This window comes from Phacochoerus africanus, chromosome 7 (assembly GCF_016906955.1).
Source record: "Phacochoerus africanus isolate WHEZ1 chromosome 7, ROS_Pafr_v1, whole genome shotgun sequence".
Taxonomy (NCBI): Eukaryota; Metazoa; Chordata; class Mammalia; order Artiodactyla; family Suidae; genus Phacochoerus; species Phacochoerus africanus.
In genome coordinates, this window is record NC_062550.1 from 70,009,682 (window position 1) to 70,558,704 (window position 549,023).

Sequence of the window (549,023 nt, forward strand, 5' to 3'; positions counted from 1 at the left end):
CTGACCCACTGCATCAGCAACTCTGGGAGCAGGGCCCAGAGGTCTCTGTCCTCTTCATCCCAACACTGGACAAGGGCTGCCTTGCACCGTGTCTCACTGGATCTTCTCTGCTGGAGGGCAGGGCCCAGGCCATGGAAACCCTTAAGGTCAATTTTCCACCCCTAGGGTTCTTCTTTGGCTGATGCCACTGTGGAAGGAAGTGGAGTGTTTATCCATATCAAGCCTGGGTGCTGCTCCCATGTTTGGATACCGTGGCCTCGGCCCTACTGACCTTTGGAAAAGGAGGATGGTTGACATTAGCTTATCTTATTCTCTGTTCCTTCTTCTCTTATTTTTATTTTATTATTATTTTTTTTCTTTTTAGGGCCACACCTGCAGCCTATGGAAGTTCCCAGGCTAGGAGTCGAATCAGAGCTGCAGCTGCCAGCCTACACCACAGCCATGGCAATGCAGGATCCGAGCCACATCTGAGACTTGCACCACAGCTCACTGCAATGCCAGATCCTTAACCCACTGAGCGAGGCCAGGGATTGAACCTGCATCCTCACGATACTAGTCAGGCACTTAACCCATTGAGACACAATGGGAATGCCCCCTTAATGATTTTAAGCTTTTCCTCTCACAGAGGCTTTTTTCCAAAGTGATGATTTTAAGGATTTCAAGTCTAGGAGGGCATAACCCATGGAAGAGAGTTTTCTGAGACAAAGTAACGGCAGGAGACTTTAAGGTGGATCAGTTCTGTGCCACAGTGCAGCGGTATGGATCCGAATTTTGGGGGAGAGCCTCAAGTTGAAACACAAGTCTCTAGAATCCACGTAGGGACAGCTGTACTTGCAAGGTGACATTTGCAAATTTTAGGTTCTTTCGACTACTGGAAAGGGATTACTATGTAGTTGGAAGACAAATAAATGCATCACAGAGGGAGTATGTCTTCAGGAATTAGGGAAGATGTGCCAGGAAGGTCCTGTTTAGTCCAACAATTTTTGTGAAGTGGAAGCACAATTTGGTAAAGGGCCTCTTTGGGCAAAGACTCTAAGGATGGAACTGGGGGGTCAGGGGACTTGGATGTTTCATTCTGATTCTTCTTCTATTATTATTATTATTTTAGGGCTGCACCTGTGGCATATGGAAGTTCCCAGGCTAGGAGTCAAAGAGGAGCTATAGCTGCTGGCCTGTGCCACAGCCACAGCCACACGGGAACCAAGCCACGTATGATTCTTCTCATTAATAGTATGAGGGAAGCCGGTCCCTTAAATTTTCTGTGATTCAATTTCCCATTTTGTTTCCTTTAGATTTATTTTTTTATATTTTCATTTTGAAATTGTTAGGAGACAATTTTCCGTGGCCCCTCATGTTTCTGCACATGTTGTGAATTGGGAGGCCTGGGCCGCCTTCTGTCTGGGATTCCCTCTTTTTTTTTTTCTTTTTTGTCTTTTTGCCATTTCTTGGGCCGCTCCCGCGGCATATGGAGGTTCCCAGGCTAGGGGTCTAATCGGAGCTGTAGCTGCTGCCCTACGCCAGAGCCACAGCAACGCAGGATCCGAGCCACGTCTGCAACCTACACCACAGCTCACGGCAACGCCGGATCGTTAACCCACTGAGCAAGGGCAGGGACCGAACCCGCAACCTCATGGTTCCTAGTCGGATTCATTAACCACTGCGCCACGACACGAACTCCCTGGGATTCTCTTTTTAAGAATGTTTGTGTAGCAAATAGCCTCAGGTGATGGAGAGAATGTCTTCCTTTGGAGAAAAGGGTTTGCTGCTTCTGCACTGTAATAATGTCTCAGTCCAGGCCAAAGTGTGGGTAGGAGACACGCAGCTCCTGTAAGTGATTGGCGTTTCCTAAGCCATGTGATACAGACTCACTGCCCTCCTCCGGCACCCCTGTGGGACGTGGGGGAAGAGGCCGAGCCATTGTGACCGTGACGCTCATATGGCCTGATGTTCCAGGCCTAATAAAGTCCTTGGTCTCTGACTCCAGAGCAGCATGACTTCTGCCAGCATTTATGAAATCGTAGCAGATTAAGGTGTTAGCTTACAACTTCACATCTAAGGTAAAATCTTAGATCCTTCACAATTCTTTTTTTTTTTTGTCTTTTTGTTGTTGTTGTTGTTGTTGTTATTTCTTGGGCTGCTCCCATGGCATATGGAGGTTCCCAGGCTAAGGGTCGAATTGGAGCTGTAGCCACCGGCCTACGCCAGAGCCACAGCAACGCAGGATCTGAACCGCGTCTGCAACCTACACCACAGCTCACGGCAACGCCGGATCGTCAACCCACTGAGCAAGGCCAGGGATCGAACCCGCAACCTCATGGTTCCTAGTCGGATTCGTTAACCACTGCGCCACGACGGGAACTCCAACAATTCTTGAGAGAAATAATTTCATATTTGCAAAAATAATACAACACATGTCCCTTTATCCTTCACTCAGCTTTCCCATGTGTTGACTTGGGGTTAACCTGAGTACAATGATCAAAGCCAGGAAATGAGTATTGCATGGACAGTCATGCAATTAACTAGTACCATCAATTAAGCTGCAGATCTTATTTAAATGTCATCAATGGTGCTACCAAGTTTCCCTCTCCGGACCAGGATCCAACCCTGTCATTGAACGCACGTCATTGCCATGGCTCTTCTCCTGTCCTTTAATCCAGGTGGGACCCTCAGTCTGCCCTTGCCTTTCATGACCTTGACATTTCGAAGGGTATGAATGAATTTTTTTTGGTTAAAAGACCCTCAGTTTGGATTTGACTGCTGTTTCCATACGATTAACGCCTTTTTGGAAGAAGACTGCACGATGAGATGGTGCCTTTCTGAGTGAAGCACAGGAGGGAGGCCACAGCCATGATGTTTCATCAGTGGGGATGTCGATTTTGCTCATGTGGTTAAGGTGGTGTTTTCCAGGAGTCATGTTCACAAGTTACTATTTTTTCCTTTGAACTGAATAAATATCTTGTGGTGAGATCTTTTGAGACTGTGTAGACATCGTGCTTCTCATTATATTTTTGCTTACTAATTTCGGAGGCAATAGTGTAACGGTACTTTTAACATATACTACTTAGCAGATAGGACCGCAAAGGAAGACCTCAGAGGCTAAAAATGAAGATAACTTAGAATACAGAAAAATGAGTAAGTCTTGGGACTTGCATTAGCCATGTCACTGATGACCTAGCATAGAGTTTTAACAGGTCAGGCATTAAAGACAGAAGACAAAGCCTCAGACCCATCCACGTGAGAAGTCCCCGTTGGAGAGTCACTCAGAAAGATGGCAAATTTTCAGTGCTGAACCAAGGGAAAAAGCTCACCTTCTAAAAGAAGATAGTAGGGTATCTGTCCTAGTACTGCCTCGAGGAAAATAAAGGAAAAGTCTCCTCTGGGAATCTGTCATTGCATGCCCATTCCCATAGCGGGTGGGATTTACATTTAAAAAAATGTTTCAGCTAAAATGAGAGCTCCCCTAAGCACCTGGCAAAAACCAACAGAAACATTCTCTGAAGAAAGGCTCTTCAAACTCTAGCCTCGGGGAATTCCCTCCAAAGAATGAATATGAGCTCATAATTAAAACACTTTCTTTAAACTTTAGAATGGATAAACAATAAGGGCCTACTGTATAGCCCAGGGAACTATATCCTATCTCCTGGGACAGACTATGATGGAACACAATATTAAAAAAAGAACACACACACACACGTATGACTGAGTCACTTTGTTGTGCAACAGAAATTGGCACAACTTCATAAACCAATGAGACTTTAATAAAAAAATAAAAAAATTTTTTTTTACAAAATAAGGAAACCAGAAATCTGTGAGCTGAAAAAAATCGTAGATTCAGACAGAAAAAGATTATAACTGTTTTAATGATCAGATACATACTTAGTACAAGTTCATTTCTATGCATAAAAATATAAAGAGGGTATTTAAAATATAACCAAGGAGCAAGAGTCTCTCACCCTTGACCAGACAAATGTGAAGAAAGAGCCAAATAAGATTTGTAGAAAAATGAACAATGGTTGCAATTAAAATTCAATAGATGGATTAAACAGTAGGTTAGATCTAATAAGGAGAGAATTAATAAACTGGAAGATGTTTTCAAGGAAAACACATTGAGTATAATAAAAGATAAAGATGAAATTTAAGAGAGAGGTAAAGAGATATGGAGGCAGATTGAAAAGTTTTAATATGTTTTAGACTCATGGATGGGCAGAAAAGAAAGAATGAGGAAGAAAGGAGAATTAGAAGAGATAACGGGGAGTTCCCGTCGTGGCGCAGTGGTTAACCAATCCGACTAGGAACCATGAGGTTGCGGGTTCGGTCCCTGCCCTCGCTCAGTGGGTTAAGGATCCGGCGTTGCCGTGAGCTGTGGTGTAGGCTGCGGTGTAGGCTGCAAACGCGGCTCGGATCCTACGTTGCTGTGGCCCTGGTGTAGGCGGGTGGCTACAGTTCCAATTGGACCCCTAGCCTGGGAACCTCCATATGCCGAGGGAGCGGCCCAAGAAATAGCAAAAAGACAAAAAAAAAAAAAAAGAGATAACGGCTGAGTGCTTCCATAAATTGATGAATGATATGGTTCTTCAGAGTCCAGAGGCCTTATAAATCCCAAGCAGGATAAATTTTGACATATGCATAATACAACTACAAAACAGCAAAGACAAAGAGCAGATCTCAGTAGCTAGAGGGAAAGATTGTTCATCTACAAAGGATAATTTTTTAGCAGCAACAAAAGATGCTAAGAAAGCTTCTATGTACTAAGATATCTAGATATGTGCATATATACCCAGAAAAACTGTCTGAAAAGCAGGAATAAAATAAAGGTATCTTCAACAGACAAAAATTAGCTGAATTTACTACCAACAGATGTTCACTAATTAAATCTCTAGACAAGGATATAGTTCAGGAGGAAAGATTCCAGAAGGGAAAATTGAGGTGCAAGAATAAATGGTGGGAGTTCCCGTCATGGTGCAGTGGTTAACGAATCCGACTAGGAACCATGAGGTTGTGGGTTCGATCCCTGCCCATGCTCAGTGGGTTAACGATCCAGCGTTGCCGTGAGCTATGGTGTAGGTTGCAGACGCGGCTCGGATCCCGCGTTGCTGTGGCTCTGGCATAGGCCGGTGGCTACAGCTCCGATTCAACCCCTAGCCTGGGAACCTCCATATGCCATGGGAGCAGCCCAAGAAATGGCAAAAAAAAAAAAAAAAAGAAGAAATGGTGATTGAAAAAAGGAATAAACACATGCATAAATCTAAACACTGAACAAAGCACTAACAATGATGTGGAGTTTGTGGAGTTTAAGAAAAGATAGAACTAAAATAGCTCCCCAAAGCATAAAAGTTGAGGTGAGTTATAACTAGGGTTGAAATATGCTAAGGCCCTTGTATTGGTCAGGAGAGGAATAAAAAGTTAACTCTTGATTTTAAACGTAATAAACATTTAAAGAATAGAAATGGAAGAGTATAACATTGAAGCTAGTAGAAGGAAAAATTGAATAAATTTTAAAAAATGAAATAAGACAAAAAAGAGGAGGAGGAGGGAGTTCCCTTGTGGCACAGTGGGTTAAGTATCCAGTGTAGAAAATGAGCAATGGTTGCAATTAAAATTCAACAGATGGATTAAACAGTAGTTTAGACCTAATAAGCAGCCGTTCAGGTCATTGTTGTGGCACGAGTTTGATCTCTGACCCAGGAACTTCCACATGCTGTGAGCATGGCAAAAAAAAAAAAAAAAAGGGGAGAGCGCGAGGTAGAAGAAGTACAGAACACTATGGTAGAAATAAATCCAACTGTGCCAGTAATCACTAAAATTTGGGGGCGTTTTTGGTCTGTTTTTTGTGGGGGTTTTTTTGGCCACCCCTGTGGCATGTGGAAAATTCCAAGCCAGGAACTGAACCGAGGCCACAGCAAGGACCCAATCCACGGCAGTGACAATGCTGGATCCTTAACCTGCTGAGCCACGTGGGAATGCTCATAATCACTAAAATGTAAATGGACTAAATCTCCCATTAAAAGAAATGAAATGGTTATTAGACTAAATTCTTCCATGAAAGGTTAAATATGGTTAGACTGGATTTAAAAGTCTAATCTAGGCTTTTCTCAAGAGACATAAGTCAAACATAAAGCCTAAAAGGCTAAAAGGGTGAGAGCAAAAGCCTGGGAAAAGATCTACTTGACAAAAAGTGATAAAAGAGGAAGTAAGAGGAGACAAGATTTACTCTAAGGCAAAATCTTTATTGGACATAGGGAGAGACAGTCACAATGATAAAAAGTTCAATTTATAAGAAAGATATTACAATCTCAAACTTGTAATCAGTAACATAGCTTCAAAATATAGAAAACGAAATTCTAAGAACCACAGGGAGAAACTGAGAAATCCACACCACACTGGAAGCTTTAATGTTCTCTCCCAATATCTGATAGATCGAGCAACAGAAAAATAAAACAATATAGAACATTTGGATAATGCAATTAGCAAGCTTTGTCTAATAGATATATACAGAATTCTATACCTAAGAATGGAAAAGAGAACATTTTTCCAAGCATAAGTGAAACAGTTAAGAAAATTTTCTACATGTTATGCCATAAACCAAGTCTCAAAAAGTTTCAAAGAATCAGTACCTTATAGATTACATACTAAAAGTTCAAAGAAATTAACAAATCAAGAGCAAAATAATTTAAAAAAAAATCCTGTTTGGAAATTTAAAGATATACTTTAAAATAACTCTATGGTCAAAGAAGAAAACAAAATAGAAATTAGAAATATTAATATTCATTGATGAGGATAATATTGCATATTAAAATGTAGGAAATAAGGTTAAAACAGTGGTTATAAGTGGTTAGAAAAAAATATCTAGCCTACATGCTTATATATTAGGAGAGGAGAAAGTCTGAAAGTAGCAAGGTAAACTCTAAATTAAGAAATTACAATAAAAGAATAAGCTTTTAAAAAGTAGAAAAATAGGAGTTCCCGTCGTGGCGCAGTGGTTAACGAATCCAACTAGGAACCATGAGGTTGCGGGTTCGGTCCCTGCCCTTGCTCAGTGGGTTGAGGATCCGGCGTTGCCGTGAGCTGTGGTGTAGGTTGCAGACGCAGCTCGGATCTCGCGTTGCTGTGGCTCTGGTGTAGGCTGGTGGCTACAGCTCTGATTCGACCCCTAGCCTGGGAACCCCCATATGCCGAGGGAGTGGCCCAAGACATGGCAAAAAAGACAAAAAAACAAACAAACAAACAAAAAAAAAAGTAGAAAAATAAATTTAGTAAAAAGCAGAATTAATGAAACAGGAAAAAAGAGATTAAAAAATATTAACAAGGGAGTTCCCTGGTGGCTCAGCAGGTTAAGGATCTGGTGTTAACTATTGTGGCTTGGATTACTGCTGTGGTGCGGGTTTGATCCCTGGCCTAGGAACTTCCAGAACATGGCTAGGAAAAAAAAAAAAAATTAACAAAGTTGAAAGATGCTTCTTTAAAAAGACTGATGAAATTGAGAACTACCAGCAGGAATGACTAAGAAATAAAGGGGAAAATCACAAAGAACGACATTCGGAATGAAAAAGAGAATTTAACCACTTGCTGTGGGTTGAATTGTGTCCTCTACTGAAAAGACATTTAACTCCCCGTACCTGTTAATGTGGCCCTCGTAGGAAATAGGATCTCTTTGCAGGTGGAATCCTGTTAAGATGGGGTCACTAGAGCAGGCTGTCATCCAAGAGGGCTGACGTATTTATAAGAAGGGAAGAGACACAGATAGAACGTCACCGAGAAATGAAGGCAGGGACCTGAATGAGTGTCACCCCCTCTCTTGCCACCTTGATTTCCGATTTCTTCTTCCTTTTTCTTTTGTCTTTTTGTCTTTTCTAGGGCTGCACCTGTGGCATATGAAGGTTCCCAGGCTAGGGGTCAAATCAGAGCTGTGGCCTCCGGCCTATGCCAGAGCCATAGCAACGCAGGATCTGAGCCACGTCTGTGACCTACACCACAGCTCATGGCAATGCCGGATCCTTAACCCACTAAGCAAGACCAGGGATCGAACTCGAAACCTCATGGTTCCTAGTCAGAGTCCCACTGAGCCACGACAGGAGCTCCGATTTCCGATTTCTAACCTCTCGAACTGAGACAATTCATTTTTATTGTACGCCACCCAGCTTCTGCTACTTCGTTACAGCTGCCATTAGAAACTAGAATACTGCTGAGAGATTATTTTAAGTCATCTATTGTCAATACATTTGAAAACTTAAGTGAAAAGGACAAAGTGCCAGCAAAATACTCCCATTGCCAAACGGAGTCAAAAGGAAATGGAACACCATTAAATTTGGGTGGTGCATAGTTAATAATCTACCTACAAAATACCAGTCTCAGATGATGTGATGGGTGAGTACAACAAATATTGAAGAAAAAGATAATTCCAATGATTTTAACCCTTGTACAGAGTAGAAGAAAGGGGAACATTTCTTCAGACATTCTCTGAGGCCAGCATAACGCTAGTACTGCAATCAGACAAAGCTGTCAGAGAAAAAAATGTGACAGAACCATTTCACCAACGAACATAGATGCAAACATTCTAAACACAACATTAACTTATTGGCACTGGCCACGTGGAGACAAAGATAACAAATGATGACCAGGTTAGAGTCATTCCATGATGGGAAAGCTGGTTCAGCATTGGAAAATTTCTAAATGGAGCTTACTACCCACAGTTCATTCAAAGAAGAAAAACCACACGATCATCTCAATAGAGACAGAAAGCATTTGACAACATCCAATATTTGCTTTCCGATAAAAACCTTGCGTTCTTGCCCAACTAGGAATCAAAGGTGACTTCCTTCACTTGATAAGGGTTTTGTTGCAAACACTTGTGGATGCGTGAGCTTGCATGTGTGCACAAACAGACACACTTCTAGTAATCACGTGTTTAAAGGTCAAATATCTTAAAAATTGCCTTTTTGACATTCTGGAAAAGGCAAGCTATGGCTGGAAAACAAAATAGAGGTTTCTAAGACCTGGGGGATGAGGGAGGAATTGTCCACAAAAAGCAAAGGTACGAGGAGCTTTTGGGGTGATAAGATGTTCTCCGTCTGTGTTGTGCTGGTGGGTACTCCAGGCTTGTCAAAATTCCTAGAATGTTGAGCCCCCCAAGGGTAATTTTACTGCATATAAACTAGACCTCCTCTGGCCTGGTTTTTTAACAAAGGAAGGCTCTCTTCCTTAGCTTCACATCCATAAATGGCAAAGCTACTTTTAAATGCAAGTTACCTTCGGAGTTCCTGTTGTGGCTCAGTGGATTAAGGAACTGGCGTTGCTGCAAGTTCCGGCATAGGTCACAGATGTGGCTTGGATCTGGCATGGGTGTGGCAGTGGTGTAGGCTACAGCTGCAGCTCCGATTCGACCCCTAGCCTGGTAACCTCCATACGCTGCAGGTGTGGCCTTAAAAAGACAATCAATCAATCAATCAATAAATGCAGTTACTTTTGAGAGTGAAGACATTTAGCAGGTTTTGCAGGCATATGGGAACCTCGGGGTTCTGTGTCTTCAGATGGGAACAGCACGGAACATAATTGTTAAAAGAGGATTATACTACTCGGAGGAGAGGGGTCAAATACTAACCCTGTCCTCTTGGCTTAAAGTCATTCATCCACAGAGGAGGGACTTGGGGGTCACGGAACGTGTGGAATGGAGCCTCAAAGGGAAGGGCTGACATTGTTCCTTGTCCCTAGAGCACTGTTCTCCAGGTATCCTTGTTGAGCAGGTGCAGAGGCAGCTGGACCCCTGTACCCACCTTGGTGCCTTCCCCAGCCTACCCTTGGAAGCAAACAAGTGGCCAGCAGGGCCAAAGGGGAGCCTCAGGCTGGTGCCCCTCCTGGCCTCTCCCCGACCTTACCCACCAAACACAATTTCTTACTTAGAATCATGCTGGAGAGGAAACTGCTTGAAGGTGGGAATGACATTGTAACAGAGAAACACGCACTTTGGGGTCAGAGCAAGTTTGGAATTCAGGCCAGTTGACTGTATTGAGTTCCTTAAAGCAGGTGAATTAACCCTTTGGAGCCTCTCTTTCTTTGCTTATAAAAATGGCCACAATACCCACCCACCTTGCAGGGCTTTGATATATACTTGGTGTGTTTTGAAATAGAGAAGTACAGCCTGAAAACCCAAGAGGAAGGAGCAGAGAAGGTGGGGCTTTGGAAGACCAGCTACTGGTGGTGGCATCATGTGGGCCTGCACCTGGCCCTCCATCCGACTGCCATCTCCTGATCATTGCTCTCTTTCCACGGACGTAAGGGACTCATTCACTCCTCACATTACTTGCTGAGGTCCTCTGCGTGTGTGTGAGAGTGTGTGTGTGTGTCCAGTGTCATGCAGGGACAATTATGCTGCCCAGAAACAGCGGCCTTCTGCCTGCTGCAGCCGCACAATAGCTACTAAGCCCCCCTCCTTCCTCTTCTTCTCCAAATAAGGCCTCATGACACATTGTGCTAATCTCGACCTCTCTGTGACCTGTGAGATAAAGACTGGTCCCTCGTCAGCCACTCAGGACCTCCTCCCACAACAAGGTCCCAACATCCCCTTGGAATCTCTCACCACAGATCTAGACCTATAATTCTGCTGCCTACGCTCTGCCTTCCTCACTGTCTCTTGGGTTTACTGCCCCCGCACTGGCACCCAACGTTTGCTCCTTTTCTCTCTCCGCTCAGGACGGTCACCAGCCATCATGCAAGGGCCCGCAGACCCTGCACTGCAACAAGGCCACACGTCCCCAAACAGCCCCTGGGACTTGGTCTTTCCCTGAACAACCATCCGCATCATATCACCCTGCCTTGGCACTGACATTAACCATCTTATGCCATCATCATATTGACCCTGCAAGGCAGGTATTCATCCCCTTCTTATGGGTGGCAGAGGGAAAGCACAGAGAGGTTAAGTAACTTGGCCAAGGTCACACAGCCGTGAAGTGGCAGAGCTCAGATTTCAAACCTTATTAGACTCCATGTGTTGGCACCATGTGTTTATTTTTCAAAACCACCAAAAGAACCAGAGGCACGAAGGTGAGAACCGGCCTGAGTGAACCAGCGGCTCTCTCCTCCTCTAGGGTCCAGAATCTTCATTCTCTGTACTGCCTGATTGGCCATGCTTCCTCATGACTGCATATCCAGGAGAATTTAGGAATGATGCTTTTCCTGGGTACAGAGCATGAGCTGACTCCATATAGATATGAAGAGTATGAATGAATGATTGAAAGGAACAAAGGAAGAGTTCCTGATGGGAAGAGGAGGCTCAAATTACACTCATTGTCACAGGATGGTGGGTGGTGCCTGAATACAGGAAGCTTTAGTGGGAGAAAAAGAGGGACTATTCTGGAATATTCCCAGTGACAGCTTATGTGAAAACATAAGCTTGGGCATCTGATAGGGTTTGAAATCTGAGCTCTGCCACTTCACGGCTGTGTGACCTTGGCCAAGTTACTTAACCTCTCTGCCACCCATAAGAAGGGGATGAATACCTGCCTTGCAGGGTCAATATGATGATGTCAAGATATGATGATGTCAGAATATGACGATGTCAATGTATGATGACGACATCAATATATGATGTCATCATAAGATAATTAATGTCAGTGCCTGGTGCAGAGGGAACATTTCAGAAGAGAGTTCATTATGGCCAGAGAGGGCAAGGGGATAGAAGAGGTGGCCTGGAGGAAGCCCACATTCAGGGAGTCTGGCAGTGTGTCCAGAGCCATCCCACCCCGGCCCTCTGAGCATCAGTGTCTTTGTCGTCTTGACAGAGAGGTCCTGGAGCCCTCAGTTTGGTCACGGGTCTCTCTGGTTTCTGGAAGTGGCAGCAATAGCTGCCCGCTGGCTGGTGGCAGGGGCAGGGGTGGTGAGGGTTGTTGCTGGGAGGATGGACAGCATTCAGGTGGGGGAGCGCTGCAACCGAACCGTTGGTTTATTTCAAGGTTGCAAGACCTCTAACCATCTCTTCCTATAAAGCCCTTGACACGAGGGCAAAGGAGCTGAGCTCAGACCAGATGTTTCCTGTCTCTCACCATTGATGGATGACAAGGGGCGGGGAGGGAGAGGGAAGGAAACGAAGGCAGCGAGAGAGATTCCTTCGCTGGAACCCATCCTCCTCCACCTGGATCTGTAGCTTGAAGCGTCTGTGCCCTGAAGTTCTAGGAACCTCCGGTGAATGCTCGCTGCGTGGCCAAACCAAGGGTGGAATCAAACTGAGGTCAGAGGATGGAACAGCCGGTTTCCTGGAGGAGCCCTTTGGGAGGGGACTCGGAGGATGGTCAGAAGCTTCTGCCCAACTCAGTGATGGAAAACTTAGGACAGGAGAGGCTAAGAATAGCTCCTTGTCAGAAATAGACTCCGAGGCATAGGAAACAAACTTCTGGTTACCAAAGAGCAGAGCGGGCAGTAGGGCAGAGGTAAATTAGGAGTTTGGGGTTAACGTATACACAGTACTGTAGAGAAAATAGACAAATGACAAGAACCTGCTGTATAGTATGGGAACTATATTCAATATCTTGGATGGAAAGGAATCTGAAAAAGAATATACATATGTTCAGTCATACGTATATATCACTGAATCGCTTTGCTGTGCATCTGAAACTAACACAACACTGTAAATGAACCATACTTCAATTGTAAAAACGGTTAAAAAGGAGTTCCCATTGCGGCTCAGCAGATTAAGGATGGGACTCTGTCTCCGTGAGGATGCAGTTTGTTCGGTGGGTTAAGGATCCGGCATTGCTGCAAAGGGCAGCATAGGTCACAGAGGCTGCTCGGATCTAGTGTTGCTGTGGCTGTGGCGTAGGCCGGCAGCTGCAGCTCCCCTTTGACCGGGAACTTCCATATGCCACAGGTGCGGCCCTAAAATGGAAAGGAAAAAAAAGGTTTAAAAAAAAAAAGAATAGCTGTTTGTGTCATCTGTGCCACTGGGAGAAAATCTGAGAGGCAGGGATGGACGCGTGGAGAATGCAGCACCTTCAAACTCCACCCCCAGGGCCTCCCGGGCATCAGTTTTTCCATCTGTAAGATGGGGAGACTACTCATCCCTGCTCAGATGCCTTCGGCCCCTCCCTCGGAGGATCTGGCCAGCAAGCACTGTCACGACGGGTGCTTTACAAACGTGCAGGATCAGCAGGAGGGAGATTTCACAGGGTGGCAGCAGGGGCGCAGGGGGCGTCTTTGTGGGCGGGGAAAGTCCCACAGGCCCTCCACCTGCTGCACTGGGAGGCCCGGCTTTTTGGCAGGTGCAGCTCCTCCCAGACTGCTCGGAGCTTGGTGTGGGTGCCCGCTAAGCACTTCTGGGCTAGAATCTGAGAGAAACAACTGAAAAGCGCTTCTGGACTAAAACCTCCAATCCTGATTAATCGTCTTGGGGCCTTTGGTTTAATCCCCTTCCCTGACATACATCTGTGAGGATGTACGGTTGTCATCCCTGCCCTGGGAATCCGAGAGTGGGTCAAGCTGAGCTGAGCACGGGTTTTTTTCCTGCAGGGGATGGGGGTCATCCCAGTTTCTATCTCTAGAGGCAAAGGAGGTGCCTTCATCCCTCCCAGTGACGGACAAAGCTCAGCCAGGCTTGGTGGGCTTCAAGGTGCTGCTGGAAATGGAGCAGGCTACGTCCAGGTGCCCTGCGCCCCCCACCTGGAGGTGGTCAACAGCCACGGGGTATATATATTTTCCATCGCTGACACTGGCCGGAGAAGGCTCTTCTTGGGTGTTATCTTAATCATCGCCACAGTCCTATGAAGAAGGAACAATTATTCTCACCCCCCTCTTACAGATAAAGAGACTGAGGCTCCAGGAGCGTTCCTGGCCCCACAGCTACACAACAGGCTTCTGAAAGCTTGGAAGTCATGCCACTAGTTGTAGGCATGGCCTGCCAGGGGACCACATGGTCCACCGAGTGGGGCCTAACTGGGCAGCAGTGAATGCCCCCCCAAAGGGAAGGCCTTGCGTTAAACCTCAGAAAAGCTCCCCGGGGGTCACCCTAACCACCCTCCCCATCCACCAACGACTGGGCGGACCTTCCACCAGGCTGACCCTCCTCTGCCCCAAGTCAGAGGGACCACAGGAAACCATGCCTTTATCCTTGCAGAACCTGATACTGAATGGTATGTGTCCTGTGTGTGTGTGTGTGTGTGTGTGTGTGTGTGTGTGTGAGAGAGAGAGAGAGAGAGAGAGAGAGACGGAGGGAGGGAGAGAGGGAGAGGGGGGAGGTTTACAGGGAGAGGGAACGTATTGCCTTTTTATGAATCTGCCTCTCTTTCTTTCTTTATTTTATTTTTTTTTTTTTTGAGCAAACCACAGACCAGCTACACATTCTTTGGCCGTTTCCTGAAGATGAACTTGAGATTTTGTGGAGGGAGGAACAAAAAGAAAGACAAGAGCAGGGGGTGGGAAGAAGTGAGGCAGAAAGCAACGGAGCGCGTGCACACACGCGCACGCACACAACTCCTGGCAATAAGGAAGTGAGACTAGATCTTTTTCATGAATGGGCTTAGCTCAGCCTGGCCCAACTTCCGCTCTCCCATTCACCAGCATTCAGATTTCACCTCTGACCATCCAAGGCAGCTGGCAGCTGGCCCAGGAACGAGGAGCAGTTTGAGATCATTCCCCTGACCACAGGCAACTCTGGGCTCGCAAGAATCTTCTTTTCCCAGCTGCTAAATTCAAATGATCAGGGTGTCTATGGGTCACCAGTTTTAGGGGGGCACGGACCTCCTAGATCCCCCACAACAAGGGCTCTCCCCCAGGCCTGTTGCATCCACTTTGGGAAGCTCAGAAGGGACAGCAGGCAGTGCCTGCAAAGGACATGTTCCCAGCCCAGGGCTGCACTGTGGGAGGGGTTCACCCACCTTGATGATGCCAGGAACCAAGCCTCACCATTTGGAGAAGAGTTCTCCCTTCTGGGAGGCGCAGGGCAGGTGGCCATGGCTTGTGGCTTGAGAGGGTGACCTTCTTTCCTTATGGTTGGGAGATGGTTGAGGAGCAGAGCGCCACTGAAGCTGCTGCCCCTTGAAAATCAGTCCGGAGGTTCCAGAGGGTTTGTCCTAGCCGTGGGAAGTCCGGCTCCAGGATCGTGATCAAGTCACTGAATTTTGCTGTGGTTGGGAAGGATGGGATGGTAACACCTCCTGCAGGGTTGCTGTGACAACCCAGTGGGCTGATGCAGAAGGCTGGCTCCCCAGCACTACCTGGGCCGTAGGTGCTCAGTTGCCAAAACCCAAAGGCACTTTTTCCAGAGTAAGGACAGCCCTGCAGCCCTGAGCTTCCAGGAACAGGCGCTGCAAAGGGCTTTGGATTCGTGGTCTGGAAGGAGAGGGAAGCAGAAGTGGCTTGGCCTGGACACCAAAAAAGAAGAGGAAGGAGAAAAGTGGGGGGCAGAGACACGCCAAGGCCAGGCTGTTCTTTCTCACCTTCTTGTTCTCCTGCAGCCCTTAGTTCCCACTAGATCAGGGTGACAACGGAGAAAGGGACGTCATTGTTCTGTCCCCACCCTGGCTCCCCTGGTTCCTGGGATGGGTTAGATGAAGTCTCTGAAAACCCATGTCTTAAGATATTTGGGCCCAGAAGCAGGACCTTGGATGACATGACCTTCAGAATGCCTCCCCACTTCCGGGGCCACAAGCCTTTTGGGAAAAGTAAATCCAAGACAAAGTGCGGGCGAGCAGCATTCCACGCCCGCAGCTGCTGCGCTGCTGGGCCCAGCTCTGGGCACTGGGAATGGACTCGGAAATACCAGTGGGCTTTGTTGGGGCTGATGACTCACAGCAAAGGCATGACATCCATTCCATTGGACTTTCTAGGAACTTGCCTGCAGCTGGAGCGTCCCTGTCCCTAGGTCCCCCCTGGAGCACAGAGAAGATGCTGGCAGAGGCCGGTGCTAGTGAGGGAAAGGGCGCTCCGGGCAAAAGCGGCCCTTGGGTGTGATTCTCCCTCGATCAGTTGGGCTGTCTCCCGTGTCATAGCGGGAGGCATCTTTCTTGACGCCCTCTCTCCCTCCTCTGCTCCTCCTCACCCCTGGCAGAGCTAAGAAGAGCTGGACCCCAGAGGGACAGCAAAATTGGGGGAATGTGCACTGGGATGGCAATGATGTGAGGAAATGCCGACTGATCGCAGGGGCTTGGATCGCGAAAGCCGCTCTCTCTCTCTGGTAATCCTCGCAGCCCGCCCACGCACAGCTCTACCACCCCACCCTTTTTCCAGAGGTGGACAAGGATCCTTCGCGAGATCAAGAAATTCTTCCGTGATTACACAGTCAGCAAATGGCAGAGCTAGGGATGAAGCCCTTCTCTGCTCAGGGACGAAGCCTGTGGCTTTAGCTACTCTCCCTTGTGTGCTCCTTATTAGCTCCACTTTTAGGAGGAGAGATGACACCTTTCTGGAGGGGACGGCTATGCTGTACTTTTTCTCCATTTATCTCTACAAGATATGCGGAACTTTTTTGCAAAAGCAGGGGCCAGAATTTGCTGAGATACTGAAGGAGGTGCAGAATATACTAGTGTCTATGGGGTGGGGGTGGGGGAGTCCGGGTAGGGAGTCTGGAAGCGGGCCAAGGAGCCCTAAAGGACGTCTGCCCCCCTCCCTGTCCCACAGAGGCACCCATTTCACAGCCACTAACCCGCTCCTCCTCCTGCTGTTCACAGCTTCTTCTCACCCCTTTGCCATCTTCTGCCAGGTTTCCTGCTCAGCTTCTTCCTGCCTGCCGGTCCATTCCCGCCTTCTCTCTGGGAATTCCTACTCACCTCCTAACCGTCTCTCTGGAGCCGGTTGGCTGCGGGTGACTGTTTTTCTCTCCATTCTCCTTTCCTGGGCCATGATGAGCTGTTTACTCATGACTTCTGTGGCCCCTCCCCCAAGCTCCTGGACCACCTCACTCTCTGTGTCAGTATCTCAGATTCAGAGGTCCTGCCAGAGGCTCTGATGGGTTAGCAACTGTCCAACCTAGAAAGTCCCTCTGGCCAGTGTCACTGATTTGACTTTCAGGCAGTTGGCCTTCTATAGGGGACCGCAGGGGGCTCATCTCCCACACAAGCTGTTGTGGCCAGGGTGGCAGGGTAATGTAGTCCAAAGCATATGGATTCAGTTGTGTTATCATCAGTTGGAAGATGGGGACCCGACGCTGAGAGGTTAAGCAGCCTGCCCTGGGTGACCCATTTAGAAGACAGTGGAATCCAGAATGCAGATCAAAACCCAAGTTTTCCATTTCCGAAGCCTGAGAATTTTCTATCTATGGTGCTACCTCCCAGGAAAAAATGAATTGTGTTTGGTTTGGTTTTTGTATTTCAGAGTGTTAATGACATTTTAACTTACAGAAAAATGATAAATTCTACAGGGTATTTCCATTTAGTAGATATTCTTTTCAACCTGAAACATCTGTCATTCTGAATAAATGAAAACATATTATCATAAAAGTGTTAACGTTTATGTTAAATGAAACCCTTCAGAATAAGTCTGACAAAGACTTGCTTGAATGGAGACAGTATTATTAGTAATAGCGTTATTCACTAATTACATACTAATTATAGCTGTTTCCAAAAGGATAATAAAAAACAATAGAACTGCTAGTAGTAATACTTCCAAAACCTATGTAGAACAAAACTGACACAAGAGCACTGGTCACAGGGTAAGAGGCTTGACTCATTAGCTGCCATCAGCTGGCTCTGTCGTCTGGGGCAAGACAATGTCCCTTTGGGTCCCCTCAAACGAAGGGCTTGGTCTAAATAATCACTACAGCTCCTCCTAGTGCCAACATTCTACAAAGCTAAGAATTTGGCTTTGCAGCTACACAAGGAGCTGAAGAAAGGATGTAAACTGAGGGCATATTGAAGCTAAGCCAACAGACCTCCCCAACCCTGCAGTCGAATGGCTTTGATGGGACCTGGTGACAAGAGTACAGAAAGGTTCTTGCTACAACTTGAAAACTTCTCATCCGAACTATGCCAACAGGTTGCCCAATTCCTCTACATCCCATTGGATACGCACAGGTCATCCCAATGGCCGTGTCCCCTCCCTCGGTTCTCATCTGTTAGACTCTACCAGCAGCAGAGTTTCCACCCGCTCAAGCAGCTGCTGAGAGCTGCAGGGTCTGGGGTGGTCTCTGTTAACCCGCCAGCTGCTTCAACAGCAGGCGGGAGGAGCTTCCTCTGGCTTCCTCTGGACTGCAGCTGTTCAGAGCATCCTGGGAACAATGGTTGACTTCCACAACAAGAATGTGTCAAAACCAATTTTTTTTTAAATGCAGAAAGTTATTTCAGATTGACTTACAAGCTAGTCCAAATGTTCTCCAGAATATACAACATGGTCATAAAGTGCCCCAAATAATGCCTCACACATAGCAAGTACTCAGTAAATATTTGCTCATTATTATGAATATCAGAACTCCCAGAATAATGAGGTTGAAATGATGATGATACCCAAATACTCTTTATCCTCTATCGACCAGCTTAAATTCCCTTCCTCCAGGAATTCTTCATGTACTCCTCAGCCTATATTCCTCTCTAGCATTCATTCATCCATTCGTTCAGCAAATATTTTTTAAGTGGTTGGGGCTCCAGGTGTTGAGGATACCATGGAGAACAAGAGTCAAGATCCCTGCCCTGAAGAATTTTGTATTCTGGTGGGCAGAGACAGATAATAGACAGTCTATACTTTGAAAAAAAAAAAAAAGATGACGTTCATTCATTCAATCAAATACTTACTGAGCACCTACTTTGTGCCAGACACAGTTTTAGGTGTTGGAGATATAGTGTTGAGGCAAACACAGTCTTCCAACTTACAGTGCTTTCCTTTCAGTGGGGAGACAATGAACAAATGATTAGAAAGTTTAGACATGGTAAGTGTTTGAAGAAAATGAAGCAGAGGCATGTGCCTGGGGTAAAGAGGGAGGGGAAGGGGTACTACCAAGGAGGTAAGGTTTCAGTCATTTCTAGAGATTACAAATTGCAGTGATAATTTCTAGTGCACTCACTGTCCAGCTCATTCATTTCCTCCATTATATCGTTAAAGACCTTTCCTGTTGAAATGTCTCTGGAACATTGCCTTAAATATACTTGCCACCTGCTTATTTGAGGGGTTTCTTAGCTGAGTTTAGTGGAGGATAGGGAAAGCTGCTCTTTAACTTGGAACATCATAAGAATCTGGGGGCTTGTGGGCACAGGGACAGGGGAGGGACAAGTGGTAGAAAGGAGGTTTTTTTGGCGGGGGGGGGGGAGGGCACTGGAGGATGTGGCTCTAAAGAAATGCCAGAATTTGCAGGCTAGACTTCCAGTGAAAAGTCTGAATGCCATCATGGGCAGCTGAAAGCAAAGCCTTTCCCAGCCCTGCCCTCTCATTACTCACCCAGACACCACTGCCTCCCTTCTGTATTAAGATTTGAACTTCCAAAACATTCTTCTTTTCCAGCTTGAGCTTTACAGCATCCCTGTGAGATAAAAGTGACAAATACTGTTATCTGTGTTTGAAGAAGCAGAGAGAGAAAGGTCTAAAGGCTTATCCAAGGCCACCTAGTAAGTTGTAAGTTGAAGAAGAAACTGGAACGGACAGGATCTCTTAATTCGGTGTCGTTTGTTCTACCTACCACATGGCCCATCAGTACCATAATTCGCCAGATCTCCATGAAATATGCATCCATTCTGAGTTCTTCTGTGTGTTTAGAATAATGATCTGACTTGGAACTTTTCCTTGAAGAATGAACTCTCCTCCTTGGCTCCTTAACGCAGGCTTTCCTTGTGGATGGTGGGGAAGGCACCCACAGCTATTGGGGCTGAGCTCTGGACAGCTGTCCCTGTTTAGGGAAGGGTGGACAGTTGAGACTGAGCTCTGAACAGCTGTCCCTGATTAGGGAAGGGTGACCCTGCTCCATGCTGTTTCCGAATTGCTGAATGTAGTTTGGAAAATCTCAGCCAGAGTGTTGACCAGAAAGGACAGCACTGCTGGAGACCTATGCCAGGTCCCACTGTGAGCTTCTGGGTTGCCCTCCATCTCAGGAAGATGTACCCCTGCCCACGGGCGGTGGTACCTTTTGAGGCACTTGGAAAGAGATTAATTTCCTGTTCCTACAGATACCTCCTCACTCGTCTCCCAACATCTCCTCTTGATCCCCTGCATCCCAAGATGCCCCTACAGCTATCACCATGGTCTTTGAAAAGAGAACTCAGCATTTCTCTCTCCTGCTTGAAACCCTGAAAACCCCCCTTCTTGCTCCAAGGATAAAGCCTCATATGGCTCATAACTGCCTGTAGGATATGGTTCTCCACCCCTCTTACCCCTCTCCTCCTGCTTATCCGACAGCATTATTCCAGAGAAGCTGCCTCTCCCACTGTCCAGCCACTCTGGTCTTTCTGCCTTGGGGCTTTCATCTAGGCTGTTCCTTCTGCCTGGAATCCTCTCTTTCTTTCCCCTACTTCTTTGCTTTGAGTACCTCTTACTCACTTTCAGATTTCAGCTTAAGGGACACTTCCCTTGATTCCTCAGACTAGATTATACCCTATTACACTTTCTCATAGCACGCTCCCACTCCCCCAGGATAGTACTTATCACAATTGTGTTTTTAAAAAAACTCTAATCGTTTAATTGTTTCCCAGTTCTCCTCCTGCCCTCCCCCTCCTCCTTTTGGAAACAAGATCTCCCTTAGTTTCTAGGACACTGCCTGGCACTCCACACATATTTCTTGAATGGTCGAAGGAAACTACATGACCTAAAGTTTGGGAGCACATTTAGAATCATCAAACCTAATGAGTCTCCTTTACAGCATTCCAGCCTGATGCCCCCTCAGCCCCCACCTCTGCTTCAGAGCCTCCGTGTAGGGGAACTTACTGACTCTTAGGGTGGCCCATCAGTCTAAGGAGGCCAGGGCTAATCCTAAAGGCTAATCCTAAACCCTGCCAGGGATTAAATGCTTGGGTCCCTGAGTATGTTATGTAGCTCCTCTGTTTCCTCTCCTGTAAAGGTAATAATAATCTTACCCACCTCACAGGAAGGTCATAATTACTAAATGAGATCAGGCACATGAAACACAGGACCAATACCACATGATAGTTCAAAGTGTGAGTCAATAATATTCTTATTTCCATAATCATCATCACAGACGGTGAAAATTTCCTTACATTATATTATGATTGGTTCCTCTATAAATCTGCTTTCACCTTTGGGCTTGCACAAAATGTCTCTGGCCTGATCCATGTGATAGCCTTTGGAATCTTTGAAGACAGTGTCTTATTGACCAGAGGTCTTCTCCAGTTTACCACAGGACAGATGCTGGACCAGTTTTGAGCTTCTCACCATCTCGGCCCCTCTCTGAATAATATTTCTATGTCTCCTGACATCTCCGGCCATCCCAGGGATGAAGAAGGTACTGGTCCAAACCGATCCAGGGCTCTGGGTGTCAGAGTAGAGAGTGACAAGGAATTATCTAGTCTTTGGACCTAGCTATAGTAGAGCTTCATGGGATCTTCAGCAAAACTTTGTTTCAGTTTTCCATCTTGAGAAGGGTGCTGAAGGATCAAACACAAGGAGTTCAGGTCTGGCCTTAGGCAAACTTGACCTGTTCCAATCCACCATTTCTTTTCTTCCTACCTCTTCTTCTTCTTTTTTTTTAAAAAGGCTGTAACTCAGGCGTCCAGTGCCTACATCCCACTCCAGCTTATACACAATACCTACTAAAATGTCGTGGTCCATGCACATGGGTCAGAAAAAGAATTTTCCAGGTTCAGAGCAAGGTGAGGAAAAGGTAAGTTTATTGAGGCAAGAGACACTGTTAATACAGAGGGCCAACTTTCTGATAATCAGGGAGAGCCAAACTCAGGTGCATGTTCATGTCTTTTTTTTTTTTTTATAGCTCAGAGACAAAGGAGAGAGAGGAGAGGTCTCAGGATACACCTGCTGACCTGCTGATTGCTTTGGAAAAATGAGATCTTCCAGTTCAATTGCTGGTTGGTTGGGGGTGTGTAAGTCCCCTGTAGGGATAGGGTGAGGAGTGGGTCCCTCACCCTAGTAGGGGGCAGGAAGGAGTAGGCCAGGTTTCTCAAAGTGGGGGAGGTGGCATTGCAATGAGATGGGTGGAGCGATGATAAGGGTCTGGTGATTCTTGTCTTGGCCAGAGGCTTCGAGTTCTATCTCCTTGAAGAGGCCTTGAAGTCCCACGTGAAACAACCGTTTAAGTTGTACAGATCCTCTTTTTAGAACTTACCAGTCTTTTGTTAAACTTTTTCAAGGTCCTCTCTCTCCTGAGTTAATATGCCAGATTAGTTCCTGCTAAAGTGTTAATGACTAACCTCAGTTCCCTTCCTGCCTGCTATCTGTGCCTGCTCCCCAAAGGGCTGGATCAGTTTGAATTACAGACATGAATGGTCGGGGTGTGAGGGAGTCCATTTTGAGCAGGTGGAGAGCTTACCTAGGGGCCCCCCAGTCACCCTGTGTAGGTAGCTTCCTCTTCCACCTGTGCATTAAGCCAACCAACCATACAAATAGAATCTGTTGGAAAGGAGGGCTGTTCCAGGGAGTCAGTTAGTAGGAAGACCGCCATCTACTGGCAGATGGTATCTATTGGCCCTAGTGGTGTGCTTAATAAGTTATTGCTACCGCCTGGGCTTTCCTGATTGGATTGCCTGAGCAAGAAGAGCCAGTCATTTCTCCCATTCCTTTTCTCTAATCTTCCTTTTGTATTATTCCTTTTTAAAACTTTGATTCCTTAATGTATACAGTGTTTTGCAGAGTCTTTGAGCTGAAAGGGACCTTTGGAGTGTACAACCGCTGTAAGCCATTAACACTTTAGTATAAATTAACCCATTTGATGACCACCAGTCTAGAAATTGAGTTGAAATTCAGAGGAGATGACAAACCAGTTGTCTTCCTTTCCTCCTCCCTCCCTTCATCTCTCTCTTCTTCTTTTTCTTTACCTTTCTTTCCTTTTATTTTTCCTTTCTTTCTCTCTCCCTTCCTCTGCCCCCTCTCTCTTCTCTTCTCTCTCCTCTCTCTCCCTCCTGTCATTGAATATAAAAGTTTGGCTCAAAAGCAAAATCTTACCTCTGGATAGGAAAGGATGGCAAAACATACTCATTTACCAAGAGGCAGCCACAAACATTTTTAAAAGGTATTGGTCCACTGGGCTTACATATTCCATCAAAGTTCTTTTGTGCCCTTTTCTGAATTTCTGAAACAAATGCAGCTTCTCCTGAAGTCTCCCCAGTCCTTGGGATCTCATATTTACAGTTCCTTCACCCCCTCTTAACAGCCTTCCAATTAGAAATGTAAATGTATTTACCATATTCTTAACCACGTTTCATGTGTGGTGCGTTTGCTTTAAGTGTGTCCATCTGGCTTCTTCTCATGGGCTATTACTTCTAAAGACAGTTGGCTTCTCTCTCTCTTTTTTTGGACAGGGAATAAATCTACTCTGGGTGATTTGTTTTACAGTGATGACTGCCTTCAATAATTGTGGGTATTATTCATAAATTGATATGTTAAACCGGCAGCTTTTAAAAGCTTGACAATAAAAATAAAGCTTTTGATAATGTAGAATAATTTTACCAAAAAGTTCTGACAAACATAAATTAGTATTTCAATGCATCTAATCTAGGTATATCGAATTGGAAGGACACGTTAAGAAAAAGAATAACAGATAATTAATAATCATTTGAAGAGTTTTTGTAAAGCATTTTAGGTGGCTTTTCAGCAAGAGAGAAAATTAATAACAGCAAGCCTGGATGATAGATATTTGTAAATCAGATGTTCTCCAATTTTTGTTTTGTTGTGTTTTCAGTGATATCAGAGGAGGACCCAATGGGGTTGTCAGCTGATAGATTATTAAAAATAATTCTTGATGATAGAGAAATGTTATTTTCGGCATGGAACTTGGAGAGAGTTCAGAGAGTTAAATCATATTGCTATAATAAAACTCCTTCCAGCTTATTTATGTCACCAGTTTCCCAGCATCACTTCTGTAAATATGAGAAGCAGGAATAGAATAGATACTGCTTCCCTGTCTAATTCTAATAACAAGTACTATCAAACATGGATACTTGAAGTAATTAAAAATAAAGGCCTTATTCATTTTATTAAGAGACGACTTCCTAATAAAAAATTCTTCATTGAAATTCTTAATCTGAGAAAACAGATTTACATGCAGTTGTAAGAAGTAATACACAGATACCCGTTGTGCCAGTTACCCAGTGGTAACATCTTAACACAACAATACAATGTCATAACCAGAACACCGATACAGTCAGGAGAGAGAGTATTTCCATCACCATCGGGGTTCTTGACATTGTCCTTTTATACACACTTACTTCCCTTCCATCCCCCTCTCCTTAACCACTAATCTCCACTTCTACGACTTTGTCATTTCAAGAATGTTACATAGGAGTTCCTGCTGTGGAGCAGTGGGTTAAGAACCTCACTTCAGTGGCTCAGATCCCTGTGGGGGCGTGGGTTCAATCCCCAGTGCAGTGGGTTAAAGGATCCCAAGCTGCCACAGCTGCCTGGGAGTTTCATATACCACAGCCATTAAAAAAAAAAAAATGTTATGTAATAGAATCACACACTATGTGACCCTTTGGGTTTAGCTCTTTTTACTCAGCAATATTCTCTAAGATTCAGGTGTTATATGTATCACTCGCTCATTTCTTTCTGTTTCTGACTGATACCCCATGGTATGGATGGACCCTACTCATTTAATCATCCATACAATCCTTTGCCAGGATGTTATATAGTTAGAAGCATTCAGTGTGTTGCCTCTTCAGATTGGTTTCTTACAATGAGCAATATGCCTTTAAGGTTCTTCCACTTCTTTTCATGGCTTGATAACTCATTTCTCTTTAGCGCTGAATAGCATTTCACATTTCATTGTATAGATGTGCCACTGTTCGTCTATCCATTTACCCATTGAAGAGCATTTGGCATTTGGCAATTATGAATAAAGCTGATATAAACACTTGTGCATAGGGTTTTGGGTGGACATAAGTTTTCAGCCCAATGGGTAAATACCAAAAAGCACAATTGTGGGTTTAAGATTACATTTAGCTTTGTAAGAAGCTGCTAGACTGTCTTACACAGCGGCTGCTCCCTTTTGCATTCCCACCAGCAATGAATGAGAGTTCCCGTAGTTCTTGCCTCACCAGCATTTGTTCCTGTCTGTGTTTAACCATTCTATTTAATCACTTTATTTTATTTTTGGCTGTGCCCATGGCATGTGAAATTTCCGGGGCCAGGGATCGAACCTATACCATTGCAGCGACCCAAGCCACAGCAGTGACAATGCCAGGTCCTTAACCCGCTAAGCTATCAGAGAATTCCCCTATTTTATTAATTTATGGTTCCCTAGTGATCTATGATGTGGAGCATCTTTTCTTATGCTTATTTGTAATTTGTATATCTTCTTTGGTCAGGTTTCCATCAGGGGTTCTTGACATTGTCCTTTTATACACACTAACTTCCCTTCCATCCCCCTCTCCCACTTTTTAATTGTACTGTTTGCTTTCTTGTTTTCTTATTGTGGAGTTTTAAGAGTTCTTTGCCTATTTTAGATAACAGATTTTTAAAATCATATGTGTGTTTGGCAAAGCTTTTTTTCCCACAGACTCTGACTTGTCTTTTCATTCTTTTAACAGTGTCTTTCACAGAATTGAAGTTTTTAATGTTGATGACATCCAACTTATCCAGTATTTCTTTCATGGGTCATGTTTGGTGTTGTATCTAAAAGTCATGGCCAAATCCGACATTATGAAGATCTTATGCAACTTACTTTCTAAAGTTTTACAGTTTTGCATAAGGTCTGGGTCTAGATGAAATTTTTTTTTTTTGCATGTGGATGTCCAAATATTCTTAACACTATTTATTGAAAACACTATCCTTTCTCCACTGAATTGCCATTGGTTGTTTATCAAAGATCTGTTGACTATATTAGCATGGATCTATTGCTGAACTCTCTATTCTGCTCTATTGATCTATTTGTCTGTACTTGCACCAACCACTGTCTTGATGACTGTAGTTTTACAGTAAGTCTTGAAGTCCAATAATGTCTATCTTCTGATTTCATTCTTCAATATTGTGCTGGCTATTCTGGGTCTTTACTTAATGAATTTATTACATTTATAGGTGTACAACAATCATCACAACCAAATTTTATAGCTTCTCCATCTCAAACCCTCTGTGCATCCCCCCCACAACCTGTCTCGTTTGGAAACCGTAAGTTTTTCAAAGTCTGTGCGTCAGTATCTGTTCTGCAAAGAAGTTCATTGTGTCCTTTTTTTAGATTCCACATGTCAGTGAGAGCATCTGATGTTGGTGTCTCATTGTCTGACTGACTTCACTTAGCATGATAATTTCTAGTGGACCCATATAAACTTTAGAATTCGTTTGTTGATATCCACAAAATAACTCACTGGGATTTTGAATGGGATTGCAATGCATCTATAGCTCATTTGAAAAGGACTTTCACATCTGAACAATAACAGCCTTTCTGTCTGTGAACATGGAATAAATCACTTTCCATTTATTTGGATATTCTTCGATTTCCTCCATCAGAGTTCTGTAGTTTTCCTCACATGGTTTTCTTAGATATATTATTAGACTTATATTTAAGTATTTCATTTGGGGTGTGCTAATATTTTTAATGTTTTTAATTCCAAACATCCATCACTGCTGTATAGGAAAGCATCATTTTTTGGTACATTAACCTTGTATTATGTAACCTTGCTATAATTGTTTATTTGTTCCTGAGGTTTGTTCGTCATTGTTGCTGCTGTTAATTCTTCGGGATTTTCCACATAGACGGTTGTGTTATCTGCAAAGAAAGTTCTAATTCTTCCTTCTCAATATGTTTACCTTTTACTTCCTTTCTCGTTTTAGCGCATGAGCAAGGACTTTCAGTATAATGCTGAATTTGAGTGCTTAAGAGGATATCTTTGTCTTATTGATTCAAGTAGATTTTATTTTAGCAATGCTGATGACTGTGTAACGATATCTTGTGGTTTTATTTGCATTTCCCTAATGGCTAATGATAGAATACCTTTTCATGTACTTTTTTGGCTACCTATATATTTTCTCTGGTGAAATGTCTTTTCATATCTTTTGCATATTTCTAATTGGATTGTTTGCTTTTTTTCCCACTGTTAAGTAAAAAAAAAGTTTACTTTTTCTTAAGGGCTCCTTATACATTCTAGTGACTAATACTTTATTGGTTTGCCAATACTTTCTTCCTGTCTATAACTTGACATTTTATCCTCTTAACAGGATCTTCTGCAGAGCAAAATTTTAAATCCTTATGAAGTCTAATTTATCATTTTTTTCTCTTTTACAGACTATATTTTGGTGTCAAATCTAAGAACTCTTTTGCTTAGCCTAAATCCCAATGATTTTCTTTTTTTTTCATAAAAATATGTATATAGTTTTATACTCACTACTGAGTCTGCGATCCATTTTGAGTTAATTTTTGTAGAAGGTATAAGACTTAATTGAGGAGATTTTATTATTATTTGTGTTTATTTTATGTCTATGGCTATCCAACTGCTCCAGCACCATTCATTGAAAAGGCTGTCTGTCTGCTGATGTGCTTTTGCACGGTAGTCAAAAAGTGGGACTATTTGTGTGTCTATTTCCATGTTCTGTATTTTGTTCTTTCTTCTCTATGTCTATTCTTCCACCAGCAGCACTCAGTCCTGATTATTAATTAGTTGTAGCTATACATAAGTCTTGAAATCATGTAGACTGATTTTCCTCTATTTTTATTTTTCAAAATTATTCTGGCATTTCTAGTTCCTTTGCCCTTCTGTTTAAATTTTAGGATAATCTTGTGAACATTTACCAAAATCTTGCTGGGATTTGATAAGATGTGTGCTGTACATGTATATCCATTTGTGAAAGGACTGACCTGTCAGTATATAGTATACCCAGTGCATAAACACAGCGTAGCTCTCCATTCAGGTCTCACAGCTTTCTTTCATCAGCATTGTATTATTTTAAATATATGAATTCTATACAAGTTTTGTTAGGATAATTAATAAGTATTTCAGTTTTTCAAGCAATCGTAACTTGGTATTGTATTTTTTATTTTGGTGTCCATTTGTTTGCTGCCAGCATATGGGAATACACCTGAATGATTTTGTACGTTATCTAATATTCTGTGAACTTCCAAAACTCATTTATTAATTCTAGGAGTCTTTTGTAAATTCCTTGGGATTTTTCTTGATAGACAATCGTATCACTTGTAAGTAGGGATAGTTTTATTTCCTTTTTTCTGATCTATACACTTTTTCTTTTCTTTTCTTGCTTATTGCCCTGGTAAGAACTTCTGGCACTATATTGAATAAAGTGGTAAAAGCAGACATTGTTGCCTTGTTCTCAATCTTAGGGGGAAAGCATCTAGTTTTTAACCTTTAAAGATAATGTTAGCTGCAGATTTTTTTTTTGTAAATGCTCTTCATCAAGTTGAGGAAGTTTCTATTCCTGTATTTTTTTTTTTCTGAGAGTTTTATCATGAATGGGTGCTGAATTTTGTCAAATGCTTTTTCTGCATTGATTGATAAAATCTTGTAAGTTTTCTTCTTTAATTTGTTAATGTAGTTGATTACCTTGATGGGATTTAAAATATTGAATCAGTCTTGCACCCCTTGAATAAATCCCACTTAGTTATGGTATATAGTTCTTTTTGTAATTGTTGAATTCTGTTTGCTAATATTTGATTAAGAATATTATCTGTATTTATGATATTTACTAATTTTTAGTTTTCTTTGTTTCTTTCTTTGTTTGTTTCTATTGTCTGTCTTGTTTTGGTATCATGATAACATTAGCTTCATAAAATAAATATAAATGTGTTTCCTCCTCTTATATTTTCTGGAAGAGATTGTGTAGAATTGGTATTGATTTCTCTTTAAATGTTTGGAAAATTCTCCAGTGAAACCATCTGAGTCTGGAGATTTTTTTTTTAAATTTCAATTTACAATTCAATTTTCTTAACGGTTATAAGGTTATTTAGATTGTCTGTTCCTGTTGTGTGGATTGTAATTTTCATAATCATTTATAAATTATTGTTTTTTTAGGAATTGGTCCATTTCATCCAAGTTTTCAAGTTTTTGAGAGTAGAGTTGTTTGCAGAATCTTTCATTACCATCTCGATGTCTCTGGGCTCTGCTGTGGTACCTCTAGTTTCATTCTTGATATTAGTCATTTGTGTTCTCTCTCTCTTTTTTTGTCAGCCTTGCTGGAAGTTTGTCAATTTTGTTGATCTTTCCAAAGAACCAGCTCTTTATTTTACAGATTTTCTGTATTGCTTTTCTGTTTTAAAATTTCATTGATTTGTACCCTTATCTTTATTATTTCCTTCCTTCTCCTTCCCCTTGGGTTTATGTGCCCTTCATTTTCTAGGCTCTTAAGATGAGAGATTTGATGATTGCTATGAAACTTCTCCTTTTTTCTAATGTAAGCATTTAGTGCTACATACTTTCCCCTCTGTTTAGCTTGTCCCATAACATTTGCTATGATGTATTTTTATTTTCTTTCAGTTCAATATATTTTTGGATTTCCCTTGAGACTTTCCCTCTTCCCATGAATTACATAGAAGGGTTCTAGTATTTTCCTGTTATCTCTTATTGACTTTCAGTTAATTCCACTGTGGGTAGAGAACACACTCTATATGATTTCAATTTTTCTTTTTTGGCCTTTTTGCCTTTTTGTCTTTTTAGGGTGGCAACCGCCGGGGCCGAATCAGAGCTACATCCGCCGGCCACAGCCACAGCAACACAGGATCTGAGCCGGGTCTTTGACCTACACCACAGCTCAAGGCAACAGGGGATCCTTAGCCCACTGAGCGAGGCCAGAGATTAAACGCGCATCCTCATGGATACTAGTCAGATTTGTTTCCACTGAGCCATGGCAGGAACTCCTATCTCAATTATTTTAAATGTGTTGAGGTGTGAGTTATGCTTCAGGATATGATCTATATTGGCATAGTCTATGTTTAAAAGTTCTTGTCAAAATGTGTAATATTTTATACTGTTTTTATCAGTTTTATGCTACTAGCAACAGTTATTGTAACCTAATACAGAATAATAATTTTGACAACTAGAACATAACAGTTAAAAGAACTTTGAAAATTATGTTTCTGAACATATTTTTGTTGAATTACAAATGAAACCAATAGCAATATAATTTCAAAAAGAAAAGGCAACAATATAAGATTTGCACCTACAAAGACGAATATGCTTATAAATTTTTAAACATATGGTGTTGTATATGAATAATTATGATAACCATTTTCCATTGCAGACATGTAAAAGTGTGATTTAAGTATTTTATTTTATGTATTTATATGTGTGTGTGTGTGTATATATATATATATATATTTTTTTTTTCTCTCGCTTTTTAAGGCTGCCCCTGAGGCATATGGAGTTTCCCAAGCTAGGGATCAAATTGGAGCTATAGCTGCCGACCTAAACCACAGCCACAGCAACATCAGATCCGAGCCACATATGTGACCTACACCACAGCTCACAGCAACACCAGATCCCTAACCCACTGAGTGAGGCCAGGGATTGAACCTACAACCTCATGGATACTAACTAGTCAGATTCGTTTTTGCTGAGCCATGACAGGAACTCCCAAGTATTATATTTTAAAACGTCAATATTTATAACACTCTGGAAATTACACCCATTTTAACTTTGATGTAAATTTTGGATGTTAATTGACAAATAAAAGAAAGAATATGTAATTTAAAAAACTGTGTGTGTTGGGGGTGGCGAGTGAACTAGCAGCGTTTGAAGACCACAGTTCTGAGAGGAGGGAGGGGGATGGGTTAAGAAAAGAATGTGATTTGGAGGATGTGCCGTGCTGGCTAGCCATATATATATATATATATATATATATATATATATATATATATATATATATATAGTCTTTTTAGGGCCACACCAGTGGCATATGGAGGTTCCCAGGCTAGGGGTCCAATCAAGCCGTAGCCACTGGCCCGCCACAGTCACAGCAACATGAGATCCGAGCTGCATCTGCAACCTACACCACAGCTCACGGCAATGCCAGATCGTTAACCCACTGAGCAAGGCCAGGGATCAAACCCGTATCCTCATAGATACTAGTCGGGTTCGTTAACCTCTGAGCCACAATGGGAACTCCAAAGTAGCCATATTATTAAGTACTAGTTATTGCTATGTGCTAGTTTCTTTGCTAAGTGCTAGGAAGAGACAGGTGACTGATTCAAGGTCCCAGCCTTCAAGTAGAGACAAGTGGCAACACCACAATTCAGTGGAGTGTCTGGGTCTATGCTTGTCCTCAGCCTTAATTGCTATAATGGGATAATGGATGAGGGTGGGGCGGGGGGGCTCATTTTTTAAGCCTGGACCATAGAACTGTATAGCTCCTCACCCTTCTACAGTTGCTCTCATCCATAGCACATCATCCTCTGTACTAATCACTTTGCACAGTGAGAGGAAAAATAGGACACGAAGTATTAGGACTTTAGCAAATTATAGGCCTAAGGCATAGTCAAGAAGCTGGGCTTGAGTTGGTTCATGATGAATGAAGCCTGACTTCTCAGTTCAGACCTCCTCCACCTCCTGCCAGGTGGCCACTGCTCCTCGAAGCAGAGAGACAGTGCAGTAGAGTGGGGAGGGCTTGGTGGAAAATAGCTCTTATCCCAGCTGTGACCCTGTGTCACCCTGAATAAGGGACTCCTCTTTTCTGAGCCCAGACTCTTCCTCTCAAATGGCCAAGGCTGGACGCGATCATTTACAAGGGCTGGTTGACTGAAAAAGAATGTGCAACCTAAATACAGAGAAGTGTGTTTTATTTGGTGGGCAGACTGAGGACTTTGAGAGACAGCCTCTCAGGTAGCTCTGAGGGACTGTTCCAAAGACATAGGGGATATACAGGAATTTTTTGCCAAAAAAAATTTTTTATATTAAAAAAAATCACAACAACAACAACAACCACAAAAACAAACCAAAAACCCCCAAACAGGTAGTCGGAATATTAAAAGATTATTGTTAAAGAAAAACCAAACATCTCAAGTTAATGAATTTAGCACTTTTCTCTATGTGAGAAGATGCAAGAGTCTGGACTCACCGAAATCATCCCCTTGATGGACACCTTAACTATCTAGGGCCAGTGTCCCACTTTTCTCCACCCTGAGGCCCCTCAGGGTGCACAGCGGAGGGCGGCTGCAGCGGCTACTGGCTTATGTCTTCCACATGGTTTGTTTACTGATGGGGGTGCTGAGTCCACAGGCCCTTAGACTGAGGGCTGCATGATTCGGAGTCTCTTCAGGCTGAGTTTCACACATAATCCCTTGGTCCCAAACACTCTTCTTGTGACCCGCTGGCATTCCTCACCCTGCGTGAAGTTCCTTTCACAGGGTCTTTGCAATTCCTTAGTCCAGGTTCTGCCGACTGACTTACTGTCTCTTCCTGTTTACTCTCTTGTAGAGGATCAGTTTTTCTCCTCCAGCTACTGCCTCAAGCACCTCCCTCAGCACATGGGGTCTGGGCCTGACTCTCTCTTGGACTTGGTTCATCCTTCCAGTCTCTTGTGCCAGCGCCAGCCAGGCACCTTCTAATTCCTGGATCATTAGCTCATGAGCCTGGACCACACCCGCAGGATAGCACGGTGGGGAGAAGTGGCCTACGTCTGTCAATGGGGAAGAGCTCTCTTCCTCCGCACTTGAGAGTTTCTCTTCTCCCCTCTGCAGGAAGACTTTCAGTTCCCCAAACCTGCAGCCCTACTGAAGCCAAAACACAATGGTTTCCCCAGGTAACTTGGCTTAGTCTTCAAACCTGGCCTTCAAAGAATCCAACAGGTAGTCCAGATAACCCAAGACGATGCAGAATTGAAAATTGAAATGTTCCCTCTTTGGTCTCTATGAGCCATCTAAACACATGACGGGTTCTCACTACTCACATTGGGACAATCGTGTACCAGGTATCCTGAAGTGATGCAGTGGCGAGCACAGGGCACCATCTGTGTGGTGTTCCTGCTAAAATGCACATCCTATCAAACCACTGGAGCTCTACTTTACAGGAAGTACAGGAGACAGAAGAACAGGTTAAATATACCACAAGGAAGCAATCAGACAAAGTAAGGGAGTGAAACATTCACGGGACAATGGACACAATTTCTTTTTTTTTTTTCTTTTTCTTTTATGGCTGCACTCGTGGCATATGGAGGTTCTCAGGCTACAGCTGCAGGCTTACGCCACAGCAATGCAGGATTCCCAGCTGCATCTGTGACCTACACCACAGCTCACGGCAACACCAGATCATTAACCCACTGAGCAAGGCCAGGGATCGAACCTCATGGTTCCTAGACAGATTCATTTCCGATGCACCATGATGGGAACTCCCACAATTTCTTTTTTTTTTTTAAATTGAAGTACAGTTGATTTGCAATGTTTCAGGCATATAGCAAAGTGATTCAGTTATGTATATACGAAGCTTTTTCAGATTCTCTTCCATTATAGGTTACTACAAGATACCGAATATAGTTCCCCTTGCTCTATAATAGGTCCTTGTTGTTTATCTATTTTATATATAATAGTGTAGCTCTGTTAATCCTAAATTCCCAATTTATCTCTCCCAACTAAAAATTTTTAGTACAGAAAAAAACAAACAAAAAAAAGCTCTTGGAAATGCCAGTGCTTTGGTGTCAAAATGATACCTGACTCTTTGCGAAGCCAGTACTTACACCTGTGAGTTCCCGGTGATGAAGAGTGCCTGTGTGGAGTCAAACCACACAAGGTTGCAACCTTTGCTCTGCTCGTTGCTAACTGGGTGACCTTGGACCCCTCCTTAGCTGAGGTCTCTGAACCTCAAGGTTCACGTGGTTGCTGTGAGAGTAAATGAAAATAACACACTTAAAGGGCTCAACCACAGAGAGGTGTAGTGACGAGGTGAAATAGACCCTGTTATCACTGTTCACCCCCAAAGCATCCGAGAAATCCTCGGTCGTAGCTGGGATTCAGGAACTAGAAAGTCTCCAAAGTGAGAATCAGGGAGCAAATATGGAGAAAATATGGCCTGCACCCAGAGCTGATGAGTCTGAAGTCCCCAAGGCCAAGTGGACCCTGGGCAGCGGCCTCATTCACCTCGGTGCCAAGGCCAGGGGCGGGAGGGGCAGCGCTGTGAGCCCAACGTCTGTGGAGGAATCCCGGTGGCAGGGCCGGCGGAGAAGGGACCAGTTTCCAGGCCAGGGGAGGGGGCGGGAGCCCAGGAAGAGCACGCAGGTCCTCCTCCCGGTTGGCGCTGCAGCCACGGGGAGCCCGAGTTGCTAGGAAGAATCTAAATATATAGCGTGTTGTTGTTGAAACGTTTCCTTCTGACAGCACGCTGAGCATTTTCTCTCATGGAGCTCAGAGTCCCCAAACTGGAAAGTGAAATCATTTACAGATTCCCAAGGGAACCTGGAGCCCCGGATTCATTTTTTCCCCAGAGAAAGCATGTTTGCTGGAAATCAGAGAAGGTAATTGGAGAGGCCTAGGGAAGAAAGGGACCTGCAGGGGTCATTGAGTCCATCCTCCGGCCTCCAGGCAGGAGGGAAGCTAACCCGTTCCAGATGGCCAAGGTCCGAGGCCACGGAAGACGGCCTGGAGAGACCCCCAGAGCCTGACTCAGCAGCCGGGCCAGGGGAGGGCCCAGCGCGCGCGGCCTTCGGGTCACTGACTCACGCATCAGAATCATTTGTCTTTGGTCCCAGTTAGGGAGGTTGGTTCTGCCTTGCTGCTCTGAGATGAAATCCTAACACAAAATGGAAACAAGCTTTGGGCCCAGGAAGAAGCCAATGCTGGCTTTCCATTGGTGGCTGTTGGAAGAGCCTGAAAAACTCTTTTTAGAGCTTATCCAACTACTTCATCCCCACCGCTGCTTCTGTCCTTCCAGAACAGGATGAGAGATGACACTCTTCTCTATGAGAAGAAATTCCCACTGGCGCCTTAGAAGTAATGCCCTGGTGTCATGTGCTCAGAATAAACAGAGGCCTCTGGCAGGGGGGGCGATACCCAGAGGCGTTGTTATCAGGGCAACAACAGCCCCATTAAGAAAGCTCAGCAAAGTGGGGAGCCAGCCTACTGTCTCCATTGTGTCTGCGGGGCTGAGCAGGACACTGCGAGGGAAGGGCTGAAGCCTAAGGACCCAGGCTCAGAGAGATAAAAGACACAGCCAATAAGGGGTGGAAAAGACTAGAATCAGAGCTGTTTCATTTGTTGCGTCCCTTCTCCATACCAGGCACTGTGGGGTGGGGGAAAGGAGGTCCAGTCTCATGAAGTTAGTGACGGACAGGGAGGATGGACAGCCCACAGCCAATAAGGAGGAGCCCAGGGGGTCAGGAGGGCCTGGGAAGAGGCAATTGGACCACCCCACCGAGGTCCTCGGTCATGGGGGAAGCTGGTTATCACAGCATAGTCACTGTGATAGGCAGTTGGGGACTTGCACTTGGCCCTTGCCCTGATCAGACCTGGGATCTTGTCATTTCTTCCACAGCATTTTTTACATTCTTTTTTATTGCTGGGGGGTGGGGGGCGGTGGCTACACCCAAGGCATTTGGAAGTTCCCAGGCTAGGGGTCTAATCAGAGCTATAGCTGCTAGCCTACGCTGCAGCCACAGCCACAGCCACAGCAATGCTGAGTGAGGCCAGGGATCGAACCTGCATCCTCGTGGATACTAGTCGGATTCGGTTCCACTGCGCCACAAGGGCAACACCCTCTTTTTTTTTTTTTTTTTTAATTGAAGTGAAATTCACACAAGATACGCTTAAACATTTAAAGTGAACAATTCACTTAGCATTTAGTACCTTCACCATGTTGTGCAGCTACCACCTCCATCTACTTCTAGAACACGTTTGACTCCTCTAAATAAAGCCTTGTACCACTGGGCGATTTCCCCCCCCACCACTCTTCCCCAGCTCCAGCCCCTGGCAGCCATCAGTATGCTCTCTGTCTGAGGATTTGCCTGTTCGGATCATCTGCATACACAGCATCACCCACACGGGACTTTCTATGCCTGGCTTCCTTCACTCAGCATTCATGTTGTAGCATGTATGACACTTCATTCCTCTTCATGGCTGAATAATGACTCTGGTGTTTTTATAAAGTTTAATGAATGGTGGTTCTAGAAAGAGCACTGGACTCAAGGAGGAGACATCTGCCAAATGCAAGTGAACAACTCGGAACCTCAGTTTTTTGAATCTATAAATCAGATTGTAAGAGTAAAAACCCAACTCATCTCATAGAATGACTGACTGAGAGATGAAATGAGATACAAATAATGATACATTTTCCAAATGTAACTATTTGCAATGACTAATGGCAACAAGTCATCAACGTCTCATACATATGGATGGCCAGTAGGCACATGAAAAGATGCTCAACATTGCTAATTATTAGAGAAATGCAAATCAAAACTACAATGAGGGGAGTTCCCGTTGTAGCTCAGTAGGTTGAGAACCCAACTAGTATCCATGAGAATGTGGGTTTTATCCCTGGCCTTGGATTAAGGATCTGGCATTGCCGAAAGCTGTGGTGTAGGTCACAGAGGTGGCTCAGATCCAGTATTGCTGTGCCCGTGGTGTAGGCCAGAAGCTGCAACTCCGATTCAACCTCTAGCCTGGGAAATGCCATATGCCACAGGTGCAGCCCTAAAAAAACAAACAAAAAACTGCAATGAGGTACCACCTCACACCTGTCAGGAAGGCCATCATTAATAAGTCTATAAATAACAGATGCTGGAGAGGGTGTGGAGAAAAGGGAACCCTGCTACACTGTTGGTGTGAGTATAAATTGGTAAACCACTATGGAAAACTGTATGGAGTTTCCTCAGAAAACTAAAAATAGAGCTACCTTATGATCCAATGATCCCACTCTTGAGTGTATATCTGGATCAAACTATAATTCAAAAAGATATATGCACCTCTACATTCACTGCAGCACTATTCACAGTAGCTAAGATATGAAACAACCTAAAGGTCATTGACAGATGAATGGATTAAGAGGATGTGGTACATATATCCAATGGAATACTATACAGCCATAAAAAAGAATGACATAATACCATTTGCAGCAACAAGGATGCAATTAGAGTCTCATACTAATGAATTAAGTCAGAAAGAGAAAGACAAATACCGCATTACATTATTTATATGTGGAATCTAAAATATGGCAGAAAAGAACCTATCTACAGATCAGAAACAGACCCAAGATTATGGTTGCCAAGGGGGAAGGGGAGAGAGCTGGATGACTGGGAATTTGAGGTAGTAGATGTAAACTATGACATTTAGAATGGATAAGCAATGAGGTCCCGCTGTACAGCACAGGGAACTATATCCATTCTCCTGGAATAGACCATGATGGAAAATAACATTTTAAAAAAGAGTGTGTGTTTATGACTGAGTCACTTTGCTATACAGCAAAGATTGGCACAGCACTATAAATCAATTGTAATTTAATAAAAAAATAACGCATAAAACTACAAAATTGGTGTCTCATGTATGTACCCTGTCTCTTCAATACGTTTTAAATTCCATGGAGAAAACAACCACATCATACCCATTTCTACCCTCATATCAGTTAGCATGATGCCTACTGCTTAGCAGCTGTTAGATTTATGTCTCTTGGGTGGATAATAACTTGAATACATGACTGGATGAAGGATGAAGTGCTACCCAACTGAGGACAACTGCTTCTTTCCAGGTCACTCAACCAATATTCACTGAATGGATGAATGAAGTGGTGGAATGGAAGCGTTACTCCCCAGCTTGGAATTTCAAGACACCTCCTTCCTTCTCTCCACCTGTGCAGCTTTAATCCTTGGCTGGCCTAACACCCCAAAGGCGCTGACTACTAAAAATGGCAATGGCAGGAAGGGAACACAGACTTGCAAATGGTGTCCTGGGCAAAAAAAAGGAGGGGTTCGGAGACCCTCTGCTCTTGCAGAGTCCATCCACCCCAGTTTAGGGGGGGTCCAAAGAAGATCTGAACCAGAGGTACAAGCTCAGATGTCTTGCTTCAAAAGTAATCCAACCAACCACACGTCCCTGGGGCTGGCTAGGAATAAGGAGGCATGTGGAGGAACAGCCTACGTCATCGGAAAATTCATTGTCCTGTCTCCCAACCCCCTGCCTTGAGTTATGAGATAAACCAGGGACAGGGGTGGGGTGGGTTGGGGGGAGTCATCCCAGCTCAAAAATACTCATTAATAAACTAGTCTCTTTTAAAACCAATCCACTGTCAGGCGTCCCATCTTAATACAAGCATATCTTCACAAAAGAAAATGCAAATCTTGCAAAAGATACTGAATAAAATCAGGTTAACTAAAGTGATGTTGGAGAGCTACTGAAATCCCAGGAAGAGCCACCAAGTAGGGAGGGACCTGGCTGAGTTAGCCAGTGAGTGGGCACTGAGGGGCCACCCACAAAGAGGGGCTGGGCTTCCCAAGAGAAAGGTTTGAATATCAAGGGGTTGAGGAAGAGCCCTTAAGATAATAGATAGATGAAGGCACTCTCTGTACAACTTCATTTGGAAAGGCAAAAATCAGTGGAAAGTTGTCTTATGGTGCCACTATAAAACTGTGCAAGAAAAATTAGGCTCCAATAAATCAATTTTTCATTAACTATCTATTTAGTTTTGCATCCAGCAAGCAGCAACCACAGCACATTTTGTGCTCTTCCCTGCATACTTGCATCATCTGTAAAGAAATCTTTCATGATTCTTACTCTGTAAAATCCCAGGATTTATTCGTAGGGGCCCTTTTCCTGTTCTCATCATGCTTTGTGACAAGCAGCAGCTCCTGTATTCCATTTGGAGCTGGGGACTGTTAGAATGCTGAGCTCACTGTAATTTATGCATGTGGCCCTTTCTCCTGGGGGGAGCGATCCGAACTATATTTCAGTTCCAAGTTCAGTTTCCTGCGTGACTTTAGCAAAGCCGCTGTCTTTGCGTCCCAGATTCCAAGTCTGGAAAAAGTAGGAGAATGATGCCTGCCTTCCTTCTACTCCACGGGGGTCTTGGTGGGACAATGTTATGGCTCTTATGAAGGGTGGTCCAGAGAGAGGATAACGCTGTGACCTGATCAGATGCCCTTTGCCTGTGCTGCAGGAAGGGAAAACCCCTACACATGACTTCTATTTACTTCTGGTGTCATTTTAATAAATGAATGTAAGCTTTCTTTCAGCCCTGAAATTTGAGGATATATATCTTCACAGCAGATTTATCTTTCTAAAGATGGTCTCCTCGGCATAACTTCATAACTCCATAACTCCATTTCCTAAGCACCCTCCCCCTGATGGGTGGGGACCAGCCCAGGGCTGTTAGGACTGATTTATGTGCTGACTCTCAAGGGCTCACAGGAAATTCAAGAAAGGGTCGCCATCACCCTACCATGCACTTTGCCCTGTAACATGGTGTGGGGTCAAGACCCAGGCTTTCCCCCACTTGACAGATACGGAAGTCGAGGCAGTCATAGGTTCTGAAACCAAACAATTCACTCACCAGGTGAATTCTACCCCTCTTGATCCCCAATTTTTTATTCCCAAACCTCCTTTGTAAAATGGCAGAAAAGTAACTGAAACCAGCCGGGGTCCTGCCCCACAGCAATTTGGCACCATACTGGGAAGAGGGTATGGGGGTGGGTCACTGACATCCGGGACAAGGGGGCACACACAGCGTTGGGGGGCAGGCGGCCCAGGGCCTTGGGCAGCTTCTCCAGAGCTGAGCTGAGCTCCACCTCAAGCCTGTGGCACCAAGCCCTTCCCTCCTAATTGTTGTAGTTTATGAGCAGTGGGAGAACAATGTCATCCAGCTGGTCTGGATTTCTCAGCATGTAAGGGACCCGGAGAGTGTTTTGTAAGTTCTCTTGGAAAACCATCCTGGGTCTCTGTTAGGACAATGGGGGCCCTTTTCATTAATAGAAGGAAAATACATTTTTCCAGCTGTCCCAGCCCAGAGGTGAAAGGGCTGCCTGGAGGAGGCAGAGCCCCGGCACAGAGCAAGGATGGGACGAGTCACCATAGCCCTGCTGGCTGGAAGTCTGTTTGCCTCCTCCTCAGCAGGAGGAGCAGCCCAGATTTGGGAAGCAGGCATAAGAAGGGGGTCGCTAAAGGAGTGGGGAGCCCTCGGCAGCCCTGGAGAGCCAGCGAAGGCTCTGTCGCCGACTTGGGTTCAAATCTCTGTCTATGTGACGTTGGGAAATTACCAGATTATCATGAAACTGAACTTTGCTCATCTTTGAAGTGGGGATAACAATACCTCCTTCTTGGACTGCTGAGAATATTAAAATAAAAGTGTGTATACAAAATACCCAGCATGTTGCCAGGCAAATGGTAGTTTCTTGAATTATTATAATATGTATCAACAAGCAAATGTTCTAAAGCTGCGAGTCTGAGTAACACAGGCGACAGGCATTCCAAATTTAAAGGTGGGAAGAGGGGGGGGGCGCCAGTTCGTTGTGAATTGGGCAGATCAAGGAGGGCTTCTTGGAAGAAGCCAAAATGGACTCGCTTGTCCTCTTTGCCACAGAAAACTCAAATTGGTTCTTTAGCAACCCAGCTAGAACTCTTCTGGGAGTTGACTGTTTAACTTCTGACACTGGCTCACAACTAGGACTGGGAAGAGATGGAGCCTCTGCTCAGAGTGTGCTGGATGCTGGGGGCCTGCGAGCCTGCTGGGCCAGCTTACGCCACCAGGGCCAGGAGGAGGCTAACCACCGAACCTGCTGCCCTTGGCCCTGGGGGCCACTGGGCCAGAAGTTAAGGACTGTCCCCAAGTTTTCAGGCATCTGGGTCCCAAATCCCAAGAAGTCTCCAAAGCCAGCTTGTCTAAAGGGATGTCCATGGGACTCCCTGTGAGCAAGGCTGGGGGCTTTCAACCCTTTGGAGGGGCAGCAGGCCCTGGCAGCGGGGCGGGGGGGGGTGGGGCGCGGACCAGGAACACAACCAGGACGGTGGTCCCAGAGAGGAAGGTTTTTCAGAACCCACCCCCTGCCCCCCAAGGAAAGCAGTTTCACAGGGTGTTGCCTTCAGATGCCTGAGTGTGTGAGAGAGAGACGGGGGCAGAGAGGGGACGGGCCAGCAGTGACAGCAAGCACAACATTGGGAAGTTTGTTTTCCGCACGGCCCTTTATCTGCTGTCAAATATATTTCCTGGGAAAAGACAACATTTCTTGGGGCGGTCCCACGGGAACCTTTCTCCTCCTTCTAGTGATTTACGTCCGCGCTGCTGGGGGCGCCCGCAGTCCCACGGGGAGCGGGAGGGGCTCTAGGGATAGCAGAGAAACAAGGGACACCCACCCTTCCAGCCTGGCAGCCAGGGCCGGCCTGGGTCTCAGCCACACGGAGCTCCTGGGAGCTGGATCACAGGGTGAACGTGGACTGGGACATCACTACATCCCCGTGTGAAGGTCTCCTCATGGTCCCGGCTCCAGTCCTTGTCCTCCTCCTCAATCCCTGTGGCCCCTCAGCTATAAAAAGGCAGTGACAGGACCGTGGGAGGCTGCAGAGACAAGCATGCGCTCTTGATACTGGGAAACATACAAGGACATAAGTGGTTTGTGGGCGGCCGGTGTTGAGGCAGCTCGGGATTGGGGTCAGATCTGGGGTCCCAGCCCCCCGCAGGGTGGCCACACCCAGGCGTGTCCCCTCTGTGTCTTTTCTGCTTCACCTGCATAGTGGGGGGAACGCCGTTCACCCCATATCACTGGGGCCCTCGGACGAGTCAGGGGGTCACGACCAGGAAAGTGCTTCTTGTGGTAAACCGTTGCATGTGGTCCATGGGTTCCCATTTTTAGAAATTATGCTTAGGGCCAACCATCTTAGAGGACAAATGGGATCTTGTAAAGATGCGTTGATATTTTCTATCCTTTTTCCCCTTTATCTTTCTTTCTTTCTTTCTTTCTTTCTTTCTTTCTTTCTTTCTTTCTTTCTTTCTTTCTTTCTTTCTTTGTTTCTTTCTTTTTTTTTTTGTCTTTAGGGCCATACCCATGGCATATGGAGGTTCCCAGGCTAGGGGTCTAATTGAAGTCACAGCTGCCGGCCTAGCCCACAGCCACAGCAACGCTAGATCCGAGCTGCGTCTGTGACCTGCACCATAGCTCACGGAAATGCCGGATCCTTAACCAGTGAGCCAGGCCACAACCTCATGGGTCCTAGTCGGATTCGTTTCCACTGTGCCATGATGGGAACTCCTATTTTCTACCCTTTACTGCAGCCACTTGAATAACTGGACATTCCTGGGGGCTTGGCCACTTGAAGGTATTCTTGCTTGGAATGAAATCACGTGACCATGGATATGGAGGCTTATTTTCAAGTTTGTGAATATCTGAAATCCCTAATTATAGCAAAAAAGGCAGGAGTTCCTGCTGTGGCACAGTGTGGGTTAAGAATCTGATTGCAGCGGCTCAGGCCACTGTGGAGGTGTGGGTTCAGTTCCCAGCCCAGTACAGTGGGTTAAGGATCTGGCGTTGCTGCAGCCGTGGCATAGGTTGCAGCTGTGGTTCTGATTCCATCCCTACACAGGGGACTTTCATATACTGCAGGTGCCGCCATAAGAAAAAAAATTGCAAAAGTTAATTTGTAGCATTTTTGTTGCGGAGACTGTAACTGTCTACCAAATATCCATTTTTCTCTTCTTCCTTCCTATCAATCCTATTTTCATGGGGGTGGGCCACCTGTAAGGAGAATCATGTGGCCAACCTGGCCAATGAGATGTAAATAGAAGTTGGTGGTGAGGCTTAAGGACATTCCTACAAAGCAGGGACTCACTGAGCTGGCATACGCCTTCTGCTTCTTCTCTTCACTTTTCTTAGTACCTGGAATGTAGATGTGGTGGCTGAAGTCCCAATAGCCACTTTGTGACCAAGAGGCTATCTTGAGGTTACAGGCAACAAATGAAGGATCATGACAGAATGACAAGGAGCCTGGTGAAGTGGTGACATTAACTAAACTACCATTCTGGCCTGAGACCATCTACCTGTGGACCTCTTTTATGTAAGGAAAAGTAATACTATTAAGCTGCCTTTTTTCCAAGGTTTTCATTATAACTGAACGCAACTTCTAACTCGGTAGCCTTATCCTATACTATTACTTTACATGTAGGCCCACACGATTTTTCTCATAGAAGCTACATATATTTCGTCAATAATGTTGCTCTCATTCCTACAAGAGAGTTCCCAGAACATGAGATTTACAAGTAGGTAAGCTGAGGCCTCAGGAATAGCGTTAGCAGGAGAAAGTCACTAGAAAGTGCCTGTTTTAATTTCTGGGTCAGCTGTATCTTCCTCACCCAAAATGACTACCTTTCTAGGTCCTCCTGGGACTAGTTTTTGACTGAGGGAAGGCAGCCAGGCCTGACAGTTACCATTTTGCAGTTTGAAACAGTGAGTCAGAGAGGCTAAAATTCTAATTTAAGATCTTGGCACTTTTATAAGGAAGAGAGAGCCTTGATGATCCAAAGGTCTTCAAAATTCCTGCCTTTTGCATTAAGCAGCAGAGAGAGAGGAAGAGGGGAGTGGGAGGTGACAGAAAGGCAAGAAAGATGCCCAGGAGCCCTGGAGGAGTATGTCTGCCAAGAACACACCCTTCATCCATCCTGATTTCAGCCACACCCCACATGACACCTAGGGCACACATCCCTTCATCCCTTAAAGCTCTGGGAGACCCAGCTCTGTTGTGAACGCCATGCCGGCATGTCTGAATACAAATGGAAAAACCCAGAGCTCTGCATGTCCAGAAGCAGATCAAATATCTCTTTGGAAACACCTGGAAGGCTGGAGAATTTCCCTTTCCTAAAACAGATGTCTCTACACATCTGGAGTTTGGCTTTGCCTCTGTAGAGCCTCAGAGACCACGAGGATGCTGGACGGGGACAGTGCATCATCTAGGTGATCTGACTCACTGTGGTGTTAATCTCTGGACAAAACTGCACACTGATTCCCTGGAATTGAGTGCTGCGGGGATATCATGGAAATAAGTCCTGTCTATGCAAATACCAAAACCTAAATAGCTCCTGTAATTATTGGTTAATTTTCAAACCGGCAGGTGTTGGAGCGAGTACTCTTTTGGCTATCCAAGCAGCATGTCTCCTAATGCACCCCCACATACAGATGTTCTTGTCTGCTTTCATCTGTCATCTTGTCATCTGTCCTTCTTTCTTTTCTTCCCTTTCTTCTTTAAATCCTTACTGTCTTGATGTTCTGACACTGTGCAAGTTAGCCCTAAATGAAATTTGGTCTTATTTTGATCTTTAGTTTTTAGTGTTAATTATGTCCCCTCAAAGTAACGATAAACTTTTTTTTCTTTTTTTTAAATTACAGTTAGTTTACAATGTTGTGCCAATTTCTGCTGTACAGCAAAGTGACCCAGTCATACACACAGACACACACCTTTTCTTATAGTATCTTCCCTCATGGTCTGTCCCAAGAGATTGAATATAGTTCCCTGTGCTGTACAGCAGGACCTCATTGCTTACCCATTCTGAATGCAATAGTTTGCATCTGCTAAACCCCAAACTCCCATAAACTTCTTTGGTTTTTTTTGCTTTTGGTGTTTTTTTTTGTTTTTTTTTTTTTTTGCTTTTTAGGGCCACACCCTAAACGTCTTCTTTTTTTTTGTTTTTTGTTTTTTTGCTTTTTAGGGCCATATGCTTTGCATATGGAGGTTCCCAGGCTAGGGGCCTAATCACAGCTGTAGCTGCCAGCCACAGCCAGAGCAACACGGGAGCTGAGCCTCATCTTTGACCTACAACACAGCTCACAGCAACACCGGATCCTTAACCCACTGAGCAAGGCCAGGGACCGAACCCACATTCTCGGAATACTAGTTGGGTTCTTTAACTGCCGAGCCATGATGAGAACTCCCATAACTTCTTAAATGTGGGAGATTCTAAGAAAAATTACTCAGGTTAATACTTTTTTAGCTTGAAATCATTTCATTTCTTTAATTTCCATGCATTTTGACTTTTTTCAAAAATATAAGTTATTCAATTATATCAGATAATCTCTATTATTAGAATGGTCTATAATTTTCAGATTCTTTTCCTTTTCAACTTAATTTTGTTGGAGTAGAGTTGACTTACTGTCGAATTAGTTGCAGGCAGGCAGAGTGAATAAGTCATACATACACATATATCCATTCTTTTTTCCCATGTAAGTTATTACAAGTCTATTGAGCAGATTTTCCTGCGCTATACTGTAGGTTCTCCTTAATCATCTATTTCAGTCAGGTTACTTAGCAGTGAAAAGGCTTGACTTCCACATTCAGAAAGAGAGAGGAGATATACTTTTCTCTATTTGTCACTCAGTACAAGGAAAAGCCCTGGACAGTGCTTAATAAAACAACATAAAAAGATTCGGAGAGATGGAGAGAAGGCAGATCTGTTAGGGACGGGATTAGCACAGTGGTGGGGTCCCTGGGTGGTAGTGGTTCTTGTTGTTATTATTATTTGTCTCAATATCCCAGACTTAGAACTGAAGAAGCTGGCAACCTGGAAAGACCAAGGGACATAGACAAAGCCCAATGAAACCTACCCTCTCCAGCCAAAGGACCAGGAAAGGGGCAGTCCAACAACACAGAAAACTTTCAGACAATAACTGCTCTATTCTAGCCAAAGCCACAGAGAAAAAAACAAAACAAAACAAAACAAAATAAAACAAAAAAACCTGGCTCCACTTCCATGAGACCAGCAAAGGCTGAGGGGGGAAGCCTAGACTCCCATTCTTGCCAGGTTGTAACAAAGGCACCAGGAATGAAACCGAGATGTCACTACGGACCACACCAATGACCCTAGACATGTGAATTTGAAAGCGTCAATTAAAATGGACAACTTCCTTAAAAAACACCAACCACAATTCACCTCACATGAAATTCAAATTTTGAATGACCCTATAACTGTGAAGTTAATTGACTTCATTTTTATTAAACTTCCAAAAAAGAAATCTCCAGAGCCAGATGGTTTCACTGGAGAATTCTACAAAATGTTGAGAAAAGAATGAACAGGAATCCTATACAATCTCTTCCAGTAGGAAAACATCTTTGCAACCCAGGGCTAGGGAAAGAGTTCCTAGACTTGAAACCCAAAATAGGATGCACAAAAAGGAAACTGAAAAATTAGACTTCATCAAAATTGTTAAAAAAAAGTTTGCTCTAAAACAAACAAACAAACAAACAAAAAAGGAGTTCCCATTGTGGCGCAGCAGAAACACATCCCACTAGGAACCATGAGGTTGCGGGTACGATCCCTGGCCTCGCTCAGAGAGTTAAGGATCTGGTGTTGCCGTGAGCTGTGGTGTAGGTCACAGACGTGGCTCAGCTCTGGCGTTGCTGTGGGGTAGGCCGGCAGCTGCAGCTCCAATTAGACCACTAGCTTGGGAACCTCCATATGCCACGGGTGTGGCCCTTAAAAAGACAAAAGGCAAAAACAAACAAACAAAAATGTTTGCTCTGTGAAAGACCCTTTTCTGAGAATGAAAAGACAAAACTCGTCTGCGGTAAAATAATTGCAAACTTAATATCTGAAAATAACTTTGTATCTAGAATGTAGAACAACAACCTCCCAGAACTTAGCAGTAAGAAAAACCAAACCAAATAAATAAATACATAAATAAATAATAATAATAATAATAACAACAACCCAAGTAGAAAATGGGCAAGAACCATGAAAAGACATTTCACTGAAGAGGATTATGAATGAAAAGATGGTCAATGTCATTAGCCACGAGGGAAATGCAAATTAAAATCACAATGAGGAGTTTCCGTCGTGGCTCAGTGGAAACAAATCTGACTAGCATCCATGAGGACACAGGTTCAATCCCTGGCCTCATCCAGTGGGTTAAGGATCCAGCGTTGCCATGAGCTATGGTGTAGGTTGCAGACACGGCTAGGATCTGGCATTGCTGTGGCTGTGGTATAGGCCCGTGGCTACAGCTCTGATTTGATCCCTAGCCTGGGAACTTCCACATGCCATGGGTGTGGCCCTAAAAAGCAAAAAAAAAAAAAAAAATTCACAATGAGATATAGCGTTACAATCAGAATGGCTACAATAAAAAATAGTACAGGAGACTTCCCAATAATTTATGTAGCTACTTCCTTCTCAAACCCTCTGAGTGTGGTGCTGGCTAAGGATTTGCTTTCAAAGGGTAAGGTACGGAGGAGGTGGCTCGGGGAGGTAACTTGACTGTGGAGACCCCTGGCAAACATTTCCTCAGCCGGATAGTCAAGGTTAACCGCATCAGTCACACCGATTGCACTTGCCTTTGATGGGACGTGATGGGAATAGCACTTCACCTTTGTGGTTATTCTCCCCCAAGCCTATTATGCCGGTCTAACCATGAGAAAAACAAAACAAAGCGAAATGGAAGGATATCCTATAAACCACTTGCCTGATGTGCCTCAAAAAGGTTCAGGTCATCAAAAACAAGGCTAACCTGAGAAACAGGTCTAAGGAGATGTGGTGAAGATAATAGCTATGGTTCCCTGGGAGGGATCACCCAACAGAAAGAGAGCACGGGGGTCAAACCACTGCAATCTGAATCAGCTTTATTAAGCCACGTGTCAGCATTGTTTCCTCAGTTGTGACAAGGTACCCCACAAACATACAATATTAACCATAGGGAAAGTGAGGGCAGGTTACGTGGAATTCTGTGTACTATCTTTGTAACTTTTCAGTCTATCTGAGTGGATCTAAAAATTAAAATTGTATCACAAAACGATGCATAAAAAAAGTGGCACTATCAAACGCTGGTGAAGATGCTAAGACACCAGTTCCCTCCTAATTGCTGATGGGAATGTAAATGGTCCAGCCACTCTGAAAGACAGTTTGACCGTTTCTTTAAAAAGTAAACAAGCAACTATTACACGACCCAGAAGTTGCCCTGCTGCAAATTTATGCTGGAGAAATGAAAGTTAAGCTCACAAAAGCCTGTAGGTGACTATTTACAGTGGCTTGATTTGCAGTTATTCCCAACGGGAAATAAGCGAGGTGTCCTCCACTGTGGGGCTGGTCAAACAAACCACGGTCCAACCATATCGTGGACCATCACTCTGCAACAAAAAGGAACGGACTCCTGATATGCACAGAAATAGAAGGAATACTGCTGTGTGCAAAAAAGCCAATCCCGCAGGATACGTAGTGTATGATTCTTTTTCTTCTTCTTTTTTAGGGGTGCACCTGCAGCATATACAAGTTTCCAGGGTAGGGGCTGAAAGGGAGCTGCTGCTGCCAGCCTACACCACAGCCACGACACCATGGGATCCAAACCTCGTCTGCGACCTACACCACAGCTCACGGCAATGCCAATCCTTAACCCACTGAGAGAGGCCAGGGACTGAACCCACATCCTCATGGATACTAGTTGGGCTTGTTAGCACTGAGCCACAATGAGAACTCCCACAATATATGATTCTATTGTATAACATTCTTGAAATGACAAAACCATAGAAATGGAGGAGAGATGAGTGATTGCCAGGGATTAGTGGGTGAGGGAGGGAGCGGGGTGTGGCTAGAAAACGGCAAGGTGGAGAATCCTCCTGGGAGTGGAAGTGTCTGCATCTTGACAGCGTCACTGTCACTATGCTGGTTGGGATACTGCACTGTGTTGAAGGATGTCACCATTAGGGGAAACTGAGTACAAGTACATGGGATTTTCCTTGGAATCTATAATTATCTCAAAAATTTTAACCAAGTGATCATCCCAAAGTGAAGCGCTTTCAAAATCAGAGACTACAGAGACTCAGTGTGAACAACAATCACAGAGATCCTAGTACCTGAAGCTGCTCTAGCCCTCTCCTTGCAAAACAGAAACAAAAAAGAGTTCCCGCTGCGACACAACAGGTTAAGGATCTGGCATTGTCTCTGTAGTGGTGCAGGTCCGATCCCCTGCCTGGCACAGTGGGTTAAAGGATCTGGCAGTGCCACAGCTGCAGCATAGGTTGCAGCTGTGTCTCAGATTCAGTTCCTGGTGCAGGAACTTCCATATGCCTTGGGTGCTGTCAGAAAAGAAAAGAAACAAACAAACCATGAGATTAGAAATATCAGGAAACATTTGTAGGAGTAAAAACTGAGGGATGGAGTTCCCGCCGTGGCGCAGTGGTTAACCATGAGATTGCAGGTTCAATCCCTGGCCTCACTTAGCGGGTTAAGGATCCCGCATTGCTGTGAGCTGTGGTGCAGGTCACAGACATGGCTTAGATCCCAAGTTGCTGTGGCTGTGGTGTAGGCTGGCGGCTACAGCTCTGATTAAGACCCCTAGCCTGGGAACCTCTATATGCCACGGGTGGGGCCCTAGAAAAGACAGAAAGACCAAAAAACAAAAAAACAAAAAACAACTGACAGGGAAAAATAGCACAGGAAGGAAGTGGAAGAGCAGGTATAAAATAATAACGCAGCGACCCTGAGAAACGCTTTACTCTTGACCTCCCGGAAACAGTCTCTGTGGGAGACCCGTCATTCATTCTGGGAGCGGCCATGGCTAAGAAGAGTTTTGAAATCTCATCCAAACACACCTTGGAGTCCACGGTGTGTAGCCAGCTATGCTTTGCCAACCTTCTGCCATCTAAAGTGGATTTTATTTTTCTGGAGCCAGTAAAAATGTTGGGAGGCCTTATGGAGGCTGTGATGAGCACAGCCTTGGGGGCACTGAAAAGCAGGGTTAAGTGCTTCACTCTCTGCCACCAGGCGACTGTGTGGCCTTAGGCGTGGGACTTAAGCTTGGCTTCCTACACTGTAGAATAGAGCTAATTATACCCATCTCCCAGGATTTGTGTAAGATTAAGTGTGATAATGGATGAGAAGCATCTAGCCCTATGCCTGGCCCTGAGTCAATTCTCCTATTTAAAGAACTTTTAAATATGGTTTAAGAGCACTAGCTGATGTTCCTGTGAGACACCCAAGTGGAATCTGACGACCATCCAAAGAAGGGTTCAAAAGCGTGCTGAGGAGCATCAGTCAACTTTTTTGGGATAGGTCGATCGTCTCTCAACTTGCATGAAGAACAAGTCACCTTTTGTTGAAGATGTTCTGGCATGTTTGTTATGAAAACCAATTTTGTTTCCTTAGAGTCATATCCCCCAGGAGATGCGGCATCATGTATTAAGGAGGCAGTCTGCCCTCTTCTCCTTCATGAGACCCAATGGGAATCATGAGTACTGATGACCCTCATGATTTATCAAAACACAAAAATGTAAACTGTGGGCTTAGTAGGTTTTGTTAAAACCACGGGGATGTGTTTCTGACATATTTCCATATAAAATGGTTCAAACACCTGTTCTTTTCAAAAACACTCTGTCTTAAAGAAAGGACCATTTGAACATGACACAGAATAATGACCACAGTGGACTGAAATACATCAAATATATAAAAACCTGTGGATTCAGAGAACATATCTGCGATCCACATATCAAACAAAGAACTTGTATCCAGAACATACAACTCAATAACAAGAAGACAAGGAGCCCAATAAAAAAAGGAGCAAAAGATTTGGGCACCTCACAAAAGAAGACACCAATGACTAATAAATCCATTAAAAAGATGCTCAAAATGTCCATTGTTATCAGGAAGTGCAGATTAAAACTTCAGTGAGGTCTCATTTCATACCCTCGCAAAAGGCTAACATTAAAGACTGACAAAACCAAGTGTTGGTAAAGATCTCGGAACAACTAAAACTCTCATCCGTTGCTGGTGGGAAGACAAGACTACAACCACTTGGAAAAACAGTTTGGCAGTTTCTTATCAAGTTAAATATTCACCTACCATACAGCTCAGCAATTCCACTCCAAGAGAAACGGAAGCATTTTTCCACAAAGAGACTCATACAGAAATGTTCATATCAGCTCTATTTTTAATAACCCTAAACTGGAAACATTCCAAATGTCCATCAACAAACAAATAGATTTTTTAAATTGTGGTATATTTATAAAACAGAAAGTTACTCAGTAATAAAAAAAGGAACAAACTATTGATGCCTGTATCAGCATGGCTGCATCTCAAAAACATTGTGCCGTATACAAGAAGCCGACTGCAAAGAATCTCATTTATCGATTCTAGAAGAGGCGAAACTAATAAGGCTGAAAGAAATGATATCTTTGGGTGCCTGGCATGGAAACTAAAGGATGATTACCTGCAAAGGGGCAGGAGAAACCTTTGGAGGTGGGCGGGTGGAGGTAATAGAAGGTCCTGTATCTTGATTGTAGTGGTTACAGAGTAAGTTATACATTTGCCAAAATGAGTGTAGTATGCTTTATGTAAGTTATGCCTCATCAAAGTCGATTTTATTTATTTATTTACTTACTTACTTTTGGGCTGTAGCTGTGGCATATGGAAGTTCCCAGGCTGGGGGTCGAATCACAGCTGCAGCTGCCAGCCAACGCCACAGCCACAGCAACTCAGGCATCGAGCTACGTCTGTGACCTACACCACAGCTCATGGCAATGCTGGATCCTTGACCCAGTGAGCAAAGCCAGGGATAGAGCCGGCACCCTCATAGATACTAGTCAGGTTCGTTATGGCTGAGCCACAATGGGAACTCCCATCAAAGTTGAGCTTAGGAGTTCCTGTCATGGCTCAGCAATAAGGAACCCAACTAGGATCCATGAAGATGCAGGTACTCGCTCAGTAAGTCAAGGATCTGGTGTTGCTGTGAGCTGTGGTGTAGGTCGCAGATTGGCTTGATTCCCGAGTTGCTGTGGCTGTGACGGAAGCTGGTGGCTATAGTTCTATTTCAATCCCTAGCCTGGGAACTTCCATGTGCCAAGGGCGTGGACCCCCCCCCCCCGCCCCAAAAAAGACTGAAAAAAAAGTTGATTTTAGAAACCTGAGTCCATAATGGTAATTCAAAACCAAGCAGCAAACATCTCTCAGTGGATGTCTTCGGAATTTCTAAGGAGATTCATTATTCTGAAAATAAAAAGTATTAAACATTTACACTGCTATTCTCAGGATATCCAGAGAGTTGAAAGTTCTACTTTATAGAAGAACACCAATTAATATGTGTAGAAGAAATGGCATTTTGCAAAAACCAATGTGATATCACCGGATGGTGAAACCATTAAGTTTCTGGTGGCAACTGGACGAGTCAGGCTGACAAACCCTGAGTCCAGTGATCAAACTTCACATCACTAAGAATGGGATGTGCCCTCTGCTGCAACGAAATGTGACCTCAGATCTACTTGGGATTCTAACTCGACACATTCACAGCAAATAAAAAGGCTTTAAATTACAGCACCAGAAAAGAATCAGACAAAAACAAAGTTAGAGAAATTTTATAAGATGAGTGATCCAGTTGTTTTAAATTTGCTAAGATATGTATGAAGGATGGGAGGGGCAGAAATCGTATGATGTCTGGAATTCGTTCTGAAATTCTCTCGTAAAATAAATAAGTAAATAACCTGCCTGCAGTTTTGATCCCTGGCCCGGGAACTCCCGCATGCCACAAGTGCAGCCAAAAAAAATAAATAAAGACAGTGTCAGAATGGGTCAAAAAACAAGACCCCAATATACATGGTCTACACAAAATCCATCTTAAATATAATGACACATATAGATTAAAAGTAAATAGATGGAGAAGGATACATCATGCTGACACTAAGTAAAGAAAGCAGGAGCAGCTGTATTAATTTCAGACAAAGCTGACTTCAGAGCCGACTCCTAAAGCTTCTCAGGAGTAAAGAGGGACATTTTGTTAAATGCAAAACTTGTGGGATGCAGTGAGAACTGTGCTTAGAGGAAAATTTATAGCTCCGAATACACAACAAATGGTGCTGGAACAATTAGACACTTCCCCAAAAGATAATGAATCCAGGCACAGATTTTACACCCTCACAAATATTAACTCAAAATGGAGCACGGAAGTAAATGTAAAATGCAAAACTATAAAACTCCAAGATAAGACAGGAAATAATTTAGGTCACCTTGGGTTTGGTGATTCATTTTAATTCATTTGTTTATTTTTGGCTGCACCTGCAGCATGTGGAAGTTCCTGGGCCAGGGATGGAACCTGAGCCACAGCAGTGACAACACTGGATCCTTAACCCGCTCCACCACAAGGGAACTCCAGGTTATCAGTCTTAGACATAACACCACAGGCACAATTCACAAAAGAAATCATTGATAAGCTGGACTTCATTATAATTTAAAATTTCTGTCTGTGAGACATACTGAAAGTAAAAAGACAGTCCACAGATGGGGAGAAAATATTTGCAAAAAGCACATCTGATAAAGGACTGTTATCAGAGTTCCTGTCGTTGCTCAGCGGAAACGAATCTGACTAGCATCCATGAGGATGCAGGTTCAATCCCTGGCCTCGTTCAGTGGGTTAAGGATCTGGCATTGCCATGAGCTGTGGTGTAGGTCGAAGATGCAGCTCGGATCTGGCACTGCTGCAGCTGTGGCGTAGGTCAGCAGCTACAGCTCCGATTTGACCCCTGGGCTGGGAACCTCCATATGCTGCATGTGAGGCCCTAAAAAAAAATAAAATCAATCAATCAATAAAAAGGACTGTTATCCAAAATATACAAGGAACTCCTAAAACTCATCATAGGAAAACAAACAATCTAATTTGAAAAATGGGCCAAAGACCTTAACAGACACCTCACCAAAGAGGGCATTTAGATGGCAAATAAGCACATGGGATGGTCCACATCATATGTCATCAGGGAAATCCAAATTTGAACAACAAAGAGATATTACTACATACCTATTAGAATGGCCCAAATCCTGAACGGACAACACCAAGTGCTGACAAGGAGATAGAGCAGTAGGAGTTCTCATTTGCAGCTGGCCGGAATATGAGACGGTACCACCACTTTGGAAGGCAGCTTGGTATTTTCTTGCAAAACTAAATGTAGGCTACCATAAGATCCAACAATCACACTATTGTTTAGCATTTATCCAAAGGATGGCCACACAAAACTCTGCACAAATGTTTGCAGCAGATTTTAAAAGACAAATGTTTTTAGCAAAACTTGGAGGTGACCAACATGTCCTTCAGTAGGTAAGTGGATAACTGTGGTACCTCCAGACAATGGACTCTTTCTCAGCACTAAGAAGAAAGGAGCTATCAAGCTATGAAAAGTCCTTTATGTGACTCCAACAATGGACATAAAGGAAAAGGCAAAAACTATGAAAACAGTAAAAAGATCAGTGGCTGCCAGGGGCTGGGGGAGGGGGAGAAGGGATGAAAGGCAGAGAACAGAGGGGTTTTAGGGCAGTAAAAATACTGTGTATGATAATATAATGATGGATAAATGTCCTTGCACATTTGTCCAAACCCACAAAATGCAAAACACCAAAAGAGAACTCTAGGAGTTCCCTGGTGGCTCAGTGGGTTAAGGATCTGGCATTGCCACTACTGTGGCTCAGGTCGCTGCTGTGATGTAGGTTTGCTCTTTGACCAGGGAACTTCTACATGCTGTGGGTGCAGCCAAAAAAAAAAAAAAAGTGAATCCTAATGTAAAATTGGATTTGGGGTGGTGATTAGGATGTGTCGGTGGAGGTCTATCACTCATCAAAAAATGCACCACTTGGGTGGAGGATGTTGGTGACAGGGAGGCTGTGCATCTGTGGGGGGTGGGGCTATATGGGAAAATTCATTATCTTCTCAATTTTTTTTCTGTGAACCTAAAATTGCTCTAAACAATAAAGTCTATTTTTAAAAAATCAACCAGGATGTTAGGGAGGGGTGGTCCTAGAATATAATGGAGACTTTGAGAAATAAATCTAACTGTGTGGCAAATGTATGACATGACCTCACCGAAGGGGGGGGTGGGGGAAGAAAGGAGCTGACCTAAGTAACTGTGGGAAATGGTGTTTTAGCTGGAAACTGCAAAGCCCTGTACAAAACTCTGTGTTCTCACTGGAAAATTTGTTTCTCAAAGAAGCACAGGTTAGCAATTCTGAAACTACTTTATATGTAGACTAGGGCAGAACAAAGAAATAAATAAACTGTGGATAAAAGGAGCCAAATTTCTCACCATCTGAAAAAGAAGTCACAGTTTAGACGGAGAGAAGGCTAGAGTCCAGGTTGCTGGATTAGAGCTGGAGAGAGCAGTAAGAATTTATATTTCCTTGAATATGCATATAGTTTTATAGATACAGAAATATGTATAGATATGTGTGTATACATGATAGCACACCTCAGAGACTTCCTGTTTGTAGAGAGGGCTTGGAAGCAGCCACAGCCTAGCAGCGGCAAATACATCCAGCACTCGGATCCTTATTTCTAAATGATATTCTCCAATAAAAGAAAACAGGGCTCTACGGAGAAATGGCTGCTTACAGGGCTGGGACAGGGGACATGCAAGATGAGCCTGAAGTATCTTTTAGTGTCAGGAAGTAAGGAAGACACACAGAGACAGAGACAGAGGAGGAGAAAAGAAAAAAAGAGAGAGAGAAGGAAAGGAAAAGAAAGACGGGGACACATGAAAAGAATACAAATGCTAACCTGAAAGAGCTGGACCAGTTTGAGGACACAGACAAATAGATTCTCAAGGAGTTCCCGTCGTGGCGCAGTGGTTAACGAATCCGACTGGGAACCATGAGGTTGCGGGTTCAATCCCTGGCCTTGCTCAGTGGGTTAATGATCCGGCGTTGCCGTGAGCTGTGGTGTAGGTTGCAGACGTGGCTCGGATCCTGCGTTGCTGTGGCTCTGGTGTAGGCTGGCGGCTACAGCTGCGATTGGACCCCTAGCCTGAGAACTTCCATATGCCGAGGGAGTGGCCCAAGAAATGGGAAAAAGACAAAAAAAAAAAAAGATTCTCAAGCAAAAGAACAAAATCGATCTTCATGAGACCACATTGATTGTATTGGGTTTAAACTGTGTCCCCTAAAGATTCACGTCCCCTGGGATATGACAACGTGACATTGTTTGGAAATAGAATCTTTGCAGAATCATTGGTTAAGGAACTTGAGAGGAACTCATCCAATGATGCTGTCCTTTTAGGAAGAGGAGGAGGTGATACAGGATGGAGGCAGCCTTTGGAGGGATGTGCTTCAGGCCAAGGGAGAGCAAGCATTGCCAGCAACCACTAGACTCAAGAGGCACGAAACGGAATGGTCCTGCTTCAGAACCTCTGGTTGGAGCCAGCCCTGCCAATATCTTGATTTCAGACCTCTGGCCCCCTGAATAATGAAAGAACATGTGTCTATTGTTTTAAGCCACCTGGTTTGTGGTCATTTGCTCTGGCAGCCCTGAAAAATGGATACACTAATGTAAATCAATCATTAAATATCTAAAGAAGAGAGAAGGGACACATCTTCCCCCTAGGGGAATTTCAAATGATACGAATCTATAATCCCCTCTCCTGGAAATGAAGCTTAATTCTTCTCCCCTTGAGGGTGGGCTGGACTTAGTGACTTGCTTCCAAAGAATAGAATACAGAAAAAGAAAAGGAATAACTCGACAGAAAAATAGCAACTCTGTAGAAACATACGCCCTTAAACTGCGATCAAGGTGGCATCACCCAGTCACAGGTCATGTTAACAGCATGTATCTCCCATTACCACATGTATCTCCCAATACCACGCCCTGAGAAGGGCACTTCGCTTTCAGAGAATTTGTTTTCCCAAAACCCATAACCTCAGCCTAATCGTGAGACAACATTAGTCTCCCACATTGAGAGACCTTCTACAAAATACCTGGCCATCGCCCTTTAAAACAGTCAAGGTCATAAAAATAAAGAAAAAGAAAAAACGGAGAAACTGACATATCAAAGGATACTTAAGGAGCTATGATGATAAATGCGATGTGGGAGCTTGGACTGGGTCCTGGGACAGAAAAAGGACAGAAATGGGCAACAGGTGACACTGCAGAGATTAGTTAATTGTATGGCTCCAATGTCCCTGTCTTAGGTTTGACACACATACACACATGGTTAAGATGATAACACTGGAGGAAGCTGGCTGAGAGACATACGGGAACTCTCTTTACTATCTTTGCAAGATTTTGGTAAATCTGTAATTATTCCAAAATAAAAGGGTTAAAAAAATGCAACGGTGAGTAAATGATCGAGAAGCCAGTCAGCACTTTTTCTACCTTTACTTTCCACCTGTGGTTTTATTTCCTTTCTCAGAGATGGAAGTCTTGACTCAACCTCTATTTGCCTCCTCCCCCTCTCCCAACCTCTTTCCCAAACTAACAAACATATTTAAAAAGTAAGAATGTATGCATGAATGAACAAACAAATGGCTAACTTACAGGAGGGAGAGGGCATCCAGCAGCCTGGTGGGAACAATGAGGAAGTGTGAACGCGGAGTGCTCCCAGCTTGCCCACCACAATGGCCATAGCCACACCGGCAGAGTGTTTAAAATGAAAGTTCAATATTTATTCTGGCTCCCTGGTCCCTCGGCCACCAGGGCTCCCCACACAGCTGGCTTTCAGAGGGAGCCAACTCTCCTGACTTCCCACTCCACATGTGTTGTAGATAAACAATCCACTGGCCTCCACTCCATCTGACTGGCACTGAAGGAAGAAAAAGCCCGTGAGCATGTCTGACCCACGCTTGGACATCTCAGCAGGTGTGGTACAGGTCAGATGCCCTGGATAAGGTACCAGGGGTTCTCTGCGAACCTGGAGACACTCTGGAATCTACACTAAACTCTGCAGTGTCACCAGTTCCCCGTGTCTGTCCTTTTTCTGTTCCAGGACCCCATCCAGGATCCCATATTGCATTTATCACCATAGCTCCTCGAGTATCCTTTGATCTGTGTCAGTTTCTTGTAGGCACTGTCACAGTTGCTAGTATTCACCCTGTGCCTTCGTTCTCTGCAGACTCTGATGCTCTCCTTGCCGCTAGCCCAGCAGGCTTCCAGGCGACCCGCACAGGCGTCTAAAACTTAGCGAGTCAGGCCTGACTTGATTCCTCAGCCCCTGCAGCCCTTGATTCTGTGGCTTGAGCCACTTGATCCTGATGACTACTGGGCTCAGCCCTATATTCATCTAGTCCTTAAAAAAACAAACAAACAAACAAACAAAAAAAAAAAAAACACTTCAACTTCATGGCAGCTCTATGCTAGGTATAGAAACACGGGGTCCCTACCTTTGAAGTGTTTAGCCTTGGCAGTTCCTTTGCTTTAGTTCTAATCCTGTTTGGTGTCCTAGTTCAGCTCTTCCCTTCTTCTCCAACTCTAGACTTATCTCTCTCCCTCTTTCCCTCCTTCCCTTCTTCCCTCTCTCTCTCCCTTCCTCTCTCCCCATCTCTCTAACTCTCTCCTTCTCTCTCTCAGTGGCTCATCCATCCAGACTGCCCAGCTGGTGATATGATTCTCCAGTCTGGCTTTGGAAGCCCTGCCTGGTGGCCTGTCCACTGCATGGTGGCTGAGTAGGGAGGAAGAGGTACTTCTGATCTCCTGGCTCATTCTTAGCCTTGGGGTTCAGGAGTCTGTCAGTGCTGGCTACCCACCCTCTTGCCTGGATGTTAAGCTTCTCGAGTTGCTTGCTGCCTTTCTCCCTCACTGGTTGGAACATTCTGTCCATTTTGGGAGACTTTCTACTGTGTCCTCCTAAGTGCTTTCATCCATTTCCTGCCTGGACCCTGGTGGACGTGTGTGCGGACACCTGAGCACTGATGTGTCCTCCAGATGGAACCTCCGAGCAGCAGGGCTGGGACCCTGCCTCCATCCCACCTTGCTCCCACCATGGCATGGGAATCTACTTCCAGATCACAGCTCCTCCACGGCTGCCCAGAGGGTCCAGCTGAAAATGGCTGGACAACACGTCACCTTGGCAAGAGGGGCACTCTGCCCCAACTGGGAGAAGCGATGCTGCTCAGTACCTTTGGGGTTTTCATCTTGTCCAGGAACTGTGGCAAGAGGCACATTCTTGCTCAAGTCTGAACCAGTTCTGTGTCCTACCTAGCGATCAAAGCCTAGTTCTTGAAGCCAAAACAGCTCATTTTTGGCTTTCATGGCTGTATCTCTTTTAAAGTTTTTCTCTTTTTTTCCCAAAGGTGAGGGACTCCTAACTGAGAATTGTCGCATTGGTCAGGAGGTCGGCACAAGTCAGGGCGTTGGCTGGCTGCAGAGTTCCTTGGGGCATGGCTTTCTCTCTGGTATCCAGCAGCCAGTTCCTGGGAGCAGATATCCACACCCTTAGCTCTCAAGGACAGTCACCTCTGCAAGATAGCAGCAGCAGAGTTCCACATATTCCATGAATATTGTCATTTTTTTCTGTCTATTTCATGATGTGAAGATGGACATCAACCGCTACCTTCTTCATGGCTCTGTCTGAGACAATGCCTAAGAATTCTGGGGTACACCGGGTAGGGAGGAGGGGAGGACTAGCACAGCTGGAGAGAGGTCTGGGAGACACACATACAAGAGACCGTCTCTCGGTGAACAATTTCTGAGATGCTCAAGGAAAGAAAGTGGAGAACTAAGACCAAGGTGTCCAGATCTATCATCAAATCGAGGGGACAGAGGGAATTTCTGGCCCAGATGTGAAGGACCAGGAAGTGAGAGAGCATCAGTGTGTTGATAAGAGGATCAAAGAAAGGGAGTCTGAGTGATGCTGTGTCCTTGTTGGACTTTCACCTGGAACAGTGATGTATTTCAAGGGCCAGAGTGGGTCAGAGAAATTCATCACTGTCAAGCCCTACACTACCAGTGCTTGGAACTGGAAGTGTCCTTTTTATTCCCTTTCACCTTATCACATCCTACTCATCCTTTGAGGTCCAACTCAAGACTGATCTCCGTGTGAAACTTGCTGTGTCCTTTGAGCTCCTGCCACCATTTTGATCCCCGCCATGCACTTTGGCATGTGATTGCTGACACATTGCATTAAAAGGCTCACATGGACTGCCTTTCTCTCCTGGAAACAAGGCACCTTGCCTCGGGTCCTTTCATAACCCTCCCTGAGTCTAGCATTCTGTTGGGCTTAGTAAATCCTCCTGAGATAGAGACAGTAGTCAAGTTACATTGACATTCTCAATGGCCCAGATGGATCACCAGACCGGGGTGTTGCCTGGCTGGCTCCATGCAAATAAACAAATGTCTGTGAATGGAAAGATTCTCCTAACATGTGTCAACTGGTGGAGGCAAAACTTAGTACCAACAGGACAGGCACACCGTGGGGCTTTCCAACAGGAACAGCCGATTAGGCTAAATCTGGATTCCCACTGGAATTATCTGGGAGCTTTCAAAAGCTCTGCTCTGATTCAACTGGTCCAGGATGGAGCCTGAATACCACGTTGTTTTAAAAAGCTCTCTGGATGATTCTAATAGACAGCCAGGACTGAGAACTTCATTTCATATTCTGAATCTTTGTTTTTTTCTTATCTTTCTTTTTTTTGGCCGCACCTGGGGCATATGGAACTTCCCAGGCCAGAGACAGAACCCAAGCTGCAGCAGCAGTCATAGCCTTGGTGGTGACAAGGCTGGATCCTTACGCCACTGTGCCACAGTGGAAATTCCTCTGAATCTTTTCAATGTGCTTTTCCGACTCTAGCGCCCAGTCCTACCTGATCCAGTTCATCCATCCCAATGTCTAATCAGTGTTTTCTACCCCTTTTGTATCATTTGATTTATTTACCAAGTACTTAGGCCATACCTTATGTGCCAGGCAGAAACAAAGAGAAACATGGTGCCCTGCCTTCAAGAAACCCACTGTCAAGTGAGAGACGTTTACGGAAATGCCCAAACATACAGTGCACGTTGCTACCTAAACTTGGGAACATAAGAGATTCAGATAAGTTTGTGGATAATAACTTGCTGTCTGGATTCTCACCACTTGTTACCTGAAATTCTGAAACCAAATAGATTAAGATAACATGGGACTCCTCTCTATGCAAATTTACTATCCGACCTTTTGCTAAAACTCAAGAACTAAACAGTTAGCACACTCTTATAAGTGCTGTGTAGGAAGATGAGTTGAGAATGGGTGGGAAGAAATGGCCATGGAGAAGAGTGAGCGGCTTTGGCCTTGGGATCTTACAGCTCCCCAATCAGGGCAGGTGAAAGGAAGGCATTCTGGGCTAAACCTGTGGTCCATCCAGTGCTCAGTCTCTGCTGCAGATGTTTGCTTTCTTCATTTTTGAGACTTTGGCGTCTCCAGTAGTGCCTGAATGTGGTTTCAAAGAAAAGGCTGAGACTCTCCCCATCTGGTTTAGGTGATTCATGCAGATTGCCTGGGACTAGTTAGAAAAATTAGGGGTGTTTTGGGGGAGAAGTAGATATAGATGAGAGGGTAGTCAAAGCATAGTGCCTAGGAGTGCTGGTTGTGGTTCAGCAGTAACGAACCCCAATAGCATCCATGAGGACACAAGTTCCATTCCTGGCCTCGCTCAGTGGGTTAAAGGATCTGGCATTGCCATGAGCTGTGGTGTAGGTCACAGATGCGGCTCAGATCTGGCATTGCTGTGGCTGTAGTGTAGGCTGGCAGTTGCAGCTCTGATTCGACTCCTAGTCTGAGGATTCCCATATGCCTTGGGTGCAGCCCTCAAAAGAGTGGGGAAAAAAAAAAAAAAAAAAAAGGCTTGGCGCCTAGGGCTGTCCAAAAGACTCCAGACAAAGTTCTAATTGAGAGTTCTTCGGTGGCTGTTCAGCGGGTTAAGGGTCTGGTGTTGTCCCTGCAGGGTTTTGGGTTGCTGCTATGGTGTGGGTTTGATCCCTGGCCTGGAAACTTCAGCATGCAAAAAAAAAAAAAAAAAAATCTCAAATCGACTTGAGAAGCCAACACTGGTCTCTCCCGAATCTGGAAGCACAGTCTCCTGGTACCATGCTCCACATGCTCAGTTTCCTGCCAAGCCTGCTGCCTGGGGCATTTGCATGCTCTCTCTACCTGCTCATCTGCACCCCATCCCCCATCTCACCCTTGACTTTGATATACCTTCTGATACCTCAGGGGTTCCTGGTAACGTGAACTTGCCCATCACTGGCTCACCTCAAGGTCTTGGGGTAAACCTGGTGTAGGAAGGCGCTGAGAAGTTATCTCCTCTGTGCCCTACTCAGTGATGGGCCACGGAAAGACTCGCCCTTACTTGGTGAGACGTGTGGGTGGAGAGCCTCTTGCCTCCACCAGGATGGGTACCTCCCCACCCCCTCAGGCTGCCCCTGAAGCCAGTCTCTGGCCCCCTAATCCGCCTGCGTTTCCTGAGGTCTGGCTGACTTGTCCATCTCCACCCTCCTCTCTTCCCTCTGGCCTCCCTCCTGCTGCAAGTTTAAGAATGTGCTCTCCCGGTTAGGTCCCTACAAATGGTTTCCCAGGCCCTTCATCTGTTGGCCTGCAAAGGGGCTCGATAAGAGAGTTCAAGAAAGCCGAAAGCCGGGAGCATTCCCCATGCCGGGCCGAGGAAAGGTTGAAGCGGACCAGGCACAAACGCTTCAGCTCCTTGTCAGCAGCCTTTGATCTGCGTGGCAGCTAACACGAAAGTAGAATTTGGCCCTCCAACCGTACAGGACAAGACTTGACAAGGAAATCAGTTTCCCTGACAATTTCAAAAGCCCCGACACTTTCGTCACTTGGCACTTGGCCACAGGGAAAGGTGCTGTGGACACACAGGCACCCCACCGGAGAAGCCTTTTCCCCACAAGGACTGACAGTTCAAGTGCAGGCAAGTCCATGAGGAATGAAGGACACGCTCTTCCCTGCCCTTCACGGAGGACAGGTGTTGCGGGAACCGGGAGGGTTTGGATTGGATCGCTGAAGGGACTTCCTACCTATCTGGGGTGAAAGGCACTTGGATGGGTGGCTGGGGAGTCTGGGGGACTCTTTAAGCCTAAAGAATAAGCATGGCTGCAGCTGGTCCTGTGGGTTTAAGCAGAAGCCACTGTAGCGGGCCCCGGGTGGGGATGGGCAGATCACTCTGTATTTTCCAAGCGACGTGTGCGTTTTTAGCTGTGCGTTTTCAGCATGCCTAGCTCCTCCTTAGCTGAGTAAACCAAATACATTGTGCTTGGCCTTTTATTATAATTCCATGTTATCTTTTGGCTTCCTGAGCCCTCTTGTCAGATGACCTAAGCCCTCTAGGCTGCTCTGTGTGGGACTAACCACAGGTGCTAATGTGCCAGGCTTGTGGCTGGCTCAGGACCCATGCCCGGCAGTCAGATGAGATGACATCTTGAGGGTTCTTGATTAAAACACCAACCAAGGTGCAACTGCATTTCAAGGATATCTGGGACAGCTCCTGTTACAGCGAGAAGTGGACAAAATAGCCTCAGAAATTGACAGCCAGAGTCTCTGACATTTTTCTTGGGTGATGGGCTTCGAGGATCAACAAATCCAAGAAGATTCTGGAAGCCAGGCTTGACAGGCATCACTAATTATTCCCGCCAAAGAATGAGTGTGAAACAGTATGTTGGGGAGATCTGATGAGGGTAAGAGACACATCCCTCTCTCTCAGGGGGGTCCTGGCTGGTGGTGGAGTGAGAGGCCTCAAAAGATATGAATAGCACATGCTTATCTATTAAGACGCCAACTGAACTCCAAGTCAGTGCATGAGCTTCAGGCGTGATGTCAGAGCTACCCATACAGGGAGCGAAGAGCAAGAATAGAAGCAGGTCCTGGGAATTCCTGCTGTGGCTCAGAGGAAATGAACTTGACTTGCAACCCTGAGGATGCAGGTTTGATCCCTGGCCCTGCTCAGTGGGTTAAGGATCTGGCATTGAGGTGAGCTGTGCTGTAGCTTTCAGACACGGCTCGGATCCTGCGTTGCTGCTGTGGTTGAGGCCAGCAGCTACAGCTCTGATTCAACCCCCAGCCTGAGAGCTTCCATATGCCACGGGTGCAGCCTTAAAAAAGACAGAAAAGAAGAAGGAGGAGGAGGAGAGGAAGAAGAAAAAGAAGAAGAGGAAGGAGAAGATCCTGAAAGCCATCTGGCAGTGAAGAGGCTGGTGTGGAGTCACCTAGGTTACCAAGAGGGGACCAGTTGTGGCAGATCAGACCATCCCGGAAGCGGCTCTAAATGAAGATTCCTGTGAAGGACAGTTATTGGGAAAGTGCTCTTAGTGTCAATACCTACAGGGAAAGAGGAGGAAGCAGGTAGGAGCACAGGGTGGGCTGGGCTGCAAGGCAGTCCCCGCGGGCTGGGCCAACCCATCAATTACAGCAGACGTGCCCTTCAGCAATGTCTAAGGCTGAGATGTGGGCCACATCTCCGTACCCTGAGAAGAGGGCCTGTCCATGGAGGAGGCATAGCTCTTCAGCAACTTTCCAGAGGCGGCTGAGAACTGAGTGCTGTAAGCCAGCTGCACCCCTGCAGGTGAGGGGACTTACAGCCTTCCATCCAGAAGGGAAATTTGGACAATGCAACACAGCACCTCCTCCACCTGTCAATCCGACACCTGAGCTTATCTGCATCCTATTCCCCGGCCAGCCCTGGGGAAACTGGCAGGATTTTCCCATGGTGCCCTTCACATTCCTCCTCAGCATCTTTTACATCTGCTCTGTTTCTAGCATCGTGGAGCTTCGATCTCTTGGTATGAATCCACAGGAAGGCTTTAGAGCTCAAATTGCTGTCCTCTCCTAGAAGTCAAGGTGCACTTTAAAGGTTTTCCTCAGGGACGTCATTTTTAATTCAAAAGAAAGAGCCATGAGCGGTGCGGTTCCCACACTGGTGTTGCCGAGACTAGGTAAAGACCAGATTGTTCCAGAGAAATCAGAGCCAGAATCCGTCCCCTCAAAGGCATGTTGTCTTGACGGCTTCTGCTCTCCCCCGAGCACACGTTCCCTGAGCAGAGTGGGATCCAAGTTGAGTGAACGTTGCCCTCCTGGGTGAGTTCCCAAGAAGTGTCATGATAGACTTGAGATGCTTGGCAGGTGTGAAGATGGCACTGCTGGAGGGTGAGCACGGGTGCCTCTGAATCCTTTTAGCACCACATAAATAACCACCATTCTCAGCTGCACGGTCACCCCTCCCCCGCCCTCACCAGAGCCACAGCAATAGCCATGGGAGGGCTTCCTTAATTAAAGCAACTATCTTGCCCAACCATCAGCACTTAAAATTTCAAGAAGCTAGCCACTTCTTTCAAGTCTTGGAATTACAGCTGACACTAATATTCACATGCTTTTTTCCCCCATCTTTAGGGCCCCACCCACGGAACATGGAAGTTCCCAGGCTAGGGATTGAATTGGAGCTGTAGCCGCTGGACTACACCACCACCACAGCAACACAGGATCTGAGCCACTTCTGCAACCTATACCACAGCTCATGGCAGTGCTGGATGCTTTAACCCACTGAGAAAGGCCGGGGATGGAACCTGTGTCCTCATGGATACTACTGGGGTTCGTTAGCACTGAGCCACAGTGGGAACTCCCCTATTAGACATTTTTTTTTTTGGTACTAATCCAGTGTGTGCTGTGTACGTACAGTACTTCCTCAATTTGAACTAACTACAGTAGTAGGATGCCGAGAGTGGGAAGGTAAGCTGGGGCAGGTTGGGGAAGGTTCTCCGGGGTAGGTGAAGGTCCCTATGTGCAGGATGACTTCCTCTTCTGGGGAGCCTCTGCTCTTTGTCTAAGCTGTGAAAGGTTGGTGAGATAATGGGCTAAGACGAGGTGGGTAGAAGGTCACCAGGGAGAAGGGGCTGCTCTAGGCTGTCCTGGCAACAGTTCTGGAAACTCAAATCTCTATTTACTAGAGAAGTTTTGAAACAGAAATTCCATAAAGATGGAAAGGTTATGGAATCGCAGAGTTGCCATGGACAAAGAGACCTAGCTCTACTCCCATTTTATAGAGAGGGAAACGACCTAATGTCTTAAAGGTCACACACATAGCTGGTGGTAGGGAGAACCCCGGAGTCTTAGGAAAGAAACATAAGAATGATCATCACCATATATTATCTCCCTGAGGTGGCTCCCACTCTTTACACAAATTGTCTAATTAAGCCCACATAATGAGGTAGATATTTTACCCACATCTTATGGATGGGGACACCAAAGCATTGACAGATTAATAATTTGTCACAGCCCACAGAGCGGGAAAGTGACAGAGCCAGCCTTGGACTCAAATGTATTTCAACACCGGATCTCCCACCTCCTGGTCCATTGCATGAGATTTCTAGAATGTATAGAGAACTTATTGCCAGGTAGGCACTTACCAAGCATTTTAACAATCATCCCAGGCATTCTCTGTAGCACATAAGGTATCCCCGTTATTAAAATGAAGCCTCTAAGAGAAGGCAGTTACTTGCCGACGTTTAGCTGGGAAGTGGAGGAGCTGAAATTCATACACAGGTCTGTCAGACGCAAGGTCTGAAACTCTTCCGCAGGGATCCACTGGGCCAGATGACCCAGACCCTCAGAGAGGCTTAGGACCATTGTGAGATCCCACTGATGTCACTGGTTTGCTGCAGGTTGTGATCCTGACCAGAGGCGGACGGTCCAGTCCATCCCTCCAAGTCACTTCCTAACGGCTGTTGGCTCCCCCCCAGTGTGGACCGCTGTGCCAACACTTCCCCATAGAGCACACCACCCGCTGCATCTCCTACAAGTTTGAAAATGGACAATAAGAGGCCACACTTTCCAAGAGCAACCTTCTTGGGGATGAGAGCCAGCTGGAGATATTTCCATCCCAATTAGGTGATTTCGAGGGGTGAATTATAAGTCTATTTTTAAAAAAAAAAAAAACAAACAGTGATAGCAATTTTTCATATGCAATCTTTTAAAAAGGACCCCAAGAATCATTATGATGAATATGCTTACACTTTCCTGGGATCTTGTGCTCTGAAGTCTCCCACCATCTTAATGTTTAAAGGAAGAGGAAGGTGACTGAGCAGAAGGCAGTGTGCTTGAAGGTCAAGGGGAAAACTTAAGCATCTAGAGCCCGTCCCAAAGCAAGGATGGTTAGATCACACTAACTCCACTGTATAAGGCACTCAAAGGCAAGAAGCCGCCTTCCTTTTGGGGCTGAAGACAAATTTCATTTCCCTCTTTAGAAAAAATACCATAAAAATGTAGTATTAATTTAAAAAAAGGAAAGTTCCACGTCTACTTTTGCATTCCTTAAAACACCAGTCTGTCCCATTCATTGTTCCGAAAAAAAAATTTTTTTTTTTGCATCTTTTTTTTTCTCATCTATTTCTCAGTGTCACCTCCTCTCCTTTTTATCATTGCTTTCAAGTTCCTGCGTCTTTGGAATCTTTTGTCTCCCCCCTCCAAATATCTCATTTCATCTCCTTTCTCTCTGTCTTTTTAATTGGAGTCTTCAAGCTGCAAGAAAACTCACCCCTCGTCTTTGCTCCATGCTTTCCCTTTCAGCTGCTTCCCTGAATTGCTCTTGCACCAATTCTGTTTTACTGACCACAATTGGTGCAGCTGGGATGAAGAAGGAGCAACTGAACTGAAAAGGAAATGCTAATCAGACCTTGTTACAGAGTATAGTAAACACACACACATGCACGCGCACACACACGCGCACACAAATTAGAAAGGGCTCTGATTTAAGGAGAAAAATATCTTTTCGCAGTATGCCACACTACTCTGATGGTGGAGTTTCTGAAATTCCCCCAATACATGTTTCCTCGGGTGACCAGAGGCGGCTGGGGGACAGCTGAGCATGGCTCGTCTTCTCCACGTGCCCTTCTTTCATTGAGCAGTTTCAGACAGAGCTGGAACATTCGGAGGGGAAAGGGGACGGACCCTTGAAGGCACCAGCTCTGCCCAGGATGGGACCACAGCAGGGACCGGAAAGAGAGTGGGAAGAGGCGTCCAGGTAGCTATGGGGCTGCGACGTTGCCTCCAATTCAGAGAAAGCTCCCGAGGACCTTTGTCCCCACAACAGGGGCATGAACTAGATGTCGTAAAAGGCTTTGGGGTTGTTGTTGGCTTCTCGTTTTGTTTTTTTTTTTAACATGGAAGAGAAGAAAAGCCAGGGGGCAGGCCACAGCTGATGCCCCGGCTCCCCTGTGGCCTGAGAGCCAAGGTGCTTCGCTGGATTTCTTGGAGGATGTTGTCCAACCCCTAGCTGGGAATGCAGCCAAGCGGGGAGGAAAAGTGGAAGAAAAACATGAGCAAACTGGAGGATGCTCTTCAGAAAGGAAAGGACCCCAGACTTGCAAACGACATTTGTGCAGCTCTCGTAAAGGGGTCGACACCATTTGCTGTCCCTACCGGCAGGAAAACAGTTTGTTTTTTTGCTTATGTTTTGTCTTTTGGGGGCCACACCCTCGGCATATGGAGGTTCCCAGGCTAAGGGGTCCAATCGGAGTTATAGTCGCCGGCCTACGCCACAGCCACCACAGTGTCAGAGCCGACGGATCCTTAACCCACGGAGCGAGGCCAGGGATCGAACCTGCGTCCTCATGGATGCCAGTCAGATTTGTGTCCACTGAGCCATGACGGGAACTCCAGAAAAACAGGTTTAAATTGATGAATCTCAACGTTACTCTCTAGCTCTAATACTCACATTACTGAACAGTGGAAATAAACGCCTTCCCCTGGCTCTATTTTGTGATGGGGTGATTGAAAATAGTCCTGGGGTGGAACTCAATTTATTTCGGTCCGTGTCCCCACCGGGCCAAAAAGAACCATCTTGGAGTGTGAGCCCTTGGCTCGCTTTCTCACTCCCTCTCTCTCTCCATCCGACTTGGCAAGTGGCGGGGGTGGGGACGAGGCAGGGAGAGGAGAGGAGAGATGGGAATTTTCTAATGGTCTCCTTTAGTTAATAGGCACAAGTTGTTAGCCTGATCTGAGAAGGCCTCTTTCCCCATGTGCCAATTCCACCCCCTCCTTTCTGTAATGGGTTTAGTTCCCACAGCTAATGTACTGAGTAATGAGGCCGGAGGGGAGGCAGTGCTCTGGAGTAATGACACGGAGCCTCCTGGGCCTGACAAAGGACACAGAGGCCGGCTGGACCATCTGAATGACGGCCCCGGGCTCCTTTCACTGCTGGCGAGTTGGAGCCTCCTGCCAGGGCTGGGGCTGAGCAGAGGGGCTCGGTCCCAGCCAATAAGAGGTTCTGGGACAAGACAGGCCAAGTTCATTTCTTTCTCTAAGCTGGGATCAGACCTTTCGGCCGCCGCCACGCTTCTTCCAGACACCAGTTCAGGGACGCCTACTCGGAGGCTGGGGTACACCTTCCTCATATAACCCTCTCCCCATAGGCTAAGGTGGACCCCTGCGCCACCCTGCCAGCCTTTATCAGGCTGCAGGTGAGGACAGAAGAGCCCCCATCCCCTGCAAAGGCTTAGTAGGAACAGTAGCCACCTTGGGGAGATGACCTGAACCCTCTGGGCTCACCCCCAATGTCCCCCAGTACTTTAATCTGGCCAAATGTCACCTGCTTTATGTGTGCTTCCTTCCATCACTCCCATTCCACCTGCGCTCCCTGATTACCCCTTACTTGGCCTGCAACTCCTCATGGCCTCCAGTAATAATGCACAACACAGACCAGGAGCTCATGCCATGTGTAATGAGTTGAAATTATTTGAATGACAGGGAAATGGGCTCTGCATATTTATGTCCTTGGGAAAAACCTTGAGATCGTGATAGATTATTCTCTGAAGCCCTCAATCCAATGCGCTCCCGGGATTCCCAAAGGGAAGAGGGGGAGTTCCCCGTTGTGGCTCAGCAGAAACGAATCTGACCAGCATGCATGAGAATGCAGGTTCCATCCCTGGCCTCGCTCAGTGGGTTGGGGATCTGACATTGCTGTGAGCTGTGGTGTAGGTCACAGACGCTGCTCCGACCTGGTGTGGCTGTGGCTCTGGCTGTGGTGTAGGCCAGTGGCTACAGCTCCAATTGACCCCTAGCCTGGGAACCTCCATGTGCCACAGAAAGATGATAATAATAATGATAATAATAATAAGAGTAAAGCCAAAGGGAAGGGGGAAGAGGAGGAAAGGTAAACTGTCAGAATCAAAGGGAAAATATTTAGTCTTTGGACAAACCCAATGTCCACCCATCCATTAAAAAAATTAAAATTGGGAGTTCCCTGATAGTCTAGGGGTTAGGATTGAGCATTTTTACCGCTGCCGCCCTGGGATCAGTCCATAATCTGGGAACTGAGATCCCACATCAAGCCACTGCATGCTGGAGTCCAAAAAAAAAAAAAAAACGAAATTTCATAGCTGGAAAGTTAGGAAGAGAGAGTTCAAACCATCCGGAGGAAGTTGGTGGGCGAATGTCACTGGTACAATTGTCACTTTGGTGTACACTTTGGGATTTACGAAATGGGTATAATGTTGACTCGGTCCTCCTAATATCTAGGACTGTGCCTATAACATGCAGGAACGCTGTCAGCACTTTCAGAGGAGAAACCTGTGCTCCCAGAGGCTGGCTGACAAGGTTGCAGGACCAGTGCAGGTTAGAAACAGGGCCCCCAGCCCCAGGGTCGCTCCCTATGCCATGGATCTGGAAGATGTCATCAGCAGCCGAGAGAAGGCTGCAGACAGAGGCAAATCTGCAAGGTCATGAAGGACCAGAACAGGTGGAAACGTTCCGCCTTTGCAACCTATAGGTTACCTTCCAGGGTAACTGTAGAAGCTTGGATGAGATTAAATGGGGAACAAACAAAAAGACAGGATTTTTGTGGCACAACAGGATCAGCAACATCTCTGCGGGGCCCGAGAGGCAAGTTAGATCCCCAGCTGGCACAGTGGGTTAAGGATCTGGTGTTGCTGCAGCTGGTGGCATAGGTCACAGCGGTGGCTTGAACCTGATCCCTGGCCTGGGAACTCCATATGCCATGGGAGAGCCAAAAAAGAAAAAAAAAAAAGGACAGGACTTTTATGAGGTGAGCAGGAAGTAAACTTGTGGAGCTTTAGCAGACAGAAATAGTAGGGTCCTCCAGCCTGGCTGTGTGCCATCTCTGCGCGAGTGCTTTGTTGCCCAGGGGAATTCTATGATGGGACAGGGTCCCCGCCCTCACGGGGAAACAGAAATAGCTTTAAATTGGGAAATTCCTATCTGACGAAGGTTAGTGAGGGAAAGTGGGGAGCGGGGGAAAGCTTCAAAGTTCTCTGGGGCTACTCCTGGGTTTGCTTTTTGTCCACCAAACATATCTTGGACATCAGATGGTGACAGAGGCTGGACCGGGCCAGAGCCATGTGGCCCTGTGTTCTGACCCAAGGAGCCATTTCTCAGGCTCACTGCCAAGTCCCAGGCAGTCTTCACAGCCTCTTCTCATCTCTTGGAAGGACCCAAGACATGAGGTCCTCTGACCTGCATCTTCACAGAGGCCTTGCCCTGCGGGGCTGCCCCAGGCCTGTTTCTAAGTTCTCCAGAGCGGAGCCTCTTTGCAGGGAATCCCTCATTTTCCTGCATCCAGGCCGAAACCGATGAGACAGTCCCTCCTCTAAACAGCCATCCCTCCAACCACTCTGCCCCCTCCCCATTCACTTATTCTCACACTTCTTACAGCTACCTAACAACACATCTCTTTATCTATTTTTCTGTGTCTCTCCTCCACGAGAATGTAATCTCACTTCAGGAAAGAGTCTTGCTTTTGGGACTACTATGTGGCCAGTTCCTAGGCTACATAGCAGATGCTCAATCCCTCTTGCTCCAATGAATGAGTGACACGGAGAGTTCCTATGCCTCAGATGATGTGCAACTAAAAACTGGAGCCCATGCTAGGACCAGGTCCCGGGAGAGGGTCTCCTTTCACCTGGCCTCATTTCATCTGCAGTACCTGCAATTCCCTGCCATCATCTCCGCTGTTATGATTGATCTATTAGCATGACAGGTAATCCTCTCACAGGTATTCATCAGACTAACACGATCTCGGTAATTAATGAGATGCCTATAATAGAATGGAGACAGCAGCAACTTGGTCACTGTCCCTTCAATCTGTGACTGTCCCCACCCCTTCAGCCAAGACCTTCACAGTCACAATGAAGCTGTGACTGCCTATTGCGCGCTGTCAGGTACACGCCAAGTTTGGGGGGCTTTCACATACATTTCCCTACTTACTTCTCCTAGGAGCCCCAAGACATAGGTATTCTCATCTTTCAAGGTCATGGTTAGTACCTGAGGTGCTGGTATTCCCACTCACGCCTAACTCCAAACCACGGCTGTACTAAACACACCCTGTTCTAGAAAAAGTCCTCTCAGTTACTCCTGGAAAAAGCCCTGGTTTCTTCACTTACAAAATGAAAACACTGGCTTAAAAGACCCCCTTTTTTTTTTCTTTTTAGGGCTGCACCCGAGGCATATGGAGGTTCCCAGACTAGGGGTCCAATCGGAGCTGTAGCCACCAGCCTATGCCCGCAGCCACAGCAACATGGGATCCAAGCGGCCTCTGTGACCTACACCACAGCTCAGGGCAACGCTGGATCCTTAACCCACTAAATGAGGCCAGGGATCGAACCCATCTCCTCATGGATGGATACTAGTTGTCGTTACTGCTGAGCCATGATGGGAACTACTTGAAGGACCATTTTTAATGAAAAAAAAAGATTGGGAGTTCCCGTCGTGGCGCAGTGGTTAACGAATCCTACTAGGAACCATGAGGTTGTAGGTTCGGTCCCTGCCCTTGCTCAGTGGGTTAACGATCCGGCGTTGCCGTGAGCTGTGGTGTAGGTTGCAGACGCGGCTCGGATCCCGCGTTGCTGTGGCTCTGGCGTAGGCCGGTGGCTACAGCTCCAATTCGACCCCTAGCCTGGGAACCTCCATATGCCGCAGGAGCGGCCCAAGAAATAGCAAAAAGACAAAAAAAAAGATTGAAATATAATTGATTTACTATAGTGTATTAGTTTTAGGTGTACAACATATTGATTCAATATTTTTATAGCGCATGCTCTGTTAAAAGTTATTACAAAGCAATATTTCCTTGTGGTGTACAGATCCTTACTGCTGCTTTATTTTATACATAGCAGTGAGAACTTGCAGTTTTTTTTTTTTTTTTTAGTTGTACAGTGATCATCACAATCCAATTTTATAGGATTTCCACCCGACCTTGCAGTTTTAAGTTCCAGATTTCTCTCCCCTGGCCTCATTCAGTGGGTTAAGGATCCGGCATTGTCCTGAGCTGTGGTGTAGGTCACAGAGGGTGTGAGCAGAATCATCTCACACTCGCATAATGAGTTTTACCATCTGCCTCTGGCTTGGCAAGACCTGATAACTCTCAAAGACCCTCAGATAATCTCTCTCCTCCCTTTACACCCTTTTCTACGTCTCAGAGCATTTCCTGCCTCTGAACAGGACATAGGATCCCCCTCGAGACCTTACTTCCCCCTCCAGGAAAAGGCTTCCCTCGGGCCCTGCTCCCTGACACCCACCCCCTCATCAGAAACCAGTGACGCTCTCTCTCCATCAGCCTCACCACGTTCTCCTGGTTTCGCCTGGAGCTACTGCCAAGACTTCTCGCCTTGCCTGTCTGGCGAACATAACTCCTATGTGCTAGGGCTTGGGTACCGGAAATAGAACAAGACAACCTGTCCTCTGACAACCCATTGGTCCATCAAACCCAGGGGGTCGGGCCAGCTTCTGCATCAGCTATGGGAGTGAGGGAGTTAGGATCCAAGCCCGACTCCTAGAACCGAAGTCTGTTTACCCCAAGCAGCAGTGGTCGCTAGCAGAGTGGTGTGCCCCCTTGGTTTGGAAGACCATTCCTGGCACCCTAAGCTGCAAGCACGGACACACTGCAGGGACTTACTGGTTGGGAGGACAGAGAGGGTTTATGACCCACTTAAAATATTTGTGTAAGGAACACAGGAATTTGCCACTTGCCTCCTCTTCCACTGATATTAATGACAGCTGAGGAATCTTCACTTCCCAAAAAGCCATGTCCAAATTTTCTATGCCTATTCTTTCCATGGACAAGGACATTTTCGTAGAACAGCGTAAATCTCACCGTGTCATGGGAAAGGAGAGTTCTCCCTACACCTGCCGGGGTGAGGAGCATCTTTGCAAGGTCTTGAGAGCTTAACCCCCACCTCCGGGGTGGGGCGTGAGACAGATGGCTGCCATCCATGCTCTGCTCTGGACCCTGCCAGCAGCTTCTCTGGGAGGGGGCGAGGAACAGAGCACACAGTAGGCACACCAACAAGAGGCGGCCCTAGAGGGAAAACCAGCCCCTCCAGCCTCTCTTACCTCAGTGCCTCTTACTCCTAAAGTACCATTCGCTTCCTTCTAGAAGGTGACAGGCTAGGCTGGGTCTGTCAACAGCAGATACTCAAGTCCTCCCAACTCCCCACCAGTCCAGCCCCTCCTTTAAGGGCCAAGCTCTCCAGGGTCACTGTAGGGAGGTTTGCCCCTGCCCCGAGGAGTTTACAGTCTGCTGGAAGGGGCACCCCCGTGAAAACAGAAGGTTTCAGAGCTGGAGGTGCCCTTTACGATGCTCTGGTCCCTGTCGATTACATGTGGAATCTTAAAAAATGATACACATGAGGAGTTCCTGTTGTGGCTCAGTGGCTAATGAATCTGACTAGGAACCATGAGGTTGCAGGTTTGATCCTGGGGCTCGCTCAGCGGGTTAAGGACCAGGTGTTGCCATGAGCTGTGGTGTAGGTCCCAGATGCTGCTTGGATCTGGCATTGCTGTGGCTCTGACATAGGCCAGTAGCTACAGCTCTAACTAGACCCCTGGCCTGGGAACCTCCATGTGCCGTGGGTGCGGCCCTAAAAAGACAAAAGACAAAAAAACACAAAAAACCATGATACATATGGGGGAGTTCCCTTCAAGGCTCAGCAGTTAATGAACCCGACTAGGATCCACGAGGATGCATTTCGATCCCCGGCCTCACTCAGTGGGTTAAGCATCTGGCATTGCTATGAACTGTGGTGTAGGTTGCAGACAAGCCTCAGACCCTGTGTTGCTGTGGCTGTGGTGTAGGCTGGTGGCTACAGCGACACATACTACTATCTGTAAAATAGATAACCGACAAGGACCTATTGTATATCACAGGGAATTATAACCAATATCTTATAATAACCTATAGGAGAAAAGAATCTAGGAGTTCCCTGGTGGCCTGGAAGTTAAAGGATCCAACAGTTTTCCCGCTGTGGCTCGGGTCACTGCTGTGTTGGCACGAGTTCAGTCCTTGGCCTTGAACTTCTGCATGCCATGGGTGTGGTCAAAAAAAAAAGAAAGAAAAGAAAAGTAGGAGTTCATGTTGCGGCTCAGCAGTTAAGAACCTGACATAGGGTCCGTGAGGATGCGGGTTCTATCCCTGGCCTCGCTCTGGTATTGCTGTGAGCTGTTGTGGGTCAAGGTTCCAGCATTGCTGTAAGCTGTGATGTAGGCTGCAGACGCAGCTCTGTTCCCGAGTTGCTGTGGCTGTGGTGTAGGCCAGTAGCTGCGGCTCCGATTTGACCCCAGCCTGGGAACTTCCATATGCCACAGGTGGGGCCCTAAAAAAAAGAAGAATCTGAAAAAGTATACAGATATGTGTGTAAATATGTGTACGTATATATATATATATATATATATATATATATATAAAACTGAATGACTGTGCTGTATACCCGAAACTAACACCACTGTAAATTAACTATACTTCAAAAAAGTTGTTTTAATTTAAAAGTTAAAAAAAAAAGATTCTCTGTCCAAATCTCGCCCTTGACACATGCGGAGACTGAGGCCTGGAGACGCTATGTGAGATCTCTGGAGGTTACATGGCTCTCTGCTGGCAGCAGGGGCTCCACCAGGGTGTCTAACTCCCCATCTAGTGTGTGTGTGTCCATGCGTCATCAGGATCAGGATGAAAATCATTGATTCGGCACCTGTCTTTGGAATGAGCTGCGAAGCAAAGCAGAGTTGATAGACCTGGTCCAGGCCCTTTGCCCGAAGCCCAGCGTGAGGCCAGGCTCCTGAGCACATCACTGCCCGCAACCCTGTCAGAAAAGACGCGGGGGTCAGAGCGCATACACTGGACCAAGGGGAATGTGGTCTACCATGTGCTGGCTCCGCTGCAAGAGTTCCTGGTGGAATGCGGATGACATTCTGGTGAATCCTGTAAGTCACGTCAGAACGGAAAGGTGGGAGAGTAGCTGTTTGACGGGTGGTGGTAGAGAGCCAGGAGGCAGCCAATGGAGAGAAGCTGGCTCCAGATGACAGATTTTGCACACGCTCCAGCATCTGCCTTTCACCCCAAACCCTTAGACATCATGTGCTTTTAAAAAAAAATTTAATTTTTTTTTCTTTTATGGACCCACCCTCGGCATACAGAAGTTCCCAGGCCAGGGACTGAATGTGCAGCTGCAGCAATGCCAGATCCTTAACCCACTGTGCTGGGCTGGGGATTGAACCCGCACCTCCGAGGTGACCAGAGTCCCTGCAGTCAGATTCTTAACCCGCTAAACCACAGTGCGTACTCCGACATTGTGTACTTTAAAATCCATAAAATGCCAGGAAACAAGACCCCCAAAGAGGTTCTAGAATGACAGGTCTGGGTAGTATGCCTCTCCCCCTCCAGAAGCCAGGGCTCCCCCAATGCACCTGCAGGCTTTTAAAAAGGCTTATCTGCACTTTCTTACACTCTAGAGAGAAGAGAGTTCCAAAGCCTCCCAGGGGACCCTCTCCAGTGCTGCGCTGATCCTCATGGCTGGGCACCCACATTCATCCTGCTTCATCCGCCCTGCCTGCTCCCCTTTGCCATGGAGGTAATGCAAGTAGGAAGCTGGCTGCATTTGGTTGCTACCGCACTGACACTCACTATGCCCTGGGTCACCCGCCCCTCTCTCTCCAGCCACCTCTCCTGCAGATTATAGAGAGCTGCAGCTTTCCAAACTTCATGATCCTCTTGCTTCACCATCTTACAAGCCCAGAAGATTGCTTCCACATTTGATCCCAGCCACCCTCCTGCAGCATATTCTAGATGCTCCAGAGGGCTTCTCTGACTGTCTCTGAAGTGAGGGTTGTGAACTGGCCGGTCTAATTGCCCTACAATTAAGCCACTGATTCTTAAGGGTTGTAATGTAATGAAGTCACCAACTCTTTTTTTTTTTTTTTTTGTCTTTTTGCCATTTTATTGGGCCGCTCCCATGGCACATGGAGGTTCCCAGGTTAGGGGTTGAATCGGAGCTGTAGCCGCCAGCCTACACCACAGCCACAGCAACACAGGATCTGAGCCGCGTCTGTGACCTACACCACAGCTTATGGTAACGCCAGATCCTTAACCCACTGAGCAAGGCCAGGGATCGAACCCGCAACCTCACGGTTCCCAGTCGGATTCGTTAACCACTGAGCCACGACGGGAACTCCATCACCAACTCATTTTATAGGAGCTCTTTCTCCCCAGAGTCCAAAGTGCTTTCTTTTTCCCTGACCCATCATCTTACTGCATGAAAAGCCAGAGTGAGTGTGACTGAAATCTTAGCCAAAATCTCTGCCTCGTCCTATCTCCGCTTCCTTTCCCTTATGTAGTCCATCAAACTCCACTTCTGCCTCTGGATCCATGGTCAATTCTCAACGATCCACGTGTGGAAGGGCTATTCGGTGGGTCTTTTCATTTGCTGTTGGCTCTTGTGTGACCTGGACTTAGAGAAGCCAGGCCATTCCATGCACACTATAATGGGGAAAGCTGACTTCTGCGCAGTCTAGCGCTGCACACGGACACTTGGAATGGCCATGCGTTGGACAGGTGGCCAACCCCAGGGACTGGGCGATGTGCCGTCAGCTCTCTGGGCCTAAGGGAGAGGGAGGTCATCTACTCTTCTAAGAAACCTCGGTTCTGGGAGCTGATCAGCATCATCCACATGCTTACCAGGACGCTACAAATGCTCGTTGATGAACAGGCATCATTAGTTAATCCATCTGCAGGCTCTAAACACCCACCAAGGATTTGAATTCCACACAACTGAAGCGGCAGCTGTCGGATAGCACCTGCCACGGGGAACTGGCCAGATTTCAGAAAGGGTCCTCTGAGGCCAAAGACCGCAGGAGAGGGAGATTCCAGGGGTTTCGGGGGCGACAGCTGGGGTTGGAGGGGAAGGTGCAGAGAGGAGCTTGAGGGGGAAAGAAGAAGGCAGAATGTGAAGAAAAGCAAATGACCCTCCATGACAATGGGAAGAAAAAGGCTGAAAGGCAAAAAGAGTGACCTCAAAACGAAGCCAGAGGATCACTAAGGGGATCCGGCTGCCTTTCCCAAGGACAGCGTCCTGCTATTTTGGCCACCAGAGGGCTCCTGTATTCCAAAAATATTAGGGAAAAAGGACCACTATCCTCGATGCTTTCCACTCTCAGCAGCCACGTGGGTAGTTAGTGATCTCTGCTTACGCGTACAGAAATCTGTCTTTGAGAGGTGGAGAGTCAGTTCTGATTTCAGGCTCCATGAGTCAATCTGGACAGAATCCACCCACCTCTCTGCTCTGTTCTTCTATCTGTACCTTGTTACAATCCACAGCCAGAATCAGGCTGGGGAAAAGTGGAGGGAAGAGAAGGGCCCCAGCAAGTGAGACATGACATTTCAGAAAGACACCGCCTCTTCTCAGGGTGTCTATTCAGCTAAGGATGAGAAGGCCTGTATCCTGAGTGTCTTGCATCACCCTTGCCCCGGGGAAACTCATGCATCAAGGGGGGAAAAAATAATGCAGACGTATTTGGTAAAAAGGCTCAAGTTCATGGGCCAGTTCTGTCCATTTCTAACTATATGACCTTGGCCTAAACCCTTCACCTCATGATCTACAACTGTCTCCTCTATAAAACTCTACAAAAGGTCAGGTGTTCTTATTTCAGAGTCTGGATGAAGAATGGAAGGAGATGGTGTTTTTCAAGGGAGTTGGCACATGGAAAAAGCTCAGGATTCCCTCATTGACTGAGTCTGCCTCACAGGTGAGATGGACGTTACCAAGAGTGTCAACACAATGGCAAAACTGGGCATGAGGAAGAGAGAACTGAGGATGGCATCATGCTGACCTTCAAGTCTTTGAAGGATTACCACGTGGAAGAGGGATGCGACCTTCTATCACTCCAAGGAGGAGAGAGGGGACCCTCGAGTGGAAGGATTGGGGAATTGGGTCGAGCTTGCTAGAGAATTACCTCCATCATCCACCTTCAAAGCTTCCCCCAAGCTTTACATGGAATGAATGGTCCAGGTAAAACAGCAAGTTAGCTCATCCCGAGGGGGGCGGCTCCAAGAGAAGATGGATGAGCGATGTAAGGGAAGTGACAGATTCCTGTGTCAGGTGGGAAGGGCTGGGTTCTGTGACCCGAAAGAGCCTTTTCAACTCAGGAAATTCTCGGATTCTTTGCTCCAAGCAAAGAGGGAAAAGGGAAAGCACTGCTGTGTCAGACTGGTCAGAAGGAAGGCCTCTTTCCAACATGGTGGTTGTGACCTGCACACTCTTCCCACACCATATGCTCCCTCTGCAGCTGGCCAACTCGGATCTTATCCCTGGGCACTGAGTGGCTGGTGCTTAAGCCTTGGGTGATGGCTTCTGTGCCAAGGGCAGGGTTATTCACATTAAAGACGGTGGGTATAGATCCACTCCAATATTTTTGGAATAACTGATGGGTGTTTCTGACACAAGGGTGATGTTGGAAGGAAGGCAGGAAGGATGGAAAGCTGTGACTAAGGAGTATGAGGAAAGAGGGACTGGGTAGGGACAGAGGAGCACGTGGTTGGCTCAGAGCGCAAACTTATTTCGATCAGGAACTGTGCAACTGGGGGCACTTTCCTCTCTTCTTCTATCTGACACTGAGAACAATCCTTTTACTCACAGCCAGGGAACGCCATTAAGAGGCAGGAGTCTGGAGACACTTTTTTTTTTTTTTTGGGCTTTTTTTTTTAGGGCTGCACCCTCGGCATATGGAAGTTCCCAGGCTAGGGAGCTGCCGACCTACACCACAGCCACAGCAACACTGGATCCTTAACCCACTGAGCGAGGCCAGGGATAGAACCTGCGTCCTCACGGATACTAGTCTGATTCATTTCTGCTGCGCCATGATGGGAACTCTCTGGACCTACAACTCTTGGAAACTGTTCCTATGTGGGAGCCCCAGAGCAAAACAAAATCCCATGGAGACCTTCTTTTTTCTTTTCCTATTTTTTTTTTTTTCCCAGGATAAAATGGGCTGAGAGAGGTTTCCAGCTCTGGTGGAAGAATGGGCACAGAGATTCCATCGTGGCTCAGTAATAACGAACCCAATTAACATCCATGAGAACACAGGTTCCATCCCCGGCCCCGCTGAGTGGGTTAAGGATCCGGTGTTGCCCAGAGCTGTGGTCACAGACACGGCTCAGATCTGGCGTGGCTGTGGCTATGGTGTAGGCTGGCAGCTGTAGCTCTGATTGGACCCCTAGCCTAGGAACTTCCATATGCTGCTGGTATAGCCCTAAAAAGTAGAAAAAAAGGGGGGAGGGGGCAAGCATGGATTATAGTCTCAAGAAACTTGGTTTGGAGACTCAATTCGCTCACTCAACAGATGTGACATTTTTAGCAATATCCAAGTCTTGGCGACTTTATCTATAAAAGGGAGATAATTATATCTTTTGGAATTTTGCTGTCCTCAAGTGTCCACTACAGAACTTGGCACATAGTGGTGTTGAGACCATGATAGGTCCTCCTGCTGCTACAGATTTGATGGCCATCAGGAACAAAGGACAAAGGGACTAGAGAAACACCAGCTGGGGTGGGAAGGATATGAAGATTTACAGAGTCTGAAAGAGGTGTGGCTATGTTTGCTCTGAAGGGGTAACCAAAAGGCTGTGAATCTGGAGTTACATAAATGCACTGTTATCTGCACCAGGGGCAAGGAGAGGAGGGCATGGACGACACAAGATGTAATCACGGCCAGCATTGGTGACCTTAAGGAGAAACATACTTTAAAAAAGAGGAGCACACGGAACCATGCAATAGCCTCCACGTGGCTAGACTCTGGGAAGTAAATGAGCCCTGTTGCACTGTGTGCAGCAGGGCTGCCTGAGGAAGGGCAAACGTGGATGCTCGGAACCAGGCTTAAAGCAGGGGCACTTGGTGGCAGTGGCTCTGAGGCCAGCAGAGGGGACATGTGCTAGGACGGCGCTGATGAGGAACGGCATGTTCTCCTAAGGGCTCCTCTACTCAGGTCTATTAAGGCAGCGGTATTACGGACCACAAGCATTATGAAATTGTCTTTTTCCACACTTGAAATATAAGGCCATTACTCACGTGTGCGGGATGACGCCTCCCATCTTCACTGAACTGGTACCCAGATACCAATCACATGGTATCAGGGGACTGCACACATCGGCTGGCTCCAAATGCTGGCTCCAGCCAGGGCATCCCGCTTCCCCAGGAGAAGGGAAAGTACCATGGATTTTATGGCACAGCATCCTGATTTGTATCAGGCTCTGGGGTAGAGATTGGAAGGAACCGAAGTGCAGCCCCTGGCTCTGGTACATGTTCGGTTACGCAAGTGCCCTCCCAATGGGGCAGGCCACCAAATACCTCAACAGGGCTCTCCGTTACACTGCAGGGCACGTGTAACCACCTTTCCTCTGCGGAGGAGGCCTTGGAAGAGATCAGCTAACTCTTCAAAAGTGAAGCAATTGCAGATAGCCTATCCTTTGCAAGAACTTCCTGTCTCTCTGCCCACCCCCCCAGACGCAGCCTGAAGGGGTTGCAAATCCAATGGAGCTCAGGCTTTTAAAATCATGACTGACAGTAATAAGTACCTTTCTAAAATTTTTAAATTTTTTTTTTATGGCTGCACCCACAGCATATTGAGGTTCCCAGGCCGTGAAGGGAAACGAAGCAGCTGTGACCTATGCCACAGTTGCAGCAGAGCCAGATACTTTAACCCATTGCATGTGGTCAGGGATCGAACCCTCATCTCTGCAGTGACCTGAGCCACTGCAGTCAGATTCTTAACCCACTGTGCCACAGCAGCAACTCCAATAAGTACATTTTGTATCATGAGCCAGAATGCACACACAATCATACACACAGATGCATGCATTTCATGATCCAGCACTTACTGCATGCATATATTTTGATATTTTCTATCCCATTCTATACTCATCCATTCCATTTCTGAAGTCCATTCATGACCTGAATTTTACGGCGTAACCTGAAGTTTGAAGACTATTCTTCACCGCCGGTCTCTCCTACCAGTTTGAAAGTCTGCAAATGCTCTCCATTTCCTCCCAAATAAAGTCCAAGTTCCTCATCAGGACAGACAAGACCATTTAAATGGCCTCTACTTTCCATTTCAGTTCTGCTGTCTTCACCCAAGCGCCCTATGCCAACACACCTAGCATCTGTGTCTCCCAGGTGACCCAAGCCCTCTGTGTGATCTTCCATCTCTCTGCCTTGTCCGTGCCCCACTCAGCCCTGACGTGCTTCTTGCTGCAGGAAAATTCCTCTCCATCCTAAAGAAGCATCTCAGATGTCACCTTCTCTGCCCAGGCAGAACCAACCTGTCCACTCAGCATCCGTGGTCTTTAGGAATTCCCTTTTCCCACAGCCTATACTGATCCTCTGACCCTCCTTATCACAGCTGAGATGGCCTTTTCTATTTTTGAATTGGTAGAAATAATTTTCAAGGGAAAAAAAATCACTTTTGTGTTTTTCTTTCCTCTGTGATTGGCCCTTACCTTCTTCTTAATCTTCAACCTGCCTCCGGCCACCACCATTTCCATGAAGCTCAGAACCACCAGAAGAACAGGAAGTTCAGATCATTTGAAAGAGGCATGGTCGAAATGGTCTGTTTCCGGGGAATCCAAGCTTGGCCAAGGCACAACATGCCCCATCTGAGGGACTGGAGGTTGGAAAAGGAAAAAGGGGAGATGGAGAAACCAGAGTGAGAACACCAGCTAAGGCTGCAAAACCAGGGGAGGAGCTGACAGGAGGAACCGACTAAACACCCATTCACAGGATGCCAGACAAAGGCCCTGTGGCCATCTCAGATGGTCGGCAGTGGAGGGTCTGATCTACAACCAGTCCCAGGGCTTAATGAATTTCCAGGTCACCCGCATCCACACAAAATAACAACCCAAAGACACCCCCCCACACACACCTCCCAAGGGCGCTGTAGTTTTCGAAGGAATTATCCACACACTATGCCTATCCACACACTATGCCGTTTAATGATGGCGCATCCAAGCTGGAGGGGACTTTCAGAGGTCGATTCGTTTTCTCCCTCCTCCTGCAGCAAATGAAAAGGAAACTGCAGCAAGCAAGTGACCTGCCCAAGGTCACACCCCTGAGTTAGCAGCAGAGTGGGACCATCTTTCATCAAACCTGCTTCACACACGCAAACGCCCAGCCCTCCCCTGTCAGGGTGGGTTGAGAAGGCTTTCCACACCCCGCCTGGATTTCAAAGCCCCTCAAGGAATCAGCACCGTGCCTGCCAGACCTTTGAAAGGGACTAAGGCAGACATTCTACTGCCTCCCCCTGGTCAAGCTGCTTAAAATTTGCCGCAGCATGAGTTAATCTGGTCTTGTATCTCTGTTACCAACAGTGCCTAAGCTGTTAACTCACCACTAACACTGCCAAGTTGCCTCTTCTTTTGCACAAGATGTTCATTTAAAATCAAATTGCACATGAATCCCTCCAGTTTCTGTTCATTTCCCTCAGCCGTGGGCCTTTTTTGGTCTTTTTCCCCTCTCTGTGCTCCCAACCCTGTCTGTGCCGAGTCTCTGAGATGACATATGGGCAGGGAAAGCGGGCGACTAGGGGAGCATCTACGGAGTGGTGCTAGAGCTTACCGGCGAGCCTCAGGGCTCCGACTACAACCCCCGGGCGCCCAGGCTCCCAGATCCAAGCCAAGAGAGCACCCCAAGTTGTCACTCTTCCAGACCAGATCACTTCCTGGACCTGCCTTTGATCAGGAAACTGAAGCTTAGAGAGATGGAGATGACACCGCCACTAAGTGCGGGGTCCAGTACTGGACCCACAGCGAGATGGGAGAGTGGCAGCTAAGGGAGGACCAGGAAGGGGCGGCCAGGCATTTCCCACGCCGTGGGAAGTGCGCTGCACAACTCCAGGGGGCGCTGTTCGTCCTGCCCCGCCACCTTGTGCCCCGCTGGAGACGGGGTGGGAGCCGGGAAGGGGAAGGAGGTGCCCCGAACCTGCTGACAACCAGCTCCTGAGCCTGGCACGTCTGGCACCGGCCCGGGTTGGGGTGCCCGCCCCCCCAGCACTGCTAGTGGCCCCTGTCCGGGCAGCCGGGGACCGGTCCGAATACCTTTCCCCATTCAGTGGGATTATCCCTTTTGAATTGTTTAAAAAAAAGAAAAAAGCTGCAGCGAGCGAACCCTGCCTGACAACACCGAAGGAATTTTTCCCAGGGATCGGCCGAAAGCTGACTCACATTTAAAGACTTGCCCAAAGTGGTCATGCCCCTCTGAGCAAATACCACAGGCATGTCAAACCCCGCTCCCTGCGGCCCTGGCCGCCAGGCTCCGCCGCGGCCCGGCCCGATCCGCGATTGGACGAGCACCGCGCTGCTTAGCCGGGCCAGCCAATCGGGACGCCGCTTAGCCGAGCCAGCCAATCGCAGAGCCTCTTAGCTCGGCGCAGCCAACCGCAGCGCCGCTCAGCCGGTCTAGCCAATCGCAGCGCCGTTCAGCCGGTTGCTAGCCGAGTCGTGGGGTCCTAGGGAAGCGCGGCGGGTGGCGGTCTCGGCTAGTTTCCTGTCCTGCGGGCGGGGGCGAAGTGGGGAGGTTGGGGCTGTGTGTCTAGGCAGGTAGCGATCGAGAGGAAAGTGAAGAGAAAGGGGTGAGCCACCTACGAGGGAGGCCGCCTCAGGGCCTTGAGCTCCAGTTTTCCATTGCGGCACTTGAGCTGCTGCGAGCTGCCAGGGGCTCCCAGCCCCTCGCGGGTTACGTCCCTGGGAACTCATCCTTGAGAGTGCACCCCGGAGCGGGGGGTCCCCGAGCCGGGGGCAGGGGAGAGTCCCCTGACAGTCCGGTTCCAGGCTGCGCCAGAACTCCCTCAGGCTGCGTCAGTCATTTCTCCCTCAGTTGCAAAAAGCAAGAGCCACTGACCCACAAGGAGTGCAGGAGGTGCTGGAAAGAAGTATCACAGATCTGAGGGTCTCTCCCTGTTTACAGCTAAACATGGGTGTGAGCCTGACTGAGTCTCTTCACAGCTGTGGTTGTGAGCTCCTCGCCTTTAGAATAAGAGATTTGGGCATCGAGGGCCTCTTAAGATTCTGGCTCTTATCTCAGCCCAGAGAGGAAAGTCGGGTTTGGTTTTCATTCTCTGCCCAGATCACTTTCCTCTGGCAGCCCCAGGGCTTTTCTTAAGGTGTGAAAGGAATCAAGTCACTCCCTGCCTTAAAACTTTTGAGCAACATCAACACAGGCTTTATCTGTCAGTCTCTTCTGGACTACTTGCAATGCCCAGCTTTGAGGGCCTTTAAGCTGGGCCTTTGCACCGCTGTTCCCTTTATGGCAACCCCAACCTCTCCCTTGGCCAACTCCTTCAGGCTCCAGTATCAATGGCACTTTCTTAGGCCTCCCTGCACCCTGCCATCAGTTGGTCCCACTGCTGCTCTTTCTCATGGCGCCCTGTGATTTTCCACCATAGCACACACCTCAAACTGAAATTTTGTTAATTTTATTTATTTGCTTAATATCTTCTCACTAAAATGGAGAGAGGCCAGTTATGGGTTTTTTTTTTTTGTTTTGTTTGGTTTTTTTTTGGTACCACATCCCTAGTGCCTAGCACAGTGCTTGGGTCACTCAATCAATATTAGGTTGAATCCATTTGAAAAGTATCTTCAGGAGAGTAAGGAATCATTGTACCCATTTAACAGATGAGGCTGTGGAAGCCCAGGCCAGTTCCAGAACTTACCCACATTCAAATAACCCAACGGTGACCAAACCTATCTGGTGTTTTGCTTATGTTAGGCGATTGTATTATGAAATCATACGCCTTCCAAGAAGGAGCAAATAAATAGTAGAACAGATGGCCGTAGCACTTTGGGTGCTGTGGTTTTCCTTCTGCCATCCAGCACTCTTTCCAGCCCAATGAAAGTTCCATTCACTTATTCATTCTACAAATATTTATGGAGCACCTATTATGATGAGCCCAGCAGCACAGGGGTAAACACGAGCGTTCCCTTCCAGAACTTGCTGGTAAGTGTGAACCTAGAGACCACAAGCTACATCCTTGTCTGCCAAAGAGCAGACTCTACCCTGTCTGTTTAGTGAAACATTTTGCTCATCTATTCCGATAGTTTGTTGATTTCAGTATCTGTTCTTGAATGTGGTAGGCTTAGCCTATATTTTTAATTGACTAAAAAATGCATTGCCAAACCTCAGAGGTTTTTTTGTTTTGTTTTGTTTGTTTGTTTTAGTTTATCCTGCTGTTTCTATGGATTCGTAATGAGGTATGGGAACCGACCACGGTTATTTCTAAAAGAGAGAGATGCTACAGCAGGGTGTTACATATGCAAGAGGCTTTTCTGGGTACCATTCCCTTAGCTGTGATCTAGAAATTGGCTCTGCCATCAGCTCCACCAAACACACACACACACACCCGCCCCACTGCTACTACCAACAAGTGGCTGAGTCAAAACGACATAAAGGGGAAGGGAGATAATACTCAGGACCAAATCCTGGCTCCTCCCCATTAGCCAAGCTATGTGATCTCTGGCAGATCACTGCCCTTCCAAGCCCCAGGCTCCTCATCTGGCCCCAGTGCCCTCCAGCTTTGAAGCATCTATGAAATGAACTGGTTCTGTTACTTTCTTCCTTCACTTATTCAGCAAATATTTGTTGCTCATCTGCTATATGCCAGACACTCTATCCAAGACCAGGACTATAACAGGGAGCAAAACTAACCATGGTCTCTGTCCCCAGAGAATTCACAGTCCAATGGGGAAAAGGCTGATACAACCATCAGTTAAAGTCGATGATCAAACAACCACCATACACATATAATTACAAACTGGACTGAATGCCACAGGGAGACCACATTACTGCATGCACCAGCCCCGTGGCAGGAAGGCTCTCTGAAGGAACCAGAGGAGCCAGCGTGGCTGGTAAAGAGCGAGCTGGGAGGAGAGGAGGGCCCACGTGCTGGAGGGCCTTAAAGGACATGCTGGGCATTTCAGTCTCGGTTCTGAGGGCAATGGGAGCCCCTGGAGGGGTTTCAGAGGAGGATTCAAGGTTCCAGTGTTTATTTTAGAAATATTGCCAGCTGAGGTATGGGGCATGAACTAACTGAGGTAGGGGAAGGGGAGACAGAGCTGAAGTGAAAAGCCAGGTTGGGAGGTGAGGGGGGATGGAACGTGGATGAGGATGATGACAGTGGGGAAGAGGTGGTGACAGTGAGGAAGAGGTGGTGCTGGTGGGGAAGAGATGGTGATGCTGGTGGGGAAGAGGTGATGCTGATTGGGAGGAGATAATGATGGTGGGAAAAAATGATGCTGGTGAAGAAGAGCAAAAAGCTGTCAGATTGGAGAGAGTTTGTCCACACTGGTCTATTTTCCGAGCCCAGTTTCCCATTTTCCCTGTTTCCTTCCTGTAAAAAGTGCATGTGAGATCACAAAACGCAGCCCTTTCCATACCTTCTAACACTGCACCAGACTTGGTCTATATGCGCTTGTATTGGTTCCTATTCATTCTGGAACCTGGACCCTCAGTGGGGATCCCAGGGCTGCAAGTCTACAAATGTATCCGTATCATCTCTCACTGTGCCCCTTGCTGTGAACTGGTCACCACACCTCCTCGCCCCTGTGGGGCTTTGGGGAGAGGATCTTGGCCTTTGCCTCTGATTTGGCTTCCAGGCAGGGGTTGCTTCCAGTCCTTTGACGCCCCTCATGGGTGACACGGGGGAGGTTGAGAGCCTGAAGTGTGGACTCCTTCTGGGAAGAGCTGGTGGGGGAAGGTGTGATGGGCAGTCCCTTTTCCTTGCACACCCTTGGCCCTTAGTTAGACCCGCTGGAGTCAGCCAGCCCCTGCTGGCACCTTCCTGTGAGCTCCAGAAAGGCCCCTGGCCTGATTCTTTGTTTCCCATCTTCTTCCCTCCCCACCCCCCACCCCCACTGTGGTGTTTTACTGAAGCGGGGAACACATCACCTGCTCCCTGTGGTGAACCCCCGTAGGAAATGAGCTACACACCACCTGCTCCCTGTGGTGAACCCTGGAGGAAATGAGCTTCATCTATATGAGAAAATGTGTGTGCTTTTGACTGTTTCACAAAACTGCTGTCTTTAGCCAGCCTTTTCATGGACTCCTTCCACTGACACCACCTGAAAAGGTAGATCTTTGGGTGGCTGAGCCCTGAGCTCCTTTGGTGGGCTCCCTGGGGCTGGGGGGGAGTCCCTCAGTGCGCCCTCGGGCCCAGGAGCTCCCCACCACAGAACATCCCAGCTCCCCGGGGTCCTTGGTGCCAAGAGGCGAAGGGAGGTGAACAGCCCTGGGTCCTCATCCTGCCTTGTGGGTTTGTAGGAGGGCAGCCCCCCCACCCCCTTTTCTAGGAAGGCAGCACCTGTTCCCAACAGCCAGCAAGGGGGTCTGTGCTGGAGAGAGCACAGGTGTCCCAGGGCTTTCTCTCTGTGCTGCTGGCCGGGTCAAAAAGCTGGGAGCAGAAGGGCCTCGCCCTTCCCAGGTTCCAATTGTCTGTCCTCTCTTTCCTTCATCCATTCACCAGGCTAAGAGGAGTTACCCAAGGGCAGGGTCACAGCCTAAGCATCTGTGTATCCCCACCGCTGAGCATCCAACAGAGCCCGTTCCATGAACAAAACTCATCCAGTGACTCTGGAGGGTACAGGGCAGGTAGGGGACACAGTCCCTGCCTCCTGGCACTCACAGCCTGGGTGGGGAGTTGCCTGCCACACCGCAGTGGCCTGAGCTGTAACTGTGGCCAGGGTTGGCGGTGGCCCTGCTGAGGAAGGGCCAGTGAACAGGTCCCCTAACCACAGATGAGGACCCCACCCCGCATGTGAGCCCCCTCCTGGCACTGATTCTTTCTGCCGCCTCTGCTCCAGGCTCCAGGCTTTCTGTCGCCCTGCCCTGCCTCCCTGGGGTCTCATGGCCCACTCCTGGGGGTCTGTTTTCTGCTCAGGGGCAGGCTGCTGGACTGGCCCAGGTGAGACATTTGAATTGGGGTTGGGTTTCCATCACTCCCTGGCTGAGTTGCACACATTCTCAAGCTTGCCCAAGCCTCCATTTCTACATCTACAAAGATGACAGCCAGCATCACAGCCACTGCCCTGGGCCGGGTCGGTTTTGACTTACTCGGTCTTCCCAAAACCCAGGGTCTCGGTTTTACAGATCGGAAAGCGAGGCCCGGAGTGGAAGCAACTGGTCTCCAGGGGCAAGGGCTGAATTCAAACCCTGGGCGGCAGCTCCCACAGTGACCCCCAACCCAAGCCTGGCTTTGGCCCGCGCCCCGCTCCCAAGCCCGCTCGGCAGGCCCCCTCACTCTCCGCTTGGCCGCCCAGCAGCACCCGCGCACGACCACGTCTCCTGGCTCCACCGTCTTTCAGAAACACGGGTCCCTCTGTCTCTTTCTCCAGGCCTTGACCTCAAGTCCAAGCCCAGACGCCTGACGCCCCGCCCCCGGGGGCTGACTCCCCCTCCCCTTTCCTGGGCGCGCAGCCTCAGGTCAGCGGTCAGCGGTCAGGTCCTCTGAGCCGGCCCCTCCAGCACTCCCCTTTTCCCGGCCGGCCCGGCCGTCTTTCAACCTCAATTGACTCCTGCTGTTTCCCCTCTCGGGCTCTCTCACTCTGCTTCCTTTGCCCCTTTCATCCCTGCCCCCCACTCGGCTCCCACATCCTGCCCTGGGGCCCTCTGCCTGGCCCCAAGAAGTCTGTCTCGGCATTGTTCTCCAATTCCAACATTAGCATTCTCAAAACCCACATTTGCATTTTGATGGCTCCTGTCCCAGCTAGACAGGGGTACACTTTGAAGCCTATATATTTTGGAGAGGAGAGCTTTCTCCTGCACAGCGTCTAATTTTCCACTTTGATTCAAGTGCATTCTTTGGGCCTGGCCTGATTTACTCTGGGCCAAGACAGACTGCAGCCAGCACCTTGAGGCTATGCGGAGGCCTATAAGATAACGGGAGGCTCTGCCTGTGGGGGCCCCGGGAACAGAAGTCTCACTTCCCACGCCTCCCAGCTTTGCTCGGAACATCAAAGCTTCTTGCAAGCTCCCATCTGCGACCCGTGTTCTCTCCTCCCAGGCTCCAAAGCCTGGCCTCCAGCATTCCCTAGCACAACGCAGAGGCCAGGGGCTGGGGTTCACCAGGTCACCCCTAGCCTGGACACTCACCTGAGATAGGTACTGTCTTGGGCCTTGATTCTAGGAAGAGCCACGAGGTTGGGGTGAAGAAGCCTCATCAGCTCACACTTCCCTATTTCTAACCTGAAGACCCAAAGAGTTTGACTGAAGGGAGAAAGCCTCAGAGCCCAGGCTGCACTGGCATCTAGGGCAGGGGTGTTGGGGCTTTTTCTGTGCCTCTGGGCTGCTGGGGTTCAGCCAGAATTAGAACAGCCAAGTGCCAAGCAACAGAGGGAAAGGAATCTCCTGCCAGGTCTCCAGGGGTTTCAGGGCCACTTCTTACAGAGGTTTAGGGAACTGTGGTTTGCATGGCACGGCTTCCTGGGGTTTCATCCCAACTTGAGAGTGATTTACGAGTCCTGTTCCTTTGAGATGCTCTCAACATTTATTTCCACCTACAACTGAGTTCTTTCATGCAGCAACCCGAAATGGCATCTTATATGTATGGGACAGGGGTGGGTTTTGAGGGACTTGGGCTGGGGAGACAGAGGGTCAGAAAGGGCTGGGGTCATGATCCTGGAGGCTTCTGACCCCAGGGCGCCAGGGGGCCCAGCAGGGCAGCAGCAAAGGAGACACAAGGAAATCTCCAGTCCTCCACTTTCATCAGGATGCATCTAGCATGGCTTGAAGGAGGTCTGCATCCCTGGCTCCCTGCTGGTGACTAAGGTTGCTGCATAAAAGAATGGAAGTCGGTGAGCCTAAATCTCCAGGAATGTATGTTCTAGTGGGAAACAAATAAATGCACCATAATGTTAATTATTACTGTCTGGTGCTCACTTGCTTGTGTGGGGTGTTTTTACAGGTATTATTTCTAACTTTCACAGCAAGGTTATGTTCTGTGGCCCATTTTTCAGATGGGGGAAAAGGCTTAGATTAAAGGGTCCAAGCTCACAAAGCTAGGAAGTTGCTGAGCCAGAATTCATACCGTTTCAAAGTTCATGGCCCAAGCGCCTTCCCTCCGGCACCAAAGTGCAAGACATGAAATAACCCCTGCGGGGGAAATCCGGGGAGGGAAGGAGCACCCACTTCTCACTGTGGGAAAAGGAACCAGCCCCTGCTCAGCCTGCTCGAGCTGCTTCCTGAAGGGAGTCGGGCATCTATGGGGAGACATGTGCAGCAGGGAGCAGAAGCGCTGAGATGCTCTGGAGAAACAGTAGGTCATCCTGTTACCCAACCAGACAAGGGTCCGCTCGCTTATGCGCAGGAAAGCCCATCTCTGACACCAGGATGTGGGGCAGGAAAGTGCAGCATCTAGTGCAGGGCTCCAGGGAACGAGTCCAGGTAGCTAGTGCTTAAGACACAGGAGCTTCCTGTTGGGGTTCAGGAGAGACTTTTTAAAGAGCAGGTGAGGGGGGCCCCCCAGGCTGCGTGTTCAGCTCACACACAATTCCCTGACTGCTTGATGGTGAAGTGTGTATCTTTCTGTGGGGTGGGGGTTAACAGGATCTGTCCTTAGGCTCCAGGGGGTCTGGGGGGGCATTGTGCGCATGGGCTTCAAGAGTTAACATCTTCCATCTGATGGAGAGTTTTCACATCTCTAAAACAACTCCGGAAATGCGCATCGGACACTGTTATCTGGATGCTTCAGAGAGGACCTACAGCAGAGGATGGGAGAAGGGTCTGCCCCAGGAAGGCCCCAGAGGGTCCTGCTGGGTTACAATAGTGCGGTGGAGGATCTGAGAAGAAGCGAGTTGAGACTAGGTCGGTACCAGAACACGGAGGGCTATGTAGGCATCTGGGCATGCTCCATAGGTATTAGGGGAGCATGGATGATGTTTGAGAAAGACAGGGATATAGAAAAGAAATAGTTAGGAAGAGAACTCAAGGAGACACAGGTAAGGAGCCTTGGGATAGGAAGAGAATGAAATGACAGGAGATTCAGGCCCTTGAAATCCAAGCAAGGGGCAAAGAGATGGTGGAAGAAAGGAAGCTGGGAATGGCAAAGTGGTGTCCGAGGCTCTGAATGACTTGGGGACAGGGTGGGGATCTGGAGCATGAGGCGAGGTGTGAGCTGGAGCTTCAGGCTTGGAGACTGCAAATAAAATGGTGACGGTTGAAACCCTGGGGATGGATTGGAGCCGGCTGTCAAAACCCCCTTTCCAACTAAAGATGGGGCAGAGGTGTGAAGGTGGCAGGAGGGTTTGGAAGCCCAGGAGGTATGAAGAGGGCAGAGGTGCTTGGAGCCCAGCCTCCCCCTCTGGCTGGGCAGCCCCAGGCTTTGCCAGTGCAGGAACACCAACTGAGCTACCAGGCTTCCCAGAGCGGCCGCTTGGCTTTCATCTGTCTGTGGCCAAGGACAGACACACGGGGCCAGCACCCAGGCTGGCTAATGAGTAACTGGGAGCCTTGTCCTGTGCGGTCCTGGGTCATGCCTTGGGGTGACCCTGAGGTTGCCGGCCAGGCCAGGCCATGCCAAGGCCAGGGGCCAATTTCCTCTTTATCCCCTCGGCTGCTATCCCCTAGGGGTCCCCCACCCCCTTCACCTAAATGCCTGGATTTGAGTTCTTTAGGAAAGTTATTTCCAAGGCTTTGTCCCTCCAGTCGGCTTCGGATACTAAGAAGAGAAGGCTGGGGAAACGCTGCCACCCATCCCAGCCAGCAGGCGGTCCTGCCTCTGGTGACCTCCTTCCTCTCCCAACCTTAAGTGTCTGTGCAAACCTCCCTCCAAGGATGATGGACAACATGGTGGATGGGGCAGGAAGGCACCTTAGTGAATGGCTGCCTATGTCATTGTGACCTTCTTCCTTCCTTGGTCAGATGGCTTCCTTCCTTTCTCTCTGAGGACCTTGAATGGCTGCCCAATGGGTAGGGGTGGGTCTTTGCTTTCTCCTCCTCTTCTGCAGCGCGGGGCTCCCGCATCTTCTCCTGTGCGAGTCTATTCCGTGGAGGGTGTTATTTGTTTGCAACTCTCGGTCCCTGGTGCAGGGACCCAAACTCTCCCAGCTGCACCGAGGGGCCTACAGCACCCCCTCCTGGCCCACGAGGGACTGCACAAGAGGGCAGCTGTCGAGTGCCAACAACAACCAAGTCATTCTCTGGCGCCTCCCCCAGGTGGAACGTGGTGAAAAACTTTCTCCAGAGGCATGACTGAATCAATGGATGAATGCATCGCCAATGGCAGCGAATGTCTGTGGGCGTCTGTCATCAGGAAATGAAGCAGTTCCACAGTTTTGGAGAGGGTCACCGTGTTGCAAGGAATTGAACGAGCCACCAGAAAACCGGGCCCTAAAACAATTGAATTGGGCCTTAAAAAGCATCAGGACGTTCCTGTTTTATTTTGGTGTTTTCAGGGAGAGCAAGATTTGAGAAAGAGCTCCGGCCACTGATTAAACGTTATTTGGGTGGGCATCAGTGTTATATTAGGTGTTGGATACTTTTCTGTGGGATGGAGAAATGGATGAGGAATTGAGAGAGATCCACCATCAACGGTGAAACAGGGCTCACAGGAGCGGCTGGTGGGGGCGGGTGGCGGGGTGCACTTGGGTAGTTTGCAGGGGTCTGGGCACCAGCAGGCTGTGTGGTCTTTGCTGCACCTTTTACCTTCCCTGCGTCTACTCCCTTCTCCAGTCTGAGCCATGAATCCCCAATCTCCAAATCTTCTTACGGGAGAGCTAGAAGTCAAGTACAACCAGGGACATAGGCTTTCAGCAGCCCCTCATCCCTGGCCCCCCTGCCCTGCGCCAATCTCATAGTAACAAGATCACGTAGATCTTTCTGGGGGCTTCAGAGCAAGCAGAGTGGAGGGAGGGGAAAGAAGAGGATGATGAGGGGGAAACTGCAAGTCACTGCAGCCCCGGGAGGCCCAGGAATGCGCCTTTTATCTCTCTCCCTCGCTGCCCTGTCTCTGGGTACCATTCCTCTTTCCTGCACGGTTAGGCTGTCTCCTGGGGGCTGGGCCTGGCAACGCAGAGGAGAGGCAGGCAGGCCAAATACCAGTGGATTAACTCGCCAGGCTCTTCCTCACCCCCCACTCTAAAGCAGCTGTTCCTTCAGGAAGTTCTGACAGGCCTCACGGAATCGTGGCTGGGGACTGCGGCGGGTGGGGCTCTGGGCTGCCTCAGCCTGAGGCTGTTTGTTCGCAGCTGGGAGCCCGGAACTGTGTGACGCATCCTGCAAGGAATTCCAGGAGGGCTCAGTGACTGGCTCCGGAGCTTGGAACAGCTGCTTGGTGATGGCAGAAGCTCCGATCTCACTTCCTCCAGGAAGCCTTCTGGGATGACCCAGCCAGATGCTCCCTCCCCGAGGCCCACAGAGCTTTCTGGTTCCTTTTGGAACACTTAAGAATCATTGGTAGGCCTATTTTGGTGCCATTGTTTTCTCCCTCATGAGTCTGGGAGCTGCTAGTTAGCAGGAAGGATCCTGATCTCATTTTCTTTGGTCAGTGGAGCGCCTGTAAATGCTACTGACTCAATGAGGAAAGAAAAGGCCACGTGCTGGCCTTCTCACCTCGCCAGGTTGTTCCCAGAGGAAAGTAGGGAAAGGTTAAAGCACCTTAAAATACCTCTTTTGGTGTCTGTTGGCAGGCTGGGCAAGAGGATGGGTCCCCATGGGAGGGCAGCTCAGGAAGTAAAGTGGTCGGTGGAGGAGTTGAGCCAAGTGGAATTCACAAGGGGGTTAACCCGTGGGTCCCATTGTCCAGTTCCTTGGCCTGTCCTGTTGGTGAGGTCATAGTGCCTGGCTCTCTGAAACACCAGGCTGAACAAACCTGCTTGCTACAGCCCCACTTGGGGCTTCAAAAAGTGAGCCCCTCATTAACTTTAGTTTAGTTTAGTTCAGTTTAGTTATTTATTTTATTTTGCTTTACTTATTTTATTTTATTATGGTTGATGGACAATATTCTGTGCATTTCTGCTGTACAGAGGTAGCCCTGCAAGGTGAAGGGGCGCTCAGGTTCCAGACCAGGCTTCCTAGATTCACCCTGGTCAGCATGCAATGGCTGTGGAAATTTAAGCAAGTTACCAAACCACTCTGTGCATATGCAAATGAGGAAAAGACTAGCCGCTGCCTCCTAGAGTAGGGGGACTGAATGCCAGAGCACGCAGAAGGCTCTTAGAGTCGTGTGTGCCTTGCATTGCTCACCCTTTGTGATGGAAACATCAAAATCTCAGGGTTCAGAACACAGTCTTAGGACCTTAAGCCCCTGAGGTGTTGCTTCCCAACGACCTATGCTGATACACCTTTTTTTTTTTTTTTGTCTTTTTAGGGCCGCACCTGTGGCATATGGATGTTCCCAGGCTAGAAGTCGAATCAGAGCTGTTGCTGCTGGCCTATGCCAGAGCCACAGCAACGCCAGATCCAAGCCGCACCTGCTACCCACACCACAGCTCACGGCAACACTGGATCCTTAACCCACTGAGTGAGGCCGGGGATCGAACCCGCAACCTCATGGTTCCTAGTTAGATTCGATTGCGCTGTGCCCTGACGGGAACTCCTGATACCTGTTAATGGAGAAATGTTCTGGGTCTTCCCTGAATGCGAGATGCACAGGAAATCCCGCCCACACCATCAGCAACCCCTGACCTTTATCTCCAGTGGCCCCTGACCCTGACTGGGTCAGAAAGCAGAGGCTCAGCCCCGGGGAAAGACTGGCTGTATTCAGCGCAGGTGTGCCTGACCCGGGGTCAGCCTAGGCAAACACCTGCCTTCCGGTGAGGAAAGGCGATAACATTCCTGGGGCCTGAGTGGGCTGTACTGTGTGTCAGCAGCAATCCATTCTGCTCACTGCCTACCACCACCCTTCATCTGGCAGCCGGGGCCATCCCAGCGAACTCCCCAAGGTCCCTGTCTTGCTTGGAAGAGCGTCAGGGCCTTGGTGCTTACATTCTCAAGCCTGGAGTTACATCACAGACTTGACTGTGCTCAGGGCCAGGTCTGGTTATCATATCTCCCTGGCACAGAACAGGCGAAGCAAAGGGAGCTCATGGCCCGGGGCAGGGTGAGTCTGTGCAGATCCTGCCTCAGGTTTACTGGCGCAAGTAACACAGGAGGACCCCAGCCCCTGCAGACAGCACCCAGGGGTCACACCAGTCCTGTCCTCACACTGGCAAGACAAAGGCTTCTCCTCCGGAGCCTTTGTGAGGCCCGAGGCACCTTTGGGAGCCTGGACCTGAGCTGGAGTTGGAGCTGTGCCTCCAGCCGTGGCCTTGGCCTGGGACTGTGGCTGGCAGAGCCTGAGACTGTTGGCTTTGCGAGCACGAACATGTCTCCTGAGCTTGGGGTGAGCAGTGCAGGCAACCTGGCTGAGCTTGTGGCTGCCGCCCTTTGGGATCGTGAGCTTGAGCTCCTTGGGCTTCACGAGAGCCGTCATAGCCTCAGCATGGGCACCCACGGCCTTGGCATTGTTGGCCTGCATCTCCTTCAGTTCCTTCTTATTGTGCTTCTTAGCAAATTGCAGGTTCCTCAGGAACTTGGGTCCTTCCCCTTAAGAGATTCCCTTGTGATCGGGGTTTCTTGATGCCATTTGCAGGGCTGGTTGTGTGTGGCTGGTACTTGGACTTGGCCATGTCTGCACTGGGGCTCTCAGATCCCGAAGCACCTAGGCCAGAAAAGAAAGAGTCCAAACTCTTTTCTAAAATATGCAGTTTTAGGGCCAATGCTCAGAATGATTTTGGGAGGAAAACCAGTGGAGCTACTGACAAAGACATGGCTGGGAGATAAGACTTTGAATGTCAGACAGCAAGAAAGCCAAGTCCTGATTGCATTTCTTTTCTCTCTCTTTCTCCCTCTCTTTCTTCCTCCCTCCCTCCCTTCCTTCCTCCCCTTTCTCTTTTTAGGGCTGCACCCATGGCATATGGAAGTTCCCAGGCTAGGGGATGAAACAGAGCTGCAGCTGCTGGCCTACGCCACAGCCACTGCAACTCAGGATCCAAGCTGTGTCTGCAACCTACAAACACAGCTCACGGCAACGCTGGATCCTTTAACCCACTGAACAAGGCCAGGGGTCGAACCGCATCCTCATGGATACTAGTCAGGGTCTTAACCCTCTGAGCAACGACGGATACTCCTGTCCTGATAGCATTTCAGCCTTTATATCATCTGAGGCACGTGTTCAGTGGGTGGGCTTGAGGAAACAGGTCCAGACAGGTGCCTTGTCACAACTCATAAGTAAAAGAGTTTCGAACCCAAGTGTCCTGGCTTCTGGTCCGGTTCTTAATCCTCTATTCACATCTGTTCCTTCTAGAAGGGACCCAGGACCTCATCCTGTCCAGTGAGGTTTACAGCACATTAACCTCAGGAGATGCCTCCTGAGAAAGGGTCCTGAACAAGCCACCCCCCAGTGGGGATGCTTGCTGTGAAGTTCAAGGCTCTGAGGCATCTTGCCATAGAGACCTGTTTCTCCCGGTGTTTCTGCAAACACCCCAGCCTGCCTGCCTTCTTTCTTATAACAATCATTAACCTCCCGAGGAACTGTCCTCTGGACCATGTCCTGGGAGCTAGTAATCGAGTCTGATGTGTTCACTTATTGATGGGGAAATTGAAGCACCGAGTGGGGAAGGAATTGCCTGAGGGCGGCCAACCAGTTAGTGGCCGAGCGGGGATCCCCATCCGGTGTTCTCCACTCTCAGCCCGTTTTGATTTCTGTGGCTGGCTGGCAATGTTCATTAACGTGGTATAGACCGAGTGCAGACCCAGAATGAGGACAGGATGTAGGTTGTACCTCCGGAGAAGGCTGGGCTCGGGTCATGAAAAGGTCTCAGGAACATTGACTCCAACAGCTCAGCAAAAGCACATTGTGTAAGGGCGATAGGCTATGCAGCTGCTGAAGCGGGTGAGACCAAAGGAGGAGCTGTGTGCTGGGAGGGCTGATTCCGGGAAGGTTTCTGAAAGGGCTGAGCATGGAGACAGATTTTGAGAGGTTCAATAACTTTTTCATTTTAGGTTTTGGCTGGAAGTTCCCAGGGCCAGAGGTGGAACCCTCACCGCAACAGCGATCTGACCTGCTGCAGTGACAATGTGGGATCCTAAAGCTGCTGTACCACAGGGGAACTCCAAGTTCAAATCACTTTTAAAGGAAAACCGATCAAATGCGGAACACAGAAATCTTATTTTATTCATTTAAGAAAATGATTTTGCACAGCTATGCCTCCTATAAAGATTAGCTGACCCTCCAAAGGTAAAAGATTAGCTGACCTCTTGCATCCAGATGTGCTAATTGAATATCTTACAGGAACCCCCACGATCCACGCTGACAGACTCTGCTCCAGTGTGAGGCAGCAAGGATTTAGGGGCACCTGCAGGACATTTGGAATGAGAAAGATCCATGTTTGAGTCCTGGCTCTGTGATTTGGGGTCCTTCCATTTATCTTTCTGGGTCTAATTTTTCTCAATTAAAAGAAAGGATTAGGAGTTCCCATCATGGCTCAGCGGAAACGAATCTCACTAGTATCCATGAGGATGCAGGTTCAATCCCTGGCCTCACTCAGTGGGCTAAGGATCCAGCGTTGCTGTGGGCTGTGGTGTAGGTCGCAGACATGGCTCAGATCCCGAGTTGCTGTGGTCGTGGTGTAGCTGGCAGCTACAGCTCCGGTTTGACTCCTAGCCTGGGAACTGCCATATGCTGCAGGTGCAGCCAAAAAAGACCTAAATAAATACATAAATAAGAGAGGATCAGACCTGAACATGGGTCTTCAGGCAGACAGCCATAGCATCTCCTGGGTTAATTGAAAAGGACAGATTCCTGGGCTCCACCCAAGAACTCCTGAAGCAGAATTTCCGAGGGCCCATGCTTTTAACAAAGTCACTAAGTACTTCTGATGTGGAACCAGGCTTAGGAGCACTGGTAGAGTATTTCGGAGCCCTTTCAGCTCTCAAATGAGTTGCTTAAGTTTAGTGAATATTGGCAACATCTCAGAAAATGGAGATATTAATATTCACCTCCAAGTCATATAGTATCATCATATTAAGGACTTCGGAAATTCTAAAACCACCTGCAAATGATATCAAGATTGGAAGAAAACCATGTTATGCATTCAAAGTGATGTATAAAAACCCACTTTATAGGGGACGTGTAGGAAGCTCCCATCCATGCCTGTGGGAGTTTCCTATGTGATATTGTAAGAGACCTTGACATTGAGCTGGTTCCAAGCACAACCAAGAAACAGATGAAGATTTATTGCTAATATTTTTAAACTTTATGAACTTTCCCAGCTCCCTTAACCTTCCCTTACTTTTCCAGGTTACCCAGAGAGAAAGCTGCCAACATGGTTGACACATAATCAGTTTCCCAAAGGGTGTCCCATGGAACACAAACAGGTGTTATGGAAAAAATGGGGGCAGTTTCTGGATCAGCTACCTCTGGGAAATGCTATGCTGATCAGGTTTTATTAAGAATTCCAAGAGCCTTTACCACATTAATATGAACAGCTACATCTACATGAAGGCAAAAAGCATGATCAGCATTGCCAGGCATATTTGATCAGGGAGCCTGTTTATGGTGGGTCATCTCTAAGGACCAGGGCAATTTTGCATTAAGGTTCTAGCCATCTGACGCTCATTCCTCCTAGGTGTCTTCCTCTTCAAATTAGGACAGCTAGGAAGCCCAGGCTCAATTTAGACTAAATTAAGACCTGGCTGTGCATCACCTGGGAAGTGTTTAACAAATATGAATCCCCGGGCCCCACCCCAGGCATACTGACTCAGCATGCAACCAGCCCCAGACCATCCTTGGACCTGTGATTGAGAGTCCTCCCAAGCATGAATCACAGCAGGCATCTAAGCGGGAGGAATTCTCTAAGGGCGATCCTGCAGTGTTCTTTCAACTGCATCAGGCTGTCAGGGCATCGGCTCTCTCTTGGGATGCTGGACCCTCCCCAGAGGATGGGAGGCAGCTTCTCAAACATTCTCACGTGAACAGTGCTTTGGATGTGCCCACGGCCTCCCTGTGGGACCACGCACCAGTCCCAGAACCTCTCCTGGTTTCACTTTCCTCCTTGCAAGTTGGCGGTGCTCATGGACGCCTTGGGCCCTTTACAGAGACTCAGTAAAAGCCACTGAGTCTAGAGGAACAACAGAGATTGACTGCATAGCACGTGGAACTATATTCAATACCTGTACTAACCCGTAATGGAAAAGGATCTGAAGCTGTATACCTGAAACGGACACAATATTATAAATCAACTATAGTTTAATTAATTTTTTTGTCTTTTTGCCATTTTGGGGGCCATTCCCGAGGCATACGGAGGTTCCTACGCCAGAGCCACAGCAACGTGGGATCTGAGCCGCGTCTTTGACCTACACCACAGCTCACAGCAACGCCAGAACCCTAACCCACTGAGCAAGGCCAGGGATTGAACCTACAACCTCATGGTTTCCAGTCAGATTTGTTAACTACTGAGCCATGACGGGAACTCCGACTGTAGTTTATTTTAAAAAGAAAAATCAGGCCGCAGACAAGGCTGTGCTTCTGGCTTTCCCAAAGGCAACTGTAAGTGAGGCTATTATGATTATTCATCCAGATTCCATGCCTGTTAAAAACTAGCATTTAGAGCGCTAAGAGACATAACCATTCTCTTTCCTCCAAAGAATCTTTGTGCTATGTTCATACAGTCGGAAATAGGGACTCACCATTTTATATATATATTTTGTCTTTTTAGGGCTTCACCCATGGCATGTGGAAGTCCCAAGGCTAGGGGTTGAATCAAAGCTGCAGCTGCCACCCTATACCCCGGCCACAGCAACTCGGGATCCAAGCCACGTCTTGGACCTACACCACAGCTTACGGGAACTCCAGATCCTTAACCCACTGAGCAAGGCCAGGGATCGAACCTGAGTCCTCGTGGTTACTAGTCAGGTTCATTACTGCCAAGCCACAGAGGGAACTCCAGCTTTATATTTGTTAAAAGTCTATGAAGCAAAGGATCAGTGAAACATGCAGGTCTGCACTGCATGGGGCAGGGGCTGGGACAACTGTTAGGATCACTCAGCCTAGGCGTCACCGATTTGGGGTGGGGATTATCTGGAAAACTGCCTCAGCTGTCCACTTCATTTTTAGTGCTTGCTCAATGAACCACTGTTATAAGCATTTTTAAAAAACCCTTCCAGCCTGCAACTAAGATTGAAGGGTTGTGCCAGTTGGCATACCTTGAAGGGTCAAAAGAATTTCTTTTCTTTTTTTGGCTGTGCCTGTGGCATGTGGAAATTCCCAGGCCAGGGATCAAACCTGTGCTATTGCCGTAACCAGAGCCACATTGCTGACAATGCCAGATCCGTAGCCCACTGAGCAACCAGGGAACTCCTCACCTTTTTTTTAAGTGCACGAAGTCCACTGGATTAAACTAATCAGGGTAAAAGCATGTCTCTCTCAAAGAAAAGGAGCCTGGTTATGAAACTACTGTTTACCAAATACCTATCATCAACTTAGTACCAAACTAGCTCCCTTTTTTAAGTGTCATCCCATTTAATCCTCAGATCAATTTAATTACTTTAATTTTAATTTTAATTTTTGCTTTTTAGGGCCACACCCACGGCATATGGAGGTTCCCAGGCTAGGGGTCCAATCGGAGCTACAGCTGCCAGCCTATACCCCAGCCACAGCAACACAGGATCCAAGCCTCGTCTTCGACTTACACCACAGCTCACAGCAACTCAGAATCCTTAACCCACTGAGTGAGGCCAGGGATCGGACCTGCAACCTAATGGTTCCTAGTCAGATTCCTTTCCCCAGTGCCACAACGGGAACTCCCAGTTTAATTACTTTAAAGTAGATAGGTAAGGGAGTTCCCATCGTTGCTCAGTAGAAATGAATCTGACTAGTGTCCATGAGGACACAGGTTCGATCCCTGGACTCACTCACTGGGTTAAGGATCTGGTGTTGCCATGAGCTGTGATGTAGGTTGCAGACATGGCTCGGATCCTGCATTGCTGTGGCTGTGGCATAGGCTGGAGGCTATAGCTCTGATTCGACCCCTAGCCTGGGAACCTCCATATACTGTGGGTGTGGCCCCCAAAAAGCAAACAAACAAACAAAAAACAAGCACAAAAAGTAGATAGGTAAGGAACTGGAGATGCTAAACAAATAAACAAACAAAAACCACAACCTGCCCAGTTGGTACGTAGAAGAGCCAGGATTTGAAAAGCAGAGTGTCCATTGCTCATTGCTGTTCAATTTCATTCCTCGATCCTTCCTTCCAAAATTTGAATCTTTTAAACACCAGATCCAAGCCACTTCTGTGACCTACACCACAGCTCAAGGCAACGCTGGATCCTTAACCTATGAGTCCACGGATTGAACCTGCATCCCCATGGATGCTAGTCAGATTCATTTCTGCTGAGCCACATCGGGAACTCTGATTTCATTTTTTAAAAGGCAACATTTTCATGAAGAAGGAGGGGAAGAGAGGGAGGAGGGGGAGGGGAAGGAGGGGGGGAAGGGGAGGAGGAGGGGAAGGCAAGGGGGGAGGGAGTGGGGGGGAGGGGAAGGCAAGGAGGCGGGTAGGCAGGGACCCTGTTTGATAATAAAGAAGCTTAGCTTAATTGCCCTTACGAGCTAACTCTCAACACTGGGCACTTCAGACAAAAAGAGGATTCATTCACCATGGCAGATAAAGAGGGGGGCGGGGTGGGGGGGGTTTGGGGAGTGCAGGGTAGCGGCGGGGGGGGGGTAGGTGTAGGGGGGTGGGGGTGGGGCTGGCCTGGACGGTGGCCCAGCACCCTCTTTAGAACCTATGACCTGTGCAAAAATGTACAGACGGGACGGGAAGTTAGACCCCACCCTCCGTAAAAGAGGAGGGAGAATAACTTGCCTAAAGGGGGGGACTGAATAGGGCTGCCCACGGGAAGGAGACTGTGTCAGTGAAGCATGGACGCCTGGAGAGCTTCCGTTTCCCTATTTGAAGGGACACCACCACCCTGCTCCCTAATAGAACCCGGGCGCCCTGCCTTCCAGCCCAAGAGAGCCCCTGACCTGGCACCTCCCGACCTCCACGGGCTGGGCTACTGCGAGCCTCTGTGCAAAAGGTGTTTCCAACACAGAGCCATCACCCCACAGTCTGCGGGATGTTCAGAGGATCTGACACCCAGGGAGAGGAGGCAGACAACCCGGCAGCCCGGATACCTTTCCCGAGGCCCTGTGGAGGGAAAGCGTGGGTGGGGGCAGGTCCCATGCAGGGAGGCAGCATGGGGCTGGAGGGGCCCGGGCCAGATTCCACACGATAAACAGCAAGCTCTGCATGTAGCCACCAGCCCAGGCGGGGATTCTTTCCTCTGGAAACTCAGGGCCCCAAGAATGGGTGCAGCTGTGAGATTTGCCTTCCTGGGGTCCCCAGCTACCTGCCAGGTGGCAGGAATCTGCTGCCACGGTGGCGCTGGCACTATAGTGTGCTTGTCCTGGGAGGAAGGTGGTGCCCTGAGGGGCAGGATGGCACCCAACCCCCCCGGCACAGATTCTTGTCTGCAGCCTCCTGACGTTGCTCTCAGCCAGGCCTCCCATGTCCCTCCCAACCCTGGCTTCGTGGATTCGGTACAATGACAGCCTTCCACTGCTGACTCTGACCCAGCCGAGCCTCCTAATGCCAGGACTCTTGTGGAACTGGGGGCCAGGACCCCTCTGTTTCCTTCCTGTCTTGGCTTTTTCGTTTGCTGATTGTTTTGAGAAAATCACCTGACCCGCGAGACCTTGGATTCCCCAGCCCCATTTAAACGCCTGGCTTGCGAAAAGCAAAGGTGGATCTAGAGATTCTGCCAATCCTGACCCTTGAGGAATGAGAAGATGCAAAAGTCATTGTTCAGGACCGAAAGTGAAGCTGAGTCTGCTAGTTGTCTCCAGTAGCCCTTTCTCCCTTCTTCCCTAGAAACACAATCCTAAAAATCAGGCTCTACAACCCGAGCAGAATAAAGACGACATCTATCAGCTTTCCCAGGGACCTGCAGCGTTTAGGGGAAGTTCCTGGCAAAGTTCGGAGGAGTGTCTTTTAAAGGAAGGAGGGTGGTCCCTGCTTCCTTGTTCCTGTTGGTGGGCTGCTCGTGTGAGATCTGGAGCTCAGCAGTCATTCTGGGCCAGGAGGTAGGAGCCAAGCTCTGAGAATCGCAGACCACATGGAAGGATCCTGAGTCCCTGATGGTCTTAGGAAAGCCCTGGCCCCCCCTACCCTAACTCCTGCTCTCACAGGGAGAACTAATTTTCCATCTTGTTTAAGCCAATACTATTTTGGGTTTCTGTCACTTGCAGCCAAAGCTAAAACTATTCCAAGAAGACAGCATTTGGAGGGAATAACCAGTTCAAGAGATCTGCTTGTTTAGGAAAAGTTTCATTTTACTTTGTGTAAAATAAAGGATCTCATCATTTTAGAAGATGAAGGCAGGGATGAGACCCCCTAAGAGTGGAAGGAGGAGTTCCCTTGTGGCACAGTGCATTAAGGATCAAGTGTTGTCATTGCAGTGGCTTAGGTTGCTGCTGTAGCACAGGTTCGATCCCTGGCCCTGGAACTTCCACATACTGAGGGTGTGCCCCGCCCCCCCCCCCAAAAAGACTGGAAGGAGAGGTGGGAATAATCCAGAAGCTAAAGTCACATGAGGCCCCTATTGCATTACAATCATTTATTGGTTTACTTTGTTTTATTACATTCAAGACAAAAGAGGACACGGGGATCAGACATAGACCCTATCCTTAGCTCATAAGGTAAGATGTAGCTTACCTGTGAATGTGAGATGCAGACATTCACACCTGGACAAGGGTTGGGTCAGGAGCTGTGTGTGCAGAGCGAGGAGAGGCCCTTTCAGGTGTCTTGGAGAAAGCTTTGTGCCCTTGCAGGGTGGGTCAGATTTGGGAGTGGAGGCCTGGTGGGGACAGAGCACGCCCTCTCCCAGGTCCCTCTTTCTCCAGAGGACTGCTAGAATGCCCACTTTCCTGCAATGTGATGACTAATCCCCCCTCCCAAGGCTGGGGATACTGCCGCTGTTTGCTGTGGCGCAAGTGTTTTCTGTGTAAGATGCAGGTAGTGTGGGGGATGTCATGGTCCAAGGCTGAAGGTGCAAAGATCACGTAAGCCCTTGAGATGGCCCTGCCAGCTGTGGCCAGGTCCCCAAGGTGCAGGTCCCATAGGTGGGCCTTAGAAGAGGTCCTAGGGAGTGGTTGGAAGTGGGGCGGGAGCAGGGCTTGTATGGCTCACACCTCCTGCTCAGCTGGCTCTGCTTCCTCTGAGTCCCTTGAGTCCATCCCAGGCCGCTAGAACCATAGCATGAAATGGGATGTGGTTCTGAGCTTACAAACATGGGAAGCACCAAGCAGATGCAAGTGCCCAGGAGAGGTTTTCAGAGGGCCCGATCCACTGGTTCCTGGTGGCCACAGGAACTGATGGTCAGGCTGTTAGGGACACAGGAGCCTAATCGTGAGGAGTGTCCTGGTTGCTCAGGGCTTCATGGGACATAGATGTTGGCTGGTGGACACAGCTTCCCAGAGCTCCGGTGTTTTCTCCTTTCCTCTCCTCTTCTTTCCTTCCTTCTGTCCTCCTCCGCTCGCTTGCCCTTTCCTTCCTTCCTCCTTCCTTCCTTCCCTCCCTCCCTCCCTCCCTCACTCCCTCCCTCTTTCTTTCTTTTCTTTCTTCTTTCTTTCTTTCTTCTTTCTTTCTTTCTTTCTTCTTTCTTTCTTTTCTTTCTTTCTTTCTTTCTTTCTTTCTTTCTCTTTTTAGGGCCACACCACTAGTATATGGAAGTTCCAGGCTGGGGTCAATTGGCGCTTACCAAGCTGCTGGCCTATCACCACAGCCACAGCAACGCCCAGATCCAAGCCTCATCTGCAACCTACACCACAGCTCGTGGCAACTCCAGATCCTTAACCCACCGAGCGAGGCAAGGATGAACCTGCATCCTCATGGATACCAATCAGATTCATTCCACTGCGCCATGACGGGAACACCCTCTTTTTTCTTTTTTCTTTCTTTCTTATCTTTCTTTCTTTCTTTCTTTTCTTTCTTTCTTTTCTTCTTTCTTTCTTTCTTTTCTTTCTTTTCTTTCTTTCTTTCTTTCTTTCTTTCTTTCTTTCTTTCTTAATGACCGTACCTGCAGCATATGGAAGTTCTCAAAGCAGGAACTTCCCATTGTCAACACTGTAGCTGTGGCAATGCCAGATCCTTTGACTCAATACGCTGGGCTGGGGATTGAACCCTTGCTCTCCAGTGACCTGAACTGCTGCAGTCGGACTGTTAACCTCCTGCGCCACAGTGGGAACTGCTCGTTTCCTTCCTTTCCTTTCTTTTCCTTTGAAGATGAATCAGCACAGGACCCACCATGCCCAGAACGCATTCAAATACCCAGCGTCTGTGCCCTGACGTGACTGCTGCCAAGGGAGCTGAAGTTCCTTCTTTGTCTTCAGTTTATGAGTGAATTGGCGGCAGAGGGGTGAGGAGTTGGGGACCGCCGTTTTGCCATCAGTAAGGAAAGCAGACATGCTTTGCCTCCCTTTGCAAGAATAATGAGAGAAAAAAAACTCCCCGCACATGGTGAGCTGTCTGTTACTCTGGAGAAGGGCGAGTCTGGGGGCAGGAAGCGGAGGGCACCTTTTACTGTCCTTTGAGAACTTTGCCTGGAAACAGGAAGTTTGTTTGGCTCCCTTTGCCTGCTGGGGTCCCTTGCTATCTACCTGGAGGCACAATCTGCCGTTTGTAATATCACCGTCCATCGCCCTGGAGACCGTGACGTGAGCACATCAGCCTTCTGGCTGGAGGAAGGGAACAGCCTGCCGAGATGGGGCCCCCGTGTACAAATAAATACATTCCGAAGCAAACAGTGAGGCTCAGAGGAGCCAGGTCTCTGGTTTCTACTTGAAATGTTTCTACCATTAAACAAACATTGGAGGGAAACACAAGCATCTGTCTAGAAGCAAAGCCCGGAGCTCATGAATTCCAGGGCTGCGCCAGGGGCCCTGCATCTGCCTTCCTGTGTGGGCCGAGACAACTGGCTCAACCTCTCTGTGTCTTGGTGAACTGGCGCTCTCTCTTTCCTGGCTTCCCCTTTAGCCCTGGCCTCGTGGGGAGGGCTTAGGGGCAGAGGCAACGGGCAATCTTCTCTGCCACCAAACGACCACCACTGATTAACCCCTTCCCATCTGCTGTCATTTTACTAACACAGGAGGACGTCCATAAGACGTGGTATCTCTTAGTAGGGTCTGTGTCTTAGGGGCAGTTTCAGCTCTTGCTGGGGAATTTGGTATGTGAAATTGTTCCTTGAGCCTCTGCATTCTGTTTCACTATGTTTCCATGTGGCCCCTAGATATGTGGTTTAGCTCATGCTTAAGATTACAGTCTTAGCTTCTTAACAGCCAGCACGAATGTGGGGACTCAGCATTTCTGCAAGCCCAAACCACTGATAACCTACCCTACATTTCCAATCCTTTTCTTTTCTTTTTCTGGTCGAGCCCATGGCATGCAGAAATTCCTGACAGTGAATCAAATCCAAGCCCCAGCAATGACAATCGTGGATCCTTAACTACTAGACCACCAGGCAACTCCTCCAGTCCTCTTCTTGGTACACACAGACTGATATACCAACATCAATAGTTTGGTTTGCTTCGAAATTCAAACATGCCTCTAGCTTAGGCTCACCTTTAAATCACTACTGAGCACTGATATTTCTTGCATATAAACGGCAACTACTTAATGAATTGATGAATTAATTAGTGTTAACCTTCATAATTTGGGTGCCATGGTCTGTGTGTGTATACACGTGAACACAGATGAATATTTTAATTCGAACGTCTTAGAGCCAGAAGGGACTTTAGAATCATTTGTTCCAAACAGATTATTTTACACAGGGTGGGCCTGAGACTCAGAGAGATGAGGTGACTTTCCCATGCTGCAGCTTGAAAGCATGGTTGGGACTCACTCCAGGACTATGGATTCCTAGATCTGAAACCATGAAAACTCCTAGAAGAAAAATAGGCAGTATGCAAATAGGCAGCAGGCTCATTGACATCAGTGTTAGCAATTTTCTTTTTTTTTTTTTTCAATTTGCCTCTTCAGGCAAGGGCAACGAAAAGCAAAAGCATAGATCTTCTGTACAAGGAAAGCAACCAGCAGCAAACAAAGTCAACCTACTGAATGGGAGACGTATTGCAAACTGTATAGCTATTAAGGGGTAATATCCAAAATTATATATAGGAACTCAATCCACTCAATCCCAAATAAACAAACAATCTGATTACTAAACAGCCCAAGGATCTGAATAGACATTTTTCCAAAGAAGACTTACTAGTGGCCAACAGGCCCATGAAAAGATGCTCAACCTTGCTAATTATCAGGGAAAGGCCAATCAAAACTGCAATGAGATATCAACTCCACACCTTTCAGAATGGCTATCATCAAAAGACAAGAAATAACAACCGTTGGTGAGGATGTGGAGGAAAGAGAAGCCTCGGGTATGGTTGGTGGGGATGTAAATTGGTGCAGCCACAAGGGAAAACAGAATGGAAGTTCCTCAAAAATTCAAACGGAACTATCGCATGATCCAGCAATTCCATTTCTGAGTATTTATCAAAAGAAAATGAAAACCCTAATGCAAAAAGATAGGTGCACCCCGATGTTCACTTCAGCATTATTTTTAATAGCCAAGGCATGGAAGTACCAAAGTGTGTCCATCCATAGGCAAATGAGTGAAGAAGATGTGGTGTATGTTTGTGCAGTGGAATATTACTCAACCGTAAAAAAGAATGAAGTCTTGCCATTTGTGACAACATGGAAGAACCTAGAGGGTATTATGTTAAGTAAAATAAGTCAGAGAAAGACAGATATCATATGATTTCACTTATATGTAGATTCTAAAAAACAAAACATGTACAACAAAACAGAAACAGACTCAAAGGTAGAGAGAACAAATGGGCAGTTGCCAGAGGGCAGGGACAGAGGAATGGGTGAAATAAATGAAAGAGATTATGAGGGCCAAAGTCCCAGTTATAAAATTTAAATAAGCCACAGGGATATAATGTGCAGCAGAGGGAATATAGCCAATAATATTGTAATAACGTTGTATGGGGACAGATGGTAACTAGACTTATCACGGTGATCATTTTGTAACGTATAAAAACATTGAGTTATTATGTTGTACACCTGAAACTAACATAATACTCTAAGTCAATTCTATTTCAATTAAAAAAAAAAAGGCTATGGTTTCCAAGCCCATTGCTTTTGCTCTCATTTCCCCCCGCACTCCCCTGCTGCACCCCCACCCCACTCTTCCTTCCCTCTTCCACCTACTCTGCTGGGAAGAGGCCATCCAAGCCTCCTGAAGTCATGGGGAGTCTCTGTCCCCTGCCCACCTGTGCACAGGTGGCTCTGTACTGCCTTTACCTGGAGCTGCACCTAGCAAGGGACTCAGAAAAGGCCAGGCTGGCTCTTCCTCTTCCTAACTTTACTCACTTGGAAAGAAAACTGGGTCTAGATGGAGTCAGAGGTTTTGTGGGTTTTTTGGGTTTTGGTTTTGCATTTTGCTTTTTAGGGCTGCACCCACAGCATACAGAACATCCCCAGCTAGGGGCTGAATTGTAGCTGCAGCTGCTAGCCTACACCACAGCCATAGCCAGATCCAAGGTGTGTCTGAGACCTACACTACAGCTCAGGGCAACACCAGATCCTTAACCCACTGAACAAAGCCAGGGATTGAACCCACATCCTCATGGATACTAGTTGGGTTCGTTTCCACTGAACTGCAACGGGAACTCAGAGGTTTTGTATTTGAGCTTCAACTCAGGGATGTACCAGCTATACAACCTTAATCAAATCATTTTGATTCTTTGGGCTTCAGTGGCCTCATCTGTAAAAGAACAGGAATCATTCCTGCCTTGTATGTGTCCCAGGTTTGGGGGAACAAGAGAGACACTGTGTATGAAGACTCTTAGCTAGGGAACACGATACCTCTACCAAGCCCTGATGCTATGGTGATAATTGCTAGGATCTTTTTCAGGGATGTCTTACCTCTGAGTTTGTGATCTACCCTGTTCACTGTGTCCTGCTGTGTTTCGGACAGAGACTGGCACGAGGCAACCACAACTTTGGGAATGGCTCCACCTACATTTATGAGGGCTCCCCTCCCCAGCCGTACAGCCCCAGCTCTCCCGGATCACAGACAAACCAGTGCTTAATGATCCTATGGGTTCCTGCAAAATGACTGTCGATGAAGATGCTCTAACACCGGGGTGGGGTGGGGTGGTGGCCTCATTGTGGGACGAGGAGGGCCCTGAACCGTACTCATCGCGCCCTCCATCCCCTGACACAGCTCCTTTCAGGCTCAGCACACGAAGAGTTTTGGTTTGGGGTGATGTTTTAGCCAAATGAACCCTAAGCGCCACGTGACCTTTAGTCTGTGCCTCTGAAAACCAGGAGGGATGGGGGCTTCCTTGTCTGCTCTTCCTTTTGGTTCTGCAGCATCACAAGCTTTGGGCCAATGAGACGCCCACCCTGAGCTCTCTGCCCTCTCTATGGAACCTGGGAACATTGTTGGTTTCCATAATTTCCTTCTATCCATTCTTTACAGCGGAACTGGTTCTGAAATGAGCAAACAGCAGAACCAGGGGGAGGTGGCTCGCCCTGTGTCTGCTCCAGCTTCATCTTTAAGATGGGCAGTCCCTGCACTAGTCAACACCACAGCCCATTCTGGGGTTTCCAGGAGCCGCAGGGCAGGGAAGCGCTTTGAAAGCTGTCACACAGACGTGAAGGAGGACTAGTATCTGGATAAGGCAGTTGTCTCCCTTTTTCCTGTCTGACACTTCCATCTCAGTTACCTAGACTAAAAAAAAAAAAAAAAAAGCACACCCTAGGGGTTGAGGGTTATGTCTTATTCAGCAGACATTCTAAGGACTTTAAGCCTGGGACAAAGCATCTCAGAAAGCTCTGGAAAGACGGCTTCGAAGAGGCAAGGAGAGAGCCAGGATATATATATCTAGGAGGTTTTGCAACAAAGACCAGGTTGTTGGAACATCAAAAGATGACTGCTGGAGTTCCCACTGTGGCTCAGTGGGTTAAGAACCCTACACAGTGTCTGTAAGGACATGGTTTGATTCCTGGCCTTACTCAGTGGGTTACGGATCCAGAGTTGCTGCAAGCTGCAGTGTAGTTTGCAGATGTGGCTCAGGTTCGGCATTGCTGTGGCTGGGGCGTGGGCCAGCAGCTGCAGCTCCGATTCGACTCCTAGACTGGGAACTTCCATATGCCATGGGTGCAGCCCTAAAAAGCCAAAAAAAAAAAAAAAGAAAAAAAGAAAAAGAAAAGGAAAAAGATTACTGTTAATTAAAGAAAAACAGGCATCTCAAGTTAAGGAATTTAGCGCTTTTCTATATATGGAAGATGCAAGAGTCTGGACTCACTGAAATCTTTCCTTTCATATGCATCTTACTCTCTAGGGCCAGTATCCTCCGTTTTCCCATCCTGAGTCACCAGGGTATACTTCAGAGGAGGTGGCTGCAGTATCGATGGCTTGACGGCAGTATTTTAGTTCACAACACCACACGCGGCCCCATGATGTCTGATCTGACTTTACACACACCTGACTTTCCCGAGTTAATTTTGTCCAGTGATTCACCATTTGCACGCTTCTGGGTACCAAATAGCTCATCGGTTTGCAGGGAGGCGCTCAAAACAGGCACCGATGTGACCCGAGGGCCTGGCATCCAGATTCTCGGGTTTGAAAGTGACCAGTTGGTGAAGTCAGCTCTCCCATTTATCAGATGAAAGAACTGAGGCTCAGAAAAAGTCAGGGTGAAGGCTGTCCCCCAAGTCCGTGGAGCACTGGTTTATTACTCTGGAGTAGAAAGTCTTCGTTCCCAGCGTTTTGGAGGAAAGGAATGCGGGGAAGCCACCTCCTCTGGTGCTGATTTACATGCAGTAAGTCGGCACAAGGGGCCCCAGGGGAGAAGTCCTCTGGGGGAAACAGCGCAGGCTAATTATGCCCGACTCCCTCTCCCTCCCCCTCCCGAATGCACAAGTGCTTGACAGCTGCTTCTTTGTACCCTTAAATATTTGAGCAGCCTGCAGTCCTGGCCCAGCGCTTGTCACTGCCTGCTCCCTCCACCCGGAAAGCGCCCAGGTCTTGCTGGGCTGCCCCTCATTCCGGTGATTAGATATGGTGCCTGTCAGGAGATAAAGAGGGGTCAGGGCCCCAGGGGGAGAGGGAAGGAGGCAGCATCTTCTTTTCCCAGAAGACAATCCCCACAGTTTCTGAATGTTATTAAGAAGGTATTAATGTAGAATTCAAGTTCATTCCAGCACAGAGTGGGCTTGCCAAGTCCAGCCAAGGGGGTTTTGTGGGTCAAGGACTATGACCTCAACTGTCCATCACTGAAGTAGATGTACTGACCAAAGGCGGGTCATTCTGTCTGATAGAAGCAGCAGGAAAAAGCTAACTTTGGAGAGAAGGGATAGAAAACTGTGTGGGCTGGAGTAGCGCGCACGCGCGCACACACACACACACACACACACACACACACACACACACACGTATTAAATGATAAAGGCACCACTGCCCTCTACTGGCAAGGATATCACCTTCTCCCATAATTAGAAACCGCCGGGGACCTCCGTTGCTTCAGAAAATAATGTGAAGGCTTATTGCAAATGATTTTCCACGCAAACTGCAAATAAAGTGTATTCCACTGATCTTCGACAAGGCATTCATTCATTCCTTCACTCATTCCACAGGTAGGACCAGCCATGGGTAGGATGTGTATGTCCTTTCTCTCATCTAGTTCTAAAAGAAGAAAAGGAATGCTAACGTAATGAGAACACTTTATTTCACCTTGACCAGGTTTTTGTGGGTTGTTTCTTTTGGGGGGGCCACATCCTCGGTATATGGAGGTTCCCAGGCTAGGGGTCCAATCTGAGCTACAGCTGTCAGCCTACACCACCGCCACAGCAACACAGGATCTGAGCCGCATCTGCAACCTACACCTCAGCTCACGGCAATGCCGGAATATTAACCCACTGAGCAAGGCCAGGGATCGAACCCTCAACCTCATGGTTCCTAGTCAGATTGTTTCCGATGTGCCACGACGGGAACGCCTCACCTTGTCCCGGTTTCACACCCAAGGCGCAAGCCCCCTGGCCCACGGAGCTCAGCTTCAGACGTGGTTTCACCTTCAGTTAGGATACAGTCGGAGAAAGGACCTCTTTCTCGCTGTCAAGGCACATCTGGACTGGAATAACTATCATGGAATCATGGGGTCTGGAAGGTAAGTCGAGACTCACACAGATTTAGACTGTGAGATTTCCTGAGTCTAGATGGAAACTCATCCTAGCAATTCTCAGTCTAACACATCCTTCAGGTGTGGGAGCCGGTTTCTCCCAACTCGCCCCAGAGGCAGCAATGTGGCTTCAGATTGTTGGGAACTACGATAAAGCATTGCCTTCGCCTCACCTCCTGCCTAAGATTTTCAAGCCCTTTGTAAATCCTGGGGTTATTCCTGGCAACTTAAATAGGCATGGTTCCATCCAAAGCTTCTGATCCTGGTTTTCTTTTTGTGCTTTTCTTAATCAAATTAGGCAAAGTACGTATCCTTTTCTCCCCCGCATTTTTTTGGATTAGGTAATGCAATTCACATGGTCCAAAATCAAAACAGTGAAGAAGCTTATAGTAAATTTCAATTCACCGTGTCACCAATCCACCCTTTCCTCTCTCCTCTGCCAGGAGAAAACCATTGTTATTAATTTCATGTGTACGCTTTCCATGTTTCTTTATGCAAATGCAAACACATGTAAATATACGTTCTTGTTGTCTCTCACCATTAGACAAAAAGGAAGCACCGTTTGTACATGTTTTGAAATGTCTTTTTTTCACAGAACAGCATACATTGGCTAGCTTTCCATAGCAATATGTTTTTAAAACTTCCTCAATCTTTTTACAGCTGTTAATATTCCATTGTGTGATAATACTGTGGTTTATATAACCAGTCTCTTTTCGATGGAAACTAGGTTTTTAATTTTTATTTATTTTTTAAGACTGCACCTGAAGCATATGGAAGTTCCCCAGCTAGGGGTCGAACTGGAGCTGCAGCTGCCAGCTTACACCACAGCCACAACAACTGGGGATCTGAGCCACATCTGTGACTTATGCCACAGCTTGCAGCAACACCGGATCCCCAACCCACTGAGAAAGGCTAGGGATAAAACCTGAATATTCACTGAGACTATGTCGGGTTCTTAACCCACTGAACCACAAAGGGAAGTCCTTTTTAAAAAAAAAAATAATTTATTTATCTTTTCTTTTTTGGCCACACCCATAGCATATGGAATTTCCCTGGGCCAGGGACTGGATCCAAGCCACAGCTGCAACCTCTGCCACCGGTGTGGCAATGCCAGATCCTTAACCCACTGCACTGGGCCAGGGATGGAACTTGCCGTGTGGCAGAGACAAGGCCAGATAATTAACCTGCTGCACCACAGTGGAACTCCAGAAACTAGGTTTTTTCAGAGTAAGTATTTTTGAGTTCATACTAGTGCACTATTTTTTTGCTCCCTTCTCCTCCCCAGGCTTTTCACTGTTGAATAAGGCATGAACAGCTGGACAACTGCAGAGGTTTACCTGTCTGGGGCCTCACTCTTGAGGGCCAGCTGCACACTCAGAGCTCTGGGAATGTCCCCAGGAGAGCAGGTTAGAGGACCGAGATCTCCATGGCTGTGGGCAGAACGCCAAACCTTAGGACAAGGTCTACTTGACCTGGCAGCTGACTTGGTGAAGAGAGTTTCTACTCCAGAACTCAGGGGGCAGGGATGATGGGACTTTCTGGGAAGATGGGTGAAGACAATGGCCCTGGGATGTGCTAGGAATCACCTGCAGGGAACTGAACCTGGCTGGTCCTCAGGTGACACGGGAGCCCCAGTAGTGAAGTTAGCCAAAGAAATGGGGATGGAATGAAACCACATCAGGCTTACAAGAAATGGAAGGGACCCATGAGACCTTTCTAACGGAGCATTCCAATGCGTTCCCGGTCCTTCTATTCAATGTCAGGATGGCTGGGAGATTCCTTCAGTTCCAAGGACTTGGGCAGGTCTATCAGTGGTTTGCAGTTCATGTGGCCATCAGGGGACAGACTGGCTTTGAAAGATGACCGGAGAAGCCATGGCTTCACCGCTACTGGACCACATACAATCAGATCACAGAAGACAGTGTTTCAATGTATTGCCTGCTGGGTAACAAGCCACCCCAAAACTTAGCATCTCCAAATGACAATTCTCTGGGTCAGGAAACTGGGTGGGACTCAGCTGGGCCCTTCTCCTGATCCCAGGAGCCATCTGGGGTCATCCATCAGCTGCGTTCTGCTGACAACTGGGCTGGTGGAAAACCAAGAAGATCTCATTGCCAGGTTCAGGGCCTCGGCCCCCCTCCACATGGCCTCTGCTTAAGCTTCCTCCCAGCTCATGGGCTTGGGCTCTCTGGCGTCTTATCTCCCTGCTGGCTCCCCGAAAGAGAAGCAGATGCTACAGTCCTCTGAAGACTTGGGTCTGGAGGTCCGAGATTCCTTTACCTGAACGCCATGGTCAAAGCCAAGTCACCAGCCAGCTCAGATCAAGGGGAAAGAAAGAGACTCTGTCTTGCCCCACATCGCCACCCTCAACTGCCACCAAAGGGAGAAATGCTTAGGGGCATAGGGTAAGGAGAATCGTTGGGGAATGGCTTTGGACACTGGCTTCCGCAAGCAGTGGCTGGAACACTGTGGGCAGGAGGTGCCTGTAGGGTTTGTGGACGTTTTGACTAAGACCCAGGGGCTGTCAGTATCTCTGTAATTGGGTTGGTATTTTCATACTGGGGACTGAAAAGTTCAAAAAGCTTCTCCTCTCCACTGGAAACCCCTCCTCTCAACAGCCCTGCAAAGTGGGGAGAACCTGGAGCATGCTTGCTGGATGGAGAGGAAGGGTGCCTCTTTGGAAATAAGGGTGCAGCTCTTCAGCCTTGGGGATGTGTGTGTTTCTGGGGGCACCAGCTGGCCTGTTTCTATGCCAAGTTCAGGGGCTGCCGTTTAAGTCTTACTATTGTCCCCCTCACTCATAACAGACTTCTTGACCAATGCACACTCCTCCTAGTGAACCCAAATATCGACCTGGAATTCTTTTTTATTTTTTGGTTGAGTCCATGGCATGTGGAAATTCCCAGGTCAGGGATCCAAACCTTGTCACAGCAGTAACAAGGCCGGATCCTTAACCTGCTGAGCCACCAGAGACCTCCAACCTGGGAATCTTATTAATACACAACCTAGGTAGACCATGAGAGCAGATCCCAGGTCTCCAATGCCTTGAAATCCACGGACTTATACTGGCTGTTCTCTCTGAAAGGCACCAAAGAGGCATTCACCGTCCCCAATAAGAGAGAAAGTCTAGCTGCACCAGGGATGGGAAGATGCCTTCCTCACTGGTGTTTCCCAGGTACCACAGGGGAACACACCTCCTGTGGTGTGTTGGGAACCTGCTCAGGCATCCTTGGAGGGGGGGGGTCACAGTGCCCAGGGGAGAGGAAAGAATGCACCCCGGGGGAACATGAGACTGAGACGTTGCCCATCACAAGCTCTCCCCTGACCAGGGAGAGGGATGGTTATCAACGGGAAGCTGGTGAGATGGCCGGACATGCTGATGTGACACTGTGACCGGTACAGTAAGGGAGCTCGTTTTCGTGAGGTTTTCCAGCTTCAGAATGCTGCGCTGCTAGAAATGGATGAAATCGGGAGGACTTTCCTGCAGAAGGAGATGGCGACTTTTCAAAGTGGATGGGGGCTGGGGGCGGTGTGATGCCTGCTGACCTCCCGGCTTCATACACAGTGAAACAGACAACGGAGGGCATGTAGCCAAAGGTGTACTTGGGCAGCAGCTAAGGAGGCAGACTTAGAATCAAAGACTTCTCCGCGTGGCAGGATGGCTCAGAGATTTTTTTTTTCTTTTTAATTTGCCTTTTATGACAAGAGTCAGAGGGAGGTCAGGAGATGACAGGCCCCGGCTCTCTGCCATGGATCCAGGCGGCCACACTCTGGCCACCGGCTTTCATCACCAACACCAGCCAGAGGCTGGCTCTCTTAGCAAAAAGAGTCCCTTTCTGGAGTTCCCTGGTGGCCTAGTGGTTAAGGATTTGGGGTTGTTCCTGCTGTGGCTTGGGGTTCGATTCCTGGTCCAGAAACTTCCATGCTGAAACTATGGACAAAAAAAAAAGCCCCTTTTTCTATTGGGTGCACCTGGCAATACCCAGTCAAATCCAGTTCCATCTCTGTAATTTCTTCCTCCAGTGACCTTTTCCCTTTTCCAACCTGCACCTGGTGTTTGTACCACAAAGGCTTAAACCTTGTCAGCTTCTCAGCAATGATGCCTCCTACACACCACCCGCTCCCCTCTAGGCCCTGTCATCTGATTAGAAATCAGGAGGAAGTTGCAAAATCCTTGGAGGTGTTCATCAGAACGTCCAACCCCCTGAGGAAATGGAAAACACACACACACACGTGGAACTGGGGTCTGGAACAAACCCTGGAAGAGGAGCCTCTGAACGAAGCAGGGGATGCAGGAGGGAGAGCACAAGAGAGGAAGAGAGGAAAGTGACAAAGCACCAGGAGGAAGTCAGGTAGCAAGGGACAGACTTGAAAGACCAGTCCCCCTGAGAGCAAGGCCAAGGGCGGAGGCTGCGAGGGGGGCCCAGGCCCCCTCCCCCTGAGAAGGCAGCAGAGATGGAGACGTGCAGAGGCCGGAGGATGCAGGGCCAGGAGCTGGGGAGCCTGCTAGGGCAGTGACATTGTGGCTGTCTCCCAAGGCCTGCGGGGGCAGGGGCAGGACGGTCTGGTCCCCTCAGCGGGGCCTCGGCAACCCAGCCCCACAGCAGCCTGGGCCCCGGCCCCAGCCGCGCAGCCCTGCTCCGAATTTCACACCATGTCTAATCCAATCACGGGCAGATTGCAAGCTCTCTGCCTACCTCCCAGATTGAGAATTCTTGGCTGGCTCCAGCGATAGGGCCCCTTCCCAGCCCGGCAGGCTGTCCTCCTGCTCATCCATGTAAGCCATTCTGTGCCCTCCTCCCGCTGCCCACCTCCCCTTCTGGGCCCACAGAGTTAATCCTGTTTGCCTGGTCTGTCAATTTAAACAGCCTTAAATATGCCTCACTAGGTCCGGGTGGCAGAAACCCCGACGCTGAAGGACAGAGGCCTCGCATCAAAGGGGGCTGGGGGAGCCCGGGCCACAAGGGTGTCCTGCAGACACAAAACCCACCCCTTGTTCCAAACAAAAAAAGCAAGCCAAGTGCATCACTCACATAAAAGGGGGAAAAAAATCCCTCCACCAACGCACAAAACCAAGTTCTCTGAACGAAGTGCAAAACCAGCTCGGAAGTGGGGTGACATTGGGGTGCAGCTGGCTGGGACCCGGCTCTGCATACAGGAGAGAATTCTCCAGTAGGAACAAAGGCGGAGGGATCCATTGCCCGGGGCGGGGGTAGAGGGATGCTTCTTCCTTCCTTCCAAGGCTTAAGTGTAGGTGGGGTGGCTAGGAAGTTTCTGGAGTGAGCAGAGGCACTCAGGGGCTAGGGGAGGGTGCGGTGTCAGGGGTTGAACGCAGCCACCTCCACCCACAATCTCGCTCTGGGTTGAGGCTCCTGTCTCACAGTTCACAGTGACCAAGGGAGACCAAGCCCAAACCCAGCGCTTCTCAAACTTTAAGGGGCAGCTGAGTCACTGGGAGATCCAGATAAAAATGCAAGCGTTGACTCAGTAGGTCCCAGCTGGGAAGAGATGCTGCATTTCTCCTTGGTTCCCAGGGGAAGCAGAGGCTCCTGGTCCGTGGACCTCACTTTGAGGAGCCAAGGCTTAGATGGAGTCAAGTGACCTCAGCCTTGGACTTGAGCGTCTTGGTTTTGACTTTGATCCCTCCTCCTGGCCTCCTCCAGCACCGCCCCTCCCCCTTCTGTTCCCTTCTCCGCAAGAGATAAGACAAGAGAGATGGGTCTTGCATTAGAGCGGGTGACTTCTAACCCAGCTCTCCAAAAGGCATCCCCTGCCCGTCCCCCATTCCCGGAGGTGTGCGTGGCTGAACCGGGAATGAGCGGGGGCTGCCTTAGGGGAGGGCCGACAGCCGAGGCTCTATTTGTAGAGGAGAAGGGAAGCCTGAGCTGGAGGCAGGGGGTTGCAGGAGATGACCCTTAAGGGGGCCTTCCCAGCCCAAGGTTCTCTTATCCTCCGTCCTGTCCTTGGCTTTGATAAGGCAGAGGCCTCGGTCCTCAGCTCCATCTGCTCAGCGGTGACCCAGACTGCCGGCTGGAGGCTGATATCTGCGCCCAGGCTTTTGCCCTACAAGCAAGGCAGCGGAGCCTTGGGAGACGCAGGAAGGCTCTTTGCACTCAGTTTTGCAAGTTCTGTTTTGACTTGGAGAGCGAGGGGGGCAGGCCCTCTGTCCCAGGATTGCTAGAAACAGAGACCTCTAACCACAGCACCGCTCTTTGGCTGGCCTGTTAGCACCCTCCCTGTGCTCACAGCTCCCCAAACCCCACCAGCCACCCCCATCAGCTTCTCTTCAAAAGGGACAAGGCCAGTCCAGTCCAGTCTGCTCACTCCTTCCCTCCCTCCCTTCCTTCTTACACACCCTGAGCACCTGCCCTGTTCCTGAGAGCATGCTGGACTTAGTGGAAAGGTGTCCCTGTTCCCTGGGGAAATAGCTGCCTGAGATGTAACACGACATCTAAGAAGTGACCTGAAGATACCCTTTGTGAACTGTGGCCCGCCTGGCACCACAAGCAGTGACTAGAAATTCCATCTCCTGGACATCACCTTCCTTACTCTCAACCTCCGTGAGATAAAGGGGAAATGGGCAGAAAACCCAAAACAAAACGCTGCAGGGAGAGTCCAGTTTTCATTTGCTGGACTCTCTCGAAAAAGTGTTTTGCTGGTTTCATTCTCTAAAAAAATCCCAATGCGAACCTTTCCAGTAGGAGGATGTTACCTTTTCTTTTCTTCTTTACGAAAGAAACCTGTTTCGAGCATTAGAACTTCATCGTGCTCATTTGAGAGTGCCATTTTCTTTGGTGACCTGGGTGTTGTGTTATGTGACTTTTGCCAAGATGCTCTGCATCTTCTTTGCACCAGGGTGACGCCTGAGTCCGTTGTTCATACCTTTTCGATGAGGTGGGGAAAAGGGGGTGCTGCCTCCTGGGTAATTAGTGGCCACTCTTTTGGACATTTATGGTTTGTGTGTACTTTTGTGAACCTGTGTGTCTCAACATCTATTTCCCCTTCCTCATGGCGCTCCACTCCCACCGAGTAAAATTTGGGTGGGGGGGAATCATCCCTTGTCCACTCCTAGCTCACTGGTGGCATATGAACTAAACTAAGCCAATCAGATTCTCTTTCCTGCTACTTAAGACCTTGAGCAGAGAGCTGAAAGGAGGAACCACTGCCATCACAACCGAAGACTGGAGGACACTGGTTCCCAGGGGGCACATGAGGTGTCCAGAAGCTGTGGTGATGCCAGTTCTAGTTTCTCCTCTGCTCTCACATCTAGTTCTGCAGCTCCTTGTCCATTTGTGGCCTCTCTCTTGTCCCATCAATAGATTAAAGGGGCCAGCCTTGTTTCTGGGGCCTGTTACCGAGGAACCCAAGGTGAAGCAGCTGCCGCCAGTGGCAGTGGTACCCAAATGATGGCAATCTACCCCCCCCCAAACTCACAGGGAAAGCCCACTAGGGTGTGTGGAGGGTGAACCTTCTCCGGGATGAAGCAGTCTTTCTCTCACATGTTGGAAGTGGAGGGGGCTGGTGCATCCCTAGGAACCGCCTTCTGCCAAAGACGGCCACCTGACCCAAGGTCACATGCTCCATGGGGGGCAGCCCAGATCCTATGACAGGTGGACGAGGTATATAAAGGCCTGGCCCCCTTCGTGCAGGGCAGGACAGCTCTTAGCAGCCATCGCCATTCATCAGAACTCACCATGGGCACATCTGAGGCTACCCTGGAGGTCTTCTTTCCTTCCTTCCCTGTGGCATTTTTCCCAGGATCACTGTAAACTGTAAACTGTATCAGAGTGTCTTTGAAGAGCTGACTTAAGGCACTCACCCAGGGCACTGATCTTTCTTTCCTCTTTCTTCCTCCCTCCCTCCCCCCCCCCCCCCCCCCGCTTCCTCCCCTTTTCCTTCCTTCTTTCTAGGGGTGTGATGGGCTCTCCAAGTCTGAGCAGTGCGGCTCTAACAGGACTGTAGCAGAAATGCCCCAGGCACATCTGAATTTTTCAGGCAATGTAATTGCAGCTGCTGGCTGTAGTCATCCCTCTTCCCCTTGGGACCAATTATTGTTTCCTGATGTGTTAAAAGAAAGCCTGACCCCCATAGAGGCAGAGGAGAGCAGCAGGTTTGCTTGACTGAAGTTGAGAGGCAGGTGGGTGAGTAGGAAGAGATGAGGGTGGGAAAAGAAATGGAGCATGCCCAGCTGTGATCCCTCCCCCCCCAAAAAAACCCCATAAACGCCATAGATTATGTACCTAATGGGATATGTTCATGGTTCCCTGGGTTTCCCCTGGTCCTTCCTGGCCATCTTGCAATGACGTAATAGAGAAAGAGACCACGGACGCAGCCATGAGCAGTCTCCCATCAGGGACCTCGTCATGTTCAGCTCAGCCCATGTCAGACGTTTAACGGAAGGTAGAAAGTTCAACCTGATACCCACCCTCTTGTTTTTCTCACGCGTTTCTTCTACAGAAAAAGAAAATAAGCGTTAGGATATCTGTAAATTGCCTTCATCCTTTCACCCGTTCCCTCCCCTGCCCCTGCTCTGGACCAAATACCCTGTGTTGACCAAATACAGTAGCAGAGATGACCAAAGTCGTGCTGCCAGATTGCAGCTTAAAGGTCGTGGTATCTAGTAATTCAGAGGAAACCAAAAGTTCAACCCATCAGCTCCCCTCTCTTGTCAGATGATAAAACTGAGGTCAGAGAGGTAACTGGGTTGCTGAAGGTCACAGAGCTGAAGATTGTGACTCCTTCCCCAGAATCACTATCCTCTTTGTCACGCTGCAATGTTGCCTGTCACTCAAAAGGCTGGAGGTCACAAAGCAAGCCTTAGAGAAGCTGGTCAATTCTTCCTGACCGTCTCTGTGCATTGAGGGGAGTTTCCACCTCAAGGGACCAGGGTGCCTGCCAGGGGTCTAGGGACCTTAAGTGTTTCCTGCCGGTGAAGATAACTTTCAAAAGTGGCATCGGGAGTTCCCTGGTGGCTCAGTGGGTTAAGGATCTGGTGTCGTCACGGCTGTGGCTCAGGTTGCTGCTATAATGCATGTTCGATCCCTGACCCCAGAACTTCCACATGGCGTGGGTGTACCCCACCCCCAAAATAGGCAAACGTGGGACCAGCTAGTTAATGAATTTTCTACATTTAGGTAATTCTTTTTGAAAGTCTTAAGCCCTTTGAAATTATGCTCTAATATCTACTTGTGCAAATTAGATCAAAGTTCAAAACGATACCCCACACAGGATAAACATTAAGTATCTTCATCCCTAATATTTATCAAGCAGTTCTGAATACAGTTTTCAGATTGGGGATTTATTTTTAATAGGCACGTGCTAGCGTTTCTATTCTGTCGTGGTTGTTTATCAGAGTTGATGTGCCTTTACCTCTTTTCACCCTCTGCTCTTCAGTTTGCTGTCACAAGAAACTTCTTTTATTGTTCAACAGAAAAACCATATCCTGCCTATGCTTAGTGCCCAGCTGGCCATTCTCTGCAGAGAATGAAGCGATATCATGTCTTTGTAATGGTTTTTCTCTAGAGAGATTTCAGTTTCATTGTAGAACCTAAGGTCCCTTGAACTTATTGCCAAAGATTCATTTTTTATGTTTTTATTCAAATGCATGTTTTATTTTCATAACTGTAATCACAGTATGTCCACATTCTTTTTTTAATTGAAGTATGGTTGATGTACCATATTATGCTAATTCCAGGTGTACTATAGTGATCTGACATTTGCATACATTATGAAGTAATCACCACAATAAGTCTAGTAACCACCTGTCCCCATACAAAACTATTACAATATTATTGGCCATTTTCTTTATACTGGACATTACGTCCCTGTGGCTCATTTATTTTCTAGGGGGTCTATACCTCTTACTCTTCTTCATTTTTTTGCAATCACCTGAAGGTTCTCTGTATCCATGAGTCTGTTTTCATTTTGTTTTGTCTGTTTATTTTGTTTTTTAGATTTCACATGTGAGATTGTACAGTAGTTGTCTTTCTCAGTTCACTTAGCTGAATGGTAAGAGTTCATTTTTTATGGCCGAGTAGTATTTCATTATACATATCTATGCCACATCTTCTTTATCCACTCATCTATCAATGGACACTTAAGCTGCTTCCATACCTTGGCTACCGTAAATGATGCTGCAATAAATGTCCATGTGCACTTACCTTTTCAAATTAGTGTTTTCATTTTCCTTGGATAAATACCTGGAAATGAAATTGCTGGATCCAATGAATGGCAGTTTTAATTTTTTGAGGAACTTCCATACCGTTTTCCACAGAAGCTAGACCAATTTAGAATCCTTCCCAAACTGTGCAAGGATTCCCTTTTCTCTAGGCAAAGATTATTTAATTTGTTTATATTTTTTTAATCTTATAATGATTTTTATTTTTTCCATTATAGCTGGTTTACAGTGTTCTGTCAGTTTTCTACTGTACAGCATGGTGACCCAGTCACACACACGTATACATTCTTTTTTCTCACATTATTGAGCTCCATCATAAGTGACTAGATAGAGTTCCCAGCACTGTGCATCAGTAGCCAAAGATTGTTTTAAAACAAACAAGCAAACCAACTTCATTAGAAGAGCATAGGACACATTAGCCAGCATCACTAATCACTAAATGACAGTTTACAAGCACATCAGCTTTAGAGAAATGCGAGAGCGTGTCATTTTCCACCAGCAATAATGGACAATCTTTAAAATGCTTTGTATATTTTTTCTCTTCTTTTTTTGTATGGCCACACCCCATAGCATATGAAGCTTCTCCTGCCGGGGATTGAATCTGAGATGGTCAGAGCTTCAGCAGCATCAGATCCTTTAACCCGCAGAGGCATCTTGGAACATTTTGGACATTCAGGAGAGGTTTGCTAGATAGAAATGAATGAATTGAACTTGGAAAGGAGGAAGGGGCACTTTCAGAAAGCCCATCCTGCCTCAAGCTCAGACAGGAACTACCCCCAAACAGCGGGGGACAGTCCTGCTTGCCTGTACACCGTCCTTGCTTTCTGGAATAGTTTTGGTCACTCTTTTTTTTTTTTTTTCCTCTTTTAAGACCACACCCTTGGCATATAGAGGTTCCCAGGCTAGGGGTCAAATTGGAGCGGCAGCTGCTGGCCTACACCACAGCTCATGGCAATGCTGGATCCTTAACCCACTGAACAAGGCCAGGGATCGGACCCTCATCCTCATGGATACTAGTTTGGCTCTTAACCTGCTGAGCCACAGTGGGAACTCCAGTTTTGGTCACTTTTGATTGTGTTGGTCCTTGGCTCAGGATTTCTCTTGCTCAGCTCTCTGTATGGCAGGTTGCAGGCTGTGATGATTAGCCAGAGATCTGGAAGGGCAGTGGCAGCCTTCTCTGCTGGGCTCTCTGCCAAGGAGCACCTGGGGGCATTACAGCCAGGGGAACTTCCAGGAGATCGAGCTTTTCTTCATTGAGTAAAGCAGAGCAGGATTCTTCCTTCCTTCCTTCCTTCCTTCCTTCCTTCCTTCCTTCCTTCCTTCCTTCCTTTCTTCCTTCCTTCCTTCCTTCCTTCCTTTCTTCCTTCCTTTCTTCCTTTCTTCCTTTCTGTTTTTTTTTCTCTTTTTTGTCTTATTAGGGCCACACCCGTGGCATATGGAGGTTCCCAGGCTAAGGGTCTAATCGGAGCTGTAGCCTCTGGCCTACCCCACAGCCACAGCAATGCCAGATCCTTAACCCATTGATCGAGGCCAGGGATCGAACCCACAACCTCATGGTTCCTAGTCAGATTTGTTGCTGCTGTGCCATGACTGGAGCTCCAGGATGCTTCTTTCTGAATTCTGCCCCTGCTAGCATGGCACACAGATTAAAGGATGGAGTGCTCCCCTGAATACTGGAAACTTCTGCCCTCCAGCTGCACAAGTACTGTCTGGAAATTGTGTGAATCTCAGAGGTTTTCAGCTCAGAGAAGGTAGTGGGCTCGTCCCTGAAGGTCTCTGAAGATAGAGAATCTGGAGACCCCTGGGATCCTGGAGATTTTCAAGATTAGGGAGAATTCTACCTGTCCTGTGAGAGCAACAGACTGTAACCTCTGAAGCCTTCTCCCAGGGGGGAGACTTGTTGACCAGAAACAAAACCGCATCCTCATCTGCAGGAAGTGACAGGTGAGTCTGAAGGTTCTATAGCTAGTCAGGCTACTGGGGTGCAAAGCTGCTCTCTGGCTGCTTTTTGGTTTGGGGTTTCCTAGTGGACACCTCTCTTCAGTGTGTCTACAGTGCCTGGAGTTTGGTTCTTGGCAGAGTGAGAAAAATGTGGTTTGGGGTTTGGGTGGGAACTTTCCCAGCATAAGCGTGAGCATTTTCCCCACACCCGTGTTCCCTCACAGCATCAGCTCTGAAGAGTGAACCCCGAAAGGCAGCTTATGCAATATGCCTTCCCCTCTGTTCTTCGGGCCCACTGTTCAAAGTGCTCAGCTGGTGACGGAAGGGACTTCCCTAGAGGTGTCACCATGTGCTTCTCTCTTTGGGAGATGGGTTGCAAGTGTCTTTGCTTTTTTACTGAAATAACTGGCATTCCTTTCTGTGTTTCCCTCCCACTATTTTTTTTTTTTTTGCCATTTCTTGGGCCGCTCCTGCGGCATATGGAGATTCCCAGGCTAGGGGTCGAATTGGAGCTGTAGCCCCCTGCCTATGCCAGAGCCACAGCAACGCCAGATCCAAGCCGCACCTGCGACCTATACCACAGCTCATGGCAACATCGGATCTTTAACCCACTGAGCGAGGCCAGGGATCGAACCCAAAACCTCATGGTTCCTAGTCAGATTCGTTAACCACGGAGCCACGACAGGAACTCCTCCCGCCCACTCTTACTGCATTTTTTTGTCCTTGGCTTGTCCCTGCCTATGACCCTAGAGTGGAGATTTGCAGGAATCCCCAAGGTTTTTCCCTAGAGCTGCCTGAAGTTCTACTATTAGTGATTCACTTATTTGCGTAAAGCATTGCCCCTTTACTGTAATTCTTAAAAATCAAAACAAAAACCCAACAAGCCACTGTGGATATGACTGAAGGATGGCACTTCAAACTTGGCACTGTTATTAATTTATAATGTCACTTTTCTAGTTGATAGGAGTTATGACCCATCATGGGCAAATGATGATCATGGGAAAGGCCCAGGGTTCTTCCTGACGGGTTACAAGACAGGTTCAAAGTAGATGCAGCAGAGTCCAGGGTCAAGAGCATCGACATTCCAGGAGCTTCTGGCCAAGAAAGCAACCAATAGTTTGCCATGGCACTTTGACCCACCCCCCACTCCTCTCCCAGCCCATGAGACCCCGTGTGGCTTGGTCCTGCCACCCCAACTTTAGCCCACCTCATGCTCTCCTCTTTCCCTCTGTTTCTGACATAACATCTTCTTTTCTGTTACTCGGACACATCAACCTCATTCCTGCCTCAGGGCCTCCGTACATGCTGTTCCCTTTGCCCAGAAGGTCCCTTCCCCCAGATGTTTGTGTGGCTGTTTCCTTCTTGCTATTCAGGTGTCCACCTAAATACCATCTCCTGATACAAAACCTAAAATTGCCCACAGATACTCTCTTCATGGAACTTTGTATTTGTTTTATAATAGTTATTCCTTTCTGAAATTATCTTCACTTTTTAATGGGCTCCTTTCTTGTGGACTCTTGTTAGACTTTAAGCCCTATGGAAGGAGAAACCTTCTCCACCTTTTAATTATTAAATAAATGAGTAAAAGAATGAGGGAGTTCCCGTTGTGGCTCAGTGGTAATGAACTCAACTAGCATCCATGAAGATGTGGGTTTGATCCCTGGCCTCACTCAGTGGGTTAAGCATCTGGTGTTGTCGTGAGCTGTGGTGTAGGTTGAAGACACGGCTCATATCTGGCATTGCTGTGGCTGTAGTGTAGGCTGGAGGCTACAGCTCCAATTGGATCCCAAGCCTGGCAACCTCCATATGCCATGGAGTACGGCCCTAAAGGCAAAAAAAAAAAAAAGTCCGTGTATATAATGATTAACACATGACTTAACGATTTTTTCATGGCTTACTAATGCTCTTGGATAGAATTTAAGCTCCAAGAAAGTAAAAAGAGGGTTTGCCTTTCTTACCTCCATATCCTGAGTGTCCAGTGCGTTTCAGCTCTCGGAAGTCCCATGTTTTTGAATGAATAATGGATTGAACAGATAAATGATGTGGATTGTGTAAATGGACTGCCCAGGTTGCTTCTGGAGCACACAGCATCTCACCCCAACGGAAGAGTTCTCACGTGTCCATCTCGCTGCCACCTGCTTGGTTCTGACACTGAAGCTTTGGGAGGGCAGAGAAGAGGGTGTGCCTGAGGGAGATGAGGTTGGGGAGGGGGAGGGGCTACCAATCCCAGGAGAGGGCAACACAGATGTCTTGGGCATCCCGGAGACTCTGGATGGTTGCTTCTCGAGAAAAGGGATCTTTGGTCCAGTAAGCCTGGGAATGATGTTTTACTCTGCCCTCTTCTTGGCTATTCGCTCTTGCAGTTTCTTTTTCTTTCTTTCCTTTTATTTTTTTATTTTTTTGTTCTAAGAGAGGCCTTCCCAAGTTTATTTATCATGGAACCCATCATGACTACCATAGAACTTTTTTTTTGTCTTTTGAGAGCCGCACCTGTGGTATATGGAGGTTCCCAGGCTAGGGGTCTAATCAGAGCTGTAGCTGCTGGCCTACGCCAGAGCCATAGCAACGCCAGATCCAAGCCATGTCTGTGACCTACACCACAGCCCACGGCAATGCTGGATCCCCAACCCACTGAGCGAGGCCAGGGATCAAACCTGCAACCTCATGGTTCCTAGTCAGATTTGTTTCCGCTGCACCACAATGGGAACTCCATGACTACCATAGAACAACTAACGCGTAGAGGACCAGTGTCTGCAGAACACACTTTGGGACACACTATAAACACATTTTCTCCAGGACCTGCCATTTCCAAAAGAAGACTTTTCTTGGTTCCTTTTCTTATTTTAACTTGTTTTTATTATATAATTAATACATGGCCAAGAGAAGAGAAACAAAAAATTAAGGTAAAATAAAGGAAAAATTAAAATGACGTCATGACTCTACTACATAGAAATAGTCCCCTATTTTTGGTGCATCCATATCTGGACTTTTATATTTTTTTAATTTAAAGATTTTTTTAAATTTTAATTTTTTAATTGAAGTATTATTGATTTACAATGTTGTGTTAATTTCTACTGTCCATCAAAGTGATTCAATTATATATGCATGTTTATATATATATATATATATACACACACACAGAGTCTTTTTTTAAAAAAATTCTTTTCCATTATAGTTGAACCTGGGACATTGAATACAATTCTCTATGCCCTACAGCAGGATCCTGCTGCTTATGCCCCCATGTATGACAGCTTACTTCATTTCTGGACTTTTAAAACATGCATAATGACTACATGTATTTCTCAAAAGATGTTTTAAAAGGTAATCATTGGCCTTGATTTCCAGGGACAGTGACAAAAGAGCTTTAAAGGAGAAGGCATTCCCCTGACAACTTAAGTATGGGGTTCTTCTTCCAGAATTCCAGAGGGCTATTTTATCTTTTGTTCTTCTGTTTTATTGTCAGTGAATTCCAGTTGCTTTCCTCTGTTTACCTGAATTCCAGTTGCTTTTTCCTCTGTTTACCTGCTCCCCACTCCCCCACCCCCACCTGAAGGCTAGAGTTAGTCCAGTTTAGCAGAATGCTAGTTCAAATACAGATAGGACCCCAAACATTTCATCACAGCCCTGAGCAGGGAGAGAATGCAAATTGCCTCACTTCTTGATATCAAATGACTTGAAAACTTCCTTAACAATCTTGTATAGGTGGAAAGGTGAGGGGGGGGTCCCCTCTAACCACAGTTTTGTCTACACAAGATGAGACCAGGAAACTTGGAAATGAGCTTGAGTTACCCCCCCCAACCATGTGTCTTTGTAGTCCTATTAAAAAGTAGTTTCAGCTTCCATGGTCTGTTCTCCCTTGGAAGCTGGGTCACCCAGAAGTTTCAATTTTCAGTGTTTGCCGTCTTCTTCTTCTTCTTCTTTTTTTTTTTGTCTTTTGTCTTCTTATGGCCAATCCTGAGGCATATGAAAGTTCCCAGGCTAGGGGTCGAATTGGAGCTGCAGCTGCCAGCCTATGCCACAGCCACCGTAATGCTGGCTCCGAGCTGCATCTGTGACCTACACCACAGCTCATGGCAATGCTGGATCCCTAACCCACTGAGGGAGGCCAGGGATCAAACTGGAGTCCTCATGGATACTAGTCAGATCCGTCACCACTGAGCCACAACCAGAACTACCGTGCCTGCCATCTTCTTCCTGCTCTTCTCTGAAAAATGTTACATAGCATAGATCTATTTGCATTTGAAGTTAAAGTTGAGCTATTTGAATTTGAGAAGAATTCTCCTGAACCCTTTGAATGGACCGGAAGCCTATTTTGAGAGCTCGAAATTTAGTTGGGGGCAACTTTCTCTTCGACTTTACATGGTGGTAATTGGTCACCGGTATCCCCACAGTGATCTCAGGGGCCTCTGCCTTTGAGTGACCTCATGGTGGGCAGGGTGGACTTCCCTGCCCTGGATGTTGGCCTTGGTCATATGACTTTCTTTGGCCAACATGTTGGAAGACATCACATGAGCAAAGGCTTGAGTGTGCCTTGACGGCTGGTCTGGCCTTCTGGTGTGCCTGTCATTGCCCTGAGATGCATTTACCCTGGAAAACCACTGGCCCAAGGAGGAAGAGAGTCACACAGTATGGACCAGAAACCAAGCCAAACCCAGCTAAGCAACAGATGCTGGAGCAAGAAGCAGATGCCTAGAGCTGTATGCTCTTAAGTTCCAGGGGATTTGCCCACAGCATTACTGTGATAGAGCTGAGGGGTACACACAGGCGGAGTCTGCATATGAAAAGCAGAAATGAGACGCCTGATACCATAGTTACTTGATAAGCATCATATAGTAAGCATTTAGGAGGCTAGTATGGTGGTGACACTAAGACTTGAGTTTTTGGCCCCATTTCCCTCTAGGGGACATTCCCATCCAGGTAAAAGCGATTTGGAAAATACTGCTGTGTGTCTGGTCCTGGGCTTTATGGGGGACATTGCAGAGAACACAGGAAAGATTAAATGCAGTTTGATGTATGTAGATAAAAGAGCCTAGACTTTGAAGCCAGAAATATGTGATTTTGATTTTCTTTCTTTTTTTTTTTTTTTAAATTTTTAGAGACCCACTTGTAGCATATGGAAGTTCCCAGGCTAGGGGTCAAATCAGAGCTGCAGTTGCTGGCCTACACCACAGCCACAGCAATGCAGGATTGGAGCCACATCTTTGACCTACACTGCAGCTTGTGGCAACACCGTATCCTTAACCCACTGCATGAGGTCAGGGATCAAACCGGTATCCTCACTGAGACAATGTGGGGTCCTTAACCTACTGAGCCACAATGGGAACTCCAGAAGGATGTGATTTTTTTTTTCTTTCTTTCTTTCTTTTTTTTTGTCTTTTCTAAGGCCTCACCCATGACATATGGAGGTTCCCAGGCTAGGGGTCTAATAGGAGCTGTGGCCGCCAGCCTACACCAGAGCCACAGCAACACGGGATCCGAGCCGTGTCTACAACCCACACCACAGCTCTTGGTGATGCAGGATTCTTAACTCACTGAGCAAGGCCAGGGATCGAACCTGCAACCTCATGGTTCCTAGTCGGATTCGTTAACCACTGAGCCACGATGGGAACTCCAAGAAAGATGTGATTTTAAAATCACAGCTTTTTTGGCTGCTTACTAGCCATGGGACCAACGGCTAGCGACTCAGCCTCTCTGAGAGGGAGTGCCTATGTGACCAGAGGGGTCTTTCCTCTTTTGCTACCTTGCGGGATGAAAGCGAGCAGCTCAAAGCTGACACATAGGAGACATGCAGCAAAAGAGTCCTTGTCATATTCATTGTTGGTGCTGTAGGGTCTCAAGGAGCCAAGGGTCATTTTACTTGGAGTTATATCTCAGAGAAGCTTGAGCGACAATGCCAAACAGGGCAGGGAATATGCCCCTGATCAAAAACGTTAGCTGGTTGGAAGGATCCACATAGGAGTCAAGAGAGTGACTGAAAAGGCCAGGGTTGCCAGTGGGGTCTTTTCACAATGCTGATGAAGCTGAGCTCCAGGCCCCCATGGGCCCCTCCCAAGACCTGGGGATGTCTCCGGCCATTTGGTTGGTGTTCTTTCTTTTCTTTTCTTCCTTTTTTTAATTATTATTTTTTTGCTTTTTAATTTTAATTTATATTTTATTTATTTAAAAAATATTTTAAATTTATTTTATTTACTTTAAATTTTATTTTATTTATATTTTATTTATTTATATTTTTTATTTTATTAAAATTTTTTTTCTTTTTTCTTTTTTGTTCCCAGGCTAGGGGTCAAACCAGAGCTGCAGTTGCCAGCCTCCGCCACAGCCACAGCAATGCCAGATCCAAGCCCTGTCTGTGACCTACACCACAGCTTGTGGCAATGCCAGATCCTTAACTCACTGAACAGGGCTGGGGATTGAACCCACATCCTGATGGATACTAGTTGGGTTTATAAGCCTCTGAGCTGCAACGGGAACTCCAGTTGGAATTCTTTTTTAAAAGAGGGCCTTGTAAATTGCATAAGCCCCAGAGACCCACAGCTGCACAGCTCTGGGTACAGCCCGGGCTGGGGAGTTGGGGTTTCTCCTGTAAGCCCTGGGGAGCTCTTTGGTGGGAGGAAGAAGTGTGGGCGCCCCTGGAAGTTGCCCAGCTGCCTGGCGTGCAGGGAATCTGCTCAGTCCCTCTGGGCTGGCAATGAGGCCTCACAGAGCATGCCCTGAGCTGCAGACCCAGAGGAAGGCCTGAACCCAGTTCCTCTCCCGAGGCAGGCCCCTGCAGGCCCCTCTGTTCCTGTGGGATCTGGAGGCTCGCCTACCACCCCCAACAATTTGGGGAATCTGAGGCATGATGCTGCTTTCCTGCCGGCTCCGAGCCGGCTGACACCACCATCCAGCTAAGGAGATTAAGCCGGCTTTATTTACAGAAGCCTCCTGGTGACAGCAGCACCCACCACACCCCTGGAGAGCCTGGGAAGAATGAAAGCACATTCCTTTCTTGTCGCCGCTGAATGCCAGGGCAAAGGCTCCATCCGCCACTGAGACTGTCTACACAGCAGAGGGGTCCATTCACCACCGAGACTCTCTACACAGGCAGAGGAGTCCTGGCCCAGGAGGCCTGAGGACCACCAGCTAGGAAGACAACCCCAGAGCAGGGGCCGGAGCACAGAGGACCAGTGCACAGTAGGGGCCTGATGTCCAGAGAGGCCTGTCTACCTGCCCCAAACAGATCAGGAAAGAGAGGCACCAAACATTTCCCAGATGAATGAATGAATGAATGAATGAATGAGTGTATGACTGAATGAGTGAATGAATGACTGAATGAGTGAATGACTGAATGAGTGAATGAATGGTAGTGCAATGCCCCCCCCCCACTGCCTCTGTGTCAGACCCCATCCCCAATCCTCATTTGGGGAAGAATTTTTTAAAAATAGTAATTGATAAACACAAGCATTAAAAAAATATGTTATTTTATTAGTAAAATATTGCCATTCACCCTTGAGGTGTGGGACTTTCACTTGAAGAGTTTGAAAGGACAGAAATAAAGGACGGCCCTGTCCTGCCATCACAGGCCTTTCACTCATGTGCCCTGTAAACACACACACACACACACACACACACACAGACACACGCACACGCCTAAGAGACAGTCCTGCGTGGTGATGAGTGTATGATCTCTAGAGTTGGGTGCTTTGGGTTGGGGACCCAGTTCTTTCTTTTATAAATGGAATGACCTTGGGCCAGTTACTTAACCTTCCTGAGCCTCAATGTTCTTATCTGTAAGATGGGATGATGATGCCAACCACTTCCCAGGGTTTGTTATGAGGATCCATGAAAGTAATAAAATGTGCCATCAAGGAGTTCCCTGGTGGCTCAGTGGGTTAGGGATCTGATGTTGCCACTGCTGTGGCTCGGGTTCACTTCCTGGCCCAGGAACCTCTGCATGCCTTGGGTGCAGCTGAAATAGATAAATAAATATCATCTAAATCAGAGATGAAGGAGGTTTAAGGTATTACTTATCCTGAGGGGAAGAGGAGATGGGGGGAGGAGAAGAAGAACTAAATTCAGTCCAAGACCTCAAGGAGTTCAGGGCTAGTGGATGAGCAAGGACAACCACAGAACAACTGTTATACACAAAGGAGACAGACAAGGTGTCGTAGAAAACCTGGTATGGAGAAAACCCATCCGAAAATGGGGTTCCTGGCAGGTTGTTGGGGAATGGGTGAGAGTCTTGCAGATGGGTTAGGAATGGGGAGAGCGAAGGCAGAGAGTGCGTGGAGGTGGGCAGAGAGAATTGGCTGCTGTGATGTTGGGGATGGTAGGATGGAAGAGTTGGGACCACATTGATTAGAAAATGGGGGCACTGACAGTCTTGAACAATTGGGCCAGCTGGCTTTAAAGAAGAAAAGGATGTCTCCATCCTTGGCCCAGAGCCGTCCCTTGCCAATGCTGCCTGGTCACAGAAGAAACCAGAGAACAAATGTGGATGATTTGAATTCCTGGCAAACAGACCGAATCCAGGTGGGTGGTGGTACCACAGCTTGTTTTTTGCAGTGGACATCACCTCTCTCAGGAGCCCACCCTCTAAGGATAGCCAACCTTCCACTGACCTCTAGTGGTCAAAATGGCACCCAAACCATTGCACATCCGCCGGCTCCACAAGTCTCTCCCCAGGGATATTTGAAGAAGAAGTTGCTTAGAATCCAGTCAAACCTTTTTGCCCTCCATGGGCTTCCCCCCTTCATTCAACTAAATCTGTCTACTACTCACTCCCTGAGCAAGGATGCCTGGCCTGAGGCGGCGGGGGGTGGGAGGGGGAGACTTTTGGGGGCTTGGGGAGACATGACACATGTCTCCTGTTGGTCATAGCCTGCTGAGGATTTTTCCGCTTCATGGAGCACCCTGGTTGCAGTGAAGGATGAGCACTTATTATTATTGTTGTTGCTATTACTATTATTTTTGGTCACAGCCGAGGCATGCAGAAGTTCCTGAGCCTGGGATGGAACCCACGCCACAGCAGGGACCCAAGCTGCTGCAGTAACAATGCCAGATCATGAACCCGCTGCTGTGCCACAGGAGAAGTCCAGATGGGCACATATTAAAGTCAATATCCTACTCACGGTTAAATTTTATTAGACTGAGAAATGGGGTCAAGTGTTCTGAAAATAATCACTAAACCTTAACACTAGGTCAGATCCCATTCTGTGCCTTTTAAATTCAGAACTGTATTCTCTTTTCACAAAAACCCTTAGCAGCAGACACGTTAAAGAAGAGGAAATTAAGGAAGTAGCTTGAGATTGCAAAGCCAGCCAGTGATGGACGGACACCTGAAAAGGCAGCATTGTGGTGGAACTTGTGCTCTTACCACCGCAGGGTATTGACTCCCAGCATCATCTTGGGCCAGCCAAGTGCCACCCCTAAGGTTCCCGAGCCCCCACTTCCTCATCTGCCATCCGAAGAGAATGGATTAGAGTCCAGTCATGGACTTTTCCGAGACGTGGAACAGACAACAGCTAACAGGGCATTTGCTTTAGCTAAAGGGGGGCCACTAACCCAGCTCACTCTTCTTCTCCTCCCCACCTCCTTTCCCACCCAAGGGGCTCTTAACACTTGGGAAAGCTCTCAGGACACCAGGGTGCTGGATGGCACCAGGGAATTATTTACTGAGCATTTATTTAACATTTATTATATTTGGGACACCCTATGAGGTGTTTTAGAAATACTCTATACTTAATCCTCACACCAGTCTCACGAGGAAGCTGATATTGTGCCCACTGTACAGATGAGCAAACCAGAGCCCAGAGAGAATCAAAATCGCACAGCCAGGAATCGGCACAACCGGGATGCGGAGCCAGGTGCCAAAGCACGTGTCTTTCACAGCAAACTCTGAGGTCCCTCTGCCAGCGAGACTGTGTCCTGGGAATTGGTGTCCTGGGGGCCGGGGCCGCCCTTGAGTCACTGTGCCAGGTCAGAAGGTGACCACCATCCTTCTTCAGGGCAGGGGCTGCTGCGGGTAGCGACGAGCTCACAGGAGCAACATGCCCATTCCAGCTCGGCAGCCACCAGCCCATCTCCACCCTGACCAAAGGTTTCAGCCAAAGCGCCCTTTCTAGATTCTGGCTCCCACATGAGAAGGGTGTGGAAGCAGACAGCCTTGCCACCAGCCCAGAGATGAGCTGCTTCTCAGAGGAAACTGCCAGCTCAGCAGGGCTGCAGGATCAGCCTTCGTCACTCAGCCCCCTTGGTGGTTGCTTATCTCCACTTGGCAGGTAGAGAAATGGTCAGTGCGGGGCCCCTGAGAGGCCCTCCTTTCTTGAAGCCATGTGTTGTTTCTCAAGCTTGTGGTTCTGGCCCTAAATCCAGGGACAGATAGAAACGTGATGCCAATGGATCCTTGGAGCCCCCTCCCCATTTAGCAAAGACCTGATCGCTAAGAGAAATCTTAGTAGAAGGGAGTCAGAAGCAGTGCATCTCAGCAGCATCGTAGTCGAGAGCATCTCGGGAGCAGAGAATCAGAAGGCTGTGTTCTAGCCCTCGCTTTGCTCTCCTTGGCTGTGTGACCGGGACAACGCCTCACTTCCTCTCTGACCTCAGGGTGGGGAAGCCACTGACCAAGTTCACCCAGCAAGCTGGTGACAGAACGTAAGGCTAAGCCCCTGGTCCTTCTCTAGTAGGATGGGGTCAATGGGTTCATGACATTTTTGGATTCACATGCTTGCTTTTTTTTTTTTTTTGTCTTTTTTCTTTTAAGGGCCACACTGGTGGCATATGGAAGTTCCCAAGCTAGGGGTCAAATTGAAGCTACAGCTGCCGGCCTACAGCACAGCCGCAGCCATGAGGGATTTGAGCCACATCTGTGACCTATGCCGCAGTTCATGGCCACACCGGATTCTTAACCCACTGAGCGAGGCCAGGGATCGAACCCTCATCCTCATGGATACTGGTCGGGTTCTTAACCCGTTAAGCCACAACTGGAACTCCAAATTCACAAGTTTATGAAGCAGCCCTGGGTGCCGGGGACTGTGCAAGGGCCCAGGACTACTGTAGTGACCAGAGGAGCACACTCCAAGCTGGAGGGAAACTCTTAAATCAGCCATGGCTCTCCTTCCTTTTCTTAAAAATTTTAATTTATTTCAAAAATTTTTTTTATTATGATTTCTCCTTCCACTTAAAGATGAAGAAGGTGAGACCAAAGGGGGAAGTCACAAGGACTTGCTCAAGGTCACAGAGAAAGAGAAGGGGTATAAACTCACTTCATGCTGAGCAAGAAGGTAAACTGGGGACATTAGTCTCTTTGGCTGAATTTTGGAATTCAGGAGACCGAAGGGCTGATAAAGGATGAGAAGAGAGGAAAAAAAAGCCTTCGTTGGAGCCTGGAAGTCCCAGGTTGAGAGGGCGATGCCAGATGAAGCCCAGCAGGTCTTCCGTCCCCACTGTGGTTCTGCTGTCTCTCGAGGAATTGATAAGACTTCTGCCTTCAGGAAGTCCCAGTGCCAGCTCCCTAAGGCGAGCGAAGGCTGGGAGTGGAGGCTGGGAAAGCGACAGGGGAACACCGTTTAGGGAAGCTGTTCCCTGAAGATCTTGCTCCAGTGTTGGCCATGTGATTAAAAGTAAAATGTCCTTTCATGGTTTTGAAGCTCATCATGTTATTTTCTTTCTTTCTTTTTTTTTTTTTTTTGCCCTGCTACTTTAAAGGTTTAAATTGAAGCATAGTTGCTGTGCAATATTACATAAGTTACGAGTGTACAATACAGGACTCAGGGGTGTTTAAAGCGTTACTCATTTAGAGTTATTAGAAAATATGGGCCATCTTCCCCATGTTGTACAGTATATCCTTGTAGCTTATTTTATACCCAGTAATTTGCACCCCTCCCTCTCTCCCTATTGCCCCTCCGCCCCACTGCTCCCCACTGGTAACCACTAGTTTGTTCTCTGCATCTATCAATCTGCTTCTTTTCCGTTATATTCACTTTTAATGTTATTATTATTTAATTTATTATTATTATTATTTTATTATCTAGTTTGTATTATTTATTTATTTTTTGTCTTTTTATTTATTTATTTTTTTAGGGCCACACTCGTGGCATGTGGATGGAGGTTCCCAGGCTAGGGGTTGAATCAGAGTCGTAGCCACTGGCCTATACCACAGCCACAGCAACGCCAGATCCAAGCTACGCCTGCGACCTACAGCACAGCTCACGGCAACGGCCGCCTCCTTAACCTACTAAAGACGGCCAAGGATCAAAAAAACCCACACCCTCATGGTTCCTAGTCTCGTTTCCGCTGCACCACGATGGGGAACTCCTGTTTTATTTTTGAGATTCCACATATAAGGGATAACTTACAATATTTGTCTCACCATTTTATTAATTGATTGTAAACCAAACCACCACACCCTGACTTATCTTTGCAGCAAATGGTGATTTTAATTATTTCAGGCGAGATTATTTCTAGTGTCTGAACCATTGTATATGACCAGAGCCGAAATAAACTCTAAGATAAATCCAGAGAGACCTGGAAGGAAAGTTGGATTCCCTCTGGGATAGATACGTACCTGTCATTGTCACCATTTCTTCTCTTGGTCACCCATAAGAAATTCAAGGAAGAATGAGAAAGGACCCTCACCTTTGAGGAGTTCATGGTCTAGTGGAGGAAAGGGATGTACAAGGGGAACGTGTCAGAATCAGGTGACATCCACTCACAGAAATGTATTCCAATACTCATGTATTTTTTTAAATTTATTTTTCTCTTTCTTAAGGCTGCACCTGCAGCATATGGAAGTTCCCAGGCTAGGGGTCCAATTGGAGCTGCAGCTACCAGCCTACACCACAGCCATAACAACACCAGATGTGAGCCGCACCTGGGACCTAGGCAGCAACTCTGGATTCTTCACCCACTGAGCGAAGCCAGGGATCGAACCCACATCCTCACCGGAGACTATGTTGGGTTCTTCACCTCCTGAGCCACAACAGAAACTCAGGCCAACATTTTTAGAAGATGAAGCTCCTCCGTTTCCCTGGGTCATAAGCCTCTACAAAAGAGATTGTGTTTTAGGCCCACCGGTACAGCCACAGTGCGAAGCACAGAGCAACCGTGCCCGCTGAAGGATTAAGTGCCTCCGGGGCCCGGACCACTGCCCCACTGAGCCTCTAACAGCTCCAGCCTGGCCCCTCAGAGGACACCACCCAGCCTGTGGTCCAGAAGGGCCGGGCTCCTCCTTGGCCCACTGACCTGAGGGGAACGGTGCTTGCTGAGTCCCCAGAACGCTGTCCAGTGATGTTTCTCACCAGTGTTTGCCCAGGTCCCTGGGTGAAAGGCCTCTCCCTTGAACACCAGCCTCAGACAAAGGACAATGGGGTCTTGAGGGCCTGGAAAGTGGGAAGAGGGGGGTCCAGAAGGAAACCGGCTGGAGGAGAGGGGGAGCCAGGCCATGGTCTCTGGTTCTGCAGAGCTTTGAGGTGGAGGCCCAGCCTCATCTGGCGTAAGTCCGCCCTGAGGGAGGAATGTGCTGGCCCTGAGCATCCGTGGTCAGGCTGGACCACAGCTGTGGGGTCGGGCTGAACCCATCTGTGGAGGTCGGCCCACGGTGACCTTGGCCTCTTCCAAAACCTGTTCAGTCAGGCCAGGCTCAAGCATGGGGGCACAGGCAGGAGGCCAGATGGCGGGGGCCAGAGCCGGGTGGACGTGGCGGCTGATGGGCAGGGCCCCTGGCTGGACTTCTGTCCCCGTGCTGACTGAGCCCTCCTGCTAGTGGCCGGCAGGTGGAAGCAGGGGCAGTGGGGAATTAGTAACGAGATACGGATCATTCACCTCCAGGTCACTAGTTCAAAACCAGGTCACTGGGGAGTCAAAGTTCCCGACCAAGAGGGCTGGGATGGGGGTTTCGTTTGAATGGCTGGAAGGCAGATATTGGGTTCTCAGAAGACAGCACAGGAGGTCCGCCTGGGCCTCAGGGCCAGGAGCTCTGGTGACACGGGGCAGGCAGGGAGGCCTCTGCGTGGGGCTGGTCCTTCTGGTTCCATTTCTCTCCACGACCTCACTTCTCTGTCCCCAGGCCAGGTTACACCTTCTGTGTGCTCCCCTAGGGCTTGTCTGTGCAAAGAATACAGGTAGGCTGTCCTTGGATCATCTGGTGAGAGCTCAGCTTTCTTAGAAATCTCTGCCTCTGAGGGCAGAGATGGCAATAATTATATACCATATGTATAGATTAGATACCAATATGAATAAGATATAATCACTCTCTAGCACATTCTGATTTCGTTACTGTTTTGCCTTATCATTCTCTAAACTAGTTGACGTGTTTACTTGTCTCTTGCCTGATCTTTACCCTTATTATCCTTAAGCTCTTTGAAAGCAGACACCCTCTATGCTTGGCACTTACTAGGTGCTGAAACATTGTTTGTTGAATGAATAAATATGTAACATAAAGAATGAATCCCTGGTGCCTCACACAGTGTCTGGCAGAACGGATGTGTCAAGGATATTTGTGCTGAATGAATGAATGAAAGTTTTGAGAAATATCCGCTCCCAGCATGCCAGAGGTACCATTTTACTGCCAGAAACTTAGCGAGTTTTTCTCTAAACAAAAATGAAATCTGTAAAGCGCAGTAGATGTTTGGAAAATGTTTTTTGAGCAGACAGATGCATGGATGGATGGATGGATGGATGGATGGATGGATGGACATGGGGGTCAGATAAGTAAGGCTAGCATGCATGGATGAGACAAACCCAAAAGGTTTATGAAAATTAATTTTCTGTCTTATCCCAAAGGTTGGCCTTTTGGTTTCCTCTCTCCTTCACTCTAGATCTGGAGTTTTCTCATTCCTTAAGTTGGCATGTAATTAAGTTTTTTTTCACTCATTCATCAATCCATTCGTTTTTATAGTCTACAGTTCCTGAGTACATGCCAGGCACATACAAAGATAAATAAGATACAATCCAAGCCGTATGTCCAGTGGGGAGTCAGACAATCTTCTAACTTCTTTTGCTGGCCACTTGCTACAGTTTCTTCCTTCCTTACTCTCTCTCTTTCTTTCTTTTTCATCATATCATCTCTTGTTCACCCATTCATGTTTACTCATGTATTCAGTAAGCATTTGCTCCATGCCAGTCACCATGCTATGTGGTTACAACAGCGAACAAGACGGTGTGGTTGTGTTTTTGCATTGTCTTTGTGGCTTGCAGCTGTACTGTTAGTCCTAGATTGTAAGTGACTACTCGATCAGCTATAGAAGTGGAATTTAGTCATGAGTCAGCTCTAGATCTAGTGAAAATTATGGACAGAGGCTAGACTGAGCCTCTTTGCTCTACACATTGACTAACCTGGCGCCACTGACGAGTGGCAGTTATGTGGAGATTTCAACAATGAGACTGCTTCTAACACACAAAGGTAGCATAATTTCAAGCTATGTTTCTCTGGGCAAGAATTGAAGAGCCTCATAATTCAAGACAATGGCTATAGCATCTACGAGTGTCTGCCATGTGCAGATGTTGTGCTACCTGTTGGGGGTGATGGATAAAATCTTGCTGGGGGAGTTCCCATCATGGCGCAGTGGAAATGAACCTGACTAGGAACCATGAGGTTGTGGGTTCACTCCCTGGCCTCGATCAATGGATTAAGGATCTGGCGTTGACATGGCTGTGGTGTAAGTTGGCAGCTGTAGCTCTGATTGGACCCCTAGCCTGGGAAGCTCCATATGCCTCAGGTACAGCCCTAAAAAGAAAAAAAAAAATCTTGCTCTGGCCTGATAAAAGATCTGAATCTAAAGACATAAAGACCCTTGGTTCTATGTGATAGGGGTTCCAAAGAGGGTATGTTCCATATGAAGGGGCTTGATTATATTTTGGGAAGTTGGGGTGAGTTTTACAGGGGAGCCCACATTTGGGTTTTGCTCTTGCCAGAAAATAGAATTTTGTGGAAGAAGAGAAGGATGTGGCAGAGCTTAGGTCCATGAGTTGTCTGCGTGGCTAGAATGTAGGGCATTAAGAAGAGATGGACCTGGATATATATCTGAAAAAAACAAAAACACTAATTCAAAAAAATACAGGCAGGAGTTTCTGCTGTGGTGCAGTGGGTTAAGAATCCAACCGTGATGGCTTAGGTCACTGTTGAAGCATGGGTTCAATCCCTGGCCCAGCACAGTGGGCTAAAAGGGTCCAGAGTTATCACAGCTGTGCTATAGGTCACAGCTGCTGCTTAGATTTGATCCCTGACCAAGGAATGTCCATATGCCATGGAGTGGCCATTAAAAAAAAAAAAAGGAGTTCCCATCATGGCTTGGCAATAACAAACCCAAATGATATCCGTGAGGATGCGGGTTCAATCCCTGGCCCTGCTCAGTGGGTTAAGAATCCAGCATGGCCATGAGCTGTGGTGTAGGTCACAGATGAGGCTCAGATCTGACATTGATATGCCTATGGCATAGGCTGGCAGCTGCAGCTGGAGCTCACATTCGACCCCTGGCCTGGAAACTTCCATATGCTGCAAATGTGGCCATTAAAGAAAAAAAAAAAAGGAACAGGCAGATTGCAGAAAACTGCTCCCAATGCAGCAGAAATCCATAAGGAGATAGAAAATGTAAAAACCTGACTAAGAGCTGTGACGAATAGAAAGAGGGCAAACATATGATGAATAGCAATTCCAGAAGAATTGCAATAGAAAGACAAAAGAAAACAACCAAAGAGAAAAAGGCTGAGAATTTTCCAGAACCAAGGAAAGAAATGAATCTTCAGCGGCAGGAAATAAGTCCTAAGAAAGAGCAAATGAAACATGTACCCAGAACATTGTAGAAAAACTTTAAAAACCAAAAAGAATAACTCTTAGATGCAACAAGAGAGAAATACAGATTGCTCACAAAGAACTCATAATTGGACTTATAGTTGATTTATCAACAGCAACAGTGGGAGCCAAAAGACAATTAAATATTTTTATGGCGCTGAGAGAAAAAAACTCAGTCTTCCTTTTTTACCATTTTCAACTATCATTGAAAGACAAGAGGAAATAAGGACGTTTTTAAACAATGGCCAAAAGAATGTATTATTCAAGGACAGTCATGGAAAAGATTTCTAGAGTATGTATTTTAGGAGAGAAGAAACTGGACTCAGAGGGAAAGATTCAGAGGGGAAGAAGAAATGGTAATTAAAGGTGTTGATAAGGACCTGGCAAAGCCCAAAATGTATTAATTGCCCCAAAACAACAATAATGAAAATAATAAAATTTAGGGTATAAAACTAAAGTGGAACTATCTGAGATGCTACATAGCGATAATGTGTAATTTGCATTAAAATGTTCTAAATTTGTATATTATTTAGGAAGAGGGTAGTAATATTAACTTTAGAACTTAGGTCCAGGTAGCTTGAAAAAATTTCAGGTTAAGTCCTGAAAGAGTAGAAACAGAACATACAATTTTTCTTTTCTTCTTTTTAGGGCCACACTCATGGCATATGGAGGTTCCCAGGCTAGGGGTCGAATTGGAGCTACAGCTGCCAGCCTGCACCACAGCCACAGTAACGCAGGATCCGAGCCGTGTCTGTGATCTACACCACAGCTCACGGCAATGCTGGATCCTTAACCCACCGAGCGAGGCCATGGATCCAACCCACAACCTCATGGTTCCTAGTCGAATTCATTTCCGCTGCACCACGATGGAAACTCCCAGAACATATAATTTCTAAATTAATAGAGGGGAAAAAAGAAATGTGGAAATCTTGATCAATCCAAAAGAAGACAGGAAAAAAAGGAAAAAAAGCACTAAAAAGCAGAGGAAGTAGAAAGTACAAAAAGGAATGGTGGAAATAAATCTAAATATATTATGAAACATAATGAATTGAAGTGGATTTCACTCACTAGTTAAAAGACAATTGTCAGGTTCAGTGTGAAAAAAATAGAAAACTTTCTTAGGCTACTTTCAAAATACATCCCTAAAACAGGATTCTCCCCAGATTGAAAGTAAATGATAAGAAGAGATATTCCAGGAAAATACTAAGCAAAACAAACTAACTATAAGGCTGTGGCAGAGTAAATGTCTTTAAGGCAAAAAAAAAAAAAAAAAAAAGGTCATTATATAGTGATAAAAGGAACAATTCATCAGGAGAGTAGAAACCATGCGAATTGGTATTTAACTATTCTCAACTCTCAACATGTAGGAAGGCAAAAAGCTGACCAAGCTTCAGGGAAGAATGGACAAATGTTTCCAGGAGAGAGATTTAAAAATGCGACTTTCTGGTAGTTGATAGGGCAAATGGTATAAAACTTGGCAAGAATGTATCAGATTTGAATGACACAGTGCACAGGATGGATCTAATAGACCTGTAGGCAATGCTGTACCCAACAACGGAAGAATGTACATTTTCAAACACGTAAGAAACAGTTACAGTAACTGACAAGGCACTAAGCCACAAAGTAAGTTTCCACAAGTGCCAAAAAAAGAAGGACCTTAGGGTCCACCGGCCCTGACCACAATCTAACTCGGTTATAAAGGGACAACAAAAAGGTAACTAAAAAAAGAAGCAACATGTTAGAACCTAAAACCTTGCGAGCTGTTTTGCAGGTTAAAGAAAAAAATCATCCTATTAATGAACCAACACTTAGAACAAAATTTAAAATCATGCTTAATCATACTTAACCATACTTTTTAAAATAAAACTTGAGGGAGGTAGCAAGGACGTCCTGGGGGCCGTGGTCCTCCGTCGAGGATAGTTTTGCTCCTCAGGAACATCTGGAGATGCTGGAGATGGGTTTGTCGTGACTGCGGGCACATCCGCCAGCATCTAGTGGGCGGAGGCCCGAGTCGCTGCTCTCCCGCAGCGCCAAGCGCAGCCACCCCCGAGTCTAGGGGGTTGGACCCCTCAGCCCTCGGTCGTCGCCGTGTTCACAGGGATGTCATGCAAGCCACTGAGAAACAGTTGACAATCCTCCGCAGAGAAGAAAAAGAAAGCGACACGACCACACGCACCGCAGCTCAGAGCTTCAAACACCACATTTAAGGTGCACTTCAAACAGCCCTGTGCAGCACAGGCTGGTCCCGGACCCCAGCCTGTGTAAACAGAGTTATATTTACTAGCATGAAACCTAAAATAGAAATCCTGCCGCAAGCTTTTCTCTCCTTAAAGGTGTCTCTTTGATACCTGAGTGGGTACCCACGAAGGGGCCCAGGTCCATTGTTAAGGCCATCAACAGTGGCTGGTGGGGACAGTGGCTGGTGGGGACAGTGGCTGGTGGGGACGCTTTCTCTTTCGCATTTTACGGGGAGCGTCAAAGGCCAGCAGATTCATAGCCTGGTGACGTCTTTGACAGAAACACTCCTATTTTTTCTCTTTGGCTGTAGCTGGTGTCCGCAGGTTGATGTCTGGTATCAGAAGAGCCTCGAACAGGTGGCTGAGGGAATCTGTGGGCTCGCTGTTTTACAGAATGTTTAAAATGGTCAAAAATGAACTTTTCTGAACCTCTTTCGGGGTCCTAAGATGTTTCTGACCTAAGGAGGGTTTTTCCGCTTTGTTGTTGTTGTTTTTTTCTCAATCTAGATTAAAAATAGTCTAATTGTCCAGGTAGATGGTGCTTTTTATTTATTTGTTTCCCATCAAACTCTCTCTCTCTCTGAAGTGCACACAGATGTTTATTTGGTTTGTCTGTGTGTGGGAGGGAGAGCCACACAGACACAGGCTAACAGCCACACGAAAGGCAAAGACAGAGCCTCTAGCCTGCCTGAACCGTCTTTCCCCGCGAAATTGAGAGGACGGAGGTCCTTCTCGAAGCAAATGATGGTGGTGATGGAGGTGAGAAGGGAGCGCAGGGAGAAAGACCAAGCGCTAGGTAGCGAGCAAGGCTCAGGGGAAGAGAGCCGTGAAACGGCAGGAAGGTGAGGCTGAAAATGGGTCTTTTTCTCTGCTCTGAGCCAGTACTGTCTTGGCTCCAGGCCTGTCTGTTCACAGGTCCTATCTGTGTCACTGAGGAGGAACCCACTGGGGCTTGGGGATTACCAGGGAGGCGCAGCTTCAGCCTCCATCCACGTGGAGGGGGCATGGGGGAGGAGGCGGGAAAGACAGAGACCCAGGGCATCGTCAATGTCTGCCCGCCTGGCCCTGGGTGGCCTCTCTCCTCTTGTGAGGGTCAGGAAGGGAGATGGTGGAACGTGTCCCAACTGGTTGACACTTTTGTAGATTGAAGGGATGGGTGGATTGCAACATCAAAACATCAGCCGATTTGAGAGGTTCTTTGCCTCCAAAGATGCATTTACTTAGTGCCCTTCCAGGGAAAACAAAGATGTTACAATGAAAAGTTTTCCCTTTCATCCTGAGAAAGAATTCTAATACTAGTACCTCCCTGGGTATCATAGTAACGTATGTTTATTTACGTTATTTTCACAACTGCCATCTCCGTTGGTCTGGTCAGGAAGCAAGAGATAGACGCTTAGCTCTTTTCATCCTGGACACTGGTTTTCTTCCTCCTCTCTGATAACAAGAACAATGTGATTGGTCATATTTCATGTTTTGCTTTGGTTGTCAGGAAGCTCTGTACCAAATTTGAAGCTCAAACATTACTGATTCTGTTTTTTTCCTGGTTTTGATTTTCACTTATATTTTTATTTTCCTTTGGTCAGTGTTTTAACTTGGATGACATTTTTTTCATTTTATTCCTTTTGAGTTTTGGTTAGAAGTTTATAGCCTTTATTCCACAGATATTTATGAACCCTCACACTCCCTATTTCTCTTTCTTGCTTTATCCATGTCCATGGCACTTAACACCATCTAACATGCCACGTATTTTACTTATTTATTGTTTAGACAGGCCCGATCCTCAGTTGAAGGCACTGCTCTCACCATCCTGGAATCTAATACCTTCTGAATGAGGAACCCACAAGTCCCTTTCCATTGGGCTCTGTGAATTCTGTGATGAGTCCTGATGGGATATTCCAATATTTCTATGCGCATGAAGGTTTGATCCGGAGGAAGGATCATAAAGACACATAGCAGGAATATGTATTTTAACATAAAAGATAAATGGGGCTTCCACTGTGGCTCAGCGGTAATGAACCCGACTAGTATCCGTGAGGATGCGGGTTCGATCCTTGGCCTTACTCAGAGGGTTAAGGATCTGGTAATGATGTGAGCTGTGGTGTAGGTCACAGACGCAGCTCAGATCTGGTGTTGCTGTGGCTGTGGTGTAGGCCAGTGGCTACAACTCCAATTTGACCCCTAGCCTGGGAACTTCCATGCGCTGTGGGTGCGGCCCTAAAAAAAAGCCAAAAAAAAAAAAGACATCTATGTGCAGACACACACATACACACACACCTCTGCATGAATCTTTTGATGCAGAGCCAATGCCTTTTCTCAATCATCTTTTTTGTATAGAACGCACCCTTAATGCAGCATCTATGATTTCCTGTTTTCATTTCTTGAAAGGGGAGGGACAAGTTAAAGAGAGATTTGAAAAGAAGTCTGACTGCAGATTTCTTCTGTAGTTTTACCATCTCCTCCCCAAGCTTTTACAATTGTCTCACTCACTCTTAAGCAAGTTTTAGTGCGTTGCCTTTATCAAGTCATTCCGAATCACCCGGTTTAGTTCTCACATAGACAGACTTTCTGTACCCACATTTCATTAGCTTACATAATATTGAATTCAATTACGTACATTACAACAGCAAGTAAAATAGCCGGTATCAATTTGGGAACAAATGTAAATGATCCTTGATAAGTAAACACCAAAGAAGAGAGAAGCAGAAATATTCAGTCTTGTTGAAAAGTGTTCTACCAGCTTCTGGCATTCAGTGTACGGTGGGCACCAATCCGGTTGGTGAATCTGGGAAGTCAGTTAACGGAGGCTGGTTAAAGGAATTTCTGCTGTCATTAATTCTATGAGAGTACACAAAGGGTAGACTCAGCTGGGCCAAGGAGAGTTCAGAAGGCTCCCTGGAGAAGTTATGACTGAGATGAACTCTTTTTTGTTGTTGTTGTTTTGTCTTTTTAGGGCCTCGCCTGCTATGGCATATGGAGGTTTCCAGGCTAGGGGTCGAATCGGAGCTGTAGCCACTGGCCTAAACCACAACCACAGCAATGCCAGACCTGAGCTGTGTCTGTGACCTACAACTCGGGATCCAAGCCATGTCTTGGACCTACACAGCAGCTCACGGCAACGCCGAATCCTTAAGCCACTGAGCAAGGCCAGGAATCAAACCTGCATCCTCATGGATGCTAGTCAGATCCATTTCCACTGAGCCACAATGGGAACTCCCAAGATGAACTCTAAAAAAAAAAAAAATGAAACAACAAACCAACAAAAAACTAAAGGTAGAAGTAGAGGTTGCCTACCTGAAGAGAGAGAAGTGACTCAGGCTGTTGGAACAGTGTGTGCAAAGACCCTATGGCAGGGCAGAGCCATGGCAGATTCAGAGACCTGGAAGAACGGAGATGTAGCTGGAGCCTATGGAACGAGAAGCACGGGGCAGGAGGAGTTGAGAACCAGGAGGGGAAGACCTGACAAGCTTTGTAGGTCATGTGAAGGATTGTGAGTTTCCCAATGGGAGCAAGGAAGCTACCAAAGGAAATCCTGCCATTTGTGACAACATGGATGGACCTTGAGAGCATTACGCTAAGTGAAACAAAGACAAATACCATCTGATCTCACTTGTAAGTGGAATCTAACAAACAAATAAACCTAAAGACCTGAAATCATAGATGCAGGGAACAGATTGGTGGCTGGCAGAAGTGGAGGGTGGGGGGGCGGGCAAAATGGGTGAAGTGGGTCAAAAGGTACAAACTTCCAGGCCTGATGTAAGTAAGTCCCGGGACTGTCATGCACAGCATGGTGACTAAAGTTGAGGACACTGTGTTGTGTACTCGAATGTTGCTGAGATCGTGAAAGTTCTCATCACAAGGGGAAAATACGGTAACTGTGGGCGGTAATGGATGTGAACTAGAACTTGTGGTGATCATTTTGCAATATACACAAATATCAGATCATTATGTCATAGGAAACAAATATAATGAAAAACAAGTAAGGACTGTAAATATCCACTGAAACCAGCAATGTGGAGCTCCCCGATGACGTCAGGGAAAGCTGTTTCCTGCAGGAATGAGGTAGAAGGTGAATTGGAGTGGGTTGATTGGAAGTGGGAGATAAGGAGATGCAGGCTCTGCAAATCCTTTCTAGGAGGGAAATAGAGAGAGAGGTATACAAATATACATGGAGATCCTTACGGAAAGTCATCTCTCTCTCTCTCTATTTATATACGTACAAACACATGTCTCTTTTGTTGTTGAGAAAGCCAGTTCAGAGAAATGACACGATTTCCTGAAAGTTGTACAGAAAACCCACAGCTAAGCTATGACCATAAACCCCTCCTCTGACTCCTCAGACAGAGCGCAGAGCGCAGAGGGAGGGCTGGATCTCAGAGCTCTAGCAAATCACTTATTTTCCACAAGTCTCAGTTGCCTTGGCTTTCCCTCGCTTGTTGGGAGGATTAAAGGCAAGAATTGCTCACCCGTGGGCCCTGGCAGCACCCTGCCAGCTTCCACATCCCACTAATTCCTCTGTTTCCTTCTCTCGTTTTCTCCCTAATCCCAGAGGAGAGGGATAGCATGAAAGGAGAGAGAGCATTCGGATATTTCTTTTGAGAAGGGTGATGAGCTGGGAATTAGGTTAAGATCAGCTGGAGAGATGGAGGGTGGGGGAAGGGGCAGGGCTGCCAACATACTGGATACTAGTTCGGTTGTTAACCTGCTGAGCCACAACGGGAACGCCGATGTTAAACCAATTTAGATGACTGGGTTTGGGCTGAGATGTTCCTTTTTTCCAAGTGTTTTTCAGGTGTGCTGTTGTTTCTCCAGTGGAGCCTGACATAAGAAAAGAGGTCCCTGCCAGCCTGAAGCAATATCTATGTAGATTTGCCTAAAGTTGGAGTGGCAAATGTGGACTGTGAATGACCCCCTCACGGTCTGCCCCACACAAGGGGCACGGCCTCTGCAACCCCATCGACTACATTCGGGTTCTCCTTCCCAGTGAGTATTTTGTTTGTATTCTTCACATGAACCAACCCCTGAAGTTGCAAATGCCATTCCAAATGCTTGAAGAAACTATTTCCAAATAATTCATTCAGCATCACAGTGATAGCCAGAGGCTCTATTTCCTGCTAGTTGGGGGAAGGTGTGGGGGGAAATGAAGCCAACTGGATACAGTCAGATAAATACCAGAGTGGAAGAGCTGCATGGCCGATCAGACTCAGTTCGTGGAAAAGGTTAAGTAAATAACCTTTAGCTACGACCTGAGTGAAACAGGAAACTCAAACCTCCCATAGAATCAGAGAGGTTTCCACGGTTCAGGTACTTAGCTGTCCTCAGGGCTCCCCTTCACAGAGCTGTTTTCTCTCTGCCCCAATAAACACTCAGGTTCAAAGCAGTCAATCTGTTTTCGTAAGGCTTGGGTACTCAACCATGGCATCTCTTTCCTTGGTGAATTTTAGGCAGTGGTTCAACCTTTGCTTTACAATTTAAACATCATCCTTAAAAATAACTCAGAGGGTTTACAAGCAGATAAGTTCAGCCTTCTCTTCTCACAGAGTATTAAGGAAGGTTTTAGAGGATCTAGAACAATTTGAGGATCAAAAGAAATAATAAGGTAAAGGAATGATTAAGCTTCCATGAAGCCACATTGATGAAAGAGAGAAAGAAAGAAAGAGAGAAAGAAAGAAAAGGAGTTCCCATTGTGTCGCAGCAGAAACGAATCTGACCAGGAACCATGAGGTTGCGGGTTCGATCCCCGGCCTCGCTCAGTGGGTTAAGGATCTGGGGTTGTTGTGAGCTGTGGTGTAGGTTCACAAACACAGCTTGGATCCTGCATTGCTGTGGCTGTGGCGTAGGCCGGTGGCTACAGCTCCGATTCGACCCCTAGCCTGGGAACCTCCATATGCCGTTAAGTACAGCCCTAAAAAAAGACAAAAGACAAAAAAAAAAGAAAGAAAGAAAGTGGGGGGAAGGAATGAAGGAAGGAAGGAAGAAAAGGAGAGAGAAGGAAGGAAAGAAGAAAAGAAAGAAAGAGGGAAGGAGGGAAAGGAAAGAGGGAGGGAAGGAAAAACTCTTCCTTATCAGGGAAGCCAACTAATAAATGTAGAAGAAATGAGGGAGTTAGAAAAGCACCATTTGGCAACCATCACAACCATTGATTTAGGCAACAAACCTCAACGGATGCTAAAAGCAATGGGTGAAAGTTTGAGGACTAATCAAATTTTATATAATCGCAGCGTCTACCCATAAGACACTCACTAATTACACGGGGAGAAATGGTCATTCCACAGTGGAGCAACCTGACAGACACCATCTTCAACAGGTGATCAAATTTAACAACAGCCGGTAATGGGACAGACCGACTTTATGTGCCTCATGCTACAACGTACAAAGAAGAAACATCACTTCTGTGGGGTTCCTGCCAAATGTGTATAATCGAAACACCAGGAAACATTCAACAAACCAAACTCAAAAGCTATTCTACAGGCACAGGGAGCTCTGCTCTTCAAAAATGTCTATGGCATGAAAAAACAAAGTGGACTGAGGAACTGTGCCACATAAGGGAGACTGAATTGGGACACGCAATAAATGAATGCAATACGAGAATGGATTTTCTTTTGCAATTAAATGACAGTATGGGAGCAACTGGTGAAATCTTTGTCAAGTCTTTAGTTGAGATAGTAGTGTTGTCATCCATGTGAATTACTTGATTTTTTTTTGTCTTTTGTCTTTTTTGTTGTTGTTGTTGTTGTTGCTATTTCTTGGGCCGCTCCCGCGGCATATGGAGGTTCCCAGGCTAGGGGTCAAATCGGAGCTGTAGCCACCGGCCTACGCCAGAGCCACAGCAACGCGGGATCCGAGCCTCGTCTGCAACCTACACCACAGCTCACGGCAACACTGGATCGTTAACCCACTGAGCAAGGGTGGGGACCGAACCCGCAACCTCATGGTTCCTAGTCGGATTCGTTAACCACTGCGCCACGACGGGAACTCCCTGAATTACTTGATTTTTATAGTTCTGTTATGGTAATACAACTATATATGTTGTATTACATATATATGATATGTTACAATATACTTCTTATTTTTAGGAAAGACATTAGGGGGTGTCTTTCTTAAAATAGGGGTGAAGGGGCATCATGTCTGCAATTTAATCTCACATAATTCACGCACACACACACACACACACACACACAAGGGAAAAGGATACACTAAACAGTGTGAAATGTTCATTTTGGAGGAATCTGGATGAAGATCATCAATGGAGTCCTTGTATTTTTCACAGCTTTTTGTTTGATGACGGAGGTCATGCCTGAGGACATCCAGGGGGCTGGTGGTGGAGGGAGGTAGGCTGGGGGCCACCTCTGTCTCATGCCATAAATCCAGAGAGGCAAAATCCTTTTGCCTTTCCTTGCCCATCATTCTGTGGACTCTCCTTTGAGACCCTTCTGCTTCCTTCATTGCCTGGTTCGATCCCGGATGGTGGAACATATGACAAAAGAAGATACACCAGCTGCTGGGGACCAGTGTTAAGAGTGGGACTTCCCTGATGACTTCTCCCCAGAACTGTCCCTGATTCAACAATTTCTAAGTGTACTAGAGCGCTGAATCAATCTTTGGTTGAAAGGAAGGATTTTTTTGAGCCTCTTCGTTGGCCTTATTTATTCTAGGCAGATCTGTGACTCTGGGCTGGAGAGTCAGTCTGTGGTCCTCAATTTGGACTCTGCTTTTGCAATTTTCTTTAGGGCTTCTCTCAGTTATCAAGGAATAGCTTAATATGACAATGCTAAAATTTAAATATTTTCAGGTTTTTAGGAAGGGACCCTTCTACATCAAGGTTTGTTTTTGTTTTTGTTTTTGTCTTTTTGTCTTTTTAGGGTAGAACGCACGGCATATGGTGGGTCCTAGGCTAGGGGTTGAACTGGAGCTGCAGCTGCCAGCCTACGCCACAGCCACAGCAATGCAGGATCCGAGCCACATCTGTGACCTACGCCACAGCTCACGGTAATGCCGGATCCCCAACCCACCAATTGAGATCAGGGTTCATACCCGCATCCACATGGATACTATCTGGATTCATTCCCGCTGAGCCGCAGTGTGAACTCCCTCTTCCCACCTTTTGTGGAGACCTTTCCCATGCTACCTACCATTCTCCTCCCAACCTGCCACCTTTAAATCCTTAAAGTTCACTTTTTCTATGGAGATTTCCCATATTAATGCTACTCCATAATAGCAGCTCACATTTCTTCTCTTTTCTTTCTTTCTTTTTTTTTTTTTTTTTTTTTTTGCTATTTTAGGGCCACTCCTGCGGCATATGGAAGTTCCCAGGTTAGGGGTCCAACCGGAGCCACAGCTGCCAGACTACGCCAGAGCCACAGCAACGCCGGATCTGAGTCATGTCTGCAACCTACACCACAGCTTATGGCAATGCCGGATCCTTAACCCACTGAACGAGGCCAGGTATCGAACCCACAACCTCATGGTTCCTGGTCAGATTCATTTCTGCTGCGCCACGAAAGGAACTCCAGCTCACATTTCTTGAGTTCCAATTTGCTACAGGTTTTATGTGCATCAATGAGAAAGTCTATGCAAAGCATGAAGCACTGAAGCACTATGCCTAGCACATAACAACCATGAAATACATTTGATCATTTACAAGTCTTCAGTCCTCATTCAAAACCCTCAGGGCCAGATAAGTTTGGGATTAATTTATTAATTAATCTTTTTTTTTTTGCTGTTCTGGAATCCGGTACCATGTTCCATTGATGGGCATGTAAGTAAGATGTCTGACCAGACCCGGTGACACCCTGGCCTGGACTGACCAGGCAACTGACTGCAAGACGGTCAGCATCTGAGAGTTTAGTCACATCTCTGTCTAGAAGTGAGACTATGGAGACACCACTTTCATGCAGTTGTTCTAAACTTTCCTGAAATCGGGTTTCCTGCAGGATGGGAGATGCCAATGCATAGAAGGAAGAGCATCAAAGGAGCCTGTGCCGGCCAAGAGCTGCCCACAGTCTTATCTGCCTGCCCGACACCCTCCTTCTCTTAAACTTTTCTGTGGATATACACATACACACACACACGTATATATCTTTATATACATATATGTATATCTTTATACACATATATAAAGACATCAAGTCCTACACCTTAAATATAGAGAATTTCTACATGTCAAATTTATCTCAAGTTCTTTTTTAAGGAAAAAAAAACTATGTTTGGATCTTTCAAAGGCTCTGAATAGAAGGGCTATGGGATAGGCAAGTTTGGATGGGGAGGGAGCAGGGACGTTTCAAGTCAGAGCATTATCGAGGACGGTGGGTCTGAGGGGAAGGGTCCATGAGCCGGCAGGGGAGCTGTGGGCATTGCATGTCCAAAGTGGTCCAGAAGGCGGAGAGACATGTTCCAGGAGGGAAGGCAGCAGAGCCCACACTGCTGATTCCATGGCTTCATGTGGCTCCTCTGAGCCCCTCGAAGCAGCCACAGGAGGATGATCCCAGGGCTAAATCTTTCAATTGCGCTCTTTCTGTTTCACTACTTTTTTAAAAAAAAGATCATTCTGAAGCCCCTCTTGCCCTCTTATGGGCACTTCTTGACAATAAAATCTAAAATGAACCCTTTCCCGGTTTGCACCCAGACTATTTTGCTTTTATCACCGCATGTCTACCCAATGAACATCTCTTGCACCACTGCTGGATGTCAGCACTCATGGTTATGCGGATGCAAGGTTTGGCAATGGGTTGGATAGACCCTGTATACTGTGTGGCGAGGCGGTTGCAGAGTGTGTATTGGGTGCTATGGCCAAAATCATGGCCACTTGACTTTAGCCTTGAAAACCAGGAAAACGAGGAGATCCTGAATGAAATATTTGGGATGGGTTTTGAAGGATGTAAGAGTGTGCTAAGCAGGAAAGGAAAGAAAGAGGACAAGAGGTTTTAGGTAGAGGAATGGCATATGCAGAATAGGAGGTGACTGTGCAGTTCAGCAGGGCTGCGTCAAAGGCTAATGTACACAATTAACGGAAATGAGGTTGTATTAGCACTAAGTACCAGACTATCACTATCTGAGCCCTTTGAGTGTATGAACTGAACTGATTCTCCCAACAGCCATGTGAGCATCTTGATCCCCATTTCACTGATGAGGAAACTGAGGTACAGAGATGTTCACTTGCGTCGAGGGAGGCAACCAGGGGGAAGATGTAACCCAGCAGAAGCCCTAGAAATCTTGGGTCCAAATTGTGAAAAGCTTTGTGTGTCATGCTTAGGAGTTGGCACCTCCTCCGTTAGGCCAGAGTTTCTCAAGCTCTGTCATGTGGAGCCCAAGAGTCCTTTGGAGGTAGCTCAGGGGCAGTTGCTAGTTAGAGGGGTGTGTGTGGATCAGGCTGATTCCAGCTGTTACTTATTATGTTTCATGGGTTGCTGAACATTTCATGTGGGGAAAACTGCGCGGCTATTCAAAAGAATGTCCAAAAAGTCACTGCTTTTGGCCACAGGGAGCCATTACGAGTTTTAAAATGAAAACAAAATGTTTGTACCTTTTCATGTCACTTTAGGTGGAGCAGGATTAGATGGGGGACAGTGAAGGCAATGAATTTATTTTCTTGTTAGGACAGAAAATACCAGGGTGTTTAGAAGAAGGCATGACTCCACTCTTAGACATTTGCCAAAGATTCTTTTTTTTTTTTCGTCTTTTTTTTTTAGGGTCGAACCTGTGGCATATGAAGGTTCCCAGGCTAGGGGTCGAATCAGAGATGTTGCTGCTGGCCTATGCCAGAGCCACAGCAATGCCAGATCTGAGCTGTGTCTGTGACCTACACCACAGCTCACGGCAACGCTGGATCCTTAACCCACTGAGTGAGGCCAGGGATCGAACCTGCAACCTCATGGTTCCTTGTCAGATTCGTTTCCACTGCGCCACAATGGGAACTCCAAATTTTTTTTTTGTATTTGTTCTTCTGTGATTGGCTTTTTTCACTAAGCATAATGTCTCAAAGTTCATTCATGTTGTAGTATATTACAAGATTCTTTCTTTTTTAAAAAAAATGTATAGTATAGGATTATAGTTGACTCACGATATATTAGTTTCAGGTGTACAGCAAAGTGAATCAGTTATATGAGTGTGTATACACATATCCATTATATTTTATATATATCAATATCAATATATATAATCTACATTCTTTTCTCCCATATAGGTTATTACGGAATATTAAGTAGATTTCCCTGTGCTGTACAATAGTCCTTGTTAGTTGTATATTTCATACATAATAATGTGTATGCATTAATCCCAACCCCCTAATTTATCCTCCCCTGCATGGCTTCTCCTTTGATAACTATAAGTTTGATTTTGAAATCTGTGAGTTTGTTTCTGTTTTATAAATACGCTCTTTTGCATCATTTTTATGAGTCCACATATTAGTGATATTTGTTTTTCTCTGACTTCACTTAGTATGATAATCTCTAGGTCCATCCATGTTGCTGCAAATGGCATTATTTCATTCTCTTTTACGGCTGACTAATATTCCAAATTCTCTCTTTTTTGAGGCTGACTTATACGACATTGTGTGTCTACACCGCATTTTCTTTGTTCATTTGTCTGTTGCTGGATGCTTAAGCTGTTTCCACCTCTTGCCTATTCTGAATAATGCTGCAGTAAATATGGGATTACAAATACTTCTTCAAGACTCTGCTTTTAATTCTCTTGGCTATACATCCAGATGTGGGATCATTGAATCATATAGTAGTTCTGTTTTTAATTTTCTGAAGAAATTCCTTATTGTTTTCCATTGTGGCTGTACTAGTTTACATTCTCACCAACAATGCACCAGGATTACAATTTCTCATCTCCTCTGCAACACTTGTTATTTTCTGTTTTTTATTTTTTATTTATTATTTTATTTTATTTTATTTTTTGTCTTTTGTCTTCTTAGGGCCACACCCATGGCACATGGAGGTTCCCAGGCTAGGGGTCTAATCGGAGCTGTAGCTGCTGGCCTACACCAGAGCCACAGCAACACAGGATCCGAGCCGCGTCTGCAACCTACACCACAGCTCACGGCAACGCCAGATCGTTAATCCACTGAGCAAGGGCAGGGATCAAACCCACAACCTCATGGTTCCTAGTCAGGTTCGTTAACCACTGCGCCACGACGGGAACTCCTGCTACTGAGTTTTGAAGAGTTTATTTTTTTTGGATATTAATACCTTATCATATATATATGGGTTGCAAATATTTGTGTATATACATTCTTTTTCCAATTATTTTCCATTATAGGTTATTACAAGGTATTAACCATAGCTCCCTGTGCCAGGTCTTGTGCTAGGACCTTGATGTTTATGGAGAGATTCTTTCCTCAGCTGTGTGCATCTAACGAGCCCATCCAAGGCATTCTTCATTTCTGTTACAGTGCTTTCTATTCTCACCTTTCTTCTCGTTCTTTCTCAGAACTCCCATCTCTCTGCTTACATGGCTGCCCTACTTTAGCCATTAGAGCCCTTAGAATATTAATCATAGTTGTTTTAAACTCCTAGTGTGATCATTCTAACGTCCCTGCCATGGATCCGTCTGGTTCTGATGCTCACTCCTCCTCTTCAAACTTTGGTTTTACCTTTTAGTACGCCTTGTAGTTGGTCCTTGCTGGTGGACATGATCTCACTAAAGGACTTTAGTAATGTAGTGGTGGGGTGTGGGGGGAAGGGAAGGCTTCTCTAGTCCTATCATAGGTCTCAGTCCTCTAGGGAGCCTGTGCTCCCAGACTGTGACCTTCACAAGTGCCTCTCTATCCTTGGCTCCCATGCCTTAGGTGGGATAAGATGTCTAGAGTGGACCAGAGCTGGCTGTTTCCACCCCCTACACTGAAGCTAGAGCAGGTTGGAGGTAGGTTTTTCCCTTCCCCCACTGGTTGGACTCTCATAAGACCGCAGGAGGTTAGATTCTGGTAAAACCATTTCCTTGATGGGAGACCTTGATAAGAAGAGAATGCTCTTCCTTTCCCCCCTCCCCCTCTTATAACCACCATAAGAACCTGGTCAAGATCCTGGAGGTGGAGCTGACAAAAGTGGGGAGGGGGTCCCCCTGGAGTTTTAACTCTCATGCTGGTCCATCCCGAGCCTCCAGCCCTCCGTCAGAGTTTCGGTTTTCCTACCCCAGCTGGTGGGTTTCTACTCCACTCAGTTCTGATGTTCTGGATGCCCTTGTCTGCCTCCCCAGGTTGGGGGGGAGGAGGCAGTACTTTGCCTTTGACGTCATTTCTCTGATGGGCCTAAGAAAATCTGTCGATTTTTCAGTTTATTCAGCTTTTTACTTGCCGTCAGGGTGGAATGAGGACTGCCGAGCTCTTTATGTGCCAGACCAGATACCAGAAGTTGACAACACCCTCTCCAGGCTTGGCGTGCACAAATATCGGGTTCCCATCCTCCCTGAACTGCAGGGTGGTCCTTCATCAAGGAGCTACTGCCTCTGCCATGGTGTTTGGTGGCAGCAGAAGTATCACATGCCCTCCTGCGCGGGCTCACCAGGTCACCAATCTGCTTGCCTGGAGGGAATTACCTCAGACCAGTGGTAGTCCTCAACCCGCAGAGATTTTGTCCTCCAGGGGACATTGAGAAGTGTCTGGAGATGGTTTTGGTTGTCACAACTGGGAAAGCTGCTCCAGGCATCTAGTTGGTAGAGGATATTACCAACCACCCTACATGGCACAGAACAGCAGCCCATCCCAACCAAGAATCACCCAGCCCTGAATGTTGGTAGTGGAGGTTCAGAAATGCTGTCCTGGGTTTACCTCGAGGTTTTCTTCCCCAATCTCACCCGCCCCCATCTTCAATAACCAGGGTTGGACCAACGTGACATCTTGAAGTTCAGATTTTCTCTTGGTTATTTTTTGTTTGTTTTTTTCTCCATGATTGGGGGCCTGTCCAGATTCAGCCAACACTGTACTACTTATGGCTCACCAGGCAGCATGCTCGCTACTTTCTCATGTTACCTTGCTTTATTCATCCTCATTAGATATTAATTGAGCCCTTATTATGTGCCAGTAGGAGGGAAAGCGTCTACCCCTGCGTTTGCAGATGAGAGAGCTGAAGCTCGGAGAGGTTAAGCGACACAGCTCGGAACTGGCTTGTCTGCGGGGACCTGTGCTGAGAGAAGCCACCATACTCCCTCTCCCTGCTGGGACCTGTGGGTGCCCAGATGCTCGGGTGAAGGAAGGCTGGCGACGGCATCGGCCAAAGTCAGGAAAACCCAGGCAGGGTTGAGGAGGTGACATCATCGCCACCAAGGGAGGAATAGATCCGAAGGTTCCAAGTCCCCACCCAGGTGCTCTGCAGGCCGCCCAGAGAGCCTGAATGGGTTTCGATGGGGATAATAGTCTCGCTCCAAATACACTCCCGCTAGTCTTTCTGACTGAGCAATTCAGCTTTCAGACGCGCTGGGTGCATTAGCCCAAAGGATGGGTGTTTTGTCTTCTTTTTCCCCTGCCTTTTTCTTTTTTAGGGAAAGCAATTTGCTCCTTTCTGATTGAGAATGAGATCTGGCAAGTAAGTGCTTGCTGGGCCTCCTTCCCTCGCCCCCCCCACTCCCTCCCCACCCTTCAGTGAAAAAAAAAGTTGTGTGGGGGGGAGCCAGAGGGGAGAGGAACACAGGATCCATGCTAAGCAAAACTATTTGCATAAGCTGTACACTCGGTTCTTAGCGCCTGGGCTGATCTAACCTATGACAAATTCCTCCGTCTCGGCTACCTGCCAGCTGCGTTTTCATCGCGGCTGGCAAGGCGACCAGAGTCTACATTCTGTACTAATTAAGGACCTTCAGGGAGAAGACCACCAATTGCTTCGCTAGTACACTCTGCTTGTTAAAGGGGACAGGGGGCCTTGTTGGACAAGGCCCAGGCTTTTTTCTTTAGGGTGGTGGGTGGGTAAGCGGGCCAGGAGGAGTGAGGGGTGGACTTGGTGGGGGCGGGGGGACGTAGCAGAAAGACCAACTCTGAAGTCGCAGGACCGATCGGTGCGACATCTGCGCGCCAGAACGGCGTGGTGACCCCTGGCGCCTGCAAGGTGACTCGAGCAAGTAGGAAAGGGATCTGGATCGAGGGGCTCCGTTTCGGGGGAAAAAAGGACTTCTGCTGGCCCTGAGAGCTGCAGGCAGAGCCCGTGTGACAAAGGGCAGCCCTGTCTGAAAGCCTCGGGGCTGCCTGGCCTGCTGGCGCCCGGATGGGAGCCACTGAGGTGGCCCGACCACACCCACCGTGCACTTGGCCACCGGCTTTGGTGGCATCACCTCTCATGCGGAGGTCACAGACATGTGACTACAAGGCATGCAGGGAGAACAACCTCTCCCCTGGCAGGTTTCCACCGATTTCATTTTTCTTTACTGTTGGGAGTTGGGGGACCACAGCGACAGGACATCCTTAAAGAACATTTGTGGGGAGGAGGACACTTCTATAATCTCGCCATCGCCCCCAGTGGCTCACTTGTGTGACCTTGTGCATTGTACAGCCCTTGGCCATTTTGTGACAACCATGTACCCGAGCAATCTTTTCCTTGACCCTCCCGGCTCTAGCACTTACACTTTCAAAACCAAGCCCGGGTGGGTGGTGGTGGCACAGCAAGTTTACAAAGCCTGAAGGGGTCCCCAGGGTCCGATCCTACTTGCCTCTGTTTTGGGTGGGCTGAGGAATCTCTTTGTTGGGAGGATGAAGTCCAAGTGCTGCTGGCTGATCCTCCTTCTCCCAGGACCCCCCTCCCATCGGCCCAGCTGTGCCTCAGTTTCCTTAAGGGAAAACCACACCCTCTGTCTTCCAGTTCACCGCTGACGGCCCATCTGCAAAGCCTCCCCCCAGCACCTCCGGTTGGATCCTGCAATGTCAAAGAGAAGCCGAGGTCCCTTTCCTCCAGGGGAGCCTGGAATAGAAAGATGGGGTGCGCTAGCTCACCCCGAGCCCCTGCAGGCCCCCAACCGCCCCCATGTCACCAGCCCCATGCTTCATTAAGGGAGCACAATGTGTCCCCATGGTCGCCTGCCAGCCGGGATGTCCTGTGTGACAGCAGATGCAAAGAGAATGAACAGGCGGCTGAAAGAGCCGGGGACAAAAAGAGCACATTGTCCAGAGCGCTGAAAGGGCCGCCTGAGAGGGGACATATGCATCTGAAAAAAGTACCCCAGTGGGTCTCCCCCCTGCTGGCCTCAGCCCGCCCTCACCCAACCTTCAACCGAGTCTGCACAAAGGGGTCCCCAAGCCAGGCAGGGCCCGGCCAGCTCCAGGCTGACAGCAGGACGAGGGGTCTCAGAGGCACAGGCTCCCTCCAGGGAAATTCTCCACCGTTACACCCTGTCCGTCATCGAACCCTGAAAGATGAGAGCTGGAGTGTCTGGGGAAATCACTGGCCCAACGCCTTCACTTTACAGGTGCAAACAGCCCGGGACAGGTGATGCCCTGTGGCTGCACAGGAGAGGCCAGGCGGCTGGGACGCCCAGATCTCCCAGGTCCTGGTCCTCCATGCTTTTGAGGCCACAGCCACACGTCCAGAGGATGACGATGGGCTTTCCTCTGGCTTTTGTGACTGAACCTCCCCTCTGCTGCTCTGCCGGGGGTGCAGAGCCTAAACTCAGCTTGGGAAGCTTGTGTCCTACCCACAAGAATCCCAGGGCTTGGTCGGACTTGCGAGACTGGGGCCCCAGAACTGGGAGAAGAAAGAAAAGCCAGCCTATCAACCAGCTGCTGTCTTGTGAGAGCCCACTTCATGGTTTTGCAGAAGAAAGGTGTCTGGGTTTGCAAATCAAATGTAAGAGCTCACGCTCTCTGTCCTGGTTTGTTGGAACTTGGCTAATCCCTGAAGCCTCTGCCAGCCTCAGTTTCCACGTTAGCCAATCGGGGTGAATGCCCCAGCCACGCCAATATCCTCATGGATACCTGTCCTGGTCCTGATGCTCCCGGAGGGCCACCTGAGAGCCAGATGTGATGAGTGGGAGCTCTTCGGGGACCAGAGGGCAATGGACACCTCAAAATATTATTTGAAAGCTCTCAGGGTCTCAGACTACATCCTTTGTAGGCTCTTTCTAACCAGCCACGGCGGCTCGACTTTGACTTTTTGGAGGGAGGAGGAGGAGGACTGGATGGGAGTGAAGGTTCTTTTTCAAACTCTATTGTAAATTTGATAATACCTCCTTTCAGCCACAATGGACAAAGGGACTTTCTAGAAAGCAAACGCTCTTAGTCAAGGCAGGCGTCCGTGGGCTCCCTCACCCTCTCGCCTGTCTCCAGTGAGTTTTCTGGCGTGAGAAAGTCCTCCCTCCACCTGGGGCCACTTCCTCTTTCCTCCGCAGCCCCTCCCAAGGTGGACTTAAGTGGACCCCACAGACTCAGACTGCAGCCCCCCGGGGAAGTGAGCTCACCGGCTGGATGCTAGCAGATGTGGGGAACCTGTGTGGTCTCTCACACAGCTGTTGAGAATTCTTTTCCCCTGAAAGTTTCCATTCTGCAGACGGGGAGGTGGGCAGGGGGAGGGCGAGCTGGCCGGCAGGGCGGGAAATGTCAGCTCTCCACCCTGTTTTGGAGCTGCTTTGTTTCTCGGAGATCTCGGGGTTTCACAGACATCGTGCTCGCTGGAAGATGTCAGAAGGGGAGTCTGCTTTGTTCCAGATGTGACACCGGGATCTCCGAATCGGATTAGACATATTATGTTGCCATGCCAACACACACACACACACAATTTCCATACCCATACACACACTCACACACATGCACGCACACGCATACACACCAGGATCCCAAACTGTGCTCAGTGCTGAGGAGCAAACAAGGGGCCTAAGAGACATTATTTTTTCTCGCAAAGGGAAGTTAAGTTGCACATCCTGAACCAGTTAGAGGCCTGGTCAGTATGCTGCCCAGAACCCAGAGAAAGGAGAACTCCCTTTGGACGGGGCTGATGAGAAGAGATTTGTAGGAAGGGCGGGACTTTGACCTGGCGGGAAAGAACAGCAGAACGTGGACAGAAAGGTGGGGCTGGGCACCCTACACAGCCAGGAACTGTCACCCAGGGGCAGCCACTATGCCCAAGAGGCTGCTTAAAGCTGAAGGCCCGGAGAGAGCCAGGTGGTCCAACCTCACCTCCAAACGGGATCCTCCTCTCTCATTTGTAAGGCCTGAGGAAAAGATTTTAGAATTTCTGGTTAGGTTTTTCTGGACTTTTATGGCCACCCCTGTTGACACATCTTCCCTCATATTTGCTTTTAATCCTTCTGGCAGCCGGGTGTCCACACCTAAAAGCAAGTCTCAAACTTAGAAAAACCACAGTCCCAAAGAGGTCCCGGGGGGCTGAAAGGCATCCCTACAAACACAGTGAACCCCTACAGGGCGCCAGGCCCTGCGTCAGGCCCCAGGCGGTCAGAGGTAAATTACGGGGTTTTTGCTTTCAGGCCACTCAGGATGTAAAAGGCAATTAAAGCGTCATGTCTAAAGTCTGTTCCAGAGGCAAACAGAATTCACAAGAAAGCTATCAAATTTGCTCAGAGGTTGGAGGATGATTGGGAAGGCTTCCTGGAGGAGGTGATATTTGTGCTGGGCTTGAAAGGATGGAGAGGGCTTTGTCAGATACACAAGGGAGGGACGAGCATGGTGGGCACAGGGGTCAGTGGGTGTGAATGTACCAGGGCTGGGCAAGCATGACTCTTGTTGTCTCCAAGATTTTGCTGTCATAGTCAACTGAGCACGTGATAAAAGTATAATAAATGAACGAACGAGAGTATAAAGAGGGGAGCACCTCACAGTTGTCTCCAAGGCTTTGCAAACCTTAGAGGTACCAGTGCCCATAGGATCTTTTATTAAATGGTTGGCATCTAAGACAGAGTGTCTGAGCCTGACGGAAAGCATGGAAGTTCCGGGCAGAGAGCCGAGCAGGCTGGGGGGTACCAGGCCATTCATTCACGCACAGATCACCTGAGCAAAGGGATGCGGTGGGAGGTGAGGACGGCTTGAGCTGATGCCATGGAAGCTAGAATGATGATGAGAGGAGGGGCTGGGGTGGAGACAATGGAAAGGGGTCATGCTAGTCTACTGAGTGGCCCTCAGTCCCTTCCCCAGTGCAGCTGTCACATCCTCTAAGTCCAGTGCCCCTGCCTGGTTGGCCTGGGAGAGCAGCATAATATGATAACAGTAACAGCTAAATTAACAGTAACATCAGAGCCTTACCGTGAACCAGGTTCTACTCTAAGAGACTCGTGTTTGTTAACTCACTTAATCCTCAGGACTCTGGGCACCCTGTGTGATCATCAGCCTCCTTTTGTGGACCAGGAAACTGGAGAGGCTGACAAGTATCAGGACTGGAGCTGAGCCAGGTGAGGGGGTCCCAGAGCCTCAGCGTCCTGATCACGACCCTCTGGCCCTTCCTCCTGTGGTAGAGGGCAAAGCAGAACCCTTCCCTAGCCCTCGATGCCCATCTAGTGCATTTCGAGTCATAAGAACCATCAACATTCTTCTTAGAACTGCCTTTCCTACCTCCTGTCTTCCTGTTCTTCCAATCTCAGAATACAGTGGGGTGGGGCGCGGGTGGAAAAAAATGGGCATCAGGGTGAGGGCGGGGGTGGGCTGGGGATCCATATTGATTGATGATCTGAAAGGCCTCTGGGGCCTCTCCATCTCCCAGATGGTCTTTTTATTTTATTGGGGGCATTAGAAACTCCCTTTGATCCTCCACTTCGCCTCTCCAGAACCCTCAAAGAAAGTTATCTCATTTCATACATAGGAAATTGAGGCACAGGGACAAAATGTCATGTACCACTTATGGCACACTGGGAACATCAGGTCAAGGCAGGACAGGGATTCCCATGACATAGTCTGCCTGCTCCCTTGGCTCCCGTCACTGGTCCGGGACCAGACTGGATGGGATGGCAGCCACGTGGCACACAGGCCTCGGTTTCCCACCCCCCCCTCCCAGGCAGACTTCACAAATCAATGGGTCATTCTTCCCCCCTGAGCTTGGACACTGCCTCAGTGGACTTCTCACTTCAACACTTCTGGGAGTCACTACCTCCTAATCTGATTTGGCCTATGAGATGAAGGCTCTTTGCCAACCCCAGAACAGCCATTAGCTTTTTGAAGCCTTACTGGGATCTTGAGTATCTTCCTAGATCTGTCACTAATGTCCCATCTCCCAGGGAGCTGGACATTCTCTCACTGCAAGGCTGGTGGGCCAACTAGTATTTCTTCCCTCTTTTATGGGACCAGGCAGGGCGGGAGGAATGAAAATCTGAGCAGTGGCCTTACATGAGGTTGAATCAACAAACTTTTGCTGTCTGCCAGGTCCTATTAAACATAAGATCCAACTATCCCCAAAGCTGCTGCGTAAGATTGTGCAGGATATATTTAGACTACATTGTGAATGGCACCCCAGAGTGTTGAGCAGTGCACAACCTGTCCAACTGTCTCCTGAGCTCCCCCTGCCACCCCTGCCACCCCCGGGCAGCTCATAGTCTAGTTGTGGAAATGAGATCTAAACAAACAACCATAAATCTGCCTCATCGGCACTATCACCAAGGAGGCACCTCCAAAGGGCACATTGAAGGAATAAGCCAGAATCTTTCTACTTGGATCCTGGGAAGTCTCCCAAGAATGAGTGCCCTTAAAGCAACTGAACAATGAAAAGCTTTCCCTAGGCAGAGCAGGGAAGAAGTGGCATTGGGGCAGAGGCACCGGAACGTGGAAAGATGTCTGTGCGAGGTGAATGGTACATCATGTGTGTGGGGCTGGTGGACGGCGGCTTACCCTGTTCACAGACCACACAGGTGATGCCTGGGTGCCTGCAGGGCGGTCAGGCCCTCCGCAAATTCCTCTTGTCTGTGCCGCTCAGGGCTGTCTGGGAAGCACCGGTCCTCAGGGACAAGCCTGTCCAGTGCAGAGAGGAGATGCAGAGATTTATTTTTTCTAAGGCAGAAACCCCAAGCCTCAGCCCCACAGTACATCAGTGTGTAGCGGTCAGGGCAACAATTCCCGGCCTGTCTGCAGGGGCCGGGAAGGGGGGCTTTCTGGGGGTGAGAAGAGAGCAAGGCTGCGCCCGGAGGCTCCAGGCTCTGTTTGTGCAGACAGCGTGGAATCCTTTCAAGCCATAAGCGTGTGGATCCGCTGTTTCCCTCCAGGAAAATCTGGGACGTGGTGAGGACTGGGCAGCCTGGTCTGCCAGGGACAGGGCAGGCGCCCTTGGCTCTTTGCCCTTTGTGGTGGTCCATCTGCTGGAAGGACCACAGCGCTTCGGAGCCCTTGGGGCTTCATCTCAGGCCAAAGGTCAAGACCATCCTCTGGGCGAGGAGGGGGAAGGGAGCGAGGATACCAGAGAAAAACACCCCAAGGACAAACAGATCCAGCCCTAGGCCAGATAAACCCCGGGGTCTAGGCCTCAGTGGGAAGTGCCCGGTGTGTCCTGCAGTCTCAAAACACAGGGCCAAGGCTGGCTGACCGCCTGGGCCAGCACTGTCAGACCTGGGGTGCAGGTCACTGTCCCCAAAGTTTCCATCACAGTCCTTGCCTGTGAGTAGCACCCAAAGCCCCCACAGTGGCCCATCTAGGTCCATCTCCGCCTCCCTGCATCTCCCCGAAGTTCATGTGCCACGTTATCGCCGTGGTTCCGGCGCCCCTGTGTCCCACCCCCCATCGGGCTGTGCCTCCTGCTCTTCTGCTGAGAACGCAGCGACCCACCCCCCACCCACAGCCCCACTGACTCCCACAAGGGCCGGCCTTGTACCAGTACTCGTGATCCCATTTCTCCCTCCTCCAGAGGTCACATGGTGCGATTTGCACCTTATTTTAATCTAAAATAAAATTCAATGTATACAATAAAATTATGAGCGGTTGTGTATCTTTCATTGGACTTTGAACAGCTTGAGGGCTGGGACCCATCTCCCATGGCGCCTTGTACAAGTGTCTCACCATTAGTCACTGTGAGCTGCTGGAAGGAAGGAAGGGGGGGGGGATGGGAGATGGAGGAAGCCAGGAAGGAAGGAAGGGAGGGAGGGAAGAAAGAAGGCGGATCAGAGAGAGGGGGACCCATTTTTTTTTTGTGAAAGCTACTCTGTTAGAGAAGAGATTTCTTCTTCCTGAAGGCAGACCTGACAAACACGGCCTTCTCATGTGGATCGTACAAATTCTGTCTGAAGGAGGTATCCCTAAGCCAGACGCTTTCACCAAGAGATCCGTATGGCATGTGGTATTCCACCCTCGAATGTGTGAAGAGTGTTACATACTGGGAAGAAGATTTGCCCTTCATTCTTTTCAAGATTTCTCCACATCTACACCACGTCAGCTGTGACGGGGCAGAGGGACTCCAGCAAGGGCCAGAGCCAGACTCTGGCCTCAAGGAGCTCAGAGCCTTGAAGGAAAGAGAAAGCAGGACCCCAAGTCCACCCAAGGTCCAGATCCTCGCGTGGGGGAGGATGGAGAGGAGGGAGGGCTTCCCTCCAGCCCGGAAAGATGTGGAACAGGAGCTTTCTGCCTGGAGGTTCTGGAAGGAGCTGTAAATCTGTTTGTTTATTGCTGAAGAATGCGTGCCTTGGAAACCGGAGTGCGGCAGAGGCAGCCCCAGTGATAAAACGTCTCTAAACTGGGTCAGGGACAAAAGCAAAGGAGAGACGATATCATAAATAATGGACTTAGGGGGTGGAGGGTGTCAGCTCCGGCACTGAGAGGCTCTCTGCCAGAGAGAGGGACGCAGCAAGTGTAAGAACTGGATGAGAGTCTGGGAGGACTTCAAAACCCACCCATCAATGAGCGATTGAGTTCAGCCCTGGTCAGGGCTCCCTAGAATATGACAGGTACTCCTGAATGTACTTCCCCAACTTCCATCTCTCCCGGTCCTGTCCATGCCCTAGAGCGTGGCAAGGCTGACTTTCTGGGATGTCGCTTTGATCTCATCATTTCTCTGGTTCCACTGAAAAAGAATAAAAGTAAAATTTAACTGAGCGTTTGAAGTCATTTTAAATTCTTTTTAATGTGCCCTCCGGGTAATTGTGAGGCCCAATACTTATGTGAATTATTTTCCACGTGGCTTTTCTCTTCTACCAAGGATGTTGATCTCCAGGGCAAGCGATCTTCCTAAGATGCCCTTGGAGCCTCTTGGCTCAGAGGCCAGCCCAGGGCAGGTGTTGGAGAAATCATGGAGAGGGAACATGTATCTTCTGAGCAAAGGCTGCTTGTCAGGTGGGGTTAGGTGCTGTGGGGAACCACGCAGAGTCAGATGTGTTTCTGTGCCTTGTTGAGCATCTGTCAGAAGAGACAGAATTAACACAGGCAGCACGTGAGCTGAAGAGATGCTGGTTTGCAGGGCGCGGACCCTGAGAGCCACGTAAGTGCAGACAAGGGAAGAAGCCCTGGGCGGCTTCATTATATGTCCTTGTGTGGCTGGATTCTTCCTTGTGGCACTGGTTTTATTCCTTATCTCTCTGGGAATAAGAGGCCAGCAAAGCAGAGGAAGATGATGGTGACAATGGCGGTCACCGTCCTATTACTGCCTGTGATAAGAACAGCTTATGTTTATGAGGCGCCCCATGTGTCATGCGTTGTTCTTAGCATTTTATTTTACTATTTTATTTCATTTTATTTTATTTATTTTTTTGGCCCACCCTGCGGCATATGGAGTTCCTGGGCCAGGGATCAGTCTGAGCCATATTTGCAACCTATGCTGCCGCTATGGCAATGCCAGATCTTTTAACCCACTGGCCGGCCTTGAGATCGAACCTGTGTCCTGATGCGGCAGAGATGCTGCTGATCCCGTTGTGCCAAGCAGGAACTCCACTGTTCTCAGTGTTTTATGTATGAACTTATTTCATCCTCATCACGCCCCAGCGCTAGACATCAGAAAGGGGTTGGCGTCGAGGAGAAATCAGTTTGGACGTTACTGCACTGTGCTGGGCAGCCAATGGGACAGTGTTATTCACTGATTTTACAGAGATGGAAGCTGAGGCTCAGAAGTTAGGAAAGAGTCTATTGATTGGAGGTGACAGGTTTGAATCCCCATGTGCTGAGGGGGTTGGAAGTGAGGGTTAGGGCACCTTGGTGTGATCTGCCCAGGGTAGAACGAGCTTCTAGGCCAAACTAGGAAATTCTTGGTGTCTCCAGCCACGTCCTTCCTTCTGGTGGCTTCTGCCCCTTGTCTGGCTTGCCGTGAGATTTGGGCTCACCTTCTCACCCACACGGGAGATCAATTTTTTCTCTATCCATCTCCCTTCAACATCCTTCCACCACTTTCTGCCCCTTGAGAAGTCCCAGCTGCCTCCCAGAGCGGTCCCCTCCCACCCGTCACCCACCCTTCCTTGTTCCTGGCTTGGCTGGGCTCTCCTATAACGCCGAGGATCTTTGCAGGCTCCTCCACCCTAGAACATTCTTTTCATATCTTCATTTCCTTCGTCCCAGAAGGTATGGAAAAACTAGGCCTTATAGCTCCTCTTACAACTAGAGTTTAAAACAGAGGCACAGAGTTACTGATCAGCGGGATCCTGCAGAGCCAGTGCTTCGGGGGGCTTGCAGCAACTAAGTTCTCTGCCACCCCTGACTTACTGTGTGACCTCAGGGCCAGTCACTGGCCCTCTCTGTGTCTCAGTCCCCCGCCGTGGGATCATAATATCTACCGCCAAGCAGTGCTCCGAGCATGAATGAATTATTATCCCAAACGCCCTCTGAGCTTCTGGACAAAGGTGCTATGTTAATACACAGTATCCCTCTTCTTCTTCTTCTCATTAGTATTATTCAAACCCAGATGGCATTATTATTGTTGTTGATTGACAGCCCCGCATAGCCCCATTCACGGGTGTCAGAGAGCCAGGCGGTAGTTAACACAAGCAAAAACCATGTTTAAAACAAAGCCCAAGGAACACTCCAATGGTGTGTGCCTTGAGTTGCTATTAGCGCCAGAGCAGCTGCGGTGGCAACACGGAGGGACAGGGCAAGGAAATGCATCCCGGAGCACAAAGGGGGAAAGTGGGTCTTGACACTGATCATATAATCGTGCTGGGCTTTTATAGACACTGGGAGGCCTCAAACAGAATAAATGCTTGAACTTTATCCACGGTTTACAGGCAGCGGCTGTAAAGGTCTTTGTTGCTGTGGCTGCCATGTTAATGACCCAGCTTGGGGCGCTGCCGCCGCCGCCGTCGGCCGCTTCTTCCAAAGAAAACAAATCAAGTGAGTAACTCGATGTCCAGCAATGAGTTTTCCATTATAGAAAAATAAGTCTAAATCTTTCCCAGTTGGGCAGCCGCACCGCGACGTCGGAGGCTGGTAAGGGGTCAAGGTAGCGAGGCACTTTGAAGCCCTGAACCAGCCCATCAAAAAGAGGCGCCTTCTCTCCGTTAATTGCAAAATAAACAGATAAAAATAAATTGTGGGGCACAGGCTCTGTAGGAGGCGTTGGTACCGAGGGAGAGAGGATGGGAGGCAGCGGGGGGAGAGGAAGGGGGTCCCTTGACCTGGTTTCTCCGTTACCTTTCCCACTCTGCCCACGGATAAAAACTCAGGAGTCATTGACCCTTAAGGAGCAGAGATATTACTCTTCAGCTACAGCCCAGCCTTGCAGCATTTGAGACGCCAAGGAAAGTGGCATCGTGAACAGAGGCAATTGAGTCCTTGGAGGTTTTAAAAACTGATTGTGCAGAAAGTTCTGATTGTCTTGAAAGAACTCGAGGGACTTTAGGAGCCCTAGGAGGCTGAGGAGTGGAGGCAGCCCGCCTGGGGTGGGGGATCTGAACCAGTGGATGGAGGACGGGCGCTCCCGGGACGTGGAAAAGGGATGAACCGGGCGAGTTGGGGGTTCAGGGGGTGAGCGCAGGAAAGAAGGCAGGTAGAAGTGGAGGAAACAGTGGGACGCTGAACAAGGGGGAAGATGGGGGGCTTGTCCTTAGTGTGGGGGGTGCGGCGATGGTTTGGGGGTGCAGTGAAGGGAGAGGCCGGGACAGACTTGTTTCAAGGGAAGGAAGTCGGGCATCTGGAGGCCCAGGAAGGGAGGCCCAAGAGGGAGGCAGACGATTCCTGCACGGTGCTGGTTCTAGGGTCCAGACCCCCACCCCTCCCACCCTCATGCTTCCTTCAGGTGCAGCAGAAAGAGCCCAGTGCGCTCCTTGGATATAGCCCCTTTCTCCCTTAAAATAGAAGTTAGCAGCCTCTGATGTCTTTGGGGAAAAGAAAACGCATATGTTTCTTTTACCCAAACTCGTTGTTTTCTTCTCTGTATTTTCTCCTACTTTTCTCCTCACCAAACCTCCTTCCCTCACTGGCTCCCCCCGACCACCTCCTCTTTGCCCCCCAGCGGAGCATCCCTCCATCCCTTCATTCATGCCGTCAGTGAGGAACACCTTCCAGAAACCATTCTGGAAGCTAATAAGGCCACGTCTCAGCCCCGAAGCATCAGAGACAAGCAGGTGCAAAGTAAGCCAGAAAACAGAAGCTCCAGGGGGCTTTGGGTGGGGCTGGTGAGGCAGGGAAGGTGTGGAGAAGAGGGTGCCTGAGCTGAACTGTGAGAACCAAATGGGAACTTGCTGGAGAGCATGGGAACGGGTCTAACGCAAAGAGGAAATGGAGTCGGGCATGCTCAAAGGCAGGGAAGTTGGGCTGACAGAGAAAAGGCAGGGTGAGAGCCAGGGCTGGTGCATCAGGGAGATGGACAGGTTCCGCAGAGAGGCTGGAGCGGAGGATGGAGAGAGATGAGGCTGTGGGTGGGGGGTCACAGGGGCCAGACCACAAAAGGCCTGACGTGCTATGATAAGGGAGGTGCTGAGACCTGATCCTGAGGGTGTGGGGTCCACCACGGGGCTTGGGGTGAGGGATGGGTCAGGGAAAAGATCAGATTAAAGAGAGGTCCAGGGGTTCTGAGATGGGTGACTGGCTTCCAGCCTCCTGCTCCAGGGCTGCTTGGGAGGAAGAGCTGGAGGCTTCTCCGGGGGAGCAGGATGCGGAAGATTGGGGCTGGGGAGGAGAGAAACTCAGAAAAGTGACAGCGAGGGTGGATTTAAGGCAGAAATAAAATTAAACAGGTCTTTTTTTGTCCCTGAAATGGTCTGTTGGGGACAGATTTAATGTGGTCTCTGGAGATGTCGGGGGTGGTGGGGGCAGGCAACGTCCTTTATTCCCAGGCATTCAGATAGAGGAGACTGCCCTGGAGGGATCTGTGTCTCCGTGGAAGGTCCAGGACATGCTCCTTGGCACTTTGCACATGCTGATCCATCTGCCTAGAGTTGCCTTCCTTTGCTGCCCTACCTGGTGAATTCCTAGCTAATGTCTAAGTTTCAGCTCAAAAATTGTCTCCTCCATGAAGCCTCCCCAGTTTCATCAGCTAGTGTCAGTGGCTACATAGTCTCTCTTTCTCTAGGATTCATCACAGCTCTTATCGCCCTGAACTGAAGTGGTTTGCATACTTTCTTCCTCCCCAGCTGGGCTGTGAGTTCAAAAGTCATAAGGAGTATGTCTTACTGTTTCTGTCGTTTATCTAAACAACGCGAAAGTAAAGCAGATGCTCGACCGATAGCTGATGGTAAACTAATAAATATGAGGCTACGGGGGGCGGAAAAGCTTTGATTGAAGGAGCGTGAGCTGAGAAAACCTCAAGGATGTGCTTAACCCCCGAGGCTTGGAGAGAAAGTTTGATGAGCTGAGTGTGGGGCTGGGGTCCTGTCCTGGAGGTTGGTGTCGCTGACCCGGTGTTGGGGAAGTCTGAACACACTGACCAAGTGGTGAGAGAGCACAGGGAAGGAATTGCTGCGTCTCTTTGGAGAAGGTCCGGGCACCTTGTTCTCCTTGTTCTCAGTGACGCACAACTAAGTCCCTTCAGCATTTGGTGACACATTACCGAATATAAGAGGGACCCAAGGATTCTGGAAATCTGAACATCAAATTCCCAGAGGCCATCTCAGATCGAAAATTCTCTGCTTGGAGAAACCAGCTTGGAAAAATGATTGTTTAGCTCTCGAGACCAGAGAGCGGCTGTGTCGTCCTTTGCTGCTACTGATGTGTAGTAAATATATATTATATATTATAAATATAATATATATAGAATAAATATATATATTATAAATATATAATATATATAATAAATATATATATTATAAATATATAATATATAATAAATATATATATTATAAATATATAATATATAATAAATATATATATTATAAATATATACTATATATAATAAATATATATATTATAAATATATAATATATATATATAGGCACATGGGAAGGAGGAAGAAGGGAAGGAAGAAGGGAGAGGCTGTTTTGGAATTTTCTAATGTTGCTTAAATGGGTAAGATTTTTTAAATAAATTGGTGTGAATTTAAAGAGTGGGTATGATATTGAAGGGGAGGTTTTTTGCCACCAAGACAGTGATGTCCCATGGCCATGTCCCTCCGACCTTTCTCCAGAAGGCCTCCTTCATCTGGAGGCCCTAATTCTTAGTAAGACTCCCTTTTTTTTTTTTTTTTTGCCCATGCCTGGGACATGTGGAAATTCCCAGGCCAGGGATGGAGCCAGCACCACAGCTGTGACCCAAGCAGCAGCAGTGACAACTCAGGGTCCTTAACTTCCTAGCCACTGGGAAGCAGAGCAAGACTCACTTCTGAGCGCGCCTGAGACACAAGCCCACACCTCCTGCTGTCATGGAAACTCTATCTGAATTGCAGGGGACCAGAGTCTTGGGGAGAGATGATTCATGTTGGGCCCCAAGTAGGATTTATTAAAAGCACTGATATTTCTGTTCTTGTCTCTCCCTGTGAGAACCTCATGGTCAAGATCTAAGAATAACCACAAATACACACATTTTTTCTTTTTTTTTCCATTAAAAAAATTAAAGTATAGTTGGTTTATAATGATGTGCCAATTTCTGCTGTACAGCAAAGTGACTTGGTCTCAGATATATATACATTCCCTTTCTTATGTTATCATCCGTCATGGTCTATCCCAAGAGACTGGAAATAGGTCCCTGTGCTGTCCAACAGGACCTCATTGCTTATCCATTCTAAAAGTAATAGTTTGCACCTACTAACCCCAAACTCCCAGTCCATCCCACTCCCTCCCCCTCCCCCTCGGCAACCACAATCTGTCCTCTATGTCTATGAGTCTGTTTCTGTTCTGTAGATAGGTTTATTTGTGCCATATTTTAGATTCCACATATATGATATCATATGGTATTCATCTTTCTCTTTCTGACTTACTTCACTTAGTATGAGAATCTCTAGTTGCATTCATGTTGCTGCAAATGGCATTATTTCATTCTTTTTTATGGCTGAGTAGTATTCCATTGTGTATATGTACCACATCTTCTTCATCCATTCATCTGTTGATGGACTTTTAGGTTGTTTCCATGTCTTGGCTATTGTGAATAGTGCTGCTATGAAGCAAAACTGGTTCCGTTTTAATCATTTTAATGTAGCTACTAGAAACTTCCAAATTATGCATGTGGCTTGCATTACATTTTTATTGGATGGCACTGGTCTAGAACTCAACTCTGCCCCTGGCAGATAGCAGATGCTCATAAATATGATTTGAAAGGAAATGAGATGAAAAACCACAATTATGTGTCTAAGAGCTGTGATTGATGCATCCTCTTTGGACAGTACTCTTCCTCTGTGGCTATTGTTTGCTCTCTTCTTTTTCTCCTCCCCCCCCTAAGTTTTACTGACATGGAGTTGACATACATCACTGTGTAAGTGTAAGACGTACAAAGAGATGATGTGACTTCACATTTATTGTGAATTTTGCTCTCCTCTTCAAAAGTTCAGAGTTACTTGGAAGATTAAGATACGAAGTCAAAAGAGACTTTCAGGAAATTTTTCTTAAATAAAAAAAAAAAATCCTCACATTGCTCTCCCTCATCTCCATCCCTCAGAGGTGCCTCAGTCTCTCGAGTACAGTGAGCTGGATGATCATAAGGAGAGAAGACAATTTATCAACTTTGGATTCTTTCTGTAGACATTGAAAAATCGATTGGTTCTAAGTTGTTGAAACTCTAAATCCTTCCCTTTGAAGCCCCTACCATGGCTTCAAAGTCTTTATGGATTAGAAATAGAGCAGAGAGCTGAGTAATCGGTTAACGATTTTCTATTACATGAATAAAGCCTTGAGCTCAGATGAGGGATGAAGAGGAAATAGCAATTGGGGGGCTGGAATTTCTTCTTTTTTCTTGAGTCACTAGGAAGGAGAACTTCCACATACATTACATTTCAGGTTTTCAGAAATCTGTGACGACTCCTGGTATCAGGGAGCAAATTTCTAGCGTTAAATGGAATGATAACATCACATTTGCCTCCAAATTCTCTTATGCATGTTGTCCATATGCCCTGGGCAAGGGATGGAACCCCTCGGAGCTGCAGCAGTGACAACACTAGATCTTTAACTCACTGAGCCATGAGGGAACTCCCATATATAGCTTTTACCCAACACACTGGGTAAAAGACAAGACAGAAAAGCCCTCCTAGGATGATGCTGGATGAGGTGGGCTTGTGGGAGAGGAGGTCATGTAGGCTGGACTCTGCGGAAGGAGGTGCTGGCTGAAAGCGGGTGTAGACAGGCACCAAAGGAGACTATGGTTTTAGGAATTTTGTTTGTTTGTTTAATTACCAGTTAGAATGGATTGCATTTCTCTCTCCAGAAGAGATACAGATTTGAGATGTTTTTGAGAACGAAAATGCTGCTTGGTTGAATTTGCTGGTTTTGCCGTGACTGTGTGACTGAGTTGGAGGAAAAGGAAGCACAAGAAACTCCCACAACTGAAACCCTTTTTCTCCCCTCATGTCACAGAGCCTTCATTCCGTTCCTGAGGAAGAAACAGTATCCTGAAGGATTCCCCCAAAGCTGGACAATTAGGTAAATATTTTTGCTCAAAAAAACATGCCGTTTGGTGCCACTTTCCTTGATAAATGATCTTTCCCCTGCCAAAAAGGAAGCCAAAAACATGTAACCTTTCTCCTGAGATAGAGTAATAATGAATGGAAAGATACAATCAGGTTTTTATAGTGTTAAAACATTTAAGCTTGATGTTATTAAGCTTTTTCCATCATATTTTTAACCTTTATACCTTTCTTAAAAAAAAAAAGAATTCAGGCTAACCTCTCTTTTCCTCTTTTTAAAAAAAAATTACCGTGATATTGAGGAAGGAAATAAGAGAGTTGGTCCCTAATCATGTTGCCTTAATAGCTGTAAAAGCTACACTTTTACAAATGGTGTGCGGGCTGTCTTAACTGGCTTCATGCAGAGTGAGCTTAACAGCCACAATGGAAGACAGTCTTCATGGAAAACCCGTCTTCCCTGTTTTTCGCCTGATTTCTAAATGCCCTGGATTAATATAATGCATTACAGTTGCTCAGAGCAGACTCTTAGATAAATAATTGACCACGGAGGAAATGTTATGGCAGCAAATCACATGTACTGTGTGTTCAGTCTTTCAGACCATGTGCTTCATTCATTCATTCATTCACTCAGGACAGTGTATTGAGTGCACTGCACAGAGAAGGCATAAATCACATAGCCTGGAGGATCTGAAGCCAACTTCCTAGGTGAAGTAGTTTTCGGTCAAGGTCTTGGAGATTACAAATGTGGCAGGAGGGCCATCCGGACAGAAGGAAGAGCACATGTAATTTACACAGAAGAATAAGGGTGTGTGTCATGCTCGTGGAGCAGCAGATAACTTCAAAGGAGTGCAGGGCAGGATGTCTGCAGTGGAGGGGCTGCGTCCGAGTTGCAAGAGACCTTGAACACCAGCCCAAGGAGTTTGCATTTTAATTTTTAGGAAAGGATTATATAAAATGGACCTCCAGATTGGCCCCCCCCAATTTTGTATTTCTACATATTCTCTATGCTCTAAGTACAAAGCAATGGCAGATAAAGTATACAAAGAAAAAAAAACAAACCTAATAGGACATAACCAAATTCAAAAAGAAGAAAAACATATTTTTATGGAGCAGTCAAAGCAGAGAGTGGGCATGAGCTTTGGTCTTGTGGACAGCAGCAGAAAGAAGCCTGGCTCCTTTGGGGGAGCAGAGGCTGTTTATGCGAAGGATGGTGGAAACAGGCTGACCGTCCCAAGACCTGGTCTGACTCTTTCAGAAGCCGTGGGACTAGGGAGGTGGGAGGTCTAAGACCCAGTCTCCTAATAAGGAACTGATCCTAATCCTGTGACTGACTCTGCAATATTCTCACCATCATTGTGGGGCAGGAGACCCCAAGAAAACCATGGTAAATCCGGCTATGGGCTGAGGGCACAGGGTGCTGGGTGCTGGGTGGAAACATCCAAGAAGCTTTTCAGCTGGTGCAAGAGAGAGCAAACAAACAAAACAAAAGCTTCCCATGTAAAATGAGCCTGCAAACTTTCCAGAATAAACATAGGAAATGCGTGCTAAGAAAAACAACAAAATCAATAATTCGCTTCAACTGAAAATAATTTTAAGAAGCATTCTGACAAAGACATAAATAATAAGTTTAAGATGAACAAAGAGATGAAACAGGAATTGCATTCATTAAAAATAAACAAAAGGGAATAATAATTCATAATTCTGTCCTTGCAGGTGGATGAAAGCGAACAACTGAAAGCAGAGATTATCAAAATGAATGAAAGAAAGAGACAGAGCTCCAAATATACAAATAAAAACAAAAGGATCACATGAATGCAAGTGGTGTAGTTAGCGTAGACTTCTAAGATACGATTAAGACCTAAATTTAATTTATAAAAAGAAAGAAAGGGGAGTTCCCGTTGTGGCTCAGTGGTTAACGAATCCGACTAGGAACCATGAGGTTGCGGGTTCGGTCCCTGCCCTTGCTCAGTGGGTTAACGATCCGGCGTTGCCGTGAGCTGTGGTGTAGGTTGCAGACGCGGCTTGGATCCTTCGTTGCTGTGGTTCTGGTGTAGGCCGGTGGCTACAGCTCCGATTCGACCCCTAGCCTGGGAATCTCCATATGCTGTGGGAGCGGCCCAAGAAATAGCAACAACATCAACAACAACAATAACAACAACAACAAAAAAAAAAAAAAGAAAGAAAGAAAGGGAGTTCCTGTTGTGACTCCTTGGGGTAAGGACCTAATGTTGTCTCTGTGACGATGAGGGTTTGATCCCTGGCCTGGCTCAGTGCGTTAAGGATCAAGCATTGCTGCACGCTGCAGCAGAGGTCACAGAGGCAGACTGGATCCTGTGTGGCTGTGCCTGGGGTATAGGTCTCAGCTACAGCTCCAATTTGACCCCTGGCCTGGAACTTCCATATGTAATAAATAAACAATAAATTTTAAAAAATAAATTAAAATTTTAAACAGTAAAAATAAATAAAAAATGAAATATTAGATATAAATTAATAAAAAGAAAGAAAGGTAAAAAGTAAATGAGTTTATAGTCAGTTCAAGAAGTAAGGGGAGGGTATAAAACAGAAACAGCCTAAAAAGAGTAGAAGGAAGGAAAAGAAAATGAGGGTAAAGTAGAAACCGATGAACTAAAATAAAAAGCAATGCAAAAGATCAACAAAATAAAAAAACCCTAAAATTTGCTTTTTTGAGAAAAGAAAAATGTTTAGTAATAAAGGTGAAAGGCACCTATGAACAGTATTAAGAACAAAAAGGGGAACAGAACCACATCGTCTTAGAATGGAGATTAAACAAATCATAAGAGAAAATGACACATTTATGCAAATACATTTGAAAATGCAGAAGAAAGGATTGAGGGTTTTTTTTCCAATGTAATAAAAGGAGAATAAATATTGGGGTGAAATTAGCAATCTCAGCCATACCTTCTAGTCCTAGTTTATTAAGTTTTTAAAAGGACTGCAAGTCAATGATAAATTCTATTCCATGCTTTTTCTTCATCCCTTGAGAAGGGACATTTTTCCCCTTTACTATCATGGAACAGAATGATAGTAAAACCCTGGACCTCTGAGTCATGCTGTCCTATTTACATCCTAACGGACTGGATTTCTTGAGTATGAAAAATTAATTTCTACCCTGTCTAATCCCTTTAGTCTTTTTGTGTTACTCTCAGGCAAGACTAACCCTAACCGATTCTTAACCTAGTAAAGAATATTTATTAAAATATACTACAAAGTCACTCATTGTGGCAAAGTAAGGTAAGTGGGCATCAGGGAATTGTGCCCTGCAGGGGCTCTGAAAGGTTAAATTCAGTAAGTGTTCCTGTGGGAGTCAGGCGGAAACAGAACTGTTCTAACTGCTTCTTTTCAGTCCCGTGCTGGACATCTTGGATAGTACAATCAGATAAAGCAAATAAGTAGTAGAGGAGTTCCCGTCGTGGCGCAGTGGTTAACGAATCCGACTAGGAACCATGAGGTTGCGGGTTCGATCCCTGCCCTTGCTCAGTGGGATAACGATCCGGCGTTGCCGTGAGCTGTGGTGTAGGTTGCAGACGCGGCTGGGGATCCCGCGTTGCTGTGGCTCTGGCGTAGGCCAGTGGCTACAGCTCCGATTCGACCCCTAGCCTGGGAACCTCCATATGCTGCGGGAGCGGCCCAAGAAATAGCAAAAAGACAAAAAAAAAAAAAGTAGTAGTAGATACAAGAATTTAAAAGCAAAAGGAAAATGATCTTCATTTGCAGATGATAGTCCACATGATTTTTTTTTCTGCACTCTTGGCATGCGAAATTTCCCAGGCTGGGGTTTAAACCCTCACCACATCATCAGTGTAATCCCCTGCAGTGACAATGTGGGGTCCTTAACCTGCTGCGCCACCAGGGACTCCCTTTTTATAGACATTTTATAGATACTTTTCAAATCAGTAAGAGTCATCCTTAACCTGGATGTGAGACCAACAAATAAACTGATAAACACCAGGACAATTAGGAATGTAATTTTAAAAAATGTCTTAGTCACAAAATGAAGAAGATGCTTATGGAGAAAAGGATGGAATATTATCTCAAGAAATGAAAAAAAAAAAGACACATTAGATTAACTAGGATGCCTTCACATGCAAGTAACAGATGCCAACCAGAAGGGTCTTAAATATAAGACTATTTATTATGTTGCGTAACAAGAAGTCAGTATATGCTGTTGCAGGACACATTAATCCTGTAACAGAGATGCTGTCAAAAGCACAGGATCTTTCCACCTTTCTGATGCATCCTCTCCAGTACAGCCCCTACCCTCAGATTTGTCCTCCCACGGCTGAAGGTTGGTGTATTAGCTACAGTCAACATGTGAAGCGCCCTTCGTTCAGCCTCGTTCTGAAGGAAGTAAAAGAGGTATCTCGTCATGCATCCATGTTCATCAGACTTTTCTCATAGAATGTCATTCTGTCTCCGGTCCCTGGTGATGAAGTTGTGAGGTCATGGCTACCAGCAGGGGGCGCTAGAAAAGTGCCTCATTTCTTCAGTCTCTGTCATAGGAGGCAGGCTCTGTCCATAAGAAAGGGGGACAGGTTGGGCAGGTGACAGATGAAGTGGCAACCTATCACCTGCAAATAAATGGATAGGGAGGCCCAATAGCATTAGAGCTCTCCGATTTTAAATCTAGGAATCCAGTGCAATTACAATCAAAACAGAAAGGAGTTTTCTTCAAGGCACTTGGAAAGCTTATATGAAAATTAATTTTTTTTAAAAATCGAGGGTACTTGTCCTACAAGAGATCAAAACTTCTTATAAAGCTGTAATATCTAAGATGGAATTGCTTTGACACAGAAACTATAGACCAATAGAAGAATCCTGACACAGGCCAGTATGTATTTGGAAATTTCATCTGTGACAGAACTGGCATGATTTCACCCCTTCTGTCAGTGTCTCTCAAACCAAGAGCAAAACCAATGGCCTTAAAAATAGAAATCTAGGAGTTCCTGATGTGGCACAGCGGAAACAAATCTGAAACTCACTCAGTGTGTTAAGGATCTGGCGTTGCTGCAAGCTGTGGTGTCACAGACGCAGCTCGGATCTGGCATTGCTGTGGCTGTGGCATAGGCTGACAGCGACAGCTCCAATTGGACCCCTAGCCTGGGAACCTCCATGTGCTGAGGGTGCAGCCCTAACATGACAAAAGACAAAAGACAAAAAAAATAGAAAGAAAAAGAAAAAGAAAGAAATCTCATGCACACCTTTGCACCTGCAAAATAATATGCTCTCTTAAAAGGATTGAGACAGAGTATTGCCTATAGATCTTTACCATGCAGAAAATGTAGGAGTCCGTCCCTTTAATTTTTCTTTTCAAATAATGCTGTATTGTGTCTGATGCTTCTAACCATCCTTCACTTCCTCCTATGATTCTGAAATGTGCCCCACTCTCATCTCCCAAGTTTTCTCCCAGCTGGGTTAAGAGTAACTGCAACGCGATGGTGAGTTAAAATACTCTAAATGAGGGCTGGAACGATCAGATCTGAGTTTTAGGGGGGTCATTGGGCAGCAAGAGAATGGGATGTAAAGGGAAAATAACGTGTAATCCTGCCATAAAGGATTTTTAAAAACTAGCTGCAGAGGACTATGTATAATAGCCAAAACGTGGGAACAACTTAAATGTCCATCGACAGATGAATGGATTAAGATGTACATATATACAGTGGAAAATTACTCAGCCTTCAAAAAGAATGGAATAATTTCATTTGCAACAACATGAATGGACCAAGAGATTCTAATAAAAGTGAAGTAAGGCAGACAGAGAAAGACAAATACCATAGGATATCACTTCTATGTGGAATCTAAAATATGATACAAATGAACTTACTTGTGAAACAGAAATAGACTCACAGACATAGAGCACAGACTTGTGGTTGCCGAGTGGGAGGGGAGGTAGAGGAGTGTTGAACTGGGAGTTTGGGATTAGGAGATGCAAACTATTAATGCAGAATGGATAAACCCCAAGGATCTCCCATATAACACAGGGAACCACATCCAATATTCTGTGATCAACCATAAAGGAAAAAAATATGAAAAAGAAGGTGCATATGTATACTGAATTACTTTGCTATACAAGCAGAAATCAACACATACAAAAATCAGCCGCGGAGATATTAAATATGCACAATGTAAAGGACAGAAGCCTTTCACCGGGCAGCCCGTAACAGAGCACACGCAGGGACTCACAGCAGAAGAGTGGCATTGTGGAAAGTGCCAGGAAACCAGAGCTAGAAGACGGGGCTTTGTCACTTTAGCACCTTGGCCTCAATGTTCTCACCTTTAAAAGTGGGATAATGGTAATACCTACTTCGCAAAGCTGTTGCAAGTATGACGTTGCAAGGTCTACATGAAGAATGCTTTGTTGACTGTAAAAGGCTGCCCAGATGGGAGCCAAGACAGAGGACAAAGACGTATATTGTATCTCTGTGCTACCTCATTGATTCCAGCAGTAAAATTAATGACATCGACTTCTTTACTCCTTACCTGCCATAAATTCTTCGCAGCAAGGTCAAAGGAGTGCAAGAAAGAAGGACACAATCTTCCAGTTGGGAGGGATCTTGGAGGCTATTATTTCAGTCTCCCACTCAGGGGAGGAAGCCTGTCTACAAATTCCTGCCCCAGGTGGCCATCCAGTCTCAGCTTGGAGACTTCCCATATTGGAACTATTACTCCCTCTCGAAGCATCTCAGTGCATGGCCAGGCAGCAGGACCCATTAGAGATGGAGCTGAAATCAGACTCCTTCCAGCCTCTCTCCTCTTGTCTTTGTTCAACCTTCTAGAGCAGCACAAAACCAATTCACTCCCTTTCCCCCTTGACAGCAAGTCGAAGGTCTGAAGGCAGTTACCGAGGCTCTCGGTTAGCCCTTCCCCGGCATAAATGGTCTCAGATCTTAAACTGCCCCTCTAAGAGACCTCCCTCAGCAGGCTGGACTTCTCGGGTTGCTCAGCCCTTCATCAGTATCCCTTTTCAAATGAGGGGCCACCTTCTAGCTACCGCCTCCAAACAGACACAACCTAAATCCCCATGAGTGAGTCAATTTAAAGCAATTAAGATATACGCACATGATAATGCATTGTATGACTGTTAAAACTGTGTTTTCAAAGAGTACATCATGGCTCCCCAGCCATTCAGGAAAATTCAAGATATGACGTTAATTTCAAAAGAAGAAGAATACAAACACTGCACAAGGCATATTTGCAATTCTTCCCTCCACATGCCTCCATCTCATACAAGAAAACATTTGGAGGTCAAACCCCAGCACATTATCAGTAGTTATCCCTAAGTGGTGACAGTTAGATGCTTTTTCTTTTTTCTCTTTTGGCTGCCCACGCATATGGAGTTCTTAGATCAGATCAAGCCGCAGCTACAGCCTACACTGCAGCTGTAGCAACGCGGGATTCTTAACCCACTGTACCAGGCCAGGGACTGAACCTGCCTCCAGGCGCTGCAGAGACTAGATCATTTTATGTTTCCTTCTTTTCGCCTTTCTACATTTCTGAATTTCTCACAATGACTATACTTTTTTTTTTTGTAATTAAAAGAAAATTAAGAGGCCCACAAAGCTGAATGTGAAGGAGAAATATGGTGCCTCAAACAAACTCCAATGCCCAACAGTGCTCTCAGCATCTTGGTGTGGCGATTACGTTTCCATCTGTGCTACCTGATAGACACTAGGGTTTGAAGCCATGTCACAATCTGAGGCTCATATTGAGAGTTTTGCTAACTAACATCCTCAAGATGTTTTTCACATTAACTCTCATCAATAGTTTGAGTAACTGAGTCATTGTTTATACGTTTTTTTTAATCAAAATGAAAATCTTTCATTTTTCCCAATTAAAGTTCTCTGTGTTTGTTTTGGCTCCTTGCTCAGCCAACCTTATCCTGTTTCTGCCATGCTGGGTATTAACTATGCTTCTCCATTCCATGTCAGCCCACATTTATATGGGGGTATATCTTTCATGTCACTGATAGATATTTAGCAGAAGGGGTCTCCCCCAGAAGGACCAGAGGCATCTTCTTCCGTACAAGTTTCTTTGGGTGCCTTGGCTCATCAATGCTTTCTGGATACAGTGGTTTGCCTAGCTGTGCCTTTACCCAGCTGTAGATCAACTAATCCTTATCTATTCATCTTACCCTGAGAAACTTTGCCTAAACCCCTGCTGAAAGAGTCAGTACTTCTGAGACAACCTAATGATTTTTGGTAACCTTTCAAAAAAGAAAAAAGAAATGTTAGTGTAACGTGGTTTGTTCTCCACCAAACGTGCTGGCTTCTTGAGATTTCCACTTCCTTTTGGAATTGATTACAGTCGAACTCTTTAATGACCCAGGTTCGGGTTTGCTGGGGGTCAAAGCTCGATTCAGCAAGGCAGACTTTCCAGAACCTACCTATTTCCCCTTTGGAGAACTCAGACAACTGCCCATCACCGATCTTTTGGCATTGCTCCCGAGATTCCTGAAAGATTATTGACGACAGTTCTGGGATGAAATCTACAACTTCTTTGGTCCCCAGGGACCAAAAGAAGTGTCAAGACCTGGAGACCTGAGCTTATTTCAAGAGGGCAGGTGTTTACTGCCTACAGAGCTTCACCCCTAGGGCTGCGGTTTCCTCATGACCATGTTTTCAGGACCCACTCCAGGTCGAAGATTGTTCTCTGAGATAGAGGAGATGGAGCAACTCTGCTTTGACTCTGTCATCTGCTAGCATTACCCCACCTGCCCCAGGCACCGGCCCTGGCCCTTCCCAAGCCTTCCTGCTCCAGGCACGCTCACTTACAGCGCTTTTTGCTGCTCTGAACATGTTCTGCGAGTCTCAGGGAGATTCTGAACCTCAGCCTCGCTAACACATGGCTGCCAGCCCATGACCCTCTGTGCCATTCCCCTCTGGTTCTGTCCTCCTTCCCACTTTTGCAAAGGCTCTTCGAGAACCCAAGAATCTTGGAGGGCTTCCTTCACTGGCTCTGGGGCTTCCCTTTGCTTCATAGGGTCACAGGAGATTGTACTCTCAGAATTTAACTTCAGGAAGGAGGTTTCTTTTTTAAAAAAATTACAGTTGATTGACAATGTTGTGTTAGTTTCAAGTGCACAGCAAAGTGAATATATATATATATATATGTATATACATACACACATATACATATCTTTTGTATTCTAATATATCATGTGTGCTCTTTTTCAAATTCTTTGCCATTATAGGTTATTTCAAGGTATTGAATATAGTTGCCTGTGTTCTACAGCAGGACTTTGTTCTTTATCTATTTTATATACAGTAGTGTGTATCTGCTAATCCCAAACTCCTAATTTATCTCCCCCTACCCCCTTTCCCCTTCGTAACCCTATATGTGTTCTCAATGCCTGGGAGTCTATTTCTGTTTTGTACATAAGTTCATTTGTGTCATTTTTTTAAGATCCCACATCGAAGTGATACCTTATAAATGATAATAAATAAATAATGTAATACATAGCACATACAAGTGATATTTGTTCTTCTCTGTCTGACTTACTTCCCTTACTATGATAATCTCTAGGTCCATCCATGTTGCCATGAATGGCAAGATTTCATTCTTTTTTATGGGTGGGTCGTATGCCATTGTGTGTGTGTATATACATATATATGTGCATGTACATATGTACACACACAAACACACACATTTTCTTTTTTCTGTAATTGAACACACCACATATTCTTGATCCATTCGTCTATCGATGAATATTTAGGTTGCATGAAGAATGTTCCTTTAATACATCCTCTGTCCTCTCATTTTCAAACAACACAACAATGGCGTAATAAAACAAAAGACAATAACAACAGCAACTGAAAAACTCCTCTTTAGGATTATTTCCTATCACAGATGGAAACAAGGTCTGAATAGCCACTGGGATTGAGCATGAGGCTCCCCACGGTCCATTTTCCTAGAAAAACATGACAAATGATAAAAAAAAATGTTGCTTAACTAGCTTCAAATAAGAATGTGGAAGATCTATTCTTTCAGTTTATTGTGCAATGAGAAAGAGGGGAGAGGGCAGAGATGGAGAAAGAAGCGACATTAGTGTTGGGTACCAATCATGTTGTTTCAGTTCATCTTCATATCCGTCCTGGCTGGAAGCACCCTCTCGATTATGGAGATGGAAAAAAATATGAAGTTAATGTTAAGTCACTTGAAATAACTTTGTTCGTGATCCAACAGAGCCGAATGTTGGACACAGTTGATATGACTTGACCATTCACGCTCTTCTTTCTACAGAATGGGTTGTAGGTAAGCACCTCACAGCCCTGTTCAGCCCATAGATTTTTTTCTTTTTTTTTGGTAAATGACATCTAAAATTTTTTGAATATATGACCAACATTTGCAGTTTAGGGGATTTGACCTTAAGTACCAGATTTCCAGCTTTTTCTGAAAAATCTCTGGACCCACGTTTCCCACCACAGCAATGATGGGTCGGGCTGAGTAGAGAGACCACCTCTCTCCAGGGTGCCTAATCCTGGATTCTCCCTCATTTACTTTTTCTACTTGGTCCTGCAAGGGCTTTGAGTTTGCCATGCTCTGGGCCCTGCTGATGCTCTGCTGTTTATCTGGTGTCAGAGAGAAAGGCTGCCATGTACAAAAGAAGGGAGCAAAGGTTACGAATATCAGAGATATGTCTCTTACACTCTCTTCAGCCTCATTATTGCCCTGGACAAGGGGGCTCCCAGAAACTCAGCAGGTTCTGAAATGAAGGTGCTTGTTTTTTCTCAGCTGGTCCCAGGCTCCTCCATCCCTCACTTTCTGTACTGTTTCTTAAACCACAGAGTCTCACAAGAATATCATTTAATACCTTAAAACCTCTAAGAATGGGCAAAAGAGTTTGTTCCCATGATGGTTTAAACAGGGGTCTCAGGTGTGATCAGACCCTGTGCCATCCCAGAGTCTCTAGCCAAGCCCACCCTCATGTCCAGATGCTACAAACGGAACAGTGAAAATGTCTGTAGGCTAAACGGACCAGATAGTGGGGGAGAATCTAGGCTGGGAATCAGGAAAATTGTTTCCGGGGCTTGGTCCTATTATTGTTAAGGACACCGGTGTGTAGGATATTATAAGAGGAAGTTCAGTCCAAAATGAGGGGTGTTGGTTCAAATGACAAATATAGGGGGACACAGGAAAATCATTTCGGAGGGAGAAAATCATTCCTTCCATCATTCAGTCAGTCCTTGGACACATTTATTGTGTGTCCACTACGTGTCAGACACATTTTAGGCAATGAAGATTCAGGAGTGAACAAGACAGACAGACATTCCTGCCACAATGAGCTTACTTTTTATAGGGAAAGACAGACCATAAAAAAACCAAAAGAACAAGACTGACGAGTAAACATATATATTGTCGATTGGTAATAAGGCTATGGAAAAACTCAGGGGTAAGGGAGTTAGGGAGATTTGAGAATGGCAGAGGAGGCTATTTTGAGTCTTTTTTTTTTTTTTTTTTTTTGTGGCCATCCCACAGCATATGGAGTTCCCCAGCCAGGGATCATATCTGAGCCTGACCTACGCCACAGCTGCAGCAACACTGGATCCTTAAGCCACTGTGCCAGGCGGGGATCGAACCTGTGTCCCAGTGCTTCCAAGATGCCACCAATCCTGTTGCACCACAGTGGGAACTGCAGATATTTCAATATAGAAAAGAAAGAGCTCAGAGATATTGAAAGTTCAATTCCAGAGAACAGCAGGGAAGTGTTGCTATAAAGTAAGTCACACGAATATTTTTAGCTTCCTAGTGCTTATAAAAGCTATGTTTAGGAGTTCCTATTCTGGTGCAGGGGGTTAAGAATCTGACTGAGTCACTGTGGAGGTGGGGGGTTTGATTCCCAGCCTGGTTCAGCGGGTAAAGGATCCAGCATAGATTGAAGTTTCCGCTTACATTCAATTCCTGGCCCAGGAATGTCCACATGCCATGGGTTTGGCCATAAAAAGAAAAAAACAAAGTTATGTTCACACCATACCGTAGTCTATTAACTGTATAACAGCATTATGTCTAGAAAAACATACCTAGAAAAAATGTGCATACTTTAAAAGTACTTGATTTGCTAAAAGATGCTATCACCTGAGCCTTCAGCAAGGTGTAATCTTCTCGCAAGGATAACGTCAAAGATAACAGGTCACAGGTCACCATCACAAATATAATAATACTGATCGAGTTTGAGAGGTATCGAAAATTACTAAAATGTGACACAGAGACATGAGATGAGCAACTGCTGTTAGGATGACAGATGCTGACAGATGTGCTTGACACGGGGTTGCCACAAACCTTTAATTTGTGAAAAATGCCCTATCTGTGAAGGGCAGTAAAGCAAAGCCCAAGAAAATGAGGTCTGCCTGCAACTGTAGACTAGAGCGAGGGCAACAAGGATAGAAGCAAGGGAATTGGTTAGGACGTCATTACATGGCCCTGGTCTAGGAAGTAGCCTTGGAAGTGGTGAGATGTGGTTATAGCGTTTACCTGTTTTTTTTTCCCCCTGGAGATTTCTTTTCTCCCCCTCCTTCCTTCCTTCATGCCTTCAGCATACAAAAGTTCCCAGGCCAGGGATCAAACCTGAGCCACAGCAGTGACCTGAGCGGCTGCAGTGACAATGCCAGATCCTTAATCTGCTGAGCCAACAGTGAGCTCTCCTGAACTACGTTTTCCTCTTTTCTCATTGATCTGAACACCACATAAAAAAAACATGTTAAATTACATCATGGCATTTTCCATACCTGCTTTTTGGAATTTGGCCCAGGAGTGGGGCTGGGCTGGAGACAATCTCCTCTCCCAGCTGCACCTGTCACTTCATCACTTTCAGTCTTTTTGGGGGGGGGGGTCGGGGACCATGCCTGTGGCATATGGAAGTTCCCACTGATGCAAGCCGCTGCAGTGTCAATGCCAGATCCTTGACCTGTTGAGCTATAAGAGAACTCCCTTGTTTACACATTTTGAAGGTAAAGACAATAGGATTTGCAGAAGAATCAAGGTAGAGTGTGAGAGGAGAGACAGAGCGGGAGGGAGGGAGGGAGAAAGAAAGGATCTCTCTGCCATATAGAGACACAGCCACAAGGCTGAAAGCCAGGAAGAGACCCCACGCTAGAACCTAACCATGCTGGCACCCTGATCTCAGACTTCTAGCCTCTAGACTAGTGAGAAATGTTTCCGGGATCAGCATATGCACATTAAGGTATATGGAATGACTGGCCCACGGGTACCTGCCATACAGCACAAGGAATCAAAGAACTCTACCCAATAGTCTGTGATAATCTATATGGGAAAAGACTCTGAAAAAGATTGGATGTGTGTACACGTGTAACTGAATCACTTCGTTGTAGAGCAGAAATTCACACAACATTATAAAACATCTACCCTTCAATAAACCTTGCAAAATAAAGGAAGGGAGGAAGGAAGGGTGGTAGGTCCCTAAGATTCTCCCCTGAGCAAGCAGAAGGAGGCTACTGGCTGAGATGGGGAAGGCTGTGGCAAGCGTGGGTTTTGGTCGCAAGACTGGGAATTAGTCGTCAGTACATCCGGATGGCCATTAAACATTGAAATGGAGGCAGAGAATAGGAAACCGGCAGGTACATGTGCAATTATAAATGAGGGTATCATAAGCATACTGATTATATCTAAAGCCATAGTGTGCATGAGATGGCCACGGAAGACGGAGCATTTAGGAAAGGGGACAGGTTCAAGGAATGGGCCCTGGGCATTCTGCTATGGGGAATCAGGGAATAGGATGGAATCAGCCAAGCAGACAGAAAAGGTGTGTCGGGAGGAAAGAAGGAAAATCCAAAGCAGAATGAAAGTTGAGGAAGAATGGGGTGATAATTCCGTCAAAGGCCGCCCCGGGGTCCGGTATGGTGAGGACTTAGAATGGCTGTAGGCTGTGCGGTGGAGAGATGGTTGGTGATCTGGGTAAGAACAGCCCTGGTGGGGGTAGGAGCTGTGGGAGGGGGCTCTGAAATTTTGATTAGAATGAGTTCAACAAGAGTTCCCGACATGGCACAGCAGAAACAAATCCTACTAGGAAACATGAGGTTGTGGGTTCGATCCCTGGCCTCGCTCAGTGGGTTAAGGATCCGGCGTTGTAGGTCACAGATGTGGCTCAGATCCCGTGTTGCTGTAGCTGTGGCGTAAGCCAGCAGCTGTAGCTCCGATTGGACCCCTAGCCTGAGAACCTCCATATGCCATAGGTGTGGCCCTAAGAAGCAAGAAAAAAAAAAACAAGAGTTCAGCAGAGAGAAAGGGAGGAGACAGATCTGAGACTGTGAGTATAAACAACTGTTTAAAGGAGTTTTGCCATGAAGGGAAGGAGAGAAATGGGACCGTGGCGGAAGAGGAAGCAGGGCTGGAGGAGGTTCCCCGGGTTTGTCTAAGATGGGAGCAGGTCTGAACGCTGGTGGGCAGATCCAGTGGAGTGAGGAGAACTGGTGATGGGGGAGGGGAGAATTGCTGGGACAGTGAGTGAATTTGAGGGGCGGGATCGGCCCAGAGTGGAGTGCAGCCAGCTCATTCTGGTGATGGGATAAGGGCAGGCACAGATAGGCTGGTACACCGGGCAATGGACGCTTATGGCCATAGCCAGGGCTGGTCACCAGGCTGAATGCGGGGTCACCTTGGAGCCAGGTCCAAAGACCCACAGAGAGGGTGGTAAGAGGTAGACGAAATCATGAGAAGCAGAAGAGCCAGGAGTCCCTGAGGAAATGAAGACAGCAGGAGCTGCCATCAGAGCCAAAAGCCTGGGACTGGGTGACCCCACTGAGAAAGAGATGGGCAGAGAGGAGTAGGGCCTCGAGGACACCTCTACTTAGGGAGCTGTGTGCACGCACGTGTGCGTATGTCTCTGTGTATGCATGTGTGCATTGGGGTGGGAGAGGCAGCAAAGACAGAAAAACAGCCTTGCTCTGTCTGTGGCTTCATACCCACTTTGTTGCCGGAAGAAAAGGAGACAGCTTTACCTGCAAAGGAGCAGACAGCCTGAAGGAAGGAAGTAGCCCTCATCTGGGCCACCAGCCTTGGGAGGCCATGCAGTGGGGGTGGGGTGGGGGGGTGGCTTCAAAGTCTCCAGATAGAGAAGAAGGTCACCTGCTTTCGAGGGAACAGCTCCAGCAGAGGAAGTCAGGCAGGAACCAGTCGCAGGGGCTTTAAGATGCGATTACAGAAAGAAGTGGAGAGGTCACACTGGGTGGGTGTGAGGTCACACCTGTTGAAAAGGTGTTTCCACGACATAAACAAACATATGAAAAGACACACAAGCATTTTAAGGAAGTTGGAGGATGACCTAGGGAAAGGGACCCTAGGACAGGGTGGGAGGGCAGAGAGGGCCGTGTTGTCACGCCCACTTGCCCCTGAGTGTTTCTGTCGGGGCTTCCTTGAAGCTGAACTGGCAGCTCCACGGGGCAGGATGTTTTCAGACTCTTCCCTTGTCCCAGAGTCTCTTGGTAAGACTGTACAGCAACATGGAAGTGGGAAAGGAGATGGGCCCTAGGTGGGCCCAGACAGGAGCCTCCACTGCTCACGTGGGACCGTGCAGGTATCAATCTTGGGTGGCATTCTCCATTGTCTTTTTTTACTTAATTTCCCCACTTACCTCTAAGTCTGGATGCAACCGTGTATCTCTGCCGGGCGTTACAACACAGTTCTTCTCACCATGAGAAGTGGGAAACTTTCCTCTTGGGGATGGTGCTTTAGGGCAGGGTGCTGCAGCATATGAGGAATAGTAACACATGGTGCTTTCGGTCCACAAAACAGCCTTCTAGCACCATCCTACAAAGGCTTCATGGAGGCTCAGAGTTGAAACCTTCAGCCATGGTAAAACAGAACACCCATGGTAAAACAGAACACCTTCATGCCTACCTATAATTTACTTCTCTTATGCTTTTAGAGAAGGTTTTTTGTTTTTGTTTTTTGGCTGCACCCTTAGCATACAGAAGTTCCCTGTGCAGGGACTGAACTCAAGCCACAGTGGTGACAACACGGGATCCTTAACCTCTAGGCCACTAGGGGGCTCCAGAGAAGGTCTTACTAATGGAAGTTAACACCCAGTGGAATTTTTCACTCTGGAAAGAACTTCTACTTTTCTTATGTTTTAAAGATACATGTATTTACTTATTTATGCACTGATAAATTTATTAAAACATTAAAGTCCAGAAAATAAAGTTTTAAAAAAATCACCTGTCCCCTTAAGGTAACAATGGTTTTCACATAGTAAAACAGATACTGCTGAGTACTTGAAATATGCCAGTCCTGGGGCAGCGCTTGGCGTGCATTGCCAGCTTTAATAATGACAAATTAAGGAGGTAGGTATTTACTGTCCCTATTTTATAGATGCAGAAAAGGAGCCTCGGAGACGTTCACCGGCCCAAGACCAGGAGCTGATAAATGAAGACGGGGTCCCCTTCTTCACCTGTTCCACTGAATGCGTATTGCTGCACCTTTGAGAACCCCTGACGGTGTTAAAGGAGCGTTTTTGCGGCATGGCTGCCTTGCCTTCACCACCGTGGTGATGACAGGTTTCCCCCTGGGAGGAAACCTTGAAATCTATCTCTTTCCCTCCTGCACCAATGATGCTCTAGTTTCAGGGGACCACGGACCGCTTCCATTCCTCAGCAGAACCTCTGTGGGTGGAAGGAGGCAGGAACAGAGCCCCCTGCTGGTGGGAGGCCGGCTGTGCAGACTTTCAGAGCCTGGCAAAGCAGCCTGGTCCAGATGCGGGGAAGCCTGATCTTCTTTTGTTCAGGAAGAAGGAGGACTTCCTCTTCTGAACTCTTCTTCTGAACTCACCCTCCTCCCTGGAAGGCTAGGGAGTGGGGAGGAAAGGAGTCTTCCCTGCCCAGGCATCGGAGACCAAGCTAGAGAGGAAGGGGGAAAACTGTGCAGTAGCCAGGGGTCCAGGCAATGGGCTGGCCTGGAATTTGCAGCCTGGAAAGATGAGGGGTGGAGGTGGGGAGTGGGGGTCAGGAGTTCAAGCATGGGAGGGATAAGGCTGGCTTCCCAGGCACACGATTTCCCAGGAAAAGTACTTCCTCAGCTCAAAGTGACAAGGTTAAACAGTGCTGTTTGGGAACAGGAGATGTGGCTTAGGTGGTGTGATTTCTGGGTGATTGTTATATAAAAGGAAGCCGGGGGGCAGGAGTTTATATTCCCACGCCTGGTGGTACATCGAACATCGCATGTGGCTGGGCTGTTTCTTCACACACTTTTACTTTTGCTTTCCTGGAAAGAGTTCCACTGTTATCATTATGTTTAACAGTTATAAACACTCCCATTTATTACGAGCTTACTAAGCACCGGTTTTACTTCTATTTGCCTGGGAAATTTGTGCTTATCACCCCCAACCAGGGCAATGAAAGAGCTGTACAAACACTGCTTTACAAGCGAGGAGTGACTTGTGAGTTTGCAGCTTTCATTGTAACAGTGAGCAATGCGGCCTCTGAGTTGCTGACCTTCTCCTGGAGTTGGAAGACTCCCTCTAAGGCATAGGTAGTGAGCCCCAGAGAAGCCAGCCAGCCTCTCCCCCTACTGCACCCCCTCCCCCTCCCCCCATGTGTGGGGAGGTCTCAGGAGCCGGGAGAAGGGTGTTTGCCCAGGGCACACCCAGCAGGAACAGAGATATTCACTTCCTCCCATGTTCTGGGCTAGAGCCTCAAAAATCACCCTTATAGCTCTTCTTATATCATGGGTGTTATCTGTTATGTGGTGGTCTCTCCGGCCAAGACTGTGAACCTCTTGTAAGTAAGGTCTTTATCTTTTTTCCCCCCCTTTTTAGGGCCACGTCCATAGCATATGGAAGTTCCTGGGGCCAGGAGACACATTGGAGCTGCAGCTGTGGCCTTTGCTGCAGCCACAGCAATGCCAGATCCGAGTCACATCTGCAACTTACGCCATAGCTTGCAGCATCACCAGATCCTTAACCCACTGAGTGAGGCCAGGGATTGAACTCTCATCCCCATGGACACTAAGTCAGGTTCTTAACCTGCTGAGCCACCCCAGAAACTCCCTGCATATCTTTTTTGTATTTCCACATCCCTAACGCCATGTCTGCAGCAATGTCTGGTCCGTGGTGGATGCCTAGTGTGTGTGTGTCTGACATGATTTGTGAGCTTGTGAGTAGCTCATTTTTGGTGAGACTTAATTTTTTCCTCTGTTACAATCTCATCACAAGTCTTTTCTCATAATTATAGTACGGGTTTTTTTTTTTTTTATATAGTGCTCACGGCATGTGGAAGTTCCCCGGCTATGGATCGAACTCTCGCTGCAGCAGCAACCTGAGCTGCTGCAGTGACAACGCCAGATCCTTTCTTGACCTGCTGAGCCACAGGGGGAACTCCAATACTATAGTCCTTTTATATAAAGACAGTGGTGTGATTCCAAAGCGTTCTGTTAGGATTACTCATGAGAGTTTACAACTTACTGTGAACAAATATTTCACAAATATCCCAGGGATGGGCATAGGGATCCAATCCTCCCTTTCTATATGCTGACATATTTGCACAACCCATGTCTGCTAGGATGTACAGCTGGTGTGATGTAGCATACGTACGAAGAAATGTAACCATACTATTTACTAAAGTATAAACCCGGCCTCCGACCCAAAGCTTTAGGCTGCATTGGCCAATGTAGGGAATGTTGGACTGGGCTAAGCTAGGCACCAGTAAGCCAGACTTGATTCTGAACCAATTAGTAATTTTGCAAGTTAAGCAATTTTCTCCAATTCCTAATCTGCACTAGCTTGGGGCAGGGCGGGGGGCGGGGGTAGTGAGCCAGCTTTGGCTTCATTATCAGTTGTGTACTAGAGTCCTTTCCTGGTCTTAAAATATATTAAGACATCAAGCGTTAAACTACTCACACTCACCTTTCCATTATTCCTATGATGCAAAAGGCACTTCCCTGATTTGGGTAATTACCTGAATGTTCTGATTCAGGAAAACTGATAATAGCCTGGAATTCATTCAACATCCACTAGGGTTTATTGAGTGAGCAACCTGGGCAGTGCTCAACAGAGGTAAATCAATAACTATACAATTCAACAACACATCCACACCCAAATGCTTCAAGACTGTCACCACAAAGGGCCAGATGCTCTGCAGGGAATTTGTGGGAAATTTAGAGGAAGGAGCGCTTTGGGGCTGGGGTGGGAAGGAAGAGAATAGTTAACTAAATTGGGCCTTAAAGGAGGTGTGGAATCTGATGGAGAGAGGTGGCTGGGAGTAACCGTTCACCCCAGGGAGGTGACTTTGCAAAAGGATGGAGAGGAGCAGACCCGTGGGAAAGCCGGCGTGTTCATCCGCTGGGGGACATGGGCTGGTACCCGGCGGGGAGGAGGAGACACAGGCGAGATGAAATGTTGGCCCGGGTATGTCGGCTCTGAGTGTCACATTAAGGTGTTTGGACCCTAAACCAAAATGTATCCTCAAAACAAAACAAAAGTATAGAACAAATTTTATTTCATTTATTTACTATTATTGTTATTATTATTATTATTTTGTATTTTCTAGGGCCACACCCGTGCCGTATGGAGGTTCCCAGGCTAGGGGTCAAATCGGAGCTGGAGCTGCTAGCCTTCACCAGAGCCATAGCAACTCGAGATCCGAGCCGCATCTGCAACCTACACCACAGCTCACAGCAACGCCAGATCCTTAACCCACTGAGCAAGGCCAGGGATCGAACCCGCAACCTCATGGTTCCTAGTCAGGTTCGTTAACCACTGCGCCACAATAGGAACTCCATTTTATTTAATTTTTTTTTTTTTTAAGTGCCGCACCCACAGCAGATGGAGGTTCCCAGGCTAGGGGTCAAATCAGAGCTACAGCTGCCGGCCAAACACCACAGCCACAGCAACGTGGGATCCAAGCCACATCTGCGACTTCCACCACAGCTCGCAGCAACGCCAGATCCTTAACCCACTGAGTGAGGCCAGGGATCAAACCCACAACCTCTCGGTTCCTAGTTAGATTCGTTTCTGCTGCGCCACAACGGGAACTCCAAACCAATTTTACTGAGAGGAAACTGAAAGCCCAGGCAAATGAGAACAGTAGAAAACGTTAGATTGCTCGAGACATAGAACAGAGACCATCAGACCTTGAAGGGGCCTTCAGCTTCATCTGGTGCAAATGCCTTAATTTCCCACATGGGGAAACTTCAGCCGAAATAAAATCAAAACCTGCCTATGCACCCTCGGCTGATAAAGGGAAAAGCCAGGGCTAGAAACCAGTGTGGAGTCTTGTCAAACCCACCCCCACCCCCTTAATAAATTCAAATCTCCAGACTTAGACAAATCACATCCCAGGTTGCTCAAAGAACTCCCAGAACCATTGTCAATAATCTTTGAAAAAGCAGAGAGAATGGCAGAACGGTTAACAGACAAGAGAAGAACAAAGTTGTCCGGGTTCTCAAAAAGGGGGAAAGGGGCACATTATAAAAACGATAAGCCAGTCAGCTTGACAATTATCCCTGGCAGAATTCTAGAACAGAATTTTAAAAAGCTATTTACGCTACAAACATTATTATAATACTAGAAACGAAGGAGGAAATAACCCACAATTTGACCACTTTAACCCATCAACTGAACAGATTATTAAGTAGACTCTTTGTAAGGCTTTAGAAAAGCAGAGATCACTCAGAGCCAACCCGAAATCTCAGAAAACAAAACATGTCTTCATTTATTCCCTTTTTTGATAGGGATGTTAGACTGGGAGAAAGAAGCGGCGTCAAAACCATACTTGCTTGCAGCCTGGCGTTTGACAAGATCCATCATAATCTCCTTGTGGGGAGGACGTGAACTGGCTCGCGGCCAGTGGGAACAGCCAGGGCTGGGGTACGAATTATACCTAACGACTGCTGATTAGGGCAGAGATAGGCTGCAGAGACGCTGTGGTGGTGGGCCATGAGGTCCCCCTTTAACTTCCCTGGCAGTATTTTTGTCTGTGCCTTCGCAGAGATGCCGATCAGATTTCCAGAGGACTTGAACGAGGGAGCAGGACTCCTATGAGAAGGGGAGGATGGGATGACTGAGAGCAATAAACACGCCCTGAGCACTGGCTGTGTTCTGTGCGTGGTGGCCAATGCACACTTTTTCCATGAAATGATCACCTTTAAATCGTACCACCCTGGCAGGCGGGCGGGGGCGGGGGGGGGGGGTGTCGTGTTCTCTCCATTTTAGAAATGAAGAAATTGACGGTTTAAGATGAGTCACTTTGCCTCCTGAGAGGAGGGACGCAGTTTTGAGTCTGGGGAGGCCTGGCACCAGCATCGGAATCAAACGAGCGTGTGTAAATTTGACAGATCGCAGCTATGAGCTGACATCCACACTTTGTCACGGAGCTTGACACCTGAGTTTTAGTTCTAAAAATCAATTGCATATACAAGGATGGGACGGATGGGAGCCACCACATCCTCGGGAAGGACCTGGGAGTTTTAGTTGCCCACTGGCTCCAGAGAGAAAACGGTGAAGAGAGTTAACCACATTTTGGCTGTCGTCATAGATGCATAGTGTTTCAATCAAGGCAGCTCATGGCCCTATTGGCTAGGTGATGAGAAGACATTTTAGATAAATCCTGGAAAGGTAGCTGCAAAAAACCACGTTTTATGAAGAATGGGGGAAGAAACGGATACTATTTTTGGTTGAGAAGGCCTGAACCCTCCCATATTCAAGGAGAAGTCATATGAAAAAGGCAGTTTACTCTGTGTCCCTCTGAAAGGCAGAACGGGGGTCTGTGAGTGGAAGTTATAAAGGGCCATGCTTTGGTTCCATCGGAGGATGAACTTTCTAACTATTGGAACTGCCTGGACATATAACCTTCCGCTTCTCTCTCTGGTAGTTTTGCTGCTACCTTGAGAGTTGAAACAGCCTGAACGAGCCCTCGTTAATGTGGAAGAGAGTCGTGCAGGAGGAGAGAGGAGACAGAGGGCACAGACGCTCCTTTTCCAGTGCAAAATCCTGATCCCGCCTAGGTGCTCACTTATCAGAACTTGCTTAGCGGTTATAGTTCAAATAGTGAATTATTCATCAAATAGTGAACTTTTCTTGCAATAGCCCTCGAACGGATCCACATTTGTTAAAGCAATGCGGTTTGTCAGGAAGTAGGAGAGTTCCTTCTGTAGTTCTTAATTTAATTGGAAGCTGCCTGAATTCACCTCAGCCTCATCTCACGGCGAACACCCATTCATATCAGAATGAGAATCTCAAGCTTACCACCTTTGATCGTCGTGCACAGAGGAGACCTCTTATCTCTGTTTTGGGCGCTACCTAGTTCAGAGGTCTATAGTTCTTTATTAATGCTTCTCCCCCTAAGCACCTGCTATACCGCTTTCATTCAGTCCTGACCATTTGGTTGATTTAGGGTAAAGCAGTACAGTTAGGTTACTGCTACTGCAGAAAGCTATTCTGCCATGTACATGGCCAAAGCCGATCTTGCTCATCCAGAAACAAAGGAATTCTCTGGTTTATTAGAAAGTTTGTGTTCCCATTTTTTAATCAGAGCTGTTCTTGCCTGTCTGCCAGCGCCATCTAGTGAGGCGATGGGCACATTTTTTTCCCCCCAGTCTATAGAGTAAAAACTTAGTTTTGAACAATCTATGATAGAGAGATCTTCATTCCTTTCTGGACTCCAGAATATTTGAATTGGAAAAGACCTCGAGGGGCCAAATATTTACTATTCCTGTATTATCCCGGCAGGCCTTCTCCAAGATCCTACCCAGAGATGTCCATTTGCAGTCTAGTCTCTAGAGTAAGCATTAGTCCAGGAGCCCAGAGCTCCCAGGAAAAATGAAATTGAACAAATTGAAGAGGATAAATTGTAGTGATTTCCCATCTCTACTTCTTTTTCATTTCAATTTTTTAGAAATCAGGGCAAGTTAAGACTTGATGCAAAGGCCCATGACTAGAGACGTGCAGAAATCCTCAGAAACAGCCTCACAGAGTGGGATCAGACAAGATAGGAAAATGCACAATTACCTTGCAAAGGAGGTAAGAACTTAGTAATCTTCAAGGCACTGATACTTTTTTTTTTTTTCCTTTTTCATTTTACTGCCACACCTGGGGCTTTTGGAAGTTCCCAGGCTAGGGGTTGAATCGGTGCTAGAGCTGCAATCTACACCACGGCCAGGGACTTACACTGCAGCTTGCAGCAACGCTGGATCCTTAATCCACTGAGCAAGGCCAGGAATCAAACCTACATCTTCACAGAGACACTTAACCCGCTGAGCCACTACGGAAACTCCCAAGGCACTGATTCTTGAGAAGTGGTTGCCAGACAGGTCTTTTTCAATTCTATGCCAACGATAGCCTTGTCTTAAACCATTTCATATTTAACCCACTGGGCTTTCACGAGAAGGATATTATGTGCATTCCTGTTCTGGTTTCATGATTATTCAGGGCCAAGGATAACGTTAAGGATAGCCTATCAAATAAAAATATCATAAACACGAGACCAGCATCCTCCCAAATGCTAAACAGAGATGGAAGAGTTTGGATCGGATGATGGAAAGATTGATTTTCTGCCTGGGACTGTCTGGTTCTGTGATTTGAGGCCATCCACAAGACAGACAGGGTGGGCCAAGTCCATGGACCTGGCCCATGAGAGGCGGGAGTCGGCAGGGTAAGAGCCTCCTTGTCACTTTAGGTGCACAGGTGAGGCAGAGCAAGGTGATCTGAACTGAGATCTGATCGCTCCTTAATCTCAGCTGCTTCCTGTCTCTCGACGTCTTTGGATGGTCTGTGCATTACATTATGTCTCTGTGACGTCTTACATGTGGATCTCTTCTTAGTCTCCTCCAGCAAATGAAAGTTCCTCAAAGGCACAGTGTGTATCTTTTGCTTCCTGTGTCTCTTGGCTGATAACATTTGAGCCCAGCTTCTGATTTATCTGCTACGACATCAGATCATGGACTCTGAGAACTGGAAGCCACCTTAGAGACGACCTGGCCTGCTTACCTCCTCTTTTAGATGAGAAACAGAGCCTCCTAAAGGGATGTGACTGGCTTAATATCACTCAGCTCGTTCGAACTGGAACTTGGATCAACTCCTGCATCTCCTGATGGTTCTAAACATTCACATGTCGGGTCTCACAGCAGCAGGTGGTAGGGTGCCTCCCCACCCCAGCTGGGAGCAGCCAGGCACCAGCGAGAAACTGCTTCCAACCTTCATGTATGTGAAAATTGCCTTCTACTCCATAATATGAATGTGTTTATTTTAACATAAAAATGTTAGATTTCTTTTTTTTTTCTTGTAAGAAAACCTGGTAACTGAAGGTATAATGGGAACGAGCTGTGCACATTTCTTGGCACAAGGCTGTAAGCCTCGGAGTCAAAACAAAGTGGTAACTTTGGTGCCTGGGGTTGAGGGATGATGAACTTCTTTCTGAGCCTGGTTCTGGCCTCCTGAGGATAGAGACCAGGAGGAGGGGAAACCAGGGAGGGGAAAGCCAAGATCCTATTTTTTAAAAAAATTAACAGCCTTATTGAGATATAATTCACAGACCATCCAGCTCCTCCTTTTTTTTTGTTTTGTTTTGTTTTGTTTTGTTTTTTAGGGCCACACCCCCGGCACATGGAGGTTCCCAGGCTAGGGGTTGAATTGGAGCTGTAGCTGCCAGCCTATACCACAGCCACAGCAACACCAGATCCGAGCTGCGTCTGCGACCTACACCACAGCTCACAGCAACATCAGATCCTTAACCCACTGAGCAAGGCCAGGGATCAAACCTGCATCCTCATGAATACTAGTCGGGCTGTTAACCACTGAGCCATGACGGGAATTCCCAGTTCCTCCATTTAAATTGCACAATTCAATGCTTTTTAGCATAAAGTTGCTTTGTCCTGCAAGAACACCTACAAACACACATCTCTGCACAGCATCTGTTGGAGCAGAAGGAAAGGTGATATGTAGTTTGTTTATTTGTTTGTTTGTTTGGGGTTCTTTTTTGGCTGCGCCTGAAACCTGTGGAGGTTCCTCGGCCCGGGATGGAACCTGTGCCAGAGCAGTGACCTGAGGAGCTGCAGGGACAACACAGGATCTTTAATCTGCTGCACCACAAGAGGACACTGATATCTAGTTTTAATATGAAATTTATGTTCTGTCCTGCCTCCTCATGATCTGTAGGGCATTATTAATCCTCAGAAACACCCCTTCACTGCTCCCCCATTCCCCCTCCCAAACTGAACGGAAGCCCTATCCAAGGGTATTTGCTTAATTTTCTAGGCAGAAGCAACAGCCCCCAGTGATGAACTTGCAGGAGAGAGCAGTTCTTGAGTTGATGAGGAAGAGAGCAAAGGGCCAGGGAGAGGATGGTGGGTCTGCAAACTATACCACAGCTCACAGCAACACTGGATCTTTAACTCACTGAGTGAGGCCAGGGATCGAATCCGCAACCTCATGGTTCCTAGTCGGATTCGCTTCCGCTGCACCACTCCGGGAACTCCTTTTTCGATAGCTCTTATTCTCTTACAGCACACTATACAATGTCCTTTTTTATTACATGCAGTTATCAATGTCCATCCCCACACCCCCAGCCCTGATCCTGCCTCTCTAAAGCCTGCCCCTGCCCTCCCCACAAAGGATTTTCCTCTATTTTGTTCACTGATGTATCCTAAGAGGCTGGTGACAGTGTCTGGAACATGGTGGGTGCTTGCTTGATATTTGCTGAATGAAGAATTGAAGAGCAAGGCATAGTAGATGATCTGTGGTAGTTTTGTGACCTCTCTGGCTGTGACTCTTAGGAACAGGTGAAAGTCGCCAGGTCTGCAGTGACCTGAGAGCAGAGAGGACACCCTCCCACTGCCCTTTCCACCACTCAAGGCTTGTCTATACTGCTCTCTCTCCTAATTTAAAACATGATTTCTTATGGACGTGTTTTCCTGCTTCCTGCTTTTAACCTCAGAGTGGCTCACACTCTTTACTAAGTCATTTCTGTTGTCTCTTTCCAGATCATTCCTATTTCAACCTTTTTTTTTTTTAAAAAAAAAGGCAAACAAAAAACCCCAAAACAATGTGATGACCAAAACCCTAAAGTGACATTCCTGGAAGGAAAGGCCCAGCCAGGAATGTCACAGCCCCAGAGCCTTTTCAGAATCCTCCATCCTCTAATTAGATGGCCACACATCTCAGCTGCTGCTTTGGACTGCTGCTGTGAGCTGCATGCTGATGGCCCTCACGGGAGCCTCCACCACTTCCCCCGTCAGCAAAGACTAATCATCAGGAGTATTTTCAAGAGAGTCTTTCCATTTAGTGCCAGTGAATTATTTAGCACTTCATTCCCCCCCCACCCCTTCGGTTGACTCTAATTCCCTGTCATGTTTCCTAATTAGTAAGATTTACAGGATTCATTTTGATTTTTTGGGGAAAAAAAAAAAATTCCTTCCCAGGGATGCTTATCTCGGCTTCCGCCAGTGTTTCCTCTGCTAATTTCACCTCTGAATTCCTGCTGGGGTTGTTCACGGTCAGACTCCCAGGGCAGGGTTGATTCGGGGTTGCCTCATTGTTGGCTCCTTTTCAGACTGAGGCTGGGTCTTTATATTCAGGGCCGATGGGCACAAATGCAGCTTTTTCTCCCTCGCTCCTGGACCCTCTTGCGGCCCCTCGTCTCTCCTTTGCGCCCCTTCTCCTCGTCTGTCTCCTTCCTCCCCTTTCTGTCAAATCCAGCCCATCTCTCACATGCCTTCCTTTCGCCCCTCCCCCAGTTCTGGCTCTCCACATGGCCCGATAAAAACAATTCTGAAATCACATTCAAATATTAGACAATACTCTTATCCTGCAACTCACCAGTTGCTTGGTGCTCTTTTCTCTCTGCGGTCTTAGGTGAGATTGCTTTTTTTTCCCCTCCCCCATCGACCTTGCCATTCTCATCATCTACTTGTTTTCTCCATCGGATTAATTTCATTCTTCCCAGAGATAGGTCTCCTCCGCTCCTTCTTCCGCCCTCTTCTCTTTCCCCTTGGGCATGTCCTCTCAGCTCTCCTGACATTCCCAGATCTAATCGGCACAGCCAGGTGGGAGGGAGGCTGCAGTCTTGGGATCCCTGGGCTGGGTTTAGCCTGGTTTAAGCATCTCCACCCAGAGCACACATGGCAAACCAGAAAGATATGGCAAAATGTTTTCTATTTGTCTGGCTTTTTCTGAGAAAACTAGTGACTGTGGTCAGGGGGCATAGTTTCTATGGCTGTGGCACTTGGCCCGGAAGGATGATGCAGAGGGAGGCTGTCCCAGCGCCAGACAGGGTCACAGAAACTCATCTATTGAAAGGCTGAGCCCAAGGACTGAGCCCTCCTCAAAAAGTTATTGGAAAGTGCATGATGTTTTCTGGGAGACATTCTAGAGGGTCCTGGATCCGTTCCATTTCCTCAGCAAAGTAAGAGGTAGGTTATTGTCAGTCACAAGCCCAAACACCCAAGGGGTCCAAAGAGGTCATTTAAACGACATAAGAGATATTGGTCTGGTAACTCAGGTAAACCTGAGAGCCCACTCCCAGCCCCAAAGGGTCAGTCTGACCAGTTGTTGGCATAGGGGTAAAGGACGTTGGAGAGCCACATTATTTAATGTGACTTTTCCCTGTTTTAAAATGGTGGCCACTCATGAAAATTGTCAACCTATTTATGTGTGCTAAAGCTGGGGAAACTCTCAGTTTGTGACCCCAGGACTAAATGAATCTAAAGTCCCTTCCCACGCTTGCTCTCTAATGGTGGTCATAAATCCAGAAGAATAAGAAAAAAGACGATGACTAAAGGTGGCACAGCTATTTGCAATTTATGAAATGTGTTCTCTTCTTCTTCTTTTGGGATACAGCAGTACATTTTAAAAACGCGTCCACCCACTATATATCCAAATTACCGGGTTCTCTCCACCTCGCTCTGTCCACCAGCTCAGGGAACCCCAAGGCTTCAAGGAAAGGAAGTATAGCTCCAACCCCACAAAAGGTAGGGAAACTGCCCCTAATCTTTCCAGCTAAATTCGCTTAGGAAAAATCCACTTTACCTTCAAGGAGGAGCTAAGTCCTAAATTATTTAAATTGCTACTATTCACTTTGCAAAACTTGTTAAAGACAGCTACCAAAACACCCAGTAACAATGGACCAATTTCATTAACTGTAAATTTTATTCCTAAATAAAAGATTAACAAATGGAACCCAGCAGTTTATTCAAAGAATAACAAATATGGGACCGAGCAGGCTTTCTTTCAAGAAGACAAGGATGGGTTGAACATTAGAAAATCTATGAGAATAGTTCATTATATTAATGAGTCATAATACAAAAGGAATATAGTGATAGAGCTTGGGATAGTTTAGGAATTTAACATCCTTTGACAATTAAAAGCTTATAGTAAAATAGAAATAGAAAGAAATCTCTTTAAAGATGATAGTGTGTTTGAAGACTACCTAGCACCAAGAGCAAATTCTTGTCGTACCAAATGCCCATTTTATTGTCCAGTGTTTTTCAAATATTTTCTGAAGTTTTGGCCAATGCAATAGGAAGAGTGAAAAATGCATTACTGTGGGTAATGTGATTGTTAACAGAAATTCAGAGAGGTCTGCTGACAAGCTTTTAAAACTAAGAAGACCTTTTCAGTGTGGTAGGCTACAAGATAAATGCACATAGCATTCCATAGCTTGTATGAATGTTACACACATATGCATTTGAAATAATCCATTGTGATAGATATTTAAGTAGTTTTCAATTTTTCACCATTCCAAAAAAGTAGCAATAAATATTCTTGTATAGACATTTTCTGTGCAGTTGTCCAATTTGCCTCCTTGACATTAGTTCCTAGAAATGGAAATTTGAAATTTTGTTTCATATTGCCAAACTACACTCAAGAATAGTGTGTAAATTTACAATTACTAAATTTATTCTGGTAAATGGATCGAGATAGGGATCTTTACCTTTTTTTTTCCACTTTACTTTTTGCCAAATGACTAACCAGTTGCTTATTGAATAATCCATCCTTTCCCCACTATTTTGAAATAGATTTATTATACTTTTTTTGGCATGAAGGATATCTATATCACAGTAAGTGAAAAAATCAGGCTCTAAAAATGCAGGTTTCTTTGATCAAATAAAATTTTTTTTTTTAATGTGTGGAGGTATAGAAAAGCTAAGAAGGATCTTAAACTAGCTCTTTTTAATTTCTCATGGGTAGATGGTACTTCTTTGCCTAGGAAGTTCTTCCCCTCTTGTAGCTAGCTCTCTTTACCCAGATAAGTTCAATAGGAGGACAACCAAGACGTTTTAGCTTAAAACTTGGGGTGGGGGAAGGGGGGGGCGGGGAGAGGCAGCCCTCTTTGCTACCTAGGTAAGCATGCTGTCAAAGAACCCTGTACTTGCCATATTACCTATAAACCATCCTGTACCTTTTTGCTTGAATTCTTGTTTTTTTTTGTTTTGTTTTGGGGGTTATTTTTGGCCACAGAAGCAGCATGCACAAGTTCCCGGGCCAGGGATGGAACCTGAGCCATAGTCATGACAACGCTGAACCCTTAACTGCTCTGTCACCAGGGAACCCTTGCATCCTGTTATCTAAATTACTTCTTATTTTTTTCCTCTAGACTCAAAGCTCCATGAGGACTGCATACGGGTCACTCTTGTACATTCCAGAGCCTAGCACAGTATCTGGCAAATAATCTCCACTCATTGAGCTTTTACTGTATGCCAAATACTGTGCTAGCTTTCTCCAATGATTTCACAGCACCCTATTATCGTCTCCTGCAGAGCACGAGCAAACAGATCGTGAAGCCTGTCCCACAGGCTACTCATTTCCAGACCTCTCTGCCTCTTGCCACTACACCCACTATACGGTGATCAAGAAATATCGAAGAATTACAGCCTGGGATGCTTGGGAATCACTTGGAGATGGCAGGCGGATTGCAGCCCTGGACTGTGGTTGGACTGAAGCCCCTTAGCTCCGCCCACAACCCCAGACCCTCGCAAGCCCCGCCCACTTCGCTCCAGGCCGGAAGGGAGCGGCAGGGGCGGGGTGAGCTTCCGGGGGCGGGGCGGGACCGGCCCCGGTTAGCAGGCTCTGGCCGGAAGTCGAGAGGTTAGGGGATCCGAAGACGCCGGCTTGTGACAGGGAGAGGGAGACGGAGGCCTGTGTGGAGGTTGCCCCTCCGTCCCTTCGCTCCCGGGGACCCTCAGGAAAAACCCAGCACCCCGGCCCCGTGGCCAGCCCCTTCCCCCAGGCTCTCTCCGCTCGATTTCGCCACCGTTATGTGGGAAGCGAATCCGGTGAGTAGCCGGGCGGGACTGGGCGGGCCGATGGGCGGGGTTGACGGGAGAGGGCGGGAGGGGTTCCCGGGAACTGCCCCCCCCCGCCACCCCGACGGCCGCGCCGGCCGGCTGTTAAATTCCCGGGCGAGAAGAACCCGGCCCTGGCGGCTCGGGCTGTGGAGACGGCTCGGTGGGTCCCCAGCGCCTTGCGGCTGCTCTGTCCCAGTGATTGATTTTGACTCGCTGCGGTTTCTCCGCCCTCGTCACTCCACCGTCTTTTTCAACTTTGCCTTTGAACCTGTTTCTCTTCCTTAGCCTCAGGTGTTCCTACCAGCTACCCCCCAAACCCCAATCTAAAGCGAGGGAACTAGCCCCTCTGGGCCCTGAGTGGGCCTCAGAGGAACCGCCAGGGCTGGCTCCTTTTCCCTCCTTGGGGGCTAGCCATTGAAAACTGAGGTGGGCCGAGTGTGAGTTCTAAGTCTCTAGATGGTGAGGTTCTTAGATTTTTTTTTTTCCAGTGGACAGAACTGATGACCTGGAATGTTTCAACTGCAAGTCTTGTGTCTTCCTCCGGTATTTGCATTGTGCCTGCGCTTGTTTTTGTTTACCTTGCTTTTATACATTCATTTATTTCATATGCAGCCTGCAAAGAGTGGAATTCCTTTGCCAAGAGTATTCCATTAACCTGTTAGAGGTGAAATCGCCTAGTAAGAGGGCAAATGGACGCTATTTATGCCTTTGAATTCAGTGGAAAGATGGCAGAATCACATATCAGCAAATTGTTAGCTTAAACATGTGCCACTACCCCATGTACTGAGAAAACTTCCTAAATTTACTTGAATAACCTTGTTTTCTTACTTGCAGTAACTCATTTGATGTAATCAGCACTTTTCCCCCCCTATTCCTGGAATATATTTCCAGATAAACTGATTTATCAGTAAATTCTCTTCTGTTTTTAAGTTTTTATCCAGTAGAAACTAGTCTGTTGGTCTGGATTTTTTGGTTACATATGCTGGTTCCATCCCAGGCCACTGTGTAACAGTGGTGGTCACTAAGACTTTTTTTTTTTTTTTTTGGTTCATACATATAATCCTCTAATATAAAGCCACATCAGAGGAAAGGAACTACTGGTGCTTGATTTTGGCAAAAATAATTTCAATTTGTGACAGTGTGCTCTCTGATTATATATTCAGTTTCACTATCAGTTTCATTAGTAAATTTCATTTTGTATTATTATATGTATGTATATGTGTGTATATGTGTTTGTGTGTGTATTCACTTTTTATTGGCAGTGCTTCTCTTTCTGATTTCTCCATAACAAGCCCTTTCATCATCCCAAGGACATGTCTTGCCCAGTGTCACATATCTTAAATACTTCACTAGCGTATAAGCTCCACGTGGGCAGGCATTTTTGTCTGTTTTGTTTACTACAGTGTCCTCAGACTCGGGAACAGAGCCTGGCATGTAGTAGGTGCTCAGTCAATATCCGTTGAATTAACAGAGGTGATTGCATCAGTACTAGAGAGAGGCCTTTGCTCCCGTTATTCAGTCCTCTCCTCCATCACCTTATGTCTGCATTGGCTGTTGGATCACTTGTGTGCTTGTAAGGATGATAAGAGCATTAGTGAGTCTCTTGTGTATTTGGTTTGTTATAGCAGTTATCTCATTTCTTTGGAAGGAATGCTGAGTTTTCTCTGCCATCCCCCTAATGATTTTGCTTGATTTCCATGGAGCAGGCTGTCTTTCTTTAGGGGTGAACCTTCCACCTACAATCCCACATTCTTCTTTGGCCCTTATTAAGCTCCTCTACTATGTCTTAATGCTATTGTGTCTTCTTTCTTACTGATACTGTTATTCTTCCTGTGAAGGTATGAATGCTGTCAATAAGGACAGTTTCTGTTTTTTTGAAACACAGTTGACATTCTGCACGTGAGCTTCCTCTTGTAATTTGTTAGTTTCTTTTAATAGAAGAGGCATCTGGATAATCTCTTCATCTGTGCTCGTGGAATGAGAATTAATTTTAATGTTTCCCTAAGCCAAGCACAGTTGGGAAGATTAAAAAAAAAAAAAAAAAGCCCACCATGCATCCTAAAGATAAATACAGATGACTCTTGTATTACCCACCAATCGAAATGACTGTTGACCATTGCTTTCCATTGAGTGATATGATAAATTCCGCTTTGAGGAGGAAGGCCATAGCGAACCTCATTAATGGAAGACTTCTGCCTAAGTTCTTCGTGTGTTTTTTTGGTAGCATCCATAACCTTGAGCTGCCACCTGTGATCTGCAAGTACACCTCCTATTGCACATATGGCTTCTGTTTGGTACTGTGTTCCAGTCACAAGTATTTTGAGGAAATACTCCTCTGACTTTGGCCCTGGTCATGCTCAGAAGCAGCTGCCTGCCCCTTCCATGTGAAAAGTTTCTGTGACATGGCTTGAGTGTGGAAAGACACCGCTGCACTTGCAGCATTTCCTTAGGGGGAAAGACCCAGAACAAGATAACCAAGGAGCTATAAATAAACTTTATCTCAGGGCACCATTTCGTTTTATTTTTCAAGACAGTCATGAGGTTAGTGCTGACTCTCCCCAAGCCTTTCTCTGGCCAGGCACCTTGAGGTCAGCACAAGGTCCCTGCTGACAGACCAGACTGGCGGAGCAGTGGACACTCAGTTCTCTTGAGAGAATGGTCTTCTACTTTCTGTCATTCTTACTTGTACCTCAGCTCCCCAGCCCCACCTCCGCCCCAGCCCCTGACTTGCTAGGAGACACCAAGAACTTGCCAGTCCCCACACACAGCAGCCACCTGTACACCTTCCACCTCTTCTGTCTACAACATCAGCATCCTTAGAGGTGTTTCTCCAGCTCTCTCTTTTGGACCATACTCCTTCGGGTTTCTTCTCCTTTCTAAGATTTATTCTGGAATCATAATTTTCATTTAGCTGCACTGCCTTCTACCCCAGAAATGCTCCATCTGAACCTTTTTCTCCTCTCAGCCCATCAGTTTTTGGTGAACCCCCAGCTTCAGCTACCTCTCTAGTGACAACGCCTGCCCGATGTACGTCTTTAGTCCCAACCCCTTTTCTGAGCTGGGTGACGGACACCTGTGCTGGCCCTCCCCTCCCATGGTGCAGAGTTCATCTGTCTAAACCCAACTCCATAAGTCCTTGAGTCATTATTTCACTCTGTCGGTCAGCGAATACTGAATAAGCATCTAGTGCCTATAAAATACCATTCCACATGCTCGGGAGGGGATTGCAAGCTGAACCAAGTCAGATCCTGCCTCTCAAGGACCTGGAGATATGGTTTAGGTGGTGATAGTATTACCAGAGGTATCTGGGGGACCAGGAAGGTTTATTGAAGAAAGTTACCCTTGAGCTAGGTATTGGAGCTACAGAAGTGGTCTTACAGGGAGGGCAGAGAAAGCAAAATGATCAAAGTCCAGGAGAGTGAGAGACAATGGCCAGTACAGCCTGGATGGAGGCGTGACATGGAGAAAGTGCTTGTCGGATGGTCAAGTCTCAGTAAGGGCATCTCAGAGACTGAGCATGCAGGGCTGCATGGGGGAAGGGGGGCGGGCAGCTGACATCTGCAGATACCTCGTCCTGAGTAGGCAGTGTGTTTATAGACATAGCCTCGGGCTGGAAGAAGACGGAGGTGGGATGTGTTCCTGGCAGTGAAAGTTCTAGAGAAAATAGTGTCTGTGAAGATGTTCCTAGAATCAGCACACACGCAGAGGGGTTCAGATCTGATGGTTTTATCTTCTTGGCGTTCTTCGTAATTGTTCTAGCACTGGGTTTAGCTGGGTTTAGGTCTGTTACATGCTGTGTTTGGTGGCTGGGGACGGTTCTAAATAGAGAATGCCTTCACCGGGCCCTCCAGCACCTCGGTGAGGGTGGCATGAGTAAATTATTGTCCTCTTTTTTAGGGATGATGCGAGGCTTAAATTTCGGTGCCCTTTCTGAACAAGGACTCAGCCAGATTTAAACCCAGAATTTTCAGGCTCCAGATCATAAACCCTTTCTAGTCTAACTTAGGATATAGGATTTAAAGTGAGTAGGGCAGTTTCCTAGTGGCTCAGTGGGTTAAGGATCCACCATTGTCACTGCTGTGGTACAGGTGAGATCCCTGGCCTGGGAACTTCCACATGCCACAGGTGCTGCCAAAAGAAATTAAAAAAAAAAAAAATTAAAGTGAGTAGGAAAGAACGTGTGGGGAGAGTCCCAGGGGCTCAGAGCCAAGGGAAGTCTTCCTGAGCTGCAAAAACTGTGATGTTTTTGTGACACCAACTGCCATGTGTTTAGAACTCTTCTGGTGGTACAGCCCATGAGCCAGAGAGCAGTCATGTGGCCTTATCGGAGTTAACACAGCAGAAATGGCACAAGGCATCAGGGGAAAACACAGAGTTTGGGACACAGGCTGGAGGTGTGTGGTTGTGGTTGGGGTCTGAAGGGATGGGGTGCGATGGCCTGATGCTCCAGCAGGATGCTGAGGTCTCTGGCTCATGCAGCTCCCCCTCTAGGAGTTAGATCTGCTCTGGAAATATTGTCGACGGCACTCATTTATTTAGCTGCTACTATAAGCCAGTCAGTTCTCAGTCCCAGGATGTACAGCAGTGAGCAGAACAGAATTGGCCCCAGCCCTCGTGGGTTTGCAGTCTGTTGCAAGGAGGCAGACATTAAGCCAATAACGCAATAACATTGAGCTCCAGTTGTCGTAGAAGCTCTGAAAGAAGGAGTCCACTGAAGTGCATACCAGGAAGAGCTAGTGCCGGACCAGATGCTCAGGTCAGGCCACCCTGTGAAAGTTACCTTTACAGAGATCTGAAGGATTGAGCAAGAGTTGGCCAGGTAAAGGTTGGTGGGAGGTGGGGAGGGCTGTTCAGACTGCAGAAATAGCATGAGCAAAGGCCCTGAGGCAGAAAGGAGCTTGCGAGAGAAGCTGTGTGTGGCTGGAATGCCGTGAACCAGGAGTCAGGCCAGTAGTTCGGGCATGTGTGGCTTCATGGCACATGTTTAGGATGTGAACTTTATCCTTGGAGGAGTGCGGGGCCGTTGAAGGGTTTTATGGAGGAAGTGACATGAACACGTTTGTGTTTTTGAAAAGATCATTCTGGCTGTTGTGGGGAAAATGAGCTATGTATTGGAGTGCGAGAGGCGAGTGGCCTCCCGAAGATAGCCATGTCCTAGTCGCTAGAAACTGAAGGTTACAGAGCAAAGGGGAGTTAAGGTTGCTGATCAGCTGGCTAGTGATGGGGAGATTATCTTGGATCGTCCAGGTGGACCCAGTGCAATCACAAGGGTCCGTAAAAGTAGAAGATGGAGACAGAAGTCAGACGGAGATGTGGCCTTGGAAGAATAGTCACAGAGGGTCAGTGTGGCTGGCTTTGGAGAAGAAGTAAGGGGGCTGCCGAGCAAGGAAAGTGGGGGGGCTTCTAGAAGCTGGAAAAGCCAAGGGAATAGATCCCCCTTGACAGCCTCTAGGCAGGAGTCAAGCTCACCTTAATTTTAGCCCAGTGAGTCCCATGTCAGACTGCAGCAAACCTGTAAGATAAGAAATTGTGTTGTTTCAGGCCACTAAGGTTGTGCTGATTTGTTCCAGCAGCGATTGAAAACATATATGGGGGACCGCAGAAAGGCTGCTGAAAGACACTTGGGAAGCTACAGGGTAGTCCAGGGTGGAGGTGAAGGTGATTTGGACTCAGCAGGGGAAGAGAGAAGAGGAGCCCACCCAGGCTGCACTTTGAATGATGCAGGTGGGTTTCCAGGAAGAAGGAGCAGTTTTCACTGAGGTGGGGAGATTGGGAGAAGGGGAGATGTGCAAGGGACCAGGAGCTTGGTTTGGGGACTGTGATAGGTTTAATGGTGCCTCTAAGGTTGAAAGCGCAGTTGGATAAATGAGTTGAGCTCGGAGGAGAAGGCTGGACTGGAAATTTTGGCCTCAGCCTGTATAGATAGATGGTCTGAAAATCATGGGAGGAAGTGGGATCCCTCAGATAGTGTTTCTCAGATTTTCAGCACCCATGCAGATCACCAATTTTAAACAATAAAGCCGTATTTTAACATCAAATAATGCCTTTATTGTTAAAAGGATGGTCTTTGCAGCCTCTTACAAAGTTTCTAACTTGATAGTTTGAGATGTAGGTTACACCCTGGCACTTTTAGTATTTACCCCACATTTCTATTAAATTAGGAAATCCCAAGCTGTTATTATATCTTGTCAAGGTTTGCATGTAGTGTTTGCTGGCCCTGTCAGATACTTTGAAACACCGAGATAAAACACAGACTTGAGAAATTTTAGGAAGACCATTCCTAGCATTCCTAGTGCCCTGTCAGTTGCCAGATTCACACACTTATAATATTAAGTAACTGTAGGAGCAGATGTTTCAACCAGCCTGAATGTTTGAAAGATGGGAGCATGTGGATTCTTTGACTGCTTCAGTCTCTGGAAAGTATCTGTTCATGTTTTCTTGTAACAGTGACTGTGTTCTTTATATATGACAATAATAAAGCCAGTCTCACTCTCTGCTAAGTAAAGAAAACCATCAGGTTCTGAGAAGGAATCACAGCCTAGTAATTGAACTGCTTGAGAAATCTGGCATCTTATTCTCAGCATTAACATGTGCAGTATTTTGAAGCAGTGGGTTCAGGTTATTTGAGATGCTGATTGTATTTTAGCCATCACTTCTGGAAATCAAGAATGACTGTTGGTATTATCAGCGTCATGAAGAAATGTTTTTATCTCACACCTCCTTTCAGGAAGTCTTGTCAGTACTTTTGTCCTTGGCAGCCAGGGAACTTGGGTGGGAAAAGTAATCTTGCAAACAAGCACTGTTTCTGTCCTCAGCATCCGAGAGCGTGTACTCGGAGTCGTCGAGATTTGCTGGTGTCCCGTCTTCACTATCTCCTTCAACGCTCAGTTACAGTCAGGGCGCGTACTCTTGCCTTCTAACTGCCCCATATGTTGAAAACATCTCTTTGCAAACCAGCAGCACCTCTCCTTGCTGTTTGTATAGCTCGTGCTCTGTCAGTTTTGAATGGATTGCACCTCTTTCAAACTACATCACAGCTCACAGAAGTACCGTTGCCTAAGTGAAAACCCACTCCCTTTGTACTCTGAGCCTCAGCCAATAAGCAGAGATGTTGAGTATTTCTACCCTATTACATACTATATATACTGTAAGAACAGATTCCTGTTTTCTCACAAGTAGTTTGTTCACTATTAAAAGCTAAATAAATGTTGAAACACCCAAGTGATAATAACTGCTCTTTTATACCACGTGTCATTGATAAGATATGACTTCCAACAGAGTCGTTTAATAAAGAAATTTTATCAATAGCTTGTTTTTTTTTTTTTTTTGGTCATAGTAATTAAATTGGGCATTAAATTTGGATCAACAGCTTCTTAGCAATGTCAAGATATTTTCCTGTTTTAGCTGCATAACGCCTCTTTAGTCTTAGTCTCTTATCTTTCCTTATCAAAACAAATTGATTTGAGGCTTGAGGCTTTGTTTGAAAATTATGGAAAGTTTACTTGGTTTTATACCATCATATTTGCTGAACACTAGCTGACATGAACTGATTAATGCAGACTGAGCATAATGAGATATTAAAGTGAGTAGGAAACTTTAAAATCAAAGGATTTGTGCGAAAATCATGACTAATCTTATGTTTCAACTTTGCAAACTATATGTGAACAAATTTCTTTCATTACTTTTTTATCTGAAAATGCCTTTGAACTACTTCCTAATTCTTGAGGACCATGTTTTTAAGATGCTGAGCAAGACAGAAAGGGGCTAAGACTGAGCCCCAGGAACCCTTGAGATTATAGGCTGGATAGAAGTAAAGTTGCAAATGATTGAGAGTTTGTGGCCAAAAAATCTAAGATGATCTGGAGAGTGTGATTTCATGGAACCAAGAAAAGAGTAATTCAGGACAATGGGTAAACTGAAATGTTACTGAAAAGTCAAATATGATAAGGACTGATACCATAGGATTTAGTAGTGTGAAGCTCACTGGAGATCCTAGCAAGTGCATATGTTCGTGTGTATGTGTGTGTGTGTGTTGGGAGATGTTGGACCAGAAACTAGAGAAGATAAATGTGAGTTTAAGATTGCATGAAAAGTGAAGAAATAAACAGTGTGTGTAGACACAGAGTTATAGTTAATAAACCACCAAAGGAGATAAAGTGAAATCATAAAGATACTTAACTCAAAAGAAGATAGAAAAAGATGAAAAGAGGAACAAAGGACAGATGGGATAAATAAAAAGCAAATATCAAAATGATAAACTCTTAAACTTAACCATATGAACAGTCATACCAAAATAAGTGCTCTAAACACCCCAGGGCAGATTGTCAGATTGGATTAAAAAGCAAGACCCAATTACAAGTTGCCTACAAGAAACACACATTGAATATAAAGACACAGATAGGATGAGACTAAGTGGAAAGGGATACATAGTGCTAGCACTGGTTGAGAAAGTTTGAGTGGTATGTTAATATTAGACAAAGTAGGTTGCAGAGATAATGATATTATTAGCAATAAAGAATGGCATTTCTTGGAGTTCCTGTTGTGGTTCAGCAGTAACGAACCGGACTAGTACCCATAAGGACGTGGGTTCAATCCCTGGCCCTATTCAGTGTGTTAAGTATCTGGTGTTGCTGTGGTTGTGGTGTAGGCTGGCAGCTGCAGCTCTTATTCAACATTTATACCCCTAATAATAGAGCTTCAAGATACATGAAGCTGGAGTTCCTGCAGTGGCACATCAGGGTAAAGATCTGGTGTTGTCTCTGTGGCAGTGTGGGTTCAAGTCCCCAGACCAGCACAGTGGCTTAGGAATCCAGCATTGCCACAGTTGTGGCATAGGTCACAGCTGCAGCTTGGATTTATCCCTGGCCTGGAACTTCCATATGGTGGGGGTGCAGCTGAAAAAGAAAAAAGAAAAAAAAAAAAAAGAAAAGATACCTGAAACAAATAACAGAATTGTAAGGAGAAATAGACAGATCCCATTATAGTTGGAGATTTTATTACTCCTCTCTCAATAATTGATAGAGTAAGTAGATAGAAATGATGAAGGATATAGAAGACTTGAACATTATCAACAAACTTGAGCTAATTGATATTTATAGGCCATTATATCCAACAGCAGCTGAATATACCTTTTTTTTCAACTACACAGAAAGCATTTAATAAGTTAGACCATATTCTGAGCCACAAAAGAAGTCCCAAAACTTTTAAAATAATTCAGGTCATATAAAGTATGCGATCTGATTATAATTAAATTAGAATTCAATAAGACAAAGATCTGTAAAACCCTCAAGTACTGGTAGTAAATAACACACTAAAATAACCCATTGGTTAAAGAAATAAAAAGGGAATATAGAAAGTATGAAAACAGCATATCAAATTTGTGGCGTGTTGCTCAAACAGTACTTTAGAGGGAAATTTATAGCTATACTGATGCTTAAATCAAAAAAGAAGAAATGTCACATAATTGACCACAGCTTCCTCCTTAAGAAACAAGAAAAACAAGAGCAAAACTCAAGCAGGAGCAAAGAAATGAAAGTTTAGAGTGAGAATCTAAAGTGGAAACAACAGAGAAAATGAAACCAAAAGAAAAAAGAGAGAATACAAATTACCAGTATTGAGGATGAGAAAGATAACATCACTACATGTTCTACAAACATTAAAGAATAATAAGGGAATGTTATTAACAACTTAATGTCAATCGGTGTGACAACTGAGATGAAATGGGCACATTCTGTCTTAAGACACAACCCACCCAAGCTCCCTCAAGAAGACATAAGTAATGTCAATAGCCCAATATCTACCAAATAATTTAAATTTGTAGAAAAGCTTACCCACAAAGAAAACTCTAGGCCCAATGGTTTCACTGGTGAGTGCTAACAAACATTAAGAAAGAAACTACTGATTCTGCACAAACTTTCAGAAAATTGTAGAGAAGGTAATACTTCACAGCTCCTTCTAGGAAACTGCAATGACTGTGACACCAAGACCAGTCAAAGACACGAGACAGTTACACACCCCTAATGGACATAGATGCAAAAATGCTAAAGGGAAATTTATATTTATATTCCCTAACAATATATAGGATGCTTAATGCATCATTACCAAATGGTGTTTATCCCCAAAATGCAAGGTTGTTCAACATTAGTTTGAACAGCAATCAGTATAACTCATGATATAAACAAGCTAAAATGAAAAACCATATGATTATTTCAATGCATGCAGAAAAAGTGTTGGACAAAATCTAGTGTCTATGCCTGATACAGACTCACTGTAACCTGGGACTGAAAGAGAACTTAACCCGATAAGGGTTGTGCAGGAAAGGATTAACACAGCCGGCCTGGGTTACTCAAACCCTGCATATTCTAAGAAAGGCCTGTTTCCATGTCTGTCCTTTGCCTAGATTCAGAGAACTGAACTCTTGGAGTGGTTTCTCCAATGAGTGTATTTGCATACCCTAGATCTTCAGTCATGCTCTAGCAGTTTCTCCAGATAATTTATACTAGCAGTGGGGTTTATGGTGAGTTCCTGCCAACTGACCTCATTCACACAGGTGCTGTATGCTTACGTGACCAGCTCCCAATAAAAACCCTGGATAACTAGGCTGAAGTGAGCATCCCTGATTGACAACATTTTGCACTTGTCACACATGGTTGCTGGGAGAATTAAGTGTGTCCTATGTTACTCCACTGGGATGACACTTGGAAGCTTGCACATGGTTTCCTCTGGACTTCACCACATCTGCTTTCCCCCCTGTGTTCATTTCACTCTGTATATTTTACTGTAATAAACTAACCATGAGTAGACCAATTTTTGAGTCCTGTGAGTTCTTCTCTTGTAAGCCAGAGGGTGGTCTTGGGGACCCTGACACAAGGGGCATACGCAAAATACCTGTAAATAATATAAAACTTAGTAATAAAAGACTGAATGCTTTCCCGCTAAGAACAGGAACAAGGAAATAATGCCTGTTCTTTATTCAGCATTGTACTAGAGATTATGACCAGTGCTATAAGGCAAGAAAAAGATATCATGAAAAAGAAATAACGTATCTATATGCTAGAAGAAAGAAGTAGGAGTTCTCTTGTAGCATGTTGGGTTAAGGAGCCAGCATTGTCACTGTGGTGGCTTGGGTTGCTGCTGTGGTGCGGCTTTGATCCATAGCCTAGGAAATTACACATGCTATGGGTATGGCCCCCCAAAATAAAGAAGTGAATCTCTCTCTTTATATATATATATAACATATATATATATATATATATATATATATATATATATATATATACACACACACATATACCACATAATGCCTATATTGTAAATCTGATGGAATGTCCAGAAATCTCCTAGAACTAATAAGTGAGTTTAGTAAAATTGCTGGATACAGGGGCCATATCCAAAAATCAGTATCTTTCTATATATACTAGCCACATTCAGCCAGAAACTGAAATGTCCAATGTAATTCCATTTACAATAGTATCAAAAATACAAAAAACTTAGTAATGAATCTTGCATAAATGATATGCAGGATCTGTACACTGAAAATTATAAAACATTACTAAAAGCAGTTAAATAAGACCTAGCTATATCAAGGATATACCTCATCTGTGGGTTAGAATACTCAATATTGTTAAGAGGCCAGTTCTTCCAGGTAGGTCACTATTCAATCAAAGTGGGAAGAGCCTAGACTAGTCAAAGCAGCTTTGAAAAAGGACAAATTTGTATTGCTAACACCACCTGACTTAAAGATTCAGTATGAAACTACAGTACTCAAAACAGTGTAGCATTCAAAATAGAGAAAATGATCATTAGAACCTTGACTAGAGGGTCCAGAAGTAGGCCCAAGAACCTACAGAAAACTCATTTTTAAAATAAAAGTTAGACCCAATGAAGAAAGTTCAGTTGTTCAGGCAGTGATTTGTCAGGTTATAATTAAGCCCTTCGGTTCAGGCAGTGATTGGTCAGGTTATAATTAAGCCCTTCGAGCTAGTCAAGCTTCCATCCTGTGTGGATGGGTCTGTGTGCAGCCCTGGCAGTGTTGTCACGCCTGCCCCATGACCTGCTCTGACCGCTATACACAGCCTTCTTGACACTCACGATTGGCTGTAATCCCAGGAGGCTCTTCTTGGCTGTCCCCGGTTCTCTGTATGAAATTTCTGCCTGCTGAGCCATTCTGCTGGTTTCATAGCTTCAGGCCTCTCCTGAGTTGTTTTCCATCAAAGATTTCCACTTTTTTCAGTGATGCTCTTGGGTGTGAGGTTCTCTCCTCTCCGTCCCACATAGGTTCCAGCCCCCTCAGGCAGAGATGTGGATCTTTTTGTCCTGATGGTGAGCCCTTACCCTTCAGTAGGACCCCTTTGTCCCTGCCCCTGGAGCTGGAGGTGGGAGCCCACTCTTCCCAGGGCAACAACCCATGCCGTGTGGGTGGTGGGTGGGAGGGGTGGTAGCAGCCCCTGGTCCTCTTGACTTACTCCTCCTGCCATGAAGCCTCTACCTTGGGAGCCCTTCTCTACCTGGGTGGAATCCATTAGGGCCCAGTATTCATAGCCAGCTGGGCTTGAACTGGAGCTTCCACCAAATGAGTGGGGATGGGGTAGAGGAAAGGAGATCGTGCCTCTGTGTTGCCTGCCCAGAACAGACCTGCCCCTCTGGGCAGCCTGCCCCTTCCAGAGTGAAATAGACCACACCGGGAGCTGGAGAAGGGAGCCCCTGTCTTCTTGTTCGCGCACACCTGGGGAGAGCTTCTGCAGCACAGAGCGGGCAGAGTCAGGGTGATGGAGCCGATCTTGGCTCAAATGCCAAACTCTGCTCTGTTCTGAGATTCTGTAGATTTTCTTGAATATTTCACCATTTGCAGTATGTACTTCAGACAGTTTCCAGAGACCCTAAAGATCATTGCTGTTGTTTTAAATAATGTTAACCAGTTAAAATGCAGTTTTGCTGGGGGGAGGGTCCTCTGGACTCCTTACTCTTACAGTTCCACCCTGTTTTTTTTTTTTTTTTTTTTTTTTTTTGGCCATGCTCACACCATGTGTTAATTCCCAGGCCAGGGATCAAACCCACACCACAGCAGCAACCCAAGGCGCTTCAGTGACAGTGCCAGATCCTTAACCTGCTGCACCGCAAGCGAACTCCAGTTCCACCCTGTCTTTAAGCTTTTTGATACCCAGTTTGGGACCTGTTTCTCCTAAGAGGCAAGGAAGTTTTCATTACCGATTATGATTTCCTCAAGGTGTTATATTAACAAAATATACTTTGTTTATTTAAAATAAACATATCAGAAAGGTTTTAATCAACCTGGAAATGGGCATTATTTTTCTCCCAAAGACCAGGTTTGACTTTAAACTAATTTTCCCCCTGGCCTTTCAATTTAATGGTGCAGATCAATTGCTTCCAGGCTCCACAAATATTCCTGTTGGAATGGCTGGCGTGGTAGACAGTTCCACCAGCAGACCCATGGCACTTGAGGATTTACAAAATGCTTTTCCTCTTTACACTTGCTTTTTTTTTTTTTTTTTTTCTTCCTACAGCCTGATGTGCAGGAAGTATCATTGTCTGCCAATTAAAAGCTGGAAACTCAAGGCAGAATGTGGCGTTGTGGCAGATCTGATTCATTCTGCTAACATTTATCCACGGCCTCCTCCCCGATGAACCATTTGCATGTGCGTCTTTTCTCGTCTGTAAATGTATCCTAACCTCGATCCATTACTACTGTGGTTACAGTATTTTAAAGTTATTCAGGTAAGCTTGACTTAACTCTTTGAGTCTAGTTATACAGAAGAGCCATTCCTTTAGAGGACAGACTTGTAGAAAACTGCAAGAGTCTTACCAACAGAGTCTTTGGAAAGAAAGCCGTAGCATCCATGAAGCAGAGCAGTCACATCGGGCTTTGGCTGCAGAGGACCAAAGGAGCCTCTGTCCGTCTATGAAAGGGAGGCAGGGGGCTGGCAGCTTAGGAAGAGCTGACACTCCAGAGGCCTCGGCTGTTTCTTAAGTCTTCTTGGAACTGCCAGTTCCATGATTCTAGAGAAGATGATTGTATTTTGTCTCCTTCAGGTTTTTTTCCCCAACATTAATTGGAAAAATAATGACTTCTGTGCCTTGGGTTGTGGAGGCCAAAAATTTGTGGAAATCGACAGAGAATTTTATAAAATGAGATCCCTGCTGGTAGTGCTGCCCTCTCTAAATAGGGGTGAATAGGAGATGGGTCCGTCCTGGCCTCCCATCCCACACCCCAGAGCTGCTTATGACAGGACGCTCTGAACGGACTTTGGTGAAACACTTCCACTGGTAACCTGGCTTACAGCGTGGTCTTGGGGACCAGTGTGACATGGCAAAGCATACGTGTTTCATGTCCGCGTGTGAAGGGTGCGTTTCTATTTCCATTCCCCTTTCTCCTAGGTGGAACTCTTAAGCTGAATATTTATCTTAATTTTCTTGAAACTCATCCTTCCAAATTTTTCTGCTTTTTTTTTTTTTTGAAGAAAAACAAAATTTAGGTCACTCTTGCTTTCTTGGTCACGCACGATAAAATGGGCAAATTAGGAGTTCCCGTCATGGCTCAGTGGTTAACGAATCCGACTAGGAACCATGAGGTTGCGGGTTTGATCCCTGGCCTTGCTCAGTGGGTTGAGGATCTGGCATTGCCGTGAGCTGTGGTGTAGGCCGGCGGCTACAGCTCTGATTAGACCCCTAGCCTGGGAACCTCCATGTGCTGCGGGATCGGCCCTAGAAAAGGCAAAAAGACAAAAAAAAAAAAAGGCAAATTATGTGAACAATAAGTAATAGAAGGAAGAGCAGGGATTATGACTAGTTACCCTGCACAACTGATCTGAAAGTTTAAGCCACTGATTTTATTATTTGGCTAAATCGCAGCTCGGGCTCTGAGAGTGTACTGGTTTTCATTTCTTTTCTTTCTTTCTTTCTTTTTTTTTTCTTTTACAGCTGTACCTATGGCATACAGAAGTTCTCGGGCTAGGGCTAGGGGTTGAGTCGGGGCTGCGGCTGCCAGCCTACATCACAGCCACAGCAATGCAGGATACTTAACCCACTGAGCAAGGCCAGGGATTGAATGTGCATCCTCATGGACACTACGTCGAGTTTTTAACCCAATAAGCCACAGCAAGAACTCCTGGTTTTCATTTCTTAGCAGCCAGTTCTCTTTAAAACATGAAGGAAAAATCCAAAACATAGTCACAAAGCATTTCTCAGAGAGAGTATCCAAACCTGAATAAAAACTAACAAGCCCCCTTCCCTGAGCTCAGGTACTGTGCTTGGTACTTCCCTGCAGTACCAAGCATGATCTCTAACAGCAGCCCCTGGAGGAGCCTTTCATCCCTGACTTAAGGAGAGGACATTGTGGCCTAGACAAGGCTGTGGAAGCTTATCCCAGGAGACACTACTCTGCACACTTTCAGTAATGACATTTAAAACAAGCATTCTCCAGATGAATCAGGTAGTATGTATTCTTTGTAAAAAAAAGATCATAGATGTAGGAAATCAAATTTTTGACAAATCACCAGTAATCTATATATTTGTATATGTGTAGATTAAACATACACACACACACACACGCGCGCGCGCGCGCGCTCGCACACACAGGAATCTAAAAGCTGTACAGTAAGGGCGTAGTATTGATTTTGATTAACTCTGGAGGAGGAAGGTGAGAAGGTACCAGGAATGGAAGTGATGGTCTAAAAAGTCTTCACAAACATTCTGGGTTTTGTTTTTTTTTTCCAAGGAGACTATTATATTAGTTGTACAAATTTATATAAACCTATAAAGAATGAGGATAAAAAGCTAAATTCCAGATAAAATTTCACCTTCTTTGATGAACCTCTTTGCCCCTTTTCTAGTGACTTCCTCTTCATCACAATCTCCACCCAAGAATGTTTTCAACTTTTCAAAAATAACGTACACTCGACACAGACAAGATTATAAAGTTGTTGTTAAGGGGGTATTAGGCAGTATTCCAAGGGGCTTAAGTGCACAGACCCTGGATCCAGACTGCCTGGGTTTGAATCCTGGCTTGCTCATTGTCTGACTTCTCTGTGTCCCAGTTTCTTCATTTATAAATCTGGGATATTAGTAGGCCCTATCGTACAGTGTTGTTGTGAGGCTTAGGTAACTGATCAGTTGTACAGGACTGCGCAGAGCACTTGGCAGATAATAAAAGCTGTAAGAATTACTATTGTTATCCTAACATTGAGGAAAAAACCTCCAAATGTTTCTGTATCCATCCAGACCTTTGCTGTGTGTATGTACAAATATATACATATACACATACAGACACAGACACAAACATGAATAAATATAGACGTATTTTTCATTGAAATTGGATCATACTATTTTTATTTATTGTAACCTTCTTTGTACTCAGCACTATATATTATAAACATCTTTCCATGCCACTAAATGAAATAATGAACATTTAAAGCAAAAATCAGGGAGTTCCCTTTGTGGCTTAGTGGAAACGAATCTGACTAGCATCCATGAGGACACAGGTTCGATCCCTGGCCTTGCTCAGTGGGTTAAGGATCCTGCGTTGCCGTGAGCTGTGGTGAAAGTGGCAGACGTGGCTAGGATCCAGCATTGCTCTGGCTCTGGTGTAGGCTGGCAGCTACAGCTCCAACTTGACCCCTAGCCTGGGAACCTCCATATGCCACAGGCGCGGCCCTAAAAAGAAAAAAAAATCATACAGGAGTTCCCACTGTGTCACAGCAGGTTCAGAATCTGGTGTTGTCTCTGAGGCAGTGTGGATTTGATCCTCAGCCCAGTGCAGTGGGTTGAGGATCTGGCATAGGTCGCAGCTATGGCTCAGATTTGATCTCTGGCTCAGCAATATCTATATGCCATGGGTTCAGCTGGAAAAGAAAATAAAACAAAAAGAAAGAAAAGGAAAAATCCCCAAATCAGATGTCAGATGTTTATTTTGGTCTTAACTAGCTGTGATAGCATGAATCCTTTGGACCAAATACGTGAACATCTTATAAGACAAATTTCTCAGCACGCCAGTGAGAATCTGGAGTGCTCTTAGATACTGAAATGAAGTGTCGAATGGGCACTAACATATCCTACCTAAGTGTATTTTTATTTGTCTTATTTGTTAAGCGATGATATTCAACATTTAAAAAAATAAAGACCAGACTTTCAAATCAGATCCTGGATAGTTGAAACAGAAAATTAAACTTGTGGTTTATTTCATAATCACAATCTGAATCTTTCCTTTTTCTTTCTAAGAAGTCCACTATGGAACTTGTCTTATAAGCAGTTAACACCCCACCCCCAAGTCGTTTCTCTAGCAGTCGTTGCTAGAAACTGGAACTTTATATCCCATGCTCAAGAACGATGTGCAGATGTCACAGGCAACATTTTTGAATGTTTCCCTTCAGAGCCAGTACGGGAGCCAGCTGCTATTCCTCACCGTCACTGTGGGAAGGACACTGGGCATACAGTTCTTTATGAGAAGAAAAAGGATGTGTAAAAAGCACACTGATTATTAAGAACACAGTTTCTTCCTCTCCCTCTCTCTGGCATTTCAGGAGATGTTTCACAAAGAAGAAGAATTCTTAAACAAAGCGACGGACAGCGAGGTGGACGAGATGGACACGTCCGACACGCAGTGGGGCTGGTTCTACCTGGCGGAGTGTGGGAAGTGGCACATGTATCAGGTACCTCGCCGCCCCCCGCCCCCCGCCCCCGCCCCCGGAGGGAGCGCAGGGACTTAGACTCCCGTCTTGTCATCTCGTGGACGTGAATGATGAGCACAGGCAGCGCCTGAAGGAAATCAAACCTTGAGAAAATCAAAGCGTGTCCCAAAAAGAACAGCTAGAAATTCTCCCGGTCCTTTTCCTCTCCCCAGTTTTCTGCAGTATCGTTTAGGCGAAGTGGTGTGTGTTTGCCGTGGGTACGGAGGGCGAGCGTGGCTGAGGGTTGCATGGTTTCAGCCCACTGAGCGCGGCCAGGGCTGATTTGGTGGACGGAGAGGGAAGAGACCAACCCACATGAAAGGCCTCTGTGCGCCAGGGTTGGTCAGGGGTTGTGCAGCTGTCTTCTCTATCCTCACCGCACCCCGAAAGCCAGGGTTGACCCTCTGTCTTACTGGCAAAGACAGGGAAACTCAAAAAAGTTGTTAGGATCTGTTCTGAGTCACACCGCTGGTTAATGGTTAAGCTGAGATGTGACCCCATCCTCAAAAGCTTGTGGTCTTTTTTTTTTCCTCACAAGGCTACTTAAAGAAGATTTCATTTGAGCCACTCAGGAAGCATCATTTTGGCAATAATTTGGAAATGTTGTAATAATTTGGAAAAAAGCCTTATAACAAGGGGTTTCTGGTTTCTTTGCTGGAAATCCTTAAGCTGTGTTCACCAGGCTCTCTTAGCCGTGCTTCCCCGGTGTGTTGGAAACTGGAACAGGTGCTACATTTCCTCTGTCCCTCTGTGCTCTGTCTCTGTGCCCACAGTCCCACCTCTGTGGCCAAGCCTTTCATGTGAACAGCTGGTAAATGAAACTTTCTGGTTTGTCTTAAAGCCGGATACCAACATTCAGTGTTCAGTTAGCAGTGAAGATATCGAAAAAAAGCTTCAAAACAAACCCTTGTGGCTCCATTTCTTTTACTACTTCCAAATTCAGCTACAAGATAGACTTTGCAGGTATGTTTTTTTTCCCTAATGGTTGTGTGTTCTTAGTATATTGATAAAGTCTAAAGTTCTGAAGATCAGGATTAGTTGATATACTTGTAAACAGCCAAGTAAATCCTTTTTGTAATACATGAAAATGCCTCTGCAAAAATTCAAAATTTAAAATTTTGAGCACCATTGCCTTTTATAAAGGTGTATTTATATGTTTATGGATACTAACGAATATGGAGATTGTCACATATTTTGAGTTCATGTAATGCTTCTCTTTGAAGGAATGCAAAACGACTTTAAGCTCTTGGGTTTTTTTTTTTTTTTTTGTCTTTTTAGGGCCGCACCCACAGCATCTGGAGGTTCCCAGGCTAGGGGTCTAATTGGAGCTACAGCTGCCCACCTATGCCAGAGCCACAGCAATGACAGATCCTTAACCCACTGAGTGAGGCCAGGGATGGAACCCGCAACCTCATGTTTCCGCTGCACCAGGACGGGAACTCCTAAGCTCTTGTTTTATTCATCATCTTTTCAGGCTTTTATTTTATTTTTTCTTTTTAGGGCTGCACCTGTGGCATGTGGAAATTCCTGGCTAGGGGTGGACTCAGAGCTGCAGCTGCAGGCCTACGCCACAGCAACACAGATCCAAGCTGCATCTCCGACCTATGCTGCAGCTGTGTCAATTTGAACAAGGCCAGGGATCGAATCCCCATCCTCACAGAGACAATGTCGGGTCCTTAAGCTGCTGAGCCACAGCAGGAACTCCTCTTTCAATCTATTGAAATAAATAGCAGTCTTTTTTACTTAAGAATCAATCAGAGAGGTTAAGTGACAAAATCATTTGTAGCTCTTTTAGTTTTAAGACCAGAGTTCAGCCGAATGACCCCTCTCTTGGTGTCTTTCCCAGAAAACTACTCTGCAATGGACATTGCCTTCTGCCATTTTCAGATTTCTTTGGCTCTTTCACAGGTTAGCTGGCTAATCTGGGAAGCAGCCCCACTTTGGATTTCAGCCCTGATCCATGGGCATGTTTTGTGGATCCCATGAAAAACTGTTGAATTCACCCCCTTCGGCTTCAAGCTGCCAGCCTCTGCTGTTGACTGCAGAGGCAAACACGACCTAGATGGGAAGGCTTTCCTTATAAAAGTGCCTTTCGGTGGCTGCAGAGTTTGGTCCTCTAGGTGTTCCTTCCCAAAGTCACGATGGAGCCTTTATGATAGAGTCAGTGGAGTGTGGTGGGGAGCCGGGGTGGGAAACCCTAGGAACTTCCCTTGGTTTCAGCCAAGGCCCAGAGATGGTGGTGGTGGGGGGACTTGTCCAGTAGATGTTGATGCAGCCAAACCTCTCATGCTGATGGTGCCCCCAGGGCTGGTGGTGGGTTTTTTTTGTTTTTTGTTTTTTTTTCTTTTTTTTCCTTTAGGGCCGCACCTGCTGCATATGGAGGTTCCCAGGCTAGGGGTCGAATCGGAGCTACAGCTGCTGGCCACAGCCACAGCCATAGCCACAGCCACGACAGATCCAAGCCGAATCTGCGACCTACACCATAGTTCACGGCAATGCCAGATCCTTAACCCACTAGAGCGAGGCCAGGGATGGAACCCGCAACCTCAGGGTTCCTAGTCGGATTCATTTCTGCAGCGCCACGATGGGAACTCCTGGTGGTGGTGTTCTTAATCAAGAGTTAAAACCGTGAGACTCTTCCTCCTGAATAACTGTCACATTTTTTTAATGACATTAGGCAAACAGGCTGCCTTTAAGGGGCCCTGTCATTTGTCTTTCTGACTCAGCCTACAAGGAAGGTGTTGGCAGACACTTTAGTCTTGTGTCCACGCTCCTGTTTTGAAGCAATACTGAGACATAATGATATGCAGACCTCCAGCTTCAGGCAGAGGATGGAGTTTGTCAGAGCATTTGCTAGGTGGTCCAGGAAGCCACATGTTTCTGAAAGAATATTTTCTCCTAAACTCTATTTTGGGAGGCTTTCTCTCAGTGCAGTTTATTTAAAAAAATCTATATCAGAGAATAGGAGTCACATATAGTAACACAAGCTGCCAACACTCTATAGGATGATATTGTTTCAAAGATATAGGTATTAGCATTTCCCAGGTACCATTGGTAAAGGTAGCTCCAGCCATTCTGCCACAAGCCAACTCAGTTTCTCTTAATGAAAATGGTGAAAAGTAAACTCAAAAGGATGAGGTCAAGAAGAGGGCACCACAAGCCACGCTCCATTTGCCGGCGTGACCTGGCTTGGGCCCTGCCTGGTGGGCTTGCCAAGGCGTGCAGAGTCTAGGAGAACACAGAACGGGGAGAACACTGTACCCAGCTTTTGTGCTTTTGGAGTGGAGTGATGCCAGTTAGACAAAGTGCACTGGCTAGGAGCCCACATTAGGACTCAGCACCCAACTCTGTGGGTTTGAGGAGATGGGCCTGGCAAACACCGCCACAGTGGAGGAAGAGACGAGAAAAGAAAATGATGCTTGATTTAGATCACTAGTCTTTTATCATGGGACTCACTCACTGAAGTCTACGCCGCGTCTAGCTAGGATCTCTCTTTTTTTTGGTTTTAGATGTACAATTTAAAGAGAAGGTAAGAAATGTACACATTTTTGAAACTCTGAATTGTGAAAGTTTTGTAATGATAATGTGTCTTTTTAAAAAATCATTCCCAACATTTTTGGAGAAATCAAAGTACATTTTTCACTTAGGAAACCAACCAGAAGATTCAGCATTGTAATTTCTTTCTCTTCCTAGTACTCTTAACTTTGCTCAGTTGAGGACTCTCCTATTTTCATGTCAGTTTAAGCTCAGTATGATACGGAAAGAGTAGACCCTGCAGACCGGGCAGTGTGTGAGCTCAGTGTCCTCAGGTGTGAGCTTAGATCAAGCAACGGAGCTGCTTTTTGGGGCATGATAAGCAGATGTCTGGTAAAGTGTCCCCAGTTTGCTGTGTTTGTCAGCTACTCCCAAAGCTCCATGACTCTCGATCCCCATGCAGTGTAGCTACAAATCTTGGTGACAGTTGATAGCACCGTGTGTTCCTCTGACTTATCTAATATCTTTGTCTTTGTGCACAGAAATGAAGCAAATGAATCTCACCACTGGAAAGCAGCGCTTAATAAAAAGAGCCCCCTTTTCTATCAGTGCTTTCAGGTATCGTGAAGAGAATAGGGGTGGAAAGAATGGGCTTTCTCGCTCTCTCCTCTTTCTTACTATTTGACAGAGGAATAAATAGACTGGAAATGTTTTGGTAGGTTATTTCATGATCTTAACATTGATCTTTGTCGAATTTCATATAAGTTGATGAAAGAGCAGTACTAGCGTTTTCTGCTGGTATTTCCTTTCCTGTTGTCCTTTTCATTTCCCCTTATATATTTGTATCTTTCAATTCTTTAGAACAGTTTGCATGGTAGTTACAGAATGCTGTATGGTCTCTACTATAAATCCTTAAAATAACCTATGTTGATTTAGCTTGGAAAGATTCTTACGGAATCATCTGCTTATTTGGGCTATAAATCCTAGGTAATACCTGCTTGTGTTCTCCAGCACTAAACCCCATTGGGCGACTAGTAATTTCAGATTTGTAGTGACTAACAGGGACCTAGGAGGACATGAAGGGACGGGACAGCTGCTTGCTCCTTGGATCTAGGGGACAAGTTCTCCTTTTTCTCTCTCCTGCTGTCTGTAGCCTAAAAAAGAGAGGAATAAATGCCAGAGGAGATTAAATATTTGTTATTCATATGAATGGAATTGAAGGGAAAAACCTTAGACTGTCTCCTATTTTCCAAAACAATTCCTCCATCAAGTATTGAAATTCTTTCTGTTCAAAGAATTTAAAAAGAAATAGGAAAAAAATGCTAGCATGTGGATTGTAGGAGATGCCCGTTTCTTTTCCAAGGAGATGTTTTGAAGGGATCAGAATAAAGAAAGCAGTGTTTAGAGTTTCTACCAATTTGTTTCTTGAGACTTCTGGCTCATATTTTAGGATCATGATTTAAAAGTTAATTCAAGCACTTTTCTAATGTGTGAGGAAGGGAGAGAGTCTTATTTTCTTACCAGCTACACCATATCCCCATCCTTAAGTATAAGGAATTTAATAAAGGAATTACTTACCTTCAAAGGGTGTAAAGTCTGGGAGAAAAATGAGACCTAAGAATTTAACTGTATGTCATTATATCTGGGATCCTTTGCAAGGAGAAGCTTATGATGAGGTCCAGCATTTTCTCTCACAGACCATCCAAGCCATAGAACAGAGACAGGAGAGGGAAAGAATGAACCAGAACGGAGGACAGAGAGCAAGATAATCAAAGAGGAAGAACAGTTAGGTTGGGTACAGAAGCGTGATGAAGATGCTTTTTTTTTTAGGGCTGCACCCGCAGCATATGGAAGTTTTTAGCCTGCACCCAAAAGGCTAGGGGTTAAATTGGAGCTATAGCTGCTGGCCTACGCCAGAGCCACAGCAATGCAGGATCCAAGCCACATCTGCAATCTACACCACAGCTCATGGCAACACCGAATCCTTAACCCACTGAGCGACGCCTGGGATCAAACCCGAATCCTCATGGATCCTAGTCAGGTTTGTTAACCACTGAGCCATGAAGGGAACTCCTAGAGATGCTTCTTGATGTATTATGGGAATACAGCTGTGACTTCCAAAGTGAACAGTGCATTTCCTGTTGGCAAGGAATTGGCAATTAACTAAGTCTATGAACTTTTAGACGAATAAGCAAACAAAACCCCTTTTCTAGCTAGAAGATACTTCAGGCAAAGTAAAACAAAAAACACCCTAGGAAAGCTGTTGTTACTCATTATCACAGTAATGGGCTCCTCTCTGTAGTATTTGAAGTGCTTTTAGGAATCAAAGTAGAAGACCCAGAGCCGCCTAGAAGGATGAGTAAAGAATTTGAACCATTCTTGCAACCTCACCCATAGTTATAGAAATACAAATTATACAAGATTATTTCTTACTATCAGATGGACAAAATTTCCAAAGTTCGATAACACACTTCTTTGGAAAGGTTGTTAGAAAATAGGCATTCGCTGCATCTCTGGTGGGAATGTCAATGAGTAGCGCCTTCAAGGAGGGCATCTGGGCATTTTCTGCAAAATCATGAATAAATATGTTCTTTGGCTTAGAAGTGCCATTTCCAAGATGTTACCTAAAAGTTGACAAGTTGGGCACATACAGTGACCAATGGACAGTCTTGATCTTTGCTGCAGCCTTAACAGAAGCAAAGAGATGAAACAGCTCAATGTCGTCAGTAGGGGGCCTTGTAATCAGCAGGGGTGTGTCCATGCAGCAGACCCCTTGCACCCAGGAAGCTGAGGAACCCGCCAGGGTTAACTGAGTGTCTGCTGAGCACCGGGCTCTGTGCCGGGATGGTCTCCACCTACTGATGGGGAGGGAGCTTGAAGAACCTAGTCAGTGAAGAGAAAAAAAGCTGCTGCAAAGATGGGATTATGCTACCATTTGTATGTGGGGAAAAATTGGCTTGCGTTAACCTAAGGTATTTCTGGAAGAATACCCAAGAGGCTAAAAACAATGATTATTGGAATTGAAGTACGAGAATTAGAGCAAGGACTGGCGTGGGAGGGAGACTGTCACTGTTCCCTTTTTTTTAATGCCCGTTCATTTTAAAATCACATGATTGAGTGTTTTTTTTTGTTTGTTTGTTTGTTTGTTTTTTGGCCTTACCCATGGCACGTGGAAGTTCCCAGGTTAGGGACTGAAACTGCGCCATAGCAGCGACCTGAGCCACTGCAGGGACAATGCCAGACCACTCAATGGTCTTTTCAAAGTTAAAATGAGTTAAAAAATAAACTCAAGATAGGCTTGAAATTTATGAATCCCTTTCACAACCTCCAGACACAAGAAGGGTTTCAGATGTCAGTTACCCCTTTTGCCATCAAGCTCCCCAGAGTCATTGTCTTTATCTGTGTTCACATCCAGTGGCTTAAACATGGTAGAGTTTTCAGAGCTTAACTGGCTACTGTGCTAAGTGAGATCATGATGATGTGGATGGTGCAGGAGGATAGCGGGCAATAAAGGGAGAAAAGTTTAGGTTTGAGTTCAATCTTGAAGGAGATGTTGAAGGTATGGCTGAGGATGTTATGTAACAGGCAGTATGAACTAGTGTCTCTTTTTTTTTTAATTAAGAAAGATTTTGTTTTGTTTTCCTAAATCAAAAATTTGATTTTCATCTTAGAGCTTCCTTTTCTTTACCTAATACCTTTCTACGTTTAAAAGAAATTCTGGCAAATTCAGAAAAACGAGACCGCATTAAACGACTGTTTTTGCAATCTTAAAGTTATATTGGACCAGATGTTTTCCATCACATTTCTCAATTCAGCCCCTAAAAAGTTGCACACGAGTTGGTTTTCGATACCTATCATAAAATAAAGAAATCAAGGACCATGCTTAATTGCATTTGTCGCAACACCTCCATGTGAAAATTCAGCTCGGGAGAAAATGTCTAAATCTTTGACAGTGATCATAATCAGCTTCTAATGTTTTGTTTTGTCTTTTCGATTTGAAGTTACATCTGTGAAAACGAGGCCATCCCCCTGCCCCCCCACTGGGAAAATGTGAATACTGAGGTGCCTTATCAGGTGAGACCAGCACTGACCCACTACAAGTGAAAGAGATTGGAAAGGACCCCAATAAAACTGTGCACACTTCTTTTTCCAGCTTATCACTTTGCACAATCAAACACACGAATATAATGAAGTTGCTAGTCTCTTTGGGAAAACAATGGATCGCAACAGAATTAAAAGAATTCAGAGAATTCAAAACCTAGACTTGTGGGAGTTCTTTTGCAGGTGAGACAGTTTCTCCTCTGAACCCTCTCCTTGGCCTCTGAGACTTTTCCGGTCTCAGAGACAGTGAAGCACAAATGTTGAATCATGTTAATTGTCAGTGGCGCCGTGGGAGCTGTGCAGACATGCACCGTGTGCTTTTCTCTTGCGGTAGTTTTGACCTGGTTTCTCTGTCCTCTCCTGCGTCATCCTCAGGCACCTGTAAGTCAGCCCCAAGCTTCGCTTACAACGCCGTCTCTTCCTCACTCCTTTCAGGCAGCCAGTAGCAGAGTCAGCGTTACAAGGGAATCTGGGGAGCTGTTTATAGTTTAGTTGATAGACTTTGTTGGCTAGACTTACTTGCCTGTAAGTCATTTTTTTTTTTTTTTAATTGTGAAGGACAATGTAAAACATACCTTCAGATTTCCTGCTTCACCCAGTGTTTGTATTGTAGATTTAAAATCTCCATTCATGGGGTTCCTGTTGTGGCTCAGTGGGTTAAGAACCTAACGTAGTGTTTGTGAGGATGCAGGTTCAATCTCTGGCCTCACTCAGTGGGTTAGGATCTGGTGTTGCCCGTGGCTGTGGTGTAGGCTGGCAGCTGCAGCTCCGATTTGAACCCCTAGCCTGGGAACTTCCATATGCCACAGGAGCAGCCATAAACAGAAAAAAAGAAAGAAAGTCTCCATTCATTAATTTAAGTTGGAAGTGACCCATTGAATTGCTCAGTGTGTACGTACCCTAAAAATAAAGCCCATTGCAAGAAATGTACAGGTGTAGTCCACATTAACCTATTGTGCTGGGTTTTTTTTTTTTTGTGGTTTTTTCTTTTTTAGGGCCGCACATGCAGCATATGGAGGTTCCCAGGCTAGGGGTCGAATCGGAGCTGCAGCTGCCAGCCTATACCACAGTCACAGCAACGAGGGATCTGAGCCACATCTATGACCTACACCACAGCTCACGGCAACGCAGGATCCTTAACCCAGTGAGCAAAGCCAGGGATTGAACCCGCATCCTCGTGGATACTAGTGGGATTTGTTTCTGCTATGCCACAACTGGTACTCCCTCTTGTGCTGTATTTTTAAATAACAAGCATTACTTACAGTAAGGGATTTCTGGAATGCTTGTATTAAATTTATGTTGAAGATTTGATTTCTAATATTTTTAATACAAGCAGATTTTTTGCACATTTTTAAATTAAAATATAGTTGAGGAGTTCCCGTCATGGCGCAGTGGTTAACGAATCCGACTAGGAACCATGAGGTTGCGGGTTGGGTCCCTGCCCTTGCTCAGTGGGTTAAGGATCCGGCGTTGCCGTGAGCTGTGGTGTAGGTTGCAGACGCGGCTCGGATCCCGCGTTGCTGTGGCTCTGGCGTAGGCCGGCGGCTGCAGCTCCGATTCAACCCCTAGCCTAGCCTGGGAACCTCCATATGCCGCCAGAGCGGCCCAAGAAATAGCTAAAAAAAAAAAAAAGAAAAAAAGACACACACAAAAAAAATATAGTTGATTTATAGTATTGTGCCAATTTCTGCTGTAATACAAGCAGACGTTTAATGTTTAGTCAGGAAAATTGAACCTTGGTATCCATCATACTGATTTAACATTTATCAAGTTTTATCATCATAATCTACCTCTTTTTTTTGCTGTTGTTGAAGTATTTTAAAGCAAATCCCAGGTCTTAAGTCATTTCATTCTCATTCCCCTGAAAATCAGGCCTACTTGTCTTTGACTATGATACGTGGAATTCTTTTGTGCTTCTGGAAGGTCAGTTCCTATGGCCTGAGTAAATTCCGGGTTTTGTTCTCATAATCATTTATATTATAAAATAAGGGTTTTCACCTTATATTCTTTGCAGTTTTGAGTCTTTGGACCCAGCCCACTTTTATTTGTGACAGTTCTGAGTTTAAATGAGTTTTGTTTTTGTTTTTGCTTTTCTAGGGCCGCACTCGTGGCATATGGAAGTTCACAGGCTAGGGGCTGAATTAGAACTGTAGCTGCTGGCCTACACCACAGCCACAGCAATGAAGGATCCATGCTGCATCTGTGACCTACACCACAGCTCAAGGCAACGCCGGATCCTAACCCACTGAGCGAGCCCAAGGATCAAACCCATGTCCTCATGGATACTAGGTGTCGGGTTTGTTACCACTGAGCCACAATGGGAACTCGAGTTTAGGTTTTATTCAGTTCTTGTCTAGGTGATGCTTTTGTCAAGGAAGATGGAAGCCCTCTTTGATTTTATTCTCTCAGTGAATAAAGTAAGTTTTTCTAAAATGTTCTGATGAAAACTTAATTGCCTCCTCTTAGTCAGGCCCCTGAAGTGGAGCACCTCTCAGTCCTCCTCATAATTGGAGACCTTGCTTAGGTCTCACGTAGAAATGTTCCAGGGAGTCTCCAAGACTCAGAGTCTGACAGTGGCATGATACCCTGAGAACCTCGCTGGAAACGGTTTACCCTGTGCTGCCACCCCTGATGCTATGGAACATTGGCCGATAGAAATCTGTGATGGGAAGCCACCCTGCCACCTGCTGTGACTGTAGAAAACACTGAGTCTTTTTGGAAAGAGAGCCTGTCATTCTGACATCTGCCTGCAGGACAGAAGTAACCTGGTCCACATCATTGTCGCATAATCTGGGACTGGCTGTGCGAGCGGGAAGCCCGCGGAAGTCCCCAGCATCGCTTGGCACATGGCCCAGGCCTTCCTCCCCTCCTCCCTTCTCCCAGCAGTGTCTTCTAGCAGCAGCTCTGCAAAGGCACTGTTCTAGACACTGGGGACCTGTGAGTGCCCAGGACCAGATGGACAAGGAACTGGATGTTGCACCACTGAGTGCAGGGCGGGCACAGAGTGAGGGTCTCTCTTCCCCCTGCTGACAGAAGTAGGTGTTTGTTGTGGCACAGGGAGTGTCACTGAGCATCTCCTAAAGACGGGGGGGCATGTAGGCTGCATGCAGGAGGAGTGGGGAGGCCCGAGGCCCGGGCCAGAGTTGGATGACACGGGAATTTGTAAACCATTGAGAGAATTTCGAAGAGAACAGAAGATGGGATGGGTGGCCTAAGAAGATGCTAGAAAAGTCCCCGAGAGGTGGAGCATGCAGGAGTCTGTGGGAGGCCCCTTGGCTTGTTGTGTGATGCCCTCCATCAGCCACACTGGAGTTGAACTGACCCATGGTTGGGGTCCAAGAGTTGGCACAGGCTGGGCCACGCAGGGCCTTGGAGAAGCAAACCAAGGGGCCTGGACTTTGTTCCTGGGACAGAAAGCTACTGCAGGACTTTAAGCTGGAGCGTGATGGAGCTGATCTGCATTTTAGAAAAATAATTGATCAGGCTGTACCGCGGAGAAGGGGTTTAAAGCGGTGGTTCTCAGGCAGGGTGACTTGCCCCCCAGGGCCTCTGTGGCAGTGACTGGAGTCCTTTTGGGTTCCCGTGGAGGGGGGTGGGGAGGTTCCACGGCATCTCCGGGTGGAGGGCCAGGAAGCCCGACACCCTGCAGCACATGACAGCCTCGAACACAAAGGATTAGCCAGCCCCAAAGTCAGCAGTGCCGGACTTGAGAAACTGGTTCGAGAGGATCACAGAAGCAGGGTGCCCAGCTCAGGGAGTTATTTCAGTCATTACAAATGGGGCGCGTTGGATGGTCTGAACCAAACACGCTCGCTGTTTGTAGCATGAGTGGGGGTCCACTGCCAGATGTTACGGGTACAGAATGATACCGCTTGGAACTTGATTTAACGCGCATGAGGGGGTGGGTAAGGAAGGTAGGAAGGATGACGCCGAAGTCTGTTTGAAGGGAAGGGGATGCAAGAGTATGTACGTTAGTTCAGAAATGAATGTGGGCTTGGGCACAGGTAGGCAGGCTAGTGGGGGAAACTAGTTTCCATCCTGTGACTTTCCCTGAAGGTTCCTGAAGCCCCAGAGGCCCTGGAACTCAGCGTTGGCCTTTCTGGAGCGAGGTTGTGGTGTGTGAGTCTCCACGTTCTCTGAGTGCCCTAGTGCTGGCCCTAGTGCACACTGTGCCCAGCCCGCCGGGTGCAGAGCTGTGCCCTCACCATCCCCGTCTCCTCCAGTTGGTGTGGACACTCCATCCTCTCCACTGGCCGAGCAGTTCTGACGCCCACAGTCCCAGCCCTTTAACCCACAAAGAAACTCCAGTGAATTCTCAAACCAGAGTCCATTCGAATCTGGGCCTGAAAAGGAGTGATGAGTAAATGCCCTGATTTTAGGGTGGTTTTAGGTCATTACAGACCATGAAGTTTGACATTTGAGGACGTATATTAACAGATGTCTACTTAGGAAAAAACAGAATGAATCTACTCGTGCTCCACTAACTAAGAGGCTTGCTGTAGTGCTAGGTGGATGAGCCCCTTGGTTGGATAAGGTAATTTGATTTTTCCAAGTGGTTGAGAAAGGTCCTTAGGATGGAGGTGAGATGGAGAGATGGGTGCCCAATGATAGAACCAAGGCAAAAAGTAACATTCGGGTAGAAGGCTCATCAAAGGGTAGCTTGAGTGGCATGCATGCTTTCTTCATGAGCTCTTCCACATTTTTTTTTTCCTAAGGGCCACACCCATGGCATATGGAGGTTCCCAGGCTAGGGGTAGAATCGAGCTGTAGCTGCCGGCTGTACACCACAGCCACAGCAATGCAAGATCTGAGCTGCATCTGTGACCTACACCACAGCTCACGGCAATGCTGGATCGTTAACCCACTGAGCGAAGGCCAGGGACCGAACCTGTGCCCGCGAGGATCCTAGTCAGATGCGTTTCCGCTGTGCCACGATAGGAACTCCCCCTTCCACATTTTTATCAGGACTTTGGGTGAAAATGTAGAAGGCTTGCTTATCACACTTGTGGAAGATTGAAAGCTAGAAAGGGTAGCGAACTTCGAGTATGAATTAATCAGGAGGCAGAAGGACTTGGGCTGACTGAAACTGTGAGTGAAAACAAATATTATCTTTTTTTTTTTTCAGAAAAGATCTTTTTTCTTAATTAGAAAAGCAGCAAATGTGCATTGTAAAAAAACCCCATCAGACAGTACATACAGGTCGAATCATCTGCCACGATTTGTTCTGTGTGAAAACACACTGGCGTTTTCCGAAGTAAATGTTTGTTTAATGCACAGCCTCCTAAGGTCATGCTTAATGGTCTGAAAAGACCGTCTCCGGCAGATGAAGGCACGTACATTTGAATTTTGATGCAAGCTGCCAGAGGTCTCTGGAGAAAGACCACATAACTCTCCACTTCTCCCATTGTTTAAGGGCAAGGATCCTTCCCCTGGAATTGTCACTAAGCTGCACATCCTTATAACATCTCTACTTTTAAAATTACTGTATCAAGATAAAGTTTAATTGAAATAAGCCTCCTGCATTTGGTTTATAAGTCATTTGCACAAACCTCGCAAGCTGAGAGAACTGGCTTGAGAAGGCGAGTTTGAATGACTGCAGGCTTCCTCAGCAGCTCGATGCCTGGTGCAGAGCGACCCAGCCCCACGCCGTCTGACAACAGCAGCCTCGGTTTCTGTTTCTTTCTTTCGTCTTTTTTTTTTTTTCGTCTTTTTGCCATTTCTTGGGCTGCTTCCGCGGCATATGGAGGTTCCCAGGCTAGGGGTCAAATCTGAGCTGTAGCCACCGGCTCTAGCCACAGGCCTATGCCAGAGCCACAGCCAGAGCCGCAGCAACGGGGGATCCCAGCCGCATCTGCAACCTACACCACAGCTCACGGCAATGACGGATCCTTAACCCACTGAGCAAGGCCAGGTATTGAACCCGCAACCTCATGGTTCCTAGTCGGATTCATTAACCACTGAGCCACAATAGGAACTCCCTCGGTTTCTGTTTCTTATCAGCATTTACGGACCAGAAGTTATCCTGCAGATTCTTGACCACTGAAGCCTGTCTAGGATGGAGAAAGGCCTGGAACCTCCACACGAGGAATAGTTGCAGTGGTGTCTGGATATTTGCAGAGTTGTTTTGTGTGAGAGTATTGGGATTTTTCTGTGTTCAGAAGGGAATGACTGAGACCAGAGCAGAAGTACCGGGAAGGCAGATGCTCGTGCACTGTTGGGTGGATGGCTTTCTAACAATCATGGCCCATCGCAAAGAGATTGCAGAGAGGGGAGTGCCTGACACAGGACAGTGCTAGGTAGCCGTCATTTACAGAGATGCTAGGCGAGTGGTGTTTTTTTAATCTTGAAAACGTCTTTTTTTATTATTATTAAAGTATAGTTGATTTACAGTGTTGTGCCAGTTTCTGCTGTACAGCGAAGTGACCCAGCCATACACACACACACACACACACACACACACACACACATATGTATCTATATTCCCTTTCTTATATTATTGTCCGTCATGTTCTATCCCAAGAGATTGGATATAGTCCCCTGTGCTATACAGCAGGACCTCATTGCTTATCCAGTCCAAATGTAACAGTTTGCATCTACTAACCCCAAACTCCCCATCCACCCCACTCCATCCCCTTCCCTTTGGCAACCATAGTCTGTTCTCCATGTCTGTGAGTCTGTAAAGCATTTTCTTTTTCTTTTCTTTCTTTCTTTTGGCTTTATAGCACCGAGCTCACAGCGTACGGAAGTTCCCAGGCTAGGTATCAAATTGGAGCTGTAGCTGCCAGCCTACACCACAGCCACAGAAACTCGGGATCCAAGCCGTGTCTGCGACCTACACCACAGCTCACAGCAATGCCAGATCCTTGACTCACTGAGCCAGGCCAGGGATCAAACCTGCATCCTCATGGATCCTAGTCAGATCCGCCAACCACTGAGCCACGAAGGGAACTCCCTATAAAACATCTTTTTAATGAAATTTTTTTCTCTTTCTTTTTTTTATTATTATTTTTAATAGATATTTCCCCAATACAAATGTTTTTCTACTGTACAGCATGGTGACCCAGTTACACATACGTGTACACATTCTATTTTCACACATTATCATGTTCCATCAAAAGTGACTAGACATCATTCCCAGTGAATGAAATATTTTTAAAATGAAAATGCAGCACATAGTTTGCAGACACCCATGTACCTACCAATCAGATTTAACATTTTAATATTTGTGGCATTTTCTCCATCTTTGTATCTGGAGTGTCTGTTTAGATACAAAGCATTACAGATAGAGGGGAAGTGCCTCCCCCACCCCCATCCTGTTCTCTTTTTTTCTTCCCAAGGTTGCTGTGATGCCTTCTTATCCATATTCAGATATATGTTTTGTTTTGTTTAGGGCCACACCCGTGGCATATGGAAGTTCCCAGGCTAGGGGTCTGGTCGGGGCTGCTGCTGCCAGCCTGCACCACAGCCATAGCAATGCGGGATCCGAGCCGCATCTGCAACCTACCCCACAGCTCTCGGCAACACTGGATCCTTATTAACCCATTGCTGGAGACCAGGGATTGAACCCGCATCTTCATGGATCCTAATTGGGTTCACTGCCACTGAGCAGAAACTCCCATCCTTGTTTTTATGTTTTTACTATCTATGTGTATATACCTCTACAATTCACATCATTATTTTGAGTTATAGGTCTCTGTTTGCAACATTCTTCTTACATTCAATGTCATTTTTCAAGAGTTATCTATGTTACTACATGTCGATCTAGTTCATCATTTTAACTTTCATGTATAAATAATAATTATTCATTTTTCTATGGAAGAAATTTTAGGCTGTTTTCAGTTTGCTTATTTTTCACTATTACAAGAAGTCCTACATTGAATATCTTTTTATGTGTTGGAAGAGGTTTATCCATTGGAAAGACGTTGGACTGGGTGGCTTAATGTCCCTTCTAGGCCTGAGATTCAAAATTCAGGTCAGTTCAACAACACGTCCTGCTCTGGGGATAAAAAGATGAAGGCACAGTACCTGCTCCAAAAACTCACTGTTTAAAGACTCTGTGAACTGTGTGTTATTTATTGTTTGTAGTGTCATTTTTAGGCATCGGTCAAGCTTGGCTGGTTTAGGCAATCAGTCCCCTTTACTGTGCTGGAGCATCGTCTGGAGTATCTATAGTTTTGGGTGTAATTTTCAACCTGAAGTCTCAGTGTTAACTAATAATTTTGGCTGAAATGATTTCGGTGTCCAGGAACATTTGAGATGATTTCTTTTCTGAGCCATGTGTGCACCTATGATTTATGTTAAGGAGCTGTTTTCTGTTTCACCCTTTCTGTTGAGCTTTGCTCCTTGAAAAATTAATAATGTCATTTATGATATATTGCCATGTGTTTTGTGTCTGTGTATTGTGTCTTTAGGAAAAAGGCTCAGCTCAAGAAAAAAAGAGGCGTGCCTCAGATTAACGAACAGATGCTGTTTCATGGCACCAGCAGCGAGTTTGTAGAAGCAATTTGCATTCATAACTTTGATTGGAGAATAAACGGCATTCATGGTGCTCTCTTTGGAAAAGGTAACGCTCAGAATTCCAGGTCCCAGCTGAGTGCTGAGAGTCCCTGAGGCAGAACTGGTTGTAATTCAGGGCCTTGAGAGCCCTGAGTTATCTTTCTAGTTTCCCTATTACGAGAAGTCTCATGTTGAATATCCTTTTATATGTTGGAAGAGGTTTCTCCCTTGGGAAGAAGTTGAACTGGATGGCATAATGCCCCTTCTAGTCCTAAGATTCAAAATTCAGGTCAGTTCAACATGACCTTTTTATGCCCTACGCTGGGGATAAAAAGATTTAGGCACGGTACCTACTCAGGAAACTCACTGTTTAAAGACTCTGTCATCTGTGTATTATTTATTGTTTGTAGTGTCATTATTGTTTGTAGGCTCAGAGACTGACATACCCTCAGTCTCTGAGCCATGGAAAAGCCACTTCTTGCATGTACAGGATGGAAGAAGACTTTGTACACCTCTCCCAGGTTAGCCAGCGCCCTGCCCCAGTCATTCAATGGGCCTGATTTTTGCATTACATTTAATTTCCGTGGATAAGCCTAGGCTCTAAACTGTTTCATGTCAGATGTATAGAGCACTGTGAAATAAATTAATTGCTGTGTATACATTGTACACAGGTCTATTTTTTGTTTACTTTTTATTTTTAAATTTTATTATTGTTTTTTATTTTTTTAGAAAACGATAGGTAGGAATGCTAACAAGGGAAATCCTCATCTTTTTCCTAATGTTGTGAAAGCCCAAGGTCTCCTGTTTATGCCCACTGCCCAAGCAAACTAAGGAGAGAGACGAGGGGGAAAGGTCAGGGGGGACATGTATTTGTTCCTTGTTGTGTACCTTCCCTCCAGCAAGAGCACTGGCTACCACTCAGGGTCAGGATGTGCTGCATTTTTTCAAAGTAAATTAATTTTAAAAATAGCGACCGAAAAGGCCATCTCATTTATTTAACTGTAAGAGGATCAGAAAGGTGTTACATAAATCCCATCGGATTTGGGTAATATGAGACTTTGCAATTCGTTTCCAAAATTTTTAAAGGGAAGTACTGCCTCCGTGATGCCAGCCTTGTAGGCCTTCCAGTTGGGAGAGTGGGTACTTCACCGAGGGTTCATATGTATTTATTTATTTATTTATTGCTTTTTTTTTTTTAGGACCACACCCACAGCCTATGGAGCTTCCCAGGGTAGGGGTTGCATCGGAATTATAGCTGCAGGCCTACGCCACAGCCACAGCAATGCCATATCTGAGCCGTGTCTGCGACCTACACCACAGCTCACTGCGATGCCGGATCCTTCACTCACTGAGCGATGCCAGGGATCGAACCTGCGTCCTCTTGGATCCTAGTTGGATTCGTTAACTGATGACCCATGAAGGGAACTCTGAGGGTTCATCTTAGGCAGTGGACCAGTGACCTCATTCTTTTGGAACGTTCAGGTGTCAACAGCATCACTCTCTCTGCAGAAATCTTTTTCTGCATACAGGGATCTCTTACCCCCAGAAATATCATTGAACTGATAGCCCGTATCAGAGAAGTGTGGTTTCTTGGGGTTTGAAATCATCCCCTCAGACGTGTGGTTCACTGTGCTGTCCAGTGTTTGGTGGGTGGCTGGCAGGGAAAGAAAAGGGTAGAAGGGGAGTTCCCGTTGTGGCGTGGCAGAAACAAATCTGACTGGGAACCATGAAGTTTCGGGTTCGATCCCTAGCCCTGCTCATTGGGTTAAGGATCCGGCATTGCCATGAGCTGTGATGTAGGTCGCAGATTCGGCTCAGATCCTGCGTTGCTGTGGCTATGGCTGTGGCTGTGGCCAGCAGCTGTAGCTCCGATTCACCCCCTAGCCTGGGAATCTCTATATGCCAAGGGTGCGGCCCTAAAAAGCCAAGGGAAAAAAAAAAGAGAGAGAGAGAAAAGGGCAGAAGGAAGTAGAAGTGGGAGGGAGGTCCGAGCAATCACAGTGCAGGTCCTGCCACTTGTAATCACCGAAACCGATTGTGCCTCTCTTACATACGGGGTTTCTTTATAAGCCTCTTTTTGAAAACACACGTCGGGTAGCTGCGTTTCGGCGGGGATGGGGACGGTGTTGCCGGTGGGGACTGGCGCTAACAGACTCTCCCAGTGACAGTCTGCATCCCAACTGTCCTTAGCAGAGGGGGTTCTCTTCTTCTCTTGAGAATGACAGGCGAGGAAATTCCACGTCTGCTTTTGGTATACGATTCCATGTGTCCTTTCCTCTAACCATCACTGTGTTTTTGCTTGTGTCTCATATTTTCCTTGGAGTAATCTTGGCTCTTTGGGGTGCTTTTTGTTTAAGGAACCTATTTTGCTAGAGATGCAGCTTACTCCAGCCGCTTCTGCAAAGATGACATAAAGCATGGAAACACATTCCAGATTCACGGCGTAAGCCTGCAGCAGCGGCATCTGTTCAGAACATATAAGTCAATGTTTCTCGCTCGAGTGCTCATTGGAGATTACATAAACGGAGACTCCAAGTACATGCGCCCCCCTTCCAAAGACGGGAGCTACGTGAATTTATACGACAGCTGTGTGGACGACACCTGGAACCCCAAGATCTTCGTGGTGTTTGATGCCAACCAGATCTACCCGGAGTACTTAATAGACTTCCACTGATTTCACATCCAAGTCAGGGGGCAAGGAAGCTTGAGTCTTTTTTGCTGGGAGGTTTGCTCTCCTGTCACCTAGCCACTACATGTCAATTATCTGATACTTTGGAAGCAGATAGGAGCAAAAGTGGCCTCCCTATAAAAAGACATACTGACTTTGTGGTTGGTTTTTTCGTTGTTTTGTTTCTGTCTGTTTCTCATGTCTGTCGCTTGTGTTTGTGGAAGATTGATGTGGTGGCTGTTTTAACACCTCGGGTGCAAGACGGCGCTGCAGACTGAATCAGCTGAGTCGCTCAGTCTTTAAAGTTTATGCGTGTGTCTTCAGGGTAAATGTGTTCCGTTCACATAGACTTACTCAAGTATATGTTCAAGAAATAAAAATATAGACATAAACGTGCCCCTTCAGAGGAAGTGAGCCTTTGTAAATTGAATTCAGAAATTACTGTCCATCAGTTACTATGTTGCTTTGTTAGCCTTCTGAAAGGGGGATGGAAATCCTTGAAGCAGCCTGAGTACCTTGAGAGAAATCCGAAACAAGAGAATTATTTTCAGTGCTGCCAGATGAGCCAGAAGGAGAAAACCAGGCCAGGATGCCCTGTGTCCAATGACTTCGAACAGCGGGCCGAAGTCTGACTGGCCCTTCTGCCTCCCACAGCTGAGCCGGCCGCGCTGCAGCGCCCTGACGTCTTATACCAGGACTGCACAAGGAATTCACTGCACCTTCAAAATGAAGCTCTTATTTATTATTTACGACATCTACTTTCCTTTTGTTTAGGGGTCCCTACAATGATTACTTCTCAGATATTTTTTATCTGCTCCCCCCCCACCTCCCCTCCACACAGCTATTCAGCAATGATTTGTAAAATGCACACTTCTCAATTATATCTCCCCATTTTGAATCATTGCAGAAAGCCTGGGCTGCTTGAAACAAATCCGGCTTATTCTTTGGAGTAGAAATTGGAAGTCCACTAAGTGTCTTGACGAGCCCGGTCCCTGTCATAATCATGCAGAGTGGAAGCTGTGTGGCTGCACACCTGTTCTGCTGTTCTCTTTTAAGGGAGAATGAGTAATGTTGGAAAGCTTCCTACCGTAAAGCTTCCTTCCTCCTGCTCTAGCAGCAGCCAGACAACAACTTGGCAGAGATGTTACATACAGCAGTTCAGGTGTCAGGAGTCCGAACTGGCCCTATGATAGTTAAAGGTTTTTCCAGCCTTGTCACAAATCAGCCATGTGATGGTTAAGAGATTTTTTTCTAAGATGCTACCTGGGAAAAAAAAAAAAAAAAGAACACTGGTATCTTTTCTGGAAAACCCTTTTCTAACCCTGTCTACTCCCAAATTCCCTTTCCTTTATCCTCACCCAGCTTTGGCTGAAAGGAGGGGACATAATTGAACTTCTGCAAAACCCAGTAAATGTCCAGGCCTGGGAAGTTCGGGCCCATCACCTGAACTGGGAAAGCATCTAGAAAGCACACAAACGAGGAGTAGGGAGCAAGACTAGGCGTAGGGGTTCTTCAACTGCCATGCGACCCAGAATTCACATTGTCCTGCCATCGAAAGTAAGCACTTAGTGTACAGGAAACAGCACAGGCCCAATACATTGAACCCAAGCGACAACAAAGATTTCCTGACTCTGATGCACAGGCTAAAGCCGGTTTCGATGATGTGCTGTTGGTGTTGAGACAGAACACGTTTTAGAAACATGCAGAGGTCATGAGGGAAAGAACGGAGGGAAAGTCACCAGGCTGCCCCGTGGGGGGTGGCATGCTGCTGCGCTAGACTAAAATGACCCTACAGACGTTAGGAATTCAGGTTTTCAAAATCCCTTTCTTCTACTTATTGACATACCCTGTCCTCCCCCCCCATTGTTAAAATAGCCCCCACTTCAACATGGCTATCTTTTTTTTCTTTTTTTAAAAATGATTTTTCTTTTTTCCATTATAGTTGGTTTAGAGTGTTCTGTCAATTTTCTACTGTAAAGTGACCCAGTCACACATACATATATACATTCTTTTTCTCACATTATCCTCCATCACGCTCCATCACAAGTGACTAGATAGCTTTTTTTTTTTTTTTTTCTCATTTAACATGACTGCCTCTCCCATCACTTGAACAGAATAACTTGTAGCTTTGGCGGGTGATTTTAGCTTTAGACACAGACCAATCTTGTCTCCAGGAGACTAGGAGCCCGAGGTTGAAACTTGCAAGGCATCCCATGTGACCTCTGACTTTCGCTAGTTGGCTCATGTGTAGTAAGAGCTGTGCACTGCAATAGACATTGTAAGAAAGAACTGTGCTGTGATTCTTGTCCAAGATTGTACTCCAACCCCCCTTTTATAAGAAAGAGCTGATTCGGATAAATTGTGAGCGTGTAGTTAATTGATTAGCGTTCTCTTTGTTGTGATCCATTGGCTGAGTTGAGAATCGTATCATCTGTGTGTAATAAGACTGGACATGACCGTTTGCCCTGTTTTCCTGTCATCCCGTAGTATAGAGGGCGGAGTGGAGTGAAACCATTCCAGATTCATGAATAAATGATTTTAAAATTCTCCATTGAATAAACTCCAGCTGATAGTGACTTTTATTTTTCACTTTGGTCATAGCAGCCTCTGGGTTAAAAATGAAAATGTGTTTAGACTTCTAAAGAAACAGTCTCCTAAATCTTGTGCTGACGAACAGGAAGCTTTTATATTAGTGCAACTTTCATTTCTAGGCTGTTCCAGGGAGAACGGTCAAGAATTTGGAGCCATTTTTGACGTATGAATCTGTTTTTCCGTGGAGTGATTAAAGCTCTCCTTAGCGGGTCCTGGTGGTTTCTGTACAGCATCTGTTTGTGGTTGGGCTGCTGTGTCTCCCCTCCACCTCTCATTATTTAAGCCTAAATTTCAAGCTCAAACAATGGACTCTGCAGGCATTTGTTGCCTGTGATGCAACAATTTGTAACCAACTTGCAAGTGGGGGAGCTCTCTTGTTTTCAGTTTGAATCATCGTGAGCAACATCCACTCAGATAACCCGAGGGGAGAAGCATTTACTCCATGCAACTGAAAGTTCCAGAGCAGACCAAGGCCTGGTGCCTTTGCTCTCCTTGGCTCCCAGCCCAGGGGAGTGTTCTCTTGAGCTGAAGAGTGTGCTTCCTGAGCCTGCCAGCCTCAGTCACTCCCGGTATGTCCACCGTACCTTTTTGAAGCCAGTTAGACATTGCACTTAATCTTTAAGCTTCTGTTGGGCAAAAAGGAAGGGATCAAAAGATAACTTAATTGGGAGTTCCCTGGTGGCTCAGTGGGTTAAGGGTCCGGTGTTGTCACTGATGTGGCTCCAGTCACTGCCGTGGCATGGGTTCAGTCCCTGGCCTTGGGACTTCCACATGCTGTGGACTTGGCCAATATATATATATATATATACACATGCACCTTAGTTGTAGAGCTGAGAGAAATGCACAACACAGCAACTAAAGCCCACCCGTGGAAACAGGTCCAGGTCTCCCTTCACTAAAACCATGTCCCAGGCTGTTTAAATGCTGGACTGTTATGAAAGCCCCTTATGATGGAAACTCAACTGAGCTTTGATGATGGAGAAAGGTGACATCTTTGCAAAACTGCCTCAGCCATCCAGGTGTTTGAGGTCACCTCCTGGGTGGCCAGGAACAATGTTACAATGAGTGATCCTGGTCATGCTTCCATCTCAGATTGTCCTGTGACCCTGGGCAACGGCGTTTTATTTATTTTTCAATAAGCATTGGATTTTGCCTAAAACAGTCCACTCCAGATGATAGTGTACACTCTGTACTTGTAAAGAGAAAAAGGAAAGTTAACGAAAGAATAGCAAAGACAAAAGTCTTGTCAAAATGATTTTTTTTTTTGTCTTTTTAGGGCCCCACCCACAGCCTATGGAGGTTCCCAGGCTGGGGGTCGAATGAGAGCTGTAACTACAGGCCTATGCCACAGCCACAGCAACACCAGATCTTAACTGAGCGAGGCCAGGGATTGAACCTGTGTCCTCCTAGATGCCAGTCAGATTTGTTTCCGCTGAGCCACAGTGGGAACCCCTTAAAATGATTTTTGATTAGAAACCTTAGCAAAGTGATCTGGCTTAATTTTACACCTTTGCACCCAATGCAGGAAGAAGTTTGGTGAAAAAGGCCGCCCCGCCTCCTTTCCTGTGAATGATTTGACTGTGATGCTTGGGCACTGCTGATGGAAGAAAGGAACATTCCGAAGAAATATGAGGTACCCTGTTATTGGGGGCTCCTGGCTGGTGTGGGTGACAGGTACAGGAGAGATGAGCCCTCAGCGTCCTGGGAAGATGTTCACAGCTCATCCATTAACCATCACTACTGCACAGAGTTAGTTTTCTGCTTCCACACTTCCAGGCTGGAGGCTGGTTTGGTCTCTCTCTTCCCCCTACCCCTTCCTCCACTGCCCTGTGCCCCATCCACCCCAGGCCGGAAGGTGTCTTGGTTATCCTGACACCTCATATACCTTCCTGGCTGGGACGGCTCAGCCTCCTGCTGTAAGATTATGTGATGATGCCTTTTCTCAACTCCAATTGCCTGGCTTTCATTCCTCAGCACTGTAGGCTGAGAACTTGGCTTTTATTTGAACTTTCTCCCCATGAGGCTGCAGATCTAAGAAATTAGCATTGGTCTTATTTATTTGCAAGTGGCTTCTTGTGGGAATGGAACATAGGGTTATGCCAAAGACGTTTGTGTTTTCTGCGGCTTCTTGGCTTTGCTGTCACCTCTACCGAGAGGTGACACAGTAAGCGGATTCCTACTCAGATTCATGCTAACCTCGCTTTTTAAGCCAGCTCAGGGGGTTGCAATCCGGCACTAAATTTGGATCATCTCTGCAATATGAACTGTAATTCCAGCTTGTACTTCCTGTGTTTTCCTGTCCCTTTTTAAGAAATACCTTTCCCTGAAAGGCTCCTTTCGCTTTAATGTCTCCTTGGCTGGCACCTGGAAGCGGCAGGCGTTCTAAGTCCACCTTTGATTAACACTCTTAGAGAATCGGTGTTCCCGCCCCGCTTCTCCTCTTTATTCATTTAAGAAAAAAAAATCAAGCCCCACCTTGGGAGCACTGATCTGAGTTTTATTTCTGGCCTTGCTGTTTGGCTCCGTGTGACCTTGGACACCTCACCAGAGGGGAAGGTCACTTTTCAGAAGGTGAAGTTTGGAAGGACTGACCAGGCTCTTGTTAGAAGAAAAGCATGTGGCTGGATTTCGCTCGTCAATGCCGACCCGGCTGAGGACGAGAGGCAAGAGTTTGGGACAGGAAGGGAAAGGGGCCGACCCGGTTCTCCCTGGATTTGTCCTGCTACATGGTCCCTTCCCCTGGGAGTTCATGACTCTGAATCCCTGCGGCGGGCCAGGCAATGACCGCGTCCACCTTGGCCCCACCTTCATAGGATTTGATATCCAGCTGGAGGACACATCTGAACTGTCACAAGAGTGACAGGCTTTACTGAAAGGGAGGTTGAGGCCATTCGGGAGCCTGTGAAAAAGAGATCTAACCTAACTAGGGGATAGGAGATGGCTTCCCGAAGACGTGACATCTGAACGTGGAGACCTCAAGGGTGGGTGGGCATCAATTGGAAGGGTTCCCACCACAGCCCACCAAGCCCACTAGGCTTCAGGGGAGTTGAGGAACAAGGTGTGGGCTGGAGGCTGATGGAGCACTTTTTATCATTAAAGTGAAGGTGACAGAAGGTGACAGTCACTTAAAGAACCAGTGTGTTTCGCCCCCAGTGCCTGCACCCAGCCCTGGGGACCCGCCTTCAGGGAGCAGGGCCAGTGCTAGTGGTGCCAGGGGACAGGAGCAGGGCTTGCAGAGACTTTTATTCAACAAAAATACAGAGGCTTGTTAGGCAGAGTTGTTCATTCCAGCCTCCAGGCCTTTGCTCCTGCTTTCCTACCCCCACCTCCCCCAAGAACACATGCCTGCCTACCTCCCTTCTACCTTCAAAGTCCTATTTATCTGAAGCTTGGGCTCTGGAGTCAGACGACCAAGCTGAACCCTGGCTCCACTACTTGCCAGCTGTGTGACCCTGGGGAGCTTTCTTAACCTCTCTGTGCTTCACCTCCTCGTCTGTAAATGGGGATAAAAATAGTGCCTACCTCCTGCGATGAAACGGCATCTGTAAAGTGCTTAGCATAAGCCCTCCGGAAATGTGAGCGGGTGTTAATATGTAAGACCCTCACATATTACAGGAAGTGTTCTGTAACTAAGCTCTCACAGACCCAGGATTCCCGTAGGACCGACCCACACCGCACTTAGAGTTGGGGCGTTCTTTTTTCTTAGGATTTCCTTGGTCAAGGTCCTTCCGCCAGATAACCCCAGAAGCAATCCAGGAGCTAAGCAAGCAGGTTTGTGGAGGGGGCGAGCACAGACCGGGAGCTGCGCCGGGTCCCAGGAAGAGGGGCTTAGGAAAAGCGTGAGGAGGGTTTGGAGGAAGCATCTAAGGAGGGGGTTGCCCTGGCCTGGAGGCTGCCAGGAAGCGGGCAGGTCTGTGACTCGGTATCTCAATGGGTCTTTTCCGGAGGCAGGGAAGACTAGCCGGGGGATGAGCTGTAATTTGCGAAGCAGCAGCAGACACCCATTCTGGCTGAGGGACGGGTGTTTGGTCTTGCGTGGGTAGCACACTGACCTTATTTTCGTCGGCACTCAGACAAAATGTGAAGTGGCCTTGCCCTGTCTCATTTTGTCGCAGTGTCCTAGTAACCGTGACTGAGGTGGGGATCCCCTGAGAGCGTTTACGACCAATGGGAGAATAACATGGCAGCGCCAGGGCCGGGCCGGTTTCTCAATGTCAGGGGCTGCTCTCTTTTTCTTTCTCAACTTGCTAAATAACTGTTCATTTGCACTCGTTTTCTTCCTCCAGGGAAACTGTAAGTGAATATAGTGATTCATTCAACAAACTCCATCTGAGTATCTATAAGGACTACATACCAGGCACGGTGCCAGGCAGGATGCAGTGGTGAAAAATCCTTCCTTCAAGGAACTCAAAGTCGGAAGTAAGAAGAGATTTAGAGATTGTCCGTGTTGGTGGACCATTTTACTCGTTTCAATGCCTTTTTCAACTGGCCCACCAAGAAGTGCCTGTGAGGCACAACCAATTTCTGCGCCCACGGGGCGGTGCTGGAAACTCAGCGTGAGGGTTAGATTCGATCGCTGTCCCGGCACCTTTCCCCCCCCCCCCCCCGGGGGAGGGGGGGCTGTGTCTGCCCAGTCGAGCCACACGGATCAGGTGTTCCCTTTGTTTCCCGTAGCGCCCCCAAGCGGTCCATTTGGGAGGTACAAGGGAACTCGACGTCCTCATATCTCAAGGCTGCGCTGACTCCTCTCCTAGTTTTCTCAAAACGATGTTTTAATTCGACAACTTAATGTTGATTCTGTTTTCTGGATGGCCTTTCTATTTAGGGCGATTGTGTGCGGCTGGAGGACAGAGGCCCCCGGTTTCTGGGGCTTCCTGATTAGGCTGGTGTTGGGGCCGTGAGATGCTCTTGCGGGTGCGCGCAGCAGGCGCTAGGTGGCAGCATCCTACCCCGGAACCGGCGCCGCCAAGCTTGAGGGAACCATGTGGAAGGACCCTCCAGAAATCGCCTGGTCTCCACCCCGGCCCCACGCCCCACGGCCCCCTCCCCTTCCTGCCCCGAGGGGGAACAGCCCCCGGTCAAGTGCCCCTGGTGAAGTCCACCCGGGCGCGGATTCATCCCGTTTGTAATAACTGCTGGGAAAAGCGGGCTCCTTCCTACAGCAACCTGTTGAAATGTTTTAGAATCTGGCCTGTCTGAAAGCTCTTCCTGGATAACATTTTCCCATGCTGTCATGTAATTCTATTTTCTTTCTTTTTCTCATAATTTCATGTGATCTAGCATATAATTGGGGGTACTTTTTGCATCCCAAATACAAAGCACACAGAGTATCTTTGAATACAAAGACAGTTATGCTTCAAACCTTCCCTCTTCAGGCATCGAATAAAAATAAAACCACAGTCCCTAACCCTGTAACTTCTTCCTTGCCTTACTCTCCAGCTCTTTATCACCCCCGTGTTTTCTTTGGGGACCCTCTGTGTCATTCTCAAGTCATGGAGCCCCAAAGCTTCACCGTCCTCCTTGCGGCAGATGAGAGACTCAGTTCCTTTCAGTTGTAAAGTCAGCTCCTCGCAACGCTCTGCATGTCCTCTGCTCTTTACCAAATGTGTGTCTGAAAGCTGGGCTACAACAGCTTAAAATTGGAATCTGAGATGTATCAACACGCATTTCTGAAATACTTCCTCAGAACCTGAGACGTTGACCTTGGTGGCACTGCAGATTTTTTAAAGGTAAAATTTCATACGGTTCCTGTGAAACAGAGAGGTCAGTAGTAATTGACCATTGTGAGGATAGGAAGCGGGCTCCTGAGGTCACAAGTCAGTGTCAAAGCCAGCAGGAACCAACCACAGGCGTCGTGATCCTGGGCCAGTGAGCATCTTTTAGTGTAACTTTGTTGTAAGGTGACTATGTTTGCCTGATCTTGGTGCTACTATCTTTCATTTAAAAAATATATGAAGTTCCCTGGTGGCTCAGTGGGTTAAGGATCCGGTGTCACTGCTGTGGCGCAGGTTTGATCCCTTGTCTGGGAACTTCAATATATGTATTATTAAGATTAGCATTTAAACATACGTGTGTCATGGGTTTAGCATTTTCTGTTCGCACAGCAATGTGCTTTAATGAAAATCACAGATTTCAGACTCAGATCACCCTGTGTTACAGACCCAGCTTTGCCACTTTCCAGCCACATGGCCTTGGAGAAGTTGCCCAGCCTCTCTGAGCAGTTGTTTCCTTGTCTTGAATGTTGTTGTGAGACTTACCTGAGCCTGGGGGTATGAAAGGGCTTCTCACAGTGTCTGGCATATTCTGGCTGCCCCACACTTACATACAGTCTCATCACTGTCTGAGCTGGTCCCAGAAGAGGGCATCTGTCAGGCCAAGGCCAAGGCCCAGAATGTCTGGGAGCAGGGACACTGAGAGCTAGTGTCAGACCTCAGCACAGCCCTTCACCTCTCGAGGAGCATGAAGAACCAAGGCACAGAAAGGCCAAGCAGGATAAATAAGCATCTGTCTCTGATCTAGACGTCCTTCCAGCTTCCTGGTGGGCTGGGGCAGAGCAGGTTGTGCGTAAGGGCAGGAGGATTTTTAAATTTTTTTTTTTTTTTTTTTGCTTTTTAGGGCCGTACCCGCAGTATATAGAAGTTCCCAGGCTAGGGGTCCAATAGGAGGTGAACGCCACAGCAACGCCAGATCTAAGCTTCATCTGGGACCTACACCACAGCTCACTGCAACGCCAGATCCTTAACCCACTGAGCAAGGCCAGGGATTGAACCTGAAACCTCATGGTTCCTAGTTTGATTCGTTTCCACTGTGCCATGACGGGAACTCTGAATTTTTTTTTTTTTTTTCCAAACACGCTATGCATTTCATCTGGCTGCATATTTTTTTATTTAAAAAATTTTTGGAGTTCCCATTGTGGCTCAGCAGAAATGAATCTGATTAGTATCCATGAGGACACAGGTCTGATTCAACCCCTAGCCTGGGAACCTCCATATGCTGTGGGTGCGGCCCTAAAAGAAAAAAAAGTTTTATTATAGTTGATTTACAATGTTCTATTTCTGCTGTACAGCAAAGTAACCCAGTCATACATATATGCTTTTTCTCACATTGTCCTCCATCGTGTTCCATCACAAGTGATTGGATAGAGTTCCCTGTGCTACACAGCAGGGCCTCATTGCTTATCCCCTGCAAATGCAGTAGTTTGCATCTACTAACCCCAGACTCCCAGTCCCTGTCCCCCTCCCGTAGCAATCACAAGTCTGTTCTCCAAGTCCATGAGTTTCTTTTCTGTAGATAGGTTCATTTGTGCCATATGTTAGATTCCAGATATAAGTGATATCATATGGTATTTGTCTTTCTCTTTCTGACTGACTTCACTGAGTGTGAGAGTCTCTAGTTCCATCCATGTTGCCACAAATGGCATGATTTTGTTCTTTTTTTTCTTAGCTGAGCAGTATTCCATTGTGTACATGTACCACATTGTCTTAATCCATTCATTTGTCAATGGACGTTTAGGTTGTTCCCACATCTTGGCTATTGTGAATAGTGCTGCTAAGATCATAAGGGTGCATGTACCTTTTCGAATTATAGTTTTGTTTGGCTATATGCCGGGGAGTGGGATTGCTGGATCATATGGTAGTTCTATATTTAGTTTCCTGAGGTACCTCCTTACCGATTTCCATAGTGGTGGTACCAATTTACATTCAGGAGGATTCTGAACATCCCTTCCAGCCTGAGGGGTCTCTGTGGAGACATTTTCATCATCAACAGTAGCACCAACAGCACTAATGCTCTGGCTCTTCCTGGATTACCGTGGCCTGCAGTTAAGAACCTGCCACCAGGAGTTCCTGTTGTGGCTTAACAGGTTTAGAACCTGACACGTGGAGGAATGCGGGTTCAATCCCTGGCCTCGCTCAGTGGGTTAAGGATCTGGCATTGCCACAAGCTGCGGCTTAGGTCACAGATGCGGCTCGGATCCTTTGTGGCTGTGGCTGTGGCATAGGCTGGCAGCGGCAGCTCCGATGTGCCCCCTAGCCTTGGAACTTCCATACGTTGCAGATGTGCCCCCCCTCCCCCCAAAAAAGCTACCACCATTGACTAAGGCCTCAGGGCCAGGTTGTCATTTTTCTTCTTTTCTTCTGGCAGTATCTAGCGCATTGCTCCAGATACGCACGCATATATCCGTTGGTTTTACAGTTACCTGCGTTAACCTGAATCTCATCTTGGCTCTTCCACCGCCTTGGCAAGTCACTTCCTCCCCAGCACCTGAGCTCCGTATCTGTAGGTGAGGGGCTGGTCTAAGACCCCTTCAACTCTCGTCTTCTGTGATACGCAGCTTCCATCCACCCTCTCAAAGCGGCCAAACATTAAAACCAGGTCACTTCTGCGAAGCAATTTATAAGCACAGTTTCCCCAGCATCAGACTCAGACCATAAAATGGAAGGCAGACAGAAAACCAAATAACAAGCACAGTGTATGGACATAAAGGATGAAGTAGCAGAGACTGAGGGTGTTTTCAGTGTAGCCAGAGGTGCTTGAGAGAAAGTGGGTCCTCTCGCCAGTGACCTTTGAGAGTCTAGTCCATTCTAATGAGAGGAATGATGGCACTCGGGTGTTGTCTGGGGTCATGCGGGTGAGATGGCATCCACAGGCAGGGAACATCCTCCTGGGGGGTCTAAATTTTGAGGGCTCCCCCCTGAATGCCCGGGGCAATGTAGCAGAAGGTGTAATTGGCACAACTCAGTCGTCAAGCCCCACCAAGAGCAGAGAGAACAGGATGGCCTCACAGGGGTCAGCTGGCCAGACTCCACGTCTTCACCTCACAGACCAGGCCTTGTGCTAGGACTGATTTCAAAGACCAACAGCTATGGTCCTTGCCTTCCCAGAGCTCTTGATGCAGGTCAACAAATAAACAATAATCCCGTGTGATAAGTGCTGCTCAGAGAGACAAATTCATGGTCACGAAACACAAAGGGGTCAGATGTTCCTAGAGGGCAGGGGCGGTAAGGCCACTTTCCACCTAAATCTTGAAGGAAAATACAGGTGAGAAAGTGAGAAAGGACAGTCCCATCCAGGCAGAGATGAGGGTGGGTGAATGTGCGGAGCTGGGAGAGGGTCTGTGTCTGAGGAACAGTGAGCAGGTGTGCCGGCCATGTGTGCTGGTGCAAGAAGCAAGGCGGGGCGTCTGTATCAGAGGAGGTCTGGCTGGAAAGAGGGATGGCCCAGGTTGGGAGGGGATTTGTGTTGGAAGCAAAGGAGTTTGGGGAGGTCCCATCATGGCTCAGCGGAAACGAATCTGACTAGACTAGTAACCATGAGGTTGCAGGTTTGATCCCCTCCCCCCCCCCACCCCCAGCGGGTTAAGGATCTGGTGTTGCTGGGAGCTGGCATAAGCTGGCATTGCTGTGGCTCAGATCGGTAGCTACAGTTCTGATTTGACTCCTAGCCTCCACATGCCATCAGTCAAACCTCCATATGCCATGAGTGCAGCCCTAAAAAGCAAAATAAAAAAAAAAAAAGAGTTTGGATTTTGTCTGGGGCACTGACCAACGTTTTTAGGAAGCCGAGGCAGAGTCTGTGAGCCTGGAGAAGTAGAGATGTTATCAGTGGGGAGTAAGAATATGGGACACAGAGCTTCATTGGGGAGCGCAGTGGACATTCATGGTGTGTTTACCTGTCACTGCTCCCATCTCCTGGGCACAGCAGGCACACCTGGACATACATGTTCTCCCTGTCCCAACTTGAATATGTGAGTCTAATAAGAGCTACTTTTTTTATTTATCAAAAAATAAATAGAGTGATTGTTCTAAGGGGAGATACCAGATACAAGCTAGTTCAATTGTATTTTCTTATTTTATCCACCCTGTCCAAGGGGTTTGGCCAACATAATATGGCCATGTGACCCCATCTGAGACCTTCCCTGAAAAGTCTAATTTTTGAATTGCCATGAGGGGAAAAGCCCCCCTCCCGCCCCCTTTTTTTTTCCTCATGGCGCATCTGTCAAGTTGTAAATCTAGAGATCTAATATTTAGAAAAAGCTGGTCTTCAGTAGAAAAAAATTAAAACTAGCATATGGAATGAAGCAGATGCGAGAGACAGAAGGAAGGAAGTTCTGTTGGCCTTTCAGCCCCCGGTTCCAGGCTTTCCTAAAGCTAATTTCATCCTTGCCTGTCCTACAGTTTGGTTACCATGAACCAATGAATTAGCCTTTGTGCCTTAGGTAGTTACTATTGGATTTCTGACTCTTGCAACCGGGAGTCCTGACTAATGAAAACAGGAAGATAATTAAGTCTGATCTTGATTCATTACAGTTTAAAAGACTCTCCTCTGACTGGTAATGGAGTCCAAGCAGATGGTCAGGACCAGAGACGGAGATTCGAAGGTCATGCTTGGGTAAGTGGCTGTTCAGCCATGGAAGTTAATGACTTCACCTATGGGAAACATAGGCAGGAGATGACGAGAGGCTGAGGAGGGCATCTTGAAGAAGGCCAGCACCCAAGGAGACAGGGGAGGAGGACCAGCCATCTCACACTCAGGTTGATTCTGACTTCACCCAGCCCTTCTGCTCTCATGGTTCTCAGTGGGGAGAAGGCAGTCTCTTTAAGCTCGCTCGTTCTTTCTTCTTCTTCTTCTTTTTTTTTTAACTGCTCTAGGCCACATCTTTTGAAATCTGCATCAGAATAATTCGAATTCTTCTTCCCTAAAATGTTATTCTCTTTCTTTTCAGCTGTGCCCACAGAATGTGGAAGTTCCCGGAGCCAGGGATCGAACCCACACCACAGCAGTGAGCTGAGCCATAGCAGTGACAATGCCTGATCGTTCACCTGCTGAGCCACCAGGGAACTCCAAAAATGTTCTTTCTTATATGTGATCTCATGATTTAGGGCTTTCTCTTCAGAGTTAAACCTCTGGCTTCTTTCAGCCATTACTCATCTGATAACGATGGGATTTTACTGAACTTCTCTGGTCTTTTTCATCCCTGGCTGTCCTGTAGAGAGTTGTGATTTTGGTGTGCTCACCAGAGGGGGTGGGCTCAGGGTCTTTCTGCTCTGCCAGCTTAGCCACCCGCCTTCTGTCCATGTTGCGTGTGAAGCGTGGTATCTGGAATGGGTGGTATTTCAGATGTAATGCACCCAGCACAGAGAACAGTAGAACAAATGCCCCCTGATCTGAGCATCATGCTGGTTGCACTGTTGGGAAATAGTGCACTTGCCAATAACCGAAATATCCTAGGGCTTTTTTTTTTTCTAGAAGTTGTTGGGAAACCAGACAAATAGAATCTATAATTGTGTGATTGAGCTTGAGCTGAAATAAAGGCCTTTACATTTGTCCCTGTTAAATTTAAATTATTTTTAATATAAAGGGATGATCATTGTAGTATTATTTTTAAGATCAAATAGAAGCACACCTCGTTTTAAACGCATCCCAGATGTCGTGTTTCTACACATTGAAGGTTTGAGGCCACCCTGCATTGAGCAAGTCTATAGGTGCCATTTTCCCAATAGCCTTTGCTCAATTCATGTCTCTTTGTCACATTTTGGTAATTCTCCTAATATTTCAGACTTTTAAATTATTATATTTGCTACAGTGATCTTCGATGCTACTATTACAAAAATGTTCCAACTCACTGAAGCTTCAGATAATGGTTAGCATTTTTTAGCAATAAAGTTTTTTTTAAATTAAACTATGTATAATATAATATATATAATATTAGACATAATGCTTTTGCATGCTTAATAGACTGCTGTATAGTGTAAATATAACTTTCATGTGCGCTGAGAAGCCAAAAAAATTTACATGACTCACTTGATTGTGATATTCCCTTTATTGCAGTGGTCTGGAAGCAGACCCACAGTATCTCGGAGGTCTGCCTATAATTGGCATTGACATCCCTGGTCAAAATAGGAGCATGATAAATACATTAGAGCAAATACATAAGATGAAATATCACGTGTCTGTGAAATGATCTTTCTGAAGGATTTCTAATGACATAGGACAGGGGTCATGGAATTTGTTAAGGAAAATGCAGGGTTCAAGCCATATGTAGTGAGAAATGTTAAAAGTCCTTCCACTGGGAAGAGACTGGAACTCGGGGGAAGGGAGGGAGTGTTTCTGTTCAATTTAATCTTATTGGTATTAAGCCACTGTTCCAACATCAAGAAATATTTTTGATCCTCCTTCTATAGCCCAATAATTTTTGTCATCCAAAAATCGATCTGCCAGGTAGCAGATGAAAGTATTTGTACTCTTAGACAAGAATTGAAGGCTACAGTAAATACCCAGGGGTGCACTGAAGTTTTGAATCATAATAACCCAGACTTAACCTGGGTATATTACTTAATCACCATATAATCACTATATAATCCTAACGATATATTATTAGAAAATATATTCAGACTGAAAGGCTTCTTGAAAGACCATTGCGTCCATCTTTGCACTTCTAGCCAGACTTGATGTTTTACTTTTTAAGAACCTTATGGCCTGCGAGTCCCATAGGTTGCCTGGGAGTCAGAAGTCCTAAACTCACTTTGTGCCTCAGTGTATGATTTTGACCAAGACTCTTCATTAAGACTGTTGCTTCCTCTGCAAAAAGGGGTTTGCTCTGTGAAAAGATTCTCATGTTTAGTCTCGTCTCAGGAGACAAGAGGTAATTCAAACCAGGGAGTCAGATGCAGCAGGAGGAAAGTAGATTAGACCAGGGCATTTTGGAAGTGGAGACAGGGGCCTGGAATGTGCAACCTGGAAAGTAAGACGGAAAATCGAAAAAGGAAAAGGTGGAAATTCCGACAAAGAAATCAGGATGCAGGTCCAAGGTCATTTTTGGTATTAATGGTGGAAAACAAAGATCCATGTACATACCACGCAAATACTGTGTGTAGTTAACAACAGTCCAGGTCCCCTTGAGGAGTCCTTGAAGAAGGGCAGGGCTCCCGCCATTGGCACGCCACTGGGCTGGGAAAGGATTAACGAGCTACCTTCTGGATACCTCTTCACGGCGGATGTCTATAAAAGACTGCAACTTCTGGGAGAATATAAAAAAAGATAAGGAAGCCTGAGGTCAGCGTGGGTCAGGGGGGGTGGATTTCCCCTCCACCTTCTGAACTCTTGGCTGAGACCCCTGTGATGACAGATTCACAAGAGGAAAACAAGACAGGTTACTGGCATGTGAATTTCACGTAGACACTCTTTCCTCCGTATCCAAGGGGACGTCCCCCACCACACACGCCAAAATCCACAGGTGCTCAAGTCTCTTATGTAAAATGAAGAATTTGGATATAACCTACACACATCCTCTAGTCTACTTTATCTCTAGATTAGTTACAATATAACTAACACAACATAGATACTATAGGAATAGTTGTAGATACAATGTAAATTCTATGCAAATAGTTGCCAGTACATGGAAACTTCCAGTTTTGCTTTTTTGAACTTTCTGGATAAATTTTTCGAATACTTTTAATCCCCAGTTGGTTGACTCCATGAGTGGGGAACTCATGGATATGGAAGGCTGAGTGTACATGGTAGATACCCAGGGAAAAGGGAGGAGCTCTCTGAGGTGGCTTAGAATTCAGGCTTAAATACCATCTTAATAGGGAAGGGAAGTGGGGATCCAAGCGTCTTAGGGGAGAGCAAAGTGATTTTTATGCAGATGACAGGGGCCCTTGGGAGAGCAGATGGCAGGTATGATAGTCCGTGTTGGAGTTGGTCTGGGAGCTGATTCTTCCCACGTTGATGAAACTCCCGGGTAGGGGTCTATGACATCTGAGTTACTTTTGGGGGATCTGTCTTTAGGCAGATAAAGGGTTCAGAAAAATTCTCTCCCTGCAGTTGCTGTTTTCCAAGTGCCTACAGCTCAAAATAATCAACATACCAAAGCAGCAAATCTGGGGGCAGCATGTGCTGAACTCCTGCAGTCGTATTCTCGAGTGCCGTATTTTGCTGTTCTTCGTTGGCTTCTGGAAAAAAAAAAAAAATTCTTGAATTGGAATTTACCCCAACTGTATTCAGGATTCTGTGGTTTAAAATGACTACCATTTGAGGCATATTTTCTGAAGATTTAGGAGGATTTTTAATCCTCCCAAATGGATTTTCTTAAAATGTTGTTGAAGTGTAGTTGATTTACAGTGTTGTGTTACTTTTTGCTGTGCGGTGAAGTGACTTAAGCATATATATATATATTTTTTTTCTTTTTAATTTTTTTCTTTTTCTTTTTAGGGCCACATCTGTGGCATATGGATTTCCCAGGCTAGGGGTCAAATTGGAGCTGCAGCTTCCGGTCTACACCACAGCCACAGCCACGCCAGACTGAAGCCATGTCTGGAGCCTACACCGCAGCTTACGGCAATGTCGGATCCTTAACCCACTGAGTGGGGCCAGGGTTCGAGCTCACACCCTCATGGATACTAGTTGGGTTCGTTACCCCGGAGCCACAACGGGAAGTCCTCTTTTTCTATTCTTTTCCATCATGATTTCTTACAGGATATTGAGTAGAATTCCCTGTGCTATACAGTGGGACTTCGTTGTGTATCCATCCTGTATGTAATAGTTTGCATCCGCTAACCTCCAACTCACAACCCGTCCCTCCCCCACACCCCCTCCCCTTGGCAACCACAAGTACGTTCTCTGTGTCCTTGAGTCAGTTTCTCTTTTGTAGATAGGTTCACTTGTGTACTATTTCAGATTCCACATGTAAATGATATCATACGGTATTTTTCTTTTTTTTTCTGACTTACTTCACTTTGTGTGATCATCTCTAGTTCTGTCCATGTTGCTGCAAATGGTATTATTCCACTGTTTTTTATGGCCGAGCAATATTCTATTGTATAAATATACCATATCTTCTCTATCCATTTATCTGTCAATGGACAATAAAGGGATTAAAAAAAAATAACTGCTCAGAGTTCTCATTATGGCTCAGTGGGTTAAGGACCCTATGTTGCCTCCGTGAGGATATGGGTTCAATCTCTGGCCTTGCTCAGTGGGTTAAGGACCTAGCATTGCAGCAAGCTGTGGCCTAGGTTGCAGATGTGGCTCGGATCTGGTGTTGCTGTGGCTGTGGCGTAGGCCGGCAGCTGTAGCTCTGATTCGACTCCTAGCCCGAAGAACTTCCTTATGCTGCAGTGTGGCTATAAAAAGGAAAAATACCTGCTAGTACAACATTATATTAGTTAGGATCAAATTAAACTATAATATTGATTCTAGTTTTTTGCCACCTGCCTGTCCCTGAGGAGGTGGCTGACCCTCTGCATGGGGAGCAAAGTTCCCTTGTCCCCTGACTGAACTCCTGTGGGTTGTAATAGAGGTGACATGGTCCCCAGGGTGCATCATCATAGTCTATTGTCTTTGGAAGAATATCACTGACCACCTTGCCGCCACCGCCCACCTCCAACACGTTGTTCGTGGCCAAAGGCAATAGTACTTCCTCTGTGTCCTGTGTCACTAAATCCCACAGAAACTCTGTGCTGTGAAAATGAAGACCGTGTTTGCATCCAGTTTTCTCAGTCCATCCACGATGGGCAATCATGCCTGCAGCTCTAGAGGAAGTTAGTAACATTCTCTAACCCCTACAGGGCTGTGAGGCAGAAGCCCGTGTCCGGCTTCTTTCTGAGGACAGACCCAAGGGGCCAGGTTGGAACTCCTGGCAAGATGTTGCAGGAGACCTCAAGAAGAATTGGTGTCCTGGTTTTCAAACACAATCGCTGAGCAAAGGCAGCAATGATTACTTGCCTTGAGGGTGATTCATGCCCGCTGAGACAGGCAGCTGGCCGGGGCAGGCTGCCAGGGAAGGTGGCCTCCAGGCAGACACGCGCTTGTGCTTAGAACTGCCCTCCTGATTGGCCACGAGGTGGGTCCTGCCTGACCTCCCTCCAGCCTCTAAGAATGTTTGGGGCAAGGAGACTGTCTGATGAAGCCCCTTGTACACAGTAGACACTCAAGAAAGTATTTGGAGGGAATGAATTCGTGCAGAGGAAATATGTCTTGGGGGAGTTTCTGTCGTGGCTCAGTGGAAATGAATCGGACCAGTATCCATGAGGACACAGGTTCGATCCTGGCCTTGCTCAGAGGGTTAAGGATCCGGCGTTGCCGTGAGCTGTGGTGTAGGTCACAGATGCACCTTGGATCTGGCATTGCTGTGGCTGTGGTGTAGGCTGGCAGCTGTAGCTCCAATTCGACCCCTAGCCTGGGAACCTCCATATGCCCTGAGTGCAGCCCTAAAATAGACCAAAACAAACAAACAAACAAAATCACATGTGTCTTGGGAACCCCTCACCTCCTCACCTGCCTCTCCACCTCTTCCTCCCTTCAGCTCCCTTCCCATCTCAGGTGAGCTCCAAGTCTCTCCTGGCTCCAGAGGCTACTCCTCTGCATTTACTTGGGTTGTCCCTACACCGTCTCCCTTTTCTTTGCCAACACAGCTCATACAAGTCACCCCCGACTCTGAGCTCCCTCCCAGCAGGAGAGCTTCAGAATAATGTCTCTTATTTCAGGGAACCCTCACAGGGCTAGGGACTAGGCAGCATCGCTCCATTTTACCAATAAGCAAACTAACGCTTAGAGAGACTGACGTGTCCGAGGTCCAATACTAACAATGCATGACTGCCTGAGTCCCCAGCCTACCCTTGAACATAAGGCCCTGAGCGTTCGCTCACCCACGAATATACATTATCTGTATCTATTATCTAGCTATGTTTATACCTCTATCTATACCTGTACCTAAATCTCCATCTGTACCTTCATCTCCATCTCCATTTACACCTAAATCTCCATCTATACCTATGTCTATACCTATATCTCCATCTATGCCTTTATCTGTACGTGTATCTCCATCTAAACCTATATCTCCACTTATACCCATATGGACATACACCTGTATCTCCATCTGTACTTATATCTCTGCATGTATATGTATGGGAGGAAAAGCCCAGAGACATTAGTCTCTCTGATGAGTCTCCTGTGATGGGAGAGCAAATCCTATTCATCCAGGGAAAGAAACCTAAATTGAACCTCCTGAGGAACTAAGTCTGCACCAACATTCAAGGCCGGTCTTGGCATCGGCTGCCTGCACCTAGCTGGGCCCCACCCTGCTCTGGCTCAGCCTGCCAAGAGCAGGTGGGTCCTGGTCTGTCTACAGGGATGGGGTCGCCGGGTGCCGGTAGCTCTAGGGGTGCCTGGGGCCCTGATACATGAGGGTGTGCTACTGCCCTGCCAGCGTGGGCTTCCAGCGTTTCATCCACCGTGTCCATTCCTTCTGATCGGACGTCTGAACTACCCGAAGTAGGATCTCGGTCAGCAGCGCGATTTGACTATTTTTCTCTCCTTCCTCTGATTTGTTCCCCTCTTGGGTCCCTCATCTACTGTGGGGAAGTGGTGATCAGACGTGGGTCACAGAGGACCAAAGCTGTGGTGTGATCAAGCTGCTACACCAGAAATAGCAAATACTGAAATCTGGCGCGTGCTGCCCACAGGCTTGGTGCATTGAGTTCTCCCAGTGGATTTCTTTTTGACCAAATATGTTGATCTTCTGAGTCCATTTAAAGGAAGTTATAAATTCCCTCCCTGCAATTATAGTATAATTCACCAGGGACGTATGGTTCAATTTACACATAATTTTCTTGGGTCGAATAAATCAGCCTAAAGCAATTGTCTACTGAAAGTTTGTTATTCCATCCCTGGAGAAGAGGGTCCAATGAGCATTTAGGGCAGAAGCTGGCCTGGGCAAAGGTGGGGGCTGGAAGGGAAACATGGGTTTATTTTTGGTGGTATTTGCCTTGATTTCCCAAACTGCCATCCTCTGTGCTGAAGTAATGACAGGGGCATGGGGGACATGGGATCCCCACTTTGAAAAGATAACAAGCCCTGGGAATACAGCCACCAGACTGTTCAATTCTAGGTGGGTAGGTCCTGTGCCACACACACATATCCAAAGCAGTGCAGGGCAGGGATTAGCCGTACAGACTTGAAGCCAGACAGCCTGGGTTCACATCCAGCCATGAGCACTTGCAGGCTGTGTGGCATCTCTTCTTCAGCTGCCCCATCAGAAAAACAGCACCTGCCTCCCGGGGCTGCTGCGAGAGCTAGCTCATGAGTTAATGTAGCTAAGTGTTAGGACACGGCCTGTCCTAATGCTTAGTTACATGTAGTAAATGCCTTCCGGCTCAATACAAGTTCATGAATGAAGAGAGCAGCCATGCACCCCTCACCTGGTCTAATCTTGCAGGTATCCTTACTGCTGGATCAGAAAGGTAGGGAAAGTAAACGCTGACTAGTTGGAATGACTCACCAAGAGGGGTGCGAAATATCTTTCTTTGGGGTTCTTGTAACAACTCTGAGTCCCCTGGGTCAGGGAGACCGCTATTCAGTCCTGCATATTTACAAGGAGCTAGAGGCGGAAGGAAGGGGCGTGTGAATTCCTCAAACAAGAGGAAGGACTGGCCCCAGGCTCTAACCAGATGCTGGTCCGTGCTGTCAGTAGCCTCCGAGATCCACAAGAGGGCGCCCTGGGGTTGGCATCCTGGAGCCCAGCAAAGGCTGACAGCCCTCCAGCTGGATTTCTAGCTGGATTTCTCAAGTACCGTCCTTGGTCTCTGTTGAATTTTTAATTCCTGGAGCCTAGATAGTATCAGCTCCCTCCTCCCACCCTTCTTCATCCTCTTTCCTGCGACCCCGAACCTCTGGTTAAGAGCTATGTCCTGTATCAGTTCACACTGGTTGGAGGTCATAGTGATTCTGTGGTCCCTTGGAGGGGGTTGTCTGGTGGGCTGCTAAGCATCATCGCTGCAGCAGACCCACTCAGTGTCAGCCTGTCTTTAACATGTGTGTCTGTCTGCATGTGCACACGTGCATATATACACACTAGCACGTGATTTATGGAACTGTACACGCATGAGCTTTAAATACCTGATGTTTGTACTCCTACTGCCCTAAACTCTAAACGCCTTGCTTCTCTTTCTGCCCGAGGCCTCTGACTTTCTGTGTTCCTTCTCCTTTTCCAAGATTTGAGCTCCAGAACAATCACCTTGTTACCAAACCAACCTGGGGTCCGCTCGCCTGTACACAGTAAAGCCAATCCACTGATACGCTGTGGTGAAGGGAAGTGCAGGGCTCCAGGGGAGAAGTGCAGGTAGCTAGTACTTAAGACACAGGAACCCCCTGATGGGTTTCAGGAGAGGCTTTTCAAAGGCCAGGTGAGGGAGGGGATGTCCCTGGGTGTGTGATCAGCTCATGCACAATTCCCTGATTGGCTGATAGTGAGGTACCCGGGGTTCCCTGATTGGCTGATGGTGTGTCCCAGGGGTTAGCAGGATCTGTCCTTAGGCTCCAAGAGGCCTGGGGGCTACATGCTCGTGGTCATCAAGCAGTTAGCATCTTCCCTTTGGGGGTTTCAGCATCTGTAAGACAACTCCGGAAATGGACATGAGATACTATTATCTGAGACTTCAGAGAGGACCTAGAGCAGAGGATGCGGGAGGGTCTGCCCCCCACCCCCACCCCCCGAAGGCCTGGAAGGGTCCTCCTGTATTACAAACACACACCTAATATTAGGTGTAGTTCAATGCCTGGGAGTGAAAGGAAAGACAAGGGAAAAATGGTCCCACCTCATATGTTGTGAGCATGAGAATGCTTTATATTTTTCGGAAAAGATTAACTTTACCTGGGATAAACTTGTAATCCCTACCAAGTGTGCTGGTCAACCATACTTTATACACACCTAAGCCTGGGCGTCTACGGAGCAGTATATTGCCTCTGCATATGGCTTCGCCAGATTCTCCATCCTCCAGGCTCTGTGGCCCTCAAGAACAGAGATGGTGCTTCTAAGCTTTTATCCCCCTCCACCCTCCCACAGTGGTGCCCGAAAGACAGTGGTTTGTTAAGTGAAGTCAGATTGTGCATGAACTTGGTTGGTTGTCTGCAGGGGTTTGGGATGGGGGGGATTGTGGGGTGTGGTTTGCCAGGAGCAGACATTTCTGCTGTCTCATGGGGAAAAGGGGGTTTGGTGCAGGACGGCATGAGAGCTGGAACTGGAAACAACACCAGGATTTCAGCAGCTGGGAGACACCTGCCCTGGACTTCCTGCTGTGGCAAAACAGGATCAGCAATGTCTCTGCAGCACCAGGAGGCAGATTCAATCTCTGGCCTTGCTCAGTGGGTTAAGGATCCGGTGTTGCCGCACCTGCGGCATAGGTCACAGATGTGGCTCAGATCTGGTGTTGCTATGGCTGTGGTGTAGGCCCTACAGCTCTGATTCAAATTCAGGCCCAGGAACTTGCATATGCTGCAGGTGTGGCCATAAAAAGGGAAAAAAAAAAAAGAGAGAAAACCAGGCATCTCAAGGAATCTAGCGTTTTTCTGTGTATGGGAAGATGCGAGAGTCTGGGCTCATTAAAGTCATTCTTTTGAAATGCACCTGACTATCTAGGGCCAGTGTCCTGTGGTTTCTCATCTTGCGTCCCCTCAGAGTGCACCACCCTGGAGGCTGCAATGTGATGGCCCGATGGTTGCGACAGCCTCAGTTTACTGAGATGGCAGCAATATTTTTCATTCACAGGGGCATACTTCTGCTAAGGAATTGTTTGTTATTTATCTGAAATTCCTATGTATTTTCTCTGGCAAGCCTATCTATCCCCATTCTCCACATGAAGCCGCTGAGGCGTAAGGAGGCCCTCTGCCCAAGGACACACGACTAGGAAGCAACACAGCCCTTGGGCTTTATTTCTTGTGCCCTTAGCCCCTGGGTGCTGGGTCGCCACTTCAAACCTATGTTAATGGCAACCACACACTGACAGAAGAGTCCTTTGTGCAGAATGAAGAGAGTCTTTTGTTCAGCCATAAAAATCAGACACCAAAATGTGCTTGGATGGTTGTCAGTCAGAATCCAGGCAAGAGACAGACATCAGAGCGGAAGTTTGCACTGTGAAATTTATTTATTTTTTTGTGTTCTTAAAATGAGAGTTGATTTACAGTGTTGTGTCAATTTCTGCTGTACGGCCCAATGACCCAGGCATATGTATATACTCATTCTTTTTCTCATAGAATCCCCCATCGTGTTCTATCCCAAGGCACAGGGAAATTTAATAGAAAGGCTGTTAGCTATAGAAAGGGTGGGGAACTGTGGAGAGAGTCCAACAGGACTCCAAGGGGTGAGAGTGTCAGTAAACGGAGGCACAGTGAACAAAATAGCTTTCTAAGTAGCTCAGAGTAAAGGGCCTGGGTAGGGGGCAGGCTGGCCTCAGACCCCCCCCTCCCCCACCCACCCAAGGAGAGTCCTGTTCTGGGGCGATAGGAACACACTGCCTGCAGCGAGGGGACAGTAATGGTAAGAGGCCAGCCCTTGTTGAACTGCCCAGGGCAGTCTGCACTGCTAGGAAACCACTATGCTGGGACCTGGGACGCCTGCTCCTGCTTGCTGATCTGCTGGCAGCTGCACTGAAAACCAGATGATGAGAAGGGGAAAAAAAGGCCCCTCTTTCTCCCGCAGCTCTGCATTGTCCCTCCCCAACTCCTACGGTCCAAACTGCACCTGCAGCCAGCTGGCAACAAGAAACATCGCCTGTAGGGTCCAGCTCCTGTGTTACGAAGCAGGAGAAAGATGGGGGGGGGGTGGAGGGGGTTGGAGCTAAGAGACATTAAATTAATAACTGGCACAGATGGAACGTGCATTTTTCATCCCCGGGATGGAAAGAAGCCCAAAACACCCATCATGCAGAAGGGAGATAGATTGACTCAGACAGGCATTTGCACCTAAAAATCTGAAGGTTTTGCACTAAAGCCTCTCTTGAAGCAGAGCTCTAAATGCCGTCTGCTTGCTGCCGGGGTTTGGGGTAAGCAAGATGGGTGTTACAAAGCCTGTCTTGGAAAAATACACAGAATGCGGAGGGGTGTTCCACCGAGCAAATGCCCAATACAGAGTTGATGTAGCTGAGAACTTCATTCTAGAAGAAGCTGAGTTAAAAAGCCAGTCATTGGAGTTCCTGTTGTGGCGCAGCAGAAATGAATCTGACCAGGAACCATGAGGTTGTGAGTTCGATCCCTGGTCTCGCTCAGTGGGTTAAGGATCTGGCGTTGCCGTGAGCTGTGGTGTAGGTCACAGACGAGTCTCGGATCCTGCGTTGCTGTGGCTGTGGCTATGGCGGGCAGCTGTAACTCCCTGTCCTCCATATGCCGTGGGTGCAGCCCTAAAAAGCAAAAAAAAAAAAAAAAAAAAAAAGAAGTCAGTCATTGAAAGGCAGATCACTCTTTAGGGAGCCTCTTCAGTTGGCTACTTTCAAAAATGGTGATACAGCTTTCCTAGGCAAAATAGCATTTACCCTCAAACTCTTGACATTTCTGGAGGGTCCAAGACTGATGTTTGCAGGGGCTGGGGCACAGACTGAGTGAGCTGTGAAGACCCTGCTCACTGCCAGAAGAGGGAGGATATGATGCATAGAGATAGTTCTTTCCTTGGAAAGTGGAGGGAGTCAGGCTTCTGTCTGGTCTGTCACCTCTGCTTGTGGGGTGGTGACCAGTCTATGCAGTCAGCAGTTGCTCCTCTCTTGGCAGAACCCTGACTTTCCTGCCTCCATGGCACTTTCTCTAATTGCAAAGTGTCTTCCGTGATTTGCTCTCTAGACAATCATGTCTGTCTCGTGAAGTGCTGACTCTCAGCCTTGCTGGGCAAATTGAACCCATCACTCTTTGTAAAGCCAGCGCTGCCAAGGTCCGTGCAAGGGGCACTGTTGTGTATTGGAAGCATGCTTCACCCTCCTGCCTACCCCAGCAGTGGTATCTCTTAGTATTTATGGGACCTCTAACCCCAGCTGCTCCTGGTCCACATTGATTGAGTCAAGCCCCCTGTCATTCTGTGGGCCTGGAAATACCTCCTACCCATAGCCCATGCTTTAAATTTGAGGTCAGGGCTACATCCTACTCCTTCTTCAAACATCGAAGTGTGTTTTAGAGAGTCTTGCATTTCTAATACTTACTTGAGAAGTGATATAATACAGTGCTTCAAATCATGAACCAGACTTCGCAGGTTCAAATCCCGTTTCTAATACTGACCACATGTATGAATTGGGGTGAGATTTTTAATCCCTCTACATCTGGCTTCCTCGTCTACAAAACGAGCCCAACAGCAATGGTACCTATTTCGGAGGGCTCTAATGGGGATTAATGTGTGTAAACAGGACTTAGAGTAGAAGCAGCTGCTTTGGGAATGGCCCTCCTGCCAGAAAGAGTTAGAGGCATCGATCGGACAACAGTGAGTTGAGGCCTAGGCTCGCGGAAAGAAGAGAAGCACACCGGCGGGGGGCGGGGGTGGGGGGAGGCTATGATGCCCCTGCTTACTGTCTGGAGGCAGTTTACAGCTGCAGCGCAGGGCAAGGGCATGCAAAAAACGTCCTACCTTCTCATTAAGATGATTGGTGCTCAGAGATTGGGGAGGCCAAGATAGCTAGAATTTGGGGTGCAGAGAAGCTCCAGACAGCTGCAGAGGGGCCCCGCAGATCTAGGGCTGATGATCTGCATTCGCGTGGCACGAAACCCCACAAGGCTGAAGAAATAATCACCAGAAAGAAGTAGGTTAAGCCATTCCCAGGGCTCACACAGGCTGAGGATAATTCCCATTCCACTGACCAGATGGCAAAAAAAATGATAACACACAGGATATTGGGCAGAGTTGTTAGAAGGGTCATCCTTTATAGTAGAGCTTTGCTCTGGACCCACTTTATCAAGCTTAAAAGCAGGCCTCCAAAGGGAGAAACATATCTGCTAGGAAAGAGAGCGTATTCCAGGGCAAAACCCACAATTCTTTAAGAAATACTACAAAATCCAGCACTCGACTTCTCAGAATTCACAGTGGTTGTCATCCAATAAGAAATGGCCAGACGTCTAAAAGAGGCAAGAAAACATGACCTGCAGCGACAGGAGAGAAATACAAATAAATAAATACAAATGAATGCTAAACGTTGTAAAGAAAAGCATTAACCTAATGAAGAAGAAAATGGAATCTATAATAAAAACCCCAAGAGACCTTCTAAAAATGCAAACCATAATGTCTGAAATGAAAAATACACCGTCAACCAGTATGAACTATTTGATATTGTTGGAAGGTTCCACCCAGCAAAAGCACAATATGCGTCTTCCTGACATCCGCATGAAACTCTCACCAAAATAGACCAGCTACTGGCCCATAAAATTAGTCTCGATTACATTTAAAGTATTTGAAATCATGTGGAGTATGTTCTTTGGCCACAAGAAAAAGAATAACATAAACATATCAATAAAATCCCCGTATAATTGCAAATTAACCTACTTCTAAATGACCCACAGTCAAAAAAGAAATTAAAAAGAAAACTGGCAAATGCTTTGAAGTGAATGGAACTGAAAACAAGTGTGTTAGACTTGTGAGATGCAGCTGAAACAGTACTCAGGGGAAGGCTTATCACATTGACTGATCATATTAGAACAGTAAAAAGATTTTGAATTAATGATCTTATCTTCCACCTTCAAAACTACAAAAAAGAAGAGCAAGTTAAGCCTGAGGTAAGCAGAAGGGAGGGAATAATAAAAATAAAGGATAAACGAATGATGCAAAAAAGAAAATCAGTGAACAACAGGTTTATTTGAAGAAATCAATAAAATTGATAAACCTCTTGTGAATCTCATCAGGAAAAGGAGAGAACACGTAAATTACCAATATCAGCAATGAGAAAGAGGCCATCACTGTAGCTCCTATAGACATTGAAAGAATAACTAGGGAATGTTACAAATACCTTTATGCCAAAGTATTTGACAACTTAAATGAAAAATTCCTTGAAAAACACAAATTAACAAAGCCCATTCAAGAAGAGATAGATAAACTGGAAAGTCATATATCTATTTAAAATTGTAAATTGAAGTTCCCACTACGGCTCAGTGGTTAACGAATTGACTAAGGAAACATGAGGTTTCGGGTTCGAGCCCTGGCCTTGCTCAGTAGGTTAAGGGTCTGGCATTGCTGTGAGCTGTGGTGTAGACCGGTGCCTACAGCTCCAATTAGACCCCTAGCCTGGGAACCTCCATATGCCGCGGGTGTGGCCCTAAAAAGACAATAAAATAAAATAAAATAGTAAATCTGTAACTTAAAAAATAGGCTCACAAACTCCAGGCCCAAATGGCTTCATTAGTAAATTCTATCAAATATTTAAGTATGAGATAATATCAACCCTACAAAAACACTTTTATAAGGCAAAAGAGAAGGACTATTTCTCAACTCATTTTATGAGCTCAGCCTTGTTCTTATACCAAAACCAGACAACGTTATCACAAGTATCTCTGTTTTTTGAAAATTCGCTTTATGCCCCTTCACTTTTATGAAAGATCTGTACTGGTACCTGTTTGTCTAACTGAAAGAAATCTGAAGAGGATTTTTGCTTTTAAGAAAAAAGCAAAAAGCATCCAAGGTTTGGTTTGTAGTGAGCCATTACAGAGGCAGTGGGCCCTGCCAGGCTCCTTTCCCAGGAACTACACTCAGCATCTCAGCATCAAGATGCTGAACTGTGTCTCCGGGAATCTGTGCTTCGTCTCGATTTATTCTGTGCATCCATTAGCAAGATGCATCCTAAAGTAATTGCTTCTTTGCTTATGCCATTTTTATTTACACAAAGTTTCATAGGAAGGTTCTGCTTTCAGGTAGCGGAGAAAACCTGTCCTGGAAAGCCATAAACCAGTGCTCCTCAAGAACAAAAATGCAAAAACCTTTGGCGTTTCCTGGTGGCTCAGAGGGTTAAGGACCTGGCATTGTCACTGCAGTGGCTCTGGTGAGAGCTGTGGCACAGGTTCAGCCCCTGGCCTGGGAACTTCCACATGCCGCAGGTGCAGCCCCCTCCCCCGCAAAAAAGCAAAAACCTTAACAACACATTAGCAAATAAAATCCAGCAATGTATAAAAAGAATAAAGAGTGGAGTTTATCCCAGGAATGAAATATTAATTTGAGCTTTGACAATCAACCCATGTAATTCATCCCGTAAGTAGACAAAAACAAAACAAAACAAAACAAAACTAGATGATCAACTCAGTAGATGTAAATTTGAGAAAATTCAAAACTCTTTCATGATAAAAACACTCAGGAAACTGGAACTAGACTGGAACTTCCTCAAACCAATGAATGGAATCTTGGAGAAGCCTACAGCTAACCTCAGATTTATCAGCAAACAACTATAGGCTCCTCTCCTGAGCCAGAAAGAAGACAAGGATGTTCCCTCTCCTAACTTCTACTCAGTATTATACCCAAGCTCTTTGGCAATGCAGTAAAATAGGAAAAAGAATAAAAGGAAGGGAAAAGAGGAAGTCAATTGGAACAGGGATAATCTTTATTTATATTTGACATGATCTCGTAGGTACAAAAAACTACATCTATAAAAACATGAATAGGACTAGCAAGACTTTAGCAAAGCTGCACATGCAAGGACAATACACAACATAATTATAGTTCTATGAACTAGCAATGAATGATTGGAAATTGGTATAAAGACAACACTGTTTACAATAGTATCAAATGACATGAAATACTTAACCTTACCAAGATCAAGCTTACCAAATTCTTAAGCTTTACCAATGCCTTAGTCCTTTACCCTAAATACTATATGTGTATGGGTCAGAAGATTCAATATTATTAAGATGTTGGTTGTCCTCAAGTTGTTCTATAGGTTCAAATATTATCAAGCGAATTCTTAAATTTATATGGAAACTCAAAGATCTTTGAGAAGTCAAGGTAGTTTTGGAAAAGGAGAAAATTCGCACTGAATGGCATTGCCTGATTTCAAGGCATATTTAAAGCTACAGTAATCAAGATAGTATGATAGCGGAATAAAGACAGACAAAAAAATCCAGAAATAGACTCACACATATATGACTGAATTTTGTCAAAGCTGCTAATTCAGTGGGAGAGAATGTAGGCTTTTATACAAACAGCTGCAGAATAATTGGATAGCTATGTGGGAAGAAATAAACTTTGTCTCATGTCACACAGACATTAAAAAATAAGTCGCAATGTTAGAAATCGAAACAGAGCTAAATTTTTTTTAAGCTTTAGAAGAAACTGTAGGAGAAAGTTTGTATTACCTTGGGTAGGCATACACAGGACACCAAAAATACAAACCAAAAGTACTGGTGAATTAAACTTCATCAAAATGCAAAACTTTTGCTCTTGGAGTTCCCACTGTGGTGCAGTGAGTTAAGGATCTGGCATTGCCATAGTCGTGGCATAGATCTCAGCGGTGGCTCAGATTCAGTCCCTGGCCCAGGAACTTCCATATACTGTGGGTGCAGCCAAAAAATAAGAAAGAAAAAAATTTTTCAAAATTAAAACTTTTGCTCTTGAAAGATAATTTCAAGAACATAAAAAGGAAAGTCATAAAAAGATTAAAAAAATTGCAAAACATGTGTCTGATAAAGGACTTATGTCCAAATCAAGAACTCTTACAATTAAATTGTTAGAAGAAAAATGACTCGAATTTTTTTTTTAAGTGCAAAAGATTTAAACAGACAGTTGACCAAAGAAAATATATGAATGGCAGAGAAGCACATGAATAGATGCTCAACATTAGTCATCGGGGACATGCAGGTTAAAGCCCTAGTGAGATGTGATTACACACCCACAGGAACGGCCAAAATGAAAGGAACTAGTGAAACGAATTGTTGACAAGGATGTGGGGCAAGGGGAACTCTCATACAATGCTGGTGGGAAAGGAAAAATGATACAGCCCCTTTGGAAAAACAGTTTGGCAGTTTCTCGTACAGTTGCTAAATGACCCAGCAACCCAGACACTTTTAGATATTTATCCAATAGAAATGAAAACATATGTCCACACAAAGACTTAACTTGCACACGAGGTTTCTTGGCAGCTTTATTAATAAGAGCCCCAGAACAGAAACACCCCAGGCGTCCGTCAGGTGGTTAATGGATAAACAAACTGTGGTGCGTTCATTCATTGAGCGGCTACATGGTACCTGCAACCACATGGATAAATTCAGAGCCAGCATGGTAGGTAAAGGAAGACACTAAAGGCTACACAGTGTATGAGTCCATTTATATGAAACTTTAGAAAAGGCAAAACTATCATGATAAAAATCAGAACAGTAGTGCTTGTAAATCAGAACAGTGGGATCATGGCGTGAGGAAGGTTCGATGATAAAAGAGGCACGAGGGAGCTTTTGGAGGTACAGGGAATGTTCGATCCTGCTTGTTGTGGTAGTTACAGGGTATATGCATTTGTCAGAACTCAGCAAACTGCACTCTGAAAGGGAGCATGGGTAAATAATGGAATATTATTCAGTAATAAATAGCAGCAAACTACCGATGCGTAAAAATGTGGATAAATCTCACAGACATCAGGATGATTAAAAAAAGCCAGATCTGCAAGAATACATATTGTATTACTCTATTTATTTGACGTTCTAGAATAGACACACACACACAAAAATAACCTGCAGTGAAAGATCAGAGATGTGTTTGGATCCAGAGCGGGGACTGGGGAGAACTGACTGGGAAGTGATCACTTTTGCGGGGAGGGGGCAATGTCCTGCATTGCGATTAAAGTGTGGGTCACACGGGTGTGTACGGTCATAAAAAACTCATTGAGCTCTATGCTTAAGATCTATGGGAGTTCCCATTGTAGCACAGCGGAAACGAATCTGACTTTTAACCATGAGGTTGCTGGTTTAATTCCTGGCCTCGCTCAGTGGGTTAAGAATCTGGCGTTGCCATGAGCTGTGTTGTAGGTCGCAGACGTGGCTTGGATCCCGCATTGCTGCGGCTGTGGTGTAGGCCGCCGGCTGCAGCTCCTATTCTTCCCCTACCCTGGGAACCTCCATGTGCCATGGGTACTGCCTTAAAAAGCAAAAAATAAAATAAAATAAAATAAAATAAAAAATATACTTAAGGCCTATGAATATCATTGCATGTAAAATATTCCTCAATAGAGTTCCCGTTGTGGTTCAGCAGTTTAAGAACCTGACTAGCAGCCGTGAGGATGTAGGTTCAATCCCTGGGCTCGCTCAGTGGGTTAAAGGTCCAGTGTTGCCACAAGCTGTGGTGCAGGTTGCAGATGCAGCTTGGATCTGGGGTTGCCGTGGCTGTGACGTAGGTCGACAGCTGCAGCTCCAATTCAACCCCTAGTCTGGGAACTTAGGATGCCACAGGTACAGCTGTAAAAAGAAAAGAAATTTTGAAATATAGTTGATGTGCCATATTATGTTAGTTTCAGGTATACGATACAGTGATTTAATATTTGCATATACTATGATGTGATCACTGTGATAAGCCTAGTAACCATCTGTCTCCATACAAAATTAAGACAATACTATTAGTGGCCATATTCCTTACACTGTATATTATATCCCGTGGCTTATTTATTTCACAACCAGAAGTTTGTACCTCTTAATCCCATTCATTTATTTCACTTATCCTCCCACCCCCTCCCCTCTGACAAGCACTTGTTTGTTCTCTGCATCTATGAGTCTATTTCCATTTTGTTTTGTTTGTTTGTTTTTATTTGTTTTGGCTGCATCCAAAGCAATTGGAAATTCATGGGCCAGGGATGGAATCTGAGCCACAGTTGCCAGCTATGCCACAGCTGCCACCTACAACAGATCCTTTAATCCACTGTGCTGGGCTGGGGATTGAATTTGTGCCTCCACAGTGACCTGGGCTCCTGGAGTTGAATCCTTAACCTGCTGCACCACAGTGGGAACTCCATATTTAGGTCTTTAATACATTTGTATTTATTTTTACATATGGTGTGAGAAAGCAGACCAGTTTGGTTTTTTTGCATGTGGCTGTCCAGTTTTCCCAGCACCATTTATTGGCAAGGCTGTCTTTTCTCTATTGCGTATTCTTGCTTCCTTTGTTGTGTATTAATTGACCATAGAGATGTGGGTTTATTTCTGGGCTCTATATTCACTGATGTATGGATCTGCTTTTGTGCCAGTGCCATACTGTTTTGATGACTATAGCTTTGTGATATAGTCTGAAGCCAGGGAGTGTGATTCCTCTAGCTCTGTTCTTCTTTCTCATGATTGTCTTAATCTATTGGGGGTCTTTTGTGTTTCCATACAAATTTTAGAATTGTTCTAGTTCTGTGAAAAATGACATTTTGACAGGGATAGCATTGAATCTGTAGATTGCCTTGAGGAGTATGGTCATTTAACAATTTTAATTCTTCTAATCCAAGAACACAGTGCATCTTTCCATCTGTTTGCATCCTCTTCCATTGCTTTCGTCAGTGTCTTATAGTTTTCAGATCTTTTACCTCTTTAGTTAGATTTATTATTTAGATGCAGTTGTAAACAGGATGATTTTCCTAATTTCTCTTTCTGATAGTTTTTTATTAGCATATAGAAATGCCACATATTTCTGTATGTGAATTTTATATCCTGCAACATCACTGAATTCATTTACTGTCTAGTAGTTTTTAGTAGTGTCTTGAGGATTTCCTATATATAGTATCATGTCATCTGCAAACATTGCTACTATTAATTGGCCTCGTAAAGAGTTTACTTTAGTGAAAGTCTCAGCTTTGCCTGCTCAGTGGTTTATATTTCTGGGAAATTTCAGAATGGGTCTATTCCTGCATCTACCTCTAGATGGCACTCTTCTCACCCCAGCCCTGATTGCAAGGTTTCCAAAAATGCCCAGGAAGAAGATGGCATGTGATCTACCCTGGAGAATGTTCCATGTGCACTTGAGAAGAATGTCCATTCTGCTGCTTTGGGATGGAAAGTTCTATAAATATCAATTAAGTCCATCTGGTCAAATGTGTCATTTTTAAAAAAAGATGTGTTTTTGTCATGTATTCATCGTATGAAGTTTCTCTCTCCCCCCTCCTCTCTTCCCCCTTCCTTCCTTCTCGTCTCCCTCCCTCCCTTCCTCCCTTTTTCCTTCCTCCCTCCTTCCAGCCCTCAGCCCCCCCCCCCACCATTCCTTCTAGGCCCATGCTGTCTGAGCCACCCCTCTGCCCTCACTGACTCTGTCCCTCTCCTGTCACTCTGTTTTCTTCCCTCATTTATAATCATCTTGCTGAGTGGTTTTATTGTCCCAATCCCCCAGGAGTGTGTGAGTGAGATTGGGGACCTCTCTTTTCTTCCCCACTGTGTCCAGGACTTGGAGGGAGCCAGAAACATGACGCAGGCCCCGAATCAAGAGACTCGGCTCTTACAGGGGAGCGATTTCGAGGGCTTGAGCTGAAGCAGTCAGTGTCAGGATGGGAAGCAGAGGAGCTGCCAATTAATGTTCATGACAAAAACAACCTGCTGGACTGGGTGAAGTGGGGGGGCTGGAGGGGAAAAGGAGGGAAACATATTTCCTGTGTGGGTGGATTTGTGTGTGTGTGTGTGATACAATCAAAGAAAATGCCAGAAAGTGATTATCCCATTTTAACTGATCAAGACGCTGCTCTTTTTTAAAAAAATACATATATATGTATATATACAGTGTTTTGGCTTCAAAACATTTAAGGTATCTGGAACTGCTTGCCTTTTCTAGATCCTTAATGTATGTTGGGCTCAGAGAGTGAAATTTACTGAAGTTAAAGAACGGAGGGTTTTACCGGTGGATGGAACGTCAGAGGTTGTTCAGTTCAGCAGAGGGAAAAATGCTCACGTTCAAAAGAGCTTTTGCCCAGTGGCTAAAGTGGGGAAAGAACCCAGGGGATGTCTAGTTATTTAAATCCACTGGGCAGCCCCGAATCTGGGTGCAGCTTCCAATGGCAGCAGAAGACATCTTTGGAATACTGGTGGCCTGTTTTGCGCTGGCTTGTCCTTGTCTCTGTATTAACTCAGCTTGATTTCCCAGCTGTCACAGGCAGCATCCAACCTCATCATTTTCCATTTCAGGGCCGTTTCAGCTGCTGCTTGGGATTTATGGAGAAATTACTGCCTTTAGCAAAATGTTTGTTTTGTGTGTGTGTGTGTGTGTGTGTGTGTGTGTGTGTGTGGTATTTGCTGCATGCAGGGCATGCGGAAGTTCTTGCGCCACAGCAGTGACCCAAGCTGCAGCAGTGACAACGCCAGATCCTTAACCCACTGCGCCGGCAGGGAGCTCCATGTTTTGTGTTCTTAATGACACTGCTAGCCTCCTCCCAGTCGGATATTTAAGAAGTCAGTCACCTGACGTACTGCGTCTTCACCTCTCCATCCCTCTTTCTGAGATAAGAGCCCTCCCTGTCCCTCTTCCCTTTTGTTTCCATTGCGGGACTTCCAGTCCCAGCTGGTGTTTTGTATTCCTTGTGCCAGCAGCCCAGGTAGTCTAGGCCATGCTTCCTGGAGGGGAGCTGGTAAAGGCTCTGCGTATTTGTGAGCCTTCTAACCCCTCCTGACCATCTGCCTGGGGCTGCAGCTGCCTCCACTGAAGAACCTTTGTTTGTCCCGTGGAATAAACAGTGATCAGGCAGATCCTAAAACACCTCCAGTCATTGTCCTGCCAGGGGTGCCCAGCCCACTTGGAACTCGAGACACAAGGGACCAGGTGTGTGGGGAGGGCATCCTCCCTTTCTCAGCTTGAGGAGAGGCTGACCTCTGAGCAAGCCACACCCCGGGCCCCTCTCCCGGAGGTCAGTTCTTATCCCCGTGACCCCTACGTAACTCTGGCCACCAAAACAGAGGAGTTCATTTTCCGTGTTCCATTCACAGCCTCCCAGCGCCCACCAAACTTTGGCCTCAGGCTGGAGGGGCACTAAAGATCATCCAGTACAATCATCTATATTTTTGTGACCAAACTGGGACATTCTCCACGTGTAAATTATGGATCTTGTCCAGATGGACCCTGAGTCTGTGTCTCCATCATTTCCATCATTTAAGTATCTTTTGAGTCAGAGAAGGTTCATGTGGCCTATATGGAGATGAATTACAATCTTACCTGGGATTCAGGGTCCCACATGCCTTGCCTCCAACTTATATTTATGGACTCATCTGCTACTGCTCCCCAATACACAGTTTGTATTTTAGAAAAGGACATGGGAGTTCCCGCTGTGGCACAGTGGCTTAAAGATGCAACTGCAGGGGCTGGAGTCACCGTGGCGGCTCACGTTTGATCCCTGGCCCGGCACAGTGGGTTAAGGATCCAGCATTGTTATAGCTGTGGCATAGGTCACAACTTGGGCTCGGATTCCATCCCTGGCCCAGGAACTTCCATGTGCACAGAAAAAAAGAAAGAGAGAATTTTCTCCCCGGGATCCCTGTGCCTTCCCATTTCTAAACGCCTCTTGTTCCAGGTACATATCCTTTCTTCTGCTCGTGGTCTGGCAGCTCTGTCACTCACAGTTATATCCCTCCTGAAGGCCGGATTTCAGCCACAGTTTTCCCAAAAGACTTTCCCCCCAAAGGTTTCACCTTTCCTCCAAACTCTGATGGCTCAGTTGGTATCACTGTGACCTCACTACCCACGAGTTCAGATGTTTGCATTCGCACCTTATTAGCCTCCCGCTGCCATGAGGTGGTCACCTCGCCCAGGAGGACCGGCCATCCTCTGCTATCTCTGTCTGCCCCTGTGCCCCTCAGGTCACCTTCTGCATGTACTGGGAGCTCTGTAAACATCTGCCGTGGAATGAATGAGAATCAAGAAATGAGTGGTTAAGGACTTCGGGAGCCTGGAAAATCTCAGCTGGCGACGAGGTCCGGAGTAGAAGAGAAAGGCAAGAAAGAGCAGGAAATGTGCCCATGTGATCCCTTTTTGGAGGAAGCCAGCTGCAGCCCCAATGAAATTCTCTCCTTTCAAAAAAAAAAAAAAAAAAAAGAGAGAGAGAGAGAGAGAAGAAAACCAAAAGCAGCAAACCCCGTTGGCAGAGGAAATGAGTTCATCAGTCTTTCACTCCTTCACAGATGTGCCCCTCAAGCCAAACTCAGTGGTCAGACACCACGTGACTCTAGCTGCAGCCTTCATCTTCCACCTAGGGTTTCTGGAACACACACGCGCGCACGCACACACACACACACACACACACACACACACATTCCTGGGGACAAACATCAAGTATTATAGTTGCTTGATAAGTATTCTTTTTTTTTTTCTTTTTTGGCTGCCCCCAGGCATACAGAATTCCTGGGCCAGGGATCAGATCTGAGCTGTAGTTGCCACCTGTGCCACAGCTGTGGCAACGTGGATCCTTAACCCACTGTGCCGGGCTGGGGACTGTAGCTGCCCGAATTGAATTTATGTCCCAACGCTGCAGAGATACCACCAATCCCATTGCACCATAGTGGGAACTCCTTGATAAGCATTCTTGATGGGGCAGAAAGTCACCTGGGGTCTGCGAGTATAAAGCATTAAACTGCATTAAAGTTCTTTTTTGTGTATAAAGGCCCATGTTGTAGATAAGAATTTTTTGTTGTTGTTGTTAGGGTTATAATAAGAGTTCTCATTGCAGCTCAGTGGCTTGAGGACCAGACACAGTGTCCATGAGGATGTGCGTTCGATCCCTGGCCTTGCTCAGTGGGTTAAGGATCTGGCGTAGCCACAAGCCATAGCGTAGGTTGCCGATGCGGCTCGGATCCGGTGTTGCTTTGGCTGTGACCTGGGCCAGCGACTGCCGCTCCCCTTTGACCCTTAGCCTGGGAAATTTCATGTTACAGGTGCGGCCATAAAAAGAAGAAAAAAAAGAGTAAGATTTATAATAAATCCGCGTGGACCATCACATATCCGAAGTCACCCCATATTGGGATAATGAAGAGCACCAAGGAAGTGGCTGAAACCTGGTGCCCTGTCCCAGAGCTCGTGGCAGTGAAATCTGAGAGTCCACAGGGACAAAAGGCAGCAGGAACGGCGTGGCCTGAACCAAGACTGGCTTTGGCTGGGGCCACCGTGCAGTCGGTCAGGATCCATCAAGGGGAGGGAGAGGGAGTTTATGTCACAGCAGGATGTTGGTATCTGCGTGCGTGAAGAACCTGTCACTCTGTGCTTGTTACATCTGATGTCTCCCTTGCTAAATCAGTACTGAGCATCAGACTTTCTTTTTATAGATGTATCGAAGTAGAGTTTACATACCTTAAAACTCACCCCTCGTGAGTGTGCAGTTTAATTATTTTTATTAAATTTCTAGAGTTCTGCAACTGCCACCACCATCCAGTTTTAAAATCTTGCTATCATCCTAAAAATGTGGTCAAGGTCATTTGCAGTCATCTCTCACTCCCAGACCCAGGTAGTCACTGATATGCTTTTCATCGCTGTAATTTGCCTTTTCTGGATATTTAATATAAGTGGAATCATATAATATATCAGGCTTTGCATCTGGCTTCTTGAAGCATGGTTTGTCATATGCACCAGGATTTCATTCCTTTTTATCACCTAATAGTATTCCGTTGTGTGGTTATACCACAGTGGGTTTATGCATTCCTCGCTGGTAGACCTTCGAATTATTTCCAGTTTGGAGCTATTATGAATAATGCTGCCATGAACATTCACTTAACAAGTCTCTGTGTGGGCAGGTCTTCATTTCTCTTGGATAGATGATTTAGAGTAAATTTGCAGGATTTGGGGTAATTTAATTTGGTCTGTTTAATTTAAACAACCAACCAGTTTTCCAAAGTAGATGTACCATTTTCACTCCTGCCTGGGTGTGTGAGGGTTCCCATGTCTTCAGAGCTTCATCAATACTGTCCCTTTGAATACAGCACACTAATGAGCGTGAGGTGGTGTCACATTTTGATTTTAATCTGCATTTCCTAGTCACTCATGGCGCTAAGCCCCTTTTCATGGGCTTATTAGCTATTCATTTGTCTTCCTTGGCGAAACATTTATTCAGGTCTTTTATCCATATTTTAATCAGGTTGTTTGTCTTCTTCTTATTGAGTTGTGGAAGTTCTTTTTTATATTCTGACACAGGTCCTTTATCAAAGACAGGCTTTGAAAATATTTTATCCCAGTCTGTGGCTGGATTTTTCCATTTGTTAAGGTTGTTTCTTGAAGCACAAAGGTTTTTCATTTTAATAAAGTGCAATGTATCCGTGTTTCTAATGCCTCCTGTTTTGGAACCATGAAGATTTTCACAAGGTTTCTCAAAGATTACTCTCCTAGGTTTTCTTCTGAAAGTCTTACAGTTTCCACTCTTACACTTAGGACTATGACCACTTTGAGTTATTTTTATGTGTGATGTGAGAGCAGGATCTGGGTTATGACTCTCCCCTAGCCCAGCCTTTATTGCTGCAAAGATGATCCCATTGAATGGTCCTGTTACTTCAGTGAAAAATCAGGAGTTCCCATCATGTCTCAGTGGCAACGAACCCAGTAAGTACCCATGAGGATTCTGTTCAATCCCTAGCCTTGCTCAGTGGATTAAGGATCTGGCATTGCCGTGAGCTGTGGTATAGATCACAGACATGGCTCGGTTCCCTCATTGTTGTGGCTGTGGTGTAGACCAGAGGCTGCAGCTCCAATTCAACCCCTAGCCTGGAAACTGCCGTATACCACAGGTGCAGCCCTAAAAAGACAAAAGGAAAAAAAAAAAAAAAGAAAAGAAAAAGGAAGAAAATCGGAGTTCCCGTCGTGGTGCAGTGGTTAACGAATCCGACTAGGAACCATGAGGTTGCGGGTTCGGTCCCACTTACTCAGTGGGTTAACGATCCGGCGTTGCCGTGAGCTGTAGTGTAGGTCGCAGACGTGGCTCGGATCCCGCGTTGCTGTGGCTCTGGCGTAGGCTGGCGGCTACAGCTCCGATTGGACCCCTAACCTGGGAACCTCCATATGCCGCGGGAGCGGCCCAAAGAAATAGCAAAAAGACAAAAAAAAAAAGAAAAAGGAAGAAAATCAATTAATCATACATGTAAAGTTTTATTGCTAGACTTTCAGTTCTGTTCCAATAATCTATAAACCCGTCTGGATGTCAATGCCACATTGCCTTGATCACTGATGCTTTCTAGTAAATTATCTAATCATGCAGTGTAAATCTCCTCAAATTTTCCCTCTTTTACAAAATCATCTTGGCTACCCTAGCCTTTTGCATTTTCCATGTACGTTTTGGGATCGACTTGTCATTTCTACCAAAGAATCAACTTAGGGAGAAATGATGTCTTAACGGTATTGAGTTTTTCAGTCCATGAACATTTCATCTTCATTTATTAAGATCTTTCCTTGGATTTAACTTACTCTTCTTTTTCTAGTTTCCTAAGATGGAAACTTAGGCTATTGATTTTAGATTTCTCTTCTTTTCTGATAGATGCCTTCAATCCTATCATTTCCCTCCAAGCACTGCTTTCACTGAATTCAACAAATTTTGATAAATAGTACTTCATTTTCATTTAGCCCAAAATATATTAAGATTTGTCTTGAGACAGGAAAGTAGGTAATGGCTGGAGAGGTGGGTAGACCAACTTGACTTCTTGCTCCATGTGTTGTTTAGAAATGTGTGGTTCAATTTCCAAATATTTTGGAATTTCCAGCCATCTTTCTGTTATTGACTTCTAGCTTAATTTTGTTGTGGTAAGATCATACTTTGTATGATTTCTATTCTCTTTTTTAATCCTTCCACTTTTGAAGGAAATTTTTGCTGGGTATAGAATTTTAGGTTTGTGGTTGTTTTCTTTCAACATTTAAAATGTTCCCTCCACCCTCTGACTTGCAAGGTTTCTGATGAGAAGCCCAATGGAGTATTTATCCGTGTTCCCCTATGAGTAAAAATGCCTTTGCCTTTGATTTTTTTGTTTTGTTTTGTTTTTCAGCTGGAATATAGAAGCCTAGAATTTATCCTGCTTGGTGTTCTCTGAGTTCCTACAGTTTGTTTTCTGTCATTAATTTTGGAAAATTCTCAGCCGTTATTACTCAGCTTTCTTCTTTCCCTCTTTCTTTTCCTTCTAATATTCCCAATACACACATGCTGAACAATTTGTAATCATCCCACAGTTCTTGGATATGCTGCTTTTTTGTTGTCATTGTTGTTTGTTTGTCTTTTCATTTTTTTCCTCCTTGCATTTCAGCTTAGAAATTTTCTGTTAACATCTTTTCAATCTCATTGATTCTTTCTTCAGCTGTGTCCAGTCTATGAGGAGCCCATCAATGGAATTCTTCCTTCACATTGCGGGATATTTGATTTCTGGCATTTCTTCTGATTCTTTCTTAGAATTCCTCTCTCTCCTCATCTTTATTTGTTCTTGCATGTTGTCTACTTTTTCATTAAAGCCTTTAACATATTAATAACTTATTATTAGCTTCTTATCTCATAATTCCAAAATATGTGACAAATCTGAGTCTAGTTCTGATACTTGTTTTGTCTTTTCAGACTGTTTTTGCCCTGCCTTTTAGACATCGTGTAGTTGTAGGGACTGAGGCAAAGAAGACTTTAAGTGTGAGGTTTTATGTTAATCTGGCTAAAAGCTGGGCTGTGTTAATTTAAAAAAAATTATTGGGGTATAGTTGATTTACAGTGTTGTATTAGTTTTGGGTGTACAGCAAAGTGAATCAGATATGCATGTGTATATACATCCATTCTCTTTTCCCATGGAGGATTTTATGGAACATTGAGTAGACCTCCCTGTGCTATACAGTAGGTTCTTGTTAGTTTTCTGTTTTATATTTAGTAGTGTGTATGTGTTAATCCCATCTTCCAATTTACCCCCCTCCCCATGATTCCTTTTGGTAACCATAAGTTTGATTTCAAAATCTGTGAGTTTATTTCTGCTTTATAAATAAGTCCTTTTGCATCATTTTTACTAGATTCCACTTGTAAATGATATATGATATTTGTCTTTCTGTCTGACTTACTTCATTTAGTATGATAATCTCTAGGTCCATTCATAGTGCTACAAATGGCATTATCCCATTCTTTTTTATAGCTGAGTAATATTCCATTGTAATATTCCACATCTTCTTTATCCATTCTCTGTCCACGGACATTTAGGTTGTTTGTATGTCTTGGCTATTGTAAATAGTGCTGTGATGAACATTGGGATGCATGTATCTTTTCAAATTATGGTTTTCCCTGGGTAGATACCCAGGAGTGGGATTGCTGGGTCATATGGTAATTCTATATTTGTTTTTTTTTTTAATTTTTATGGGCACACCCACAGCATATGGAAGTTCCCGGGGGGCCAGGGATCGAATCTGAGCCTCAGCTGCCAACTACACTGCAGCTGTAGTAAAGTCAGACCCTTTTAACCCACTGTTCTGGGCTGGGGATTGAACCCGTACCTCTGTGGTGACCTTAGGCACTGCAGTTGGATTCCAACCCACTATGCTGCAACAGGAACACCTCAATATTTAGTTTTTTAAGGAACTTCCATACCGTTCTCCATAGTGGTTGCACCAGCTTGCATTCCCACCAACAATGTAGGAGGGTTCCCTTTGCTCCACACCCTCTCCAGCATTTTGTGTTTAATGTTTACTGTAGCTGTAGCATCCTTGTGTTTTTCAGCTGTTTTGGTTGAAATCTACAATTATTATCCTGACTCTGAGGATGTGGTGGTCAGGCGTTGAGGACAGGAAGCGGTCTATATAATCTTAGGACTAAATCTCCGTCTTTTCATGCGTCTGAGTCTCTGAGCTGTGCCCTTCAGAGCTTTTCCTTTTTCTTTCTTTTTCTTTTTTTCCCCTTTATTTGTTTGTTTACTTGTGGTATAGTTGATTTACAAGGCTGTGTTAATTTTAGGTGTACAGCAAAGTGATTCAGTTATACATATTTGTAAATTTATTTTTTTTATGTCTTTTTTGTCTTTTTAGGGCTGCACCCACGGCATATGGAGGTTCCCAGGCTAGGGGTCCAATCGGAGCTACAGCTGCAGGCCTACACCACAGCCACAGCAACGCAGGATCCGAGACTCGTCTGTGACCTACACCACAGCTCACTGCAATGCCAGACCCTTAACCCACTGAGCAAGGCCAGGGCTCGAACCCGCAACCTCATGGTTCCTAGTCAGATTCATTTCCTCTACGCCATGACAGGAACTCCTCGTATTTGTAAATCTATTCCGTTTCAGATTGTTTTCCATTATAGGTTGTTATAAGATATTGACTATAGTTCCCTGTGCTCTCCAGTAGGCCCTTGTTGGTTACCTATTTTAGGTACAGTAGTGTGGATACCTTCAGGTGAGGCAGGAAGGCTATAGGGAACTGGTGTTACCTGAGTCCCCTCCCCCAAGAGGATCAGACTCCGGGAAAGGCGGTCCCTTGGAGAGTGGCATTTTACCTTGGCAAACGCTCTGGGCAAATATAACTATGGTTACTCCCCCCAGCTCCTGCCTGAAACATGAGGGAACTGCTGTCAGCTCCTTACCTGGAGAATCTAGAGGGTTCTGAAAATAGAGCTCATAGAAGTGGGCAGTGGCGGGGGGGGGGGGCTCCCTAAAACTGCTGGAGAGTCTCCCTCTCCAGCAGATCCACACGCAGCCTCCAGCAACTCAGAATGATCATTTCAGTGTTCCTACCCTTTTCTGGCTACAGCGGGTTCTTCTCCAGGTCGGCTGGTGGAAGCTGTGATCCTTCTCACTCACCTCTCTCCCCAGGGTGGTGCTTCGCCTGCAACATCCATGTCCTGATGGGTCTAAGAAAGTCATCTCTTTTCAGTTTATTCAGCTTTTACCGTGGAAGGATAGGAGTGATGAATTCTAAGCTCTTTGCATGTCACAGCTGAAGCTGGAATCCCTCCATTCTTTTACTTTGCATCTCATTGCGTCTTTAACTCCAAGCCTCTTTTCTTGTTGACAGCATATCATGGGGTCTTGCTCTTTTTCATTCAGCCTGAGGGTCTGTACCTTTTATGTAGAGTATGTTTAGTGACTATTCCGTACCCAGTTCCATGTGTGGGATTTTGTCCCTCACACCACCAACCAATTCTCTGACGCCAGCTGGGTGTCCTACAATTCAACTCAATTCTGACACCATTGACCTAGAAATAGCATCCAACTCCACAGGCTGAGGGCTCAGTTCCACAAGATGACCCCCTAACTCGGACACCAATTGCAAATCCAGGTTGTGACCTGTGCTTCTGACCCATCAGCTGTAAATTAGAGGTCCCCATGACCCCCTGCTCTGGTTTGATTAAATTGCTAGAGTGGCTTAGAGAGCTCAAGAAAACCAAGGATATCAAAAGAGAGAAATCAACAGCCAGATAAAGATACACAGGACCAGCTCACCAGCAAAGGAGCTTCTGTCCCGGTAGAGTTTGGGGCCAAGCATGGTGGCACTTGGAAGTGTTCTGGCTCACCAACCTGGAAGGTCTCCAAACCCATCCTTTTGGGTTTTTATGGAGGCCCTATTATATAGGCATGACAGATTTTAATTAATTGACTATTACAATGTAATTACTGTTACTATTGTCATGGGCTATTGCAACTGACCCAACGTGCAGCCCTTCTCCCTTCCCCAGCTATCAAGAGGTGGGACTGAAAGTTGCAGCTCTCAATTCATAGTTGGTTCCCCCGGCAACCAGCCCCCCCCATCTTTAGGGGATTTCCAAAAATCCTCTCATTGACATAAGCTCAGTTGCGGTCGAAAGGGGCTTATAAATAACAAGACATTCATTTTATCTTTATAGTTCTAAAACTGTTCCAGACTAAATGGTATAACAAAAGAGGCCTCTAATGCTGAGACTAAATGGTATAACAAAAGAGGCCTCTAATGCTGTTATCCCTTAGGAAATTCCAAGGGTTTGGGGAGCTGTGAGTCAGAAACTGGACAAAGACCAAATATAGATTTCTTATCAGAAATCATAATATCACAGTAGTCCATCTGTATATAGCATAATTACTAATATGATTGGATTTACATCTGCTATTTTGGTATTTTTTTTCCTATTTTTCTCATGTCTTTTTTTTTTTTTTTTTTGCCATTTCTTGGGCCGCTCCCGCGGCATATGGAGTTTTCCAGGCTAGGGGTCGAATCAGAGCTGTAGCCACCGGTCTACACCAGAGCCACAGCAACACGGGATCCGAGCCGCCTCTGCAACCTACGCCACAGCTCACTGTGCTGGATCCTTAACCCACTGAGCAAGGCCAGGGACCGAACCCGCAACCTCGTGGTTCCTAGTCGGATTTGTTAACCACTGCGCCATGACGGGAACTCCTCTCATGTCTTTTTAAATTCCTCTCCTCCTCCCTTCCTTCTCTCTTTTGTGTTAAATAAATATCTTTAAGGGTATCATTTTAATTCCTCTGTTGATTTTTTTTTGCTATATTTGTAGCACTGACTTAGTGGTTGCTGTGAGTATTACAATATGCATCTCAACTTACCGTAGTCTAATTCAGAATGACACCAAAATAATTCTAGAAACTTTGTGCTAATATGTTTTCTTTTTTAAGATTTTTATTATAGTTGATTTACACTGTTCTGTCAATTTCTGCTGTACAGCAAAGTGACCCAGTCATATATATAATATATATATATGTATATTTTCCTCTTCTCACATTATCCTCCACTGTGTTCCATCACAGATGACTAGATATAGTTCCCTGTGCTGCACAGCAGGAGCTCATTGCCCATTGTTCTAATATATTTTCCTTTCCTCTCCCCTTCCTTGCTCCATTACTATAATATCTATTTCTGCCCAATAATGCAGTGTTATAACTTTTGCTTTATACGCCTTCTTTTAAAGAAGTTAGGAAAAGAAATGAGAAATATATGTTTAGGGTTTTTTTTGGTGTTTACTCATACATTTATCATTTCTGAAATGACTCTCTTCATTTCTTATTGTGGTTTTGAGTATCATTTGGTGTTTCTTTCTTTCAACTGAAAGGACTTCCTGTAGCATTTCTTATAAGGTGTGTCTACTCGTAAAACATTATCTTGGTCTTTGGTTATCTGAAATGTGTTTACTTTGCTCTCATTTGTGAAGGATGATTTTGCTGGATACAGAATTCTTTTTTTATTTTTATTTTTTTAGATACAGAATTCTTGGTCAATAGATATTTTAGCACTATGAATATGTCATTGCATTGCTTTGTGGCCTCCATTGTTTCAGAATTGACTCATTTGTGTAATTTCTATCTTTTTATTGAGATTTTTAAAATTCGTTGAATCATTGTCGTTATACTTTCCTTAAACTTTTGAATAGAATTTCTTTTAATTACTTAAGCATATTTCCCATTGCTGTGGTAAAGATTTAGTCTGATAAACCCAACATTTTAAGGACACACAGAAACAATTTCTACTAACTACTCTTTTTTTTTTTTTCCTAAATATGGTCACACTTTCTTCTTGCTTTGCGTGTCTTGTAACTTCTTTGTTGAAAGCTGGATATTCTGAAGAGTATATTTAGTGACTATGTCTTCTAATTTCCTCCTGAGCCGTGTTGTTTTTTGGTGTGTGCGTTTGTTTAATAACTTGCCTGGACTAAATTTGCCTCCTCTGCAATGTGCATCCATGAGGGCCTCTGCTGTTTTGTTTTTCTGGAATTTTATTTATTTATTTCTTTGGCCACACCTGTGGTGTGTGGAGGTTCCCAGGCCAGGGATCAAACCTGTGCCACAGCAGTGACAATGCCAGATCCTCTATCCTCTGAGCCACCAGGGAACTCCTCTTGTGTTTTATCCTAAAACCTAGCTTTCTATAGTCATCCCTGCATCAGTGTTCAGCCAAGGATTGGTCACAGGTTGGGCTCAAATACCGTGAGCCCATAAGACCTCCTCTCTCTGCTGATAGATCCCTGGTGAGCTGGGCAGCACACTCAAATGTACTGCTTTCCCCGCAAGTCTGTGAGGGCTTCTATTTCCCATCAGGCCCTTGTATTCCACTGGACGTGTGGACAGAGGCCAGGGCTGTATGGGTGGCATGGCGACTCTGTATTTTCATTGGTTGCACCCACCCTTGGGGTACCCATGATGTATGCAGAGCTCATTGATGCCCCCCGCCTGCCTCACCTCCCTCGATCTGTCAAGTGACCGAGTGCTCACCGGTCCATTGCTCGCCAATGTCAAGCTAGCAGAGCTGCCGGCCCTCCCTGTCCACTTGCCTCTGAGATCACCATGTAAGCTGATGCCTCTCCAAATAAAGACAGACCACTCTGTCAGTGGCAAAGCGCTGCTAGTTTTTACAACCTGCCCTGGTTGAACCATCAAACAGCAGAGCTGCAGGGTTGGGATCAGCTCTAGGCAAGAACACAAATTCTGTTGTTGGGGGAACAGACGTTTCTCAGTTTGTGGCCTGTCTTCGATCAATTTCCAGAGTGCTGTAATGGTTGTTTTTTGACAGTTTTGACCAAACTTTAGAGTTGCTTTTTGGGGAAATGGTTTACCCAACTCCTCACGTTCCTACTTTGGGAATGACCTTCAGAGCAGGAGGCTTTTATTGTATTTTTCCTGCGCCTGGACACATGATCCACAGAGAGGGTGGGAGCTCTGGGCTGCAAGCTTTCTGATCTGGACTCTGCTACTTACCCGCTCTTACCTTTTGCCATCTCCTCAGCGGAAAAACCTAGCAGAAGACGGTGATTGCCACAGTTTTCTCCATTTTGAAAATGTTACATTTCTAACAGGATTCAGCTAAGACAATACACAGTGGACCTAAAGAGACTAATTGATTTCACCCTTTCCATGGCCGTGATGTCATTTGTGGGTCAGCGTCACATGAGGTTATGTGTGTGTGTTCCATCTAAGCAGAGGCAGCTCCTTTGACTCCCCTAAATAGTCCTTGAGGAGGGACCAAGACCCTGCCCCCAAAGCTATAATATTGTTTCCTGGAGTTCCCGTCTTGGCACAGTGGAAACGAATCCAACTAGGAACCATGAGGTTGTGGGTTCGATCCCTGGCCTCGCTCAGTGGGTTAAGGATCTGGCGTTGCCGTGAGCTGTGGTGTAGGTCACAGACGAGTCTCGGATCCTGCGTTGCTGTGGCTGTGGTGTAGGCCTGCAGCTGTAGCTCTGATTCGACCCCTAGCCTGGGAACCTACATATGCCGCGGGTGCGGCCCTGAAAAGACAAAAAGACAAAAAAAAAAAAAAAGTTTCTGGACTGCTCCTCTCTGGTCTCTGCATCCTCTCCCTTCCCTGATGAGCAACTGTTTGAACCTGCCCTTTGGAACTCGGGGAAGGTCATGGAGGCTGAAGTTTAGTCCCTATAAACAAGCAATGGAGGACACAGAAAGGTTTGCGTGCCTAGGCGCCGCACAAGGCACTAGCTAGGTTCCATTAGGAGGACTTTCAACTTCTTAAATCAGTAGTAGAATCCTATTATAATTCTGACCTTTTTTTTTTTTTTTTTTGGCTGCACTTGTAGCATGTGGAAGTTAGTGGGCCAGGGTTCAAACCTGTGTTACATCAGTGATCTGAGCTGCTGCTGTGACAACACTGGGTCTTTAACCCACTGGGCCACCAGGGAACTTCCAAATTCTGATTTTTTTTTTTTTGCTTTGCTTTTGAGGGCTGCACCCGTAGCATATGGAAGTTCCCAGGCTGGGGGTCTAATTGGAGCTACAGCTGCAAGCCTACACCACAGCCATAGCAATGCTGGATCCGAGCCATGTCTGGGACTTACACCACAGCTCATGGGAACCCTGGATACTTAACCCCCTGAGCAAGGCCAGGGATCGAATCCTCAGGGTTCCAGGTCGGATTCATTTCTGCTGCGCCACAATGGGAACTCCCCATATTCTGATTTTTATACTATCTAGTGAGGTATTTTATAGCCTCTGTATTTTTTGTCTCGAAATAATGTTAATCGGTTGTCATTTTACTTTTTCTTTTCTAATGGGTCAAAAAATGGCTGCATATTTTAAAATAGGTCATGTAATATTTATCTTCTCAAATTCCAAATTGTCAATGGGTGTAATTTTTGATGTCAAAAGCTATTCTTGGTTGAGAGCACTAGCTTAGAAAAATCAAACTTTTTTTTTTTTCTGGCACCAAAAGAAAACATCTTCCCCAAATGGCGATGTCCTGACAAACGTGGGATGGTGAAGGACTGAAACAATCCGGAGCCGTTCTGCAGCGTAACTGGCAGCAGCTCCTCTTCGTTCTCACTGCTCTGAGGACCTAGTTGCCTCCTCCAGACTCTAGACCTGCAAGCCGATGGCTTACAGTTTCTTATTTCCTACTTTATTACATTAATAGCCAGGCACTGGGGCTGGGTTTTGTGTATGTGTAACCATGCATGAGAAAGCGAAATTAGTAGGACAAAAGATCTGTATGTCCCTTTCCCAGAGATTCTATAAATAGTAAAATAGGAGATAATAAAACATTCATTTCATCATTCCCAGAAGAGCTAATTCTATCTCTATTTTGCTACATTTTGGGGGGGGGGCAATATATTAGTCATTGTAGAATCTTAAAGGATTTTTAGCAGAAGTAATGATACAGCCCCTACTGTCCTTCAGGGGACACACCTCCTTATATGGTGCATTTTCCTTCCCACTCTGTAAACTTGGGAGAAATTCCTGATAGAAGAATAGCATCCCACACAAGGAGGCACCACAGACTCTTGGTCTCGGAGGCCGCTTTCCGGGGCTGGGGATGGAACTCAGTCCCGCAGTGGAGGCAGGAGGAGTCCCATCCCTACGTCTTTGGTCAAGTCCCCTGGACCGTAGTCACGTCCTCTCCGATCATGGGACTGTCTCTACAGCTGTTAGCTCTCTTCCGGTCTGTAACCACGACACATCAGATTGATAAAGTCTGTTCTTGCTGCAGGAGAGAGAGTACAAAGGCACAGCTCACAAGTAAGTCCAATCTTACTTGTCCTGCTCCCAGGGAGTCCAGGTTTGTGAATCCTATAGAGGAAGCCCCCGTAGCTTTCATCTACATCCTCAGGAGCCCTTATTTTCCTAATGCCAGCCTTATTTTTCAAGGCCAGCTGTGAGCATGTTGCCTGAATGGGCCCCTGTGCTCTTACAGAAATGTCTCTTTCCCACCCAGGCCCAGCGAGTCCAAGGAGGAGAAAGTTGCAAGACGTGGATGCCGGGCTGTCTCCCCTGGAGTCTGCTGCTCTGGCCAAGCTCCCAGCCTCTAACCCTCCACCCTCGGCGGATGTTTGATTTGGCTTCTGCTGGTGAGGCTCTGGGGGGCGGGCAGAGGCCAAGGGCAGTACTGAAAGGTCTGTTTGTTATCTTGGCTTCCACCTGTTGGAAACTCTGTGCTGTAGCCACTGGTAATAAGGAAGGAGGGACAGCAGGGGAATTCCTGTACTGGAGCAGGGACAGTTTCCACTGTTCCCTGGGTGGGGCTGGGGGACCAGGCTCGAGTTGCTGGCCTCCCATTGAGAGCAGCAGGTGAGCCAGAAAACACAGAGATGCGGGAGGAAGGGTGCAAGGCTTGGAGGGGACTCAGAGAGGACAGCACACCCCTCTGGCAGTGTCCCTGTGCCCTGCAAATCCACTGCTCCTTCCCCCCACCCAGGGGATAACGACTCACAGCAGGGGTCTGAAGGCCACCACCCCACAGCAACACCCCCCCGCGCCCCCCCCCCCCGCCTCCGCCCCTGCCACTGCAGCCATCACCTTCTGTTCTGTGTCACAGAGAAAACAGGGCCTGTTCTCCTGGAACTCCACCTACGCCACCCACTCTCCCCATCTCGGTCTTTCTGAGACCCCGAGGGCCCAGGTGGAGACCACAGGGCCACCCACCCCAACTGTGCTCTCCAGGCCCTCCTGCCTCTTCTTGAACCACTCGGCCTTTGACCCCTGCCCGCTCCCTCCCCTCTGTCTTCTTCAGAGTCACAACCCCGATCTGCCAACATCCTCGAGCCCCCTGTGTTGTCTGTCTTCCTTTAGTGCCCACAGCATCTCCTTCCCCACCCTGCCAGCCTCCTTAATAGCAGTCATCACCCTCCTCCAGGCCCCTCTCACTCCTAAACCATCAGGTTGAGGGCCCCAGCGCCCCTTCGAAACAAAGATGAGAATGAGACAGGATAGCAACCCCCTCGCTCCTACGCCCACCCCTCCGCCCCGCTGCCGAAGTGATCTTGGGCCAGGGAACTTGGAATTGCTTGTGTCAAGTGCATTCGCCTTCATCCTCAGCCATCAGGGATTGGATGCCCAGTGCAAGTCAGGCATTTAGGCTGGGAGGATACAAAAATAGTCTTGATACCACCCAAGTGCCCTTGGAGGAAGAGCCCAGGAAGTTGTGTCTACCACTGGCTTTTCAGTGTGGGGCGTCCACTCTGCTTCTGAAGTCGCCTGGGTCTGGGCAGGCAGAGGGAACCAGAGGCCCATGGGCGCCTGGGGAAGGGTTGGGTGTGGGTGAGGACATGGGGAGGGCCTAGGGCCCCGAAGACCGCATTTCCTGGTATTGTCAAGACCTAACAGTGGCCTGCCAGGGTGGAGAGGTTTGCAGTAGCTGTTTGGGGCTACAGGCTTCAGTGCAAAGCCAAGGCCACTCTCCCAGCTGGTGGCTAGGTGGGCCAAATTCTGGCCAGGCTCCTGCCCTGTACCGCACACTATACTGCCTCTGTTCCCGTGTCTCCCACGTAGCACTGCCATCATCAGTGCCCTGGCTGACTTCTTCCTGCAGGGCTGAGAGCTCCAGGGCTGGCCTAGGTTTGCCCAGCTATACCTGCTGTGCAACTTGCAAGGCCCTGTGCAGAGCAAAAACACAGGACCCCTTGTTCAAACACTCTGAAGGGTCTCAAGACAGTGTCAGCAGAGCTCTAAACCAAGCACAAGGCTCTCCCAAGTGCATAACAGCAGGGGTCAGATGCCCAGGGACCTGCCCTCTGCCAGGTTTATTCATCACCCCCTAGTTGCTCGGTTAATACTCTTGAAAGGAATGAGTTGGGGTTTCCCCAGCAATACTGGATTAGGAGCCACGGAGCCCTGGGAAAGAGGAAGCAGAGAGCCCTACCCTCCCTGTGCTCCAGCCTGGGGCCAATCACTGAAGGCCCGCCCGAATCCTACATCCATGGTCATGCTGCAGAAGGATGAGCCGCCTCCTCTGCCGGTCCACTGGGGACTGTGAGGGTAGCACACTCAAGTGCCCACGAAGAGCTTGCCGCCCTCAGCCGCGATGGTTCTGTGATTCTGAAGCAGAGAGAGCCCTAACCAGGCTCCGGGCTATCCGTTAGCCTGACTGCCTTGGGAGGCCTTGGAATATTTATTTAAGGCTTTATTAATTGGATGCTTTTTATTGTACAAGCACTCGTGCCCACAGTAGAACACACAGAAGAGACGGGAAAGTGTAAAGTAGGACAGAATCCCCAGAGGCACCAGCTGGAGGGGACGTGGACGTTGCGGGGTTTCAGGGAGGCACAGCTAGACTCCACCTCTCTCCAGTCGGGCAGGGGGAGACCCCAGATTCAAGTCCAACTTGAGACAAACACCTGGAAACATCCTGGAATCTGGGCAAGAAGCCTAGGGCCCCAGGCTCAGAGGGGCCCAGGAAGCCCGACCAGTCAGGCAGGCTAAGCCACCAGCAGCCCCGCCCTCGCCACCCAGGCTCCCCCTCCTCAGGGCAGTTGGAGGTCGCAGCCTGTGGGGCCCCAGGCGGCGAGCTCGCAGATCCTGGAGGGCACCCAGGGGGCAGCGGCTGTGGGTGCGGCTTCCACCGCTGCCGCTGGGGGCTGGTCCAGCCCAGAAGGTCCGGTGGCGGGTCAGGAGGAGCTGCTGGTTGGCGGGCAGGCGGGCGGGCGGTGCCTGGCAGCTGTGGGCCAGCAGTGCAGCCGAGACTGGAGGCAGTGACCACAGGTGCAAGGTGGGTCCGGAGGAGGGAGGGGAGGGGGGGAGGGGGGGAGGAGGTGCGGAGGTGCGGGTGGGCCCTCCCTGCCCCTCCACCTGGCAGCCGGGCCCGGGCCCGAGGCACTTCCTGGCCAGCAGCCAGCAAGTGCGTGCAGCACATGGAGCTCAGGGCTGGATGCCCCAGAGCAGCTGCGCTCCAGCCTATGCCCAGACCTGCCCTGGTCCTTGCCCCCTGGTGCTGAGCACCCCCTCCTCAGGGGACCGGAGGGCAGAAGCCCTGGGCTGAGATCAGAAGGGACCTCAGGAGCCCTGTTGCCACACCCAGCCTCTTCGCTTTACAGAAGAGGACACTGAGGTTCAGAGTGGTGAACGGACCGGCCCGGCTGGCAGGTCTAGAAGCCAGAACTCCTCACCTGGAGGTCAGGGTTTCGGGAGCCGTTGCCACAGGGCCAGAACAGCAGCAGGCTGTTGCAGGAATAGAAACCAAGAGCTGGGAGAGACAGAGTGAGAAAGACAGAGACAGAAGGAGAACCTCCCAGAGCAAAGGAAGAGGCTCAGGAAGTGGGGCAGCACTTCCTGCCCCGCTTGAGCTGTGGCCTGGCTGCGTGACTCAGCCCCCTTGCTGCCTCTGGCCTAGGTGTGCATGTGTCTGTGTGTGCGCGCGCGTGTGTACGCGTGTGCATCGCATGCGTGTGTGTGTGTGTGTGTGTGTGTGTGTGTGTGTGCCTGCGCATACACACACACGCATGGATACACCCCAGCATGTGGAAAAGCCCTCTGACTCCACATGTCTGTCCTGCACACAGTGGCCTTGTTGGCAGCCTGCCCTGTGTTTGGCTCTGAAGAGGCTGCCAGGAATCCCAAATGATTTGGTTCTGTGCGGCTCCAGAGGGCAGCAGGGCTGAGGTGTGGGAGTCCCAGAGGTGATCGGAGTCCAGGAAAAGAGCCTTGTGCACGAGGCAGTGGGTCCTCTGTCTCTGGAAGAAGCCAGCTTGGGGGCCTAGGGATTTGCATCGAGGGCAGCGTACTCCCTCTAGGGTTGGAATTTCAGTTTGAGGGTCCCGGGTTCATGGCCCTTTTCAGGTGACATTTACACGCACGGCCGTGTCGGGTAGTGCCTGCCCCTGATGGCTGCTCTGTGCAGACTTGGGATGATAACCACGAGAGGCGGATGTCTGCCCTCTGAGGCCCCTCGCCCCTGAGTACTGACTGGAGGGGCTGGTGAATGTCCTGAGTCCAGGGGAGTTTGGAGGAGTGAGGTCATCTCTAAGGAGTGGGTCGGACGGGCCTCTGGAGGTGGCGCTTGGGTGGGAGCTGGAGAAGGAGGCTGGGTCTGGGCGTTGTGGGGGAGGGACCCCTGAGCAGAGGCAGTGAGCTGGGTGTGTCTGGGGAACCAGTGGAGGCTGTGATGAGGACCACTGGTTGGGATCCGATCGGGCAAGGCCGGGCGTGTCAGGCCAGGGAACTTGCACTTTCTCACTCGGCCTGGGCTTCTTTGGGTGGGTTCTGGGAAGGGCATGAGGTCGCTGGGTTCAGAAGACCTTGTCATTTGACAGATATTTCAAACGCGCTGGGGCAAAGGATGCTGTAGGGGGAGGACCTGGGAAGGAGAGGACCGCAGGGTCCACATGGGGCTGAGCAGGGCTGTGGGGCATGCAGGAGCGGGACCCAGGACGCTAGCTGAAGGGGCAATGGGGGCTGGTAGGGGGGTGTGTGTGACGGAGGAGCAGTCTGTTACAAGCCAGGGTGCGTGGTAGGGCCTTTCTACCCAGAATCCCACTTAATCCTCCCAGCAGCTGTATGAGGGGATTATTGCTACTGTCTCCATTTTATAGAGGAGGAAATAGAGATTCAGAGACGTCAACCCCTTGTCCAAGGTCACACAGCAATAAGTGGGGAAGGGGGAGGGAGGGAACCAGAGAAAGCTGGCATTGAGCCAATCTGGTAGCCGAATAAGTGTCAGGGCCCAGCACAGAGGAAGCGACCAGGGAGATGGGGATGAGGTTCCAGTGCTGGACAGGGAACCGGGTTTGGAGCAGGGTCAGGTCTGGGGGTGATCAGAGCTGTGTGAGCCTAGGATGGGGCTCAGTGGCCGCTGCTCTGCCCCCACCCCACCCCATCCTAGCCCCTGTCTGGTGTCTGCTGAGCCCCAGGGGCTGGGGGGCTGGGCTGAGGGAGTTCAGTGGAGGCTTCCCAGGGATGGCACGTCAGTGGCTGAGTTCACGACCCACACGGAACAAGCATGCGGGTTCTGTGTCCCTGCACAGCAGACTTGGCGTTTGCTGTGACTCCCTGGGCGAGAACTTAGTCAGGTTGTCACGTTGTCCCAGGCTTGGTTCCTTCCTCCATTTCACCTGTGAAAAGAGCTAGATGGGCCCTGAAGATGGGTGTGCAGACCGTTGTGGAATCCCCCAAGGGCCATTTCAGGACGGGTTTTCTCACAGGATCGAGGGACAAGCGTGCTCACTTTTACAGATAGGGAAACTGAGGCTTCAGAAGGCGTGGTGGGTGCTGAGTGCAGAGAGGGGCAGAGCCCTGGGCCCCTGGCCTCTCTACTGCCCTGTGGGGGCATGGCCTGCGTCCTCTGCCATAAAATAGCGCCCCCCCCTGGGGGGGGGTGTTCACAGACGGGCACTGGATGGACTATTTCAAACAGTTCCTTTCTTTTTTCCCCCTTAAACGATACATGCTCACACCCAAACACAAAATGGAAAAGGATTTCCGTTCACCCGGCGGGTGGTCATTTTGTTGATGTTTCAAGCGGTTTTCTTTCCTCTGGGGGAAATGCAGCGAGGCCTCTGCTGGTGAGGGAGGTGTCCCCATCCCCGGGTGCAGGGCCAGCGGGAGCCCCAGTAAAGAAGCAGCAGCCCAGAGGAGAGGGTGGTTGTGGGGGAGGAGCAGGAGAGCGGTGACAAAGGGATGGGACAGGAAGAAAGGAAAACAGCGAGTTTCCACCAAGGGCAGAGCTATCTTTGGGGACGTGCCCGATAGGCAGAGGCAGCAGTGGAAAGTGGGGAGGTCCCTAGGGGGACCCAACACAGACAAGACCTAGTCAGCTTTCCCCGTCTAGCCTGCAGTTGTTCCTGTGAAAGGCAGAGTGTTAGCAGTGATGCTGGGACAAGGGGCAGAGGCCAGGATGTCCTGGGACAATTCTCAGGTCATCCTCAGGACAGCAGGACACGCCGAGCACCAGACATGTCCTTGCTTATAAGTGTTACTGCAGCCTCATCCATCAGGTAGGCGCCGCTGAGTGGTCATTCCCACTTTATAGGAAAATCAACTAAACAGAGAGGCAGAGCACCATGCCCGTGGTCACGCAGCCAGGAAATAGTAGAGGCAGGACTTGCAGCAGGTGGTTTGGCCAAGTCAGAGCCCGGACCCTCATCGTCATGCCAGGCTAACCCTGGAGGCTTGGGCGCACCAACGGCTTTGGCATGGACCAGACGCCCTGTCCCCTCCCAGGACTCAGCTTGAGACCTTTTGGTCCTTGTCTTGCCTTCAGGGCTGTTCTCAAAGGCCAATTAGCAGGACTTCATCTGCGGCTGGGGCTGAGGTGACGGGGAGGAAGCACTCTGCGGGTTCTGTCCTTTGCAGCCTCTGCTGGAGGCGGGGGGACTTGTGGGGGCCACTGTCTGGTGACATTCAGGGGCCTCTCCGAGCTTGAGGAATATGAGCTCTTTTGTGACAGATTCTTCCGGAGACAGTGCATTCCCTCTGTGAGTTTGTGTTGGCTCCCAGCCCTGGTGTCTCAGAATGTCAGCGGCACTTTCTCCTCCTGCCTTTTTGTTGACACATCCTGGTGAGGCTGGTGTGGCCGAGGGACGCGGACACAGGGGCAACAGCCCAAGTGCAGCTGAGCCCGACTCTGGTGATGCTCCAGGTGTTTCTGGAAGATGCAGGAATGAGGGACCAGACGAGTGTCCTATGTGGCTCAGATTCCAAGGGCCTGTGGTTGGTTGGCTCAGCCCTGGCCCCTAGGTCTGTGCAGCTCCGTGTCCTGCTGGGCTAGGAGGAAAGTGGCCCTGGGTGTGCCAAGACCTGCTGGATCCGGGATCCAGGGGCGGGGATGCCGGCCTGCCAGACCAGCGTTTGCATTTCTGGCCAGGCAGCTTCCTTAACTCCCCAGTATTCACTCCCTTAACTCCCTGGTGAAGCAGCACCAGAAGTAGGAAGCCAGCTACAGCAGCTCAATTACCTGTGCAGACAAGAGGAAAATCTCCTATTACCTGGGCGATGGGCTTATTTTCACTGTATTTACTTCAGAGGTCGCTCCGTGTTAAGCTCCGGGATTTGGTGTGTGGATGGAGCTTTGCCACATGGAAGCCACATAAACACACACTGTGCCCGCTGGTTTGGAAGGTTGCATTGGTGCTGAGCTGGGGGAGGGAGACCGACTTCCTATAGCCACATGCTGATCCAACACAGAACTGCAGGATCCCTCTTTTCACTGCGCCTGGAGGCTGGATGCACAGAAATGCACCAGGCGCAGCTTTGGGCTCAGTGCCAGGGAGCTCATTCAGTCCTTGTTACAGTCTTGTGAGACAGGTACTATTATGATTCTTCTCCCCACCTTACCGATGAGAAAGCCAGGCTCCGAGAGCCCGGGTAACTTGTCTGAGGTCACACGGCTCCTAAGAGGCAGAGCTGGGATTTGAACCCAGGCAGCCTGCTCCCCCCCTCCCCAGGCCATGGGCTCCACCATTCCCAGGCTGCCCCTCGGGATCCTGAGTGCAGGAGACAGTTCTGACTCCAACCAGTCCTGTGCCCTCAGGACTCGCCCTCTAAGCTGAGCTCCGTCCCTCCTGAGTGATAGGGGAACAATTACCTGCTAATCTAGCCCAGTGAGCTGAGGTGTGAAACACCCCATGGCGATGGCTTATGTGGCCCTGCTGGTCCACTGAGCGTGTGCTGTTGAGTTCATGTCTGGGAGCCTCCGCCTTGGGGTCCCTGCCAGGGTGCCAAACTTTGACTTAAATGCCCCAGAGGGGAGGGACAGAATCATCCACTTAGTTGGTATCTGTGCTTCCTGAGCCCCTCCTGCCCCTGCCAAGGGTCCCCTCTTGGCCAGCATTCCTGTCGTGGGAGGGATTTTCTGCACCGCTAAGGATGCTGTGAGAGTCTGCAGCAAGCAGAGGCAAGCGTACTTCTTGTGGCTTCGCAGAGGATGTGGGATTGAGCTGGGGTTAGGGGAAGAGGTGGGCTTGGGGACGAGGACAGTGGAAGGCATTGAAGGTGGGCCTGTGACAGTACCGAACACAGTGGGCAGAGGCGTGCTGGGGGTGGGGAGGGGCCCCCTGACTGGAGTGTCCCCATCGAGATCTATGTCACCAATTCTCTCTGCCCTGCTTCCAGGGGGGCTCCTCTGGGAGCTGCCTGAGGCGGCTGCTCATGACAGGGAATCGGGGAACAGGCTGCTGGGAAATGCCCTTGGGCCCTGGCATGGTCAGGCCTAGGCCAGGGGCATTGGCAGTCGCAGGCCCCTGGGGCTCAGGGACAGCCATTTACTGTCTTGGCCCAGTAGTGCCTGTCTGCTAGACCCTTTGGGGACACAAGTGAGGTCAGTGAGGTCGTGGCCAGAGAGCCTGATTGTCCTGTAGCCAACGTGGCTGACGTGTTTCCTCATTCTCCAGCAGGCCTTCTTTCTAGCGTCTTTGTAGCATCTTCAGTGCTGTGTTTCTCTGACACATTTCTTGTTGCTTGTCATTACCCTCTCCGTGAACTTCGCTAGCCCCGGCTAGATAGCCCTGTACTCAGATTTTGGGGGGTTCATCTTTGCTTGGGGCTTGGGGTCCTGGTTTTGGTAGGTGTGGTGTCGCCTTGTAAATGAGGGCAACTGGAGAAGCAGCGAGGCTACCGATGCACCCCCTGAAGATGAGAGGATGTACTGGGCACGTCCCACGTGCCAGGCACAGTTTCTCATCAAGGCTTTAGCATCCCCACGTTCCAGAAGAGGCAACCAAAGTTCAGAAAGATAAGCGGATCATCTGAATTCATACACCTGGTTCTGTAGAGCTGCCTCCCTCACGGACGCCTCACCACGCCGGCTCCCTGCAAAGAGTAGAGCTGGTGAGTGGAGGGCTCCGCTAGGTAAGAGAGTTCTGTTAACACATCTGGAAAATGGGGGCGGCATCCCTGACCCCACACCATGTCAGCTGCCCCAGGCGGGCTGGTCAGAAACCTAGGGGTGGGGAAGGCCAGTTAAAAAGTCCACCGTGGCACTTCTTCTTAAGGAATGTAGGTTTAATACCTTGAACCACAGCTTGAATGAGAAACAAAGACATGAAAAGGAACTGCTAAGTGAAATGAATGTTAATGAAAAAAGAAATTACTAGGCCTCCGTTATGTAATCACACATTGCAAACTAAAAATATATTTTTTTAAATGCACAAGCCCTATTTACTGGAATTAGAAATAGAATAAAAAGCTCTAATTTGTACTGAATAGCAATCACATTATTGCACATGCCACATCTGAATTTCCTGACACTGTAGGAACTAAATCCATGTGGTTTTATTGAATGTTAATGCCAATTTTTTTTAAAAAGCTAGAAAACAAAACCCAAAGCGCTGACCACCTACTGGGTGTGCAGCGCCTTGTCCTGGGAGAAAGAGTAAAGGCCATAGTGCTTCTTTTGATGGCATAGGTGACAGTTGCCAAGGGAATGGGATGGATGTGTTCTCTGGAAGGAGAGGGGCTTCGGCAAAGGCTTAGCCAGGTTGGCAAGAGCAGAGCGGGCCTTTAAGAATGGTAGAATTCAGCAGAGGCCAGTGACAGAGTCCTGAAAGGATGGTCCGTGATGGTCCCTCTGTTCCTCTCTGGACTGTGTCTGAGGATGAGTCTGCATGGAAATTAAACTGATGAAGTTCTGTCCAGGACATAAGACGTGCCTGGACCCTGACCTATTTCTAAAGGTTCCCTCCTCCTCTGGCTGGCCTCCCCTGACTCAGTGTACCATCTAAAAGCTGTGAGAAGCAGTTCCCAGCTGGTTAAGAACCCAACTAGTATCCATGAGGATGTAAGTTCTATCCCTTGAAATTTAACTCAAGAATGTCAGGGTAAGGAGCTCCTGTTGTGGCTCAGCAGTAATGAACCTGACTAATGCACATGAGGATGCGGGTTTGATCCCTGGCCTCGCTCAGTGGGTTAAGGATCGGCGTTGCCCTGAGCTGTGGTGTAGGTCACCGATGCGGCTCAGATCTGGCATTGCTGTGGCCGTGGCGTAGGCCGGCAGCTGCAGCTTCGATTCAACTCCTAGCTTGGGAACTTCCATGTGGTGCCAGTGCAGCCCTAAAAAGCAAAAAGAGAGACAGAGAGAGAAAAAGAAAAAATAAAAGCTGCGAGGAGCTAGGATGCGACTCTGGACTCTTCAGGACTTCCTCTTTCGGGTAGACAGAGGTGTTGAGCCGGATCAAGCATAGCCGGCCCCGCTCGGGCCTGTGAGTGTCTGCTCTGGGAGGCTTCTGGAATCTGCAGGGATGTGAATGTGTGTTATGTGGACGGGGCTGCGTGAGGAAGCAGATGGTGTCAGAACCCTGCAGGAGGGACGTGGGGCTGGAGGTGGAAGCAGGTAGGCTGACCCTCAGAGACTCCTCCTCTTTGTCCAAAGTGACCCACCAGGAACACCAGACAAGACAGAGAGGAGAAGCTGGGTGACACCCCTTTAACAATAGGCCACTGTTGAATTCTTTCCTGTCTGCTGCCTGCTGCCTTTTCAGCCCCAGTTTGTAGGGCCAAAGGCAGCTTTCCACATTTTGCCCCATCTGAGGCCTGGTGACAGTGGCTGGTCCAGACCTCTCTGTCCCCACCCGCCTGGGGTTGTGACGTGTCACTCACTGGACAGCCGAGCTGTGCTCTGCTTGCACCTGTGGGGTCCCTGGGCCACGCTATCCGAGGCATTGTGCAAAGAGATGTCAACGAGCACAGTGATAGGCATGGCTGACCATCCCGCTCAGCCAGGGGACACATGTGGCCGCCCCACTGCCAAGGGCAGTAGCTGGACCCCCAGACCCACTGGGCCTACTTAGTGCTCCTGAATTGTGTTTTATCTTCTTGGACAAAGACGCAAGTGTAGTGACCAGTCGTGCCTTGAGTCCTCCGGCCCTGCTCCATCTGATGCAGTCCTGTGAGGCCCTCCAAGGATGCTGCTCGAGAACCTGGGGCCAAGAGTGGGGCCCGGGTGAGCCCGAGAGCAGCTGTGCTTGGCGGCAGGTTGGTGATGGGAGGAGCTTCTCCACTTGCTGGCTCTGGGCCTCGGCAGCCTCCCCAACCTCACCAGTAAAAGAGCTGCCCTTTGCATCTCTTAGGCAGGTCATAAAGGCGGGACGGAGCAGCGATAAATGCTCTTAAGTAGGGGCTGCTCAACCGTTCCTTGGGTTGAGCTAAATTAACTGTTTGCATCCTAGTTCATCGTAACACGGCCACATCGTGTTGGCTCAGGGCTCAGTGCCTTTTACCAATAGTGTGAACTGCACAGACCAGGCAGGGAATGAGGCTCAGCCAGCATCCCATATTCCAGAACTTTCTAGCCTGCCGAAGCAGGACTCTGAGCTGACAGCGGAAGGATCGGGGCTGCAGGGGACCTCAGGGGGCCATCCAGAACAGCGTGGAGACTCCCCGCAGACCTAGTGTGGATCTGAGGCTTGGCCATCTTCCAGAAACAATCCACAGTGTGTCCAGCCCTTCAGAGCCTCTGCCCTGCCCCTACAAATATTTGCCCAAGGGTGTGGAGAGGGGACGCAAACATGGATAAGGGTGTGGGCCTCAGGGAGTGCGGCTGCATGAGGTCAGACGCCGTGGGTTTCTCTTGCTGTGGATCTGGTCCACTCTCACTCCCGAAGCCCTGAGCTGCGAGCTGGGACTGTTGGCGTCCTCCTTCACTTAGAGGTGAGGAACTTGGAAGCTAAGCAACTCGTTCCAGGTCAGACAGCTGCTCAGTGTAGAATCAATCCAAGTGCGGGCACAGGGACAGCAGAGCTGCCTGCTCTTAAGAGGGTGAGTCAGGGGACCCTGGTGATGATGCTTTGTATCGGTGGAGACAGCAGCGCACACGGCAGTCCACACACTGCTTTTAAACCTTTACAGCAATGCAGTGAGATGAGTGTTGTGCTGGGTATTATACACCTGCTGGCACATAGGAAATGAAATTATGACTTGGTCAGTTGTGAAATGCGCCATGACTATGGTATAATTATTGACTCTAATTTTCAGGGGAAGAAAATAAAATCAGAGAGTTAAGTGGCTTGCCTGGGGACACATGGCAGAGTAAAGATGCCAACTCGGGTCCTAGAACCTCCGAACTGGTGCTGTTTGTCTCCCTGACATCAACAAGGGGAGACTGGTTCTGGCTTATCTGTCCCTTCCCCGACCCTGTCTCCCACTCACCACCAAGGTGTTGCCAAGTGAAAATTAGGCAGAGATTCTAAGGTAGACTAAGCTCAGTTTCCTTAGCTTGGCTTTCTTGTCGTAAATGGAATGGAGATTGAAGTTAGGGATGGGGTCAGGGGAGGGGGTTTGTCAGTCAGCATTGGGCTTGGGTTGCAATGGCTGCACCAATGGGTCCTTTGTCCTGCTCCCTCCTACTTGGCAGAAGATCCCTGGGAAGGGGTGGCAGGACAGGCCATTTTGTCCCCTGGATGGACCAACGTGGATTTTACCATCTCCTAAAACTGTGAGCACAAAGTATTTTCAAGTTGTGAGTTAAGCTGGAATCCAGGGTATATCCCCAGGCTTATGTGTACACATGCAGTGTGTATAAGATGAAGTCATAAATCCTTTGTTTGAAAGATCTTAGGCTCGCTGCTGAAAAGATGAAAAGGCAAGAATCAAAGCTCAGCTCTGCAGGGCAGACACATACAATGTGAAAAAATACCTGAATTCTATCTTCTACCTGAAGCAGCTGGAGACGAATGTCTTATTTACTTGCTTGTTTATTAATTTTTGAAGCGATAAGAAATTAACATTTATTTACACCTTCTAGATGCAGGAGCTATTTGGGGAGCATATTATATTTGGGGTTGCTTAATTATTCCTCAAAAAAACCTTGCTTATGAATTTTGAAGATGAGGCTGTGAAGATTCTGAGAAACTGACTTGATCCATGTTTCCCAGACAATGAGAAACAACAGCAAGATATGGAGATAAATACGTCTGACTCCCCACTGGTGTTATTTCCCCGCCAATAGACTCAGAACATCTATTTTCATTGTCTTTGTTTTTCCTTCCTTCTTTAATCTCAGATCTTCCATCTAGAATCTCTTTCCTCCTGTCTGAAATACTCCTTTGAAAATGTTCTTTAATGAGGGCCTGCTTGTAGCAAACCAGTTTTGTTTATCTGTAATGTTTTCATTTCTCTTGTTCTTAAAGAATATTTTCTTTGAGCCTAGAATTCTCAGACGACAGTTACTTTCTTCCTTTAATTAAAATATAGCTGATTTATAGTGTTCTACATGATTGAAAATGTGCCAAATTCTATACAGCACAGTGACTCACTCATATATATATCTACATTCGCTCTCTTATGTTATTGTCCATCATGTTTTATCCCAAGGGATTGGATATAGTTCCCTGTGCTATGCAGCAGGACCTCACTGCTCATCCATTCTAAAAGTAGTAGTTTGCATCTACTAACCTCAAACTCCTAGTCCATTTCACTCCCTCTGCCTCCCCCTTGTCAGCCATAGGTCTGTTCTCCATGTCTGTGAATCTGTTTCTGTTTTGCAGATAGGTTCATTTGTGCCATAGTTTAGATTCCACATGTAAGTGATAACATATGGTATTTGTCCTTCTCGTTATGACTTACTTCACTTAGTATGAGAATCTCTAGTTGCATTCATGTTGCTGCAAAAGGCATTATTTCATTCTTTTTTATGGCTGAGTAGTATTCCATTGTATAAATGTGCCACATCTTCTGAGTCCATTCATCTGTTGATTTGACATTTAGGCTGTTTCCATTTCTTGGCTGTTGTGAATAGTGCTGGTATGAAACACATGGTGCATGTATCTTTTTGAGTTGTGGTTTTGCCAATGATGGTTACTTTCTTTTAGCATGTGGAAGGCATCCTACCTTGTAATCATTGAAAGGGAACTCATCTTTTCTCTTTGGCTGCCTTTAAGAATATGTGAGCCTCTATTTTTCATGTGTCTTAAGCACTCTTTTCTGAGTCTTTGTCTTTCTAGGCTGCATTTGTTTAATTTATTTTGACCTAACTTCTAGTTCACTGCTCCTTTCTCAGGCACTATCTATATACTACTAAGTCTGTCCACAATTTAGAGTTTCAGTTATTTAGTTTTTATTCTAAAAATTCTCTTCTGTCCAATTTTTTTTTTTTCAAATCTTCATGGTTATTTCTCACTCTCTCTCTTTTTTTGGTTTGTTTTTCTGGTTCCATGTTCATATTTGCCAGCTCATCTTTAATTTCTTTAATTACATGATAGTCATTATTATAAGTCAGAACCTGAACATTCCATTACCTGAGGACATCCCTGGCCAGTGAACTCCTCCCTTTCTTGACAGCTCATCAATGCTTTTAGAAATATTGTTTTTTATCTTTTATACAAGATTTTCAGTGGAAGGGTCAGTCTAAGCACTTAGCCTGCCATAATGTGGGAAACAGAAGTCCAGCATGTTGATTTAATATTGACAAAATAATGCGAGGGCAAAGAAACCCAATGGAGGTTGGCCTTTGGGCCCTAGATGCCTGCCCTCTACTGAATGGATTTTGTGAATAGTTCATGTGGTGTCTCAGGGAGGACAGTTGTTCTTCTTGACAGCCTCCCCCAGAGGACATGACACCAGCGGTAGTGTGACCAAACCAGAAGAGGAGAGCGTTAGGAGACCTCCTCTGAGAAGGAGTCATTTGATCTCTGGGGGTGTCCAAGATGGATGCAGAGGGGACCACTGAATCCAGCTGGCCTCCACCTCTCCTTTTCCACGTTTGCCACATCCAGCGCCTCCAATCTCTTGACTCCACTTCTAGAGAGTTTTGGCATCCCTTCACCTGTACCTACTCACCTGCCCCGACCCTAGTCAGGACATGCCACCTCTTGCCTGGACTGCAGTATTCCACTAGCTGGCCTCTGTGTATCCATGCCTCCCCTCCCCCTCCCTCCTAAATTCCTTCCCTACAAGGAGCCCAAGTCACCTTTTAAAATGCAAATCAGATCCTGTCTCCTAAAGCCATTAAAGCGTGGCTTCACTGCTCTCCCCAGGTTCCTAGCCTGGCCCTTTTCAGTCTCATCTCTGGCTGCTCTCTACCAGGTTTTTTTTTTTTTTTGTCTTTTTTGCCTTTTCTAGGGCCGCATCCGAGGCATATGGAGGTTCCCAGGCTAGGGGTCTAATTGGAGCTGTAGCTGTCAGCCTACGCCAGAGCCACAGCAACGCAGGATCCAAGCCGCGTCTGCGACCTACACCACAGCTCACGGCAATGCTGGATCCTTAACCCACTGAGCAAGGGCAGGGACCGAACCCGCAACCTCATGGTTCCTAGTCGGATTTGTTAACCACTGCGTCATGACAGGAACTCCCTCTCTACCAGGTTTAAACCATTCTGCCCACCTTGGTTTCCTTCCAGTTCTGAGCAAATGACAGCTCCTTCTCTCTGGGGATGTTGGCACCTGCTGTTCCTTCTCCCTGGAGCATCCCCTTTCCTGGTTCACTCCTACTCATCCTATAGGACCCAACGTAAAAGTACCCTCCTTTCCTACATCTTCTGTCTGTGTTAGCCTTGCTGCTCTAAGTTCCCTCCAGCAAGCATTCTACATGTCTTCATGTCTTAAGCAGAACATGGACCTGGGTTGGGATCCCATCCCTATTTGGTGGTTTCTGTTCGTTGTGTGAGTTCCCCTCTACCTGGTAGGGTCATGTTAACTGGCATCTGCTGGTCACCGTGTTCCCAACACAAAGCACACATTTAGAGAATGAGCCTACGAAAGAACCTGGCTTCTGCCTCCACCCTCTGCTGCAGCTGTGCAGCCTGTGAGTTCCTCATCGTCCATTCTGGTCTTACGTGAAGTTAACTACCATTGCTAAATCCAGTTTCTTTTCCATTGTAATACCTGCCACCTCTACATTTGAAACTGTTGTCAACCCTCTATTTCCTTAAACATTCTCCAACTTTCCTCATCCTCTGGTGTGAGATAACATTCTTTCCTTTGTTTCCTTCTCTCTCTCTAAGCTCTGCTTTGAGCCTCCTTTGCTGTTTGTTGTTGTTGTTGTTGTTGTTGTTTTTGTTGTTTTCCGCTGCCCCCATGGCATATGGCAGTTCCTGTGCCAGGCATCAAATCTGAGCTGGAGCTGTGACCCACACCAAAGCTGCAGCAATGCCAGACCCTTCACCTAGCACTCGGGGCCTGGGCTGGGCATGGGATCAAACTGGTGCCTCCACAGGGACAAGCCAGATCATTAACCCACTGCACTACAGTGGAAACACCACTTCCTTTGCTGCCTTGCTTGGGGTGTGTGTTCAAAGCCATCATCCTGCATGATTTTAGCCCTCAGTCTCACACCTCCTAGTCTGTGGCTACCCTACCCTTTACCTGTGTCTCCAACTATCACATTAAACTGGTGAAGTGCCAGCCTGTGTGTCTAGCAGCCCTGACCTCACTGCGCAACCCCCGTCCCTTCTCTCCCACCGCACTCTGAAACACCTTGCCCTTGCCCTCCCACAGACACCCTGACCTTCCTGCTTCCCAAACGGAGCCAGTTACCTTCCCTGCCACATTGTGCCTCCTCCCCCATTTCCAATCTGTCTGAAGAGTTCACCACTGACCTAACCTCTGAACCTGGAAGTCGTGGAGGCATCCTGAGACCTCTGCGGGCTCCAGATCCCACGCCCAACTTGTCATCATACTCTGCCTCTTGATTCTGCCCCTGGTTCTCCCCTGTCCGCACCACCAGCCCCTGACGGCCGCCTCTGCTGTGTGTCTGAACCATCACAGACCTGGGTCCCCTCCTTCTGGCCTCGTCCCCCTCCAGTCCATCCCGAGCACTGAAGCCAGAGATCTCATCCCAAAGAGCAAAGCTTAATCCTGCCACTTTCCTGATAACAGAACAAAGCTTGATCATGCATCTCCCTTAAGAGCCAGGAAAACAATGCCAGAGGCACTCCCAGAAGCCCCTCTCCTTTCCCCAGGACCAGAGGTGGGTCTGGAGCCCAGCCCTCCCCAGCCTCTGGCAAGGGCCTATGCTTGCTTTGACTGGATATGGTCCTGAGCTGAGGCTGAGGTCACCAACCCGGAGTGGTGAACAAAGTTGGAATCTTGTTGGAAAGGAAGAAGGGAAAAATGGACATTGCTTAGGCAGATAACAGAGGGGTTCCTTCAAAACCTGACCCAGACTCCAGCTGGCAGTTTATTTCAAAAGTCCCAGAGGATCATCATACTAAGTGAAGTAAACCAGACAGAGAAAGACAAATACCATATGATACCACTTACATATGGAATAAAAAAAAAGGCAAATGAATTTATATACAAAACTGAAATAGACCCACAGCTGTAGAGAACAGACTTGTGGTTACTGATGGGGAAAGGGTGGGGGAGGGATTAATATAATTAATATTTACTGTGTGTAAACTAGATAACCAACAAGGCCCTACTGTGTAGCATGAGGAACTCTAGTCACTATTTTGTAATAACCTAGAAGGGAAAAGAATCTGAAAAAAATAGGTACAGGTGTATGTATAACTGCGTCACTTTGCACCTGAAACTAACAGAACCTTGTAAATCAACTATACTTCATTTAAAAAAGAAAAAAAGAAAAAGAAAGAAAGAAGGGGAAAAAAAGAAGTCCCAGGAGAAAAACGTAGTGGCTTTCAGGGTGTCCTCTCCCTTCAGGTCTATAGTGAGTTACTTGAAGCCAAAGTGAGACCTTCCTTCTGTCTGTTCCACCTCAGGTCCTGCTCTGCGCCCAGCTGCCCTTCAGGACACTGGCCCGGAGCCATGGTCACAACACCGGGCTGCTTGTCAAGGGTGGGGCAGTGGTGACTTGCCAGCCTTCCTCCAAGCCCAGTGGGGCCTCCACCTGGCACTCAGCACAGCCACAACTCTTCTGCAGAGAGAGCTGCACAAGGTGCCCTGGGCGGCCAAACCAGGGACAGGGCCCCAGAGGAGCCCCAGCAGAGTGCAGCCAAGGTGAGCTGCCTCCCCCACCCGACCCCAGGCGTGTGGCTGGACGCGAGGCTTCTTATGGTGAGAATCGCAGCTTCTCAGAGGCGCGTGTGCTGGGAGCAGACACCTGCAGGAGGGCTGGGCTAGATGAGCTCAGTGATGACAGAGGAAACTCTGATCCTTCATAGCCCCTCTTCAAAGTTCCATTGGCTAACAGTAGACCACCTTCTGAGGTCCTGGTGGGTAGGACCTCACCACGCCTCTGTGGAAGGCATAATTCAACCCAGGACACTAAGCGAGCTGATTCCAGTGACAAGATGAGGACATGCACAGGACTGAATACTTACTGGGAATACTTACTGTGTCCCGGGGTGCAGGCGGGAGGGTCAGGGAGAAGAATCAGTGGGGCCATGTCCTCTGGTCTCTGGCATCCTCCAGGGAAGTTGGTGGAGCTGGGCCCACTGGACAGGCCATGGCACTGTGCCTGGTGGAGGAATTTCCCATGCCCATCGCTCTGCCTTTTTTATAGGACGAGAGGGGAATGCGAGTTCTCACTATTCTGCAATGTGTTAAGATTCCAACTTTAGCAGTTCGAGTCGCTGTGGAGGCAGGGGTTCAATCCCTGGGCTGGCACAGGGGGTTAAAGGATCTGGCGTTGTTGCTGCTGCAGCTTAGGGACTTGAACTTCCATGGGTCATGGGTGTGGCCATAAAAAAAATATAAGAAAGGGGGAAGAGGCCTTGATGGGGGGGAATAGTCCAACTGGGTTCCCCTCTTAACTTGGGAGGGAAGTGGAGGAAGCCCAGATCCTCCTTGGAGGGCTGCACCCCTTCTCCTAGGAGCAGTGAGATGGGCCCAACCAGCTCACTGCCAGACCACCCAGAAGGTCTTCCAGGTGCCAGATATTGAACAACCTGTGGGTCTCCAAACCCAGTACAATGTGGAGCCCATGCTGCTGACTTTCTATCTCCCCCATTTGGGACCTTTAGTGCGGAGGTTGTAATGCAGAGGCTGACAGGCCATGTGTACCTGTGGAAGTGTGTTGTTCACAGAGGCTGGCGTTCACAATGTTTTCACATTATTTTTGGAATAAGGACTATATTCATGTAGTTCAATAATCAAATCACTGCAGAAAGTTATCTAGTGAATTCTTCCAGCCTCCATCTGCCTGTCCTGCCCCTTCCCCAGCAGCCACTTTTATTCGTTTCTTATACATCCTTCTAGACTTTCTTATTGTCAGCACAAGGCAGTACAAATATATAGTCTGCCTCCATCCTATTCTTCCTTACATAATTATAGTATATACACTATACACACCTTTTTACCTCGCTCTTTTCACTTAATTGATCTTAACCAATAGGAAAGATCCCTATTGGCATGCTGAGAGCTTGTGCCTTCTTTTTTTCAGGGCATAGTATTTCTTTATGCATATTGCTATGAACTTGCCTCTAAGAATGGCTTTTGCTGCATCCCATAGATTTTGCATGGTTGTGAGTATTCCATTGTATAGATGCACCATCCTTTATGCAACCAATCCCTGCTGATGGATGTGGGCTGTTGATAGTCATTTGGTGCTTATTGCAAGTAATGCCACAGTGAATAAAACTGCCGTTTGTACTGTACCTGAATACATATGATGTTTAAACATTGGAAATAGCTTTGAATCATCCCAAGGACTGGAAACCCTGGGTTCTAATGACTGTATGCCGACAGCCGGTTAGGTCCCTGATGCTGGGACCAGCCTGCCTCCATCTGTGGCCTTCCCCTCCCCGCCTCCTCCATTAAGGCTGAATGTTAACTCCACTGAGCACCACAAAGGTGCTGCTTTTCTCATAATAGATTAAGAAGGAAGGAAATCAGTGTTGTATGCATGTCTCTTTGAAGTGGAATGTGAAAGCCAGGAGGCTGTCTTTCCAGAAGAAAGGGAAGGATAGAAGTCCATGTGGCTGTGATTCAGCTTCATTTGCACTGATGGGTCAGCCCCTCTGTGTTATCATCTGAGCACCTGAGTGCATCCCTGCCTTGTTACACCCAGGCCTTCTTCTCAGCTCAGCGTAGAAGGGAAGGAAGTCTGCTCACAGGTTGCTTTAGCTCTGCTTGGGCTGCCTTGGCTGCTCAGAGACCAGCAGTAAAAATGACCAAGAGAGTCCAGAGTATTATTCCATTATAGGTATCATCTCTCCAGAGCCCCACAAGGACATGCTATTCCTCTTCCTGTTTTATAGATGAGAAAACAAGTTGCTTGGCCAAGATTTATAACCGCAGAACTAGGATCTGAACCCAAGAATTTCTGGCTTGAGAACTTTTTTTTTTGGCGTTTTAGGGCCGCACCTGCAGCATATGGAGGTTCCCAGGCTAGGGGTCGAATCAGAACTATAGCTGCCGGCCAACACCACAGCCACAGCAACAGGTGATCCAAGCCGCGTCTGTAACCTACACCACAGCCCACGGCAATGCCAGATCCTTAACCCACTGAGCAAGGCCAGAGTCATGGCAAAGATAACAACTTTGAAAGAGGGCAAGCTGGTGACAAACCCCAAAGAAGGCATATGAAGAGCCTCCCTATTGTTTCTCTTAATCAAGGCATTGGCTCATCCCTTGGGGTCTGTCACATTGTATAGGAAGGCGTTGACTTTGTCACATTGCATACAAAGGGGTTGGCTTTGCATCCCCCTTTGCTTTTTCCTCCCCAAACCTCTGTGGAGTGACTTCTGCATGCCAGGCCCCATGCCAGGTTTGGAGAGAAGATGAATGAGCCACAACCGGAACCTGTCGGTAGAAAGCTATAGTGCCACCTGATACGTGGATGTGTCAGGCTGGGTCCTGAATTTCTTTTTTTTTTTTTTGTCTTTTGTCTTTTTTTTGTTGTTGTTGTTGTTATTTCTTGGGCTGCTCCCGCGGCATATGGAGGTTCCCAGGCTAGGGGTTGAATCGGAGCTGTAGCCACCGGCCTACGCCAGAGCCACAGCAACGCGGGATCCGAGCTGCGTCTGCAACCTACACTACAGCCCACGGCAACGCCGGATCGTCAACCCACTGAGCAAGGGCAGGGACCGAACCCGCAACCTCATGGTTCCTAGTCGGATTTGTTAACCACTGCGCCACGACGGGAACTCCGGGTCCTGAATTTCTTGACGAAAGACACTCATTTACTGTGGAGTAAGAAGGTGGGTGGTTTCCTGTCTTGGGTCCACCGCGGCTGGATGGAGGAAGGAAGCCAGGCCCGGAAGTGGACGCTCTGGGTTTAGGCGTTGAGCCATCCTTCTGCCCACAGCCCGGAGTAATGCTGACCGTGGCTGAAGCCCAGAGGCTGTGGGCTTCTTGAGAAGGGCTCGCAGAGTTGAGAGGGGGCCGGAAGGGGAAGCCTCCTTTGTCCCTCACTGCTTCCCAGCTCAGCAGTTCTTACTCCTGGTCATTTGCTGAGCAGCTGAGCTAGGCTGCCTCCCCCAGGGGCACTTATTCTGGAAGCGAGGGTTCCACTAGAGGGGAAAACCCCCTTCCCTAGTGAAGGACTAAGCCCGCCAGCCTGAGGGCAGGGGACAGGGCCAGGGGGGCACAGGTCATAGGTCCTGGAATTGAATCTTTGAAATCACACCTCAGCAGAGGGTCTGCAGGGAGTTTTTCGTCTTACAGGGAGGTGTCTATTTTATTGTGGCTGTCTGTCTTTCATCTCAGCAAGTTTGCAGGCGTCTAATGAGCATGTGGCTATCTTAGAATAGCTGCGGGGGGCAGAGGGGTTGCTTTTTGTTTATCCTTTCTCTGAGTGTGACACTAACCACAGCAGCCTCCAGGCAGGGGAGAGGGAGGGAACCAGTCACTCCTCATCCAAACCCTGTGACCTTTGGTGCAGCTGGATCTGGTGGTGAAGCTGATGTGACAATGGGGGTAAACACGCCCAGGTGATGGCCAGGCCTGTGGCCTGTGCTTCTGTGGATGAGCAAAGGGAAGGAGTTGCTTTCTGGTTAAAAAAGGAAAATTTGGAGTCTTGCAGGAATTTACAGGCCACAGGCATTTCTAGGGCCACAGCTGTGTGGGCATCCTAGAGAAGAAACACACCAGCCCTTCCTGTCCTCAAGGAACTTAGTGACAAGAAGAGGAGATAAACAAGGATCTACTGTAGAGCACAGGGAACTGTATTCACTATCTTATAACACTCTATAATGGAAAAGATTTTTTTTTAAAGAATATAGACATATACACGGCTATATGTATAACCAAATCATTATGCTGTACACCTGAAACTAACACAATATTGTAAATCAATTATATTTCAATTAGGAGTTCCCGTTGTGGCTCAAGGGGTTACACACCTGACTAGTATCCAGAGGATGTGGGTTCAATCCCTGGTCTCACTCCGTGGGTTAAAGATCCAGCATTGCCATGGCTGTGGTGTAGGCTGGCAGGTGTAGGCTGGCAGCTGTAGCTCTGATTCGACCCCTAGCCTCAGAACTTCCATATGCTGCAGTGCGACCCTGAAAAGCAAAAATAAATACATAAATAAATATTATAGTATATTTCACTTTTTAAAAAAGAGGAGCAAAATACACAGTTGACCTGCCCTCTGGGGCTGCTTCCTCACTGGAGAAATGAATGAGGTTGGCCGTGGTTGGTATTTCTAATGGGGTCGATCCTGCTCCCTAGAGTCAGTGAAGAGCTGACTCAGCTGGGAGTCTGGTTACCAGGAACATTCCAATTCAGTAGGTCTAGTCCAAGGCTAAAGAGTCTGTGTTTCCAGCAGACTCCAAGGACCACAGTGCTCTGAAGGTTGAAGCCCTGGAGGGCATTTTGGGCATGTGTGGGGGGTGGCTTTGAGTTGCCCTTGGTGTTTACTGGGTGCAGGTTAGGGACACTTTCCTAGTGAAAATCAACCCTGTTGCTGAAGAGTTGTCACCTGTCCTGCCAAACTCAACCCAATCTGAATAGAAATCAGGGGTTCCCTTTTCCATAGGAGGACTGAAACCTTGCAGAGAAATTATGTCCAAAGCCCAGTAATTTAGGAGATGGTCGTTTGTGGAAGAGATGCCTAAATGGAATAGAGACAGAGTCTTGAAGAGATTGGATAATTTCCCGACTCCATGCTTTCTGTGTGTAGAGCGTTTCCAAACATGCCCTTAACCGAAAAGGGTTTCCCTGCAACCTGGAATTACTGCAAAGGCAAGGGAGCCTTTGTAACAGGAGGTTCGAGACTTCATCTAAGACACGTAGACCTGGGACACCATACACCGTAAAGGAGCAGGGACACACGAGATGTCACCATCGCGATGAACTTTTTATAAAAGCTGTCTTGGGGGAGGTCCTGTTGTGGCTCACCTGTAACGAACCCCAAGTAGTATTCATGAGAATGTGGATTCTTGTAGTATCCTTGATCAGTGGGTTAAGGATCCAGCATTGCCGTGAGCTGTGGTGTAGGTCACAGATGAGGCTCGGATCTGGCATTGCTGTGGCTGTGGCATAGGCCAGCAGCTGTAGCTGTGATTTCACCCCAGCCTGGGAACTTTTATATGCTGCAAGTGTGGCCCTAAAAAGCAAAAAAAAAAAAAAAAAGGTGTTTTTGAAAGTTTATATTCATATATATATATACACATATATATTACAATTATTATTATTATTATTATTTTGTCTTTTTGCTATTTCTTGGGCCGCTCCTGCGGCATATGGAGGTTCCCAGGCTAGGGGTCTAATCAGAGCTGTGGCCGCCAGCCTACGGCCAGAGCCACAGCAACGCAGGATCCGAGCCACATCTGCAACCTACACCACAGCTCATGGCAACGCCGGATCGTTAAACCACTGAGCAAGGGCAGGGACCGAACCCGCAACCTCATGGTTCCTAGTTGGATTCGTTAACCACTGCGCCACGACGGGAACTCTGCAATTATTATTGTTGTTGTTATTTGTCCATGCCAGAGGCATGTGGAAGTTCCCAGGCCAGGGATCGAACCCATGCCACTGCAGTGACCAGAGCCATAGCACTGACAATGGCAGATCCTTAACTCACTGAGCCACCAGGGAATTCCAAATATTATAATTGTTTCCTTGGGGTTACCTGTATTTTTCACTCTGACTCTGATGTTCTTACTAAAGATCTACCAAATGACGTCTTTCTATCCAGCCTCCTTTCCCCAGGGCCTCAAGGAAAAGGCTGTGGTTTCCAAGGCTTTTTTGATGCTAAAGACTCAGTGTGAGCCCTTCCTCGCCCCACCTCCCCTGCCGTGGGGTGGGTGGAGTTTGCAGATCAAAGCCCTGTCTTCCGTGTTACTTTGTCCCCGTCTCAGCGTAATAAAGTATATTTCATTCTACTTGTATACAAGGCCGAGCCCTTTCACAAGAAGAACACACTTCCTTGTTTTCTCCCCTTCCACACTCGTGATTTAATCTGGCAGGTCTCCCCTACCTTAGTGTAGGTTCTTTTCTTCCTGTTATGAGACACAGACAGGTCCCGGGGTTTACTTCTCACCCTAACCTTTTTTAATCCGTGGTCCTCTGTTCTTGCATTTCCTTGTGCTCCTCACATGAATGCTAAGTCTAATCTTATCCATCGCGAGGAGGTATGAGTCTTGCCTGCCTCATCCTGTGTTCCAGGCCAGTCAAGCAAGAGTTCTTCCTTATTGAAATGTCTATTCTTTTGTTAGGAATGGCTTCCCCTTTTCTCCTTTGTATTCCAGTTAGAGCTATAGGATGCATAGAGGTCAACTGATTTTTCTAGGAGTTTCATTTCAGGCAGTTAAAGAGGCCGTTTCCAGATACGTGTTATATAAAGATAGGTGGTGATTGCAGAGGGTGGAGCACTGCCCGACTGAAGGATCTCCGAGGTCTCTGACCTTCCTGGTGCAACATTTCAAAAACAGTAGATGATGGTGTGATCTGTGAGTACATTGAAAATAATCCCAGAGGAGAGAGCTATTGGTGAAAGCTACTATCACCCATTTGTCTGCTTAATGAGACATCCTCTAAGTCTGGAGCCTGGGTTGTCTCCAGGCTTGGGCTTCAGAAACTGGGAACCTCTAGAAAACAAACAAACAAAAAGAACCCCTCTCCCCGTCGCACACCTTGGCCTCACTCAGGATCACTTGAAACCGAATCTCCAGAGTGAGGCCAGGGATCTGGAGTCTGAAAATGTCCATGGATGACTTTGATGCACAGAGAGGGTTGTGGTGGGGTCTGTGCCCCAACCACCAGAACCCTGGAGCCCGTCAGAAGAAAAAGCGTTTTCGCAGATGTAATTCAGCAACAGAGCTCCAGGTGAAACCATCTCAGTTATCCAGGGGGGGCCCTAAATTCAATGACGTGTGTGCTTACAAGAGGCACGCGGAGGAGAGACCCAGAGAGGAGGAGGCCTTGTGAAGACAGAAGCAGAGACCCGAGTGATGGAGCCGCAAGCCAAGCGCCTCCAGAGGAGTAAGGAAAGGCTTCTCCCCAAGTCCCCAGAACACGACCCGCCCTGTGGACACCTTGATTAAGGACTTCTGGCCTCTAGAATGTGAGAGAATACATTTCTGCTGTTTGAAGACATCTAGTTTTTTTTTTTTTTTTTTTTTTTTTTTTTACCAGAAGGCAGCCCCAGGAAAATAATACTCTGCCTCTAGGGTGGATACGGCATGGTGATTTGGAAGGAATGTAGGAGTTTTTCAGAAATGGAAGCAAAAATGGGTGACAGCGGGGAGGATGGGCAGGACCCTTAGATTAGGGCAGCTTCTAAGAGGAGGGGACTCGTTGTGGAGAGAGCCCCCAGGGCATCCAGGGAGTGGACGACGCCTTTTCCTAGGAAACATGCACCTGTCTCCATTAGATGGTGAGCTCTCTGAGGGCACGGATGATGGGTCACTCACTTTTCATCCCTGGGACCTGGCACAGCACCTTGCAGTGGGGCCCTCAGTAAGCATCAGCTCAAGGGAACCACTGGGTGAATCCGCTTTGCTTGGGATGCAGCACAGAATTATTTCGAGGAGGCGCATTTGCTGTCCTGGTGCTTGCTGGTTGGCTCCAGTCACTGCTGGCTCTGCTGGGTGGCTGGGGAAGGGACTAAAACTCTATAATGATTCAGCAAGTGGCTGAGACCAGGGTAGGCGATTAAGCGTTTGCTACATCCTACGTCGGGGTGAGTTGAAAGCAGCTCTATCCCTCTTATTTGACTGAGGCCCTTTCTTACTTTGGAATGACATAGTTGATTTTGGCAAATCTTTCTTTATTCTTTCTGATCAAAAATAGTGTTGGCGTTTCACCGGGGGTGGGGAGAGGAGAGATTTTTCTTCTCTGAGAAATTGGTTTCGATTCTAAAATGCTCTTGCTTAGATTAACATTCAGGAGGCACTTGAGCTGGGGTTGGAGTGGAGCAGAGCGCACAGAGGGTTTCATGGGAGTAACAGCAGCAGAAAATGTTCACAGAATGTCAGGGTCCCTTCAAGGAGTACGTGGAAAACATGAGAGGCTGGTAGTTACGGAGGACTTTCCTTCTTTGGAATAAAATGTTGGAACTTCATCGGTAGAGACGGCAACCGAGCAGTAAAAGCAGGTAGAGGCGAGACAAGCTCATTTGCCTTCTGAGGGTTGTGTCTGAATATGGCAGAATGCTTGTTATTTAGATGTCTTTTTTCTTTCAAAGATATGTGGCAGAGCAGAAGCTCTTTCTAGAATTAAATATCTCCAAGGGAATTCCATTGCATGATCAAGGGAAAAGTCTGCAAGGTTTTGGCTTCTGATGAAAAGCGTCAAAAACCAAGTAGAATCAAAGGGAACCTTAAACAAACACGGTATTGACTTGGGTGATCAGAAGACAACCTCAGCCAGAAGGGCTCTTCGGGGGCCAAATCGTGGAGAGAAGAGCGTGGAAATATTTAGGCTCAGCCTCTGTCTCTAGGCCAGGATAAGGGGGTGAAGTGGATGGATTCCAGAGGTTGACATGGTGCAGAAGAGGAGCTTGGGAGCCTGAGGCGTGAGGAGGCCAAGTGACCTGTCCGAAGCTAGGACATTGGAGGTGATGGGAGGGGACATGCTTTCTAAGAAAATCCCAAATCCAGTTTTCCCTCTCAGCCCTACGTGGCCATGGAAGGTACAGGGATCTCATAGAAAGAGCATGCGTTTGGGATGCACTTGGTTTGAATCCTGCTGTCTTGGGACAAGTTTTTTATATTTTTTCCAGACTCGGTTTGCTCATGCAGGCGACTCCCAAAATGCCCCAGGCCCGTCCCCGTCCCCGTCCCCGTCCCCACCTCCTCAAGCATGACCTCTGGCTCTGGAAGCTCCCCTCCAGGCCTCACAGCTCCCTGTGCCCACACAGTCAGGGCCTGTCTGGGGGGAAGGGACGCTGCAGTAGCCAGAGCTCACATTCCAGACCAGGCTGTCGGCAGAGGGGTTTGTGAGCATATATGCTTTCTCACATTCTATCTACCACCGCAGAGGGAGGAAAGGAAGCAGGCGAAATCAGCTTTATTAAGCTTTGATTTAACCTGCTGTACCCCAAGGTTATCATCTCAGCAGGTAGCCCACCTACAACTTTATCAAGGAGACATTGCTCATCCCTCTTTGGGGAACTAGGTTATTCTTACAGTGCGTCTCATTTTGGACCGGCTGCATTTCAAGTGCAGGACAGCCTCCAGTGGCTTGTGGCCATTGTGTTGGACAGGGTGGTTCTGGGGCTCGGGAGCAAAAGTCTGCCATCTGCCCCAGCTTCACGGATGGCCCTGCTGGGACCCCAGCAAGGGTGGCCCCTCCCAAGGTGCTCTGACCCCACTGCTGATTCCACCCAGAAAGGGAGATGCCCGCACCCCAGGGTTCTACCCTGGTCTGTGGGTTCAGGCGAAGAAATGACAAGGAGCTGTCCTGTCTGTAATACTTATAATAGTAATAACAGTAACAGTAATAATAGTAACTGTCCTGTCTGTAATAATAATAATAGTAACACTAACAGAATAATAGTAACGGTAATAAAAGTAACAGTAATAATAGTAAAGTAACTGTCCTGTAATGATAATAATAACAGTAACCATAATAATAGTAGCAGTAACTGTTCTGTCTATAATAATGATAGTAATAATAATAATAACAGCAACAGTAGTAATAGTAACAATAACTGTCCTGTCTATAATAATAATAGTAATAATAATAATAACAGCAACAGTAATAACAGTAACAATAACTGTCCTGTCTATAATAATAATAGTAATAATAATAATAACAGCAACAGTAATAACAGTAACAGTAACTGTCCTGTCTGTAATAACAGCAACAGCAATAGTAATAATAGTAACAGTAATACTAGTAATAGGGCAGGCAATGATATAACCAGTGCTTACTGAGCACTAAGTGTAGGGCAGGCCCCAGGCTCAGCCCTTGGGGTGCGTCTGCATCTTATTTTCTTCACGCCAGCTTCACCAGCTTCAGAAGGAAGGTCCTGATACCGTCCAAGCTGAGCAGGGGAGGAAAGGGGCTCAGAGAAGTTAGGAACTTGCTGAGGGTCACACAAGTAGGAAGCGCACACCCAGGGCTCAAACTCAGGGCTTCCTCAAGACAGAGCCTCACCTCCTTAAAACAGAGAGAAGGCGGATGAGATCGCAGGAGAACCCGGCTTCTCCAGGCCTCCCCTGAAGACTCTCTTCCTCTGCTGACAGGCCACGCTGCTTAGCAGATGAAGCTGTCCCTGTGGGTGACTCAGTGTCCGATGGAGGGGTGCTGGGGGTCGCCTGGCACCATGGGCCCAGCCCTCCCCCAGCCGCTGTCCGGGAGCAGTAACTGCAGGCACGTTCTTCTTACTAATAAGACCGCACAGCTCGGGAAGCCGCTCAGGACCCTCCTGTTACAGAGCTGATGGGCGCGCCTTGGCCTAGTTTACGAACGTCCACAAGCACCATAGGGGTTTGCTGTCGTTGCAGCGTGGTCATTCCTATCGCCATCACTGAGTCAATGGTGTGACCGTTCACCGCAGCCCATGTCACCGCAGAGGCGCCTGAAATATCAGACGGCAAACGGGGTACTTGATGCGAATGATCTGCTCCCGATGGGTCCCAGGCTCTGGCAGGTTTGCGCTTCTCCCATGGACGGATCGCAGTAGAACCTGACATGCAAGTGAGCTAATTAGCCAGGCGTTCTTGGCCTTTGCCAGCTTGCCCTGTGTGAGATTACCTTTATGCTCAGCCTTGGGTGGCCTGGCTCTGCGGAGCAGAGTTGGAGAGACACTTAGAAACCCTCTGATATGACAGAGGAGCCAGGAAGTATGAGAGGCCGGAAGCCAGGCACCAGAGCCTGGAGGAAAAAGGGCCCCCAGGCTGTGCTGCAGCCTCCGGGGCATCCTCGTGGCCTTGCTAAATGGGATGACCTGGGAGAACACCCAAATCCCATTCCCTCCCCGAGGGCCCTTTCAATGCTACCTCCTGCCCCGAAGCCTTTCTTCCATGTCACTTCCTCCAGTCCCATCCCACCTCTCGGGTCCTGTGGTGCCGAATGGCCGCACCCTCACCTCCACACAGAGGCCCCCGGCTTGCGTCGCGAGCTGCTGGTTTTCCGTACGGCCGTGCCCCTTCTTTCTGTGACTTCTCCCAGTGACAGTCACGAACTGACTTGCGACATCCCTGGTGATGTGCTTGGTAAGCGCCACTTTATTCCAGAAAAGGGCTTCAGGGGCTGTTTCATCACTGTGAATGCGCGAGATGTCCTTAGTTAAGTTTTCATCTGGCTTCACGCGCTGCCTCTCCACCCAGAACACACACCCTTTGAGAACTGCCGCCTTGTAATCTCGGCCTCCAACAAGGACATCTGCCCCATTTACCTTGGGGACTTGGGGACAATATACCACTCCATGTGGAGGAAGGGCCAGTGCCTGGATGCAAACAGCTCCCTCTGATGCTAGGCATTTGCATAATCCTCTTCACTTTTATTTCACCGCAGTGACCGTGACCTGCAGCGTATATTCACTAATTTGTTAAAACCCCTCTCCTGCAGTGAGATCTTTTTGGCTCTGTCCTGTATCCTGAGACCCAGTTCAATATGAAGTCTAGGACCTGGTAGGGCCTCGGGAAGGACTGTAGTTTCACACATGCACCTGTGAATCAATGAGCTTGGTCACTGCGGGAGAGGCAAACGGGGGTGGCGGGGGCCGGGGGAGGGAGAGGCAGGGGCGCGGATGCTCAGCAGCTTTGGGGGGACTTCAGTTGAAAGAGAACTGAGGTCAGTTACAGAAGGGCAGGGGGAATAACAGAAAATATATTGGCCCTAAAAAAAAAAAGGAGTAAAATATTTCAGATTTTGCAGTCATGTGGTCTCTGTCTCCACGACTCAACTCTGTCACTATAGCATGAAAACAGCCACAGACTCTATATAAATGAATGAAATAGATGTTTTCCAAGAAAACTTTACCCAAACAGAAAAAAAGAAGAAAAAAGAAAACACATCAGCCTTGAAGTCAGGGTCTCAAGGGTCAGGTATTTTCCTGTACTAAAGTTTATTTTCTATATAACCTTGAGAAAGTCTTGAGATGGCTGAAGGAGGTATTTGTTGTGAAATTGCTTTGTAAACCATAAACATAACACGGCTTGGCAGGATGTTATTCATCACCCTGAGATCTGGTCCCTGCCTCTCTGTCCAAATATATTCTTTATTCATTTGATTTATCTGGGCCAATCCTGTCTCTCTCTCTCTTTTTTTTTTTTTTTTTTTGCTTTTGAGGGCCTCATCTGCAGCATATAGAAGTTCCCAGGCTAGGGGTCAAATCAGAGCTATAGCTGCCAGCCTACACCACAGCCACAGCAACGTGGGACCCAAGCCATGTCTGTGACCTATACCAAAGCCATATCCCCGACCTACTGAGCGAGGCTGGGGATCGAACCCGAATCCACAGGGATACTAGTTGGATTTGTTTCCACTGTGCCACAGCAGGAACTCCCAAACCTCTCATTTTTTTAAAAAAAAGTCTCTTTCTTTTTTGCAAAAGTAACACATTGTAATAACAATACTATTAGAAGATTTAGAAGAAAATAAATCATCTCTTAAGATTACCATCTAAAAATAACACTGTTTGCACCTGATGGATAGCCTAGATGATTTATTTTTTTTCTAAATGAGTGTGACTAATGTTTCCCAGGTGTCAGCAGGTGGGCACAGCCAGGGCAACAGTATCTCTGTGTCCTCCTGGTGCCCTGGCTTTGCTGACGGCGCTGCCCAGGGAACCACTAGAGGGAAGACTCCCCATTTGGCTTCCATGGTCCAGGCAGTGAGTGGAGCTGGTAATACTGCCGGTGAGAGGGGCGACGTCCCTCCTGCCCTTTCCACCTCTGAAGACCTCCTGGGCCTCTAGAGTTCTTGTTTGTCTCTCTCCACTGGAATGTAAGTTCCATGAGATCAAGAACATGCTAGATTTGCCTACTGTCTCTGGCACCTAAAACAGTGCCTGCATGTAACAAATACTCACCGAATGAATGAGCCAGCACCCTAGTGCTACGCTGCCTCACTTGGGATAGAAAGCATTTGCTTCAGGTGAATTTGCCAGGGGAGATGTGGGGACACACACCCGGTCTGCCTGATCATTCTAACCCCCTTCGCCATCCCCATGGCTCCCCCCAATATTTCCAGGCATACACACAGGCCCCGGGACTTAGCACGCGGCCAAGGCATTCTGCTGAATCCCTCTCCAGGTTGGGTTCACAGTCGTAGCATCCGCAGCCGCCCCAGGCAAGGAGGCCCATCCTGCCCCAAAGCCTGGTCTTCCCCCCCCTCCCCCAACCTCACCTTATTCTCCCCCTGGGGGCCTTGGGCTCTTCTGACAAGTACTCTGTGTGTCTTTCTTAGGAAGCGCAGAGATTCTGGCCACAATTCTGCATCTTTGCCTTCAAGGGTGAGCTTCAGGGAGGGAGGCAGCATTTGTGGGTTGCATGCAGAGGGTTCTAGAGCACCGCTGAGAGCTGAGGCTTCTGCAGGGGGACAGTTAGCCCTGAGGCCACCCCCTCCTTCCCCCACTAGGCTGGACACAGCCTCCAGACTCTGTGGCTAAGCCGACTTCCCACCACTACCCCTCCTCCTCGCCTCCTCATCTCCAAAACCTGGAAGAGGATGGGACTGGGCCTGTGTGCTTCGGAGACATTGCAGTGCTAATGGGGCTATTGGGGTGCTTTCTCCCAATTTTCTCTAAATTGCTATAAAACACCTTCCACTGTGGCCCCAGTGGAAACAAGGTTCTTATCTCTGTGTGTTTCCCACATGGGATTCAAATCATTGGCAGCAAAGCATCCCCTAGACATGAAAGTTCCCCATCCTCTAAGGAGCCAGGGCCTGTGAGGGGAGTGGACAGGCTGCCTGGACCTCTCCACCTCCCACAGCCCTCAACCCAGGCCCTGGGCCGGAGCCCCTGCTGCTGAGGTTAATAGTCACGAGGATCCTCAGCAGGCGCTTAGATTCAAGAAGCTGAGTTCATCAGACTGGCCATTCCTCCTGCGCTTTCTGCAGAAGGTTTCCTTCTTTTATTCCCCAGCTCTGCTGAGATGCAATTGACACATAATATTACATACGTTGCGGGTGTGCAACAGAATGATGTGATATATGTGTGTGAATAGATGTGAGAAGCTTACCACTCTTATTTTAACACCTGTCACACATGGTTATGATTCTTTCTTGTGATGAGAACATTTGAGACCTGTTCTCTTAGCAACTTTTAAATATGCAATGCAGTGTTATTAACTACAGTCACATGCTGTACATGAATCCTCAGGATTTATTTATCTTAGAATTTGTGCCTTTTGACCCCTTTCATCCATTTCCCCCACCTTCTACCCCTATTCTTGGCAGCCACCAATCTGTGCTGTGCATGTTTTCAGGATTCCACGTAAAAGTGGGGTTATAGAATATTTGTCTTTGTCTGACCTATTTCACTTAGCACAGTGCCCTTCATTGCAAATGGCAGGATTTCCTTCTTTTTTTATACCTGAATTTTATATATAATCTCTCCATTCATCTGTTGATGGATATCCAAGTCATTTCCATATCTTGGCTTTGTAAATAATGCTGCAGTGAACATGGAAATGGCAGATATCTTTTTCAGATAGTGATTTTATTTCCTTTGGATGTATACCCAGAAGTATATCTGCTGGATCATACAGTAGTTATATTTCCAATTCTTTAAGGACTCTTATCCATACTCTTATCCATAGTGGCTGTGCCAATTTACATTCTCCGCAATGTGCAAGGGTTCCCTTGTCTCCACATACTTGCCAGCATTTATCTCTCTTACGCTTTCTCTCTGTTAATTTATAATTTATTGAATTTATTGATTAGATCTACTAGTTTTTTTTATGAAATCTTTGGGAGTTTCTCTCTATAAAATGATGTCATCAGTGCACAGACCATTTTATTTCTTCCTTTCCATTTCCAAATACCTTTTTTTTTTTTTTTTCTTGCCTGATTGCTGTGGCTAGGACTTCTAGTGCTATGTTGAGTAGGAATGGTGAGACTGGGCATCTTTGTCTTGTTCCTGATCTTAGAGGAAACACTTTCAACCTTTCACCATTGAGTGTGATGTTGACTATGGGCTTGTCACACATGGCTTTCGTTTTGTTGAGGTATGTTCTTTCTATACTCAACTTATTGAGAGGTTTTAATCATGAGTGGATGTTAATTTTGCTGAATGCTTTTTCTGCATCTCTTGAGATGATCACATGACTTTTATCTTTCATTCTATTAATGTGATGTATGACATTGACTGATTTGTGTATGTTGAACTATCTTTACAACCAAAGCATGAATCCCACTTGATCATGGTGTATGACCCTTTCAGTGGTGCTGTTGAATATGGTTTGTAAGTATTTTTGCTGCAAAATTCTTCATCCATCAAGGATATACGAACACAGCTTCTTAAATGCTAGATGACAGATGTCTGTTCCACTCCACTGGGAAAGCTGGTGAAACAAGTGGGTATCACTTAAGTGTATTTAAGGAAGGACTCTGGAAGAGGAAATTTGTCACTTTTCCTAGATCTTTTTTACCCATAGTTAGTTACATGTGGGCAGAAGAGCCTTGATGAGCTGAGCCGTTCATTCCCAGGAGCAGATTCCCACCTCTCTGCCCTGCTTCCTCTGCCCTCCGACCTCTCCCATAGCAATGAGGCTATGTCTGCGTTTGTGTAGAGCATCAGTGTTCACCTTCACGTTCAGTGCCCCATCTGACACTTCTCCCATGGGACCGATGGGGAACAGTTATCTCCAGTTTTTCAGAGAAATGGACCAGCCTCCCCTAAGGTCACATGTTGGCAAATTTAGCACTTGAGCCTGATTTTTTGATGCCTGGTATAAACTTTTCTAGGGTACCATGTTCTTCCCTACCTCTTGATAGAAAAACTTGAGATAGAAAAGAATGGGGCATGGAAAGGAAACTCAGTCTAGAGGTTTGACGGGGAAAGTCTGGGATCTGCTGGCTGAGATGCCGACTGCGGTTCTATCTGCAGGCTGGAACCACTATCCTCATTCTCCTCTCATTTTCTACCAGCCACTAAAATGCTGTCCAGACTCACAGCAATCCCTGCAAAACTGTGACTTAGGAGAAAATATTGGAATCTAGCCCCTGGAGTGGCCTCTGCCCCACTTAGCAATTTGTGCATTAAACAGTGGTTCTTGGTTTTTGTTTCTGCTTCAATTTGAATCAGAAGAGAGAACATGAGCTGGCAGACATTATGTGGATATTTATTCAGCTTCATCAAGGAGCCAGAAATTTTGCTAAGAGCTGGGAATGAGATATGGTCCCTATGTGCGTGTGTGTGTGCGAGAAGGGAAAAGCACAGGCAAGGCAAGGCAAGGAAGTCTTAGAGCAGGTGGAAGCCCAGGAGGCTTCCGAAGCCCAAAGGATGAGCACATAAGTTGGACTGTGCTGAGCTCAGGGTGACTTCCGGAGAAAGTGCCCTCAAAGGAATTCTTAAGCATTCAGAGGATGCAGCATAGACACAGGGAAGGCATGTCAGGCAAGTGAACTGTATGTTTGATGATGCCAAGGCATGAAGGAGCTGAGACAGGGAGGAGAATGTGCTGGGGGAGATGGGAGAAGATGATGCCAAGGAGGTGGTGCACCTGTGTTTTTAGGATTTATCCTGAAAGCAATTGGGAGGCATGGTCAGGTTTGCATTTTACATGAGTCCTCTTGGTGGGACTGTCATGGCTTTAACCTTTCGTTTGTTTGTTTGTTTTGTTTTGGAAAGCAGTTTGGTAATATGTATTACGAGCTTTCAAAATAGGCACATACAATACCCTTTGGCTCAGTACAATTACCTCTGGGAATAATAACACTAGTCACTTACTGTTTAGCACTTATTGTCTTGGATATTGTCTCAGATGTTTCTGATACATTGTATTGCTTTTTTGGTCTTTCTGTCTCTCTCTCTGTCTTTTTTTTTTTTTTTTTTTTTTTTTGTGCCGCACCCAAGGCATATGGAGGTTCCCAGGCTAGGGGTCTAATCGGAACTGTAGCCGCCGGCCTATGCCACAACCACAGCAACACAGGATCTGAGCCATGTCTGCGACCCACACCCCAGCTCAGGGCAACACTGGATCCTTAACCCACTGAGCGAGGCCAGGGATGGAACAAGCATCCTCATGGATGCTAGTCAGGTTCACTAACCGCTGAGCCACGATGGGAACTCTGTATTATTTTTAAAAGTCCTTATAACAGTCTTGCAAAGTTGGAATAATTGGTCCCATTTTGCAGATTAAGAAACTGAGGTTTTAAAAAAATCAAGCAGGTTTAGGATCAAATCCACACTCTGTCACGATTAGCAGTTTCCCTACGGCAAATTGTTTAACCTCTCTGAAGCTGCTTCCTGAAGTACTGCTATTGAAAAAATTATAACTCAAATTGAGATTAAATACAGGCTGCTCTTTTTTGGACTATCCACTCATTTGAATTATCTCTGCCAGGGCTGGCTTCCATTTTCTTAAACATTTAAGATGAAATGAAGGAGCCAGAATGACAGGGCAGGGAGTGTTGGGGGCAGTGCTTGGCTCTGGGGGACCACTCAGAGTTGTTTGCTTCTGCACAGCCTCTGACTCCAGTATGTGCATCTTCTCCCCCTGCAAATGTAAGTTCATTAAGGAAAAGGATGCTCTTTCCTGTATCTTTGTGTCTCCCACAGCATCTGTCTGGTTCAGTGCCTTCCATGTGTCCAGGGAGGGCCCACAGATGGCTTTTCCAAAGGAGTTGGATCTCATGATCCAAGGGAAGGTAGGGGTTTTGAGAGTAAAGTGCTAAGGACTGGGAGCTTAGGGGTGGACACAGGAAAAGATAGATATTTAGACCTGGCAGGGAAGGTTTAGAACTAAGGAGATCCGGGAGCATGTACTGAATAGAAAACATGCAGAATGTTCTCATTCATGCTGAGTTAGGAGAGCTGTCTTAGGCTGGGTTCCTCAGAAGCAGACCCTGAGAGAGAGCTCCCCAGACAAGTGATCTATTAAGGAAATACTCCAGGAAGACCTAGTAAAGAAGTAGGACAGGAGCGGGGAAGAAGCCGGAGTGTGATGCGGGGCCCCAGGTTGGCCCCACGCATGTGTAAATCCCAACTCGAGTTGTTCGTGCTGGAGACTAGGGAATGGGCTTCCCCACTTCCACACCAGGCAGACATTGGCTGGGAAACTTCAGACACTTCTGGTTCTGTTCATATGGACCAAAGAAACTCCGGAAGCCCAAGGGTCAGGCTTCTAAGGGTCACGGGGCAGAGAGCTAGAGTAAGGTCAGGGATGGTGGGTAGCGCACAAATATTGGCGGGGATGCGGACCGGACATCCACAGTGTTGCCTCGGTAACTGCATCTGTTACTGTATCCAGCTGTACCACACAGATGTCTCTGCCTCCAAACCACTTTGCAGCTTCCTCATGTGCCAGGCAGGGATCATGTCACTTTGCTTGTCCATATCACAGGATGATCCTGAAAACAAAACAAAATAAGCCTGCGGCTGGGGCGGGGGACCAGGGGGCGGGGGGGGGGGGGGGGGGGGGGGGAGGCGTGGGCGGGGCACAGAACCATGTTGACAATAAGATATTATACAAAAGCAGGTGCAATTATTGAGACTTTCTCTCCCAGGCCCAGAGGATGTATTAGTGCTTGGTCCTCGTCAGTCTGGCAGGCATCAGCGCTGACAGCCTTTTGAAAGAGCTTGTTCTCTGCTGGGGAGAAAGGCGCTTTTTTAATGTTGATAAATTTTGCAGCAGTGTCTTTAATACACACCAGCCGCCTTGAAATACCTCTAATTAACTACCAGATCTCATGCTGAGGCTGTGTTTGCCTTTGATATGCTCATCAGCAAGGAAATATTGGAAAGCTAATCATAATAGGACTTAGCTCTTATAAAATACCTTTTATCTTCAAAGTGGCTTACAACACTAATTATGAGAGGAATTAGGGTGAACAGCAACCATCTCACGGAGACCCCAAAACATTATTGAGGCCTTTCATGTCGCTTATAACAAAGCAAGAGAAGTGTGAACGGGGATGTTGAATAATAGTGGTGTGGACCTGGGGGAGACCGCTGTTTCCCTTGAGGTCAGACCAGGGAACTGGACCTAATTTGAGGAAAAAGGAGCTGGGATACAGCAGTTGCATAAGCCACGGCATGCAGAGTGGCGAGTTATCCTCTCAAAAGTGCATGCGTGCACCTGCCTTCTCGGGGGGCTGGTGGGGCATGTGGCCTTCCTGGTGGCCTGGGGAAGCAGCAGCAGATACATTAATGGCCTGTTGGATGGGGGAGATTACATATCTGAAGCAAAAGGGTCCTGGAGCCACACCCCAGCGTGGACAGCACACAGCAGGCAGGACCTGGCAACCGTCTTATCTACTGGGGAAGAGTGAGGTTACTGTTATGGGGGGGTGGACACAGGTTGGCTCATCGCTGCCGAGGAAAAGCAGCAGAGGAACCGGTCCCTCCCCACGCTTTTGATAAACATCGTAGGGGAGACATTCTGAGCTAAAGGCTAGAGCAGTCACTGCTGGGCAAGTAGGAAGGCGTTCACTGGGACTAGGCTGTATGATTAAGAGGGAAGGTCAGGCACAGGAATAGGTGTGGTGGGGCAGGCACTGGCTCAGCAGAGAACATGCAGAGAGCACGCCAACTGCCACCATGGGCGGCCTGACCATACACGCCCACACGTCTGACCAGCCAGTTATAAATTCTTAGCTTCCCACAGCCCCCTGCTCTCAGGTTCAAAAACCCTCTAGGAGAGCTCTCAGAACTCAGGAAAAGTACCTTCCTTCCACCACCAGTTTGTTATAATGGATACAGCTGGGGGGGGGGGGATAGTGGGAAGGAAGAGATGCCCAGGGCAAGGGAAGGCAGGGTGTGGCATGGGTGGGGCACCCCAGGGTTCTCCAACCTAGATGCCCCCTGAATCCTACCTGCCGGGGCTTCCTACAGAGGCTTCATTACATGGGCAGGCAATCATTGGATTTTTGTGACTAACTCAATCTCCAGCCCATCTTTCCTTCATGGAGGTGGGGGGTGGGGCTGAAAACCCCAACCTGTTGTGGACCACAAAACGTCACCTGCCATTTTAGTAAACATCAATCTCAAGCCATCAGCCACAGCAGCCACCGCTGAGGGGATTCAGGATGGAGAAAAACAGGAGGGATTGACAGTTAAGATGCACATCAAAGGAATAAGCCCCCCCCCCCCCGCTTTTTTCTTTTTTGGCCACCTCATGGTATCTCGAGATCCCTGGCCAGGGATCAGATCTGAGCCACAGCTGCCACCTACGCTGCAGCAGCACTGCTGAATCCTTAACACATTGTGCCAGGCTGCATCCTAGTGCTCCAGAGCCGATCCTCTTGTGCCACAGTGGGAATGCCTTCAAAGGAATAATTTTAGTGAGCCCAGACTCTTGCAGGAACTCCCAGAGAGAGATTTCTTGTTGGTCCACAAATACCCCTCCCAGCCCTCACTCTCCAAGGCCGGTTAGGAAGCCAAGACACACTTAGTGAGCCCATGGTTTATGCAAGTACCAGGCTGAGAATTTGTTCACTTAAGTGATCAAATACTGGAATTCCTGTACTATATCCTCATGGACTGGTTTCCATGAGGACGCAGGTTCGACGACACTTGGCCTCATTCAGTGGGTTAAGGATCTGGCGTTGCCACAAGCTTTGGCATAGTTTGCAGAGGCAGCTTGGATCTGGTGTTGCTGGCAGCTGCAGCTCTGATTCCACCCCTAGCCCGGGAACTTCCACATGCCACAGGTGTGGCCCTAAAAAGAAAAAAAAAAGTTTAAATATCGATTTCATACTTACTAAGATTTACTGATAAGTCTTTCAACTTGGTGGAAGAAATAAGACACATCATAAGCTCTTAAAAACCTAGCCAAATGGACCAAGCATCCTAATGCTTATAAAGCATGAAAGAGTGCGTACTCAAGGGACAGAGGCCAAAACAGTCTAGGCGGGTGATCAGGGAGGACTTCTCGGAGGAGGTGGTGTTGGAGCTGGGCCCAGAAGGTGTGTACAATGCAGAGGGTTGGAACAGACTGTGGTGCGATCTTACAGAAGGGAGAAGGGACGAAAACGTGCTCTTCGTTGAGTCCTAGAAAACAAACATATCCCCATTGTGCTTCTGGTTTCCTGTCTTACTCTCCGTGGTGGTGATCTGGAGCCTCAGCTCTCCTTGATAACCCTGGACAAGTTGCTTAACCTCTCAGAGCCTGAGAGTCTCAATAATAAAAGTTGCAAAAGACAGCCAGTCCTGACCGCCTCACAGGATCGCTATGGAAATGAGAGGATAGAAGTGAAAATTTTTAAACTGCAAAGTATAATTAGCACCCTTATGAGTTTATCTTTCATTATTTTATCACCTCCCAGAGTCCTCTTATTCTCAGAATTTTGAACTAAAAAGAATAATACTGAAAATGCTTTAGAAATGATTGTAAGAGCTAACATTTACCAGTCGCTTACTGTGTGCCAGGCATAGTTTCCAAGTGTTTTATGTGTTTTTAAGTTGTCCTGTCCTCACAGGAAGTAGGAACTGCCATCCGCATTGCCAGGTGGGGGAGCGGAGGGTTGGGGTCTGTCTGCTTGGCCTGTGGGTGGCCCAGAGCCATGTTGCGGTGCTGTCAGTGCCCGGTCCACGTCACCCTGGGGATGGGGGGCTCACCATTTCCTTGTCTTCTGGCATTTTCCGTATGCACTGCAGGAGATTCGAGGGAGATCTGGGTGACTTTCAAGTCTGCCTCAGATGTGGTGGGGAGGGAGAACCAGCCACTCCATCCCCGCAGAGCCCAGAATGAGGAGGAAGTAGGCTCAGAGCCTTCAGAAAGGATTGGTCCATGAATGTTCTGATTGCAGCAGTTACTAAACTGTGAATTACTTTGGAAGCCTGGGAAATGTTCCTGGAAATATTTGTGGGCTAGATAATTTCCTTCTGTGTATACAGGCTTTTATGGAACCATTCCGGAGGGAGAACAGCGGTCTGCCAGCTCCGCTCAGGATGGGCAGGTAACGGTGATGGCCTTTGCCGTCTGCCTTTGGAACCCATCCCACCATTTTCCCTGTTATGGGTGTACTGTCTGGTGGCTTAAAAGACATTTGAGACACAAAGCTGTGTCCAGCCCTGAGCCCAGAGCGTCACTGGGCTCAATCCAAATGTGAGACAGCCGAGCCCATCACTGGGCTTCTGTTTTATTTTGAAATGAAAGTAGAAGCACTTCTGTTGTTTTGTCTTCCATTCCCCCTGGAAACCTCATGGATGCTGTGCGAGGATTGCCAGCCAAGCCAGAGGAGAAAGAAGGGGACCGGTCTGCCGGCAGGGCCTTGCCCTGCATCCTTACTTTCAAAGTTCTTTTAGCTCCTGAGGGTTTTCACAGGGAAATTGCTTGCTTTTCAGCCATCTCCTGCCTGCCAGAATGGAACGTGAAAGGAAGAACCAGGATCCTGTGGGATAAACACAACAGGCAGGGCTAGATTTGCAAGTCCTAGGGAATATGAGACGGGTCTGGCTGGATCTATCTTCCTTCCCTCTTTTCTTTCTTTCTTTCTTTCTTTCTTTCTTTCTTTCTTTCTTTCTTTCTTTCTTTCTTTCTTTCTTTCTTTCTTTCTTTCTTTCTTTCTTTCTTCCTTCCTTCCTTCCTTCCTTCCTTCCTTCCTTCCTTCCTTCCTTCCTTCCTTCCTTTCTTCTTTCTTTTCAAAATAGATCTATTGAGCTATTGACATAGAATCAACTGAACATATTTAAAATGTGTAATTTGATGTTTTGATGTATATTTGTATATACACGTATACATATGCGTGTGTGTCTGAATGCGTGTGTATGTACGTCTCCAGGAAACCATCACCACAATTAAGATCTCAAACATTATTCACACCCCCAAGAGTTTCCTCTTGCCCATTTGTTATCCAACCTTTTTTATTTTTTATTAAAGCATAGTTGATTTGCAATGTTGTGCCAGTTCCCACTGTTCAGCAAAATGACCCAGTCTCTCTCTCTCTCTCTCACACACACACACACACACACACATTCCCTTTCTTCTATTATCTTCCCTCATGTTCTATCCCAAGAGACTGGATAGAGTTCCCTGTGCTACACAGCAGGACCTCATTGCTTATCCACTCCAAATGCAATGGTTTGCATCTACTAACCCCAAACTCCCCATCCATCCCACTCCTTCCCCCTCCCCCTTGGCAACCACAAGTCTGTTCTCCATGCCTGTGAGTCTGTTTTTGCTCTGTAGATAGGTTCATTCATGCGTATTTTAGATTCTACATATTAGTGATCTCCTATGGTATTCATCCTTCTCTTTCTGACTTATTTCACTTCGTATGAGCATCTCTAGTTGCATCCAGGTTGGTGCCAATGCCCTCTGGCCCATTTGTAGTCCCTTCTTTTCACCCTTCCCCACCCTCCCCTATCTCTTTCCTGTCACTATAGCCTTCTTTGTCTACAATTTTGTATGAATGGAATCAAATAGGATGTACTCTCTTTGTCCAGCTTCTTTCGTGCATGTGATTACTTTGAGCTTCACGCAGTTTGTCGCTTGGTCCATAGTTCCTTCCTTTCAAAGCAGAGTAGCATCTCAGTGTGCATTTATACCACAGTCTTACCTGTTCACCTGCTGATGAACATGTGGGCTGTCTTTGGCTGCTGCAAATAAAGTTTCTATGAAGCTGCATGGAGACGTCTTTGTATGGACACATGCATTTGTTCTCTTGGGCAAATACTTAGGAGTGAGATGGCTGGAAAGGATGGTAAAAGTTTATTTGGCTTTTTTAGGGAAACACAAGGTATTTTCTGAAGGGGCTGTAGATTTTGTGTACATTCCCAAGCAACATATGCGTGTCTTCACATCCTTGCTAAGACTTGGTCAGTCTTTTTCATTTCAACCATTCTCACAACAGTATGGTGGCATTTCATTGTGGTTTTAAATTGTGTTTCGCTTATGACTAATAATGTTGAACATTTTCATGTAGCTATTTGATATCCATATATCTCATTTGGTGAAATGCCTGTAAAACGTTTGTCCATTAAAATTTTTTAACTGTTTATTTTCTTATTAATGAGTTCTGAGAGCTCTTTATTCACTTTGGACCAAAATCCAGATATATGACTTGCAAATATGTTTTCTCTGTAGCTTAAGTGGTATCTTTCAAAGAGCAGAAATTTTAGATTTTGATGAAGTGAGTTGATCAGGTTTTTTTTTTTTTATTGGATTATGCTATTGCTATTGTACTGAGAAATATTTGACTAAGCCAAGGTCACAAAGATGTTTTCTTCTCAAAATTTATAATTTTAGATCTTCCGTTTAGGCGTATGATCTGTTGTGAGTAGATTTTTGTACCTGGTATAAGGTATGAACTGAATTTTTTTTTTTTGCCAATGGATATCCAATTATTCCAGTAGCATTTGCTGGAAGGATTATCCTTCCTGTGCTGGATTGCCTGTGTATCTTTGTCAAAAATCAGTTTTGTGTATGAGCCTATTTCTGGGTTCTCTATTCTATATTCTGTTTCATTTATCTATTTTTCTGTCTTTATGCCAATACCACACTGGCTTGATTACTGTAGCCTTATAATGTCTTGAAATCAAGTCCTGTTTGCCTTCTAATTTTGTGTTTCTTTTAAAACATGGTTTTGGCTATTCTAGGTCCTTTGCTTTTTCATATGAATTTTAGATCAGCGTGTTAAAAATCTGCTGGGATTTTGATTGGGATTGAGATGAATCTATAAGAGAATTTAAGGAGAAATGACATCTTAATAGGATTGAGTCTTCCAGTCCATGAACATGCGTATCTCTCCACTTATTTCGGTCTTCTTTTAATTTCTCTCATCAGCATTTTCTAGCTCTTGGTGTATAAGGATTACCCATTTTTTGTCAGGTAGATCCTTATGTATTTCATTTTTTTGATGCTACTATAAATGATATTTTTATTTCAATTTTAACTTTTTGTGGCTGGTATACAGAAATACAATGGATTTTTATCGAGCCTCCCTCCACTCGCCCTCATCCTGGCCCTGCTGAAGAATCTCCATTGCCTGATGTCCAGTGCCTTGAAAACCATTTAGAAATATGTATCTTATCCAGATTTTTAGTTATTTCAGCAGGAAGATGAATTCAGTCCCTGTTATTCCATGATTTTCTGGAAAAAGTCCCAACTTATTCTTTTTTTGCTTTTTAGGGCCACAGGTGCAGCATATGGAAGTTTCCAGGCTAGAGGTTGAATCAGAGCTGCAGCCGCTGGCCTACACCACAGCCATAGCAACGCCAGATCCTTAACCCACTGAGCAAGGCCAGGGATTGGACCTGAATCCTCATGGATACTAGTCAGGCTTGTTACTGCTGAGCCACAGGAGAAACTCCTGGACTTCTTCTTCTTCTTTTTTTTTTTTCCTTTTTAGGACCGCACCCACAGCATATGGAGGTTCCCAGGCTAGGGGTCAAATCGGAGCTGTAGTTGCTGGCCTACTCCACAGCCACAGCAACATCAGATCCGAGCTGCATCTACGACCTATACCACAACTCAAGGCAATGCCGGCTTCTTAACCCACTGAGCGAGGCCAGGGATCGAACTCCCATGGTTCCTAGTTGGATTCGTTTCTGCTGCACCATGACAGGAACTCCTGGGCTTATTCTTTATGAGATGAAAAAAATCCCACCTAGAGAACTATCTGACTGAAATGCAAATGTTTTCAGGCCTCCCTGCAAAGCATTTACAAAAGATTGGTCTTCCTTCCTTTACCAGTCCATGAGCACTCACCATGTACCTTATTCTGAGCTGGGAACTAGGGTTAAAATCAAGTAAGACATGGTCCCTGTCTGCCAGCACTCAGAGCTGGCTCCTTTAGAACCATGAGATTGCCTCTTTCATGCCAGGGCTGGAACGTGGGCCAGGAAAGCAGGGAGCCAGAGAAAACCAGACTTGGAATGGAGAGATCTGGCTTCCTCATCCCCAGAGTGGCTTCAGAGCTCTCTTAAGCTCGCATAGCTGGCCAGTACTAGTTCCTGCTGTGCGGTCTGTTTTGAGGGACACAGAGGAGGGACCTAAGCCAAAGCACCTTCCTCCATTCGGTCGGCAGGATTGAAATCTCACCATTAGAAGCTCGATCCCGAAGGGCAGGGGCCATGCTGCATTCGTGTGTGCCTAGCTCAGTGTCAGCTCAGCAGATGGCCGTCAAGAGATGAGGATGAATGAATGAATGAAAGATGTGCCTCTGGGAAGTGACTAAGGTTATTATCAGCTGGGGATGAAGAGACTGAGCAAGACCACAGGTGGGACCCACGACAGGAAGGCAGTGTAGTGTAGATTGGGAGGTCCCTACCTTTGCTAGACCTTGATCCCATTCCCTCACCTCCCCTAAACTCGGTTTCCTCATCTGTACTTACCTCTGCGGGGGTGTCAGGTTCCAGGAAGGTGGAGGACGTCAGGGGCCTGGCAAGAGAAAACACGTAAGGAAAGACTATTGACCGGGAGGGCTGAGTGGGGGCCGGGTAGGTGCCACTAGATGCCAGAGACCTTGACACCATCCTGGCAGGAGCAGGGAGACTGTAAGCCGTTCTGCCCAGGTCGTGCATCACAGTTGGTGGGATACCTGCCTCCAGGTGAACACTCGAGAAATGGTGGCTGGTCTGTTGGGATCCGCATTGTTGTTGATTAAATGGGGAGAATGCCTCTGGCCTCCTTTCAATCTGGAAACGTCTGCTTTCTTTCCATCTTCTCACTGATGGACCAGCTGATCTATGAAGTGTCACAGCACATTTCCCTTTGTCCCCATCCCCTGTCATCCTTTTCCAGCCTCCCTCCATCCCCACCGCACCCACTCTTCTCTCTCTCTCATCCTCCACGTTCAGGTCGTGTAACGACTGGAAGCAACGGACAGATCTGCATGGCCACCCCCGACAGGAGAGTGCTCCACAGACCCCAGGGACCCGGCCGGGGGTCCCGAGGGAGTGGGCTTTCTCCAGGCTCCCTGGATGACCTGCCACGGGAGGAGGACCAGGAGCCCGCCCCAGCAGAGCTGGCCATGCTGAAGAAGGCACAGGAGTTCTTCCAGACCTGCGACGCTGGGGGCAAGGGCTTCATCGCCAGGAGTGACATGCAGGTAAGCGACCTGCTCTCCCTCTCCAGGCTTGGGACCTGCCTGACCAGAGGTGAAATCTTTAACAGAAAAGAGGCCGTCTACGCCGTCCTGGAAGGAGGAGTCAGCCAAACTCCTCTGGGAGCCGGATCTCCTGGGTTCATCCCTTTTCGGGCCTTTACTTGCTGTCAGACTCCAGGGCTGTCTTCTCCGTCTGATGTCTGACGCTGTCACTCCCCGGGAGGGTGGGAAAGGGTGACGGCAACATAAGTGACTTCCATGAAACATGGACAAGAACCTTCTGGAACAAAGGTGGGAGGCACTGATTTGTAGCTTTACAACACAGCTCCGAGCCATGCCAGGCCGTGCCCCCCAGGAGCCACGGCTCTCAGCTCTGTTGCAGAGTGACTGAACCCCCCTTGGGTCTGCTCGCCTGTGCAGCAAAGCCAATCTAGGACGCGGGGATGTGCGGGGTTTATTGCAGGGCCCAACGGAGGGCAGGATGGCTACTGCTCAAAACACCTGAACTCCCTGATGGGTTTTAGGAGAATTTTTAAAGGCCAGGTGAGGGAGGGGATGTCCCTGGGTGTGTGGTCAGCTCATGCACGATTCCCTGATTGGCTGATGGTGGGGTACCCAGGCAAGTCCTGAGCAGGTAGCATTTTCCCTTTGGGGGTTTTAGCATCTGTAAAACAACTCCGGAAATGGGCATCAGATACCATTATCTGATACTTCGGAGAGGACCCACAGCAGAGGATGCAGGCGGGTCTGCCCCCCACCCCCACCCCTTGGGGGGGCCCTGGAGGAGGGTCCTCTCTGTTACAGCAGCACAGGCAGTGTGAAAACAGGGGAGCGTGGCCCCGTCGCAAACAGTTGTCTTTACCGACACTGACTTTGACATTGAATGTCGTGTTCCTGTGTCACCACATCTTCATCTTTTGATATTCTTTTCAACCACTGAAACATATAAAGGCCGTTCAGAGCTGGCTGGCTCTATGAAAACAGGCACTGGGTCGGATTTGCTGCGTGGGGACGTGGTTGGCCCGGCCCCAGTCTGGTGCCTCTCGAGCTCTTGCCAGTGTCTCTCTTGAGTGTCTCATGCTGCAGTCATGATTTCACCCTACAAGAGTGAGGGAGGCATGGCTCCCCTGGAGTCTGTGACAGCATCTGCCCCCCACCCCCAGCCCTCCCCTCTGTCAAGGGCATTTGGAGGGCACACAGCCGTGCTCAGAGGAGGAAGACCTGAGATGGTCAGGCTTCTTTCTTCAGCCTGGTTTTTCAGAGTACACTAAAGTGGGCAATGAAATGCATGCCCTCATGAGTATCCGTCTCCCCTGTGCTTGCTCTGCGGCCCAGAGACCTGATGACTGGGTCTTTCGCTCCCAGCCCCAAGGGGTGGGCTGTTTGGGCTTCTTCCAGGCTCTTCCCTGTCCAGTAGCTGCTGCACAAACTGAGGGGAAAGATGTGGGAACAGAGGCAGCTGAGCCCACGAGTGAGCCTGGGCCTCTCTGGTTTTCAGTGACTGACCCCCCCCCCCCCCCGCCGATAAATTTCTGTCACTGGAACTCGTTCCTGATGTCACCCCATCTGGAGGGCCAGCCTCAGTGTGCCTGGAGGAAACCTTGGACAAACCCCAGCCGGGAGTTCATTGTGGTCATTCTCTGGCCTGTGGTAGTTGGAGGAGGCGTTCTTGTGTTTTGTCATCTACTTTAGGGCCATACCCATGGCAAATGCAAGTTCCCAGGCTAGGAGTCGAATCAGAGCTGTAGCCGGCGGCCTAAACTACAGCCAGAGGAACACAGGATCCGAGCCCCACCTGTGACCCACACCATAGCTCACGGCAACACCGGATCCTTAACCCACTGAGCAAGGCCAGGAATTGAACCTGCATCCTCATGGTTCCTAGTCGGGTTCGTTTCCACTGAGCCACAAGGGGAAATCCATGGAGGAGGTGGTTTTAATGGCATGCTTCCCTTGTGATTCTCTGGAAGGAAAGAAAAGAGAAATCACATCTCTTGAGGGACAGCCCTGGGCCACAGGCACAGGGCAGCTCAGCACTGTCACCACATACGCCCCTGCTAACCTGCGCTCCAGCCCCCTCTTTGATGAGCTCTGAATTGAAACTGCAGAGCAGAAACTGGAAAGAAATCATTTGTGTTTAACTTGGGATGAAGCCAGAAACATCAGCCCGTCAGCTATGTCCCTCTCCAGCCTTATCTGCTCCAGCCTTAGCCCTGGTCCAGGCCAGAAGAGGAGGGCACAGACATCCCACCAGCAGGTCCCTGGCATGAATCTCCTCCGGCTGTAGTTTCCTGAAGTCTCTCTGTGCCTATGGACCATGAAGCATTGGAAAGGTGCAGCTCTTCAGGCTGAGAGAATGCTATGCAGAGAGAAGAGTGCCCAGAGCAGTATTGTCGCAGGGCCGCCTCTGGAGCAGGAGGGGCTGGAAGGAGAGGTGGGAAGAGAGGCGCTCTCTGGTAGTCACCCCTGGGTTCTCTGAGGCCCACGTGCCCTTGGTGCTCCTGGCAGGACCAGCCGACATCCGCCTGCCGCTGTCACTCCTGCATGCGTGGCTGTGGTCTGTGGCCGGCCCCTTAGACCTGGTCACCACTGCCCTTTCTCACCTTTCGGGCTCCAGGGCAACATCCTGCTACTGGACAGTGGATGGATGACCCTGACCTGTGTGTGCAGAGTTTCAGAGGGGACCCTAGACTTCACTCCCTGCTCCACCCAGACGCTGTCAACCTAAAAAAGAGTGCAACCTGAAAGTTGAGTTAAGTTTTAGCTGGGACAAAATTAGGACTCGGGCCTGGGAGACAGCATCTCAGGAGAAACCGCTCCCGGGAGGGGAGTGGGGAGCTGGGATATAGAGGAGCTTTTTCAACAAAGGGCGGGTAGTAGGAACAAAAGATTTAGAGAAAACCAGATCTCTCAAGTTAAGGAATTTAGCACATTTCTATGGGAAGACACAAAGGTCTGAGCTTACTGGAAACACCCTTTTGATATGCATCTCAGATCTTGGGCCAGTCTTCCTTGTATCTTTCCTGAGTTCCCTCAGGGCTCACAAGCTTACCCTTAGGAGTGGCTGCACTCACAGATGACTGTGACATCTTTTTGTTTTTTAAAAAAATAGCCTGGGCTGCTATATTTCAGACAGCTCTGAAATACTGTCCCAAAGAGGAAAGAGGAAATATCGGGACATTATGTGTTAAAGGCAATGGGAGTTTCCCAGAAGGTTGCCGCTGGTCTCGTGAAGGTTACTATTAGTCAGACATCGGTCATTATGAAGGGTTTTACTGATGTTTCTACGTATGAGGAGGTGCAAGAAGTGGGCTCATAAAAATCTTCTCCTAAACATATCTAAAATATCTAAAAAATATCTAAATAAAATATCTAAATAAAATATCTAAAAATATCTAAAATATCTAAAAATATGTTCTTCCAGTTTTCCCAGAGCACAGGGTGCCTCGCTCCTGGTCTCCACCCTGAGCTCTGCTCAGGGGGTGCTGCAGGTTGGCAGCTGTGGTAGCTCATGATTTAATCCATGTAGAGGCAGAGAGCAAGTGCCAAACTCCAGTTCACAAAGCCCACCATGTGTTCCTTGGAGATGCCCCAGGCAGGAATGGGGTGAAGATTGCTTTGCAGGGAGGGGCCCCCTAGAACAGCAGAGTTGTGGGCTGGAGGGCCCAGGGAGAGGCAGCAGGACACAGGAGGGCCAGGCTGGAGAGGGTGCAGAGGGACCCCTCCAGTTGGGAGATGGATGGACCCAGGATGGGCAGGAGAATCTGAAGACACCTAGAGCCTGATAAACCCCATTTCCCGGATTTTTTTTAGAGGATTATCTACCAGGGCTAAGTACCCGCTCCCAACACTGCCGGGAACCCTCGGCTTAGCCAAACTGTTAAGAACCATCTCGGAGCTGGCCAACCAACCAGACCTTGCCGCCTTCTGCTTCTGTGAGCACTGTGTTATGGGAACACAGCCACGCTCTTTCCTCCACATTTCATCCTCAGCGGCTTCCAAGGGACCTGCAAAGCTGAGACGGAGCCCAAATGGTCTGCAGAGTCTCTGATGTGTGCCATCTGGCCCTTCCAGAAGCTGGATGCCTGCTGGTCTAGGTTAACAAGAATTTTGTGGGAAATTGACCTGAGTTTTCATCCTGAACCCGCCATTGACTTTTAGTGTGAATTTGTGTAAGTCTCTTAACCCCTCTAAGCCACAGCTCCTCATCTGTGAATTATTGACAACTACCTCCCAGCCTTACAAGAGAATTAGGCGAATGTGTTGAGCATTTAGCTCAGAGCTGGGACCTGGAAATACTTCCATAAATGCACACACTGTGTGTGTGTTGAGGGGGCTTGTATCCTGAGTCCTAACCCAACCCTAGGGTCCATCACACTGTGATGTTTTTAAATTGTGGTAAAACACACATAACAAAAGTTCCCATCTTCACCATTTTTAAGTGGCTCTTAGGGTGCTTCTCAAGACCTTCACATTGTTGTGCAAACATCACCACCACCCATCTCTGGCACTCTTCCTATTTTGCAAAACTGAAACTCTGTCCCCACCCCCTCCCCCAGCCCCCAGTACCATCATCCATCCCCTTTCCATCTCTGTGGATATGACTCCTCTGGGGGGCCTCAGACAAGTGGGGTCATACACGATCTGTCCTTTTGTGTCTGCCTTGCTTTGCTTAGCAAGCTGTCTTCAGGTTTTCACGTGGGCACACATGTCAGAATTTCTGGAGTTCCCATCGTGGCTCAGCGGTTAATGAACTCGAGCAGTATCCATGGGGACGCAGGTTCTGTCCCTGGCCTCACCCAGTGGGTTAAGGATCCAGTGTTGCCATGAACTGTGGTGTAGGTCGCAGACATGGCTCGGATCCTGTGTTGCTGTGGCTGTGGCTGTGGCCGGCAGCTACAGCTGCAATTAGACCCCTAGCCTGGGAACCTCCATATGCCACAGGTGCGGATCAAAAAAGACAAAAAAAAAAAAAGAATTTCCTCTCTTTGGGGGGCTGGGTGAGATTCCATTGTACCTATTTACCACATTTTGTTTATCCATTTGTCTGTCGATGGGCACCCTGGTTGCGTCACACCAGCCACAATGACCATCACCTGCATGTGAATCATGCTGCTAGAAACGGGCAGTACCAATATTCTTTGAGTCCCTGCTTCCAGTTATTTGGGGTGTGCACCCCAAAGTGGGGTTGCTGGATCATATGGAATTTCCATTTTTAATATCTTGAGGAACCCCCGTCCTGTTTCCTCAGCAGATACACCGTCATCCTGGAATGTCAAGGGCAAGCCATCTGTTCAGCCTCAGGGATCAAGAAGGGGCATTTCTGCAGGAGAAGGCACCTTCCATTTGTGTCCAGTTGGTGCTGCTGTTGTTTGTGCCCCGTCTCAGTGAGTGAGGGTGACTTTGCCTCTTAGAGGACAGCTGGCCATGTCGAGGGACGTGCTTGAGTGAAATGAATGGAGAGGGAGATGCCACGGGCTGCTGCGAAAAACTTCATAAAGCACAGGACAGTTCCTCCCCAACCTCCCTCTCCAGCAAGAAGGCCCCAGCCCAGAATGTCGACAGTGCAGAGGCTGAGAAACCTGTCTACACCCAGCCGTCAGCCCCAACCAAGACATCAAGGCACGAATCAGGGTAAATCCCATCTCCAGGCCCCCAGTCCCATCCTGCCCTTGATGTTTGCTGTGGCTGAGCACTACCTCAGGGAAGACGGTGGTTGACGCTGAGACAGAGGTCTGAACAGGGCGCTTTGGAAGCTGGAAGGAGGGAGACTTGAATCGGGTTGTACAGGTGGATCTCTTCCGGTTTTCTCCTTAATGAGTGTTTCCCTAGATGTGTTCGAAGCTGTGCAACCATTGGCATCAAGGTGCCTAAGACATGCTTTGGGCTGGTGACCAGGAAGCCGGGGTGGGGGTGGGGGGTGGTCTGGCTGGGATGCAGCGGGAGATGGCGTGTTTCCCCGCTCTGGGAACCTGCGCCCTGGGCGCTGCTGCTGCAGGACGGTTGCTGGTTCTAGACCCTGGAATCCCCAGTTGATAAGACCTTGCCGAGCATCCCCAGTGGGGCAGTCAGGATCTGGACTGGGTGGGGTCCAGACCAGCACTCCGTGGATGGGGGACCCCCTGTGCTCACTCCAACCACTGATTTATTATTTGCTCATTCAACAAGTATCTAAATACTCCCTGTTTGTCAGCATCGGGCCAGATCCTGGGAGCCCAATAGTCAGCCAAAATGAACGGGGTCCCTCTTCCCAGAGTTTCCAGGCCACTGAAGGAGCAGACGAATAGACACTAGTCACATCCATCAGAATGGGGGGTCCAATCCGAGGTGGGATGTATGAACCAGACAAATGCGTTTGGTGGGGGAGAATCTGGATCGCTGGCCTAAGCTGAGGGCCACAGAGGCATCCTGAGGATGTGATGCCAAGAAACAGGAATTTAGAGTCACCTGGAAGGTGGCAGAGGGAGGCCAGGGTTTTAAAGGAGCGGAGAGTTGTAAAGCGGTGGCGGGGCCATGGGGAGGGTGAAGAGGGTGAGCCTGCTTCTCCCACCTCCCCTCTCTCCCTCCTCCCCGTGCAGATGGCAGTGGAAGGGAGGTAGAGTCTACAGGTGAAGCAGGATTCTGGAAGGCTGGTGCAGTGGTGCTGGCCAGGCAGCCTCAGGGTGGCAGGTGTCGGATGGCAATGAGAGAAGGGAATTAAGGAAGGGATGAACGAAGGACTGTTAAACCACAGCAGAAGCCCCGAAGGGAAGATTGCTTCTTTATCCCAGCCTGGCCACCACTTGTGATTTTAGGCAGACCTCAGAGCCTCAGGTTTCCTGCACCGTACAGTGAAAAATCCCGTCCCCTCCACCTGGCTGGGTTCACTGCGTTAGAGATGTGGACAGCACGAGGTACCCAGGGGACAAGGCCAGGATAAGTCAGTTTTACATGGCCCTGCAGGCCTGGAGAAGAAAGACAAATAAGCAATTATTATGACTAGTAAGACTAAAGGAGGAGTTCCCATGGTGGCGCAGTGGTTAATGAATCTGACTAGGAACCATGAGGTTGAGGGTTTGATCTCTGGCCTTGCTCAGTGGGTTAAGGATCTGGTGTTGCCGTGAGCTGTGGTGTAGGTCGCAGACACGGCTTGGATCTAGCGTTGCTGCGGCTCTGGCGTAGGCCGGTGACTACAGCTCTGATTAGACCCCTAGCCTGGGAACCTCCATATGCCATGGGAGTGGCCCTAGAAAAGGCAAAAAGACCAAAAAAAAAAAAAAAAAAGACTAAGGGATTTTTCAAGTAAGGCCAGTGGAGAAAGGTTAAGGCCTCTGGGAGGTGCAGCTAATTTGCCAGGAGGCAAAGGGCGAGGATGGCTTGCAGGCTATAACATCGCCCTTCCTGTCTTCAGTGGTGGAAGGAAGAGGAAGCCAATTTAAACAGAGACCAGAAAGCAAGGGATTTTCATCTTTTTTTTTTTTCACCCTTTGACTGATCCGTGCAGCTGCTTGATGTGGGAGCTCAGTCCCAGTCAAAAGATCAAACTCAAGCCATAGCGATGAAAGCACCAGGTCTTAACTACTGGACCACCAGGGAACTCCCTAGGTGTGTGATGAGATTGGGGGAAGGACTTGGGGTCAGAAGAGTTGTTGGATTCAGGAATGGCACCTGACCTAGACTGTCCTGGATGATGCTTACCAGAGGAAGGGCACCCACCCACGTGTGGCAAGTGGAGGGGCCTGCTGCCTGCAACTCCTTCTAGCCCATTTCTGGGTCCACTCCTGGGTCCAAGTTCAGAATCATGTTCAGGCTGAGGGCAGGAGGAGGGAAGGGTTCTTCTGAGGAAGGGACTGGAATCTTCTTTCTGATGTGATGCCTTTGGCTTCAAATGGAGCTAATGAACTTCCTGCTTGCAGAACTGACTGCATCCTTGCCCCGAATTCTCCACCTGTGGCTTTGAGCCAGCTGATTTATGGATTGTTGAGAAGCCAGAGATTCTGCTGTTTGCTCAGCAGAGGTACTTCTAGAATCTCTGCACACAGGCTCACTCTCCTTCCTTTGTTTAAAAAAAGAACTCATTCATATTTAATTCAGAGGTTCTAAATGGCTTCCTCATCATCCTGTCTCCCCACCTTTGTAAGGCACCGTTGTCTCCCTTATTGCACGTATCTGCCAAAGTAAACCTTCTGGCTGATCAGCTAGAAAGCTGCCGGAGGATCAAACTCAATGTCTTGTGAGTTATGGGCTTGCACACCTGCCAGCTCCTTTGTACTGTCCAGGTGGGTATCTACCTTCCTTCCTTCCTGTGGCCCAAGTGCATTGCCTTCAGCTGTCAGTCACTTTCACTCAGCAATTTTGTGCACCTGTCCTTGGGGTCACTGGGAGGAATGGGGAGGGTCAGCTGGACTCTAACGAGCTCCCCTGAGGAGGCTTCACTGGGCGATACTGATGATTAGGGTGTGAGAGGGCACCTGCTTCCGGGATGCAAATTAGCCTGGGCCTGAGGCCACCGCGCATCAGGCAGAGGCCAGACAGAAGTGTCCACAGCCCAACCACTTTGCTCCTGCCCTTCTCTCCCTGTGTGGTCCAGGTCAGCCCCAGGACAGGGCGCAGGTCCAGTGACCTCACGCATCCTCTCAGCCAGTTCCCCTTGAAGATGCAGATACTCCGGGGAATGAGTTGGGAAGCAGGAGGAGCAGGGCTGGAGCGCAGGCTGGTGTGATGGGTACAGCTCACGCACGGGGAAGGACCTTGTCCTGCATCCTCCAGGAGCTCAAGGACCAAAATGTGTGTTCACAGAAACTGCAGCCCTGGGACAGGAGTGGCCTCCATCAGGGAAGCCTCTGCGAGTGTGACCCACACGTGCATGGTGACAGGGGAGGTGGCGTGGCAGAGGGAAGGCTTGGGTAGACAGGGAAGAGCATTGCGAAATCTGGCTACGCCATTCACACACTGAGTGACCCTGGCGAGGGGTCAGTGGACCTGCTCCCCCATCTCCCAACCTCACTCACTTTCTCTGCCTCCCGATACTCCTCACTGAACGGTTTCTCTGTGCCAGGCGTCGTGTCCTATTCTCTACATTCATGATCTCATTAATCTTGACCTGCACCATGTCGGGAAGGTCTGATCCTAAACAGATTCAGTCCCATTTCAGGTTCTGGTCCTTTATAGTTGTGCCAGCTTTGGACTCAGACCTGGGTTTGACCCTGGCACTGTCACTGACTGGCTCGGCAACCTCGGGACGGATCATCTAACTTCATCTGTAAAATAGGGAAAAGGATGCCCACTTCAAATGATTGGCATCAGAATGAAATGCAAATATATGTCTGTAAGAAATTATACATGATGAGGGCAATCACATACACATATTTATTTATTTATAAATCACCCGGCAAATTGCCTGGCACTTTAGTAGGCACCGCTAGATGGTGGCTGTCCTAATATTCAGGAGAGGAGAAGGATGGTGAAGCCGTCTTCAGAAACTTGCTTCTGGCTTTTTTTGTGGGGGGGGTGGCAGAAGGCGCTGCTGCCCCCAGGCAGCCTTCTGTGCTGAGCAGTGTTAACCAGCACCCGGTCTGGATTGTTTGCAGAGGCTCCATAAGGAGTTGCCCCTCAGCCTGGAGGACTTGGAGGATGTGTTCGATGCCCTGGATGCTGACGGCAATGGCTTTCTGACCCCAGGGGAGTTCACCACTGGATTCAGTAAGTGCTGATGGAGGCTGGGGCCCCAGGCTATGGGTTGACCTCAAGCTATGTAAGCACCTCCAGCTCTGAGGGCCTGAGTAGCACACGATTTCCTGCCTCCCAAAGTTTCCAGGTAGTGGGTCATCTGGGCGTCTTTTCTCATGTCCTCCTCCACTATGCACACCCCTGCTCCTTGGGTGCCCATCGCGCTATCACTGCCAGGTCCCCTCCGACTGGAGAGTGGCAAGGAGCCAGCAGAGAAGCTCTGGAGGAAGGCTCGGCATGAGAGGGGCAGCGGAGATGGGATGGGCGGGCTCTGCTTTTCTGCCGAGATGCCTGTGGACCACAGAGCAGTTGATGTCCACCAGTCTTCCAGGTTGAAGGGCACCAGCTTTCAAAAGAATTTGTAAAGGGTTTGGATGGACCAGTCATTCTCAAGGTAACAAGGAGGAAAAAGAGCTGAAATCCGAGAACAAGATAAACGAGATATACTCTCAGCTCCCATAGTGACCAGCTACTGATTAGAGCAAATACAGGCCAGATAAATCAGCCTCACGCAAGAGGCCAGATACTGCCTTAGAAGTACCTGATGCCTTTCTTGGCCTTCAGGAATTTTTCTTGACTTGTAAATGTGCAGCCCAGTGATGCCGGGGGTAGGAGGACTAGGTGATAAGACAGCAGCAGCAGTCAGGCTGCTGGAGTGCGAGGGAGGGGCTTGTTTAGAGATGGAATCAATGAAGAGACAGTTCCAAGCCAGAGTCGAAAGGAATGCGAACCACAAAGGTGCTGTGGTCCCTGTCATGCCCCCTGCCTTTCCTGGGTTCTAGCATCTCTGGCAGAATTTCACCAAAGTAGGAAATCCACCGCATGGTACCCAAGGATCTTTGTTAGCGGGGGTCTGCCTGTCTCTTCTCTCAGCTGAAGCTCAGGTGATGCCTGACCACTGAGCAGGCCAAGGTCTCCCCGGGTGAGTTGCCTAACCCCGAGCTGTGCCCGTGCATCTCCCAGGTCACTTCTTCTTCAGCCAGAATAAACCCAGTCAGGACGATGACGCTGAGGAGGCGGCCCAGCTCCAGACAGAGAAGGTGTATCAGTCGAGAGGGGACGAGGACCCTGGTGACATGGATGAAGATGAGGAAGCCCAGTTCCAGAGGCTGATGGACAGGCTCGGAGCCCAAAAGGTTTTGGAAGAGTAAGTGGTGACTGTCATTCGGGGCACGGAGCCCAGCCGAGGAGTCACTTCTTCATCCGCCCTGGTCAACCATTAACGCTTACTGAGCACTCAGTCTGGCCCTGGCTCCTTGCTTCCAGCTTGGCCACTCCCTCCATGCAGCCTGCCCTTGGCCGTGGCCCATCTGCGTGACCTGCCTAGGGCACTGCCTCTGCTTCTTACATTATTTTCATGGGAAACACGCCTCTCCCCTGCTCTCCAACTTCTTCCTCACCCCCTGCTCCACGCAATCAGCACAGTCCTAGGCTCGGCCTCACTCCCTGAGGGGGGCTCACCCATCAGGGGGCTGGGCCAGGCCTTGAGTGTTTTCAGAGAGTTTTGCCTAAGCTTCCTGTCACCATCAGCTCACCAGCACCTCCACCTCCATTGGGCCCCTGGGGCTGCAGCTCTTGGGAAAGGCCACTTACGTGGATGCATCTGCATGTCAGATCCTGAGCCAAACCACACAGGGTATGGAAGCCAAGGTGGGAAGTGAACCAGTTTTTACCAGCTCATACCTCAGATAATCAGAAGCTCAGCTGACAAATTTTTTTCTTTTTTTTTTCTTTTTGCTTTTTAGGGCTGCACCTGTAGCACGTGGAAGTTCCTGGGCTAGGGATTGAATCAGAGCTGCAGATGCCAGCCTACACCATTGGCACAGCAACTCCAGATCTGAGCTGCACCTGTGACCTATGCTGCAGCTTGCAGCAATGCCAGATCCTTAACCCACTGAGCTATTGAACCCAAATTCTCATGGGCACTATGTCAGGGTCTTAACCTGCTGAGCCACAGTGGGAACCTCTCAACTGACAATTTTAGATGGCTGCAATTTCAAACAAAACACAATACCCCTATTTATTGATTGATTGATTGACTGATTGCAAAAAGTGTTTGGGCTAGAGAGAGACACATAGATTTAAGCCCAGACATTTAAAAAGAAATAAAGTGATGCTGTAGCTGGCAGAAACGAGACAGTGGCCTGAAAAACATGAAGGAACTTCTACCCACGTTCCCATCACCTTTTGCCTCTTCGTGTTGGAGTCTCCAGGTCTTGTGTTGGGTGTGTGTTTCCTGAGGAGTGGAGAGTGGAGCTGCCCTGATTACTGGAGGTGATGTGTCTGGAGCTCAGGAAGAAGAGAGACTGGGGGGCTGCTAGGGGGGCAATAAAGAAGAAGCAGGAGAGAGGGGCGTTCATACCATGCGCAGAGCAAGAAAGTATGTATAACTCCAAGAACCTTTAAGGTTGTGCCCAAGCTGAGAAAGGCTGGTGAGAGCCTGTGCAGCCCAGAAGGGACAGCTGACCTGGCTGCTCCAAGAACAAGGCCATGGCACAGGGCCCAGGCCAGCAACACCGTGAAGCCTCCTCCTGGGGGACGGGGCAGGAGAGGGTGGTGTGGGCAAGCCAAAGGACTGTCACAAAAGAGAGGTACTCCTCCACCGGCCCATCACATCCGGGGCAGCCGCCTTCCAGGCAGGACTCTCACATCAGAGTTCATCTTTGTCAAAGGCCTGTGCGCAACACAGCTGGCCTGCAGATGAGAAGTCTCTGAGAGCTGCCTACAAAAGCCTGACCCACAGATGGTGGTGCCCAGCCCTTGCCATTGTCACCAAGGTTAAACAAGAAGGGAGTGGGCTTATGCTGCAGCGTGCGGGAAATCGTCCACCCATAGGACCGTGGAGGAGGGGATGGAGGAGCCTGTGAAGACTTCAGAGGTCTTTAAGGATTTCACCGACCAAGATGGTTTGTGTTGTTCTGGAAGCAGGGAGATGGATAGACTGACCTCCCAGAAGCCCTTCTTGCCCTGCACCCCTAAATCCTTCCACGATGAGTGGCCTTGGCATGGTCCCCAAGTGCTAGACTCCCAGCTTTTCTTGCTGCTCCGACGGGCTGAGTGATTTGGCAGCTATAGGCCTTGGTTTATGTTTTGTGCAGGGTTAAAAGATTTGTCCCTTCTCCAGAAATCTCAAGGGAGATGATGTGGCCTTGACTAGTAGGTGTTTCAGAGAGGTTTGGAAGAGTGTCAGGTGGGTCTGCACATCCCACTGGAGGCTCCAGCCCGATTGGCTTCTGCCAGGCTCCAACAGGAACCTAGGAGATGGGAACAGATTAGGGCCAGCGAGGTAGATCTTGATTTTATGATGCATTTACTTCTTGATGGGGCAAGCTGCCGCAGTGATGGGAGGTCAGGGTTGTATCTACCTGAGACCCTTTTATCTCTGAATTCTTTGTTCCATCGCCATTGTTTCTGTGGTGCAGTAGAGCAGATAGCCACATGTTCTGTGTGGAGAAAATGGAACTCACTCTGGAAAACAGAGAGGCTCTCTATCTCCCCTTCTTTTGTTTCCCAGATCTCTCATGTCATCCAGTTGAGTGCTAGATTTTCAACAAATAATAAATACTTTTTGGGTGGATGGGTGGGTAGAAGGATAGCTGGATGGGTGGCTGGGAGGATGGATGAATGGTTGGATGGATGGGTGGATAAATGGATTGGTGGATGGATGGATGGAAAAGTAGATATATGGATGAATGGGTGGGTGGATGGGCAAACAGATGGATAAACGGGGGTGGCTGGGTGGATGGATTAATGGATGAGTGGATGGGTAGATGAATGGATGGGTGGAGAGATGGACGGAGAGGTGGATGGATGGATGTATTAATGGGTGGGTGGGTGGATGGTTGGATAGAAGTGTGGATGACTGGATGGATGGATTAATGGGTGGGAGAATAGGTGAATAAATGGATGAGTGGATGGATGGATGAATGAGTGGGTGGATGGGTGGGTAGATAGATAAATGGGTGGCTGGGTGGATGGATGGATTAATGGATGAGTGGATGGGTAGATGAATGGATGGGTAGATAGATGGATGGAGAGGTGATGTATGGATGGATTAATGGGTAGGTGGGTAGATGGATGGAGAGGTGGATGGATAGATGAATGGGTGGGTGGGTGGATGGATGTGAATGGATGGTTGGTCCAGATGAGTTCATGGATGTTTGGATAGATTGGAACGAGGGAAGGTAATAGGGAGGGAGGGATGTTTGGACAGATGGTCGGACAACTGACGGAGGTAGGTTCATTCCTCAGTGGGCCTCTTCTCTGTTGGGTACAGAGAGTAATATCTATGCCCCAGACACACTGCTAACATGGCACTATCAGGTATCATTTTTCAGCAAAATTCCTCCAATATAGTGCTTGTTACACAGGCACAAAGGATTTCAGTCTTTATCCTGAGGATCCCTGGTGGTGGCTACCTTCAGATCATAGTAGATTTAGAATTTAATAGAGTGTAAATCAGGTGGCTCTCTGGCTCAGCTTGGGCACTGACAGTAGATTATTAAGTTTCTCCAGAGGGAGAGCAATGTCCATGATGTGTCCCCAACCCCGTCCCTCCCCTCCCTGATCCGCATAACCCCGAGTGTCTCCTCTGCTGAGCATGCCCGCATGAGCCCCGCAGAGCCCTCTGTGTCTGTGTCTCTGCTGGCCCTCGACCCTCCGGCCTCTGCATTGGTCTTTCCGTGTGCGCACACGCATCTGCCAGACCTGCTCCTTCCCTTCCTCTCGCCTGTCAGTCACGCCTGCCGCCTCCAGGCCCCAGTGGGGCGCTGCAATCTTCCCTTCTACTCCCTGCGGTGACAATTGCTTTCTGCCATCCATCAGAGGGCACATCGTTCCCTCTCAGCTGTGGGGACTGTCCTTCCTGGGGCGACAGGCTCTCTCCTTCAGCTCCACAGCGTCTGTCCTCACAAGCTCCAGGCCGTCATCCTCCCACTTGTTCCTGGTGTTCAGAGATGCTCCTGGCCCACGGCTGTGGGTGCTCGGAACCACTAGCTGGTCCAGGGAGATGGAACAGAACAGGCAAATGTGGCCTTTAAGGAAACCAGCACAGGACCAGACAGGCCCAAGTTTGACTCCTGGCTCCATCACTTGCCTGCTAAGTGATCTGAGACCGTTCACTCATCTCTTCATCTTCATCCTCACCATAAACAGGGGTGATAGATGCACCTGCCCCAGGTTCCTGGAGAGCAAATGAGCAAGGATGCGTAAAGCAGGCAGCAGGCAGCAGGCATCTGGTAAGGGGCAGTCGCTGCTGTCACCACACTGACGGCCATGACAGTGATGTTCTGGCTGTAGGGTCACAGCTGGGGCCTCTGTGTGTCCCATCAAGCCTCGTTTCCACGCTCCCACATTCATGCTCATTCTTCTCTCACAGTGAAAGTGACGTCAAGCAGCTCTGGCTGCAGCTGAAGAAGGATGAACCTCACTTGCTGTCCAACTTTGAGGATTTCCTGACCAGAATCTTCTTGCAGCTCCAAGAAGCCCATGAAGAGAAGAACGAGCTGGAGTGCGCCCTGAAAAAGTGGGTACCGGTCTCAGATGCATGAAAACCAGAAATGTCTCTTCTGCCTTATATGCTGTGATGCCAGAGGGGGCCGAGGCCCTGCGACTGTCATCATATGTATATGTTCCTAAGCCCTCGCTCACAGGTACTAGGCTGGGCTCTATCCTAAATACGTAGTCTACACTAGGTCACGTGGACTCTTTATCATTATACACATTGTACAGATGAGGAAACCGAGGCCCTGAATGCGTAACATGCCCCACAACACACAGCAAGTAAGGGCCAGAGCCAGGATTCACAGTGAAATAGCCTGGCACCCAAGACCCATTAGAAACCCCTCAACCTGTCTTGGGGCAGGAAGGCCCCATTCAGAGGTGTAGCAGGAAGATTCTGGGGCAGGGCTGCCAAGGCTCGCGGAGAGGAAGGGTTGATGAGAGGAGCGGTAGGTCAGACAGAGCCAGGTTTGAATCTTGGCTCTGCTACTTCCTGTGTGACTTAGGCCAAGTTACTTAACCTCTCTGAGCGGCAACTTCCTTACCTGTAAGACAGGGATGGTAATAGTATCCATCTCATTGACTTGTGAGGATTTGGAAGCATGCTGGCACGTAGTAAGCATTCGATGAATGGTAAAATAGTGCCATTTGTTATTACTTTAAATAAGTACGTGTGTGAGTCTTGGAGGGTGTGTCTGGCCAAGTGGAGAGTTTGAGGTGAAGCATAAGGCTCCTTCACTCTCCCAGACGACACGATGTGGAGCTTTGCTGTCAAAGTCTAGTGCGTGGACCAGCAGCATCAGCAGCGGCATCACCTGGCAGCATCCCAGGAATGCAGGGTCTCAGGCCTCGCCCCAGCCCCACCGAATCTGCATTCCAGCTAGCTTGGTGACCTGGTTCTAGCCCCTAGGCTTCTCTGAGCCTTGGTTTTCCCACCTGTAAAATGAGGGGCTGGATTATTTTCTGCCCCTTGCCACCCCTCCTCTCTGAGCCCAGCATCGATCACCCCGAGGAGCCACAGGGAAAGTCAGGTGACCCCTCCAGAGGGGATGGCTTCCTTGTTCCCTAAGGAGGCGAGGGCCTGAATGGCTGCAGTGATGCAGCTCAGGGCCTGAATCTCATCTGCAGGGAGCTCCGCTGCTGGCCTGCACCCTCACAGGGAAAAGCCTGCCCCAGAGCCTCTTAGCCCTTAGTCCATCTCCCAGTGGCCTCCATTGGTGCTTTTCTCCCCACTTAATGATGGTTTAAAAGTCCTTGAGATGAAAGTCAAAGTCACTCTCGGCTGTATGGGCAAAATTAGCTCAGCCAAGTGTTCTGGCCCTGCAACCACACCTGCCCCGGTCAGCTGGCAAAGCCAGCTTCCAGCTGGGGAGCTCAGGTGGGCTTGGGGGTCCCTCTGGCAGTGCCTTTTCAGGGTGTCCTCCGAGTGCAGAACCAGAGGCCTAGGCTGAGCAGAGCCCTGAAGCAGGAGATGGGAGCCACCCAAGATCCTGCCTGGGCCCTGCTGCTAACCAGCTGTGTAACCCCAGGCAGCTTGCTTCACTTCTCTGAGCATCCGTTTCCTTACTGGCAACATTCAAGAATGGGATTGGGTTTCTCAGACTTTCTGATCATGACTCACCAGAAGAAATGCGCTTGACTTTGCGGCTCCCACACACTCATTTGTGTGAATTACTCAAGATTTTCATGAAATGTGCTCACCCTCATTAGCTGTGACGGCCTCCGAGGGTTTCTGTTAGAGTCATTTGTGTTCTCTTCTCTTCTGTTAAAGAAAGAAAAGAGTTGGTCACATCCTGCTTCCAGGTTGTTCCTGGACCACGTGATCCCTAGAGATCCTTGCAGCTCAAAAGTCAAAGAAGAAACTGGAACCCCCATGGGGTTACAGAATGATTAGGTGGGGGGCTTTCCAAATGGCTCAGGCTGAGGCCAACGGTTCCCAGGACATCTAGGAGACAAGCTGGGGTTCAGGTTGTTTGGGGTGAGGGCGCACTCTGGTTGGTGGTGGAGGAGGAAGGAAGGGCTGGGGAATGGTTTGATTCAGGCTGGAGTCAGGGGATCTTGGGGCATCTCTCAGGCTCCTCTACAAGCTGGCTTTTTGGCACAGGGGCTAACATGTCGCTGCATCTGGGAAACAAGCACTGTTCCAGAGACGCACTGAGGCTTGACTGCCATGTGCTGCCCTGGGCTGGGCACTGGGGAACAGTTGCGTGCGACCAGTAGCTGGCGTGTCACAGGCACTGACTCAGTGCCAGGTTGAACTAAGCACACACTACACAGAGGCCCATCTTTAAGGAGTTTATGATCAGACCAAGGAGGCAGAGCCATAAAAATGCCGCTGCAAAGCTGATTAGAGAATCCCTGTGCTGTCGAAACACTAGACAATTAGACAGCGTTGCCATTGGCAGCAGCGGCCTTGGCTTCCTCCTCCGTTTCTGAGCCACACGCCTCATGTATTCCTCCCACGGTACCCAGAGAAATACGACTGATCTGGGAGGAGTCCTGGCCCCAGCTCCCCAGACTGCCCGTGCCCCTCGGGGTTACAGGTTCGCTGCAGAGTGGGGGAGAGTCCCCCATCCCAGCAGCCTCCAAGGTCACATCCAGGCAGTGCTTGGGATTGGCATCCCAAAGCTGATGTCAGGGCACCCGGGTTCTGGGCCATGTCAGACAACCCGGGGCCTTTTCTCACTGCCGCGGGTTTTAATTTCTGACCCTGCATTTGGGAGGAGGGCCAGGAGGCGAGTCTGGGAAGTTCCACCTCCCACCGTCTTGTCCTTGGGGGCAGAAGCCGAGAACATCTCAGATCTGAGCTGGAATCTGGGTTCAGTGTTTGGTGCGGGTCCAGTGGGAAACAGCCACAGCCCAGTGGGGCAGGGCGCGGGACAAGGTTGAATGCGGTGGCCTCGAGTTAAAGCCCAGCTCCCCTCTGCCCCTCCAGAGCGGAGTACACTCCCTCTGCACCTCCACTTCCCTCCAAGGAGGAGGGGATCCAACTGCAAGCAAACGGCTCTTCTCTGCATGCACCATGCCGAAGCTTAAAGAACCTCCCCTTCCCCCTCGGGAGGCAGAGCTTGGCATGAGGAAGACCTTCCGGCCATCACATGCATGAATTCCTTAGCCAGAGAAAGCAACCTGCCTAGTGACTTTGGTCTGGAAAAAAGCTGGCGCTGTCCAGATGGAGAATGATGCTGTCTGAGGCAACAGTAGCTTCGGCCCTTGGACCAGAATGGGGACCCCAACCCAGGAGGGCCCCGTGCCCTTGGCTTGGGGGCTCCAAGTCCGCATTTATGAAACATCCTGAGGGATTCTAAACTTGACCAGAGTTGGCATCTGCTAGATGAATTGACCTGATTGATTCCTTGCCAAGATCTAACCCCAAGGCTGGGGGTAAGAGTGGATTAGGCTGTGTCTGGAGAGTGCTTTGAGCTCTTTGAAGAAAAGTGCTTTCTAGATCAAAGGCAGCTCCATCTCTATCCTCTGCGGCTCGTAGCCTGGGAACGCCCCCCAGGCCGCCTGTGCGGCATCCTCAGTGGACCACCCTTGGCCTTGACAGGCTTGGCAAACCTCCCTGCCTGCTCTTTGGGATCAGTTCCTCCTCTGCACGGTCTTTCCTGGTCCAGCTGATTGATTCAAGCCTCAGACAGTTTCTCCAGAGCAAGGAGGCCCTTAAATTGCAGCTCCTGCGGCTTTCTGTCTAGACTGATTTTCCTCAGCTCCGAGAGGGTGTCCAGACCAGGGGGGAAAGTGGCTCACAGCCTGTCAGGCAGCCCTGTCTGTGACACCTGGTGCCTGACACAATCCTGAGAACTGCTGTTCTGTGATGTGATGGGGGGAGGGTCCTCATTTCCTTGGCCTTGCCTCCTGGGTGGGCAGCGATTAAAGCATCCTATATGTAAGGCCGGTGGCCCTGAGCTCCACTGGTGCCTTAGCTGCCGAGCTCTTGAATGCTGGCTTGCTTCAGAATGGCCAGAGAGTCTGGGTTAAAAGGTAGATTCCCCAATCTCTCCCTGAGAGACTCCACATCACTCTGCCTTGGGGGCCCAGGAATGTGCATTTTAGCACAAATTTCCTGGGGTTCCTGAGGCAGACAGACCCCAGACCATACTGGAAAATGCTGCCCTCTCTTGTTCTTCCAGAAGGTATCAGGCTGCAAACGGCAGGTGCGGGTGCCCTTCCAGCCTGTATTTCTGCTCCTGTCCTTGGGCTGGAGGTCCGAAGCTCTCGGGGAGGGCTCTGGGCGATGAGGCTACGGGTCGGTCATGCACATGTATTTTTATTGGCATATTGTTATCTGAGAGCAGATGGAAAGGTGAGGGCGATTTGTGCTCCGTTTGCACCGTGGGCATGATTTGTAAACCTGACTAATGAAAAATGGATTGCTTTATAGGGTGGGATAAAGCTGCAGAGTTGGTTTATACAAGGCAGCAGGATCTAATTAGGGAGAAACCATCCATCTCGAAAATCCAATTGGCGATTTTACAGCCTTTGCAGAATTTTCTACAAACTTTTATGTTTTCCTTTCATTCAGCTCTAATCGTGTGTGTGTGTGTGTGTGTGTGTGTGTGTGTGTGTGTATGAGAGAGAGAGAAAGATAGACACCGACAGACAGACAAAGAGAGACAGAGACAGAGGGGCATTAGAGAAACTGAGAGAGACTGATTTTAGGGGAACAAGAGAACCCTAAGCGGATTTTTCTAGTAAGAGCTTCCCTTTCCTGCTGGAGACCACAGTTGCCTAGAGAAGGCAGCAGGGGGCAGTGGTGAGTTGAGTCTTTCAGGACTGTTCTCATCCCAACTATAAAGCTAGTGGAAGCTGAACTTCTCTGGCAAAGAGCAGACTCATTGAGATGTTTCTGGACCACGGTCTTCACTCTGTGACCAGGGCATAAAGAGCAGGGGTGGGGGAGACAGGGGAAAGGGATCGGCCTCCATGACCGTGGCCCTCTGCCCAGCAGGGCAGTCAGTCAGCTCCAGTCCTTGCTCCAGGCGGGCTCACTCCAGGATTGACAGACTCCAGATGGAGTTGGGATTGCTGACAATCCTAAATGCAGATGTTTGGAGTTGTCACTTTTAAAACTGAGGACGGGAGTTCCTGTTGTGGCGCAGCTGAAATGAATCCAACCAGGAACCATGAGGTGGCAGGTTCGATCCCTGGGCTTGCTTAGTGGGTTAAGGATCTGGCCTTGCCAGGAGCTGTGATGTAGGTCACAGATGTGGCTTGGATCCTTCGTTCCTGTGCCTGCAGCTCCAATTCATCCCCCTTGCCTGGGAACCTCCATATGCCGCACCTGTGGCTCTAAAAAGCAAAAAAACAAAAACAAAAACTGAGGATGAGGAGTTCCCGTTGTGGCTCAGTGGGTTAAGAACCCTATGTAGTATCTGTGAGGATGCAGGTTCAACCCCTAGCCTTGATCAGTGGGTTAAGGATCCAGTGTTGCTATGGTATAGGCCAGCAGCTGCAGCTGTGATTCGACCTCTAACCCAGGAACTTCCGTATGTCACAGGTGCAGCACTAAAACAAAACAAAACAAAAAACAAAAAACAAAAAAAAAAGGAAAGAAAGAAAGAAAAGAAAACCAAGGATGCTGGGAGGACAGTGTGGTACTGTAGCTGGACATGGGACCAGAGTCCAGGCCTGGGTTCTCCCCCACCCTCTGGGCTGGGGGAACCTGGGGACCACAGACCGGCCACTTCACTGCCTCAACTCTCATTTCCATTATGTGGCTACTGGAGCCATTCAAGCTCACAGCCTGTGATGGGAGGGGATTCTTCCTCTCCCTGCATCTGCCTTTCACTGATTCTGCAAACGAGGTTCTAACACTCAGACCACTGCCCGTCCACATGGAAACACAGAACACTGGTCTCCAAGGCCAGAGGCCATTGCTGAAGCTCTGCCTTGAGTTCAAGCTTCTGAAATTTATCTAAAAGTGTAGACAAATGTCATTTGTTCTATCCCAGGTCAAGACAGCACCTTCATTTAGGTCAGGAAGATGCTGCTTTTTTCCTGGAATGGTCTCGGCACACCCTGCCTAGAATCTAGAAGCCGGATCAGATGACTTTCTGAGACCCTTTGTTCCCAAGTGAAGGCAAAGGAGAGAGGGAACAGGAAAACACTGTTTGACCAAGTACTATTGTATAGCAAGGAGGCCTTGGCTTGTGGGCCACTAGCTGGGAACCCCAGTGGTACTGAGCATTAATGCTTTAGTCTAGTGTGATATCTTAACTCTCTGTGTGCCGTGCACTTTGTGAGGGTTAATTGGTTTCCGCCGTGCCTGTGGGAAGCTGGCAGGGTAAGTTCTTGCTCCCTGCAAATTATCTCTGAAGGCCTCCTGGAACTTATGCCTTGTATTTACATGGAAATCACTATTCCCAGCCCTACTTCCTTCCCACATGTCCTGCTCTGAGATCTCCAATACTCCTGGTACCAGGCACTTGCACACCACACACACACACACACACACACACACAGAATCATCCTTCAGAGAGGGAGCATCTGCCGCAGTCAGACGCATCCTTGAGGTTGGACCTGGACCTTTCACCCTGGCTCTCAGTAGGTCCCATCCTTTCAAGATCCATCACCGCCCATGGACCATCCTCAGTACATAATTGCTCTTCTTCCCCCAACTGTTGAAAGTCTCCCTTTCCTGGACTCAGGCTTTCTTAACTTCCCCCTGAGAACTCTGCACCCTCCACTTGCTTCAGCCAAGGCTCTGGTCACAGGATTATGTCCACTGGAGCTCAGGAAGGCACCATGGAGTGGGGGCTCCTTCGTGGTGTGTGGCTTCTTCTGTGTATTCCTTTCCCCACCACTCTAGCATGGACTTGGAGTTCATAAATAGTAAATTCCTGGTGTGCAGAGACCATTCCGCAAGTCTAAATTATTTTACCCAGAAAGTTGCTTTACAAAGTATTTTATTAATACTTTTCAGTGGTGACGGTGATGGATGGATCGTCTAGACATTTGCACATGCAGTATCTTAAATAGTCCCCAGGACTTCTGTCTCGTGTAGGTATGACCATGTGATTTTCCAGATACAGAAAACCTCAGGCTCGCTGAGTTAATGTGACTTGCCCAAGGGCAGAAAGCTTATAAATGTCAGAACCAGGATTTTAACTAAAGCCTTCTCATTCTGGGTCTAATAAACTCTGAGCCACCTGCAGCTGTCAGCAGGGGGTATGACCTAGACAGCCCTGGACTCTGCAAGAGGGCTTATCCAGCCATCATGTTGAGATAGAAAGATGATACATGTTAGTGCTGCTGACTCCTGCTCACCCTCCCTGGCTCCTTCTCACATGTGCCCGTCTGTCCCCGTGTCACTTTCCTTCCCTTCTCCGTCTCCTCCTCTACTTGTTCAAAATAACCAGGCACAGATATCATAGAGTCAAATCATTATATACTTCCCTAGAGGAGGGGAGTGTTTTGCGGATGGCGGATAGAAAACAGGTTACATATTTATGCCCACATGTTATTAATTAATAGCTCAGAGAGCTCTATTACAGATTGTTCTCCGTGTCTTGTTCAACATTTTTCAATGGCATGAATTAAGGAAAATAAGGAAGAATATTTTGTAGTAATTAAAAAGGTCTCTCTCTCTCCATTGAAAAGAGACAACGGCTATAAATCTTTATGCACCAAACCACATAGCGAAACACAAAAAGCAGAAACATAGAAAAACTAAGAGCATTTGATTAAAAACAAGACCTTGGAAGATGTTTAGAAAACCTTGACAAACTTATCTCAAATTTGACACATTAGTCAAACAGAAAGCACATTAAATACGAAAAGTATTTGAAACCACCACCCAGCAAGCTTGATTTAAGAGATGAATGTGGAGTTGTGTGCCCTGCAGTAGAATACAGTTCTTGTCATAGAACTTACGTAAAAATTGACAACGTGGCGCTACAAAGGAAAGACTAATAGGTTCCAAAAAGTAAATACATGACCATCATGTTCTCTTCCTATAATACAATAAAACTAGAAACCAATAGTTTATATATTTTAGCAAATGCTCTTCTAAGTAACTCTCAGATAAGTTAAATAATCAAAGCCAACATTAAAGATTATTTAGCTTACGTTATGAGCGAAAATTTAAAATATCAACATGACTTGGAAGGTCATTGAGTACACTGAATCACCAGTTGGGAACCATTAAGAAAGCAACCGTCTAGAAAAACAGACTGAATCTAATAAACATAAAGTCTAACAGAATTGCATTTGAGATCTTGCCAAAATCCAAGACAACAATGGCAAAAGCACAAGGTGAGAGACAGAGGATTCAGGAGCACCACCTTTGAACAAAACAATCACAGAGCCCTCGGGTTTGGAGGTTTTAGTTGACAAATGAGGCCACATTCATCAGCTGTGATATGGCTGCCAAGGAAAGATAATGACCTTAGGCTGCAGGACTAGATCTGCAACAACTAGATCAAGAGGAATCTAATCTGCATCCCTCAGACCTCATGCTCTGGGCTTTCAGTTTGGGGCGCCATGGCTTGAGAAAGTTAAATTGGAGCCCCTTTGGAGAGGAGTAGAAGGATTGGTGAAGGGACTTCAAGGTTGGAGAAAGAAGAGAGGCACGGCCTCAACCCAAGGCCACTCCTTGAAATCTTACAGCTGTTTTAAAATACATGAATGGCCAGTCTGCAGAGGAGGGATAAGGTCTTAGAAAGACATATTTCTATGAGCCAGATTATTCCAAAAATGAAAGAGCTGCTTAGGGACCCAGCATTCCCTATCACTGGAAGTATTCTAACCTAGTTTGGGTAACTACTTTTTTTTTTTTTTTTTAAAGGGCCAAATCTGAAGCACATGGAAGTTCCCAGGCCAGAGGTTGAATCAGGGCTGCAGCTGCCAGTCTACACCACAGCCACAGCAACACAGGATCCGAGCCTTGTCTGTGACCTACACTACAGCTCATGGCAATGCCAGATCCTTAACCCACTGAGCAGGGCCTGGGATCGAACCCTTGTCCTCATGGATACTAGTTGGGTTTGTTACCACTGAGCCACAATGGGAACTCCCGGGTAAATACTTGGTGGGGTTATTGCGGCAAGGATTTTAACCCTGAAAACAATAGGTGATTGGATCAGACAAATGTCCCATCCTTGAATGTTTTCAATTCTCCTGGAATCTGGAATTTTCCCGATGTGGTCTATGGACTTCTGCATTTGGTGTCCAAAGTCCGAAATGTATTTCTTTTCTTTTTTCTTTTTTCTTTCTTTTTTTTTTTTTTTGCCATTTTCTTGGGCTGCTTCTGCGGCATATGGAGGTTCCCAGGCTAGGGGTCGAATCAGAGCTGTAGCCGCCGGTCTACACCAGAGGCACAGCAACACGGGACCCCAGTCACGTCTGCAACCTACACCACAGCTCACAACAACACCGGATCCTTAACCCACTGAGCAAGGCCAGGGATCGAACCCGCAAACTCATGGTCCCTAGTTGGATTCGTTAACCACTGCGCCACGAACGGGCACTCCAACCGAAATGTATTTCTTAGAGATTTGCAGCATTACCATTTTGGGCACAGGCCCTGAAGCTGACATAACTGTCTGAGTGTTCAGAATCTAGTTGAGACAAACCCCAAGGAAACAGTTGTTCAGGGCTTGAAAACGAAACGTTTCAAATGAAGACATATAGTATCCTCAGGTCCGAGAAGGCGGTGGGTGAGTTGGAATAGATGGGAGTCTCACGGAAAAGATGTCAAAGTCTGTGTCTGTGAGCAGCCGGCAACAGGAGCGGTTTTAGAAATCGTGGCAACACGGACTTCCCATTGAGGCTCAGGAGTGAACCCAACTAGGATCCGTGAGGACGCATATTTGATCCCTGGTTCCACACAGTGGGGTAAGGATCCAGTGTTGCTGTGAGCCGAGGTGTAGGTCCCAGAGGAGGCTCAGATCTGGCGTTGCAGTGGCTGCAGTGTAGGCTGGCAGCTGCAGCTCTGATTCAGCCCCCTGGCCTGGGAACCTCCATATGCCTAGGATGTGGCAAAGATAGGAAGGAAGGAAGGAAGGAAGGAAGGAAGGAAGGAAGGAAGGAAGGAAGGAAGGAAACACAGAGAGAGAGAAAGAGAAAGGAAGAAAAAGAAAAGAAAGGAAGGAAGGAAGGAAGGAACAAGGAAGTAAGGAAGAAAGAAAAATAAAAGAAATCATGGCCGCAAAGGGGTATACAACAAACAAACATAATCGGTTGCCTCTTTCCTCTGATGGCAGAACGTGCTGTGCCCAGCTGGAAATCCACAAGCCAGGTGCGCAGATCTTTTGAGAATCTCTCTCACCATTATTGCTTCTGCAGCCGCCAAGGGGAACCACAAATGCTGGCTTATGTCTCTGCTGCTTCCACTCACACACAGCCTGTGTTTCCAATGGATTGAGCCGACAGGCGGTTTTATTGACTGAGTTTTCTGTTCTTCATCTTCCCGATGGCCTCTGACCCTTTCCAAACCCAGCAGCCCTTTTATCCTTGAAACCAAGACCCTCCTTCCCTTGGGGAGCTCTGCTCCCTTCCCCCACTTCCGCAGCCCATGATCGTAATTATGATACTAAATAATCCCTCACAGCTCTTCAGTGCTTCGCAGGTCCAAACCCTGCAAGCCTGTTCATGGTGACAGGGCTGGGAGGAACCGGGGCTGGTGCTTCCCTGTGATGGGGGGAGGTTGGAGCGCTTCCCCAAGGTCACATGGAGGATATGAACTGATTCTGGGATCAGAACACTAGCCTTCAGACATGGTTTAGTGAGGCGATTAGTGGGCACGGCCCCTTAATGTTTCCAGTCCCGGGGCTCCTGTGTCCGGCCCTGAGCTAGGGAGCGGGGCAGGGCGGAGAGTCTCATCCTTTGAGGTCACTGAGGCCTCCGCAGCTTCCCAGGAGGCCAGCTTTGTTCAAAAGCATTTCCAAAGTAGGAGCTTCCCGTCTGAGTCTATGTGGGCCCAGGATTGTTGATGCCCGCCTGAACCCCAGGCTTCCTTGCGGTGGGCCCATCCTTGGCGATGGAGGCTGGGACGAGGCGCCCTTCAAAGGCTACTCCTGTCTTCCCTACTTTTTTTTTAGCACTTTGCAAAATTACTTATCTCATAACTAAGAAACCTGACATGTGAGCACGAAAAGCATAGAGTGTATTAATTTAATCCAATAAAACTTCAAGTTAATATAACACATTTAATAATAGTGTAGAATTAATGCCCTGCCTGGTTATTAGACCTAAATGGTACACAGCCTATGTGAATGACCGTCATTAGGATTGCTTTGGCAGCGCCAAATCTATTTTTAAGGTTTTCGCATCTCACGTCATTAGCTCTCCAGTATTTAGATACTTGGACTCACTGTCTCTGAAGTTTCCTTGATGGCGTTTGCCATCTAGCATCTGAATTTCTTCGAGCACAGGAAGATGATCCCAGGGGCCAAGGCAAGACCGTCTCTTTTGCTGAACGTTCCTCTGCGCTGTATTCATTTCTGTCCCCGAGGGGCTCCTCTTCAACAGCAGGTGCCTCGGCTCCTTATTTCTCGCCAAGAATTTCTTGCTACTGTTACGGGGTAGCTTAGAACCAAGGTAAAAACGTTCCAAATATTCACTATTTATCAAGAAGAGATTTCTCTCTCAGCCAAAAAGACATTTGTTACTCCCGGGACAGGGAGCCCGGCGGTGAAAGCAGTGTGAGCTGGTAGGAGTCTTGCAGAGCGGTTCTTCTTGCTCAGGACGCCCCAGGCCAATGCCATCCTCACTCGAAGTCAGGTTCATGGTCTTGGGGGTACAACCCAGAAAGGAACTCAGACTGATGAGTGACCTTGACCATGCAGACCCACGCAGGTTCCCTTGGCTGGGTCAGTTTTGTGGTTTCTGTAGAACTGGAAAGATGCCAGTCAAAACGGTGGGTGGTGCACAGGGAACGAGGGCACAGGGAGTGGGGAAGCGGCGGCTGGTGGGTTGGGGTGCACCCTGGGGCATCAGGGAAGGCCTGGCCCTGGACTGTGTCCCAGGGGAACATAGGGACATAGGTGGGCGTTAAAATGATGGATGGTTCAGGGGAATAAATACTTTCCCATCCTTGAAGTTTCCTTCTGAAATCTCCCTGGTACCTCTACAAATTGAGAACCAGGGCTGTTTCCCCCAATTATAAAAGCCTCCTGGCATGAATTAAGGACAGAGGGGGTGCCAGCATTTGCATTTAGAATGGCAGGTGGCCGAATTTACGGTAGGTGTGTATGTGACGTGTTCAGAACAGATCTTGAGAGCCATGGCACCAGCCCACTCACTGGAGCTTGGAGTTCCCTTAACAGGAAAGAGGGCAGGGAGGGAGGGGCAGAGAGAGAAGAGGGGTAAAGAAGCCATCCCCTGGGAACGTCATGTGTGATCACTTCCAGTCTTGGTTCAGATGCTAACCCCTGGTCCTTCCTGTTTGAACTTGGCCAAGCCCTTGGAAGAGGATCTATTACCGGGAGAGAAGGAAGAACCACCTCGGGGGTGGCCCGCAAACCTTGTCCCCAGAACTACATCTGTCTCTATCCCTGTAGGAGCAGAGCACCCCGCTCCTTACTTCCTGTCCTGTGGGGCTCCCCAGAGTAGGAGGGGGTGCTGGGAGCAGGGTGAGGGTGCTCATCCTGCCGTACGGCGCTTAGCCAGCCTCCACCCTTCCCACGGCCCGGCGCTGACATGCCCTGAGCCCTTGGACAGGTGTGGCCCCCTTCCTTTGTAGGTTCACTGTGAAACCTTTTGCGATCTTATGAGAAATGAGGGTCACACAAAGTTCCACACACAATCTCCGGAAGAGTACAGTTCAGACGATGCTGATGGAGCCGGGCATTGAGATCACATCCAAAGAGAAAGGGATAAACCAAGCAGAAAAGTGGTGGTGGTACTGGAGATAAAGCAGAGCACAGGAGATGCTTCCCAGGGAGCATGTGGACCACTGAGCGTGATGGCCAGGAGACAGGAGGAGCAGAGGGTCCTGCTGGGCCTCTGTGGTCAGCTGATCCCGAGAAGCTCACGCGGCAGCCTTGGCTAACCTGACCTGCATGGTCATCCCACCGCCCAGAGCTCCCCTGGGAGATACAGGACTCTCATCAGACTCTCCTTTGGTGGCCTCTGCAGGAAAATTGCTGCCTATGATGAAGAAATCCAGCACCTCTATGAGGAGATGGAGCAGCAAATCAAGAGTGAGAAGGAGAAGTTCCTTCTGAAGGTAAGAGACCCCTCCCAGGGGACCTGGCTCTGCAGGCCAGGCTGAAACATCACCTGCTGGGACCCCCTTCCCCACCCCGTCTGGGATGACCAAGCCCCCACCCACGACACTATTGATCTCCTGCTTCTCTGCCTTGATTTTTTTTTTTCAAGGCAGTCGTCACCTTCAGATATGGCCCATGGTTTACTGGTTTGTTTTTATTGATTGTGGTCCTTATTGTCCCCCTAACATGCAGGCTCCAAAGAGCAGGGGTCATTGTCTCTTTCATATAAATGTACCTTGTGTGAAAAATATACCTTTTTCATATAAATGAAGCTCCTCCTGAAGCAGATGCTCAACACATATTTGTTGAATTAATGAATGAAGGAATGAACAAGTGAGCAAATGAATGAAGGCATAAAGGCACAAAGGATAAAGGGGATTTACCCATGAAAGCAGCCTGAAGACCAGGCCTGACCGGGGTAGGTCCTGACCTACACAGCAGGCCTGACTTACACTGGCTCGTTCCACTCCCCGCCTAGCAGCTCCCCTCGGGGGACCCTCATTAGAGCCGTCGCCTCCCACCCTTTCTCTTAGACATGGAGAAAATCTAATACCCAAGACAACTCAAATTTCCCGTGGGTGAGGGGTGGGGAGATTTGAAACGCCCTGTTCCTAGTCTGGCACTTAGCCATCTACCAAGCCCTGCTGTTTGTCTTTGGGCGACAGAACTGGTGCCATCCCCTCCTGTTCCAGGCAAGCAGGGTCCTTCTGGGAACATAGTCATAAAACGGAGCTACAGGAAACTCTCTATTATCCATTTTTGGATTACCTGCTGGGTGAGACCTCAGCAGAAAAGTCTTTGGTCTTGAATGGTGGCCTTCTGTCTTAGTTCGGGCTATTAAAATGTACCCTGACCTGGGTAGCTTGGCGTCCAAGGTCAGGGTGCAAGCATGGTCAGGCTGTGGTGAGAACCCTGTGCGGGGTTGCAGGCTGCCTGCTTCTCTGGGTCCTCTCATGGGCAAGCAAGCTCTCTGGAGTCTCCACCAAGGGCACCAATCCCGCTCATGTGGGCTCTGCCCTCGTCACCTCCCAAAGGGCCCACCTCCTTGGGGCCATCACCTTGGGGTTACATTTCGATGTATGAATTTTGACTCTAGAGACTGCATCACCTGCTGCCTGTCAGCACCGACCCCAAGCTGAGGTCACACCCCTTCCCTCTTCCTTAAAGCAGGTTGGTTTAAACCAATGGTTCTTTCTATGCTGCCTCTGCTTATCCACGTCGCGGCCCCGTTACCATAACATATGTCCTTTAAACGGAGAGGGGGTCTGAGTACTTCCCAGAAAATCTGCTCATGTTCTCCACTAAGAGCCTTCTGGAGGCCGGTCAGTATTTCCAGACCTGTCCTCGCTTCCTCCTTCAGGCTCTGACACCTTCTGGCTGTCCCATCTCCGGCAGAGTGGAGGAATCCAGCAGCCTTCCCCCACCCCCCCTGCAATAGGAGACCCACTCCCTTGACCCCAGTGGCCTCCTGCATGGCGGGGCCAGGCTCTGGGGGGCACTCAGTCCCCTCCAATGGGACCGTGACTGCAGGTCCAAGGTCATAGCTAAAGAAAGAGATGTGCTTCCAGAAGCTAAAGGTGGTCCCAGGCCTGGGGACCCGGAGTGGGAAGAGGTCAGGGGAGAAAAATCTCAGGGAGGTGGTCTGACCCCAAAGCTACACTCCCCCACCTTCCCCCTTCCCCCTCCACTTATGCTCCAGCTTCTCCCTTTTCAAGGCCTCTGAGCCTCCAAAGCCTTTCAGGCTCAGTGCTTAGATTAATGCTGTTTGCATAAATATGCGAGCTGTGAAGCTGCATTTGGTCACCACGATGTTAAGCTCTTGGATACACGGGCCTGGCCTGGCCTGGCCACTGCAATGAGGATGGCAGTGCTCTAGTCTGTGACAGCTCAAGAGGCCGGGCCCTGTGACCAGGGCCTGGATCTCTGCATCTCACAGGCTGTGAGGCCGTGAGGGAAATATTTACTCACTTGCACATTCAGCTCCAGCACAAGAGGCCCCCTGAAGCTCTGGGCCTGTGGGGTGGGGATGGGGGTCTGCCCCCCATCCCGGCACTCTTCACCTTGAATGGCAGCCAAAGTGGGGTGGAGCAGGTTCCCTGCAGCAAGGGTTGGGACAGAGCTGCCTGGTCCCAACCCGTCCCCGCCATGGCCTGTGGACAATCCTTGGCTCTCCCTGGGCCCCGCTGCCCTGTCTGTGATGAGCAGGGGGACCAGGTGGCCTCCACAAATGAGGAGCCCAGGAAGAGTCCTGGGCTGTGACAATGGGGGTGTCCAAAGGCCCCGGGAGTAGGCGTGTCCCCGCAACTCTGCTGCCTCGCCATCAACCCTTACTTCCTCCAGACAGGGCTGCCTGGAGGGCCACATGCACGGCCGCCCACCTTGGTAAGGGGCCGTTCCAGTCTCAGCCCCCACAGGGCTTCTGTGGTGCCTGCACTGGAGGCACCAGGCAAACGGAGGCTGTGGGTGGCACGTGCACTTTTGTTTCTATTCTGTTCAAAGAGTGATATAAAAGGAAGCAAGGCAGCTGGGCCAGCTGGGGCTGGACCCCACATCCCCTGCAGCCCCACTCAGGGCCCTTGTGCCAGATCAGGCCCTGGTGACAGTGTCAGGTGTCCTGAAAGCCACACCCTTTCCCCTTTTGTCCCACAGCCGGATCCCTTCCTACCTGCCCCCGGCCCCAGGGTCTCCTCACCCCTGAGTGGGGAAGCCTGGTTCTAGGGCACTGGGAGGGGATGTGGGGCACATGGCAGAGACCCCCGGAGGCTTGAGAAACTCCATCGCGGGTGGGGACATAGGGAAGCCTTAGACCTGAAGGAGGAAGAAGTGCAGCCCCGTGTTTCCAGAGGGAGTGCAGCTTACGGGAGCGAACGACGGCCCAGTGTGGACAGAATGTCCGCGCTGGAGGGACCTCCTACCCCGATGTGCAGACGAGGAGCCTGAGGCCAAGGTTGGCACTCAGGCTCTGTTCTGTTCCCCGTTCTGAACCCGCCTCTGCTGTTGGGCAGTTCAAGGTCATCGAAAGGCCGTACTGGTGGGAGCTGCTGTCGTGCACGTGTTCCTCCTCCCAGGCAGGCGGGTCACCACCTGGGATGCTGTGGGCAGGGCCCCAAAGTCCAGGGGTTGGATGGGCCCTGTTGCTGATCAGGTTCCTGGTAGAGACAAAATCCCCGTCCTGGGCGCCTGTGGGCCTCACGTGTCCATCTTCCCGGCTTGGCAGGACACGGAGAGGTTCCAGGCCCGCAGTCAGGAGCTGGAACAGAAGCTGTTCTTGAAGGAGCAGGAGCTGGAGCAACTCATCCAGAAACAGAAGCGGGTAGGCTTTCGTCCCCGCCCTCAGGGCACCGCTCTGGCCCTTGCGTATTTTTCCTGCCATTCACTTAAGGACTTTTCCTTCAATCTGAGAAGAACCCTTTAGCTGTACAAAAGAGAGCATTTGAAATCTTAGGTGGTCTCAAGATAAAGCCTTTAATTCTCCAATGCCAGGTGTTTCACATGGAAAATTGTCCAGCATCTTCCCTTGAGGTATCTGCAGACATGGTCACATTTTTATGCTCGGGAGCCACCAGGATGCATTACGCAGTTTCCTGCATCCCGGGTGAGAGAAAGTGGGCAGGACATGGTCACCGATACATGGGGGGAGGCTGCAGACTGTGCTATCCTCCTGCCACGATGGCCAGGGATGCCTCCAGTTGGGAGAGACTCTTCCAAGGTCATTTTGTCCATCCCTCTGTCTTTGTGCCCAGACAAAGTGTCTCGGCCTCCTTGGTGACTGATCCCATCACGCTGTGAGGATGGATCCCGACCCCAAAGCCTCCTCTGATGCACCCGGGTCCCCAGAGACAGCCTGGGAGGTCCTCTGGGTAGGACAGTGTCCATCCAATATATCCAGGAGCACCTGGCTCATGCCCCCAGGAAGATGGATCGCCTAGGCAACCTCACGCCCACAGCCTCCTCTCCAAAGCAAGGGCTCATAGGGGAGGGAGGCCCAGACGCCACGTGGCCTCCTGTGTATAGTTTTGTCCGGCGCTGGAAGGAATCCAGCCCTGGACGGTCCCAGACACATTGCTTCCATTTGAACAGAGAGGGCTATTTTTAACAACACATTAAAATATGCTTGAAGACACTCCAGGCTCAGGCAGGAGATGGTTCCACTCCTGCAAATACCCAACCTACAGATTCTGGTTCCTCTCCTGCAGCAAGATGCTCTCAAACCTGAGATCTGCCAGCTGCCTCCCCATCCCCCTGCACCGTGGTACCTTGCATCTTCTCCCCCTTCCCCTCCTCGCTGTTATGCATGAAGTTCTTGCCAATTAGATTTATCCCTCCAATGAATGATTGCCACTCGACTTAATTACTGCCTGCTTGCCTGATTACTCAGGAGCCTCTTGAGAATCACACAAAATTCCTTGTTGTTGCTTCCCTCTCCTCTTACCGGCCATATTCATTAAACTAAACTCATTATGATAGATCTGCCTTGGTTCGCGTCCTCCTCTGGTGAGAGGGTTTGGATGCCCTGCATTGCAAAATCCCCAGAAAAGCTGAAGTTATCCCAACGCAGGGGTTTTAGTTGCTTTAAGGACAAGGGAAAATGTATATTTGGTTTGACCCATTTTAGCTATTTCCTAAGGCTGTCCAGGGTTCTGGCTACCATACCAGGCTTCTCTGGGTTAAAGGAACCGGACTGGTTTCACTGAGAGAAGAGAAGGGAAGAAATGATTGATATTCCATGTCCACAATTGGGAAGGATGGTTTTATGAAAAACGGCCCTTAGCTGTGCTCCACCTCCATCAGGGACCAAGGAAAAGATATTGGTTTACGGGACAGTAAGAGGGATTGAGGAGGGAAATCTCAAGACTACTGAGGAGACGCTGCTGCTCGGCGTTGGGGTGAGAGACACAGATGATGTGGCATTTCCCCCCCTAGTGGCTGTTCTGAGTGGTGCAGCCCCCCTCCCTGACTGCACCTCTGTCCAGAGGAGACCAGAGAGGCGAGGGAGGTGCACCTCTGGAAGTGTGTGTGTATGAAGGAAGGGGAGGATGAAGCCAATCATCTATTGGATACAGTAGAGTGTATATATTATTCCCATCCTCCCAATTCCTTGCCCCCACCGTAGGAACCATAAGATTGTTTTTGAAATCTATGAGTTTGTTTCTGATTTATATGTAAATTCTTTTGTATCATTTTTATTAGGTTCTGCATATAAGTGATCTCATATGCTATTTGTCTTTCTCTGTCTGACTTACTTCACTCCGTGTGATCATCTATCTCCCAGTCCATCCATATTGCTGCAAATGCACTCTTTTTTTTTCTTTTTTATGGCTGAGTATAACTGATTCATTTTGTTGTACACTTGAAACAAATACAACCTTGCAAGTCAAATATACTCCAATAAAATTTTTAAAAAACCCCAAGCCCCAAATCGTTAGAAAAAAACTATTTTTTTTTCTTTTAATGGCCATACTGGTGGCATATGGAAGTTCCCTGGCTAGGGGTCCAATCAGAGCCGCATCTGCGACCTAAACCGCAGCTTGCGGCAACACCAGATCCTTAACCCACTGAGTAAGGCCAGGGATCAAACCCACATCGTCAGAGACACTATGCAGGGTTCTTAACCTGATGAGCCACAACAGGAACTCCTAAATATTTTTTATTCATTAAAGCATTTAAATTTTTTGAAAAGTAATTAAATGGAGTTCCCTTCATGGCTTAGCAGTTAATGAACCCGACTAGGATCCATGAAGATGCAGGTTCGATCCCTGGCCTTGCTCAGGGAGTTAAGAATCTGGCCGTGAGCTGTGGTGTAGGTCACAGGCTCACCTCAGATCCCGCGTTGCTGTGACTGTGGTATAGGCCAGCAGCTGCACTCCGATTCGACCCCTAACCTGGGAACCTTCATATGCCACAGGTGTGGCTCTAAAAAGCAAAATAAATAAATAAATTATTATTATTATTATTTTAAAAAAAGGGAGGATGAAGCTGACCAAGGCGTGAGGGCAGAGAAAGCAGTAATGAGGTCCCTGCCCACCAAGTGGAAAGGCCAGCCTGGCCCTGGTGGTCACTCCCCACTCCCCTCTGCACACCCCTGTTCCTTTCCAGCTGGAAGGCCAGTGCACGGCCCTGCACAACGACAAGCACGAAACCAAGGCTGAGAATACCAAGCTGAAACTCACAAACCAGGAGCTGGCCCAGGAGCTGGAGCGGACGGCCCGGGAGCTGCAGGGGGCCCAGCAGCAGCTGGAAAGCCTCCAGCAGGAGGCCTGCAAACTCCAGGAAGAGAAGGAGATGTGAGTGCGGCCCTAGGGCACCCCGGCCCCTGCCCTCCAGATCCACCCCCTTCCGTGAGCGTGTTAGCGCTCCCCTACCCCCCATCGCTGCCTGAGACCCTTCTCCCTGCACATAACCTGGGGATGGGGCTCCTCGCTCCCCGGGACATCTGCTGACCTTCTTCCAGCGTTCTGAGACATGAGGCAGACCAGCTCTGTGCCAGGCATTACCTAGGCTGAACGAGAAATGCACAACCTCATGCTCAGAAAATGTATCATGTAATTAGGAAGATGTTAGCCAACCAACACATAGAAGGCAGTCTGCAGGAAAATGCTGAGTGGGTGGAAAGACCAGGCATTGTCGCCGTTCAGAGGCCTGGGGCCCCAGAGATGTCAGGGCATGGCAGGAAGACTTCTGAGGTTAGCAAGTAGTCCCATGGGGCCCCGCTCCCCCGCTGCCCGCTCTTCCCCCACCAGCCTTCCTGCAGCGCCCTGGGGCAGCCCGACACCTCTCAGGCCTGCTTGGATGATAAGCTCGTTAGACATCCGGCTGTTGGGTTCAGCTTGCTGGACGGAGGTGCCCCTGAGGAGGTGTCCAGGGCTGAGTCAGAGTCCCCCAAGCATCAGTCTCAGGAATGTTCGGCTCTGAGAACAAATGCCCTCTGAGGAATCTCACTAGCTTATCCTTTCATTTGTGAATCCGTGCAGTTATCAGCTTATTCACGTGACCAATATTTATGGACAGGTGCTCAGGGCAGGGGGGCTGTGTGTGTGGAGGGGTTCAGCAACCTCACTTATGGCCATGATCCGACGTTTTCTCATTTGACCTTCTCAGCACGCTGGTCCTATCATTACCATCTCTAATTTCTGGATGAGGCAACTGAAGTTCAGAGGGGTTAAGTAAACTGTCCCAGTGCCTACTCCCTGCGGCCGACTCCCTAGAGTGACTGATGAGTCAACTGGAAAGTGCATCCAGACGACAAGGACTGGCCATCGCCCACTCATTCATTTGTTCCCACGCGTGCGTCCCTTCTGCAAACCTAACTGTGTGCCTGGTCCTGTGCTAGGTCTTGTGTCAAGTCTGACTTCAGAAGAGGGGTGGTCTTTCTCACCAATGCTTGATGCTTTCCATGTCATTAACTCTCCTTGTTCAAAAGCCCCGACTGTGTCTGACCTCCAGCAACGTGTTGGTCCATTGGCCTAAAATCAAACGGTTTTGCTGTCTGACACATGCGTGGTGCCCCGTACTGTTTGCTCTGGGGAGAGGGGGACGAGATATGTTTGGTTTTGGAGTTTTGCCTTGTAAGATAGCTCCAGTTGAAAACTATACGGATGCCCAAGCAGCTGACTTCAAAGCCAAGCCCTCCTTTCCAACGCTTGGATGCCCCGGGGAAAGGACAGTGTATTTCATTGTAAACCAGCAAAATCAGTTCCTCCTCGTTGAGAGTAGGTCAACAAGGTGCTTAACTTTACAAACAGAATTAAGGATGCTGGCTCTTAAAATTCAATCAAGTCCTAAAAGCCACAAACATCTGAAAGCACAGGCATGAGAACAGCAAATGGAAATGTGCCGGAGCCAGGGCGGCAAATCACAGCGTGAGGATTAAGATCTTTCTGAAGTCGTATCTTAATTAAGCAAGCCAGAGACACCATCTCTGGAGGCCAGGAATTGAAAGAGAGGGAAGCAGGGTTTGGAGAGAGAGGTAAATGAGTCCAGAAACCTCATGGCTTGTTTTTAAGAAGCGCGCAGCTGGAGAGCGTGCTGGAGCCCAGGAGAGCGTGTCCTGTCCAGGGAGGCCGGGAGGGAAGAGCGGGGATGGCCTTAGCTTGTCCTCCACAGGGCAGGAACCCAGATCAGCAGTCCTGGTAGGACCTCCGTGCTCGAACCCACCTCTTCATTTCACAAATGAAGAAACTGAGGCTCAGAGAGGGCTAGGGGCCAACCCGCAGTCACACAGCTCCTGAGAGCCAGAAAACAAGGTCAGAGCCTTGTCCTCCTGACACCCTGTGTTTCCTGGATGATGTCTACATGCTGCTCCCGAGCGGCTGGGAAGGGGGGCGAGTGGGCTTCAAAATAAACAGCCCCGTCGTGTATCAGCTAGAGTTCTGAAGGGGCAGAATTAATTTTCCTGTTCTCTGAGGATGCCCAAGGAAGGAGAACTAGATTTTAAAATTAGATAAAGAAAGAACCGTCAGGCAGGGGAAGTTATATAAAGATGAAAGTCAGCTGAAAAGCAGCACCTCTCTTTATTTTGTTCATTCACTTTTATTTGGAGGGAGGTGGTTTATGACAAGGCGCAAAATGCAAAGGGAAGAAAGAGGTTTGCCCCCAGCCCCTGACTCCTGGCCGCCTGTCACCCAGAGGCCACCTGTCATGGCTTCTCAGGGGTCCTTCCAGAGGGTTTTAGGCACAGGCAGCCATGCGTGCCCTCACACACACTCCCATTCACACACACACACACACACACACACAAACTCTCACATACTCACACATACAAACACACTCACATACTCTCGCTCGCACTCACATGCACATACACAAATGCACACGCTCTCACACACACAGACACACACTTCTCATTTAGAAAACAGCAACACTGTTCTACATCTGCCTGCGTTTTTCACTTGACGGAGCCTTTGCCGAGGGCTCCATATTTCTTTCCTTCTCATAAAAACACAACCAGCAGCCGTGCCCTGCAGGCAGCTGTAGTAAACCTCTCGCAGTGGCTCCCACGAAACACACATTCTGTCCCCTTCGCGTCACTTGTTGGCCAGACATAAACGTGTAGAATGACGGAGTGATTCTTTCAAGACCCCAAATATCCAAGGGTCTTGTTTTGCAGAAATGTTTTTCTTTGTGTTAACACACCAAAAATTCAGATCTATATGTGTGCAGGTGCTTAGATAGATAGATGTATGTCTACGAGACAGGCGTGTGTTTGCACCGCTGTGTACCATGTATGTGTGCGTACATGTGTATGTTTGCACAGCGCCAAGGTCCACCGGTGCCATGAAAGCGGGGTCAGAGGAGGCCAGGACGGCCTGGCCATGTGGGAATTGGCTCCTCGGTCAGACACTGAGAACCCAGCCCTCCGGTCTCCAGTGAGGGACTGTCCTTAGCACAGTGTCCCCAGAAGGAAGCACCATGGTTGGGGAGGGGGAGCCCCAAGGCCAGGCACAGCCCACCTTGGCTCCCCGGGCACCAGGCACAAGACAGGCAGCTGCACGTGTGTGGTGCCAATCAGAGCAGAGTCTCAGACAGGGGTTTAGGGACCAGTTTGGATAATGGGAAAGACATTACTTTGCCTCATGTTGAAATTACATATAATTGGCGAGAAAGTGTTCAGAATTTGGAGCTCTGCCGGGGCCAGAGTAGTTTGGTTGTTTAATGAGAATTGTTGGAGGTGAATTTAGGATTTGATTCAGGCTGTTACTGTTGCAAATTGACTTTATAATTATTCTATAAAGGGGAAAACCCCACAGATTCTACTGTGAGGAATCAGGCGATTGCGAGCTTGGTGGAAGCGTCCCGTGGCCCCAGCAAGCTCAGTAATGACATAGATGGGGGGAGGGGGTCACTGTCCTCACCCAGCCCAGTGTGGGCACGGCCCTGATGGCCCGTGGAAGTGACACATTTAATGGGTGTAAGACACTCCCTGCGCTCAGACTATGCTGTGGCTTGGAAATGCAGGATGTCGGACCCTTCGCAGTAAATTTGGGGGAGATTTAAACTCTCTCAACCACACTACTGAGCACAGAGGGAACGAGGGAGGCAGAAGCATGCAGTTAAACAAGGTTTATTGTCCAACAAGGTTTGTTGCCACCCAATTCTGCTTTCTTTTTTTCCTTTCTTCTCTGAGTTGTACCAAATTTCCCCCCCACACACACCCCCTTCCCTTCCATCTCTCTTTGTCCCTCCATCCCTGCCTTCTTCCCTCCCTGCTGCATCCTTTCATCCTCTATCCTCTCTTTCTTCTCCGCTGCTCTTTCTTATTGGCCTCCAAGCCGGGCCCAGCCTTAAGGGTACAGAGGTAAACAGAGCAGGCAGGGGCCCCCACCTCGTCGCAGCCTAAGATGCCCTCTAGCCACCCTGTATCTCTCAGCTCCTCTCTGCCCTTCCTCAAAACGCCTCTGATTGGCAGGCTCACAGTGTGATATGAGCAGCGGATTAGGATTGATACGTTCACTCTCTGCTGTATAGCTAGAGATGAGAAATCCTAAATCAAAGAAATGAATGCTCAACAGTGGAAATTCCAGCTCTCTGGGAAGCACCAGCTCTGCTCTCACCCTCCAAGACTAGGCTAGAGAAGAGTATTGATTCTGATTCCCTGACCTCTGGGTGGGGCAGGATCTTTGGGAGCCTGGAAAAAGAGTGCAGTCTCCTTCAACCTGTATTCATGAGTTATGGGGTGTCTGGGCAGACTTAGCAAGCCTGTTTGATTGTGTCTATAAAATGGGGATAATTTCAGCTTCCAAACAGGGTGTCAGAGGAGCTCCCGAGGTGGCGCAGCAGGTTACAGACCTGGCATTGCTGCAGCTATGGCAGGGATTCCATCCCTGGCCCGGAAACTTCCCTGGCCCAGGAAAAAACATAGTGTGCCTGCGATGACTCTCTGTGACCTGGTTATAAGCCCCTGCATGTGGCCAGTGCTCTCCAGCGGACCAGTGCCGGGCACCTCCTGCTGGGTCCCAGGCGAGGGTCCAGGCTTTGACCTCAGCACCACCTCACGCCCCCTGGTCGTGCCCCTCCTCTGTGCAGTCATTCATCACGGACGTCTTGCCTCCCCCGCAGGGAAGTGTACCGTGTCACCGAGAGTCTGCAGCGGGAGAAGTCAGGGCTCCTGAAGCAGCTGGATTTCCTGAGGTACGTCCACATCCCAGAGCCTCAGGTTGGAAGGGGCAGCCCCAGAGTCTTTCCTGTCTTCTGAGACAGTGCCCCCCATTGCCCTGGTCCCTAGTGTGCTGCTGGACAGCTGAGTCCCACCTCTCCATTAGGTTTGGTCCATTTACATAGGTGCGTACATCCCTCTCCAGTTTGTACCTGTGCAGGCTGATGACGGGGAAACGAAGTAATTTACCAGAATTGACACAGATACTCACTGCTGGAGCCAAAATCGAGATCCATATCTGGCCGATAACTTTATTCAGCTGAATTCTATTCATGTTACTTAAGTGAGTAAATGAATCACAAACAGAGCAGCATGAAGGAAGTTTGTTTCCTGAACCTGCTAAATTCGCTGCACATTCAAAGCTCATCAGTTTGGAATGTGTCCCCAACACCACCCCCACCTCCCTGGCAAAAAACCTAATCCAGGAGTTCCCGCCGAGGCTCAGAGGTTAATGAACCTGACTAGGATCCATGAGGACGTGGGTTTGATCCCTGGCCTCGATCAGTGGACCGAGGATCCAGCGTTGCTGTGAGCTGTGGTGTAGGTCACATAAGCGGCTTGGATTCCTCATGGCTGTGGTGTAGGCCAGCAGCTACAGCTCAGATTGGACCCCCAGCTTGGGAACCTCCACCTGACACAGGTGTGGCCCTAAAAAAAAAAAGGCAAAAAAAAAAAACCAAAAAACTAATCCAACTCAAACAGGTGCAGGGAAAGATGGAATTTTCAATTTTGTCTCCGAGGATTCTAAGTTTCCGTACCTGCCAAACGCCTCTTGGGGAATGATGGTGAAAAAGTGCAAATGGCTTTGAGTCCGGCACGTTATGAAAGCGTTTAGGTTTGTGTGTTTGTTTTTAATTGGAAAGCAAGGTAAAGTCACTGTGTCTGGCACCTCTGATGCCACCAAATAGCAAAACGCTTCAAACTGAATGCATTTCAGACTTACTTCCCCCAAGACATGATTCAAAAGGCCGAGGAGATGGAAGGGGTTCCCAGGTGCCCGGTTCTAATCTGGGTACCAGAAGGTCTGGATGCTCAGGAAGGCTCTAGAGAAGGCAGAGAACAAGATGTACAAGAACACGTTTTGTTTGGCTTTTTGCCTTTTTTTCTATTGTACTTAGAAAAAAATACAAGGACAGATTCCTTGTGACTGCGCAGGGGAGCGTGACAAGGCGGCACTCTGCCAGTGCCTGTGGGTTTTTTATAACGGAGACCAGCATCTGCGCAGAGTCCCAGGCTCTGCGCTGTGGCCCCCAAGCCAGCAGGGGAGAGCCCAGAGAGGCAGGGGGGCTGACAGATTCTCCTTCCACAGCAAGATCTCGGGGTAGCGACAGGATGCCAGGAGAAGCGGGAATTAGGGAGCGAGGGCCGAGGGGGGCGGGTGGGAGAACAAGAGGAAGAGGGGAGAGGAAATCAGGGCAAGGACTGGGTGGGACCCGGTGAGGAGGGGCTGCCCTCCTAAGGCAAATGGAGGAAATGGAAGCAATTTCGGGGCTCTTGGTAGGAACATGCACTTTGGAACTGGATCTGGTTCACGATCCGGCCCCGCCCCCATGATCTGTGTGACCTTGGGCAATCGTCCCCCAGCTGGAGGCTGCATTTTCTCCTGCCTCCGTCACAGGCTTCTTGGGAGAATTGGATGGACGGGTGCATGGCAATCACTAGAGGGCTATGATGTGACGGGGAGCAGACACACAGAGCAGCGCATTTCCTTAAATACCCAGGGCTCCCCAAGTTCTCCAGGAGCAAGGCTGCTGACATCACTGCCCTACAGAGCGAGGGTCCTTGTGTCATGAGCACTCCCTCTGCCATGCTCAGGGTTTATCAGATACCCTCCTCACCCCTCTCCCTCCCCCACACAGCTTGTCCTGAGGCCCTGGCTGTGAGCCTGGCTGCCCACCAGACGGGTAATTGGTCCAAAACTAGCCCACACATTCCTGGTGTTTCCTGCAGGTCCAGGGGACCCAGGCCATTCCTCCAGCTCGCCCCCAGTCTACTCAGCACGCTTAGCTGAATGCCTGCACACAGTTGGTGCCAGTGCTCCACTGCCATGACGGTGGCCAGACTGCATCTATGCCCTCCCTTCCCCTTCAAAAGTGCTGAGAGTTCAGCGGTCACTGGCCAGGAGAGTCAGAGAGACCTAAAACTGGAAAGCACCCTGAGGTCCCTGGCCCTCCCCTCGCTCTCATGCTTTAGTAAAGTTCCCACCATAATCTCGTGTGCATTCTGCCGTCACACTGCATCCCAAGTCTACTTACGCCCCCTGAACCTCTAACACCCCCTCCCCATCCTCGAGGAGGCAGCCGGTACCACCCTGAGACCCCCCCTCCCCCATGCACCTTCCATCCATCTCTGCCTTTGCTGTTGGCAAAAGCCAGCCCCCACCTCGTGCTCTGGACTCCGATCCCATCTTCCTCAAGGACTAGTTCAGCCTTTCTTGTCTCTCTCCTCTAGTGTTAGCTTTTTCTCTCTAGCGAGACTGACAAATGTAGTATATTTCTTAGCCAATATCCCTTGTCCCCACATCCCCATCCAACTCGTTTCCATTCTTTTAATCACTTTCAACGAAACTTCAAAGGACTTGTTTCCGTTTACACTCACTGTCTCCATTTCCCGGCCTCATGTTCTCAGCCCTCCATCAGGCTTTTTTCTACCACTCTTGCACTAGACATGGAACCAGTGGCCTCCGTGCTGCTTAAAATATAGGGCAACTCTCAGGGCCCCTCCCTCGTCCCAGCAAATTATTCTTAGCACAGCATCTATGAGGCTTCTTTTAAAACTTGAGCCAGGTCGGGACACTCCTCAGCCACTTCCCGCCCACCGTGGCTTCATGTCTCATGAAGATAAAATCAAAGTTCTCACGGTGGCCCGCTGGCCAGGGATGGCAGGTCCCAGCTCCTTCCCTGTCTTTTGCCAGACCTCGTTCCTCTGAGCACTCTGCCCTACCATTTCTGTTCCTCCTGACGCACAAACAGGTATATCCGGCCCCAGGGCACCCACTGTGCCCTCCTCCTTCCCCAACGCTGTGGAGCTCCCTCCCTCTGCCAGCCTCTGCCCAGATGCCTCCTCAGAGAGGCCTTCGCCCACCACCCTCCATCTCCGGGACTCTTTAGTCCACTTCCTCGCTTTATTTTTCTCAATAGCAGTGATCCTTGCACTAAAATACATATGCCCTGGGGACAGGGACATCTTCCTTGCGTTCCTGGGTGTAGTCCTGACAGCTGGAGCCACGCCCAGCACACAGTGGGGGCTCAGGAGACAGGGTGAGGGGCGGTACTGATGCGTAAGCAAGTGGCTTAGAGAGGCAGGTGACAGCAAATTCAAGGCAGAGGTGGAGCATCTGATCAGCCCTGGGGGAGGCTCCATTAGGGATCAGATGGACCAGGGCAGGCTCCCGAAGGGTGTCACAAGCCCACTCTGTCTAGCCCCCTGCCTCTGAGCTGGCTTATTCACAGCTGCCCTCTGCCCTTAGCCAGAGTCCCTGTGTGGGCCTTCCACACCCAGCCTTCCTCTGCACTCACCTGACTGTCAAGTCGATGCTCTCGGATCTGTTGACTGCAAACCCCATGCTTCCATAGATTCCCCTTCTCCATCCACAGGGAGAGGAACAAGCACCTTCGGGATGAACGGGACATACGTCTTCAGGTAACTGGCCGGTGCCCCCTCCCCCTGGGGGAAGGCAAGGGCTGTGGTCCTGGGGCAGCCAGACCCACGCTGGGACTGGTCCAAGAACAGCCTGAGACTTGGGAGCTGCTTGGTCCTCTTGTGCGGGCAAGACGGTGGCATAGGATTTTTTGAAAATAGTAAAAATGCAGGGTGACCCACTGGCAGCAGCAGTGTGTTAATTTCCCCTGAAGTGACACGCTTTTTCCTTGGTGCGACTAGACTGAATATTGGGAGGGGCCCACGTTTCTTAGCTGCAGACGTCATAGCTCTACCCCTGAGATGGCGCAGTTGAAATGTCCTGATGGCTTTTAAAACAACGCTCAGGGAGTTCACCTTGCGGCGCAGTGGAAACAAATCGCAGGAATAACCATGAAGAAGCAGGTTCAATCCCTAGCCTCACTCAGTGGGTTAAGGATCCAGCGTTGCCGTGAGCTGTGATGTAGGTTGCAGACGCGGCTTAGATGCCAAGTTGCTGTGGCTGTGGTGTAGGCCGGCAGCTGTACCTCCGATGAGACCCCTAGCCTGGGACCCTCCATATGGCGCAGGTGCGGCCCTAAAAAGACATAAAAAAAATTTCTTCCTTAACATTTTGATCTCTTGATGCAAATTTTGCATTTTTACACTGTCCTGGAATGAATTAAATATATAAATATATTTCACACTTGCATACTTTCCCAAAGAGCTCGAAAATCGTGTATTTATGTAAAGGTCTTCACTTGGGGTGGCAGTAAGCAGAATCTAGGATGTCAGTTTCCCCTATCACCTCCCCCCTTCAATAGTAGCTCTTGGAGGCTCTGATGAAAAAGCAGAGCAGGATGGCTCGATGTGATGTTCCAACGAGCAGGATGATCACGGTGTGAATTTCAAGTGCGTCCTTGAGTAAATCCTTAGTCTCCTCGGACCTTGACCCCAATTATCACATGCAAAAAGGGAATCCCTCTCTTTTTTTCCCACATTACAGGGATTTTTGAAAAAAATAAAATAAACAAACTCTTGGGAACGGAGGCATTGCCCTGGACCCTCAGCCTTTCAGTGCCCTAGATGCGGTCAGCCAAGGGCAGCTCTTTGCCCTGGATTTGGTTTGTAACCGCTACTCCCCGTGGGACCACACACACACACACACACACACACACACACACACACACACACACATACACACAAACACCATCTCTCTTCCTTCACAGGCTGGCTGCGCACATCTCTGCCACCCACCTGTGTGTACGATGAGAGAAAGGCTGAAGCCTACACATGTTTGTTTGATGATGATAATGGTTATAATTGTTTTAGAAGTAACACTGAATTTATTTTAAAACTTCCTACCAAATGTCACCGTAATCCCTTGACCCCATTTCCCTTCACTTGCCAAATTCATTCTGCTTTGAGAAAGGAGGGGAATTAAGAATCCTCATGGGGGATAGACGAAAGCGGGATAAAAGCATGTTCCTGCTGAATAGTAATTAAAGATTAATTGGGCATCACAGCTGTACCTTCAGGGGCCCCGGGAGCGTGGCAACCCCTGCTTCTCTCGTTAAGGATCACTAGGAACCGGGGGCTGGCTGGTTAATGAGAGATTCTTCCTGTGATTTAACGCCCCCTCATCTCCTAGAAGACATCTGCAATGGAGCCCTGGCAAGGGGGGTGTAAGCCCCCCTTCCACCCAGGCTCTCCATGGCAGGTGTGTGAGCAATTTATCCACACCCGGCTTCCTTCCACAAAAGATCAGAAACATGCTGTCTTAGCTTAGTGGCTGTGGACAGGGTGCTGGGTGAGGTGAGCCTCTCGGCTGGTCACGTGTCCTGTCTGGGACTTTGGAAATAAAGGAGGATTGGAGCCCCACAGAAGAGTGTGATTTAAAGATGCATGGAGTTTTTTCTGCCCATGAATGCTTGTCCCATGCAGTCTGCATTTTGCTCTTCTTCATCCTCTGGCAAATTACCACCACCCCTGTGAAGGGGAACCCGGCAGACCCCAGGCCTGAACTTGCATGTGGGTTCATTCGATTGGGCTTTTAGGAGGTGGAGGGATTCCAGTGAGAGACGACCCAAAAGGAATGAGTGGGTGAAGGCCAGCAAGGAGCCGGGGTATGGCTTGCTTTCTTTAGAGTTGAATCTCAAACCTGTCCAATAGGGTGGGAAAGCTGAGCCCTTTTCAGCTCAAACATGGGGACCCGTCAGCAGGCATGGATCTGAGGGCATTTTGTGTTTCTACAGAAAGACAAGGCAGCCAAGGCAAACACAGCTGCTTCCACGGCAGGCTGGAAGCAGCGATCCGGCTCTGTGATAGGCAAATATGTGGACGACAGAGGGATTCTCCGAAGGTAAGTTGTTCCCGCTGGGCTCACGTGTTACCTGTTCTTGGCCTTTCCCACGTTGGGAGCAGGCTCCGAGCCCACGCTGAGTTCACACTGGCCCCGTCAGGGGAGCCTGGGGTCAGCCGTGCTCACTCCCCTTGAATCTTGGAGGACGTGTGCCTTCCCGATCTCACATCTAAGTGGGAGAGGATCTCGGGCAGAGCCAGTCCCCAGGACTGGCTGTTGTCCTCTGAGGCTGGGGGAGAGCACATGGGAAGAGGGTCCGCAAAGGGAGGTGTGTTCTGGTTGGGGCTCTGCTGTCTGTTGAGAAGCATGGATGCTCTCGGGGGGCTCTGCGGGGTAATTAAAGTGCACTACACCATCTCCAGTAGTTGAACTCCTTTACAGACAAGATTTCCTTTCAATAATTCATGCTTAATTAACTCAAGGAGAGCATGTTGGGTTGCTGCTGGACTGCACCCAATTGTGTCTGAGTCCCACTGCTCCTCAAGGGAGACCTCTCTCTGGGGCACATGCCCCATCCCCATGGACGGCCACAGAGAGCGAAAGGCAGCCTAACTCTTAAACCTGGGAGAAAGTCTGTGAACTTGCTGATTGGGGATGGCAAGCAGGAAATTACCAGCTATGCCAAGCAGAAGTGACCTGGAATGTCAATCGGCTGATCAGTCAGGACCTTGAACTTGATCGTCATGGATTCCTTTTCTAAACACCTGAACCTTGAGATACAATAAATGAGCCAAAATCCTGTGGCAGGACTGTTGGTTCCTCAGGACTGAAAATGTGCATTCAGCAAGTGTTTACTGATTGCTTACTTAGTACCAGGCACTCTGAGTTCTGTGAAGCCTCCGAAGATAAACTAGACAGAAGTCCTGCCCTTAATATCCAATATCGAGTGCCTGCTGTGTGCAGGATACTGTGCGATGTGCTGGGGGCCCGGGGGGTGGGGGCACAAAACAGATCCCATCTCGGCTTGTATGGAGCTTATGGTTGAGTGGAGGAAACAGACAATAGTGGATAAATAATCAATAAATCGTGACGACTGAATTCCCATACAGACTTTGGCAGAGGTGACTGCTCTCTGCTGCTGGCACCTAGCATTTGGTGGCAAAACCAAAAATGATCTTAGTCACGCTAGGCCAAAGGTATTCCAGAACGTACTGCGGCTTGAGAACTTCCCCAGTAAAAAGATTTGCCGAGAAATGCTTCATTTTAGGGTCATTTCAGCGGGCAGTCCTTTTCTCTTCTAATCTTCACTCATGTGAGTGGGTCCATTTGGACTCAAGATTCTCCCTGTAAAACAGTCCTCAACTTGGCTTGTTCCCAAAGACCTGAGGGACACAGCCTGTGTGCTGGCCCCATGTCTGTTGCCCAACGCCTCCCCCTCCTACTACGTTTCCTTGTTCTGGAGGCTCAGGTGCTTCTGGAAGCACGCACGCGCTCAGGCCTCTGAGCCCACTCACCCCTGAACCGAAGGAGAAGGGGAGAAGGTATGGAGGGGCTCCGCCTGGCCTCCCTCCCACCCGAAGGCCCTGGGGCAGGCAGCTGCCCCTGCGCTGGTGGACGTCTGCAGTGGGGCCCCTCCCAGAGCCCCGGCCCTCATCTTCCGGGGCTGCTTCCCGCACGTGTCTGGTTTGTGCACTGTCTTCTTGGGGAGGTGGGCAGGGCCGATGGGCCACAGTTCACGGTAAGGAAGCAGGAGAGTTGGCATCTTCCCTGGGGGCACAAAGCTAGTAAGGGCTGGATCAGAGCCAGGGCCACTGACTGTTAAGCCAGGATGCATTGTTTCTGCATCTGTTCTGCTCCGTTCTTCACACCTTTCGTTCTCCTTCATTTCCCACAACCTGTGTGAGTAGTAGGTGTGTCATGATTGCTCTGGCCCCACTAAGCCTCCATGAGGACAGGGCCCTTCTTCATCTATTGCTGACTGTCATTAGTTTAGTACCTTGGAGCATCCATCACCACCTTCACCTTCACCACCTTTACCTTTATCACCTTCCAGTTCACTTTCATCACCAAGTGCTTATATAAGGATTTAGAATGAATGAACTAGGAGTTCCCGTCGTGGCTCAGTAGTTAATGAATCCGACTAGGAACCATGAGGTTGCAGGTTCGATCCCTCGCCTTGCTCAGTGGGTTAAGGATCCGGCGTTGCCGTGAGCTGTGGTGTAGGTCGAAGACGTGGCTCGGATCCCGCATTGCTATGGCTCTGGTGTAGGCCAGTGGCTACAGCTCCGATTCGACCCCTAGCCTGGGAACCTCCATGTGCCGTGGGAGCAGCCCAAGAAAAGACAGAAAAAAAAAAAAAGGAATGAATGAACTAAAGAATCCTGGGTCTGGTTTTTCCCTTTCCTGGCGCCTCTCTGCCCCCAAAGTGAGTGCTCCTCAATTACCTGTTCCAGAAGCTTCCAGGCAGCCCCCGGCTTCCATTCTGATGGATTTCACCATGTTCTCCCCACTCTGCTTTCTTCCCGCAAACAGCCAGTCCGAGGAGGAGGAAGATGTGTTTGGCATCTCAAGGAGGAGAAGCTCCCTGGGCCTGAGTGGATACCCCCTTACAGAAGAGGAGCCGGGGCCTGGGGGCCCTCTGCCCCGGGCACTCCGCAGAATCATCTCCATTGAAGAGGACCCCCTGCCCCAGCTGCTGAGGGGCAGCTCTGAGCAGCCGCTGGGCAAATGCCCAGAAGAGGAGGAGGTCTCTGACCAGGGGGTGGAGGGCCCACTCCAGCAGGCCCCACCTCCAAGACTCACGCCCGCCTCTCCCCGAGGGCAGCCTGTCGGAAAAGAAGCCCTGTCTGAGGTAAGGGCACCTCCCTCGATGGCTTCAAGTTCACCTGGGCCCTCCAGTGTGAGCCCAGAGCCCAACGGCAGCTCTAGATGTCAGATGCAGCAGGCCTGGCGATTCTCCTGTCTGCCAAGCATCACAGGCAGACTCGGGGTCTAGGGACATTCTCCTGAAGAATTCTGTCACTGGCCCCACTCTCAACCCTATGTGTTCTCTTCTGACGCAATTTCAAACACGTTTATTGAGTAGGATAGAGCCTCTGCTTGGCAATTAGTATAAACTATTACTGACTTTTAAAATGGCACCTCTTCTGGTCCATTCTATAACCCCTCCCGCAGGCCAGTCCCTGGTTGGGGACGTTTGCTCACTGTCACTTTTCTCTCAGTTCTCAGCCTACCTCCCTCTCATTCCCGAGTGCCTGCCTGCTCCCCCATCAGTGTGAGCCTCCACTCCCAGGCACCCCCTGCGCCCCCCACAAGGTCTCCCCATTGAGGTCCCCAGGAGGACCAGCCCACACGGCCACCTCCCCTGGAGCACAATGATGACACTTCCCACCCGGTCTGTGGAGTAGGCTCCTCAAGCCCTCCTTCCTCCCCTGGCCCTGGACCCTCCAAAACCTCTCCTGTGCCCAGTGGGACCTTTGGAGCCAAGCCTTTACCCTGGAGGGTTCCCAAGGGGTACATTAGCACGAGTGCCCAGGACTTCTTGGCATCGGCTATCATCCTTTAAAAAAAAAAAATTCTTTTTAAAACTTCACTTGCAGCATGTGGAAGTTTCCAGGCTAGGGGTTGAATCCAAGCTGCAGCTGCCAGCCTACACCACAGTCACAGCAACGCCATGGGCCCAGGGATCTGACCCTCATCCTCATGAATACTAGTCGGGTTCTTAACCCACTGAGTCACAACAGGAACTCCTCAGCTATCATTCTTGGGCCTGGACTAAGATTCATGCCTATAAACCCCTCCTCTGAAGAGCCCTTGCCAAAGAAGGGTGGAGAACTGGGTGGGTGGGGCTTTAAATACCCCCTGGATACCCCCCCAAACGGGAAGCCAGTGTCAGGAGGGCCACAGAAGTTGGGGTGAAGGAAGAGGCTGAGCATCTGCTTCTCCAGGCCCTTGACCTTCAGCCCTCTGGGGAGCGTCATGAGGAGCGTCAGCTCTGTCCTCAGGCAGGTGGGGAAGTAGAGTCCACACCAGCGAGGCCAGCCCTGCCAGCAGGGACGGGAGCCCAGCCTTCTCACCGCCCTGCATCCCAGCTGGCTCCACCAGGGTGGGCTGCCATCTAGCTGGGCCAGAGACTGCAGCAGAGAGGAAATAGATCTGCCGGAAATCCCACAGCCGCGTTGGCAGAGGGTCCTGTGCCAGGCACTGTGCCTTAGCTTGGTATCAGCTTTCGAGAAAGTAGTTTGAGAATAGGAATTAAGAACTTTAAAAGGCCACATCCTTGGAACCACCCCCTCTAGCACCCTTTCCTAAGGAAATAACCAAAATCAGGCAGAAATTTAATTCAAGAATGTCGGTGTATGGAGTTCCTCTGGTGGTCCAGCAGCAATGAATCTGACTAATATACAGGAGGATGAGGGTTCGACCCCTGGCCTTGCTCAGTGGGTTAAGGATCCAGCGTTGCCATGAGCTGTGGTATAGGTCATAGTGTGTTGTGACCTGGTGTGGCTGTGGCTGTGGTGTAGGCTGGCAGCTACAGCTCTGATTCGAGCCCTAGCCTGGGAACCTCCATATGCTGCCGGTGTGACCCCAGAAAGAAAATGTTGGTATATAAGAGCATACGATTGAGAAAACGATAGTGACATAAATTAGACTATACTAATCTAGTAGAATATTATACGGCCATTAAAAATCACAGTTTTGAAAAACTTCAGTGACTCAGAAATATTTATAATTTCATAATATATGAAAAACATAAAATTATAGATGCATTTGAATTTATATAAAACAATATAAATAAATTATATGTGATAACTCAAATCTCTCTCTCTCTCAAAAAAAAAAAAAAAACATATATTGACTCATCTATATAGAAAAAAATCCTGGAAGAAACGCATGAAAATAGGAATAGTGACCATTTCACGAGGGTGGAGTAGATTATGAATAATTATTATTTTCCTCTCCACTGCTTCCTAATTTTAAAAATTAGTACAGATTACTTTTATCTTTTAAAGATTAAAAAAAAAAAAAAGGAGTTCCCATTGTGGCTCAGTGGTAACGAACCCAACTAGTATCCATGGGGATGCAAGTTCAATCCCTGGCCTTGCTCGGTGGGTTAAGGATCTGGTATTGCCGTGACCTGTGGTGTAGGTTGCAGATGTGGCTCAGATCTGGTGTTGCTGTGGCTGTGGTATAGGCTGGCAGCTGCAGCCCTGATTCAACCCCTAGCCTGGGAATTTCCATGTGCCATGAGTGCAGCATCCCAGCCCCCCCCCCCCCCCCAAAAAAAATAAAAGAGCAGCAGGAAGGAGGAGGAGAACATATCCTCTGACTCGCCAGCAGAGGGACCCTTTCTCCAGCCCCCTCCCCACAATTTGGTTGTCTCACTGTCAAGGGCAGGTGGATGTTCCCCCAGGTTAAGGGCATGAACTGGAGTAGGTTCTCTGCTCCAGTGAGGTGGGTCCTGCCTCAAACTGAACCATCAATGCCATGTTGATTGGATCCAGTCTGTAAAATAGGTGCTCTGCCTGGGGAGGGGTGGGGGCAGGAGGAGAACTCAGAGCATCGGCCACATGGTCCATGGCCAGGGCTATCTCCTCCCACTCTGGGCTTCACTGTCACCCTGGTCTCCAGGCCTGGGGATGCACCAATGGCTGCCCTGAGCCTTGGCCTCAAACAAAGGGAGTGAAGGACAAGGCTGGGCCGAAAGCGATGCCTCTGCGTTGGAGGAATAAAGGAGCGGAGGCTGGGCAGCGTTCCTAAGTGTGGGGTTTCTTGGTTTTGAGTTGAGTTTAAATTTCTGTAATTGACCTTGAATTTCCTCCTAAGTACTGCATGGAATCGATTTCTCCCCCAAAGGCTGTTAATGGCTTTTCTCTGAAACTTAAGCACTGCTAATATCTGCTGCCACTCCATTATAGTATTTGCTCAATGTGAGGAGCTAATTCCCCCAAATCCACTTCTAAGTAGAATCTAAAGAGCCTCCTCCGTTGGCCAGGCAGGGCCGGGCTGTGCTGGATTTGGGCAAGCACGCAGCTCTCTGGACTTAATGATCATTCCAAGGAAAGACCCTCTGCTGCTCCGTTCTCTGCCTCTCACTCACCCAGCAACCTCGAGCAGGTCCATTCCCACGGGGCTGCAGTGTTCCAGAGGATCTCAGGCCCGCGTGCTGCTGGGCAGAGAAGGAGCAGCAGGACTGTGTTCTGGAAAGCTCTGCCTATAGCCTGGCATCGTGGAACAGCCCACACTACTGCGTGGAGACAGTTTTGCTTATGTTCAGGGCAGACGGGGATCCTAGGGGGAAGCTGGTGAGATGGGACAGAAGGACAGGATGCAGGGAGACAAGCATGTCCTCCATCTGGTCTAGGCTTTCAGTAACAGAGCAGAAATAAGAGGCCCGAGCCCAGCCTGGGATGTCTCGCTAAGCCTTCTTTTTCTATCTCCTCTTCTCCCTGCAAACACTCCCCTTGTCCTTCCAAGCCCCACAAAAAATTGCTGCCTCCTTTTTCAGCCTGAGCTCAAAGCCCCTGCACCCAGTGACCCCTGACTCACCCCTTGCGCTCCAGGACACTTGGAATGTTGTGCTGTGAGTGTGCCCATGCCAGCCTCCTTCCCTCCTCCACAAACCTGGCCTGGCACAGGGCCTCCAGCACAGCCCCTGGGCAACCATGTTGGTGGAATGAAGGACTCTCTTCCCTCTGCTGATGCTGGAAGGAACCTTGGTGCCCTGAGCCCAAAGCTTCCTGCCTCCGGAGCCAGACTGGCCACCCTGCTGCACTGCTGGTTGCCAGTCCCTCCCTGGACACCGCGGGGATGGGTGAAGGGCGGGTGTGGCAGGCGAGGGGGCTGGTAATTGTCTGCCTCCCACAGGAGGAAGGCTCTGCATTCACCCCAGACCGGCTCTTCAAGATCGTGTTTGTAGGCAATTCTGCAGTGGGGAAGACGTCCTTCCTGGGGCGGTTCTGCGATGGCAGGTTCTCCCCGGGCTCAGCAGCCACCGTGGGTGAGTTCTCGTCCCCTGGCAAAGGAGTAGTTCTGAGCAGGGGGCCTAAGGAGGGGCTATGCGGGTGGGACTGATAGTTGAGGCCCACCTCTGCCCCAGGCTCCACATGGATGGGACCTGGAACTCTGCTTCCCTGCTGGTGTGTGTGTGTGTGTGTGTGTGTGTGTGTGTGTAGATGAGGAGGATGGGGGACAGTGCTCTGGGTGACTTCTTTCACCCATCACATTTCCCTGACCTACATCTGGGGACTGCTGGGTACCAGCTGGAGTCTCATTGTAGAAGCTCATTAAGTCGGCTATTAATAGCTGATCACTGCTTAATATGCTCCCAGTATTATCCTGGGTAATAGTGTATTTAGATGGGGGCCTTTGACCCTTCGGGCAGAGTTGCTTCTTGCATTGGAATACATGGCAAAGCCCAAGGGCATATGACCTTTTAGCTTCCACCAAGTTGAATCCCTCAAGCAAAAAAAGAAAAAAAAAGAAAGAAATCTATTGAGGGCCTTTGATGTGCCATTTAACCATGCTGATAAGTCAACTGTATTAAAAATTCATCGAGAGGATCTAAATATTTACCATGGGTTTTTATAGTTATCATTTCCATCTGCCTTCACAACAGCCCTGAAAGGCAAGCCTGGCTATCAGCCCAGTGGGCAGACGAGGAAACTGAGGCCCAGAGAGGTCCAGAGGCAGGTCCTCATTCCTGCCTGGCTGGTGCTGATACTGCCCACCCCCTCCCCACACACATACCCCTGCTGTTCCATCCCCTTGGGTCACTAACAATACGGAGCTGTTCACACTCAGCATCCAGTTTCTGCCATGGAAGATAGGCAGAGGTTGGCATAGGCCAGGGAGGCTGCTGTGGTTCAATGTAGCAGCAGAAGTAAGTCCTGGACCTTCATCTCAGCTCTGTCACCAACCAGCTGTGTATGCAACCTTGAGAGGACCTGTGTCCTCTTTGGGCTTCAGTTTTTGCTCATCTGAAAAAAAATGAGAAATTTGAACTGGGTCACCCAAGACTGCTTCCAAGCCCAGGGCTCTGTCCAGACCACCTTTGACCGTGACGGTCTCACAAGCTGGCTCTCCAAGACAAATGTTCCTGGCCCAGAGCCTGCCTGGGACGACTTTGATCTCTTCCTCCAGGATAACCTGCCCAGGCCCTTCCCTCCAACTCTCCTCCTGCAGATAGGTCTCATCCTGCAGGCGGCAGGTGTCCCGTTTTTACTGCTGAGCCTTTGCTGTTTCCACATCTGGAACAATTTCCCCACCCCCTCCCTTCTGCCCCATTCCACCCAGAGCCTGGGAGCACCCCCAGGCGAAGAATCAGGACCCTGATGGGACAACAGCGCAGAAGAGTGTGAACTCGTGCGGCTGGTGAGGGATGGCTGGGAGTGGCCCACCTGTGCTGAGCCTGGAGCCACAGGAAGCAGCAGCAGCGCAGCTGGACTGGCCTTCCCTGGAGCCACCAGTGGGGTGATGACCCCTGAGGTCACAGCTCACACTTAGGCCTGTGGGAGGCAGAGGAGGGACACTGACCTCAGGCCCCCGGGGGCGTCCCTCCGGGCGTGTGCATCTCTTATTGGTGAAATCAGGGAATCGGGGGTCTGCTTACACTTCCCATGCACGCCCCTGAGATGGAAAGCTCTGAAAAAAGAGAAAAACAGACTAATGTGCACTTCCCAGGAGGCCAATTATGGAAACACCTACAATTTAGGAAGGGGGAAAATAGACAGGTTTCCAAATCCAGAACACCCTTCATCGCACACAAAACAAGCCGGAGCAGCAGCTGGAATCAGCCTCCCTGGCACACACGTCGGGTCTGATGTCACACCAGTGCCTGGGAGATGCTCCCTTTAAAGGCACAGAGGAGCCACTGGGTTTTGGGCTCCTGGGGCCGAAGCACACTGTCCCCCATCAAGCACAGCTGCCTGGACCCTCAGCATAGCACCAAAAAGGACATGGAGGTACCTTAGAGTGCTCCTCCGTCATTGAAGGCACCTTCGGATCCCCAGTCCCTCACAAGCATGTAGCTTGTCCTCCACCCTTGGCTTGTGCATGACCATGGATCCACGATGCCACGGTGTGATTGGGGGCCCTGCCTCCCCAGCTTAGCACCAGCCGATCCCTTCAAAAACAGGTGTGTGGGCCCTGCAGGCGTCCTGGAATTGTCAAATGATGGTTTCTGTAGGACGTCGGAGCTCACTTTTTCAATGAGAAGACTGGCTTTTGGAGGCTAAGCTCCAGGACCCAGGAGTCCAGGGCTCTTTTCCTGGCCCCGCCTTGGCTCCCAGCCCCCTGCCTTAAACCACGGCCACAGCCCAACATGGTTCTTCCCAAAGCTTTCCTTGGCAGGATGTCCTCTGTTCTTGCCTGGGCACTGGTCAGTTCCCAGCCGTCTCCTCGTGTCCACAGAGAAATCCCACGAGCTTTCCTCCCTGGCAACTCACCGGCACTCCCGCTCCCAATGACCCCTTGGGCCTGTCCTGTTGAGAAAGGGGAACGCCGCCCTTCTTGGGGTCCATCACCCAACTTTGACCCACACACAGGTCCCCAAGGTCGAGTCCACATTCAGGAACCACCTAGGTTGCAAGAGGGGGTCCCCGAACACTCCAGCTGAGCATAAAGACCACGGACCCCCAACCCCCCAGCATCCCCATCACTCAGTTTATAGACGGGGAAAGCAAAGCCCCCCAAATGGGGTGGTCGTGTCATTTACATCACACAACTGGTCAGAGGCAGGGCTGAGGCAAGAACAGGTGCAGGGTCTCAGAGATCTGTCTGGTCCCATGTCACTCTGTGTGGTCTCTCCTGCTGGACACTGACTCCCCATATCCTTCTACACCCCTCACAACCCTGGAGCTCATTTGGCTGCTTCTTGGCCCACCTGTCTGAGGCTGCAAGGGGTACCTCATGGACCAGCGGGGACTCACCGAGCTCCCTGGTCCACGGTGCTCCCTGCAAGATAAATTCCCCATCCTTCAGCAGAGCAATTACCAGTGAGGTGGAACAAGCCCCTCTACCAGCCCCTCTGCCGTCCCCTCTGCCAGCCTGTCTGCCTTTCCATCAAGGGGAGGGCTTGTCCTCAGGGGCTTCAGATCAGACCCCCAAGGTATGTTGACTGTGGTTGGCTTTCTCCTGAGTTGGTATCAGGCAGTAGGCAGCCCCCCCCACCTCCCAGAGCCTAGAGGGGAGATGGCTTTCCTCCTTAGCTAAAGTGAAAATGCTCTTGGGTTGGGCTCCTATTTGTTTTGCTGGGAGCATTTAGCCCTGCACTTAGCCCTGCACTTTCTAGGTAAAGCGAAGCCGCCGGGTGTCCCAGGCCCAGGGCGCTGCTGTAAAACGAAGAAGGAGCCTCTGAACTGGGTTTGCCACTCACAGAGGCTGCTGACCAGCTGGGGCCAGGCTGGGCTTCTTCATCCTTCAGTGGTGTGTGTGTGTGTGTGTGTGTGTGTGTGCTCACGCGCACACAGATGAATGTCATGGGGGCCACTGTGCGGAGGGAGAGATGCCACACAGAAACTGGAAGTAGCAAGCATCCTCCCAATGGGCACGTCACTCTTTTTCTCACCCTGACATGAGCATCCTGTCTCGGGCTGCCCTCTGTGAAGCCCAGGGCCTCTGCTGTCCCTCTAGCCTTGTCATCCTAGGAGCGGTTGGCCCTCCCACCTCCCCTGCCCTGCCTGGCCTCTCACGCGCTCGCCTTTGCCTGGAGACCACGGAGGGGACGACCTTTTCCATTCACTGCCTCTTTGTGGTCGGTCTGTCTCTGTCTGACCTGGCTGCTTTGCTGTCCATCCCAGGCCCTCCAGAGTCAGGACCCCGGGGGCTAGGCCTTTTTGAAGGTGGGTGGGGATGCCCTCTGTTCCAAAATCTGATGCTAAAGGGGGAAAGTGTTTTGCCCCGTTGGGCATCTGTGAACATTCTTACAGGATGTAGGAGGAAGGAAGGTCTGTTATCCAAGAACCTGCATTTCAGTCCCCCGTCTGAGGGCTGCTGTGGCCCCACAGTGGGTCTCCTTGCCTTGAGCCCTCTCTCTGGGGTCCATGACTCCAGGTAGGATCACAGCCTTGGCGGAATGACTGCAAGTGGCTTGACAGCTGAGATTAAGAGCTCTGAACCGTCTCAAGGGGGCATGTTGCCTCTGATTTCCTCCCCACCCCTTTTCTTCTCTTCTGTCCCCCCTCCACCTGCCAAGCCCTTCCCTCCTCATCCTCAACGCACCTTTGCATCTGCCGAAGGCAGTCTGGAAGTGTCATCCATCCTCCCAGGGATATTTGAATTTTACTATGGGAACCTTGGAAAGGATTTTAGGGAGAAAAAAGAGAAGGAAGGAAGGAAGGAAGGAAAGGAAGGGAGGGAGGGAGGAAGGAAGGAATCTGAGGACCGTCTTTCTGTCTCCTCCATTTTCTCAATGTGGGGTAAATTCGTGAATGATGGTTCTCTCGCTTTTACCAGTATGATCTCATCTGATCCCGAGAGAGGGTCTGGATTACACTGCAGTGGGGGGAAGGGGGGGCTGCGGTTCAGAGCGGTTAGGTGAATTGATCAAGGTCTTGAAGCTAGTCATGGTGGAAATAGGACCAGAACCCGGGTCCCCGCTTCCCTGTCCCCTCCACCGCCTCCTCCGTCTGCCCCTCGGGCAGATCAGATTTCAGCCCCGGTGGGGGCGTGGTTTTCGGACTTGGACTTGATGCTCGGCTCCACCCCCAGGCATCGATTACCGCGTGAAGACAGTGCGCGTGGACGACTCGAAGGTGGCCCTGCAGCTGTGGGACACTGCGGGACAGGAGAGGTGAGGCGCCACCTCGGGTAACCCTGCCTCCCCCTCCCCGTGGGGCGGGACTGGTGGCCCAGGAGCCCTCGCACCTGACCCCGCCCTTCTGCGCAGGTATCGCTGCATCACTCAGCAGTTCTTCCGAAAGGCTGACGGCGTCGCCATCATGTATGACCTGACAGCCAGACAGTCCTTCTTGGCCGTGCGGCAGTGGCTGAGCAGCGTGGAGGTGAGCTGGCGGCCCTCTGCCCTCTCGGGAAATCTGACTCAGACGCCGACTTTCTCGGGGAACAAAGTGGTTCAGGCACCCATGCGTCCATGTGGCCGGGCCCTTGGCCCACCCACGTGCCGGGCACCAGGCTGGATACCAGGGACCTAAAGGTGAACAGGAGAGATGCCGTCAGAATCCCTGCCCTCTTGCAAGGTGGGTGGGGACAGGAAAAATACAGGTTAAGTCAATCATGGTGTCATGATTGTGAAAAATGAGATAGGACTAGGGGAGGCAGTGTCCAGTGTCAAGGATGGTTTCCTCAAGGTCTGTAAATTGGGTCACTACTACCTCTCAACTCCCCTGCATTTTTCCAGCCACAGGGGTCCCACTGCATCCAGCCCAGGAGCAGCCCTGCTCAGTGTTTTGGGGCCTCAGTCACAGCCTTTTACACAGGATTAGGCTGATCTTCAATGTGAGGGCCCCAGGTTCACCCCAAAGTCACTCTGGGCAGGGCCACTGAGGCCTAGGGCTCTTTTCTAAATTCTGGATTCTCTGTAAGACTCTTTTATTTTATTTTATTTTTTGCTTTTTTGCTTTTTAGGGCTGTACCTGTTGCATATGGAGGTTCCCAGGCTAGGGGTCGAATCAGAGCTACAGCTGCCGGCCTATACCACAGCCTCAGCCATGCCAGATCCTTAACCTACTGAGTGAGGCCAGGGATCGAACCCCAAATCCCATGGTTCCTAGTCGGGTTCGCTTCCGCTGTGCCATGACAGGAACTCCAAGACCTGTTTTCTTGATGTATCCTTGCAATACGCTGCTTTGTAAACACTTTTTACTTCCCGACACCTGCATGTCCTCTGCCGCTCCAATGCGTCTGTCTCAAGGCCAAGAGCACTGTGGCCAAGCCGCTTGTCGTTTTTTACAAGGCCTCCCCTGATTCTCTCACACACTGTCAAATAGGATGGCCCACCTCCTTCCACCAACAGGATGCAAGTTCTGTTCGTTGATTTGTTCTCACACTGCCAGGCACTCTTCTGGGATCTGGGGATTCTAGGAGGGGGAACAAAGAGACAATGACCCTCTCTTCACGGAGCTTATGTGGGACCCTCTCCGCAAGCCCGCAGGCCTTTCCCAGCCCTTACCTGGTCAGGCTGTCCCACTGCTGTAAGGAACGCAGGTACCAGCCAGATCCCTGCTGCCCTCTGTGCATCTTTGTACACAAAGCATCATCGAAACTGGTGCTTGGCACACGCCTCACAGAGCTAGCCTCAACAGATGTTGGATACGTGGATGGGGGCCGTGTCATCAGGCAGGCAGGACTCTGGGGTTGTTCATTTTGTTTTGTTTTGGCCCTAAGATCTACGATTTTTGGCACCAAAATCTGCTTCTCTTGTAGTTTAGGACTGGATGGGCCACTCCTTTACCGTTAATCCACGTCTGTGTCATTACCAAGAAAAATAGGGAACAAGAATGGAAGCCAGATTCCAGGATTTCTCAGAAATGTGCTTGATACAGATTGTTTTTCAAAAGTATTGCTTCTGGAGTTCCCATCGTGGCGCAGTGGTTAATGAATCCGACTAGGAACCATGAGGTTGCGGGTTCGGTCCCTGCCCTTGCTCAGGGGGTTAACGATCCGGCGTTGCCGTGAGCTGTGGTGTAGGTTGCAGACGTGGCTCGGATCCTGCGTTGCTGTGGCTCTGGCGTAGGCCGGTGGCTACAGCTCCAATTCGACCCCTAACCTGGGAACCTCCACATGCTGCGGGAGCGGCCCAAGAAATAGCAAAAAAAAAAAAAAAAAAGTATTGCTTCTAAAATACTTACAACGGAGAAAATGTACGTTTTGAAATGTAGCGAATGGCGCTACACAGAGCAAATCGTGGAGGCAGATGGTGGGGTGACCCAGAAGTGATTCATTCCTATTTAAACTTTGTAATTTGTGACATGATTTTTTTTTTTTCTTTTTACGGCCACAGCCATGGCACATGGAAGTTCCCAGGCTAGGGGTCAAATCAGAGCTATAGCCACCAGCCTACACCACAGCCACAGCAACACCAGATCCGAGCCATGTCTGCGACCTACACCACAGCTCAGGGCCACGCTGGATCCTTAATGCACTGAGTGAGACCAGGGATCAAACCCACATCCTCGTGGATACTAGTTCGGTTCATTAGGGCTGAGCCACAATGGAAACTCATGTGCCATGCTGTTTTTGGATGGCACTAGCAGGTGTCTCTTCCTCACAGGAGTTAAGCACCAGGAGAGGCTTTAGGGATTACCTGACCCAGTGGTTTTCCCATTTTCCTCCGTGGAGCCCTGGCCTCAGACTGACCTTTCTCATGGCCAAGGACAGGCAGAGGAAGGTAGAGGTCACAGGTCTGGACCCCCTTCCCCCTGCCCAGAGCCCGTCTACATCTGAAATTTTGTGCATTGGAGGGGCAGCTACAATTTCATTAGACGAGAGGGTCTCCCTTTGAAAATCACTGATGTGATACAACCATCTTGTTCTCAAATGAAGAAATTGAGGTCGTGACCTCTTCAAGGTCCCTATTCTTTTCCCAGCTATGTTCCCTGTATCTAAATTTTGATAAATGTGCAGTGAGGCTTCCACACACACCAAACCGGAGGATGCAGACCCCGCAGATTTGGGGCAGGGGGCCTGACTGTACCACACCACTTTATATGAGGGACTTGAACACCAGAGGGTTTTGGTACCCGCAGGGGTCCTGGAAGCAATCCCTTGCAGATACCGAGGGATGGCTGTGTACTCAAGCTGGGAAGAGGCCGTTCACATAGTCTGGGACTAGTAGGGATGGATTAAGACAAATTTTCAGAACTACACTCTCTGCCCTTATGGGGCTGTCGTTTCAAAAGCCCCCTATTTTGCACAGAGAGCCTGGGATCTTGCAGGGGAGTGGAACTTCCAGCTGAATTTGGAGGTGCTGGTGGAGGTGAAGTAATGTCAGAAGGCCAGGAACACAGCTGAAAGCATGAGTTCAGTCATTCTGCAGGAAACTGGGCGAGCTCGGTGTGACCAGCCTGTTCCCGCCCAGGGGAGGTTTGGAAAGCATCGCCTGCTCGCACCTCGCCAGATCCCCCATGGAAGCTAAGCTGAGATGGCAGATCCATCCGTGGTTAACTCAGAATTATCCATATGTGGATGGGGCTTTTCTATATAAGTTGTCGTTTGCATTTTCCTGCTTTAAATTTTTAGCAGAAAGTTCAGGTAAATTTTAAATGATGATTCCAAATGTGGATGAATATCAGGGTCCTTGTGGGGTTTTCAAACAAAACAGATACCAGGGTCTTCTCTCCCAAATAGAAGAAGGCATGACCTGGAAATCCCCATGCCACCCCTCACAAAAAAAAAAAAAAAAATGTTCAAGTCCCCCAGGTAGTTTTGAGTCTCAGCTGCCAAGGTTCCCAAGCTAACCAAGTGCTTCTTGAACTTGAATCTGTCCGCATGCAGGAATCTCCCAGGGACTTTATTCAATTACAGATTCTGGCTCAGCGGGTGTGGGCTGGGGCCTGAGAGTCTAACAAGTTCTCAGCTGAGACTGATGCTGCTGGTCCAGGGACCACACTTTGAGAAGCACAATTTCTGAATCCTTTTCAAAGACTTCTGTGTCCTTAAGCAAGAATTTGCTGGGTATGACCCACGCATCCAGCACAAGCGAGATGCTCTGGAGGATTCGGCGCGATAGCCCAGGTTTCCGTGAGCAGGTGCAGGAGGCCGTGTCGGGGGCGGAGCGTGTTCTGAAGGCGTGGAGCGGTGGCATAATCAATGTACTTGTTCTCGGGATTCTTGAGAAGCTGAGTCTTTCTGCCTTGGCAACCAGCAATCAGAGACGTCAGGTGATAGATAAGAACTTGACACTGAATTTGATGGGGGGTGGGAGGGACGGAAGATAATGGGCACGTGATGTTTGCGGTGCACCTTGAATTTCCACGGAGAAGGGAAGGTGGAAGGGACGCTGTAATAACAGGCTTCAGGTTCTGGATCGTAATTATCAAGGGAACGGTGGCCCTCTGTTCTCAGCACCCCTTCTCCCCTGGACCTGCAAAGCGGTATCTGAGGAAAGGCGTGAAGTCGCCATGGATTATACACAGCAAAGACTGACTTCTGGAGGAGCTTATGGGGGTGGGAACGGCTGCTGGGGGAGGCCCGATGTTCCCTGGAAAGGCAGTTCTCACCGCCCAGCTCAGCCAGCCGCTGGCCATGAAAGGGGGTACAGTCACCTTTGAAGGAGTGGATCAGAGAGACTCTGGGAGGCTCCTCCTGGCCCCCGTGTTCTACAGCGGATGGCATTTGGCTCTCGTGGGGGGAGGGGGCAGGATGGAGCAGGTGTATGTGTAGATGTGAGAACCCCGAGGGAACCTAACTCTGTGGGCCTAAGAGAAGGGTGACTGCTCTGCTTTATGAGCAGGCGGGTCCTGCCCCGGCCCCGTCGTCTCCCACCTGCCCGCAGGCCTCCTGCAGGAGAAACCCAAGCTGGGCCCAGGCTCACTCTGAGCTGACTCTCCTGCCATTTTACCTCTTCCGGACACTTACAGAAAAATCAAACCTTCCTGCCAACTCAGCATTCCCAACTCTCATCTCTGCTGCGTGGGACCAGTTCACCCATCCAGTCTAGAGGAAGGCTCGAAAGGCCCCATGTTTAGGTACCCTGGACATCTGAAGACTGTACCAGGTAGAAAAAGTGATATTTGGTACAAGCCTGATGGGCTGGTAACTCTCCTGAATCCAGATCATGGGTGCCCAGTGTCCGCAGTCCTGGGTACCAGCTTCCCTTTGGGTCTTTCAGTCCTTCTGAGAGCACTGTCCTGTCAGGACTGTCTGTCAAGGACATGGAATCTGACCGACTGGAGTCATTAACAAGCAAGACCAGTGACTCTGAGCTGGAAAAACAATGTGGAGATTAATCTCCAGTAGCCTCTTGTTTTATAGATGAGAAATTCTGAGAGTCACTTGTCCGAGGACCCACAGCTTGTCAGGGGGCACAGCCAGAGCTTTGCCACTGCACCCTGCCCCCGCACGCTCACACCCATCATACATCTGCTTCTGAAAAATAGATGTTCTTCATCTTTCGGGGCTTCTGGCTTCTGTCTCACAGCAGAACAGTTCTGCAGCCTTCCTGGATGGCCGGCTGGCTCTCACTCTGTGATCTTTGTCGCTGGTGACAATGTATAACACGCAGCAAAAAATAGCAGTTTGATTTTTTTTTTCCCCACGTTCCAAGATGAGCTTGAAGTGCTGGCAGTTTAGAACGAACTACGCAAATAAATCTTGTTTTGACTCATCGTCCAGGGGGCGGATAAATATGGAAACCCCCAAGATATAATTTTGCAGACATTTTTTTTTTCTTAGCAAAACTGCATGCTTTAATATGCTGAGAAATTTTTTTGTTCTGGCTCCGGAGAAATAGCAACACTTGCCTGGCTACGTGCTTTTTCTTGCCTCCCAGAAAATAGATATTAACACACACACACACACACACACACTCTTTCTCACGCACTTTGCGGCCAACCAAACGCAACAGCTGCACAACCTGAGCTGAAAGCCAACCCTTGCTCCCTGTTGACAGCTCCTGATATTTAAGGTCAGAGATGGGTAATCTTTTGAATTTCATCAAGTACTGTCTTCCAAGAAGCTCAAATTCAGAGAAAGGCCACTGAAGCGATCAAAAGTGGAGAGAGGCTTCTGTGTTAGTTGAAGAGCAGAAGCCAGCTCTGGAGCCCACCTCACAGCTCAGGGAGTAGGAGGGGAAGAGAGGAAGGGTCCAGGCAGGTCCCCTGAGAGACAGAGCTGGGCAGAGCCCAGACCTCCTGCATAGTCTGTGCCCAGCCCAGGAGTTTTGTCCTTCCCTCTGACCTGGCGTGCCCACATGATTTTACCAACATCTATAAAAATGTCGTCAGACATTGGGTGGCCTTGGTGTTATTCACCAAAGGAGGTGCCCTTTGAACTTTTAAAAGGAACTCTTGCTTCATCTGGTGGATAATTGTTGAGCATCTTTATCCAAGCAGAGTGCAGGCTGACATCCTCATTAGGAGAAAGGTATAAAATTCGAGCAGGTAGTTCAAGGTTAAAATCAGAGAGGACGTGAGAGCCCCCCAGCCCGCCAGCCCAGCCCCAGCCATCAGCATCGGGGATTAATCTGGGGCCAGGGTGAGCATGCCTGGCTGCCCACTGTGGGTAGCACACACCCCAGCCTGATGTGCCATCTCACTTATTGTGGTCATATCTTTGGAGACAGGCCGGATTCTCTCCCATTAGTGCAGCCCAGGGCCTGTGGTGGAAGGGAAGCGAGCTTGTGTAAGAGAAGAACAGGAGTTCCCGCTGTGGCTCAGCGGGTTAAGAACCTGACTGGTGTCCATGAGGATGCGTGATCGATCCCTGGCGTCGATCAGTGGGCTAAGGATCAGGTGCAGATGTGAGTTGTGGTCTAGGTTGCAGATGTGGCTCGGAGCCTGCATTTCTGTGGCTGTGGAGTAGGCCGGCAGCTGAAGCTCCAATTCCACCCCTAGCCTGGGAACCTCCTTATGCTACAGGTGTGGCCCTAAGAAAAGAGAGAGAGAGAGAGAGACAAAGAGAAAGGCAAACAAAGCAAATTGCAGAGAACACAGCTCCAGCTGGGGGCTGGGCTTTTTATTCCTGCTCCTTTAAAGCGCTTTTGTTTTTATAAATCCGGGATTTGCTTTAAGGAAGCCTGCGCCTCTCTTCCAAGAGGCAGCCCAGCTGCTCACGGTGCTGGGCCCAGAGGCCGGGCTGACTCCTCCCTACCTCGTCCCTGTCCCCTTGGGTCATTTGGGGCTCAGCTTCCCTTGACCAAGGAAGGAGGAAACAAGCCATCGCCCACAACCCATAGGACAGAGTCCAGGTTAGAATTCTACTTGGGAGGGTTCAGGTCTGATGCTCTTATTTTCAGAGCATTTCCATGTCAAGAAATCCCACAAGCCTTAGTCATTCCTCACACATCGGGCTACAAATATCTCTCTCTCGTGTGCTCCAAACAGCAAGTCTTTTGGCCCATTTTCCTGTTTCTTCCTCTCCTCTTCCTTTTCTGTGAAAAACTTTTCACATGAGTTACTGCAGCACAGCACACAGCGGGGAACGGGTGTTCCCGGGCCCCATGGTCCAGTTAAGAGGGAACCCGTGGTCCCCGTATCCACACCGCTGTCAGCGGGCTTTTTACTTGCGGATAATTAGAGTATGATGCAGTCCACCCAGCACATCAACCACCGTGCACTTAAGTGAATCCACTTCTGGTGGGTCAGAGACACCCTAAGATCTTGGGGTGCCTTTGAGTCTTTAAGAAGGTTCATGACCATCTCACTGCAAATATGTGAAAACACTGCCTTTCAAGAGTTTGGGTTCATAAGGCAACAAATAGCAGAAAGGCCACCGGAAGTAAGAATTTAGAGCCAAAGATTAGAAAACAGTGGCCCCGCACACTGAAGAGTGGGTCTCATACCTCTGACTTGCCCTTGGATGTTCTTTGGGATTCTCTGAGCTTTAATGCTCTCGTTTAAAAAATGAGATTTTTTTCACTGCTGCGCGGTGAGTAAAACAGAGGTATAGACTGAGGAACCACAGAGGCTTCCTTGCAAACGTAATGGCTAAAACTCAAAGTGGGTACCCTGTTGGATGGACCGTGGGCATTGATGGGCTGCGGTCCAGCGGAACGGTTGGCCAAACTGTAACCCCTGCTCAGCTTCGGGAATCCCACAGCCCTTTCTCCTTAGTAAAACAGAGCTACAGTGAATAACCATTTGTTACCAAATTATGATTAAAAGCCCCCAATTAAATACCTCACAAGGCAAAAATAACAACCTGCAGAAACCTGAATGTTACTGAATTGACTTGCTCAGCAGCTGTGCATCCTGGGCTCTTGTTTGCCCTCAGGAGAGACCCACGTAATCGTCCCAGCTTACAAGGACTCAGGGTGCAGGGACCCTGGGGTGCGGGAGCCTGAGGGTTGGGAACTCTGTGGTGCAGACCTTAGGGTGCAGGGATCCTGGGGTGCAGGCCCCTGGTTGATACACCACAGCCCCTGGAGGAGAAGCTGGGGTTAAGCCCTGGAATAAACCTGTTCCTCTGGCCCCCACAGCATGACACGTGTGGCCCCCAGTCCTTCCTGATCAGGGCTCCTTCAGAGCCAGGGCACCCATGACAGGGATCCCTGTGTAACCTCCAAGGAGGCAGACGACAGTCATGTATCTGGCGCGGGGGACCCAGGACCACGGGTGGGATTTGGGCTTGAACCTCAGGGAGCGGCGCACCCAGCGTGAGGCCCCTGGAGGTGCCACTGCTGACCGTGCAGCCCCTAGACCACCCTCAAAGCCCATCGCGGCAACTCCCGGATCCTTCCAATCACGGAGACCAAGGCTGGTCATTGGGGAGTGCCCTCGGGGCTCTGTCCAGACACCTCCTTTATCAGCATGAGCTGTGCCCTCATCCTGCCCCGACAGGGCAAGCCCGCATGTTCCATCCAGGATGCAAGGAGCGGGGCAGGGGGTCCGAAGGCTGGGAGACAGCCAGAGGCAGCCTCGGGCCCCTCGCAGAAGCCCTGCAAACAGAGGCTCTGGGAGACAGGGTTGGACTCCTCTCCACTTTGGGGTGACTCTGTCATCTGTCATCGCCTGGCCTGTGTGGCAACGGGGATTCACAAGCCAGTTTGCGTCTTTCCAGCCAGCCTTTCCACCTGCCCTTCTGGGTTCTTCTAGTGGATGCTCCTCTCAGTTGGGGTGTTGTCTGTTCCCCAGGAAGCTGTAGGAGACCGCATTCCCGTCCTTCTGCTGGGCAACAAAATCGACAATGAGAAAGAGCGGGAAGTGCCCCGGGGCCTGGGAGAACAGCTGGCCAAGGTGAGGGGTGAGCATTCCCGCCTCTCGGGACAGGTGGGACCTCCAGGGCAGTGGAGCATGTGCCCAAGAGGCAGGGTGGGAACCTTCCCTGGGAAGTGGCCTGGATGCTATGCTGGCACCCTGGGGACTGTCCAGCTGCCGTGGGTGTGGACCTACCCTGAGAGCCAAGGCTACGAGATGGACTTGACTCGGCTATGGGGAGTTTCCCAAATTCCCTTTCTCAGAACTCAGAACCATGAAGCCTTAAGAGGTTCCCTTTTTCAGTCCCTCATCTGATGCTTGAATCCCATCATTTGCATTTCCCCACTTGGTCACCTTCAAGGATGAAACACTCACTACCTGCCAGGCAGGGTGCTCAACCTTGGACAGCTCTTGGAGAGCATTCATCCTTCCCACCAAGATGGAGCCTCCAAGCTGCAAACTCAAGATAAAGTCAGGGCAGCCTTGGAAAACCAACCATTAAAATAAGCATCAGCCCTGTTGCCCGAGAAGGGAACCAGCCCAGCTTGATGGAAATCAGGCAGCAACACAAACCGGGCTTACTCCTTGGCTGCCTCCACAGTGTCCAGGGAACTGTGTGTCTGGGGAGTTAGTGCCTCCCAGGTCTCAGGACTCCATGGTTCTTAGTGTGCTTGCCCTAGACAAGGACTCATGACCTCAGGAGGCGGGGAAGACAGGCCTGCAGGCCTGTGGGGCGTCCCCGGGCAGCTGCGTGTCCAGGGGCCATGTACACAATTCCCAGCCCACAGAACTCTGAGCGCAAAGGCTTTTTGCATTTCATTTGGAAGAAAAACCCAACCAGAACTGATATGAGGCTATTTATGGTTTTTGTTTACCTCATTTTGAATGAATATTCAAATGTTTCACTGAAGACATATTAACATATTTGATTAGAGGGTGCCATCTCAGACCCACAGAGGCTATTATAGAATATATGTTACAGACATGTATTATCTTTCTAAAACTCAAGAATTCTGGATTCCAAAACATATCTGGATCCAAGGATTAAAGAGCTGCAGACCTGTATTTTTATCATCCTATTTCCTTTTTTCTTTCTTTTTTTTGTAACTAAAAAAGAAAACAACTGTGGCTCAGAGAAATTAAATGATTAATTCCAATGATCACCGAGGCTCAGTGGTGGGGTCAGGACTTGAAGCTGGAAGGCAGAGCTGTCTCCCAACCCTAGCTTCCGTGTGTCCCCCTGCCCCCAGGTAGCCCTCGTCCTTCCACAGATCAAGGGGGTGTCAAGGTTGGACAGAGCGAGGAGGGCAGGGGATGGAGCCCATCCCCACAGGGCATCAACCCCCAGGGCTCATGCCAGATGCCATTAGCATTGGCATTAAAAAGCAGGAAACCATTAACGGAGCCATAAAAGGGAGAGCATGAACCTTGGCCAAGGCCCCTCCCCCATGCTCACAGTCCACCCTCTGCCTAGTGAAGTGATGAGCACCTGTCCCGAGGTGACCACGCTGTCCCGAGGTGCCCATTCTGACCGAGGGGACAGCCATGATTATTATTAATTAATCCATGATTATTCATGAGCTGGGCTAGGGTCCTGGGGAAGGCAAGCTGCCGGGAGCCCTATTGTGACCCAAACAGGCCCACCTGCCCACTGTACCCTCTTGAATCTCAGTTTCTCTGCCTGCGAAGTGGGAAGGGTATTGCCCACCCTGGACCCTGTGTCTCTGCCAGTGTCACAGGCTGGCATGGAAGGGAGAGGAGCCCATATACACAGGGCAGCCGTTCCAGAAGGTGTAAAGCACGGCGGCAGTGTAGGCTCTGCTGTTCCACAGTTGTTATAGCTCACGGGGGAGATGGATCCAGAACTGGCAGGAGTTGGGGAGCCTAAGGGACAGAAATTGACCTTGTTCGGAGTGGGGTGTGGGTGAGAGGTAGTGGGGGGTGTGGATGATGCAGAAGGCGTTCTCCCCCCACCATGGTCCCCTCCTGCCCCCCCCCACCCCCCTCTTCACTCCCCTTGTTCTGTGATTCCAGGAGAACAACCTGATCTTCTATGAATGCAGCGCCTTTTCTGGTCACAACGCGGAAGAGTCCTTGCTCCATCTGGCCAGGTAAAGAGACTCAACTCAATGGGAGGCAGGACCCCGCTGGGCTGGTTCCTCGGTCCCTCTGTCCCTCTCAGCTGGCTGGGTAAAGGGGCTGGAGGCCTAGGCCTCTGTATGGGACCCCAGGGGCCCCGGGGGCAGCCCTCTGAAACACAATGACAAAAAGAAAACCTCTTTGCCTTCACCCCCCAGCAGTCTTCTGTGTCTTAAAGGCTGCCTTTTTTCCAGGGATCTTCCTTTTAAATGCAAATGCTCCTGGGAAAGGTCATATCCAGACCCCTGGATGCTGGCTAGCATTTTAGCAAGGATTAGCCAGCAGCTGGCTGGAAGCAAGAACACTGTAATATGGGCTCCTGGGGCAGAGGGAGCCAAGGAGAGGGTCTGAGATGGGGGACAGAGGTACCCAAGGGGACAGTGCTCAAAGAATTGGTCCTGTAAACTGCTGCCTACCCTGAAATTGAGGGAACAGACCATACAGGCTCCATTTCCAGTCCTCAGACATTCACTTGTTCATCCATCTATCCACCAGTCCTTCCATCCATCCATCCACCCATCCATCTGTCCTTCTATCCATCCATTTGTCCATCCATCTATCAGTCCATCAGTCCATCTGTCTGTCAATCTACCCAGCAAATGCTGACTAGTGCTCATTCATGCTCATCATTCATTCATTCAAATCTAAAACTATTTTTGAGTAATCAAGAGCCCAGAACAGCTTCTCCTGTGGGCTGGAGAGGTCGTGGAGTTCTGGAAGACCGAGGGATTTATGGGGGAAATTCTAGGGTTTTCTCTGCCACTGATTCCAGGGGCAAGTGACCCTGCCTCTCTGAGCTTTGCCCTCAACATAGGAACACCCATCGTATCTTCCTTGTCCACTCAAGTGCTGTTGTGAAAATCAGAAGAGATGCTTCAGGCAAAGGTTCTTTGAAAGTATAAAGCAGGGATAAGATACTTAATGCTATTTTTAATCTTTCACCTCATATATATATATATTTTTGTCTTTTCTAGGGCCGCACCCACGGCATATGGAGGTTCCCAGGCAAGGGGTCTAATTAGAGCTTTAGCCGCCGGCCTACACCACAGCCACAGCAACGCAGGATCTGAGCTGCATCTGTGACCTACACCACAGCTCATGGCAACGCCAGATCCTCAACCCACTGAGCGAGGCCAGGAATTGAACCTGCAACCTCATGGTTCCTAGTCGGATTTGTTAACCACTGAGCTGCAGCGGGAACTCCTCACCTCTTATATTTAATCTGGAGCTGTGGCCACATGGGAAGCCCCTCCACAATGTTAATAACCAGTAAGTATAGTTGTGAGCCTCTTCTGTGTGCCAGGTACTGTAACAGGCTGCAGAGACACGGAGACCAAAGATACAGTCTCCGCCCTCAGCATCTCACTCTCTGCTGAGGGAACCCACCTCGGAAGGTGTGCATTACACCAGTGATGGGGCTTCCACAGAAGAAGGCGCCAAGTGCTCTCAGGGGGCACACAAACCACCTGGAAGATCCGGGGAGGCTTCCTGGAGGAGGTGTTGGGAAGGAGCCATGTAGACTACATTCTGGCTTTATTGATTATAGCCATGCACCTGTGCTTCTGGTGGGGAGACTTGGTCCCCTCCCTTGGGTGCCCTGGGGAGGCTGGGGCCCTAGCTCTGACCCAGATGGCCTGTGACCTGAGGTGCCCAGCGGCTCCTCTGTTCCTGACACTCTACTTTCTCCTCTCCCAGGATCCTCAAGGAGCGAGAAGACACAGTGAGGGAGGAGACCGTTCAGGTTGACCGCCTCACCAAGAAGAAAGCCTGCTGCGGCTGATACCGGCCTCCTGGGACCCCTGCCCGGGCCTGTGGCCACAGGACTCCCCTGTCTCCTGCACACGGGCTCCTGCACAGGCACCCCCACCCACTGAGGGGCCCGCCCAGACCTTTGTCCTGGTCAGTGACATGCCTTCCACCCAAAGGAAGGGAAGCAGATCCTGTCAGGAGAGCTGCCCTTGGAGCATCTTAGAGTCTTTCTCTCCCTCCTCTGGGGAGACCCAGATGCCTGTTCTTTCCACACCCAGCCCCGCTACCACCACCCACCAGCTTGGTTTCCTGGGGGAGAGAAACAGATGGGCTTTTCCAGAAAAGCCACTGCGTGCCTTCTCCATCACCCTTCTCCCCCACTGCCCTTGGGCTCCCGGGGTTGCCATGGCAACCGTGCAGGGCAGACTTGCTGCTTCCTGTAGGCCAAAGACGCAGCGCTGGGCAAGGCCAGGGTGGTTGGCTTGGCCTTGGAGCCTGTTCTCTGGATGTCAGTGGGATGCCTTTGGCACGTGCTTCGTGGACCTTGAGATGCCCGTGGGTGTTGAGAGAAGCAGACCAGGGCACCTGCATCTTGTTCCCCCCTCTCCGCCCTGGGGTCCTGCTCCTTCCCAAGCTTCAGGGCCCCGCCCTCTCCACAGCCTCCACCCCTTCAGTAATGGTCGCCTTGGGTTCTCTGGAGCCATGCTTTACAAAACCCACAGCCTTCCTGCCCTCTGCTCACCCACACCCCTGACTCCAAGGTGGACTGTGGGTGATAACTGTATGCTTGGGGTCAGGGAGTGGGCTTGCTCACTGCTTGACTTTGACGCAGAGATGGAAAGAAAACCGAGGGAGCAGAACCATGTGCTGCTACACGGAGCGACCACGTCCGAGGGTATCAATGAGGTATATATAGCTGCGTAAAAGCCATTCTCTACATGTTTCTCAAAATAGCTCTTGGAAAGTCGTACCTGATGATTAACTGGGCAGATTGGCAGGCTGGCAGGGAGGCCTGACACCAGGACTGTAGTTACTGACTTCATTTTATTTTACTTTTTCTAGAAGGCTGTATTTTTTTTTTTTTTTTAAAGTGGCTCAGGGTCTGAGCGGTGAACAGAGCATGGCTGTTGGCTTCGGCACCCCTGTGACAGCACCGACATAGGGCACTTGGATTAAGGGGGCTGATCTGGGCTGGTGTGTGGTCCCAGCCCCTGGCAGTGGCCCAGCATTGCTGGCTGTGTTGGGGGCTGGTGAGGGCACTCTTGCCCTGGGCAGGAGCTTTGATGAGACTGCTGATTACTGCTGGGGCTAGACCCAGACCCCCTGCAGGAAAGTGGGTAGGGTGTGCAGGGAGGGAGGGGCCAGAAAATGTCCACATCCTTCCAAGAAAACCATTCAGGACTCCTGCACGTAGCCAGCCAGGTAGGGGGGGAGCACCGGCCAGAGCCCTGCAGGGTGTTCCTTGTGGTCCCGCCCAGACCTGCAAGAGGATCAGAGCCCCTGGGCCAGTGGGTGGGGAGCAAAAGCCAGCACGGAGCACCAGGGCAAGCCCACTCCCTCCCTGGGCCCCCATTGCATCCGTAAAATATGGGGTGAGCTGTTGATGCTTTGGGTTGTGCCTGCTCAGATGGCTCACGTTCATTGTCCAACTTAGGCTGGCCCTGAGCGAGTCACGTAACCAGGTTTCCTAGCCGTCTGTGGATGGGAGGTTTCCATGCCTACTGCACAGGGAAGTTTTAGGTACCATGTGAGACAGTGTATGTGAAGAGCTCTGAACACTCAAGGAGTGGCTGACAAGGAGGGGCTGCTGTTGTTATCAAGGCTGAGTTGCTGCCCGGATCACTTCCTCGATCCGGTTTCAGATTTAGCACCAGCTAACAGTAAGTGTTTTCCGTAACTAGGCACCTCACAGACGCCACCTCGTTCGCCTGCCTGCTTGTCTGGCCCATTTGTTCTGAGCTTGAACCTGGTGTTGCCTCTTGGCCCTGCCTGTCTTTGTCCTGCGAGTTTCCTGGTTTTCCAGGTAGGCTTACATCCCACCACTCTGCCTCCCTGCTGTGGTTCTCCAGACCTCAGCCCGTTGCTCAGACCTGTTCCCAGTGTTTTTCCCTGGGGATGCTCTGTGGTCATCACCATCCCTGCTCCCAGGTGTGCTCCCTATTCTGACTCCCTGTGCTTTTCCTGGGTCCGCTGCTGCCTCTGCCCTGCATGGCCACTGCAAGCTCCAGCACCAAACCAACACCCTATTCACTTTGCTCCTTGTCCAGCACTTATTTCCCCTCACAGTCTCCCTGGGGTCTTTTCATTCATCCTAGCTTCCTCCCCCGCCTCCCCACCCTGTACTCTTTCCTCAGTGTTAATAGTGTCACTCAGTCTTGGATTCATTCCCCTCCTCCTATGGTCCATTCCAGACCACACCTGCATCCTCCACTGTAAATGACTCAACCTTCAGTCTCTGTCACTAGTGATCACTGCTCCAAAGGCTCTTAAAGCAATTTCAGCTAAGGTGTTAATGCCAGTGGTGTTCAGGGTCATATTTATACTTTAGCAAAGAACTCTAAGGGATGCAAAACTTTAACCCAAAGAGGTAAATCCCTAGTGGTAGATTATTAAGCACCATAGTGGGTCATGGGGTCAAATATTTAGAACAGAGTTGCTTCTCCTGTACTCTTGAAGAACCCAGTTGCCTTTATGTACTTTGGGGCTCTATTTTTAAGCTCCTGTATGTTTATTATTGTTATGCCTTCTAGATAAATTAACCCTTTATCATCATGAAGTGTGTTTTTTTGTCTTGAGTCATGATTTTTTGTCTTAAAGTCTATTTTGTCTGGTGTTAGTATGGCCACTCCATCTGTTTTGGTTGATACATCTTCTGCATGATGTATCTTTTCTATCCCTTTACCATTAACCTATTTGTGCCTTTGACTCTAAAGTGGGCCTCTTGTAGGTAGCATGTAGTTGGATCATGTTTTTAAATCTTTTCTTCCAATCTCTGTCTTTCAAATGGAAAGTTTAATCTGTTTACATTTAATGTGATGGGTAAAGTATGATTTATGTCAGCCACTTTACTATTTATTTTCTAGTGTACAGTTTTAATTCTCTCGTAATTGTATATATGTTTTATTTATTTTCTTGGTGGTTGCCCTGAGAATCACTATTAATATCTTAATTTATAACACTCTGGTGTGAATTAATACCAACTTAATTTCAATAGTATAAAAAGCTTGCTTCTGTGTAGTAGGTCCATTCTTACCTCCCTTACATTGTTATTATAAAGTACATCTTTATACATTTTATGCCCATCAATATAGAATTTATATTTATTTATTTATGCAGTTGTCTCTTAAATCAGAGAAAAAGGAGTGACAAAAAATACCGTTTGTATCATCTTCTATATTTATTTATGTAATCACTTTTACCAGTGCTTTTTATTTCTTCATGTTGATTCAAGTTACTATTTAGTGTCCCTTCATTTCAGTAGTATTTCTGTAGGGAAGGTCTGCTAGAGACAGATCCAATTTTATCTGGAAATATCTTAACTTAGCCTTCATTTTTGAAAGATAGTTTTGCCAGATATAGAACTTTTGATTGACAAGGTTTCTTCCCATCAGTATGTTAGATTTATGATCCACTACTTCTGGCCTTCATGGTTTCTGATGAGAAATAAGCTGTTTGTCTTATTGAGGATCCTTTGTATGTGATAAGTTCTTTTTGCTGCTTTCAAAGTTCTTAGTCTTTCAACAATTTGATTTTGATGAATCTAGTGACAGCTTTGTTTGCACTTATCCTACTTGCAGTTTGTTAAGCTTCTTGGACGTGTGGATTAATGGATTTCTTCAAATTTGTGGAGTTTGGGGTTATTACTTTTTAAAATATTCTTTTTTTTTGTCTTTTGTCTTTTTTGTTGTTGTTGTTGTTGTTGCTATTTCTTGGGCCACTCCCGCGGCATATGGAGGTTCCCAGGCTAGAGGTTGAATCGGAGCTGTAGCCACCGGCCTACGCTAGAGCCACAGCAACGCGGGATCCGAGCCGCGTCTGCAACCTACACCACAGCTCACAGCAATGCCGGATCATTAACCCACTGAGCAAGGGCAGGGACCGAACCCGCAACCTCATGGTTCCTAGTCGGATTCGTTAACCACTGCGCCACGACGGGAACTCCAGCTTTTTAAAATATTCTTTCTGTCCCTCTCCCTCTGCTTTCCTTCTAGGACCCTGTTATACATATGTTGTCATGCTTGAAGATGTCCTGCAGGCTTCTGAGGCTCTGTTCATTTTTCTTTATTTTTTTAATTTTTTTTTTTCAGACTGGATAATCTCACTTGCCCTATCTTCAAGCTCACTAATTCTTTCTTCTCTCTTCTCGGATATGCTATTGGGACCCTCTAGTGAATTTCTCATCTTTATTATTGTACTTATCAACTCCACAATTTCTGTTTGATTCTTTTTTTTATAACTTCTGTCTCACTATTTATATTCTTTATATGGTGAGACATTATTCTTATATTTTCCTTTAATTCTTCAGACATGGTTTCCTTTAGGTCTTTGAACATATTTTAAATAGCTGCTTTAAAGTTTCAAAGACCCCACATTGGTAGCCATCTACCCTGTGCACAAATAGAGCTCTGCTTGCCATTTATTTCTCCCATTTCATTTGACATAGCCAGGACTCTTGTCTAATTTCTTAGCCACACCCCTAACCTCCTCTCCAAAGTCTTTCTTCTCTTCTAGATTGTAGGAGGGATATGAAACTCAGAAGTTGTTCAGATCTGAGAAATATCCCCCACCTTGAGCTTCCGGCTGCCCTGCTGGAGCTGAAATGCTCAGGGAGATGTCAGTTCCTTAGGAAAGTGAAGGGAGCCTAGAAATCCTCAGGCAGTGCTCCCCCTTCTGCCAGGAATTCAGATGGTTTACAAAGCTTCACTGAAAATGGATAGGTGTGGAAAGATAGCACATCAGAAGCTTATTTAAAAAGCAGTTTAATTACTTCAAAATAATGAAATCACAGTACATAACCATACAGAATCCAAGACCTAAGTGTCCTGTTGCTGACTGGCCCTAGGTATACTGCCATCTCTCTTCCTATCATGTGGGGAACAGAAAGTGACTTTACAAATTTCAACCAATTCAGTCAAAATCCCTAGGATTTTATATTACTGGTTATTCTCTCCCTCCTTATCCTGGGGTGTGTGTGTCAGTGGAGTGGTGATGGCGATTTTGGCAGGATACAGGAGCTTTCTAAACGTCCTCACTCCCTAACTATTAATATTTCTGTTGATAGATGTGTTCATTATTAGCAGCAGCAGTAACAAAAAAACATCTTAACTCCACACTTCACACAATCCAGTGGAGCCAATCTAATCCAAGTGCCCTACTTAGGAAGAACCATGCTGGAGATGATGGGGGTTGGGAAGCCATGTGGTGCTTGGCAGAAGATCTGAAATCAATGTGGGACTTGAGGAGCATTGGTGAGGCTGGCCCATTTATCATCCTGGGGCAAGACTGAGTCAGGTCCAAGAAGTGACCTCTTCAAAAGGCTGAGCTTTATCAGGGCTTTGGCTCTGATTCAGAAGTGGTACTGGCAAGCCCTTGTCATAGCACCAGGAGACTCTGTTCCCAACAAATGAGGACGCCAAGGACCAGTGAGGTCTCTGCTATCATAATGAATTATGACTGGATTCATCTGACCTATAAATAAATAGTACACAGGAAAACATTGCATTACTAGGCAAAAAAAAAAAATGCACAAACAACATGATCAGAGAGAATGGAGTCTTTTTTGACTTGAAAACAAAACTGAAACATGTGGTGCGCAAGGGGCCTCAGAATGAGTTTGGGTCATGTCAGTATGAAACTGGGGTTCAGTGAGTACATGTGGTGCTAGGTCAATGGCAGAGGGCTGGGGTAATTCAGCACACAATCCATGGGCTGCCGGCCCATTCTGTAAAGATGGTGTGTGGTGCCTATTTATACACAGCATCCATGGACTGATCTCCTGAGGGCACAAGTGTTCATCTCTGTCATCTCATGTCAGGTGCAGTGTCTGGCCAGCAGAGTTTGCCTAAAAGTCCGGTTGAGAGTAGAGCATCATGTCTCAAGAGCAAGGCCCACCACTTTTTGGGTCACTCCACTGGTGCCCCAGGTCCCAGAAGCTGACCACCTCGACCGCTGTGGCCTAGTAGACCTGTGGGGTTTGTTCACTGGTTCAAATGAGGTGCTGCTTCTGGCTTTGAAACAAAGTGCTGGGTAGCTTTCTAGCTGCTGCCACTCAGTTGCCTTTCAGACATTGTCAGGCCCATCAGAGCCTCCATCTCATCACCCTGCTGCTGCCACAGCCACCACTGGTAGCCATCCAGTACTGCAGGCAGCTCAATAGCTCAATGTGACTTGAGCTCCATGCCTCTGAGCATTAAAGGCTACTTCCCTGCCCTGTCCTCCTCTCCCTGTGCAGAATCAGCCATCTTTGCCCAGGCAGTGTGTCTCCCAAAGGCTTTCTCGAGCCCATAAAGACCTGTGCAGAGTGAAAACCTGCAGACAAGTTTGTGGCCTTGGGCAGAACCTGGACCTGTTTGATACTCGAGCCCCAGCTTCCCAGTTTGTAAAAGAGTTCCCTCTGCTCTACTGGGCTCACAGGACATGTGCAGATTGAATGAGAATGCTGGGGAAAGGGCTTAGTCAGCAGAAAAGCTCTAGCCAAACATGAGTAATTACACCTGTCTCCCGACCAGACCAAAACACAATAGGAAAGTGAGAAAAAACCCACATGAATGGGTAACTGGGCAAAGCTTAGGTAAGAGCATTTCCCATTTCCTGGGGCTACTAGAACAGGAAAACTTGCACTCCTCCAAGGTAGAGACTTGGTCTAAGAACTTCTCCCCCACTAAAGGTGGATGGGGCCAGCATCCAGGCTCAGGCTCCCCCAAGCAGAGGTCTGGTCTCATTCACTTTCATATTTACTAGGGCCTTGCACATAACAGACACCAGAAGGGTGGATGGGCGGACTTAAGACTTCAGCTACCATACTCCTAATCAAACCATCTTTACCTGCCTCATTTATAAAACACTTTTACTCTGGAATGAAGAACAAGTTCTGGACTTGGTGGGTAGCGAGCGATGGCTACACACACAAATGTGAATGTATTTAATCCCTCAGAATTGTATACTTGGTAAATGGTTAAAAATGTAAATTTATGTTATGTATATTTTACCACAATACATTTCTTTTTTTTTTCTTTCTTTTTTTCTTTTTTTGTCTTTTTGCCATTTCTTGGGCCGCTCCCAAAGCATATGGAGGTTCCCAGGGTAGGGGTCGAATCAGAGCTGTAGCCACCAGCCTACACCAGAGCCACAGCAAAGTGGGATCCAAGTGGCGTCTGCAACTCCTACACCACAGCTCATGGCAACGCCAGATCCTTAACCCACTGAGCAAGGTCAGGGATCGAACCCGCAACCTCATGGTTCCTAGTCAGATTTGTTAACCACTGAGCCACGACGGGAACTCCACCACAATAAATTTCTTAAACCACCTCTTTCACATTTATGAGTGAAGGATTCTCTTCAATGCCCAAACACAGGGGCTCTAAACCCCCACTGTTTGTGTCAAGTCATGAGGGAACAGGAAAGGAAGGCAAGCTTGCTTATGATCCTTGAGTGCCAATGCACTAAGGAGAGAAAACACCTAAAAACCTACAACTGTACATTAACGTGTCATAAAAACACCATGACAGCAGTTCCTATGCTCCTGAGCCAACCTCTCTCCAGCCCTGCTCTACAGGTCTACCCCTGCACGCATTCCTCTGTAGGAGTTTGGCTCCTCCCTCTGTAATAAGATCTTGGGGATGAGGGGACCTCTTACCCTGAATGCCAATGGTAGGTAGGCCTAGCCTGGCTGCAGGGTTAGGGTTAGGGTTAGGGTTAGAGTGTGTTGAATGAGAACAGAAATAAATGACAAAATCTTTTGTATTTCCTGGAATTTTGTTGCATTGAGAAATTTGCATTCCAACAGCAGTAACATGTTCATTTAGCGCACAGAAATATTCCGGTTTTGCAGAGATTTATGGGGTAATGGTTAGCAGGCTTGGAAGGGTTGGAGTTGGGGAGGGTCCTGAATACTGTGTTCACGGCTGAAAGGCTGGCATTGGCATCATGCCAAAAGGACCAGATTAGAACCTATTGATGCAGAGCTCAGGGGGAGGAGTGATTTATCCTAAGGAAGTTTATCCCAGGGAGTGCCGTCTGGCAGTGGGACAGGCTGCCTCCCTAGGTAGGGAGTCTTCTGACGCTAGAGGCATTCAAGCAGATGCTGAGGCTCTGTTCTCAGGAATGCAGGTGAGAAACCAGATACCAGGAATTACCAGACCCCACCCCCACCCCCACCCCAGGAGTCTAGGATTCCTTTGAGCTGGGATGGCAGTGAAAGCATGTAGTATAAGGTGGACCAGGGAGCCAGCATGGGTTAAACCAGGAGGCGACCCTGGACCAGGAAAATGTCTAGCAGTTGCTGTCTCACGTTCAGTTTCCCTCTACCCTCCCCCACCCGCCAGCCCCATCCCCTCCCACAGTTGGGGAGGAAGGCACCTGCCTAAAAGCGCCACAAGAGATTCGAGCTTCTCCAGCTTCCCTGGCGTGGGGAGAGGCGCTGAATCCAAGCCAGCGTCCTGCCAGCTCCTCCACTGTGGCAAGCAAAATTACCAGCTTCACACTGCAGATCTATTTAAGTCAGCCTTTCATGTCTGATGGATTTAAAAATATGCTAGAAGTCAGGCGCTTAAATACAAGAAACACAAACAAGCAGATGAGGCTGCATTTTCCTTCCTCTGTGCCCGCCCCACCCTCTTCCCTTCCTCCCCGCCTCTCTTACCACCTCTCAGAGTGGTTTTCATTCATGAGGCCCATCTCCCCCTCTCTCCATCCCCACTTCTCTCAGTGGCACAGACATCTGTAGGCTGAGCAGTGTCTGGGTGCCCCCCTGGATCTAGGGCCCCCCTCAACGCAGAGGAGACACCCCCCCAACACATGCCCATGCCCTCACTCAGCTCACTCCCTGCCTGGCCAGGTCATCTGCATTGGCTATTGTGTGCAAATGAACCCCAGGCTGAGCCCAGAGCTGGGCTCACCAATTCCCCTGCTGTCCCAGATGAGGAGGTCCCTGCTGGCTCCAGGCCCACTGCCCAGGCAGGCACAGCCAGCCTTCCCAGGTCTATGCATTCAGATTTCCAGGAAGGCTGTTTGCTCCCTCCAGAGCCCCACAGCTCCCAGTAACCCCCTTGTGAGCTGTGGCTTCATGGGATGCTGTCACAGCAGAGGCCCCAGTCTGTCCCCAGATATTCTGGGGTCTCTGCTCACTTTGGTTGATCTAACCTAATTTCCTCCTGCTGTAATTTAACCCTTATTCCTTTTAACCCCTGAGCGTCATCTCTTTTGAGTTTTGATAAGCGGGCCCTGCAGCATGTCCTCCACCTACAGGCAGGTGGCTGGCTGCCAGGATTGCCCTGGTTGAAATCTGGAGGGAGGCTTTTCCCAAAACAGAGCCACCTACTGCTCCCTCCCCCCTGCCCCAATGCACAAGGGAGCTCTCTGCCTTGGGTGCCCATTGGAATGAGGAACTTTCTTTTCACTAGTCTATTTTTATTTATTCTTTTGAATTGTTTTATTTATTTTGTTATTTTAAAAAATAATCCTGGCATTTCCCTTGTGGCTGACTAGTATCCATGAGGACGTGGGTTCCATCACTGGCTTTACTCAGTGGGTTAAGGATCCAGCGTTACTGTGAGCTGTGGTGTAGGCCGGCAGCTGTAGCTCTAATTCAACCCCTAGCCTGGGAACTTCCATATGTCATGGGTGCAGTCCTAAAAAGACAATAATAATAATAAAAACATTTAAAATTTTTTAAAAATTAGAAAAAATTTAAAAAATAACACCAATCGATGTCACACCCCCACAAGAAATTCTGATTTAACTAGAAGTTAAAAGACCTTTTAAAAAATGTGTTTGGAATTCCCACTGTGGCTCAGTGGGTTAAAAACAGGATGTGGGTTCAATCCCTGGCCTCGCTCATTGGGTTAAGGATCCAGTGTTGCCATGAGCTGTGGTGTAGTTTGCAGACATGGCTAGGATCCCACGTTGCTGTGGCTCTGGCATAGGCCCTCAGCTGCAGGTCAGATTTGACCCCTAGCCTAGGAACTTCTATATGCTTCAGGTGCAGCCCTAAAAAGAAAAAAAAAATTGTGTTTAATATTAGTGTTATTCGCAACAACGATGGAATGAGGTAACAGTGCAGAATGCACCTGTGTGTGACCTTGTCCTCAGATGGGCCCTCATGTGCCTCTGTGTCTCTGCGCACGTTCTCCCCTCTGTCTGGATTCCTTAAGAGAATTTCAAAGGCTCGCCTCTGTCCACACAGCTGGTCCTGAGTAAAGCAGGTGGCCTGACAGGTTCTGAGGCCTCCCTAGTATTGCGGGCCTTCTCATTACAAGGCCCAGACAGCCGTCAGGCTCTGTCCCTACACTCAGGAGGAGAGTTGGGTGCAGGTGCTGCACCCCATCACTCTGCGTTTGTGGGTCTACAACACACGTGCACACATGCACACACACAGTCATGCAAACACGTACACACATTCACAAGAATCCACATACCCCGCGCATTCCACTTTCGTCCCCGACCCCCTTTCCAAGAGTCCCATCATTCATGATGTGAACAAGGACTGTCACCTGTCACTTCGGTGAACAAAGAATGTTGCAGCCATAAAGCCATCAGCCACTCCTGACTGCACAGAACTTAGGAGGGAGAAAAACAGGACACCAGCCTGAGACAGCTGTGGTTCATAGCGAAGGAAGGACTTCATAAGCCCAGACTCTTGCATCTTCCTGTACATAGAAAAGCGCTACATTCATTCATTAACTTGAGATGTCTGGGTTTCTTTAATTAGCAGTAATCTTTTGATGTTTGACTACCTATTCGTGTGTGTGAGTTTCTTTGGCCAAAAAGTCCTATATATTCTGGGTCCTCCCTTACCTCTTGGGAGAAGCGCCTCAGAATAATCTGAGAAGCTGCCTCCTGGGCTTAAGTCCTCGGTAAGCCCACCAAACAAAACATAATTCTCAACTTTTAGGTTGTGCATATTTTTTTCACTTGACAATGACTCAAAATACTTTCCATGAATACTTTTCTAAAGTGCCATTGTGCCCAGCAGTGCACTCTATTCAGGAGCTCAAAGCCAGTGAAGGAGGGAGGGGTGGATAGCGAGAGGCAGGGCAGATGCCGAGGGAAGCAAGAGGGAGCAGAGCTAAGTTGGCCCTGGGTTTGCTTTTTAGGGCCGCATGTGCAGCATATGCAAGTTCCCAGGCTATCAGTCAAATCGGACCTATAGCCTCCCACGTATGCCAGAGCCAGAGCCACAGCCACGCCAGATCCGAGCCACGTCTGTGACCAACACCGTAGCTCGTGGCACTGCTGGATCCTTAACCCACTGAGCAGGGCCAGAGATCACACCTGCATCCTCACGGATACTAGTCGTGTTCATTACCGCTGAGCCCACAATGAGAACTGCCGAGGCAGACGTGTTTTTAGCAGAGGATTTAATGACAAACTGAAGGGTGAGGGTGGGAAGGGAGCAGCCTGGCAGTCAGGACAGCCAGGGAGGAAGGGAAGCAGAAGAGGAAGCCGTTTGGGGTCCAGCAGGGCTGGGGCAAGAGTAGGATGAAGATTCTGGGTGGGGGATGTAAGCAGAAGAGGCCCAAAGTTGAGAGCCTCCCTGGACCAGAGGAATTAAAATGCCATCTGGCAGGTGACAAGAGATCATCAGAGGGTTTTAACAGGGGAGTGACAAGGTCAGATTTGCAACTGTGTTCCAAGAGAGTGGAATGGCAAGTTGAGGACAAGATTAGAGACCAGGAGACAGGTCAGCATCTCTCACTCCGGTCCCAGAACACACAGCGAGGGTGGCCAGGTGTGCTGAGCACGGGGGAGAAAGAACCCCATAACCAACCAACCTCCACTTCCCCCGTGGCCGCATTTGTCCCCGAGCCGCCATGCTATCAACCTTGGCCTTGCCACAGTCCTGTGTGAGGCCAGGCTCCCCAGTATGTCCTCACCCCAGACTTTAAGTCATTAAAGCTCAAACACTGAATTTTTTCCAACTAAATCCAGAGAGCCTTAGGGAAGGGGATTTCTCCGAACGAGGTGGGGGCTTAGGGATTATAACCTACAAACCTCAAGCCACATAAAATTTGGTATCATCCAGTCCTTTGAATTTCCAGGGCCACTGTTTCCCCCACAATCATGATGATCAAACCTGGCTGTGGTCTGTGGACTGGGAGGGAACACTCAGAGAACCCATGGGCACCAGGCACTCTGGAGTTTTCCAGCCTCTTCTGTGACATCCTCTGTGGACCATTTTCTCACTGCGGAAGCCCAAGGCCCTCCTCCAGGGCATGGCGGCAACTCTTTCTCCCCAGGACCTTAAAGTCTGGGGCCAGACCAGTGTATAGACGTGACCACATCCCTCAGTCATCGGTCCTAGGCCTCCCTGATCCCAGACAGCTGCCCAGCCTCAGCCCCCCTCTGCTCCCCTCCCCTCCCTCAGAAGACCACCTGTCCGAAGGGCCACTCTTCAGAAAGGCTGTGGGAAGAACACTTGGAATCTAATCAGAGCTCATCCATGGGCAATATTAGCAGAGCTGAATTAACTCCCCACAGGATGAGAGCCACCCAGCCCTGGCCAGCCGGCAGCCGTATTCTTAATTCCATTTCCTCTCAGTTATTAAAATGATTTTCCAAGAGATAGTCCCACCCAGCAGAGTCACAGACTAATAACAGCAGCCAAGCGCCTGGAGGAGCAGCCTGGCCGCCCCCACCCCGTCTACTGCAGAATCTCTGGCAAAGTCTCTGTGATGTCGCCCTGCAGTCCCTCTGGGAACTTCCTCTCCTCCTCCAGCCGTGATTTCTCTCTGACCCCCGACCTTGCAGAGAGCCCAGTAGCTGTCATACTCTCCCCACGTCAAGCTGCAACATCAGGAAATCCCACCTCCTTCAGCTGCGGGGAGGCCTGCAGATTGTTCTAAGCCAAGACCTTCACTTGGTGAGAACACAGTACCTAGTGGGGGGGGGGTGGCGTGCCGCCCTCAGGGCCATGCAGCAGGGAAGTTCCAGTGTAGGAACAACGGGCGCTGGCAAGTGACTGGAGCATGGTGGCCGCAAGTCCTCACGGGCTCACTTAGCAAGTATTCCCTGCACATCTAGGATGGGCCAGGGTCTGTGCTCCACGTTGAACACAAACACAAGTCAAATACAGAACCTGCCTCAGTCAGGGAGGCACAAAAGCAGACACCAATATTACAGCAGGACCCATGGGGCAGACCCTCACCCAAAGCCACAGGGAGCCAAGTGGGGGCCCAGGGGGCCTGTGTGTTCCACCCTGGAGGAGCTCAAGCTGACCCACGTCAGATTTATCACAATCATAATAGCAAATGCACGCCAGCTCGCGGTGTCCTGAGCCTGGCTCCCACTTAGGCCCCATCGCCCTCCTCTGAGGAAGGTGACAGGTTATGGCCAGTTGGCAGGTAGACAAGCTGAGGCAGAGAGGCTGCTGTGCTGCGGGTCACACAGCCAGGAGGTCACTGGAGAATCGGGGCTTGAACATGGTTCTCCAGCCCAAGTTCACCCTCCATTTGCCCCAGGCTCCTCAGGGGACAGTGGGTCCTCCTTGATGACACCCCAGGTGGCCTCCCGCCACCACCTGTGGGTATGATCTCTGTCCCAACTCTGCACCATTCAGTGAGCGGCCTCAGATCCTGAGTCCTGTTCAGTGGCCTGAGGTCCCCCAAGTCCTGGCCCTGGTCTGACATCCCACCCCGCATCTAATCCAGGCTACTCCAAGCCGCCTTCAGAATCTTCTCCAAGCAACAGAGGATCATGTGCCTTGTCCCTTGGACCCCAGGAAGAGGACTCCAACCCACTGTGGGCAGAGACTCTGCCTAGAGGGGCTTCTCTCTCGCAGGGACCCCTGCACGTGCCTGTCTGGGGCCCTCAGTTCTCAGAACTGAAAGCTGCCGTCTCACAGCAGGGGTGCGTTTCCATCCCATCTCACTCTCGCAGCACCCGTGACAAGGGTGTTATCGTCATGCCTCTCCCAGAGGAAGGGTCCCCAGAGGAAGAGGCGATTCTAGCAACTCACCAGGTCTCAGCCCAAGTCTGTGCACTCCAAGGCTGGCTGGGGTTCAAGGCATCATCCATGACTGTGACTCCCAAGGCTGGGCGGGAGCTGGAACAGCCTGTGTCTTTGGCTTCAAGCGTGATGCTTCATCCACCCGAGCTCACCAACAGTGGCCAGAAAGCACTTGTCATGACATCAGAAACCCATGATGCAGGAGTTCCCGTCGTGGCGCAGTGGTTAACGAATCTGACTAGGAAACATGAGGTTGCGGGTTCGGTCCCTGCCCTTGCTCAGTGGGTTAACGATCCGGCATTGCCGTGAGCTGTGGTGTAGGTTGCAGACGCGGCTCAGATTCTGCGTTGCTGTGGCTCTGGCATAGGCTGGTGGCTACAGCTCCGATTCAACCCCTAGCCTGGGAACCTCCATATGCCGCGGAAGCGGCCCAAAGAAATAAAAAAAGACAAAAAAAAAAGAAAAGAAACCCATGATGCCCCGCAAAGCCTCTGGAAGACACTTCGAGTACAGGCTCTCTGAGTGGAAAGTGATGCCCTGAGTGCCCTGCTCCCCTGCAAACCACCGCCTGGGGCTTGAAGGCAGCAGAAGGGTCCGGAACGCACAGCAGCCTGTGCGCGCAGACTCTACACACCCGCCTCCCAGACAATTACATCCTCCGAGCCGTCCTTGTGGGAGGAAGAGTTTGACACCAGAAAGGAGGATACAGATGACCTCAGAGCCACTCGGATTGCCGCTCTTCGCTTCCCTGCGGGCAACTGTGGCAGTGTCACGGCCGTTTCCCACGTCAGCACCACCGAGGAGCCTCCATCTCCATCCCCCCTCCCCGGGGTTCTCTCTGGTGCACTTGCATTTTTTCTGTGGCTGATTTTCTGAAATAGGCAGTAGGTTGAGTCTGTTGCCATTTTTTAGGGGATGTGACTGCCCAGTTGAGCCGACTAGCCCGGGAGCGTGTGTGGCCGGCAAACCTTGTCCTGTCACTTTCCCCATTAAAGCCCTAGGGTCTTCTCACTGACCCAGGGAAAAGTCTCCTTGACACAGTCACAGGCTTTCAACCCCAGACCCGGCTGCATCCCAAATTTCCCTTCTACCCTTTCTTCCCAGGCCCAGTTGTTAGCCTTTGCTCTTTTTTTTTTTTTTCCATTTTTTAAAGTTTTATTGAAGGATAGTTGATTTACTCCTTTTAAAACATGCCTCCCTCTCCAGACGCTTTTGGGCTGGGCCCTGGCCAGCTCGTGCCATTGCTGCCCTGCTTCTCTGTGACCCTCCCTGACCCGCCCTGACCCTCCCCTCCTCTTCTGCTTTTACCGGTTTCTGTTTACTGTCTTCAGAGAGGCTCTCTTGATCCCCAACAGCCTCTACCTCTTCTTTTTTTTTTTTTTGTCTTTTTAGGGCTGCACCCGCAGCATATGGAGGTTCCCAGGCTAGGGGTCTAACCGGAGCTGTAGCCGCCGGGCTACACACACAGCCACAGCCACACAGGATCCGAGCCACGTCTGTGACCTACACCACAACTTACAGCCACGCTGGATCCTTAACCCATTGAGCAAGGCCAGGGATCAAACCCACAACCTCATGGTCCCTAGTCGGGTTTGTTAACCACTGCGCCACAATGGGAACTCCCCTCTACCTCTTCTTAATATGCATCACTCTTGTTTAGGGTCTGCTCCTGGCATTTGCTTTGTTTCCTGCTCTGTTCCCAGTACCTGGCATAGAGCCTGCTTTCCCAGAGGGACTGAGACACATTCACAGGCTGAGAAAGCTGGAAGAAAGTCTCCTCAGGTAGCTCTCCTGGGTCCAGCTGGGACCAGGACAGGAGCCCTGGGATTGAGGATGGCCCAGCACCCGCATCTGAGCTGGAAGGCGTTCCAGCCTCCAGGCCACAGGTGGGAGCGTCTCTCTCTCCCACCCCAGGTAAGTTCCATGTCTGGTGGCCACCCGGGATGCCCAGACCAGTCCTTCCTTCTGGCACACACGTTCTCCCAGGAGACCCACTTCTGGCCCTGGGCCCAGAGAAGGACCTTATTGTTCTGTCTTCTCCTGACCCACCAGCCACAGTGGCATGAGCCTCTGTCCTTTGTCACAGTAATGATGATTTATGGCCACTTATTTCCTAGTAAGTGTAGCCAGCCCACTCTAGAGTATTTCTGTGTCTGTTACTACAGTCAAGATGGGGTTCTTAGGAGTTCCCTTCATGGCTCAGTAGTTGACGAACCTGACTAGGATCCATGAGGTTGTGGGTTCGATCTCTGGCACCACTCAGTGGGTTAAGGATCTGGCATTGCCATGAGCTGTGATGTAGGTCACAGACGTGGCTCAGATTCCACATTGCTGTGGCTGTGGTGCAGGCCAGCAGCTGCAGCCTGAATTCTACCCCTGGCCTGGGAACTTCCAAATGCTGCAGATGCAGCCCTAAAAAGCAGAAAAAAAAAAAGATGGGGTTCTCCCTGGTCCCCTCCTCCTCCCTCTGGCCGCTCCTCAAAATGTACTTCCAAGCCTCTGACTCTGGCCACCAAAGAGCATGGGTGTTCCCATTACACAAACTCAATATATTATGAACCAAAACCAAATATGACTTTTCCTGGGAAAAGCAGCACGTGTTGAATTCCAGTGTGACGTGAAGGCTGCAGATTCCCACACCTCTTCTCCATGGATGCAGCTGGGCCGGCTGGGCCAGAAGGTCACCTGGAGGTTCTTGGAGATGCAGGGAGAGAGGGCCGAGGGGAGGCCTCTCCCTAATTGGCAGTTTTCTGGTTCTGACGGAAGGCCACACTCTTCTTGGTGCCAGGCAGTCCCCGCCTGCTGGAGGCTGGGAGATGACCATCAAGAGCTCGCAAGCCACGTGAGAAGCCTTTCACAAGCTGATGAGCAGAGCTGCAGAGCAGCCATGCAAGCCCCGGGCTTTTGGCAAAACTACGTGTGTGTCACCTGTAGTGCTGCCTCTGAACTCTGGACCTAAGCCTGCAGCCCCAGGGCCTGGCTGGCTGCCAACCACGGAGGGCAGTGCCTGCCCCCGCCTCCCCTGCCCCAGGCCCTTCAGAGGCCCACAAGCCTCAAGTGCTGGCATCCAGTTGTGCTTCTCCCTGACAAGGTTGGAATGCAGGCAGACATATTATTCATGTAGCAACGATAACTGGAGATTTCACGGTACTTTCAGTTTCCAAACGTTTTCTAGTTCTTTCGCGTGCGTCCCTCCTTTGCGTCTTACAGAGGTGGTGTGCCTTGCCCAGACTCACGTAGTGAGTAAGCGGCAGTGCAGGGGTTTGACAAGTCCTTTGGCTGCAAACCTCTGTCCTGTGGCAGAGTCAAAGGGATGAATGCTTCCCTTTGGCGGTGGGGCCAGCAGGGGCCTGGGTCCTTGGCTCAGCATCCTAGGGGTTCTCTGCCCCATGTACTCCGGCTGCCCCTGAGGCCAAGCTGCCCACAGCCTAGTGGTTGGTAAACACCCCTTTCACTTCTGCCATGCGAAGTGACCTGCTGCTGGGGTACAAGAAGGGCTCCAGGCCTCCTTTTCTGAAAGTGACAGGATGGGTCCTGTGGGGGAGGGGGTGCAGAGGGCAAAGAAACTCAGCACCATCTCTTTCTGAAGCAGCCACATAGGCAGCCCACCACCGGACACAGCCCATGTCACCTGCCGAGGGGGCTGCCAAGACTGTGGGGGATAAAATGCAGGTGGGTGGTCAGGGAAGACGGCTGAGGGACCAAGATTCTCAGTTTGGGGGCAAGAGCAGACCCCGCCTGCTCCAAAATGGACCAGCAGACCGTGTGTGCCCTGAGCCCCGAGGGCAGGGACGGTGCCAGTGGACTCTGCTACATTGCCAGAGCCTTGCTCAGAGCCTGGAGCCCGTGCAGTTTCCAATAAGTGTTTACTGGCCGAATTTCCGATCAGTGAACAGTTTCTGTCTGAGTCTCAGCTGAATATGAGCTAATTGCTTCCAACGGGAGGGGGGCAGGGCAGCCTGGGAGGCTCTGGGCGTGGAGCCAGGTACCTCCCTGCACTCAGACAGGTGTGAGCAGATCGCCCATCCTCAGGTAGCTGGCCTTCTCCTGGCGGTCACCTGACCACAGGCCCAGCATCTGAGCATGACACACCAAAGGACTCAGCCCAGCTAGGGGGCCTCACAGGTGGGGCACCAGGTATGCGGGGAGGTGCCCTTCAAGATGCCAGGTAAGGAGCAGGGATCTTCTTTTGGAAGAGGGCTCCAGGCCCAGGCTGGACAACCTCCATGTAGCAGAGAGGGAGGCCGGGCACTTACAGAGAGGAGATGAGGCACGACAGATACCCAGGCATCTGAAGTGGCCAGCAGGCCAGGGACAGACCCTGACCAGGTGACTACCCAAGGCACAGGGATGAGCTGAGGTCTGGAGCCCGGCTGGGCCTCTTGGTGGGGGGCCTGCTGTGGTGCCAAGAGGGGAGAAAGGCTAAAGAGATGGCGGATAGGGCCTGGCAAAGGGGAGATAGGCTCCTTCAATGAGCACAGATGGACACAAGCCTGGCAGCTCTGGAGTCACTGTGGGCACATTCCGTGGGTGTCCAGCTGGTGCCCTAGTGCCTTGTTTCCTCCCAACTGCACCCCCCTCTGTCCAAGGGAAACAGGTGCAGAAAGAGGCAGGTTCCTGTCCTTGGAGCTTGTGGACCAGTGGGGACATCCAAGCCACAGTGGACCTCAGAGCAAGTGCAGGGGGGCCGTGTTCAAACAAGCCCAGATAAGACCACAAAAGGGGGCACAGAGGCTGCAGGCCTGGGGAGTTGTGCGGTGAGATGGGAGGGAGAAGTTCCTGAGATGGAGGAGAGGACTGGGGGAAAGTCACTGCTGGGTTTTGTACAGTGACAGGAAGGAAGGAAAGAGAGAAAGAAAGGGAAGAAAGGAAGAAAGAAAGAAAAAGAAGTGAGGGAGGGAGAGAGAGAGAGAGAGAGAGAGAGAAAGGAAGGAAGGAAGGAAGGAAGGAAGGAAGGAAGGAAGGAAGGAAGGAAGGAAAAGCAAGCAAGCAAGCAAGCAAGCGGGAGAAAGGAAGAGAAAGAAAAAAAGAAAGAAGAAAGGAAGGAAGGAAGAAAAGAAAAGAAGGAAGGAGGAAGGAAAGAAAGAGGCAGAGTCTGGGCAAAGCAGGTTTCACCAGTAAAGTCGTGTCCGCAGCATCCCTGTTGTCAAGCCGAGACCTCATCCGGCCCAGAGCATGCTGGGAGCAGACCTGCTCATTTCCCACTGACGCAGGGAAATGACAGTCCCAGTGCAGCGCCCCCACAGGCAGGAGGGAGGGGCTGCTGTGGAGCTGCTCCTCCATGTCCCCCAGTTTCATTCCGGCAGCCCAGGAGCAGAGCCAGGAGCAAGCGCAGCAGGGGCTGAAGACCCAGGGTCGGGAACGCCTCAGGGAGGCCTGCTTCTGGTGGCCGGAGAGGCTTGAAAGTCTGCTGGGCCTTGGCTGAGCCCAGCCCTCCCACCCCGGGGGTGTCGGGCTCGACTGCAGCCCCCCAATCCCTGGAGCTCCTTGCTGTCTCTTGATGCACTGCACGATTCGGCCCCGTGGACCATGGATGGAATTCTCCAAAGCTGGATGGGCTCCCTGCCCAAGGATGGGCAGAATCCCTGGGCTCCCCAACTCTCACCCCCCTACAGTGAAACCCATTCCTGAGTCCCCGTCAAGTGCCCTCTGGGGGAGCACACCTGGGCCCTGCCCAACCGCCTTTCTTCCAGTGTAGCCATTGTTGTCCCTGCTTTAGCTCCTCTATTTTTCTTGCCCACATAAGGACAAAGCGTTCCATGATTTGCTCCGTATTTGTCTGCGGCTACAAAGAGAAGGATGCACAGAGGACTGAGCAGGGCAGCAGAAGGGAGGCGAGCAGGCCCCAAAATGGCTCCCCCCGCTCCCCGGGCCCAGAGCTCCGCTCCCAGTGGGTGTGGAGGGCCTGGGCACCCAGGCCGCAGGGCTTCAGGGAAGTAGGCAGTGCCAGGTGGCAATGGAAGGGTGGGGGCCCCTCTTGCTGGAGTCAGTTGTCATTTTCTTGGGCACTGCCATTCCCAGGACCCCCTGCCACAGGCCTGCCAAGGCCTCCTCTGCCTCCTCCCCATTGAGGGTCCTGTCAGCTGTACCCACTACCTCTAAATGGCCCTTCTGCCTTCCCAGCATCTGGAGGGTCTCTCCCAGGGAACACAACACAGATGAGACTGTCTTGGAAGCTAAAGATAAACCAAAAAGCAAACTGAACCAAACACTTCACCAGGCCTGGCCAAATGCATTGCATTTCCACCCTACAGAGATTCTGTTACCACACTTGGATCAAACCTAGAATTTTCCCCAGCAGGTCTCTAAAGGAAAGATTGATTGGCTCAGAACTGAGATGCAGGACACAGCCTTACCCCAGGCAGAGGGAAACAAACAAGGCCCCCGCAGGGCCTCCAAGTACTGTTGTGCAGTTTGCACACTGCACAAAAGCACCAAGACAGGAGGCAAGTGGGGACTGAAATCTACTTTGCCTGCCAGGCAGGGCATCCGCAGACCAAGGCTCCATATCTGCCCACAGAGCCTGTCCCCTTTCTGAGTGATGATGGTACCAGAGAGAACATTTTAGAGCCGACTCGGGCAGGAGATAAAGATGCAAGTGAGGGGAGGTATTGTTCTGGGCCAGGAGGCGGGCGTCCAGCCAAGACCCCAAGGCTGCTTTGGGGCCGAAGAAAGCACTTTAGGTCAAACTGCACAGGGCTGGTGGGCAGGACAGCAGGGAAGAGGGAGGGGCTGAGGGATGGCAGACCCCAGGGCATCAAGGCCGGGGTGTGGGGTGTCTTAGGGTTGTTTAGGGTCTTAGTGTCTTGGGCCTACATGAGCCATTTTTAGAGGAGGGGTTTAATTTGGTCTTGGTTCCTTTTCGCTTTTATTTGTTTATTTATTTTTTTTTTTAGGGCTGCACTCACAGCACATGGAGGTTCCCAGACTAGAGATAGAACTGGAGCTGCAGCTGCCCACTTTCGCCACAGCCACAGCAACGCCAGATCTGAGCCGCCTCTGTGACCTACCCCACAGCTCACGGCAGCACTGGATCCTTAACCCACTGAGCGAGGCCAGGGATCGAACCCGCATCCTCGTGGATGCTAGTCAGGTTCTTAACCCACTGAGCCACAACGGGAACGCCTCCTTTTCACTTTTTTATCTTTATTTTTAGGCGTAGAAACCTCCCCCCTCCCAATATAAAAACAGGCAAGGGAAGAATTGTTCTTTTTTTGAATTTGGGGAAGCAGACCAAGCTCTTCTCACAAGCCCAGGGCTCCAGAGACACAGCATGGAAAACCCTCACTGGGCCCAGCTCCTTCTGTTGGTGGTGATGAGGCTGAGGCCCAGGGCTTCAGAGCACAGGAAGCAGAGCCTGGCCTAGACCCCACAGCCTGGGCGCCTGGCCTCCTCGTTCCTACACCCAAGAGGCACCCTCCCGCTCCTCAGCAACTGAATCTTCAAGGCCCGGGTTGCTGCTCTAGAGTGAGTGCCTTTTCATCCAGGGTTCCTCCCACCACAGAGATCTCTCATTTCAGCTGCAATTGAGCCCTGGATCAGCAAGGTGGGGAAGGGGACAGGGAAAGAACTCCAGAGGCCCTGCCTGGTCCAGGGCACACCTACCCCTCGGAGCCTGATGGTCAATGGACTTGTGGATGGTGGGGTTGCGCACCCCCGCCGGCAGACCACACTCCGCCAGCCCAGGGCTCTCCGCAGCCTGGGAGGGCATCAGGGGCCACCAGGCTCCTCCCCAAGGCTCCTGCAGTAGCTCAGGAGCATCTTGGGCCTTCCAAGAATCCCGGGCCTCTGCTGATCCAGAGGGCTTCCATCTGGCTTCTCCATGACAGGACTAGGGTCTAAGGGGTTAGAGGGCGGCAGGGCAGAAAAAGTCGGGGGGGCTGGATATCTATCAACCCCATTGGAGAGGGGGGCTTCTGGAGGAATTCAGGGCCCAAGTTCTTCCCCTGGGGCTCCACGGCCACCCCACTCAAGATGAGGGGGTTCCTGCTGGTGGTGGGGTGCAGGTAGGGTACAGACCAGGCCACGCACTGGCCCAGGCAGCCCGTGATGGAGCCAGGGAGCAGGAACGAGAGCATCAACTACCATACCTTGGACTGTGCCTCTGACGGCCTTTCTCTCCAACCCTGCCCTAGTCTCACCCGAGCAGCCCAGGACCATGAACTCAGCCATCTGCTTGCTCCGGACCCTCCCAACCCTTCCTGCTCCTGACCTCACCCTCCCTCCCGGCTACATGTGGCCTCCCATTCCAGAGACTTTAGGTTGACCTGTGGGCCCTCACCCCAGCTCCAGGACCCTCTTCCCATCCCCTGAGGGTCTCGGGGGAGATGCCCTTGGGCTGGTCCCAGCTTCAAGGCTGCTGCTTCCTTCCTTCTGTCCTTCCCAGAGCAGCACGATTGGACTTTTTGTTCCACAGAGGGTCTTTCACCTCCTCCCAGCCCTCCCCTTCCAGGGCACCAGGAATGCTGCGCTCTCATGTGCATTTATTGAACGCCCATGGGGTGCGCGGTCCTATGCTTAGGGTTCGGAGCCACAGTCTAGTCAAAAGGAGACCGGAGCTGGTACAGAAAACGTTTCATAGCTGCTGGACATCTGGGAAGGGGTCGGGGAGGGGAGAACTAATCACAAAACAAATTCCTATTCGAAAGCAACAGAATCTCCTCTGAGAGTAAGATATATTCTATGCACACACACGCGCGCACGCACACACACACACACACGCATCCCTGAAAGAACACAGACGTTACCACTTGGCTGTATATGCACGCACACACATGTGTGCGAGTAAATGAACTAATGGGTATGCTGTCCGCACACGCGCATGCGTACACGCACCGCAGCGCGCACAGTCTGGCTTATGCTATCAAAGACACTACGTCTCCAGGTTCTAGTGAAGCAATCTGTCCTAGATGCCTGCAGCATGCAAAACTGGAAGATCCGAGAGTCACAGTTAAGGAGGACGACGAGGACACTCCTCCATCGGGGCCTGGCCGCCGCACCCTCTGTCGGGAGGACAGAGCCTGAGAAGGGCCCCCAGAGCAGAGCCGAGGAGCGAGAGCCCCTCTGTCCGGTGACAGGGCCCTCGGGAGGCCAGCCGAATTCACCAGGCTCGAGGGCAGAGGGTCAGGCTCCGGTTTGGAGCGTGTAGTCCCGCAAACAGGGTCCCTTGTCGCAGCGCTGCAGATGGAGGTGAGTTTCCGGGCTCGCTCGCTCTCTGCAGCCTCCCACGTGTGCTAACGCATTTTGTAGTAATTAGATACAGATGTTTCGCACAGCTGTCCCTTAAAATCCAAGTCTACGGTGAAATCGAGGTCTCGCTGCAAAGGAGGAGGAGTCAGGGCATCAGGGCGGAAGGAGGCCACAGGGTCTCCCCTCCCGCAGGCAAGGGCAGGGCATCCCTGAGCTGCTGAGGTTTTCCAGCTGGGGAGTCCCTGCAAATACCCCTCAGGAGTCCACTCTGCTGCCCCTTCATCCACAGGGGGAAGGCCTTTGATTTCTAACTTAAATCCTTCCCGTTAGAATACAGAAACACCCCCTCTGATTTCACGGGGAGAAGTCACAGTGGGGCAGTTGAGTCTCCAGCGGTGGAGCCCTAAATCCCCCCCCCCCTCCGCCCCCCGTGGCTGGCAGGGCCCATGCCCGCGCGGGATGCTCAGAGAGAATCACCCGGTCTTCAGCCCACCCGGCCAGCCAGGGGAAGGCGGACGTGGTCTCCCAGGCCACCAGGAACTGTTCTTTCCTGGCTAGCTCGTCCTACATGAGTGAAACCCAGGGCAACAGCCTCTGTTTTCAAAACCCCTCCCAGGAAGAGCTGGCTGCTGTTCTGGAGCCCGGGAGGATCCCCAGGGGCCCTACAGGAAGGCTCTTCAGTGATGCCATCACATCCAAATCCCACTTTTCCCACCTCCTCCCTCTTAGCTTTTCTGATTGTGCAGGAGGCGCCTTAGCCTTCGCCCTCTCCCCGACTGAGTCCTGGTCAGAACCTGGGAACAAGCCCTGCAGCCCCTCCTCCCCTCTGACTCCGCCCCAGCAGAGGCTGGGTAGGCACTCACCACGTTTTTGGCATTTGGCTTCATGGATATGGTCCCATAGATCTCCTCCCCCCTCCGGACAGTGAGGTAATCTTCCAGGTAGAAGACGGTTTGCTTCCAGTGGGTGTAGGGAGCATCAGGGGCTGAGGGATGAAGGACAGGGCCAGTGGGGAGGGGCGGTCAGAGGAGATGTTGGCTACCAGGCTTCTTCTGGGACTCAGAACACCCCCAGCCCCAGCAGCCCACCGGGAGCCCTGCCAAACCCCCACCCCACCCCAGCCCAGGGAATCCTCCAGCCTTCAAATCCACAGGCCCTGGGGACTGCGGATCTTAGTTGGGGATCCAAAAAGAAACAAGCTCATGTTACAAGGTCATACCGAGGGGCGGGGTTTAGACAAATGCATCTCAAAAGCCTACTGTTTTCCAAGTTCAGCAGAGTGAAGACTTTCAGGGAGTGTGGAAGAGAGATTTGTATCCTGGCTCCCTTTAAATGACACCATTTATGCCAATCCCACGGCTAAACCAGTTTTTCCCCAATTCCACAGACAGCCCAGGCCCACAAAACTGCCTGCCTCTCTCGGTCCAAGAACCATTCTGGTACCCTCGGCCCAGGCCTGCCATGAGGTTTTAGCCGTGCCTTCCTACCTGGACGGAATAGATATTGGGGATGGTTATCATTCCGGGGACCCAACGCTGGTCCACAGCTTACAGCTTATGACTGATCCCAAGCCACATGTATTTGCCACTAAAGCCCATCCATCCCTCTGGGTGCACTACCAATTCTACAACCAGATGGGGGGCCCCGCCATAGGGGCTCCCCTCCTCAGCAGTAGCATCCTTGGAACGCTTCCCTCCCTTACACCAGCCTCTCCCTTCCTCCTCCTACAAGGTCACGTCCTCTGGGAAGCCCTGCCTGACCATCCACCTGGATCAAGGGCACCCTGAGTTTATGTTATCTCGGTGTCGGTCTTGCGGCCCCTTTTACCTTTTTTTTTTTTTTGTCTTTTTGCCATTTCTTGGGCAGCTCCTGCAGCATATAGAGGTTCCCAGGCTAGGGGTCGAATCGGAGCCATAGCCTCCAGCCTACGCCAGAGCCATAGCAACACGGGATCCGAACCGAGCAACGCCGGGTCCTTAACCCACTGAGCGAGGCCAGGGATCAAACCCGCAACCTCATGGTTCCTAGTCAGATTCGTTAACCACTGAACCACGACGGGAACTCCAATGTTGTTTATTTATTTATGTATTTATTTATTTATTTAGTCTTTTTGTCCTTCTACTTGTTTGTACCTCCACGAACCTGCTGTCTCTATGAGGGCAGGGGCCACGCCAAGCCTGCTTATTATTATATCCTCAGTGCCCACCGCCAACGTGCTAGGTCTGTGAGGACCATATAAAGGAATGATGGTAAGAGAGTTTCCTGGTGGCCTAGTGATTACGGATGCTGTGTGGTCTCTGCTGTGGCTCGGGTTTGATCCCTGGCTTGAGAACTTCTGCATGCCCAGGCATGGCCAAAAAAAAAAAAAGCCAAGGAGAAGGTATGCGGTGATGCTTCAATGTCCCCATAGGGGTTCAGTGACATTGAGGCTTTAGAACCTAAGGGTTGTGGAAGAACCCACTGAAAGTCTGTCCCCCTTGCCCTTCAGGCTCTTACCTTCCTCCACCAGGATGCAGGACTCATTAACATTCGTCCCCTCTTTGCTTAGGACCAGAGCTAAAGTGAGGAGACTTGGGGAGAACTCAGTAAGTGCCCTTCAAGTATTTCAAAAGCTGTCACACAGCAAGACATCCAGGTGGCCTTATGGATAGTTTTTGGAGGCAGAACAAAGGCTGGGAGCCACTAGGAGGCAGTTTTCATTCCCAGGAGAATTGGGGCTGCCCCGAATGAGCCCCGCAGTCCTCCCTGGAGGTGTCCGCACACAGCCATGACCAGATCCATCCTATGCCCGTCAGACCAAGATCATTCAAACCCAAGATCTGTTTTAACAGTGGTGCAAGGTCTGCCTGTCTTTATCCCCTGCAATGAAGTGGCTTGATCAAATGTCAGTGGTTTGGACGGAGACTTCCAATGTATGCATCTGGGAAATCGATGCAAACTCAAGGTCATGAGGAGCAGGCAGCCTGAACATTTGGAAGAGCTTGAAGGAGGATCCTGAACATGCAGTTGGTGCTGCTCAGACCCTGGGTCCCTGTAGGCAGCCAGCCATCCTGGCCTCTAAGGCATGCTGCCAGTCCAGGGACAAGGGCCACCTGCTCCCAGCACCTCCCCTGCCAACAACATCGAAACAAGTTGTCGAGAGAGAGTCTCCGGTGTGTGAGGAGAATGGCAGCCAATGACTGACAGCGCTGTCGCCCCCGCTGCCACCCACGCCAGCCCAGACAGGTTCTTAAGGACCTTCAGGCAAGGAGATTAGAGCAGCTGCCTTCTGTCTCCTAATCAGATGCCTCATGAGACTCCCAGAGACTTCCAGCTAAGGCGCCTCGGAGTCTGCCGTGGTGGCGGCCCCCAGAGCATGCCAGCCTTGGGTTGGAGGAAAGGGAAGTGTCTCCCCCTTGACATCAACGGCACATGGTTAAAAACATCCCCCAACATCTCCTTTCCGCGATGGGTCCATGGACTCATCTGAAGCCGTTTTCTCAATCCCGACTGTCCGTCAAGGTCTCCAGGAGAAGCTGGTTACAATTTGGGTGTTCCGACTCCACTCCTAGAGATTTGAATTCAGTAATTCTTGGAGCCCAAGAGGGGGCAGACTGGCCAAGACCAAGAATCTCCCCCGCCCAGGTCATGCAGATACGCATAGCTCGGCTGAAACCGCCGTGCAGACCCGATCAGTACCTCCGATACATCTCTTGGGTGGGCACTGGTGGAAAGGACATTTAGGCAACACTTTGCCACGTGTTTGCACTGTGACTCTGGGGCTCTTTTCCCACTTCTACAGAACGTTTATTTCCCAAGAGACTGTGAGGATGAGGTGGGCTGGGAAAGGAGAGGACACTCTCAGTGTGACCAGCCTCCTGTTGGCCCAGTTTTCCCGGCGTGATTATTAACAGCGCTCCCTTCCCCTCTCAAGGTGTCCTCAGTGGAAAGATGGATTATATGGTGGCCTTTCCCGTAACATTTCAGGCCCAGGTTAGGGTCCAGCTGAGCCATTGCGTTAAGTGGTTATTTCATCAGTGTGGAAAGTGGTCTGTCATTTCATTTATCTATAAACCATGGCTCTGACCCCCAGAGCTGTGCTGCCCCACTGGAGGGGTCGGGAATGTTCTAGGGGTTATACAGAATCCGAATGCACAAGGGTGACCACTCAACACCACTATGGACTAGGTCATCTAGAGTACTAGTCGGTAGACAAGCCTTTCCCTGCCTCCCCAGCCCAACTACAACTTTCAAGGTCCTAAGATCATGAAACTGGCTTCCAGTTTTCCCTGTTATGACAGCCCCTTCCTACTCTTCATACCCTGACCCCACACGCCAACCTCCCCTTCCCTTCCTCTCTCGAGCCCTGCAGTCTCTGTGGGTTCTGGACCATGGGAAGCTTCTTGGGCGAGATTTTGAAGTGGGTGTGAGCAGCACTGCCTGCAGCGCGCCAACTGCATGTCCAAGCATGCACACATTCCTTTGTTCACTCATTCATTAATTCATTCATTCATTCATTCAGCGACTGGGTGTGTGCCCAGTACCATCCTAAGTATGGGGAACAGCAGCCAGTACAGCCTAAGTGAGACGAACCCTCAGGTAGCCAGCCATAAAGTCCGATGGGACTTGTGGCCAAGGATGGGGCTGGCATGCACAGGGGGCTGTGGGGACAGATGGCAGAAACACCTTTCTGGGTGTTTTTGGTGGAATCTTTCTTCCTGTGTCTCTTCTCAATGGCTAACTTGTTGGTACTTCTTTCTGGCATTTAATATTTTTTTTTAAGCTGTAAATTTATAATCGTATTCCTTTGGAGGTTCACAAGCTTTGGAGAGAATTAAAGATGATGCACGGAAAAGCTTCCGGGACCTGAAAAAATGACTCCGCGCCCCAGGGTGGTGAAACTGGGAAGGGGCTGCCAGAGAGGAGAGGTCCAACCATCACATTTCACACATAATGGGCCCCAGGCGCAGGAAGGAACTCTCAAGCCTGATTGCCCTGCCTTGCTGATTCTAGAAGAATTAGGACTCAAACCCAGGCCTGCTTCTACTCTGGAGGACTGCCTTTCCACCCACTTCCCAGTAGCCCTGGGGGCCTGGTTCCCCGTTTCCTACCCCACCTGCCAAGGCTGAGTCCAGGGGGTGGGGCAGCTGTGTCGCTGGCTGGTACAGCCCGGAACCCTGGGTGCCTGAGCCCATTTGCCGTGGCTTCTATCCAAAGCCGTAGGGAGGAGAGGCCAGAGCCGTTAACAGGGATCGTTTCAAGCTGCAAGAAACGTGATGTGCTTTCAAAGGGGCCTCCAGGAGTGGCCACAGCCATGCTGAGATGCAACACGCAGCTGGGGGCCGATGGGGAGGGACTGCTTACAGCAGCCTGCACTGCAGGTGAAGTTCAAAGCTAGCTGAGACCAAACAATACCTTATTTAGTACAACACATATATGTGATAAAAGTGTTTTAAAATTGCAAGGGGACAAGGAACGCAAAATTCAAGATAATATTCATCTAGAGGCGATGTGGGGGATGGGACAAGATGGGATCCTCCAGTTTAGATGCACGGATATCGGTAGCATTTAAGTATTGAGTTAGGTGGTGAGCTCTCAGGGACTTACTGTGTGACTCTGAAGTAATTTACGTGCATGTATTGATTAAAACATAATCATCTTTATTAATACTGTATTTCTGGTTAATATTTATATTCTAATGAGTATTTCTTGATATTTGTATTCACACTCTAATAGTAATAAACTTAATTCTAGTTACTATCCCATTCTAATTAATAATCCTTTATTTACAACCTAGTTACTGAGCTGGGTAGTGAATTCATAGGCATTCATCCTCTTAATTAAAAAAATAAGCAAAAAAGTGGAGTTTCCATCATGGCTCAGGAGTAGCAAACCCGACTTGTATCCATAAGGATGTGGGTTCGATCTCTGGCCTTGCTCAGTGGGTCAGGGATCCAGTGTTGCTGTGAGCTATAGTGTAGGTGATTCAGTTCAAATGAGACCCTTAGGCTGGGCCCTTATCCAGTGTGGCTGGTGTCCTTGCACAACAAGGAGATTAGGACACACGCAGAGACACCAGGAAGTGCACAGAGGAAGGACCACGTAAGACACGGTGAGAAGGCAGCTGTCTGCAAGCCAAAGAGAGAGGCTTGGCGAGAAACCACCAGAGGCCTTCAGAACCATGAGGAATAAACTTGTAACTTAAGCCACACAGCCGGTGACACTTTGTTACGGCAGCCAGAGCAGACAGGAGGGAGGGAGACGGATCTGCCAGAGCCCCTCTTGCCCACATGGTCCACCTGGATGGAGGAGAGGTCAGTGTGTGCAGAGGCCCTGGGGGCCAGGGTCTGCAGAAGCCTAGGGATGGGGTGGAAGGTGCAGTGTGGAGGGAGAGTCATGAGAAATGAGGCTGGGGAAGTGGATGGGGCTGGGTCAGGGAGCCCCTGCTCCCCCATTTACTAGGCTGGGAAGCCTGGGCTGAATTGCGATGGCGATGAGGCGCCTCTGAAGGAGGCTGGTGACAGGTCGGGGGCTTAAAGAGGATGCACAGGGACAGAGGCCAGGAGATAGGGAAGAACCCCGGAGACAGACTGCCGCCCGCCGAGAGGGACGCGGAAGGTGTGCTAAGACGTGTCGTGGATGTAGAGAAATCGTGTTCCACGCCGTACACACCCCCCCACCGCCCCCGCACACAGTAGATGCGCAGGAAATACTAAGCGGACAAACGAGCCCTTGAAAGGCGACCCCAACCCCTGCCTCTCCCCACCAAACACACGCTCTCAGCTCTGGCCATGCCAGCCACAATTTTCCTTAGCTTCTCCTCGAGCAGCCAAAACTGTAGGGACATGTGACTCCTCCATGGCTGGCCAGGCTTACTGGGGGCCAAGTGAGGGCCCCTGGCTAAGGCCCCGGGCCCTTGCCCCACGCCCAGGCTGGCGAGGTCCCTTCCCTCAGAGCCTCGGCACAAGACCAGGAGGGGCCAGGACGCTGGCAGAAAGCTCACCTGTGGAAAAGCCCATCTTCTTGTGGCACTTGGTAAATTCGATGTTGAAGTAGGTGACCAGGGCATGGACGTAGTCGTTGCGCTGTATCTGCAGGCAGAAGGCGGACGTGAAGGACAGCTCCTCCGTCTTCACCGTGTAAATGTCCACCTCCTGCAGCCGGAGGAGAGAGAAGGCGGACGCTCAGCACCTCCGCCAGGCCTGGGCCTGGTCTGCAGCTTCATCCTGCACGTCCCTGTCCATAGCAGGCTCCTGGGGGGGTCGTGGCTGTGGGATGGGGGTGCTCCCCAGGCCAACCCACCACCCTCCCGATGACCTCCTCCAGCCTCTAGGGTGCAGTCTGCTCAGGCAATGAGTCAGAGCCTGAGGACAAGAGAATTAGGAGGGTGAATCTGCCGGGAGTGGGGGCTGATGGGGAGGGGAGAGAAGAGCTCATTAGAGCATCCTTAAACCCAGCCCAAGTATCCCCAGAGCGACCGCCTCAGCATCACTAGTTCAGCAGTCTCATGGCGTGGTCCCTTGATGACAGCGTCGGTGTCGTCTGGGGGCAAATTCCGAGGTGGGAAGTGGTCTAGAGGGGAGGGCACCCCCCAGACCTACAGAATCCAAGCCACCCCCCTCTGATTCCGGTGACCTGACTAGGCATTTCCCATCAAGTAGCATCTCAGAAGTGGGAACCAAACCCACACAGTCGCCGACAGAGCTCAGGAAAGTGCTGACCATTTATCACAAGCCAGGAGAGTTTAAAATACATACATATATATATAATAAAAGGGGGAAATAAGAGGTGAGAATTTTTCAGTGAACACAAAGAGCCCATAGTTCTAACAGTTTCAGCTGGGTAGTGGCTGAAGATTAATCTTGCGTGGGAGCAGGTGTAATGAAGGACCGTGTGCAAAGCGCTGTTCTTTCCTCGTGAAGGATGCTGACCTGACATTGGCCAGCTGCCGGGAGAGAGAGAGACCCAGGAGTCATCGAGGCTGCTTTCAGCGAAGCCTACAGAAGAGCTTCCTGCTGTGGCTTGTGCAACAGGGACCTGCGTCCCGAGAGCTCTGTACGAGCCAGCCAGACCCCGGTGTGGCAGGAGCACCTGGGGCCCCTGAGACCCGGATGGAGGAAGACATCAGCAACACGTAAGAGAGAGGGTCTCAGGGTGGGGAAACGAGAGCAGCCAAGAGACAGAGAGGCTTTTATCGAAACATGTTTCCAGGATGAGTAAAGGAAAACTGGAGGCAAAGCATCCCAAGGCCTTCAAGGCGAAGTCGTGCCTCCAAGGGGTGGACAGAGGCAGAGGTATGGTCAAGGCAGCTGGCCAGACCAGAGCCCCATTACGGTGAGGGCTGGGCAGAGGGGGAAGAGGGTGAACTGCAGGTGTAGGGAACTGTGGGAGCCCTTGGTGATGTCACCTCAAATGCAAGTGCTTTCTGGAGCCCGGGGATGGAGAACATGGATTGAAGGAATGGTGGGTCCGGGTCCAGTGTGCAGAATTTGATGAGATTAGAAAGCCAGTCCCCTTTGACCCCTGGGGGATGCAAGAGCTCCTGGGAGTATCCCCAGGACGTGGCCTGGGTGCCCGAGCTCCTCCAGTGGTGGCACACTGCCCACTGGGCTGCTGGTCCTTTCCAGAGGTCTCTGGATGGTAGGTCCTTCTTCAGAACTAACGAGGAGACCCCACGGCAGTCAGTCTCTGACTTCTACCCACAGATTAAGCCAATGCCTGTTCCTGCTCCCGCGGGTCTCCTAAACCTTCTCTTCTCCAACATCGACGGCCTCTCACTCGTCATGATTTCCAACTCCCCTACCCTTCTTGTTCGGGAACCATTTCTAGTGACCTCTGACCTCTACGAGCACCCAGCTGGCTCCTGTTGCCTTTAGCCGGCCAAACCCCTCCCCCCCACTGCATCCCCCTCATGTGCCTCATGCAGGGGAGGGGTCCTTCTTTAGATGTCACCCTCTTAGTTTGGGCCAGCGCCCCTGGCTGGGAAATCTTTTTCACCCCAGTACTTGTCAGCTCACGGCATTCGCTGTCCCGCCCGGCAACGCGTCCACTGCGTCTCTCCAATCCAACAACTCATAAGCAGCCCAGCTTAACTGTGCTTGTGTCAAGGGCTTCAGCACAATCCGCCGGGCTCGTGGTGTGCACACTCATTCACACACTGTGGCCTCTCCTTCTTCATCAGGGCTGTTTCCAAGCTCCCTGTACCTCTCTCTGGGGTGCCCTTGGCCACCAGCCTAGCCTGGTCTTTCCACCTTGCCTCTGGCTCATCTCAGCATCCTCACCCCCTCTAGCCCTGCCCCCATCATCAGACTGGGGTCCTTTAGAAGCTGGGGCTGGACATCATGGTCCGTGTGCCCGCCCTGCGTGCCACAGCCCCCGACACTCAGCAGCCTTCTTTCTAACACCATCTTCCAGCCTGACGACGCCCCTTCCAGCCTCTCATTCAGACCAACCAGCGAATCTCTCTGAGACTCATTGAGACCCAGCCACTCCCTGGATCTGAAACCCTCAATGACTCTCTATGGCTTAGGTAAACATACCCAAGCCTGGACACAGAGGGACCTGGGAGGTGGGCCTGTGACATACCCTGGTTCCTTTCTCCTCCATTCTCCTCTGACTTCTTCACCACGCTCAGTGTGCATGTGCTCACATGCACACACGCGCACACACATGCATGCACGCAACACACAGACTACCAGGGACTCCCTCTCTATAGGGTCTCGGTTGTTCATCAACCAAATTTCAGCCACCGAGGCCCGCCTGGTCCGTGCTCTCTAGACCCTCTGGACATTTGCATCTTAATGGGGCCTCTGAAGGAACAAAAACCTCCCAGAAGGAAAGTAAAGAAGTCTGCATTAAAACTAGCCGGGCTGGAGGCAGCTGGTCTTTTGCAGTGGGGCCAGTGTCTATGGGGTAGTCAGCTGTGCCCGCACCTCAGAGACACAAAGGCCCTCCAGTTAGGTCGTGTCCCCCCCTCGCCTGCCTCAGACCCTAAGCCTCCGAGTCAGACCCACTCTCCTGTCCCCCAGAGCCTGGACCCCTTTGCTGGAAGGCTTCTTCTTTCTGCAGCAGCAGCAGCAGCAGCAGCATCTCAGAGACCCCAGGGAGGCCCCTGGCTCGGCCTCAGGCCACGCCGGCAGCAGAGGGCTTGGCAGGCAGGCGTCCGTGACTCCAGGAGCCCTGCGCTGCCGTCCCCGCCACTAAATCATGTTATAAGCTGGTGTCTCAGAGCAGAAGTCTGGTCAAAACAGACTCTTAATTATAATAAAGTGTCACCCGCCGCCACGTTAATAGCGATGAAAATAGCAATTAAGTGTGTGAAGAAGGGCACGTGTTTTCCCAACAGACCCGGGAAGATGTCGCGAGCACATTAGCGAGAGCTGATGGACGGCTCTCCTGGCAGCAGGGCACGCTCTCCGTCCTTGCCCTTCTCAGGAGTGACAGGCGGGGAAGGTCCTGAGCTCCAGCCCCGCCACACCCACAGCCTCACGCCTGCGCTGGTGTAACCTTGGACAGACGCTGGCTGGGACAGGGGAGAGGAAGGTGCGGGGAAGGAGCGGGCCAGTCCTGGACCAGCAGGGGACAAACACAAGGGCCACGGCCACACCTGCAGGGCAGAGGCAGAGTGACCCGGGGCCCAAGGACACGGAAGGAATTTTAGCCCCACGCAGAGGCCACTATGTGCAGGTTCCTAATGGTTCCATATACCTGCCGCATGTCATTTTGGCCATTTTGGCTGCATCAGACAATTGTTGCTCATGCTGCAATATTTGCAGGAAGGTTTTGCACTGCGGGTGAGTTATTTGGGGCTCCTGTTTGGGGCACCTGAAGGGAGAGACTTTGAGGACAGAGGGGCTGGTGGGAAAACATGAAAGGACATTGGCTCATTATCAATTGATTCTACCTGGATTCAGAAGGAGTTGAGTACAGAAAGCCGCCAAAGCCCGTCAGTGCGAGGCCAAGGTTTGAACTTGGAACCAAAGCCCTCAGGGAGGATGTTACATAAGGGATGCAGTGTCTGATGGGACCTGTGTGCGGTTCCTCTAGTTTTATTTGTCCTCTGAGGTCCCTTCTAAATGCCGAGGTGACACGGGCTGTGTTTCTCCTCGGGAAGACTGTGACCAGGGATGAGACGAGGGACCTGGACAAAGCAGGCTTTGGCATCAGTCCTACAGCAATCTCCCCTGACCCTGGTGGCCCTGGGCTCCTCCCTTTCACCCACGGCAAATGCTCCCATCCAGCCCTGAGCTCCCAGAAAAGCGGTGACACATACGGGACGGGGCACGCAGGTGTGCTTCAGCAAGATGAAGGCTGGGAGAGCAGACGGCTACTTATGCTACGAACCCAGATTCTGCGATTAAAAAAATTAACTTGAACCATCTGAAACTGATGTCTTTCTAGACTTTACAAAAAAAGGTCAAATATCAGGAGTTCTCTGTGATGTGACAGGATAGTTTAGTAACATAAATGCAAATGCTTAGAGAAAGGACCAGAAAGGTCAATTCAATGTGTGGACAATGGTTACTCCAGAAGCAGCATGAGGCTGAAGTAGGTGGGCAAGGGGGCTTTGTTGGTACCCTATCAAATATGGCCTGTCTGGATATCTAGTAACAAGGATGCCCTAGGTAAGGAATGGGCCCCCGGGTGCAGGCAAGTGGTTCTCTGCACTGAAGCCTTGGAGGACAAGAGGTGAGGGCATGCAAACAAGAGTGCTCAGGGGAGTTCCCGTTGTGGCTCAGTGGATTAAGAACCCAACATAGTATCCATGAGGATGAGGGTTCAATCCCTGGCCTTACTCAGTGGGTTAAGGATCCGGAGGTGCCACAAGCCTCAGCATAGGTTGCAGACACAGCTCAGATCCCGCGTTGCTGGGGCTGCAGCTCCAATTCGACCCCTAGCCTGGGAACTTCCATTTGCCACAGGTGCAGCGGTAAAAAGAAAAAAAGAGAGAGCACTCAGGAAGGGGAGCTCTGCCTGCTGGGTTGGATGTGTGCTTGGAGGTGGGGGTTGATGCCTATTACACAGATTGAGGTATGGGATTCCTTTCCCTTCTTTTTTTTTTTTTTTTTTTGGCCCAAACCTACCCCCACTGGCATGTGGATGTTCCCTGGGCCAGGGATTGAATCCAAGGTGCAGCTGCAGCAACGCTGGATTCTTAATCTGCTGTGCAGGGCTGGGGTTTGAATCTGAGCCTCAGCAGTGACCGGAGCCACTGTAGAGATAACAGCAGATCCATAACCCAAGGCACACAGCGGGAACTCCAGGATTTCTTTCCTAAGAGCCCACCCCTCTCTGAAGGGAGGATCTTCCCCCAGCTGAGCCTCGGGGGCCTTCTGTCCTCTGATACATCCCCAACCCCACCCCTCACCCCAACCTCCACCCTGCCCTGCCCCCCTTGCACCACAAAGGACATGCACTGACCCCGCCCCGCAAGTTGTGCCACTATGGAGTCCAGTAGCTCTTTCTCCACAGCTCTGCTCAGTGACCATGCCTACTTTTATCTGGTCACCACGGGCTACCAGAGGCTCTGGCCGAAGTGGCCCTGCTTCCCAGTCTGAGGCCCTGCGGGAGCTGATGCAGTCCTTCTGCCTGGCCCACAGGGTGCAGGTGGCACGGCTGGGTTCCTGCACACCCAGGCCCGAGCAGGACGCATCCACAGACCTTTATTAAACAGGCGTTGGTCACCACTTGCTTTGGATCCACGATGTCCACCAGGGGCTCCTTCATGGCAACATCCCGGATGCAGGTCATGTCAAAGCCATAGACGTTCTCCCACCCTGTGGGGACAGTGCGAGATGTGAGGGCTGGCAGCGGGACCCTCCAACCCGCAAGTCTCCCAACCCTCCTGAGTACTACGGGGCAGGGGCAGCTCATGTTCCCCTGCCCGAGGATGGAGAGCTGCTCGCCGGGTGGAGGGCTTTGCAAAGTACTCTGTTTGTACAGCTCCTGCTTTATCATTAGGAAAAGCCAAGCTCAGAGAGGCCGAGAAGCTTCTCCAGTGTCACACAGCTGGACTCCCATAGGACTGGGACTAGATCCCAAATTCCTGCCTCTTCTCTACCTGTTCTCCTGCCCCCTCTCTGAGCCTGCGTCTCCTGCGAACTCTCTTTTCTGCCTCCCACACTGCTGCCTCGGTGCCCTTGCTCAAGCCCTTCCCCACGCCTAGAAGGCGCATCTCTCTCCCTCTTCCCATCCCCGCCAGTTCAACTCCTCATGCCGCAGAATCATGGCTTTTGGTGAAACACGCTGTGGTTTGACCCCTCACACCCCCACTTACTGGCCAGGCCCTTGTGCAGATACCCTAACCCCTCTGAACCTGTTTTCTCCGCTGCAAATTGCGGGGGGTGGGGGGGGTCCATGAGAGGGGCTTTGCCTTTCCCACCCGCCGTGATGTTCTGGCCAAGGACCCCTCCCATAAGACACAAACATCCAGCCGTGTTCCTTGGCCCCTTGGGGCTGTTCCTAAGATGCTTTACGAGAGGGACAGAGTCGGGGTGCAGGGTTGGTGCGTAAATGCCTGGAAGTCTGGGCCAAGATCATCCTGAGGTGATGGCCATACTGCTGCTGCTGCTGACCGACCACCTCGCCCCGGCCAGACCCATCCTTTAATCTCGCCAGCAAGCTCACGAGGACACGTCTACAGGACACAGAAGCTGGCATCCATCTGGCTCACACTCAGTATCTGGCCCAGGATCCCACAGCAGGAGCCGTCCCACCCCTTCCACTGCACTGACCCAGTCGTGCCCGAACCAGGAACACCGTTGCTTCTCCCCATGGTGCCGAGGGCACCTTGGCGGAGGCTTGAGTTACCGGGCAGCTGGATCTCCTTTGTCTGTTTATTCAGAGAGGTTTAGAAATACACAGAAGTAGAGATGCTTTTCCCTAAAATCCTACAAGATTAAATTTTTAAAAAAACATTCACCAAACCAATGGTACCTTAGGGACTCATGTCCCTGTGTGTGTTTAGCAAGCGGGTGGCGAGGATGATGGAGAAGCTGTGTTCCTTTTACTCTGATTCATTTCTCAGGCACACAGACTCTCCTCAGGGAGAAGAGGCCGGGAAAAAAAGAAGAGGCTCCCCTCCCAGAGCGTGAGCACTTGTGAAAGACAGGCTTGAGGATAAGATGCCAATCAGATCCCATTATATACCCAAGGCTGGTGCCAAATTCCCAACTGAACTGACCTACGTTAGGGGAAAGACGGTGCCAGGGCATGCTTCAGAGGGCACCCCCTTCTAGAATCTGGAAATAGCTCTCCACGCTCACCCGGATCAAACGTGCACAGCAAAACATGCTGCCTTGGTTTAAAACCCTTTCTCAAAAGACCTTTGGGTCCACACATCTGCTCTCTCCCTCTCCCGGCCCTGCTTTGAGTGAAGAGTCACTGCAAGTGTTGGGCAGATATCTAAGAGTCTACGTGTATAATGATTTAAATCCTGGGCTTTAGACCTTTAATCTGGGCTCTGCTGTTTGTTTGCTGTGCAACCTTAGGCAAGAATTGAACCTCTCAAAGAGCTGGTTCCTTCTTCAAAATAGAGATGATGATAATGACAGCCACGCTGCAGGGTTGTTAGGAGGATTAAATGCGATAATACATGTAAAGTACATAAGACAGTTCCTGGCACCTAGAAAAGCCCTTAATACTTAATAGTTGCTGTGACTACGTGGTTTGAGCTCTGGCTTTGCTGCCACCCAGGCTGTGGGATGGTGGCAGATCCGTCTCCCTCTCTCTGGCTTGTTTGTAAGGAGAAGAGTTTGGGTCACTGGTTCTATGTTCCCAGAATCATCTGGGACACTTTAAAAATACAGGTGCTGAGAGTTCCCGTAGCGGCTCAGCGGTTAACAAACTCGACTAGTATCAGTGAAGACATGGGTTCGATCCCTGGCCTCGCTCAGTGGGTTAAGGATCTGGCGCTGCCATGAGCTGTGGTGTAGGTCAAAGACGCAGTTTGGATCTCGCGTTGCTGTGGCTATGGTGCAGGCTGGCAGCTGCAGCTCCGATTTGACCTTTAGCCTGGGAACCTCCATATGCTGCAGGTGTAGCCCCCAAAAGACTAAATAAATAAATAAATAAATATAAAAGTACAGGTTCCTGGACCACAATCAGACCTACTGAATCAGAAGCTCCAGATCTGGGACCCAGGAAACTGGAATTTTCAAATCTACTCAGGCAATTCCAAGCAGAGTTTGGAAACACTTGGGCTATACGCGCCTCAGAGCCCCTTCCAGTCCAGTTTTCAAATGGCCATTGTGACACCTTCTCCAGCCCCTCCCAACCAGGCTTCTCCTTCTGTATCCTCAGCACCCAGAGCAGAGCCTCTGGCACAACAGAGGTCCATGGATAATGCTTTTTGAATTGAATGGTCTTCCCATTTAATGCCTGCACTGCTTCATGATGCCTGGTGTTTTAGGTACCTCCCTAGGGGTGACTTCACATCTTATCTCTCTGGCTAGACTGCCCCACCTTCAGTTATTCAGTGAAGGTCATTTAGGACATTCGATTTTTTTTTTTTCCTCTCCTTCCTGCTAACCATTCATTTCCCAGTAGCTTCTTTGCCATAATTGGAGCAGGGATGGGAGAAGATACCCATCAAGCACATCGATCTTTTCTTGCAATCCTGTCCTGTCTATGGAATGAGTGAATGTGGGGTGAGGGTCACCAGTCACCAGGAGAGGTTGTTATTAGTTTTCTGGGGATTCGGATAATAACATCAGAAGGACCTGTGTGATTTAGGTTATGGATTAAAACAAACTATTGAAAAGGCCCGCACTCCAGTGCAATGACTATAACTAAAGTAGCAACAAAGCCCAGATCTACCATAACTACAGACTAGATGGAGTAAAACGCCCATTCTAATAGGCTGGCAGAGAAAAAGGTATGCTCTTTTCTGAGCATAACCTTTTCCTCTGTCTCTACTGTCTAGCATTACTCACGATGTCCAGCATTAATTTAAAAAATGACAAGACACTTGGAAAAGAGAGAAAAATGTAACCCATCACCACAAGAAAAAATGTCAATAGAAGCACACTCAGAGCTCAGGTGTTGGCATTACCTAAGAGACATGTTCAAGTACCTGTAATAAACGTTTTAAAGAATCAAATGGAAAAACATGCACGAACAGATGGAGAATTTCACCAGGAGGGTGGGAACCATAAAAAAGAGCCAATGGAAATGCTGGAAGTGAAAATCGCAACATCAGGGATGAAGAATTTTTCCAATGAGCTTTTGAGCAGAATGGAAATATCAGAGGAAACAATGAACCAGGGATCAAAAACTGGGCTTCAAAGGACCGGAACACAGATTTCTCTCTTCCCTGGAGACAGCAGTAGCTGTGTCTTCCTTCCTTACCCTGGCCCCAGTAATTTGAGTTTCTCTGCCTTGGAGAAAAATAGAACCCGGGGCACCAGCTTCCACTTGCAAAAGGAAGGTGTGTATAACAGTGCAACACGCTTGAGGCTCTTGGATCAAAGTCAACTCCTTGTGTCAGGTAGGCCAGAGCCAGGAAAACCTTGGATGTTGGGGCGGTGGTGTTGGAGGACTCTGTGGAGAGCATGTGAGCCCTCTAAGAGGCCCTGCCCTTCAACTCTCCAGTTACAGGCACCCCAACTACACATGGGCTCCTTGTCATCGTCTGGATGGGGGCAGGGGGAGCCAGGCCCATCCTCTGACCTTCAGCAGGTGGCCCATTCAGGGACTAGGCGAACCATCAGCTAGAATAGCTTCCAAATTCCCTTCCAACTTTGAGATTCTAGAAATCTCCAGAGTGAAAAAAAAATGTTTTTTTTTTGTTTTGTTTTTAAACGATTGCTCCTCACTCAGAGTTAAACCTTACACCTTCCCTTTCTTCTGCTGGTTTATTTCTAGTCCTTGATTCATTTTCTCATTCGTTCACTCAACAGAACGGGTTGTGAGCTTTGTACTTGGCCAATCAGTCTTTCTATGTGTTCTCTAGCAGCTGGTGAGCAAACTGAGGGCAAATTGAGGTTCTGTATTTCACATATGCCTGTGGTCCTGGGTTGCATGTGGCTGAGAAAGGAGGGGAGGGGAGGGGAGGAGAAGGGAAGGGAAGGGAAGAATGAGTGGGGAGAAATTGTTTTCCTAACAACTTCCTTTCTGAAAGGGACTGGGCTCGCCTCCCTCTCCTTGCCCCACCTAAAGATTTTTCATTTTTAGCGTGTTCTTGAGCCAACTGAAATTTACTTACAATCGTTCCCTTAGCAACCAGCAACCTTCCTGCTTTTACTTTTGATTTAGAACTCGGAGTAACTCAAATCTCTGTTTATTTAAAACACATTTCTAAAAGGGACTGCTTCCTTTACTAAAAACAGAAACCGATCTTTTTTTTAAAAAAAAATGTTGAAATAGAAAAGTTGAATATAGCTTAAATCAGTGTTAAAGGTGTGTTTGATTGGGGGGGGTTGTTTTGGGGGAGGTGGGAGCTGACAGGCCAGAAAGCATTCCACAAGGAAAAAAAGGGGCTGCTTTTTACATTTCTTCCCCAGAAGGCGTGAACACCGCAGTGGGCAGGACAGGACTCCATTCCAGGGCCTCCAGGCCCAGGCTAGTGGCCCAGGACCCAGGGCCCGTCAGGGCCCGCCCCGTCCTCACTGCAAGGTGAGTGAATCCAAGGTCCAGAACACGATCCAGGCAAGGAGGAGGGTGAAGTACATTTGCTTTTAAAGCACGAGCAAGTTCCTTAAAGAGCTGTGCCGAGGGTTGGAGCTCAATAAATATTTAGTGCGTGTGAGAACAAAGACTGTGCCTGAAGGTTCTCCCCCACACACGCCGTGTACAGTTACGGCAACAACTCCAAACGCAGCTTTACGATGCAGCTCTAGGGCAAAATATGTCCTATTTATATATGCATTTGATCTGTGTTTGCCGTTGAGCTCTTTCTGAAATCTATCACGAGAGCACATCTGTCCTAGATTCTGAGCCACTGGAGGCCAACAAGCTTGGCTGCCACGCTGGGCTGCCAGAGCCACCAGCAGCAAGGGGCTTAGCAACATGTCCGGAGACGGGATCCAGGCTGGTGCGTGTAGCTCCCAGAACTGTCACATCCCTCGATCCTATGATCCGACTCAATCCTCACGGCAAGTCAATAGGACTGAGGTTTTTATCTCGAACTGAGACTCAGAGACCTTAGGTCGTTTGCTCACGGCCACCTGTAGGATGCGAACTCAGGGCCGGGGGCAGATGTCAAAGCAGATCGTCTTATCTGGCCACCCTACCTCTGGCTTATCAAAATGATGCCAGAGTGGCTGGAGAGGGCACAGAGCCTCAGGCCACGGCCCCATTTCTGTCTTCCCCTGAACCTGGCTCTGAACTTCATGCTTTGAGTTTATTATTTCCAGCTTTGCATTTATATTTCCAGAAGGATGTGAACACACAGGCAAATGCACTTATTCTGTGGCACAGCCCAGCGGAGGCATCGCCAGCAGCATGAACAGCGACCAGATGGTGCGAGAATTGGGTGAACTCCCGCCTCCTAGCCTCTGGGGTCAGCAGGCCTCTGGCCATCTGTCCCATCTGTGAACCCTCTATAGGAGCTTTGCCAAGGGTTGGCATTAGCACTGCGGTGTCGGGGGTGGGGACCCAGATCTGCTGAGGCCTTTGGATGGTTTGGAGTTTCTGCTTGTGCTTTGGGAAGGATTGTGTGTGGTTGTGGGAGGGGGGGTCAATGGTCTTTGCTTCTTTGTCCTTTTGGTTTTTTTTCTTTTTGTGGCCATACCCACAGCATATGGAGGGTCCCAGGCTAGGGGTGGAATCAGAGCTGCAGCTGCCAGTCTATGCCACAGCCACAGCAACACCGGATCCTTAACCCACTGAGTGGGGCCAGGGATGGAACCTATATCCTCATGGATACTAGTCAGGTTCGTTACCTCTGAGCCATGACAGGAACTCCTGTCCTTTTAGTTCTGGTTGAGGAGACATGACTCTTTCTAAACCTTGTGACAACATAATTGGTTTACTCTCCTGGAGGACCAGCTTGTGTCACTGAGAACTGGTGCCCTTGAAATGCAATAGGACAAAACAGCCATTTGGGGACCAGATAAAACACTGAAGAGTTTGGGGTCTTTTTTTTTTTTCAAGAGAGCAAGTTTTCAGCTGATAAGCCATTGAGAATACAGATGTGGGTGTGTCCTCTGCCCGCCCCCAACACGCACATCTTGATTTTACTTGATTGGAAGGAGAATTGATATGATGTTGAAAAGTTTGAGGGGGGACGAAAGCCGGGCTCAACAGGAATAGCTTAGCAGGAGAACAGTGATCCCTGCTCCCAGATGGACTTTGGGGATGACTAACCGCCAGCAGCGTCCAGCCACTGGGCCGGCTCTGCGAAACCTCAGCCCCCTTCGTTTGCCACTCACACTGCCTTCATTCTCTCCCCGCTTCATCTTCCACCAAAGGCACTGCTCATTTCTTCTCTGAAGCACCCCCCCCCCACCCCTTGGGACCAGGGGAAACATCTAGAGAGAAGAAGCCAGAAAGGGTCACAGAGGCCCAGTCCAGCAGCTGTGTCCACAAGACCCGGTGCCAACCCCGGGCCCCTAGGTCCTTCCCACCGCAAATACACACACACACACACACACACACACAGAGAAAGCCCAACAATCAAAAGGTGACTTACAGTGGATTTTGAAGTCCTTGTACTGTCTGTCTTCGATTGCTACCACGTACAAAGCTGCCCGGTCTGGAAACATAAGCCCTCCAGGTTTCTGTTGATGAATTGTGGGGAAATGGGTCTCGTAATCTATTCACCTGACAAAGACATCACATTTTGAACGGCACATCGAGTCACCAGACAGGCACCCCCTTGCCAGCATTTCTCATTCCACAGACTGCCGCCTTGGCCAGGGCTAGGGTTGGGCTGGGCTGGGCTGCTTGGTTTTTCTTTTGGTACCAGGGAACCTTCAAGAGACCTAGGGGTGGGGGGTGGGGGCTGCAGAACAAATGAAGAGGGCAGAGGTCTGTCCAGTGAGGAGCAGTGGAAGACGTTCTGACTTTGGGGCTTGGGGAAGCCAAGGTCAAGAGCACGCTGCCCTCTTTGGCAGCCAGGCAAGTCCTTAGTCCATGTTGACCAGAGCAGACTTTGGACACCAGAGCATTATGGCAAAAGAGGCCAAGGTTAGGCCTCAGGGCCACTGGACACGTGGACGATCATTCTGTCCCTGGATGCTGACCTGGTTTAAAGAAGGGGGCCTGGGAGCTAAGACCTTCTGGCCTAGGTCCTCTCTGAAGTCCTCATAGTCTTTCTAGGCTGCAGGCCAGGGGGTGAGCAGCAAAGCAGCCAGCAGACCAACGAGGGGACAGCATGCAGCATGCTCACCAGCCATTTGTCCCTGGCGAAGATCACCGTGTTGAGCATTGACTCGTAGAACAGACAGTAGCCCATCCACTCGCTGATAATAATGTCCACCTTCTCCACGGGCAGCTCCACCTCTTCCACCTTCCCCTTAAAGATTGTGATGACTGGAAAATAAGAACCCCACAGCCACACTGTGCAGGGACCCTGGCCGGGAACCATGAGCCCCCCCACCCCCCCCACCACATCAGAACATGCCGATCTACAGGTGCCAGCGCTGTGCTGTTCTGATCCTCCTTCTAGGTGGCAGCACACCTGTCCCCTCACCAAGCTCCTTTAGACTAAGAGAAGTGAAAACTCCTTGAGTGCTTCCCCTGCAGAATGCATTGAGCAGCTCCTATGTGCCTGGGACTGTGCTAAGCCCATGAGAGGCACCATGTCATGTAATCATCCCAACAAGTCCTTGAAGGAAACACACTGGGTTTATTCTCATCTAGAACCTGTAAGGAAACTGAGGCTTGGAGAGGAGAAACGGTGGCTGTGGAAACAGAGCCCAGGTATGATAAGCGACGATTCTCACACTCGTTTCTGGGTCCTCACCCCCACGTCAGGCTACCAGTGATGATTCAGACCCACAGAAGGAAGAGAGGCCGCCTCTGCTGCCCTGTTCACAGCCCCCGCTTGGCTCCAGGAGGTGTCCACCTAGGGCTGGTGGGGAAGGCAACTCCGTGTTTTGGCAGAAAAGCATGGGCTGTGTGCTCAAGAAACATGGGCGTAAGTGAGCTGGATCGTCTCATTATTGGCTGTGTGACTATCCGCAAGTCGCTTGACCCAACCAAACTCCAGTTCCCCAGAGAACACCCAAGGAAAGTGACATCTACTTAGTGGGAGGCTGTACTGATTAAATGAAATAGCACAGGCGACACGGGGGCTCACGGTTGGGGCTCTGCAGAAGGCATACGTTATCTGACACTGTCTCCTTGGTGACCAACCAACAAAGAGGTAAAGCGGGTAGGATCAGGACAGAGCCCCTGTTCTAAGCGGCCTCTGCCTCTGTGTCCCTTCCAGGACTGTCCCATCCCTCTGTGGCAGGAGAAACTTCATTGAGCTTTTGATCATTTGACAAGGATGTACACTTAATTTTGGAGCCTTGTTTTGCATCCACGTCTATAAAGATCCGAGCAAAGCTATCTTAGATGCTGCTGTGCAACTGATAGGGTGATGGATTGGTGGCTGGTTCTATCAGAAAGTTTCCTGTGAAAGGTTACACGTGTCCCTGCTCTGAAACTCACTCTGCACCATCCTCTGAAGAAAACCACACAATGCCTGTGCTTTTCCGGGCCAACTAAACAATGGTCTGTACTCCGGAGTGAACAACAAAACAAAACTCCACCTCTGTCCTGAATGTGAGTTTCATGAAAATCAACGTGGATGGGAGAGCTCTAGGTGGCAAAGGGCATCAGGCTTTACTCCCCGCCTTCACAGCGGGTGGTGCTGGGGACAGCGTGCCTGTCAGTGATGATTTGCTCTCCGGGGTGTGGCGTTTCATCAAAGCTTAATCAGATAAGGCCTCTCTGTAAGGAGTCAGACGCTTGGCCCTGATCACTCCCCAACTTGCGTGACTCCTGCTTCACGCATGTGAAGCCCGACCGCTGGGAAGGGAGCTTCGGAAGGCTAATCTTCACCAAAAGGCTTGGGAGGGGGGAGTCAAGACCCGAGACCTACGAGCAGGAACTCAAGCAAGAGCAGGACCCAGGATGCACCAGGAATCTTCACAAGGGGACAGAGTATGGGATTTTGGCAAATGCAAATAGAGTACCTCATTTATTTTATTTTATTTTATTTTTGGTCTTTTTGCCATTTCTAGGGCCGCACTCGAGGCATATGGAGGTTCCCAGGCTAGGGGTCGAATCAGAGCTGTAGCCGCTGGCCTACACCAGAGCCACAGCAACTCAGGATCCGAGCCGCATCTGCAACCCACACCACAGCTCACAGCAATGCCAGATCCTTAACCCACTGAGTAAGGCCAGGGATCGAACCCACAACCTCATGGTTCCTAGTCGGATTCGTTAACCACTGAGCCACGATGGGAACTCCCTCATTTATTTTTTATCCTGAAAAAGAACAGGCAAATAGATGCTGGACCCACCTGCCTAATCACTTGCCTGCAAGACTTGTTTGTCTTATTTTTATAAACACTTGAAAGTGTTTTAACAGCCTCCCTTTTCTTTCTGTTTGCACATTTTCTGAAGACTCTTCCCTGATGTCTGCACGTGGCTGTGGGGCTCTAGGTCAGTCCCTCCTCCTGCATTAATGGTGACCTCCCTGAGGCCCAGGATGATGTCTTCTCTTGCCTCTAGTGCCCCAGGACCTCCACCTGCCTGCCTAGGACAAGGCTCCCCTGTGATTCCAGAGACAGGACTCCAGGAGCCCTGGGGGAAGCGAAGACGGACAAGAATTTATAGTCTGGTCCGACAGAGAGGGACGGACAGAATAACACTCCTTGGGTGCCCTGCAGAGCGAGTGAACGCTGTCCCTGTCCTCTGCACTGGCCTCTCCCCCATCCACTAGCTGCGCTATCCTGATGCATCTGGGCACAACAGAGGATAGGTAGATAGATAAATAGGTAGGTAGGTAAATAGAAAGATAGACAGATGGATAGATGGATGGACAGATGGACAGACGGATAGATAGACAGACAAACACACGGATAGATGGATAGACGGATAGACAGATAGATGGATAGATGGATAGACAGATAGATGGACAGATGGACAGACGAATAGACAGATATATAGACAGATAGATGGACAGACAGATAGACAGACTGGCAGACAGGTAGCAAGACAAATAGATGATAGAAAGATAGAAAGATAGATAGATAGATAGATAGATAGATAGATAGATAGATAGATAGATCGATCGATCGTAGATGTAGTGGGTCACAGAACAGCAAAATCCCAGCTCCTGCCTACCAAACAGTAGAAGGAATCAATTAACCCCTAAAATGCTGAACCATCTAGACTACTGTTAACACCACCTTTCTGCACCCAAACATTTCTCAAGGCAGTCGTGGCCCCCACTTGGCTTGTTGACTAGATGGGTCCCATGTGAAAGGAGAAAGGCACACCTTCTTTTCAGACCCCTTTCCTCCCCTGGTGTGGGTGCTTTTGTGCAGCACCCAACCTTCACCACTCTATGCTGGGGTTCTGGAGACAGACAACTTATGCTCTTGTTCCATCTGACAACCGGTTCCTCCTCTCTGGGACCTCAATTTCCTCACTGGGGGAAAAGGGAGAGAGACTGAGCCTAAACATCTCTAAGCTCCTTTGCTGCTCCAACATGCAGCAGTTGGAGGTGGGATCTCAGTTGCCAGAACAGGGATTGAACCCTGGCCTAGCAGGGAAAGCACCAAGTCCTAACCACGAGACCACCAAGGAACCCCCTCAATTCTTCAAAGATGCACCAAGCACGTGTAAGGCCTTCTGCCAATTTTGCTGGGGGAGATGCCTGATGTCAGTGAAGGGGCAGAGCCTCCATGTCCAGTTCGACATGAATCAGCAGCAATTGCTCAATCCTGGTTTTTGAAAAAGAGGCTATGCTCTTTCTATGGACCTGAATACAATGGCCCAGTGAATCATCAGGGATATGCTTCCTGTTTTCTAGAGTCGCCACTAGCAACCACTGAAACTCCCAGATGCCAGTCCGCAGTCTGCAAAGTGCTGCCTCTTGTGGTGGGGTGGATGGTGCCTGAGTGAGGGCCTGGGGTAGGCGCTCAGGCCTGTGTGGGCACAAGCAGCTATGGGCATCCAAGCTCCATGTCACACCTTTTCCAGGGGATCTTAGCCACAGATATCAAGGCTCTGATTAGCTACAGGCTGCAAATCCCCACTCCCAGCCTGGACCCCCACATCACTAAGACCGTGTCAACCCCCAAGGTGGCACTGAGGTCACTCTGGAGCTGTGCTTTTACTCCACAGGGAGGACGAAATTTTGTTCAACCAGCTGTCGCAGAACCCTGGTTCACAAATTTTAGAAAGATTCATCATAATCCATCACAACAAGGACCCACACACTCTAAACTGAAACTTCAGGTTCACAAATTAGACACCCAGATATTTTTAAAATTTTTTTGATTATTTTCAGTAAGATTCTGTCTCTTGAGTGGTTATCACAGAAATGCAGTCAGTCTGATTCCTGGTCATTTTCCTGACTTGACTTTTTAAACAAATCAGCCTGGCCCCTTCTTCTTTGGGCGGCTAACGTGTCCATCAGAGTCAGCTGACCGCACAGAGCCAGAAGTTAGCAGTGTCCCCATTTCCGCCTCCCCCCACCCCGGGTCCCAGAGCAGAGTCTGTCCCACAGGAGGGTGGGCCCGAGGGTCATGGGTGTAAGGACAATGAGCATGTTGCCAGACAGGGGAGCCGCAGGATGCCACCCCACTCCCCATCGAGCAAGGCCACGTGACCACCCACTTTCTGGCAGCGGAGTAGGATGCACCGCCTCCTGAAGGCCTGACCTGCGCCAGCCTCCGCTCTCCTCCCCAAGTTGTGTTTCGCTTCCTAGTTCCAGGACAGAGCACCTGACCCTCACTGACACCCTGGCTGAATGATTGGATGGACGATCAGGCAATTTTAAAAAGAGGGTGTTGGGTGTAGAGGCAAAAGAGCTTCAAACCAGCTCTAACTACCGGAGTGACACAGGACAAGTGGTTGCAGAGCCGCTGGCGGAGTGAGCTCTCAGAGGCTACCTCCAACATCTTCATGGGAACTTTGTGGTTGGTTTCATTGCTCCGTCTGCCTAGTGAGAGGAGGCGGAGTTGGGGGAGTCTCGAAAGGGGGAGCCGAGACCCAGGCACGTTGCACAACCTGGGACACGCCCCCAGCCTCCCTGCAACTCCTGTCCTGTACCTGCAAATGGATCGAAGCAAGACCTGAAACCCACCAATGCCTGTGGTGTAAATACCCACACGGAGTCTGGTGTTGGCTTATGTGTGATGTTACCTGAGGCGGCAGGGCCAGGAGAGAAGCTCATGCTGGGAGGTGGGAGTCAGGTCCATCACCCCCAGTGACCGGCCCATCCAAAGTGGACCCCAGTTTTCTCAGCTCCATCCTGTCCTTTCAAAGCACTGTCACCGTTTGTAATTCTACCATGAGGTTGTGTGTCCACCTGCTTTTGTGACTGTCCTCTTTCTGAGACTCTAAGCACCATGAGAGCAAAGATCTTGTCCAGCCGGTTCTCTGCCAACTCTCCGGCATCCAGAGGGTGGAGGACAGCCCTCGGGGATGGGTGCCTGAAACCCAGTCCTGAGATGATCCATGGGCTGCTTGGCGACAGTTAGCAAAGGAAGCAGCCATTTCCAGCAGCCGCTGGTACGGGTTCATTAAAAACAAATATATCCGATTAATCTCATTCCTTCTTTGGACAGGGCTGTTAGTCAAGTTAATGAATGAAATAATAGTAACGTTTATTAGCTGCTAACTGCACACTGTACACTATTGGGAGACACTTTCTCTCCAGGAAAGAAGCCCTGATTTGTAGCATCTGCCGATTTCTCTGTGTAAATATTCCCATTGTGGCCAATTTCAAGCCACCACAGCACCTGCACCCGTTCCTCAAATTCACTGAAAATTTACCAAGGGGCCCCAGCACGGTTTCACATGCCGTAACTATGTAACGCTTCCAGGGACCCTCTGCGGTCGGTACCACTAACAGTGCCATTTCCCGTAGCGGGAAACAGAGGCACAGGGTGTCAGCTGTCCAAGAGCACAAGCTAATCTGGTGGCCCTGAGTGAGAAGTAGCAGGACGATCTGACAAGGTGTCACCTTCATGGTCTCCTGGCCAGGATGCTGGCCAATTACTGTGTGGACCACAGCCGCTCCCCGCCTGTGTTCCCAGGGGCTGATTCAGAGGTGACCCACACCCGCCCGCGGAAGCTGTCCCCCACGCCACCGCCCAGGGTTCTGATGAGGACACACGGGACACCACGCAGAGAAACATGCCCCCGACTGAGAGCCATGTCTGTGGAGTCCTAGTCACTTGCAAGGAAGGACCAAAGGATCAAATCTAACATCATGAGGTTTGATGTGACGAAAAAGTGTGGCTCTCAATTTGGATTCAAAACTGAATCCACGGGCAGATAAGACACAGGTTAGGAGCTGGTGCTTGGCAGCCACGTGTGAGTGAACAGCAGATGGTGGTCAATGCCAGCTCAGCGCCACTGTGGCACGGCATCCTCCATAGCTCGGAAAGAGCAGGGTGGCATCTGGGTCCCTCCAGCCATGCGGCTGGGTCCTCTGCCAGGGTGACAGGGACGCTGAAGCATGGCAGAGGAGAAGGGGACGGAGAGCAAAGTAAAGAGTGAAGGAATGAGAGTGTGAGGCCCAGAGATTCTGGGGAAAGGCTCCCCAGCGAAGGGCCATCCTCTCTCTCTATGTGGCAGCAAGGGGACAGCGCAGAGCATTGGTTAGGCTGCAGGGAGGTGCTTCGGACAATCACAGCCCCAGGTGGCCGGGGGTGGGGTCCCCATCAGAGGGGTCATGGCAGGACTGGGTGGCTGCCAGCATGGAGCCGAAGCTGCAGCAGCACAGAATTCAAGCACTGCCTATAAAAGGCTCAGGCTGTGTGGTCAGGAATGAGCAAAGCACAGAACAGGAAGCCAGAAAGACCTGCAGTTGATGTTTGCTGAGCTCCTGCCACCCCCAGGGGCCTGTGCACGGTTCTTTATGTGTCTTATTTCTAATCCCCCAGTGACCTGCAGGCTATGCATGGAAGCAGCTCCTGCCCAGGAGCAGGGGCTCAGATCTGGAGCCACCTGGCCAAGCCACCAAGCCCTTCCCACATCTCTCTGTGTGTCATGCTCTGCTCAGGCCACTCCACCTGTGACATTCACACTCCAGACAAAAGAAGACAAAGGAGGGATCAATCGTTTCCTCTGGCTTTCTGAGAAGTGAATAGATTTTTTTTTTTTCCTAGAACTGAACATTCGTCTCAATCCCTGAGCTCCTCTATCAACTTTCGCAAATGAACCTACTTTTCTAGGCAGCCCGGCAGCTGTCAGGGCCCCAGGGCAGCAAAAGGGAAGAAAAGGGAGCCATCGGGGCTGAAGTCAGAGAGGAGATTCAGCCCGTGTGTGAGCCACGCGGCTGGAGAAGCCACGTGAAGGCCCCGTGTTGCCCGCAGGTGGCTGCGTGGAGGTGTGAGTCTGCCTGCGAACAGACACATCCCAGGAGGTGGAGAGGGAGGGCCATTGATTGATTCTGGGGGCAGGTATTTTATGTCCTGGGTTGTTATTTATGTCTCTACACCTACACTCCCAAGACCCACACAAGTGGCTGTTGCAGCGTTTCTAAAGCATTTCCATGGGAGCCCAGCTGTCCTCTTTCTGGTGCACACTCCGCGGCAGGCAAGCTGGGGCAGCAGACAGGGCCAGGCGCCTCGCTGGCTTCATCTACCTGCTGCAGACCCCAGGGAGGAAGAAACGAAGCCAGCTTTGCCTTGAAAAGTCCCTGGGCGTGTGTGAGGCATAGGCCAGTCACGGGCCGCTGGGGGTGGCTGTTCACCTGGGGACAGCGGTTCGTCCCTCCTGGGGCTTTGCCTCGGCAGCACAGAATCAAGGGGGAGCCATCAAAATCCACAGCACTCGGAGCCACGAGGTGGGCTGAGCAAACTAGATGCCATGCTGCCAGAGGGACTGCAGGGGCCTGGGCCGGCCAGGTGGGGTCTGGCTGGTGAGCTCAGGCAGTGACCATGCCCTGGAGCAGGGCTGGTCATGAAGGTGAAGGCCAAGGTCGCTGGGAGGGCCAGTGCAGAGGGGCAGCTTGGCTCTGCCCACCAGACCCTGAGCCCAGGGAGGAGGTGCCCATGTAGGGTGTTGCCTGGCAAAGGGGCCAGAGCCCAGCTCGGGGTGGCAGGCATGTGGGTGAGAGGTGGTGACAGTGGGCAACTGTTTACACACAGGGGGGTTGATCCCATATGTAAGCATGTTAAGAAGAATGGGAGCCAGGGTTTCACTGTCAGAGAAAGGAGTCACAGACAAGAGTGGGGAAGGGAGACTAAAGCCTGTGGGGCTGAATTAGAGGTGCAGGTGTCATGTGACCATGGCCTTGACAACATGCATAGATAGGTGGGGAAACACGTGCCATGTCCATGTCATGTCCACCATGCACACACATACACACACACACACGCACACACACAAACACACACACACACATGAACTCTTCCAGCTGAGACAGTTGGGGAGCCTCCAGACCCTAAAACTGACAAGCACACCTAGCCCCATGTCCAGCTACCATCCACTAAACAGAGTCAAGATTCGGTAAAGAAGTGGCTAATTCTGGAACCAGTGAGATGAGCCTGCAACATCTGTGCCAGGAAACAAGAACATTCATACAAAGTGAAGAAGGAAGGAGGCAGCTTGAGATGCTCCTAGGACCAAATCAGGGAGAATCTGAGCATCGGAGTACCTACTGGTACTAACGGCTATAATCCATTGAATAAAAAAGGAAATGAATGGGAAGGGTGGAAATATTTCCATGCTTTCATCTCTCAGAAACTTACTCATCACGGATCAAGGCGGAGAAGCCTGGCGGGCATGACCTCAACCAGGGATCAAGGCAAACGCTGTCAGGGCAGGACACAACTACACGGCATGCCTCCGGAATGCCGTGAGGATGCAGAGGATGCAGCCTCATGTCCGGGGTGTCCCTCCAGGACAGGCGACGGGAATCTGACTGTGAGGAAGCATCCCCCACCCCCTTGAGGTTCAGCCCACAGGACGCTGGGCTGTGATCACCAAGGCCACGAGAGCTGAGGGGAGTCTGCGGGTTCCAGCTGGAAGGAGACCAGGACAGGACCACGAAGGGCAGTGTGTTGGGTGAGACCCAGTCCTCCTGCAGAGACGGGTGCCATTGCTTCCCCCACCGACCTCGGAGGGCGTCTAAGCACAGATAATGAGGGCATGGGAGGGTTGGCCTTGTCGCATGTGGCCGCGGAGGAAACACCCCTGTTTGCAGGAAGCGCACACACTTATGTATTCAGGGATATCGCATCCACAGCCTGCTCCCAAATGGCTCAGAAAAACAACCAGCTGCATCTGCACCCTTCTGTACATTGGGATGTGTCAGAGGTTAAAAGAAAGAAGAAAGGGAGGAAAGCGAGAGGGAAAGAGGATCTAACATGACAAGTGCTGGAGGCAGGGGAGGGGAGGAGGGACCTCGCGGTGTGAGCCAGAGGGGCCAGCGAGGGCTCCGCACGCTCCCCGCCCCCAGGCCCCCACCCAAGGGTCAGAGACTCCTTCCACCTGATGCTCTGCAGTGACTGCGGGGCCGTGGTCTTCTGAGAGGAGGGAGGCGGCCAGGATGAGAGGCAGATGCAGGGAAAGGGGTCCAGGCAGAGCCCCAAGGGCAGGATCACTGCACAGAGAAACCTGGGGAGGGTCCAAACGCTCTTTAGGGCCCAGGGCTGAGACCCACCAAGCCCCAGCAGAGCCTGATCCTCCAGATATTTGCACCCACCCTCTGCTCCTGAGAGAGTCTAGCTTTCACTTTCACAATTGGCAGGCACTCCTGGTGCTGCCTCATCAACCGAAACATGCCTTAGGAAAGAGTATGGGAGCAAGGGCCATGGACAGAGGGGTGGCCCACATCCCTGAGTCAGTCTCCACCTCTGTGAAGCGGGAAGAAACACCTGCCCCATCTCACAAGGTAGGGGAGAGAGAGCAAACGAAAACACGAGGATGCCAGGCTCTGTCTCTCTTGTAGAGAAAGAACTGGTCGGCTTTCTTTCTCCATCTTCAGTCTAGAGGTCACCACTTGGCCCGGGTCAGGTATTTTCCTGAGGAGTGTGCAGAGTGACCTGGCTCTGCTGGGTGAACCCAGAGAGGCTGGACAGCAAGCCAGTGGTCCAGGTCTGAGCTGCACTTCCACTACGCAGGCTGCAAAGACTCTGCCCGCGGCACCTCCATGCAGCCTCTTTCCCACCATCACCCAACCATCATTGCCCCTCACTTCCCAGCATCCTTCCTCACTAGCCTAGACTCCGAAACCCCCACTGTGTCACTCTGGTCCAAGCAGCCCTCCCTCCACTGCCTGCCAAGATGCTGAGTGTGGGAGGGCAGGGCCCTCTGAAGATCTGGGTCCACTCATCCCGTAACCTTCTTGACCTGGACTTCCGTGCCTGCCCCTCCGTGGAGGCTGCTCCTGTTAAGAACACATTCTCCTTAGTGGCCACAGTAATTCATGGGTCACATCTTTGTTCTTATCTTACTTGATCCCTTAGCATCCTCCCCCTTTACCCCTCTCTCCCAAAGGTCCATCGACCTTGCTGCCCTCGCTCTGCCTCCTGCTGGCCCCTTCTCCTCCCCTTGACCTTCAAAGGGTGAAATGCCCTAGAGCTCCATCTTTGGCCATTTCTCTCCTCTAGTGATACATTATCCCCAGAAGACCTCGTCCTGGGGCCTTAAATAACACCTGTAGAAGTTCCTGTCATGGCTCAGCAGTAACGAACCCGACTAGCATCCATGAGGATGCAGGTTCAACCCCAGGCCTTGCTCTGTGGGTTAAGGATCCGGCGTTGGCATTGCTGTGAACTTTGGTGTGGGTCACGGACGCGGCTCAGATCCTGTGTTGCTATGGCTGTGGTACGCAGGCAGATAGTTGCAGCTCCTACTTAACCCCTAGCCTGGGAACTTCCATATGCCACAGGTGCAGTCCTAAAAGGCAAAAAAATAAATACAGAAAGAAACACCTGTATGCTGAAGACTCCCAAACTTGTAGCCCATGCTCCAGCCTCCCTGGAATCCTAGACTCTGCTTGTCCACCTGCCTCTCCCCAGGGATCGCAGCCCTAACATGTGCCAAGGAGGACTCCTGACTTTTTCCTGTGTCCTGTCACCTCAGCATTCCACTATCCACCCTGTTACTCAAGGCAAAAAGCCAGTCCTGCTCCCATCTCATTTCTCCTTCACTTGTGTGGCCCATCAGCAGATCTACCGCAGAGCTATGAAATAGCCTCTGAATATGTCTCTGCCCACACTCTTGATGCCTACAGCCTATTCCAGCCCATTCTTTGCAGAGAACGCTCCTCCCTTGCTTAGAATCCTCCAAAAGGGCTTTGACGTCCCGAAGAGAAAGTTCAACCTAGTTTTCCTAGTTTATAAACGCTACATGATCCAGTCCTGCTCAGCATAGGACCTGGGGTGAAATCTCATCTCCCTGACTGATGGAAGGTGGGAGTTCTGATCAGGGAGCCTTTGGGAGTGAATGAGTGTGTTCACGATGAGTCTCAGAGGGAGAGGCTGACATGGCACCATTGCCTGGGAAAGGGGTGGGGGGAGGAAAGGAGGAGGCACATCTGTCTTTATCCTCAGACTCCAGCTGCAAGAAGGCCCATCCCCCCTACATGTACTCCAATGTTCACTGCAGCACTATATACAATAGCCAAGACATGGAAACAACCTAAATGCCCATAGACAGAGGATTGGATCAAGAAGATGTGGTACATATACACAATGGAATATTACTCAGCCATTAAAAGAACGAAATAACAGCATTTGCAGCAACATGGATGGACCTAGAAATTATCACACTAAGTGAAGTCAGACAGACAATGAGACACCAACATCAAATGCTCTCACTGACATGTGGAATCTAAAAAAGGACACGATGAACTTCTTTGCAGAACAGATTTTGAAAAACTTATGGTTTCCAAAGGAGACAGGTTGGTGGGTGGGGGGATGCACTGAGGGTTTGGGATGGAAATGCTATAAAACTGGGTTGTGATGATCATTGTACAACTATTAATGTAATAAAATTCATAGAATAATAAAAAAATAATAAAGTAAGTACCATTTAAAAAAAAAAAGAAAGTCCACCCCCAAGAGCGGCTACTTGCCAAGGCAGCCCGGTCAGCAGCAGGACTAGTGGGAACAAGAGGACCGCATTTCTCCAAAGGCAGAGGCTGGATCTGCTGGGCTGCCACTGGGCAGGTGTCCGAAGAGATGGGGCTGAGGGTTGTGGCGAGGGAGAAGGAGGAGGAATGGCTGCCACTTTGCAAAACACTATAGACGTCTACAGCTGGGGCCACACCGAGGGCTGAGAAAGGAAGGATTCAGCCTCAGGCTCGGCTCACTGGAGGCTGAATGGGAAAGACATGCCCTCAGCTGGCACAGCAGGGATTGGAGGCCTCAGAGCCCCACGGGCATAGTCCTGCTCAAAGGGCCTCTGCTGGCCTCCACCATCACAAGGCCAGGTGCTCCCATGTCAGTCTACGTTACCCAGACAAGGAAGTGGAAGCTCCCCTACCCCCTCCGTCTGCGGGAAAGCGAGAGAAGCTATGTCTTACTGTTGTCCAGGTGGTTAGCCTTAATGATCTTCTCTGAGTAGTCGGAAATACTGGAGCATTCAATCTAGAAAGGACACAGAACAAAGGGGCAAGCGTCAAAAGAATCATAGCACGTCCGGGCCCAGAGGGTGCACAGCTACTTTGGGCTCCATCCCAACTATACTAATAAATACTGAGCTTTTGGCTTATACCAGATGCTGCTCTGAGCACCTGACATGTATGAAACTCATTCACTCCTCACAGCCACCCTGTGGGCTATAATTGTGCCCATTTTACAGATGGGGAAACTGAGGTGCAGAGAAGTGAATTGTCCAGGTCCAACCAGAGCTCATGGGTCTGGCTGCCTTGCCCTGACTCTCCAGCCCACAGTAGGACCAGGCACTCTAAGGCAATAATGATGTCAGCTCGAGTTCTGAAAAGTCAAATGTCCTCCACAAACATCAGCTGGTCCAGGCCAGGGCCAGGAGCAATGCCCAGGTGATGGGGGGCCAGGGAGCTTGCCTGCTTCCTGGCAGCCACACGTGATGTCTTCCTGGAGATGTGACCCCAGCCAGGAGGGGACAGGAAGGGCCAATGGAGGTGGGGAGAGGCATGCTCACCCCAAACACTTTCTTGGCCCCTGCTTTGGCAGCAAACATGGAGAGGATCCCAGTGCCGCTCCCCACATCCAGCACGACCTTGTCCTTGAACACGTGCTTGTTGTGGTACATGGAGTTCCGGTAGGTGAGTGTCCGCACCTCATCCTTCAGCATCTCCTGTGTGGAAGGAAAGGCAGAGCCAATGGGTTCAGGCCATGTGGGCGTGCACCTGCAGGGTCGTGGGCCCAGAGCCGTCCCACCTAATTCTTCAGAGACCCCAGTGGTGTCACGAGGCAGAGCCACAGAAGAGTACTCCTGGACCAGGGGCTCCCTGCCTCAGCACAAACAACTCCAGCTCTAAAACTCTGTCCCAGGAAGATCACTGTATCCTTAAAGGAGAAACATCCAGACCTGGCAATTCATCAAAAACCAAATGAGGGAGTTCCTGTCATGGCTCAGTGGTTAACGAACCCAACCAGTATCCATGAGGATGCGGGTTCAATCCCTGGCCTCGCTCAGTGGGTTAGGGATCCTTGCATTGCCATGAGCTGTGGTGCAGGTCGCAGATGCAGCTCGGATCTGGTGTGCTGTGGCTGTGGTGTAGGCCAGTGGCTACAGCTCCGATTAGACCCCTAGCCTGGGAACTTCCATATGCTGCAGGTGCAGCCCTAAAAAGCAAAAAAAAAAAAAAAAGCCAAAACAAACAAGCAAAAAAAACAAATGAAAAGGGTCAGTACCAATACAGCATGAGAGATTTAGGTCAGACCTAAGGCAGGACATTCAGCCACCGTGAAAGAATTGGCTTTAAACAGGTTATTGAAGGAGGCTTTGTGTGTGTGTGCGTGTGTGTGTGTGTGTGTGTGTGTGTGTACTTTTTCTGTTTTTCCATTTGCTTGTTTTGAAGACTAGAAAACATGTTTCTTTCTCCACCATTATGTAAGTGCTTTGGGATAAGAGCAGAACTGGATTACCCATTACAACTGTCTCCAACCCGAGGAGAACATGAACTGTGTATGGTGGTGAGGCAGGGATCTTTGTCCATTCAAGTGTCAGCAAACACTCTAATCACCAAGAGTCCTGGAATTTTTGAAGTATGTTTTCAGAATACCTTTTAATATAACTTGCACACATAAGAAGCACAGATTTTAAACATGTGTATGTGTGTGTGTGTGTGTATACATATATATATATAGTCTTTTTAGGGCCACATCCATGGCACATGGAGATTGCCAGGCTACGGGTCTAGTCAGAGCTGTAGCTGCCAGCCTACACCACACCCACAGCAATGCTGGATCGGAGCCACATCTGTGACCTACACCACAGCTCACAGCAACGCCGGATCCTTAACCCACTGAGCAAGGCCAGGAATTGAAACTGCATTCTCATGGATACTCGTCAGATACATTTCCTCTGAGCCATGATGGGAACTCCTAAACATGTATTTTAAATATAAAAGTTCCGATAAATGTAAACCCGTGTAACAACCACCATAATCCAGATATAGGACATTGCCATTATTCCAGAAAGCCTTTCATGCCCACGTGCAGGTAATTCTCACCTGCATTCCAGACAACCAATGATCTAATTTCTATCACCAAAGTTTCCTTCTGTCACTGCCAAAACCTCATATCAATGGAATTATACAGTATGTACACTTTTGAGTCTGGCTTCTACTCAAGTTCTTGAGATTCATTCATTTGACTGCATTTATTCTTTCTTGTTACTGTGGCTGTTGACTAAGTATTTCCATCACATGACCTTACCACACATTTGCATCCAGTCACAGGCTGATGGGCATTTGGATTGTTACAAATAAAGCTGTTAGGAATATTCCTGTTTTAAGTTTTTTTTTGGCCACTGCCCACAGCGTGCAGTTTCCAAACCAGGTAGCGAACCTTTACCACTGGAGTAACCACAGCCACATCAGGGATGTACCAGATCCTTAATCCGCTGAACCACCAGGGCATTTCCCTGTTTAAGTATTGTTGAAAATACACAGGTCCCTACCCTGGCTTTTCAACTTTACCATGGTACTAAAACCATACACGTTCAGCAGAAAGCGTACATCAAGTTTTGAATCTTGATCTCTTCCTGGACTGGCAAATTGCAGTATGACCCTCCCCCCACAATGCTGGGCAACTACAGGTCCCAGGCAGGCCCACAATCACAAAGATGAACAACTGATATTCTTAGAACCATCCTGGGCTCAGACAACCTTCTGCTTTCCACTTTCAGCACAGTATTCAATACATTTCCTAAGCAATTCAACACTTCATTATAAAATAGGCTTTAGAGCTCCCGTTGCAGCTCAGCGGTAACAAACCCAACTAATATCTATGAGGATGCAGGTTTGATCCCTGGACTCGCTCAGTGGGTTAAGGATCCAGTGTTGCTGTGAGCTGTGGTGTAGGTTGCAGATGCAGCTCAGATCATGCATTGCTGTGGCTGTGGCTTCGGCCGGCAGCTATAGCTCTGGTTTGACCCCTAGCCTGGGAACCTCCATGTGCTGTAGGTGTGGCCATAAAAAGACAAAAAAAAAAAAAAAAGGCTTTGTGTCAGACGGTCTTGCCCACGCCCACCTGGAGACTGATGTTGTTCTGAGCACAGTTCAGGTGGGTGGGGCGGGGCTGTGATATGAGGGCATAACCCCATCATGCGCTGAGGAAGATTTGTATGTTTTCATTTGGGTAAATACCTAGAAATGGATTTGCTGGGTCTTAAGGGGGATATTTAATTTTGTTAGAAATTGCCAGTCTTTTCAAAATAGTTGTGTGATTTTACAATTCCGAGTTCAAGTTTTTCCACATGCTGTCCACTTAGTCTTATTGGTTTTGAAACTTTTAGCGGTTCTAGTAACTATGAACTGTTATCTCACTGCAACCTGATGGCTATTGATGTAGATGGTTTTTTCATGGTTTTATTGACTATTCACTTACATCTTCTTTTGTGAATTATCTCTTTTGTCCTTTTGTTCTTGAGCTATTTGTTGTTTCCTTATTGAATTGCAGGAGTTCATATTTTATGGAAACAAATCCTTTGTCAGATATACGGGTTATGAATATCTTCTTCCATTCTGTGATTTCCCTTTTCATTCTCCTAATCTTGACTTTTGTTTTTTATTTTTTTATTTGAACTTTTTTATTTCCCCAATATATTGTTTTTTTTTCTACTGTATAGCATGGCGACCCATTTACACATACATGTTTGTTCACCGCTAATCTTGACTTTTGAAATGCAGTTTTTCATTTGGATAAAGACTTTTTTTCCCTTTCATGATTAGAATTTTGTGTGTCCTTCCTAATCTTTGTCTACTCCAAGGCACAAAGATTCACTCCTACGTCTTCTTCTAGAAGTTTTATAGTTGCGGCCTTTGCTTTTAGGTTTTGATTCACATCAAATTAATGTTTGTATAGTAAGTTAGGGATGTGAGTTCATTTTTTCAGACAAATAGATGGTTCTAGCACCATTTGCTTAATACACTATCATCTTCTCCAAAGAATTAACTTACCACCTTTATCGGAAAATCAATTAACTATATGCGGGTGGCCTCTCAGATCTGTCCCATTCATATATCGATTTAACAGTCACTTGATTACAGTAGCTTTGTATGAATCTTGAAATAAAGTACTGTAAATCTTCCAGCTTAGTCCTTCTTTTACAAGATTATTATTATTTTTTTGGATGCTTTGCATTTCCATACACATTTTAGAACCAATTTGCCCATTTGTTATTTCATTCAGACTAGCAGCTTGGAGTTGATTGGAAGTGAATTGAATCCATAGATCTGTTTAGGAGAATTGACACCTAGGCAATATTCGGCTTTACCATCCAAAACACTGATACAGCTCTCCATTTAGTCAGGTTTTGTTTAATTTCTCCCTATAATGTCTATAGATGTCAATATAGAGGCTGGTATTTCTTTCGCTAGATTTATTCTTAACTACTTCATTTTATCATACTTCATAGTACTGTATGGGATGTGTTTAAAATTTCATTTTCCAATTGTTTTTTGTGAGTGTATACACTGACCTTATATTCTACAGCTTTGCTCACTTTACATATTAATTTTAGTAGGATTTATCTGTAGATTCCTTTATTTTTCTTCATAAACATTCTTGTCACTTGTGAATGAAGACAACTTTACTTCTTTTTTCTCATCTATGTTTTTTAATCTCTTGTTCTTTGCTTTTTCTTTGTTGCACTGGTAAGGATTGAATAGAAGAGGAGGAAACAGGCATTCTTCTTCTGTTCCAATGATATACAAATGTCATCACTGAATGTGATTTTGGCTGTAAGCTTTTGATAAATGTCTTTTATTACATTGGAAAAGCTTTCCTCTGTTTCTAATTTGCTGAGCGCTTTCATCACAAATTGGCATTGAGTTTTGTCATATGCTTCTTAGACATTTCTCGAAATTGTATATGACTTTTCTCCTTTGTCTCTCCTTTGTTCTGCGAATGGGTTGAACTCCATAGACTGGTTTCAAATGTTGAACCAACACCTTGTCGTGATATATTATCCTTTATAATATTGCTTGATTTTATTTATAAATATTTTTTGCAGATTTTTGCATCTATACTTATGAGGGACATCAATCTGTAATTGTTTCTTACCATCCCTGGTAATCAAAGTTCTGCTGGGTTCATCACACAAATTAGCAAGTGTTCTCCCCTCATACATTTCCTGAAAAAGTTTCCCTGAGATTGGTATTTTTCTTAAATGTTTAATTTCATTTACCAGTAAAACTATCTGAGCCTGAAGTTCTTCTGGGGGGAAATTTAAAGGATAAATTTAATTTGTTGAATAGGGTGCTATTTTAGTTTACTAAGCACATTTTCATCAGGTTTGACATGGTGTTTTTTTCAAGGAATTTATCCATTTCAGTTGAGATGTCAAATTTACGGGCATAATATTGTCATAATACTTGCTAGTCACCTGTCAAATGTCTATATGGTCTACAGTGATGTCTTTGCCTTTATTGATGATATTGTCATTTGTGTTTTCTTCCTTGATCAATCTAGCTAAACGTTATCCATTTCATCATTCTTCACAAAAACAAACTTTCAGCTTTATTGGTTTTCTCTAATATTTGACATCCACTTCATTGATTTTTGCCCTTATCTTTATTATATCCTTCTTTCAACTTAGGCTTTATTTTCTCTTCTTTCCCCAGCTTTGTAAGGTGAAAGCTCTGATTATGATTTTGTACCTTTCTTTTGGTCTAATAGAAGCAATGAAAGCTATTAATTTTCTTCCAAAGACTGCTTTAACCAATTTTTCCCCAAATGGCATACGTTGTGTGCTTTAGTTCAGTTTCTATAACAAATTACAGTACACTGGGAGACTTAAACAACACATATTTATTTCTCATAGCTCTGGAGGCTGGGAAGTCCAAGATCAAGGTGCCAGCAGATCCACTGTCTGGTGAGGACCTGCTTCCTGGTTTGTAGGTGGCTGCTTTCTCCTTGTATCCTCAAAGGATGAAGAACAGAGCAGGGAAGCAAGCCCTTTTCTAAGGGCACTAACCCCTTCATGAAAGCTCCACCCTTGTGGCCTAATTACCTCCCCTAAGCCTCACCTCCTGACACCATCACATTGGGAGTTAGAATTTCAACATATGAGTCTTGGGAGTAGACAAACATCAAGTCCCTAGATTGTGCTTTTACTGCCATTCAGTTTAGAATATTCTCTAATTTCTCTTGTGATTTCTTTTCTGACCCTGTTCTCAGTTGTTGCATAATTTCCAAATATTTGGAGATTTTCTAGTTAATTTACTGTTTATTGATTTCTAAATTAATTTTATCATGACCAAAAAAAGCATACTCTGCATTATTTCAGTCTTTGAAACTTGCTGAGATGTGTTTATGGCTCAGCATATGTTCTGTCTTACTGAATGTTTCCATGTGCACTTAAAATAATGTATATTCTGTATTCTGGGAATGCAGTGTTCTATTCTATAAACGTCTATTACATTTGGTTGTTTGATGGTGTTGCTCAGATTTTCTACATCCTTACTGATTTTGTATGTATTTGTCTATCGACTAAGAGGGAAAGTATTCTAAAAAAAAAATCTTTGACCATGGGATTTGTATTTTTCTCCCTCTGGTTCTGTAGCTATTGCTTCATGTTTTTGAAGCTCAGTGCCTACATGTGTGAAGGCTTTGTAACATGTCTCATTACCAAGCAGAACTACATTTCCCAGAATTCCCTTTCTACTAGGTCTCCAGTTAGGGTGGGTCACAAGGGAGATTCTCATGAGATTCAGAAGTACAAAGGAAGCAGGAAGCGTTTTGTAGTGCACCCTTTTTTTCATGGCCACACCCACAGCATATGGAAATTCTCAGGCTAGGGGTCAAATCAGAGCTGCAGCTGCTGGCCTACACCACAGCCATAGCTGTGGGATCTGAGCTGTGTCTGTGACCTACACCACAGCTCACAGCAACACCATATCCTTAACCCACTGAGTGAGGCCAGGGATGTAACCTGCATCCTCATGGATCCTAGTCAGGTTCATTACCACTGAGCCACAATGGGAACTCCATTGCTGATATGTTAATTCGCCTCACTGGCATGATGCAGCAGCTGGGCCTGCAATTGTTCTACCTTTGTCTTCAGTTTCTCTGACCCCTGAGTCAAGTGTGTGAGTTTTTAACTCCAAGGTGAAACACTCTGGCCTCTACAGGATATGCTCACCACCAAGGTCAGAGCAAGAGAATGGATACATGTTCCAGCCTGTCCTCACAGTGTTTGGGCTTTTGCTTATGAGTTCTAGCTACTTCTGATCTCCCCTTATTTTGCATTCATAGCCCTTTCCTGATTACCTGCCCTTACATCAAGTTCCAGCATCAGATATGGAGACAATGCAGCCTTACACAATTGTATAAATATTGCAATATATATACATCCTACTGAATCTGCTTCCATGGTTAAGCCCTGACTGAGACAAAATTTGGTACCAAGAATATCTTAAGAGTGTGTTCCCTGAATTGGTACTGAGAGTTCTGGGACTGGTTCTTTGATCTCAATAGGTTTCAAGGCACTAAGGACTCTCTTGCCATTGGTGAAGAGGGGACTGGCAGTCAATAGCATGAAATGGCAAAAGGGTTGCTCAAATTTTAGCTTTAGACACTTGCGATGAACTACCTACGGAAGACAAGACTCCAGGTGACCAAGTAGTCACTATCTTAGAACATTTCAGTCATGATAAGGAATATAAGGGGTGAATTGGTTGGTTGGTTGTGCTAACTGCTCTAGAAAACTTAGAGAAAGAAAATGATGAGCTCAGGGATTTAAATTCCCAGCTCAAGGTCTTCATATAACACCTGAAATCTTCTAGGACTCTGAAAAAATAAAAGGAAGAAAAGAAAAGAAAAAAGACCTTATTTTCTTACAAGGTCAAGATTTCTGAAAACCAAATCCAAGGTTTAATCTTGCCTGAGTTATAACACACAGTGAATTCCCATTTTTGCAGAGCCTCTTTTGTTAAAATTGAGTCATCTATTGGTAAAGAATGGGATCCGAAAATTAGATTGGGAACACATGGGCAGAGCCAATGAAGCTGGGATCTTAAGTCCCTAAATTACACAGTCTTCTTTCCCAGTAGAAGCACCTTCTACCCCTGCCCAAGAAAGTTATCTTTCTTTTTCCCAAACAGTCATACTGGTGTCCTTTGAGGTAATTGCTGGCAAGGTACTGCCAATACTCCTCATACTTAACCTCAAGAATCCTATAACTAGATTTGACTCCAAGAAGACCCCAAAGAGTGAGACACAAAAGTGACCCATGAGGAGGTGTGATACACACCAAAAGAACTGCATAAGACTTTCAACCTATATACATTGAAATCTGGGGAATAGGAATGGATATGGTTAGTAAGGGTGAGGGGTCAAGATGGAAGAAACATAAAGTTGGGCTGAGCCAAGTGTGTTGACGAAGGCCCACTAAGCAGATGGTGGACTCACTCTTTTACCTCCAAGGGCTTGGAATGCCTGTAACAGTTAGTATGGTTTATTGACTAAAACAGGGACCCAAAGTTAGCCTAAATGAAGGAGAAATGCCGGCACTTCCTGTATGCTGAAGGGGAAGGTATCCAAAGGCTTGGGGAGATCAGAATGTCGAAATGCATCTGTCATGTGAGATCCAGAGAATAGACACCAACACCAGAGAATAGACCTCCCACTACAGCTGCAAGAAAGACGTGTGTGAGGGAAGGCCAGCACCCTTGGAGAGTATGGTGCCCTTCTCTGTAGTTAGAAATTACGGTGGGAAAAGCTACCATCAAACTGAGATTCCTAAGCACCATGGCAATAATATCCAACCGGTGTTATGGGTCACAGGGGCCAAACTGTAGCGTGTAATCACCAAAGATGAGGTGAGCATGGTTAGGTAAGGACAGGAGAGCTGACACTGTATTTGGCATAGTCTGGCTCACCAACACCTATGGAGTGGGCCAGGTGATAGCGGTATCTCAAGAGAATAAAGAGTAAGAAACATACTAAATTCTTACTGGATCTATTTAAGCAGAAAAGTTATAGGTCTAGTGAACAGAAGTCTGGCTGAATAACCAAAACAGAGAGTCATGGCCCCTCAGTAGATTCCCAGACTTGAGCTAACTTATAGACCCAGCAGCCCTTGGATGAAGGGGAAGTCACGTAACATTAAGAGAAACCCTGTCATGTTGCCAAAATTGTGGACTGTTAACCCTTCCCCAAGATGACCTGCAGACATTTACCAGCATGTCTGCATCGGAGAAAGGAAAATAAACAGAGCTTTGAGGATTATTGGACTCTGGCTCTGAACTGACACTAGTTCCATGAGATCCATTAGTCCAGGAGACCAATTCCAGGAGACCCATATCCACATCCACTTTGCCAGTTTGGCCTTGCAGAAGAGAGGCAGAGCTTGGAGGATGGCCAGGGATTATCACAAACACAATCAGGTGGTGATGCCAACTGCAGTGGCTGGTCCATATCTGCTTTCATCATTTGAGCAAATTAATCCAGGGAGAGCAAATTTTCATCAATTTTAGCCATTTATCCATCTATATTTCTTCAAATATTTTTTCTATCCCATTCTTTCTCTTGTCTAGAATTCCAAATATTCACATTTTACCACTTAATTCTGTTTCTTAAATCATTGAGGCTCTCTTCCCTTGTCAATTTGTCTATTCTTCAGCTTCCATGATTTCTATTTCCCTCTCCATGTGTTCACAGATTCTATGTATCCTATCTGTTATTACTTCCACCCAATGAATATTTGGTTTAGATATCACATTTTTCTGCTGCAGGATTTCAATTTCATCTATTATATTCATCTCTTCCTGGAATTTTTTTTCTTTTTATGGCCATACCTGTGGCATATGGAAGTTCCCAGGCTAGGATCAAATCGGAGCTGCAGCTGTAGGCCTATGGTGCAGCTTGCAGCAATGCCAGATCATACAACCACTGAGTGAGGCCAGGGATTGAATCCACATCCTCGTGGGCACTCTTTCGGGTCCTTAATCCACTGAGTCACAATGCGAAATCCACTGGAAATTTTTTTAATGTATTTGTTATAGTTATTTAAACATCTTTATCTGATAATTCCAACATCCAGGCAGCCTATAGATCTTTTTCTACTGAGTGATTTTTCTCTTGACTATGAACCAAATGCTCATCTTATCATTTTTATCTCATATCATTGATGGTGTCTAAGGAACAAGAGCAGGTGAAGTTTGTTGTTGTTATTCTGAGAGGGAATGTCCTTTCTTTTGTTAGGCAGCTAGATGATGGACTGCCCAGTTCTGTTCAAGCCAATCAGGAGCTGAGCAGGTTTAGGGGTTGAGTAGGTTTACGATGGGGGCTTTAATTCCTCTATTAGGGTCTTAGAATTCAACCCCAGAGGCTGAAAGAATTTGTTTGCTTTTCAGCCCAGCCACTACTCCCTGTGTTGCCCGAGGACTCACATCTTTGGTCATATTAGAAGCTAAATAAGGTGAGGGTTTGCTTAGATGGAGTTCATGTCTGACTCTAAATATTTCCAAAGTAGCTCCAGTCTCTCCCTCCAGGAGCTCTCTGGGACCAAACATCACAAGCCTGCTTGACAAGAACAAGAACAATCAGAAGGATTGCAGTCCGTGAGACCACAGGACTGCAAGATGGTATCCCCAGAACCAGGCACGGGGCATCACAATCAGCTCTCTCTAAATAGGGAGCCAGAACTCCTGCATTCAAATCAGAGCTCCAGTGCTTTTGAGCTTCCCCACCCAGAGCATCACTTAGCCTTCTGTATCTCTATTTCCTCACCAGGAGAGCAGGACACTAAGAGCATCTATTTCATAAGGTTGTGATGATTAAATAAACAGAGCAAGTGTTACAACAGTGCCAGCTCTGGCTCTTCATGAAAACGGTGACCCTTTTCATCTATGCAAGGAAATCGTTGAGAGTGAGTAGGAAATGGAGGCAAAATAATGACAAAGGTTCAGAAATCTCTCGATCATACTCGTAGTTCAAAGTCCCAACTGCCTTTCCTGATGGAATGAGATGGCCCAGTATCTTTGTAGGTCCTGCTGTTGCTAAAAGGGATCCCCTCAAGGGCCCCCCTTTAATTCATCATCTTTTGTCACTTCTTCGGCCCCTTCTTCCCTTCCTTAAGGGTCCAGGAGTTTGGTCCAAAGGCACAAATTCTGGGGGAAGAGAAGGTGTGACTTAGCGAGGCTTCCCCTACCGAGCCTGTTCAAAAAAAAAATAAAAAAAAAAATCTGTCTCTCCCCATCCCGCACCCCTGCCTTTATCGGCCCTGAAAGAGAATAGTCCAAAGACGTCTCCAGACATTTCAGACAGCAGCATGCCACTCTGGGCTGAAAACAATTCCCACCCCCAGCTGTGGGTGACTTTGTCTCCTGCCCACTGAACACATGGCAGCACAAAGACTAATTGCTGGGAAATGAGGCCCTGAAGAATCTGTTTCCAAAGAACCTGCGGCAAGATTGTCGAAAGAAGAGAGCTGGCTGGGTGTGGGCTCAGGCTGGGAACAGGGACCCCAGGGGCTGATTCTTCTAGCACCCGAGGCCCAATGCCCAGGGTCGGCTGTCGAAGATGTGGAGAATTGAGAGCTGGGATCTCCAGAGGTCAGGGGGCTGGGCCCCTCCCCTCTGTGCGCAGGGACACATCTGCCACTTCTGCTCGCCTTCAGGATTCATTCTTCTCAAAGAGGCCCTGGGACAGAAGGCACAGTCCTTCTCTCCCTGGCCCCTGCCCTCCAGGGGCTAAGCACGGAGTAATCTCTGGATGGGGCCATGGGATGCAAGAACAGAAGTGTCCGGAATCACTTCCTGCTGTGCCCTCCAGCCCCCCACAATGCTGCCACCCCCACACACTCAGCACTTCTCACTTGTACTTGCAGACTCATCAAGCCCAAGCCGCCCTACACCATGTTTCCTAAGCACGCACTGATCACTATTAATCAGCGAGCTGGCGTGCGGCTGCCCGCCTGGGGAAGCATCTTGTTAATGATGCGAAAAGGCTGCCAAACGGCCGGCCAGCTTGGCTGCCGGGGGGCGGGGGGTGGAGGGGGAGATGTGGGTCTTGTCCAGACCGAGGAGGCAAAGGCCTCGCCTACAAACTGTCTGGCATGGAAGGGCGATCCCTGGCGTTTAATAATGAGGAATGAGCAGGCCAGCCACACGCCTCAACCTCCTTTCACATCAGATGACCCTGGAGACCCAGCGGGCTGGAGGGAAAGCTCGGGGTTGAAAGGAGGCTAGCTAGCCACCCCTGCCCCCAGACCTCTGCCTTTCCCCAGAAGCCAGGTGGAGAGATGGCCTCCGGCAGCAGCAGGAAGGATTTCAGCTGGGTGATCAGAAGGACCGCCTGATGCCAAGGGCTGGGAAACCTATTCTGGGACAGGTTACTGAGGAGGCAGATGCGATGTGGGACCTGCACGCCCTTTACTCCAAGTTCAGAGCTCAGTCTGCACCGTGTTTAAACATGCTCATGAACAGGTTTGCTCTTCCTGTCAATACACGACACAGAGGGAAGCTGGTTCACAGTCCATGTATTTGGTGACCTTGGGTGTCCTTCCCCTGTGCAGGTCAGACTCATGTCCTGCCCGGCATGGTGGGCAGCACCTGAGTGCTGAGATGAGCCACTGTATCCACAAACCTGTACACATCAGACACTGTGCGGAGCCCTGGGCCAAGGGCCGGGACCACGTCCTGAAGGGTGGCAGGGATGTCACGGCACAGGAGCACGGCCTACGTCCAAGCGGGCCAGAGGGAGGGGTGGGGGGAGTCAGTGGAGGAGGTTCTCCAGGGAGTGGGGCCAGAACACTGGGCGGGGGGCCATGTGAGGGCCACACCACCATTGGCTGGTCCCTCACGGGGCTGCAGGCAGGCCCAAGGGAACATTCTGGGATCCCTGGAAGGGCTCTTTCTTCCCAGAAATCTGCTCTGGGGGAAGAGAGGTGCTCAGAGGCACAGAATTTTGCTCTGTGGAAGACAAGCGCTTCAATTAGAGGCAGCATCTTGAGGAGGGGAACTCCTGAAGGCATCCTTCCTGCCTCTCAGAGCCTCTCACAGGCCTGGGATTGGGCTCCATGCACCATCCCAGCCCCAGCCCTGTGGGGACCACCAAGAGCTGCAGGCCCAGCTACCCAGGCCCTCCTGGGCCAGGACCCAACACAGGGTCCAGCCCTGCACCCCCAGGCCCAGGCCTAGGGCGCTTCTGCGGAGAGCAGTCCTCAGGGATCGAACCCCTCCACCCTCTCCCTCCAGGGGAAATTGCAAAGGACTCAGCAGGAACAAAGGCAAAGCTTCCAGAAAGAAAGACCCATTTAAAAGACTGTCTGGCCTGGAAGGCAGGAATGATGCCTCCTGGGGCCCCAAAACATGAAGGTTCAATTTCAAGCTCTGCCAAGTATCAACTCCTGACCTTGCTCACAAAGGAATCAGCAAAACTGCATAAAAGTCAATCTTTTAAAGGTCTTAGAGCCTCATCTGTGAAATGGGGACAAAGAATAATACCAACCTCGCAGGGTTGATCTGAGGAATAAAGGCGCCAGAAGTATAAAATGCTGGGAACAATACCCAGCTTGGAGTAGGCACTGAAAAAAAAAAAAAAAAAAAACCCCATGGTCTATTACTTATTAAACGCCCTTCTGGCAATGGCAGTATCACTGTTCCGATACAGGAAGGGTTTACAGAAGCATCTAGTTGGAAGGGGAGCTTTGAGACTTATTTTGAAAATGCATTTGCATAGCCAGCAAGCTTTTGCTCCTTTTTCAATATTTCTTTATACTGTAAAGGGGTAATAGAAATGCTTTCTTTATAGCGTTCTTGGGGGATTCAATGACATGACACATATAATGTACGCAGAAGAGCAGCCAGCCCTGAGTAAGCACTCACGCTGTTGGTTGTTGATTTGGGGTGAGAAAGCGCTGGAGGTGATGGAGGAAGAGGGAAAAGTACTGTTGTGTCCCCGCTCTAGCCAGAAACCCGCTTGTTAGGAAGCTCTGTTCTGCTCTAGAGCGAACATCAATCTCCCCTGCTATGGACTAAGACAGCATGTAGACATAAGAATTTCCTGAGAATCAATCAGGGCATCAGACGGGACCAGGTCTCCAAGGAAGCCTACTGATTCTTCCCTGGAGACGTTCATTGGTCCAGAACGAACCTGAGGCTTGTTTCTGCAAAGACTGGATATGGAGATGCCAGACTCTTTTTAGACGCTGGTCCCCAGCTGCCAAGCGCCTGAGCTCCTGCAGCAAAGACCAAGGACTTCCCGTCCTCCTGGATGCCCTGGGCTCAGGGTCTGGAAGAGGCTTGGGTGCTGCACCATAAAATGGGGGCCCTGGAAGCACCCCTTGCTCTCTGGCTGAGAAACATTCCCCCCCACACACAGCTTCACCTGATCGGCCTGGCCCTGACCCCCTCCTGGCTCCTACCCCCTGGAATGGAGACAGCGCCAGGGGCCCCGGACCACAGAGAGAACACCCTTCATGACAGTGAAGGGCTGAGCACGGCATGCCCGCTGCCACAGCAGGACATTTTACCTCGTGGATCCCAAAGTGGGCATAGGAGTCAAAGTAATAATCCCTCGACGTCATCTCCTCTGGGTTCAGCAGCTTGGACATCTTTCCCCGGCCCGGGCAGCTGGGCTGAGTGGACACGTGGTGGACACACTGCACAGGCTTGGCTGGAACGACTGGCTGAGGGGGCTGAATCGGGGGGCTGCTCACCTATGGGGAAGAGAAGGGGCAGGTGTGACCGGCGGCCGGAGCTCCTGCCGCCTGAGATCCCACCCTCCCTCCTTCCCCTCCCTGAGCCTGGCTCCACATCAGCACAGCAGCCTCAGCGAAGCAGGGATGGGGCCCCCAAGCTGAGGGCTGTGCTGTGCTGTGCTGGACCGTGGCATGGTAGTTAGGAGCCAAACCCACCTGAACTTAACCCAGGCCTATCTAGTAACAGGTGGGCTGAGAAATGAAATGAAAATACATTTCATGAACAGAAATGCAAACTGATCCGGGCCTCAGTTTGCATTTCTGTTAAATGGGAACAATGATACCTTCCTTTAGAGACGAACAGTTAGCACTCAGTAGGGGAATGGCGATACGGCATCATACAGCATCACAGAGCAGTGTGGCTGGAGTATGGGTTCCAGAGCCAGCCCCCTGAAACTTGAATCCCAGCCCTGCCACTCACCAGCTACACAACCTTGGACAGAGTTAGGTGCTTTTGGTGGCTCAGTTTCCCCAGCTCCAAAATGGGAATAAAATGGCCCGCATCTCCTAGAGTCATCCTATGAGACAGGTATCTGGAAAGCGCTTCGTAAAGGGCCCAGCACATGGCGAGTACACGTCGAGCTGAGTCCCACCTCCGTCCTTAGGCAGCTCAAGCCCACAGGCTTCTCTCCATCCCACAGGCAGCACCTGGCTCCCCACATGCGGGTCTCTCGGGTGCTGATTTCTCACACCTGCTGCCTTGTCCCTCTGGTTTCAGAGTCCGCTTCCTCTGACCCGCGAATGCCCACTGACGGCCGGCCTCCCGCCCCCACCCTCCCAGTTACTGCCCTTTCTGGGTTCCCCAATCCCCACAGCCAGCCCGACCCCACACCCCACTACTGCCCCCAGCACCAGCCAGCCCCACCCTCCACGGGCAAAGAGAGGACGTGGACGTTCAGGATTCCGACTGCACCACAGAAGCATTGCTGTCAGGAGAAGAAATACCTTTCCCTGAAGTGGGGGAGATGCAGATGTGCACAGCAGAGCAAGGGCCTTAAGGGTACGGAATTCTTAAAAATCTATTTGTAAGTGACGAGTTACTATATATAAAGAGTTCAGGAGTTCCTGTCGTGGCTCACTAGGTCATGAACCCAACTAGTGTCCATGAGGATGTGGGTTTGATCCCTGGCCTCACTCAGTGGGTTAAAGGATCAGGTGTTGCTACAGCTTCGGTGTAGGTCGCAGATGCAGCTCGGGTCTGGCGTTGCTGTGGCTGTGGTGTAGGCTGGCAACTGCAGCTCTGATTCGATCCTTTGCGTGGGAACTTCCATGTGCTGCAGGTGCAGCCTTAAAAGCAAAGAAAGAAAAAGAGAAGAGTTCAGAACACTTTTGGACACGCAGTAATAAGTGCTCTATTAGTATCATCACCATCGTCCACCGTAGTTGTAGCATTCAGAGTACGTTAACATGTTCCAATTCTCTGCCTCAGTTTGCTCATCTGTGAGCTGGGTCAGCGCAGACTTGCTATCTCCTTTCTAGCAAGGGACACTGAGAGTCCTAGGACAGAGAGAGATCAAGTAGTCTGAGTAACGAGACTACCTGGGTCCCGGGCTGGAGGGGGGTGAGCTGTAGGGAGGCCGAGGCTCTCGTTTTCCCAGTGTATCTAGGCTACAGCCTCTGGGAAATAAGCAGGCTTCCCAGTTTAGCAACATCAGATTCCAGGTCGGTGCGATCCCAGGCTGTCTGGCAGCAGAGGCACCCGGGCGGCCTCATTAGAATGCAGCAGGTGTGCCCACCCTCCGCTTGGGATGTTGGTCACGGTCTCAGGGAGGCTAAAAATAGACTGTGTCAATTGCACACTCCCGTGCTGGCTGCAGTGTCACCTCTAAAGCTAGAGGAGGCTCTGTGCACGAAGCTGACCCCAATCTTGACTCCATTTAAATACATTAAGGACAGAAAAAGTTCCAGTTGGTCCAGGCTCCTGCATGGTCAAGGTCGCAGGGGCCTCCTGCACCCCTAAGCTCCATTCAACTCAGAGGCCAAGGTCCCTTCCACCAGGCTTCCCGAGACTCTCTCTCCTGCAGCCAACTTAACAAAGTGCCCAACGCCCAGTACATACTGCATCACAGGGCAAAGGACAGATGGACTGGGGGGAGGCCTTCCCCTCAATAACCATAGATCGTGGGGAGAGAGAGGGGGAAGGCTGTCAGCCCAGCTTGGCCTCCTGCAGAGGAGACTTGGGCCCTGCCCATCGGCCAACGGGGTGCCCTGTCCCAGGAGGCTGGGCCTGGGGTGGGAAACAGCTGTGTTCCCCGTGCATCACTCCCAGGGCTGGTGCCTCTCCTTCTGCAAACACCTACCAAACATCGGTAGCAGTGAGCACTGCAGGGTCCCGTGGAGGAAACAGACACCCAGGAACACTGCCCTCAAAGACTCTCTCTAGTGGGAGCCGGAGACCCTTGAGGCTCCAGAGGATGATGGAGGAAGATTTGCTTTACAAGAGAAACTCAAGCAAATTGCTCTGGAATTTCCAAGGAGAGAGAAGTCACTTGGCTGTAGACTTAGCTGGGGTCGCTGGAGGTGGGGTAGGTGGGAGCTTTCTCTGTGGATTTGGGGAGACGGTGATGGGGCAGGAGGGCGTTCTAGGAGGGCATGGTTTCAGCAAAAAGGAAAAGGGTGGGAAGACTGTGAGCTCGTTTGGAACTTGGCTGGGATTTGGAGAGATTCGGCTGAAAGGAAATTAAGGCCAGGCTAAGATGGTGTCATTAAATACAGGACAAGGGGGAGCCGTTGGCAGTTTGTAAGCAGGGAGTTCTACATCTGAGCTCTCCAGGAGCACGACTGATGTGGTGGCAGCCTGCAAGGGAGTGCAGAGGAAGGAAGAGGGGGGCCCCGGGACTGGGGCGGCCAGTTCCAAAGTCCAGTCAAGAGATAATGAGATGCTGAACCACGGCAGTGTCAGAGGGGCCGCCTGCCAGAGAAATCGCAGAAATAGAATCCACAGGAGTTGGCAACTGGCGGAACGTAGGGGAGAAGAGAGAAGTTGGAATCCAAGATGATTTCAGCATTTCCAGCCTGGGTGACTAGGAAGGTGGTGATGACATTAACAGAAATAAGCAAGTCAGCGGGAAGAGCCGGGTGGGGTGGGGAAAAGAATGAACTTCAGTCCCGATGTGAAGGTGGAGGTCTCACTGCATCGCAGAAGGAAAGGTGTCCAGCAGGCAGACGGAAGTGCCACCCTAGCTGGTAAATACCATAGACCCAGCTGAACGGTCAATGGTCAGCTGAGAATTACACTTGTAACACACACGGCAGACAGAGGTTAATACCCTGAGCAGGAGAGCGGCTTTACAAACCAACCAGAACAAGAGAAGCGTCTCCAGTCTCACCTTGGACAGAGCGTCGAACTGTGAATTCACGTGAGGACAAACATAAAAGGCAAATCAACAAGCTGTGAAAAGAGTTATCTTCTCTAGAAATGAGTAACGTCAAATGAAAACAAAAATGTTAGAACTTTCAAATACCAAAGATGTCAACTCCCCCCCTCAAAAGACTAAAATTGCAGTTGTAAAGGTTGCAAAAGAATAGGTGCTTTCGTATACATCTAGTGAGATTGGGGGGGGGGGGAGTTTACAAAATGCATTAAAAAGCACAAATCCTTAAAGCCAGCAATTCCATTTTTTGGAACTGTACCCTAAGAAAAAAAATCATGGATAATCGTAAACCGGTAGCTGTAAGAATTTCATGACAGCGCTATTCACCATGGCAGAAAATAAGAGGCAACCTGGAGTTTCCGCGAAACAGAAGTGATTGTACGAACTGCGGTGCGTCCACACTGGAGGTGACACACCCATTTCGCATGTCACGGCAGAGTGTTTAATGACAGAAATATGATCGTGACAAACTGTGCGTTGAGGAGACCCCGAAGGAGGAAAGGAGACGGCATGATCTCATTTAAGAATGGAATGCTCTCCCTGCCAGCGAGGCTTGGGGAAGGCAGTGGAATCCATGGTGTTGGGCTGTGAATCAGTTAATTCTTTCCTTCCTTGGGCTTGTTAATATATATTTTTTTAACGTCTGCCATTAACAAGTACCACTTCTGTATGTAGCCGAAAGTAGTACTATTGGAAAAGAAGAGGAAATGTGGGTGCAGACCTGGGATGGGAAGCTGAGGCCGGCTCTCCGGATTTGGAAAGAAGGTGCAGAGAGAGGAGGAGGGCTTCACGTGGGAGAGGCCGCGGGGAAGGGGGTAGAGGAAGGTGAGGACGGGGCAGGGAGAGAAGCAGGACGCATTCTCCTCTGCGGACCTTGGAGGCCTCCGGGGACCCAGCGGGAGAGGCTGGGAGGACGTGTCCTCATGCTTCCAGTTCTGCAACTGCCCCTGCCCCAAGGACGTGTGACCCAAGCATTGTGCTCCAGTGACTGAACAAGGGCACCAGAACAAAGCCACCCTCCATCCAGCCTCGGGTATCCAAGAGGATGCCACGTTCAGGAAGTTGTGTGGCCACCTCTAAAGCTGGGAGAGGCTCTGTGCACGAAGCTGACCCCAATCTCGACTCCATTTAAATACATTAAGGAGAGAAAATGTCCCAGCTGGCCCAGGATCTTGCACAGTCAAGGTCGGGGGGGGCCTCCTGCACTCCCGAGCTCCATTCAACTTGGAAGCCAAGGTCCCTTCTATGCGGCTCCCCAAGACTCTTTCCCCAGCAGACAATTTACAAAGTGCCCTCCGCCCAGCACCCACTGCATCACAAGGCAAAGGTAGGTTCGGGGACCACTCACCTCAACAACCACAGGTCATTGGGACAAAGAGGGGGCTGTGGCCCAGGCTCTGGCACTGAAGGCTGTCAGCCCAGCTCGGCCTCCTGCAGAGGAGATTTGGGCCCTGCCCATCGGCCAACGGGGTGCCCTGTCCCAGGAGGCTGGGACTGGGGTGGGAAACAGCCATGTTCCCCATGCATCACTCCCAGGGCTGGTGCCTCTCCTTCTGCAAACACCTACTGAACGTCGGTAGCAGCGAGCACTACATGGTCCCGTGGAGGAAACAGACACCCAGGAACACTGCCCTCAAAGACTCTCTCTAGTGGGAGCTGGAGACCCTTCAGACTCCAGCAGATGACAGAGGAAGATTCGCTTTATAAAGTCGCCCTAGCAGCAGCCACCAGAGCTCCCATCTGCTCTCTGGGCCCAAATCCCTAGCCCTTAGTGTGTGCTCACATCGCCATGGACTTCCAGTCCTGCCGGGTCCCGGTGTCTCCAGCCCTGCCCTGCCCTGCCCTCTCCTCTCCAGGGCCCAGGGGTCAGAGTGCTGCTCTTGCGAAAGGTCTCCCAGGGCTGCCTGCTTCCCATCTGCTCAGGGTCACCTTCCCCTGATAGGATTTGTGACTCTGTCTTCTATTCTTAGTGTCAGCTGCTGATCTGGACTCTTCAGACGCTGGGAACAGACTAAACGGCCTGTCCCGGGGGATCGTCAGCTGTGTTCCTCCCCAGTACATCACCTGCGATCTTCCTAGTCTGGCCCATTCCACGGCAGTGAACGGGCCTGGGTCCCCAAATGCTGAGATGAGCTAAAGGGCTGTGAAACACCGAAGCTGGAGACCAGACGATGGCTCCCTGAAGAAGTGGTGTCCAGCTGGTCCTCGACGGGTGGGATGTCCACGGACAGGGTTGGGGATTCAGGGACAGCATTTTTTACCTAACCCCACTTCCACCAGAAAATGAAGGTAGATGAGGAAGATGATGGTGATGATGGTGATGATAATTATGGTGGTGATGCTGCTGCGGATGTTGGTGATGGGGATGGTGAGGATGCTGATGTTGGCGATGGTGATGGTGGTGGTGATGAGGCGCATGTTGGTGATGATGGGGATGCTGATGATGGGGATGGTGGTGATGCTGATGTTGGTGCTGATGGTGATGCTGATGATGGGGATGGTGGTGATGCTGATGGTGGTGATGAGGTGCATGTTGGTGATGATGGGGATGGTGATGATGGGGATGATGGTGATGCTGATGTTGGTGATGATGGGGATGGTGGTGATGAGGCGCATGTTGGTGATGGTGATGCTGATGATGGGGATGGTGGCGATGGTGATGGCGATGGTGGTGATGATGCTGCCCCATGTTGGTGATGGTGATGCTGGTGGCCGTGATGACGGTGATGGTCCCTAACAGGGACTGTGGGCCCACTGTGTGCCAGGAACTGTGCTAAACCCTTCACAAATATCATCTCATAAAATCCTCATAATAACTCAATGAATGAGGTACTGAAATATACAGACAAGGAAACTGAAGCTCAAAAAATTCATTCAAAGCCCAGAGCTAGCAAGCAACAGAGCCAAGATGGGAACGATCATCTGTCGGACAGCAAAACCCTGCTCTTGATCCTGACACTGTGTTTGGACCCACTGAGCTTGACAGCTTCTGTTAGGAGCCAGGCCCTGTGCTCAGAAGCAGGAGGCAAAGCCGGCCCAGGCAGGAAGCCCTGGCTATTTGAAAGAGGGTCAAAAGCAAAGCGGAAATAGAGGGCGATGCCTCAGTGGAGGATGGCACAGGTGGGCGCCTATCGGAGGTGTCTGAGTTCTAAAGGGGGGGACCGCTGGGCTCCAGTCTGTAGGAAGCTGAGGTCCACATGAGGAAGGGAATGTGCTCAGGGTCACATAAGCCAATCTAGAACAGGAACCCCCAAGAAAATCAGGGAGGGGTGGGGAGAGGAGGGAGGGGCTTTAAGGGGGGGGGGGGCTGGAATGAAGGGGATACAAGGGGAAGGCAGGCAGCCCGGGGCAGGGAGAAGCCAGCACTCTCTGCACCAGGCAGCTGAAGCCACCCCAAGCCCATGGGGCTATAAATGGCTGTCACTGGCACCAGCCCAAGCTCTGCAGACGGTTTTCCTGAGAACAAAAGGCTCCACCGGAGAAGCCAAATCCTGCTCTGTCTCCAAATGTCAAGAGAGCTTTTTCTAACCTGAGTCTGTCCTCAACGGCAGCCTGCCCAGCCTGAGGCCCAGAGAGGGACAGAAAGAGGACTGCAGGGGGTGGGGCGCCGCAGGGGAGCAGAGGAAGTCGTGGGGGCCGAGGGGCTGCCAGCCGGTCTCACTGCGTCTTCCTCCGCAGCAGCCTTTGCCTTCTCCCCCCAGCCCCCCACCCTGGGATCACCCTCAGACCCTCACCACACTTTTCTCCATCCCTGTTTACTCACAAGACTGTGATCTTGACCGGGGTCCATGTCGTCAGGAGTAACCAGGAGCTAGCGGGTCTGGCACCATCTATCTGCCTTTAGTAGGCCCAGGGCTCAACTGAAAGGGGAACCGTTCTAAGGGTGGGTGTCCGCCGGCAGCAAGGCAGGCATGGCTGGGACGGGCACCTGGGGTGCTCCTGTCCCCATGACCACACTGCAGACACACAGCTTTCAGGTCTGACTTTGGCCACAGACAGCCCGGGTCCCCCTTTCCGCCTGCTCTCCTGCATCCATATTTCCTATCACCTGGGTCCCAGCGAAGCACTGCTGACGTCAGCCTCCCCAGAAGGAAGCCCGGTGCGGGGGCAGATGCCAGGACCTGGCTCACTGCTCCTCGCCCTGGGGATCAGAGCCTGCCCGTCTCAGAAATGGGGAGGAGGGCCAGACACTGCTGGTCCTACAAGCTGGAGTCCTCTCCCTGGAGTCCTGGCCCCCTGGCTTGTCCATTTGTCAACAGTCACCCCCGTGCCTCTCCCTAGAGTTGGCTATTTAAAGATACAGACACTCTCTAGATTGCCCCGAGGTGAGGCCACACACTGATGCATGTCTCGGAGTGCCAGCTGCTGTCACCGGCTGGCATCTCTCTGTTTTGCAGTGTCCCTGACTATAACTCTGGCATCTTGGCAGAGCCCACTCTCACAGGCTTTTTTATTACTGCAGACTCAAGCCCCTTCCTTGGCTGTGCTCCCTGGAAGCCCCTTCTCCTGGGTCCTGGCCCCTTCTCAGTCCCATCCTCCCACTCACCCCAGAGCTTCAGGAGGGTGCCTGGGCTGAGGCTCTCACGATGTAGTCCCTGAACCATAGCATCAGCATCACCAGGGAGCTCGTAGGAAAGGCAGGTTCCTGAGCCTCCCTGGAAAGCACTGGATCTGAGTCTCGAGCCGGGGTGGAGGTGTAGCAGTCTGCTCCAACAAGCCCGCCACGTGATTCTGATGCATCCCAGAGACTGAGAACTGCTTGTCTGAGCTGCATTTTCCCACACTGTTTCCCAAGGAATAGACATTCCTGGAATAAGGGGTTTCGTTGTCAAGTAAGTTTGGGCAAAAAAGCTAAAGAGATGTCTTTTCTTTTCCATCTTTTTCTTTTCTTTTCTTTAATGGCCATACTCTCAGCATATGGAAGTTCCCAGGCCAAGGACTGAATCCCAGCCACAGCTGCGGCAACACTGGACCCTTTAACGCACTGTGCCAGGCCAGGGATGGGACCCTCACCTCCTTGGCAACCCGAGCTGCTGCAGTCGGATTTTTATTTTATTTTATTTTATTTTTGGTCTTTTGTCTTTTTAGGGCCTCACCTGCAGCATATGGAGGTTCCCAGGCTAGGGGTCTCATTGGAGCTGTTGCTGCCAGCCACAGCCATGGCCACAGCAACAACAGATCCGAGCTGCATCTGCGGCAACGCCGGATCCTTAACCCACTGAGCGGGGCCAGGATAGAACCCGCAACCTCATGGTTCCTAATTGGATTCATTTCCACTGCGCCACCATGGAAACTCCGTGCAGTGGGATTCTTAACCCACTGTGCCACAGCAGGAACTTCTCTTTTCCAGCCTTCTCGTGATATAATCTACATAAATCTTTATGTAAGTTTAAGGTGTACAATGTAATGATTTGATACATGTGTATATTGCTAAGTGTAAAGAGATTGCTTAACTGCCCTCCTTTAAACCTTTAATTTGTTAAAATGAATCGTGACTCTCCAAGAGGGACTGGTATTACCAGTTTCATTGCTGTGGCAGCCTTTTTCCCTGGGAGATCTAGAAACATCTTTAGAAATTAATGTTCTGAAGGAAACTGTCTGGGGACCCTGACAGAGGACAGTGGTCCGCTATCACTATCTGCGTCAGTCACCTTGGGATGGGTATCCAGCCCCTCCCAGACCAAGAGAATCTGATCCTGTGTGGGTGAGGACTGCCACTCTGCACGTCGATCAAGCCCCCCCGGGGCTGCCTCTGAAACCCTCGTCCAGGCAGAGCTGGGATGGCTGCCTGCCTTCTCCGTGCCTCTGGGACCCCTGCTGCAGCCCTCGGAGGCCATCCTGGCTTTACCTCATGCTACTGAGATTCCCAGGCAACGCCACAGCCGGGTCAAGGACACCTGAAGGACAGGCAGCCACAGGTTCCAGAAAGCACCTGGGCTCACACAGCAAAAGGACGGGGGTTCGGTGTGAACACTGCTACCTTCGGGCTGGGTGTCCTCGGGCCAGTCCCTAACTGGCTGTCACGGCCAAGGTCACGGTGCAGCGCAACTCCAAGGGCAGCCCTCTGCAGCTGTGCACAGTGCTTCCCGGCTGCCCCCGGCCGTCTCTCTGAGGCACAACAGCCATGCCCGCTTCACGTCAAGACAGCATTGCATCCGCACGGCACCCCCTCCATCTCCTGGATCCCTAACTGCTGGGAAGGAATCTATTGGAGGTGTTGGGCCTGACCTATTTTTTAAAATAAACTAGGACTGTTTTCCTGCTATTAGTCACTTTTCTCCCAAGTCTTCACATATTAAATTCTTTTCTTATATCCTCAGATATTTTGGTTGCAAGAGATGTCAGGTTAATTGGATGCTTGGCTCGTGGCTCTTCCTCCTTAATGGGCTTAAAATGCAGGCTTCCCATGTGTCCCCTCCTCTTCCTCCCCCTCCCCGCCCTGAGCCAACAGCGGCCTCTTTCTCCTGTCACTGCAAGGATGTCCCAGGTAGTTCTTGGCTTCCTTTACAGACAGATGTGCAGAAAGACAGAGCCCGTCTTCTCTCCCACCCTCCTCTTGCCTGGAGTTGGACTAAGCCTTCTCCCCAGACTTGGGCCGCATCATCTCTGTGTGTTCCCCACAGGGCAGGTGATTCTGCCCCCAGCTGGGGTCACCATGGAGGCAGAGGGCGTCAGGCAGAAGGGTCCCTGTGGGTCCTGGTCTTGGTTCTCCTTTCCTCTGTTCAGATCACTATGCAAACCATCGAAGTTTTCCTGTCCTCAGTTTCTTCCTCTGCCAAACAGCAATAGGTAGGTATTCTGCCTCTTCCACAGGCTTCCGTGATGAGTAAGCGTGGAGTATGTAAGGACTCAGAGGAAATTCTCAAGCGGGGTAGAGGACTATGACTTCCATCTCTGGCCATCTGACTCTATGCCCTGATGCTATTTGGGGAATGTGTGTGGTTTTTTAAATTATTTTTTTATTTTTTTCCTTTTTAGGGCCACACCTGTGGCAAATGGAAGTTCCCAGACTAGGGGTCAAATCAGAGCTGCAGCTGCTGCCCCACGCCACAGCCACAGCAACACCAGATCCGAGCTGTATCCGTGACCTATGCCTCAGCTCATGGCAACGCTGGATCCTTAACCCACTGCGAGAGGCCGGGGACCAAATCTGCATCCTCATGGATACTAGTCGGGTTCTTAACCCACCAAGCCACAACGGGAACTCCCAGTCCTGATGCTAGTTTTGGGTGCTCCCTGGGCTCTTCTCTGGCACTGGACATGGTGGCTTTGGCTGCTCTTCATGCTCTGGTCCTCTGCCTACCGGACTCTGGTCCTCACCCTCCACACTGTCCACTCCCTAGGCTCTGATCTGCCCTGCTTCTCTGGAGCTTCCCTGAGAATTCTGCAAATGCTCTCTTCAGGAACACGGCCATCACGGAAAGTCAGTCATTTACTAGAGCCCCTGACACCTGCTGCTTCTGCTCCTGTCCTGGATGCCTATGGCATCTGCTGGCCCAAAGCTAACAGTCATGATCTGTCTTTTTTCGTTGGCAAATGGTCTCGTGGAAATTGTCTTGCCGTTGTAGGTGTTGCTTCTACAACCAAGAAGCATGTTCCATCAGGCCAGTAACCAGACCTTATGTGTCCTTGTTTCCCCCTTAAATCTTGGCACAGCTCTGGGGCTCAAAAAGATGTGTCAGTTACGGGATCCTTACACTTCAAATGGGTCAGTGCTGCCCTTCATGAATATATTATGCCTGGCTCCTTCCCACCAAGCAATCGGAGACTTTTTATCCCCCTTGAGAGGGTAGAGATGGCCAGAAGGAAGACTAAACTGAGAAGAATAATCCTCAGAATCTGAATAATACCCAGTGGTGCTCCAAACGTCTTTACTGAGAAGTGTCTTATCTCCCAGGATTTCTAGAAGGAAAATATCTTGCAAATACAGAGTGCATTTACTAACCCACATAACCCCATCTGTATAGACTACAAGTAGCTTCAAGTACAGATTCAAGTGTATTCATAGACGCTTTTTGAACAAGCTGTTCACACCCAAGTGGTGCGAGGCCAGAATTGCGGGTAATGGTGCCGAGGTTCAGAGAAGCTGAATGGCCAATTTAGCCCATGCAGCAGGACTGGTCAGGACTCAACAGTTGGCCCCTCACAGAGTCTCTGGACCCATCCCCTGTTCAATAAGCCATGGCTGAAGAAAAATGAGCCTAAAGCCATGTTAGAAGTCAGAAGGAAAAATCACAAGTTGCTGGCCAAGACCAAAGCCATGTCACATAATCCAGATTCTCTTCTGGTTTCTATGGGCTCTTCTAGACACTTTCCAACCATCCTAGGAAACCCATTTGCCAAAGAAATATATTTCAACCCAGATTCTTAGGAGAAGTGATGACTCCTTTAATCAGAGACTGCAGAGCAAGTGTTCACTGAAAATGCCGACATTCCAGCTAGAAAGGGGACAATGTCAGCTGCCCAGTACCGCCCAGGTCTATTCCAAAGGCGGCCTCGAATTAGCCAACGACAGACCCCAGGAATACAGACTTTTCAAGGCACTTCCAGGTAATTCTGACTATCAGTTCAAAAGCCAGACAAACCTTATGAAATAACAGTTTTCAAGACACTGAACCTCAGGCAATGAAAAACTCTATCCCTGAGAGATGACAAACAAATAAGGCAAACCCTATCATGGCCCAGCTTATTTCCTGTTGTGTCTGGGTTGTGTTGTAGGAGCAGGAGCCTGGGCAGAGCGAGGCAGGTCCCTTGGTGGAAGAGACAGAGGTGGGAATGAGGACAGCAAGGAGCATCATGAAAGGCAGAGTGCTAGACGGTGGAAAGCTCCACGAGAGGGGGCTTTGGAGAGCTGGAGAGGCTCAGCTGGACTGAGCAAATCATGCATGTGAAGAAACCACCTAAGACCAGGAAAGTAACTACTGACAAGATAAAGGGATTGCTCTGTGGTACTCATACAGGGCCAGGAAGGGCTCCTGTCTCCCCCACCCCCAAGCCAGAGTGGAAGACCTCATAAATCATGAATACTCAGAAAAGGTTGTTTTCCCATCAATTGTAGAAAATTAGTCTAGACTAAGGACTGCTCTGATCCCTGGCCTAAAAGGAAGACCTAGGGAGTTCCCTGGTGGCCTAGTGGTTAGGATTTGCAGTTTTTACCACTGCAACCCAGGTTTAATCCCTGGTTTAGGAACTGAGATCCCACATCAAACTGCTGCATGCCATGGCAAAAAAAAAAAAAAAAAAAAAAAAAAAAGCAAGCCCTGAATGGTTTAAACTCTCCAAATAATAAAAAATATCCCAAAACTAGCCAGCACCCAACAAGGTCTGGATTACAACAAAGTCTGTCATTCAGTCAAATATTATCTGGCTTGCCAAAGAAGTGGGAGAATGCTGCCTGTAATCAACCCAAGTCAACCCAGAAAAGACAAAGAAGAGAGAATAGGTAGACAAGTCTTTTAAAATGTTATTGTAACTATATTTCACACATCCAAGAAACTAGAGGAAAGATTAAGTGTGTTAAGTGGAGATATGGAAGGTAGAAAAAAATTGACTCAAACTTCTAGAGATAAAAAATATATGTGATTAAAAATACACTAGATTAGATTAATAGCAGATTACACATCATAGAAGACAAGATTGACACAGGCAATAAAAACTACCCAAAATAAAAACAAAGGAAAAAAAAAAAAAACAGAGGTGAGGGGGGAAGCTAAACAGAGCCTCGGTGAGCTGTAGGACTTCAAGTGACTTAGCACATATCTGATTGCAGTGCCAAAAGGAAGCAGAAACAGGAAAATATTTAAAGAAATATTGAAATTGTGGCTGAAATTTTTCAAGTGGATGAAACCCATAAACTTATAGATCCAAAAAGCTCAATAGGGAGTTCCTGTTGTGGTGTAGTGGAAATGAATCTGACTAGGAACCGTGAGGTTGCAGGTTCGATCCCTGGCCTCGTTCAGTGGGTTAAGGATCTGGCGTTGCCATGAGCTGTGGTGTAGGTTGCAGACTCAGCATGGATCTGATGTTGCTGTGGCTGTGGTGTGGGCCAGCAGCTGTAGCTCCAATTGAACCCCTGGCCTGGGGACCTCCAAATGCCATGGGTGTGGCTCTAAAAAGCAAAAAACAAAAACAAAACAAAACAAAAGAAACCTCAGCAAACCCTGTGGAAAAGAAATAAGAGGGGGGGGGGGAAAATCCCACACACCAAGCTATATCATAATAAATTGCTTAAAACCACCAATAAATAGAAAATCTTAAGAGCATGCAAATGGGGGGACAAATACATTTTACATAAGCAGGAATTAATATAATAATGACAGCCAACTTATTATAAGAGACAACACAGGAAGACAGGGCAGCACCACCTTTAAAGCATAGAAAGGGAGGAAAAAAATTCCAACAGGAATTTTATATCTAGTGGAAATATCTTTCAAAAATAAAGGCAAAGTACAGATTTTTTGAGACCTACAAAAGCTGAAAGAGTTCATTATCCACAGGTCTACACAGTAAGAAATGTTAAAGGACATCCTTTGGGCAGAAAGAAAATGATACCGGGTGGAAATCTGGATCCACACCAGGAAAGAAGTGCTCTGGAAAAGATAACTATGTGGATAGACATAAAAGACCTTTTCCTTATTATTTAAATCTCTTCACATGATCACTGACTGTTTAAATAAAAAAAAAAATGTCATGCAGGATTATAACATAGGTAGGAACAAAACATATGCTAGGAGAAGCACAAGGGCCAGAAGGAAAGGAATGGAAGTATACTGTTGTTAGATTCTTATGATGCATTTGAGATCCTGCAATATTACTTGAAGGGAGCCTGTGATAAATTCAACATACAGACTACAAACTCTAGGCAGCCACTTTATAAAAGCACAGAAGGTTACAGATAATAAGCCAGCAAAGAAGACAAAATGGAATCTTAAGAAATACTCAAGTATTGTCTCCCAAAAAAAAGGCTTAAAAGAGGGTAAGTGTAACAAAGAACAGGTAAGTAATATAGAAGCAAATAGCAAGATGGTAGGTTTAAATCCTACAGGATCAATACAATGTTTATATTTAATTACATTAGCTATAAATGATCTAAACATCTCAATTAAAAAGCAGAGGTTATCATAACAGATTTTCAAAACAACTGTATGCCATCCTGTTTGAAACTTACTTTTAGCATAAGTTTTTCAAAAGGATAAATATATATATATATTGCATTCATTCAAATAAAAGAAAAGCTGGAGTGGCTATGTTAACATCAGACGAAGTATATTTCAGGGAAAAGAGGATATCTTCATAATGATCAAGAGGTCACTTCATCTCGAGGACATAATTTCAAATGTTTATTCACATAATAAAAGAGATGCAAAATACATGAAGCAAGAACTGATGGAACCAAGCATTAAGGAAATGCAAACTGAAATTATAAGGAGATACCCCCTCACACCCATTAGGATGGCTAAAATATTGAAAAAAAAAAAAGTAAGTGTTGGCAAAGATATGGAGAAATTGGAACCCTTTATTGAGAATGTATAATGGTGCAGCCACAACGGAAAACAGTATAGCATTTCCTCAAAAAATTAAAATAGAACTACCGTATGATCCAGCAATTCCATGTCTAGGTATATATCCAAACTACACGAAAACAGGGTCCTAAAGAGTTGTCATCCATGTTCACAGCAGCATTATTCACAATAGCTAAAATGTGGAAGCAACCCAAGTGTCTATCAGTGGATGAATGGACAAGCAAAATGTGGTCTCTACATACAATAGAATATTATTCAGCCTTAAAAAGGAGGGAAATCCTGTCACAGGCTGCAACCTGGATGAACTTTGAGGACATTATGCTAAGTGAGATAAGCCAGTCACGAAAAGACAAATACTGTACAATTCCCTCTGTATGAGGAACTTGGATTAGTCGTATCCATAGAGACAAAAAGTAGAGTGGTGGTTGCCAGAGGCCGGAGCGAGGGGAGGACAGTTTACCGGGTATAGACTTTCCAATTTGCAAGACGGAGTTCTGGAAACGGAAGAGTAGTGATGGTTGCACACCAATATAAATATACTTAATACCACTGAGCTGCATGCTTAAAAATGGTTAGGATAAGTAAGTTTTATGAATATTTGACCACAATCAAGGAACGCTCGAGGGGGAAAAAGTGGCTAGAACCACCAGGAGAAATAGACGGATTTCTATTAATCCAAATAGGGATTAGTTTGGTGGTTTGAAAACCACTAAAAGAAGCAGTCCTTGGACTTGAAGCCTCTGAACTCCGGATGCAGCATTTCCTATTCTGTCTCTGCCATCCCTTTCAAAATTCCTGAATCAAAGACTTAGCGGGGAAGGTGGTAAGTACAACATGTAGGACGTTTACTTGTCAAATTAAAGCCTTAGAGTGAAGTCACTAACCAGGTGCCTTCACTCCTGAGCGAAGGAAGAGAGTCTGTTTCAATAGTGACCAGAGAGAGGACAAAGATAAGTCCAAGAGGCCATTTTCCCAGGGAATGGCCGTGGGGTCCGGGCCTGGGGAAGGTCTTACCTTGCAGAGGGGAGGCCGCATGCTAAAGAGAGAAAGAGGCAGGGAAGCCAGGGTCCAGCTGCCACCCACTCCGAGTTCTGGGGTGCTAAACTTTTATCCCCGAACCCCTGCATCCTCTCCACACCGACGAGGCACTGCAGCCTCCCTGGTCTCTGTCAGCTCAGCCTTCATTCCACTCCTTGGACGCCCCCAAACTCGTTCCTGCCCAAGGACTTCGTACCAGCTGTTGCCCCTGTATTGGAGGGGTCACTCTTGCACCTCATTCAGTTCTGTTCACAGGTCACCTTTGCAGCGTGACCTCCCCCAACCACCCTATCTGCCAACAGCTCCACCTCTATCACTTCCCATTCCCTGACCTGCTCTATTTTTCTTCAGAACTCTTTTTTCTTTTTCTTTTTTTGTCTTTTTAGGGCAGCTCCTACGGTATATGGAGGTTCCCAGGCTAGGGGTCCAATCGGAGCTGTAGCCACCAGCCTATGCCAGAGCCACAGCAACGCAGGATCTGAGCCGTGTCTGCGACCCACACCACAGCTCACGGCAATGCCGGATCCTTTCACCCACTAAGCAAGGCCAAGGATTGAACCTTTTTCGTCATGGATACTAGTCAGATTCGTCTCCACTGGGCCACAATGGGAACTCCCAGAACACTTATGAGTATTTGACACAAGCCCACATACTTGTTTAGGTCTGTCTGCCTTCTAAAATGAAAGCTCCATACAGGCAGGCAGCACCAGGCTCTAGAACCATGCCTGACACTGAGTGGGTGTTCAAGAAACTTTTGTTGCAGGTGTGAATGAATGCACAAATGAAGGAAGGAAGGAATGATTCCCTTAACAAGGGGCCTGGGGGACCCAGGCCAAGGAAAGTGCTGGAAAGCCCAGTGAGAGTGCAGCTGGGTGACAGTCCTGGAAGCGTGCCCTCATCCTGCGTCAGGTGGCTCCATCCCAGAGAACCCCCCAGGGCACAGGCGAAGGGGGCATCTCCCCACCTGTGCACCCTTGACGTGCTGTCTCTAAGATGCTCCCCACAGGAGCAGCCTGTGCTGTCCAGATTTCTCTCGAAGGAGGTTAGCACTACAGAGCCAGGAAGCGGGGTGGCTTTGTCCATGAGGCCAGAGTGTCAGCCAAAGCTCCCAGGGTCCTTACAAAGTCCATTAGCATTAGCGGGCTTACCATCCCCCATTCCCCACAGTGATCCGAGCCCTGCCTGCTCCCAGGGTCCCCCTTCAGATGCTGCTCCTGTCCCACTGCCCCCTCTCTGTGTCCCTCTAATGCACTGTGCCTGCTCCCTTGGCTCCTGCTGTCCCTCTCTGCCTAGAATCTCCAGTCCTTCCCTCTCTGCTGCCAGCTCCCCACCCACAGCCACACCTGCGCTCTCCAGTGAGTCTCCTAGGAGGCTCAGACTCAGTTCCTACAGCAAGTCCACTTGCCTCCCCTTCTCCGCCAAGTCAAAGGCCTTCCTGAAAGAATCGGTCAATCTGCCCCTTAAAAGTACATCTCAACGGAATGTCAGCCCCTCGGCGCTCTGCCAGGCTCCCTCCTAAGGATGGCCTGTGAGCTAATCAGAGGGTCCCTAGATCTCTTAGTAGTTGTCAAAGGACTTCCCTTCCTGCCCAAGGGTCCTGGAATTCTGGCTCCTATGCAACCACAAGGACCACGAAAAAGGAAACCTGTGGTTCTGATGCACAAAGAAAGGCTAAGAAATGGAGGGACTGGAGGACGGGGCCTTCGGGGGTCACTCCTTTGCCTCTCTTCTTCCTGCGTTGAAGCTTTTAGTAAATGATGGGGTCTCATTTTCAAGTGCAAGTCTTGTCCTTTGCCCCAACAGCTCCCTGGCCTCCCTACCCCACTGTCTTTATGATACAGGACTGAGGCTAGATCCTGTCCAAGCTCCACCACCACCACCACCACCACCAGAGCATAAGCCCCTCAAAGCCAAGGCTGTTTCTTGCTCTCATTTGCATCCCCAGGGCGCATAGAATGCACAGCCCGGGGCTGGCATATCCTGCATCCTCAGGAAATGCTTGAAGGAACAACCGACCGAATGCACGGATGGATGGCAAAACCGCCCTACAGAGGAGACTGAGGTTTAAGGGGTCCGAGGGGCTACCCCCGGGTCCTCGACATCACAGCTCAGGGCCTCCACGCCCAGCCCCAGCATCTTCCCAGGTGACTGGAGCACACACATCGTCTCAGCTCCCGGTGGGCCTAACCTCAGCAATTGGGTAAGGTCTGCTTTTCTGGACTCTTCCAGAGCAGGTCGGCCTCCTACTCTTCCTACTCCACCGCAACCAAACAGGAGCCGCCACCTGGCCCCATGCCAAGTGCATCTTGACTCATCGAACCTTCTCCCCAATCTCTCAAAGAAAGACTGGATGACCCTCTCTGCACAGATAAGGAAAGTGAGGCTGGGAGAGAGTAAGCCACTGGTTCGAGGTCATGGAGTTAGAAATTGGAAGAATGGCAGTCAGACTCGTGAGGGGCGGTGCTGCTCCCAGGCTGAGACCCTGAGGGACAGGAGGCGGGTCCTGACAGCCCCATCCCAGACAAAGTCAAAGGCACCCCTTTCACACCCCACAGGGTAGCTTCTGAACTCTCCTAAGCACCCAGTCATTTTCCCCCACGGGTCACAAACATCTGTCCCTCTCATGAATCAGCCCACCCTGGACCCCATCTCCGACAAGCTGACAAAAATGAGTCCTTCACGCAGGTCTGGAAAAAGATCTTGAAGAGGAAAGTTTCTAACTGGGCAGCTGGCGAAGGTTCAGGGGTGTGCGGTGACCATCAGCCCAGAGCCAGGACCACGCAACGGGAGGGGGCCCACGACAGAACCGCGGCTGAGCTTTTTTCAGCTCCATCTTTACCATCGACCTGCTGTGCATCCTTGATCAACCTGTTCCCTCTCTAGCCTTGGATTCCCATCCACAGAAAGAGGATTCGAGACTATGGGTCAAACAGGCACAGGCGCAGAGACCAGGCAGGTGGCGTGCACCTGCAGAGCGACTGGAGGTGCTGACATCCCAGCAGGTGAGCAGGGACCATGAGGCCAGAGGAAACAGCTCCATGAGGAGGTCTGGCCCATGTCTGCCTGCCACTTGTCAGCACTGTGTTCACAACTGGGGAGCAGAGACCCAGAGAAAAGGAGAAGATCCGTGAAAGACAAGCCTGGAAAAGTAGGTACAGAGCCCTGTGAAGCCAGCCCTGAGGAGATCCCAGGCTTCTAGCTGGTCACTGTCACCAAACACAGAAAATAGAAAGAGGCAAGGACACTGCCAGATGCTGAAGGCAGCCTGTTTCCCAGAGCAGGCAGAGGAGGGAGCCAGCCTCACCAGGCCAGCCACGCCATGCTCAAGGCTCCTGAGAGAGCTTCAGTGGAGGAGAGTGATGGGGGCTGAGGTACCCAGGGCATGGGTGAGGGTCAGTGCAGAGCAGTGGTTCTGAAACATGAGTGGTCATCCCACTCCTGGAGGGGGTGCTGCAGGCCCCACATCCTGAGCCTCTGACTCAGGAGGTCTGCAAATTCCCAGATGATGCAGATGTGGCTGGTCCAGGGATCGCCCTGGTAACCCGTAGGAGCTTGGGCTCTGGGAGAGGACTGCTCTTTTTCAGAACCAGCATCTGCCACCTCCCAGCTCCGTGACCCTGGGAAATTCCCTGAACATTTCTGAGTCTCGGTTCCCTCATGTGTAGACTCAATAGTGTCTACTCACAGGATTATTCAGAATTAGATGAGATGATCCACTGAAAGCGCTTTGGAGGATGCTCGGGGCACAGGGAGTGCTGGGTCAGCGCCGTCAGGTATTTCTGTTTGTAAGAGCAGCTTAGTGGAAGTCCCAGTGGCAGAGCCCAGGGACTGGTTAGAGGACTCCACAGCGGTCTCTGGGTGTCAGGGCACAAGAGGAGAGAAGTCACGGGAGCCCAGGGGTGGTGAGAGCCATGTGCAAGGTCACGTGACAGCTTCAGTTCGGGGGGGTGAGGGGGAGTGGACAGTGACCCTGCAGGGAAGGGGATGGAGGGATAACTGCTCTGACATCACTCCCCACCCGGGATTGGCTGGTGCTCCTATAGGTGCCCCCACCCGTGATCCTCAGCCAGGCAGCAGCCGGAAGGATCTGGAGAAGGGAGCTCAGGTCAATGCAGTTCAACTTCTGGGGCAGAGCACAGGGTGGAGATGGATGGAGAGCAAATTGGAGGGACAGATGTGAGATTCGAGCTCACTTAGCCATCATTTCATGTGCACCCCCTCCCCCCGGGCAGGGGTACCCCTTTATCCAGCTCTGCTGGCCATCTCCAGTGAGAGAGCTGGGCACTTGGAAAGGCTCTAGGGCCCTGCATGAGCAGCTCCACATCCTGCACCAGACATGCCAGCCGCACCCCAACACCGATCTGCTCCCTGGCATTCCTGGCAAGGGGAGTTGGAGGGTCCCCATTCCAGACCAGCGAGGGCTCTGGAACTGAGCCCACCAGGCATGAACCTTGGAGGGAACCGAGCTCTTTGGCTTTCGGTGGGGGGAAACAAGAGACCACCTTGCAGGAAGCAGAAAAGACAGGATGGGTTGAGCAGAGACTGGGAAATAAACACAGCAACCTGACATACGGGACAGTCAGGGCTGGGAGGCCAGATTTGGCCCTGAAGCCAGCTCCTTGACCTTGACAGTGTACCTCCCTCAGAGCTTCCTTCTCCAAAGGGCAGCTATTATCACTCCTGCCCCTTCCTCTGCCTGGCTTCTCCTTATCCTTCAGCATTGGGGGCCCAGGAATGGATTCCAAGATGCACTAAGTCACCCCAGGCTGCTTGGAAGAAATCACTGAAGCCATACCTGATATGACAATGATTATTCATTACCTAAAATTGCACAGAATGAAGTATTGCAAAATAATACACTATAGGGAAAGGTTCTCCTGGGGCAATGCACTGGATTAAAACAGCCGCTATTAAACATTGTCCCCCCCAGTAACTTTTATTTTTATTTATTTAATTTTTTTAGGGCTGCACCTGTGGCATGTGGAAGTTCCCAGGATAGGGGTCAAATTGGAGCTATTCTTGCCAGTCTATGCCACAGCCACAGCAACACGGGACCCCAGCCACATCTGCGACCTACACCACAACTCATGGCAATGTTGGATCCTTAACCCACTGAGCGAGGCCAGGGATGGAACCCACATCCTCATGGATACTAGTTACTACAGAGCCATAACAGGAATTCCTCCCCCCGGTGACTTGTGATGTTCTCTTTAGTCACATGCTGGCTGCCATGCAGGTCCCTGTCACTGATGGGGAAAGTGACATGCAAGAGACAAGTGGCTGGCTTTCTAAAAAGATCCAGGCATGGTGAGGTGTAGATGCTGTGGCCGGGAGTTTGCCATGGAAAGAGAAAATGGTATAGACAGCAACCCAGGGACAATTCGTTCACCAAAATATGCACCAGGAAGTTCAGGGAGAGCGCTGGAAAGCTGAAGGTCACCTCAGTTTTTCACCTGCATTGTCCCCTGCTTCAGGTAAGGTGTGATCAAGCAGCCTCAAGGGTCCAAAGGACTCACCAGACGTCACCCAACCAACCCCTCTACAAGAATACAAAATCCCCACTCAAACCAACACACAAGGAAACTTGAATAGGAGTTACCTGTTCAACAGGCACCTAATCTATTTCGGTTAGAAACCATAGCTCTGCAGAGAGGCTTGTGGATCCCCAGAGACCAAGTCCATTAGGTCACGAGGGAAAGAGAGAAAGAGGAGATCCCTGTGGTCTAGTGAGTTAAGAATCCAGTGTTGTCAGTGCTGTGGCAAGGGTTTGATCCCTGACCTGGGTACTTCTGCATGCCACGGGTGTGGCCAAAAAAAAAAAAAAAAAAACGGAGGAAGAAAGAGGACATGATGGAGTTCCCGTCGTGGCGCGGTGGCTAATGAATCCGACTAGGAACCATGAGGTTGCGGGTTCGGTCCCTGGCCTTGCTCAGTGGGTTAACGATCCGACGTTGCCGTGAGCTGTGGTGTAGGTTGCATACGCGACTCGGATCCCATGTTGCTGTGGCTCTGGCGTAGGCCAGTGGCTACAGCTCCAATTCGACCCCTAGCCTGGGAACCTCCATATGCCGCGGGAGCGGCCCAAGAAATAGCAAAGACAAAAAAAAATAGAATAAAATAAAGAGTACATGAAAGCCCACGTTAGCAGTTTCTGGGAGGGTTGGGTCATGCTGGGCTGAGTGAACAATGCTCATGTTGGAACCACCAGGGCACCTCTCTATGGATCTGGCCACCTCTCCAGATTCGCTCTATGTCAGAATCTTTGCCCTTCTTCCTCCCAAAGGATAAGGCCTCTTGGTAAACACAAAACAACAGAGAATCTCAGGCTCCCTGATTCTGGCTTTGCAGTGCTCTCAGGGTCAAAGGCACCTCAGAAAAGACCTTCCCATAGTAAGCAAGCTGCAGAGTCTGGACTATGCCCCAAGTCTCCTGAATGCCATGAGCTTCCACCTAAACTCCTTTAAGACCTGAGCATCTCCAAGGCCAGCTGAGATGGAGAAGGGACAGCCCTGATGTCAACTCACAAGGCCCGCCAGCTGCAGAACGAGCACCTGCCTTGCTCCTTTGAGCAAGCATCTCTACCTGTAACTCATGCATTCGTTCAATCTGCATGTAGCAAAGCCCTCTGGGGTGCAGGAAGCGGGCAGCAGTGTAGACCACGGGCTGGCAGAGGCAGCCAGCGGCAGTGGTCCAGACAAGAGATCATGAGGGTCTGATCTGAAGTAGTGGGAGAAAGTGCTGGAAGAGCACAGTGTGAAGAAGGTGAGTCTGGCAGGACCCTTATAAATGATCAGGGATCAGGGTCGGGGAGGCAAGGGTAAGGGAGGCCCCTAGTGCGACTCCTGACTTCTGGTCTGAGTGAAGGAGAGAAAGGCAGCCCCCCTTGTGGAGAGAGGCATGCAGGCGGGCACAGAGGAGCAAGCCTGGAGGAAAGGGATGGAGAGAGCTCAGTTTGGATCATGTTGGATTTGAAGTCCCTGCCGAACACTGAGGAAGGGAAACGAGCCAGAAGTGCAGGTCTGGACGTCACAAGATGTGGAAGAGGATGAGGTCATCCAGGGACAGGAAGCCAGGACAGCCTCACTAACAGGTGGAAGGAGAAGGATCCACGGGAGCTCTGCAGCGCAGTCAGAGGTGTGGGAGAGGCAGGAGGGAGGAGGATGCAGGAGCCCCAAGAGGAGAGGGCGCCAGGGAAAACCAGGCACCAACCATGTCCAAGGTCATCAATGGAGGGGGTGAGGTTAGAGACCCCTGCAGTGGGTGACAAGGGGGCCTCCAAGGCTGATGGCAAGAAGATGTCTGAGGCGGGTGATTGATGGCTGGAGCATCACCCCTGCCCCAGGTCCCCAGTGTGGCACTCGGCTGCTGGCACCAGCCGTGGTACAAAGAAAGACAACATCCTGGCCCAGCCTGGATCCTGGGAGATAAGCCAGGTCCCCCACTTTAGAAATAATGGTCCAGCAGCGTGCACACTACACACTGGGGAAGACAGAGAAGAACGGCTCTAACAGATTTGAAACTCAAACCTTCTTTTCTTTTCTTTTCTTTTTTTTTTTTTAGGGCCCCAGGCTAGGGGTCTAATAGGAGCTGTAGCCGCCAGCCTATGCCACAGCCATAGCAACGTGGGATCCGAGCCACGTCTGGGATCTTCACCATAGCTCACGGCAACGCCGGATCCTTAACCCACTGAGCGAGGCCAGGGATAAAACCCACATCCTCATGGATGCTAGTCGGGTACGTTAACTGCTGAGCCACGACAGGAACTCCCAGACTTGCCTTTCTTTTCTGCTACCCCGTATTTGTTGGGAACAGGCTAGACCTGTGACTCTGAGTCAGGCTATGCATCAAGCGCCTGGTCAGGCTGGGGTTAAAGGAACAGCTGCTGGAGACTGGATTCTCTCCAAGATCCAGGCGTGCACAGCCCAGAGCCAAGAAGTTGGGGCCACCTCCCCGCCCACACCTGAAATGTGGGCCCTTCGCGTCTCTCCTGCCTGAGGAAGAAAGAGCCATTGCTCTCAATGGCCCAGAGGCCCAGACCTGGAGACCAGAGGAGACTGAGCCAGCAGGTGGAGGGCAGAAGCTGAGGCAGAAGTTTCCAGAGGAAGGTTCATTCTCCCCAGTAAACGCCTGCCTGCCAGCTGCCTCCTCTTCCGTCCTTTGTTCAGATCAGGACCCTAGAAGAGGTCAGCTCCCCACTAAGTCCTGCTGAGGGCACCTTTTTGCTTTTCCCCAAACCTCCACTTTCTGTGCCATTTGCCACCTAGAGGGGACAGCATCTCGCCTGTTCAGTAGCACGAATTTAGCACACGTGGGCATGTCTGGAAAGGGGAGCCAAGTGGAGGATGGCGATGAGCTGTCTCCATCCCCACTGACAACTCAGTCAGGGCAACAGGCAGAAGGCTGCTCAGAGAGGCACCTGAGACAGCAGGGGAATCAGGGCAAGGCTTGAGGCTTGCTCAGAACCTCCCCCTTCCCAAGGGTCCTCACGCACCTGATCTCCATCGAGTTGAGGTGGGATGGGTAAGGACCAACGCAGGCATTTTTCACATGGGTGACTGAGAGTCAGAGGGCAGATGGCAACAGAGTCAGGGCCCCGGATCCGGCCCTGTGGTTCTCCACTCTCCCTACGCTACCTGGTATCCGTGGAGGCCCGAGGAACCAGAGCAAGTAATCTGAGAGGTGGAGGCAGAGCCCCCTTCATGCTCAGGATGGAGCCCAGCAGAGCTGGAAAAAGAAAGGGAGGTGGGCACAGGCGTGGCCGAGCTCCAGGGACACCTCCAAGAAAAGCCACCAGAGCTGGCCCTGTGGACGGAGTCCCAGGGCCCTGCTGTACTGGCAACTCAAGCCAGTTTGGTTTGGTTTTCTTTACCTCCTGGAATATGGAATATTTTTACTTTATAAATAGAAGAGTGAATGACAGTCCCAGACTGGGCCAGGCATCACATCCCCCTGCAGAGTGCCCGCCCCGAGCAGGAGCCTAGGGGCCCTCAAGCCTGTAGCTGGGAGCCAGTGCCTCAGGACATCACCCCCCACCCCCAGGGTCTCCTGCTCCCATCAGCCGATGCTGAAGCATCAGGCCAAGTGGGAAAAAAATATATTGCTGATGCAAAGCCCCCGATTTCCCCGCCTTGAATGAGATTTTTCAGGGGAGCCTCCACAGACACTCTGCATCCTCTTCCTACTGCAGAAGTGCAGGGCTTCCCCACGGCCCAGGCAGAGCCCTGACCACCCCACCCCTGGCTCCCTGCTCTTGCTGAGACTTAAGTCTTGCCTGTTCAGAAGGGTATTAAACTTATCCCCCTGTTTATCTGAAAATCTCCTCTTACCCCATTTACACTGGCTCTAAACCTCTCTGCCTTTGTCCCTCGGCGGTCAACATCTATCTGGGGCAACTGACCCTCAGCCTTGCTCTGGGTTGGGGGATGATGGCTAGGACCTCAGAGGTTTCCTCTTACAGCAGGACCCCATGTGGCTGATAGTCTCAAGAGTTTGAAGTAAGGGAGCAATAGGTAGTGATTTAAACGCTAGCATCCACACACCACTTTCTGTGCAGGAAAGGTACATGTCACAGGGATCATTCACAGAACAAAAGGTTGAAAACTTCCAATAGGTACCAGGCACTGTGCCAGGTGCTGGGATACGACAGTGAGCAGCACAGGTGGAGTTTAGGGGGGACTTATCGATGATGAGGACATCGGCTAATAAGTACAGAGTGATGGGGCCATGACAGAGGATGCACGGGCATTATAGGATCACGTGGCAGGGAGGGCTAAGCCTGACTTAGATGAGGGGGTGGAGTCAGGGAAGGCTTCCTGGAAGAGGCAACACCTAAGCCAAGACCTGAAGGAAGAGGAGGAGGCGATGGAGGGTGGGGAGCAGGTGAGTGCAGCTGGAACAGAGGGGAAGGATTTCACCCTCAGGGGCTGACCGAGCAGAACAGCCTAAGCCATGGCGAGGAGGTGGGTTCTTCTCGGATGATAATGGAAAGGCCACTGAAGGCATCTAGAGAGGCAAGAAGGGCAGATGACTACTTCAGAAGGTGCGTTCATGCTGCCGTGAGGACAGACCAAAGCCGGTGGGGCTGTGTGGGGGATGCAGAGATCCAGGAAAGTGACAGGGGCCAAAAGTGGCCCCCCAAATGAAAAGACGAATTCAGGGCAAAGGATAAACCCATGAGACGCAGAATCACCAGAATTGACGTGGACCCAGGAAAGAGGAGTCGGGGCTTGTGCCTTTAGTGACTTCATACTTGACGAGATGGGGACCAGCAGGAGAGGGGCAGCAGGGTGGGAAGGGGGTTATCCCAGAGGGCCCTGATGAGTCTGAGGTCCCTCTGAGGCACCTGAGAGGAGGTGTCTTGTGGGCAGCAGGACAGAGGGTCCAAGATCAGGGGCCAGGTCTGGGAGTCCTCAGCACACTCACTGGTAACAAAGTGGAAAGAAGACGTGAGATGGGCTGGGGAGAAAGGCCACCCAGCACCCAGCCTGAGGACAACCGCAGCCGCATTCTGCAACCAAGGAGGCACACCAGCTGCCGAGCCAGGGCTGCTAACCTCCCTGACCCTGACACTCAGACCTGTCTCTAGAAGATTCCCCACGTACAACACACACCCCACCCACGCTGAGATGTCTGAGCCCAGAGCTCCAGGCTGGCAGCTAAAGTGTGAAGTGTGCCTCTCTGTGTTACCTGTTATGAACTGCCAACCAGGTGTGACAAGTATATAAGTGCGTGAGCAGACGCTTCTGCATGACAGACCCACATCCCCACACACAATCACACTTGCCACCCTGCAGCCTGGACAAGGTCCTTCATACCTTCGGGCGCAGACATCAGAACAGACTCTTCCCACTTCCAACCGTAAATTTTCCCCTAAATACAAAAGCAAAGCCGGGCTAATAAATGCGCCTGTTGCAACAGGAGGGGAAGAGGAGAAGCATTTGTCAAGCTTTCTCTTTTCTGTCTTATCCTGTGATCGCATTTAATCCTCGTGGATTGTAAAAATGGGTTTGGATCCCACTGGAGGAAGATGAGACTCAAAGTCAGCTCTGACTCCAAAGGCCTCCCCTACTGCACCCCTGGGACCGCAGCTTGCATTCCGGAGAGAGTCGAGAGGCTTTCTGACAAATGCAGCTGGTGCGGCGTGCGTGCGCATGCACATTTATTCCCTTTATTCATTCAATAAATATTCATCAGTGCCCCGCCAGGTACCTGAAGGCAAAAGTTGAACTAATGCACGTTCCTTAATTAGGACCTTCTCTCCACTGGGGATGGGCTGCGGTCACTTGCGCGGGATTCTCTGCTTGTGCCTTCTTAGGAAAGCTGTCACAGCTGCCCGTCAGGGAGAGAAGCAGCCCGTGGATTTAAGGCATCTGTGGGAGTTGCAGCCTTTCACTGAGGCAGCCCCAGCCTTGAAAGGCCACCACGTTCCTTCTCTTCAGCTCATTAGAGATGATCCTTCACAACAGAGCTGCAGAGGGGGGCCCTGGTTGAGGAGTTTGCTAACAGCTATTCCCTTTATCTCCTGGTTTGGTCTTAGCTGCACCCCCGCAGGCCAGGCCTCACCTGCAGTGCATATACTTTACTGGATTCATTGCCAAGAGGAAAGGGTGTTTAACGTGGTGACCAAACACCCACTGGGCAGCGGGAGCCTGGGTCAGGTCTCTGGCCTCCCACCCCTTCCGCCAGGCCCTGCTTCCCTCAGTGGGAACCTGGAGGGCAGCGATCCAGTCATTGACCCGAAGGAGGGGCTCTTGTCCCAGCAACAGGGCTTGGGAGGAGCCCAGAGAAGGCCTGCCGTGGGGCCCTCCTGCCCTCCTCTTCTCTCCATCTGCAGGGGCTCCATGGACATGGCGAACACTGGGGCCCCAGACCCAAGCGCTGAGTGTGCCTGTGGAGTGGGGCGGGTCAGCCCTCAGGGCCTGGAGGACCCTGTCTGTCTTGAGGATTGATTTAGCGATTCCAGAAGATCACCACTGGAGGCCACTTATTCATCTGAGCGGCCCCCACCCCTTTGAGACACCACTGGAAAAGCCCAGGTTACAAATCATGGCTCATTGTGAGCCTGTGCCATGGGCCAAAGCAGGCTTCACGTGAAGTCACTTGTTGAATCTGTGTTAAATGGCTCTGTGGCAGAAAGTGCTGGCAGTATATTCCAGACGCTGAAACCGGATGCAAGTGACATGTGACCTGTGCATGCCAGGACATGGTCCAGCTGAGGTCTGCATCCAGGCAGGAGCCCCCGGGGCTGGGCCCTGAACCTCTACACAAAACGGCCTCAGGCCCAGAAGCCAGTTGTTTGGAAGAAAGTGCCAAGAAAGTGCTGACCCAGCCAGTCCTCCAGAACAGCCCTTCACAGAAGCTAGGAATGGGCTCGAAATGCTACCCCTACAATAATTTCTCTGGCAAAAGAAATCCCCTGGGAGAATGAGGGGACTGAATACTGGGAGCCAGTTACAGGCTGACGGGCTCCAGCCAGCCATCGGCCCTCTCCCACCCATGCACGGTATCAGTCCCTCCCAACCTTCCGAGTGGGAGCTGGTGTGGAGCAAAAGTGAGGACCAGCTTCGTGCTGGGGATATGGATCAAAGAGGGGAGAGAGGCCCCAGTCAGCAGCCCAGTGCCCCAGCTCTGGAGCACCCCAGCGCTGCTACTTACTGGCTCTAGAATCTTGGTCAAGATAACCAGTCACTGCGGGCTTCTGTTTCTTCAACTACAAAATGCGCGGGAGATGGCGCAGCAGAAACAATCTGACTAGGAACCATGAGGTTGCGGGTTTGATCCCTGGCCTTGCTCAGTGGGTTAAGGATCCGGCATTGCCATTAGCTGTGGTGTAGGTCACAGACATGGCTCGGATCTGGTGTTGCGGTGGCTGTGGTATAGCCAGCAACTGCAGCTCCGATTAGACCCCTAGCCTGGGAACCTCCATATGCTGCGGGTGTGGCCCTAAAAAGACAAAAGACAAAGAAAAAAAAAACGGGCAGAAAAGGAGTTGTTTTGTGATGTGGAAAGGAAACAAGGCAATTCATACCAACGGCTTAACACCGCGCCCAACACAAATATGAACAGTAACATGGCAGCTCTTGCCATAAGCTGGCTGCTGCAAAAGGAAAGGGGGCCTGACCAAGGTGCTGGGGAGCCAGCATGTGAGGTGAACAGCAGGACAGAGACCACCTTTGTTGACTTTGCAACTGGTCAGAGCCCCACTTGTGGATCCACTGTCATCAGCCAGCCAGCCACTCTCTGCTCGGATCTGCCATGCGTGGGCGCCCCGTTAGATGATGTCATGGGCTCAATCAAGTTCCCTCCCAACCAAAGATGTCCCGAAGCCCTAATCCCTGTAACCTGTGACTACAATCTCATCTGCAGATAAGATCTTTGCCGATGAAATCAAGTGAAGATGAGGCCATACTGGAGAGAGCGTGCTCTGATACAATATGACTGGTGTCCTTATAAGAAGCGATACAGACACACGTGCAGAGGAGGAGACCACATGACAACGGAGGCAGAGAGGGCAGGGCTGTGTCTACAGCCAGAGCACAGCAGACACCCACCAGAAGCGAGGAAAGAGGCAGGGAACAGAGTCCTCCTAAGAATATCCAGCAGGAACCACCCCCCGCCCCCGCAATTGACCCCTGGATTTCAGATGCCTGGCCTCTAGGACAGTGAAAAAATACATTTCTGATGTTTAAGCCACCGGTGCATGGTTCTTTGTTGCAACAGCCCTGGAAAATGAACAAAACTACAAGTGATGAAACTACAAAGATGAATTTAAAATTCAAAGTTGCCGTCCTGAGGTCTCTGCTCTTCATTTCATCCCAAGAAAGAAGCTGGATGAGAGTCCAGGTTTAACACGATGGCCAGAACTCTGGGCGTAGCGACATCGAGGGGTGAGGACGGTTCTCATCAGGAGTCCCACCGGGTGCCTGACACCCACCGGGCATAGCAGCGAGGACTGCGAGTGCAGAAGAGGAAAGGCAGGGCTGGTGTCTTTTCCTCCATTTCTTCCCAACCCACCGGTCTTTGCTTCTCCCATTCATTTCTCCATTCTTTCTTTGTATTTGAAGTTTCTACTCTGGTCCTTCCGCTGCCTTCACAATCCAGGCAACTGACAACTGGAGACTGAACAAAGCACAGGTCTCAGTGGCAAGACAATCAGAGCATGGGTTTCAGCAGCACTTACTAGCTGAGGGATCTTGGGCCAGTCATGAACTTTCTGAGCTTTGGTTTCTTCGCCTGTACTGTGGGCATAACATGTAACTCACCACGTAATGTATGGCGGACATGATGTAACATATGTGTGGAATGCAGGTGGCACACATTCAACAAGATGACATATGCCAAAGCAGTTTAAGTGTCTTAGGAAAAGGAGCTAGATCTTGTTAGGCACAATTCCTAGAGCTTACGTAGGGAAACGCTGGTTTTTCAGATAACATATCAGGATATACTAGAAAATGAGCATCAAGTGTAAAAACAATCAAGCAGAAGCTAAAGGAGGTAGAAATGGCATTGACCTAGGAGTAAACATAGTCTCTACACCAACCTGAAGAATTCTGATCTTGGGAAAGTTATCCCATCCCTTCATTTAAATTATTTGAGTTCTTATCTGGCTCTAAGATCCCACGACTTTATGAAATGTATACAACAAGCTGTTTGCTCTTAGAAAGTTACATTTTAAAAAGAGATCTTGGAGTTCCCATTGTGGCTCAGCAGGTTAAAAATCCAACATAGTCTCTGTGAGGATTCAAGTTTGATCCCTGACCTCGCTCAGTGGGTTAAGGATCCGGCATTGCTGCAAGCTGCAGCATAGGTCACAGATGCACCTCAGATCCAGCGTTGCCATGGCTGTAGAGGAGGCTGGCAGCTGGGGCTACAATTCAACCCCTAGCCTAGGAACTTCCACATGCTACAGGCACAGCCTTAAAAAAATAAAAACAGGAAGTCCTGTCGTGGCTCAGTGGTTAACGAATCCAACTAGGAACCATGAGATCTTGGGTTCAATCCCTGGCCTTTCTCAGTGGGTCAAGGATCCGGCACTGGCGTGAGCTGTGGTGTAGGTTGCAGCTGTGGCTCAGATCCTGTGTTGCTGTGGCTCTGGTGTAGGCCGGTGGCTACAGCTCTGATTAGACCCCTAGCCTGGGAACCTCCATATGCCACGGGTGCAGTCCTAGAAAAGGCAAAAAGACAAAAAATAAAAAACAAAAAATAAATAAAAACAGATCTTTACTTATGGGTCACCAGTGACAAATCTGGGGGAAGCTGTGATGCCTCAAGGAGCTCTAACAACACGTGAAGCAGAACAGCCACCAGACATGTGCAATGTCCAGTGGGCTGGGTACCGCTGGAGGGGTGAGTCTTCTCAAACACACTTCCTCCAGCAGGTCCTATGAGAAGGTTAATTCCCAGAATTGAAGGGGTTCGGGTCACTCGGAACAGACGAGTTGAGGGAGTGTGACAGCCCTCACATAGCCCCGAACACACGGAAAACCAGAGTTTTTATCTCCTTTTAGAATAACAAAAACAAAGGTGAGTCCAGTTGCAATAGAAGAGGTGGTGTTCAGGCCAGAGGAAGAACTTCCTGACTCCTGAGATGCACAAGGAGTTTGGAGAAGTTGTCTTCTCTGCAGCTTTGTAAGGAGCAAGCGATGGGCCCACTGTGGCCCAGGTGCAATAAGCGTGCTCAGGGCCAGAAGCGCAGACAGGGTGGCACTTCCCGGGGGGTGGGGGGGGTGGAGTGAGGGGCTTCCTCCATGTGCTGTTTCTTCCTTCCTCTGGCCAAGTCCTCACGCACAACCCTACAACAACGCCTGCTTGTCACCCAACAACACGATCCCCGCTTCCAGTTACCTTGGCAGTTCGCATAACGCCGTGCTGCCCATTTTTTCCCTGCTGGCACAGTACACTCCAAGGTGTGGGTACTGTTTTCACAGATTTCTGCATGCTCCACACTGGGATGTGATAATCACTTCACATCGCAGTTAGCACAGAGGAGGAAATGAAACCCGGTTCCGAATCAGACACGGGAGTGTTGTGTTTCACCCTCTTTGACAGCCAAAAGCCAACTGCTGAGTCTCCAAAAAGCCAAATCTCCCAGGGGAAAAATGTGGGTATTTTCTTAATCCTCCCAAGCTCTCACTTAAGGACCGAACTCTGTGTTTGTTGAGGGAGGAGAAATGGACTGCAGTCCACAGTGTGGGGAGCATTGCAGCTGGAGGAGTGTGTACCTGGTTTGCGCTTTTTAGGCAAGATTCCTAAAAGCTGGCAGGGTGACAGCCATGCAGGCTTCCAGGGCCCACGGTGCTCTAAACCCTTCACAGGAGAGGATTCATTTAACCAACACGACAGCTTTATGAGGCCCAGAAAGGTTAGGCAGCTTGTCCATCATAACAACACCTCTACTGAGTTCAGGGTAAAGCCAGGCAGTCTGGTTCCCGAGCTCCACCCCCATCAGAAAGAGACACGGTGCACACTCCAAAGAAGTGGACCCAGGTCCTGCCTCCTCTTGCCCTCTTCTCCTCAGCCCCTCACCTGTGTGCTCTAGGACCACACGCTTCAGCTCCACGTCCTGACAAGAGGGATCTATTAGCTGAAACCAGCAGCAGGCACCGCATCAGAATTCTGTAACTCACAGGGCACGGCCATTGGTACGGTAACCTCCTCCTACTGCAGAGTTTTCCCAGCCCATAATTATTTTCTTTCCCGAGTCCAGTAAGTCCGCAGAACATTCAAAATGTGGTCTCCAAAATGCCACCTTTGCTAAAAACTGTTTTCTTACCCCTGGGGGCTCTCCTTTGAGGTGCTAAAACCCCATTCAGGAAGTCCACACCATAAATGAGGTATAAGGCTTTCACTGGGACCCAGTCACGCAAGCAGCAGCTCCCAAGGGCCCATTGTCCCCCCAAGGTCCATAACTGGGTATTGTGATGAATCCACTTATCTGCTACTCAGATGAACACTCCATACTAAGAGTCGGTAATTACTGATCATTAAGTAGGTACACGGGTGACCAAAATGTACCCATGCTTTGAGTTTTGCAGCGCCTTAATTCCCAGAATTGCTACTCATTTTGAATTTTCAAGGTTCACACTCACCTAAGGTCGCCCAGGAGTGGGAGGCAGGAAGATCACTTTTGAGAAAGCCACGAGGGATTAACACACAGAAGGCTCACAAGTTTGTTCATGATCACATGAAGCAATGCAGCCAACATTTATTAACAGCTTTGTATTTACTCTGTGTCAGGCACAGTGTGAAGAACAAGATATAGCAAAAAAGAAAAGTTCCTTCTTCAACTGGAGAAATAAGACATATAAAAAGCCAAGTATCTTGTGATAGGAAACGTGAGAGACAGGTGTTAGGGACACCTACGAAGGAGAAAAAACCCTCTCCGTGGAGGTGGAGAATAAACGGCAGATCTGGGAAGGCTACCCAGAGAAAGTGACCTTTGTGTTGGGTCTTGCAGATTGAGGAAAATCTTTTGTTTCTCCAGAGAGAAGGAGGGGAAAAGGGCAGATGGAGGAAGCAGTCTGCACCAAGGCGGTGAGGTACGAAGTCAGTCTTTGCAGAGAACGGCATGGGGCAGGTATTGAAGGGCCTGGGACACCAGGCTAAGAAAGCTGGGCTGTATCCTGTGTCCTAAAGACAATAGATCAATGTGGGAAGTGTTGAAAGCGATGTCTGAACATGAGCAGATTTATGGTTCTGAAAGCCCATCCTCAAGCAGTGATAAGGAAGCTCGATTCAAGAAGAGCACAACAGCTGAGAAAGTTGCTGCTTCAGGGGTGGCAGAGAGAGGGTGACCACCTGGGCAAGGCCAGTGGGCTGAGAAGACTCTGATGGGGCCCTCTGCAGGTTTCAGATGACAGGTGTGGGAGGCTAGCAGGAGTGGGATGGGTGGGGGATGACATTCTCAGCCGGAGAGGAGAAGCATACCCACGGAAGAGAGCCAGAGAAAAGAAACTAATTTTAGAGGTATGCCCTGCACCGGCCAGCCAGCCCTTCCCTATATCCTATACCTGCTCTAGACCGGAAGGGAATGGCTCAGTAACACAAAAGGAAATAGGTCCAAGTAGTTAAGAGAACACTCAAGCCCACCCAGACTGTACCCTGGACGCCCCCCCCCCACCCTTGCCCCAGCTGCAGACTCCACTTGTCAAAGGAGGTGCAGCTCACACTAAGTCATTCTCTCCTTCCCGTCTAACCACTAACCATTAGAATCTCCCTCACTTCCTTTACCTTGTGAGAGATCCCCTTGTCCCACCAGCCTTGCCTGTCCCCAACATGGCATCTTTTTAGAAGTAGCAATGCAGGGCAAAGGGCAATGAGCCAGAAGTGGGGGCAGTCTGTGCTCCAAGGCTGTCCTAGCTGACCTGGTAACTTTCAGAACTTACTGGGCCTCTCCGCCTCAGTGTCCTCACCTGTAAGATGAGGGGCTAAGAAATGCATGCTAGCCTTTGCTTATTTCCCAGGATCATTGTGAGGATGAAATGAGATAAAGCACTTGCAAACCACACCGACACAAGGCAGGGAAAGGTGCTACAGAATTGTATGGACTACCCAGCACTACTGTCCACCAGACTGTGAGTTCCTTGAGGGCAGGGGTCTGGTGGCTTCATCTTTGGATCTCAGGAAACGAATCATTCCTGCTATAGAGTCAGGGTTTGACAAAGACGTGTTGACTTAGGAACAATGAGCACTACCACCACACACACGTGCACACACACACACACCCCACAGAGGCATCTTTGACTCTCACCATAAATGTAGGCAAATCCACAACACCCCACTTTTGAAAGTACGGCTCTAGCCCTGGCTCATTCCAAAAACAGCCAGTTCCTGGAAGAAAACCAAGCGATTGTCACGCTGCCTGGATGCCTCCATTGGGCACGTTTGACCAAGTCTGAATTCCTCCGCTTCCCAGGGGAAGATGAAAATAACTGAACCCCAGACTCACTCCCCTCCCAGGTGCCCCAGCTGGATCTGCCCCTCCCCCTTTGTGCCAGGCGTGCGAGTGTGGTGGTTGTTTTTTTTTTCTTTCAGGAGCTCAGCCGCCTCTACTGCTGTTTTCATTGATGCCTTGAGCAGAGCTGGCATGTGCAACTGCCGAGAAGGGGGAGCGTGGAGCTGCGGGGGAAGCAAGTAAAAATAGCCTGGCGCGCGTCGCTCAACCTGCTCCGGACGCCTTGAACCCTGGCAGAGGTGGGGAGCTCGCAGCCCCTGCGCACACTGCGGAACCTGGCCGGGATCTGCACCCGGATGTCGCGCACAGAAACCGGAGTGCGGAGGCTAGAGACCCGTGAAAACTTTTTTTTTTTTTAGAAGAGGAGCGGGTGGAGGGGGCAGGGAGAAGCTGTTTCCTTGCTTCCAGCGCTCCAGCCACATGGCTGCAGGGATTGCTACGTGCCCGCTGGTCCAACGGATTAGAGAAGTGCAGACTTGACTCTGAGCTATTTTTAGAAACCCCTTCTGCTGGTGGGCGATCGGAGGGAGGAGGGCGAGGGGATCGGGTAAGGCTAGCTCTCAGCTGCAAGGCTGGGTGCCTTGCACTACACATTATTCTGAATGCCTGCTCGCCTGTGGGGGTGGGGAAGAGAAAGTGGCTCGGGACCGCACGCGTGCTGGCTTTGCCCTAACTCAAGGAGACGGGCATTAGCTCCCGAACGCCCCACTGTTTCCCCCCAGAGCGTGTTTGTTTCCAAAGCGACCGTTGCCGGATGCGTGCTGCTTTTAGTTTCTCAGAGAATGGGGATTTTAAAATCTTTGCTGTCTACGCGGTGGGGTGGGGGTTAGTTGCAGTTAAGACCCCGAGGGGAAAAGATTGGGAAGGGTCTCTGTCCCTTTTTGCATTCGGCAAGACAGAGGGACAATCCCCGCTCCACACCTCCATCGCCGCCCCACGCTGCATATGGGTAACCATATGTGAAATGTACGGCAGCCCCACCAGACACCCGGCTATTAATAGAGCCCGGAGTTTGCTCTCTGTCTTTTTCCTGCCACCGAGTAAGGGATGATCTTCACACACATGCCCCACTCCGCCCCCACCTCGGCGCACCGTTCCTCCACGAAGGTAAGGGGGCTGCCCACGCGGATCCCCTTCGTGACTACAGGTACCCAGAGCCTGCGGGCTAATCCAGTTGTGAAGCCAGCAGGGTCAGAGTGAAGCCAGGGAACACAGCTTCCCTTCTTGGGACACAAACCCCAGCGGGGCTCTGGGGCTCCGAGCCAACTCGAGAGTAGAGAAAGGGCAGCTACTGGGCTGCTGGAGGCGGGCGGGAAGAGCGCAATCTGCGGAGCTAGATCTACCTCCTGGAAACTGCTGCCGGACGAGTGGCTGCAGACCCCCTTTCCCGCCGCAGCGCGCGGCGCGCCGCCTCCACCGCCCGCGCGGGCTTGGCTGCGGCAGGCGCGGGCGCTGTCCCTGGTTCTGAAGGTGGCCGCGGCCCCAGCTGCCTCCCCGGAGTAAGCGCCCCCGAGGCGGCTCGCAGACCTGGACTGCAGACCTCTCTCTAGCCCGGATCTGGGCAGAAGGGTCTGTTGGTGGTGCCCAAGTCCCACCCTCGGCACGATCAGGCCCCCGCGAGCTCTCCGCGGTGCGGCGAGGACCGAGAGCTCGGGGACTGACTCGAGCTTGAAGGGTAAAACCAGGGCAGCGGCCGGAGACGGTCAAGGCACTGCAGGGAGCAGACCTGGCCCCTGGATCACCATCCCAGCCCGGCACAAACCGGCACTCTGGAGCCCCAACGAAGCCCAGAGGAAAGGGCAGGGGAGCGCGGCTGTCCGGGGTTTGGGACTTGGGGGTGGGGGTTGGGGAGCGAGCAGCGGGCGACAGGAGAGGGAGCTGGGGTAAGAGCGACTCTTTTGCATTTTCAAGAGGGAGGGGGCCTGAGACAGGCACCGTCTTCCCCCCACCCACCCAACACACACACACAGACACACACACACACACACACACACACACACGCACACACGCACACGGCCGGCAGAAGCAAGCGGGATGGAGCTGGGAAAGTTTGGCACCGGGTGCCGAGCGGCGGCGGCGGCGGCGGCGCAGCGCCGGGGTCCGACGGGCTGCGGGGTCGCGGAGCCCGGCCTCTCGCCTCCTTACCTCGGTGTTCTCGGCAGCGTTCTCCGCCATTTTCCTCCTTAGGAGCAGGCAGCGGGAGGAGTGTTTCATGCCCATAAGAGCCAGCAAGGGTTTGGTGATACAGAGATAGTAGAAAAGAGAGAGCTGGTGTAGCTTTAAAAGAGAGAAAGCGAGAACGGGAGGAAAAAAAAAAAAAAGCCCAACCCAGCCCCTCTGCTGGAGCGTCAGCCGGTACCATCAACCTCGGTAGAGTCTTTCCTGCCGTCTCCACTTTGTTTTATTTTCCTCCTTTCTCATCTGCTTCGGATCCCTTCCACCAGTTTCGAGTTGCTCTCGTGCCCGCGACCCCCTCCCCGCCCCTCTCCGCCCGCGCTGCGGGCCAGGCACGAGGGAGGCAGCCCCGAAGGCTCCGCGGCGGCGGCGGCGGCGGCGGCGGCTCCTCGCCGGCTGCTCGCAAAGTCCGGCGGGCCGAGACAGCCGGCAACTCCTCTCAACTTCTGCCGATCCGCGGGCGAAGCAACACGCTTCCTGCGCGTCCCTCCCGGGGGCTGAGCCGGTGAGTGGGGGCGGGGAGGAGGTTGGGCCGAGCGGGCGGCGGCTGGGCGCAGACCGAGGGCCCCCGCGCCCCGGGCCGCCCCCTCGCCCGGGCTTGGTGCGGGGCGGGGGGGGGGGGGTCTCGGCCGCCTCCACCCCCGAGCGCCCTAGACAACTTGCGGGGGGCGAGGGCTGCGCGGACGCGGCCGGGCCACGCGGGAGGCTCGGAGAAGGCAGGCACCGGAGCTCTAGAAGGTCCTCAGACCCAGTGTGCGTCCTCCCACTGAGGACAGACTCTGGGCCAGGCTGGGCCACAGTTACCTCGCCCCCACCCCGCCCCGCCCCCACCTCTCTGGCCCAGCTTCCAATTCCTGGATCCTTCCTCCGCGGCGGCGTTTGGGGTTTGGAAAGCCAAGGGGTGGATGTCTGGATGAGGGAGGGTCCTTAACTCCTTCAACTCTAGGGCTAAGTGTGGCATCATTATCTCTCCTCTCTCCCACTCTCCCGATCAAGGGCTTGGAGCGCCAAGCCCATCCCAGGCTGAGAGGGTGGGGCGAAGGTTCAGCCAGAGGTGACTTGGGAAAGGGGAGGGGAGGAGAAAGTCAGAGGGTGAGCCTGCGCCGGGCTCCCCCTGACCATGTCTTCCCTGGCAGCCCCCTGCCCACACATCTCTCTCTATTCCCTCCTCACCCCTCCCCCAGCATCACCAGATTTTGAAGTCCCTTTTATGGGAGAGAAGGAGGATGTCACGTACCCATTAGGATTCTCTTGATCCTTTTTTAAGGGAGTTTGGGCGGCAGCAGGGGGTGTGAATTTTTATACAATGCATTCCTATCTTCACTTTGAGAGCTTCTCTTTCTGTCTTACTGGCCATCTGTCAGGCGAGTGGGAAATAAAACAGGGTTGTGGGGGGAGCCCGCTGTGTTTCCCATTACAATAGGCCGCTCAGGCCAACTCCTTCAAAGACAGCTGCACTAGCAAGCTTTCAGTTCACAGGCAAGGGCAGAGACCCTGCAGGGTGCTCCTTGAGCGCAGTCTCCCCTCATCCCTGTGCTTACATAGGGGGGATCAGTCCTGCGCGCATGCCCTATTTTTTTTTAACGTCACCTTTGACAGCTAGGAGGTGTGAGCCTGACTGTCCTCACCTAACCCCAGAGTCCATTGAAGAAATGGGCCAGGATCTAAAGATGCTTCCATCACCTGGTCCGAGGGCAAAGAGAAGATTCGCTGCAATAACTGGAGGAGGTAGAGGAGAGGATGGAGGGCAGACAAGAGGCTTGAGGTAATGGGTGAGCGTGTGTGTAAAGAGTACATTTAAATGAATGACCTTAACCTCCTTAACCTTTTCCTTTCTCGGACCATAGACCTAGATCGGTGTGGCTGGTGAGTGAGCAGTCTTTGGCAACACCTGGTCATTCTCCTTCCCTTTCACATCCTGCCAATGTGTGAAGTCCATAGGAGGTAAATGAACTGGATCTAAGGAATGACTTTTACCCTCTTGAACCCCATTTTCTCTGAGCATCTTTCTCAGAGATGAAAGATCCTGAGACAGCTGATCTCCTGCCAAAGAGGCTCGGTACAGTCAACGAAAATCAGAAAGGGTCTTTACAGTTCTTTAGTCCTATCCTCTTGTTTTACGGAGAAGGACCCTATGATCGGAGTGAGGATGTGTGTCTGTGATTCTTCAGGTGGCTGACGGGCATCTGAGAGCAGCGCCCCAGCCCCCTTGGCTTTCAGCCCGGTGCTCTTCTCCCCCCCACCCCGCTGCTGCCTGTGCAGCATCCATTCTGTGACTAACCGGGGAGGAGGGAAGCTCAGACAAGTTCCCACCGAAATAGGCTGCTGCCTGTGCGTGATTATGTTGCTATGAGAACCTCAGTGGGTGTGTTTCCTCTGTTCTCTGTTGAAATCTTTTGCTTGGCTTGGCTTCTCCCCAAGCACGGCTCCCCTTGAAACGGTGGGTGGGGAGGCTGAGATGGAGAGCTGTATTCTCATGGCAAAGGGTTTTCTATTCCAGCCCATCCTGGGGCTATGCCCCAGTTGCCTAGGCCACCAAGGTGGTTCCATAGTGGCTGGAAGACATGGCTGGGCTGTCTTGAAAGTAGATACTCTGTCCTCTGTGGAGCCATCTTGGAGCGCAGAGGAGTGGCCCCTTCTACGCTGCCACCTCATTTCAAATGCACATGCAAAATAATTGTTACTTTCAGAGACTAAGTTTTGGGGTAATTTGCTACACAGCAAAAAATTGCCCAAACACTCATCTCCCAGAGTCATGAAAATGCAGGATGCATTAAAAAGTGCCTAGCACATAGTAGGCCTTTTGTGGTACCATTTTCTCACCATCCCTGCTGTTCACAGGAATTCATTCTTTCTCCATCTCTTTTGTGTAAGTATGTCAGCATAGTCTTTTCCAGGGTTTAATTAGTCTTTCCACAAAGAACTTACTGGGAGCACTTATGTATCTAGCTCATGAATAGGCACTGGGCTTACCAAGAGGCAACAAAAGATCCTGAAATGACCACTGAGCAGGTCTTAGTCACCATGGATGCTTTGAAATATGTAGATCTTTTGTGGAAGAGCTTCAGAAAGGACTCTGGTGGGAGGCAGGAAGGCATCTGAGATGACAAGAGGTATAGGGACTGATGCGACTTAAAGTGATCTGGACAATAAGACCTACAGGGTAAAGAGGTCCCGAGGACACATTTGGCTTATGTCATTTTTCTTACACTAGATCTTCAGTGCAACAAAATGTAGTGACTAGAACATGTAAAATGCTTAGAACAATGCCTGGCTCGTGGTAAGAGCATGGACTTTGTGTTAACATTCCCTTGGCCCTGTCTGAGGCTGGGAGTGAAACTGGGTAGAGCCCTTTTTACATGGAGACTCTCCTAGACACATGGCGTGTCCTCATGAAGTCTTTCAACAACTCCTTGGGGCCGATACTGTTACTCTCCCCATGTCATTCACAGTTGACACAAAAACACAAGAGAGCTGCCCAAGTGGTTGAGTCAGCATGTAAATCTGGGATCAAGAAGTTAACCAGGTTCCAAGGACCTTGTTGAGAATCATCTAGGGAGTTCCTGAAATACCAGTGCTTTGGTTCCACCCCCAGAGCGTATGATGTATAATTTAGTGAGGCCTAGGCATCCGGATTTTTTTTTTTTTTTCAAGTCCCTGGATGATGCCAACGGTCAGTCATGGTCGAGGGTAATGGGGTATTTGGAGGAGATGAAAAGACCCGCAGAGAAAGGTCCCTACGTTACAGGGAAGGCTCCCCCAAACCACAAGAACCCCCATGTTATAGAAAGGCCCAGCACAGAGGTTCTCAAGAGCCAGGCAGTTCTTGAGTGAAGTCATGCTGTTGGTTGAGCGGCTTGCAGAGATTGGAACGAGGCTCAGGGAGGACGATCATTGGGAAAGTTTTCCAGCTTCATGAGATGCCACAGAGAAACTGAGTTTCCTGTCACTAGAAGGGTTCAGCTGCACTGGTTATTTGGCATGGCTGTTGCAGCAGACCCGCAAACCCTGGAAGGTTGAGCAAGGCCTCTGAAGTCTCACCCCCTTACTGAAACCCCTTAACTGTCTGTCTCCTTGCAGCCCTCCAGGGTGGTGGCCCAGCTTCAGGAGCAACCAGCACGAGACCCAGTGCCCTGATCAGGGTGCAGTGGCTCTGACCTGCAGACCATACTGTCTGGGAAAGCCCAGAGCCTAGCTTGTTCAAATGTGGTTGCTGCACTAAAAGGAGACACCTGAGACATACCATGTGGCTTCCCCCTCCTCCTCCTGGGGGAACCTCACACATGGCCAGGCTCACATATAGACAAACCACGCTGCAGTGAATCCGTGGCTTCTCAGGAATCAGGCCACAGCCGTTACCCATCACCTCCTCTCGGCAGCTAACCCAGCAGCGTTCTTCAAGGCTTCGGGGCCAGACAGGAGCCAAGCCAAGGCTGCAGCAGCCAGGTAGCTGACTGAGCCTCCAGACAACCCCACACCTGGGAGGTTCTCCTGCCCCAAAACCTTTACAGTCCTCATTCTCCCGAACCCAAGGCCGAATTATTATACTGTATTCCAACAAATTGCCAGAGTGCCGCCAACGCCTGCAGAGTAATTTGAGTTTCTTCCTTTTTTTTTTTTTTTGCCATTAAAACCAGAATGTTTTTTCTTCCTTGTTCTGATAATGTCTGATTAAATCAATCCATTGTGGTTTTGTGCTGGATATGATACTGGTTTTTTTTAATTTATTCTTGTCTTATACTAGGGAGACATTTTCTCAGTAGTTCTGCATTCATAGCTTAATCCTTGGTGTTTTATGCCACTAAAAAAAATGGAATACTAGACTATTGTTACCAACCTTTCTCTAAGAATGAGAAGGACTTAAAAGAAATCCAGACATTGTTTCAATGGCCTAAGATGGAACCCAAACTTCTTTGGAGAAGGGAGAAGAAGATATGGTAGCAGAGCCTTTAAAGATACTAAAATATTCTTTCTACAATGCTCTCAAAACAGAAATCAGCCTTTTTTTTCTTCGTGGAAGTTGGGAGTTTTATCCCCCTTTTCTCCGTTTCAAATCTTTCATAAAGCCTCACTTATTTTCTGGACAATCTCTCCTGAGTCCCTCAAAGCCAGGTAGAAATCAATTCAGTCTGTCTGGTGCAATAACTCAACTTTTTCTTCCATTAGCCCTTATGTAGCAACTACTGTAAGCAAAGCCCTGTGCTAGGCATGCTGGACTAAAAGATGGAAAGACATGGAGAAAACCATAATTTGGAAAGATACATGCACGTGTTCATTTCAGCACTGTTTACAATAGCCGAGACATGGAAGCAACCTAAATGTCCATTGACAGACAAATGGATAAAGCTGTGGTACATATATATGATGGAATATTACTCCACCATAAAAAAGAATGAAGTAATGCCATTTGCAGCAACATAGATGGACCTAGAGATTATTATACTGAGTGAAGTTAAACCAGACAGAGACACATATCATATGATATCACATATGTGGAATATAATAAAAAATGATACAAAAGAACTTATTTGCAAAACAGGTACGGACTCACAGAATTTGAAATAATCTTATGGTTACCAAAGGGGATAGGTGGGGGGAGGGATGGAATGGGGGCTTGGGATTGGCATAGGCACACTAAGGTATATGGAATGACTGGCCCACAAGGACCTGCTGTATAGCACAGGGAGCTCTACTCAGTATTCTGTAATAATCTATTATATGGGAAAAGAATCTGAAAGAGAATAGATGTGTGTATATGTATAACTGAATCACCTTGTGATACAGCAGAAATCATCACAACCTTGTAAATCAACTATACTTGAGTAAAACTTTTAAAATGAAAAAAAAAAATAATAAAAGATGGAAAGACACAGCCCTGCCCTGATGAGACATCTTCCAGGAGGAACTGGTTATATCAGAGGTCATATGGATTGGCTCTTATAGGTTGAATATAGCTATAATCAATGGCTTATAGTCAGTTAGGCCCTGAAGTATCTATTGATATGAACAAGGAGACCCTGGAGGTTTTAGGGTTTGGACCAGAAGCATAGTAGCCTCCATTCAAGTCAGGCAGGGGACACATTCTTTGTTAAGATACTAAAGTTCTTATGTGCCTCCAAAACATTTACTGATGGGAAGTTTTGCAGCCTTGTCTCCCCCCACACACACCCCACACACACCCCCACCAAAGCATTATGTACTGATGTCACTTAGGACCTAACACACTGTGATCTGCCCTCATGCAGGGCTGATATCTGGAGTTTCAGGGGTGGCTCTGCCTGAAGGTGCACAGTGAATGGAGGTGGCTGAAGAAAACTGTGATTCCATCTGTTTCTTTTTCTGCACCATTTAACCACCCTGATACTGTTCTTCTCTTTCCAAAGGTTTTTGTTGTTGTTGTTGTTGTTGTTGTTTTCTTTCTTTTTTTTTTTCAACATGGACTTCACTAAATTTTGAAAAAATTAGAACATTACTCCTCTGAGGTAATTTTTTTAGCTTTTCTTTTAACTTTTCTTTCTTTTTTAAAGTTTTATTGAAGTAGAGTTGATTTATAAAGTTGTGATAATTTCTCCTGTACAACAAAGCAGTTCAGTTATACATATACACATGCCCATTCTTTTTCAAATTCTTTTCCCACATAAATTATCACGGAATATTGGGTAGAGCTCCCTGTGCTCCACAGCAGGTCCCCATTAGCCAGTCATTCCACAGACCTGAGAGGGCATATGCCATTTCATGTCTTACTGAGTATCCAACATTTGTTTCTCATGCAGGTGTACGTATAGAATTTCCTTGATTTACAGTGGGGTTCCATCCTGATAAACTCATTCTAAATGGAAAATCTCATAAGTCAAAAGTGTATTTAATACACCCAACCTCCCAAACATCATAATACACCTGACCTACCTTAAATGTGCTCAGAATGCTTACATTAACCTATGATTGGGCAAGATCGTCTAACACAAAGCCTATTTTATAACGAAATGTTGATTGCCTCATGGAAAGAATTGGGTATCATACCAAAAGTGGAAAACAGAAGGGTTGTCTGGGTATAGAATGGGTGTATTGGTTGCTCATCTTGGTGATCGCAGGGCTGAGTGGGCGATGCGGTCACCATCCAGCATCACGAGAGAGTATTTGACTGCCTAGTGCCCGACCAGGAAAAGACCAAAATTCAACACTCGAAGTATGGTTTCTACTGAAGCACATCACTCTTGCACCATCACAAAGTCAGAAAACAAAAGGTAAATCGAAACTCCATAAGGCAGGGACCATCTAAATGTCGGATAGAAGTGGAATCATACTATACATCGCTCGGCAGCTTGCTTTCTTCATTGAACAGTGCATTACAGACTTCTCTCCAGGTTATTCTGTGTAAATCCAAGTTATTTTTAAAAGCTGTAAAATGTCTCACTGTGTGGATAAACCATACTTCGGTAAACTAGCTGATGGATTTTTCAAGTCATTCTGAGTGTCTCATCATGCTAAGCAACTTGGCAACAAATGTTTTTTCACGTGCACCCTTATGAACAGGAGCTTCGTTTCCATGTGATAGTTTCTCAAAAGTGGTGTTGTTTTAATACAGTGCCAGATCCTTTCCAAAATTTGATTTCTCGGAGTGTAACCTGAACCCTTGGGAGGTGCAAATCCTTTCTTCCCCTCCACTAGTCCAGAGTCTAGTACAAAAACACCTACTGCATTCAAAGCCCCGGATTAGGCACTTGAAGAAGTAGATCCATGAAATGAAAGACACAATCTTTGTTTTAAAGTCATGTCTACACAAATCTCTACAATACCTGGGATGGCCCTCCTGAGACACGCTGAAACGTGGAGTATTTTTCCCTGAGGGAAATCAGATCGATTCCAAGTCTAGGCAGGCGAGCACAAATTGGACGTTACTAAGAGGTTCTACAGTCTGAAAAACAATAATGACAAAGAAAAAAATGTTGGCATCAATTACCTGTCACTCAGGTGGAATGGCTGCAGAGGACACTCAGGCCTATAGGGCCACCTTCACTTCCACTTTCTTCTGGAAGCTTGGTGGAAGGGTGCCTCTGCCGCTGGTACAAGGGGCCTGATAGAAATGCACCACCTGGAAAACCACACCCTCCACTTCCCGGAGGAGTCTTGTTTGGTTCCCTTTCAGAACAACAACTGTTTTGTGTTCAGACTTGCCCACAAGATGCGACCCACTCATGACCCCTTAACCCAAGGAAACCTTACCATGTGAAACCTCCCGTTTCAGGCTGTCAGAGGAGGTTTCAAAGTGTAAGAGAGGCCAAGGGAGGAAGGAATGAAAGGAAGGCGCCTCTGGCTGGAGCCTGGGAGAGGGGCCTGGGCTTGGCGGTCTTACACGCCAGTGGGTTAACTTCTCCATCCAAGTAAAAGTGGCCTCACATGATCACTCGGGCAGACGGTTTGTGAGAATGAAATGAGCCAATATAGATGCAGCATCTAACATAGTTCCTAGGAAAGAGTATTCTAATGAAAGCAAGTTTCCCTTCCAGCATCTCTTCATGGAAGACCTTGTCTGTCCAGGTGAGAGAGAAACAGCCTGATGGAGGAAGAGCATGAATTCAGGGACCCGCAGATCTGGGGTCTAGTCATAGCTCCGGCTCTGTCATTCAATAGTGGAGTGGCTTTGAGGAACTCACACCACCTCTCTGAGCCCCTTTCCTCTGCTTTAAAAGAAGGGGCTCATGTGGATTTCCCCTTGTGGCTCAGTGGTAATGAACCCAACTACCATCCATGAGGATGCGGGTTCAAACCCTGGCCTTGCTCAGTGGGTTGAGGATCTGGCATTGCCATGAGCTGTGGTGTAGGTTGCACATGAGGCTCGGATCCTACATTGCTATGGCTGTGGTGTAGGCTGGCAGCTGCAGCTCCGATTCAACCCCTACCCTAGGAACTTCCCTATGCCATGGATGGGGCCCTAAAAAAAAAAAAAAAACAAAAAAAAGGAAAGGTAAAGAATTTCTACCTGTCTCATGATCTCATGATTCTTGGTTTCAAACACATTCAAATTAACATGTTGTCCCAAAGTCACAATGTTGGCCATGGGTGATGGTCCAGACAGCCCCCCGCTGTGTGGCTGGCAAAGCTGGCCAGGGTTCTCACCCTGTCAGGAGCAGCCCCCTCTGGGGCTGATTCACCTGTGGGAAAACAAAAATCAGTTAGCATCCTAACACACCTCTCAGAGTTATTCCACAGGAAAAACTACACAGAGGTTGGGTAGCATTTTGAAATCGTACAGCGAGAAAAGAGTGGCTTCAATTTCACTGACTGTCCAGGTCCGTAATTGCAGCCGTGGCTTCTGGAGGGAGGGGCTTCGTCTCCTGGGCTGGAAATACGCTAGCAAAGCTAAGGGCCTCCCCGTGGGGTTGCTTCTCCTCTAAGGCCTCAGAGGGAGGGGAGGGAGCCTGGCGACCTTGGAGCAGTGACTGCAGGCCCAGGGCCCCTTCCAGGCCAGGCACTGAGCCCTCACACCAACCCCAGAGGTGAGTTGCCTATTACCCTTGTTCTATAGACCGAGGGAGGCTCAAGAAGGTTTCAGAGCTTTCTCAGGTCACAGGTCTCATGGGGGGCTGAACACAGCCCAAGTCTCTAAAGACCGGATTCTGACAGTTTGCTCTTTGACTCTGGGCGCATTGCTCCACATCTCTGAACCCCCAAATCCCTGTCTGCAAAAAGAGGCAAAGCTATTGACCCAGGTCGGGGCAAAGCTATTGACCCAGAGCCAGGCTCACTGCAGACCTCAGTAAACAGGCGCGATGGTGTGCGGTGTGTGGCCGGATGTGACCAACTTTTAACTCGGCATCTGCTGTCACGTTGGACTCTCCAGGGAAGGGCTCATCCCACTCCCGGAGGCCATGGCATCTGTCAGCCTGGCAATGGCTCGAGACAGGGCCACTCCATCTAAATGGCACCCATCAAACTATTTTCCTGCTGCAGCTCTTTCTGTCACATCTGCTTAGTAACTGCTCTGAGTGGTGTCACCCCGGGTCACATGCCATACTTGCAGGTAAGGAGGACATTGCTTTTTTTTTTTTTTTTTTTAAACTTCTGGAAAACTCAGCTTATGCAAGCGGCCAGATCTGCCACTCAGCGGTGTCAGGACTCGGTAAATGCATCCTGAGCAAATTGGGGCTCCGTCACTGGCAGGAAGGAAGGAACCCCACGTTGGCAGGTGGAGGATGGAGGAAGAGGGGGTGAATGACGTCAGAACACCTTTGCTGCTACGCCCTGACTCTTTCCCAGCCTGCAAAGATGGCCTTTTCTCTTTTAAACAAATCTATACCTGTCCTCCCCCACTGGCCCATGTACCAGGCCCTGGAAGGTTTAGGTCCTGGTTTCCCTGCTGAGAGGTTCTGAGCAAATCTTGGCCTCCTCCTTCTGCCTCGTTTTACCTCAAGTTCATAAGACAAGGCGAGGTGTCCCCCTTCCTTCACCTGATTGGCTAAAAGAGTCCCTGAAAACTCTGCTCTCTCCCAGAGAGAGCTTGGAACCAATTTTCCAGCCCTGGAGCATCATGGCCTAGATCTGGGTGGGGAGGAAAGAGGTGGCATCCGTGAGCTACTGACTTTTTCTCAGGAAGGCCAAGGGCTCCTTTCTGGGTCCTGGGATGAGAGGCATTTTTGTCTCAGCATCCCGGGCAGGGTTCAGATGGTGGAGGAGGAACTCCAGTACAACCAGGCCACACCACCCTGTGTCATAACTAGGTAACAAAGGCCCGGAGTTGTTCTTGAACGCCCATGTCATAGAGAATCCCTTATGCCCCCCGCCCCAAAGCCTCCCGGAGAGTTTCTAGGAGCCCCTGCAGGACCACAGCATACGTATTCACATTGGCTCTTCTTTGTCATCTCTGCTCCCCTTAGTCAATGCCCGTGACCTTGAGCTCGCTTCCAGGAGCCCTGCCCACGCTGACTGGGTCCCTCGCGAGGATGCTGATGGCTCTGCAAAGCTGCTGTCTCCTGGCGCCCCCCGCAACTTCTGGATGCTGTGCAGAGGCTGGGGCAGATCTAACCAAGCTCCAAGCCCACTCCTCATGCTCCAAGCCTCACAGGGCCTCTTGGAGACCCTTTCCATTTCCAGCCTTCCATTCACCTGCAAGGGCACAAGGCCCCGTGTCGGGGTAGAAGGCAGATGACACGCCATTGGTCTCTTGCCTGGTCTTCCAACACACACAACAATAGCACAGACTCTGCGTCCTTCAGCTCTGGACAAAAGTGCCCATGCAGGTCCATCCATGCCAATGAAGCCCTAGGGAGTGGGGAGAACCTGCTTGTGTCGATGCCTTGAGCTGGGCATCCTCAGAGAGCAGGTGGGGGGCAGTCCTGTCTTTCCCTTTCAGTTTCCAAATAGTTGCTGATATTTACAGGAGTTTCCCACCAGTGAATCTGGTCATGTGCCATCATACATGTAGGTGCAGGTAAGTGGTAGCTTGTATGGGGTGTCTACACCAGTCCCAGCTCTGTAGTCCTGTGTCAGTGAGTTCCAAAATCTCTCTGCCCCTCCTTCCCCTCCTCCACCACCACTAGATAGCAAGTCTCATGGAGAAACAGCCCAAGCAGGGCAGCAGCCCTCAGCTGTTTGTGGCCTTCCCAGAGGTATTAGCATTGCACCAGGAGGCTCCGGAAGCTGGCCCCACCTCTGCATTACAGAGGAATGAATCTCTAATGGTGGAAGGTCAAGCATCAGCTATAGCTGTTGGGAGCATAACTGGGGGGTGGGAGTTCACCCCACACGCTTTCAAATCCTGTTACATGAGTGTTTCATTCTTCGGCCTGCCCTTAAGTTGTGCCCTGACCTGCAGGCTTCAGAAGAAGCATGATGCTCTGGGGTTAAAACAAACAAACAAACAAGCAAACAAAAAAATTAATCAGAAACGACTGAAGTGGAAATAAGAGACTCAAATTTTAATCCCAGCTCTGCCATGGATAACTGAAGACCCTGGGGTAGGAAGGAGCCGAGAGAGACAGGAGGGGATGGCTAAGGTCTCTCCCTGCCCACAGAGTCCCTGGTACTCCTGGTCTTTACTCCTGCTGTAGAGTTTGGAAAAGCTGAACTCTCCACTCTATCCCTGGGGACCCCATGGTGGCATTCTCAGGAGAGATGCTGTCCCCAGCTCTCTGAACAAACAAGGAGGAGGAGGAGGAAATGCTGGGAAAGCCTGTGCTCCAAGGGCTCAGCACGTGGGCCACATGAACACCCAACCCTACTTATCCTCAATGATTTTTCTTTTTCTTTTTTTTTTTAAAGAAAGCTTTCAATGCCACCCCCTCGCCCTAAGGATCTCAAATCCTCTGGTCTCCTGGTGGGACTTGTATATTCTAAAATACTGCATTCAAGTGGGGCTTGCAGAGAGGGCTCAGGGCTCTCCATGCGTGCGGGAGGGAGCGCCGGCGCAAGGCATCCATGGACGGGGACTCCTGGGTGTCTGTTGGCAAGGCAGCCACAGAAGACTTCCTGGTCCTCTCCTGCCTGCCCCCACTCTTCCTCTCTGCCCCTCCTGGCTGCAGTGTCTCCACTTCTGCTCAGTTGCTTCTAAATGGGTCAATGGTGCCGGAAGCACAAAATAAATCAGAGGGTCGAATCCGACACTAATGGGTAACGTAAAAACACGCAACATGCATGATGCATTCAAGAACCGAGAAGCCTCCTCGTTCCAGGGCAGAGATGGCACGAGGCCCATGTGTCCAGGGCTCTTCAGGGGCAGGAGAGAATCCTCAGGCTGGTCCTTCTCAAGCCCGATGGGCCTGCACAGGGCGTGGTTTAAGCTTCCTTGGCAAACAGCAATTGAAATGCAAGCAAGTCTTTCCAAGAGATGCTACAATAGAGTTACATCTTCAGAGGTACTTTTTTAAAAAGCCAAGAAGGTGGTTATCTGAGGAAAAGAGTCTAAATCCAAGCCTCCCTATGGCTTTGGGGGCCCCCTCCATGGTACTCTCTAGGATTATAAAAAAACATCAGGAGTTCCCATCGTGGCGCAGTGGTTAACGAATCCAACTAGGAACCATGAGGTTGCGGGTTCGGTCCCTGCCCTTGCTCAGTGGGTTAACGATCCGGCGTTGCCGTGAGCTGTGGTGTAGGTTGCAGACGTGGCTCGGATCCCGCGTTGCTGTGGCTCTGGCGTAGGCCGGTGGCTACAGCTCCAATTCGACCCCTAGCCTGGGAACCTCCATATGCCGCGGGAGCGGCCCAATAAATAGCAAAAAGACAAAAAAAAAAAAATCAGCCAAGTTCTTGGGGCTCTTGCGAAGACAGTCGAGGGACCCCAGCTAGTCTCGGCCTCCTCTGACCCAAAGAGCCGGAGAGAACCCAGCCAAGGCCCGCGTGGGTGAAGGGAGGCCCAGGAAGAGCTCCGCCCACAGAGAACCAGACCCGGCCACCAACAGTGGCCACCAGGGAAGCACAAACATGCTGGGAACATTAGCTCCGCTTGCTTTTCTCAGACATGATTACTTGGAGGAGAGAAACTGGAGGGGGAAATTACTTTAATAACATGAATTTTTAAAGATCTTCCAAATCCTCCCCCATGGAGAGGTCTGCCAGGGGATCCAGAGCACTTCCCAGGCAGGCCCTGTGGTGCCCAGCTCAGCTCAGACTTCAGGGACCCTGGGGCAGCTGTGTACACCTCCTCTCCCACCAGCCAGGTACCCTAAAGCAGCAGCTTGTGGGTTCACCCAGACTTCAAATACCTGTGGCCTCCTAGATCCATTGTTATTTCATTCCTTCCTTCCCAAGGCTGCCAGGGTGTCTTCCTGATGGGTCTTCTCCTCCATCCTAAGGCTCTCCAAGTGCCAGAGTTCGCAGAGGTCCCGGGTAGGCCTTCCTCTGCTCAGCCAGGCCTACGCCTGATGCTCTCAGCAATCTGTCTGCCAGCGCACTGCTTCCGAGCAGAAAAGGTTGCACAGGTGTGTCGACTGCGACCCAGAGCATCCGCCCGGAGGGAGAAACGCTCCCCGGCTCATCCCCCTGAGCATGCGTGGGATGGATTTGAGGACTGAGAGACAGCAAACGCTTCACAGGATGGTGGCAGCCCCAGCCAGGCACAGGCCTCGTGAGGCTCTGGAGACAAAAGCAAGGGCGTGGATGAGGGCCGAGGGGAGAGCTCCAATGTCAGGGTCACAGCATGCTTTTAACACGGTGACGCTGCAAGGGTAGCCAGAGACCTTCTGTAGCGGCAGCTGCTTCCTGGGGAGATGACAGGGGAGCTCACACTCTTCCAACCAGGAGCAAACTGATGGAGATTGCCTCGCTCCTCAGGAGACAGAAGTGTGTGCCGTCAGTGAAAAGGAAGTCCTTCTCTCCCACTTTTATCCTGCCTTTTTATGACCTCTAGGGACTATTTAGAGGGAGCCAAGGGACGGTAAACTCTGAATCCATGATGCCCAAAATGACACTTATCCCCTCTGCACTTGAAGGAGAGTTTTCCCGGGGACAGATCCAGGCTCGCTCTCTTCCCCACCCCGACGCTTTTGTGCGCAGTTCCACTGCCTCTTTGCATCTGGTGTTGCCAGTGAGAGGTCTGTGGTCCCTCTCATCCTCCTTTGTAGAGCATCTTTTTTTCTCCTCCTTCTCTCTGAAAGTTGTTTCCTTTTTCTTTTTTTAAAAAAAAAATAGTTTTCCTGTCATGGCCCAGCAGTTGGCTAACCTGACTAGCATCCATGAGGACACACGCTCGATCCCTGGCCTCACTCAGTGGGTTAAGGATCCAGCGTTGCCCTGAGCTGTGGTGTACATCGCAGATGCGGCTCGGATCCTGCATTGCTGTGGAGGCGGCTACAGCTCCAATTGGACCCCTAGCCTGGGAACCTCTATGCCTCAGGTGCAGCCCTAGAAAAGACAAAAAGACCAAAAAAGGTTTTCCTCTAACTTTGTTATGGTGATGAATCTATTCACAGGTGTTTGTCATTTCCCCTGCTCAGCACTTGGTCATCCTATTTAATCTTCGGGTTTTGTCTTGGTTTCTTTTCTTTCCTCTGGTAAATTTTCTTCTAGTGTTTCTTTTCTTTTCTGGCTGCACCTATGGCATATAGCAGTTCCCAGGCCAGGGAATGAATCTATGCCACAGCTGCAGCAGTGCCAGATTCTTAATCCACTGCCCTGGGCTGGGGATCAAACCTGCACCACCACAGAGACAATGTTCTTAAGCCACTGCACCACAGCGGGAACTCCCTAGTGATTTTTTCTAGTCTCTTCTTTCCACTCCACCCATTCCTTCCTTCAGAAATTTCTTGTGGCCAGAATGTGTTCTCCACATATTAACATTACTTTGTGTGTCTCCAGCTCATGGTCCTTTAGACCACATGCCAAAGAAAATGCCTCCAGTTCACCAACTTACTCTTCAGTCACGTCCACTCTGCTGGTCCAGCCCATTTGTTCATTTTTACATTTCACTGGAACATTTTTAGTTCCCAAGTCCTCTGGCTAATTTTTTACAGATCCAATAGCTGTACTTACCCCCAAAGTCTCCAGAAAAGTCCTATTCTGCTTACACTGTTAGCATTTCTTGGGGTGTGAACTTCTGTTTCCTGCAATCAGTACCTCTCTTTCACAGCACTGGTTTTCCATACCCTTATGGTGAATCCTGGGGGAATGTTCATTTTTGTATCAGACAGTCCATGTTGGCCTCATCCTCAGAGGGAAAAAGTGGGAGGCACGAAGGGATGGGTTTTACTCCAGCCCATCCATATAAGCCAGGGAAAATGCCTGCTCTTGGGAGAGTGAGCCAAGAGGGAGCGGAGAAATGGAAGTCTTTGTCCTGGGTTGTGTGGGCCACGTGGAGTCCTGCTCTGCTTCTCTAACCCAAGCACAGGCAATCTCTGTCACTCACTGCCTGCCCTGGGGGATCAGCGGCAGAGGAGTGCAGGGATGCACCTGCCTGCCTGAGCCTCCTGGTAACCCCCACTGCTAACCTTGTCATGTACGCCAGCCTTCTCTCTGTCCCCACAGCTGCCACTCCCAGTCCTGGAGCACATTTTGTGGTATCCCTCTCCTACAGGGACATTTGGAGATGAGGCTTCCTTCATCCATCTGATCTTGACTGCCTTCCACCCTTCAGGGATTCCTCAGGTTCTGATGTACCAAGGACATCCTTTTTTGTTTCCTGGCACTGCTTGTATTTTTAAAAGTATATATTCTATCATTTCTGGGAGTTTGGGATAGAAGGGTGAAATTGCCAATTTGGCTGAATCCCTCCTCTTAAACCAAAGTCATGATAATGCTCTCAATAAAGAGCTATTGGATCAAATGGATTCTAGCGCCTTGTTCTAGCATGCTAAGTTTTAATTTAAGTTTTTCTACATTTAAAAAATAGTTGTTGAGAGCATCTCAACAGGCCCTCCTCCCACTTCAAGTGGATGCACAGCTGGGCATCAGATGAAAGGGTAATCTTGGGCCCAGTTAAGTGGCTATATTTTTTTGCCTTTCCCTATTTTTCTGGATTTTCCAAGGATTTGTCAATTGAAGAAAGACCCTAAATGTGTTTTTTTTTTCTTTTTTTAAAATAAAAGATGTCCACCTGAGCTAGTACCCATTGGTGGCTCCTGATTTTGAGGGCGACGTTGTAACCCTTCTGTAATAGTAGGGAAGCTTGGATTCTAGAGCTGGGGATGAGCCTTTGCAGCACCAGAAGGAAATGAAACCAGTCCTCTTCCTCCTCTGCCTTAGAAGGACATATCGAGGCATGGTGATATCTTCTCCTTTCATGTCATCAGAGTCAAAGCCAGGGTACCAGTTTCCACCCTGTGATTCATGCTTACTAACCAATCGGCACTCACGGCCAGCAAGTGTACCATGGGTTCCTGCAGAAGGCGGAGAGAGCCAAGCCCAGGTTCTGGAGAATAAATCCTGGGTGGGCTGAGGGGTGGAGGATGCAACATCACCTGGACCCTCATGAAAAGTTACCATGTCATAAAGACACTCTGATCCCCCTGGGGTGTTCAGGCTGCCCCTTTTCAATAATGTGGCCACCTCCCATCCACTCACTGAGGCCCTGCCCTGTCCCCAAGGCCCCGCTAACTTTCCTCTCCATGAAACCTCTCCTGGGGCCTCCCAGCCCCTGGAGAATCTTTTTGTGTTTGTTTCCTTTAAACTATTTTACACCGTGTCACTCACTTTGACCCCGCACCTTAGAGTTTTGTCCTACTTTAGCCAAAAGTTATATCCAACCACGATGAGTCTGCAGAACCCAGCTTAAGGGAAGGAAAACACTCTCAGGAAAGAGAACAGTCATCACTCTGTCCCTGCAGCACCGCCACCACCAAGCCAAAGTTGAACAGCCTCAGGATGGACGTGAGGTTGAACTTGCTCCTTAAAATCAGTTCTGTCAGTTCTCCATTTGTAAGGGTTTCAGCTCATCAGGGTTCAGTAGCAGCGAAGCAAAGAACGGGTTGGGGGACAGTCAATGGAAGGGAGGGTTAGGACCAAACCTTTAAAGAGAGACGAAACTGTGTTCTGTGGATTCTGTTTCCTAAGACCCCGGTGGGGACGGTGGCAGGCATGGAGGCGGGCGGGGGGGGGTGGTGGTGATTTTTACAAATCTCCATCAGACTTGCTCAAATGAAAAGTTTCTGAACTTAAAGGCCATAACAATACCCAACGCAGGGAAATCCAGGTACCCAGGGCCCCCGATGTCCAAACCGAGATGAACAGACAGAAGTACAGCCACCTCCCCTTCCCGCGCCACCCAGGTGCCCAGCCATTTCCTGGCTGTGCCTTTCGGTTTCATCGAGGAGCCACAAGAGGACAGGGCCAGACCTTTTGTTATGTCCCCCTCCCCCTGCCTGGCCCAGCGCTGAGCACTTGGGGGCTTATATATACTCATTAAAAGAATGAATAAATGAGAGAACACATTCCAGGTTCTGATCCCTTCCTCTCACTTTCATTTTTAGCCTCCCTGGCTTCCATTATTCTGGAGCAAGATCAGGAAGTGAATTTTTAAAAATAACTTTTGCACAACCAGGCAGCCTTGTAAATAGACCCCTGAAGTCCCACTGCCATCATGACTGCTGTTGAACTTCCTCCGCACATCCAGCACCACCGGAGGGAAATCGGTTCTCACCTGTACCCAGTCACACTCCAGGCTGACCCTACAAACGTAAGTTCCTGCAAATACACACATATATAGGCACACATGGGACGCTGCTTCTAACAACGCTGCCTTATTTCTCTGAGACCCAGGCTTTGCGGGCCCAGCTCCTGAGGGGCCCTTCTCTCCCCACCGTCCACCAGAGGACAGACTCAAAGCCCATTCCCTATCTAGCTCACAGCCCTGCTGCATGCACCAATGCTTGCATCCAGAACCTGCAAAGAGCTGCAGAACTTTTTCCAGGCAGAGAGGAGGAAAAGGGTAAGCGGTCACCACCAGTGCTCTGGGGCAACTGTCCTGATGGACTCAGATCATCTCTGCCTGAGAAGGTCTTTTTTTTTCCCCCAGGGACTCATCCAATCCACCTCTTCTCCTGACTTCCCTGCGGAGCACTGAGCAGAACTCCTGCCCGCGAGAGAGAGATGGGAGAGGGACGGAGAACAGGTGTGTGCAGATGAGACTGGGTCGGGGCTGGTTGCAAGCCATCCATGCCTGGAATCGCAGACCTGCCCGCAGGCACTTCCCTGGTTCGCTGTTCATGTACCTGCCCAGAGCCAAACCTCATTCATGCAGAGATTCAGACCTGAAAGGAGGAGTCTTCCTGACACCAGCTGGCTTGGCTCCTGCCTTCCCCAATAGGCCCACGTTCCCATCCCTGCGGGTGGAAGAGGGCTGGTCCCCTTCCAGAGACCTCTTTGGAGGCGCGGCCCCAGCCCCCCCCCATTCCCAAACACCAGTGCCCAGCAAGAAGGGCCATGCCTGCCTGGCCTGACCCACCCCCGACTGCCGGCTGATGCTCCCCTCCAGTCGCGGGGCTCCCAACAGGGCCAGAAAGACGTGGGGCCCCTGCTCTGGAAACTCACGCTGTTGGAAGGGCGAATAAGGGAATTTTTACCAAAATCGGCCATAGAACCAGTTATCCTAATGACGTCTTCCCTATATTAAGATGCCTGGGTTTTTAGTAGACAGAACCCATGACTCCTGAAGCTGCTCTGAAAACCCAGCCCAACCCCATTTCTTAGCAAATTATCAGAAAACCCACTTTTAGAGCTCTGACTCGGCAAAGGGTGTTTTAAAAAGAGAACTAGAGGCCCAAAGTTCATCACCCCTCAACCTCCACACACGTCATACACCCTCAGGATGGGGAAGAGAGTGAGAAGAACAAACAAGAGTGTTCTGGGGCGCCAGGCTCCCCTGGAGGCGAGCACATCCGCTGCCTGTGCGCCCCCCGCCGCCGCCCGGGATCAGCCTCCAGAGACCCCAGCACCAGGCCCGGGGGAGGCAAGCTGGCCTTCCCGGGGTGGCCAGAGGGCACAGCCTCTGCCCTGCTCTAGCAGGACCACACCTGGGGAGGCCTGTGCAGACTGACTGCATTCCGCCTCCCCCTGGTGCTAGAGATGGAAGCGGTGAGTACCTGTAGGAGGGTAACAGCTCAGGAGGCGGTGGGGGTCTGCAGTGCGAAGGCAGACTCGGCAGCAGAGGGCTGGCAGCTCAACCCAGGTCATCGGGCAGGAGAAAGCCCCAGGGGTCCCTTGCACTACAAACTGTCAAGTTCACTCATCAACTGATGGGAAGTGACATTCAGAGACGCTCTGACCGGCCTGGAAACCGATTTTGAAACAAAAGCCGAAACCAATGTGGAGGGCAAGGTCAGCCCTGGCCTGACAGTCCCTGGGCCCGTGTCCAGGGTTCTCCCAGGCAACCAGGCCTCGGCTCTACCTCCCTTCCCAAAGTGCTCTGACCCCGTCCCCACTGCCACCCCTCATGACCCAGCACCTCAGAGGCTGCCCAGGACCCTCCACGGCTCCTGGGTTGGAGCTTCACACAGGAAGACGAGGGCCCAGTCTCCCCACATGCCGTTTCCCTCCTGTCCGAGGCCAGGCAGTGGGCGTGGGCTCCCCTGTGCACCAATTCCACAGGGGACCTCTCTGCCAGGGCCCTGCCCCCGGAAGCTTACAATCTGATGGGCTACAGCCCCTACTCCCCAGAGGAACAGAAAAATAAACAAGAAAGAGAGCATTCTAAACCAGTAAGGAGAGTCAGAATTCGAATACCGCCCAGAGCTAAGTCCAAGTTAAAGCTGTCCATCCAACAAAAGTTTATCGAATTCCATGTTTAAGTTGTCCATCTAACAAATTTGTTTGTGGACAGCCAAGGGGCTGTGCTTCATCCCAGGGATGTAAAAATAAGAAAGATGTGACCCCTATCCTCCAGGAGCCATGTCGCACAGCAAGAGCACTCGAGAGACCAAGGTGAGGCCCTGGACTGCAGCGTGGGAAGACTCCACAGAAGCATTTGGGAGCAGCGACTAGTCCCAGTGCGCAGAAGAAACCTCCAGCAGGTGAGATTCCTGGGAAGAACCCTAAACAATTATGAGGAGTTAAGCGAGCAGAAGAGGAAGGCGCCAGGCTGGGGTGGTGGGCTCCAGACAGTGTCCACTGGGTGGAGACAAGGACAGGGTGGAATCTGGTGGCTTCTGGGAATGATGCAGCTCAGAGTCCATCGCTAGGGCAAAGGGCATCCATCGGGGAAGGGGGATAAGCTGATGGGCAAGACATAATGGGTGCTGGGTGGGGCAGGAAACAGTGGGTCCCAATGGGCTGCATGCCCGCCCTGAGACAGAGATAAAAAGGCAACTATTGCAGCCAGAAATAAGGCTCGGCTCCCACGGAGCAGGCTTCGTCCCCTCACTGGAGGGAGAAGAATGTGGAGGCTCATAGAGGTTAAGTAACTTACTCAAAGTCACACAGCAAAAGTACTGCCAGGATCTGAGGGAGAGTCTCCGGGTCCTACTCGCTATGCTCATTAATACCACGAGGGGTGGGGGGCCTTGAACACCCCGCTAAGGAGTTTGGACTTTATCCTGAAGGCATTGGGGAATCCGTGAAGAATTTAAGCGGGAGGATGGCTGAGCAGGGCTGCATTTGCAGAGGTTCCTCCTGGCCTCTGAGTGGAGAATGGACAGGAGGGGACCACATGGGGCAGAGAGAGCTCAGGGCAGGGGGGAGCAGCACTGCATAAGCCCCAGCAGGAGATGCCGGGGTCTGGAGGAACCCATGGCAGCTGAGATGAAGGATGAACTCCGCCGACAGTAAGAAGGGAGAGTCAGCTGAGCTGGCTGATGGGTTGGGTTTGGGCGCAGAGAAGACTGAACCACCAAAGAGGAGGAGGAGGAGCAGAAGCATCCAGGTGGGCTGAGTCAGAGGTGGGAGTCCTACAAGGCTGGCTTTGGCCAGTTGGGTGGCTGGAGACACATCTGCCCAGACAAGGAAAAGAGGAGGAGCAGGAGAAGCCGGGAGTGAGGGGAGGAATCAGTTTGGGGATGTAGCCAGGAGGAGGGGACCCCTTGACAGGTGGCCCTCAGGAAAGGCTCCTGGCTGGGCCCCCATTCCATAGCCGTCATCAGCATCATGATAGCACTTGAACCGGAGGAGAACATGGTGATTAGGGAGGGAGGGGAGGAGACGGGGAACTCGGGAAAACCCCAGGCTTTAAGTGGGGAGGACAGAGCAGGAGGCTCTGGGAGAGGAGACTGGAAAAGACCCGGCTAGAGAGACAGAAGGAAAACCAGGAGGCAGCCCTGTGGGAGGTTAGGGTGGGAGAGCATCTCAGGGGAGCAGCCTCGGAGGAGGCAGGGGCCTGGGAGAGGTGTCCCCTGGGCTTTGTATAACCCCGGTCAGCAGTGGTTTCAGCCCAGTGGTCATAGGGGATTTATGGAGGGGTGGGGGGTGGCCAGTGAAAGCCAGGTTGTGAGGCTTGACGGGTGAATGGGAGGGGATACTGCCATTAGGGACAGGAAGTGCAGACAATATTTTCAATAATATTGGACTGCAAAGAGAAGCGGTGACAGGGCCATTGTTTCAGAGGGACCCAGGGCTGAAAGACAATTTTGTCGTCAATGTTATTGGAAGAGACAGGATCGTGTTTAAATGCTAATGGGAAGGACCCGGTGGTGAGGTGAGGAAAAGATGCGGGCGGTGAGAGAACCACCAGATCAGACGAGGAGTAAGGCCCCCCCAAGGGGAGGGGACTCCGCTGAGCCCTGGGGAGGAGCTGCCCCTCCACCACGGTGGGAGGAGGGGCTGCAAGGGGCGGGGAGGGGCCAGGCAGTAAGGAAGGTCCGCCCAGGAACTGAACTTGGCTTTTACCTTGAAGGACAAGGTGAGGCAGCTCAGAGCTGGGGTGAGGGAGGAGCAAGTCAGCAGGAAAGAAAGCTCAGGGAGACAGGTGAGGGTTTGGGACGGCCCTTGTGGAGGCCAGGGATGGGGGTTGCGGAGGCACCTGATGCCTCATCCTGGACTAAGCACAGCTGGGAAAGCCAAAGCTGACCTACAGCTGGGAGTTTGCGTGACCTTCGGCAGCTCTCAGCCACCCCAAGTGGGAACAGAGAAGCCATCCAGCGAGGCTGAGCTTTCTTTGTGGCGGCTGACATGCGCCAACAATAAGGCCAAGGGAGTGACATACTTTTTGCAGAAGGGATTGACACGATGGGTCATAAAGAAGCAAGCGAGCATGATGGGGACATATTAGGAGGCTTGGGAGGACATGGAAAGGCTAAATCCTTGATGCTGGGTGAGGCCTCAAGGCTGCGAGGCAGGGCACAGAAGGATGAAAAGCTTCGGTGGGAGAGACTCGAGATGGGGCAGATGGAACATGATGGAGGAACTGAGCCTGAGTTGGGGGAGGCAGGAAGGAGGACGGTGACAGGGACCTTGTCTTCACCAGCACACCCGTACATGGCCGCAAAACCAGCCTGGAGTCCCCGCCAGGGTTTCTGGGCACCTGGGCCTTTCCCTGTCCGCACTGCGTCATAGACTCAGATTGGAAGAGCCTGCCTGGCATCAAGCTGGCACGCGGACTCCAGGGCCAGAGATGAAGGAGGTGCTCCCTGCCTCCGATCAGAGGTCACCCTCCAGGCAGCAGGCCCTGACACCCAGCCCCGGGGCTTCCAGTTCTCTGGTCCTGCTGGCTCTTGACCTGAGACCTGACCCCCGACTTGGTCTCTGCCTCTAAACCTTCATTTACTCCATGCACATTTTGGCACCACTGGTGGTGTCACCCCCGTGTGGGCTCCAGGTCGTCCCCAGCTCTTTCCCATGGCCTGGCTTCTGGGATACACCCCGCCTGCCGCACTTTAGCCTCGCCTTGGTTGAATTGGTCCTGCAGTCCACCGGCCGCCTTGCTAACTCCCTGGGAGTGAAGAGGAGACGAGCGGCGAAGGATGGGCCTGGACTTCGCATCCCTCTCCACAGCCATGGTTGGGCAGCTGACTTCCCAATGGGCCTGGCACCGCAAGTGGGGTAGGGATCGGGGGGAGGTGGTCCCATCCCCCAGGCCCCTGGAGTCAGCCCAGTCATTATAGCTCTCAATGCAAGCCCTCCAGCTCTGCTCCTGTGCTAGGAATCGCACCCACATCACAGGGACTCCAGAGCCTTTAGATCTAGGTGTTATTCTACCTTTAAGGAAAGGGAGGCTCAGAGAAGTTAGGTAACTTGTCCCAGTGTCACACAGCTTGTAAGGGGCAGAGCCAGGATTCAAAGCGAGGTCTTTCTTCTAGCAAAGCCAGGTGCCTTGACCCCCTCTCCCAGGCAGCCCTCCTTCAAGAGCTGATGGTTCTCACTCATTTGTCCATTCATTCATTTATCAGACAGGTAAGCACTTACGAGGCCCCAGATACTACTCTGAAATTTGGAAAGGTTAAGTTTGGTGTCAAAAGGAAAAGGTTCAAACAGGCTGAGATGTCAGGTAAGTAGGGGCAGAGCGGCGCCCATTTCTAGGGCAATCTGAGAATTCTCTCCTGTAGCCAAAAAGAGCACCGCAAACCTTCCAGTCACCTCTTCCTGTTCTTACGGGACCCCAAAACGGGGTAGAGAGATCTTGGGGGGTGAGGCAGCCGTTCCCAGACTCGCTCCAGGAGATCTGACCCAAGAAACAGCATTGCGGGTAGGACTAGGTCTCATGAGCACTGACTTCCTGTTTTTTATGGCTGGGACATGAGTGCAGACAGGCCACGTCTTAGGAGACCCGCTCTTCCCCCACTTGACACACCCGCACACACACGTCCTGCCACCGACACAAACAGTCTCCTTCCACCTAGGACGCCAGGCCCCCTGCCGCCAGCCTGCCCTCCAAGCTGTGGCTGATTGGACAGGGGGGCATCTGACTTCAGGCCAGGACGGCCCGTTCATCATTTCCAGAGGTGGCCTCGTGTGAAAACGGCTGCCGACACGGGCCGCTGTGACAGGGGTCTGATCAAACGCCCTCCAAAGGTTTGAAAGTGAGAGAAAAGGCAGCTGGCGATGGGACTAAAAGCTAAAGCACACACACACAGAGAGAAGATCCAACGGGCAGGGGCCATGAAGGAGCAGCAGGGGCCGTGGAGGGGGGCGGGTGGGCAGCGGAGGAGGAGCAGAGCGCCAGGCACCTCCACCGAGGGTTCCCTCTCACTGTGGAGCTGAGATAAGCAGATCCCTGAGCTGCTTCAGATCCAGAATCCTGTTCCAAGCTCCTGGAAGCCAATCCACCCTCAGTGTTTATGGAAGGCCCCCACCCCCCAATTTCCAGAGGTATCCTTACAATAAATCCCCATGACTGAAGGTAATGCCAGAGGGCCGCTGCACCCTCGGAGAGGCTGGGCTCCTTAAACCTGCCAGGGAGCCTCTTGGGGAGAGGAGAAAGGAGGCTGGGGGCCAGGGCTAGCCCTCAAGCTCAGACTCCTGGCTGGCTTGCATTCCATTCCTCCCTCCTCTCTCCTGCCCCAAGCCCAGCACCTGCACGAGCCCAGGTGAAGTCCCGGGTCCATGAACGCTCTGAGGTCAATCGCTGAAACATGCCCCCGGCCCCTCCATTGCTACCATCTGCCCCCCCTGCCCCGCTTAGCTGGGTTCTAGTCTCCCAAGACTCGGGTCCCCAGCCCTTCGCTTTCAGCTCCTGGACACCACTGAGTGTAGCCTCTGTGCGAAGCCCTGACTTCAAAGGAGGGTCTTCCCTTCCAATGTATCCGTTCCAGGAGCAGGTTGGAGCTCCTGTCTTTAAAAACTCCTAAATGTGTATTTTTAAAAGCAGGTCCTGGGAGTTTCATCGTGGTTCAGTGGAAACAAATCTGACTAGTATCCAGGATTCTAGCCATTAGAATCCAGGATTCTAGCCCCTGGCCTTGTTCAGTGGGTTAAGGATCCGGCATTGCTGTGAGCTGTGGTGTAGGCCAGCAGCTGCAGCTCCAATTCAGCCCCTAGCCTAGGAACCTCCATATGCTGCGGGTGCAGCCCTAAAAAGCAAATATAATAATAATAAATAAATAAAAGCATTCCCTGTGTCCAAAGCCAGTACCTAGGGTCCCCGGCAGCGGCCCGAGCACAGAAATGGCCATTTTGAGCTAAGGCCCTGTGTTCCCCAGGTGGGTGTTCTGCTGAAAGAGGCCTCAGATCTTCCCTTCCCCCTGCCTCCAGGGCCCCCTCTCAAGCCACTCGGGACATGGCTGTTCACCGAGGCAGGGACTTAAAAGAGTGCCTAGTCCTTCATTCAGAGACACACCAGTCCCAAGGTGTGCGCTCACCCAGAAACGACAGTGCCGGGTCCAGACCAGCTGTGGTCTTACAGCAGAACCACGGAGGTGAGGCACACACAGGCTCCCCTTGCTTTAGAAAACGGATGCTGGAGGGCCTGGGGAGGGGGGCAGCTTTAATCAGTCCCCTCCCCAGCGACTCCCAGCCACAGCCCCCACTCGTGGGCCCTCTTCCACTCCTCTAACTCAGTGCCATCTCAGCCCTCAGAGTGAAAGGCAGCCACGTTGAGTCTTTTGGGAAAATACCAACAGTTAGAACAAGCTGTGCAACTGCCCTGAGATCCCAGATGCCCAGGAGGCCAGAGGATTGCAAATACTTGGGATCCACCCACCGTTTGGGGTTAGGGAGGGCCATGGGGACATCCGCCTTTCCGCAGATACAGCAAGCCTCCCGCTTCTCTGGGAAATGAACCATTCCACATGCATTATCTTCCTAGCTCACTGCAACTGGACCAAGGTTTTCATATTTCTTTAAAAGGTGGGTGGTGCTGATTGCTTTTTTCAAATCTATTACCTGAGGACCGCCCCCCCCATACACCTTCTTAAAATATCATTTTGGAAATAAGGTGACCATCTTCTCTCCAGGGGGTCTTCTACATGGGCGCCCACTGCTCTGCGGGGGCCATCACCCCTCCTGAGCGCAGGGACCATGTCTTAATCGCCTTTCTCCCCCTTGGCACCCAGAGCTGCCCATGGCTGGCAGGGACGTCAGATGCATCTGGGGGTTGCAGGGATGGAAGCCGGCAGAGGCTACAGATGGAGAGGCAGACAGAGCTCAGGGTTCGAAGTGGCTCTGCTTCCTGGGTGGAGACTTCCTTCTGTCCGATTCTGCTCCTGCTTTCAGATTACCTGGTTTCCAGATCTTTGGGCTCTTCTTTGTCTATTTTTACAATATAGGTCACATATCCAAAACGTCTCCCTTTACCGTGGTTTTTGGTGTATTCATAAAGTTGCACCATCTTCCCGACCATCTAATTCCAAATATTTTCATCCCTCCCAGCAAAAGAAACCCCATACCCATTAACTATCACTCTCCACCCCACTCCCTCCAGCCTGGAAACCATTCCTCTCCCTTCTGTCTCTTTGAATTTGCCTCTTCTGGACATTTCTGTAGACATGTGTTTGGAGTATCTGGCTTCTTTCGTCAGCGTAGGGTCTTCAGCCTCCACCCACATGTGGGCTTTTCCCATCCCTCCACCAGCACATCTAAGCTTCTGTAAGCATGCTAACAAGACAGGTTAGAACATGTGCCAGACCAATGAGCGGGCCTTGAGCTCCTGTAGAAATGTGGGGTATTGAGGACTTTTATTTTAGGTACTCAGAAGCCTTGCTCGCCTGCTTCCAATTTCTTGGCTTCTGAATAAGTGACTCCCAGAGAAGGAAATTATCAATAAAGGAATTGTTCCTTTCCCCTGTGCTGTTTATTCCTCCAGATCCTTCCATAGTCATTCTCTGTTTTTGAGTCCTCCAGCTGTCCTGAAGAATCGGTCTATACGAGGAAGAGAAACACAACCCCGGATGTTTGGGAACCAGCCTGGTGCCTACAACCCAGCCTCCGTTTTTGGTACAGATGCAGACACAGGGCCAGGGGGTTCTGTTGGGCGTAATCTCCCCAGGACTCTGACGTCAGACACAGTCACTGACGACAGGGAAGACAAAAAAACAGGACCACTTCATAATCTTGTCTGCACAGACACACAAACATCAAGCTTCTCCCTGTCCCAGTGACACAGGTGCCTTTATCATACAGCTCAACACAACTATCAAGAACACAGGCTCTTGCCTAAAACCATGTTAGGCCACTCTCTTTTGAGTGCAGAGGTCAAAATCTGTTTTTCTATATCTCACCTTTCTTTTTGGGGGAGGGGGGCTCTTTTTAGGGCCGCACTTGCAGCATATGGAGGCTAGGGGTTGAACTGAAGCTGTAGCTGCCAGCCTACACCACAGCCACAGGAACACCAGATCTGAGCCGTGTCCGGGACCTAAAACATAGCTCATCACGGCAATACCTGATCCTTAACCCACTGAGTGAGGCCAGGGATCGAACCCACAACCTCGTGGTTCCTAGTCGGATTTGTTTCCACTGCACCACAACGGGAACTCCCGATCTAACCTTTCTTCACTTTCCATGAAAAAGAAATATCACTAGCCTCCTAATGATAATTTCATATTATTGGAAGCCAGCTTCCTCTAATTGTTCTGTTTCTATCCCTCTAGTTTTCCCCTCTCTTGGGAAACTAAAGAGAACTGATCAAAAATATCCATCAGTTGTGGTGTGTGCATTCCAGAAATATCTAGAGTCCAAACAGTCCAAAATACCTATAAGGGAAGTCATTCAAGTGTGGGTTTTTTTGTGTGTGAATACTGAAAACCATATTTACATAATGGTCCTTTTATTTTTACTACATTTTTGAGATAATTAGAAAAGCTTTTAGCTCTGAGATAAAAAGTCTTAGGCGTTTAAGAGGTCCCCCCCAAATTAATGTACTATATGCCAATAATGCTGGCATGCTATTTTGCTCTGAACAGAGGCCTTGGTTCAAATTCTCACAATTCACCCTTCCCAAGTTTTCTATACTGTTTTCATGATGTAAGTAAGTTCTGCTATTTCCACACCTTGTTTAAAAAGAAAGTTTATATATACATGCACATATTGTAGTCAACTAAACAGAAGTGTGATGATGGCTCCCGGAAGGGATGTGCAAAGCCCTTGAGGTTCCTGTTCACGCGCATGTCATCGTCTAGTGCTTCTCACTGTGCTTTGCTCTCTTTTCTCAGCACAAGCTCCTTTACCTTCCTCCCGCTGCTGCTCTACTCCCTATGGTCTTCTGCCACTTAGGAAACACACAAAACTCTGGTGTTTTTATCCAACCTTAGCGACTGCTCTGATTTTAACTGATATGTGGCAAAATGTACCAACACTTCTTTGAACGCTTGAGAAGGTGGGTTTCCTTCTACAGAGCCCTTCTAGTGCTTTAGGTTTCCTTCGTGTAGTTAATTCCAAACTTGGGTCTTTAAAAATTGAAGCCTGCCTCTGCTTTGACAAGGTGATTCTGCTGAGGTTATGACAAACCTACCAGCAAAACCCAGCCTGCCAGGAACGGGAACTGATACTGGGGCTCGTCTACCTACAAGAGGCAGTCGGTTCTTGCTTCGCGGGAACTATTTGAATCCGCTCAAGGAGTCTGTCCATCTTGAGGGACAAAGCATTGGCTGCCCCACCCCCCCCGCATTGTGCTAAATAATATCCTCCTAATACGGCATGTGCTCCACCACGGGGTTCTTTCTCCTGTAGACACCGGGTGTACATCCACCTGCCAAGCCACTAACTTTACCTCTTCAGGATCACGGAGAAAGACTTTCAGATGCTTCAGATCCCCACGCCTCCAAGTTTCTCTGAAGAATATACTCAGAAACCTCCAAAAGAAGCAGGCGCAGAGCATGTCACGCCTTCTGAGAGCGACAGTTCCCACAGTAGGGACTAACATGACTGAGAAAGGCGGTCCAAACTTGTCTCTGACCCAAACAGACACACGCAACAGCGCCGCCTCTGCCCTAGAAATTCCGCAGATCAGTTCAAACCTCATTAGCCAGACTAGACTCGTCATAGATAATCACAGACCCCTCAATTTCTCCATAGGGAGTCAAAGAGAAACTAATGTTACAGCAGCCACGTCTTGCTATTCCTTTATGTCAATACTGCAGGACAGGAAGGACAGCCTGTGACCGGGTACAGGAGAAAGCCACCCGGCTCTCTAAAGCAGACCCGGCTGGATTCCAGGACGTGTTTTCATTGTCCGAGTCCCATAAGAACTAACCATCCTTTTTGTCTCCAGTGGTCGCCTGTGTTGCAAGTGATACTATATTCTGCCCATGGTCTTCAATGCTACGACACAACTGTTAGCAAGTCACAGGAGCCAACAGCACACCTTGCAGCAAAGGAACCAGAAGGTTGACACCAAGGTGAACTGCACGCTAAGTTCTCTGCATCGTCTCCTGATCCTGAGCCGCAAAAACTCAGCCGTAGGCAAGATCTAGGTCAGAGAGTATGGTCCTACAGCTTGGCCCATGGTCAAAAGGAAGCGTCTTTGGCTAGAGGGAATGGACACGTTAATTTACCCCTTCTTTTAGAAGGGAAACAAAGGCTCTTAGAGGTTAAGTGACTTGCCCAAGTTCACACTGCTGACCTATGGCAAGCCTGGAACTCAGGTTGTAAGGCCTGCCCGGGGAGCTAAGGGACAGTGTCTCCTGTTGACTTGCTTCCCTCGGCACCAGTGAGGGGGAAGAGATGCTTGGGGACCATCAGATGGGCCATGCCATAGCTAACCCTAACCAGAGACCCACAGAAAGTCAGAGCTCAAAGGAATTTTAGAGACCATCCAACCTCACCTTTCCGTATACGGATGAGGAGACTCAGGCCCAGAGAAGAAAAGCGACTTGTTCAAGGTCACACAGCAGATTAGTGGCAATGTTCAGACTTGACCCAAGGTCACCGGAGCTTGGCACCCTGAGCATCCTGCCCCTCCCTCGTTAATAGCAGGTGCACTCAGGCATCTACCCATTCACTAGGGAATATTACCCTGTCCTCTTTTCATGCCCTTCTGCTTAGACCAAGATATCCCCAGCCTGGTGCAGCCATTTCCTCCCATGCAGCATTGGAGACACATTGTCTAGGGTTCTAGGTGTCGGAGGCTATTTCAGCCACAGAGTAAATTACGAAAGAACCCAATGCTCCTTCGTACCCATGCATAGTTCTCCATGCAAAATAAAGAGAAGCAGCAAACATGATATTAGCAGGAGGCCAACCCCAATCGCTGTTCCCTTTTGAGCATCCTCAAGTCACCTTAACTCCACCCATGCAATTGTCTTCTAAGTTCATTCTCAAAACTGAGATTCCAGAGCTCAGGTGCTATTTATGGCCAGATGATCACACTGCTTCCTTGCTCAAAAAATTGTATTACTCTCCGTGCCTTAGAAATAAAGTCACGAATCCTTAACCCATTATCCAAGACCACCTGGGATCTGGTTGAAGTCTATCCCTGGTGTTAACGCCCACTATCGCCTCCTCGGATGCTCGGTCTACCCCTGCAGCTCAGAGATACTAGAAATAACTAACTGCTCCTCTCTCTGAACCTCAAACCTGTTAGCTCTCTCTTGACAAATCAAAGAGAGATGCTGGGGTGTGTGTCACTTCTTCCCGAAGGGCAGGGTCCCTTTAGAGTGTTTTTGTTCATGCCCACCCAGGAGAGAGCACAGGAAGTGAGACGTCAATAAACAGTGAGTAAACGAATGAGGATGTGCCGGGAAAAACTGCCTATAACCTCCCCCTCCACGCCTGGGAAGCATCACCTACTACTGAAGGGAAAAAGGATGCTGTCTTGAGATTTCCTCAACAGAATATAAACATAAACCTCAAATGAGATAGCAAGTTGAAGAAAGTGTGACGCTGCTTTATTTTTAGAATTATTTTCTTTCTTAACGAAGTACACTAAAGAAACACATTAGCAGTTGAAGAGATGCTATCAACTATCTTTGTGGTTTGTGTGCACTTTTTAACCAGAAATCATGGCTGGGGGAAAAAGAGAGCCTGCTCGGCCTGCATAATTGGGCTCCCTTCCTTTATGGCTTTAAATAGGCAAGATGTGGTTTGCATTCTTTACGGCGCTAATGTTGTTTGCTTTGTGCTCCTGAACAAAAATAACTTGCCCATCATATTGCTCTCAAAGGTTGTGAAATATTCCTTCCCCCCCTTTGTGTATTCCACTCATTTGTTACCAAAGTCTTGAGTTAGTTGCTAACGCGGGCTCCCTCCTCAGCCCCCTGTCTTCTGGGATAAAGCAGCAGGTGGCAGGTAGTCGGGTTAAACCCCAGGTAACAGCACTATCCTTTAACCTTACTATGAAAATCCCAGCACCGCAAGGATCATCTTGTACACACAACTTCTCTAGGCAACAACGTGTACCAACATCCCAGGAGTAGAAACATCCTCACCATCACCATTGTAAGGTGATGACAGCTCCTTACAGTTTATGTATTTTTTCTGGTTATGCTCCCTCTTGGATCATTAAAAGCCTCCTGCAAGAGAGCTGTTACTGTAGAGCACAGCCACAAATGTTCAATGGCTTGTCCTAAAGCACACAGGTTGGCAGGGCCAAGATTAAAATTTAAATCCAATGGTTTTCCCTCTATGCTGCTCAGCCACCCTCCACTAGAGTGGATGAAAAGTCAAACTTCTTGGCGACCTGGAGAAAAAGCAACTATAACCTTCCTTGATAGCCTAGCCTAGCTAATGATCTTCAGCCCAGAGAAAAATCTTTCAAAAGTCCAGGACAGGTACATGCACATACCTGTGTGTGTGTGTTCATTCACCCATCAACCCGAACCTTACATCTGAAGCCAGAGCCCAGAAAGACATTCTCAGGAATGGGTCTCAACTTTCGAGGCGAGGTATGGGTCAGGTCTCTGTCGCCATCCTTCCTGATGCCTCGACTTTACCACAACCAAACCCTGAATCCGAGGGCCTTTCGTCTGCTGATTTCACTCCTTTTGCACACCCTCTCTGTGCCCTCCAGTAGGTACTGATCCCTACACTTGTGCCGTGATGAATGCTTTCCGTGTCTTTTCCATCTGCCTGCAGCTACGTTGCAAGATCTCAGGGGGAAGGGACCAGCCAGGTCTGTCTAACAGATATAGGTCTATGGCTTTACTGGCAGTTCAGCCCAAAGCACCAGTGCTTTTCAGTGTTGGCTGCAGTCAGGGGACTGCCGACCCTCCCCAAGCATTTTAATTCCTTTTTACAACTCTCTCCTTGGCTTGTCTCTGGCCCTGCCAGCAGCTCTTCCTAAGACTGGTCCTGGCACATATATGGAAGCACATAACAGGCTTCTTCATGAGAATAAGTAAGAGTCCCAACTCCCTGCTCATTCTGAAGCCTGGACTGCACATCAGAGGACTTCTTCCTCCAAGACAGGAAAGAGGCTATCTCAGAAGAAAGAGGAACTCATGCCCCGTCAGGGCAGGGCTGTTGGCAGCTTCCGTTAATTCCGTTGGGTCAGGCAAGTGGCCCTGGGCAGTTAGTTCTGAGACTGAGCTGAGGATGCTGGGATGGATTTTTAAGTGAACAGTTGGCTCTGACATCACGAGCCTAGCGTATGTGCCCGAGGAAATGGGAGAGCAGGGAAAAGAGATAGTGACAAATAACACCAAAACCTCTCATTAGCTTCCACATCCTTCCCCAAAACTTGAGCTCAAGTGCTAAGCACCCAGCTTCTCCATCTCTTCCCTCATCCTTCACAGGAGAGGTTCCTGCTGGTAACGTGATAACTGACAAGTGGGAATGAGAAAGAGTTATAAAAAATTTCCCTGGAGAATCTCCAGAAAGTTTTGCTGGAATTAGGTTATGAATTTCTGAATCTGAGCTAGGTTTGTTGGGTCAGTGACTTTGCTAAATTATTGGTTCAAGAATTGAAAGGAGGTGTTTAATAAATGCTTGTTGGATAGATACACATGTCAACGAATTTTTATCTGAACCTACAACTGCCTTTACCAGTACAGAAGTAAAGCCCCAGGGATCCTGGGCCACACCTGCTGGAAGAACTTCAGTCCTTCAGCCCCAGGAAAGAGGAGGCAAGAAACAAGTCCTGAATATGGATCATCCAGGAAACATCCCTCTTTGTCTTGCCCTCGTGTCCACTGTGGTCCTAAAAATCCCAATAAGACCACTCATCAAAACAGCAACAGAAGAATACAAAAGAAACATTCTTTGCCATGGCCATTTAGAAGTTTCCTGGAAACCTGGCTTTCTCCCTGCACCACAGCCCCATGAACATGGTGGTGACAAGCTTGGACTCTGAAATCAGGAAGCTCCAAGTTTGAGTCATGGGTCCTCTTTCTTACTAGACATGAGACATTTGTAATGTCAACCTCCTCTCCAAACCTCTATTTCCTCAGTCTGTAAGATGAGGATAATATTGGGTAAAGCACGAAGCAGAGTGTCAGGAATATAGTTAGTGCTCAATAAATGCTTATTTTTATCACTCTTCCATCCTATCCTGCCATTCCCTTCTTTCTCTTCCTTCTCTATAACTCAATAATTGCCTCATTGCCTAGGAACAGCCAGAGAGTAATCAGGGAAACTCGGTCATTTGGGAAGCCCAAATTATTTGCAAGCCCAGAAATTATTTGTCCATCTAAGAGCAACCAGCGCAGCCAGACCAACTGCCTGGTCTTTGGAAAAACACAATTAGAGCCTGTGGTGTCCCTTAGCCTGTGTAGATTCTTGAGAATGACAGGGGTCGGAGGGTGTTCATTTGTAAAGTAACTACTGACACTTTAAAAGAAGACAAGTGTTTTTCGCTCCCAGGGTATCTCAGGTGGCACCTGGATGGCCGAGAGCCTGCTGTTCAATCACTGATGTCACCCGGGGAGGTGTGTGGCAGGTTGTGAGAGTCTGGGTCTGGGAACCAAGATCCACCCCTTGGCCTGTGTCTTGGTCCCCTCCCCTCATGTGTCAAACGAAGGGGCTGGACTAGATACTCACCAGAGGACCTTCAAGTTAAGACTTGAGGTTTAAATGGGTCTATGATCGTCAGAATGGATCATAAAGTACCCACAGCCTAACTCCCGAGGGAGGACCAAAGTGTTTTAATGTGATGCTAACATACAGTGGTATAGATTCATGTAACTGTGATGGGCTCTGGCCCTCCCAAACTCTTTCTCAGAGCCAGATATGTCCCTAGACCTGTCCCTGGGGAAGCCTATTCTTCTATCCCACCCCCAGCTCTAAAGACACCTCTGTCAGTGAGAAAGGCACAGGGAAGCCCT

General features: G+C 48.7%; 3 protein-coding genes and 2 long non-coding RNA genes across 16 annotated transcripts; 4 read left to right on the top strand and 1 right to left on the bottom strand.

Moving 5' to 3' along the window:
- The first annotated feature begins 144,839 nt into the window (after positions 1–144,839).
- On the top strand, positions 144,840–150,910 carry LOC125131345 (uncharacterized). Of its 3 annotated transcripts, none has more exons than XR_007135899.1 (3): positions 144,840–145,046; positions 149,067–149,267; positions 150,506–150,910. It is a non-coding gene; the product is annotated as an uncharacterized LOC125131345 (long non-coding RNA). The 3 variants fall into 3 exon arrangements; XR_007135900.1 differs by lacking the exon at positions 144,840–145,046 and adding an exon at positions 147,868–147,896; XR_007135898.1 differs by lacking the exon at positions 144,840–145,046 and having other exon boundaries at positions 148,014–149,267.
- A 54,249-nt stretch (positions 150,911–205,159) lies between these two features.
- PARP11 (poly(ADP-ribose) polymerase family member 11) lies at positions 205,160–242,145 on the top strand. Its single transcript, XM_047787797.1, is given in 9 exon segments — positions 205,160–205,309; positions 222,856–222,984; positions 223,844–223,888; positions 223,890–223,965; positions 227,019–227,094; positions 230,478–230,550; positions 230,630–230,760; positions 238,989–239,140; positions 241,431–242,145. Coding segments are annotated over 9 exon segments (1,017 nt in total). The 5' UTR covers positions 205,160–205,291; the 3' UTR covers positions 241,748–242,145.
- A 1,643-nt stretch (positions 242,146–243,788) lies between these two features.
- CRACR2A (calcium release activated channel regulator 2A) lies at positions 243,789–409,440 on the top strand. 10 transcript variants are annotated; one of them, XM_047787800.1, is made up of 22 exons: positions 243,789–244,902; positions 245,859–245,966; positions 254,641–254,722; positions 291,099–291,231; positions 308,739–308,976; positions 336,227–336,477; positions 346,044–346,155; positions 347,146–347,329; positions 351,560–351,706; positions 364,762–364,852; positions 368,113–368,208; positions 370,992–371,179; positions 375,951–376,022; positions 379,644–379,689; positions 381,921–382,027; positions 384,500–384,818; positions 388,835–388,967; positions 393,677–393,758; positions 393,855–393,969; positions 402,718–402,819; positions 404,815–404,891; positions 406,615–409,440. In XM_047787800.1, the coding sequence occupies exons 6-22, from the start codon at positions 336,262–336,264 to the stop codon at positions 406,697–406,699; spliced, it is 2,172 nt and encodes a 723-aa protein (XP_047643756.1). In that variant the 5' UTR covers positions 243,789–244,902; positions 245,859–245,966; positions 254,641–254,722; positions 291,099–291,231; positions 308,739–308,976; positions 336,227–336,261; the 3' UTR covers positions 406,700–409,440. The 10 variants fall into 10 exon arrangements, with proteins under 10 accessions (XP_047643756.1, XP_047643760.1, XP_047643754.1 ...); XM_047787798.1 differs by lacking the exons at positions 243,789–244,902; positions 245,859–245,966; positions 254,641–254,722; positions 291,099–291,231 and adding an exon at positions 293,742–293,867 and having other exon boundaries at positions 308,739–309,033; XM_047787799.1 differs by lacking the exons at positions 243,789–244,902; positions 245,859–245,966; positions 254,641–254,722; positions 291,099–291,231 and adding an exon at positions 293,742–293,867.
- A 19,858-nt stretch (positions 409,441–429,298) lies between these two features.
- Positions 429,299–485,102, bottom strand: PRMT8 (protein arginine methyltransferase 8). The gene is made up of 10 exons (XM_047787809.1): positions 484,622–485,102; positions 477,257–477,442; positions 463,250–463,405; positions 462,651–462,714; positions 450,330–450,472; positions 449,631–449,718; positions 442,661–442,776; positions 437,004–437,154; positions 430,885–431,006; positions 429,299–430,149 (listed from the first exon to the last, which is right to left on the bottom strand). The coding sequence occupies exons 1-10, from the start codon at positions 484,646–484,648 to the stop codon at positions 430,066–430,068; spliced, it is 1,137 nt and encodes a 378-aa protein (XP_047643765.1). The 5' UTR covers positions 484,649–485,102; the 3' UTR covers positions 429,299–430,065.
- Positions 485,103–514,698: 29,596 nt separating this feature from the next.
- On the top strand, positions 514,699–519,130 carry LOC125131350 (uncharacterized). The gene is made up of 3 exons (XR_007135901.1): positions 514,699–515,050; positions 516,145–516,489; positions 518,626–519,130. It is a non-coding gene; the product is annotated as an uncharacterized LOC125131350 (long non-coding RNA).
- Positions 519,131–549,023: the final 29,893 nt, after the last annotated feature.

Coding starts and splice junctions, on each gene's coding strand:
- CRACR2A (XM_047787800.1), top strand. CDS start 336,262: ATGGCCACCCCCGACAGGAGAGTGCTCCACAGACCCCAGGGACCCGGC. Junction 351,707..364,761: donor CTGGAGTGCGCCCTGAAAAA/GTGGGTACCGGT, acceptor TGGCCTCTGCAG/GAAAATTGCTGCCTATGATG. Junction 393,970..402,717: donor AGTGGCTGAGCAGCGTGGAG/GTGAGCTGGCGG, acceptor TCTGTTCCCCAG/GAAGCTGTAGGAGACCGCAT.
- PRMT8 (XM_047787809.1), bottom strand. CDS start 484,648: ATGGACCCCGGTCAAGATCACAGTCTT. Junction 462,715..463,249: donor GGGCCAAGAAAGTGTTTGGG/GTGAGCATGCCT, acceptor TGTCCTTTCTAG/ATTGAATGCTCCAGTATTTC. Junction 437,155..442,660: donor CCAACGCCTGTTTAATAAAG/GTCTGTGGATGC, acceptor CTCCGGCTGCAG/GAGGTGGACATTTACACGGT.